The sequence below is a fragment of the Phyllobates terribilis genome, unplaced genomic scaffold (assembly GCF_046119375.1).
Source record: "Phyllobates terribilis strain yellow unplaced genomic scaffold, ASM4611937v1 Scaffold_3__8_contigs__length_932513732, whole genome shotgun sequence".
NCBI classification, from domain to species: domain Eukaryota; kingdom Metazoa; phylum Chordata; class Amphibia; order Anura; family Dendrobatidae; genus Phyllobates; species Phyllobates terribilis.
The window spans coordinates 356353687-356930402 of record NW_027362763.1 but is presented as its reverse complement, the minus strand read 5'-3'; the positions used below and the strand labels follow the sequence as shown (position 1 = coordinate 356930402).

General features: G+C 44.5%; 4 protein-coding genes across 6 annotated transcripts; 3 read left to right on the top strand and 1 right to left on the bottom strand.

Moving 5' to 3' along the window:
• Positions 1-57196: 57196 nt before the first annotated feature.
• CUNH2orf72 (chromosome unknown C2orf72 homolog) lies at positions 57197-62107 on the top strand. Its single transcript, XM_073675282.1, has 3 exons — positions 57197-57973; positions 59433-59516; positions 61617-62107. The coding sequence occupies exons 1-3, from the start codon at positions 57364-57366 to the stop codon at positions 61694-61696; spliced, it is 774 nt and encodes a 257-aa protein (XP_073531383.1). The 5' UTR covers positions 57197-57363; the 3' UTR covers positions 61697-62107.
• An 80033-nt stretch (positions 62108-142140) lies between these two features.
• Positions 142141-226383, top strand: PSMD1 (proteasome 26S subunit, non-ATPase 1). The gene is made up of 25 exons (XM_073675280.1): positions 142141-142293; positions 158685-158728; positions 159799-159872; positions 161051-161220; positions 169546-169751; positions 169923-170066; positions 170150-170376; positions 170726-170786; positions 172564-172692; positions 175385-175473; positions 175757-175835; positions 175961-176134; positions 177914-178025; positions 178119-178315; positions 180399-180494; positions 180586-180650; positions 213831-213945; positions 214025-214141; positions 217843-217945; positions 218284-218453; positions 219214-219306; positions 221270-221356; positions 223205-223345; positions 223880-224034; positions 226193-226383. The coding sequence occupies exons 1-24, from the start codon at positions 142278-142280 to the stop codon at positions 224024-224026; spliced, it is 2856 nt and encodes a 951-aa protein (XP_073531381.1). The 5' UTR covers positions 142141-142277; the 3' UTR covers positions 224027-224034; positions 226193-226383.
• HTR2B (5-hydroxytryptamine receptor 2B) lies at positions 195621-204921 on the bottom strand. The gene is made up of 3 exons (XM_073675279.1): positions 203490-204921; positions 199021-199221; positions 195621-197387 (listed from the first exon to the last, which is right to left on the bottom strand). Exons 1-3 carry the CDS (start codon positions 203809-203811, stop codon positions 196489-196491), a joined length of 1422 nt encoding a protein of 473 aa, XP_073531380.1. The 5' UTR covers positions 203812-204921; the 3' UTR covers positions 195621-196488.
• A 29660-nt stretch (positions 226384-256043) lies between the features above and the next one.
• Positions 256044-502069, top strand: ARMC9 (armadillo repeat containing 9). Of its 3 annotated transcripts, none has more exons than XM_073675277.1 (25): positions 256044-256297; positions 279703-279792; positions 284137-284262; positions 287554-287724; positions 297940-298095; positions 305981-306073; positions 312552-312576; positions 327301-327452; positions 359438-359536; positions 440185-440219; positions 445680-445791; positions 447302-447394; positions 454944-455034; positions 455904-456027; positions 480601-480740; positions 480880-480956; positions 482132-482206; positions 490097-490187; positions 490626-490684; positions 495931-496035; positions 498103-498218; positions 498489-498613; positions 499827-499953; positions 500269-500414; positions 501764-502069. In XM_073675277.1, the coding sequence occupies exons 2-25, from the start codon at positions 279742-279744 to the stop codon at positions 501784-501786; spliced, it is 2412 nt and encodes an 803-aa protein (XP_073531378.1). In that variant the 5' UTR covers positions 256044-256297; positions 279703-279741; the 3' UTR covers positions 501787-502069. The 3 variants fall into 3 exon arrangements, with proteins under 3 accessions (XP_073531378.1, XP_073531379.1, XP_073531377.1); XM_073675278.1 differs by having other exon boundaries at positions 256044-256329; positions 500272-500414; XM_073675276.1 differs by having other exon boundaries at positions 256045-256329.
• The last annotated feature ends 74647 nt before the right edge of the window (positions 502070-576716 follow it).

Sequence of the window (576716 nt, the reverse complement as noted above, 5' to 3'; positions counted from 1 at the left end):
TGACCCCCCGCCGTGACATGACCGGAGATGTCCCTGCGCTCAGCATGGGCCCCCGGCCCCATGCTGAGCGCAGGGACATCTCCGGTCATGTGACGGCGCCGGCACAATACTTACCCCTCCCCGTGCCTCCGCAGCGTCTTCCGCGTCCTCTGACTGTGACGTCTCAGGTCAGAGGGCGCGGTGATATGTTTACACCGCGCGCGATCTCTCCTGAGCCGTCACAGCGCAGAGCGAGAAGATACGGGCGATGCTGGAGTCTGGATCAGCATCAGGTGAGAAGTGAGGTGAGTATTTTTGATTTTTTTTTTTATGTATGGGGGAATGGGGCATTATATGGTGGGGGGAGAGTGGGTGTGACATCCTGCATGGGGCATTATATGGGGGGGTGACGTCCTGCATGGGGCATTATATGGGGGGAGAGGTGACATCCTGCATGGGGCATTATAAGGGAGGGGGGTGACATCCTGCATGGGGCATTATAAGAGGGGGAGGGGGGAATTGACATCCTGCATGGGGCATTATATGGGGGTGGGGGGAGTGTGACATCCTGCATGGGGCATTATACAGTGGGGGGAGAGTGGGTGTGACATCCTGCATGGGGCATTATATGGGGGGTGGTGTGACATCCTGCATGGGGCATTATATGGGGGGTGACATCCTGCATGGGGCATTATATGGGGGGAGAGGTGACATCCTGCATGGGGCATTATAAGGAAAGGGCGGGTGTGACATCCTGCATGGGGCATTATAAGAGGGGGAGGGGGGAATTGACATCCTGCATGGGGCATTATATGGGGGTGGGGGGGAGTGTGACATCCTGCATGGGGCATTATAAGAGGGGAAGGGAGGAAGTGACATCCTGCATGGGACATTATAAGAGGGGAAGGGGGGTAGTGACATCCTGCATGGGGCATTATAAGGGAGGGGGGTGTGACATCCTGCATGGGGCATTATAGGAGGGGGGAATTGACATCCTGCATGAGGCATTATAAGGGAGGGGGGTGTGACATCCTGCATGGGGCATTATAAGAGGAGGGGGTGACATCCTGCATGGGGCATTATAAGGGAGGGGGGGTGACATCCTGCATGGGGCATTATAAGAGGGGAAGGGGGGAAGTGACATCCTGCATGGGGCATTATAAGGGAGGGGGGGTGACATCCTGCATGGGGCATTATAAGAGGGGGAGGGGGGAATTGACATCCTGCATGGGGCATTATAAGAAGGGTGGGTGGGTGACATACTGCATGGGGCATTATAAGGAGGGGGAGTGTGTGACCTCCTGCATGGGGCATTATAAGGGAGGGAGTGGTCTGACATACTGCATGGGGCATTGAAAAGGGGGGAAGTAACATCCTGCAAGGGGCATTATATGGGGGGGAGAGGTGACATCCTGCATGGGGCATTTTATGGGGGGTAGAGGTGACATCTTGCATAGGGCATTAAAAGGGGGGTGTCATCCTGCATGGGGCATTATAAGGGGGGAACAGCCTACATGGAGCGTTACATGGGGGCCAATATTCTGTATGGAGCATTATATGGGGGTCAGTATTCTGTATGGAGCGTTATATGGGGGACAGTATTCTGTATGGAGCATTATATGGGGTCAGTATTCTGTATGGAGCGTTATATGGGGGCCAGTATTCTGTATGGAGCGTTATATGGGGGCCAGTATTCTGTATGGAGCGTTATATGGGGGCCAGTATTCTGTATGGAGCGTTATATGGGGGCCAGTATTCTGTATGGAGCGTTATATGGGGGCCAGTATTCTGTATGGAGCGTTATATGGGGGTCAGTATTCTGTATGGAGCATTTTATGCGGGCCAGTATTCTGTATGCAGTGTTATATGGGGGCCAGTATTCTGTATGCAGTGTTATATGGGGACCAGTATCCTGTATGGAGCATTATATGGGGACCAGTATCCTGTATGGAGCATTATATGGAGACCAGTATCCTGTATGGAGCATTATAAGGGGGTCAGTATCCTGTATGGAGCATTATATGGTGCCCATAATACTGTATGGAGGACTATACTGTCCGGTCTGCTCTGTGCGCTGTGAGGATTCGCCGGTTTCTGAGCTATTGTAGAATTTACAATAGATATCGCTCATGTAATGGGGCATTATAAGGGGGGAACAGCCTGCATGGAGCGTTATATGGGGGCCAATATTCTGTATGGAGCGTTACATGGGGGTCAGTATTCTGTATGGAGCGTTATATGGGGGACAGTATTCTGTATGGAGCGTTATATGGGGGCCAGTATTCTGTATGCAGTGTTATATGGGGACCAGTATCCTGTATAGAGCGTTATATGGGAGCCAGTATCCTGTATGGAGCATTATATGGGGACCAGTATCCTGTATGGAGCATTATAAGGGGGTCAGTATCCTGTATGGAGCATTATATGGTGCCCATAATACTGTATGTAGGACTATACTGTCCGGTCTGCACTGTGCGCTGTGAGGATTCGCCGGTTTCTGAGCTATTGTAGAATTTACAATAGATATCGCTCATGTAATGTAAGAAGTGAAATCCTTGGCCTTGTACTATATATTTCTCTGTGGTATCTGTGCATCATGAATCATGGTATGTGTTAAAGGGGCCCACTGAAACTCTGTCGCCTAGGGCCCACAAAAACCTGGAGCCGGCCCTGGGGGTAAATATAACAAGTTTTATTTTTTTTAAATACAATTAATTAACTAGGAGTGGGGGGAATCAGAGATGCACGGGGGGATGAGAGATGCACGGGGGGGGGCTTCATGCCCCCTATGAAGGGCAGGGGGGGCCCCCAAAAAATTCTTCCACAGGGGCCCACTACAGTCTGTGTCCGCCCCTGGTCCAATGTAATGAGTCCAAATAGATGAAGACCAAAAGACCAAGTGCTGCAAATCGATGCTAAGTCAATAAATAGCAACACCGATCTAGTGGGAAGCCAATATGCACAGAGTTAGAACACATTAAAAATAACACCAATGCACATAAAAATATATATTTCCATATATGTTAATAAATAATTATGGTCCAGATGTACATGGGCACCACAAGCAGAACGGAGACTACAAAAATGGGACAAAACTAATATTCTCATTCAGCCCCTTAGGGTGCAGAGTATTTAGCGCCCATATCCACCTAGATTCAAGTTGGGCCAATTTTAGTGAGACCAGGCCGCCTCTGATCCCTACCTCAATACTATCTATGCCTTTTACTCTCAATGTAGTGGAGTCACAGTTGTGATATAGCTTGAAATGGCGTGGGATGGTTTTTAGCGTGCATGCATCCACGTGGCCACGTGCCGCCTCAATCCCCAACACATGCTCTCTTACACGTGTTTTCAACTGCCGTGTGGTCATACCAATATAGATAAGTCCACACGGACAGGAAGCATAATATATCACATATCGTGTCTGACGTGATATATTTATTGATTTCAAACGCTGTAGTACCACCAGAATCACAAAAATCAGTACTACGGTCTATTTTGGGACAGGCGACACAATGACCACATGAACTACAGCCACGCCTCCTGCCGCCCACTCCATCAAGAAAAGTGAGTCCAGGTTTTCCCTCATAGTGACTTCGCACCAAATGATCACGGAGATTTTTGGCACGTCGAAAAGTGATTGTTGGCTTCTCAGAGATATATCTAGTCAAAATGGGATCGGTTCTAAGGACTGGTCATGCCTTTTCAAGTGCACTCCTCATTGCCGGGACCTGGGTATGGTATTTGGTGATAAATCTTACCATCTCATTGTTCACATTGTCCTTGGAATCATACAAGAGGCTATGGCGTGTTGAGTGCTTGGCTCTATTGAATGCCTTTTTAACTGACCTACGGCTATAGCCACTTTCATAGAACCTCTCCTTTAAATCCCGAGATTGAATTTCAAAGTCGCTATCGGTGGAACAGATTCTCCTAAGGCGCAAAAATTGCCCCAGAGGAACCGAACGTATCATATGTTGTGGATGAGAGGACGATGCATGTAACAAAGTATTAGTAGATGTAGGCTTTCTGAAGATATTTGTCTTAATCCCATTATCTGCCTATCTACTCAAAGTCACATCCAAAAACTCAGCCTTGTTGGGTTCACACTGATACGTAACATGAATATTCATATCGTTATCATTGAGTTTTTCCATAAATTCTGCTAAACAGGGGTGGGATCCCTGCCAAATCAAAAAGATGTCGTCAATGTACTGTGCCCACAAGAGGACATGATACATCGACAGCCCTTGATCCGACAGGGAGAGGTCTCTCTCCCACAGCCCCAGGAACAGGTTGGCATATAACGGGGCAAAAGCTGCCCCTATCGCTGTTCCTTGGAGCTGCAGGTAGAAAGCTACCATAGATGTTATATCCATAGATGATGACAATCATGGGGTCATTTGTCGGCCATCCTTGTATGTGATTCACTGATTTGATATGATATTAATTGGATGTGGCAAAATATAGATAAATGCTCTATTAAGTATGCACATGATTTATCACTTGCCATTTGTCCTCTGAAGATGCCACACTGGATGGGGGTGACCAATTGGTTATACATTCAGACATCTCCGTACACATATCACTGCTGCCCTGCCAGTACGCGGTTGCTCCGCGGCCCTGGTGCTTCCATTGGCTTTTGGCATCTTCCTGATGCCGACGCCGCTGTGCGCCTCAGTTGCGGCGATGTGGCCGTGTCACTCAGTGGCTGGGCATACAGCGCAGGTGATGTCCATAACAACGGGGGTTTGACACTTTCGGTCATGTGACCCCCGTACCATGTGACACCTTTCCATAGCAACTAGGACACGCCATTTAGACTAATGGTCAGGTGATATGCTTGTGCGCGCGGCTGAGCACTTCCGGTGCGGCGTGCACTGTGTGGTGTCTCTCTATTAACACATGGTATATAAAGGTGGATGGCCAATATGTAGTTGTACCCCCTGAAAAAGGTTTTAAACCAAAACGTGCGTCGGGGTGATGTATACAGCGGGACTTTAGCGGCCAGTGGCTATCCAGGTAATGAATGCATGAATATATTTCATTTGATTTATATATGTCTCGAATAGCAGTATATTGCATTATCAACGTATGAGTATCCTGGATAGCATGACTTCATTTATCTATATGTGAGAACAATGGTAATGTGTTAACATTGAATCTATATATTGTGTGACACTTGTAAGGTGAATTTAGATACTTTGTTTCTAGTTTCTCTGAAGTCATAGATGAATTGTATATACACTGAAAAATAGGCCAGCTTTTTGCTGCCACTGTGTCACATGTTTTTATGCGGTGTATCTTTTAATTCTGGTCCCCAGCATCATGTTCCCATACTGTGGACTGTTTGTGTAAATATATAAAATTAGCTTTGATATGGTGTATGAATTTTCAATAAAGGTATACTTTTGATATTTTTAAATGGACTTTAGTGGCCGTCTTCTTTCGCGGCAATGTAGAGACTCCCTAGTAGCTCTCTCGATTTCAGCAAATTTTGAATTAAAAAAGTCAACGGTGCTCCTTCCTTTCCGAGCCCTGCCGTGCGCCCAAACAGTAGTTTTCCTCCACACATGGGGTATCGGTGTACTCCGTACAAATTGCACAAAAATTTTTGGCCTCCATTTTCCCCTGTTAGCCTTGTGAAATTAAAAAAATTGGGGTTAAAAGATCATTTTTGTGTAAAAAATGTGAATTTTTATTTTCAAGGCTCTATGTTATAAACTTCTGTGAAGCACCTGGGGTTCAAGGTGCTCACCACACATTTAAATACGTTCCTTGAGGGGTCTAGTTTCCAAAATGGGGTCACTTGTGGTATGTTTCCACTGTTTAGGCACATCAGGGGCCCTCCAAACGCGACATGGCAACCGCTCTCAATTCCAGACAAAAAGTCAAAGGGTGCTCCTTCCCTTTCAAACCCTGCCGTGCACCCAAACAGTGGTATTCCCCCACATATGATGTATCAGTGTGCTCAGGAGAAATTACACAACAAATCTGGGGGTCCATTTTCTCCTGATACCCTTGTGAAAATAAAAAAAATGGGTCTAAAGTAAAATTTTTGTGAAAAAAAAGTTAAATGTTAATTTTTTCCTTCCACATTGCTTCAGTTCCTGTCAAACACCTTAAGGGTTAATAAACTTCTTGAATGTGGTTTTCAGCAACTTGAGGGGTGCAGTTTTTAGAGTGGTGTCAATTTTGGGTATTTTCTGTCATATAGACCCCTCAAAGTGACTTCAAATGTGATATGGTATCTAAAAAAAATGATTTTGTAAATTTTGTTGGAAAAATTAGAAATCGCTGGTCAACTTTTAACCCTTATAACTTCCTAACAAAAAAAAATTATGTTTCAAATATTGTGCTGATGTAAAGTAGACACGTGGAAAATGTTATATATTAACTATTTTGTGTGACATATCGCTCTGATTTAAGGGCATAAAAATTCAAAGTTTGAAAATTGTGAAATTTTCTACATTTTTGCCAAATTTCGTTTTTTTTTTACAAATAAATGCAAGTCTTATCAAAAAACTTTTACCACTATCATGAAGTACAATGTGTCACGAAAAAACAGTCTCAGAATCAGCGGGATCCATTGAAGCGTTCCAGAGTTATTACCTCATAAGGTGACAGTGGTCAAACTAAAAAATGAGGCCTGGTCATTAACCTACAAAGTGGTTAAAAAAAAGCTAAAGAAACACATGGTTGGCTTGTATCCATGGTGGATTATGCAGGTGAAATATTACAGTTATTATTGTATATCATGCTCAATAGATGAGTTTTGGAATCCTGAGGTCCTTATCTAAGCAATAAATGGTACCTGAGGCATCCTAAACAGATATATATACAAATGGTCAAAATATTTTAGGAGCATATTAAACTTGAGGGATTATGCTAAATATGGATTAAGAAAGGCTTGCACAGGAGATATCACTAATCCTCAGGTTCTTTGAGCTGTGTTTGTATAATGACAGCACAGCCATTATAGATGAATCTACTGCGGATCTCTACACCTCCATCTACTGTTCTGATGCCGGACAACTTGTAACCGACAAAATCCAAATGCTAATGTGATGATATGATGCGTGGTTATTACTAAGTCAATGGTCTTTGAAATAATATATAATATATGCCTGTTCAGTAACAGTTAAAAGGGTTATCCATACAAAATAAAACTTCGTTAAGTAGATGGGATATGTAAAAAATAACAAACTCAGTCATACTCGCCTACCAGTACCCACCTGGATCTATCTCAGGCTGCTCCATGGTCTGCACAGAAACATGAAGTAGTGATGTCACTGTTCCACCAGTTGCCAGACTGGTGCTGCTGGTGATTGGCTGCAGCGCTTCATCAGATGTTTTATGATGACTTGCGGCTCGAAGTCACTTGACCGAAACAGCCAACCAAAACTGTGGTGGTCAGCAGCTGGTAGAAATGGGGACATCACTGCTTACTATCTCTGTGTAGACCATGGAGCGCCTGTGCTAGTTCCAGGTGGGTTCGATAGGGTAAGTATGACTGAGTTTAATTTTTACATATCTCGGCCTCTTGGCAAAGTTTTATTTTGACCGGACAACAATTAAAGCACCACCCCAGCATTTTTTTATTTCAGCGTTGGAGTGGTGCCAATAATGTAAGTTCCCTGACTCTTCGCGGTACGGCTCTGGTCCCGTGCCACCACCTTTTGACCGCAACTTCTGATTGACTGGACGTCCAAGGGTTAAAAGTTCTCAGTGTAAGTCTTTTATTTTTTTTTATGTCCTAAAAAGTCATACCTAGAGCATTCAGTTTTCAAAAACGCCATTGGCAACTAAAGTCCACTAAAACCAAGCATTGCTTTTCCAAAGACCTTCTATAAACATCTGCGTGTGCAAGAAAAAGGACCACAACAAATGTAAGCATTTCTAAGTAGTTATTGTTTAACCCCTTAACGACCTGTGATGTATATTATCGTCACAGGTCTCGTGTGCAGTTTATACAGCTGCGTCTACCTGCTCTGTTATCTGCAGTTTAACCATTTAGATGCTGCTGTCAATCACCAACAGAAGCATTTAACTGGACATGGTGCCATTGCAGAAAGCAATTGTGGAGAGCTGATAAGTTACCGTGCCTACTGAAGGCCCCCATCACTGCCATCTTGTTGTTCCTATGAAGCCTAGCCTGTGGTATCGCAGTATATAGAATAAGCGATCAAACAATCACAGATTCAAGTCCTCTTGGAGATCTGAAAAGCAAAAATAAAAAAATGTTTTAGAAAATATCCCTTTTCCAAGTTCAAAAATAAAACTAGAAGAAATAGAAACACAATCTGTCAAAATATAAAATTATTCAAACGCCAAATGTCAAAAAGAAAAAAAAAATCAAAACTCCAGAATTGTTGATTTTGTGTGCCAAATGAACCCAAAATTTGTGACAAAAAGTTATCAAAGCGTCATATGTACCCAAAAAATGATATCAATACAAATTTCAGCTTGGCGCTTAAAAAGCGAAGCCTCACAGGTCCATCAAAGAAAAAAGAAAAATACTAGCCTTTAAAAATGATAACCCAAACCTTTTTTTTACAAAGTCCTGAATTTTTTTTTTTAAATTACTAAATATGAAAGTTTGGAATTGTGATAATTGTGCTGATCTAAAGAATCATACTGCCAGCTCATTTTTACGACCTAAAAAATAATATGAAAATGAAACTCAAAAAACTAATGATAGAATTGTGGGTGTTTTTTTCACCATTTCATCACACTTGGAATTTATTTCACGCTTTTCAGTACTTCATATGGTAAAATTAATAATGTTATTCCAAAGTTATGGCTTTTGGAAGGAGAAAAAAATCAAAAGTACCAAAATGGAAAATTACATGGTCATGAAGAGGTTAAATAATATAATAATTTAATGCACTGACTATTGGGAGAGTTATCATTTATAATTATGCTTTATTTGATGCCTTATAACATGGTCTAAATTTACCTTTGCCCAGCACTGCACAGAGAGCAGCTTACGATCATCCAGGAGATACTGACAATCCCACTATTCAGCTAGGGACCGAGCATTGTCGAAGTATAATGTTTACTGTGTTGTTAAAGGAGCAATTACCTGAAACGAGCCATTCCACACCCTTTCCTAATGTGTTTTTTTCCTTTACATCTACAAGCTAGATTAAAGACTTTAAATGTCGACACATGTCAATCTCATTGATCTGGATGCTTCCATAATTCTTTGTCTAGCCCTATTAACTTCAAAGTAAACAGGGATAGGCACTATCTATGAGTTGTACGGTAAAAAGTGCTGTAATTTAAGGATGTACTTATGTCCTTTGTTTGGTTGGTATGTGCATAATTCATGTGTGATCTTGGAGGACTGACCTCAGGAATCCCAACATTTAGCAGAATGAGGGTGCCATTACATGTCTAGGATAGGCCACTAATGTTTTTTTTTCTTGAAACCCCCTTTAATGAAGCCTTTGTCATTAATCTCTAAAGTCATCAATATAATATCTCTATGTTGATTTGTAGTAATAAAACCCATAATGTGAGTGCATGTTGCTTCTGTGCAGCCCTGCAGTATGTGTTGGTAATATGCATTGATTGACCACTTTATTAGAGACCCCAATTTATAGTGAATTGCACCTCCTTTGGCCTTCAGAACCACTCCAATTTACATTGTCCAAGTGCTGCTATATAGGATTAAGAGCTGGGGCCTGTGAAGACCAGGAAAGCAATAAGTTTCCATAAAGGGATGAACTATGACAGCCCTACTGTCCAAACATATATCTAAAGCACACCCAGTGTGTGCCAAGAAAACGTTGCCCATGTAGTAGAGGCAAGAGAGCCTTTAAGAGAATTCTTACAAAGATGGAGAGAGATTGCCATCTGCTGGTCAGCCACAGTCAAGCGGAACCAAGATATGAAAGGGAAGTTGAAGGGAGAGCAGATTTAGACGCTGGACCCGGTCAGGTGACTTCCAGGAAGGAGTTCCTGGGTATAGGAGGCCAGCGCGCCAAGCCTGAGGGTTTTTTGGCGCCAAGCAGCAGAGAGGAACAGACGTGCTCCCTACGTGCTGAGAAGCCCCACGTGGCAGGCCTAAGCCAGAGGCCTGTGAGGTGCCACAGCCGGACACCGGTAGATGAGCTCCGGATCCCTCACAGATGTGACCCGAGTGCTGTGCCTACTGAGCAGAGTCGGAACCTGCTTGCGGTGCTGAGTGAGTTCGCGGAACCACATTGTGCATAAGAACACATCCTGGAGTCTTCACAGTTTTCACTGGCAGTAAAATATTACTCACTGGATGTGAAATTTTCTCCTGGGAATGTTCCTTTTAAAAAAAAAAAGTAAACTAACTGAAATACATTTAATGAGTTAGAAAGCTATGCCAGGTGAGTAGTAATGATGACAGCCCCCATGGGAGGAAGTATAGCCTCATTAATTCTTTACAGTATATCACTTAGGGAACAAGAGTGACAACAAAGCCATCCCCTAGCACTCACTTCTTATAAAATTTAGCGTCTATAATTATGTATACATCTGAACTCAAAACCAGACATGCACACTTCAAAAAAGATTAATAAGGTCTACTGCCCTGGTACGGTGGAGGCACAGTTTTCATGCCAGCCATCATTATTTCAATAACAAAACAACGGAGGGCTTTTATGCTACATTTACAGGTGATAAAGTTGTGTTGCAGAAATAATCAATGGTAAAGATCATAATGAGGTTTGAATAATTTCCATGCAATTCTGCAGAAATAACCTTACCCCTGATGAAGCACACTGTGTGAAATGCGCATCGGGCTGGCTCGGCACTTGGAGGCCTCTCCACTGTGATTGGTACCGTGCACTTGACTATGCTGTATACACTTTTTCCTTGTTAGTGCAGTGTTCTGTTGTGAGTGACTACCTGTTACTTTTAATCATGTTGAGTATCATGTTTCATGGACTGTGGCTTATACTTGCATACTCTTATATAACTGTCACAGGTGTCATTCATTAATGGTCACTGCACTTTTGTAATCTGCATTTGCACTACACTTATGTATGTTCATCACTATTGTGCCATCCTTATGGGGCCTCCAGATGCCCAGTCCATTCTTCTTTTGTCTGTCCACCAGCAACTCCTCCCTCTTAACTCATCTCAGTTGAAAACTTTTCCTCATTCTTAAGCAGAAGACATCAGAGAAAGCTTTAGCTTATAACCCCCACAGCCCCTCCTCATAACTACTCAGCCCTCCTCCAAAACAAGCTTCTCCACCATTACAGAAGACCAACTTTCCGTTCTACTCTCAAGATCACATCTGACCACCTGTGCACTCGACCATATCCCATCCCACCTCACCACAGTCTTCACCCCAACCCTAACCCATCTCTTCATCCTATCACTAACAACTGGTGTCTTCCCCTCATGCTTTAAACATGACTCAATCACACCTATCCTCAAAAAGCCCTCCCTTGACCCATCCTCTGTGTCTAGCTATCGCCCCATATCCTTCTCCCCTACTGGAACAACACTTCCATCTTGAAGTGTCCTTTCACCACTCCTTCTGTTCCCTCTTCGACCGCTTACAATCTGGCTTCTGACCTCATCACTCCACTGAAACTGCCCTGACTAAAGTCATCAATGATCTACTAACCACCAAAGCCAAGCGACACTACACTGTCCTTCTCCACCTGGACCAGTCCTTTAATTTTGACACATTGGACCATTCCCTATTACTACAAATTCTTTCATCTCTTATCATCACAGACTCGGCCCTATCTTGGACCTCATGATACCTAACAGACAGGACATTCAGTATCTCCCACCACTTACACACCACCTCCTCAGCTCGCCCCCTATCTGACGGTGTCCCGCAAGGTTCAGTCCTAGGGCCCCCACTCTTCTCCATTTACGCCTTTGGCCTGGGATAGCTCATAGAGTCCCATGGCTTTGACTATTACCTCTATGCTGATGACACACAGATCTACCTCTCTAGACCTGATCACATCCCTACTAACCAGAATCCCACAATGTCTGTCCGCTAGTTCATTCTTCCTTTTTGCTAGATTTCTAAAACTTAAAATGGATTAACCAGAGTTCATCATATTTCCCCCATCTCACTCAACCCCCCCCCAATGGACCTATCTATTAAAGTAAATGGCTGCTCACTCTCCCCAGTACTGCAGGCTCGCTGCCTCGGGGTAATCCTGTACTCTGATCTCTCCTTCAAACCTCAAGTCCTTTCCACTTCCTACCGACTCCAACTCAAAAATATTTCCCGGATCCGTACATTCCTTAATCAATAATCTGCAAAAACCCTAGTCCATGCCATCATCATCTCCCGCCTCGATTACTGCAACCTCCTGCTCTGTGAGCTCCCTTCTAACAATCTTGCATCCCTCTAATCTATCCTAAACTCTGCTGCCCAACTAATCCAACTGTCATCCCGCTATTCCCCAGCCTCGCCCCTCTGTCAATGCCTTCACTGGCTCCCCATTATCCAGAGACTCCAGTTCAAAACCTTAACCATGGCATACAAAGTCATCCACAACCTGTCTCCTCCATACATCTGTGACGTAGTCTCCTGGTACTTACCTACACTCAACCTTCGATCCTCACAATATCTCCTTCTCTACTCCACTCTTATCGCCTCTTTCCACAATTGCATACAAGATTTCTCCTGTGCATCCCCCCTACTCTGGAACTCTCTACCCCAACATATCAGACTCTCGCCTACCGTGGAAACCTTCAAAAAGAACCTGAAGACCTACCTCTTCCAATAAGCCTACAATCTACAGTAATCACTGTTCCACCATACCGCTGCATAACCATCTCTGCCCTCACCTACTATATCCTCACCCATCACTTGTAGATTGTGAGCCTTCGCGGGCAGGGTCTTCTCTCCTCCTGTAGCAGTCAGCAACTTTTATTGTTTAAGATTATTGTACTTGTTTTTATTAGGTATAACCCTTTTAATATGTAAAGCGCCATGGAATAAATGGCGCTATAATAATAAATGATAATTTTTTTTTTGCCCAAAATACAAAGGAAATGTGTCATCTTTAACTTTAGGCCTTTTAGAGATCATTTCATCTTCAACTTTCCAAGGGTGCCCAAACTTTTTTTTACATGCCACTGTATACAGTATAAGGAAAAGTGGGGGCCATCATAATATAAGTATCTGTAGGGGCCATAGTAAAGTATATAGAAGGCTGTGGAGATAAACATACTATATACTGTATAATGGGCTGTGGGGGCTGTAATACAGGATATAGAGAGCCGTGAGTGCCATTATGCTAGAAATAAGGGGCTGTGGGTGCAATCATGCTATATATAAGGGGACCATAACATAGTATATAAGGGGCCGCAGGGCAATCATACAGTATATAGGGGGTTGTTGTGGCCATCATATGGGATCTATGGAGCTGTGGGGGGCATAATACAGTTTATAGGGAGCTGTGGAAGCCATCATACTGCATATAAGGAGCTGCGGGGGCCATAATTCAGTGTATAAGGGGCTGTGAGGGCCATGATAGAGTAAAAAGTGTCTGTGAGGGCCATAATACAATATATAAAAGGCTGTGGGTCCATAATAAAGAATATAAGGTGCTGTGGATGACATAATACCGTATATATGAGGCTGTGGGGGAAATTATACAGTATATAGAGAGCTATGGTGACCATCATACAGTGTATAGGGAACTGTGGGGACCATCAAACAGTAGATAGGGGAAACAGCGGGGGAACCCAGGACATGGATTATATTATATTCCCTGTGCTTGATAGGTGGGGAATGAACATGAAATATAAGTAGATAATAGGGGAATGAACACATATCCCATATAAACAGGTGCATATTATATTCCCTGTACTTGATAGGTGGGGAATGAACATGGATTATATGTAGATTACATGGAAATTAACACATGCAGTCATGGTCAAAAGTGTTAGCACCCTTGAAATTGTTCCAGAAAATGAAGTATTTCTCCTAGAACATTTTTGCAATTACTTATGTTCTGTTATACACATGTTTATTTCCTTTGTGTGTATTGGAAAAACACAATAAAAGGAAAATTGAGGAAAAAAGACAAATTGGACATAATTTCACACAAAACCCCCAAAATGGGCCAGATAAAATTGTTGACACCCTCAACTTAATATTTGGTTGCATTTGGAATAAATAACTGTAATCAATCACTTCCTATAACCAAGCTTCTCACACCTCTCAACTGGAATTTTAGACCACTCTTCTTTTCCAAACTGCTCCAGGTCTCTCATATTTGAAGAGTGCCTTCTCCCAATAGAAATTTTAAGATCTTTTCACAGGTGTTCAATGGGATTTAGATCTCGACTCATTGCTGGCCACTTCAGAACTCTCCAGTGCTTTATTTCCATCCATTTCTGGGTGCTTCTTGAAGTATGTTTGTGGTCATTGTCCTGTTGGAAGACCGATGACCTAGGACACAAACCCAGCTTTCTGACACAGGCCACTACATTGTGACCCAAAATCCATTGGTAATCTTTAGATTTCCTGATACCTTGCACAGTCAAGGCATCCAGTACCAGAGGCAGCAAAACCACCCCAAAACATCTTTGAAACTTCACCATATTTGACTGTAGGTACTGTTGTTTTCTTTGTAGGCCTCATTCCGTTTTAAGTAAACGGTAGATATGTACTTTACCAAAAAGCTCTATATTGGGCTCATCTGTCCACAATTCGCTTTCCCAGAAGGATTTTGGCTTACTCATGTACATTTTGGCAAACTGCAGTTTAGCTTTTTTAGGTCTCTTTGTCAACAGTGGGGTCATCCTGGATCTTCTTCCATAGCATTTCATTTCATACAAAGATCGATGTCACGGGGTTACCGCGAAAGGTTGGAGCCAGGAGACCTCAGCGCCGGATGGCTCCTGCTCCAGCTCAGAGAAGAAGCACTTCTTCATCATTTTAAATATATTTACTTCTTCCAGCAGAACAGGGGTTAAGCGTCCATGTTGGATTTCCCTGTGCTCACAGCTGAGCTTGGTTAGCCCATCCCTTTCCCTTTATAATCTGGGCTCTGACAATAAATCCTTGTCAGAGATAGCATTTGCTGCATGGCTAAGGAGAGTGAGGAGTTTTATGAGGAGTTTGGGAGAGATAACTTGTGACTGTTGTCTGGTTTGTATGCGTGGTTATTTCTTATCCTTCTCCATTTTGGTTTATTCCCCCTACCTACACACCCTGGTGCTTCCCTCTGTTATATGTGAGAGAATATTTTGTGTGCCTGGAGTTTTCTTTTTATCCCTGTCTGTGTTACCTTGTTTGTCGGGTGGCTGTACTTCGGTACACAGTAGCGCCGCTCTTCCCCGGGTGCGGGAGGAGAACAAGCGGAGGGCTAACTCAGGAGTGAGGGCGGAGGCTTCGAGTACTCACCTTCAGAGGTATCCCTGGGAATAGGGCGAGCTAGGGCGCCCCCTAGTGTTAGGGTCAGGGTAGGAGCCCCTGATCCCTGGTCACCCAACAGCTGTGTCATGACATTAGCTCTGACCATAACCGTTGTTTGCTCCATTATGGATCCTATCACTGCTCTGAAGGGGCAATTTCAGGAACTCAGGCTGGAGGTGGCGGATAAAAGCACGGTGGTTTTACAGTCTCCTAACACATCTGGTGTGGGAATCTCGTCTCAAACCATAGTGGAACCCAAGGTCGCATTGCCTGACAGGTTCTCTGGGGAGCGTGACAAGTTTGTTGTTTTCCGAGAGGCCTGTAAATTATACTACAGGGAGTCACCCCGTGTGTGGAGGAACCAGGGTCAAGGGAGGTCAGCGTTGAGCTAACTGTGGAACTCACGCAGGTGGGAGCGGCATCCTCCGCTGGTAAATTGTCGGTAGTCCGGCGTAAAGGGGGAGAGTGTTTCTTTTGTGGGAAGAGGGGACATTTTGTGGGCATGTGTCCTTCTCGACCCCTGAGTAAGCAATTGCCGGAGAAACTTGATAGCCCGGGTTGCGGGGAGGTGAACAACCCAGGTGTATTCATCACCTCTCTGGGAAGGACACAATTTTTACTACGAGCCATGGTTCATGTGAGTGGAGTTAAGACGGAGGTGTCGGCCTTTCTGGACAGTGGAGTGGGGTTTAATTTGATTGACTCTAGGTTCGTCCAGGTCCAAGGCCTCATCCCACATACTTTGTCCAGACCCATACCCATTATCGCCATCGACTCCTCCCCCTTGAGACAGGGGCACTTCACTTAAGTTGTCTGTGACGTGCGGCTTCAGGTGGGGGCTATGCACACTGAGGTGTTAGACTGCTACATACTAGAGGGTTTGCCCTCACCTGTAGTACTGGGACTCCCTTGGCTCGCCCTGCACATTCCTGTGGTAGATTGGCAGACTCAGGAGATTGTTAAATGGAGTGGGTATTATCAAGGGAATTGCTTGGGTACCCGGTTGGCTAGGGTGGACACGCGGTCTGTGCCTAGTTACCTGTCAGATTTTGGGGATGTGTTCTCGGAGCAGGGGTGCCAAGAACTCCCTCCCCATCGTCCTTAAGATTGCGCCATGAATCTCGTTCCGGGGGCCAAGCTGCCTAAGAGCATACTTTATAACATATCTGGTCCGGAGAGGTAGGCCATGAAGGACAACATCACGGAAAGCCTGGCTAAGGGTCATATCAATCCATCCTTCCCCGTTGCCGCTGGGTTTTTCTTTGTCAATAAAGAGGATGGAGGGCTACGCCCATGCCTGGATTTCCGTGAACTCAATGCGATCACTGTCCATGATCCCTATCCTCTTCCGCTCATACCTGACCTCATTAATCAAATTGTTGGGGCTAAATCGTTCTCTAAGATGGACCTCAGGGGGGCGTAAAATCTCATACGCATTAAAGAGGGAAATGAGTGGAAGACCGCGTTCAATACGCCTGAAGGACACTATGAGAATTTGGTGATGCCTTTTGGGTTAACAAACACACCTGCCATAGTTTAACACTTTATAAATTACATATTTAGCCACCTTATAGGCAGGTTTGTGGTTATCTACCTTCATGGCATGCTAATTTATTCTCCTGACTTTGAGTCGCACCAGGTACACGTCAGGCAGGCATTACATATACTTCAAGATAATAAATTATATGTCAAACCTGAGAAGTGCATGTTCTCGGTTGAGGAGATCCCTTTCCTTGGATACATGTTATCTTCCACCGGTTTTCGCATGGATCCAGCGAAAGTCCGGGTGGTATTGGATTGGGATCATCTTGAGAATTTGAAGGCATTGCAAAGGTTTTTAGGTTTCGCCAACTACTACTGCAAGTTCATAAATAATTTTTCGGTAGTAGCCAAACCTCTTACTGATATTACTAGGAAGAGGACGGACTTCTCCAGGTGGTCCAGTCCTGCCAGGGAGGCGTTTGATACGTTGAAAAGGTGTTTTTCTTCTGCGCCGATTCTTATGCAGCCTGACGTCTCTCAGACTTTTATCATTGAGGTCTATGCGTCTGAGGTGGGAGTGGGGGCTGTGTTATCGCAGGGTGCGTCTCCTGGTAAATGGCAACCTTGTGCGTATTTCTCTAAAAAACTGTCACCTGCCGAGAGAAATTATGACATTGGGAACAGGGAACTCTTAGCTATCAAGTGGGCTTTTGAGTAGTGGCGTCAATTTTTGGAGGGGGTGGTCCACCCTGTAATGGTAGTCACGGATCACAAAAATCTGGTATACCTGGAATCCGCGAAATGTCTAATACCTCATCAAGCTAGATGGGCATTTTTCTTTACCAGGTTTAACTTCTTTGTTTAACTTCTTTGTCACATATAGACCGGAAAACAAAAACATTACCGCAGATCCCTTATCCCGCTGTTTTTCTGGGGTAGGAGATAAGTGTGAACTGGTACCTATTCTTCAAAAGGGGGTGGTGATGGCGTCTATATGCTCCGATCTGGAAAGAAAGGTGGTTGATGCTCAGGGGAACGTCCCTGCTGCCTGTCTACTTGGTAAACTGTTCTTGTAAATCTCCATCTTAGAGTCCTCAGCAACCTTCACGATTCGGTGTTGGACGGACATCCTGGTAATAAAGCCACCGCAGATCTGCTTACTCGGTGTTTCTGGTGGCCTGGTGCTCATAAGGATGTCCGAGAGTATGCAGCCGCCTGCAGTGTCTGTGTACGTTCTAAGACCCCTCATACTCGTCCGTCAGGGGCTCTCCAACCTTTAGAGATTCCCAGTAGACCTTGGACTCACTTATCGGTCGATTTTATTACGGATCTACCCGTTTCGGCGGGGAATACTGTAATCCTTGTAGTGGATGATAGATTCTCATTTTGTTGCATTACCGGCATTACCGAATGCCAAATCTTTGGCGCAAATCTTCATCAGGGAAATAATTAGATTACATGGGATCCCTACCAATATTGTTTCTGATGGGAGAGGGGTGCAGTTTGTCTCCAAGTTTTGGAAGGCATTTTGCACCCATTTGGCGATCCATCTGTCATTTTCTTCCGCATTTCACCCGCAGTTTAATGGACAGATGGAGCGGGTTAACCAGAATCTGGAGACGTATCTCAGGTGTTTTGTGTCTGAAAACCAGGAGGACTGGTTTACCTATTTACCGTTAGTCAAATTCTCTGTAAATAATCGGTGTCAGAAATTGACTGGTAAGTCCCCGTTTTTCGGGGCATATGGGTTCCATCCTCAGTTAGTTCCTTTAGTGGTAATCAACCTTCTGGACTACCAGATGAGGAACGGTTTTCTTCTATTTCCATAGGATAGGATCCAAATATAAAAGTGTGGCTGATCGGAGACGTTTGGTGGGTCCGGACCTGTGTGTGGGTGACTTGGTGTGGCTGTCCTCTAGGAACATTAAGTTGAAAGTTCCATCTTGGAAACTGGGTCCCAGGTTTATCGGTCCTTATAAAATCATAGCCGTCATGAATCCCGTAGTGTTTCGCCTTGCTCTACCACCTACAATTAGGATCCATAATGTTTTTCATCGTTCTCTCCTCAAAAAATATGTTGCATCTTCTGTACCGTCACCTCTACCTCCAACACCTGTCATTGTCAATGGGAATTTGGAGCTTCAGATTGCTAAGATCTTGGATTCTCATTTTGTTCGTCGGTCACTACAGTATCTGGTACATTTGAGGGGGTATGGTCCTGAGGAGAGGATGTGGGTACCAGCAACTGAGGTTCATGCGGCCAGACTGGTCCGGGCTTTTCATGCGGCTCACTCCGATAGGCCGGGTTCTGAGGTTCCGGAAGCCCCTCGTAGAAGAGGGGGTACTATCACGGGGTTACCGCGACAGGTTGGAGCCAGGAGACCTCAGCGCTGGATGGCTCCTGCTCCAGCTCCAAGATTTTAAATGTATTTATTTCTTCTGGTAGAACGTGGGTTAAGTGGCCATATTGGATTTCCCTGTGCTCACAGCTGAGCTTGGTTAGCCACTTCCTTTCCTTTTATAATCTGGGCTCTGACACTAAATCCTTGTCAGAGCTAGCATTTGCTGCATGGCTAAGGAGAGTGAGGAGTTCTATGACTTTGGTATCGTCAATTCGATGTGGGTTGGCTCCTGCACATATCCTAACACTAAACCTCAAAAAACAACAACATGGCTTGAATGTAATTGGCCACAATGGCCTTTTATTACCGCAATAATTAAAACCGTGTTTATATATATACAGTACAGACCAAAAGTTTGGACACACCTTCTCATTTAAAGATTTTTCTGTATTTTCATGACTATGAAAATTGTACATTCACACTGAAGGCATCAAAACTATGAATTAACACATGTGGAATTATATACTTAACAAAAGAGTGTGAAACAACTGAAAATATGTCCTATATTCTAGGTTCTTCAAAGTAGCCACCTTTTGCTTTGATGACTGCTTTGCACACTCTTGGCATTCTCTTGATGAGCTTCAAAAGGTAGTCACCGGAAATGGTTTTCACTTCACAGGTGTGCCCTGTCACGTTTAATAAGTGGGATTTCTTGCCTTATAAACGGGGTTGGGACCATCAGTTGTGTTGTGCAGAATTCTGGTCGACACACAGCTGATAGTCCTACTGAATATACTGTTAGAATTTGTACTATGGCAAGAAAAAAGCAGCTAAGTAAAGAAAAACGAGTGGTCATCATTACTTTAAGAAATGAAGGTCAGTCAGTGCGAAAAATTGAGAAAACTTTGAAAGTGTCCCCAAGTGCAGTTGCAAAAACTATTAAGCGCTACAAAGAAACTGGCTCACATGAGGACCGCCCCAGGAAAGGAAGACCAAGAGTTACCTCTGCTTCTGAGGATAAGTTTATCCGAGTCACCAGCCTCAGAAATCGCAGGTTAACAGCAGCTCAGATTAGAGACCAGGTAAATGCCACACAGAGTTCTAGCAGCAGACACATCTCTACAACAACTGATAAGAGGAGACTTTGTGCAGCAGGCCTTCATGGTAAAATAGCTGCTAGGAAACCACTGCTAAGGACAGGCAACAAGCAGAAGAGACTTGTTTGGGCTAAAGAACACAAGGAATGGACATTAGACCAGTGGAAATCTGTGCTTTGGTCTGATGAGTCCAAATTTGAGATCTTTGGTTCCAACCACCGTGTCTTTGTGCAACGCAGAAAAGGTGAACGGATGGACTCTACATGCCTGGTTCCCACCGTGAAGCATGGAGGAGGAGGTGTGATGGTGTGGGGGTGCTTTGCTGGTGACACTATTGGGGATTTATTCAAAATTGAAGGCATACTAAACCAGCATGGCTACCACAACATCTTGCAGCGGCATGCTATTCCATCCGGTATGCGTTTAGTTGGACCATCATTTATTTTTCAACAGGACAATGACCCCAAACACACCTCCAGGCTGTGTAAGAGCTATTTTACCAAGAAGGGGAGTGATGGGGTGCTACGCCAGATGACCTGGCCTCCACAGTCACCAGACCTGAACCCAATCGAGATGGTTTGGGGTGAGCTGGACCGCAGAGTGAAGGCAAAAGGGCCAACAAATACTAAGCATCTCTGGGAACTCCTTCAAGATTGTTGGAAGACCATTTCCGGTGACTACCTCTTGAAGCTCATCAAGAGAATGCCAAGCGTGTGCAAAGCAGTCATCAAAGCAAAAGGTGGCTACTTTGAAGAACCTAGAATATAAGACATAATTTCAGTTGTTTCACACTTTTTTGTTAAGTATATAATTCCACATGTGTTAATTCATAGTTTTGATGCCTTCAGTGTGAATGTACAATTTTCATAGTCATGAAAATACAGAAAAATCTTTAAATGAGAAGGTGTGTCCAAACTTTTGGTCTGTACTGTATATATATACAGCTTGGGAGCACCATGAACCCCTCGAAAGGGGTTCAAAATGGTTTGAAACCGCCACACACGGGATTCGACATTCCTTTTGCCATGAGTCCCACAAATCACCAGACCCAAATACCACACCACATAACCAAGGGATCCATGTCCTGTGGACACTCCCATACCAATTTATAACCAACTTCAAGGGCGCCACCACGAGAGTAGTTGACAACCTTAAGTACTCGAGACCCCTATTCCTCTCATAAAAATCGCCTGCTCGATGCCACTCCGCAAGGCTGATGACCATACATCAAATCCGCCACTGTTCAAATGAACTCCGTCACTCATCCAAAAATCCTCCAAGCCAAAGTGCCGGATTGACACTCCCCCGGTTTCGGAACCAAATTTCAAAACAGCCCTGTTCACTATCCCCTATTCAGACTCTCTATCGACCTAGCGTTTCGCCAACTCTTGCGGGGAACAATCTCTGACCAGACTGTTATCAACCCCAGAAAAGATGCCCAAAGCCGTGAAAAATCGTGCCTGACGTCTCTAATTAGTTCTCTACATGGCCAAACCTCTAAGTCATTACCCCCTACGTGTAACAGCAGTATGTCCGGGGGGGCGATCTAAACGAACTAACTTATTTACCTCCTGTAATACCTTGTTCCTTCCCATCCCCCTAAAACCCAGCCAGCGTATAACGGCTTTGTCCCTTTAGATGCCGAGTTGCCTTCCATCTTGTCGCACGTCTGCCCGCAATGCGCCCCAGTGGACATAGGAGTGACCCACTATCCAAACCAGTAGTGGGGAATCGAGTTGCGATGGTGGTGCCACCAAACCGGCCTTAATTCCAGTATCCAGCCGTCTGTCCCGGTCGCTCGCTGTTGGCCATCCTGGTGGTCCCGCTGTGATGCCAGGATCTCCCGCTGCCATCAAAGGGTAAAGGAGCGGAAATTTCCAAGGGGGCAGAGGTGCTGGGCAGGCCTTGGGTAAGCCTTGGGGGCTGTGTAAGGCTAGCGGGCATAACGAACAAAAAGGGAATATAAAAAACCTGCGTGAGACTCGCCGGCAGGAGGGACCAAGAGAGGACTACGAGAGCTTGCATGAGATTAGCAGGCAAGGGGGACAAAGAGGGGGCTACAAAAGCATGCATGAGATTAGCAGGCAAGGAGGATGATGTGGGGGCTACAAAACCCAGTATGAACCCCAATGGCAGGGAGGGGGAGTAGCTATAAAACCCTGTATGCGACTAATAGGCCGGTGAGGGGAAAAGGGGGGTATGCTACCTCGCCCGCTGACCGGTCCATCGCCGTCTGCCATGCTCAATTGCTTTTCTCAGGCCCTGGTTGACGGACCAGGCCGCAGCTGTTCGCGTATTTCCCCGCAGTCACGTGACTGCAGGTCCTCCGGGTCATGTGACCGCAAGTCCTGCAGGTCGCACCCATCCAATTTCCTTGAGGCTTTAGCCCAATCGGGACCTTGATTATTCCTTGGCATCTGCCAAAAAGGAGGCAGGTGGTCCACTCGTGTTAGGGTCCATGAAGCTAAGAAGGGTCTGGTGATCCAATAACACAGCTCCACTTACTCCCAGCTGCGCACTTCCAGCTTGGGAGCACCAAGAACCCCTGGAAACAGGGGGTTCAGAAACGGTTTGAAACCGCCACACCCGGGACTCCCTAGATGTCACATCACTATATACTAATATTGACTGGGAAATTGGTCTTTTATGTATTGAATACATAATTGCTGGGGACACTCGTTTGTTTGCTGGCCTATCATTCATTCTCAGCAACAATTTTTTCACCTTCCTCCATCGCACATACTATCAAATCAAAGGGACTGCGATGGGGTCGAAGGTTGCACCCACTTTCGCAAACATCTTCGTGGGGGTGTTTGAACTTGTGTTCATTTATGGGGGTCCTTTTTGGAAGGGGATTGTTTTTTATCAAAGATACATTGATGATTTGATATTCATCATCAATAGTAGCATCATAGAACCGTTAGCCTTCACCGAGTTCCTCAACAGCAATCGGTGGGGCATTACCTTCAATCCTGAACTTGGCACTGATAGTATCAATTTTTTAGATCTCACGCTTTTTATAGAACATCAGATGATTCACACAAAAACCTTTTTTTAGAAAGGTAGATACAAACTGTTATATCCACTATGACCATGGACATTACAACAAATGGCTACGCTATATACCATACAATCAATTTCAAAGGATCAGAAGGAACTGTAGTTCAGAAGCATATTTTAGTGATCAAGCAGGTATCCTGAAAAAGAAATTTCTCATGCAGGGTTACCCCAGGAACCTGATCAAAGAATCCTTTGAAAAAGTGAGAGATACCTGTAGTCAGGACTGCCTTCTCATCGGTTCCAGTGCAGATAGGACAAAGTTTGAGGACAGTGTAAAATTGATCACCACTTACAATTGTCAAAACAAGCTACTTATCTGTACATACCTTATTTCTCTATGTGTATTATTGGGGAGCTTCTAAATTATGTATTGCCTCATTATTTGAGTGTTACTCCCTATTCATTATTACACTTGAATATATTTTGGGGTGTCCATCATTATTTGTTCATTGATATTCATTATGCTGGGGGCAGCTTGCATGCCAAATCATGGCTTTTTTTTTAATGTTTTTATCATGTGTGGTCCAATAAACTTTTTTCTATATTGTTCTCTATTGGAGATGTGCTCATCTACTATGTAGTGTCTTTTCTCTAATAGTTCAGAAGTGGATTTTAGTGATCAATCAGGTATCCTGAAAAATAAATTTCTCATGCAGGGTTACCCCAAGAACCTGATCAAAGAATCCTTTGAAAAAGTGAGAGATACCTGTAGTCAGGACTCCCTTCTCACTGGTTCCAATACAGATAGGACAAAGTTTGAGGACAGTGTAAAATTCATCACCACTTACAATTGTCAACACAAACTTTTCAGAGAAATTCTGCAAAAAAATTGGTTCATCTTATTAAATGATCCGGTTCTTAGAGAAATTTTACCAAATAAACCCTCTATCATTTACAGAAGAGCTCCTACCCTCAGGAACATTTTAGCTCCCAGCAGAGTCCATTCCTCTCATACAGCGAGAAGTGATGAAACAAATAAAAAGAAGAAAAAAAACTATTACTAAATGTGGGAAAAGGAATTGTATATGCTGTCTAAACATCACACATGGAGCAGATGCCTTTGTTTCATCATCAACTGGGGAAGTTTTTAAAATGAACAGTAACATGTCCTGCGATACGGACTTTATAATATACCTAATATAATGCCCGTGTAGCAAACAATACATTGGTAGAACCACACAACCACTTCACAAGAGAATGAATTCTCACAGGCATAATGTGGTTACGGGTTTTCTCAAGCATGGGTTATCCCGACATGGCTCACCGACACAACAAAGACTTTAGAAGCCTGAAAATCATGCCAATATAACACATTTCATGTATTACTCCTAATAGAATCCAAAGTCTAAACAGAAAGGAGATCTACTGGATATACAAGTTGGACACATTAAAACCACGAGGTTTAAATGAGGTAACAGAGACTTTCATCTAAAGATACTCCCATGGAGGTCCAATATCCCTGATCACCTGTTAGGTGGTTACATCGCAGAGCCTTCCATCAACGCATGTCTCACATCCATTCTTCCAATTTTTGCTAGCTTTCTCCCACTATGTATCCTCAAAGATGACATCTCATGGGTCTATGTATTGAGCGGTTCTCTTGTATACAACCGCAATACATCAGTGCGGTCTCCGGCATTTAAGAACATAGAAAATATATCAGCCTATGCTAATCCATCATTCTATTCACTTGCACATACATCCCCTTCTGACTCCTTAAAAACTTTTGAACGAATAATCCAAGACTACATTGCACTATACGGTGTATGGCTCCCACAACATACATAACCAATATAGTCTAGGAAAATATGTTTTTGCATGGGTTATTCATTCATTTATTCATTTTTTCCTTAATTTACTCACATGACCTGGTAATGATCAACCATCTAGGAAAATATGGAATATAAATATAGGTTTTGCTGTTGATCTGAAGTGTATTCGTATTCTATTTTCATGATAGGGATATGGGCTTTGGCTGAGTAAAATTGTTGATGCAGATACACATATTTGTGTATCTTCCTATTAAACATATCCTCTCACAACCATGTTTCCTCTGCAGGAACCACCATACAATTGTATCTCCATAAAAAAGTAACTAGAAAATTTCTACCAACTATCAAATATTCCCATGGTCTAGAGCAGGAGTCTCAAACTCGGCTGGGTATATGGACCGCACATGGAAAAAATTTGAATTTGGGGGGCCGCATTCTTTGTTCAATGTGACATTTTTAGTGATACCATTTTTTTTTTGTATACACCTTTTGAACATTTTTGCCGTGTTTATTTTTTTATGGCTTGGGTCGTTATGGATGTGGCGATAATAAACGTGCACTTTTTTGTGTTTACTTTAGTTTACATATAAAACAGCATTTTTAGTGCCCAATATTTTTTCATGCTTTATTTTTATTTTTTTGATTTTTACAATTTTGTTTCCCCCAATTGGCCACATACAGTAATATTGTCTTACAATTAGCATCATATAGTAATAATGGCAAACATCTTGTAGTAATGTGTCCCATCCAGATCCCCATCCTGTGGCTATGTGCCCCATCCAGGTCCCCATCTTGTGGCTATGTGCCCCATCCAGGTCCCCATCTTGTGGCTATGTGCCCCATCCAGGTCCCCATCCTGTGGCTATGTGCCCCATCCAGGTCCCCATCTTGTGGCTATGTGCCCCACCCAGGTCCTCATCCTGTGGCTATGTGTCCCATCCAGGTCCCCATCCTGTGGCTATGTGCCCCATCCAGGTCCCATCCTGTGGCTATGTACCCCATCCAGGTCCCCATCTTGTGGCTATGTGCCCCCTGTGCTGTTCTTCACACACATAAAATAGAAAAAAAAAGATGATTCTCACCTGTCCTCCGTTCCCTCGTCGTCCTTCCTGCAGATGTGGCCCGCAGGCACCACAGAGTCAGACCCCTTGACGATCTCGACCTGGTCCAGGAGGAGCCGCCGACAGCAGTGCTGCATTGCTGCACAGAGATTGTCTCCCAGCACAGCATTTCCAATGCCAGCCGCCAGTCAATCAGAGGCCAGCAGCTGACATCTGCGTATGGCAATGACGTCATACTTGCTGCGCCGACACGCAGATATCAGCTGCTGGCCTCTGATTGGCCGGCGGCTGGCATTGGAAATGCTGTGCTGGGAGACAATCTCTGTGCGGCAATTCAGCGCTGCTGTCGGCGGCTCCTTCTGGACCTGGTCAGGATCATCAAGGGGTCTGTGCCTGCGGGCCGCATAAAGCAGCCTCAGGGGCCGCATGCGGCCCGAGGGCCGCGTGTTTGAGACCCCTGCTCTAAGTCTTTGATGGAGGCACTCATGAGATTGGTGTGCACGTTCCATTTTTCTTTATATTCACTATACTTGTAAATGGTGAAACATGTTAATCATATATAATTGGTGGAGGAAGTTTGAACTTGATGGACTTGAGTCTTTTTTTCAATCCATGTAACTATGTAACTATAACTCGTTTCTTGAGTAATCTAGAAATGTAAATTATGGGTAATTACTAGCAGTAATTATTATAACTTCACATCTGTGCGTTCTACAGTGCTGTTCCCTAGCTATTCGATGGTATCTTGCAATTACCTATTGTATTTTTACTGAAAGTGTATTATCACAAACACCACCCAACAATCCAACTGGTAGCTCACCCATCCTGATAATGTAGATTTACATTGCTGTTTTGTGTCTTTTAGGCTGTGTGCCCATGATGCGTTTTTTAAGCGTTTCCGCAGCGGCAAAAACGCTGCAGAAACGCTTAAAAAACGCATGGTAGAAGGCCTGCCATGTTCCCCAATGATAATCCGCATGTGCTGTGCACATGCTGCGGAAATTTCCGCTGCGGATTATCATTGCGGAAAAAAACGCAGCACTACCAATTATTTTGCGGAAGTGCTGCATTTTCGCCACCATTGACTTGCATTAGACCGCATGGATTACGCATCACTGTATATGTAGATGCGCATTCCATGTGTTCTAATGTGCGGATAGTATCCAGGTCTGGAGAAGAGGAGACTCTCCTCCGGACCTGGGTACCATAGAAAACTGTAAAAAAAAGAATAAAATAAACAATAAATATCATACTTACCTTCTGGCGGCCCGCGGTGCGCTCCTCCTTGCTTGGCAGCTGTTCGCGATAGAATGAAGGACCTGCGCTGATGTCAAGAGTCATGTGACGGGTCACGCGACGCTGACGTTGGCAGGTCCTTCACTCTACCGCTGCCGGCAGCCGGGACGGAGGAAACCAAGACTGTGGGGGCCATCAGAGTGTAAGTATAGATTTATTTTTTTATTTTTTGACATTCTCTCGGGTCACAGTATATCCGTTTGCATGGATTTATATAGTGTGACCAAGTTGACAAGCACTTTCCAACTCGCATGCGGAAATGCATGTGAAGAACGCTTCACATCCGCTTGTCCCTGGCAGGAAAACGCATGTACAATCCGCATGCATTTTTTTCTGCCAGGGAGATGCAGAAACGCTCAGGAAAAAATCCTGAGCATTTCTGCATCGTGGGCACATAGCCTTATTCTATTTTAACCATACAGCATAGCCGGCTGTCAGTGAAAGTGCCGGGGCGTTCCTATAGTCTCCGCTCATAGTATAGTGAGCAGTGCTGTGACTTTAATCGTTTCCTGCACAGCTCCCATGACTGAAAGCTGGCGGCTCCTGGGAGAAGATAAGTTTTGTCCCAGTAACCACACTTTCAGTAAAGGCCCCGTCACACTAAGCGATATCGCTAGCGAGATCGCTGCTGTGTCACGGTTTTGGTGACTCACCAGCGACCTCACCAGCGATGTCGCTATGTGTGACACTTTGCAACGATCAGGCCCCTGCTGTGAGGTCGCTGATCGTTGCAAAGTGTCCTGGACCATTTTTTGGTCGTTGGCCTCCCGCTGGCCAGCACACATCGCTGTGTGTGAACAGCGGGACCAACGATCTGGCTGGTAACCATGGTAAACATCGGGTTACTAGGGGCACGCGCGCACTTAGTAACCCGCTGTTTACCATAGATACCACTCTGCTACGGTGAGCGGAGGCTCCAGCGCACCGTAGCAGAGTGGTATCCATGGTAAACAGCGGGTTACTAGGGGCACACGCGCACTTAGTAACCCGATATTTACCATAGTTACCAGCCTGCTCCTGCTTCAGCAGCAGGCTGGTAACGGGAGCAGGACATCGTGGAACGATTCTTTCCACGATATCGCTGCTCCCCTCATCGCTGGTGAGCCTGCCTGTTTGACAGCTCACCAGCGATGTATTAGCGACGCAGCAACGATCCCTGACAGGTCGTATCGTTGTCGGGATCGCTGCTGCATCGCTTAGTGTGACGGGGCCTTTAGACAGCTGGGCAGCATTGTAACATTATTTACCGTCAGATTAACCAGAATCTGCAGGTAAATAGCATTTTCCGAGGTGACAGGTTCCCTTTAAATACAACATGGCAGAACTGTTTATCGCATGTGACCTGTAGATTTACCTCATTTAGCTGTTCCTGACCATCTCTCTCCTTCTGCCTTTGATAAGAATTTGACCCTGATTTGGGAGCTAGGCTTTGCGCTCAGATTTACTTCTGTTAATAATTAAAGGAGTGTAAATAAAGTAGATCTATCATTTGTAGAGATTAGAACTCCCCTGTTTACAAATGCCAGATAAAGAGAGAGTCACAAAATTCACTAGTTCAAGTCATACAAGTAAGAGGCACACGTCCCAGTTGGTAGACTGCTATGTGTAATTCATCTCTTACATAAGAAAATTGGCTATAAGTAATCATCTAGTCCAAATTCACACTTCCATAAAAAAAAGACTGTGCTCGGACCGTACTTCCCAGCCCGACCTGCAGGTCTCCTGACCCAAGTTACTTGCCTCTTATATGCAGTATCGCAGGCCAGGAGACCCACCAGTTGGACTGAGCACTGTAATTATAAGCATGGTTGTAGCCACACAGTTTTCTGAGTGAAACAGTTATTCCCCCAAAAATTAAAGTATTGTTGGATAGGCAATTTGATCACCCTAAAGACAACTGGCCACTGCGGTTCTCAGCTGCGACACAAACAACTCATCTACAAAGATAAGCGGAAGGAGAGTGAGAGCAATATAATTTCAATGGGGTTTGGGTTCAGCTTTAAGTTTGGGTTACATTTCTGGTACCCGAACCAAACTTTGAACTAAAGTTTGGTTGGGTACCAGTACCCGAACTTCACCGGGTACATTCATCCCTACTCATCTAGCCTTGCCCTTATAGTTGGTGGCCAAATCTGACCAAAAGAATTGTGCTATTACAATATACACAAATGCGGCAAGTTTTTGCTGAAAATTACATTTTGTACATGTGAATGGGCTTGTTTCTGCATGTTCTCAGATTTCTGCAAGACTTATTCAAATGAATGGGACAATTGCACAAATTTTTGCAACAAATTTGCCAAGTGGTAGTAATTAAAACCCATAATGTGAATGATGCAAGAAAGAATGTATTGAGTGCCTAAAGTGGTTCATATAATCTTAGTGGTTGCATTATGGTGTTTCTTCCATCAGAGATTAGAACCAAAGACCCAGAATATGACAGTTATCATTAGAGATGAGAGGTGTTCGACTCGAACTGTTCGCCAATCTCAAATTCGAGCTGTTTTGGGCGGTGTTCGAGCCGTTCGGCGAACACGAACGATTTGAAAAAAATTTGGCTGTTCAAGGTTATGTTCGATAACTGTTCGTGCCCCAAAATCATAACTGGATTTTTTCTCAGTACTGATGAAAATTAATGTTAATACGCAGTTTGAGTGTACAGCGGGGCGGGGGGAGGGGCAGGGGATGGATCTCTGCAGGAATAATGAAGATCTCCATTTTTTTTTCTCTTTCCCGCATTTACAGTGGGGAGGTGCAATCTGTCAGCCTATCAGCAGCGCACACACGGAGCGAACTGCTTTTTTTCACACAAGCAAGGGCATGTGCCATTGGCAGTGTATGTCACATGTCCTTGCCCTATAAGACCCAGCCATTTTCCCCGTCGCCACCATTTTCTCACTGCTGCAGCTGCGTGTTAGACGGCACCGCTGTTGCTGTGTGTGCTATACCTTGTTAATTTCAAGCCAATTTTCGGACAAATCTACAGATAGCTTGGGAGTAGGGAATAGTTGTGATTGCTGTCCTTTTAAGGACTAGGTTACAGCATTTCCTACGACTTTTATCAGGCAGGTCTGTGCTCTTAAATAGATAGGTTGGGAGTAAAGACTAATTGTAATTGCAGTCCTTTTCAGGACTAAGTTACATCAGTTCCTATCAGTTTTTGCCAGGCAGGTCTGTGCCAGTGCTGTGCAAGTTTTTTTCACAGCATTTGGCTAAATCTAGCAAAGCTAATCCTTTTTGGCCTATTGCAGAGTGTGTTAGTCAGTGGAATAGCCTATCTGTGTTGCAAGCTGCACCACCTGTGTATAGAATACCAATTTTTTTACTGCACCTAGTGAAGTAAAACCTTTTGGGCATAGCATCATTCTATTAGTCCATCTATACTGACCTCCATCAGGTTGCAAATTGAATATAATTTTTTTCTGCATTTAGCTCTGAAAAAATATTTGGGCTTCTAGCAGTGTGTGGGACTTGTTCTATTAGTCCATCTATACTGACCTCCATCAGGTTGCAAATTGAATATAATTTTTTTCTGCATCTAGCTCTGAAAAAAAATTTGGGCTTGTAGCAGTGTGTGGGACTTGGTCTATTAATCCATCTATACTGACCTCAATCAGGTTGCAAATTGAATATAATTTTTTTCTGCATCTAGCTCTTAAAAAAAAATTGGGCTTCTAGCAGTGTGTGGAACTTGGTCTATTAGTCCATCTATACTGACCTCCATCAAGTTGCAAATTAAAAATAATTTTTTTCTGCATCTTGTTCTGAAAAAATATTTGGGCTTCTAGCAGTGTGTGGGACTTGGTCTATTAGTCCATCTATACTGACCTCCATCAGGTTGCAAATTAAAAATATTTTTTTTCTGCATCTAGCTCTGAAAAAAAATTTGGGCTTCTAGTAGTGTGTGGGACTTGGTCTATTAGTCCATCTATACTGACCTCCATCAGGTTGAAAATTAAAAATATTTTTTTTCTGCATCTAGCTCTGCAAAAATATTTGGGCTTCTAGCAGTGTGTGGGACTTGTTCTATTAGTCCATCTATACTGACCTCCATCAGGTTGCAAATTGAATATAATTTTTTTCTGCATCTAGCTCTGAAAAAATATTTGGGCTTCTAGCAGTGTGTGGGACTTGGTCTATTAGTCCATCTATACTGACCTCCATCAGGTTGAAAATTAAAAATATTTTTTTTCTGCATCTAGCTCTTCAAAAATATTTGGGCTTCTAGCAGTGTGTGGGACTTGTTCTATTAGTCCATTTATACTGACCTCCATCAGGTTGCAAATTGAATATAATTTTTTTCTGCATCTAGCTCTGAAAAAATATTTGGGCTTCTAGCAGTGTGTGGGACTTGGTCTATTAGTCCATCTATACTGACCTCCATCACGTTGCAAATTAAAAATAATTTTTTTCTGCATTTAGCTCTGAAAAAATATTTGGGCTTCTAGCAGTGTGCGGGACTTGTTCTATTAGTCCATCTATACTGACCTCCATCAGGTTGCAAATTGAATATAATTTTTTTCTGCATCTAGCTCTAAAAAAAAATTTGGGCTTGTAGCAGTCTGTGGGACTTGGTCTATTAGTCCATCTATACTGACCTCCATCAGGTTGCAAATTAAAAATAATTTTTTTCTGCATCTAGCTCTGAAAAAATATTTGGGCTTCTAGCAGTGTGTGGGACTTGGTCTATTAATCCATCTATACTGACCTCCATCAGGTTGCAAATTAAAAATATTTTTTTTCTGCATCTAGCTCTGAAAAAAAATTTGGGCTTCTAGCAGTGTGTGGGACTTGGTCTATTAGTCCATCTATACTAACCTCCACCAGGTTGCAAATTAAAAATAATTTTTATCTGCATCTACCTCTGAAAAAATATTTGGGCTTCTAGCAGTGTGTGGAACTTGTTCTATTAGTCCATCTATACTGACCTCCACCAGGTTGCAAATTGAATATAATTTTTTTCTGCATCTAGCTCTGAAAAAATATTTGGGCTTCTAGCAGTGTGTGGGACTTGGTCTATTAGTCCATCTATACTGACCTCCATCAGGTTGAAAATTAAAAAAAAAAATTTTCTGCATCTAGCTCTGCAAAAATATTTGGGCTTCTAGCAGTGTGTGGGACTTGTTCTATTAGTCCATCTATACTGACCTCCATCAGGTTGCAAATTGAATATAATTTTTTTCTGCATCTAGCTCCGAAAAAATATTTGGGCTTCTAGCAGTGTGTGGGACTTGGTCTATTAGTCCATCTATACTGACCTCCATCAGGTTGCAAATTAAAAATATTTTTTTCTGCATCTAGCTCTGAAAAAATATTTGGGCTTCTAGCAGTGTGTGGGACTTGTTCTATTAGTCCATCTATACTGACCTCCATCAGGTTGCAAATTGAATATAATTTTTTTCTGCATCTAGCTCTGAAAAAAAAATTGGGCTTCTAACAGTGTGTGGGACTTGGTCTATTAGTCCATCTATACTGACCTCCATCAGGTTGCAAATTAAAAATAATTTTTTTCTGCATCTAGCTCTGAAAAAATATTTGGGCTTCTAGCAGTGTGTGGGACTTTGTCTATTAGTCCATCTATACTGACCTCCATCAGGTTGCAAATTGAATATAATTTTTTTTATGCATCTAGCTCTGAAAAAAAATTTGGGCTTCTAGCAGTGTGTGGGACTTGGTCTATTAGTCCATCTATACTGACCTCCATCAGGTTGCAAATTAAAAATAATTTTTTTCTGCATCTAGCTCTGAAAAAATATTTGGGCTTCTAGCAGTGTGTGGAACTTGTTCTATTAGTCCATCTATACTGACCTCCATCAGGTTGCAAATTCAATATCATTTTTATCTGCATCTAACCCAGCCAATACTTTTGGCCTAATACCACAGTTTGGCCACTCAGCTCTGCTCGGTTCCCATCCATTGTTTTTTTGTGCAAACAACTCCAGAGTTGTGAATTAGTTAACCACCAAAATGAGTGGAAAAAGGCCTGCTGCTGATGGAAAGGGGAATAGGCGTGTTGGGAAGGGGAAAAAAGGTTATGTCCGTGGGGTAGGTGTTAAAGCAACAGTAACATCTGCAGAAGAAAGACCATCTTCCAGCCAAGCTAAAATGTCTACTTCTTTTAGCGGACAATGCGATAAGATCCCTTTCTTACGGCCAGGCCAATCGCTACAAATTCCAGATGAGGCACAAAAACAGCAGGTGCTTCAACGGATATCAAGTGCTCCTTTAAGTGGGCTCTCCTCCACCTCAACTTCAACATCACAAATACTCCAGTCCTCAGAGGTGTCACCCCAATCGCACTTGCTTCCTCACAGCTCCCAAATCTCCAGCTGCCCATCTGAGTATGGGGTAGAACAGATGGTTGAGTCTGCAGAGCTGTTTACTCATACTATAGCCTGGGAATCAGAGGTCGGCTCCAGAGATTCTGTGAATCCAGACGAGGAAATGATCTGCACTGATGCCCAGAATCTTTATGAGTCGGATCCAGGACCAGACGCAGAAGGTTCTGACCATAATGTAGACCCTCATTCCCAAACTGTAACTCCTGTTGGTGGAGACAATGAGGAAGATGATGATGAGACTCAAATACCTGATTGGAGCGACAACTTTAGCTTTTTGTCAGGGCAGGAACAGGTTGGCTCTGAGGACGACGGGTGTGATAACACACAGGGTGATGATGATGAGGTTGGAGATCCCACTTACTGTCAACCCACAGTCAGCCAAGAGATGAGGTCAGCAGAGGAGGTGGAGGAGGATGCTAGTGACGACGAGGTCAGGTTGCGCCTTCCTGGACAGAGACGTAGTACTGGAAGCACGTCAACAACTGCATCCTCAAACACAACTCTGCCTCTGACCACAAGTCATGGTGGCCCTTCAGGTCGCATGGGTGCTAAGGCTTGCATAGCCTGGGCATTTTTTCAGATCAATAAAGATGACCCAACTCGTGTTATCTGTAACATTTGTCAGCAAAAGCTAAGTAGAGGCCAAAAAATACATAGTTTGAGTACTTCATGCATGAACCGGCACATGGACATGAAGCATAAGTTGGAGTGGGAAGCTCACTGTGCTACAATGCGGCCTAGCCGGCCGGGCCAACCACTGTCTGCCACATCTTGTGCATCCGCGGCCTCCTCTGTGACTGGGGGGACAGCAGTCACACCTGTTTTGGGACGCAGACCTGCCACCTCTTTACCCGCAACAGCCAGCGTGATTGGCAGGTCATCATTTTCTTTGGAGGTGGTAACACCAGCTGGTGTTGAGCGCTGTCCGACATCGATAGCACCACCTTTGGATCAAGGCAACCTAACATGTCCGCCTGCATCTTCCTCACAGACCGGCAGTTTGTCGGGGACACCCTTATCTACCCCGTCTAATCACAACAGCCAGCCCTCGGTCCCTCAGATGTGGACAAGTAAAAGACCATTTCCTCCTAGCCATGAGAAAGCTAAGAGGTTGAATTTAACCATCTGCAAGCTCTTAGCTACAGAAATGCTGCCTTTCCGCCTGGTGGACACAGAGGATTTTCGAGACCTTATGTCTGTCGCAGTGCCCCAGTACCAGATGCCCAGTCGGCACTACTTCTCAAAGAAAGGTGTGCCTGCGTTCCACCAGCATGTCGCACACAACATCACCGCTTCTTTGAGAAACTCTGTGTGTGACAGGGTGCATTTCACCACAGACACTTGGACGAGTAGGCATGGACAGGGGCGTTACATGTCGCTGACTGGACACTGGGTAACTATGGTGACAGCAGGACAAAGGGCTGCTGTCCAAGTCTTGCCGTCCCCACGAGTTGTGCGTCAATCCTCTTTATCTCAAAGTTCCTCCACTGCTTCTGCCTCCTCAACCTCCTCTCCGTCCTCCACCTGCACCCAAAGCCTATCTGGTCATGCCACAAGCTTTCTAACTGCGCAGAAGGGATCCTGCACACCTCCTTACTATGCTGGCAGTAGGGCTCAATGTCATCAGGCGGTTTTTACTTTGAAATGTCTGGGAAATGTGAGTCACACAGCTGAGGAGTTGTGGTCAGCTCTGGAGAACCAATTTCATGAATGGTTGTCTCCACTGGACCTGAAACCAGGGAAGGCCGTGTGCGACAATGCTGCAAACCTGGGTGCGGCCCTTCGCCGGGGCAATGTCACACACGTGCCTTGTATGGCTCATGTGTTGAACCTGGTTGTCCAGCAATTTTTAGCCCACTATCCCGGACTAGATGGCCTTTTGCAGAGGGCACGGTCGCTGTGTGCTTACTTCCGCCGTTCGCATCCCGCAGCTCAGCGACTTACATCTCTACAGAAGTCGTTGGGCCAGCCACTTCACCGGCTAAAATGCAATGTGCCTACCCGGTGGAATTCAACTCTGCACATGTTGCAGCGACTGTGGCAGCACCGACAAGCCCTGGTGCAATACGTTCTGACTTATAGCCTGGGCCAACGAGATCCAGAGGTGGGGCAAATCACGCTGGAGGAGTGGTCTCAGATCAGGGACCTATGCACCCTTCTGCACAGTTTTGAAATGGCGACGAAGATGTTTAGTGCTGACGATGCCATTATCAGCATGACTATTCCGGTGATTTACATGCTGGAGCACATGTTAAACAGAATTCGGAGTCAGGTGGTGGCACAAGAGGAGGTGTAGGAAGTAGAGGAGGAGGAGTTGTATGCGGAAGGGCTAACATCTGCAAGGTCCAGACGGTCGGCAGCACCAAGCGGCAGGCATGTGAGGGTGGGGGAGATGGTTTTACCAGGGCGCATGGTAGCAGACAAACTAGTGAGGAAGGTGCAGGAGCCCAGGAAGTAGTGGAGGACGAACTGATGGAAGACTCATCAGATGAGGGAGACCTTGATCACATTTCTGTTGTGCGAGGTTGGGGGGAGAGGACAGAGGAAGGAAGCATGATTGTTACCTCGCCACCAACACAACAGGGACTTGGTGCTCCTGGATGCGCAAGACACATGAGTGCCTTCTTGCTGCACTACCTGCAACATGACCCTCGAATTGTGAGAATTAGAAATAATACTGACTACTGGGTTAGATCCCCGGTACAAAAGTAAATTTGCAGAAATTATTCCTGCCATAGAAAGGGATGCACGCATGCAGGAGTATCAGCAGAGACTGTTGCAGAATCTTACATGTGCTTTTCCACAAAACACCAGTGGTGCACGTAGTGAATCTCACAGTTCCAACTTGCCAACCGTGGGACCGTCGAGTGTTCAGCACTCAAACCGTAACAGAAACACAGTATCTGCTGGTAACATCAATTTTCTCGGAATCATTTCACCACTTTTTTAGCCCATCCTTTGCAAGGCCACAGGAGACAAGAAGTCTGACACATAGTCAACGCCTAGAGACGATGGTACAGGAGTATCTCCAATTAAACATTGAAGCCATGACTGTGTCACTGGACCCTTGCTCTTTTTGGGCTTCCAATCTGGATAAATGGCCGGAGCTCGCCACTTACGCCTTGGAGATCTTGTCATGCCCCGCAGCCAGCGTTCTGTCTGAACGTGTGTTCAGCGCTGCTGGTGGTGTGCTGACAGATAAGCGCACGCGGCTCTCCACTGATAATGTAGACAGACTCACGTTCATAAAGATGAACAAATCATGGATCCGAAACGACTTTTCTACCCCTGTGTCATCCTGGGCGAGTAAAAGCTTGATGATTGGTTAAAATCACCTCACCAACCGTTTTAAGCTTTCAAATTACTAATCATGTTTATCTGTATCTTGGCTGGAAAATTATTTGGGCTTTGTAGCAGTGTGCAGTACTGATTCTATTAGGCCATCTATACTAAGCTCCACCAGATTTAAAATTACTAATCATGTTTATCTGTATCTTGGCTGGAAAATAATTTGGGCTTTGTAGCAGTGTGCAGTAATGATTCTATTAGGCCATCTATACTAAGCTCCACCAGATTTAAAATTACTAATCATGTTTATCTGTATCTTGGCTGGAAAATAATGTGGGCTTTGTAGCAGTGTGCAGTAATGATTCTATTAGGCCATTTATACTAAGCTCCACCAGATTTAAAATTACTAATCATGTTTATCTGTATCTTGGCTGTAAAATTATTTGGACTTTGTAGCAGTGTGCAGTACTGATTTTATTAGGCCATCCATACTAAGCTCCACCAGATTTAAAATTAATAATAATTTTTAGCTGCATCTAGCCCGGAAAATAATTTTGGGGCTCCTAGATGCGCAAGACACATGAGTGCCTTCTTGCTGCACTACCTGCAACATGACCCTCAGATTGTCAGAATTCGAAGTAATCCTGACTACTGGGTTGCCACACTCTTAGATCCCCCACACTCTTCGATCAACCTTTTCATTTTAATAAAGAACAAAAAAATCGTCATTTTTGAAATTATAAGCATTAGCAGGTTATTAGAAACTGAAATCAAACAGTTTTCAACTCAAAACTTTATTCTAGGTGATGTTACATTTGCACTTGTTCGAAAGGAGCTTCTGAACTCTCTCGTCCATTGAATTTGTCAGGTTTTGGATGGTTTCTGCTTCAATTGTTTTGCATGAGGACAGAATACCCTCCCAGAGCTGTTGCTTAGATGTGAACTGCCTCCCGCCATCATAGACACTCCTTTTGATGATGCTCCAGAGGTTCTGAATGGGGTTGAGGTCAGGGGAGCATGGGGGTCACAGATGTGTTATGTGCAGCATGAGACGGTGCATTATCATGCATGAAAATGATCTTGCTGTGGAATACACGGTTCTTCTTCTTGAACCATGGCAGGAAGTGCTGTTTGAGAAACTCCACATACATTATGGAGTTCATCTTTACCCCTTCAGGGATCCTAAAGGGGCCGACAATCTCTCTCCCCATGATTCCAGCCCAAAACATTACTCCACCTCCTCCTTGTTGGTGCTGTAGCCGTGTTTGTGTGGGGTGTCCATCAACCAGCCATCCTCCACTCCATCCATCTGGACCAGCGAGTGTTGCACGGCACTCATCCGTGAACAAAACAGTTTTGAAGTCAGTCTTCATGTATTGTTTGGCCCACTGGAGCCGTTTCTGCTTGTGTGCAGTGGATAGAGGAGGTCGACAGGATGGCTTACGCACAGCTGCAAACCTCTGAAGGACCCTGCATCTTGTTGTTAGGGGGACGTTGGAGGCACCAGCAGCTTCAAAAACTTGTCTGCTGCTATGACAAGGCTTTTTTGCCGCTGCTCTTTTAACCTGACGTAATTGCCTGTAGGAAAGAGTCCTCAATTTGCCCTTATCAGCACGCACACGTGTGTACTGTGAATCAGCTACATACTTCTTGATTGCCAAGACACTTCATCCTGATCATCGCACAATGTTGATTGTAGTCATGCCTTGACCTAAACACTCCACAATTTGTTGCTTCTCAGCAGCCGACACATCCTTTTTCTTTCCCATTTTGGCAGAAAATGTAGGCTGCTTAATAATGTGGGACAGCCTTCTTAAGTAGTCTTGTCTTTCATTGGACACACCTGCCAAACTAATTAGCACAGGTGTCTGCAATTGCTTACAGTGATATAAAGAGCCCTGACACACATCACCATCAATGAGTTTAACCGACAAACAAACAAATTCTTCCCTTATCACTCCTAAACACTTTTTGCATAATAATTTGGAACACAGTGTACATGTGCTTTTCCACAAAACACCAGTGGTTCACGTAGTGAATCTTACAGTTCTAACTTGCCAACCGTGGTCTGTATGGAGTTGTTCAATAAAGGGCCCAAAATTAAGATAACATAGACAGGAGAGGTCTCTATGAATAGGAATTCCTAAGTATTTGATACCCTGTGAGGGCCAGGTAAAGGGAAAGTTGGACTGGATGGACTCCTGTATGGATTTGGGGAGGGAGACATCGAGGGCCTCAGACTTCGCTGCATTGATTTTAAAATTTGACCATGTAACAAAGTGATCTATTTCAGCCATAACAGCAGGGATGGATATATGTGATTGAGTGATATATACTAGGACATCATCAGCAAATGCAGAGCAGTTGTACTCGGTGCCTCCCACCTCAATCCACCTAATATTGTGGTTATGGCGAATTGATGAGAGCAGGTGCTCCGTCACTAGGATGTGTAAGAGAGGGGACAGAGGACATCCCTGCCTTGTCCCATTGGTGATTATGAAAGGTGATGAAAATGTTCTGACGCACCCCCTGGGCCTTGGGACACTCGGAGCCGGACCCTTTTTGGTGGATGCTGGTGGTTGTAGTCTCCGTGGCGGCGACCCGGTTCCGTGGCTCAGGGTGGTCAAACCAGTGGCGGAACTATTTATGTGGTTTTGATGTTTAAATGTCCGACTACGCCACCAGTAGATTGCGGTCAGAGTGAACCGCGGCTGCAGGGCAGACCGCTGAGGCTGGTGTTGTGGGTGCAGCAGAGCATAGTATAACTCCCCACGGGAGGAGTATAGCCTCAGGGCAGTGTATGCGGAGGATGGGGGTGATGGTGCAGGGCAGCAGCAGTAACGACACGGAGTCAGTGATGCAGTCCAGGGCCTTTACTCACAGTTCTTATTATCCAGACCACTTCTGCAGGTAACGACTGCCCACGTCGTACTGTGCTCACCAGATGAGGGGCTCAGACAACTCCCAGATAACTTTGGAGCGCTTCACAGGACCCCCTTTGTGTGTCCTTTGTCTGGCCTTTCTTACCAACGCTTCTGTCCGGCTGCCTCGGGCCTCCTCTTGGTAAACTTGGTGCCAGTTTCCCTGACCCTATGTGGTGCCTTCCTAGCGGGTGTAGCGAGGGGCTGCGCCACATAAAATGTCACAGCCTCCGGTTTCTAGCTGAGGGTCGTTTCCCGCCTCCACTAGTTTCGGGACCGGTCTCCCACTTTGGCCTGACCCTTCCACGCAGATGGATTCGGGCGTGCGGTGGCGACTCGCCCGTCCGCACCCCTGGGATCCCTTCGTTACTCGTTCCTGGAGCCTTCTCCGCTTTTCCTTCCTTCTCCCTCTTCCAGGCCTGTACCTCTGTTACTAGGCCCGCCTCCGGAGCAGAGCTCATGCAGAGCCCCTGCTCCCTGTCACTTCTGCTCAGACTTCTCTGCACTGAACTAAGATGGTGCCCACCTTTTATACTCCCTTCTCAATGCACCCAGAAACTGCTTCCTCCCTGCTCCTGCACTACAGGGTTCCCCTTCCTCGGTGTTCCCTCCCCCCACTCCAGCCAGGGACAGGGACTGTCGTGCCCATCTCAGGGGCATATTGGTCGCCCTGCCCCACGGCAATGTGGTGTAATGCATGCAGGTGTCGGGGTCCTGATCCACACTCCATCCTTACCTGAGAGTGAGATATCACACCTCTGGGTGAGGTGCAATACCTCTGTAGCAACCGAGCCCTCGGGGTGCAACAGTTCCATTTATCTTCAGCCTAGGTGACGTATTGCGATACAGGGCCGTGATTTTGCCTATAAAAGGGTCCCCTAGACCCCTACCCCAAGCTTTTTAAGAGAATAATATATGGTGTGCCAAGAGACTCTATGGAATGCTTTCTCAGCATCCAACGAGAGTATCTAATTACAAATTTTTAACTGCATCTAGCCCAGGAAATACTTTGTGCCTAGTAGCAGTGTCTGCTAGTCAGCGGATTATCCCAGCTGTTAAGCAAGCTACATCACCTGTAGTTTGGACACTTAATTTTTTCAAAGGAAATGCTTCAGGACCCCGAGATACTCAGTGAAGAGCATCAGGAGGCACCCCAAGGCATAGGGGCTGGGACTGGCGGTAGGACGCCTTGCGGTGGACCGCCGAGCTCGATCCTTATAAGAGCTTTTTAACTGCAGCAGCTTTAGTGGATGCTACTGGAGCTGGAATTACGCGGCTGCTGGCATGAGACTTGCCCTCCAATAGATCCTTGTAAAAGGATTTAAAGTGTACTCATTCAAATTAGAGAGACAATTTAAATTAAAAAGCTTAGAGCTGCCTCCACCACAGGGGGGCTCGCTCGACCCACCAGCGGACAGGCACCAGTATTGGGAGAGGGGGGCTGGCCGTCAGGGTCCACCGCGGCTCTGGCACAAACCCGGCGACACGGAGGTGGCACGGGCAGGAACGGACTGGCCGTGTCGGCTTCTCACTTTTTGGATTTTAGAAGGGCATGACATGCCTATATCTGTATCTCCCCCTCCTTTTACTCCTCCACCTCTTTTCTTTTCGCATGACTATATGTACTTGTCACTTTTCCATGTGTTAGTTATGTCTTCTGAGCAGTTTGTCAGCTTTTGGACACCTTTGAAGGTGTTTTCTATGTGTTTCTATGTGTTTTTGTTTGCCTGCCATTGGTTTTAACGGTGTTCGAAGGTGTTCGACGAACAGTTCGGCGAACACAAGGGTGTTTGACGAACCGAACTCGAACACTACGGGGGTGGCTCAACACTAGTTATCATATGCAATTGAACCTATTGTTTGGTATAGACCGGCTTGATACAGCGACATACAGTAAAGAACAAAATGGAAGTAAATTCTTTAAAAACTTGAAAAGATTTGTTGAAATTCACTACGCCAAGAAGGAGATACAAGATTTTGGTACACTGAGTAGTACTGTACAAAAGACGTCTGGATATTTTAAGGCTGGAGAGATAAAATTAAATCACAATTCTTACTGGGTTTACAGATTCCAAACAGCCTCTCTTCATATATGGATGACGTATTACAGCATTCCTCATATATCCTAATGAACTTAAAGAGGTTGTCTTCTACTTTAGCATTGCAAGTGGAAAAGAGAGACAGCACTCACCGGTATGTAAAACAATCTTCTTTATTGCTTCATGTTAAAAACAGCAAGCAAGAGAGTTAGAGGTACACCTGTCGGACAAGCTCTGCAGGCTGGGGAGCGTTTAAGTGCAGTGGTGCCACTTTTTTTCTACTATGGACTATACACTATGTTAGCATTGATGACCTATCCTTAGTAGAGGTCATCAATGTCTAATCGGTCGAGGTCCGGCACCCCTGCCGATCAGCTGTTATCTGTGATGGCTGTGGCGCCACAGACCAGAAATTCTCACTTGTGGAGCTGCTCCGTCTACTGATAGTGGCTGTGGCCGGGTACTACACATCCGCCTCCTATTGATTTGAATAGAAGGCAGATGTGCAGTACTAAGCCGCGGCCACTAACAGAAAACGGCCGGCTCCGCAAGTCAGCATTTCCGGCCGGCTGATGCAGCCACCGAGAACAGATAATCAGCGGGTGTGTCAGGTGTCGGACCCCGACCGATCAGACACTGATGACGTATCCTAAGAATAGGTCATCAATGCCAAAGTAGTGGACAACCTCTTTAATGTGACATGGTTAATTGGCTGAGCTTCCAGCTCCTGTAATTTGTGCAATTTCCTCTGCTATTACAAAATTTTGTAACTTATAATAAGCATTTCACTTTTTTGTGTGTTTGTTCTAATGTTACATTAAAACTATTAAAAAGATTTAAAAAAAAAGCTGAAGGTGACTTACACTCTTGAAGACTGGTCAAGACTCATAATTCCTAATGATTTCCCAATGAACCTTTTCTATACACAAAGGTAAAAGGCTGTCCTGTGACAATGAAAACACCTGACGAACGCCTCTCAATCTACTGGTAAATCATGAGTTACTATTTGGGAGTAATACTGGTGCCTTTCTTTGAGATGTACAGGTGCTTCTCACAAAATTTGAATATCATCAAAAAGTTTATTTCAGTGCTTTAATACAAAAAGTGAAACTCATTTATTATATAGAGTCATTACAGAGTGATTGGGGTTAAGGTGAGGCGAGTTTGCTGGCCCATCAAGCACGCTGACTTTGGTCTTGATAAAACACAGTGGACCTACACTAGCAGATGACATGGTCCCCCAAACCATCACTGATTGTGGAAACTTCACACTAGGCCTCAAGCAGCTTGGATTGTGGCCTCTCCACTCTTCCTCCAGACTCTGGGACCTTGATTTCCAAATGAAATGCAAAATTTACTTTAATCTGAAAACAACACCTTGGACCACTGAGCAACAGTCCAGGTCTTTTTCTCCTTGGCCCAGGTAAGACGCTTCTGGCGTTGTCTATTGGTCATGAGTGGCTTGACACAAGGAATGTGACACTTGTAGCACATGTCCTGGATACGTCTGTATGTGGTGTCTCTTGAAGCAATGACTCCAGCAGCAGTCCACTCCTTGTGAATCTCCCACAATTTTTGAATGGCCTTTTCTTAACAATCCTTTCAAGGCTGTGATTATCCCGGTTGCTTGTGCACCTTTTTCTACCACACTTTTTCCTTCCACTCAATTTTCCATTAATATGTTTGGATACAGCACTCTGTGAACAGCCAGCTTCTTTAGCAATGACCTTTTGTGGCTCACCCTCCTTGTGGAGTGTGTCAATGACTGCCTTTTGTACATCTGTCAAGTCAGCAGTCTTCCCCATGATTGTGGACCTGCTGAAACAGACTAAGGGACCTTTTTAAACTAGTAGGAAGCCATTGCAGGTGATTTTTGTTAATTATTCTAATTTAGTGAGATAATGACTTTTGTGTTTTCATTGGCAGTAAGCCATAATCATCAACATTAACAGAAATAAACACTTGAAATAAATGTCTCTGTTTGCAATGACTCTATATAATATACGAGTTTCACTTTTTGTATTGAAGAACTGAAATAAATTAAGTTTTTGATGATATTCTAATTTTGTGAGAAGCACCTGTATAATTTAAGGCCTCCCCTGAAATATGTTGGATATATTTTGTGGATTAAATGGGATTATTGGTCAGTAAATACTCTAAAATAACAATGCAATCAAAAGCAAGCACACTTCAGTTCTGTATAGGCAATCCGTTTCTTTGGTGGGCCCACAAGCATGACTATATAGTGCTTATAAATCAGAATCAGCATTCTAGGGTAACATGAGGTTGACAGTTTTACACTGTGTGTAGAATTTTTAGGCAAGTTGTATTTTAGAGGATTATTTTTATTATTGATCAACAACTATGTTCTCAATCAACCCAAAAGACTCATAAATATCCAAGCTTAAAATTTTTGGAAGTTGGAGTGTTTTTTTTTAGATTTGGCTATTTTAGGAGGATATCTGTTTGTGCAGGTAACCATTACTGTGCAGAATTATTAGGCAATTTAATAAAAAACAAATATAATCCCATCTCACTTGTTTATTTTCACCAGGTTAACCAATATCAGTGCACAAAATTTAGAAATAAACATTTCTGACATGCAAAAACAAAAACCCAAAAAATTAGTGATCAATATAGCCACCTTTCTTTATGATGACACTCAACAGCCTTCCATCCATAGATTCTGTCAGTTGCTTGATCTGTTTTCGATCAACATTGCGTGTAGCAGCCACCACAGCCTCCCAGACACTGTTCCGAGAGGTGTACTGTTTTCCCTCACTGTAGATCTCACATTTTATGATGGAACACAGGTTCTCTATGGGGTTCAGATTAGGTGAACAAGGGGGCCATGTCATTATTTTTTCTTCTTTTAGACCTTTACTGGCCAGCCACGCTGTGGAGTAGTTGGATGCATGTGATGGAGCATTATCCTGCATGAAAATCATGTTTTTCTTGAACGGTACCGACTTCTTCCTGTACCACTGCTTGAAGAAGTTGTCTTCCAGAAACTGGCAGTAGGTCTGGGAGTTGAGCTTCACTCCATCCTCAACCCGAAAAGGTCCCACAAGTTCATCTTTGATGATACCAGCCCATACCAGTACCCCACCTCCACCTTGCAGGCGTCTGAGTCGGAGTGGAGCTCTCTGCCCTTTACTGATCCAGCCTCTGGCCCATCAGGAATCACTCTCATTTCATCAGTCCATAAAACCTTTGAAAAATCAGTCTTAAGATATTTCTTGGCCCATTCTTGACGTTTTATCTTATGTTTCTTGTTCAAAGGTGGTCGTTTTTCAGCCTTCCTTACCTTGGCCATGTCCTTGAGTATCGCACACCTTGTGCTTTTTGATACTCCAGTAACGTTGCAGCTCTGAAATATGGCAAAAATGGTGGCGAATGGCATCTTGGCAGCTTCACGCTTGATTTTCCTCAATTCATGGGTAGTTATTTTGTGCCTTTTTTGACCAACACGCTTCTTGCAACCCTGTTAGCTATTTGCCATGAAACGCTTGATTGTTCGGTGATCACGCTTCAAAAGTTTCGAAATTTCAAGACTGCTGCATCCCTCTGCAAGACATCTCACAATTTTGGACTTTTCAGAGCCCGTCAAATCTCTCTTCTGACCCATTTTGCCAAAGGAAAGTAAGTTGCCTAATAATTAAGCACACCTTATATAGGGTGTTGATGTCATTAGTCAACACCCCTTCTCATTACAGAGATGCACATCACCAGATTTACTTAATTGGTAGTTGGCTCTCAAGCCTATGCAGCTTGGAGTAGGATAACATGTATAAAAAGTATCATGTGATCATAATACTCATTTGCCTAATAATTCTGCACACAGTGTAAACTAGCATTGGTAATGACTAAGCCTTTAATAAACTGAAGATTAAAGTTAAAACAAGGTTCTGTGAAGAAAATAAGAAGAGAAGAGAATAGACACTTTCCTCAAAGCTTATTTAGGTTACTATAAACCAAGTAGGGTAAGACCTAGGTAGTCCATTGAAATGTATACCAAATCCCTGGGCATGCTCAGTGGTATAGTTCTTGATGTAAGATATACAATATATGAAATATCTATATACCATTTTTTATATTGGTGAATGTAAAACAACATGAAGTTAGTTTTCTCTCTAATCTGTATCTAATCAGTATGGCCAGGGTCAATTGTGAATATCAAAAGCCTTCAGTAGTAGTAATCAGGAGGCACATATTACATTGGCTCCTGAGAGTACACAAATCTCCTTACTGTATAACCATTAGGGGTTTATTCCAATGGGCCAGCACATTTCTGTGTAATTTATATTCAGTGTGCTAACGAAGGATAATTCAGGGTGATAGAGCAAGGAAAAAGACTACCATGTTCTGTGGATTAGTACTCCGTGTGTTGTCCTTGTGACATGGCTGCTTTTATATGTTTCCAATAAAAGCTATATTTTAATGAAGATCCGCTGGATACCTGGTGCTCTCTTTTTCCTTGCTCTATATTCCAAGTGATTGCCTGGAACCAAGGCTATTCCGCTGTCGGATCACCTCTAACACAGAGCCTCCAGCTGTCTACTAACGGGTGAGCTGATATTTTTTTCCCTCTCCCTCTTCCCTGCTATTAATTCAGGGTGATGTCCTTATGATCCTTTGTATGCATATTGGAGCTAAAAAGCACAGATTAATGAAAGACCATTATTGATCATACCATCTTCAGGTCGGAAGAGGACGTGCATAGCTGGACCCAAAAGGGGTATAAAAGACCCAATTCTGACACAAGGGGAGGGATTGAGAGAGGAAAAGGAAGGAGTGGGAGAAGTTGGAACGACCGAAACGCCGGTCGAATGTGTATAAGGGATACGGCGCTGCTATGAATGACTCCGACCTCGTATAGTGGCAAATAACTTTCTTTATACTGGTCACACAAATGACAGGGTTAAACTATTCTGCAAAATATGGGCCACAACAGCCACTAACACAAAATACAAGTTATGCAGCCCGAGAGAGCCCAAGTGTCAATCTCGCGGGAATGAGCCAAACTACCCCTGGGCTATGCCGCCCCCACCCTTATTCAGTACAGGGCCTACCCAGCATGTTACCGCGGACGTGGCACGTGGTCCTCCCAGGAATATAACCTTACACCCCCCCTCCCACACTTATACAATGGGATCTGGGTACCCTTGTTTTCCCCTTAGAGAACACTCATATATATATTTAGCCAACACATTACCTACACAGTGTACAGCTTCTCTTCTTACAAGAGCAAAGAGAAATCTCTCAGACTTAATACATATACAAACAGTTAACAAACTAAACCTTTTATTAGACCCTGATCTCTGGCTACAGGGTTTGCTCAGCTTCTCTTTCTCACCAAGCTCTCCAGCACATCCAGGTGTAAGCAGGAATTAGAATCAATCTCAGTCTCAAAGTGTAGTTCACAACAGGGCTCCTTTGTAGTATCCACGTACACAGAGTCTTAGTATGTCAGATCCTTCACAATCTCTGGATCAAGCCTGATCAGTCCATCAGCAGTGATATACACCAGGCAGTTCTCAGCACTACTGGAATCACTAACTAGCTTTCGCTAACTGACTACACAGTTGGTGACCAGTCACATATCTCAGTTACTCACAAGGCACAGCTTCTTCTTGGACACACAGTCTGGCTGCAGTCTGTACAAGTTCCAAACGTCCCCGGGCATCAGACAAATCTCGTCTCCTCGGAGGACTTCCTGGTTCTGTGTTTCCCGTGCTTTTTTTTAACAGATCCCCGGGCTTTTTCTTTACTTGATTCTTGCTGACCCCTAATGGCTGGACTGAGTCATTGCAGGAGAAATTTATACTGTCAGTAATATGAACTCATTACTAAAAAGACATGTCAACATGTTACAAAGTCATCCCTGCAGGAAGGAATCTGTGGAGGAAGACATCCCTAGGGAAGAAGAAATTTGAAGCATTGAAGAGGGCCCTAACAATTAGGAGGTCATACCAATGAGAGGACAATCCAATGGAATATGAGGACCACAACAAGGTGACATAACAAAGAGGCACTAAGACAGATGCCAGTGAGATAAGGACTGCAGATAGAGACCTGAGTGTGTGCGACATTCCTCTCTGGTAACCAGGGCTGTGGAGTCGGAGTCGGTGTCCATTTTGGTAGAGTCTGACTCCTAAAATAAACAATAAATTGAGTTCATTAGTACAATGCAGGATGTGCTGTAAATTTTTTCATAAGAATTTGGAAAAGTTCTAAAATGTCCTATAAATGTCTGTCCTATTCCTGATCTAAGGATCTCAGCTTTTAGTTGAGATGAATCTGTGCTGCACTTTATGTACATGCTCAGTAGTGACGCCGTGCTGTGGAGTCAGGAGTCAGGCAAATTGAAGAGTCGGTGGTTTGGCTTACCAACTCCACAGCCCTTTTGGTAACTACGGCATTATGAAAATGACCATAAGCTTAAAGGGGTATTCCCATCTCCAAGATCCTATCCCAATATGGAGTAGGTGTAATAATAAGAAGAAAGGCAAACACCTCCAATTAGAAATGTAGAATAGTTCTTCTGATTTGCTAATTTGCTATGTCTTTTTCCTCATGTGCAGGGCATTGCAGGATCTTAGGTATCCATAGTTACGACCACTAGTAACTAGCTAACTAACTGTCACTATATCAGTGGTTGTAACCATAGATACCTAAGGTTCTGCAATGCATGCACATGACCAAAGAGACATAGCGACTCAGAAGAACTATACTACATTTCTAATTGAAGGTATTTGCTAATATTATTGGTATTACACCTACTACATATTGGGATAGGATCTAGGAGATGGGACTACCCCTTTAAGAAATTAAGATCTTTGTTTTATCATTGTTATCATTGCATTGGCGGGCATATCATTGGTGCAACCTGGGCAACTGCACAGGGGACCAAGAGGTAAGGGGGTGCACTTCTGCCTCCCAAACAGGTGTAATTGTGAATTATTATAACTGCAGGAATGCAAAGGGGCCATATACAGTTCTTAAACAGGGGTCTTCTTCTGTCTGTGTCCACTCCTGAATCATTGGGTTTTGTATACTGTGTTTTGTGATAATTGGTTTTATCAATTTTATACTGTTCATTTGATTGTTTTGCTATAAAACCAATTATTTAATATAATTTTATTAGTGTGTTTTCTTTACTGACTGTCCCCTAAAATCTACAAAATATATTTTTATTGTGCAGTATTCTTATCTTTTGATATTGGTGTTGTCAATAATAATAATAATACTTCTTGATGTTGTTACTGTTTAGTATCTTGGTCATTCAGTATTGATATTGTCCATGGTAATGGTATTTATTACACCTGACGCTGCAGTTAGCCAGACATTTGACCACCCTCTATCACAAACATATGCCCTAGCACTGTGCATATTCACTTTAGTTTATAAACTGTATCAGTGACCTGTAGCCTTAATCTATATGATTGGCACTAGTATCTCACACTCTTTGCAATAAAAGGCTTGACAGGAGAATTATGTTGTGTCCTTGACAAACATTTCATGTTTATATAACAGGGCAGGACCAGCCAATGTTCCCCGGTACTACTGTTTCATAGACATTATCAGGATTTCCTCCAATCCTGCAAATAATAAAAAGCAAAAAAACCACCAATATGTGATAACTAGATTGTGGCACTTCCAGAAGATGACACTTCAAGTTTATTAAGGAGATATAAAGATCATATACATTACAGATACAGAAAATTAGCAAGTTTTGATCATTACCAGGAGGATGACACCTTGAACAAGTCAGTTCACGAAATTTCTGGTCTGCTAAAGCTGCCCAAATGTGCCCTAAGGGCTACTATTCTGAAGTTAGGACACCTAGAAGAAACCACAGCTGTCCACCCCTGATTTAAAAACAAACAAAACAGCCCAAGATACTAAACAATATACACTGCTCAAAAAAATAAAGGGAACACTTAAACAACAGAATATAACTCCAAGTAAATCAAACTTCTGTGAAATCAAACTGTCCACTTAGGAAGCAACACTGGTTGACGATCAATTTCACATGTTGTTGTGCAAATAGAATAGACAATAGATGGAAATTATTGGCAATTATCAAGACACCTTCAATAAAGGAGTGGTTCTGCAGGTGGGGACCACAGACCACATCTCAGTACCAATGCTTTCTGGCTGAGGTTTTGGTCACTTTTGAATATTGGTTGTGCTTTCACACACAGAAGTTGCTCAGGTAGTGCAGCTCTTCCAGGATGGCACATCAATGTGAGCTGTGGCAAGGTTTGCTGTGTCTGTCAGTCTAGTGTCCAGAGGCTGGAGGCGCTACCAGGAGACAGGCCAGTACAGCAGGAGACGTGGAGGGGACCGTAGGAGGGCAACAACCCAGTAGCAGGACCGCTACCTCCGCCTTTGTGCAAAAAGGAACAGGAGGAGCACTGCCAGAGCCCTGCAAAATGACCTCCAGCTGGCCACAAATGTGCATGGGTCTGCACAAACGGTTAGAAACTGACTCCATGAGGGTGGCGGTATGAAGGCCCGACGTCCACAGATGGGGGTTGTGCTCACAGTCCAACACCATGCAGGATGCTTGGCATTTGCCACAGAACACCGGGAGTGGCAAAGTTGCCACTGGCGCTCTGTGCTCTTCACAGATGAAAGCAGGTTTACACTGAGCACATATGACAGACGTGACAGAGTCTGGAGACGCCATGGAGAGCGATCTGCTGCCTGAAACATCCTTCAGCATGACCGGTTTGGCAGTGGGTCAGTAATGGTGTGGGGTGGCATTTCTTTGGAGGCCGCACCGCCCTCCATGTGCTCACCAGAGGTAGCCTGACTGCCATTAGGTACCGAGATGAGCTGCTCAGACCCCTTGTAAAACCATATGCTGGTGCGGTTGGCCCTGGGTTCCTCCTAATGCAGGACAATGCCAGACCTTATGTGGCTGGAGTGTGTCAGCAGTTCCTGCAAGATGAAGGCATTGAAGCTATGGACTGGCACGCTCATTCCCCAGACCTGAATCCGATTGAGCACATCTGGAACATCATGTCTCGCTCCATCCACCAACGTCACGTTGCACCACAGACTGTCCAGAAGTTGGCGGATGCTTTAGTCCAGGTCTAGGAGGAGATCCCAAAGGAGACCATCCGCAACCTCATCAGGAGCATGCCCAGGCATTGTAGGGAGGTCATACAGGCACGTGGAGGCCACACACAATACTGAGCCTCATTTTGACTTGTTTTAAGAACATTACATCAAAGTTAGATCAGCCTGTAGTGTGTTTTTCCACTTTAATTTTGGGGGTGACTCCAAATCCAGGCCTCCATTGGTTAATAAATTTTATTTCCGTTGATGATTTTTGTGTGATTTTGTTGTCAGCACATTCAACTTTGTACAGAACAAAGTATTCAATGACAATATTTCTTTCATTCAGATCTAGGATGTGTTATTTGAGTGTTCCCTTTATTTTTTTGAGCAGTGTATAAATAATTATACTCCCATTACCAGTGCCCCAATCCTCTCCTAGCATTCTGCTTTCTTTTCCGGTGGGGATGGGCAATGCACCACATCTAATAGCCAACGATTGGCTCACATGTCTGTACAGTAGGACCAAAAGACAGTTGCTAGCATTTATAGAAAAAAGTAGCACAGAATACTATTCTCCATAGTAACAGCCATCATTCTAGCCATTCCATAAAAGCCATCCCTGTGGGCGAATTGATCCGCGCTATGCATAAGTGAAGGACCAATATGACTTTTAAATAGGAATCATAAACAATCATAAATAGGCTGCAGCATCGAGGCTATCGGGATTGAATGTACTATCTGCTGCAAAGGTTGTAACAAACTCACTTACTGACCTCATACATTCCTATTGATTGGGGTCTTCTATACACAAATGTACGCAAACTCTCAAGGTAGAATACAGCAATCAATTCCATATTATTAAAAATATAATCACCAGAAATGTATCTGTTATGGATAATGATAATATTCTGGATGCTCTGCTCTGTGAATGTTGTAAAGTAGTGGCAAGACGAGCTCCATCCTTTTTTAACTCATCACCTCCTAGCTTTTTACTAAATAAATCCCGCATTAATACTTGGTTTAATTTGAGAGTTTTTTTTTTTTTATGTTGTTACTGTTTATGTAAAACTTTTAACAGAGCCAAACAATAAAAATCTGTCACGATTCCACCCCCAGTGTGTCGGGGATGCAGTTACTGACAGCTCAGCCATCCAATCTGGTGCAGGGTTTGTGCTGAAGCTGTCAATACTTTGATTGTCAGCTCAGTCGTCCAGTCTGGTGCAGGGGTGTGCTGAGCTGTTGGTGTTTTGACTGACAGCTCGGCCATCCAATCTGAGACTGGGAGGTGCTGGACTACCTTCAGGTGTTCCCTGTCCCAGGTGATTGTCCAGCTACTTAGCTGGGCAGTCACCCCCAGATCTCTGCCAGACGTAGATTCAGCTCTGTGTGGTTTGTTTCTCTGCCTTGTGCTTTGCTTGTGGATCCTTTTGCTGCATGACCTTGGACCCCGTTCTGACCATCCGTTTTGCCTAGCCCATTTCCTCTGATCGGCTATCCTTCTGGTATTCTGACCTCGGACCATTACATAACTACACCTTTATCTCTTCCTTCCCTCTGTTTATCACATACCTTCCTTGCTCTTGACCTCGGACTCATTGACTACCCTGACTCACGGCTTGTCCGTGAGAAGTGACTCAGCATCACAAAATCCTTTAGATGGGGAATATACTTATCCTATTAAAACAGAAAAACAGAAGTGCGGAACCCGCAGCCTGTGATGACCTTTTCTCCGGCCCCCAGGCATATTCCCGAAGAGCTCTGGCCAGCAGCTGAGTTTTGACGGCTGTCGGCCCTTTAGTTTCTTATTACGCGAGTATATGCATGCAGCGTTCACTACAGGACACTGCGGCACATGCAATGGAGGATTACGTCAGTCAGGATGTACTCTGTGGGCGGAGTTAGCACACAATGCGCTCCAGTCCCACAGAAGAAAACAGCAGCAGCATCTCCTGTAATATGTATGCCCAGCCAGTGATGTATATGCCCCAGCTCAATGTCTCCAGTGATGTATATGCCCCAGCTCAATGTCTCCAGTGATGTATATGCCATAGCCCAGTGTCTCCAGTGATGCATACGCTGCAGCCCAGTGTCTCCAGTGATGCATACGCCGCAGCCCAGTGTCTCCAGTGATGTATATGCCCAACCAGTGTCTCCAGTGTTGTATATGCCCCAGCCCAGTGTCTCCAGTGATGTATATGCTGCAGCCCAGTGTCTCCAGTGATGTATATGCCCCAGCCCAGTGTCTCCAGTGATGTATATGCCGCAGCCCAGTGTCTCCAGATATATATATGCCGCAGCCCAGTGTCTCCAGATATATATATGCCGCAGCCAAGTGTCTCCTGTGATGTATGTGCCCCAACCCAGTGTCTCCAGTGATGTATATGTCGCAGCCCAGTGATGTATATGCAGCAGCCCAGTGTGTCCAGTGATGTATATGCACCAGCCCAGTGTCTCCAGTGATGTATATGTGTGGCGCCCCTGAGGGTTCAGTCACCAAAAAGGTACTGCATCTCACCCAGAGGTGTGGTATCCCACTCTCAGGTAAGGATAGAGTGCAGCCCGGGACCCTAACACCTGCATCCAACACATCCACTTCAGTAGGGCAGGGCGAGATTGCTCCTAAGGGAGAGCACAGTCCCTGGCTGGAGTGGAGGGGAACCAAGTGAGGGGGAACCATGTAGTGGGTGTGGGTGGAGGAAGCAGATCAGGGGAGCACTTGTGAAGGAGGTGTATAAAAGAAGAAGCCATCTTGTAAAGACAGTCCAGTCTGAGAGGAGGAGTGGATGGAGCAGGGGCTCTGCACAAGCCCTGCTCCAGAGTGAGCCAGAGAGAGACCCAAGACTGAGAAGGAGAGAGGAGCAGGAAGGAAGGCTCCAAGAGGAACGAAGGGATCCTAGGGGTACGGGCAGTGCTGGAGGCCACCCGTACGCTTGAATCTACCAGGTGTGGAAGGATCAAGCCGCAGAGGGGACCGGCCCCTAAACTAGTGGAGAACTACAAGGCTCAGCTAGAAACCGGAGGCTTCTGTACTTGCAAGGTGCCACAATTACATCGCCGAGAAGGTGGTCACAGAGGGCCCAGGGGACTGCAGGTCGCCCGACAAGACCAGAGGCTACCGGATTGGGACACTGATTGTGAAGCGCAGGGCAGGAGGGTGAGAGCCAGCGCAGGAGACGACTGAGAAAGGCACACAGAAAGGGGTCCCGTTAAGTGCTCTGGAATTACCTGAGGGATTGCTGAACCCCCGCCTTGTGAACGCAGCGCGACGTGGGAGGCTGTAATCTGTACAGTGCAACCTGAGGAACTTAACAACTGTGAGTAAACTCTGAAGACTGCACCCCACTGTCTCTGTGAATTAATACTGCGCCATCACCCCCTGCACTACAACGCCCAGCAACATCTAAAACATCTACCCAGCCCTGGAGCTGAGCCCTGCCTGTGGAGAGCTAAATCAACTCTGCTGCATTTACATCAGCTCTAGAGGACCAGCTCCGCAGCGGCGGCTCCACATAGCCGCATACCACAGGTGGCGTCACGAACTATATATATAAAAACTATAAATCTCCTGTAAATATTCCCCTTTTGATTGACCGCCCTGGGTCACGGACCGAGTCACCGCCACTGTGACATCTCCCCTAGCAACGACCGGCCCGGCACCGAGTACCCCACGACCCAGGGGGCGCGTCATCTGCACCACCCGTGTCTCCTGTGATATATGTGCTGCAGCCCAGTGTCTCCAGTGATGTATATGCCCCAGCCCAGTGTCTCCAGTGATATATATGCCGCAGCCCAGTGTCTCCAGTGATGTATACGCCGCAGCCGTGATGTATATGCACCACCCCAGTGTCTCCTGTGATGTATGTGCTGCAGCCCAGTGTCTCCAGTGATGTATATGCCCCAGCCCAGTGTCTCCAGTGATGTATATGCCCCAACCCAGTGTCTCCAGTGATGTATATGCCGTAGCTCAGTGTCTCCAGTGATGTATATGCCGCCGCTCAGTGTCTCCAGTGATGTATATGCACCACCCCAGTGTCTCCTGTGATATATGTGCTGCAGCCCAGTGTCTCCAGTGATGTATACGCACCACCCGTGTCTCCTGCGATGTATGTTCTGCAGCCCAGTGTGTCCAGTGATGTATATGCACCAGTCCAGTGTCTCTAGTGATGTATATGCACCACCCAAGTGTCTCCTGTGATGTACGTGCTTCAGCCCAGTGTCTCCAGTGATGTATGTGCTTCAGCCCAGTGTCTCCAGTGATGTATGTGCTTCAGCCCAGTGTCTCCAGTGATGTATGTGCTTCAGCCCAGTGTCTCCAGTGATGTATGTGCCGCAGCCCAGTGTCTCCAGTGATGTATGTGCCGCAGCCCAGTGTCTCCAGTGATGTATGTGCCGCAGCCCAGTGTCTCCAGTGATGTATGTGCCGCAGCCCAGTGTCTCCAGTGATGTATGTGCCGCAGCCCAGTGTCTCCAGTGATGTATGTGCCGCAGCCCAGTGTCTCCAGTGATGTATGTGCCGCAGCCCAGTGTCTCCAGTGATGTATGTGCCGCAGCCCAGTGTCTCCAGTGATGCATATGCCACAGTCCAGTGTCTCCAGTGAATTGTATGCCACAGCACCATGAAAACCAGTTAGGAGTAGCAACATCATCCATACCACATCACATGTCCTACCAAAGAGAAGCAGCTCCAGCCATCACATTAGGCATTAATTAATTAATTAAACGTTTGACCAAATATACCCGGGTAATTTTCAAGTTGATAATTTTGTACGGCCCCCGAAGGATGGTATAAATATCCAAATGGGTCTTGGCAGAAAAAAGGTTCCCCACCCCTGCTATTACTGATGCACTTTCTAAAATCAAGGAGGAGAGCAGTGTACAGGGCCATGAACTCCCAAAACATGGAAAAGTTTGACCCTACTCCCTTTTACCCAGCATTCTGGGGGTTTTTTCCCACCAAGATTCAGCACTGAATTTGTCCCACTGTCTGTATCCTGCTACCGTTTTTCATCTACAGTCTCTTCTACTGAACTCAACCTGTGACTTCCCCTGAAAACCATAGACCTCAAGCTGCCAAGCTACAACTGCTCACAGACCCCATACAAGGAAGGCAGTGTAGCCTCACATAATGTGATATCAGCCCCTAGAAACCTCATATCCCATCATGGTCACCACCGCTGTTGCATTGTGCCATACATGTCCCATGTTGCGGCTGAGCGATAACTATGCTGGAAGATGGACTAGCATTCAGCTTTGCCCTAGGTTGAGGGACCCACATATCACATGGCCATATCATGGTGGCCTGTGTGTAGTATTACCTTCCCCTCCGGAGATTGTTTTTACAGCTCCAGAGTCTAGTGGCGCTGCCCTTCACCCCACTTACGCAGATGCTTGGCATTGCACATGGTGATTTTTAGGCTCATATACACAAGCTTCTTGTACTGATGTCACTTTCAGTGCCAGGTTTACAGGTAATAAGCGACGGAACAGAAGATGTCACCTGTTACAACCCACATGCTTTATTGCTTCGTTACAATGCTCAGTGACTTTGCCTTGTCGACCACCTAAATTGGTTGAGCATTTCTCATCTCTCTGCTTAAAAATCAGTAGAGAACAACTTGTAGTAGTTGGTAAGGCACCAACGTAGACTCTGCCAGCACCATTATATTCAGTGCCTCCGTCAGCGCATATGTTTGACTCCTATTTTGCGGGTGGGTTCTGACACGAGCTCCTCTGGGACCTAAGAGCGTACAGAAAAGCACAATGTGAAAGCTGTCTTATACTTTTCCTCCTGGTTTTGGCTTACTGATGTACAATACTGACCAAATACTGAACATGTGAACATGGTTTGAGGCCGGCGAGAGGAGCAGAGAGGAGGCCGGGGCACCACTGATGACTGACTGGGAAGCTCAGATCAAGGTTAGCAATGGACCAGGACTCGGGGTGTGTCGCATACCGCTCTATGGAAGGCTACAAACCTAACTTAGGGGTGTGGTCTCAGGTGGGCGTGTCGCATACTGCCCTATGGGAGGCGATGGGTCCGAGGGTGCAGTCCGGAGTGGGCGTGTCAGTGTGTGACCTACGGCGGCGGGGCGGTGATCGCAGGATCCTTCCCCATTGGACTATGTCCCGCCGGCAGAGCTCTGTGCGCTGTATATAATGTGTGCGCTGTATATAATGTGTGGGACAGCCGGCGCTACAAGGACAGCATGCTGCTAGAGCGCTGAGGCCGGCATGGCGAGAGACGGCACGGAGAGCCGCTTCAGGGAGGTGCTGGAGCGCTTCGGGGGTCCTCAGCAAGTGTTGCTGGTCGGGGAGCTGTGGGACCGGGCGGAGAGCCGGGCTCTGCTCGGGCGCTTCCTGCAGGAGCTGTTTCCGGCTGAGCTGGTGAATGGAGGAGATATATTTAAAGACAATGAAGCCTCCCAGCCTGAGACTCGGAAGCATGACGCTGAAGACGCGGGAGCCGGGCGGGAGAGGCCTCCGCACACTGCCCCGAACCGGACGATTCGCTTCGGACTGGTGTTTTTCCTGTGCCGGCCGGAATCGCTGGTCCTCCCAGCATCACTGCGCCAGATGCGGGAAATCCTGAGGGACATACGGAAGCGGCTGCCTGCGGGGGGCGCTGTGGTCGGGGTGATCATGCAGCCCCAGGAGGCGACCACTCAGGAGCCCCCCGTCCAGTCCGCGGTCTCCGCTCTCCTCTCCCTCCTCCGCTCTGTGTTCCCTCCGAAGAGTAATGGTGCGCGCTGCTCTGAAGTCCGAGCTGCTGCCCTCATCCCCGGCTGTGAGGAGAGCCGGCGGGACGTGCAGATGGCGGCGTGTGAGGCGCTGACTGCGGCAGGTACACAGCGGCCTCTCCCAGCAGCCAATCAGCTGCCTTCAATCACATTGCTTCATGGCTTGTAGAGAGAGAGCTGCGCGCTGATTGGCTGCGATAGCCCCTGCTGCTCTCCTGTACTGCAGCCTATGGCATAGACGAGCTTCTCTCCATTCATTGCCTAGGGCTGCTCTCCCCGATCTCTGGCCGCTCCACAGACATGACTGGAGCAGGGATCACATCACATGTGCCCTCACTGCTGCATACAACTGGGGGATCTCTGATCAGTGCTAGGAAGTCATTACTTCTCCGGTGGAAAGGTGATGCCCTCTTCTTAGCAGTGGGTGGTAACTCATTGCCTGATCTGAGGCCAGTGTCACATGTCCAAGCTCTGTACATGGGGCCGCTGACTCTGGAGACCCCCGGTCGATCCGGACAATGTGCTCCGTGCTCGGACTATGAAGTCGGACGTGTGAACTGGCGTAAGGTGACACTCGGGCAGCTCCTGAATGCCATAAGGATGGCACGTGTGCCCGCTGCATGACAAGCGCCCGTGTATTAGAAGCGGCATGTTCTGTCCTGGGCGGCACATCACCATCACACATGGCTCTGCCTTTGTTTTTTTTCTTCATTATGTTTTAAAAAAAAAAAAATAATAATAAAGTCCTGACCTAGTTTTACAAAGGAGAAAAAAACTCTTTCCTTAAATGATTTTTCTTCTATTTCTCTGATGAATGAATTAGCTAGTCCTGGGCTGGACTACGCTGCAGTTTGATAGCTGTGATGGCAAATCTCGTGCCAGTTATACAACCAAAAAAAGTCTAACTTGTCTGACTTTCTGCTGCGCTTCTATTTGAAAACTTTTAATTGTGCTGTAAAAGAACAAGGGCAAATTGCAGACAAGTGGCATTAAAGCCTGTGGTAAGTGTCGTGTTCCTTGCGATCAGTGACAAAAAAAACAAAACGGAGCATTTGTGACTGTGATAAGTTGCAATGCGACACCATAGGAAACCATTAGGTGGATGTAATGTGACACCGCGATTGCACATGTCCCTGTGTAACTAGACTCTAGCAATACACGTTAGATGGCTGTCAGCCGAACAATGCTTCAGCCGCCCGTTTGCCCGGCAGCCATCTCCTCCATACCCAGGAGCACCCGTTTTGCCGAGCGCTCCTGTGTTCTCAGAATGCCAGCGGCCAATGCATTGCCCACGGCTTTATCTCCAGGAGAACAATGCAATTGTCAGCCCGAAATCAGACGAGCCCGATCGATGTCTCACCCGACGGTCAGTTGGTTGGTACCCCCATACACCTTAGATTGTCAGTTGAACCAGTCAATATCGCCGGGTTTGGCCAGAAGACTAATGTGCATGGGGGCTTTAAGAGTCACATTCATGGCAATGTAACAGTCTATAAATGCAGAAAGAGGCTCCTAGATATTGGTCCATCCCAGACTGACCACGTTTCCTTTCCTACTTCCCAGATGAGCAAAGGATGGAAAAGCCAAACATGAAATCCAGGTGTTTCTCATGGAGAAGATGGAGACAGGAGGACGCGGTGCAGAAAGGTAACATGGCACAATGTGACTCCTGACTCTGAAGGGAAAATTGTTGCTATTCGGTAACTTCAGAGTACAGCTTTAATTTTTCGGAACAAAATGTATTGTTATGATGAAAATAAGTATCTTTGTAAATACCTTGCGCTGCTGTTACTACCTGTGAGCGGCGCTATAGCTGGCCGATCACAGGCATCACGTGACCCCCGGCTGCAGCCGGCTCCAACATCCACTGATGTCACAAGTCCAGGCTGCAGCCGGGCGTGACTCAGTGCTGCGTTCCACGGTGAGTGATGGGCTGTGGGCGGGGTACCCCGTGCGTCACACCCAGCATCCACCGTGCGCTCTCCCTGTCCCCATTCATTGGGAAAGCGCGCGGTGGATACTGGGTGTGACGCGTCGGGGAGCTCGTCATTGATGTCATGCCTCACTTGACGTGACATCAGCTGGGGTTCACGTGATGCCTGTGATCGGCCAGCTATAGCGCCGCTCACAGGCAGTAACACCAGCACAAGGTATTTACAAAGATACTTATTTTCATCATAAAAATACATTGGCCTATTTTCAATAGTAGTGGACAACCCCTTTAAAACCTTGCATTACTAAATTCTGGGAGTCAGTAAGAAAGTGTCATGAGACTTGGAGGGGTATTCCCATCTCCAAGATCCTAATAAAATATGTAGCAGCAGCAAATACCTCCAATTAGAAATGTAGTATAGTTCTCCTGATTCGCTACATCTCTTATCCTATGTGCAGGGCATTGCAGTAACTTGGGTATCCATGGTTACGACCACTAACTGCCGTCACTATATGATTGATCGTAACCATAGATACCGAAGCTACTGCAATGCCCTGCACATGGAGTAAGTGACATAGTGAATCAAAAGGACTATACTAAATTTCTAATTGGAGGTATTTGCTAATATTATTATTACACCTACTATTTATTGGGATATTATGTCGGAGATGGGAATACCCCTTTAAATACAGTAGTTTAATAGCATTTGGGGTAACTAGTCGAGAACGGCACTCCTGGTGTTGGTGTATGAGACGGCTTAGTGTCTGCAGCATCAGAAGCACAGTGCAACAGAACCTGTCTGGGATCAGGAGCTTAATGGTATGCTTCAGCAATTCCTACCAGCCTCTGTGCAGCGCTTACATGCTCGCTATGAAAAGACTTGTAAGTTCTGTGCATGTTGGCCTGTTTGTCCCTTTGGCTATAAAATAAAGAAGCAGAGGTAATGGGAGAATGGGGCAAAATCTTAATAAAAAAAGTAAATTGTTTTAGAAGATTGGAATAAGCCTTTATCGGTGCCTTCACATGATATATTTTTTTGGGAAAAAAAGTTGTTTTTTTTGGGGGGAGATGGTATGAGGAAGAAAAAAAGTGCAGCTTGATGTTTGCTAATATTGTTGTGAAATATTTAACACAAGACCTACCTTTTTTGCAATTTTTTTTGTGGCATTATTTGTTTTGTTTTTAACATTACAAATAATGTGATTCTATGATGGGAGCAATCTACTAATCTAAATAAAATGACTGTAATGTTATAAACGCTAGTAACAGCTCCCCAAAAAAGCTCTTGTCTAAAAATCATTTTTATATGTATTTTGGATATGTGCCATACCAATTTGCATCTTGTGTATAAGGGAAGCCAGGTAATTTGCATTATGTTTAATTTAGTTATGTAAATGACCGGTTCAGCAGTTACGTGGCATTGGTTAAATGCTGCCTGGCCTTATTTGCTTGCAGGATGTTTATATAATACTGTCGGATCGGAGATGCCAGCAGATCCGTGTGCTTCCTCTTTGAGGAACTTGCAGTCATGGGATTCCCCCTTTGCCTTACTTCCATGATTAGATGCCAGGAGGTTAATAAAGATGATTTTTCTGACGTTTATATTGTATGTCATAAATGTGTGCAGCCCTGGTATGCACTTGTAAGGCCCAACCTAAGTGAGTACATTCTGTGGATGGTGCAGGATGTAAGAACTGGACTGATCAGAGCTTTAACCATCTGGGAAAACTATACTTTCTATTGCTTGCCAACATGTATTGCCTGCATTATAAATGTATCTGAGTAATCAACGTGTCATGTTTTTCTAATTGCAGAAAACCTTCACGAGGGAACAGCGCTGACTGTCTTCAGCTATCCCAATGGAGACTGTGCGGAGACAACAGCGGATGCTTAAGATCTGTGTGCAATGAAGTCATTGACTACACAGGAATCTGATGACCTGTAACACATGGACTATGACAACACTACAGTAATGGACCCTGAACTGTAAATGGACAATAGCTGCTATTACCCGTTACAAACCACCAACATGTTTTGTACGAAGGCGTAATAAATGAAGGAGGCCGCGTGACACCCCCGATTCATGTACAGCATTAGGATCTTTGTGCAAAAATGCACAATTCTGCCTCGTCAGATATAATTCTGCTATGAATGCCTTATTTCTTCTGAGACTCCTGGCAGTGCTGGATCCTTCTTTCACACATAGTAATGTCAGGAGAACCTGTAAATAAATGTTATATATGCTGCACAAATGTAGCTAAGTTTTACACTGTTCGCCCTATCATAAATGTATGATATTTTATAAGGACGCTGTTGTCTGATTAATGTTTCCCAAAACTGTATGCAACATGAATCCGTATGTTTCCCCCTTCTTTTTTTTTCCACCTTCCCGACAAGAGCCATATATAAATGGCGCCGCGGGAGCTGCGTTCCCGCAAAGCGCCGTAATCATTCGGGCTCACGCTGTATATGCGAACTGACATCCCGCAGCAACACCCATGGTTTGTGCTAGCACCGATCATGGGCGTTTAACCCCTGTGATGCTGCTGTCAATAGTGACAGCGACAACGCAGTGGGAGTGAGTTCAGAGTGAGCCTGTTGTGCTGATAGTCTCCATGGTGACCCCCCGGTCCCAAGATGGCCACGTGGTCCTGCAGCGTCTGCCAGTCAGATGCTGATCTGATGCTCTGCAGTGCTGGTGCATTGCAAAGTATATCGGGGCAGGGAAAGTTGATGTCCCATAGTGGGACAATGTAATAAAGTAAAAGAAAGTTACTAAAAATGAAAAAAAAAAAAACACAAAATACAGAAAAAAGAGAAAATATTAATCCAATAAATACATTTATCTGTATAAATAAACAAAAAAAAGTACACATATTTGGTATCTCCGTATCCGGAACAACCTGTCCGATAAAATTGTCCCACTAGTTAACCCCTTCAGTGAACACCAAATTTTGGTGTCATTTTTACCCATTTCCCAGTGTGAAAATGTTAAATCTGGGACTAAAACAAAATTTTAGTGGTAAAAATGTAGTTATTTTTTTCTTCACTGCCCAATGGTGTAAAATGCTGTGACACATCACTGTGTTGTCAATATGATTAATTAGATGAATTCATTGAGAGGTGTAGTTTGTAAAATGGGGTCAGCGTATGGGTGTTCGGCTGATCTGGCACATCAGGGGCTTTGCCAATGTGACATGGCATCCTTAAACCAGTTCAACAAAATCTGAGCACTGTGCTTTAAAAGTAGTTTTCGACTACATGTGGGGTATCTGCATACTCAGGAGAAATTGCACAACAAATTTTGGGGTCCATTTTCTCCTGTTACCCTTGTGAAAAAGCAAAATTTTCCCTCATAAAGGCCCCTCAAAGTCACTTCAAATGTGATGTGGTGCCTAAAAAAACAAATGGTTTTGTAAATTGAGAAATCGCTATTCGACTTTTAACCCTTAACTTCCTAACAAAAAAAAAATTTGGTTCCAAAATTGTGCTGATGTAAAGTAGACATGTGGGAAATGTTATTTATTAACTATTTTGTGTGACATATCTCTCAATTTCAGGGCATAAAAATTCAAAGTTTGAAAATTGCAAAATTTTCAACATTTTTGCCAAATTTCTGTTTTTTGTTTTTTTTTCACAAAGTAACGCAAGTTATATCGAAGAAATTTTACCACAATCATGAAGTACAATATGTCACAAAAAAACAGTCTCAGAATCAGTGGGATCCGTTGAAGCGTTCCAGAGTAATTACCTCATAAAGTGACAGTGGTCAGAATTGTAAAAATTGGCCTGGTCATTAACGTGCAACCCACCCTCCGGGTTAAAGCCTGCCATGTATTCCATTTTTGAGGTGCATATAGGCAGATACCATGATATGATGCCTGTATAGTTAATGGCATCATGCACTAACAGACCTGTATGTGTTAGAAGTAAAATGTATTACAAAACAAAAATATTCTGACAGGTGGCAAATGGCAATATTTCTGTATCTTAGGCTGTGTGCCCACGATGCATTTTTTAAGCGTTTCCGCAGCAGCAATTCCCCTGCAGAAACACTTAAAAAAAAACGCATGGTAGAAGGCCTGCCATGTTACCCAATGATAATCCGCATGTGCTGTGCACATGCTGCGGAAATTTCCGCTGAGGATTATCATTGCGGAAAAAATACGCAGCACTACCAATTATTTTGCGGAAGCGCTGCGTTTTCTCCTCTTTTGACTTGCATTGGAACGCGTGGAATCCGCATCACTGGATCTGTACATGTGGAATCCACGCGTTTCAATGTGCGGATGGTACCCAGGTCTGGAGGAGAGGAGACTCTCCTCTGAACCCGGGTACCATAGAACCTGTAAAAAAAAAAAATAAATAAATAAAATAAAAAATTAAATATTCTACTTAGCTTATGATGGTCCCCGGTGTCCTTGTCTCTGCTTGCCGGCAGATTGCGGTGGACTCAAGGACCTGCCATGACGTCACTTAGTCATGTGACGGGTCACGCGACCGCTGACGCGGGCAGGTCCTTTTAGTCTACTGCGAGCTGCCGGCAAGCCGAGACGCATCGGATAAAGACTCCGGGGGCCATCAGAAGGCAAGTATGATATTTATTTTTTACCATTCTTTCGGTCCCACTATATAAATCCATGCCGTTTGCATGGATTTATATAGTGTGACCAAGTTGTCAAGCACTTTCCAAGTGATGCTAAAATTGCTTGTCAACCCGCATGCGGAAATGCCAGTGAAGAACGCTTCACATCCGCTTGTCCCTGGCAGGAAAAACGCATGTACAATCCGCATACGTTTTTTCTGCCAGGGAGATGCAGAAACGCTCAGGAAAAATCCGGAGCATTTCCGCATTGTGGGCACATAGCCTTACAGTTACATAGATTGATTTTACTATAATGTTGCTGAAGCCATGATGACTCATGAGTGATTCACATCCAGATTCCAGGATGTACTACAGGATCAGGTGCTGCTGAGCTGCGTGTGCAGATACACATGGCAGTCCCAGTAAAGGTGACATGTTTCATATAAAAGGTGTTTTATCTATTTAGGAATACAAAGGTCATGTCTGGGTGTGTTTCACTCTGTGCAGTGAGAGGAAGCTTCGTTCGTAGAATATTCCAGTAACTGTCTCTGGGATATTTTCCCTGGATATGCTGTTTTTTGTTAGACTTCTCTATAAGACATGAAAAGCACTAAAGAAAAGCCAAAGCAAAATACAAATGTAATGGAGAAAAAACCTAAATGAGAACCGAATTAAATTTGTTTGTTTTTTTATAAGTGTATAAAAATGCTGGGATAAGTGTGTGTCTGTGAGCCTTAAAGGGAATGTCCACTACTAGGACAACTCCTTCTCATACCCCACGTTTGTCCCCCATAAAATAAAAAAAGCTTATACTTCCCTCCCGTGTCAGTGCCGTTCCCGCGATGTCAGCACAGTCGAAGCCCGGACTTCCTTTTCATATGCCATTCGACAGGAGGCGGGGACAGTGATGCCAGCGCTGATTGGGCGCCGGAGTCACGTGACACAACAACCGCACGAGAGCCCTGGGGCAAGCGAATGCCGACACCGCTAGAACGGCGCCAGCACGGGAGGGGAGTATAAGCTTTTTTTAATTTTATTTGGGCCAAGTGTGGGTTATGAGAAGGAGTTGTCCAAGTAGTGGACAGCTTCTTTAAGGAAAACCTGTCCCATTGAACAATCAGTCCGATAGGCCACCATCATGATATAGAGCAGGATAACCTGACTAGATTAATATATACAGACTGTGCAAAAGTTTTAGGCAGGTGGGGGAAAAATTCTGCAAAGTAATAATGCTTTCAAAAACAGAAATGTTAATTGTTTATTTCTTTATCAATCAACAAAATGCAAAACGAATACTACAATGGGTATATGCCCTATCTGTGAAAAAAAGGACACCTGAATGAGGCCTAACTCGTATATTCATATAAGGCTGCAGTTAAGCATCCGTGTTTTGCTGTCCAAATATGAACTGTGATGCAAGGACCAGCCTCAGGTCTACTTACCCAAACTCAGCAGCATGAAACATCTGTGAATCCGGCCCAGCTCCCTGCTCATTCCCGGCTCAGAGGACAGTGGATGGTTCCATACAACAAAGTCTGTCGATTATGAAATTGAAAATATAAGGGAAACACATGAAACTGGACATAATTTATAGGTGCATGTTATAAGTTTGCCAATGGGAACCATCGAAGGGTAAACTGAATTCTTCACTGTTCTCCGACTCATTTTCTACTAATTTGAAAATCGTTGCAGTTTTGATACCATCCTACCATTTTACATAATCTTTACATACAGTCAGCAGACAATGACTTTACATGGGATTCTTCTCACATTCTTCAACAATTTGTTTTTCAATAAAAATGTGTAAAAAATGAAAACCACATTTAATACAAATGCAAAAGATATTGTTGGGCTGGACATAAATCTGCTTACTCTAGGGGGTTGTGGGAGGCATGATTGGCCAACAGATTTTACTCCAAACCCCTTCGCACATATTTATAGAATCATAAAATGTTAGATTTGGAAGGGACCTCCTGGGTCATCGTGTCCAACTCCCTGCACAATGCAGGATTGACTAAACCATCTCAGACTGATGTCTATCCAGCCTCTGTTTGAAGACTTCCATTGAATAAGAACTCACCGTCACCACCTCTCTTGGCAGCATGTTCCACTCATTGGTCACCCTCACTGTCAAAAGGTTTTTTCTAATATCTAATCTGTATCTTCTCCCTTTCAGTTTCCTTCCATTGCTTCTTGTGTTTCCATGTGCAAATGAGAATAAGGATGAATGTTCATTTGTTCTAAATGGGGAATGAGTTACTGCCAGACACTTCAGGAAGCTTATTTCCCTTGAGAACAAAAGGATTGGGCAGTTAGATCACAACATCAACTGTTGGGGGAAAAGCTATGCAACCCCCAAATATATTTTAGCTGGTGAGCCCATTCTACTGAAATCGCCGGGTTCTGTAGACATTGATCCAATGTGTTTGGCCATCTTAACATTGTGTATTGCCTCCTTTTGCATCAGTGACAACTTGCAGTCTTTTTGTGGGCTGGGTTGGCATTAATCTGTGGGTAGGCATTCATTAATGTGTATAGGGGCCTTAACCCATTCACGACATATGACGTACAGTTACGTCATATGTTGTGCCCCTGCATTTGATGTGGCAATGATGGCTGATTTAATCAGCCATCATCTACCTTCAGCAGGTGGAGCGGAACTCCTCCCGTAGCTGTTAACATGTGAAATGCTGCTGTCAATTCCTGACAGCGGCATTTAACACGCACCGGCAGGGGCTGGCGTTTCATTCCACGCGTGCGACGTGATCGCTGGGTGCCAATGGGTTTCCATGACAGCTGGGGGTGTACTAAATACCACTGTGCCTGCCACTACAATACTCCTGTGAGCGCCAGTGTTTGGTATCAGTAAAAACATCGACTCCGCGCGTAAAAAATAGGCCATCATCTAGTCCCAGATCCTGAAAAATGAAAACGCTATGGGTCTCGGAAAATAACAATTGTAAGTTCAAGGGCACTACCAAATATAAGGTTGGGTTCAACCAATAGCACACCAAACAATATATGAAGGCAAAACAAAGAAAAAAGAAGTGTGCAAACTACAATGGGATCACCACAGTAAAATATAATATGATTTTATTAAACACAAAGATGAACATGAACAATTAAAAAAAGCAAAAATTTCTGTAGAAAATACTTTCCTTCAGATGAGTCCATGATAGGACAAACACCTCTCCTCCAGTGTCACATGAGACTGTAGTTACAATATTAGTCACCTAGTATATGCAATATGATAGACATAAATCATGACCTAAAGAGCTTCACAAAAAACCTCCCTAAAAAAGGAGAAGGCAATAACGAATGGCAGGATGAATGAAAAAGGGCAATATAGCCCAAATGTGCTGAAAAATGTATATATATATAAAAATGCTACAATGCACAATGCTATAAAAAAGCATATAAGTCAGACAGCCATGGCGGAAAAGGTCATAGAAGCAAGTAAGGATACCTGTGGGTGGACAGAGTCAATAGGTGTGGAGGAGCTGGAGACCCCACGCGTATCGCCACCTCTAATGTGGCTTCATCAGGGGAGATTTTATCAGATGTCTGACATATGCTTTTTATTATAGCATTCTGTATTATAGCATTTGTATATATATATTTATCTATATCTATATATATCTATATATAGATATATATACATTTTCCAGCACATTTGGGCTATATTGCCCTTTTTCATTCATCCTGCCATGCGTTACTGCCTTCTCCTTTTTTAGGGAGGTTTTTTGTGAAGCTCTTTAGGTCATGATTGATGTCCATCACATTGCATATACTAGGTGACTAATATTGTTGCTACAGTCTCAGGTGACATTGGAGGAGAGGTGTTTGTCCTATCATGGAAGCATCTGATGGAATGTATTTTCTACAGCAATTTTTGCTTTTTTAAATATTTGTAATTGTTCATGTTCATCTTTGTATTTAATAAAATCATATTATATTTTACTGTGGTGATCTTTTTTCTTTGTTGTGTCTCGGAAAATGGCGACAAAAGCAAAATTTGTGTTTTTTTTTTTTCAAATTTCCAATTTTTTTTCATTAGAAAAAAAGAAAAAATTATACATGATTGGTATCTGCGCAATTGTACTGACCTGGAGAATCATATTGCCAGGTCAGTTTTACCGTATAGTAGTCATGGTAAATACACCCTCCCCTGAAAAAAAAATTGCACTTGCACTTTTTTTTGATATTTCACCTCACTTCTGAAATGTGCATAGGGCAAAGGTTAGCACTTCTGATCACACAGGGGAGTTACTGTAGCATAAATTACTAAAAAAGTTAAAGACAAACTCCCGCAAACTATTTCATGCTAAAATCTGTGTAAATGTATATGTAATGCAGGATAGGGGAAATAATATACTCACTGATTGCACTTTTCCCTGATTTCCTGTGCTGCTCTGGTCCTCTTATCACTTACGTGACCTCTATTCCGATTTGCCGGATCACACTGGGGATTTTGTGCGTGACGGAAGTCTATTTTACAATGTAAGTCTATGCAGCTCGTTGTGACGCTTAAAGGGGTCTTCTCAAGTTTGTACGTTATTGTGATGAAAGCCGGCCGGTGGGTGCAGCTCTCTGGCGCCCCCTTACCTCTCAGGTCAGTCAAGGTACTGCACCTAGAGAAAGTAGTGCCAGGAAGCTGCAACCAGCGCAGGGAACACGGTAGAGTGTTCCCTTCAACGTCACTAAACCGTAACGTCACTACACAGCACAACTCGCTAGCGCCCTCTTAGCCTCAGGTCAGTCAAGGAACTGCACCTAGGATAAGCGGTCGCCAGGGAGACTGTCCTGTAACCTACTGGGTATCGGGGCCCTCTGTAGTGAGGGCGGTATATATATCTTCCTTGGCCGCGCCAGGAATATATATATCTGAACCTCCGACCGTCACTACCAGCCTTCCCCAATCCCCAGTTGGTATGCTGCCACCAGTCCCTATTTTAGATATACGCCCAGTCCGTGAATGGGCCTATATCGGGTCAGGAACCAACCCTGGGTAGCGTTTTTGGCTTGAGCCGAGCTCACACGGACGTGCGTTCGTTATGCAGAATAAAAGGCAGGCCCACAATTACTTGAGGTAATTGATTATAATAATACACTAGATACACGATATACAACTAAATATACACAGGTATAAGGTCAGGCTAAACTATACAACAATGGAATACAACACACAGAATCACCACAGCATATCAGTTACCGGTTTCTTGATTCTCTTGTGACGCAGGGAGAGGATTCTGCGGTCGCAGGCACGGTTCTTTGTTACAGGCTGAGGCCTACCACCGCATGGTCAAACTGCTCCTCCCCTTGGTGGCCTCAGCTGGTGCTCAGATGTTCAGCACCCCACTCTTGGGTCAAGACTGACTTGTCTCTTGTCTGTCCTGCTATCTTACCTGCCCCGTCCCGCCCACTGCTGGTGAGGTCAGCTGGCTCAGTCTCCACCCTCAGGTCTAACTTCGATCAGAAGCCCAAATTCTAAGGAACCCAATAACTTCTTCTGGGATGGTCTCAGGATACCCCCAGGGGTTCCCATGGATTCGGGCCGCCGTAACCGACCTTTTGATATCAATTATGATACCATACGGTCCTCAGGAATGGCTCAGCGCTATATCTTGGCTTCCAGAGCACGTACAAACGTCTACCGCGGAGGCTTGTGTGCGCAATGGCTCCGGGACGCCGTGATATTTTTTTATTGGCCCATCCCATGCAACATGCGTGTACTTTTCATGTTTCTATATCTTATGCCTCCATGCTTGTGACAGACAAAGAAACTAGTCCTATGGGACAAATGGTCAGGTACAGATAGACGAAGCACCCCCCCCCTGCTGGCTGTGTTTCCTCTCGAAGTCTTTGAAGCTCCTAGCATTCAAGTGTTAAGTAGGCTTCTTATCTTACAGGAGCCTGGATGGGGGGAAACTATCTAGTTGACGTTTTAACAGAAGGTCCCAAGGGTGGGGGCTGCTGAAGTGTGGCCATCCCTGGATATGATTTATCATTACCAAGATGGCGGCTACAGGTTCATCACACCTCCCCCTATACGAGGGCGCGAGGGGGTAGCACATTCCTGTGTTCCCCCGTGCGTCCTTCTGCACCCTCCCCTTGCCGGGATAACCCGTCAGCGTTACCGTGGTCACGGCCTCTTCTGTGGCGAATGGAGAAGTGGTACTGCTGGAGAGCGAGGCTCCAGCGTAGCAACCTGCCATTCGACCCAGAGACCGTGTGTAACCAGCTGAGGGGGTTGTGGTCCGTCTCCACGGTGAAATGGCTCCCGTACAAGTAGGGCTGCAGACGCTGCAGGGCCCATACAATTGCCAGGCATTCTTTTTCCACCGTGGAGTAAGCCACCTCCCGGGGCAGTAGCTTCCTGCTCAGGTACAAGACAGGATGTTCCTGGCCTGTCGTGTTGACCTGACTTAGCACAGCACCGAGGCCAAAGTCACTGGCGTCGGTCTGTACCACAAACGGCCGGTCGAAGTCGGCAGCTTGCAGTACAGGGGAGCTACTTAGGGCGGCCTTGAGTGCCCCGAAAGCTGTCTCGCAGGCGACTGTCCAGTCGACTGCGACGGGCAGCTTCTTCTTGGTGAGGTCCGTCAGGGGCTTGGCCAGGGTGCTATAGTGTGGGACGAACCTCCTATAGTACCCGGCGGTCCCCAAGAAGGACATCACCTGCTTTTTGGTCCTAGGAGTGGGCCAGGATGCGATGGCATCCACTTTCCCCGGTTCTGGCTTCAGAACCCCCCCGCCTACCCGGTGACCCAGGTAGAGGACCTCACTCATGCCCAGCTGGCACTTTTCCGGCTTGATGGTCAAGCCTGCCCGGTGGATCCGACCGAGCACCTGCCGCAGGTGCTCTAGGTGATCCCCCCAAGTGGGACTGAAGACTGCAATATCGTCCAAGTACGCAGCCGCGTACCCTTCAAGTCCCTCAAGCAGCGTATTGACCATCCGCTGAAAAGTGGCAGGGGCATTCTTCATGCCGAATGGCATCACTGTGGACTCGTACAGTCCAAAAGGGGTGATAAAGGCAGAGCGTTCCCTTGCCGCGGGGGTCAGAGGAATCTGCCAGTACCCCCGGCTCAGATCCATGATGGTCAGGTACTTAGCCCCGGCCATCCGATCGAGCAGGTCATCGATGCGTGGTATGGGGAACGCATCGGTGGCCGTTACAGCGTTGAGCCCCCGGTAGTCCACGCAGAACCGTGTAGTTCGGTCCTTCTTTGGTACGAGGACTACAGGCGAGGCCCACGCGCTGCTGGATGCCTGGATCACCCCCAGCTTCAGCATCTCGTCTATCTCTTGGCGCATGTTTCCCTGCACCTCGAAAGAGACCCGATATGCTGAACGCCGGATCGGCGGGTGATCGCCAGTGTCCACGTCGTGGACAGCCATCTCAGTCCTTCCGGGCAGGCTGCTGAACAGCCCCCGGAAGGGGTGCAGGGTGGTCCCCAGCTGGGACCGTTGGTCCTCCGTGAGCTGGTGGCCAACCCCCGCATCCTCGATGGACCCACCCGCCTTGGCTTGGGTGAGCAGATCCAGGAGGGTTTCTACCTCTCCTTCCTCGGGAAGGTTGCACACTGGGTGGGCAGTCGCTTCCCGCTCATGATGAGCCTTCATCATGTTCACGTGGAAGGCCTTCCTCCTTCCACGGGCGTGATCCAGGGTGACCAGATAGGTGACGGCATTGAGTTTCTGGTGCACGAAGTAGGGACCTTCCCAGGCTGCCTGAAGCTTGTTCTGTGGTACGGGGACCAGTACCCACACCTTTTGACCCACCTGGTAGGTCCTCTCACAAGCATTCTGGTCGTACCACCGCTTCTGGTCGGCCTGGGCCTGGGCCATATTGTCCTGCACCAGCTTTGCCAAGGCCATCATCCTGTCCCGGTGGTGCACGACATACTCGATGACCGACACCTCGGGGGTGGCCAAATCCCCTTCCCATGCTTCCTTCACCAAAGCCAGGGGGCCCCGTACCCGTCGCCCGTACAGGAGCTCAAAGGGGGAGAACCCCGTTGAGGCCTGCGGAACCTCCCGGTAAGCAAATAGGAGGTGTGGGAGGTAACGCTCCCAGTCTCTCCCGTGGGAGTCGACCAACATCTTAAGCATCTGCTTTAAGGTGCCATTGAACCGCTCACACAGGCCATTAGTCTGTGGGTGATACGGGCTGGCCACCAGATGTTGCACCTGCATTTGCTTACAGAGGGACTCCATCAGCCGCGACATGAACTGGGTCCCTCGGTCGGTGAGCATTTCTTGGGGGAAACCCACTCTGGAGAAGATCTCCAGTAAGGCGGTAGCCACCTTGTCGGCCCGAATGGACGACAAAGCTACCGCTTCCGGGTACCGGGTGGCATAGTCCACTACCGTGAGTATGAAGCATTTCCCGGAGTGGCTGGGAGTGGACAGAGGTCCAATAAGATCCACAGCAACCCTCGAGAAAGGCTCTTCGATGATTGGCAGAGTTACCAGTGGGGCTTTGGGGCGCGGCCCCGCCTTCCCCACCCTCTGACAGGTGTCACACGAACGGCAGTAGGCACCCACCGCGGCTCCCATCCCAGGCCAGTAGAAATGCTGAGCTATCCTGGCCTTGGTTTTAGCGATCCCTAGGTGTCCGGCCATCGGAATCTCGTGTGCGATCCGCAACAATTCCGCCCTGAACGGATAGGGTACCACTAACTGTCGGTCCCTGGGCCACGCCTCCGGTGAACCCTGCTGGACCGTTACCCGGTACAGCCGTCCCTGGTCCCAGACCACACGCTCGCAGTCCGACTCCATGGGAGGCTGTGCCGCCTGTTCCTTGAGAGCTTTCAGGCTGTCGTCTGCTTCCAACGCAGCCTGAAATTCCTGACTTGATGTGGCCAGAATCGACGAAACTGCCACATCCTCTGTCAGCCCCTCCGGGCATGTCACCTGGCCGCCGTCTGACCCGGCAGACACTTGGTCAGAAGTGGGGAAGCCGTCGGACCTCTGCAAGGCTCCTTGGGCTCCAGCGCTCCCACTCCTGGTGACAGCGGCTATGACCGCTGTGACCGTGGGTAGTGCCTGCTTCCCCTCTGTTTCTGACCAAGCCGCCCGATCAGGCAGGCTTCCTAGGCCTTTGGACATCTCGGATGTGGGGAACTCCTGCCCTGGGGTCTTACCTGGCGGCTCCTCTCTTGGGACACCCCCACCCCCCATGGCCTGTTCCTCCCCCTGCAGTGGGCCTATACTCAGCAGCCTGGATACCCCTGGGAGCCCTACACTGCCGGTAGCTGCCCCCCTCTCCATCCCTGAGCTTCCCTCTACAGAATCCTGCCCGCCCCCTCCCTCACCGGAGGACAAGAGGTCACGGCACGCCGGCTGAGCACCTCTGCGGGCATCCCCACACTCCCCACCTGCTTTCACTAACCCTGTTTGTGTTGTGTCTGTGCAGGTGTTACCCTCAGGTTTCACTCCCTCCTCCTCAGCAGGACGCACACTACATACAACATGGTTGGCATTAGCAGCAGACAAATCAATACACTCTTGGGGGGCCGAACTTGGGGGTTCAGAGGGTACATACTGCGATACTAGACGCCCCAAGTCGGTCCCTAATAAAACATTTGCGGGAATATTTGGCGTTACTCCCACCTCCCGCATCCCCCTCCCGGCACCCCAGTCCAAATACACCATGGCAACGGGAAGTGCCGGCTCCACGCCTCCAACCCCGGAGACGGAAAGAGTCTTTCCTGGTACCAAGTCCTGGGGGGACACCACCTCAGGCCGTACCAGTGTTCGTTCAGCGCCAGTGTCCCGCAGTCCCATGACCGCAGAACGGCCTATGGTGACGGGTTGGATGTTGTCCAGGGACCTACCACCACCCCCTCCCACACACAAAACATTGGGCGCTCTCTGGGACTGGGATGGGGTCTTTTGGCGCTGGGGACACTCAGCCCTAAAGTGTCCTGGTTTGTTGCATAGATGACAACGTCTTACGTCTGGTCCTTGCCTGGAGAGGGCAACAGGGGGATACACCCCTTGTGTTCTAGGGGCCGGGGAAACAGGGGCATGACTGGGCTTACCCCCTCTCCAGGTGCTGCTGGCAGACTTCTTCAGCTCAGGCGCCCTGTTATTGGCATACTCGTCTGCCAGGGCGGCTGTAGCAGAAGCCCCTGTTGGTTTTCGGTCACGGAGGAACTGTCGGAGGTCCTCTGGGCAGTTCCACAAGAACTGCTCCGTGACGAACAGTTCCTGGACCTCCTGGCGGGTAGTAAGCGCTAGACCCGAGGTCCAGTGCTCTGCGGCTCTCAACAGCGCCCGCATATGATCGGTCCAGGTGTCCTTGGGGCCACGCAGCAGGCTCCGGAACTTCTGGCGGTACGACTCGGGAGTGAGGTTGTACTGCCGGATCAGGGCCCGCTTGATGCAGTCGTAGTTCTGTACCTCCCCGGCAGGTAAGTCCCCCAAGGCATCCAGGGACTTACCCCTCAAACGGGGGGTCAGGTATCTGGCCCACTGATCCCGGGCCAGATGGTGCTGAAGACAGGTCCGTTCAAATGCCACCAGAAAGGAGTCCAGGTCCCCATCCTTCTCCAGTAGAGGGAAGTCCTCAGCTCGGACTTTGGACGACTTGGTCTCCTGATGGGTTGGTTGCTCTAGCGGAAGCCCCCGCTGGGCCAGGTCCAGTTGGTGCTGGCGCTCCGCAGCTCGCTCTGCACGCTCCGCAGCCTCCCGGCGCTCTGCACGCTCCGCAGCCTCCCGGCGCTCCGCAGCTTCGCGCTCCTCCTCCGCTGCCTTCTCTGATGCTGCCAGGAGGGTTTTGTAGACGGCATCGCCATGAGACTGGAGACTTGCCATAGCCGCTTGTAAAAGGGCTTGTGATCTGGACAGGCTGGGCTGGGTAGGTGGTGGGCAGCCCACTGCGGGACCGTATACTGGGGACTGGCTCCCTGAGGTGCCCGGGCTGGACTCCTCCTCGCCATGAGTAACAATGTCCTCCCCTCCTGCCACACGGACCGTAGCATTAGCCTCCTGCAGGGTCTTGCTCCTGGTGCCGTCTGCCATCTTGGTAACCGACACCGCTGCAACCCTGAGTTTGCACACACCTTGTTATACTTTTAGCCTGACCGTCTAACGTTGGGCTGACCTTAAGACTCCAGCAGTGGAAGTTACCACTGGCAGTCTTTAGTGCCTGGGAGTAGGGGTCCCACAACACTATTATTATTCTGCAATCCCACCGCTCTGCCACCAATGTGATGAAAGCCGGCCGGTGGGTGCAGCTCTCTGGCGCCCCCTTACCTCTCAGGTCAGTCAAGGTACTGCACCTAGAGAAAGTAGTGCCAGGAAGCTGCAACCAGCGCAGGGAACACGGTAGAGTGTTCCCTTCAACGTCACTAAACCGTAACGTCACTACACAGCACACCTCGCTAGCGCCCTCTTAGCCTCAGGTCAGTCAAGGAACTGCACCTAGGATAAGCGGTCGCCAGGGAGACTGTCCTGTAACCTACTGGGTATCGGGGCCCTCTGTAGTGAGGGCGGTATATATATCTTCCTTGGCCGCGCCAGGAATATATATATCTGAACCTCCGACCGTCACTACCAGCCTTCCCCAATCCCCAGTTGGTATGCTGCCACCAGTCCCTATTTTAGATATACGCCCAGTCCGTGAATGGGCCTATATCGGGTCAGGAACCAACCCTGGGTAGCGTTTTTGGCTTGAGCCGAGCTCACACGGACGTGCGTTCGTTATGCAGAATAAAAGGCAGGCCCACAATTACTTGAGGTAATTGATTATAATAATACACTAGATACACAATATACAACTAAATATACACAGGTATAAGGTCAGGCTAAACTATACAACAATGGAATACAACACACAGAATCACCACAGCATATCAGTTACCGGTTTCTTGATTCTCTTGTGACGCAGGGAGAGGATTCTGCGGTCGCAGGCACGGTTCTTTGTTACAGGCTGAGGCCTACCACCGCATGGTCAAACTGCTCCTCCCCTTGGTGGCCTCAGCTGGTGCTCAGATGTTCAGCACCCCACTCTTGGGTCAAGACTGACTTGTCTCTTGTCTGTCCTGCTATCTTACCTGCCCCGTCCCGCCCACTGCTGGTGAGGTCAGCTGGCTCAGTCTCCACCCTCAGGTCTAACTTCGATCAGAAGCCCAAATTCTAAGGAACCCAATAACTTCTTCTGGGATGGTCTCAGGATACCCCCAGGGGTTCCCATGGATTCGGGCCGCCGTAACCGACCTTTTGATATCAATTATGATACCATACGGTCCTCAGGAATGGCTCAGCGCTATATCTTGGCTTCCAGAGCACGTACAAACGTCTACCGCGGAGGCTTGTGTGCGCAATGGCTCCGGGACGCCGTGATATTTTTTTATTGGCCCATCCCATGCAACATGCGTGTACTTTTCATGTTTCTATATCTTATGCCTCCATGCTTGTGACAGACAAAGAAACTAGTCCTATGGGACAAATGGTCAGGTACAGATAGACGAAGCACCCCCCCCCTGCTGGCTGTGTTTCCTCTCGAAGTCTTTGAAGCTCCTAGCATTCAAGTGTTAAGTAGGCTTCTTATCTTACAGGAGCCTGGATGGGGGGAAACTATCTAGTTGACGTTTTAACAGAAGGTCCCAAGGGTGGGGGCTGCTGAAGTGTGGCCATCCCTGGATATGATTTATCATTACCAAGATGGCGGCTACAGGTTCATCACAGTTATCTCCTATCCATGGGATAGGTGATCACTTTTCAATCGCCGGAGTTCTAACCATAGTGGCCCTCTGCAATCCCAAGAACCGAGGCTCTTAAGAGCCCTGGTTGAATAGAGCAGAACTCAATCATGTGTACTGCCACTCTATTCACTCTAATAAGAGCGCCAAAGATCAACCAAGCACTGCGCTCGGCAATCTCCAGCCCCTGATTAAGAATGGATGGAGCAGTAATGCGCATGATCGACCTCCACTCCATTCAGCCGAGGCTCCTTAGAACCCCGGTTCTCGGGATTGGTGGGAACACAGCAAACATTTGAGTCGGCACATATGGATGTGACATCAATGAGGAATTGGACTATCTGAGCAACCTGGAGTGGCTACAGCTACTGCCTCATGCTACCAATATTGTCAAGGACACAAGCAAAATACAAAACTAGAGAACAGTCAGCAAGGAAGGATAAGGAGAAAGTAATTGTATTTGGCTACTACCTGCAAAACCATTTCCTTTTTGAGGGTTACCTTGCTGCTGCCTCTTTAGCGCACCTGTTGTCCCTTTCTTTTGCACCAAAGCAGGAGAAATTGATTTAGACTTTATTATCCTAGAAGTTTAATTAACTTGGCGTTATACTGTGATTCCTAGAAGGTTGTTCCACTACTTTTACTTATCTTTTGGGGTAGGTTATCAATATCAGATCGGTGGGGGTCCCAGACCTGGAATTTCGCCTGAACAAATGCTTCCAGTGCGCCACAGGCCAGCTCCGTCAACTGTGTAGTGGCAGCTGCCGTGTGGATACTGCAGATCCGTCCTTATTTGAGTAAATAATTGTTGACCTGCAGTACCCAGCAGAGGTCACTACACAGTTGGCAGAGCTATGCTGTTCAGCTCAGAAACTGCTAATATTTAGTTGCCGCTGGCTCTACTAACAACTGATTGGTCAGAGTACCAGGTGTCGGACCCCACCAGTCTGAAATATGTCATCAATATAGATAAAGTAGAACAATCCTTTAAGTTTCTTCTTAATAGTTTTGAACAGTGTATATTTGTATCAGCAGCTTATCCCATATTATTGGTTATATATTACCACAATCTCTGGAAAACCACAATTTCCTCATGACTGCTTCTTCTTTTATCCTCTTGAAAAAAATAACAAATATTTTTTTAAAAATGCCATAAATAGGGCTTTTTATTATGTGGCAAAAATTTATGGATGTGATTTACACACTTATTTCAGTGTGATCATGGATATATAAATTTATACTGAAAACAGAACAGAGAATTATATAACAAAAGAATTCCAGTCTCCATGAAGACAATTTAGCTTTCATTGCTTCTTGGACTAGAGTCAAGCATATTTTCAAGGGATTTATTCCTGTTGTCATGACAATGATCTCTTTATGCCCCTTCATCTCAAAAGGAACTTTTGTTTGAACTTCCTTTAAAGTCTGGTCATGAGTATTTGTCACTGATAATAGATTCCTTCAGGTCTAAACCAAATATAAATCTATTTATTATTGTATTTTACTTTAGTTCAGATGAATTAAATGTAGTAGTTGTAATCTGCTGTATGTGTTTCCGCTATTTAGGTGTATATTGGCTCACAAAACCAATTGCATTTCATTTGGCATAGGCCAAATATTTATCATTACAATAAATTATATGAGGCTAACTTTAAAAAATAATGAACAAATAAAGGAGAAATCATTATAAGGGAGTCTACATTTTTCATCTACTTTGAAAGCTCAAACTGACATTAGCCTTCATTCATCAAAGCAATTTCACCAAATTTCTGGTACATTCTGGACCAAAAAGAGGCAGAAGAAAATTCAATGCCAAGTGCCAATATACGTAAATAGACACCTGAGGTCTAGTAAAAGGGAAGGTTAGTGGACATATATGGTTAGTTTACCTACACATAATATGCTTAAATAGTTGACTGTTAGTACACACCAGTGGTATACAAGCCCTAAATGTGTACGGTGTATATAAAAAATTGGATATCAGTGTCTATTAGATATATAACCTATAGTGTTAATGGATGTACAGTGGGTACAGAAAGTATTCAGATCCCTTTAAATTTTTCACTCTTTGTTTCATTGCAGCCATTTGGTAAATTCTAAAAAGTTATTTTTTTCTCATTAAAGTACACTCTGCACCCCATCTTGACTTAAAAAAACAGAAATGTGGAAATTTTTGCAAATTTGTTATAAAAGAAAAACTGAAATATCATCTGCTCATAAGTATTCAGACCCTTTGCTCAGACACTCATATTTAAGTCACATGCTGTCCATTTCCTTTTTCCTTGTGATCTTCATTGAGATGGTTCTACTCCTTCATTGGAGTCCAGCTGTGTTTAATTAAACTGATAGGACTTGAATTGGAAAGGCACACACCTGTCTATATAAGACCTCACAGCTCACAGTGCATGTCAGACCAAATGAGAATCATGAGCTCAAAGGAACTGCCCAAGGAGCTCAGAGACAGAATTGTGGCAAGGCACAGATCTGGCCAAGGTTACAAAAGAATTTCTGCATTACTCAAGGTTCCTAAGAGCACAGTGGCCTCCATAATCCTTAAATGGAAGAAGTTTGGGACCACCAGAAGTCTTCCTAGACCTGGCCGTCCAGCCAAACTGAGCAATTATTGGAGAAGCGCCTCGGTGAGAGAGGTAAAGAAGAACCCCAAGATCACTGTGGCTGAACTCCAGAGATGCAGTAGGTAGATGAGAGAAAGTTCCACAAAGTCAACTATCACTGCAGCCCTCCACCAGTCGGGCCTTTATGGCAGAGTGGCCCGACAGAAGACTTTCCTTACTGCAAGACATATGAAAGCCTGCATAGAGTTTGCTCAAAAACACATGAAGGACTCCCAGACTATGAGAATTAAGATTCTCTGGTCTGATGAGACGAATATAGAACTTTTTGGTGATAATTCTAAGCAATATGTGTGGAGAAAACCAGGCACTGCTCATCACCTGTCCAATACAATCCCAACAGTGAAACATGGTGGTGGCAGCATCATGCAATGGGGGTGTTTTCAGCTGCAAGGACAGGATGACTGGTTGCAATTGAAGGAAACATGAATGCGGCCAAATACAGAGATATCCTGGATGAAAACCTCTTCCAGAGTGCTCTGGACCTCAGACTTGGCCGAAAGTTCACCTTCCAACAAGACAATGACCCTAAGCATACAGCTAAAATAACAAAGGAGTGGCTTCAGAACAACTCTGTGACCATTCTAGACTGGCCCAGCCAGAGCCCTAACCTTAACCCAATTGAGCATCTCTGGAGAGACCTAAAAATGGCTATCCACCAACCTTCACCACCCAACCGGCAAGGAAAAATGGCAGAGGATCCCCAAATCCAAGTGTGAAAAACTTGTTGCATCATTCCCAAGAAGACTCATAGCTGTACTAGCTCAAAAGGGTGCTTCTACTCAATACTGAGCAAAGGGTCTGAATATTTATGACCATGTGATATTTCAGTTTTTCTTTTTTAATAAATTTGCAAAAATTTCTCCATTTCTGTTTTTTTTTTTTCAGTCAAGTGCATAGTGTATTTTAATGAGAAAAAATTAACTTTTTAGAATTTACCAAATGGCTGCAATGAAACAAAGAGTGAAAAATGTAAAGGGGTCTGAATACTTTCCGTACCCACTGTATATTGTGAGTGTGAAAGAGTATAGAAATGCTGTGGAATCCTCAAAATAATAATATACTGGTCCACGGATATTATCAGTTATATCTATAGGTGTCTGACAACAGATAAAGTAAGGGACAGGAAAAACCGCATAATTGTGAACGAATAGTATACAGTGGCTTGCAAAAGTATTCACCAACCATGGCTTTTCACCTATTTTGTTACATTACAATCTGTGTTTAAATATTTTTGTAATCCGATTTGTGTGTGATGCATCAGCACTAAATAGTCTAAGTTGGTGAAACTGAAGTGAGAAAAATATAGGCATAAATTAAATTTATGGGATTAAATAACTAAAAATTGGAATTTGCATATGTATTCACCCCTTTTGCTATGAAGCGCCAAAAGATTTTTGGTGCAAGTAATTACCTTCATAAGTCACACGCTTAGTGAAAGGAATTCCGCCTGCGTGCAATGTAAGTGTCACATGGTCTGTCAGTATATACACACCTTTTCTGAAAGGCCACAGAGGCTGCAACATCATTAAGCAAGAGGCACCACTAACCAAACATCACCATGAAGATCAAGGAGATCTCCAAACAAGTCAGGAACATAGTTGTTGAGAAGTACAAGTTAAGGTTGGGTTCTAAAAAAATATCCCAATCTCTGATGATCTCCTGGAGGACCATCAATTCCATTATAATCAAATGGAAAGAACATGATACCACAACAAACCTGCCAAGAGACCTGCCACCAAAACTCTCAGTCAGGGCAAGAAGGCCATTAATCAGAGAGGCAGCACAGAGACCAAAGGTAATCCTGAAGGAGCTGCAAGGTTCCCAAACAGAGACTGGAGTATCTGTCCATATGACAAAATAAGCTGTACACTCCATGGAGGTGGCCTTTATGGAAGAGTGGGCAGAAAAAAAGCCTTTACTTACACGCAAAAATTGTAAGGCTCATTTTGACTTTGCCAAAAGACGTGGGAGATTACCCAAATGTTTGGGGGAAGGTGCTGTGGGCAGATGAGACCAAAATTGAACTTTTTTGCCACCAAGGTAAACACTATGTCTGGCACCAAACCAACACAGCTCATCACCCCAAGAATACCATGCTCACAGTGAAATGTGGTGGCAGCATGATGCTGTGGGGAGGTTTTTCAGCAGCAGGGACAGGGAAAATGGTTTGAGTCGAAGGAAGATAGATGGTGCGAAATATAGGAATATTCTTGAGCAAAACCTGTTTCAGTCCGTCAGTGACTTGAACTGAGACAGAGGTTCACCTTCCAACAAGACAATGACCCAAAGAATACTGCTAAAGCAACTCTCAAGTGTAAGGAGAAAGGTGTAAATGTATTGGAGAGGCCTAGTCAAAGCCCAGACCTTAATCTAATTGAGAATCTGTGGTCAGGCTTGACGATTGCTGTTCACCAGAGGAAACCATCTATCCTGAAGGAGCTGGAGCAGTTTTACCTTGAGGAATGCGCAAAATCCTAGTGGCAAGATGTGGAATGCATACATACACTTAACCAAAGCGACTTGCAGCTGTAATTACCGCAAAAGGAGGCTCTAGTACTGACTTAAGGGGAGTGAATAGTTATGCACACTGAAGTTTTCAGTTATTTTGTCCTATTTGTTGTTTGCTTCACAAAAAAAAAGAAAAGCAAATGTTCACAGTTGTAGACATGTTCTTTACATGAACTGATGCAAATCCTCAAAAAAAACATTGAAATTCCAGGTTGTGAGGTAGCAAAACATGAAAAATGCCAAGGGGGTGGGGGTTGGTAAATACTTTCGCAAGTCACTGTATCAGGAGGCAAACACCTCAGGTGTGATAACAAATCATAGAATCATAGCATGTTAGAGTTGGAATGGACCTTCAGGGTTATCATGTCCAACCACCTGATCAATGCAGAATTCATTAAACCATCTCAGACAGATGTCTGTCCAGCCTCTGTTTGAAGACTTCTATTAAAAGAGAACTCACCACCTCTCGTGGCAGCCTGTTCCACTCATTGATCACCCTCACTGTCAGGCTATGTGCCCACGTTGCATTTATGAAGCAGAAAATTTCTGCTGCATAAATGCAAGTCCTCTCCCGGAAAAACGCATGCGGAATTCCGCACGCGTTTATCGCGCATTTTTCGCGCGTTTATCACGCGTTTTCCACATGCGGAATTGCCTTGCGTTTTTTATGCATTGGACAAAGGCAATTCCGCTTGCGGAAACGCAAAATTAAATGACATGCTGCGGATTTTTGAACGCGGCATAAACGCTGCGGAAAAATCCGCAGCATGTGCATAGAACTTGCGGAATCCCATTGGGGACCATGGGGTGCGGATATACATGCGTTTTTCAAGCGTTTACGCTGCGGAAATTCCGCAGCATATACGCTTGAAAAATGCTACGTGGGCACACAGCCTTAAAAAGTTTTTTTCTGATATCTAACCTGTATCTTCTCCCTTTCAGTTTCATTCCATTGTTTCTCGTGTTTCCATGTGTACAGTGGGTACGGAAAGTATTCAGACCTCTTTAAATTTTTCACTCTTTGTTTCATTGCAGCCATTTGGTAAATTCTAAAATGTTCATTTTTTTCTCATTAACGTACACTCTGCACCCCATCTTGACTGAAAAAAAACAGAAATATGGAAATTTTTGCAAATTTATTAAAAAAGAAAAACTGAAATATCACATGCTCATAAGTATTCAGACCCTTTGCTCAGACACTCATATTTAAGTCACATGCTGTCCATTTCCTTGTGATCTTCCTTGAGATGGTTCTACTCCTTCATTAGAGTCCAGCTGTGTTTAATTAAACTGATAGGACTTTATTTGGAAAGGCACACACCTGTCTATATAAGACCTCACAGCTCACAGTGCATGTCAGACCAAATGAGAATCATGAGTTCAAAGGAACTGCCCAAGGAGCTCAGAGACAGAATTGTGGCAAGGCACAGATCTGGCCAAGGTTACAAAAGAATTTCTGCATTACTCAAGGTTCCTAAGAGCACAGTGGCCTCCATAATCCTTAAATGGAAGTAGTTTGGGACCGCCAGAAGTCTTCCTAGACCTGGCCGTCCAGCCAAACAGAGCAATCGTGGGAGAAGAGCCTTGGTGAAAGCGGAAAAGAACCCCAAGATCACTGTGGCTGAGCTCCAGATATGCAGTAGGGAGATGGGAGAAAGTTCCACAAAGTCAACTATCACTGCAGCCCTCCACCAGTCGGGCCTTTATGGCAGAGTGGCCTGACGGAAGCCTCTCCTCAGTGCAAGACATTTGAAAGCCCGCATAGAGTTTGCTCAAAAACACATGAAGGACTCCCAGACTATGAGAATTAAGATTCTCTGGTCTGATGAGACGAATATAGAACTTTTTGGTGATAATTCTAAGTGATATGTGTGGAGAAAACCAGGCACTGCTCATCACCTGCCCAATACAATCCACACAGTGAAACATGGTGGCGGCAACATCATGCTATGGGGGTGTTTTTCAGCTGCAGGGACAGGACGACCGGTTGCAATTGACTGGCACAGCCAGAGCCCTGACCTAAACCCAATTGAGCATCTCTGGAGAGACCTAAAAATGGCTGTCCACCAACGTTCACCATCCAACCTGACGGAACTGGAGAGGATCTGCAAGGAAGAATGGCAAAGGATCCCCAAAATCCAGGTGTGAAAAACTTGTTGAATCATTCCCAAGAAGACTCATGGCTGTACTAGCTCAAAAGGGTGCTTTTACTCAATACTGAGCAAAGGGTCTGAATACTTATGATCATGTGATATTTCCGTTTTTCTTTTTTAATAAGTTTGCTAAAATTTACACATTTCTGATTTTTTTCAGTCAAGATGGGGTGCAGAGTGTACTTTAATGAGAAAAAAATGAACTTTTTAGAATTTACCAAATGGCTGCAATGAAACAAAGAGTGGAAATTTTAAAGGGGTCTGAATACTTTCCCACTGAAATTCATCTGGACCAGGAGATATAAATTAAATTAAATTAGCTAAGTGTTCTCTCACCAGCTCTCTGTTTATAGATAGTGTGGATTCTTTTATTCCTTCGATAGCACAGTGAAGATCAGTTAATGTTACATTTGCTTTCTTAGAAAACACAGATGCTGTGAAGACCCGGGGTCTTACGTGGGTGTAACGCTACTCAGACAACACAGAGTGAGAGTAAAACAGCGTTGCAATACTTTATTGAACCACAAAGCGGACAATAAACACTTAGAACAGTCCCAGCAAATACCCAAGATGGTACAACATTACACAGTCTCACACTTCCTTCTCCGCCCGCCTGGCATAGAACAGCGGTGACTTTGGAGACTTCCAGGGCCGACTACCTCAACCAGTGGCCCCCCCGCTTCTGGTGGGCAGCTACGGAGAGGAGGTAGCGGCAAGCTTAGGAAGCTAGCAGTCCATCGAGGTACAAGACCAAACCCGAGGGTCCCAACCTGGCCTCTCCGAGAATTTCGATGGGGCCAGATAACCGGCGGATCCCAATCTGGCTTATCTGAATGTCTCCGTGGGTTGCAGGCAACCGATGGGTCCTTCCTGGCAACACCAAACAACATATCCATGGGGCCAGGTGACTTCTCCGTCCCAACCTGGTTTCCCCAACATGTATCCTGAAGGATGTCTCACATTCTCCTTGTAAAGTCTTTCTGATCTTCCTTGGTTCTGTCTCAAGTCTGACTGCTAGAAAAACACATGTCCCTTCTGCTTCTCTGTTCTCAGCCCCCTGAATGTCTCACGCTCCCCCTCCAAAGCTAAGTCTGCATTAGTGGAGGTATCTTTCTCAGGTCGACCTCATCACCCAGATCTACGTCTGAGACTCCCTGTAGTGAAGGCTCTGCCGGATCTTTTTTCAACACTTAAACAATGGGCCTAAACGATTTTTGAACAATGGTTATAGGCTCCTGAGATACTAATGAGCCAGTGGAATGCTGGACACTTTACAAGTTAAATTAGTGTACATAAAGTGACAAGCAAGCAGAACATTAATAAAACACAGCCAGCAATCTCTAATTAAACACAGTAAGGTATTTCTCTTGGATTAACAAATCTAATCGTCTGGCTAATTAAGCTTTTAAGTTGTATCGTCACAGATGCAAAATAGGAATTTAAAAGTTCGGCCTTCTCAACATTATTTTTGAGCACTTCACTCTTTTCATCCTGTAAAAATCGTATAGCATCTTTGACTTTTCTTTTGCTTTTGACATACCTCCAAAATCCTTTTTTATTGCTTTTGGTCTTCCTTGCAAGCCTCCCTTCATTACTGGCTTTAACTCTTCTAACTCTTGCCTTGCATTCCCTGAACACAGCATTATATTCTTCTTTAGATATGCCCCCCTCTTTCTATTTGATATACATTTTTTCTCCTTTTTAGGAAATGGTTAAGCTCTGTGTTCATCCATCCTGGTCTCTTTAAATGCTTCCAATTCTTCCTTCTTTTAGGGATTGTTACTGATTGTGCAGTGAGAATTTCATTTAGCAAAATTTCCCATCGTTCGGGACATTTCTGTCCTTTAGAACAACCAGCCATTCCTACCCTCTTTCTGAGTAAATTAAAACCTGCCTTTCTGAAGTCCAACCTTAATTTTTAAATCAAAAATTCAAGGATAGCATGATTGCTGCCTCCTAAATTCACAGCCACACTTACTTCCTCAACCATTTCCTCCCTGTTGGTAAGAATTAGGTCCAAGATGGCAGATCCTCCTGTTCTCTCTTCTACCTTTTGAAAGTTAAAGTTGTCAGCGAGAGAAGATAAGTATTTTCTGGACCTATTACTTTTGCCTGAGAGAGATTTGCAACAAATATCTGGATAGTTACAATCTCCCATGATTACTATGTCATACTTTTTTGAGAACAAAGACATCGGATGCAAAACAAGTTCATCCATATCTTCAGTCTGTCTAGGTGGCCTATAGTAAACACCTACAATAGTGTCCTTTCTATTCTTCTATCTTTGTATTTTTACCCAAACAGTTTCTACAGAGCTACCATTTCCTGAAGCTTGGATCCCCATGGAGATATATGATTTCCTAACATACAATGCAACACCTCCTCCCCTCTTGTTAAGCATGTTTCTTATAAATAGGTTGTAGCCTTCAAGGTTTGTATTCCAATCATGTGTATCATTGCAGCAAGTTTCAGTGATGCTTATGACATCGTATCTCTCTCCCTGTGTTAGCAGCTCCAATTCTCCTTGTTTGTTTTCCATGCTCTGTGTATTTTTTTTAGACTTATTTTAGTTTGTAGTCGGTTTCTCTTGCACCTCTATTTTCATTCATAATTTGTTGTCTTTGCTCTTTATTTCCACTTCTAATAGCAGTGTTCTCAAAAGAATTCATTAGCTGCATACTTTTTCCTGGCTGTATATTTCCCATCCCATATTACTCTAGTTTAAAGTTTTCCTGATGAGTGTAGCAAGGCATCTACCAAATATGTGTTTTCCTACATGAGGCAATCCTACATGAGGCAAGGAGGCAATCCAACAGGTAGATAGCATGTGAAAAACCAAAGACAAGAAAAATACCCAAATAACTGGAAGTAAATGGATAGATTGCACAGTGCAAAAATAATAATAAATAATAAAGGGTATTTAGTTAACATAATTTTGATCAAAATAATGTAAAAGCTATCCTGCCACGTCACGGCAACCCTTATCGGACAGTCCTAACTCTAATATTAAAAACCTTACCATTTGTCAAGTGACATACATATGGACAAGGGCAGAGAGACTGGATCCCTAGTATAAGCATAGACCTGGGGCAGAATGAGCATCTCAGCTCAGAAAATGGGCGGCCACACCCTTTTATATGTAGATAGCATGTGCTAATAACCTTCCCTAATGAAAGTAATTTGTATGTAAGAGAGAAGCACCTAGGGTGATGTCATGGTTATTAATAATCTGCTAAATGGAGCACATATATAATAATCATACATAGAAAAGCCATAGAGATATTACCTTAAATGGTCCAGGTAGATGAGTATGGTGCCCATCTCGACGCGTGATTCGGTATACACCCTCAACTGGAATTTTGGAACACTCTTTTGCAAACTGCTCCAGGTCTCTCATATTTGAAGGGTGCCTTCTCTCAACAGAAAGTTTAATCTCTTTCCACAGGTGTTCAGTGGGATTTACATCTGGACCCATTGCTGACCACTTCAGATCTCTCCAGAGCTTTGTTTCTATCCATTTCTGGGTGCTTCTCGAAGCAAGCTTGGGGTGACTGTCCTGCTGGAAGACTCATGATCTCATGACGCAAACCCAGCTTTCTGACACTACATTACATTACATTGCGACTAGTATTGAGCGAGTATGTTCTGTTAACCCTTTCGCCGAGTACGCTCGGGCCGAGCTCCGAGTATTTATAGCTGCTCGGTGATATCTTTGAATCGCTCCCGTGTGCATGATTTGGGACTGTTTGACAGTTTTATTACATGGGAGGAATGTCTATTTCTTACACATTCCTCACATGTAATAAAGCTGCCAAACAGTTGCAAATCATGCACACGGGAGGGATTCAAGCATATCACCGAGCAGCTATAAATACTCGGAGCTCAGCCCGAGCATACTCGGACAGAACATACTCGCTCAACACTAATTGCGACCTAAAATCCTTTGGTAATCTTCAGATTTCATGATGCCTTGCACACAGTCAAGGCAGACAGTGCCAGAGGCAGCAAAACAACCCCAAAACATCTTTGAACCTCCACCATATTTGACTGTAGGTACTGTGTTCTTTTCTTTGTAGGCCTCATTCCATTTTCAGTAAACAGTACAATGATGTGCTTTACCAAAAAGCTCTATCTTGGGCTCATTTGTCCACAAGACACTTTCCCAGAAGGATTTTGGATTACTTATGTACATTTTGGCAAACTGCAGTCTAGCTTTTTTATCTCTATGTCAGGGGTCCTCCTGGGTCTTCTGCCATAGCATTTCATTTCATTCAAATGTCGACAGATAAGTTGTGCTGACACTGATGCACCCTGAGCCTGCAGGACAGCTTGAATTTCTTTGGAACTTTATTGGTGTTGGTTATCCACTATCCGGACTATTCTGCGTTGCAAGCGTTCATCAATTTTTACTGCCGTCCATGTCCAGGGAGATTATCTACAGTGCCATGGGTTGTAAACTTCTTGATTATGTAGCGCACTGTTGACAAAGGAACATCAAGATCTTTGAAGATGGACTTGTTACCTTGAGATTATTGATGTTTTTCAACAATTTTGGATCTCAAGTCCTCAGACAGTTCTCTTCTCCTCTTTCTGTTATTCATGCTTTATATGGCACACACAGACACACAATGTAAAGATTGAGTCAACTTCTCTCTCTTTTTTTCCTGGTTTCAGGTGTGATTTTCATATTGCCCATACTTGTTACTTGTCACAGGTAAGTTTGAATGAACATAACATGCTTGAAATAAAGTTATTTACCACATTTTTGGAAAATTGGCAACAATTTTGTTCTGCCCATTTTGGAGGTTTTGTTTGAAATTATGTTCAATTTGCCTTTTTTCTCAGTTTTTTTTTGTGTTGTTCCAATACACACAAAGGAAATAAACATGTGTATAACAAAACATGTGTAACTGCAATAATATTTTGGATGAAATACTTTCTGGAACAATTTCAAGGGTGCCAACACTTTCGGCCATGATTGTATGTCTCTGCCATAAAACCTGTGTCTATACACACACCTGGCTCAGTTTCTTCTATTTTTTTCTGTTACCCTTGTCTAGCTGTCATCCTGCATACTTCCCTGTCCTAGCCCTTGCTGATCCACATGCTGTCCTGCAAGATTTGCACCAATGCATCACCACCTCTGGTCCATGCTGCTCACCCTGATTTACAGCTTAGAACACGGTTGGGCAATTAATTTTATCGGGGAGCCACATGAGAGAGCGTGACTGTTGTGGAAGGCTGAACCAATAACCTGAAATTAATTCTGCTAAATATTAATATTAACATAATAATTATAATTATTAATATTAATTCCATCACTTAATATTGAGCAGAATTAAGTTTGCTTACATCCCCCTATATACCGTATGAGCCCGCACACAGCCCCCTATATACAATATGAGCCCACACGCAGCCCCTTTATACCATAAGAGGCCACACACAGCCCCTATATCCAGTATGAGCCCCCACATAGCCTCCTGTATACAATATGACCCCCACATAGCCTCTCTAAATACAATATGAACCCCTACATAGCCTCTCTAAATACAATATGAGCCCTCACATAGCCTCCTATATACAGTATGAGCCCCCACATAGCCTCTTATATACAGTGTGAGCCCCCACATAGCCTCCTATATGCAGCGTGAGCACCCACATAGACTCCTATATATATACAGTCTAAGACACCCGGTGATGGGTGCATCTGTTACCTCTACCCCCAAAATAGGTATGCCCGTGCATTACTTTAGAGATAGACCTAGACCCATCTAGAGCACTCAAGCAGCATTCCTTAACTATATCTTCCAACTTTGATAGCTAAGAAAAACAAACAAATACTGCAGCACATCTAGCACGCTGCAGCAATTTTTATTTTATGCTAAGCCACTTTCCTAAACTCACTCAGTCCCAGTGGCGTAACTATAGTCCGATGGGCCCAGTGCAAAATTTGGACCTGCCTCCCCCCGCTCTGCATGTTGGTCAGATGTATGGGCCCTTGTAGCATTCTAAATCCTGTAAGGATATATGTGTTGCCACCCCTCCTCCATTATGTAGCAATGTTCCTCATCCTGTACTAATGTCCCCAATCCTTGGACTCTTCCAGGTATATACAGTACAGACCAAAAGTTTGGACACACCTTCTCTTTAAAGATTTTTCTGTATTTTCTTGACTATGAAAATTGTACATTCACACTGAAGGCATCAAAACTATGAATTAACACATGTGGAATTATATACTTAACAAAAATTTGTGAAACAACTGAAAATATCTCTTATATTCTAGGTTCTTCAAAGTAGCCACCTTTTGCTTTGATGACTGCTTTGCACACTCTTGGCATTCTCTTGATGAGCTTCAAGAGGTAGTCACCGGAAATGGTATTCAGTTCACAGGTGTGCCCTGTCAGGTTTAATAAGTGGGATTTCTTGCCTTATAAATGGGGTTGGGACCATCAGTTGTGTTGTGCAGAAGTCTGGTGGATACACAGCAGATAGTCCTACTGAATAGACTGTTAGAATTTGTATTATGGCAATAAAAAAGCAGCTAAGTAAAGAAAAATGAGTGGCCATCATTACTTTAAAAAATGAAGGTCAGTCAGTCCGAAAAATTGGGAAAACTTTGAAAGTGTCCCCAAGTGCAGTTGTTAATTCATAGTTTTGATGCCTTCAGTGTGAATGTACAACTTTTAAAGTGAAAATGCAGAAAAATCTTTAAATGAGAAGGTGTGTCCAAACTTTTGGTCTGTACTGTATGCCCCCCATCCTGGGACCCTTCCTGGTATATATGTCCCCCATACTGGTATACATGTCCCCATCCTGGGCCTGTCCTGATATATCTGCCCCTTATCCTGGGCTAATCCTTGGTATATACAGTATGTCCCCCATCCTGGTATATATAACTCCCATTCTGGAATATATGTTTCCCATCCTGGTCCCATCCTGGTATATATATCTCCCATTATGGGTCCATCCTAGTATATATATCTCCCATCATGGGTCCATCCTAGTATATATGTCTTCTATCCTGGGCCCATCCTGGAATATATGTTCCCCAGCCTGGTATAAATGTCTCCCATCCTGGTATATACAGTGGGGTAAATAAGTATTTGATACACTGCCGATTTTGCAAGTTTTCCCACCTACAAAGAATGGAGAGGTCTGTGATTTTTATTGTAGGTACACCAACTTAAAAAAAATCCAGAAAATCACATTGTATGATTTTTTAAATAATTACTTATTGCATGAAATAAATATTTGATAAAATAGAAAAACAGAACTTAATATTTATAGTTAAAATATCCTGCGCTGGTAAGGATTAGGCCGTATACATGAAGGGGGAGGGTTGTTGGGGACAAAATGTGGACAATAAGAGAGGATGATAAAAAAGTTTTTATTTTAAATAGTAAATCTCGCATAAAAATGACGTTAAATCATAGTGAAGGTTAAAAAATATTAGATAAAGATAGCTGGTGGGTCTTTTGGGGTGGAGGCTTTTTGGAGGTTCCTGGTAATAGTAGCCTCGTGGGTTTCTAGGCCAGTTTTAGAAGGATAGTAGTCTGGATATTTCCTAGGTGTAAAAAGGAGAAAGAGAAGGGGAAAAAAAGGGATGGGGTTTTAGTGACCGGATTGTCCCCGTATACTTGGAGTGGCTGCTCTCACTAGTGTAAGAAGTGATTTACCTGTTGTCGGTCTGAGTAGATTTCCAGGTGTTGATGGCTTGAGCTTGGGATGATGATCGTTTGTAGATATTTAGGCAGCGGGATTAGAGGGTGCTACTAATGGAAATAGAGTAATATTAGTTAAGCCAATAACGCTTGGCATAGGGTCTGAGTGGCACATATAAAGGGATGCAGTTTTTTACCTGTAAAGGAGGGGGGTTCTGTGTAAGTTGCAGGACTGCACTAGATGGTGTCTGCGGTCTTGATTGTTGTCCGGTTCTGGGTGATGGACAGCTATTGTTAATCGCAGTGCTTGAAGCTACTTGCTGCTGTTGGCGAATAGTAGAAGGATTTTGTTATACCTGTGGTACAGTACAGCGGGTCTGGGTGGCACAGGTGAGAAGATATGCGTATTACCTGTACGAGGTGCTGTATAGGTTCCAAGGTAGCCTGGGCTAGTGACTACAGTCTTAAAGCCAGTAATCTAAGGCTGGGTGATGGACAGCTGTATGCGTATCCAAAAGAGCTTTGAAGGATAAATGTTAATATACTTAGGTGTATCTATGGATTCTATTAAGTAGGGGGAGGGGGGGGGACCTGTATAGTGCAGGTAAAATGATTAAAATGTTAGCTGTTGGGTTAGAGCACTGAAAGTTTGTTTGTTCCTTGGGCTCACTAGTAGTATTAGTAGCAGTGGGGAAGCAGTATCTGTGCTCTATGTTAGGGTAGTGAGGATCTGCTTAAATCTCTTGAGCTTATTCGTGGTGGTAGTTGCATTCAGGGGAGATGGGCAGTTTAGTGTGTGTGCAGCATGTGATTTTTATTGTAGGTACACCAGCTTAAAAAAAAAATCCAGAAAATCACATTGTATGATTTTTTAAATAATTACTTATTGCATGAAATAAATATTTGATAAAATAGAAAAACAAAACTTAATATTTGCTACGGAAACCTTTGTTTGCAATTACAAAGGTCAGATGTTTCCTGTAGATCTTGACCATGTTTGCACACATTGCAGCAGGGCTTTTGGCCACTCCTCCATACATATCTTCTCCAGATCTTTCAGGGTTCAGGGCTGTTGCTGGGCAGCATTGATTTTCAGCTGCCTCCAAAGATTTTCTATTGGGTTCAGGTTTGGATACTGACTAGGCCAATCCAGAACCTTGAAATGCTTCTTATGTAGCCACTCCCTAGTTGCCCTGGCTGTGTGTTTCGGGTCATTGTCATGCTGGAAGACCCAGCCACGACCCGTCTTCAATACTCTTACTGAGGGAAGGTTGTTGGCCAAAATCTCGCGAAACGTGACCCCATCCATCCTCCCTTCAATATGGTGCAGTCGTCCTGTCACACCCAAAATATGATGCCTCCCCCACCATGCTTCATGGTTGGAAAGGTGTTCTTGGGGTTGTACTCATCCTTCTTCTTCCTCCAAACATGACGAGTAGAGTTGATACCAAAAAGTTCTATTTTGGTCTCATCTGACCACATGAACTTCTCCAATGCCTCCTCTAGATCATCCAGATGGTCATTGGCAAACTTCAAATGGGCCTGGACATGTTCTGGCATAAGCAGGGGGACATTGTCTGCCCTGCAGAATTTTAATCCATGATGGCATAGTGTGTTACTAACAATAAAGTTTGAAACTGTGGTCCCAGCTCTCTTCAGGTCATTGACAAGGTCCTCCCGTGTAGTTCTGTGCTGATTCTTGACCTTTCTCAGAATCATCCTTACCCCACGAGGCAAGATCTTGCATGGAGCCCCAGACTGAGGAAGATTGACAGTCATCTTGTGTTTCTTCCATTTTCTAATAATTGTGCCAACAGTTGTTGCCTTCTCACCCAGCTGCTTGCCTATTGTCCTGCAGCCCATCCCAGCCTTGTGCAGGTCTACAATTTTGTCCCTGGTGTCCTTAGACAGCTCTTTGGTCTTGGCCATGGTGGAATGGTTGTAGTGTGATTGATTGAGAGTGTGGACAGGTGTCTTTTATATAGGTAACGAGTTCAAACAGGTGCAATTAATACAGGTAATGAGTGCAGACAGTATCAGACTGAAGAACATTTGGCCCACCAGAGGATTTGATTCTGAGGGCCCACCTTTCTCACTCACTCAAGAGCCCCAAAGCAGCCGCAAAGTTTGCACTGTGAACTCTCCTGAAGGAGAAGCCAGGGCCCACCTGTTCTCTGGTGGACCAGTCCAAGCCTGAGAGCAGAGTAGGAGGGCTTCTCAAAGAAAAAGTAACAGGTCTGTGAGAGCCAAAATTCTTGCTGGTTGGTAGGTTATCAAATACTTATTTCATGCAATAAAACGTAATTTAATTATTTAAAAATCATACAATGTGATTTTCTGGATTTTTTTTACATTCTGTCTCTCACAGTTGAAGTATACCTACGATAAGAATTACAGATCTCTCATTCTTTGTAGGTGGGAAAACTTGCAAAATCAGCAGTGTATCAAATACTTATTTTCCTCACTGTATGCACTTTATCCTGGATCCCTCCCTGGTATATGTCTCCCTTCCTGGTATATATGACTCCCATTCTGGTATACAGTATCAAATACTTATTTTCCTCACTGTATGCGCTTTATCCTGGGCCCATCCTGGTATATATGTCTCCCATCCTGGGCCCTTCCTAGTATATACGTCTCCTATCCTGGTATATATGTCTCCCTTCCTGGTATGTATGTCTCCCACTCTGGTATATATGTCTCCCATTCTGGTATATATTTCCCCCATCCTGGTTTATATGTCCTCCATCCTAGTTTATATGTCCCCCATCCTGATATATACAGGTGCATCTCACTAAATTAGAATATCATCAAAAAGTTAATTTATTTCAGTTCTTCAATACAAAAGTGAAACTCATATATTATATAGAGTCATTACAAACAGAGTGATCTATTTCAAGTGTTTATTTCTGTTAATGCTGATGATTATGGCTTACAGCCAATGAAAACACAAAAGTCATTATCTCAGTAAATTAGAATACTTTATAACAACAGCTTGAAAAATGTTTTTAAAATCTGAAATGTTGGCCTACTGAAATGAATGTTCTGTAAATGCACACAATACTTGGTTGGGGCTACTTTTACATCAATTACTGCATCAACGCAGCGTAGCATGGAGGCGATCAGCCTATAGCACTGCTGAGGTGTTATGGAAGCCCAGGTTGCTTTGATAGCGGCCTTCACCTCGTCTGCTTTGTTTGTCTGGTGTCTCTCATGTTCCTCTTGACAATATGCCATAGATTCTCTATGGGGTTAAGGTCAGGCGAGTTTGCTGGCCAATCAAGCACAGTGATACTGTTATTTTTAAACCAGGTATTGGTACTTTTGGCAGTGTGGACAGGTGCCAAGTCCTGCTGGAGAATGAAATTTCCATCTCCAAAAAGCTTGTCGGCAGAGGGAAGCATGAAGTGCTCTAAAATTTCCGGGTAGACGGCTGCGCTCACTTTGGTCTTGATAAAACACAGTGGACCTACACCAGCAGATGACATGGCTCCCCAAACCATCAATGATTGTGGAAACTTCACACTAGACCTCAAGCAGCTTGGATTGTGTGCCTCTCCACTCTTCCTCCAGACTCTTTGACCTTGATTTCCAAATGAAAATTGGAACTCTAGGACCTTGGGGAGTGTGTCAATGACAGCCTTCTGGACATCTTTCATGTCAGCAGTCTTCCCCATGATTGTGGAGCCTACTGAAACAGACTAAGGGATCTTTTTAAAAGCTTAGGAAGCCTTTGCATGTGTTTTTTGTTAATTATTTTAATTTACTGAGATAATGACTTTTGTGTTTTCATTGACTGTAATCCAGAATCATCAACATTAACAGAAATAAACACTTGAAATAGATCACTCTGTAATGACTCTATATAATATATGAGTTTCACCTTTTTGATTGAAGAACTGAAATAAAGTAACTTTTTGATGATATTGAAATTTTGTGAGATGCACCTGTATGTCTCCCTTCCTGGGCCTATACTGGTGTACTGTATATGTCCCCTGTTCTGCTTCTGTTCTTTAACTCATAAAAAAAAAAAAAAGATTCTACTCACCAGTCCTCTTTTGCAGCCAGAAGCTGACTTCAGCATGCAAGCGATGCGCAATGCATGACGTCACTACCATGTGTAGTCTGTGACTGGCTGGCCGATGTCAGCTGGCGGCCTCTGATTGGGCGTTGGCATGTATTGCAGCGCAGGGATCTGGCAATACGCTTGAGCTGAATGTTCATTCTTGGATGCACATTCAGCTGAAGTATGCGCTCGTGTCGGCGGGTCCTCTCCCCAATGGGCACGGTCGCAGTCATCACCTCTGCGACTGTGATCGTTATGCCCCTGCTCAGTCCTTTATATGTACCCACACACAATTAGATTCTCTAACACACAGTATAATGCACTGACAGCCTCCCATACAGAATGAGGCTCCCACAGTCCTCTCTACACACAGTATGATGTCTCCACTGCCACCGTCACCCAGTATGATTCCCCCACATACATTATGAGGCCCTCACAGTCCCCCACATACATTATGATGACCCCACCCAAAAGTTTAAATAATTCACACTAATTTTGGTTTACCCATAACAAATTGCATTAAAAATGTAATTACTTTTAAGGAAAAAATGCTGCAAAAATTGAATATATAATATATTTGAATCATGTGATTATGAGGACATCTTGTGGTAGAAATGTGTACTGTAAAGATGATAAAATAATATATTGAAGTAAAGTAATATCTATAAAAATAGTCATCAAAGGTCTCCTGGTTAATTTTCCCTTATAGCTGGATATAACGGTGATGCCAATTAGGTTGAAACTTGCATACTTATAGTAAAAAAAAAATTATTAAAGGCAATGTCCAGCTTCACCAATTTTGTTATTGCATCAATACATCTAAAATGAAAAAGTGGCTCAATTATAAATTGTTTTAATTAAAAATGTTTAGATTGCTTTACATCTACTATACAGGCCTATGAATTTCCATGGTAACAGTCATCAAACAAAACCCTGCGTAATCTGATCTAGTTTTTATAGAAAATTGCATACAAGGCTGCACAAAGTCTTTACGCCCACATGTTGAAGAAGCCAGTCTGTGGTCCACAGGTAGTAACAGTAGAGCTTAAAGGGGTTGTCTGGCCTTAGGCTACAAGTCTGCTGTTACTCTATGTGACTACAGACTTGTGAATCCACACTGCACGCTGCGGGGATTCTCTGGTGACAGGAGTGGGCGGTCATGTGAACGCATGTGACTTGCATACTTCCGGACACTTTCTGACTAGACTTCTCCGGTCTTGCTCAATATACTTGTATTCACCGAGGCCGTGCCCATCTAGGAGGCACGTGACCGCATGTATGCAAAGGACATATTTAAAGGGGTATTCCCATCTCCAAGATCCTATCTCAATATGTAGTAGGTGAAATAATGATAATATTAGCAAATACCTCCAATTAGAAATGTAGTATAGTTTTTCGGATTCGTTATGTCGCTTTCCTTATGTGAAGGCATTGCAGAACCTTAGATATCAATGTTTATGACCACTAGCAAGTAGCTAACTATTACTATATCAATGGTCATAACCATGGATACCTAAGGTTCTGCAATGCATGCACATGAGGAAAGCGACATAGCAAATCAGAAAAACAATACTACATTTCTAATTGAAGGTATTTGCTAATATTATCATTATTACACCTATTACATTCGGGATAGGCTCTTGGAGATGGAATACCCCTTTAAATGCTGTGAGGATTTTCCGGTAGGAGTGTGACCACAAGTATGTGATTTGCATACATGATGTCATGTGCCAACCAGATGGGTGAGGCCTCACTCAATGCAAGTCTATTGAGCGAGGCCACGCAAGTCTAGTCAGAATGTGGCTGGGAGTATGCAAATTGCCTGCTTGAGGTCACATGACCACCCACTTCTAGCACCTAAGAATCCTCACACATATACAGTGCGTGCGATGTGATGATTCACAAGTCTGCAGTCACATAGAGTGACTGTAGACTTGTAGCCTAAAGCCAGACAACCCCTTTAATGGTGATTTATGACCACCTGTGAGTTGGGGAAAAATCTTGGCATTACTCTTGTCTTAATGATCATTATGTCATCATCTCACATAATCAGAAAACAGACAGAATGTCTGGAGCACACTCAAAATAGTAACTCTGTTACCTTCATATTTTATCATCTCACATAATTTCACATCAATGTGATATCATTAGTATGTCATTATGACATCATATAGATTCATTATTACATCCTATCTTACATTACTATGAAAGTTGGGTGACATCTTGGCATTACTAAAATTCTTGAACTAGAAATCATTATGTCATCATCTCACAAAATTTTACATTTCACATTATTTCACATTATAGGAGTTCACGCTCTCTGGGAGTTGTTGAGGCAGGCACAGGCTTGAAGTTGCCTGGTGCAAAAACAGGCAGACTGATTATCACCCCTGTGATGACACTGATTATAATCTTAATCAGCCAGACGATTAGATTTGTTAAGCCAAGAGAAATACACTATTGTGTTTGTGTTGACTAGTAAATGTATGTGTATTTCTGTACCTGGTCAAGGACAAACCAGTATTTGTATAACCCTGAATGTTGTCTTCTATTGGTCTGTGAACAATGATGTTTGTTACTATGCTAATTGCATATTATACTAATCTAGCAAGTTTATTTACAAGAGCCCCCTGCTATACCAACTATGTAAATTGATTATATGCACAAACAATAAGACCTGAGCCCTGTGGAATAATATCATCCCTAACCCTTGACCTGTGGATGTGAACTTAAAAGGACATATGGCTCTGTAGCAGGCAGATTTGAAACAGAGAATTGAAGGAGACTTTACAAGGAGAATCAAAGATCAGACCCTCTCAGACCATCAGCTTGGAAGCATTGCTTTAGCCAAAGAGACACAGATTTGGATTCTACATGATTCCAGCCTAAGGGTATATGGCTCTGACTGGAAAGATACGGATCTGCTCCATTGACCATCAGAGAGCCCATGGATACATTTGAGGAGACCAGGTTGGGACAATGAAGTCACCTGGCCCCATGGATATGTTGTTTGGGGTTGCCAGGTGGGACTTTCCAGTTGCCTGGAATCCATGAAGACATTCGGAGAAGCAAGATTGGGATGAGCCGGTCATCTGGCTCCATGGAATCTCTCGGAGAAGCCAGGGTGGGACCCTTGGATGTCCTGGCCTTGTACCTCGATGGACTGCTAACTTCCTAAGCTTGCCACTACCTCCTCTCAGTGGGGGCCTGCCAAAAGCGGGGGGCCACTGGTTGAGGTAGTGGGCCTTGGAAGTCCCAAAGTCGCAGCTGTTCTATCCCAGGCGGGCCAGCGGAAGGGTGAAACTGTGTAATTTTGTACCATCTTGGGTATTTGCTGGGACTTTTCTATGTGTTTATTGCCCGTTTTGTGTTCAATAAAGTATTGCCACACTGTTTTACCTTCACCCTGTGTTGTCTGAGTAGACCACTGAAGACCCCGTGTCTTCACAACCCCCATTATCTGAAAGCAAGGAAGAGTGTAAACTTGTGCTAATTGTGCAGTAACACTTTGTCATCTCTGCTCCGTCCTGTCTTCCAGCACAGCGTTAAAAATGCTTAGTCTCCATATCTGGCTTCATGGCTTGACGATACATGCTGGATCCTAATTCCCAAGAAAATTCCATGAACCCAAGATTGTGAAAGAAACGCACAAAACACTTTTATTGAATGTTAAATCGACCGAATTTTAATAGAAATCAGATTATTATTATTTCATTCAGTGTCTGAAAATTAGAATCAGCCAATTACTATGAAAAAGACACTGAAAATGGCAAACCTCCGACTCACAAAAGAATCATCCTTCAGCACTCAGGAGAGGAAAACCCCCTGTGAAGGAAACCTCTAGAGAGCCATGGCTGGAGGACTGCCCTTCCCTTGGGCTTAGAAGGTTAATGCCAACAAATAACAGCAAATTGTACCAGAATTTGTACATTGTATCATATTTACAGTGAGACATAATATACATCCACTACAGACATGATAGCAGTGACATCACATAGTCACACAAGTTACACATTACATCAGCTGAAAACAGACAGTAATGGAAAAAATAAAGGAGGTGCCCTGTGCGAGCATCGTTTGGAGAAGCCTAATGCGACCTCTCCAGGCCAAACACATAAAGGTAAAGGCGGATAGTACTGGACGTGAGGGAGATCTGGCTGCAACATCTGTCACCCCATTGATCGCTAGGTTTAGCTTGATCTGGCTGGCTAGACGGTATGGCTGGTCTGGCTGGCTAGGCGGTATGGCTGATCTGGCTGGATAGGCGGTATGGCTGATCGGGCTGGCTAGACGGTATGGCTGATCTGGCTGGCTAGGTGTTATCCCCTTCCTCCTTTATAGATTGTGGAGTGATGAAGCTCCAGGTCTCAAGACATATCAAGTACGGCACCTCATACGGCTGAATGACCTGTGGTTCCGGAATCTTCTATTAAATCATAGATGCATGTGTTTATGACATCAGCACAATTGCCATAGTTACCACAGGTGTTTAATACTGATGTTTTATTGGCTAGAAAGTCACTATCAGTGTTCCAAAGAATTAACCCTTGAATGACTGGCCTTGTGCCTTTCTCAAGTAGCCTTTAAAATAATGTGGTCACTAGGCAGGACCATTATCATTATATTTTAAAGTTCCCTAACCAAAGTCTAATTAGTGAGCGCATCTACCGATTTAAAACCCCTTTAAAGCCTGGGGCATATTAGTATGCCCCAGGCCATCACCCCCGGTTCAGTGAGGGCTCCGGCTCTGAGCCCGCACTGAAATGGGCACATGTCAGCTGATTTATACAGCTGACATGTTCACGCAACAGCTGCGGGTGGAATAGCAATCCACCCGCGGCTGTTAACCAGTTAAATGCCGCTGTCAATCTCTGACAGTGGCATTTAACCGCCGCGCCGGAAGTGCAGCATTAGCCCCGCCCATCGGTGACCCCGTCACATGATCACGGGTTACCAATACGTGCGCATGACAACCTGCGGCAGGCCCCTGTGGTTGTCATGTAAAGATTGCTATGAGCGGCACCTAGTGGTCGGCACTCATAGCACATGAACATTTCTACTGCATACAGGTGATCTGCTCACTGCCTGTATGCAGTAGAAGCAATCAGACAACTGCTGCTTCTAGTCTCCTATGGAGACTATTGAAGCATGCAGAAAGTGTAAAAAAAATGTTTTTAAAAATATAAAAAATATATAAAAGTTTAAATCACCCCTTTCGCCCCATTCAAAATAAAATAATAAAAAAAAAACCACATACACATATTTGGTATCGGCGCGTTCAGAATCGCCTGATCTATCAATATAAAAAAATAATTAATTCAATCGGTAAACGGTGTAACGAGAAAAAAATTCTAAACGCCAGAATTACGTTTTTTTGGTCACCACAACATTGCAATAAAATGCAAGAACAGCCGATCAAAACATCGGATCTACCCCAAAATGGTATCAATAAAAACGTCAGCTCGGCGCACAAAAAATAAGCACTCACCCGGCCTCAGATCCCGAAAAATGGAGACGCTATGGATCTCGGAAAATGGTGCCATTTTTTTTTTAAAGCAAACTTTGGATTTTTTTTACACCACTTAAATAAAAAAGAACCTATACATGTTTGGTATCTACGAATTTATAATGACCTGGAAAATAAGAATGGCAGTTCAGTTTTAGCATTCAGTGAACGTGGTAAAAAAAAACAAACAACTGTGGTATTGCACTTTTTTGCAATTTCACCGCACTTGGAATTTTTTTACCGTTTTCCCTTACACGATATGGTAAAACCAGTGAAAAATTAAGCCCTCACACAGCCATATTCACCAAAAAATAAAAACGCTATGGCTCTGGGAACAAGGGGAGCAAAAAACGAAAAAGCAAAAATGGGAAATCCCAAGGTCCTTAAGGGGTTTATGTGTAAGAAGTACAATAATTCCCTTAAGTCCTACTAAATGCATAAATGCACAATATGAGTACAGAGCAGTCCCATAGCGCTTAAGGATATCAAAGTCAATGTTTTGAAGTGGCCATCACAAAGCCCTGATCTTAATCCTATGGAAAATGTATGGGCAAAGCTGAAAAGGCAGGTGCGAGCAAGGCGACCTACAAACCTGGATTAGTTGCGACCAACTATTGTGAGAAGCTTGCGGAAGGACATCCCAAACGTTTGACCCAAGTCATTCAGTTTAAGGGCAATGGTACCAAATACTAATAAAATGTATGTAAACTTTTGACTTGGCAGGAAGTAATAAAATATCTTAAAACATTCTCTCTCTCATTATTCTGGCATTTGGCAAATATTAAAAATTGGTAACCCTAATTGACCTAAAACGGGAAAAGTTTATTCTGATTTCATGTCAGATATGGAGAAAAACATGCATATGTGTCTTTTTATATAGTGTATGTAAACTTCTGGTTTCAACTGTATGTATATATATATATATATATATATATATATATATATATATATATATATATATATACAGTGGTGGCCAAAAGTATTGGCACCCCTGCAATTCTGTCAGATAATACTCAGTTTCTTCCTGAAAATGATTGCAATCACAAATTCTTTGGTATTATTATCTTCATTTAATTTGTCTTCAATGAAAAAACACAAAAAGAATTGTCCTAGAGCCAAATTGGATATAATTCCACACCAAACCTAGAAAAGGGGGTGGACAAAAGTATTGGCACTGTTTGAAAAATCATGTGATGCTTCTCTAATTCGTGTAATTAACAGCACCTGTAACTTACCTGTGGCACCTAACAGGTGTTGGCAATAACTAAATCACACTTGCAGCCAGTTAACATGGATTAAAGTTGACTCAACCTCTGTCCTGTGTCCTTGTGTGTACCACATTGAGCATGGAGAAAAGAAAGAAGACCAAAGAACTGTCTGAGGACTTGAGAAACCAAATTGTGAGGAAGCATGAGCAATCTCAAGGCTACAAGTCCATCTCCAAAGACCTGAATGTTCCTGTGTCTTCCGTGCGCAGTGTCATCAAGAAGTTTAAAGCCCATGGCACTGTGGCTAACCTCCCTAGATGTGGACGGAAAAGAAAAATTGACGAGAGATTTCAATGCAAGATTGTGCGGATGGTGGATAAAGAACCTCGACTAACATCCAAACAAGTTCAAGCTGACCTGCAGTCCGAGGGTACAACAGTGTCAACCCGTACTATCCGTCGGCGTCTGAATGAAAAGGGACCGTATGGTAGGAGACCCAGGAAGACCCCACTTCTTACCCCGAGACATAAAAAAGCCAGGCTGGAGTTTGCCAAAACTTACCTGAGAAAGCCTAAAACGTTTTGGAAGAATGTTCTCTGGTCAGATGAGACAAAAGTAGAGCTTTTTGGGAAAAAGCATCAACATAGAGTGTACAGGAAAAAAAAGAGGCATTCAAAGAAAAGAACACGGTCCCTACAGTCAAACATGGCGGAGGTTCCCTGATGTTTTGGGGTTGCTTTGCTGCCTCTGGACTGCTTGACCGTGTGCATTGCATTATGAAGTCTGAAGACTACCAACAAATTTTGCAGCATAATGTAGGGCCCAGTGTGAGAAAGCTGGGTCTCCCTCAGAGGTCATGGGTCTTCCAGCAGGACAATGACCCAAAACACACTTCCAAAAGCACTATAAAATGGTTTGAGAGAAAGCACTGGAGACTTCTAAGGTGGCCAGCAATGAGTCCAGACCTGAATCCCATAGAACAGCTGTGGAGAGATCTCAAAATGGCAATTTGGAGAAGGCACCATTCAAATATCAGGGACCTGGAGCAGTTTGCCAAAGAAGAATGGTCTACAATTCCAGCAGAGCATTGTAAGAAACTCATTGATGGTTACCGGAAGCGGTTGTTCGCAGTTATTTTGGCTAAAGGTTGTGCAACCAAGTATTAGGCTGAGGGTGCCAATACTTTTGTCTGGCCCATTTTTGGAGTTTTGTGTGAAATGATCAATGATTTGATTTTTGCTTCATTCTCTTTTGTGTTTTTTTCCTTGCAAGCAAATTAAATGAAAATAATACCAAAGAATTTGTGATCGCAATCATTTTCAGGAAGAAACTGAGTATTATCTGACAGAATTGCAGGGGTGCCAATACTTTTGGCCACCACTGTACATACATATATATATATACAGCGACAAAGTCACTGGCAAAGTGCTGGAGGGGAGATATGTAGCACTGAGATTGTTAGCTCTAGTAATATAAATAGGAAAATGCTCCAGAACTCGAAGTGCTGAGAGTGGTTAATCAGACATGTTTAGTGCTATGGTGATTAAACAACTGCAGAGTGCGCTCCCTATAAAGTAATAACGTCCTGAGCGCTCCCTATAAAGTAATAACATCCTGAGCATTTCCTATAAAGTAATAATGCATTGAGCGCTCCCTATAAAGTAATAATACCCTGAGCGCTCCCTATAAAGTAATAACACCCTGAGTGCCCGGCCGCGACCAAACAGCGACTGGCACAGCCCGGCCGCGAATTGGCGCTGGATTTGAAACACGCAGGCCACCGTCGGGAGATCAGCGGCGACACAGCTGGGAGATTACCGGTGATAGCCGTTCATCTCCCGGCTGCTTGCAGCAGAAGTACCCCGACCGGCGGCCTCGCTCCCCGGTCCTCCTTTCACACTTGCCGTCCGGAGGGGCCCCGGGGGGATACATTGGGGGGTTAATTTAAAGTAGTGGACAACCCATTTAAACACTGCTTCACTGATTAGTCGCACCCGGTCGGCCACATACAGTACATATTCTAGAATACCCGATGCGTTAGAATCGGGCCACCATCTAGTAAAGTAATAATACCCCGAACGCTTCCTATAAAGTCAGGGCTGGCTCCAGGTTTTTTTGGGCCCCGGGTGAAAGAGTCTCAGTGGGCCCCTTTAACACATGATGCACAGATACCGCAGAGAAATATATATATATATATATATATATATATATATAGTACAATGCCAAAGATTTCACTTCTTACATTACATGAGCGATATCTATTGTAAATTCCACAATAGCTCAGAAACCAGTGAATCGCTCCACACAGTATTCTGGCCCCCATAAAATGCTCCATACAGAATACTGGCCCTCATAAAATGCTCCATACGGAATACTGGCCCCCATAAAACGCTCCATACAGGATACTGACCCCCATATAATGCTCAATGCAGGCTGTTCCCCCCACATAATGCCCTATGCAGGCTGTTCCCCCCTTATAATGCCCCATGCAGGCTGTCCCCCCCTTATAATGCCCCATGAAGGATGTCACCCCCCATATAATGCCCCATGCAGGATGACACCCCCATATAATGCCCCATGCAGGATATCACTTCTCCCGCCATATAATGCCCCATGAAGGATGTCATCCCCCCATATAATGCCCCATGCAGGATGTCACTTGTCCCCCCCTCCCATATAATGCCCCATGCAGGATGTCACTTCTCCCTCCCATATAATGCCCTATGCAGGATGTCCCTCCCCCCATATAATGCCCCATGCAGGATGTCCATCCCCCCCCATATAATGCCCCATGAAGGATGTCACCCCTCATATAATGCCCCATGCAGGATGTCACTCCCCCCATATAATGCCCCATACAGGATATCACTTCTCCCCCCCCATATAATGCCCCATGCAGGATGTCACCCCCATATAATGCAACATGTAGGACGTCACTCCCCCCCCATATAAGGCCCAATGCAAGATGTCCCTTCCCCCCATATAATGCCCCATGCAGGATGTCCCTTTTCCCCCCATATAGTGCCCCATGCAGGATGTCCCTTTCCCCCCTATATAATGCCCCATGCAGGATGTCCCTTTCCCCCACCATATCAATCCCCATGCAGGATGTCACCCCTCATATAATGACAAATGCAGGATGTCACTCCTCCCATATAATGCCTCATGCAGGATATCACTTCTCCCCCCCATATAATGCCCCATGCAGGATGTCACCCCCATATAATGCAACATGCAGGATGTCACTCCCCCCCCATATAATGCCCCATGCAGGATGTCACTTGTCCCCCCTCCCACATAATGCCCCATGCAGGATGTCACTTCTCCCCCCCATATAATGCCCCATGCAGGATGTCCCCTCCCCCCATATAATGCCCCTTGTAAAATGTCACCCCTCATATAATGTCCCATGGAGGATATCACTTCTCCCCCTCATATAATGCCCCATGCCGGATGTCACCCCCATATAATGCAACATGCAGGACGTCACTCCCCCCTCCATATAATGCCCCATGCAGGATGGCACTTCTACCCCCCATATAATGCCCCATGCAGGATGTCCCTTTCCCCCCATATAATGACCCATGCAGGATGTCCCTTTTCCCCCCATATAGTGCCCCATGCAGGATGTCCCTTTCCCCCCCCATATAATGCCCCATGCAGGATGTCCCTTTCCCCCACCATATAAAGCCCCATGCAGAATGTCACCCCCCCTCTTTATAATGCCCCATGCAGGATATCACCCCCCTCTCTTTAAAATGACCCATGCAGGATGTCAACCCCCTCTTAATATTGCCCCATGCAGGATGTCAACCCCCCCCATATAATGCCCCATGCCTCCATACATTAAAAAAAGAAAATCAAATACCCACCTCACTCCTCCTCACCTGCTGCCGCTGCTCAGGTCCGGACTCCAGAGTCGCCGGCGTCGTTCCGTTCTGCGCTGCCTGTGACGGCTCAGGGGAGGGCGCGGTGGAAAGACGTCACTGCACCCACTCATAGCTCTCCTCCGTCCATAGCCCGGCGGGGTACCCGACCGCGAGTGGGTCCTCCCGCCTGCTCAGGACCCCCGGCACTTGCCCGGGTGCACCGGGGGGTGACGCCGGCCCTGTATAAAAAAATAACACCCCGAGCGCTACCTATAAAGTAATAATACCCTGAGTGTTCCCTATAGAGTAATAACGCCCTGAGCACTCCCTATAAAGTAATAACGCCCTGAGCACTCCCTATAAAGTAATAACGCCCCGAGGGCTCCCTATAGAGTGATAACGACCTGAGTGCTCCCTATAGAGTAATAACGCCTTGAGAGCTCCCTATAGAGTAATAACACCCTGAGCGCTCCCTATAAAGTAATAACGCCCTGAACGCTCCCTATAAAATAATAACACCCTGAGCGCTCCCTATAAAGAAATAACACCCTGAGCGCTCCCTATAGAGTAATAACGTCCTGAGCGCTCCCTATAGAGTAATAACGTCCTGAGCGCTCCCTATAGAGTAATAAAACCCTGAGCGTTCCCTATAAAGTAATAATGTCCTGAGCACTCCCTACGAAGTAATAACGCATTGAACGCTCTCTATAGAGTAATAACACCCTGAGTGCTCCCTATAAAGTAATAACGTCCTTAGTGCTCCCAAAAGAGTAATAAAGCCCTGAGCACTCCCTATAAAGTAATAATACCCTGACCAATCCCTATAAATTAATAACGCCCCCAGTGCTCCTTATAAAGTAATAACGCCCCGAGCACTCCCTATGAAGTAATAACTTCCTGAGCGCTCCCTATAGAATAATAACACCCTGAGCGCTTCCTATAAAGTATTAACGCCATGAGCTCTCCCTATAAAGTAATAATACCCTGAGTGCTCCCCATAAAGTAATAGCACACCGAGAGCTCCGTATAAAGTAATAACGCCCCAAGCACTCTCTATAAAGTAATAATGCCCCGAGCGCTCCCTATAGAGTAATAAGGCCCCGAGCGCTCCCTATAGAGTAATAACGCCCTGAGCGCTCCCTATAAAGTAATAATACCCTGAGTGCTCTGTATAAAGTAATAACGCCCTGAGCGCTCCCTATAAAGTAATAACGCCCCGAGCGCTCCCTATAAAGTAATAACGCCCTGAACGCTCCCTATAAAGTAATAACGCCCCGAGCGCTCCCTATAAAGTAATAATGCCCTGAGCGCTCCCTATAAAGTAATAACGCCCTGAGCGCGCCCCATAGAGTAATAATGCCCTGAGCGCTCCCTATAAAGTAATAATGCCCTGAGCACTACCTTTAAAGTAATAACGTCCTGAGTGCTCCCTATAAGGTAATAACACCCTGAGCGCTCCCTATAAAGTAATAATGCACCGAGCATTCCCTATAGAGTAATAACGCCCTGAGTGCGAACCTATAGAGTAATAACGCCCAGAGCGCGCCCTATAGAGTAATAACGCCCTGAGCTCTCCCTATAAAGCAATAATGCCCTGAGCGTTCCCTATAAAGGAATAACACCCTGAGCTCTCCCTACGAAGTAATAAAGCCCTGAGCGCTCCCTATAGAGAAACAACGCCTTGAGCGCAACCTATAGAGTAATAACGTCCTGAGCGCTCCCTATAAAGTAATAACGCCGAGCGCTACCTATAAAGTAATAACACCCTGAGCGCTACTTATAGAGCAATAACACCCTGAGTTCTCCCTATAAAGTAATAACACCATAAGCGCTCCCTATAAAGTAATAACACCACGAGCGCTCCCTATAAAAGTAATAACGCCCTGAACACTCCCCATAAAGTAATAACGTCCTGAGTGCTCCCTATAAAGTAATAATGTCCTGAGCGCTCCCTATAAAGTAATAACACCCTGAGCGCACCCTATAAAGTAATAATGCCCTGAGCACTCCCTATAAAGTAATAACGTCCTGAGCGCTCCCTATAGAGTAATAACATCCTGAGCGCTCCCTATAAAATAATAACGTCCTGAGCGCTCCCTATAGAGTAATAACACCCTGAGCGCTCCCTATAGAGTAATAACGTCCTGAGAGCTCCATATAAAGTAATAACGTCCTGAACAATCCCTATAGAGTAATAACACCCTCAGCGCTGCCTATAAAGTAATAACGTCCTGAGCGCTCCCTATAAAGTAATAATGCCCTGAGCGCTCCCTATAAAGTAATAACATCCTCAGCGCTGCCTATAAAGTAATAACGTCCTGAGCGCTCCCTATAAAGTAATAACGTCCTGAGCGCTCCCTATAAAGTAATAACACCCTGAGCGCACCCTATAAAGTAATAATGCCCTGAGCGCTCCCTATAAAGTAATAACGTCCTGAGCGCTCCCTATACAGTAATAACATCCTGAGCGCTCCCTATAAAATAATAACGTCCTGAGCGCTCCCTATAGAGTAATAACAGCCTGAGCGCTCCCTATAGAGTAATAACGTCCTGAGAGCTCCATATAAAGTAATAACGTCCTGAACGCTCCCTATAGACTAATACCGCCCTGAGCGCTCCCTATAAAGTAATAACGCCCCGAGCACTCCCTATAGAGTAATAACGCCCTGAGCGCACCCTATAAGGTAATAATACCCTGAGCGCTCCCTATAGAGTAATAACGCCCTGAGCGCTCCCTATAAAGTAATAATGCCCTGAGTGCTCCCTATAAAGTAATAACACCCTGAGTGCTCCCTATAGAGTAATAACACCCTGAGCGCTGCCTATAAAGTAATAACAACCTGAGCACACCCTATAAAGTAATAACATCCTGAGTGTCCCAATAGAGTAATAACGCCCTGAGCACTCCCTATAAAATAATAATACCCTGACCAATCCCTATAAAGTAATAACGCCCCGAGTGCTCCCTATAAAGTAATAACGCCCCGAGCGCTCCCTCTGAAGTATTAACGTCCTGAGCGCTCCCTATAGAATAATAACACCCTGAGCGCTTCCTATAAAGTATTAACGCCATGAGCTCTCCCTATAAAGTAATAACGCCCTGAGGACTCCCTATAAAGTAATAATACCCTGAGTGTTCCCAATAAAGTAATAGCACCCTGAGGGCTCCGTATAAAGTAATAACTCCCCAAGCACTCTCTATAAAGTAATAATGCCCCGAGCGCTCCCTATAGAGTAATAAGGCCCCGAGCGCTCCCTATAGAGTAATAACGCCCTGAGCGCTCCATATAAAGTAATAATACCCTGAGTGCTCTCTATAAAGTAATAACGCCCTGAGCGCTCCCTATAAAGTAATAATGCCCTGAGAGCTCCCTATAAAGTAATAATGCCCTGAGCGCTCCCTATAAAGTAATAACGCCCTGAGCATTCCCTATAGAGTAATAACGCCCTGAGTGCGACCTACAGAGTAATAACGCCCTGAGCGCTCCCTATAAAGTAATAATGCCCTGAGCGCTACCTTTAACGTAATAACGTCCTGAGCGCTCCCTATAAAGTAATAACACCCTGAGCGCTCCCTATAAAGTAATAACGCACCGAGCATTCCCTATAGAGTAATAACACCCTGAGTGAGCCCTATAGAGTAATAACACCCTGAACGCGCCCTATAGAGTAATAACGCCCTGAGCGCTCCCTATAAAGTAATAATGCCCTGAGCGTTCCCTATAAAGGAATAACACCCTGAGCTCTCCCTATAAAGTAATAATGCCCTGAGCGCTCCCTATAGAGAAATAACGCCGAGCGCTACCTATAAAGTAATAATACCCTGAGCGCTCCTTATAGAGTAATAACACCCTGAGTGCTCCCTATAAAGTAATAACACCCTAAGCGATCCCTATAAAGTAATAACACCACGAGCGCTCCCTATAAAATTAATAACGCCCTGAGCACTCCCTATAAATTAATAAGACCGTGAGCGATCCCTAAACAGTAATAACGCCCTGAGCGCGCCCTATAAAGTAATACCGCCCCGAGCACTCCCTATAGGGTCATAATGCCCTGAGCGCTCCCTATGGAGTCATAACGCCCTGAGCGCTCCCTATAGAGAAACAATGCCCTGAGTGCTCCCTATAAGGTAACAATACCCTGAGCGCTCCCTATAGAGTAATAACGCCCTGAGCGCTCCCTATAAAGTAATAATACCCTGAGTGCTCTCTATAAAGTAATAACGCCCTGAGCGCTCCCTATAAAGTAATAATGCCCTGAGAGCTCCCTATAAAGTAATAATGCCCCAAGCGCTCCCTATAAAGTAATAACGCCCTGAGCATTCCCTGTAGAGTAATAACACCCTGAGCGCGCCCTATAGAGTAATAACGCCCTGAGCGCTCCCTATAAAGTAATAATGCCCTGAACGCTACCTTTAAAGTAATAACGTCCTTAGCGCTCCCTATAAAGTAATAACGCACCGAGAATTCCCTATAGAGTAATAACGCCCTGAGTGCGCCCTATAGAGTAATAACGCCCTGAGCGCGCCCTATAGAGTAATAACGCCCTGAGCGCTCCCTATAAAGTAATAATGCCCTGAGCGTTCCCTATAACGGAATAACACCCTGAGCTCTCCCTATAATGTAATAATGCCCTGAGCGCTCCCTATAGAGAAATAACGCCGAGCGCTACCTATAAAGTAATAATACCCTGAGCGCTCCTTATAGAGTAATAACACCCTGAGTGGTGCCTATAAAGTAATAACACCCTAAGCGCTCCCTATAAAGTAATAACACCACGAGCGCTCCCTATAAAAGTAATAACGCCCTGAGCACTCAATATAAATTAATAACACCCTGAGCGCTCCCTATATAGTAATAAGACCGTGAGCGATCCCTATACAGTAATAACGCCCTGAGCGCGCCCTATAAAGTAATACCGCCCCGAGCACTCCCTATAGAGTCATAATGCCCTGAGCGCTCCTTATAGAGTCATAACGCCCTGAGCGCTCCCTATAGAGAAATAATGCCCTGAGTGCTCCCTATAAGGTAATAATACCCTGAGTGCTCCCTATAGAGTAATAACGCCCTGAGCGCTCCCTATAGAGAAACAATGCCCTGAGTGCTCCCTATAAGGTAACAATACCCTGAGCGCTCCCTATAGAGTAATAACACCCTGAGCACTCCCTATAAAGTAATAATGCCCTGAGCGCTCCCTATGAAGTAATAACAACCTGAGCACTCCCTATATAGTAATAACACCCTGAGCGCTCCCTAAAGAGTAATAATGTCCTGAGTACTTCCTTTAAAGTAATAACACCCGGAGCGCTCCCTATAGAGCAACAACACCCTGAGAGCTCCCTATAGAGTAATAATACCCTCAGCGCTCCCTAGAAAGTAATAACACCCTGAGAGCTTCCTATAAAGTAATAACACCCTGATCGCTCCCTATAAAGTAATAACGTCCTGAGCGCTCCCTATAAAGTAATAACACCCTGAGTGCTCCCTATAAAGTAATAACACCCTAAGCGCTCCCTATAAAGTAATAACACCACGAGCGCTCCCTATAAAAGTAATAACGCCCTGAGCACTCAATATAAATTAATAACACCCTGAGCGCTCCCTATATAGTAATAAGACCGTGAGCGATCCCTATACAGTAATAACGCCCTGAGCGCGCCCTATAAAGTAATACCGCCCCGAGCACTCCCTATAGAGTCATAATGCCCTGAGCGCTCCTTATAGAGTCATAACGCCCTGAGCGCTCCCTATAGAGAAATAATGCCCTGAGTGCTCCCTATGAGGTAATAATACCCTGAGTGCTCCCTATAGAGTAATAACGCCCTGAGCGCTCCCTATAGAGAAACAATGCCCTGAGTGCTCCCTATAAGGTAACAATACCCTGAGCGCTCCCTATAGAGTAATAACACCCTGAGCACTCCCTATAGAGTAATAATGCCCTGAGCGCTCCCTATAAAGTAATAACAACCTGAGCACTCCCTATATAGTAATAACACCCTGAGCGCTCCCTAAAGAGTAATAATGTCCTGAGTACTTCCTTTAAAGTAATAACACCCGGAGCGCTCCCTATAGAGCAACAACACCCTGAGAGCTCCCTATAGAGTAATAACACCCTCAGCGCTCCCTAGAAAGTAATAACACCCTGAGAGCTTCCTATAAAGTAATAACACCCTGATCGCTCCCTATAAAGTAATAATGCCCTGAGCGCTCCCTATAAAGTAATAACATCCTCAGCGCTGCCTATAAAGTAATAACGTCCTGAGCGCTCCCTATAAAGTAATAACGTCCTGAGCGCTCCCTATAAAGTAATAACACCCTGAGCGCACCCTATAAAGTAATAATGCCCTGAGCGCTCCCTATAAAGTAATAACGTCCTGAGCGCTCCCTATACAGTAATAACATCCTGAGCGCTCCCTATAAAATAATAACGTCCTGAGCGCTCCCTATAGAGTAATAACAGCCTGAGCGCTCCCTATAGAGTAATAACGTCCTGAGAGCTCCATATAAAGTAATAACGTCCTGAACGCTCCCTATAGACTAATACCGCCCTGAGCGCTCCCTATAAAGTAATAACGCCCCGAGCACTCCCTATAGAGTAATAACGCCCTGAGCGCACCCTATAAGGTAATAATACCCTGAGCGCTCCCTATAGAGTAATAACGCCCTGAGCGCTCCCTATAAAGTAATAATGCCCTGAGTGCTCCCTATAAAGTAATAACACCCTGAGTGCTCCCTATAGAGTAATAACACCCTGAGCGCTGCCTATAAAGTAATAACAACCTGAGCACACCCTATAAAGTAATAACATCCTGAGTGTCCCAATAGAGTAATAACGCCCTGAGCACTCCCTATAAAGTAATATTACCCTGACCAATCCCTATAAAGTAATAACGCCCCGAGTGCTCCCTATAAAGTAATAACGCCCCGAGCGCTCCCTCTGAAGTATTAACGTCCTGAGCGCTCCCTATAGAATAATAACACCCTGAGCGCTTCCTATAAAGTATTAACGCCATGAGCTCTCCCTATAAAGTAATAACGCCCTGAGGACTCCCTATAAAGTAATAATACCCTGAGTGTTCCCAATAAAGTAATAGCACCCTGAGGGCTCCGTATAAAGTAATAACTCCCCAAGCACTCTCTATAAAGTAATAATGCCCCGAGCGCTCCCTATAGAGTAATAAGGCCCCGAGCGCTCCCTATAGAGTAATAACGCCCTGAGCGCTCCATATAAAGTAATAATACCCTGAGTGCTCTCTATAAAGTAATAACGCCCTGAGCGCTCCCTATAAAGTAATAATGCCCTGAGAGCTCCCTATAAAGTAATAATGCCCTGAGCGCTCCCTATAAAGTAATAACGCCCTGAGCATTCCCTATAGAGTAATAACGCCCTGAGTGCGACCTACAGAGTAATAACGCCCTGAGCGCTCCCTATAAAGTAATAATGCCCTGAGCGCTACCTTTAACGTAATAACGTCCTGAGCGCTCCCTATAAAGTAATAACACCCTGAGCGCTCCCTATAAAGTAATAACGCACCGAGCATTCCCTATAGAGTAATAACACCCTGAGTGAGCCCTATAGAGTAATAACACCCTGAACGCGCCCTATAGAGTAATAACGCCCTGAGCGCTCCCTATAAAGTAATAATGCCCTGAGCGTTCCCTATAAAGGAATAACACCCTGAGCTCTCCCTATAAAGTAATAATGCCCTGAGCGCTCCCTATAGAGAAATAACGCCGAGCGCTACCTATAAAGTAATAATACCCTGAGCGCTCCTTATAGAGTAATAACACCCTGAGTGCTCCCTATAAAGTAATAACACCCTAAGCGATCCCTATAAAGTAATAACACCACGAGCGCTCCCTATAAAATTAATAACGCCCTGAGCACTCCCTATAAATTAATAAGACCGTGAGCGATCCCTAAACAGTAATAACGCCCTGAGCGCGCCCTATAAAGTAATACCGCCCCGAGCACTCCCTATAGGGTCATAATGCCCTGAGCGCTCCCTATGGAGTCATAACGCCCTGAGCGCTCCCTATAGAGAAACAATGCCCTGAGTGCTCCCTATAAGGTAACAATACCCTGAGCGCTCCCTATAGAGTAATAACGCCCTGAGCGCTCCCTATAAAGTAATAATACCCTGAGTGCTCTCTATAAAGTAATAACGCCCTGAGCGCTCCCTATAAAGTAATAATGCCCTGAGAGCTCCCTATAAAGTAATAATGCCCTAAGCGCTCCCTATAAAGTAATAACGCCCTGAGCATTCCCTATAGAGTAATAACACCCTGAGCGCGCCCTATAGAGTAATAACGCCCTGAGCGCTCCCTATAAAGTAATAATGCCCTGAACGCTACCTTTAAAGTAATAACGTCCTTAGCGCTCCCTATAAAGTAATAACGCACCGAGAATTCCCTATAGAGTAATAACGCCCTGAGTGCGCCCTATAGAGTAATAACGCCCTGAGCGCGCCCTATAGAGTAATAACGCCCTGAGCGCTCCCTATAAAGTAATAATGCCCTGAGCGTTCCCTATAACGGAATAACACCCTGAGCTCTCCCTATAATGTAATAATGCCCTGAGCGCTCCCTATAGAGAAATAACGCCGAGCGCTACCTATAAAGTAATAATACCCTGAGCGCTCCTTATAGAGTAATAACACCCTGAGTGGTGCCTATAAAGTAATAACACCCTAAGCGCTCCCTATAAAGTAATAACACCACGAGCGCTCCCTATAAAAGTAATAACGCCCTGAGCACTCAATATAAATTAATAACACCCTGAGCGCTCCCTATATAGTAATAAGACCGTGAGCGATCCCTATACAGTAATAACGCCCTGAGCGCGCCCTATAAAGTAATACCGCCCCGAGCACTCCCTATAGAGTCATAATGCCCTGAGCGCTCCTTATAGAGTCATAACGCCCTGAGCGCTCCCTATAGAGAAATAATGCCCTGAGTGCTCCCTATAAGGTAATAATACCCTGAGTGCTCCCTATAGAGTAATAACGCCCTGAGCGCTCCCTATAGAGAAACAATGCCCTGAGTGCTCCCTATAAGGTAACAATACCCTGAGCGCTCCCTATAGAGTAATAACACCCTGAGCACTCCCTATAAAGTAATAATGCCCTGAGCGCTCCCTATGAAGTAATAACAACCTGAGCACTCCCTATATAGTAATAACACCCTGAGCGCTCCCTAAAGAGTAATAATGTCCTGAGTACTTCCTTTAAAGTAATAACACCCGGAGCGCTCCCTATAGAGCAACAACACCCTGAGAGCTCCCTATAGAGTAATAATACCCTCAGCGCTCCCTAGAAAGTAATAACACCCTGAGAGCTTCCTATAAAGTAATAACACCCTGATCGCTCCCTATAAAGTAATAACGTCCTGAGCGCTCCCTATAAAGTAATAACACCCTGAGTGCTCCCTATAAAGTAATAACACCCTAAGCGCTCCCTATAAAGTAATAACACCACGAGCGCTCCCTATAAAAGTAATAACGCCCTGAGCACTCAATATAAATTAATAACACCCTGAGCGCTCCCTATATAGTAATAAGACCGTGAGCGATCCCTATACAGTAATAACGCCCTGAGCGCGCCCTATAAAGTAATACTGCCTCGAGCACTCCCTATAGTCATAATGCCCTGAGCGCTCCTTATAGAGTCATAACGCCCTGAGCGCTCCCTATAGAGAAATAATGCCCTGAGTGCTCCCTATGAGGTAATAATACCCTGAGTGCTCCCTATAGAGTAATAACGCCCTGAGCGCTCCCTATAGAGAAACAATGCCCTGAGTGCTCCCTATAAGGTAACAATACCCTGAGCGCTCCCTATAGAGTAATAACACCCTGAGCACTCCCTATAAAGTAATAATGCCCTGAGCGCTCCCTATAAAGTAATAACAACCTGAGCACTCCCTATATAGTAATAACACCCTGAGCGCTCCCTAAAGAGTAATAATGTCCTGAGTACTTCCTTTAAAGTAATAACACCCGGAGCGCTCCCTATAGAGCAACAACACCCTGAGAGCTCCCTATAGAGTAATAACACCCTCAGCGCTCCCTAGAAAGTAATAACACCCTGAGAGCTTCCTATAAAGTAATAACACCCTGATCGCTCCCTATAAAGTAATAACGTCATGAGCGCTCCCTATAAAGTAATAACACCCTGAGTGCTCCCTATAAAGTAATAACACCCTAAGCGCTCCCTATAAAGTAATAACACCACGAGCGCTCCCTATAAAAGTAATAACGCCCTGAGCACTCAATATAAATTAATAACACCCTGAGCGCTCCCTATATAGTAATAAGACCGTGAGCGATCCCTATACAGTAATAACGCCCTGAGCGCGCCCTATAAAGTAATACCGCCCCGAGCACTCCCTATAGAGTCATAATGCCCTGAGCGCTCCCTATGGAGTCATAACGCCCTGAGCGCTCCCTATAGAGAAACAATGCCCTGAGTGCTCCCTATAAGGTAATAATACCCTGAGCGCTCCCTATAGAGTAATAACGCCCTGAGCGCTCCCTATAAAGTAATAATACCGAGTGCTCTCTATAAAGTAATAACGCCCTGAGCGCTCCCTATAAAGTAATAATGCCCTGAGAGCTCCCTATAAAGTAATAATTCCCTGAGCATTCCCTATAGAGTAATAACACCCTAAGCGCGCCCTATAGAGTAATAACGCCCTGAGCGCTCCCTATAAAGTAATAATGCCCTGAGCGCTACCTTTAAAGTAATAACGTCCTGAGCGCTCCCTATAAAGTAATAACACCCTGAGCGCTCCCTATAAAGTAATAACACACCGAGCATTCCCTATAGAGTAATAACGCCCTGAGTGCGCCCTATAGAGTAATAACGCCCTGAGCGCGCCCTATAGAGTAATAACGCCCTGAGCGCGCCCTATAGAGTAATAACGCCGAGCGCTACCTATAAAGTAATAATACCCTGAGCGCTCCTTATAGAGTAATAACACCCTGAGTGGTGCCTATAAAGTAATAACACCCTAAGCGCTCCCTATAAAGTAATAACACCACGAGCGCTCCCTATAAAAGTAATAACGCCCTGAGCACTCAATATAAATTAATAACACCCTGAGCGCTCCCTATATAGTAATAAGACCGTGAGCGATCCCTATACAGTAATATCGCCCTGAGCGCGCCCTATAAAGTAATACCGCCCCGAGCACTCCCTATAGAGTCATAATGCCCTGAGCGCTCCCTATAGAGTCATAACGCCCTGAGCGCTCCCTATAGAGTAATAACGCCCTGAGCGCTCCCTATAGAGAAACAATGCCCTGAGTGCTCCCTATAAGGTAACAATACCCTGAGCGCTCCCTATAGAGTAATAACACCCTGAGCGCTCCCTATAAAGTAATAATGCCCTGAGCGCTGCCTATAAAGTAATAACAACCTGAGCACTCCCTATATAGTAATAACACCCTGAGCGCTCCCTAAAGAGTAATAATGTCCTGAGTACTTCCTTTAAAGTAATAACACCCTGAGCACTCCCTATAGAGCAACAACACCCTGAGAGCTCCCTATAGAGTAATAACACCCTCAGCGCTCCCTAGAAAGTAATAACACCCTGAGAGCTTCCTATAAAGTAATAACACCCTGATCGCTCCCTATAAAGTAATAACGTCCTGAGCGCTCCCTATAAAGTAATAACACCCTGAGAGCTCCCTATAAAGTAATAACGTCCTGAGCACTCCCTATAAAGTAATAACATCCTGAGCGCTCCCTATAAAGTAATAACACCCTGAGCGCTCCCTATAAAGTAATAACGTCCTTAGCGCTCCCTATAAAGTAATAACACCCTGAGCGCTCCCTATAAAGTAATAACATCCTGAGCGCTCCCTATAAAGTAATAACATACTGAGCGCTCCCTATAGAGTAATAACACCCTGAGTGCTCCCTATAGAGTAATAACACCCTGAAAGCTCCATATAAAGTAATAACGCCCTGAGCGCTCCCTATACAATAACACCATGAGAGCTCCCTATAAAGTAATAACAACCTGAGCACTCCCTATAAAGTAATAACACCCTGAGCGCTCCCTATAAAGTAATAACAACCTGAGCACTCCCTATAAAGTAATAACACCCTGAGCGCTCCCTATAAAGTAATAACGTCCTGAGAGCTCCCTAGAGTAATAACGTCTTGAGCGCTCCCTATAGAGTAATAACATCCTGAGCGCTCACTATAGAGTAATAGCGTCCTGAGCGCTCCCTATAAAGTAATAATGCCCTGAGCGCTCCCTATAGAGTAATAATACACTGAGCACTCCCTATAAAGTAATACCGTCCTGAGCGCTCTTATAGAGTAATAACGTCCTGAGCGCTCCCTATAGAGTAATAACTTCCTGAGCGCTCCCTAAAAAGTAATTACGTCCTGAACGCTCCCTATAAAGTAATAACACGACGAGCGCTCCCTATAAAGTAATACCTCCCTGAGCGCTCCCTATAAAGTAATAACGTCTTGAGTGCTCCCTATAGAGTAATAACGTTCTGAGCGCTCCCTATAAAGTAATAACGTCCTGAGCACTCCGTATAAAGTAATAACACCCTGAGAGCTCCCTATAAAGTAATAACGTCCTGAGTGCTCCTTACAGAGTAATAACGTCCTGAGCGCTCCCTATAGAGTAATAACACGCTGAGCGCTCCCTATAGAGTAATAATACCCTGAGCGCTCCCTATAAAGTAATAACGTCCTGAACGCTCCCTATAAAGTAATAACACGACGAGCGCTCCCTATAAAGTAATAACACGACAAGCGCTTCCTATAAAGTAATACCTCCCTGAGCGCTCCCTATAAAGTAATAACGCCCCAAGCGCTCCCTATAGAGTAACAACGCCCCAGCACTCCCTATAGAGTAATAACTTCCTAAACACCCCCTATAAAGTAATAACACGACGAGCGCTCCCTATAAAGTCATACCTCCCAGAGCCCTCCCTATAGAGTAATAACGTCCTGAGCGATCCCTATAAAGTAATAATGCCCTGAGAGCTCCCTATAGAGAAATAACGTCCTGAGCGCTCCCTATAAAATAATACCTCCCTGAGTGCTCCCTATAAAGTAATAACGTCTTGAGCGCTCCCTATAGAGTAATAATGTCCTGAGTGCTCCTTATAAAGTAATAACGTCCTGAGCACTCCTTACATAGTAATAACGTCCTGAGCGTTCCCTATAGAGTAATAGCACCCTGAGCGCTCCCTATAAAGTAATAATACCCTGAGCGCTCCCTATAAAGTAATAATGTCCTGAACGCTCCCTAAAAAGTAATAACACGACGAGCGCTCCCTATAAAGTAATAACGTCCTGAGCACTTCCTATAAAGTAATAACACCCTGAGAGCTCCCTATAGAGTAATAACGTCCTGAGAGCTCCCTATAGAGTAATAACACCCTGAGCGCTCCCTATAAAGTAATAATGCCCTGAGCGCTCCCTATAAAGTAATAAAACGACGAGCGCTCCCTATAAAGTAATACCTCCCAGAGCCCTCCCTATAGAGTAATAACGTCCTGAGCGATCCCTATAAAGTAATAACGCCCTAAGCGCTCCCTATAGAGTAATAACGTCCTGAGCACTCCCTATAAAGTAATACCTCCCTGAGCGCTCCCTATAAAGTAATAACGTCTTGAGCGCTCCCTATAGAGTAATAACACCCTGAGAGCTCCCTATAAAGTAATAACGTCCTGACCGCTCCTTACAGAGTAATAACGTCCTGAGCGCTCCCTATAGAGTAATAACACCCTGAGTGCTCCCTATAGAGTAATAATACCCTGAGCGCTCCCTATAAAGTAATAACGCCCTGAACTCTCCCTATAAAGTAATAACACGACGAGCGCTCCCTATAGAGTAATACCTCCCTGAGCGCTCCCTATAAAGTAATAATACCCCGAGCGCTCCCTATAGAGTAATAACGCCCCCAGCGCTCCCTATAGAGTAATAACGTCCTGAACACTCCCTATAAAGTAATAACACGACGAGCGCTCCCTATAAAGTAATACCTCCCTGAGCCCTCCCTATAGAGTAATAACGTTCTGAGCGATCCCTATGAAGTAATAATACCCTGAGCGCTCCCTATAGAGTAATAACATCCTGAGCGCTCCCTATAAAGTAATAACGCCCTAAGCGCTCCCTATAAAGTAATAACACCCCGAGCGCTCCCTATAAAGTAATAACATCCTGAGCGCTCCCTATAAAGTAAAAACATCCTGAACGCTCCCTATAAAGTAATAACGTCCTGAACGCTCCCTATAGAGTAGTAACGTCCTGTGCGCTCCCTATAAAGTAATAACGCCCTGAGCGCTCCCTATAAAGTAATAACATCCTGAGCGCTCCCTATAAAGTAATAACGCCCTGAGCGCTCCATATAAAGTAATAACATCCTGAGTGCTCCCTATAAAGTAATAATGCCCTGAGCACTCCCTATAAAGTAATAACGCCCTGAGCTCTCCCTATCAAGTAATAATGACCTGAGCGCTCCCTATAAAGTAATAACACCACGAGCATTCCCTATAGAGTAATAACGCCCTGAGCGCACCCTATAAAGTAACAATACCCTGAGCGCTCCCTTTAAAGTAATAACGTCCTGAGCGCTCCCTATAAAGTAATAACACCCTGAGCGCTCCCTATAAAGTAATAACGCCCCGAGCATTCCCTATAGAGTAATAACACCCTGTGCGCGCCCTATAGAGTAATAACGCCCTGAGCGTGCCCTATAGAGTAATAACGCCCTGAGCGCGCCTTATAGAGTAATAACGCCCTAAGCCCTCCCTATAAAGTAATAATGCCCTGAGCGCTCCCTATAACGTAATAACGCCCTGAGCTCTCCCTATTAAGTAACAGTGCCCTGAGCGCTCCCTTTAGAGTAATAACGCCTTGAGCGCTCCCTATAGAGTAATAACGCCCTGAGCGCTCCCTATAAAGTAATAATGCCGTGGGCGCTCCCTATAAAGTAATAATGTCCTGAGCGCTCCCTATAAAGTAATAACATCCTGAGCGCTCCCTATAAAGTAACAATACCTTGAGCGCTCCCTATAGAGTAATAGCATCCTGAGCACTCCTTATAAAGTAATAACGTCCTGAGCACTCCCTATAAAGTAATAACACCCTGAGCGCTCCGTATAAAGTAATAACGTCCTGAGCACTTCCTATAAAGTAACAACACCCTGAGCACTCCCTATAGAGTAATAACGTCCTGAGCGCTCCCTATAAAGTAATAACATCCTGAGTGCTCCGTATAACGTAATAATACCCTAAGCGCTCCCTATAGAGTAATAACACCCTGAGCGCTCCCTATAAAGTAATAACGCCCTGAGTGCTCCCTATAAAGTAATAATGCCCTGAGTGCTCCATATAAAGTAATAACAACCTGAGCACTCCCTATAAAGTAATAACACCCTGAGTGCTCCCTATAGAGTAATAACACCCTGAGCGCTCCCTATAAAGTAGTAACGTCCTTAGCACTCCCTATAAAGTAATAACACCCTGAGAGCTCCCTATAGAGTAATAACGTCCTGAGCGCTCCCTATAAAATAATAACACCCTGAGCGCTCCCTATAATATAATAACACCCTGAGCGCTTCCTATAATATAATAACACCATGAGCGCTTCCTACAATATAACGCCCTGTGCGCTTCCTATAAAGTATTAACGCCCTGAGCTCTGCCTATAAAGTAATAATGCCCTGAGCACTCCCTATAAAGTAATAATACCCTGAGTGCTCTCTATAAAGTAATAAAACCCTGAGCGCTCCCTATAAAGTAATAACACCACGAGCATTCCCTATAGAGTAATAACGCCCTGAGCGCACCCTATAGAGTAATAACGCCCTGAGCGCTCCCTTTAAAGTAATAACGTCCTGAGCGCTCCCTATAAAGTAATAACACCCTGAGCGCTCCCTATAAAGTAATAACGCCCCGAGCATTCCCTATAGAGTAATAACACCCTGTGCGCGCCCTATAGAGTAATAACGCCCTGAGCGTGCCCTATAGAGTAATAACGCCCTGAGCGCGCCCTATAGAGTAATAACTCCCTAAGCCCTCCCTATAAAGTAATAATGCCCTGAGTGCTCCCTATAACGTAATAACGCCCTGAGCTCTCCCTATTAAGTAATAGTGCCCTGAGCGCTCCCTTTAGAGCAATAACGCCTTGAGTGATCCCTATAGAGTAATAACGCCCTGAGCGCTCCCTATAAAGTAATAACGTCAAGCGCTACCTATAAAGTAACAAAACACCCTGAGCGCTCCTTATAGAGTAATAACACCCTGAGTGCTCCCTATAAAGTAATAATTCCCTGAGCGCTCCCTATAAAGTAATAACGCCCTGAGCTCTCCCTATAAAGTAATAATGCCCTGAGCACTCCCTATAGAGTAACAGCGCCTTGAGAGCTCCCTATAAAGTAATAATGCTGAGCGCTACCTATAAAGTAATAACACCCTGAGTGCTCCCTATAAAGTAATAACACCCTAAGCGCTCCCTATAAAGTAATAACACCCCGAGCGCTCCCTATAAAGTAATAATGCCCTTAACACTCCCTATAAAGTAATAACACCCTGAGCGCTCCATATAAAGTAATAAGACCGTGAGCGTTCCCTATAGAGTAATAACACCCTGAGAGCTCCCTATAAAGTATTAACACCCCGAGCGCTCCCTATAAAGTAATAACGTCCTCAGCGCTGGCTATAAAGTAATAACATCCTGAGTGCACCCTATAAAGTAATAACACCCTGAGCGCACCCTATAAAGTAATAACGCCCTGAGCTCTCCCTATAAAGTAATAATGCCCTGAGCACTCCCTATAGAGTAACAGCGCCTTGAGAGCTCCCTATAGAGTAATAACGCCCTGAGCGCTCCCTATAAAGTAATAACGCTGAGCGCTACCTATAAAGTAATAACGCCCTGAGCTCTCTCTGTGAAGTAATAATGCCCTGAGAGCTCCCTATAGAGTAATAACGTCCTGAGCACTCCCTATAGAGTAATAAAACCCTCAGCACTCCCTATAAAGTAATAACGTCCTGAGCGCTCCCTATAAAATAATAACGTCCTGAGAGCTCCCTATAGAGTAATAACACCCTGAGCGCTCCATATAGAGTAATAACACCCTGAGCGCTCCCTATAGAGTAATAACACCCTGAGCGCTCCCTATAAAGTAATGATGCCCCGAGCACTCCCGATAGAGTAATAATGCCATGAGTGCGCCCTATAGAGTAATAACGTCCCGAGCACTCCCTATAGAGTAATAACGCCCTGAGCCCTCCCTATAGAGAAATAATGCCCTGAGTGCTCCCTATAAAGTAATAATACCCTGAGCGCTCCCTATAAAGTAATAACGCACGGAGCACTCCCTATAGAGTAATAATGCCCTGAGCGCGCCCCATAAAGTAATAACGCACCGAGCACTCCCTATAGAGTAATAACGCCTTGAGCGCTCCCTATAGGGAAATAATGCCCTGAGTGCTCCCTAAAAAGTAATAATATCCTAAGTGCTCCCTATAGAGTAATAACGCCGTGAGCGCTCCCTATAAAGTAATAATGCCCTGAGCGCTCCCTTTAAAGTAATAACGCCCTGAGTTCTACCTATAAAGCAATAATGCCCTGAGCGCTCCCTATAAAGTAATAACGCCCTGAGCTCTCCCTATAGAGTAATAACTCAGTGAACGCTCCCTATAAAGTAATAACGTCCTGAGCACTCCCTATAAACTAATAACGCCCTGAACGCTCCCTATAGAGTAATAACACCCTGAACGCTCCCTATAGAGTAATAATAGCCTGTGCGCTCCCTATAAAGTAGTAACGCCCTGAGCTCTCCCTATAGAGTAATAACTCCGTGAACGCTCCCTATAAAGTAATAACACCCTGAGCGCTCCCTATAAAGTAATAACGTCCTGAGCACTTCCTATAAAGTAATAACACCCTGAGCGCTCCCTATAGAGTAATAACGTCCTGAGCGCTTCCTATAAAGTAATAACATCCTGAGTGCTCCGTATAAAGTAATAATATCCTAAGCGCTCCCTATAGAGTAATAACACCCTGAGCGCTCCCTATAAAGTAATAACGCCCTGAGAGCTCCCTATAAAGTAATAATGCCCTGAGCGCTCCCTATAAAGTAATAACAACCTGAGCACTCCCTATAAAGTAATAACACCCTGAGCGATCCCTATAGAGTAATAACACCCTGAGCGCTCCCTATAAAGTAGTAACGTCCTTAGCACTCCCTATAAAGTAATAACACCCTGAGCGCTCCCTATAGAGTAATAACACCCTGAGAGCTCCCTATAAAGTAATAACGTCCTGAGCACTCCCTATAGAATAATAACACCCTGAGCGCTCCCTATAATATAATAACACCCTGAGCGCTTCCTATAATATAATAACACCATGAGCGCTTCCTACAATATAACACCCTGAGCGCTTCCTATAAAGTATTAACGCCCTGAGCTCTCCCTATAAAGTAATAACGCCCTGAGCACTCCCTGTAAAGTAATAATACCCTGAGTGCTCCCTATAAAGTAATAGCACCTCGAGCGCTCCGTATAAAGTAATAACGCCCCAAGCACTCCCTATAGAGTAATAACACCCTGAGAGCTCCCTATAAAGTAATAACGTCCTGAGTGCTCCCTATAGAATAATAACACCCTGAGCGCTCCCTATAATATAATAACACCATGAGTGCTTCCTACAAAATAACAACCTGGGCGCTTCCTATAAAGTATTAACGCCCTGAGCTCTCCCTATAAAGTAATAATGCCCTGAGCACTCCCTATAAAGTAATAATACCCTGAGTGCTCTCTATAAAGTAATAACGCCCTGAGCGCTCCCTATAAAGTAATAACACCACGAGCATTCCCTATAGAGTAATAACGCCCTGAGCACGCCCTATAGAGTAATAACGCCCTGAGCGCACCCAATAAAGTAATAACGTTGTGAGCGATCCCTATAACGTAATAACGTCCTGAGCGCTCCCTAGAAAGTAATAATGTCCTGAGCGTTCCCTATAGAGTAATAACTCCTTGAGCGCTCCCTATAAAGTAATAACATCCTGAGCGCTCCCTATAAAGTAATAATGCCCTGAACGCTCCCTATAAAGTAATAACACCCTGAGCGCTCCCTATAAAGTAATAACATCCTGAGTGCTCCCTATAGAGTAATAAAGGCCTGAGCGCTCCCTATAAAGTAATAACACCCTGCGCGCTCCCTATAAAGTAATAACACGACAATCGCTGCCTATAAAGTAATAACGTCCTGAGCGCTCCCTATAAAGTAATAACGTTCTGAGCGCGCCCTATAAAGTAATAACGCCCTGAGCGCTTCTTATAAAGTAATAACTCCCTGAGCGCTCCCTATAAAGTAATAACGTCCTGAGCGTAGCCTATGAAGTAATAACACGACGAGCGCACCCTATCAATTAATAACGCCCTGAAAGCTCCCTATAGAGTAATAACACCCTGAGCGCTCCCTATAAAGTAATAATGCTCTGAGCCCTCCCTATAAAGTAATAACGTCCTGAGCGCTCCCTATGAAGTAATAACACCCTGAACGCTCCCTATAAAGTAATAACGCCCTGAGCGCTCCCTATAGAGTAATAACATCCTGAGCGCTCCCTACAGAGTAATAACGTCCTGAGCGCTCCCTATAAAGTAATAACGTCCTGAGCGCTCCCTAAAAAGTAATAACACCCTGCGCGCTCCCTATAGAGTAATAACACCCTGCGCGCTCCCTCTAAAGTAATAAGACCCTGAGCGCTCCCTATAAAGTAATAACGCCTTGAGCGCTCCCTATAGAGTAATAATGTCCTAAGCGCTCCCTATAAAGTAATAACACCCTGAATGCTCCCTATAAAGTAATAACGTTCTGAGCGCTCCCTATAAAGTAATAACACCCTGAGCGCTCCCTGTAGAGTAATAACGTCCTGAATGCTCCCTATAAAGTAATAACTCCCTAAGCGCACCCTATAGAGTAATAACGTCTTGAGAGCTCCCTATAAAGTAATAACGCCCTGAGCGCTCCCTATAAAGTAATAACATCCTGCGTGCTCCCTATAAAGTAAAAATGCCCTGAGCACTCCCTATAAAGTAATAATTCCCTAAGCGCACCCTATAGAGTAATAACGTCTTGAGAGCTCCCTATAAAGTAATAACGTCCTGAGCGCTCCCTATAAAGTAATAACATCCTGCGTGCTCCCTATAAAGTAAAAATGCCCTGAGCACTCCCTATAAAGTAATAATTCCCTAAGCGCACCCTATAGAGTAATAACGTCTTGAGAGCTCCCTATAAAGTAATAACGTCCTGAGCCCTCCCTATAAAGTAATAACGTCCTGAGCGCGCCCTATAAAGTAATAACGCCCTGAGCGCTCCCTATAAAGTAATAACACCCTGAGCGCTCCCTATAAAGTAATAATATCCTGAGCGCTCCCTATAGAGTAATAACGCCCTGAGCGCTCCCTATAGAGTAATAACACCCTGAGCGCTCCCTATAAAGCAATAACACGACGAGCGCTCCCTATAAAGTAATAACGTCCTAAGCGCTCCCCATAAAGTAATAACGTCCTGAGCGCGCCTTATAAAGTAATAACGCCCTAAGCGCTTCTTATAGAGTAATAACTCCCTGAGTGCTCCCTATAAAATAATAACGTGCTGAGCACTCTCTATAAAGTAATAATGCCCTGAATGCTCCCTATAAAGTAATAACACCCTGAGCGCTCCCTATAAAGTAATAACATCCTGGACGCTTCCTATAGAGTAATAGAGTCTTGAGCGCTCAGTATAGAGTAATAACGTCCTGAGCGTAATAAGACGACGAGCGCTCCCTATAAACTAATAACGTCCTGAACGCTCCCTATGAAGTAATAACGTCCTGAGCACTCCCTATGAAGTAATAACGTCCTGAGCGCGCCCTATAAAGTAATAACGCCCTGAACGCTCCCTATAGAGTAATAACGCCCTGAGCGTAATAAGACGACGAGCGCTCCCTATAAAGTAATAACGTCCTGAACGCTCCCTATGAAGTAATAAAGTCCTGAGCGCTCCGTATGAAGTAATAACGTCCTGAGCGCGCCCTATAAAGTAATAACACCCTGAGCGCTCCCTATAAAGTAATAACGCCCTGAGCGCTCCCTATAAAGTAATAACGTCCTGAGCGCTCACTATAAAGTAATAACGCCCTGAGCGCTCCCTATAAAGTAATAATGTCCTGAGCGCTCCCTATAAAGTAATAACGTCCTGAGCGCACCCTATAAAATAATAACACCCTGAACGCTCCCTATAAAGTAATAACGTCCTGAGCACTCCCTATAAAATAATAATACCCTGAGCGCTCCCTATAAAGTAATAACGTCCTGAACACACCCTATAAAATAATAATACCCTGAGCGCTCCCTATAAAGTAATAACACCCTGAGCGCTCCCTATAGAGTAGTAACGTCCTGAACGCTTCCTATAAAATAATAACACCCTGAGCGCTCCCTATAGAGTAATAACGTCCTGAGCGCACCCTATAAAATAATAACACCTTGAGCGCTCACTATAAAGTAATAACGTCCTGAGCACTCCCTATAAAATAATAATACCCTGAGCGCTCCCTATAGAGTAATAACGTCCTGAGCGCACCCTATAAAATAATAATACCCTGAGCGCTCCCTATAAAGTAATAACACCCTGAGCGTTCCCTATAAAGTAATAACGCCCTGAGCGCTCCCTATAAAGTAATAATGTCCTGAGCGCTCCCTATAAAATAATAATACCCTGAGCACTCCCTATAAAGTAATAATTCCCTAAGCGCACCCTATAGAGTAATAACGTCTTGAGAGCTCCCTATAAAGTAATAACGTCCTGAGCGCTCCCTATAAAGTAATAACATCCTGCGTGCTCCCTATAAAGTAAAAATGCCCTGAGCACTCCCTATAAAGTAATAATTCCCTAAGCGCACCCTATAGTGTAATAACGTCTTGAGAGCTCCCTATAAAGTAATAACGTCCTGAGCCCTCCCTATAAAGTAATAACGTCCTGAGCGCGCCCTATAAAGTAATAACGCCCTGAGCGCTCCCTATAAAGTAATAATATCCTGAGCACTCCCTATAGAGTAATAACGCCTTGAGCGCTCCCTATAGGGAAATAATGCCCTGAGTGCTCCCTAAAAAGTAATAATATCCTAAGTGCTCCCTATAGAGTAATAACGCCGTGAGCGCTCCCTATAAAGTAATAATGCCCTGAGCGCTCCCTTTAAAGTAATAACGCCCTGAGTTCTACCTATAAAGCAATAATGCCCTGAGCGCTCCCTATAAAGTAATAACGCCCTGAGCTCTCCCTATAGAGTAATAACTCAGTGAACGCTCCCTATAAAGTAATAACGTCCTGAGCACTCCCTATAAACTAATAACGCCCTGAACGCTCCCTATAGAGTAATAACACCCTGAACGCTCCCTATAGAGTAATAATAGCCTGTGCGCTCCCTATAAAGTAGTAACGCCCTGAGCTCTCCCTATAGAGTAATAACTCCGTGAACGCTCCCTATAAAGTAATAACACCCTGAGCGCTCCCTATAAAGTAATAACGTCCTGAGCACTTCCTATAAAGTAATAACACCCTGAGCGCTCCCTATAGAGTAATAACGTCCTGAGCGCTTCCTATAAAGTAATAACATCCTGAGTGCTCCGTATAAAGTAATAATATCCTAAGCGCTCCCTATAGAGTAATAACACCCTGAGCGCTCCCTATAAAGTAATAACGCCCTGAGAGCTCCCTATAAAGTAATAATGCCCTGAGCGCTCCCTATAAAGTAATAACAACCTGAGCACTCCCTATAAAGTAATAACACCCTGAGCGATCCCTATAGAGTAATAACACCCTGAGCGCTCCCTATAAAGTAGTAACGTCCTTAACACTCCCTATAAAGTAATAACACCCTGAGCGCTCCCTATAGAGTAATAACACCCTGAGAGCTCCCTATAAAGTAATAACGTCCTGAGCACTCCCTATAGAATAATAACACCCTGAGCGCTCCCTATAATATAATAACACCCTGAGCGCTTCCTATAATATAATAACACCATGAGCGCTTCCTACAATATAACACCCTGAGCGCTTCCTATAAAGTATTAACGCCCTGAGCTCTCCCTATAAAGTAATAACGCCCTGAGCACTCCCTGTAAAGTAATAATACCCTGAGTGCTCCCTATAAAGTAATAGCACCTCGAGCGCTCCGTATAAAGTAATAACGCCCCAAGCACTCCCTATAGAGTAATAACACCCTGAGAGCTCCCTATAAAGTAAAAACGTCCTGAGTGCTCCCTATAGAATAATAACACCCTGAGCGCTCCCTATAATATAATAACACCTTGAGCGCTTCCTATAATATAACACCATGAGCGCTTCCTACAATATAATAACACCATGAGTGCTTCCTACAAAATAACAACCTGGGCGCTTCCTATAAAGTATTAACGCCCTGAGCTCTCCCTATAAAGTAATAATGCCCTGAGCACTCCCTATAAAGTAATAATACCCTGAGTGCTCTCTATAAAGTAATAACGCCCTGAGCGCTCCCTATAAAGTAATAACACCACGAGCATTCCCTATAGAGTAATAACGCCCTGAGCACGCCCTATAGAGTAATAACGCCCTGAGCGCACCCAATAAAGTAATAACGTTGTGAGCGATCCCTATAACGTAATAACGTCCTGAGCGCTCCCTAGAAAGTAATAATGTCCTGAGCGTTCCCTATAGAGTAATAACTCCTTGAGCGCTCCCTATAAAGTAATAACATCCTGAGCGCTCCCTATAAAGTAATAATGCCCTGAACGCTCCCTATAAAGTAATAACACCCTGAGCGCTCCCTATAAAGTAATAACATCCTGAGTGCTCCCTATAGAGTAATAAAGGCCTGAGCGCTCCCTATAAAGTAATAACACCCTGCGCGCTCCCTATAAAGTAATAACACGACAATCGCTGCCTATAAAGTAATAACGTCCTGAGCGCTCCCTATAAAGTAATAACGTTCTGAGCGCGCCCTATAAAGTAATAACTCCCTGAGCGCTCCCTATAAAGTAATAACGTCCTGAGCGTAGCCTATGAAGTAATAACACGACGAGCGCACCCTATAAATTAATAACGCCCTGAAAGCTCCCTATAGAGTAATAACACCCTGAGCGCTCCCTATAAAGTAATAATGCTCTGAGCCCTCCCTATAAAGTAATAACGTCCTGAGCGCTCCCTATGAAGTAATAACACCCTGAACGCTCCCTATAAAGTAATAACGCCCTGAGCGCTCCCTATAGAGTAATAACATCCTGAGCGCTCCCTACAGAGTAATAACGTCCTGAGCGCTCCCTATAAAGTAATAACGTCCTGAGCGCTCCCTAAAAAGTAATAACACCCTGCGCGCTCCCTATAGAGTAATAACACCCTGCGCGCTCCCTCTAAAGTAATAAGACCCTGAGCGCTCCCTATAAAGTAATAACGCCTTGAGCGCTCCCTATAGAGTAATAATGTCCTAAGCGCTCCCTATAAAGTAATAACACCCTGAATGCTCCCTATAAAGTAATAACGTTCTGAGCGCTCCCTATAAAGTAATAACACCCTGAGCGCACCCTATAGAGTAATAACGTCCTGAATGCTCCCTATAAAGTAATAACTCCCTAAGCGCACCCTATAGAGTAATAACGTCTTGAGAGCTCCCTATAAAGTAATAACGCCATGAGCGCTCCCTATAAAGTAATAACATCCTGCGTGCTCCCTATAAAGTAAAAATGCCCTGAGCACTCCCTATAAAGTAATAATTCCCTAAGCGCACCCTATAGAGTAATAACGTCTTGAGAGCTCCCTATAAAGTAATAACGTCCTGAGCGCTCCCTATAAAGTAATAACATCCTGCGTGCTCCCTATAAAGTAAAAATGCCCTGAGCACTCCCTATAAAGTAATAATTCCCTAAGCGCACCCTATAGAGTAATAACGTCTTGAGAGCTCCCTATAAAGTAATAACGTCCTGAGCCCTCCCTATAAAGTAATAACGTCCTGAGCGCGCCCTATAAAGTAATAACGCCCTGAGCGCTCCCTATAAAGTAATAACACCCTGAGCTCTCCCTATAAAGTAATAATGTCCTGAGCGCTCCCTATAAAATAATAATACCCTGAGCGCTCCCTATAAATAAGACCCTGAGCACTCCCTATAAAGTAATAACACCCTGAGCGCTCCCTATAGAGTAATAACACCCTGAGCGCTCCCTATAAAGTAATAACACCCTGAGCACTCCCTATAAAGTAATAATGTCCTGAGTGCTCCCTATAAAATAATAACACCCTGAGCGTTCCCTATAAAGTAATAACACCCTGAGCGCTCCCTATAAAGTAATAATGTCCTGAGCGCTCCCTATAAAGTAATAATGTCCTGAGCGCTCCCTATAAAGTAATAATGTCCTGAGCGCTCCCTATAAAATAATAACACCCTGAGCGTTCCCTATAAAGTAATAACGCCCTGAGCGCTCCCTATAAAGTAATAACATCCTGGACGCTTCCTATAGAGTAATAGAGTCTTGAGCGCTCAGTATAGAGTAATAACGTCCTGAGCGTAATAAGACGACGAGCGCTCCCTATAAACTAATAACGTCCTGAACGCTCCCTATGAAGTAATAACGTCCTGAGCGCTCCCTATAGAGTAATAACGTCCTGAGCGCTCCCTATAAAGTAATAACACCCTGAGCGCTCCCTATAAAGTAATAATGTCCTGAGTGCTCCCTATAAAGTAATAACGTCCTGAGCTCTCCCTATAAAATAATAACACCCTGAGCGCTCCTGACTCACCCCCTGGGCCAGTGCTGTAGTGCGGCGCGCGTGTGCGCGGGGGATACCCGGATCCGATGGGGGTAGTAGTCTTCGTGTGGCGGTGACCCGGTCCGCGCCCAGGGTGGTCAAACTAAGTGGCAGTTATTGGTATGATGGTATTAGTGTCCGACTACGCCACCCGTTGAATGCGGTTATGAAACCGCCGCTGCAGGGCAGACCGCTGAGGCCGGTGGTATAGGTGTGCAGCAATGTTGATATAACCCCCAACGGGAGAGGTATGGCCTCAGGGCAGCGGATGTGGGTGATGTTGGGAGTGATGGTGTGGATGTCCCAGCACTAACGGTGCGACAAGGAAGCACGGAGCCGCGAGGGTACAGTTCAAGGCCTTTACTGATGGTACAAGGCAAATTCCCCCGGGAGTACTGGCTAGTAGTTGGGGCCTGGTTAGTCTGCGAGTAAGCCGGAGTTCCCCTGGCCAGGTGGAGTTGTAGGCCTTCCCGTTAGTCTGTACCCTTCCTGGCTACCCTGCTTTCTGCGGTTACAAGTAGCCCACGTCCCTGGGTATACCGTGTGGTGCTCACCCGTATGGCTGGTGACCTGGGGCCTCCTGTTAGCCTCCACTCCGGGATGGCGGTGCTGGTCCCTTCGTTGTGACTGAGCCTCCGGGCTTTTATGGCCAGAGGACCTGGAATCCCCTGCCGGATGGATTCTGCTGCTGGGTATATCTTAGTCCCCACAGCCTCGGACTCCTGTGTCCGGTTTTAGTACCTTCTCCCAGGGCGAGCTCTGCACAGCTCCAGCCCCTGGCGCTTCTCCTTGGCTCCTACAGAGCTCCTGATGTCTATCTGTCCCTGTTTCTGCGTGTCCAGACCAGACTCCGTCTCTGTCTGGAACTCCTCTCTCTAACCCTGCCTCAGCCCCAGTTTATGTAGGGGAAGTTCTTCCCCTCCCAGGACTGGGCAGGAGGTGTGGCATGCTCAGGATTCCTGCCCAGGAGACCTCCCACCAGCTCACAGACGTAATACTGCTATTACTGTGGAAACCAGACCCCTGGGGTGCCACATTCCCCCCTAGTGAAATTTAGTACTCCCGGACTAAACATATTTTTTTTTTTTTTCAAAACATAACAGGGTATAAACAATAACAATTAAATACATGAGATGGTCACGGCGTGTCCGTAACCGGGAAGCAATAAGGGTGTCCATTTCACCAAAGAACAGGGAGCCGTAACCAGGTAGGGGTCTGTCCTGCCCCGAGTCTTTAACAGTCTTTAGTCCATTCCTGGGTTACGCTCCAAACATATTTACAACAGAGTTCCGGTTACTCACTGTCCATAACCTGTCAGTCCATATAAAGAAATCTGTAACTGAAAAACATAATTAGCAACGGCTACAACAAAACAGGTAAACATAAAATAGTTAAAGCAACTAGCCAACTTAGATTCTCCAACGTACGGGCATCTGGCCTCTGGTAACCCTAGTGGACCTACGGAGCTCACTAACTGGTCCTGCACTACAGGGTGTAGGAGGTGTTATGGGCAGGCTGGGCAGCTTTCTGCGCACTCTTTGGCTCACTAGGGGCACGGCAGGCTCACTACTAGCAGAGGGTTGATCCTCCTGTACTGCTGGTGTGGACTCTTCTGCCTCTTGGGCCGGCTGCTCTTCCAGCTCTACTGGTTCCTCTGTAGGCACTTGCGGGGCTGGCTGGAGAAAGGTGAGGACGGGTACCACGACAGCACCGTTTACTTGTGTCCAAGACCGGGGGAAGTCTCCGAGTACAGTCCTGATCATTTCTTCCCTTTCCTCTGCGGGTCGAGGGTTTTCTTGATCTTCTTCTTCAGGGTTTTGCAGCTGCTCGGGACACTTCTTCAGGGGGTCTCTGGAGACAACGGCTGTGGTTTCTCCTCCATCCTTACTGATCACGCAAATCTTTGGGTTCTCATGGCTTGATGGCAGTACGGTGTACGGGTCCTTCTCCCACTGGTCGTCCAACTTGTGGAGCCGTCTTTTCCTCTTCAAGACCTGCTCTCCAGGTACCAGGGGAACAGCGGGAGCATACTGATTATAAGCCCTCTCTTGCCTTTCTCTAGCTTGAGACAGACTTCGCTCCACGCTCTCCTGCACTTTCCGATACTGCTGCTGCCGTCCTGTATCCCAGTCTGCCTCTGGCGAGGTGTCCTCGGGCGTCAGGACTCCCATATCCAGGTCGATAGGCAGCTTACCAGGCCTCGCTCTCATTAGGTAAGCCGGGGTACAGTTGGTAGAACCTACAGGGATGTGGTTGTATAGGTCCACCAGATCAGGCAGCTTCTCAGGCCACAGACTGCGTTCTTCCAGGGGCAATGTTTTCAGGAGGTCTATCACCACCTGGTTCATCTTCTCGCAGAGTCCATTAGTTTGTGGGTGATAGGGCGTTGTTCTTATCTTCGTGCAGCCATACAGGTTGCAGAACTCCTGGAAGACTTCCGCTTCGAAGGCTGGCCCTTGGTCTGTCAGCACTTGGTCCGGGTACCCGTGTGGACGGCAGAAGTGCTGCTGGAAGGCTCTAGCTGCTGTTTGAGCCGTTAAGTCCTTGACCGGGACCACCACCAGGAACCGGGAGTAATGATCTACGATTGTGAGGGCGTAGACATACCCAGATCTGCTTGGAGCCAGTTTCACATGGTCCAGGGCTACCAGTTCCAGTGGCTGTCAGGTGATGATGGGCTGCAAGGGAGTCTTCTGGCTGGCACGGTCCTTCCTTCTTAGGTGGCACGGTCCACAGTCTCTACACCACCTCTCGATGGCTCCTCTCATGCCTACCCAGTAGAACCGTTCACGCAATAAGAACTCCAGCTTCTTCCACCCGAAATGTCCTGCTCCGTTGTGGTACGCCTCCAGAATCATAGCCGCGTCTCGTCTGGGGACCACTACCTGCCAGGTCAACTCATGTGTTTGAGAGTTAACCATTCTCCGGCACAACTTCTCCCTGTAGAGGAACAGCCTACTTTTCTCCTTCCACAGTTGCTTAGTCTCCTCTGGGGCGTCTGGGTCCAGACTGGCATCGGCTTGGGTCAGCATTTCCTTCACCAGACGGACTGCAGGATCACTGTCTTGCGTCTCCGCCCAGTTGTAGTGGGGCAAGGGATTGAACGTCGCGGAGCGCCTGTCCTTCACACGGTGGGAATACAGGGTAATCCCATGACGGTGGAACGCAGGGAGCTCAACTTCTTCCAGATCTTCTGGATCTTCCCCTACGTCCGGTAAGTTCGGCATTCTAGACAGGGCATCTGCGTTGGCATTTGAGCATCCTGCCCGATATTTGATGGTGAATTCAAAGTTGGAGAGGCGAGCCATCCATCTGTGTTCCAGAGCACCGAGCCTTGCAGTGTCCAGGTGTGTCAACGGGTTGTTATCCGTGTACACGATGAATTTGGAGGAGGCAAGGTAATGCTTGAAACGTTCGGTCACTGCCCACACTACTGCCAGGAACTCCAGCTTGAATGAGCTATAATTCTCAGGGTTCCTCTCGGTGGGTCGTAGCTTTCGGCTAGCGTAAGCGATTACTCGTTCTTTTCCTTGCTGGATCTGGGACAGCACGGCTCCTAGCCCGATGTTACTTGCGTCCGTGTGGAGGATAAAGGGCTGGCTGTAGTCTGGATATGCCAGGATTTCATCCCCCGTGAGGGCCATCTTCAGCTGGCAAAAGGACTCCTCTTCCAGCTTTTCCCACCTGAAGGGCGGCTTCTGGTTTTTGGCTTTTCGAGATTGACCTATCAGGAGGTCCTGCATAGGGGCTGCCATTTTGGTGAAACCGGGAATGAATCTTCGGTAGTAGCCTACCAACACGAGGAACTGCCGCACTTCCTTTATGCTGGAGGGTCTTGGCCAGTCCTTAATCACGGTGATCTTATCAGGGTCAGGAGCCACTCCGTCAGCACTCACCACGTGTCCCAGGTATTGCACCTTTGGTTTCAGGAGGTGACACTTGGAGGGTTTCACCTTTAGGCCGTAGTTTGCCAGAGCTTCGAACACTTCTGCCAGGTGTTTCAGGTGGTCCTCGTAGGTCTTGGAATAGACGATGACATCGTCCAGGTATAACAGGACCGTCTCGAAGTTCCGGTGTCCCAGACAGCATTCCATCAACCGTTGGAAGGTTCCTGGTGCGTTGCAGAGCCCGAACGGCATACAGTTAAATTCGCTGAGACCCATCGGGGTGGTGAATGCGGTCTTCTCCCGGTCTGCCTCTGCTACAGGAACCTGCCAGTACCCGCTAGTGAGATCCAAAGTAGAGAAGAAGTTAGCAGATTTTAATGCAGCTAAGGACTCTTCTATCCTTGGTAACGGGTACGCATCTTTGTGTGTGATACGGTTGACCTTCCTGTAGTCTACACACATTCTCATAGTGTTGTCCTTCTTTTTCACTAAGACTAGTGGAGCTGCCCAGGGGCTACAGCTGTCCCTGATTACCCCAGCCTCCTTCATGTCTCTAAGCATCCCCTTGGCGTGTTGGTAGTGTGCAGGGGGTACGGGTCGGTATCTCTCCTTTATGGGAGGATGGTCTCCCGTGGGGATGTGGTGTTCTACCCCCTTTACTCGCCCGAAGTCTAACGGGTGTTTACTAAACACTCTCTCGTACTCTTGAACCACCCGATAGACTCCTTGTTTCTGGTGTGAGGGAGTGGAGTCAGTACCCAGATGTAGTTGCTGACACCAGTCCTCCACTGGTTTCTTAGAGCCGTTACCTTCCTCTGGTTGAGATGGAGGCAAGGGTTCCACGGCCTGTACAGAATTCTGGTTTATGGTGAACAATTTAGCTAGCGTGGCATACCGGGGCAGGTGTACTTCTCTCTCACCGATATTTATGATGCGAACGGGCACCCTCCCATGGCGTACATCGACCACCCCCCGTGCTGTCAAAATGGTGGGCCTACTGTCTGAGTAGACGGGTTCTACCATTGCTTGGTAGTCTCTACCTCTTAGACCAATAGCTGCCCGGCACCAAATCATCATCTCACTTTTTGGGGGCATGGCAATAGGGAACGGGTCACACATTCTCACGCTACCTATCTCACCACCAGATAGTTCCACCTGTTGCCGCTTCATCAGTGCCCGGATCTCTTTTTGGAGCACACGCTGCTGGCCGGAACTGGCGTTCTTGGCAACCTGCTGTAAAATGAGAATCACCTCTGCAAGACAATTTTCAATTACATTGGTTCCCAGGGTGATTCTAGGGTGACTCTCATGACGGTCTATGTCCACTATAATCAGTCCTTGTGCCGCCAGTTCGACTTTACCGATTTTAATGGTCACCTCCTTGAATCCCACCTGCGGCACGGGCTGACCATTGCTGGCGATGATACTCAGGTCGTCGTCTGGGTAGCGGGTTATGTCCGAATCATTCCAGTACTGCTTGAAGAGCACGTACGGGATGGTGGTGACCTGTGACCCAGTGTCCAGTAGGGCACTCATAGGAATGCCATCCAGTACCACAGGCAAGATCGGACGTCCCCCTACGTATTTATCACGCCAGTTTGATGGGCCTGATGGTCTTATGCCTGGGGGTTGGCCCTCTACCCCAGGTTGTGCCCGTTTAAATGACAGTACCTTGCCACATGTCCGGGTTGATTGCAGCGGCGGCAAATAGGTCGTCCGTCCTCGTTGTATCGATCGCTGGGTCTTCCTCTGGCCGGTGGGGTCCTCCTTGGTCGGCGCCACGGGATGTCCTCCGGTCTGGATGCCAGCTCGATCTTCCCTGCAGTAGAAACCTGTAAAGACTGCACAGTTCGGGTTAGCGCGGCAATGCTTTTAGTTAGCTCTTGGACCTGATGGTGCAGGTCTGTAGCCGGGTCACTGTTTAAAGCCTGCGCATCAGCTTCCACAGGCCCTGCAGACAAGGGCGCCGTCTCCTGGTGATAAGTGATAGCAGGGCGCCTGTGGGTCACAGCGCCACCTGGTGCCGGTTCTCGGAGCACCCGGATGGCTCTGTCCTTGAACTGTGCAAAGTCCAGGTCAGGGTCCTGTAAGGCCATTGCCCGCAACTGGGTTCGGTGGGCATTGCACAGTAGACCCTCAATGAATTGTTCAGTCAACAGCTTATCTTCATTTCCCACGCTGTCAGGGTCTGCCTGCTTAATGGCTCTCAGGGCCTCTTGTAGGTTTAGAGCATAGTCTCTTATACTTTCATGTGCCCGTTGTTTGCACCCATAAAATCTTAGTTTTATTTCGGCTGAGGTGCGGGTGTCAAATGTGTCTTTCAGCCGGGTTAGTATGTCTCTGACAGTCCTCTTCCTCCCAGGTGGCCAGGACTTTACCTCCCTTTGGGCTGCCCCGATTAATTGGGCCACCAGGATGCTCACTTTTTGCTCTTCTGTGAGGGGGTACACCTGGAAGAGGCTATCCAGTCTTTCTCTAAAGTCATTTAGGGTATGTGACTCCCCTGAGTACTGGGGTAGCCAGGCTGCCCCCGGGATATAGGGCATGGTGAATGGCATGACTGTTGCAGCGGTTGCGCTGGCAGTGGCTGTGGAGCTCCCCTCAGTGTCCGGCATCCTCCTCCCCCCTAGTGGACCGTGGCCTACCTTGTGATGCTCTTCTTCCGTAGGCCGCGGCTCCGCAGTCGATCGTCGGGGTTGAGGACCTGGCGTCGCGCTCCGATGACGTCAGCGTCACTCTTCCTCCCTTCCAGAACCTTGCGCAGCGTCAGCGTGGGGCGGAGCTTCGGATCTCGCGCGCTTTCGGCGTCCACGCCCCTCTTCTTCCTGCTCGGCGTCCCGAAGATGGCGTCCGATGGCGGGAAGCAGCTGCGGATGGCGGGAAGAAGGCAGAAGACGGCGGGAAACGGTCCAAGATGGCGTCTGATGGCGGGAATCGGCTCCGGACGGCGGGAAACTTCACCACAGGTAAGTATAAAAGTCTCTTTTTTCAGGCACGCAGTACCCGGTGGTTGCGGGCATGAAATCCTGCCGACTACGCCAAAGTTGACTCACCCCCTGGGCCAGTGCTGTAGTGCGGCGCGCGTGCGCGCGGGGGATACCCGGAGCCGGATCCGATGGGGGTAGTAGTCTTCGTGTGGCGGTGACCCGGTCCGCGCCCAGGGTGGTCAAACTAAGTGGCAGTTATTGGTATGATGGTATTAGTGTCCGACTACGCCACCCGTTGAATGCGGTTATGAAACCGCCGCTGCAGGGCAGACCGCTGAGGCCGGTGGTATAGGTGTGCAGCAATGTTGATATAACCCCCAACGGGAGAGGTATGGCCTCAGGGCAGCGGATGTGGGTGATGTTGGGAGTGATGGTGTGGATGTCCCAGCACTAACGGTGCGACAAGGAAGCACGGAGCCGCGAGGGTACAGTTCAGGGCCTTTACTGATGGTACAAGGCAAATTCCCCCGGGAGTACTGGCTAGTAGTTGGGGCCTGGTTAGTCTGCGAGTAAGCCGGAGTTCCCCTGGCCAGGTGGAGTTGTAGGCCTTCCCGTTAGTCTGTACCCTTCCTGGCTACCCTGCTTTCTGCGGTTACAAGTAGCCCACGTCCCTGGGTATACCGTGTGGTGCTCACCCGTATGGCTGGTGACCTGGGGCCTCCTGTTAGCCTCCACTCCGGGATGGCGGTGCTGGTCCCTTCGTTGTGACTGAGCCTCCGGGCTTTTATGGCCAGAGGACCTGGAATCCCCTGCCGGATGGATTCTGCTGCTGGGTATATCTTAGTCCCCACAGCCTCGGACTCCTGTGTCCGGTTTTAGTACCTTCTCCCAGGGCGAGCTCTGCACAGCTCCAGCCCCTGGCGCTTCTCCTTGGCTCCTACAGAGCTCCTGATGTCTATCTGTCCCTGTTTCTGCGTGTCCAGACCAGACTCCGTCTCTGTCTGGAACTCCTCTCTCTAACCCTGCCTCAGCCCCAGTTTATGTAGGGGAAGTTCTTCCCCTCCCAGGACTGGGCAGGAGGTGTGGCATGCTCAGGATTCCTGCCCAGGAGACCTCCCACCTGCTCACAGACGTAATACTGCTATTACTGTGGAAACCAGACCCCTGGGGTGCCACACTCCCTATAGAGTAATAACGTCCTGAACGCTCCCTATAAAGTAATAATGCCCTGAGCGCTCCCTATAAAGTAATAATGTCCTGAGCTCTCCCTATAAAATAATAACACCCTGAGCGCTCCCTATAGAGTAATAACGTCCTGAGCGCTCCCTATAAAGTAATAACACCCTGAGCGCTCCCTATAAAGTAATAATGTCCTGAGTGCTCCCTATAAAGTAATAACGTCCTGAGCGCTCCCTATAAAGTAATAATGTCCTGAGCTCTCCCTATAAAATAATAACACCCTGAGCGCTCCCTATAGAGTAATAATGTCCTGAGCGCTCCCTATAAAGTAATAACGTCCTGAGCGCTCCCTATAAAGTAATAACACCCTGAGTGCTCCCTATAAAGTAATAACGTCCTGAGCGCTCCCTATAAAATAATAACACCCTGAGCGCTCCCTATAGAGTAATAATGTCCTGAGCGTTCCCTATAAAGTAATAACACCCTGAGTGTTCCCTATAAAGTAATAACGTCCTGAGTGCTCCCTATAAAGTAATAACGTCCTGAGCGCTCCATTTAGAGTAATAACGCCTTGAGCGCTCCCTATAAAGTAATAACGTCCTGAGCGCTCCCTATAGAGTAATAATGTCCTGAGCGCTCCCTATAAAATAATAATACCCTGAGCGCTCCCTATAAAATAATAATGCCCTGAGCGCTCCCTATAAAGTAATAATGTCCTGAGCGCTCCCTATAAAGTAATAATACCCTGAGCGCTCCCTATAAAGTAATAACGTCCTGAGCGCTCCCTATAAAGTAATAACGTCCTGAGCGCTCCCTATAAAGTAATAATACCCTGAGCGCTCCCTATAAAATAATAATGCCCTGAGCGCTCCCTATAAAGTAATAACGTCCTGAGCGCTCCCTATAAAGTAATAATGTCCTGAGCGCTCCCTATAAAGTAATAATGTCCTGAGCGCTCCCTATAAAATAATAACACCCTGAGCGCTCCCTTTAGAGTAATAATGTCCTGAGCGTTCCCTATAAAGTAATAACACCCTGAGTGTTCCCTATAAAGTAATAACGTCCTGAGCGCTCCCTTTAGAGTAATAACGCCTTGAGCGCTCCCTATAAAGTAATAACGTCCTGAGCGCTCCCTATAGAGTAATAATGTCCTGAGCGCTCCCTATAAAATAATAATACCCTGAGCGCTCCCTATAAAATAATAATGTCCTGAGCGCTCCCTATAAAATAATAACACCCTGAGTGCTCCCTATAAAGTAATAATGTCCTGAGCGCTCCCTATAAAGTAATAATACCCTGAGCGCTCCCTATAAAGTAATAACGTCCTGAGCGCTCCCTATAAAGTAATAATACCCTGAGCGCTCCCTATAAAATAATAATGCCCTGAGCGCTCCCTATAAAGTAATAACGTCCTGAGCGCTCCCTATAAAGTAATAATGTCTTGAGCGCTCCCTAAAATATATGTTGTAGTAATTCTATATTTCTATGTAGCGCTGTAAGAAATGCTGGAAACGTAGGGTAGGTCACCAGGTAAAAGGGTAACCAGTAGCAGGTGATATGAATCTTCTTTCTGCCCATGTCTAGTAGCTCTTGCCCACTTCTAAAATGGCGCTTATTGTCGATGGACGTAGGAAAGCAGTCACTTCCGGTTCGGTGGTTACGTGTAGTGTGCGCCGGAAGCAGCAGATTGATACAACGCTTTGCCGGGAGCAGTTTACCGGGTACCGAGGAAGACCGGAGACGAGTCACGGAGCAAAATGATCACCTCGGCGGGTGAGCAGGGGCAGCTGGGCACCGGGGGTCGTATGTACAGGTCACAGGAGAGGGAGGACGATATCTGCTGACTCATTGCTCACTGTGGCTGCGGCGTGTTTTGTACCTGGACGGGGCCGGGTGTAAGCTGTGTCAGTGCTGCGGGGGTCCGGGGCAGGCAGAGTGATGCGGACAGGGATAGCGGGGGATCGGGCTGATGCTGAGTCACCCGGGGAGGCCTGCCGTGCTCTGCTCCGTCACCGGCCTGTGCTGTGCGGGGCAGAGCCTCACTGATGGCGGATGGAGGGGAGACCACCGCCGATGTACAGTCTGCTGCTGACAGTCTCATCATTACGTGTCTCATCCAGGCCTGATCTGTAGACACAAGTCTTATTGATTAAACCTACAGCTTACAATATAGGGCTTGTCCAGTAATGTGATGTGGTCACCGCTCCTTGGGACCTCAGTGCTGTTCAGTGTGTAGCAGCCGCTGCTGACAGTTGCAGATCAGATCCTATTCAAAAGAATGAGCTGATTACGGACACTACATATTGATTGGAGATGTACGTTACATCCGGCCGCCAGAGCAGGGTGTTGGATCCCCACCGATTGGATATTGATGACCTACCCCAGTGATACGTCAACATTATTAAATTGCCCAAGGACCCTTTAATTACCTACATTCATAGAGCGTTTGTAGTGTTTGCTGATGTGGGTGGCAGCCTCCTGGTGTAAGTCTGCGTGCCCACTATGCGTTTTTCAAGCGTTTTTGCTGCGGAATGTCCGCAGCGAAAACGCTTAAAAACACTTGGTAATACATGCTCCCCAATGATAATCTGCATGTGCTGTGCACATGCTGCGGAAATTTCCGCTGCGGATTATCATTGCTGAAAAATACGCAGTATGTCCATTAATTTTGCGGACACGCAGCGTAATCGCCGCCATTGACTTGCATTGGACCGCGTGACATCCGCATCACTGCATCTGCACATGCGGATATCACACGGTTCAATGTGCGGATAGTACCCAGGTCTGGAGAAGAGGAGACTCTCATCCAGACCTGGGTACCATAGAACCTGTTAAAAAAAAGAATGAAAAAAAAAAAAAAAGATTATACTTACCTTCCGATGTCATCCCGGTGTTTTCTCCCCTCCGTCTGTTCTGTATGGGTCGCTGTGTTGTGAAGGACCTGCCATGACTTCATTGAGTCATGTGACCTGTCTCATGACTCAATGACGTCACCGCAGGTCCTTCACAACACCGCAAGCCGCCCAAGACACCGGACGCAGCGGAGAAAACACAGGGAGGACATCAGAAGGTGAGTATAATCTTATTTTTTTTATTTTTTTTTACCGTTAACTAACTTGGTCACACTACTATAAATCCATGCCGGTTGCATGGATTTATATAGTGTGAACAAGTTGTCAAGCACTTTTCCAAGTGATGCTAAAATCGCTTGGAAAAGCGCTTGATAACCCGCATGCAGAAATGCATGAAAAAACGCTTGACAAACGCTTCTACCTGGCGGGAAAAAAGGCATGTAAAAACCACATGCGTTTTTCCTGCCAGGGAGAAGCGGAAAAAATATGCAGCATTTTCCCCTTCTCCCATGACAGCACCACCTGAGAGAGGGTATCCGCCCACCAAGGACAGGAACCTACTGAATAAAAAGGCGGTACCTCTCCTCCGCATCAGTTTTGGTTCCTGTCCCTGATGGGAGCCTCACCAGGTGGTACCTCACGTACCTGGATTATGGACGGTGCGGCCTGGAGGCCGTGGAAGCAGCAGATGGTCCCTGTTCCCAGCCCGTCTGGCTGCTGCCCGGGTCTGCGTGTGGGGAGGAGGTGCTGTTTCCTTTGGATGCCTCCCCGCGTGCGCCGGGGCCTGCGGCCGGGTCTGCGCCTCGCAAAGATGAACTGAGCGCGCCGGCCGGCAGGTCTTCCGGGCTGCGCACGTGGAGGTCGCGTCGCACCCTGTGACGGAGCGCGCCGGAAGTCCGGGCTGCGCACGCGCGGGGTGCTGACGCGCCCTATCACGGAGTGCGCCGGAAACCGGGTCTGCGCATGCGCGGGTGGGAAACTGTCATCCCGCTGCAAGCGCGCCGGGTGCCGCTGGGCTGCGCACGCGCAGAGACAGGTGGATCTGCGAGTAGCGCGCCAGCTGGCTAAAATTAAAAAAAAAAAAAAAAAAAAAAAGAGAAAGAGATGAGCACGCTGCCGGAAGGGGAGGAGCCTAAAGGAGGTGGAGCCCTACTGCTTTTAAGGATGGGGAGCAATCAGGATGGCGGTGTCTGCATCCCCGCCATGATGAATGAGGAACCGCAGTCACCTGGGCAGCAGCTGTCACCGCCACAGGAAGTACAGCAGCAGCCACAGCCATCAAAGCAGCGCAAGCAGCTCAAACAAATGGAACGGGAATCTTCCCATCGACAAAGTCACAGCAGTGAGGGGCGTACGAGTTCCGGCAAGACTGGTCAGAAAAGACTTCGTCAGTCCACCTCCGCCAGATGGGAGCCCTCATGTGAACGGCAACCACCGCCTCCGGTACCCTAGTCTGAACGGCAGTGTGGTGAGTGATCTTCGTGAAAGCTCACCTTGAATAATGTGCTCTTCTCTCTCTCTCTCTCTCTCTCTCTCTCTCTCTCTCTCTCTCTCTCTCTCTCTCTCTCTCTCTCTCTCTCTCTCTCTCTCTCTCTCTCTCTCTCTCTCTCTCTCTTTTCCTCCTTCTCCTTTTTATTCTTGGGGCAGGAGGCGAAGAAGTGTAGTGCTAAAAATAAAAACAGGGAGTGTGCTTTATGCAAAATCGGTCTTCCCACCTCCTATGCCAAAAACCTATGCTCAGACTGTATTCAGAAAACCATTGCAGAGGAGTCCCCCAGGTTTTCTTTAGAATTAAAGGATCTAATCCAGACAGAGGTCAGAGAGTCTTTAAGAGGCTTAACCTCACTCAAAAAGAAGAAGCGAAAACTAGTTTCTTCAGAATCAGAGGAATCAGTGGAGTCCCGTTTTACGAGAGAACTGCCTTCCTCCTCTAATCACTCCTCATCGTCATCGGAGTCTTCGGATGATAATGGGGGGGGCAGACCTTGTTTTTCGGTTGATAATACTGAGAGACTAGTTAAAGCCGTCAGAGGGACTATGGGTATTACCGATACCAAAGTGCCCAGAACAGTCCAGGATGTTATGTTCGGGGGCTTAGACCAAAGGAGGAGACGCTCATTCCCGGTCAATGACAGGATTAAATCTCTGATAGAAAGGGAATGGAAGAAACCGGAGAGGAAGGGTCAGCTGCCGTCATCCTCCAAGCGGAGGTACCCCTTTGAGGATGAGGATGCGGCTAAATGGGACAAAACCCCTAAGATTGACGTGGCCATTTCAAAATCTTCAAAAAAATCCACTCTGCCCTTTGAGGATTTAGGAGCCTTAAAAGACCCGCTGGATAAAAAAGCGGAGTCCTTCCTTAAGCAAACCTGGGAGTCGTCAGCAGGGGCCCTTAAACCGGCAGTAGCAGCGACCTGCACTGCTAGATCTATGATGATCTGGCTTCAACAATTGGAAGACCAGATCAGGGGGAATGTGTCTAGGGAGAAAATTCTATCAGACCTTCCTCTTGTGCAGGGAGCGGCTGCATTCCTGGCAGATGCATCGGCAGATTCAGTTAGGCTGGCTGCCCGGTCTGCAAACCTCTCTAACGCAGCCCGTAGGGCGCTATGGCTCAAGAGCTGGCCAGGAGATGTGCAGTCAAAGTCTAAACTGTGCTCAATCCCTTGTGAAGGGGACTTCTTGTTCGGCAAAGGTCTAGATGACATCCTAGATAAAGCCGCAGACAAAAAACATGGATTTCCCACGGAGTCTGGTTCCCGATTTAACAGTTCCTTTCGGAAGAGAAAATACAGCCGCAGTAAAGCTCCCAGAGACAAAGGTAGCTGGAAAGACCGAAAGCCGTATAGCAGAGGCTTCATGTTTGGGGGTCCCTCCTCCGAGAATAAGAAAGCCCCTAAGTGACAGTTCCCCCCAGGTGGGAGGAAGATTGTCCCACTTCCTGCCTGCCTGGAAGAAAATTTCATCCAATTCTTGGATCCTAGGGATAATCAGGAGGGGGCTCACACTAGAGTTCAAGAGCAGGCCCAAGAACACTGTCAAAATATCAGCCCCCAGAGGTTTAGTGGAACAGATAGCCTTACAGCAGGAAGTTCTCTCTCTGCTCAGGAAAGGAGTTCTGGTGGAAACACCTGTACCCGAGCAAGGAAGAGGATTCTATTCGACCCTCTTCCTAATAAAGAAGCCGGACGGCTCCTTCAGGACCATTGCGAACTTAAAAAGACTGAACGACCATTTAATCTACAGGCCTTTCAAGATGGAAACAATAAAATCAGCCATAAAGATGTTATTTCCGGACTGTTTTATGTGCGTCCTCGATCTGAAGGACGCCTACTACCACGTCCCGATTTTGCCAGATCATCAACAGTTTCTAAGAGTAGCTGTACAATTCGGCAGGCACGTAAGGCATTTTCAGTTCGCAGCTCTTCCCTTTGGCATTTCCATGGCGCCGAGAGTCTTCACAAAAATCATTCTGGAGGTCACAGCACACTTGAGGGAAAGAGATATTTTAGTCATCCCTTATCTGGACGACTTCTTAGTAGTGGGCAGATCAAGTCAACTCTGTGCTCTAGCCCTGGCGGACGTCATGGCCAGTCTAAGACGCCTAGGTTGGCTGTTAAATCTGGAGAAGTCAAGGCTGGAACCAAAGAGGGTTCAGTCTTTCCTGGGTCTCATTCTGGACTCGGAAAACCAAACCTGTCTTCTGCCAGAGGAAAAGAAACTGAAGATCAGATCCCTAACATCTCAGATTGTCAGCAATCCGACCATCACCCTGAGGAGTGCAATGTCTCTGTTGGGTACAATGACGTCTTGCATTCCGGCGGTTCAGTGGGCCCAGCACCATTCCAGGTGTCTTCAACAGGAGATTCTGGCAGCGGACAGGCGGCTCAAAGGTCGCCTGAATGGGAAAATATCTCTTCCAGATGTTGTGATCAACTCCCTGGACTGGTGGACATCTCCGGTCAACCTATCTTTGGGGGTTCCTTGGACCTTCCAGGTGTCGGATACAATTACAACAGACGCAAGTGCGGAAGGTTGGGGAGCTCACCTAAGGGATCGTTCTGTACAAGGCCTCTGGTCGGACAGCGAGACAAGCCTCTCTTCCAACATGAAAGAGCTGTTGGCAGCCAGAAACGCGCTAAAAGAATTCGGTTCTGTTCTTCAGGGTCCTCACGTCAGGATAATGTCAGACAACAGATCAACAGTCGCCTACATCAACCATCAGGGGGGTACCAGGTCTCTCCCTCTGATGTTAATAGCGGATCAGATCTTCAGTTTTGCCGAGAGTCGGCTGGTTACGCTCTCGGCACTGCATATAAAAGGGGAAGAGAACATAAAGGCCGATTTCTTGAGTCGTCACATCTTGAAACAAGGAGAGTGGGAGTTGAATCCAGCCGTTTTTCAACAGATTGTGGATCGGTGGGGACAGCCCCAGATAGATCTATTTGCAAACAGACACAATCGGAAGACCGAAACCTTTTGCTCCCTGAATCCAAAAGAGGGGGCGTTTGCGGTGGACGCGCTGCAGATTCAGTGGGATTTCACTCTAGCTTATGCCTTTCCCCCTTTAGTACTGATCCCTACTATCCTGAGGAAGATCCGAGAGGAACGGGCGAGGGTTATATTGATCGCCCCGTTCTGGCCCAAGAGACCATGGTTCACTTCGATGAAGAGAATGTCCCAAGCAGATCCATGGGTTCTTCCGGACATCCCGGATCTCCTCAGGCAGGGCCCAGTCTGTCATCCCCAAAGAGCGGGCCTGCATTTGACGGCTTGGATTTTGAGAGGTCGCTATTGACGCAAAGGGGGTTTTCTCCAGATCTTGTTACTACCCTTCTAGCAAGTAGAAAGCCCATAACAACTAGAATCTATGGTAGAACCTGGGCTAAGTTCTTGTCTACCTCGGGTCAGTCTGCCAAAGGGAGGGTTCCTATTGAGGCCATACTAGAATTCCTCCAGAAGGGGTTAAACATGGGACTAGCCACCAGTACTCTTAAGGTACAGGTATCTGCTCTGGGGGCACTGTATAATTATGACTTGGCAGCAAATAGATGGATCATTAGATTTATTAAAGCCGGTCATAGATCCAGACCTATTCCTGTTCCAAGAATGCCTCCTTGGGACCTTAATTTAGTTCTGGAAGCATTAACCAAACCTCCCTTCGAGCCCTTAGAGAAGGTTTCAGAAAAAATCTTAACTTTAAAGACTGCGCTATTGGTGGCCCTGACATCAGCTCGTAGAGTCAGTGACTTACACGCACTATCCATTAACCATCCATTCACTCAAGTATGTATGGATAGAGTAATCTTAAGACCAGACCCGGCCTATCTTCCAAAGGTAGCCTCCAAGTTCCATAGGACTCAAGTAATCACTCTCCCTTCCTTCTATCCTAATCCTAGGGATTCTGAGGAATATAAGCTTCACACCTTAGATGTTAGGAGGGTGTTAGTCCAGTATTTGGAAGTGACAAAAGCCTGGAGAAAGAGTGACGCTTTATTTATATCCTTTCAGGGGGCTAGGAAAGGGCTTAAGGTTACAAGGGGGACCATAGCTAGATGGGTCAGGGATACTATTACCTTAGCCTACTCTTCTAGCAATCTGCCGGTTCCTGAGAACCTGAAGGCCCATTCCACCAGGGCGGTAGCTGCTTCCTGGGCTGAGAAGGCGGATGTGCCCATCGACATTATATGTAAGGCGGCAACTTGGTCATCCCCTGCTACATTTTACAAACATTACCGTCTTGACCTTTCCTCTTCTACTGATCTGTCCTTTGGTAGAAGGGTGTTGCAAGCGGTGATCCCTCCCTCTGGTATTTAATCTCTATAAATCTCTCAGGTGGTGCTGTCATGGGAGAAGGGGAAAAGATCCTAGTTACTTACCGGTAACGGGATTTTACAGAGCCCATGACAGCACCCTATTAATTCCCTCCCCTTTATCACTGTGGTGTGCACTTTTTTTAAGGTGTTTAGTACATATGTTGAGGTGGTGGTTATGTATTAACCTGTCTTCGGAGGCCCTCTCATGCTCTGAAACAAAAACTGATGCGGAGGAGAGGTACCGCCTTTTTATTCAGTAGGTTCCTGTCCTTGGTGGGCGGATACCCTCTCTCAGGTGGTGCTGTCATGGGCTCTGTAAAATCCCGTTACCGGTAAGTAACTAGGATCTTTCTGCACCGTGGGCACATAGCCTAAATGTCATGTGAGGTCATAGGTCAAGGGACGGACATAGCGTTGGCGCAAACTGGGCAGTTGCACAGGGCCCCGAGGGATAAGGGGGCCCACTACCACCTACAAAGCAGCAATCAGCTTCTGTCATAGACACATTGGACTGCACAGGGGCCCTCGTTTTTCTTTGTCCTCCTTTGCGTAGGCCCCCATTTACTTCCAGCTAGGAGCTTGTTGGTGCATTACTGACATGTCAGAGGCATCCATTGGAAATCTACATGCATTGCCTAGTGTGACTTGACACATGGTAGAGTAGGAGAAACTGCACAGGACACAGCTGCATTCTCATGTGTTGTGTGCATTTTATTTGTAGAGAAGACACTGAGTGAGGGGTCGGGGAGACGTCTCTGTATATTTTAGGAGTGATATCTGGGAATTTTTATTCTTTTGATAAAAGTTCAAAATTATAATAAAATAATTAGCACTCCCTTGCAGATGTCCTTAGTGGGATTTGCACCCAGGACCCCAGTGCTAACCAGTGAGCCACCGTGCTGCCCATATATAGTGCAGTGCTAACCACTGAGCCACCGTGCTGCCCATATATAGTACAGTGCTAACCACTGAGCCACCGTGCTGCCCATATATAGTACAGTGCTAACCACTGAGCCACCGTGCTTCCCATATATAGTACGGTGCTAACCACTGAGCCACTGTGCTGTCCATATATAGTACGGTGCTAACCACTGAGTCACCGTGCTGCCCATATATAGTACAGTGCTAACCACTGAGCCACCGTGCTGCCCATGTATAGTACGGTGCTAACCACTGAGCCACCGTGCTGCCCATATATAGTACGGTGCTAACCACTGAGCCACCGTGCTGCCCATATATAGTACGGTGCTAACCACTGAGCCACCGTACTTCCCATATATAGTACATTGCTAACTACTGAGCCACCCTGCTGCCCATGTATGGTACGGTGTCTACCACTGAGCCACCCTGCTGCCCATGTATGGTACGGTGCCTGCCTACCACTGAGCCACCGTGCTGCCCATGTATGGTACGCTGCCTGCCGACCACTGAGCCACCCTGCTGCCCATGTATGGTACGCTGCCTGCCGACCACTGAGCCACCCTGCTGCCCATGTATGGTACGCTGCCTGCCGACCACTGAGCCACCCTGCTGCCCATGTATGGTACGCTGCCTGCCGACCACTGAGCCACCCTGCTGCCCATGTATGGCACGCTGCCTGCCGACCACTGAGCCACCCTGCTGCCCATGTATGGCACGGTGCCTGCCGACCACTGAGCCACCCTGCTGCCCATGTATGGCACGGTGCCTGCCGACCACTGAGCCACCCTGCTGCCCATGTATGGCACGGTGCCTGCCGACCACTGAGCCACCCTGCTGCCCATGTATGGCACGGTGCCTGCCGACCACTGAGCCACCCTGCTGCCCATGTATGGCACGGTGCCTGCCGACCACTGAGCCACCCTGCTGCCCATGTATGGCACGGTGCCTGCCGACCACTGAGCCACCCTGCTGCCCATGTATGGCACGGTGCCTGCCGACCACTGAGCCACCCTGCTGCCCATGTATGGCACGGTGCCTGCCGACCACTGAGCCACCCTGCTGCCCATGTATGGCACGGTGCCTGCCGACCACTGAGCCACCCTGCTGCCCATGTATGGCACGGTGCCTGCCGACCACTGAGCCACCCTGCTGCCCATGTATGGCACGGTGCCTGCCGACCACTGAGCCACCCTGCTGCCCATGTATGGCACGGTGCCTGCCGACCACTGAGCCACCCTGCTGCCCATGTATGGCACGGTGCCTGCCGACCACTGAGCCACCCTGCTGCCCATGTATGGCACGGTGCCTGCCGACCACTGAGCCACCCTGCTGCCCATGTATGGCACGGTGCCTGCCGACCACTGAGCCACCCTGCTGCCCATGTGTGGCACGGTGCCTGCCGACCACTGAGCCACCCTGCTGCCCATGTGTGGCACGGTGCCTGCCGACCACTGAGCCACCCTGCTGCCCATGTGTGGCACGCTGCCTGCCGACCACTGAGCCACCCTGCTGCCCATGTGTGGCACGCTGCCTGCCGACCACTGAGCCACCCTGCTGCCCATGTATGGCACGGTGCCTGCCGACCACTGAGCCACCATGCTACACACTTCATTTAACACTTAATAAAACAAAATTTTCACGTAGAAAATGACAGTTTGATCTGCAAAAACGAGCTCTAAGGAATGTTTTAGGGGACAGTAAGAGGCTGCCTGGGGGCGGGGGGAGAGGACAGTAGGAGGCTGCACGGGGGGGAGGACAGTAGGAGGCTGCACGGGGGGGAGGACAGTAGGAGGCTGCACGGGGGGGAGGACAGTAGGAGGCTGCACGGGGGGGGAGGACAGTAGGAGGCTGCACGGGGGGGAGGACAGTAGGAGGCTGCACAGGGGGGAGGACAGTAGGAGGCTGCACGGGGGGGAGGACAGTAGGAGGCTGCACGGGGGGGGGACAGTAGGAGGCTGCACGGGGGGGGGACAGTAGGAGGCTGCACGGGGGGGGGGACAGTAGGAGGCTGCACGGGGGGGAGGACAGTAGGAGGCTGCACGGGGGGGAGGACAGTAGGAGGCTGCACGGGGGGGAGGACAGTAGGAGGCTGCACGGGGGGGAGAGAGGACAGTAGGAGGCTGCACGGGGGGGAGAGAGGACAGTAGGAGGCTGCACGGGGGGGAGAGAGGACAGTAGGAGGCTGCACGGGGGGGAGAGAGGACAGTAGGAGGCTGCACGGGGGGGAGAGAGGACAGTAGGAGGCTGCACGGGGGGGAGAGAGGACAGTAGGAGGCTGCACGGGGGGGAGAGAGGACAGTAGGAGGCTGCACGGGGGGGAGAGAGGACAGTAGGAGGCTGCACGGGGGGGAGAGAGGACAGTAGGAGGCTGCACGGGGGGGAGAGAGGACAGTAGGAGGCTGCACGGGGGGGAGAGAGGACAGTAGGAGGCTGCACGGGGGGGAGAGAGGACAGTAGGAGGCTGCACGGGGGGGCAGTAGGAGGCTTCACGGGGGGGAGGACAGTAGGAGGCTGCACGGGGGGGAGAGAGGACAGTAGGAGGCTGCACGGGGGGGGCAGTAGGAGGCTTCACGGGGGGGAGGACAGTAGGAGGCTGCACGGGGGGAGAGAGGACAGTAGGAGGCTGCACAGGGGGGGAGAGAGGACAGTAGGAGGCTTCACGGGGGGGGACAGTAGGAGGCTTCACGGGGGGGAGACAGTAGGAGGCTGCACGGGGGGGGACAGTAGGAGGCTGCACGGGGGGGAGAGAGTAGGAGGCTTCACGGGGGGGGACAGTAGGAGGCTGCACGGGGGGGAGAGAGTAGGAGGCTGCACGGGGGGGGACAGTAGGAGGCTGCACGGGGGGGGACAGTAGGAGGCTGCACGGGGGGGACAGTAGGAGGCTGCACGGGGGGGGACAGTAGGAGGCTGCACGGGGGGGACAGTAGGAGGCTGCACGGGGGGGACAGTAGGAGGCTGCACGGGGGGGACAGTAGGAGGCTGCACGGGAGGGGACAGTAGGAGGCTGCACGGGGGGGGACAGTAGGAGGCTGCACGGGAGGGGACAGTAGGAGGCTGCACGGGGGGGGACAGTAGGAGGCTGCACGGGGGGGGACAGTAGGAGGCTGCACGGGGGGGGACAGTAGGAGGCTGCACGGGGGGGACAGTAGGAGGCTGCACGGGGGGGACAGTAGGAGGCTGCACGGGGGGGGACAGTAGGAGGCTGCACGAGGGGGGACAGTAGGAGGCTGCACGGGGGGGGACAGTAGGAGGCTGCACGAGGGGGGACAGTAGGAGGCTGCACGGGGGGGACAGTAGGAGGCTGCACGAGGGGGGACAGTAGGAGGCTGCACGGGGGGGACAGTAGGAGGCTGCACGGGGGGGACAGTAGGAGGCTGCACGGGGTGGGGGGAGAGGACAGTCGGAGGCTGCACGGGGTGGGGGGAGAGGACAGTCGGAGGCTGCACGGGGTGGGGGGAGAGGACAGTCGGAGGCTGCACGGGGTGGGGGGAGAGGACAGTCGGAGGCTGCACGGGGTGGGGGGAGAGGACAGTCGGAGGCTGCACGGGGTGGGGGGAGAGGACAGTCGGAGGCTGCACGGGGTGGGGGGAGAGGACAGTAGGAGGCTGCACGGGGTGGGGGGAGAGGACAGTAGGAGGCTGCACGGGGTGGGGGGAGAGGACAGTAGGAGGCTGCACGGGGGGGGGGCGAGGACAGTAGGAGGCTGCACGGGGGGGGGGGGAGGACAGTAGGAGGCTGCACAGGGGGGGGGGAGAGGACAGTAGGAGGCTGCACGGGGGGGGAGAGAGGACAGTAGGAGGCTGCACGGGGGGGGAGAGGACAGTAGGAGGCTGCACGGGGGGGGAGAGAGGACAGTAGGAGGCTGCACGGGGGGGGAGAGAGGACAGTAGGAGGCTGCACGGGAGAGGACAGTAGGAGGCTGCACGGGAGAGGACAGTAGGAGGCTGCACGGGAGAGGACAGTAGGAGGCTGCACGGGAGAGGACAGTAGGAGGCTGCACGGGGGGGAGAGGACAGTAGGAGGCTGCACGGGGTGGAGAGGACAGTAGGAGGCTGCACGGGGTGGGGGGAGAGGACAGTAGGAGGCTGCACGGGGTAGGGGGGAGAGGACAGTAGGAGGCTGCACGGGGTAGGGGGGAGAGGACAGTAGGAGGCTGCACGGGGTAGGGGGGAGAGGACAGTAGGAGGCTGCACGGGGGGGAGAGGACAGTAGGAGGCTTCACGGGGGGAGGGAGGACAGTAGGAGGCTTCACGGGGGGGAGGGAGGACAGTAGGAGGCTTCACGGGGGGGAGGGAGGACAGTAGGAGGCTTCACGGGGGGGAGGGAGGACAGTAGGAGGCTGCACGGGGGGAGGGAGGACAGTAGGAGGCTGCACGGGGTAGGGGGGAGAGGACAGTAGGAGGCTGCACGGGGTAGGGGGGAGAGGACAGTAGGAGGCTGCACGGGGTGGGGGGAGAGGACAGTAGGATTCTGTTATGTATCTTTTTCTTGTAACTTGCAGTTCTGTTCTTTAGGGCTCATTCAGATCACGCATCCATCGTAGTGTATGGGGTTCTTCACATGTCTTTGGCCGACCGTATGTTCACAAAAAAAAAATCAGAGATGCGTGTCCATTTTTGATCTGAGTCATGGATCATAAGCACCCATAAAAGATTATGGCTCCTTGAAAATCACGGACAGCAGAAGACAGATGCCATCCATGTTCTGTCCCTTATGGTGGCAATGGAAAAAATTGCTGCATATGGGCATATCAATAATAAAAAACTGATACACTGATTAAAATTGAGAATACATACATAGAATACCTACCTATGATGTTTTGACACTGTATTTTCACTGAGCAAAAAGCGCAGCGTCTTACAGTTCCAGGAGAGTGGATGGGGTTTATAGACATCTCCTGCCCATTGAGCTTTTTCTTTTCCATAAGGTAAACTGACCTGCGGTACATTTTTGAAATCCTTAATATGTCAGTTTCTCTTGCAAATATTCTGTTCTTCCTTTTTTCCTCATTGACTTGAATGAGCTGAGGAAAATCCTCATGTAAAATAACGCAAAATTTTTAGTGCATTTCCGCAGAGGAAACACACTAAGCCTATGTTCACATGTTTTTTCCCCCATGATGAAGCTGAAAACACTAAGAGTGAAACGCGCGTAGGGGTCTTTGAGGGGGGTCCTTTCTGAGTGCTGGCCTTCCCTTTCTGGTATGTCTTGAGTCCTACAGAAGGACACACATACATAGCATCGGCATGCATTGGTTAATTTGATTAACTATGTATACTCCACTGCCTCACTATGTATTTTGAATGCACTATGCATTGTATATGTAGGACGTTATTGATATGACTTATGGGGATTCTAGGCCATGTGCATTTATATTGTCTGTTTCTCGTCTATTGTGCCCATTGTTTGTCCATTTCTGTTTTCATCTCTTTCTATTTAATAAAATGCTGCTTTATATGAGTCAATTATACTCTTAATTCTCCTCCAGTTTTTCCTATAAATGTATGGAGTGTGACTAGGGGTACTCATTTGATATCCTGAGTACCTTAACACCTCGATAATGCTATTTTCGGGGCTGTATCTGATCACACGTTTTTGCTCCTTTTTTTTCAATACTAGCAAAACCTATGAGATTTCAGAAATCTCATGCACATTGTGTTTTTTTTTATTTGATTGAATTGGGAAATTGACGCCGACCACTGAGCCACCCCGCTGCCCATGTATGGCACGCTGCCTGCTGACCACTGAGCCACCCCGCTGCCCATGTATGGCACGCTGCCTGCCGACCACTGAGCCACCCCGCTGCCCATGTATGGCACGCTGCCTGCCGACCACTGAGCCACCCCGCTGCCCATGTATGGCACGGTGCCTGCCGACCACTGAGCCACCCCGCTGCCCATGTATGGCACAGTGCCTGCCGACCACTGAGCCACCCTGCTGCCCATGTATGGCACGGTGCCTGCCGACCACTGAGCCACCATGCTACACACTTCATTTAACACGTAATAAAACAAAATTTTCACATAGAAAATGACAGTTTGATCTGCAAAAACAAAAGCTCTAAGGAATGTTTTAGGGGACAGTAAGAGGCTGCCTGGGGGGGGGAGAGAGGACAGTAGGAGGCTGCACGGGGGGGAGGACAGTAGGAGGCTGCACGGGGGGGGGGGACAGTAGGAGGCTGCACGGGGGGGAGAGAGAGGACAGTAGGAGGCTGCACGGGGGGGAGAGAGAGGACAGTAGGAGGCTGCACGGGGGGGAGAGAGAGGACAGTAGGAGGCTGCACGGGGGGGAGAGAGAGGACAGTAGGAGGCTGCACGGGGGGGAGAGAGGACAGTAGGAGGCTGCACGGGGGGGAGGACAGTAGGAGGCTGCACGGGGGGAGGACAGTAGGAGGCTGCACAGGGGGGAGGACAGTAGGAGGCTGCACGGGGGGGGGATTACAGTAGGAGGCTTCACGGGGGGGTACAGTGGGAGGCTTCACGGGGGTACAGTGGGAGGCTTCACGGGGGGTACAGTAGGAGGCTTCACGGGGGGGTACAGTAGGAGGCTTCATGGGGGGGGGGGGGAGTACAGTAGGAGGCTTCACGGGGGGGGGACAGTAGGAGGCTTCACGGGGGGGACAGTAGGAGGCTTCACGGGAGGGACAGTAGGAGGCTGCACGGAGGGGGGGGAGAGGACAGTAGGAGGCTGCACGGGGGGGAGAGGACAGTAGGAGGCTTCACGGGGGGAGGGAGGACAGTAGGAGGCTTCACGGGGGGGAGGGAGGACAGTAGGAGGCTTCACGGGGGGGAGGGAGGACAGTAGGAGGCTTCACGGGGGGGAGGGAGGACAGTAGGAGGCTGCACGGGGGGGAGGGAGGACAGTAGGAGGCTGCACGGGGTAGGGGGGAGAGGACAGTAGGAGGCTGCACGGGGTAGGGGGGAGAGGACAGTAGGAGGCTGCACGGGGTGGGGGGAGAGGACAGTAGGATTCTGTTATGTATCTTTTTCTTGTAACTTGCAGTTCTGTTCTTTAGGGCTCATTCAGATCACGCATCCATCGTAGTGTATGGGGTTCTTCACATGTCTTTGGCCGACCGTATGTTCACAAAAAAAAAATCAGAGATGCGTGTCCATTTTTGATCTGAGTCATGGATCATAAGCACCCATAAAAGATTATGGCTCCTTGAAAATCACGGACAGCAGAAGACAGATGCCATCCATGTTCTGTCCCTTATGGTGGCAATGGAAAAAATTGCTGCATATGGGCATATCAATAATAAAAAACTGATACACTGATTAAAATTGAGAATACATACATAGAATACCTACCTATGATGTTTTGACACTGTATTTTCACTGAGCAAAAAGCGCAGCGTCTTACAGTTCCAGGAGAGTGGATGGGGTTTATAGACATCTCCTGCCCATTGAGCTTTTTCTTTTCCATAAGGTAAACTGACCTGCGGTACATTTTTGAAATCCTTAATATGTCAGTTTCTCTTGCAAATATTCTGTTGTTCTTCACGTTTTCCTCATTGACTTGAAAGAGCTGAGGAAAATCCTCATGTAAAATAACGCAAAATTTTTAGTGCATTTCCGCAGAGGAAACACACTAAGCCTATGTTCACATGTTTTTTCCCCCATGATGAAGCTGAAAACACTAAGAGTGAAACGCGCGTAGGGGTCTTTGAGGGGGGTCCTTTCTGAGTGCTGGCCTTCCCTTTCTGGTATGTCTTGAGTCCTACAGAAGGACACACATACATAGCATCGGCATGCATTGGTTTATTTGATTAACTATGTATACTCCACTGCCTCACTATGTATTTTGAATGCACTATGCATTGTATATGTAGGACGTTATTGATATGATTTATGGGGATTCTAGGCCATGTGCATTTATATTGTCTGTTTCTCGTCTATTGTGCCCATTGTTTGTCCATTTCTGTTTTCATCTCTTTCTATTTAATAAAATGCTGCTTTATATGAGTCAATTATACTCTTAATTCTCCTCCAGTTTTTCCTATAAATGTATGGAGTGTGACTAGGGGTACTCATTTGATATCCTGAGTACCTTGACACCTCGATAATGCTATTTTCTGGGCTGTATCTGAGCACACGTTTTTGCTCCTTTTTTTTCAATACTAGCAAAACCTATGAGATTTCAGAAATCTCATGCACATTTGTGTTTTTTTTATTTTTTTTTATTTGATTGAATTGGGAAATTGACGCGTGTTTTGAAATCCGCAGCATGGTAATTCTTTGCAGATTTTTGCAGCATTTTTTCAACCATAGAAAGCATTGAGAAGGTTTAAAACCGCTTAGTGGAGTGTAAGCAGCGTTTTTGAGTTAAACTAACTATTAAGCATGTACGGTACATAAATTACACAAGTCATCCGCTCAAAAAAAACCTGCGACAACTCTGAAAAACAGCGTTTTGAGCACATCATTTTGGCTGCTGAAAAAAAAACTGCAGTGTGTGAACCTAGCCTAAACACCCACGTAATCCCCACACAACTGTATTAATAGTTTTATCAAAGATTAGTAACAGGAAGTTTCCACAGAGGTGACGTTTCTTGTGTTCTCTTGTCGTTCTGCAGCTGGTATCCTGTCCCTTCTTGATGAAGAGGAGCCTCAGCTTAAGGTTTGATCATTCCTTCTTTTTAAGCCTATTTTACATATTTCCTTCATGGATTATTGCTACCATAGTCTTCTCTGCTAATGTTTGCTGTATTTGAGTCATTTCTTGTACTCTGATTTTCTTCCTTCCGCACAGTCAGCATGTCATTTTAGTTGAAGTTTCGACTGTTGTCATTATCAACCTGCTGGATCTTTCTGCAAGCTGCAATGAAGCCGTTAAATAGTTGCCGATCAGAGACGAGTAACTTGATTGGCGATAGTTTAGTAGACAGGCTGATGACAGTTCTTTCCATAGAATGGTTCTTTGATCTGCTTGCATAGAACCTCATGCTCTAGACAGCACATGGCTTGTCTGCACAGGATAACTGCTGCATATAACAATTATTTTTATGCAAGCTCAAGAATCATTTTACCTGAGGAGTGAGTGTTTTGCTCGTTTGTCGGGTAATTGCCAACCTGTGTTAGGGATTGCATTAACCAGGAATTGCATTAACCAGGAAACCAGCATTCCCAAGAATACGCATTGCCTATTAATGCCAGTCTAAATGGGCATTATAGGAAACTGTCACTAGATCTTTGCTATCTAATCTGCTTAATATAGGCATCAGAGTCCCTGTTTCCAGCAATGTATCACTTCTGATCTGCTTAGTGTAGTTTTTATGAAATCACTTTTATCAGCAGATTATCACTACTGGACTAGTAAACCTGCTGCCATGTAGTCCAGTCACACCACTGATCGACAGCTTTCTGCCTATGCACAGTGTACACATAGAGCTGTCAATCAGTGGTGTGGGCGGGGTTATGCAGAGCTCAACATTCAGAGAACTGGTAGATCTGCAACAACTCAAGCAGTGATTTTATCAAAACTGCAGCACTCAGTAAGATAAGTGACACATCCCTGGTGTCAGGATCGTTGCCTCTACATCATGCTGTTCTCAGATGGGGTATAAAAAAAACACCTGGTTACAGATTCACTTTAAGTCTTATGTAAAACTATATTTATTTACTTTGTGCATTTACTTTTTCCTAAATCTGTAGATCTGCCAACTCATCAGAAAATTGTCTTTCCTTTAGGAGTTCGCGTTACACAAGTTGAATGCAGTAGTCAATGATTTCTGGGCCGAGATTTCAGAGTCTGTGGATAAAATGTAAGACTTTTACACATCTTAATTAAGGGAGTTTCTATAAACACTAGAGTACTTATCTTTTATTGCCTCACCCAGCTATGTATAGAACCTCTTTTTTTATGCTGCCAGGGCTGTGGATGAGATTACCATGCAGTTATTTTTGTTTCACCAGGGCTTTGTCATTTTTGACAGCAATAATAGAATAAACTGTAGTTGAAGAGGCCCAATACACAATACATAACTGTCTGCTGAATGTTCAGCCAATTATTCTGACCAGCTGCTACCTATCCCGACTCCTCCATACACCGATGCACTCTCTCTGTTGAGCGTTCCTATTTTCTCGGCAAGAAGGCTTCTGGCAGAGATTATCTCTCAAGAAATCGGACATGCCGGATCCTTATCTTCCCCAACATGATCTCTCGGGGAAAGTTATGAGGCCCCCATAAACATTAGACTTTTGGCCGAGCCCGCCGATATCTGTGGGTTTGTGACTTATGTTAGGTGCTCTTTAAGACCCCGTACAAATCAGAATATCTGCAATCTGATATTTGGGCAGCCCCAGATTGGTGGCTGCAGAGGATTGTGGGATCCCGCTCTGCATGCCAGGAGCCTATTACCTGGAATTTCAGGCCCACCTTTGGTAAAAAGTTGAGCCCTTTTTGGGGCCATTAGTGGCACTTATGAGCAGTTTTGACATTAACTTATAGTTTGTAAAAACCACCAGTCTGGTGCTGCCCGCTCTTTTACTAAATAAAAAGGGTAGCCCCAGATTGCTGATAGCTACTACTTTTTTTGAGTCTAAAGAGTAAACTAAAGCGTTTTGAACTCCTTGTCGGTGAGATTTGTCAAACAAATCCCAGTAAATTCTATGTGTTTGTCTATCAGGACATTTGGCTTTGGGGGTCAGTCAGTCTGACCCATATAACGTAAACTGTTTATGGCCTACAAAGGTTTATGGGATGAATGATGCACACTTATATGCACTATTTTACATATTTAGTCACTGTAAGGTCAGTCTCACATTTCTGCCCCCGTGTTACTCCCACAGGTCCCTGCCAAACCTCCTGTCTAATGATTCAGTTTGGCAGATCCTATATCCAGTACTGCGCTCACATACAATTTCGGAATGTTCTTCTTCACTGTTGTCTGACCAAACCCTTTAAATGACTCTGTCCACTAATACTCTGTTTGTTTTACAGTGAAGTGCTATATGAAGACGAGACTTTCAGAAGCCGGCAGTTTGCTGCCCTTGTGGCCTCCAAAGTGTTTTACCACTTAGGGGCCTTTGAAGAGTCTCTGAACTATGCTCTGGGGGCTGGGGATCTGTTTAATGTGAATGACAACTCAGAATATGTGGAGACTATTATCGGTAAGTTGTCATTGTGTAGATAAAGGGTTTTAGGTAGTCGCTGGACTCATAGAAAATTTGGAGAGGGTGAAGGAGGTATAAAATCTCAAGTTCTGGGTAGTTTTTATTGTAGTTGCTACTTGCACACTTTCTTTTTGGCTGTTTATGCTATAAAGATGTATCGGGCTATTATAGACCATCTATAGCTGGTGTTACTCTTGGATAGTTTGGCTTAGACTACATTCAGATCTGGCAGCTTTTGCTGCTGATTTGAGGGTATGCTGCAGATGTCCTGGCAGATTGTTCGGCTATTTAGCTGCTGGTTCATAGCAAAATTCACTGTAGTTGTTATGTTAATTAGTGACATAACAATCATCACTAAAGTGTGTGCACACATTAAGGATAAGAGTACATTGCGTACCGGCACCCGTTCAGTGGCTCACGTATGGGCTACGTCCGAATCCAGTTTTGCGGATGGGTTCGAACGTATGAGCTAAAGGGGCCATAAAATTATGCACGGCAGAGCGCAAGTTTGCTCTGTCTGCACCATTATAGTCTATGGCCCCATCGGTGCATATGTTCGAATCCAGTTTTGCAAGGGGTTCAGAGTTAGCCTGACATGACCCACCGAATGGGTGCTAGAACGCAATGTGAAGGCTCCCTAAGGCCAGATAGTGCATTTGTGATGCGGTAAAAAAACGTAGACCTGCAACTGCCTGCATTTTTTTCATAAACAAAGCAAGGCTTATACATATAGGGTCCGGTTCATTAAAGGGGTGGTCCAAAGGCAAAGCCTTTTACTCTGTCGCCTCATTGGGGGACACCGGACCATGGGTGTTATGCTGCTGTCCACTAGGAGTCGACACTATGCATAATCTGAAAAAGATTAATCGTGGCTCCTCCTCTGCAGTATTCACCCTTGGACGGCGTCAGCCTTCTCCAGTTTTTGCTTAGTGTCGCAAGGAGGCACACCTAAAATTTTTACTCTGTTTTTTTCTGACGGGATTACAGATGAAGAAAAGTGGGTTTCCTGCGAGACTCTCTGCATGGCTCCTTCCTCTGCCCCCTGTTAGGGGTGCACAGTTGAAGTCGAGATGACTATTCACCATGTCGCTCCTTCCCCAGCCCCTTGGGTGCTGGTTCAAATTCGAGACCCCCCCTCCTTCCCCAATTCCTTTTGGTCTCTGGGTTGAGGTCGAGGTGAGGATAAAGCCCCCTGATGGTGACAGCAGCACCCTCCCTAATCCCCCTCTGGGGATATTAGGTTGAGACGCCTCAGGTAGGGCCTGTACAGGCAGCAATCTGCAGCTCCCAGTAGCTGACACACTGCACTGAGTCCAGGAACCCCAGCCCTGCTGCGGACTCCTGTTGGGGCCGGGGGGGGGAGTGCAGGCAGGCATGGCACAATACAGACACAGGCCTTCCTGGCCCTGTCTCTGGCAGCACCAGCGCTATGGTGCCTCAGGGGGACCCTTCAAGGGCTCCCCCTTCCACTGATGGCCCCACCGCTATCACTGCCATTAAATCCGGGGGGAAGGGGGGGGGGAGGGTGTCCGGTTCAGATCCGGCCCCCTCCCGGACTTCTGCGCCGGCCTGGAGCCACTTTGGGCATCAGGTTTCTAATTTACACCGTGGCTCTGGCCTAGCCGAAGCCGCCATCCCCTTTCTGCCCCCCGGCCCGCCACCCGGATGATGAATATGACACTCTACAGTGTCATAGAAGGGGTGGATCCAGACTGAAAGGGCGCGCTTTCATAGCAAACTGCCGCCCTTTTTCAGCTCTCCGCCCACCTTGTTCCTCATACCACAGCGGCCATTATCTACTTCAGGAAAAGATTAACCCTGCAGCTACCGGTCGGCACATACAGACCCAGGCCTGCCAGTCTCTGGGGGGCACAGGACTGTGGATCTTCAACGCTGGACCTAGAGGCACACTGGTGGGGTAAGATCACAGCTGGCGTTTCTCCCTCAGCTGTGAATCCTATAAGCTCCTCTGCATAGCCAGGGCCCTCTGCATAGCCAACCCTGTACACTATGCCGGGCTCAAGGTCCAAGAGAACCAGGCAGGACTGCTATTATGCACTCTGTACAGCCTGCAGTAATACTCTCCCCAGTGGCAGCACGTACCTGCACTGCCAGGACTGCATCCAGACTGCTGTGCCAGAGCCCCCAAGAAGCCCCTGCCAATACTTCGGTGTCTAATACCACGCTGGAATGGGTCACTCAGATGTCGCAATCTATGACGCAGTCTATAGATTACCTCACATCCACATTTGCTTCAGGCTCTGCAGAGTCATGCCTCGGCTATGAACAGTACCCAGTAAAGGGAGAGTTCCACTCAGGGACAGGACGGCACGGGCACATCCACGTCTAGGTCAGGACGCAAGCGGACTCACAGGTCACGTTCATCTGCGTCATCCCATACCACATGGTCATCCCCTTCCAGGGAGAGACACCGTAGTCTCAGCTCATCTAGACCGTGTCCTGCTAGCGACAGACGATACTGATCCCCACAGCCATCCCTGACCACAGAAGGCCTTCGCTCCGGTTCATCCAGCAGGAGACGCCTTAGTGATACACAGTATTCGGAAGATATGTGATTCCGACTCAGACAAGGAAACCGAAGGGTCCCTAATCCCTATCCACCCTAGCAATACAGCGCTAGTTGATGATCTAATCTCATCCATCCATCGGGTGCTGGACATCTCTGATCCACCCCCGGAGACTCCAGGACATAAGATTTCCTTTGAAGGAGTTCTGAAACCGCCTAAGGTCTTCTTTGACCACCCAGAGTTTAAGGTGATCCTTAAAAAGCAGTTCTCACAGCCTGAGAAGAAGTTTACCAATCACAAATATCTGGAGGCGCGGTACCCCTTCCCACAGGAGGTCACCAAACAATGGACAGATCCACCTGAAGTGGATCCCCCAGTCTCTAGGCTAGCCTCACAGTCACTCCTTTCACTGCCAGGTAGCTCAACCCTCAGGGACACAGCAGATCAGCAGGTAGAACGCATGGCTCGTTCAATTTTCGAGGCCGCAGGGGCCTCCCTGGCTCCAGCGTTCGCCTCAGTTTGGGCTGCTAAGGCCATCCTGGCTTGGGCCCAAAATTTACAAGCTAGCCTACAAGTATCTGCTCCTGAGCTGTCGGACCAAGCGGCCCAAATAGCAGTTGTAGCAGATTACATGCTTCATGCAGCTCTGGATTCTGCAAGGGGTGCAGCGGGGATAGCATCAAACGCCATCACGATTCGGCGTATCCGCTGGCTGCAGGAATGGAAAGCAGATGCAGCCTCAAAGTAGTCCCTCACGCTCCTCCCGTACCTCAGTGGTCGATTTTTCGGTGAACAGTTGGACACAATGATATCCAACGCCACCAGGGGTAAGAGTACCTCTCCCCCAACTGAAGCTCAAACACACTTACAAAAAGCGTAACCAAACTCGATTCCGATCCTTTCGGAACTCTTCCGGCTGGTCCGTCTCGCGACCAGCACAAAATGGCAACCGCGCCCCACGCAGAGACAACTCGCGGTCGACGCAAAAGTCGGACAACACCTGGCAGTCAAGAGCAGGCCAGTCAAAGTTTAAAGGAGGAAACGAGACAAGGTGGGTCAGGGAACTAGTGCCTTCGGGATACAAGATAGAGTTCACTTCCAACCCACCAAACAGACTCTTTCTGTCTGTTCCCCCAAAACCGCCAGCCAAGGCGCTTGCCTTCCACCAAGCGGTCTCCTCGCTTCTTCAAGCAGGAGTCATAGTACCGGTCCCTGCGGCCGAGCGCTTCCAAGGGTTCTACTCAAATTTATTCGTAGTCCCCAAGAAAGGAGGCGACGTACGGCCCATACTGGACCTAAAACAGCTCAACAAATATGTACGGGTACGTCATTTCTGCATGGAGTCCCTTCGGTCCATCATTGCGTCCATGGAGAAGGGAGAATTTCTCGCCTCCATAGACATACAAGACGCATACCTGCATATACCAATTGCGCCCGCCCATCAGAGATTTCTCAGGTTCGCAATCGACCAGGACCACTACCAGTTCGTGGCTCTCCCTTTCGGACTCGCCACGGCTCCCAGAGTGTTTACCAAAGTCATGGCAGCCACCTGCACTCCAGAGGCATAGTAGTCGTTCCATACCTGGACGATCTTCTTATCAAGGCTCCCACCTCCAAGGACTGCGAGCGCAGCGTCTCAATCACAATCGACATTCTGAGTCGCCTAGGCTGGTTAGTCGACCTACAAAAGTCATCACCAACCCCGAGTCTCTCTGACCTTCCTGGGAATGTTATTCAACACCTTCAGGGGTCTAGTGCTCCTTCCCAAGGACAAGACACTGCCTCTCCGTTTAGGAGTTCGCACCCTCCTAAGCAAACCCCCTCGATCTTGGCAGGATGGTGGCGGCAATAGAAGCGGTCCCATTTGCCCAGCTTCACCTCAGGCCTCTCCAACTAGCCATCCTCAAGTCATGGGACAGGAACCCTTTTTCTCTCGACAGGGAGTTCCAGTTAACGTCGTCAACCAGGAGGTCCCTGCACTGGTGGCTCAAGCCAACCTCGCTAACAAATGGGAAATCCTTTCTCACGGGTCAGTGGAACGTTCTGACCACCGACGCGAGCCTGACGGGTTGGGGTGCGGTACACCTACACCACAGAGCACCGGGCCAGTGGTCCCTAGCAGAAGCGACCATGCCCATCAACATCTTGGAAATTCGTGCCATTCTCCTGGCGTTGAGAACCTTCCATCACTTACTGGCAGCCTCTCACATCAGAATACAGTCGGACAATGCCACGGCTGTGGCACATGTGAATCACCAAGGGGGGACCCGCAGTGCCCAGGTGATGCGAGAAGTGACACACATTCTCCACTGGGCGGAAAACACAGGTTCGGTTCTCTCTGCGGTCCACATTCCGGGTGTGTACAACTGGGAAGCAGACTTCCTCAGCCGGCAAGGAATGGACTCGGGAGAGTGGTCTCTCCATCCCGAAGTTTTTCACCAGATCTGCCATCGCTGGGGGACTCCGGATGTGGACCTAATGGCATCCCACTTCAATGCCAAGATCTCCAACTTCATGGCAAGAACAAACGACCCGAGGGCGCTAGGAGCGGACGCCCTGGTTCAGGACTGAACCCAGTTCCAGCTCCTGTACATTTTTCCACCTCTCCCCCTGATATCCAGAGTGGTGAGGAAGATCAAGCAAGAGGGAGTTCCAACCATCCTAATCGCACCAAACTGGCCCAGACGTACATGGTACACCGACATCGTGCAGCTCACAGCAGATGTCCCCTGGCGTCTGCCCGACCGCCCGGATCTTCTGTCACAAGGCCCGTTCTACCACCAGAACTCAGGGGCCCTCAATTTGCCGGCATGGCTATTGAGACCTGGGTTTTAACCCAGTCAGGGTTCTCGTCTGACATCATTGGAACCATGATCAGAGCACGGAAGCCAACCTCTGCAAAGATTTATTACCGTACCTGGAAAGCCTTCTTTACCTGGTGCGAATCTCGTGACCAGACCCCATTCCCTTATTCCCTCCCCAGGGTACTTGGGTTTCTCCAATCGGGTCTGGAGGCCAGAGTGTCCCTGGCCTCCCTTAAGAGCCAGGTGTCAGCTCTCTCAGTGCTTTTTCAGAGGTGCATTGCTAACAAGCCGCAAGTGAGGACATTTCTTCAGGGGGCTTCCCGATTGGTTCCCCCCTACAGACGACCACTAGAAACGTGGGATCGCAACCTGGTGCTGACAGCATTGCAGGAAACACCTTTTGAACCCCTTAGGGAAGTCTCACTCCGCCTTCTATCCCAGAAAGTAGTTTTCCTAGTGGCAATCACCTCGCTACGCAGGGTGTCTGAACTCACAGCACTCTCCTGCAGATAACCCTTCCTGGCTTTTTACCAGGACAAGGTAGTTCTCCGTACGGTCCCATCCTTCCTTCCAAAGATTGTGTCCAACTTCCACCTCAATGAGGAAATTTCACTGCCATCACTCTGTCCGGTCCCGGTTCATAGAGTGGAGAAGGCTCTGCATACGCTTGACCTTGTCAGGGCATTGCGTATCTGTGTCTAGGACTGCTCCCTTCCGGAAATCTGATTCTCTTTTCCTTCTTCTGGAAGGCGGCCGCAAGGGTTTACCAGCTTCCAAAGCTACCCTTGCCAGGTGGAACAAATCCACCATACAAGAGGCCTGCCGCCTCAAAAATTCTCCTCTTCCAGCAGGTATTACTTCACTCTACACGTGCGGTATGGGCCTCCTGGGCCATTCGGCACCAGGCCTCGGCACAACAAGTGTGTAAGGCAGCCACCTGGACTAGCCTACACACGTTTACCAAACACTACAGGGTTCATACCCAGTCATCAGCATCGAGCCTGGGTAAGACGTATCCTGTAGGCGGCAGTGCCCCAATTATAGGGGCCTGTCTACACAATATTCGTCCATTGCTTCCCACCCAGGGACTGCTTTGGGACGTCCCAAGGTCCTGTGTCCCCCAATGAGGCGACAGAGTAAAGGAGATTTTTGTGTACTCACCGTAAAATCTTTCTCTTAGCCTCTAATTGGGGGACACAGCTCCCACTCTGTTGCCCGTTCCGGGCCGTTAAGTTGAGTTCTCATATTGTTTTTTCTTGAGCTCGTACATAGTTGCCTTCTTATAGGCATGATTATGTTATCCATGTTAGGTTCCTCCTACTGCTTTTGCACAAAACTTGAGAAGGCTGACGCCGTCCAGGGGTGAATACTGCAGAGGAGGAGCCACAGTTAATCTTTTTCAGATTATGCATAGTGTCGCCTCCTAGTGGACAGCAGCATAACACCCATGGTCCTGTGTCCCCCAATTAGAGGCTAAGAGAAAGAGAGATTTTATGGTGAGTACACAAAAATCTTCTTTTCTCCCAACTTCCTATTTATTTAGTCCCATAATCTAAGCTATTTTCTAATATACTTGCTTTAAAAATTCCCTACTATTCCCTAATTTCACTAAATGCTTTTGTAATTTTTTTCCTATTTCTGGTCTGAAGATGATTCCTTTGAGTATCCAAGTGCAAGCTGGGATAGTCAAACGAAGGCCCTGTCCCCTCCCTGAAACGAAGAGTTATCAGTGACGCTCATTATAGGGGCTGGTCCCTGCTCTGTCCCTGAGTGTCTCCCTTTTGTAGAGTGTCCCCTTGTGCAATGAGCACAGTGTCCGGTCTGTTGTCAGCTTAGCTGAATAGTAAGCCGGCAGCAGAGCGGTGTCACTATACCTGGCGTGCAGGAGGACTAGCGCCGCCCCCACAGGTGACGTCACTTGTCTCTGTCGAGTATAGTGACACCACTCTGCTGCTGGCTCATTACTATTTATCTAAGCCGACAGCAGACCGGTCGCTGCGCTCATTGCACAGGGCACTGAGGGAGGCTGCGCGCAGGGGAAAGACACGGCACAAGGGAGACACTTAGGGAGAGAGAAGGGACCAGCCCCTGATATGAGCGTTACTGAGGACTTTGTTTCAGGGATAGGGCAGAGGCTGCGTCCGTTACCGCAGCCTCTGCCCCTTGATGATGCTTAGTTTGAGTATCCCAGCCTGCACTGAGATACTCAAATTATCAGACAGGAAATAGGGAAAATAAATACAAAAGCAGTTAGTGTAGTTAGAGGCAGGTAGGGAATTTTTAAAGCAAGTATATTAGAAAATAGCTTAGATTATGGGATTAAATAGATGGGGAGTTGAGAGAGAAATGCTCTGCCTTCGGACCACCCCTTTAGGACTGGCATTGTGCACACCCAGAACAACTTACTTTGGAAAATTGAAAGCATACAGGTTTTCAGATCCCCAGCCATTGTTGATGCCATGTGGAGGAAGTGTTCAGCTATAGACGTAAGGTAATTTTTACATGGACCGACAAGCTTCACAGTACGAATGTTGATCAGTAAACTTTTGCTGATCGGTCGGTGGTTTGAACCCTGGTTTACATGTACAGACCAAAGCAAGCGATGCGCACGGAGTGATCTATTCTAGATTGCTCAGTGCGTATAGGCTTCCAATGCTCTCAGCAGTGCGAGTCCGATTTAAACAGGGTGATGCACCGCCAGGAACGATGATCCTTTATGCCACATAAAAGATCATTTCACCTGATGAACGAGCGTTTTGATTGTTCTTTGATCAGCAGTCTGATTAAACGGCAATATAATTGTGAAGTGAGCGTTTTTAACAATGTCTAGTCACTATCCTCTTGCAGTGTAAATGCCCCTTTACCTCGGAGCTCGCTGACTGCTTCTGTCCTGTGGTGTGAGCGATTGGTGAGGATTTAAGGGATTGAGCAGGTATCTACTTCCACTTCTGTTTGCTGCATTATTTTAAATCTTTCCTTTTTTTATGTAGCCAAATGCATTGACCATTACACCAAGCAGTGTGTGGAAAATGCTGAGCTCCCGGAGGGCGAGAAGAAGCCAGTGGATGAGCGCTTAGAGGGGATAGTGAACAAGATGTTCCAGCGCTGCCTGGATGACCACAAATACAAGCAGGCAATTGGGATTGCTTTAGAGACTCGACGATTAGATGTTTTCCAGAAAACCATTCTAGAATCGGTGAGACCCATGGTTCTCCTACTCAGCACTTTAAAATATTTTTTATTTTTTTTTTATTTTTATTTTTAATTCCGTTGAGTACGTGACGTTTAGTATAAAAATATGTGCATTTTGCATGTGTTACACTTCCTAACTATCTGTTTTAAATTGTAAAACCTTTTTGTGTTCTAGAATGACGTCCCTGGGATGTTGGCCTACAGTTTAAAGGTCTGCATGTCTTTAATGCAAAATAAACAGTTCAGGAATAAAGTTCTCAGAGTTTTGGTGAAAATTTATATGAACTTGGAGAAACCAGACTTCATCAATGTGTGCCAGGTAACTTTAGTACCATGTTCATTATGGCAGTAGTCTACACAATTGTGATAAGCTGGACATTTATGTTTTATTTCTGCCAACAGTGCCTCATCTTCTTGGATGACCCACAAGCTGTTAGTGACATTTTAGAGAAGTTGGTGAAGGAGGATAACTTACTTATGGCTTATCAGATTTGCTTTGACCTGTATGAGAGTGCCAGCCAGCAGTTCCTGTCTTCTGTCATCCAAAATCTCCGGACTGTTGGAGCCCCAATTCCATCAGTACCAGGATCAACGAACACCGGCACAGTACCAGTGACTGCAAAAGACAGGTAGGTTTCTATCCTAAGCAGCTAAAATTCATAAGACTTATCAAATGACTTCAGAATAGTGTAAAACAATAAAAAATTACATTTTAAATGAAACTTTCTAAGATACTCTCATTTTCAAAACTCCATGGATGGCCTAATTTCACTTTTCAACATTATCCCAGACATTTGGGGCTTCCTGTGTGACACTGTGATGCTCCCACATAGCATCAGGTGCCAGGGTACTTCTTCATCTCGTGTGTAGGCGTATGTAGGTGATGGCTGTCTTTCTCAGATTATTAGCTAAGCGAGCTGCTTATGACAGTAAAAGGGTCTGCATATAATCCATTCTGTTTTATATTTCGTCTTGCAGTGAATCAATGGAAACTGAGGAAAAACCCACAAGCACAACAGGCAGCAAATCAACAGACTTGGTCAGTGTGTCCATATACTCATATATACTTGATCAGTGTGTCCGTATACTCGTGTGTGTGTGTGTGTGTGTGTGTGTGTGTGTGTGTGTGTGTGTGTGTGTGTCCAGATAACTTCATCTTGTTTGGGTTGCAGTAATATGAAGCGTCATTCAGATGTCCATGTACGGACCATGATGCATGGACTAACCACAGGTCTCCTGACTCGAACTTAACAGCCTCGTGTCATGTTTGGATAGGAGACCCATGGCCAGTCCGTGCATCACGGTCTATACTTGGACATCTGAATGAGGCTTAAATCTGCTGTGTAACCACTTTATTTATTTTTTTCGACCAAACCAATAATTAATGATAAATGTTATCAAATGAGATGCTTTGTATGCAAATCCATGTAGAAAAGCACCACAAGAACAGTTTGTGACCGACTTGGTTGTAAACTGTGTAAACTGATGACTGCTTGACTTCAGATTGTGTCAGTCTTTCATGAATGAACTGATGCAGATTTCTACATATTCATGAGCTACTGAATATGTTGAGGTATTGCTTACATGCTGTGTATTTTTTCTTCCTTTTTCTCACTTATTGAGGTTGCTTTAGGCTGGATTCACACATTCATTTTTTTTTTTAGCCAAATACATCCTTTTTCATCTATTCTTTGCTACCAAAAAAATTAAGTGTGGGCTGTGATCTGCGACTTTAAAGGGATATTCTCAAGTTGTCTCGAGCAGCTCACATTTCTGCAGTCTCCGAATATCCTGGTTCCTTGCAGGGTGGGCTCTTCTCTTTGAGTGACAGCTCAGGTGAGCAGAGCTGAAGTATTTAGCAGAACGATAAAGCTCAGCAGAAGTTCTGCTGTAACACATTCAGCTATGAGTGGTTTATTCTGGAGTGTACACAGCTATCAATATACTTGCATATAGTGATAACAGGGCATTTGAACATGCACATGGCTTGGGACAGTGACTGAATATTTGATGACCTGTTACTATGATTTATCCTTTCTGAAGCTCGCCGAGATTTGGTGCTGATCTGAAATACCAGGTAGAAGCACTAATACATACATGTCACTATTCTCTATAAGCAGTGAATGGAATGAACGCTTCAGTCTCACCAGTCATCCAATCGGCCAAGGTGGTTTTAGTTTTACCTCTTACTGTATATTGCATCCCTTCAAAAACCATATTATCCACCTCCTATCACAACATTGCCACTTTTTACTATGATATGAAAAGGCATTAAATGGTTTCCTCCAGGGTTGCATTGCTGGGCTCCCTTTTACTTCTATCACCAAGCCCACTCCTAGTGCACATCGATATAAAGTCTGTGATCATGGATCCATCTGCTTAACTTTTTTATATGCTGTGATCAGTAGCTCCCTCTTTGTCTTTTCTCACCACGTACACTGATACTGATACTTTACTCTAGCTAGGAACCTGGTTTTGTCCCCCAGATGTGCCAGGGGCATCTGAATTGGCCTAATCATTTGTCTATCAGTTTTACACTCAAAATATCAATATAAACTTCTGCTTCATGCAAAGTGGGCTGTGGATTTTCTGCTTTTGACTGTTAAATATGTTGCACAACGCTTCCCTGTTCTTGCTGGTGTTAGGGAAAGGATTGAGTAAAATCAGCAGTTGGATAGGTGTCCTAGTAGAAGAGAAGGGCTTTGGAGCTGGAATATACCTAACCATTGTTACATGTGTACAGTTGTGGACTTGCTGCTATATACATAATATCTAGTTTGTCTTATTGTCCAATTTGCTGTTTTTATCTTCTTCAGAGTCCAGAACCTAAAGACCAGATTTCAAAAATGATAAAGATCCTAAGTGGCGAGATGGCCATAGAGCTGCACTTACAATTTTTGATCCGGAATAATAATACAGACTTAATGATTCTAAAGAACACTAAGGTTTGTTAATTATTTCCTGTAACACCATACTGCTTCACTTTTGTACTAAATTAATCTAAAGCTGATGAAAGCATTGTCCATAACTGCTTGAAGCCTTTGCAGTGTAACACAGCTCTGTTCATAAACTACATCTCATCTGTGCATCTTTGATAATAGTCCTTGACGAGAGTCCCTTTTCATGGTATAGGTTGAATACATGCTAGATTATAAAAAAAATATATTAAATATATGGTTATACATATCAAATCAAAGTTTACTCCCCTACCCCCCCTCGTTTACATATGTAACTTCAATGTACAGAGAAAAGTAATAAGTGACCAAGTCATCTTGTTTGTGATTCTTTGCAGAGATGACGTTGAAGTTTTTTCACAAGTCTGTGCATTATGTGTGAATGAGACTTTACCGAGACTGAACGGAACTGAGTCCGTATTTATGGTGCAACAATGAATACTTGACTGCTGCTCACCTGTGATCTGAGCACTGCAGTGACATGACAGCTCTGCTCAGATCACAGCAATTACAAATGACAGAGGTAACTTGTAGTCCAGTGCATAGTGCTAGGCTACACTGAAATGTTGCCAGTCTCCACCTACAGCTGTGATTTGGGCACGCCATGGGGTATGCCTAGTTCACAGCTGATACCCCCACCCAGGTTGTTTCTTTGCCCAGCACCAGTCTGTTTGGCTTGATGGCTCACTGTCTGAGGCCACAGTGAGCAATCAATCAACCTACAGGGTCTGGTGCTGGGTGGGGAGCCAACCTTGGGAGGCGGAAGCCCAGGAAGGGCTCGGTTATGCTGGGAGCACTGAACAACTCATTTGCATACATATGAAAACACTATTTACTTGGGAATGCAGCAGCAGTTCTTGAGATGTCAATGGGTTTACATTTCAAAGACCTACCCTCTCGTATTTAACGATTGGGAGGTGGGGTGAGCTTACTGACAGACTTGCTTTAAATTTTGGACACTTGAGTGAAAACTGATTTATTCTGAATGATGTTCCAAATTATACATTTGTCTATTATAATATCCCTCTTCATTTTATTGTTCTATATGTTGTTTTTTTATCTGAACAAAAGTTACAGATCTATAATTTGTATAATATTGAATGCTCCGTAATATTTTTGGTTCCAGACAACATAGTAAACAAGTGACACATCTATATTATTGAATAGAAATGTAAGAAAATAGATATATAATGTATATTCGCCAGTTGTAACCCCGACTGCTCCAACACTACTACCCCTGATCTCCCAGATTGTATTTACTTGACTGCATTGATGACATCCTGACTACACATAATTGCTGCAGACAATTACTGGCCTCTGGTTTTGTGTCATCCAAGCTGCATCACACTTATCGGGGTTTGCAGTTGCTAGCTACCTGCCTGTTCTGCCTTCCCAGACCACTCCTGACAACGAATCTGCTCCTCCACATCAATGGAGCAGCTCTTCCTCTTCCAAGCTACTGTCAACGGGGTGTGACTGCCGGTCTCATGCTGTTTGACAGCCGGCTTAACGCAGGAGAGCCAGCTGTCAATCATCATGACATGGGCAGTCACACTCTATCAAAAGAGCAGAGTGGAAGAGTAGCAGCGGCTCTGTGGATGTGACGTCAGCGGAAGCCTCAATCACCAGCAGGAGCGGTCCGCTCCGAGACGGCGGAATTCTTAGGCTCATAATAAGAAAAATTAATTAGTATTGGATAACCCCTTTAAGGGGCATTTACATTGCAAGATAATCATAAACGTGCGATGTTAAACGCTTGTTTCACGATTACCTTTCCTCGTAAACAGGCTGCAGCACAAAATATGATTGTTCTCAGCGGTGCATCATCCTGTGTAACAGAACTCACACTGCTGACAATCATGGCAGCCTATAAGCCCTGAGCCATCTAATGTACATCACTCAATAAGCATCGTTTATATTGGTTTGGTAAAAGTTTACCGGACAGTGGTCGTATTGTGCCGCCACGCGGTCCATGAAAACTGACCTTTATGCCAATGATTTAGAAAGGACATCATTGCTGCAGCCCAGTAAACAAACCTTCCTGAGCGCACCGGTATTGAGCTGTATTACTGGCAAGTATATGCTCTTTTTGTTTCTTAAAATTTTCTGCCTTTATCTAAGTTTATCATCATGCTGGAGGACTCGTTTCACCCCAATACAATGTGACGTAGCAATACATCACATGCCGAGTGTCTATATGGAGCGAGCTGAGTGACTGAGCCTGCCCCATACCCAGGAGAAGCCAGTTGTGATACACAGCCAGAATATTTCTATAATGGCAATGACCAAAGCTATCTCTGCTGTTTAACCATTTAAATGCTGGTGCCAATCACTGACTGAGGCATTTTACAAGCGATATTGCCAGTACATGTATGCACTAGCCCCATTGGCATACCCCCTGTGATGCGATCGTGGGTGGCGGATGGGAGCCTGCTGCAGGTTCTCACCGCTGCCATCTTTGTCCACCTGGGAGAGCATCATTTTGTCTATACTACATCATGCAGAATTTTTTTTTTCCGAACACAGGTGGGACCCCACTGCTTCCATTTGACACATTATGCAACGGATCCGTTTTGGACATTAATTCCAATTGTGTAGTGTGAACATTGCCTGACCTGCTCGATATGTTTGCCCAAGGCATTGTTTTTTATTCTGCACACTAACAATAATCTTTTTATTTTAGGATGCAGTGAGGAATTCTGTGTGTCATACAGCGACTGTAATAGCTAATTCTTTTATGCACTGCGGCACCACCAGTGATCAGTTCCTTAGGTAAGGGCCAGGTTCTTTCTTGGTTTGTGATGTCTTCTTGATGCATAGAATCCCACTGTTTTGTACGGATCCATCCCCCATTGCGTCACTGACACTAAACCTTAACTCCATCAATAAGGCATCTGTTGGTTATGATGCCTGCTTCCGATTCTATGGACGCTGCTCTATTCTAGCAAGATTCATTTTGAAGCAATTAGAAATTTGACAAGGAGTCTCCACACATATCATTGTCTTTTGCAACAGTTGTAGAAGGTAATTGAACTATTTTTTCTTGTATTGGCAGAGATAACCTAGAGTGGCTGGCAAGAGCTACAAATTGGGCAAAGTTCACTGCAACTGCTAGTTTAGGGGTCATTCACAAGGTAAGTGAGCCAAAGCCATAGATGTTTAGCTTCTATTTACATGGCATTTGTAGATGAACCAATTTCTCTGTTTTTTTATATATATTATTATTACTGATCTATCTCCCCCCCCCCCCCCCCGACAGGGCCATGAGAAGGAAGCATTACAGCTTATGGCTACATATTTGCCAAAGGACACTTCCCCTGGCTCTGCGTACCAGGAAGGAGGCGGCCTGTATGCTCTGGGACTCATTCATGCTAACCATGGTGGTGATATAATAGATTACCTGCTCAACCAGCTGAAGAATGCCAGCAATGACGTAAGGCTTGTGTCTCGGATTATTGGAGTGTAATATATGTGCCTGTAAGGAATTAAAAGCAGAGGCCATCCGCCAATATATTACTGTAGGGTTGTCCCTTCAGAAGCCTTTCTCCAGATAACCTCGTAGGTTATAGAGGTCATGGAAAGTGATAACTCCCCTCCCCCATTATACAGTACTGCTGATCCTGCTGCAGGAAGAATGACCGGCTGCCTTCAGAAGTTAGATCAGTGTGTCTGCATCTGTAAAAGTCTGTAGTGTATAATATGTAAACACTTAAAGGGAACTGGTCAAATGTTTCTCCATTTAAAGAAAAAAGCCTGTTTAATTGTTTCTCTCCATTTGCTAATTGTCACCGAGCAGTCAGATGGGCATCTGCGGACTGTACTTGGTATTTCTTCTGCCCTCGCAGTTGCCGCCTCTCCAGCCTTGATTGACGCATCCTACAGTCATCCACAGAATCGTCCACTCTCGCACCTGCACATTGATGAGCAAGAGCTGCGCAGGCGCTTCAGACTGTGTGGATGACTTGCGAGACCTCAACCACATTAATCAAGGCTGGGAGGCATCAAACACAGTCAGGCGACAATCATTGGACTGCACCGCTCCACTTAGCCTATGGAGACTAACAATTATAAAGGGCATTAGGTATTTGGGGGAGCTTTGATCTTATGAAGAGGTTAGAGGTAAAGACAGCACAAAGGTGCAGTTTATATAGGTAATACCTGGTGACTGCTTCTTTTTAAGGTCTGACATGTTTTTGACCTTAAAGAGGTATTCCCATCTCCGAAATCCTATCCCATTGTGTAGTAGCTGTAATAATATTAGCAAATACCTCCAATTAGAAATGTAGTATAGTTCTTCTGATTCGCTATGTTGCTTACACCATGTGCAGAGCATTACAGTAGCTTAGGTATCCATGGTTACTACTATAAACGGCTAACAAATTGCCACTATTTAAGTGGTCATAACCTTGGATACCTAAACTACTGCAATGCTCTGTACATGGGGTAAGCGACATAGGTTATTAGGAGAACTATACTACATTTATAATTGGAGGTATATGCTAAAATTATTATATCTACTACATATTGGGATAGCATTTTTTTCATAGTAGCATTCCAGTAGCCATAGTTTTGGTGTTTTTTTTTACCCATAGATCTCCTACACCTATAAAAATCCCTCGTTTCCATAAAACAACCATATAGTAGTAAAAATGAAAATACTGATATTTACAGTCACAGGTTAAGCACTGGCTCCCTGCCACTGCTCCCATATCTGTATTTTGGCTGCAATGGTGACATTACGTCGACAGCACACATCACCGCTGCAGCTAATCACTGAGCTCTGCAATTTGTTCTCTCTACATTGACAGAGCTGCTGAGCTTAGTGATTGGCTGCAGCACTGATGTGATGTGCGGCTGTGCAGGTAAAAACACAGACAGGAGCTGCAGCCGGTGCTAAACCCATGAGGAGTGAGTACTTTCTGCACTGGTTTTTTTTTTTTATAGTAGTGGATAACTTTTCTAAAAGTGGAAAATCCCTTTAAAGTTTAGTTATTTTTGGTATTTCTTTATTTAAAGCCACTCTTATAATAATAACTTTATTTTTTGGTAGCGTGTGGGTGTAAGTAGGGAAGTATGTGGTTGGGAGAAAAAGGAGGTAGGAAGTGGGAGGAAAGGTTCTATAGTGTTTGATAACAAAAAAAACTATTTCTGCCGTTTTCCCATGACTTACCTTATATCTTTTTTTTTTTCTCGTTTTTTATTTTTTAAACAGATTGTGCGTCATGGTGGCTGCTTGGGTTTAGGTTTGGCTGCAATGGGAACAGCACGTCAAGATGTTTATGACCTACTTAAAACAAATCTCTACCAAGACGATGCTGTGACAGGTGTGAATTTGTTTTTCTCCTTGCATCTTATATATCATTTTTTTTGCTAGGGGTCAGCTTATCATTTTGTACTTTTTATCACTTTGAATTTAGGCGAGGCGGCCGGCTTGGCACTTGGCTTGGTGATGCTTGGATCCAAAAATGCCCAAGCCATAGAAGATATGGTTGGGTATGCCCAAGAGACGCAGCATGAGAAGATCTTAAGAGGCTTAGCAGTTGGCATTGCTCTGGTTATGTATGGCCGCATGGAGGAAGCAGATGCTTTAATTGAGAGTCTTTGCAGAGACAAGGTAAGTGATTTAAAATTAGATCAATTTTCTAGTTTACTTACATGGGCAAAATAGAGTGTAATATAGTGTATACTTAACAATACAGTACAAGCAATTTAATTTTAATTTGTCAGTAGGATTTCACATCGCAAAATATTTATATGGGCATGTAGCTGTTTCAAAGACAAGTCCAGCAATTCCTTTACATGGTCAGTCTGTTCCTCCATTGCTGAGAAATCAGTGTTTAAATTGATATGTAAATGAGGTTGAAGTGCTACTGTAGATCTGAAGCCTCTGTTGCTCCTGCCTGACTGACAGCTCCTTTCCCTGAAGTCACACAGCATAGAGGCTGTCAGTCAGGGAGGAGGATGCTGGAATAGAGCTGGAGTGACAGAGGCTTCAGATCTACAAATAGCTCTTCACCCTCTTTGCATATCAGTGTAAATGCAGATTTCTCAGTAATGGAAGAACGGACTGGCCATGTAAAGGTATTTCTGGACTTGTCTTTGTAAGAGCTACATGGGAATATAAATATTTTGGGCTGTGAAATCCTGCCGACAGAGTCCCTTTAAATGATTTGTCCAGGACTATGATATTGGTTGAAGTCTGGCATTTGACACCCCACTGATCAGTTGTTTGCAGGTCTCAAGATGACCGGACGTTAACAGCACTATTAACAACAACTGAGCAGGTCAGCTCCTGATATTGATGCCATATTCTGATCAGCCATCAATTTCAGAGTCCTGAAAAAACCCTTTTAAAAACTACATATAAAAAGATCTTCTCTTCTCCTGAGTGTAGTTTTCTTGCATGCTTCCCTCTGTGTCTGGCTTGTTCTCATTCCTGTAGAATTTATCGGCCATGTCTGTTTTACCTCCCTGCAGCAGACGTGTATGGCTTCCAAGTACTTCTAAGGTTTGAAGCTGTGGCAGGAGACATCAATTTTATTCTGAAATGAATTGAGCTGAATAGTCAGTACTGAACAAACTGCGTACAAAATTATAAGCCAGAGTTATTGTGCAAAACACTTCACAAATTACTGCTGTAGGAGAAAAAGCAGCGTGCTGCAGCCTGACGTAACCTTGTTACAATGCTCTTGTGTATACAGAGCTGTGTGTGGCTTTAGCCTGAATATGATCTGTAAAGGGAGTCTGCCACCTCATCATTCTACACCACTTATATAGGAGCATTAACCTCTAAAGCCAATACCTGCAGCATCGATCACCCTCCTTTAGTTCTACAGAAAACTGCTTTTATTTGATATGCAAATGAGGCCTCTCTGGTACACACCCTAGGTGAATTGCTCAATTCACCGTTCAACCCCAATATTTAATATGCTACACATGACCTCCTAGCTTGATTAGCAAGTGCTGCCCAAATTGAATCCCAGGCCCTGGACCTCCGCACCGACATTGCAGGAACTGCATACGGTGTCATTGCTGGCTTGCTCTCATCCCTCTCACTCCTGTCTGCCACTGTGCGAGCCTGTGTGCAGTAGCCATGAGAGAAGAATGAGTTTGCACCTACAAAAACGGCGTCCCGGTTCAGTTCCAGCTGTGTCAGTGCGCATGTGCAGGGCCGTGGATTCAAGTCAGACAGCGCTTGCTCTAGACAAGCAAGTGCTGTTAAGCTAAGAGGAGGTGCGTGGCATGTTGGAATGGTGCACTGGGCCCTTGGCCACACCTAGGGTGCACAAAGGACTCATCATTTGCATTTAACAATAAAACAGTTATTCTGTACAACTGAAAAAGGAAAATGTACATGGCAGGTGTGAGTTTTATAGGGATTAAGTCCCATGTTAGACTGTATTATTATTTAACGGCCTTTGTCTTGATCTCGAGCCATGGTGACTTGATGAGTAAATGATCTGTAGGAAGATTGATCTTGTGTAACCATAGATAGGTCCACCAGGATCTACTCTGCTGTTATCTTGATAATATCAAGCCATCGGGTTCCTGATTTTCCTGTTCGCTTTGTTCCTTCTATTCTTCCCACTATGATTTCCTACTCCAGTGATTGCTCTTTGTATAATGTGTCCAAAGTAGTTGAAATCCAGTTTTAGGAATGACAGACTCCCTTTAACTATATGTCCTGTTCTTCTTAGGACCCAATTCTGCGTCGTTCGGGCATGTACACTGTTGCCATGGCATACTGCGGGTCAGGAAATAACAAGGCTATTCGTCGCCTGCTTCATGTTGCTGTAAGTATACCTGCACGGTCTTTATTGGTGTCTAGAACGACGTGTGGAGCTGCATGAACCGGTATTGATCTGTGCTGGTCTGTCTTGTTAGGTGAGTGATGTGAACGATGATGTGAGGAGGGCTGCTGTGGAGTCTCTAGGCTTCATCCTGTTCAGGTCAGTATTTCTACTATCTCTAACTGTATCTGATGATGGCTGGTGAATGACCTGTGTATGTGTAAATTGAGCTTTGGTCAGAAATGGTTGCATTGTCTTTGCCTTTCAATCTCGTTCTAATCCTAGAAAGCATGAAAGCATAGTTTATTGCAGAAACTACAAGTAGTTAATATATACACAATTCATGATACTCTAAACTACAGTTTATATATACAGTTACGAAACATTGGACTGTACCTATTGCTCAGGAGTTCACCTGATTACATGTATAGGTTTATTGAGTAAGTAAACTTTCATGTTTTTTTTAATAATTTTGTCAAGTATGTAAAGTTATAGAACTTTACAAATCACTTTATTAGGGATGTCCTCAATACAGTCTATTTGCCTGCATTCAGCTGCATATATACTAAAACATACTTGTTTGGAGTACAGATGATGGCAGTGAAAGTGTCAGCACCTGTTTCCTCCTCTGAGACTCTGCTTATCAAAACAATCTCCTGCAGCAGGCCTTTCCCCACCCAGGTGCTGAGCTGACCCTTTCACTGCCATCATCTGTACTCCAAAAGAGTACGTTCTGATATCAGTAGGGCTAAAGGCAGGCAAAAAGACTTGGGGAAAGAGGTGCGTTGGAAGCCACTTTTTTCTACAGGAATAAAAAAAAAAAAAAAAATCCCCTACCATAAGTAATTTGCAAAGTTTCATAACTTTCCACGCTGGACAAAATTGTTAAAAAAAAACAAAAAAGGTTTAGTTGTTCTTTAAATGTTGCTGGATTCTGTAAGAATCTTTCAGTTCGGTGTTTACCCCCTGGTTTACAGTGGCCATTAATATGTAATGTGTACCCCCGAGCCTCATGTATAATGTTTATTTGGCTTCTAGAAGTTAAATAATTGAATGTTTAAGAGACTGCACTGACCCCTGGTCTCCGCCGTGTGCAGTAGGTTTGCTCTGAACAGTGTTAAGCTGCAGGCGAGCTACTTTGTTGAGAGTTGCTGGTGAGTGTGCGCTGCCTGGAACAAGCTCCGGATTGACTGGACTTGCTGACGGGAAGCTGGTGTTTATACAGCCGGTGACAGCTCTCTCGGGATGAGATACAGGCTGGGCTTGGAATCTGTACAGGCAGCTTTGTTAATGGTGCATTTAGGCCATAGGTAACCCTTTCACGTTTTTGCTCCGTTGTCAATCAGTATATATTTTCTGCTATTAAGATGTGTTTATTTTGTATTATGGCAAATGGTGTGCTTATCGGGAAATGCGGAATCAGGTGGAGATTGATTCATTTGCAATCTTTGATATACAATTTCATAGTATATATTACATCACATAAAGGGCATCTGTCAGCAGGTTTTTGTTATATAGTCTGAGAGCACCATGGTGTAGGGGAAGAGAGCCTGATTCCAGGGATGTGTCACTTACTGGTCTGTGTTTTTCTGTTTCAATAAAATCAGTGTTTTATCAGCAGGAGATTCTCTATAGGACAAGCTGTCTTGTGCCTGCTAGTCCAGCCACTCCCTCGCCACTCACTAGCAGCTTTCTGTCACTATACAATGTACACAGAAAACTGCCTATTAGTATTATGTGAGGTTATACACAGCTCAACATCTGAGATCTGCAACAGGTGAAACTGTGATTCTATAACTGCTGCACCCAATAAACTAAGTGATACATCACTGGAATCCGGGTCTCTGACCCTACTTCATGCTGCTCTCAGATTACATAACAAAAACCTGCTCAGATTCCCTTTAAAGGGAATTTGTCAGCTGAAGAGGACTATTCAAACCTAGCTCAGAACTTTGTAGAAACCCTGATAAAAAGCATTCCTTTAGTTTCTAAATACTTTGCTGCCTTTGCAATAAATGGTTCTTTATTGAATTATGCTAACGAGGTGCTTGGTGCTCTCTAGGCGGTGCCAAGCAGTTTAGTGCCACCTAGTTTTCCATCTATGTACGCTCCTCTCTGGCTTGGTCAGTGAATGAAGAGATGGAGCTGGGTGGCATGGTGCACGATGCTGCTCGAGCATGCCACTAGTGCACCAAGCACCTCATTAGCGTATTTGAATACTGAACAATTTCTTGCAAATACACCAAAGTATTTGGACACACAAGGTACGATTATCAGGGCTTTGTCCCCTACAAGGTGCAAAAAGTCATTGTGCTGACACTCTTTAAACCCAAACTTAAAGAAGCACTTCCATCAGTTTTTATCCACTTGGTATATTGCAATCATCTTATTATATAGCACTGTGTACTTACGAAACAGAAGAATTAACTGGGTAGAAGGGCAAAATGAGCAACTGTAAGTACACAGTTCTACAATAACGGCAATATATTAAGAGGATAAAAACTTTGATTGGAGAGCTTCTTTGATATCTAGTTTACTACATTTTGATATTTTTTCCTGATCAGATCTTATACTGAATGTAAAGTTGACAGTGCCAGGTCTACCATTTCCGGTGCAGATTAGCTTGATAAATGCGCGTTCACTCTCTATTACAAATAGCTAGGCAATCAGGCTGGTAAAACTGATCCTGGTACATGGTGCATAGCCTGAGATGGCAGTTCATGGCACAGGGATTCAAAGAACACTAAAGGTAACATTTCTGTGTCATACACTGCCCTTTTTAGGCTGGTTGTGTACATTGTATTCTAAAAGTGTAAAAGAGTGCTTTGATGTTTCAATAGATAAACCAACTCAGAATGAAGTAAAGTTGCAATTTACTTTGCTTCCATAATGGTTCTGAAGCTCGCCCCCTGGTGGTGCTTTTGTGCTGCATCTTTCAATAGCAGCGGGCAGCAGTGACAGTGATGTCTATGGCTGCTACTGGGTGACATGGCGCATACATGAGGCCTCACAAAGGCTGAATTTCGACATTTGTCTTTGTATTATAAATTCTCCAGACTTATTGAAATATCCTATTTTAATAAATTAGATTTGCTGTAAATCCAGCTCCCAATATGATGTAGATACCCTGCATGCAGATCCATCAGTTGCCACAGTCCCCGGCAGATGGTGCTGTAATGCCATTCATTACATTGCTCAGCTCAGATTGATTGTTCTCTTCAGCCTTACATATACAGAAGGGAAATTCCACGCGTGTTTTTCACCGTGTTCAATCTGGTGTACAGATCCGGTGGCATTGCTGTTGACAGATTTTGCTGCACGGTACACAGCAGTGAACAGTCACGCTGTTCATACATGCTTTTACGATAGCCCTGGGTTTTCCATTAGAAGTCCTGGTAACTAGATGTAGTGGCTCCATTTCTGGATGTATTTCAATACCGTTCTTTGTGTCAGTTTTGTGGCACAACCCATTAACCGGGGTATTCAGAAAGTGGTCTACTTATTGAACTGAAAAACATGCTCGTGTAAATATATATTAAATATCATTGCTACTCATTAAAGGGAATCTGTCAACAGTTTTTTGCCACATAATCTAAGAGCAGCATAATGTAGTGACAGAGACCCTAATTCCAGCGATGTTTCACTTACTGGGCTGCCTGCTGTAGTTATTATAACAACACTGTTTTATCAGCAGGAGATTATCACTAGAGGACTAGTAAACCTGCTGCCATATTATCCTTCATATTCATGAGCTCTGTATAACTTCGCCTCCACTGCTGATTGGCAGCTTTCTGCCTATGCACAGTGTACACAGAAAGCTGCCAATCAGGGTGATGCAGAGCTCAGCATTCAGAGCACTGGTAGATCTGCAACAGTGATTGTATCAATACGATAGCAAGCAGCCCAGTAAGTGATACATCACTGGAATCAGGTTCTCTGCCAATACATCATGCTGCTTTCATGTGGGGTGGCAAAAACCTTGTGCTAGATTTCTTTTAATGTGATGTATTCTGTACTTATATGAATAGCGAACACGAGCTGAACTTGGAAAAGGAGCTTGCTGGATCCAGCTTTAAGCTGCTCCGGCTTTGGGTGAGTTACACTTATGTGTTTAGTGTTTGTGTAGTTGTGTGAGAGGAAGGAATGGAGCCACTGGGCTAACTGGAAACAGCGGGGTAATGGTAGAGACGATGGTGCCAGCTACATGAGTCACCGAGCGGCAGCCATGTGCTGTGGTTCGGGGCCAGCTGGTTTAATGTTGGAGAAATAACAGAGCCCGCTGACTAATTACGTTTTTAGAATTTGCAAGAAAAGATCCTGTACACTTCTGGCTTCTAAGGCGTTAAAGGTGAATTGCGTAGATTGCAGGAAACAGGGAGAATAATCATCTCTTATTCTGGGCTTGTGCTTCCAGATAAGAGATTTACTGTCAGTCTGATGCTAAATATCTAGACAGATTAAATGAAAAAGGATATTCACAGTCATATCAAGGGACATAGCTTTACATACTGAATGTCTGTGATTATTTTAGTAAGCACGAACACCTTCCTAATGACCTTAGGCGACATTTTTACCTCCTTAATTAATGTTATATGTAATCAAATTATTTAATTTTCCAATATATCAATTCTTTATCATTTGCAATATCGCTGCTTGCAGTCATTCAGTAGGAGTGTCTGCTGCTGACTATCAGTAAACCCAAATCTGTCCTGGTCATGTGACACAGGTGCACAACTCCTTACAAAGCCCAGCTCTGTTAATTAACTCTTCGTGCGCCTGACTTGTGCATCCATCACATAACCAGGACGTATTTTTATCCAATTCTTGAAAACTGCAAAGAATTGATATAGAATCTGTATTTGGAATTTCTGTAACCTTATAAAACAAATATCCTGAATGGCCATTTTAAGATTGTCAGATATTAAACACATATACAACCAGCATCTCCGAGCCATCCATCCATGGTAGCTGTTGGGGTGGATTTGCTGTAGCTTTAGAAATATCAACTGACCATTAGATGCATGAAAATGGCAAAGATTTTTCTGATCTAGCATTCATTATAGCTGACATGTTAGGCTTCACCCTTTTGCACAGTTGTTATGAGGACTTGTGTTTTGGGCAGATTACATGAAATAATAATGAATCATTCTTTTAAGTAAATGCACCTATGTGATGTTTTAAGGAACTAAACATCTGTGCCTTCCAAATGCTCGAGCAGGGTTGTTGCATCCAAAAAAGGGCTGGGATATTGTTGGTGATAGATGAGCTGGAGATAAAACGTCAGTAAATCATTTTCTTACATAAATACCTCATTTACGGAGCAGGGAATATGAGGAGGCCACAAAGAGAGCAGCATTTTAGGCAAGGGAATAAGTCAGGTGTGGTATCTTCGGGAAGAAAGATTAATCTATACAACAGCACTTTACAGGTGTCCTTAATTGGGCTTACAATCTAATGTCAGGCTCACGCGTGTATACGATATACACTGCTCAAAAAATAAAGGGAACACTAAAATACCACATCCTAGATATCACTGAATGAAATATTCCAGTTGCAAATCTTTATTCATTACATAGTGGAATGCGTTGAGAACCGTAAAACATAAAAATGATTCATGTATATTAAAATTAATATCCCATGGAGGTCTGAATTTTTAGTAGTACTCAAAATCAAAGTGTAAAATCAAATTACAGGAAATGAGGCTCAGTATTGTGTGTGGCCTCCATGTGCCTGTATGACCTCCCTACAACGCCTGGGCATGCTCCTGATGAGGTTGCAGATGGTCTCCTGTGGGATCTCCTCCCAGACCTGGATTAAAGCTTCCGCCAACTCCTGGACAGTCTGTGTTGCAACGTGACGTTGGTGGATGGAGCGAGACATGATGTTCCAGATGTGCTCAATCGGATTCAGGTCTGGGGAACGGGCGGGCCAGTCCATAACTTCAATGCCTTCAACTTGCAGGAACTGCTGACACACTCCAGCCACAAGAGGTCTGGCATTGTCCTGCATTAGGAGGAACCCAGGGCCAACCGCACCAGCATATGATCTCACAAGGGGTCTGAGGATCTCATCTCGGTACCTAAGGGCAGTCAGGCTACCTCTGGCGAGCACATGGAGGGCTGTGCGGCCCTCCAAAGAAATGCCACCCCACACCATTACTGACCCTCTGCCAAACCGGTCATGCTGAAGGATGTTGCAGGCAGTTTATTCGCTCTCCACGGCGCCTCCAGACTCTGTCACATCTGTCACATGTGCTCAGTGTGAACCTGCTTTCATCTGTGAAGAGCACAGGGCGCCAATATTGAATCTGCCAATCTTGGTGTTCTCTGGCAAATGACAATCTCCCTGCATGGTGTTGGGCTATAAGCACAATACCCACTTGTGGACATCGGGCCCTCATAGCACCCTCATGGCGTTTGTTTCTGACAGTTTGAGCAGACACATGGATGTTAATAGCCTGCTGGAGGTCATTTTGCAGGGCTCTGGCAGCGCTCCTCCTGTTCCTCCTTGCACAAAGGCGGAGGTAGCGGTCCTGCTGCTGGGTTGTTGCCCTCCTACGGCCCCCTCCACGTCTCCTGGTGTACTGGCCTGTCTCTTGGTAGCGCCTCCAGCCTCTGGACACTACGCTGACAGGCACAGCTACGCTTCTTGTCACAGCTCGCATTGATGTGCCATCCTGCACTACCTGAGCAAATTTTTTGTACTGTAGACACATCTAATGATTCCCTATTGTGTTGTGCTGCAACTATGACACTGTTACAAATGTTTCTAAATGTGTTGGATTTTCTGTTGATGGCACCAAGTCACTTTCAACTGCAACTTGGCCATTTTTTTTACAGCAAACTTAAATGTCTAAAATAAACCCGCAACAGCAAGTTGCACACGTTTTTGATTGCACGACTTTCCTGAGTTGCTATCGCGCTACACCTGTCATGTGCAGCCCCAGCCTTACACTTATTGATCTTTCTCTTTTCCCCCTGCCTGTGGCTCCCATACTCATATTGTTAGCCAATTATCAACAAATATTTTTTAAAAAAATGTTTAACATAAAGACTTTATTAATTTAATTACCGAATTTGAAAAGCCCGACACATTTGCTTGTTAGCATTGATATTTAGCATGCGTTAGAAAAAACAAAGTATTAGGGTACATGCTCACGATCAGGAATAGTAGCGTTTTGGATGCAGTGTATTTTTGCTGCTTCCAAAACGCTGCGTTCTACATTGCAAGCACAGTGGAAGGAGTTATAGAAATCCCATGTCCACTGTGCTTTTACTTAACGCTGTGTAAACTCACCTGCTGTGCAGGTTTATGAGCCGCAGCATGTCAATTTCTGTAGCCTAGATGCTCGTCTCCGCTGCGTATTTTCACCAATAGACTGTCATTAGATGCGGTAAATCTGCATAGTTACCTAAACACTTGCGTTTTAATAGAACGCAGCGAAAATACACTGCATCCAAAACGCTACTATTCCAGATTATGGGCATGTACCCTAATTAACTTGATTGGTACTCCATAAAGAAAAAAAAAATCAAAATTCCATAATTGCAGATTTCAGTTCCCAAAAGACATCAAAGTGGTATCAATAAAAACCTGAGCTCACCACACAAAAAAAAAAAAAACCTAAAATAATCCATTGATGTGTGAACAACCTAGTCTTACCTCAGTACCCCTAGTATTTCCAGTAGTAGATCGGACAGCAGTGTGAGCAGCCTCTTCTTACCCCGGCACCCCTGGTATCTCCAGTATAGGATCAGAAAGACAAGTAGTGTGAGCAGCCTCACAGGGAACTGGTAAGGGTGCTTTCACATTGCGTTCTGTGTCCCCGTTGGGGCATACGTCCTAAAATTCCCCGCAAAATGGGGTCTGGACGTATGTTGTGACGGGTGCCATAGACTGCAATTGTGACAGCAGAACGAACGTGCGCTTTGCCGTGCAGTGTTGGGGACTTTTTTCGGGAGTGTACTCCTACAGGAGGCGGACACTTAGATGCAGCAGCCTACGTCTGTGTGTCCACCTCCTGTGGGCGTACACTCCCGAAAAAAGTGCACGGAAGAGCGCACGTTCTCTGTGCCATCACCATTGTGGTCTATGGCCCCCGTCACATCATACATCCGGACCCCGTTTTGCGGGGAATATTAGGACATATGTCCCGACGGGGACACAGAAAGCAATGTGAAAGCACCCTTACCAGTTTTTGCTTCCCTGTCTGACAGCAGCATGATGTAAGGGCCTAGACCCTGATTCCAGCTGTTTGCTGCAGGTTTGGTAAACTCGCTGTTTTATCGCATCTGTTATAGATCTACCAATTAGGTAAGTGACACATAACTGGAATCAGAGTATCTGTCTATACATTGTTGCTCTCAGATTATGTGGAAAACAGCTGGTGGCAGATTCTCTGGTTACAGGTCCTTTTCTGGTGACATTTTATCACTTGATATCTGTATATCATTTCTCTTCATTTTTTCTATTAGAAATTTTGTATGTCTAGTTATTTTGTTAATGGTCCCAATTTCCATCTAAACTGATCCGAATAGTGTAATCCTTTAATGAGTGTTTTATTTCATGAGGAAGGTGAGTGTACAACGTGCGTGAGATTCCAAGTCTTAACCTGATCTTGGTGTGTTTATTTGGTACTGATTCTATAACACAAACATTTATACATTGCAGTGTGTGGGATTGAGGCCTCTGAGCTTTCCTGGCTTCCTCCTGACATTCTGTACATAATTGTGAGAGGCAGGACAGGTGCTTGTACTTGGGTGCTATTATACATTCAAGAAGAGAAATGTGAATAGAGATTCCTCATTCCAGTTACTGAAACCACCAATGTGTAAAGCACGGTGTTCCAATGTTTTCATGTATCGCATCAATTCACATGGTGTTCTTTAGGCAGAGAACATCCATATTTAGCTTTACTTGTCCCATCAAGCTCAGTAAATCTAGCTACATTATTCTAATGTGTATTTCAAGTCCAATCACTGGTTTAAAGACCCATACTGACAGCTTCTTGGATGCATATGAAGCTGCCACTTTGGATCCATAAACCTGTGGTCAGGCCAAGACTTGTATCCGTATTGTGGGTGGATGTATGTGCCTTATCTGAAGCTGGTTTAAGGGTGGAATCACACAGATTTTCTGCTCCTGACAAACCTGCATGTCTTGCACACACATTTTGATGTGTAATTGCAGCAGAAAAGCTGCAGATCCCATCACCCCCCCACCCCCATCCCACCCTTCCGCCATCCCTCAGTAAGGCTATGATCACACACATTGGGTTTTTCAGCATATTTTGCTGCAGATATTTATGCAAATTTTCAGCTGTGTATTGCAGTACCAACAAAGTCTATGAGAAACCAGAATTCTGTGTTCACACATCTTGTTTTTTTTTTTTTTTTGTGCTTTTGTTGGATTTTTGGAAAATAGAGCATGTCACTTCTGTCAGTATTTTTTCAGCGTTTTTTTCACTCATAGGAAGTAATGGGTGGTGAAAAAAAACCGCACCAAAACGCTGGTAAAATTTTTCAGCGTTTTTGATGGCAAAATAGAATGGGCTTCTTTTTTTTCACAGGACTTTATGTACATGCATAAATAGACACAGAAGGACAGTGAAATAAACGCATCAAAAAACACAGCAAGGCTGCGTTCACACATTACTTTTTTTTCCTGCGTATTTTTACGCGTGCGTATTTCCTGCTTTTTTTACCTGCGTTTTTTTACGGAGGATGCAGGAGAAATGAAGTGTGAGGATGGAGGATTACACCTGTATGTAATGTAATGGATGTGTCTGTATGTTATGTAATGGATGTGTCTGTGTCCTGTAAGTGTCCCCCTAGCAGTGTATGTACAGACAGCTTCTGGCTGCAGTACATACACTGCTTTAAAAGAAAAAAACTATGGATACTCACCTATCCGATGGATGGGAGAGGCGTCCGGTCCCACCGCTGCCAGCATCTTCAGTGAAGCGATGACAAGCCGGCGTTCGCACCGGTCCCGCCGCTTGCAGCTTCCTGCCGTAAAGCGATCACAAGCCGGTCGATCGCTTTACGGCAGGAAGCTGCAAGCGGCGGGACCGGAGCCGACGCCGGCTTGTCATCGCTTCACTGAAGATGCTGGCAGCGGTGGGACCGGAGCAGACGCCTCTCCCATCCATCGGGTAGGCGAGTATCCATAGTTTCTCCTGCGCCTCCATCAAAAAGCTATGGAATTACGCAGTGTGTGAACACCGCTGCATAATTCCATTGCTTATAACGGGCACAATAGGAGAAAGCGCAGGACGCAGCTGCATAAAGAATTGACATGTCAATTCTTTACGCAACTGCGATTACGCACTGCGTAAAATCACGCAGTGTCTGCACAGCAAAGTGAATTTCCCATTCACTTTCCTGGCAGACACAAGGCACATTGCGTATTTTGAAAAAGTGCGCGAAAATACGCAATGTGTGAACGCAGCCCAAAACCTGTGTTTTTGACGCAGCTGATTTCCTGCCAGAGATTTCTGCCATAAAAAAACCACAACATGTGTGAACAGCCTAACAGTGTGGCAAATCTGCACACAAAACATGCAGATTTTAGGAGTCCATCCTGAAACAAAATCCTGAGGCTTCAATTGTGGATACAAACACGCTGTTAGGCTGTGTGCCCACGTAGCGTTTTACAAGCGTTTTTGATGCGGAATTTCCGCAGCGGAAACGCTTGTAAAATGCTTGGTAACCCGCACCCCATGATCCCCAATGGGTTTCCGCAACTTCTATGCACATGCTGCGGATTTTTCCGCAGCGTTTATGCCGCGTTCAAAAATCCGCAGCATGTCATTTAATTTTGCGTTTCCGCAAGCGGAATTGCCTTTGTCCAATGCATAAAAAACGCAAGGCAATTCCGCATGTGGAAAACGCGTGATAAACGCGCGAAAAAAGCGCGATAAACGCGTGCGGAATTCCGCATGCGTTTTTCCGGGAGAGGACTTGCATTTATGCAGCAGAAATTTTCTGCTTCATAAATGCAACGTGGGCACATAGCCTTAGAAAGTATACAAACTTATCTGTTACTCACATAAGTCTGAATGAGGCGTTAACAAATGTATTCTGTGTTTTTCATAGACTGTAATGGGTGAGTGTTCTATGGGGCTGTTCACATCAGGGCTGTGGAGTCGGTAAGCCAAACCTCCAACCGACTGATAACATACAGATTAATCTTAACTAAAAGCCGAGACCCTTAGATCAGGAACAGAACAGACATTTATAGGACATTTCATAACTTTCCCAAATTCTTATGAAAACATTTACAGCACTCTACCCAATTTATTATATATTTTAGGAGTCGGCCCATTTTATACCGACGCGAACTCCACCAAAATGGACTCAGACTCCACAGCCCTGGTTCACATGTCTGTATTTTGCGAGTCATCCACAAACAAAATCGCGTCGACATATCCTTTTTTGAGCAGAGTCAATTACTCATGCAAATCTCTGAAAATAACGGACAGCACACAGATGGCATTAGTGTGCAATTTATGTGCTGTCCATGATTAACATTGGAATGGATAGGACAAGCTTTGCAGATTTATTTTTTTTTCAAACTGTGAAAAAGTCATAAATTACTGACACGCTAATGAAACTCAGATCCAAAATACTTCTGGACAACTGTCTGTGAAAAATCACGGATGTGTGAATGAAGCTTTACAAACACCCTCTCCTGACATGACATGAAATTTTTCAACCTCTTTTTATCTATGGGAGCGCTTTCCTTAAGAATTTTATATATAATTTGACATTTGTTATAGTAATGAAGAGCATTCAAAGCTAGCTACTCTTAAAGGGTTATTCTAAAGTTCCTTAAAGGGAACCTGTCAATAGGTTTTTGCTTTGTAAGAGGATATCAGCATGATGTAGAGGAAGAGAGCCTGATTCCTGCAATGTGTCATGTACTGGGCTGTGTTTTGCTGTTTCAATACAATTAGGGTGCATGCACACGGTAATCAAACGCTGCGGATTGAACGCTGTACACTTGCACTGCGTGCAGTCCGCAGCAGCCAGATGTTACAGCATAGTGGATGAGCTTTATACAAATCCCATTCCCACTATGCGCCTCCGTGCTCCTGCAAATCACCCGCGGAGATGGACATGCGGCGCGTCTTCACAGACCGCAACATGTTAATTTCTCTTGCAGAGATGCTAGTCTCCGCAAGAGAAATTCTATAGTGCAATGGATAGGATGCAGTGAAGCCGCATGTGTTCAATGAACACATGCGGATTCACCTGCGTGCAGCGCTTTGGACGCAGCATAGAGTATGCTGTGTTCAAAGCACTGCCAAAAAGGATCGTGTGCACATACCCTTAGTGTTTTATCAGCTGGAGATTATAATTACCGGACAACTGCTCTCGTGCTTCCTAGACCAACCACTGCAATAACAGTTAAACAGTGACGTTCAGCTTTTCGGAGCCGCTGAGATTCAGTGGCCATGTGACAGTTTGTGACCGCGCACGCTATGTGCGCCTGTCTTCCCGCTCTCCACGCTGACGCTCAGCGGCTCCAGAGCATGCGCACATAAGATGTGAAGCTGGGACGTACACTCAGATTCAGTGCGCATGCCCAGAAAGCTGAGTCATTGGGCAAGTGTGGGATCTGCTGGGAGATCGCTGTGACGGGAAGAAGTTATAATACAATGGAGAATTTCAAAAGGCATTTGACTGATCATGACTGAAAAGCGAGAAATCCCCACCCCTGTGACTAAACCAGAAGGTTTGTGGGGCAATCATCAAAGTATAAAAAGTGATTTTTGAGCTAAATACTGTGATGTTTTGCTTGAGATAAACATTTTAGAGATGCACAGTGCATCACTAACAAGACATTGGGGGCAGTTTAATAGCAAAAAAGGAAGTGACAGGTTTCCTTTAAGAAGGATGCGCCACATTATTAAGCAGGGACAGGTTTTGAGCAATATAGGAGAAAAAAGTATCTTTCTGCTGCTGAAAAGTGTCAAATAGTGCAATGCCTTGGACAAGGTATGAAAACATTAGATATTTCACGAAAACATAATACTATGAAGAGATTTGTGGCTGGTACAGAGAACCAATCTGTTTGTGCAGATAAAGACCTAATGAGGAAGGTTTCTGGTAGACAAATTCATCGGATTAAGAGAGCTGCTGCTAAAATACCATTACAAAGCAGGCAAACAGGTATTTGAAGCTGCTGGTGCCCCTGGAGTCCCGCGAAACCTCAATGTGTAGTATCCTACAGAGGCTTACAGGTGTGCATAAACCAACTATTCGGCCACTCCTAAACAGAGCTCACAAGCAGAGACGATTGCAGTGGGCCCAGACATACATGAAGACACATTTTGAAAGATCTTGTTTATTGATGGTGCCGTGCAACCCTGGATGGTCAGATGGATGGAGTAGTGGATGGCCACCATGTCCCAACAAGGCTGCAATGTCAGCAAGGAAGTGGTGGAATCAAGTTTTTTGTTGGAATCATGAGGAGAGTGCTGGTAGTCCCCTTTTAGGGTCCCTGAAGGTGTGAAAATGACCTTGGCAAATATCTGTAGTTTGTAACTGAGCACTTTCCTTCCATGGTACAAAAAGAGCCGTGCCATCCATAGAAAAATCATCTTCATGGGAGAGAGATTTTCGGGGCATGTACAGAGGGACAGGACTACACTCGGGTACTGTCCTTGTCAGGACGGGAGATCTTCCATGGGGCACGGCAGGTGGTTTATCAGTACCCATGCTGCCACTCTCCTAACCTGAATCATCTGGACGGTTCTCATCGACCTTCAAGGAGTGAGATCGAACAATTTTTTATATAAACATAGTTTGTATTGATCACCTAATTTCAGTGTTGTGTACCCATATGGTTCCTGCATTTTGTCTGCACGTTTTGTTTATTCATCAGGCGTTTTCTTTTTTAATCATTTACATTAAAAGTTAGGTTTTAACTATATATCATCTCCTTGCTGCCTAAAACAAAATCATCTTCATACATGACAATGCACCATCTCATGCTGCAAAGAATACCTCTGAGTCAATGGCTGCTATGGACATAAAGGCGAGAAACTCATGGAGTCTCCACCATACTCCCTTGAACTCAACCCTATTGAGAATCTCTGGAATATCCTCAAGCAAAAGATCTATGAGGGCGGGAGGCAGCTCCCATCGTAACAGCAGCTCCGTGAAGCCATTCTGACATCCTGCAAAGAAATGCAAACAGAACCTATCCAAAAACTCACAAGTTCAATGGATGCAGGAATTGTGAAGGTGATACCAAAGAAGGGGTCATATGTTAACATGTAACTTGGCCTGTTAAGATGTTCTTGATTGAAAAAGCTTTTGATTTCAGTAAATGTGACCTCGTAATGCTGCAAGTTCAGCCAGTGACCATTTTCACTCTTATCATTGGGAAGTGTGTCCAGTAAATTTTGATTTATACTGTTGATGATTTGAACATTATACTGACTCATTTGCATGAACCATTTAGGAAAATCAGACAAAAATAGCATTTGCATAATTTGTATCGCGGCGTATATGCAGAGAAAGCAGCTAATCAGGAGTGCGGGTGACTTTATACACGGCTCAACAGCTGAGCTCTGCTACATCTGCAGCAGAGAAAACTGATTCTACCTCTGCTGCACCCAGTAAACTAAGTGATACATCGCTGGAAGCAAGGTCTCTCTCCCTACAATCAAGCTGCTGTTAGATTTCATAGCAAAAACCTGCTGACGGATGCCCTTTAATTAGTATAATTGCAAAGTGCATGCATTTTATATCTTATTAAACATACTCGTAGTTCACAAGAAAAGAATGAATTTTAATTTCATGTACTGCTCATTGCCAACGCTAGCAGTCTCTTCACCAAAAATATAAGATCTATTGTAAGTGCAGCTCTGAAGCTGGCAGGATCTATGGATCCAGCCAGATCACTGGATCCAACCAGCTTCAGCGCCCCCGTGCTGGTTCTGCTTGCAGCATCAGAGTGCACAGTGTGGACCAGTGGCTCAGCCATGCTGCTGGTCTGATCTGTCAGGAGTGCAGGGTCTCATGGAAAGTCAATGATGAGTAAACCCCTCTAAGCTGCCTATACACTCTACATAGCTGTTGACGTGAGCACTCAGGACAATCTGATCATTAGCTTCCTTTGTGATGAATTCTGACTCTCCTTTTTTAATCTAACATGTTGCATCAAAAAAGTCAACTTTTCTAATATTTTTTTTTACCTTCTCATTAATCTATATTTCCACCTACCAGAATTGCTGTTTTTCCCAATCAGAATGGATTAGCGGCACCTCTTTAGCTTTACAACCAGTATCGGTTTATTGTCTTAACAGCAGTAATTACAATCTGTACAGGCAGGACCTGACAAAAGTGACTGTGCTCTGAACAGGAACATAATGTCTTCTCTTGGCCACTGTTATGTTAACGAGAAGTCATCTGCATGCAACATGGATGCTTTATAGACCGTTTACCCTGTTCAAAGTCATTTTTATTGCAGAGAAATACAAGTTGTGGCTCTGTTATGCCTTACAACCGTCATACTAAGCCTGCCATCTCTGTTTTTCTGTAGGAAGTCTGATACATTTGGAGACGATTAGAAAAAAAACCCCACAGCTTGTATGTCAGATGGTTTACAGGTAGTGGCTAATGTTCTGCTAGATTAATTGCGCTACCTTCTAAAGCCAGACGTCTTATGTAAAGTGATACAGGAATGTTTTTCGGCTCACAGCTTTCCAGAGTACTTTTCTGAAAATATTATTTCAACCAATTGTCATTTGTAACTTTCGACTGAACTCTGTGTAAATCTGAGTGATGCTCGGTAACGGCATTTCCGAGGGTGTTCCTTTTCTGCTTTTCTCCATGAATATGTCCACATTGACACTGGCTGTTAGTACGTTGTGGGACCCATCCTCCATGTACAGAACAACATTTTCCTCCATAGTCAGCAGTTTATAAATATGTGATGAAATGATATCGGATCATAAGTATGTCTGTCTGTTTTTATGTTTGAATTATACATAGCTCACTTGCTCATCAGTCTTTCCCGCTTCGTTTTCGGTGAGTAACAAGGTGTCAAGCAGGATAGCAGATGACTCCAGCTGGGAGGTCCTCAGCCTCAGTGGGCTCTGGTACATGACCGGGTTAATCCCATTTTTCATACCATGTTTCATGATGAGCTTTGAATTCTCTGCCATTGAGTTTCGAAATGATATCCGACTAGAACAGTTTCGTAGGATGCCTACTGGCCGCATGCCGCGAAAGTTGCAGGTGATGTACCGGCCAAAGGCGTCTCTGAAAGTTTTGTTAAATAGTGTGTAGACTAAAGGGTTTACCCCAGATGATATATACCCAACCCACACAAAGATTTCCATTAACATCTGGATTACTTCTGGATCGCAGTCACTTGGATCGCAAAGAACTGAAGCCACGTTGGTAATAAAAAATGGACACCACATAAAAACAAAGAGAAAAAAGACTATACCCAATACTTTGGAGGCTCTTTGCTCATTAGTGATGGTCTGCATTGACTTCTTTCCTACACTGGATAGCCTTCGAATGGGCATTTCATCACTGGTTATCTGCAGTGTCCGCTCTCTTCTTTGGCCGTCTAGCATGGCAACTTTCTCTGGAGAGGAGCCAGGGGCTATGTCCCTCTGGAAGACTGTTGACACTGTAGACCAGTTTAGGCGCTGAGGAGGCTTGTTCTTGATTAGATAGGCCTTTTTCCTTAGTAAGTGAATGGTCAGGAAGTAAATGACCACCATAATAGCAAATGGGACAAAAAATGCCGCCATGGAGCCGTAAATAATGAAGTACTTGAAGTATTCTGTCCGAACCACACAGGTGTGGTTTGTGCTGAAGATGGTCTCTGGGTCTAGGAGTCCTTGGATCGGTATGGGAACAGCGATGCCTGAAACAGAATGAAGATCATTTACTTCTTATGTAAACTTGTATGGATTCTTTTCAAGCGCTGCTCTGAAGATGTTTATCATACACTTCTCAGCGCATAAATCCTTGACATTTACTAATGTGTTAAGATGAGTGAAAACAATAGTGTATCCTACAACCATGCAGTGGAGTTTTTTCAACTTTCAACAAGTTGCTTCATTTCTTTACTTGATGTGAAGCAGCCAAGCTGAAAATACCTTTTTCTCTTGCCTGACTGTGTAGAGCTGTGGAGGGGAGATGCCATCTTAAGCTCACGGTTTAGTTACTGGTTAGTTACATCTTTCACAAAATGTTGATTTCCTGTCCTGCCATACAGCTGCCGCAGACTGATTACCAAAGCTTTATCATGCAAGACCCAAGTAATCTGATCATTATGCACTGTAAGCTATTTCAGGCCAGAATAAATTAAAGGAAAGTGTTTCTGATCCGTAGTATGGGGAAGCATAGAGATAGTTTTTCAGCATGTCCCAGTTATGCAGAGCACCTCCACAGCTGCGGGATTCAGAGGATCAGCGGGTTGTCATAGCTCTTCCAACTAGCAGGGGCTGTTGCCTGTTCATCTACTTGCTCTGGATTAGGAGCGGAGGTCTGATTTTGTATAACCTCCAATTTTCTATGTTAGAGAGACCTTTTTAGTGAAGTAGCAAGTAAAACACATGTTCTGTGAACATAATATGTTATCTAATCTTGCCCGCTCTCCTGATCACTCATAGAATACAATGAAACTCAATGTGTCTGCCATTGGCCTAAAACTTGTAGGTACTTAACTTGATTAATGGATTCAGTGTATATTCTGCTTTTCACGTATGCGTTCTATCCATGGTTTTCACGGATTGAACACATACCCCGTTATAATCTTTGGAACTGTTCACATTTCCATGTTTTCTTGCAGACTGTTTCTGCCAAAAAACTCACAGATTCATGTCTGTGTTTTATTTTCATCACAGATCAAAATTACCCATACAAGTCTATGGGTCTGTGAAATATCATGGACCGCACATGGATGGCATCAGTGTGCAGTCCATGTGCTGTCTGTGATTGACATTGCAATGAATAGGAGATGCCTTGTAATTTATTTTCCATACTTGAAAAACTGATGAAACATGACGGTAAAAATTCAACCCTGACCAAACACTGATGAAAAACACTGGCTGTTTTTTTTTTTGTGTATGTGAAAAATTACTGACACTTGAATGCCACAAAAAATGTGCAAATAGCCTCTTTAGAGACGAAGAGGACTAGAACTCTAGCGCCACCTATTGGGGGGGAGGGGGGGGGGATGGGTAGCAATCCTAAAAGTCAATATTGACTGGTTGCCAAATGACTTGGAATAAGATGCCAAACCAGAAACTCCATTTGCAGACACGTGTTTCGGGGTGTTTGCACCTCATCGGTGCAAAGCAGGAGATCTGTTTTGGCTGGGAGAGAGGCCTCTGAAAAGGTGGCCTAAAGGGTAGACGTATAGGCCGTGCAATGCTCCTCTGGTATGTAGTGTATATAATAGACACATTTGTCTTCTGCTGTCTTTCACCCTGTGGTAATCCACAACTTTGACTACTGTACACATCTAGAGAGCAAACATGGCTATCGCTTACCTGCTGATATGAACCACACCACTGCAATCTTAATGAGTGTTTTGGCTCTGGTGTTGAATTGACTGGCTTGGATAGGTTTCTTGATGGCAATGTAACGATCTAAGGATATGGCACAAAGGTGTATAATAGATGCTGTGGAAAACAGGACATCCAGAAATAGCCAGATTGCACATAGACATTGTGGCAGTGGCCAGGCAGGTTCTGAAAAAGACAGACAGTGGTCATTGTGTATCCCTTAGGCTGTGTGCCCACGATGAGCTTTTATCGCGGTTTTAACTCTGCGTATTGCAGCAAAAACGCAGCGTTTTATAGTATCAGCAAAGTGGATGGGATTTATAGAAATCTCATGTCTACTATGCTTCTTTTTTTATGCTGCTTAAACTCACCGGCGGTGTGTTTTTTCAATCCACAACATGTCAATTTCTCTTGTCGGTACGCTGAGTTTTCTGTGCAGAGTTTCCCCATAGACTTACATTAGATGCGGAAAATCCGCAGGTAAATGCATGAAAAACGCATGTAATCTGCACCTAAGAATGTCAAATACCAGGAAGTCTCAAAACCAAAGCAGCTTCATTTTTAAAGCATGACACTCCAAAAAAGACAAAAAAAAAACCCAACATTAAAAACGCAATAAAAACGCACATTAAAACACATACAAGCTCCATAAAAATAAAACCCGCAAGTAACCTAATTTACATTATAGGTGCGGAAATTCTGCAAAGTCAAAAACTCACGAAATACTGATCTTGGGAACGTTGCGTTAACATTTCTCTTCATTCAACTAATGTAGCCAATATCTGGTCTCTGATTTGGAGCAAATGTGGCTTCTGCTGGTTACATTGTGATAACCTGAATTTGTAACAGAGCATAGTGTGTGTGGAAGTTGGGGGAGATAAGGGAGGGCTTAAATGAGCACCCCTAATAACTTTATTACCTAAACCTTTCTAAATATTTGTGTAGTGTAATGTAGTTTTAATAAAATTCTTACTGATTTGCAGTCTTCCCCAGTTTCCAGTGCCGCACTGGTCTTTATCTGACTCCTTTTGACTTCAGTTCTGACTTGACAGGTCACTGGGATTTTGGTGGATCGGAAGTCGCTGTTAAGATGTAAGCCTATGGAGCGTAACATGGTGCAAGTGACTTCCTGTCCACACGCCAAACCCCTTGTGATCTGGCAAGTCGGAATTGATGTCACGTGAATTAGAAGAGGACCAGTGCGGCGCTGGAAACTGGAGAAGATGGCAATCGGTAAGCATTATAATACAACTACATTACACTACACACACATTTTAGGGATTAAAAGATTTTTTGGGGGAGGCTTTATGTAAGCTAGGTTCTCATCTGCGTTGGAAACTCTGTCGTAAATTCCATCATTTTTACTAGGACAAAATATTTCCATTAACATGACTAGCGTCTGTCTACAGACTGCTCTGACCCTGGCATGAATCCTGTTTTTCTGTTCCTAATACAGAACACAAAGTGCAATTACTTTTGCCCATGTGAACACAGCCTAAACTGCCTACTTAGCGGTGCACCCCTACTTCCATAGAACTGGGTAATTGGAACGGTTTGCTCAGTTTGAAGTCTGTTAAAAGTGACAACCAATTTGTGGATTAAAGGGGTTTTGCACAAATTTAAGTATATAGATGAAAACCATAAATTCTCTCCAGACCCCCACTGGTCCGCTTCTGATGCCTTAGGTTACGTTCACTTGATGAATTTATGGTGAGTTTTTGACACTGAATATTTTTGTTGCGCAAAAAAACCTCAGCAACAGTTCAAGCAAAGTGGATGGTATTTATGAAAATCTCATGCCCACTGGGCTTTTTATTTTTTATGCGGCACAAATTGACAAACTGCATTTTTTTTTAGAACAAAAAAAAAATCCTCAACGTGTCAACTTCTCTTGCGGGGACGCAGAGTTTTAGGTGCTGATGTTCCAGCGCTAAAAACGCATTTAATACACGCCAATGTATCAATAAAATTTTGTCAAAGGTAGATACCAGGAGATATCAAAAACCAAGTGGCTTAGTTTAAGACCTGACATAACAAAAAAGACAAATTGCACCGTCAAAAACACGATAAAACACATGTAAAAAAATATCAAAAAATGCAATGAAAACCACTAATAACCTAATCTACCTAATAGGTGCAGAAAATCTGCACTCACTAATTACTCATTGTGAATACGTAGCCCTACTGGTCCCACCCAAGTCGCGCTGAAAATACTCACCCAATCACTGGCTACAGTGGCTTCTGAGCGTGCATTTCCGGTTTATCGAGGATGAAGCACACATTACTATGGTATAGGTTAGCCTCATTAAAGAGCCTGATTTATATTTTTTTTTTATATTTTTTTTATCTTCCGGTGTGAGCCCTTTTTAGGAATATTTTAGATCAACTTAACAAACCCTTTAACACTTTACTACAGTGTCTCTACTTTAAAGTGCAGTATATACCCCCCTACAAAAGTATAACTGGTGGTTGTCCTTTGCAGGAACCATCCTAACATATATTTTCTTTTTAATCATTCCAAGTAATCCATGAATATAGCATGTTAATAGGTTGTACAATGTTTTTAGTGTTTTTGTTGATTTTATTTTTTAATGTTACTAATACATGTGGATACATACCACCAAGAACAACATCTGCATGGAGTTTGTATGTTCTCCCCATGTCTGTGTGGGTTTCCTCCGGGTTCTCCGGTTTCCTCCCACACTCCAAACACATACTGATAGGGAATGTAGATTGTGAGCCCCAATGGGGACAGTGCTCATAATGTCTGTAAAGTGCTGCAGAATTAATGGCGCTATATAAGTGATTAAAATAAGAAATAATTAAATTAGACATTGGGAACACAGCACCACACAGTATAACGCTGCGTTCCCACGTTGAGCTTTTTAGTGAGTTTTTGATGTTGCAGATTTCTGCACCCATTAAGTAAAATAGGATACTTGCAATTTTTTCGAAAATGCCCAGTGTCCAAAAGTCACCAAAACCTCTCATGTGAACGGAGCCCAATACTGCTTTGCCTTCTTTTGATTATTTGGCAATTTAAAGTGCTGTGATCTTTGAGGACGGTTTACTTCATTGTTTTATATCTTTGTTATCTTTTGGATTCCTAGAGCTGCACTTTCACAAGAGCGAGGCAGGAACCGGTGTTACAGATTAATAAAATGTTTGAATTAACTTGGCATCTGTGCTTTTTATAGCTTTGAGCTAATGACACGTCCATTGATTTAAATGTGCTTTATACAATAACAGTGGCCAGTGATGGATTCTTTTTAATCATTGCTGCAATTTTTCCAGCGCTCACAGTTACAAAGAACTGGGCATGCTTTGTATTAAGAATCCTTTGCTTATTTTAGTAAGTTAGAAAGCCTGGCGCTTGATATTCTTTTATTACGGAGGGTGGTTTTCTTTTCTGTTAGTTACTTTTGTAATATTTGATTTTTGCTGATTATGAGTAAATTGTATGTCCATGATCACATTAACTGACCTAGAATGGATATAGATTTGTTCGTTTCCTGTACTTGACAAGATTGTAAACCATCTCCTTCCAAGGCGAGTAAAACCCATTTGTTTCTTTCCCTTTGAAGTTAAAAGCAGCGTTACATTTTTCTCCCGCTGTATGATGTATAGGGGCTGCTTACGGTTGTATGCGATGGCAGAGACGCTCTCTTGGAGTCTTGCTGTCTGTCCGTGGTGTAAACATGCATGGGGTTTGTTATAAGTATTGTAATAAGTTGTTCTTAATGTTCAGAAGGGACCTTTTTTTTTTGGCAAAAGCCTAAAGTGCTGGGTAATCTCTTGCTTGCACCTACTTCTTAAAATTGAACATTATTATGTTCTCTTAGTTATAACCTGATCCAGGCCTTACTCCACTCACTTTTTGGAATTTCAGGAGTGACTTATGCATGCTATGACACAAGAATGAAGACCTCGGGTATAGACGTTGCACGCTAGTGATGGGACATTTGGCATTGAAGCAGCCTTACAGCAAATGTCTGTTGCTTAATCTAAGGATGTACCCCCCCACCCCCCTGCCCACCGGCCTTAAATCTTAATTAGATCATTATTTTAGTCTCTGGTCTTCTCCATCAGCAGATTTGACTGAAAAATAATTCTGCAGACAGCATTACTTTTCTTGTCAAAATAAGTTGTCAGACCTCATTGTAACCTGTTGTAAGTCAGTGGGGTCCATTGGGGGCTATTGGTGCTGCTTATGTAGCTTATTCACTAGAGCATTATTGCTGCTTTTCTAAATGGAAGGCACAGTGTGAATGTGGACAAAGCCTTACTAAACGCAACGCTCGAGCAAGTCACGACTTTCCTGCCGGAAAAGTTCACTTCTGAGTGTTTATTGAAGAACTTGTGTGGTTTACAGTATACACACCAATATAAAACCGGTCAAAAACAGCACCTTAATAGTGCGAGTGCCGAAGGGCTTCACACTGCTTTATACTCACTGAACATAATGGTGACCAGTGCGATTGGCATCACAAATATTCCAACTAGCAGGTCTGCCACAGCCAGGGACATAAGGAAATAGTTAGTAGCATTTTGTAGTTTCTTCTCTAGTGAAATTGCCAAGATCACCAGGATGTTGCCTCCGATTGTAGGCACAATCACCATAAGTGTTAGGAGGGCCAGCCAACACTTCGGAGGTGCAGTGTCTGCCTTGGTATTATTAGCAGTGTAGGAATAGTTGAACTCTAGCATTTCGTGCCAGAGAACAGAGTTGTGAAAGATTCCAGGTATCCTGGGGTTAGTTACAACTTCTTCATTCATGTCCCATTCACTTTGCTGTTTCTCTTATACGACCCATATGATTTGCGTCCATCATGGTTGTAATTCAGGAGGTCTCCAGGTTATCTGCCATGCCTTTTGTGAATGTCCTGGATGTTGATTTAATCCCGGTAATAAAAAGAGAGGGCGAAATGATCAGTCTGTCCAAAAGGTGTCTCCCAACTGGCACAGATGGTTTAAGTCCACTTGTATCTTCTTCTAATCACCAGTCTTCCCACTCTTCTCCTACCTCACCAGGAGTGTCTCAATTTTTGTATGTGTGTGGGAGGTGTTTGCTTAACCCCTCAGATGCCAAAGATGTTGCTTGTTGTAGCCGATAATCAAGTTGGGTGTAAAATAGTCAACCCTCTTGTGATTGTCTAGACAGAACCGGAACAGTATGTAACATAAATGTATATCTGCATGGAGCTTGGTAAAATGTTAATATCCATTTTTTTTTAATACCATTTAAATGCCATGCTCAGTCCTCATAATGAGGGATTTCTTTCATTTATACCCATCTGTTTTGACTGAGCTTTCCTGTGTGATTTCGCTCCCCCCTCCTCCAGTATGGGTATTATCTGCTGGTAACTCTTCATCAAGCTTTAACTCTTCGTATTGATCTCTTTCCCTCTGCCCTTTGGATATTTTCTATGCCGTTGTGTGAAGGGGTGATCATCGTAATCATTGGCAGTATGTTACAACAGCCGATCCGAATTGTAATAAATTGTGTTACTGTTCATTTTGGAAAGTTTGTACTCACCACCACCATTTAGATGGGATCTGTGAAAACTTTGATGGTGCTTCCTCTATCAGTTGGGATCTTTGCTGTGCCCTCTCCAATGCCGAGTAGAAATCTGATGGCTTACAAGCCTGAATGCTTGCTGCTTTTCCATGGATGCAGTTGCTCCCAGCTGTCAAACCACAAATCTGTAACCCAGAGATACATGGTTGGTCCACAAGTACTGTGTGACTGTAATGCATCTGCACTTCTGACTTGAAGCAGTCCCTCTCCTTACGAGAATCTAGTGGAGGTTTAGAACTGGAGGTCAGCCAGAAGCCAGACTCCTTGATTTCTTTTTTTTTTTCCCCTCTCCTCCTTTCTTTCTATTCTGTCCCTCCCACCCAGTGCAGCTGCACCCTTGGGGGCTTCACTGCCAGTTACTGACACAGACCCCCAACTTTATTTGTAAGACTATCAGACCTTTAACACATTGTATACTTGAAAATAAATAGATTCCAAGGCACAGTCTTCTAATTAATCCCATACTTTATAAGTGGAGTGCATTCATTTCTTGTAGTTTGTATTGTTTTGTTGCTCCTGACCGCTTTCTGGATCATGTAGACTATATTTCTGTCTACGGTGGAGTATTGTTAGGGCGATTGCGCAGTGAATGTCTTGCTCTGTTACCCATTTCCTAAACTTCAGCATTGTATAAAGGATGAGTAGCTTTCCGTGAGCTGAAATGCGGGAAGACGAGTTGTTTTGTGATTATCGGGGTCAGCACCTTTGGACCATATGCATCTTGCGGTGTATGAGGAACCAGAGTCTGGAGAATTTCACGTGCTGATATTGTATACACAGGACAAGGCAGCGCATATACCTCTCCAATCAAAATCTACTTTTCTCCTTTCCTAGCTTCAGACACTTCCCACCCATTAACCTCTTGGTGACCGCCATAATCCCAATAAAATGTAAAACCTGTGAATGCCTTAGTATATGTATATTCCTCATTCTGTAGGAAGTCCCGAGATTTTCACTCCATTCTTTGCGGGACCTGTAGGTTTTTTTTCTTGTTTGACTTCACAATAAAATCTCATTAAAGTAAAACAAAAATAGAGCAGCACTTCTATTGGCCTCCTTATTCTAGATCTGCATTTGAAATTGTGGTTAAAGTGATAAAACAAATATATATATTTCGTGGAGACCAAGCAAAACTAAACCATGACTTAACAAGTGCATGAAAAAATGATTGAACTTCCATGTTTTTTGGCCTCAGGAGCTATCCATAGACTAAGTGATAACTTGTTAATCGGTGGCGGTCCAACTGCTGGGACCCTCTTTAAAAGTCAAAATGTGGCACTTTAATTTATTTCACAATAGTGTGGCAGTGTACATGTTTGACCGCTGCTCCATTCATTCTCTATGAGGCTGCTGAGCGCTACACTTGACTTTTTCCATCAGCCCCATAGAGAATGAATGGAGCGGCCGTTGAGCATCCGACCTACTGCTCCATTTTGTAGCTAAGATAAAAGTGCCCTGTTGGGGATAATTCCTTTTCCTGTTAATTGGTGTGTATCCCAGCGGTCCAACCCACACTGATCAGTAAGAGATTGTTTTCACCAGAAAATCCCTTTGTAAGTGACACTTTTTTGGGGATGGAATTCAGACTTGCTGCATAGAAATAGATTTAAGAAAATTGGCTCAGTTCATTACGTTTGGCATTGTTTTACGCCGGTTTTGATGAGGGTGTGTGATGAGTCAGATGCTCTCCCGATTCATGAAGAGTTGTACGCCTCTTCATGAATCAAGAGTGTCTGATGAGTGGCTTGCGGCTTCATGTAGCAAGCCAGAAATCTTACTCCAGTCAGGAACTAGAGTAAAATTTCTCGTGTAGTTAACTCCACAGCTACTCGAGAAGTAGACAGACTGTGGTATTCCACCGCCCCTCGCCAGTTCCACCCATTTTATTGGAGCTGGGAAAAACTGGCATGAAAACGACAAAAGTTGCAAAAGTTTGACGCAACTCCCAAGTTGTGGCTAAAGTTTTGCGACTTTTCAAAGATTACGCATCTGAATGCTGGCATGAAAGTTTGATGAATTGGGAGCCAATGTCTGCGCAAACTATGCTGCTTTAGGCTGCGTGCCCACGTTGCGGATTACAAGCGTTTTTGATGCGGAATTTCTGCAGCGGAAACGCTTGTAAAACGCTTGGTAATCCGCACCCCATGGTCCCCAAGGGGATTCCGCAAGTTCTATGCACATGCTGCGTTTATGCTGCGTTCAAAAATCCGCAACATGTTCATTAATTTTGCGTTTCCGCAAGCGGAATTGCCTTTTGCAATGCATTAAAAAACGCAAGGCAATTCCGCATGTGTTTTTACTTGCAGAAATGAAGCAGAAATTTTCTGCTTCATTTCCGCAACGTGGGCACATAGCCTTAGGGGCTGCACATTATGGGGGCACTTCTGCTTTACTATTATCTCATATAGTGCAAACTAATATTTTACAATCTATTAAGGTTACATGAGATGTTCCGTATATATTATTTTTAGATGAGATCTATTTACACACACACACACACACACACACACACACACACACACACACACAGGCACTTTTGGAGTCTAGGTCTAAAATTTAGTGGCAAACTGATATTTTGGGTTACATAATTGAAAATCAACATTATCACATGGAAAAAAAGTTTACATTACCATGTGGACTGCCTTGTATCAATGTACATACCTGATGTGTGTGTGTATATATAATAATAATCTTTTTAATATATATATATATATATATATATATATATATATATATATATATATATATATATATATATATATATATATATATATGAGAGAGAGAGATTTATAGATATCTATTTGTTATTATTTATAATTTATTTTTTTTCCTTTAAGCCTTCACCCTGGATGATATTCCTCATATGTATTCTGTTTAATATATTATGGCATTTCTAAGAGCATTCTATGCTGATTGAGATCTCTTGTGTATGTAGATGGTCTATGCTTTGTCTTTATGACATTGATGAATGGCTTTCTCCTGTGCCCACTTGTATCGGTGCGGTTTGCTGCTGCGTCCTCCCTTCCCCTCTGCTAGGCTATGATTTCTGGTGGCACGTCTCTGGTTTGTGTGCTAGGTATTGTGTTAGGTAAGTATAATGGATCCCCCCAGGCCATCTCACTTCTATCCCCGGCGGAGCACTAGGTTCTTTTCCTGGCTTGAGCGGACACTGTATATTTTTGTTGTACAGTTGTGAACACAAACACAATCAGCGCTGTAATAATGTATTGCAGTCTATCCAATGTTGGGTGGTAATGAGGGGGGTGTAACCTCCGCAGGAATCCAAGGGAATTAATGTGTTAGTAAGTGTTGAAATGTTTCTTCACAGACTCACAGTGCAGGCTGTTATAGAAGTAACTCCCCTATTCTTCACATGAGGTGTGTAGACTGTTTGTTCGCAGTATATTTATGCAGAAATGCTACCAGGATAGACATTAGTACATTTTCCACTTAGTCTGAACAAGAAGCGGCGTGGAATAAAACACTTGCTTCATGTGGCACTATTGGGGTATGTTCACACACAGCATTTTTCTTCAGTTTTTACACCGCTCATTTGGTGCATATAATACACAACATTTTACAGTACCAGCATGATTATTGACATTTCAGAAATCTCATGAACATGCTGTTTTTTTTTTCCTGGCAAATTTTGAGCCCTGCTGCATATTTTTATTTTTTTTTTATCAAGATGCAGCATGTCAATTATTTCAGCATTCATTCACATAAATGGGTGAAAAATCTAAGCAGAAAATGCACATATTGTGCTGGGGTTTGTTGGTACAGAAAAAAAAAAAAAACACTGCAAAACACCACATGTAAACATGTTTGTTGCCTCTAAAATGAAAACTTCTGAATTAAAGAGATTGTCCACTACTTTTTCATTGATGACCTATCCTTAGGATGAGTCATCAATGTCTGATCGGTCGGGGTCCGACACCCGGCTCCCCCGGCGATCAGCTGTTATCGGTGTCAGCAGCCGTTGGCCGGAAATACTCACTTGCAGAGCTGCTCCGTCTCCTCTATAGTGGCTGCCGCAGGGTACTGCACAGCCACGTCCTATTGATTTGAATAGAAGGTGGATGTGCAGTACCAAACCCTGGCCACTACCAGAAGACAGATCAGGTCTGCAAGTGAGTACTTGCGACCGCCAACACCGATGACCACTGATCAGCGGGGGTGCCGGGTGTGTAACCCCACCGATCAGACATTGATGACTTATCCTAAGGCTAGGTCATCAATGAAAAAGTAGTAGACAATCTCTTTAAATATCTTTTTCATGTAGTTAGTGTAAAGCTGGGTGACCTTGCCGGCCATTCTACTTTCACTGGGACTATCACCCAACTTTCCTGTGTTTATCTAGAGTACTGTAATTGCCAATGTATGTATAAGGCACTGGGAATCCTGGATTTTCAGTTTGGCAGTCAGTAAAAGCTGATGGCGGTAATCGATGGTGGGCACAGACAGAAGAGGACCCCTGTGCAAGAACCATCAATATATGATCCCATTGCAATCCTAATGCATAATTCCACCTGCTTTGGAGGTGAAGTAAGGCCTGTCACTCTTGGGCCCCTGGGCTGCTGCACGGGTTGCAACAAAGGTATGTCCACCACTGGAAGTAATGGTGACCACTTACCCAGCATTTCTAGACCACTGAGTAGAATTGGCAACAACTTGCTGACAGACAGTAATGAGGATCTTGTGAGTTAGGGAAATCTTCTTGCTTATATGGAGAGTAGAGGGCAGCACAGGGGCACAGTTTTGGGAGATGCATTGCATCACTAGGGCGTTCTATTATCCAGATGGGGACATAGGAGTGTGAGCAAAGGGACGTAAAATTTTAAAACTAAAAAATAGTTACTGATGGAAGAGCCCAAAAAAATAAAACTGGAGAAACCCGAGGACCAATATAACCAACATGCCTAGACCAATGGCCAGCCAACTAAAGTCTTCATTATTTTGGCTTGTTACCCCCCTCTTGTTGTTTTAGCAGCCTTTTTTGTGGCGTATTGTACCTGCCTTTGAAGATGATCCATTCCATAATACACATAGGGTAATAGTATGGGAATTGGATATTTTAGATAAGTCCACTCTAATGTTCTGCATTTAAAAAGTAGTGTACGTCTTTGTGTCAAAGCGAAGTGTTTTGTACATGGCCAGAGGACTGTATCAGTAGATCACATCAGCTTATTTGGAGCTATTGCTATATATGGGCTGTAGGAGCAGCACACGGGCACTAGTAACCTTTCACACTCATAGCACTGCTGAGCTTTTACGTTCATTCAGAAGTTTGTGCAATCATATAGCTTTTCCAGGAATGTAGGATGCTCTTGCAATGGAAGTCCATAGGTGTCGGATGCCACTGTATTCCAGACATGTACAGCATATCAGAGGTACAGCATTGTGCCAAAGTGACAGGTGTGGGAAAAATGCTGCAAAGAAAGAATGCTTTCAGAGATAGAAATGTTAACATTTCTATCTTTTAACAAAATGCTTAGTGAATGAACAAAAGAAAGAAATCAAATGCTTGTGTGGTGTGACCCCCTTTGCTTTCAAAACAGCATCAATTCTTCTAGGTACACTTGCACATAGTTGTTGAAGGAACTCAGTAGGGAGATTGTTCCAAACATCTTGGAGATCTATCCACAGATCTTCTGGGGATGTAGGTTTGTGCAAATCCTTTTGTCTCTTCATGTAATCCCAGGCAGATTTGTTGTTTAGATCAGGACTCTGTGAGAGGACATATCATCACTTCCAGGACCTCTTGTTCTTCTTAACACTATTGATAGTTCTAATGACATTGGCTGTATGTTTGGAGTCGTTATCCTCATGCAGAATACATTTCAAGCCAATTAGATGCATCCCTGATGGTATTACATGATGGATAGGTATCTGAATGTATTTCTCAGATTGAGGACACCATTATTTCTGACCAAGTTCCCAACTCCATGTGTTGTAATTTAGCCTCAAGCTTGCAAGAACCCTCCAGCATATTTCGCTGTTGCCTGCAGACAATCATTATTGAACCCCACTCCAGCCCTTGGGCAAACACACTGCCTTCTATTATATTTGATATTTTGCCTCATTATTCAGAGCACCTGTTGCCATTTTTTGTCCATTTCTATTTTTTCATGCATAGTGTGTCATTTGGCTTTCTTTCCACGTCGAAGGAATGTTTTTTGGCGGCAACTCTTTCATGATGACTACTTCTGGCCAAACTGCCCTCTGAACAGTAGATGGTACAGATGGGTGCCACTGGTTGCTACCAGTTCAGAGGTAATGGCACTGCTGGACGTCTTGTGATAGTGAAAGGAAATATGCCTGATATGTCTTTCATCTGCTGCCTCTTTAGTCCAGTTTCTTGGTGTCCTCAATGCTGAGAAATACAGGCAAATACTTAGTCATCCTGCAATATTATCAGGGAGGCGTCTGATTGGCGGCAGGTTTGTTCTGCGGCAAGACAACTGCCCAAACATACAGCCAATGTCATTAAGAGCGATCTACAGAGTGAAGAACTAGGAGTCCTGGAAGTGATGATCTGGCCCCACAGAGCCCTGATCTCAACCTCATGTTAGTGAGAAATTACATGAGACAGAGGATTTGCCAAAGTCTACATCCACAGAAGATATGTGGTTAGTTTTCCAAGATGTCTGGAACAACAGTTTTCATTCAAAAAGCTATGTGCAATGCTTTCATGCTCTTTGAAGGTAAAGCGTTCTCACACCAAATATTAATTTGATTTAGAATTCTCTTTTGTTCATTTACTTTACATTTTGTTAATTGATACAAATGAACTATTAACACTTGTATTGTTTGAAAGCATTCTTACTTTGCAGCATTATCTGCACACCTGCCGAAAACTCTTGTACAGTCCTGTATATATTTGGATTATTTCCCATCGTACATGGCAAATGCAATATGAACATGGCCTAAGCAATACAGTCATAGAGCTTATCATTATCCGAGAAAAAAGTGGTTCAAGTTATAATGCATATCTGCCCTTTTTCTCATTAAAACACCATGTGTCATTATTCTGGATGTGAAGCAAAGGACAGGATCTCATCTCTTTTTAACTTTGGCTAATGAGGTTGCGTATATTTATATATATCCTCTGATATCCGTTACCACATTTCATATGCCCTGTAGGTTGTGTAATAGAGAATTACATGATTTTCTTCTTTAGTTGTACATGTGACGTTGACTTCATAATATCACATGGTGTAGTTATTGGACGCAGGTTCTTCCTACCGTCCATGTCTGATCCATCATCTGTATCAGACCTCGTATTGGGTGGTGGTGTGTTCTTGAAAATAAGCAGAAAATGCCTTAACTGTCGCCGCTGTTTGCATGGTTTACATTCTTGCACAATGCTGCTGTGTTAACCAGCTGGATAGTACAATTCCCATAATAAACAACCCCCTGGTTGTAGCCTCTGCAGGGTCTGCTGCCTTATATATGATATGATAACCAGATTAATAGCGGCATCCTGCTTTCTGTTGTGCAGAATGAACACACTTGTAGCAAGGTTTGTGTTTAGGCTGGAAACTTGTTTCCTTCATACCAGATCTTACTTTCTTTCCATAGCCTTCTTGTTTTTTGTTTTCTAATCCAGCAAGGTATATGGATAGTGAATTTTTAGTATTTTATTTTTGTATCATTATTTACAGCTGCCTATGTAATGTATGTTTTTGTATATACATTCCTATGGCTCATTTAGTTTTAGCAATGTATCCTAGCTGCAGGTTCACAGGAGACATGTCAGAAGTTTTGATCGTTGGGAGTCCAAGTGATGACTTTCAAGTGAATGCTGTCTGCTTCAGTTTCGAGGACGAGCAGTCTTTTAGCAATTGATGGGGGATCTTGGCACCCAGAAGCTGCAAATCAAAAGACCTGAGAAACAAAGGAGTAACTGGAGTAAACGATGTATAAACCATGTAACCTATTTTATTAGAGAAAGTATATAAAAAGTGGAACAGCAAAGAGCTCAATAAAAACCGGACAAAAAGTAACCCTCGTGCACAAATACATAGTGTCTAGTCCTAAATAGTCCTTAGAAAGTAGCAGCAACACATGCCCTTAACTCAAAATCCAATGTGGAGCTAAGCAAATAGGCACACATGTATAGAAAAAACCTCAAGTGAGAGCAATTCATAGGTATAAACAATCTCTAACATCCTATTGCAGCCTATAAACATAGAGAAAACTGTAAAGTCAAGTGACTCAAGAAAAATGAAAGACAGGTACTGAGTTGTCTTACCCAAATCAATGCTGGAGGGAATAAAAAGATATCCAAGGGAGACCAGGTCCCCAGAAACAACCCCGACGCGCGTTTCGCGTACTGTTCAGTCGCTTTCTCAAGGGGAAATAGGAAGGTATTTAGCACTACACACTTTATGTATTTGTGTAGGAGGGTTATATCCCCTCACTTTTTGTCCGGTTTTTATCCATCTCTTTGCGGTTCCACTTTTTATATTCTTTTTCTAATAAAATGTTACATTGTTTATACATCGTATACTCCAGTTTCTCCTTTGTTTCGACTGTATTCTTGAGTGATTTTCAATGAACCCTGATGCCTGACAGTGGCGCCAGGGGTTCATTTGTGTACTAATGAGTTTTTTTGTCTTCAAATCAAAACACCTGACACGTCAAAAGTTTGTGAAAATGCAATTACCCTTTAAAGGGCTTTCCCACAATAATGATTATATCCTTTACTTAGGAATACTTATACTTTATTTATCTGTAGTTGTAAAGTTTGGGTGGTATTTTTAAAAAGCCTTCCAAATACTCTAAATCTTACCCTTATGTTATGTTACCTCCTCCCATAATGTGTGTTCAACCAGAAAGAGCATGCACGGTGTCTGCTTATGGAAAACCATTGCATTTCCACCAGAGCGCAGCGTCATAGACATGCTTGCTAGTGGCCTCAGTACATCATGATAGAGCATACTCCTGGGATTTGTTTGCGGGAGGAAATAAGGAATTATGTATGTCTGTGCAGGATCCGCCATTATAGCCATCAGACTGTCTGCAAGTTGAAAACAGTGTAACCTCCAGGGTGAGGATAAATGCAAAGAAAAAAATGAATATGCATATTCTGATGGTGAAGTATGATTGCTTTGGTGTATGGAAAAATGATTGGAAAGGTTTCACAACATGCATTTAGTTCAATTATCTGCTGTTATTTGGACTTCAGTTTGTTCACCTCTTCTTCCTTCTGCAGAACCCCAGAGCAGTGCCCAAGTGTAGTGTCCCTGCTGTCTGAGAGCTACAATCCTCATGTGCGCTATGGAGCGGCGATGGCACTTGGGATCTGCTGTTCTGGCACTGGAAATAAGGTAAGCGAATATGCCTCTCTCTCTTATTCTTGACCTGTCTTGTATGTGGTATGACCTAAAGTCCATGTATCTATTACAGGAAGCCATTAACCTCCTTGAACCGATGACTAACGACCCTGTGAATTATGTTCGTCAGGGTGCACTCATCTCCTCTGCACTGATCATGATCCAGCAGACTGAAGTCACTTGCCCAAAAGTAAGTGAAGATTCTCTTACAGAAGAATTACGTAATTCTTCTGTATGTGTATAGTTTGACAATTCACTTTCTACATAGGACTCCTTGTTGCCCATCATAGATTATACACCTTCAAAAAGCAAGTCCTTATTCTTTCTCAAGTTTAAAGAGTAACCATCATTTTCATTTTTTATTTCATAAATTAGTGGTACACCTGAAAACAAGAAACTTGTGATATATCTTATCAGAGAAATCTGTTTATTTTTCCTCCTGGACTGCTCATTAATTTTCAATATTCTCATTTATCAGGTACATTCTATATTCAGTGAAGTGAGCTAGGAGATGGCAGTTAGTACTGATGAGATTCTATGTAGAATAGAGGAGAAGGGAGGAGCTCTGCCTCTAGCTCCTCCTATTAACATAGAATCTTATCAGTACCAACTGCCATCTCCTATCTCAGTAATGGGAAAGTCTGTCTTCACTGAATACAGATTTTACCTGAGAATTAAAAATTTTGAAAATGAACAATCTGTCCAGGAGGAGAAAGAAGCAGATCTCTCTGATAAGATATATTAAAAAGTTTCTTATTTTCATGTGCACTATTGATTTCTAAAAATAATAAGAGTAAGTAATAAAAAAAGTGATCGTCATTTTATTAAAATGACGATTACTCTTTATAGATCTGTTATAGAGGAAGAGAATATGAGAAGATTGATATGTAGGTGTGCGTGATAAAATACTAAGTATAACTTTAATTTATAGTGATGAGCGCAAGTGCTCATTACTACAGTTTACCTAGTGTGCTCAGGTATGCACCGAGTATCATGGGTGCTCGAGTGACCTCTTCGAGTCCCCATGGCTGCATGTTTCGCTGCTGTTAGACAGCCACAAAACATGTGGGGATTGCCTGACAAACACTGACAATCCCGCGTATTTTGTGGCTGTCTAACAGCCACGAAACATGCGGCCGTGGGGACTCAAACATGTCACTCGAGCACCCGAGATACTCGGTACATACTCGAGCACCCGCAATACTCGGTACATACTTGAGCACCCTAGGTAAACTCGAATAACGAGCACTTGCTCTCATCACTAGTAATTTATTCATATAACCCACCTCTCCCATTAGGTTGAGTCTCATTCCATGGGTTTACATGAGACATGAGATATCTGTCAGTTACTGAATAGGACCAACCGCTGGATTAGTACTTTTTGAGGGGGCTTTTACCCACATAATAGGAGAATGTTCTGAAATGACAGCTCCAGCAGTCCATGAAAAAATGTCAAAGTTGCATCCTAACTTACTAAAAGTGATGGCTCTGAGACATAGAAACTATGTTGCTACTATAGAAAATTATGAAAGCACTACAAAATGTACACCTGAAATATTTTTAAAAAAAATTCTGTAATTTTATGAAAATTTCAGTAAGGCCACGGCCCCACTATCAGCATTCGGTCAGTATTTTTTGTCAGGAGTGGGAGACAAAACCAGATGAGGAACAATCAGAGAAAAGGTATAATAGAAACAAGTCCCCAATTCTGCATTTCTCACCCACTCCTGGTTTTGGCTCCCACTCCTGAGAAATACTGACTGAATACTGACCAAATACTGATAGTGGGGCCGTGGCCTAAAGGAAGGTACTTAGCGCATAGATTGGCCAATATATGTATACCCAACAGCCAGCGTCAAGCGTCCAATAGGCAATGAACTGAGTTTTGGCACACTTGCATGATGGGGCTTTTTTCCAGTTCCCATTTTCGGGAACAGCGGGACACCTAGTGGTCACGAGAAAAACAATTTGTAAATTATTACTATTAAAGATGTTGTCCACTACAATAATGCCCCCATCGATTTAAACAGTGGGAAGAAGTGTTTTTTTGTAAATACCTTCCATTATCATTTGTGCCTGTGAGCGGCGGCGCTATTGCTGACCACTCACATGCATCATGTGACCCCGGCTGCAGCCGGCTCAGACATCCGCTGATGTCATGTCAGGGTTTGGGAACCACCCAGAGGCACGAGCCAGTGACGCGCACCCCCCTGATTGATGGGCTATGGGTGGGGTTTCACCGCACGTCACTGCCCTGTATCCAGCGAGCACTTTCCCCCTCCTCTGCTTTCATTGGCCGCAAGCAAAATGGGGGGGGGGGTGTCACTGGCTCACGCCCGGCTGCAGCCGGAACTTGACGTGACATCAGTGGATGTCGGAACCGGCTGCAGCCGGGTCATGTGATGCCTGTGAGCGGCCAGCTATAGCGCCACTCACAGGCACAAATGACAATGGAAAGTATTTAAATAACACACTTACCACTGTTTAAATCGATGGGGGCATTATGTATAGTAGCGGACAACTAAATTATTACTATCCTGTGTGTAGGAGGGTTAGTAAAATATAGTTTTCTAGTATTTAAAAAGAGCTTCATTCTTTCTTTTTTTTCTTTAGCTAGCTTTATGGCCATGCACTAATGAAGGAAACTCTGTCAGTGACTCTTCTCGGGTAGGGTAAACAGGGCTTGCCGGATTTCTGGCAGCTTTTTTTGTGAAAATAATAAAAACATTCAAAAACGATTTGTCACAAATCCAGCGTTTTATCCTCCTATTTCATGCACCCCACAGAGCGTAAAGGAGAGTACAGAGAAGAAATTCTGGCCGAAGGAGACATTTGCAGGAGGATGCCCCCATATATCATGCACACCGGGATAAACTACTTTCCCAGTGATAAGGAATATGTCATATATACACAAATAGATGTGAGGCCGTTCTAGTAGAGGATCCAAATGGAATTAGTAGGTCTCAGTGATCCGCGTCAGGTGAAGTAGATGGTCTATATCGTTCAGACCCCAGCAGCACAAGCACTGAACCCTCTTACTTTCCACCTTAGTAAATGACCTCAGCCTTCCGGTTACTGAGCTGGTGTGTGTATGCCTACCTTCCCATGCTCGGTCTTGTACACAGATTGTCTCCCCACTTTGGTATGCAGCGCTCTCCGGAGCGTTCCATCTGGGAGAACGCTGTTTATTTTAATTCGGCGCAGTCTATAAAGGAGATAATAAAGTCTGTGTCCACAGTTAGATCAGAGCAGAACCTGGACTGTGACTCAAGCTTCCCGTCTCCAGGCTCTTCCTGGAAACTCCTTAATCTTCAGATGCTTGAGCAACTAGTGTAAGGCTTGTCAGGTCCCCTCTACCAAAGGCTCCTGCTTTGGCTTTTCAGAAGCGTCCAACAGCCCTGTATTGGTGTAATGCTTTCTATAACAACAGACTCCACTTTGTTTGATGGTTTTCTTGCTTTGAACATAAATCTGGTTCTCCAGCATTTTAGGGGTTAGGCCAGAAGACTTTAGACCACCCTTTACTTGCCAGTGTCCAGTTTCAAGCTGTATGCATGACAATAGTCATGTCCGGTGTTCAGAATATTGCATTTCCTCCAGGCGCCAGCGGAGCATTAGGTCTGCAGTGCATCTGCCTTACGGTAGTCCTGCTTCCTCCAGATATGATTACAGCTCAGAATGTATGATATACGGCGAGCGCTGCCTCTCACTTGTTACCAAAGGGTGTCCCTGGTACTTCCACACACCTAAAAGAAGCCTACTTGGCTTCTACTGAAGTATGAATGTTTGCATCAAATGTGCACATTTCTACCAGAACTGATGACAAATCAATATTCTATAATATTTGTTTCCTTTTCCAACCTGTTAATTCCTACATATTCTCTTTTTCAGGTCAGTCAGTTCCGTCAGTTGTATTCCAAGGTGATTAATGACAAGCACGATGATGTGATGGCAAAGTTCGGAGCCATCCTGGCACAGGGCATCCTTGACGCAGGTATGTTGTACCAGCCCCGTGAGAACGGTGGATACGATAAACAGAAATGCTTGTCGTACCCAAGGGGTTAACTTTGCTGGAAGTATGTCACTGTATAAATTACTTCTCTCTAGAAGTCAGCAGATAATGGTTTTCTAATGATGTTAGATGACTGCACCTGGCTTCATGGCGGTAATGACCCAGCCTGCTGCCCTCTTCACCCCGCGCTGACGGGAGAAATCCTGGCTGTAGACCTTATTTTAACCACTCAACAGCCACTTGGCTGTAAATGGCTAGCATTGTAATACCTACTTAACAAAAGCAATTTTGAAGCTAATGCTCGTTTTTCCTTTGTGCAGGCGGACACAATGTTACCATCTCTCTGCAGTCTCGCACCGGTCACACTCACATGCCTTCCGTGGTTGGAGTCCTAGTCTTCACTCAGTTCTGGTTCTGGTTCCCACTTTCACATTTCTTGTCTTTATCTTTTACTCCTACCTGTGTGATTGGTCTTAATAAGGATCTTAAGGTGAGTGTGAACACATTGGATCTAGGCACCTTGCTGCCATTTTCTTCCCAGCCAATTTTACTTGAGCTGGCTCTGAATGGGTTACAATAATTGTAGTATCACAAGTCCCCATAACTTAAAAGAAAAATGCATAATCCTCTTACAGACCTTATGATGCGGGATCACTCACCACTCATTAGCAGCTCATAGTAATGATAGACAGGACTATTAATGAGATTTATTAACTCTTCCTTACACCAACGCTAAGCTACGACAGTTTCTCCTTCCTTCTCAAGATATGATCACTTGGTCATCTAAAAAGGAATGAAGAGGTTAAAGTTGTGAGTACAGTTTGGCGCTCGGTCCTGACATCCACTGCGTTAGCAGACCCTTGCCGTCTTAAGACAAATTTTTAAGATGCTGAGGCCACTGATGCATTTCATTAAAATACCGCTCTCTTAACCTCTAAAGCACATTAGAATATGGATTCCAGTGTTTATGTGCTTAATATTGTACAATGGAATTCTGCAAATTATGAACCAGCATTAGAAATGAGCAAATGACAGTGTTTCCCAGTTTGCTGTGCACTGGTCCCTAGAATGCATTTATACAGCCAAGTCACCTATTCTTATGACAAATTGGCCAGCACATCCTATCGTCCGGCAATTTCGTAAAACTTGTAAAGAACATTCAGATTTATCACAAAATATCTAATTAAAAAATTTTTTTGTTACAAATATGTAGTTATGTTTGCTTAACATTTGTCTGTTTTTTTTTTTAGATGCCAAAGGTTCAGTATCGATCGAATTGCAAGCCTTCAACATTTGCCTACCCAGCCCCCTTAGAAGTACCCAAGGAGAAGGAAAAGGAGAAGGTGAGTGTTAAGCATATAAAAAATGTGCCTTTACTTTAAATACGGAAATACACAATCTTCTGATCTTGTCATAATTAGATTTGCAGAAAGTGCATTGACTAATGCAAGGAAAAATAAAGTAACATTGCTTTCATCACAGAGTTTGCCCTTTGATAGTTACCATGGGCACAGCATAATAAAGGGTCCTCTTGGCTAGAAACATCCATTTCCCAGGTTAGACCTCAGACGGCCATGTTTCACATACGTGTTCTATCCGTATTCTTCATGGATAAAACACATACCTATTATTATAATCTATGCTGCTATTCACATGCCCTTGTTTTTTCGCAGACCGTGTGTCCGTGCAAAAATCAGAGATGTCAATTTTTTTTCAGCATCACAGATGACAAGGGCCAATACAAGTCTATGGGTCCATGAAAAAGATACAGCTCACGGATAGGATCCTAGTACTGTCCGTGCTTAACATTGCTAATGACAGGAGAAGTTTTATAATATATTTTTCCACACATAAAAAAACACTGATGACACACATACTGTTTTGTCTTTTTTGTAAGGAGGAACATTAGAATAAAAAAAAAAGTATAACCTAGGCAACGCTTATATTTTACTTTTATTTTTAAACTTCTTGATGAATGTTGTCTGTATAGTTCTTGTAATTGTCAGGACTAGATGATTAGTGTAAGTATCATCCGGTCCATTCCACACAGCAATGTTTAGATCAGTATTTAGCATGAGTATTCGTAAGCTGAACTGACATGAGTGCAAATTATAGGAGAGGTACAAGTGTTTCTATAAAAGTTTTACTCTATAGATTTGATGCCTAGTTTTGGCAAAAGATATTCTCCAAAATACTGCCGCACTACTGAAAGTGATCGGAGTAGAATACCTGAACTTTTCATATACAATGTTATGCTTTTTTTTTTGTTGTTTAAAACCGTTTTGACAAACCGCTGAGAAATCCATTTAAGGCTATGTGCCCACGATTCAGAAATGCTCCAGAATTTTTCCTGAGCGTTTCTGCATCTCTCTGGCAGAAAAAACGCATGCGGATTGTACATGCGGATTGTACATGCGTTTTCCTGCCAGGGACATGCGGATGTGAAGTGTTCTTCACATGCATTTCCGCATGCGGGTTGACAAGCTCTTTCCAAGCGATTTTAGCATCACTTGGAAAGTGCTTGTCAACTTGGTCACACTATATAAATCCATGCAACTGGCATGGATTTATATAGTGTGACCGTAAAAGAATGGTAAAAAATAAATCTATACTTACCTTCTGATGGCCCCTGCAGTCTTTATTCGCTCCGTCCTGGCTTGCCAGCAGCTCGCGGTACACTGAAGGACCTGCCGACGTCAGCGTCGCGTGACTAGTCATATGACTAAATGACGTCAGCGCAGGTCCTTCAGTCCGCCGTAATCTGCCGGCAAGCGAAGACGAGCACACCGCGGGCCATCAAAAGGTAAATATAATATTTATTTTTTATTTTAGTTCTTTTTTTTTTACAGGTTCTATGGTACCCGGGTCCGGAGGAGAGTCTCCTTTCCTCCAGACCCGGGTACCATCCGCACACTGAAACGCATGGATTCCCCATGGACAGATACAGTGATGCGGATTCCATGCGTTCCAATGCAAGTCAATGGCGGCAAAAACGCAGAACTTCCGCAAAATAATTGGTAGTGCTGCGTTTTTTTCCGCAATGATAATCTGCAGCGGAAATTTCCGCAGCATGTGCACAGCACATGCGGATTATCATTGGGGAACATGGCAGGCCTTCTACCATGCGTTTTTAAGCGTTTCTGCAGCGTTTTTTCCGCTTCGGAAACGCTTAAAAAACACATCGTGGGCACACAGCCTAATGGTCTTACTTTTTTCCTGTATGTATCTTTTAATAGACTGTAATGTTGCCATCTTGTAAATTCAGATGCTATTTTTTTTATGTATGTTAATACTTTATTCTTTCAGGTCTCCACTGCTGTCCTATCTATTACAGCTAAGGCAAAGAAGAAGGAGAAAGAAAAAGAGAAGAAAGAGGAGGAAAAAATGGAAGTGGTGAGTTGTCTATTTCTACAGCTGCTTTGTATATAAAGTATAGAAGGGCAATCTATGATAAGCAGTGGTGGTCTGCATTATGTATAATAATTATGGTCCCCCAACCAATGAACTGTGAAACACATATGCCTCTTGATCTTGAGCATGTGGCTACCCAGATGGTGGCTGCTCTAGTTAAAATACAAAATGTTTTTCTACATGTTGTATGACTACGTTTGCATACACCTGTTGTCTTGTACTCCAAGAACTGTATAGACAAGACCTGGGCAAAGTGTGGACCGAGACAGACACGGGCCGCACTGTGTACTTCCCCGAACGCCGCCTATCCGCCGCTCCCTTTCACCACTCTCTGTATTTTCTACATTGGTGGAGGAGGGGCTGCAGGCCCCATCTTCTACCAATCAGCATGTGAGACAGCAGAATAGATGACATAATTTCATCGCGTCAGCTGTGCACTGCGAAGAGTCTGCATTGGAAAAGGGAGCACAATTCCGGGGAAACTGGAGCGAGGTGATTGTGGTGGTAGTGTTTTTTTTTTTTCATGTGTATGGGATATTTGTTTGTATATAAGAGGCTATGTAGGGGGCTCACACTGTATATGGGAGGCTATGTGAAATTCACACTGTATATATGGAGGCTATGTGGGGCTCAAACTGTATATTGGAGGCTATGCGGGGGCTCATACTTTATATGGGGGGCTGTATGTGTGCTCTTACAGTATGAGGGCTGTGTGTGGGCTCTTGTGGTGTATAGGAGGCTGTATGCAGGCTCATACGATATATAGGGGAATGTCTGCATATTTAATTCTGCTCCATATTAGATGATACAATTAACATTAATATAAAATAATTATATTTAATATGTTAATATTGAGCAGAATTAATTTCAGCCTATTGGTTTTACCCTCCACAACAGTCATTGTTTTCTTATGTGACCCCTTTGGAAAATTAATTGCCCACCACTGGTATAGAATAATAATCTCCATGACCCAGATAGCAGAAAATATTTGAATCATAGATTTAACAAGAGTTTTGTTTGGCTGTAGGGGATGCTGACATGTGCAATTGGTCATCTTTTCACCCTTTTAGACAGCACAAATCTTATCCAATTGATGACTGATGATGACGTAAAGAAAAGCATCTTTGGTTTCCTTACATCCCTGCCCCTTGGGGTCACTGAAGGCTGTAATGGGCAAAAGATGAACGTATTAAACTAAATTGGAATTTTTTATTTTTGTCATCCTAGCGATCTTGAACCAACAAATCCATATTATTTCAAAGCAATATTATGTGACATTGAGATTAGGGCCATTGTTATACTCTTGGCTTTAATAGTAAAGCATTACCACACCACCTTATCAATGATGGGTTTGTAAGGGGGCCCGTGGGCAGACAGAAGGAGCTTGCTCCCTCTGTCAAATATTTTAGTTCCTGCAGTCACTACTTTTCCCTGCCGCTAAATGATCGGAGGCTGACTTTATTGGTATCTGATTGTTGCTTGATGCCCAAGGTTCTTGGCAGGAGCCTCGACATTAGGGTCTTCTATAGTGCTGCTGTATAAAGGCAGTGCATCACAAGTGCCTGAAATAGTTGTTGTAAAATGATGATACAGTTGAATTCTATGGTCTATGGTCCAGTTCTGTGAAAGAAGCAGAAAAAGTTCCAATAGTCCCAAAACCTGTGGCGCTATATAGTAAACGAGGATGCCATGTTTCCAAGTGTTATAAATATAAAGGGACATTTGCAGTAGCCAATTAAGCTGATGTTTATTATCTTTAATTAAACACACAGTGCAGAAATTACATTTGCAGATATGATTTATGCATGTGAATTTTAATTTTGTACTCAGGATGAGACCGAAAAAAAGGAAGAGAAAAAGAAGGAACCAGAACCAAACTTCCAGCTCCTTGAGAACCCAGCTCGGGTGATGCCAGCTCAACTCAAAGTCCTTAGCATGCCAGAGGGCTCCAGATACCAACCTTTTAAACCTGTGAGTACAGTTTCAGTGCAGTGTGCCAGGATTGATCTGAAATATATACAAGAGAACTTGAAGGATTAAGAGGAGAGCTTATTTCATAGACATTGCTGCCTCTAGAGAGAAGTTACTGCTTACAGATTACTGCAGCGCTAAATGACTATAGACGTAAATCCTAATTCCTTCTTTAAGAGGATCGCGGTTTGGGCATTTGAGATGCTCGTGGGCCTTACTCTGTTACTCCAGAGCAAAGAGGCATTACAAATAAAAAGATCCAGCTTTGGAGGTCTTGACAGTGTTATCCCTCCATTTGAATACAATTATGGGTTGCAACTGCTGATCCTTTTTTTAGAGAAGGGTTCTCCACAACCCCTTTTAACTAGGTTTCTGTAAAGGCAACTGTAGATTTAGAAAACTGTAACGTAGTTGTGTATAGGTAAACTGCTGAGGATTTTTGTCGGCTTTCTCCAAATTTTCAATTCTTTCTGCACCTTTAATTTGTTGACCCTGCTTGTAGTCTGTTGGTACAGTTTATTTCTTTCCCCACAGCTTTCAATTGGTGGCATAATCATCCTCCGGGATACTAGTGAGGAAGAAGAACAACTAGTGGAACCTGTTGCTGCACATGGTCCAAAAATTGAGGAGGAGGAGCAAGAACCAGAGCCCCCAGAGCCATTTGAATATATTGATGACTAAAAGTAAAGGTAGGGAAATCTATGAGTAATAATGCTTGTAGTGCAGGTATTTTTAGTATCAAAGTAATGGATATATTGCTATTCATAACATGGATGATGTTTGACATGCCTTTATTACAGCATCCAAGTCTTTTATGTGTGTTATGAACATGATTAAAGCTGATCTGTCACTAGATTTCACAATAGATATCTTATACCTGATGTGGCTGCAGTACTTACTTTGCAAATCTGTGTAAGTATGTCTGCATTATCCTGATATTAGGATGGGCATTTTAGGAGTTCAGCTAAAGCTGGACTGCTAAAATGCTCATCTTAGGTTCAGGCGAGAGAACTTTTAAAAATAATTCTACAGACATTCTCACATGAGTTTTCAAGGTAAGTATGCCAGCAGCCTCGGGTTTAAGACCTATTTAATAAATTATGCAGTTTGTATCTTGAAATCTGGTGAGAGATCAGCTCTAATTAAAGTGATTGTGTCATCAGAAAATTACATATTCATAAAACCACGTTTTTATTAGACTTTTTTTTTTCTTTTAAATACTTTTTCCAACAAATATGTGAAATATTCCAACTTTTGACACTGGCCACTACAGCACACACAATAGGCTGACCTTTCTTTCTGCAGCTCACTTGTCAGCTTTGCTGAGTAAACTGGGACAAGGTGAGCAGAATCATTTTATTAGGCCCCTTTCACACTTCCAATTTTTTCAGCTGTGCTTTATCCTCGTCTCTCACAGGACACATAATTCCTCATTATACTCATCAATTTTTTAACTCATCCATTCAAGCATATGGGCAAGTGAAAATCTCAGCCAGCACACTGATGGCATCCTAATGCTTTCTTCTTTTTGCATTTTTTATACTGACTGTTAGGCTATGTGCCCACGATGCGGAAATGAAGCAGAAAATTTCTGCAGCATTTCTGCATCTCCCTGGTAGAAAAAAACGCATGCAGATTGTGCATGCGTTTTTCCTGCAGAATACATGCGGATCCACATGCGGATTCACATGCGTTTCCGCATGCAGATCGACAAGCGCTTTCCAGGCGATGTCAAGCACTTTCCAAGTGATGCTAACTAGGTCACACTATATAAATCCATGCAAACAGCATGGATTTATATAGTGTGAACCGTAAAAATTAAAACAAATCAAGCTATACTCACCCCCGATGCCCGGCGTGGCTGCAGCGCTGCTTCCTGGCTGGTTCCCGGCTGCCGGCATATCGCGAGACAGAGCGGTGTAGGGCCTGCGGTCACATGACTGTGACGTCACCGCAGGTCCTCAAGCGATGCCAGCATTCAGAGAGAAGCCGCCGGACAGGTGAATATAACTTTATTTGTTATTTTATTCTTTTTTTACAGGTACAATGGTACCCAGGTCTGGATGAGAGTCTCCTCTCCTCCAGAACTGGGTACCATCCGCACATAGAGATGCATAGAAGCCGCTTGTACAAATGTACAGTCGCGGTTTCTATGCGTTTCAATGCAAGTCAATGGCGGGAGTTCTGCTGCGCTTCCACAAAATTAAATGGCATGCTGCGGATTTTTGTACGCAGCATGTGCATAGAACATGCGGAATCCCCTTGGGGACCATGGGGTGCGGATTACCTAGCGTTTCACAAGCGTTTCCGCTGCGGAAATTCCGCAGCATAAACGCTTGAAAAACGCTACGTGGGCACCCAGCCTTAGGTAGCCGGATGTTGTCAAGCTGTTGTTTTTATTGTTTTTTTTTTTTTTTTATACAACATATATGTATCATGGACTGTAAAAACTGACCACACACAAATGAAAATATGATCCAAAACACTTTTAAAAAAAATTATTAGTCACTTTTTCATGGAAAAATTTTTAAAAAAATAGTTTGTCCATGATACCTGCTGGCGGTGCGTAGTCCTGTCTACCACCTGCCGACGCTATGTAGTCAGCATCTCTCAGCTACTGGTGCAGAATTCAGAGGCGCTGGAGAATCCCTTTAATAATATTTATTATATAATGTATTTTTTTTTGTTAGACAATACTGACATCAACTTTCAGTTATAGCCTCTTTGGGCTGCGACAAAATTTAACCAGGAAAATATTTCAGATCTGTTACAAATTCGGTGTCATGAACCTCTTAGCAATTATATAACGCCTATGTGTTTTAACTTTTTATTTTTATTTCATTGTAGGTTTACTTTAATGTCTGATGTCTGGATGAATGCCTGATGCAGCAACATCAACTAGGCTGCATGTTAAATGTCTGAAAACCTTTTATGTTATGCCGATAAAGTGAGGAATATCTGGATTCCATGTTATTGACCAGTGGTCGCTTTTCAAATAAAAATTAGAAAACAAGACAAGAAGTAAACCAATGTTTTGTATCATTTTTTATTATTTAGATGAAGTGGGAAACCCTTTAATCGTCTGACTGCATTTGTTTTATGCAATAAAGGTCTTGATGCTGAATGACTTGTCATTCCATATAAATGCCAAATACAAATGTAGAGGATTCTCTGTGCTTAGTATCATTGACAAATTGCAAGATTAAAGAAGCACTCCCATCAAAATGTTATTATATAGCACTGTGTACTTACAATTGCTCATTTTGCCTTTCTACCCAGCTAATTATTTTCATTTCTCTACTCTGTAGAAACAGGAAGTGTCTTGTCCCTGCATTTATCAGCCCCCTCTTCAACTCTGGACCCAGCTGCTCCCTCCTTCCCCTGCCAGGGACTTTTGCAGAGACTCATGCAGAGAAAATTGACCTCCTGTTTTTACATAGAGCTTAGATGAATTCAGCTAGTCAGTTTTAATCACAAACCCAATGGAGAAGAGACGACTTAACTGGGAAGAAAGGCAAAATGAACAATTTGTTAGTACACGGTGTTATATAATATGATGATTGCACTATATTAATAGGATAAAAATTTTGATGGGAGTACTTCTTTAAGAATGCATATCACTTTTACTAAAAGTAACAAGCATTACATATAATGTACAGAATTGAAAACCCAAAATCAAAAGGGTTAAGGTGAATTTCTCTATTACCCTATAAGGTTAATTGGAAGACGCCTTTTAAATGCTCCAACTTCCTAATGTACGATATAGTAATGTCGTCCCTAGAGAAAATCTTCAGGATCGTTACCACGCAGACCATGACAACATCCGGGTCACCAGACAGCAGGAAGATATTTTGGTCATGCGCAGTGCATGACCAAAGTATCTTCTGCATCTGCAGCGCTGACAGCCTGCATAGCATAGGGATGGTGCTCCATCCCTATGCTATACAGGCGATCAGAATAAAAAAAGTGAAAGTCCCATAGTGGGACGAAGAAGAAAAGTAAAAAAAAAAAAAGTGTCAGTGAATTTGTTTTTTTTAAAAATATCAACAAAAATCAAAATATAATGTACCCATGAATAAATATGAAAAAACAAAAAAAAAAACAAAAGTACACATATTTCGTATCGCCGCGTCCGGAACGACCTGACCTATAAAACTGTCCCACTATTTAGCCCCTTCAGTGAACACGGTAAAAAAATAAATAAAGCATTGTTTTTTGCTTCGTTTTTTATCATACAGCCAAACAAAAAATGGAATAACACGCGAACAAAAAGACGAATATAAATAAAAATGGTACCGCTGAAAACGTCATCTTGTCCTGCAAAAAACAAGCCGCCATACAGCTCCATCAGCCGAAAAATAAAGTTATAGCTCTCCGAATAAAGCGATGCAAAAAAAGAATTTTTTCTATAAAATAGCTTTTATTGTGTAAAAGCGCCAAAACAGAAAAACTATATAAATGTGGTACCGCTGTAAACGTACTGACCCGAAGAATAAAGCTGCCTTATCAATTTTACCACACGCGGAACAGCATAATAAAATTAAAAAAAATAAAATAAAATTCCTGAATTGTTGGTTTTTGTTTATTCTGCCTCCCAAAAATCGGAATAGAAAGCGATCAAAAATGTCACGTCCTTGAAAATGGCACCGGTTGGGCTAGGGTTAGGGTTGGGATTTTTTTCAAAAGTAAAAAAAGATGACGATATGGCGACTAGTGTTGAGCGCAAGTGCTCACTACTTGAGTTTACATCGGGTGCTCAGGAATGCACTGAGTATCGCGGGTGCTCGAGTGACATGCTCGAGTCTCTGCCCCATATGCTTCGCTGCCAAAAAAATCTCGGGGGGATTGCCTGCCATGCACGAGCGATGCCCGCATGTTTTTTTTGGGTTGTCTAATAACTGAAACATGCGGGTGGGGACTCGAGCATGTCACTCGAGCACCCGTGATACATGGTGCATACCTGAGTACCCGATGCAAATTCAAGTAGCAAGCACTTGCACTAAAGACTAATGACAACTTATTCAATATGATGACCTAATGTTATCAAATTCTGTCTCTTACCTCTGGGTTCAAAATATTCACTATACCCCTTGATAAAATCCTTGAGGGGTGTAGTTTCCAAAATGGGGTCACTTGTGGGGGGTTTCCACTATTCAGGCACATCAGGGGCTCTCCAAACGCGACATGGCTTTCGCTCTCAATTCCAGCCAATTTTGCGTTCAAAAAGTCACACAGTGCTCCTTCCCTTCTGAACTCTGCCGTGCGCCCAAACACTGTATTTTCCCCACATATGGGGTATTGGCGTACTCATGAGAAATTGCACAAAATTGTGAAAATAAAAAAAATTGGGGCTAAAACATTTTTGTAGAAAAAGTTTGATTTTTTTTATTTTCACGGCTCCATGTTATAAACTTCTGTAAAGCACTTGGGGGTTCAGGGTGCTAACCACACATCTAGATAAGTTCCATGAGGGGTCTAGTTTCCAAAATGGTGTCACTTGTGGGGGGTTTCCACTGTTTAGGCACATCTGCTATTTATTCAAGCAAATTTTACATTCAAAAAGTCAAATGGCGTTCCTTCCCTTCCGAACCCTGCGGCGCGCCCAAGCAGTGGTTTTCCCTCACATATGGGGTATCTGCTTACTCAGGAGAAATTGCACAACAAACTGCATGGTGCAATTTCTCCTGTTACCCTTCTGAAAATGCAAAATTGGGGGCTGAAAAACATTTTTGTGGGAAAAATGTGAACATTTTTATTTTTACGGCTCAATGTTATAAAATTCTGTGAAGCACCTGGGGGTTCAAGGTGCTCACCACACATCTAGATAAGTTCCCTGAGGGGTCTAGTTTCCAAGATGATGTCACTTTTGGGGGTGTTTACACTGTTTAGGCACATCAGGGGCTTCCCAAATGCAACATGGCGTCCGCTAATTATTCAAGCAAATTTTACATTCAAAAAGTCAAATGGCGCTCCTTCCCTTCCGAACCCTGCTTTGCGCCCAAACTGTGTTTTTTCCCCCACATATGGGGGGTATCTGCGTGCTCAGGGGAAATTGCACAACAAATTTTGTGGTCCATTTTTTCCTGTTACCCCTGTGAAAATGAAAAAAATTGGGTCTAAAGTAACATATTTGTGAAAAAAGTTAAATGTTAAGTTTTTTTCTTCCACGTTCCAAAAATTCCTGTGAAGCACCTGAGGGGTTAATAAACTTCTTGAATGTGGTTTTGAGCACCTTGAGGGGTGCAGTTTTTACAATGGTGCCACTTTTGGGTATATTCTGTCATAAAGACCCCTCAAAGTGACTTGAACTGTGACGTGGTCCCTAAAAAATGGTTTTGTAAATTTTGTTGGAAAAATGAGAAATCGCTGGTCAACTTTTAACCCTTATAGCTCCCTAATAAAAAAAAAAATTTTGGTTGCAAAATTGTGCTGATGTAAAGTAGACATGTGGGAAATGTTATTTATTAACTATTTTGTGTGACATATTTCTCGGATTTAAGGGCATAAAAATTAAAATTTTAAAAATTGGAAAATTTTAAAAATTTTCGCCAAATTTCCTTTTTTTTCACAAATAAATGCAAGTGATATCGAAGAAATTTTACCACAATCATGAAGTACAATAGGTCACGAAATAACAGTCTCAGAATCAGGGGGATCCGTTGAAGTGTTCCAGAATAATTACCTCATAAAGTGACAGTGGTCAGAATTGTAAAAATTGGCCCGGTCATTAACGTTCAAACCACCTTGATTCTAAAGGGGTTAATAATGCTGTTTTTTTTTCATTGATGCAGAATAACTCACCATGGTGCTGGGTAAGGCGACAGAAAGCAACAGGCAATGTTTTGACGTTTCGACCCGTCCCGTGTCTTTTTCAAATAGTCGCAGTGTCCATAAGATGTGGGAGTTGAGGTGAATAGCACAGCATGTGCTCCAGCGTCACTGTAAAGCCCCCGTCTCACATAGCGATATCGCTAGCGAGATCGCTGCTGTGTCACGGTTTTGGTGATGCAACAGCGACCTCACCAGCGATGTCGCTATGTGTGACACTTTGCAGCGATCAGGCCCCTGCTGTGAGGTCGCTGATCGCTGCAAAGTGTCCTGGACCATTTTTTGATCGTTGGCCTCCCGCTGGCCAGCACACATCGCTGTGTGTGACCAGCGGGACCAACGATCAGGCTGGTATCCATAGTAAACATCAGGTTACTAGGGGCACGCGTGCACTTAGTAACCCGCTGTTTACCATGGATACCACTCTGCTACTGTGCGCGGGAGGTTACCGTTCACCTTAGCAGAGTCGTGTTACTAAGTGCGCTTATGCCCCTAGTAACCCCATGTTTATCATGGATACGACTCTGCTAAGGTGAATGGTAACCTCCCGCGCACCGTAGCAGAGTGGTATCCATGGTAAACATCGGGTTACTAGGGGCACGCGCGCCCTTAGTAACCTGCTGTTTACCATGGTTACGAGCCTGCTCCTGCTTCAGCAGCAGGCTGGTAACCGGGAGCAGGACATCGTGGAAAGATTTTTTCCACGATATCGCTGCTCCCCTGATCTCTGGTGAGCCTGCCTGTTTGACAGCTCACCAGCGATGTATTAGCGACGCAGCAACGATCCCTGACAGGTCGTATCGTTGTCGGGATCGCTGCTGCATCGCTTAGTGTGACGGGGCCTTAATTCAAATGCAGCAGGACACATGCCAACTACAGCACATTTCTCATCAATCACACTAGGTCTGGCACCTCTGCTATCTCTTCCCATATTAACTGAATAGTATATTTCCCAGACCACTATTATCTTCACTCTGCAGATGGACAATACATTACTGTCTGGAGTATTTGTCCAATGTTTTATGACTTTCTGCCCATATAGCTACTGCTGAGTCAATCTAAAATGGCTGCTGTATTCCCTGCTCCTGCTTTAATACAGTCTGATAGTCCCTTTTGATTGGCTTGGCTATAGTATGTGATGGCTGCAAAACATCATGGGAAAGCCTACGTGGCCGCACTTAAGGCCATGTGAACCACCAGTAGCTGCTGCAATTTCTGCAATGTGTAAAATGGTAGCAGGTATTCTTTTGGCGATTTGCGCAAATTGAATCTTAAACTGTTAGAAGTTGCCGGGATCTTTAAATTTCATAATGCACACACATTCAATTCACGTCAAATCTATTCGCTCATCTCTAATATTTCAATTTTATACCTTTACAACATTCAAGCAGCAAGTCCAGATAAAAAACGCCACTTAGTGATCGGTGGATCAAGAAAAGGTTCAGTATCTCAATAATGCAGCCACAGTGCCCTTGTTATCACACTGCTAAGGTTTTTCATGCTTTGACCATTTCTGTAGACTTACTCTTCTGCTGCCACTACGTTGTCTTCAGTTTTATTCATCACCAAATTATCAAAGTAATGCCCGTAGTTTCTCCTGACTCGTGGATTTGGGTACCATTCCAGAGAGCAAAATCGAAGGGATTGCGAGTTATTTATTGTTAACCTCAATAAAATCATGAATGACCAATTGCCTTTAGAAGTCACATAATTAGTAAATTGCATCTCACTGTGTATAATTTATTCTCAGTATAACTACAGCTGTTCTGTGAAGGTCTCAGTGGTTTGTTTGAGAACATTAGAATCAAAAAGCACTATGAAACCCAAGGAACACACCAGATGGGTTAAGGATAAAGTTGTGGAGAAAAGGAAAAAAGGGTTAGGTGTAATAAAAAAAAAAAAAAAAGATCTGAACATCTCTCGGAGCACAGTTTAATCCATCACCCAAAAATGGAAAGTGTATGGAACATGGAAAGTGTATGAAACCTACACAAAGACATGGCTGTCCACTTAAACTAACATCCCAAGCAAGGAGAACACTAATTAACCCTAGAATGCATGACCATAAAAATCTACACTTTCACATACCTGGGCCTTTTAGGCCCGTGTGGAAATAACATGGAATAACTCAAACAAAAATGACAGACCACTATATACCTGAGGAATACCTGGAGTTTCAAAATTCTAACTAAAGTAATCTTGCAGAAAATAGAAAACAATTAACAGGGCGGGCCTGCGAGGCCCCAGGTATGCGTTCTAGGGTTAGAGAAGCGGCCAAGAGGCCCATGGTCACTCTGGAGGAGCTGCAAAGATCCACCGCTCAAATGGGAGTCCACAGGACAACTATTAATCGTATACTCAACAAATCTGGCCTTTATGCAAGAGTAGTAAGAAGAAATCCATTTTTGAAAACAAGCCATAAGAAGTCCCATTTGCAGTTTGCAAAAAGCCATGTAGAGGACACTGCTAGCATGTGGAAGAAGGTGCTCTGGTTAGATGAGACCAAAGTACAACTTTTAGGCCTAAATGCAAAATGTTATGTGTAGTTGAAAACTAACACTGCACATCACTCTGAAAACACCATCACCACCTTCAAACATGGTGATGGCAGCATCATGCTGTGGGATGTTTGCCTTGAGCAGAGACAGGGAAGCTGGTCGGAGTTGATGGGAAGATGGATGAAATCATAGATGAAAAGCTGTCAGAGGATGCAAAAGATTTGAGACTGGGGCGTAGGTTCACCTTCCAGCAGAACAACAACCCTAAACATACTGCCAGAGCTACAGTGGAATGTCTTAGATCAAAGCATATTCATGTGTGTGAATGGCCTAGTCACAGTCCAGACCTAAATCATATTGAGAATCTGTGGCAAGACTTGAAAATTGCTGTTCACAGTCGCTCTGCATCCAATCCCACTGAGCTAGAGCTAGTTTGCAAAGAAGAATGGGCAAAAATTGCAGCCTCTAGATGTGCAAATCTGGTAGAGACATACCCCAAAAGACTTGCAGCAGTAATTGAAGAGAAAAGTTGTCCTACAAACTATTGACTCAGGCGGACTGAATACAAATGCATGTCACAATTTTCAGATTTATATTTTTAAAATATTTAGAAAACCATGTATCTCATAAAATCCAAATAAAAAAAAAATTAGTTTGTGGGTGTAATTTGAAAAAAATGTGGAAAAGTTCATGAGGTATGAATCCTTTTTCAAAGGCACCGTACATAATCCAGATAATACTATCCAAGTACTGTGACTTTGGCAGCAACCTTTGCTCCTCTGAGCCAACTAAAAACCTTTATTGTCAAATTTGAATTGAGGAAGTCAAAATCATTAAAGGGGTTGTCCGGTCTAAATTGATAAGTTTATCACACACTGTGTGAGTGGAGACTTATGAAATCCCCCAGCGCACACACTGTGAGCTGTGGGGATTCGCCAGTTTTCGAGCCGGGAATGGCGGTGATGTATGCGTTTTGCAGAACCAGTCTAATGGGTGTGGCTTTACTTAATGCAAGTGTATGTGACTCGCCCCCTGGGCCGTGGGGCACTCTGATCCGGGCAATAGGGGGAACGATGGGAGTAGTAGTGGCAACCCGGTTCCGTGGCTCAGGGTGGTCAGGCCAGTGGTAGTCCGTTACGTGTTGTTGATTATGTCCGACTACGCCACCCGTGGATTTGCGGTCATTAGGAACCGCCGCTGCAAGGCAGACCGCTGGGGCTGATGATATGTGCAGCTGGGATGGTGTGACTCCCCACGGGAAGAGTGCGGCCCCAGGCTGTGTAGTGGATGGTGGGAGTGATGGTGAGAGTCCCAGTACCGGTAGTGCTGGAGGCGCGAAGGAGCACACAGACAATAGGTTGCAGTCCAGGGTCTTTACTGAAACAGGTAAACTGACCCATAAACAGTCCCAGCTAGGAGGGGACCTGGAAGTCTGAGAGCAACGGGGAAATTGGCCCTGGTCAGGGTGAGGGTGTAGGCCTACTGTGCTTTCTGAGCTCCTTCTGGCTATCTCCTCGTTATAGGGTAACAGCCCACGTTTCCGAGCTTTCCGTGTATTCTCGCCTGTATGGCCTGCGACGTGGGTTCCTTTCTGCTCCCAGCCTGGTACGGCTTTACTGGTCCCTTCGGTTGTGGCAGGGCCTCCGGGCTTCTTAGGCCAAGGAATATACAGTCCCTTGCGGACTGGTTATCTGCTGGAGGATGTAGAATCCTCTCAGCCTCAGACACCAAAGTCTGGTAAATTAAGTCCTCTTTCTGCCAAGACAGGCTCTCTTCGCCTCTTGTCTCTGGCTTGTGGCTCTCCTCCTGCCACACTTCCTCTTAGGTGCAGTGCAACTGTCTGTCCCTGTTCTGCTCTGGGACAAGTCTCAGTGCTGAGACAGGCCATCAAGTTCCCCCTAACCCTGCCCCCAGCACCAGCTTTTATAGGGGCAGCCTGCTCCCCCTACTGGCCTGAGACAGGAGGTACTGCATGCTAATGTTCCCCTGACTAGAGAACCTCCCCCTTGCTCTCAGACACAGCTTTATTACATTTTGTGGCATCCAGGCCAGGGTGACACATTCCCCCCTAGTGAAATTTAGTACTCCGGGACTAAACAGTAAACAAAGATAATACACATGGCTATAAAACATTAATAGACAAACGACGCACAGATTGAGTTCTTAAGGTCACAGTGTGTTCTGTGACCGGGTGTCCATATCTCCAATACAACAGGGAGCCTTAACCAGGTGGGGGTCTGTCCTACCCCAAGTCCTTCACAGTCTTAGTTCATTCCTTGGTCAGGCTCCGAACGCAGTCCATACAAGGTCCCGGTTATAAAAAGTCCATAACCTTTGAGTCCTTACGGTAGCTGCAAGAAACTGAAATACACTATTAATAAAAATGCAGGTAACTTGGCAAACATTTCAACATTTGGCAACAGGGTTATTTACAATCTTAGTACACTCTATATTCTCCAGCGAGCGGGTATCTGCCCCTTTGTGCTCCTGGTTGACCTGCGTAGCCCACTGTCTGGTGGTGGACCAACCTGGCTTTCCCCACTAGCGTCAGGGGTACAGCTACCAGCTGGGTGTACAGGTAGGGCAGGCAGCTGTCTGCGGGTTCTTTGGCTTACCGCAGGCATGGCAGGCTCACTGTCAGCAGAGGGTTGACTCTCCTGGGCTGCTGGTACACGCTCTTCTGCCTCTGGAACCGCTTGCTCCTCTTCACCTTCCGGCTCTGGTGTTGGTTGTTGCTGTGCCGGTTGCAGGAAATGCAGGACAGGTACCACTATGGCATCATTTATGCGAGTCCAGGACTGAGGGAACTCTCCGAGAACGGTGCTGATCATTTCTTCCTTGTCCTCTGCGGGTTCAAGGTCACTCTGATCCTCTTCTGCACTACGGAGTTGCTCGGGGCATCTTTTGAGGTGGTCTCTGGAGACGGTGCTAGTGGTTTCTCCTCCGTCCTTGGTGATTACGCACACCTTTGGGTTGTCGTGGTCAGACTGCAGTACGGTGTAGGGTTCCCTTTCCCACTGGTCGTCCAACTTATGTAGCCTTCTCTTCCGCTTCAGAACTTGCTCACCAGGATCTAGGGGACCAGCAGGGGCGTGTTGGTTGAAGAGTTTTTCTTGCCTCTCTCTCACCTGGGCCAGGCTTTTCTCCACACTCTCCTGTACCTTCTTATACTGCAGTTGCCTTTCCGTATCCCAGTCCGCATCCGGGGAGGTGTCCTCAGGTATTAGGACTCCCATCTCCAGGTCTACGGGCAGCTTACCTGGTCTAGCTCGCATCAGGTAAGCCGGGGTGCAGTTTGTAGCATTCACCGGGATATTGTTGTATAGGTCTATCAGGTCCGGCAGTTTTTCTGGCCACAGGCTGCATTCCTCCAGGGGCAACGTCTTCAGGAGATCAATGACTATATTGTTCATCTTCTCACACATCACGTTGGTTTGGGGGTGGTAAGGCGTTGTACGAATCTTCTTACAGCCATAGAGGTTGCAGAACTCCTGGAAGATTTCAGCCTCGAACGCTGGACCCTGGTCTGTCAGGACCTGTTCCGGATACCCGTGTGGACGGCAGAAGTATTGCTGGAAGGCTCTGGCCGCTGTTTGGGCTGTCAAGTCCTTTACCGGGACCACCACTAGAAAACGGGAATAGTGGTCCACGATTGTCAGGGCATAGATGTATCCTGACCGGCTGGGAGCCAATTTGACATGGTCCAGAGCTACCAGCTCAAGAGGCTGCGTGGTGACGATGGGCCTCAAGGGTGTCTTCTGGCTGGCACGGTCCTTCCTCCTCAGGTGACAAGGGCCACAGTCTCTGCACCATTTTTCTACAGCTCCTCTCATGCCGACCCAAAAGAACCTTCCTCTTAGCAGGAACTCCAGTTTCTTCCAACCGAAGTGTCCCGCTCGGTCATGGTAAGCCCCCAGGACCATAGCTGCATCCCGCCTTGGGACCACGACTTGCCAGGTCAGCTTGTGCGTCCGGTGGTTGACAATCCTTCTGCACAACTTGCCTTCGTAGAGGAACAGCTTGCTCTTCTCTTTCCATAGCTGCTTGGCTTCCTCTGGGGCATCTGGATCTAAGCGGGCGTCTTCCCGGGTCAGCAGATCTTTCACCAGGCGGACTGCAGGGTCACTATCTTGGGTCTCGGCCCAGCTGTGGTGAGGTAGGGGATTGATTATCACAGTTGTTAGATCCTCCTCCTTCACGCGGTGAGAGTATTGAGCGGCTCCATACCGGTGAAACGCGGGGAGTTCTACCTCCTCCAGCTCTTCTGGGTCTTCGTCACCTTCAGGTAAGTGAGGCATCCTTGATAGGGCGTCAGCGTTGGCATTGGTTTTGCCTGCCCGGTACTTGATCACGAAGTCATAGTTGGAGAGACGGGCCATCCACCGCTGTTCCAGGGCACCCAGTCTTGCATTGTCCAGGTGTGTCAACGGGTTGTTGTCCGTGTACACGGTGAACTTCGCGGAGGCCAGGTAATGCTTGAAGCGTTCCGTCACGGCCCACACCACCGCCAAGAATTCTAGCTTGAAGGAGCTGTAATTCTCCGGGTTCCTCTCGGTGGTCCTCAGCTTCCGGCTGGCGTATGCGATCACCCGTTCTCTGCCCTGTTGGTTTTGGGACAGTACGGCTCCCAGTCCCACATTACTGGCGTCTGTGTGGAGAATGAAAGGCTGGCCATAATCAGGGTAGGCCAGGATCTCATCCCCCGTGAGGGCCATCTTTAGCTGGCGGAAGGACTCCTCTTCCGGTTTATCCCACTTGAAGGGTGGCTTCTGACTTCTGGACTTAGACTGTCCGATCAGTAGGTCCTGCATAGGAGCTGCCATCTTAGTGAACCCGGGGATGAACCTTCGGTAGTAGCCTACCAACCCGAGAAACTGTCTCACCTCTTTGATGTTCGAGGGGCTTGGCCAGCTCTTGATTGCCGTGACCTTGTCAGGGTCGGGGGCCACTCCTTCTGCGCTTACCACGTGCCCTAGGTACTGGACCTTTGGTTTCAACAGGTGACACTTCGATGGTTTCACCTTCAGGCCATAGCCTGCCAGGGCTTCGAACACCTCGGCCAGGTGCTTTAGATGGTCCTCGTAGGTCTTTGAATAGACGATCACGTCGTCCAGGTGAAGGAGGACCGTCTCGAAGTTTCGGTGCCCTAGACAGCATTCCATCAGCCTCTGGAAGGTCCCTGGTGCGTTGCAGAGCCCGAAGGGCATACAGTTGAACTCAGTCAGTCCCATCGGGGTGGTGAAGGCGGTCTTCTCCTTGTCAGCCTCGGCCACAGGAACCTGCCAGTACCCGCTAGTAAGGTCCAAAGTAGAAAAGAAGTTAGCTGATTTTAGTGCGGCTAAAGACTCCTCTATTCTAGGCAGCGGGTATGCGTCTTTGTGGGTGATACGGTTGATTTGTCTATAGTCCACGCACATTCTCATGGTGCCGTCTTTCTTTTTTACCAGAACCAAGGGGGCTGCCCAGGGGCTACAGCTATCTCTAATGACCCCAGCTTCTTTCATTTCTTTTACCATGCCCTTTGCGTTCTGACAATGTGCAGGGAGTACAGGCCTGTGTCTTTCTTTTATCGGTGGGTGGCTCCCTGTGGGGATGTGGTGTTCTATCCCCTTTACTCTGCCGAAGTCTAGCGGGTGCTTACTAAAGACTCTCTCATACTCCTGTACCACCCGGTAGACTCCTTGTTTTTGGTGCAGGGGAGTGGAGTCAGCACCCACATGGAGTTTCTGGCACCAGTCCTCCTTTTGTATCTGGGAGCCATTACCCTCCGCCTGTGGAGATGGAGGCAAGGATTCCACGGCCCTGATAGCTTGGTGTTCGACAACAAACAGTTTGGCGAGTGTAGCGTACCTGGGTAAGTGTACTTCCCTCTCCCCAATGTTGAGGATGCGGACGGGCACCCTCCCATGACGGACATCAACCACCCCCCGGGCTGTCAAAATGGTGGGCCTGCTGTCTGATTACACGGGTTCTACCATGGCTTGGTAGTCTCTACCTCTCAACCCGATTGCAGTCTGACACCAGATCATCATTTCACTTTTGGGAGGCATGGAAATGGGGAATGGGTCACTCAGTCTTACGCTACCGATCTCACCACCAGACAGTTCTACCTGCTGCCGTCTCATCAGGGCTTTTATCTCCTTGTTGAGGACTCTCTGTTGGCTGGAACTAGCATTCACCACCACCTGTTGTAAGATTACAATTACCTCTGAAAGACCATTTTCAATTACGTTAGTACCCACAGTTATTTTAGGGTGACTTTCATGACGGTCAATGTCCACAATAATCACTCCCTGTGCCGGCAGTTCAACTTTACCAATTTTAATGGTCATCTCCTTGAACCCCATCTGCGGCACGGGTAAGCCATTACTGGCGATGATGCTCAAGTTACTGTCTGGATACCGTGTGATATCAGCATCAGTCCAATACTGCTTAAAAAGTACATAAGGGATAGTGGTTACTTGCGACCCAGTATCCAGCAAGGCGCTCATGGGGATACCGTCCAGCACCACGGGTAAAACCGGGCGCCCCCCAACGTACTTATCACGCCAATTATAAGGGCCTGGTGATCTTATGCCTGGGGGTTGGCCCTCTGCCCCAGGTTGGACCCGTTTAAATTACAGTACCTGGAAATGTGTCCGGGCTGGTTGCATCGACGGCAAATGGGCTGTCCATCCTCTGCGAAGTGGTCTGTGGGCCTCCCTCGGAACGACGGGATCCTCCTCTGTCGACGCCACGGGACATCCTCCAGACTTGAAGCCAGCTCGATGGGTCTTGACGGGTCCACTTGCAACGCCTGGACGGTCCTGGTCAACGCCGCGACGCTCTTGGTCAGCTCCTGGACTTGGTGGTGCAGGTCTTTCGACGGGGCTTGGTTCAAGGCCTGTGCATCAGCCCCCACGGGGTCCATAGAGGAGGGCGCCACCTCCTGGTGGTAGGTGAGAGCAGGGCGCCGGGGGTTTATAGCGCCACTGGTTGCAGATTCACGGAGCACCCTTATGGCCCTGTCCTTAAATTGGGCAAAGGTCAGGTCAGGGTTCTGAAAGAACATGAGGCGCAGCTGGGCCCTGTGGGCGCTGGACAGCAGACCTTCTATGAATTGTTCTGTTAGCAGCTTATCCGTTTCCTGCACACTGCCAGGGTCAGTTTGTTGAATAGCCCTCAAGGCTTCCTGCAGATTTAGGGCATAGTCTCTGATGCTGTCCTGTGCCCGTTGCTTACATCCATAGAACCTCATTTTAATCTCAGTGGAGGTACGTGTGTCAAAGGTACCCCGCAGCCGGGCCAGAATACCCTTCACGGTTCTTTTCTCCTCAGTGGGCCATGATTTTACCTCCCTTTGGGCTACGCCAGTTAACTGCCCTGTTAATATGCTGACCTTCTGTTCCTCTTTCAGGGGCTAAACGTGGAACAACCTGTATAGCCTTTCCTTGAAGTCAGTTAGGGCATGGGGCTCCCCTGAGTATTTGGGCAGCCAGGCCGCTCCAGGGATGTAGGACAGGGAAAAGGGCATCACCGCTGCTGCAGCTGCGTTGGTGGTAGTGGGCGCCTCTGTGTCCGACATCTTCCTCCCCCCTAGTTAAGCGTGGCCTACCTTCCGACGATCCTCTTCTGTAGGCCGCGGCTCCGCTGCTGCTGCTATGTACGAGGACCTGGCGTCGCGTCCTGATGACGTCAGCGTCACTCTCTCTCCCTTCCAGGACCTTGCGCAGCGTCTGTGCGTGGGGCGGAGCTTCGGATCTCGCGCGGTTTTGACGTCCACGCCCCTTTTGTTCCCGCGCGGCGTCCTGAAGATGGCGTCCGATGGCGGGAAGCAGCTGCGGATGGCGGGAAGACGGCAGAAGACGGCGGGAAATGGTCCAAGATGGCGTCTGATGGCGGGAATCGGCTCCGGATGGCGGGAAACTTTGCCACAGGTAAGTTACAAAAGTCTTTTTCAGGCACGCAGTACCCGGTGGTTGCGGGCACGAAATCCTGCCGACTAAGCCAAAGCTGACTCGCCCCCTGGGCCGTGGGGCACTCGGATCCGGGCAAAAGGGGGGAACGATGGGAGTAGTAGTGGCAACCCGGTTCCGTGGCTCAGGGTGGTCAGGCCAGTGGTAGTCCGTTACGTGTTGTTGATTATGTCCGACTACGCCACCCGTGGATTTGCGGTCATTAGGAACCGCCGCTGCAAGGCAGACCGCTGGGGCTGATGATATGTGCAGCTGGAATGGTGTGACTCCCCACGGGAAGAGTGCGGCCCCAGGGCAGTGTAGTGGATGGTGGGAGTGATGGTGGTGAGAGTCCCAGTACCGGTAGTGCTGGAGGCGCGAAGGAGCACACAGACAATAGGTTGCAGTCCAGGGTCTTTACTGAAACAGGTAAACTGACCCATAAACAGTCCCAGCTAGGAGGGGACCTGGAAGTCTGAGAGCAACGGGGAAATTGGCCCTGGTCAGGGTGAGGGTGTAGGCCTACTGTGCTTTCTGAGTTCCTTCTGGCTATCTCCTCGTTATAGGGTAACAGCCCACGTTTCCGAGCTTTCCGTGTATTCTCGCCTGTATGGCCTGCGACGTGGGTTCCTTTCTGCTCCCAGCCTGGTACGGCTTTACTGGTCCCTTCGGTTGTGGCAGGGCCTCCGGGCTTCTTAGGCCAAGGAATATACAGTCCCTTGCGGACTGGTTATCTGCTGGAGGATGTAGAATCCTCTCAGCCTCAGACACCAAAGTCTGGTAAATTAAGTCCTCTTTCTGCCAAGACAGGCTCTCTTCGCCTCTTGTCTCTGGCTTGTGGCTCTCCTCCTGCCACACTTCCTCTTAGGTGCAGTGCAACTGTCTGTCCCTGTTCTGCTCTGGGACAAGTCTCAGTGCTGAGACAGGCCATCAAGTTCCCCCTAACCCTGCCCCCAGCACCAGCTTTTATAGGGGCAGCCTGCTCCCCCTACTGGCCTGAGACAGGAGGTACTGCATGCTAATGTTCCCCTGACTAGAGAACCTCCCCCTTGCTCTCAGACACAGCTTTATTACATTTTGTGGCATCCAGGCCAGGGTGACACATATGTATAATGCATACTGCATACATCACTGCCATTCCCGGCTCAGAAACCGGCAAATTTTCATAGCACACAGTGCGTGCTCTGGGGGGATTCAAAACTCTGCAGTCACATAGAGTGACTGCAGACTTTTAATTTTAGACTGGAGAACCCCTTTAAGAAATGGCTCATTTCATAACTGAACCTGAAAACTTTTCAAAATATGTAGAACAGTGTTATTTGTATAGTTACCTTTGGTTAAGCTAGGGGTATCAGCTTTGTTATTTTGACAAAATTGTGCCTCTTATAAAATACAGCACTGTTTTCACCTACGTAGCTTCCCATGGAAAGTTCTAACTGAAGGTTCCCTTAAAGATTTCATACAGATACTTCATTTAGTTCTTGAAAGTCCAGATACTGAGGGTAAACTGTTTATGTAATGGTTTTCTGGTACATTCCATGAGCCGGTGGTGTGAGGACAGATTTTGAACATTGCTGTTTCCTGTGTTCTGGATATTAAAGCGTTACCAGAAAGGATACTACTGCATGCCTGATGCACAGGAAACGCATTGGATAAGAAGTTCAAGATGAAATAAAATGAAAGAGGCCAATTAGGATATAACACATTGAAATAATGATGGTGCGAGGAACGTACATAATGCATGCCTGCAAAGTACTGTCCTTCGTTCCCATGATGGATGGATTTATGCTCTCTGATCTCTAGTTGTCAAGACAAATAGGCGTAATTATGAATAATTCGCTTATGGAGTTTTACACTTTAAGCAATGACTTCACATACCAGTGAATGAAATGTAGTGTTGTGGCGATAACAAGGACTGAGCCATTACGAATACTCTAAAAATTGTAATTCTGAAAGAATTGTTCCAACTGAACAACCCTTTTTCTAAAACAGGCAGCCTAGACAGTTAGATGAACAGTGTAGACCTGGCTAGAGAAAAATCTACGCATCAGCTTTTTTTTTACATACAGATAATGATTTATGTATTTATTTTACTTTGTACGTTAACGTCTCAGAAACTGACAACCTATATTGGACACTGACACTTATGTTTCTTCTTCACTAGGAATCCATCTATTCCACTACAGCATTATCAGCCTCAAAAGCAGCTTCGAAGACATTTTTAATACAGGAATTTCTATCTGACCTTTTCTATTTATTCCATTAAACATGACTGGGTTCTGGGTTGCATTTTTATACTTGTGTAACTAATGGAGTAAGCTCAGGGGGTGTCGGGGTTACTAGTGGGGTGCCTCAAGGGTCTGTCTTGGGCCCTATATTATTTAATATATTTATTAATGATCTAGTGGAAGGGTTGCATAGTAAAATAGCAATATTTGCAGATGATACTAAACTTTGTAAAGTAGTTAATACAGATGAGGATAGGGCACAGCTGCAGGAGGATTTAGATAAATTGGGGAGTTGGGCCAAAAAGTGGCAAATGGGGTTCAATGCCGATAAATGTAATGTCATGCACATGGGAAAGAAAAACAGCAGTCACCCATACATATTAAATGGGAAACCGTTGGGGAAATCTGACATGGAGAAGGACCTGGGCGTCTTGGTTAATAGCAAATTAAATTGGAGTGCCCAGTGTCAGGCAGCAGCTGCGAAGGCAAATAGAGTCATGGCATGCATCAGAAGAGGAATAGGGGCATATGATGAGAACATTGTTCTTCCTCTGTATAAAGCGCTGGTAAGGCCGCACTTAGAATATTGTGCACAGTTCTGGGCTCCGGTGCTCAGGAAAGACATATTGGAGCTAGAGAGGGTACAAAGGAGGGCGACTAAGGTAATAAAGGGAATGGAGGGACTAGAATACCCAGAGAGGTTGTCAAAATTAGGCCTATTTACGTTGGAAAAGAGAAGGCTTAGGGGAGACCTCATAAACATGTATAAATACATCGGGGGGCAGTACAGAGATCTCTCCCATGACCTGTTTATACCAAGGATGGTGACAAAGACGAGGGGGCACACTATGCGTCTGGAGGAAAGGAGGTTCCTGCACCAGCATAGAAGGGGATTCTTTACGGTCAGAGCCGTGAGACTCTGGAACTCTCTGGGAGAGGAAGTGGTTATGTCCAACTCACTTAATGAGTTCAAGAGAGGCCTGGACGCCTTTCTTGAGAACAATAAAATTACATCTTATGCTTAGTTAATTAATCCAGGGATTTAATCTGACTGCCAGATTGGTGTCGGGAAGTGAATTTTTCCTCAATGATGTAAATTGGCCTATACCGCATGTTTTTTTTTTGCCTTCCCCTGGATCAACGCTGCAGAATAGCTGCAGTGCACAAGAAATAGGCTGAACTGGATGGACGCTTGTCTTTTTTCGGCCTTATAAACTATGTAACTATGGATGCTTGCTGCAGTTTTTAAAGTGGTTGTCCGGCCTTAGAGTGACTGCAGATTTGTAGCATATGTGACTGCAGACATGTGAATTCTCACACTGCGCGCTTTGAGGATGTGCCAGCGGTGGGTGCGTGACCGCCAGTATGTGCTCTCCATACATGTGGTCACAAGCTGACTAGATGGGCACGGCCTGGCTCAATGCAAGTGTATTGAGCGAGGCCGTGTGAGTCGTGTACCAGTGATGCTCTTCAGGAGACGGCGGAGTTACGGACGAAGGAAACCGACTCTTACACAGTTTGTTCTCAAGAAAACTATTTTAACCAGACAATAGAAAACATTCATATCATTCCACTTTACATTTGCCAAACGGCTGAAACCTCTATGCTATACAGCATGGCACTCCAAAGATCTGCATTTACTCTTTTCTCTACAAATTTGACTATTGCCTGTCTAAACTGGCCCGCTATTACCGGCTTACACCCTGAGAATTAGGTTAAGGCTATGTGCCCACGATGCAGAAATGCTCAGGATTTTTTCCTGAGCGTTTCTGCATCTCCCTGGCAGAAAAAAACGCATGCGGATTGTACATGCGGATTGTACATGCGTTTTCCTGCCAGGGACATGCGGAAGTGGAGCGTTATTCACTGACATTTCCGCATGCGGCTTGACAAGCGCTTTCCAAGCGATTAGCATCACTTGGAAAGTGCTTGTGACAACTAGGTCACACTATATAAATCCATGCAAACTGCATGGATTTATATAGTGTGACCCGAGAGAGTGGTTAAAAATAAAAAAATAAATGTATACTTACCCTCCGATGGCCCCCGATGTCCTGCTCACTCCGTTCTCCCTTGCCGGCAGCGGTGGATTGAAAGACCTGCCGACGTCAGCGTTGCGTGATCCGTCACATGACTCTGACGTCAGCGCAGGTCCTTCAATCCACCGCGAAGTGCCGGGAAGCAAGGAGGAGCGCAGCGCGGGCCGCCAGAAGGTAAATATACATTTATTTTTTATTTTATTCTTTTTTTTACAGATTTTTTAATGGTACCTGGGTGTGGATGAGACTCTCCTCTCCTCTACACCCGGGTACCATCCGCACATTAGAACGTGCCAATTACGCAAGTACAGATGCAGTCTTGCGGAATTGGCGCGTTCTAATGCAAGTCAATGATGGCAAAAACGCAGCACTTCCGCAAAATAATTGGTAGTGCTGCGTTTTTTTTCCGCAATGATAATCCGCACAGCACATGCGGATTATCATTGGGGAACATTGCGGCCCTTCTACCATGCGTTTTTAATGCGTTTCCGCAGCTGCAGAAACGCATTAAAAACGCATCGTGGGCACACAGCCTTATTGTATGAGTGCATTGTAGAGAGTAGCCTGCGGTACAGCACTGAGTTTACAAACTTAACAACATTTTCCTATATTTTCCCCAACCAAATCTCCCTCTCCCTTCCTGTAATGTCTTCAGTGAATTTGAAGGAATAGTCCGTCCTCAAATGCATAGAAAATACCCCAAAAATTACTGTGCTGGCGGTTTAGCCGTGAGTGAAGTCTATCGCAGTTAATTAACTGTCCAATAATATAATGCTCCGCAGAAACTTTCTCCTGAAACAGAATGAAGTTCAATTTTTGGTCCGGAGTCTGTTTTGTGCCGTGTTGGCACCCGAGAGTGGATTTGGGTTTTTAGCTATTAAACAAACAGAAAACGTGGCAGCGAATCCTCAAGTCCTGGACGCTGAAGATACCAATAAACATATTTTACATCAGTCAGTTTGCCTAACTAACTACAGGTTATATCTCAGCCTTAGATATTTTGTCGCCAAATTGTTATATGATGTATGCACAGTTACTCACTGCGGGGCCTCTCCAACCGGTGAGCAGTACCAATGATAATTGTGGCTTGAGTCCTCAGTGGCGTCCTTCACCGCTCGTTGTGGGTCCTGGCCTTTATCGTCTTTAAACAGCGTTCCTGACCAGAATCTTCTCAAATCTGGACAGGTTCTGGTCACAGGCAAGTTCAGCTCCAATCTGACGCTTCTCTGCTATCTGTGGGACGCTCTCAGACGCAGATGCTGCTAGATCATTTCCCAGCAGTTCCTTTCACTGTTTAGGACATCTCTGGACTGAACACAAGATGGTCACACTTCCTCTTCTTGTGTCTCATAAGTCAGACAGTAACCCCTTCTATGACACTTCATATGCATTACACAGTCTTTCAACAATACTTTGGCAACAGCGACATCTTGTGGCCAGATAATATCATCATTGTAAAGAAGCAAAATCTATTTACAGCAAGTACAGTGTTACACTGGTATGAATACATGTATAAACAACTCTATCACTAGGATGGATTGACACACATCTCACAGCCAGACACAGGCTTGTAGGAATGTGACCAAAAGTATGCAAATTGCATACAGTATTTGTGGTCACATGACCGCCCACTCCAAGCGCCGGAGAATCCTCACAGTGCTGGTTATCCGACATTAGTAGTCAAAGGCTAGACAACCCCTTTAAGGTTAAAAAAATGCACAACTTTAAATTGGCGCTTAATTTAAAAACCTCAGCTCAGCCTTAGTTCACTGTGCAAATTCTCTAGCTTTCATCAAACACCTTTCTTTTATGATATGAGGATATTGCTTCTGTAGATTTTATCGAAGTGCCATATTTTCCAAAGTGCCAGGGCAGTTAAACATGGCATCAATCTAACACTCATCTCTCTTCTCTTTATACACATATATTTCATTCATATGCTGCATTTAACTCTTGCTGTCTTAAAGGAAACCTGTCATCAGAAAAAACACTACTAATCTGCAGGTTAATAGCGTTACTAACCTGCACTGCGCCCGCACTTAGCCGATCGCTGCAGGAGAAAATTAACTTTATTCCCTCTATCAGCATTTGAGATTCAGTCAGGGGGGCGGTGCCAGCATGGGTTCAGTCACCGTTCTGAGAATACAGAGCGGCGTCTGCAACCACGCCCCCGGCCCTGACTGACACTAGCTCTACATTAGGGCCAGTTGTCATTCAAGGCCGGGGATGTGGTTACAGCCGTTGCTCTGTATTCTCAGAGTGAGGACAGAAACCCGAACGCTGCCAGGAGGAATAAAGTTAATTTTCTTCCCCAGCTTTCGGCACTGGGCAGGTTAGTAACGCTATTAACCTGCAGATTAACCCCATATCTGCAGGTTAATAGCATTTTATCTGGTGACAGGTTCCCTTTAAGTTAATTGATTAATTGTTAACAAGTTAAATTAGTGCTAGATCTAAGCACAAACCCTCCTATATATATAGACAGAGTTAAGTGGAAGGCACTTTTGCAGATTTTATTGAAGTGTCATATTTTTAAATGTGCCAGGGCAGTTAAACATGGCAAATGGGCTGAAGACAGGTAAGACATGCAAGACATTCAAACAATCTTGTTCATTTGTACTGCAAAATGTATTCACCCTCTGTATTGGTATCATTTATATTCTAGCTGTGGCAATCACTCATATCTAACGCCCTTCCACACACTCTGTACACTCCATCCATATCAGCCCCTCTCTCCTAGGTATAGCTCTCACGTTCTTTACACAATCTTAAACCGCACAGATCAGTTCACTCCCACCATACAACACAAGAGATGCTCTCACAAATTACTGAGCCATCTGCTCACTCTATTCTCCTTCTCCTAGTTGCAGGAGATATCTCTTCGAACCCAGGCCCTTCTTATGATAGTAAGTTTGACTCCTTCCCTGATAAACTCAGAAACCCTGTGATTCTCATTACTATTCTTTGCATGCCTTCTGTACCCTTTAACTGTGCCCTCTGGAACTCATATTCACTGTGTAACATACTCTCCTACATCCATTAATTTTTCCTTTCAATCTCCCTTAATTTTCTGGCTCTTACTGAAACCTGGATCCAGCAGTCGGACTCCACTGCCGTTCTTTCATATAATGGCCTACGTTTTTCACATATCCACAGACCTGAGAACAGACCAGGTAGAGGTGTTGGTCTGTTCCTTTCAACAAAATGTGCTTTTCAGATTATCCCCCTGAACAATCACTTATCTTCCCTTCTTTTGAGGTCCACACGGTCAGGCCTTTACGGCCATTTTCCCTATGAGTGGTGGTAGCGTATTGCCCTCCAGGCCCCTCCCATCTGTTTATTGATAATTTTGCCACCTGGCTTCCACATATTCTATCCTGAGACATCCCCACTCTCATCTTGCGGGACTTTAACATCCCTACTTGATGATCCCATATCCCCATCTGCCGCTCATGTTTTAACTCCAACCCCCTCTCTCGGCCTTTCACAGGTTACTAACTCTCCTACACATGAAGACGGGAATACGCTGGACCTGATCTTTTCCTGGCACTGCTCAATGCAGGACGGGAATACCCTGGACCTGATCTTTTCCCGACTTTGCTCAGTGCATGATTTTACTAATTCCCCTCTCCCGCTCTCTGACCACAACCTTCTTTCATTCTCTGTCACCACACTCAGGACATCAATGTAAAAAATCGCTGCACTGCTGAATAATGGTGCTCAAGTAGGGGCCGAACCCTTTTGTATATCAAAATAATCTTGGCACTCAAGTATGTATTAAGGAAGTGAGAATTTAATGCAGTCCATTCATATTACAAACAAAAACGTTTCGGTCATACAGACCTTCATCAGTTAACAGAATGTTTGTAATGCAAATGAATTAATTTGGACAGGCAGCACGTGTTGTGTCATACTCCATTACAGAACTACCTTAACTCATTGGTGGGGTGAGTCTGGTGTCATAACGCGGTGTCCACCGCTTGTTGCATCAATTCCTAGAAATTTATGAAGAATTTGCAGTCATGATTGGATCTAATCTCCTCCCTCTCATGTCCTGACTCTACTCTGAAACATTGTAATGAAACATTGCAAAGTGCCCTGGATGAAGCGGCACCTCCTGCACAACTTGGCACAGACGGCGGCAATTCTGGCACATGCTGCAAAAACATTCTCTCCAACAGTGCTCCAGGTATGCCGAACGTCTGTAGAGAAAATCCAATCTGGCCTAAGATTTCATTCTTTATAAGTTTATGTTTAAAACATACAACTCTGCCCTTCACCTCTTCAAATAAGCTTACTTCAACACCCTCATCACCTCACTATCCAACAATCCTAAATGACTCTTTGACACTTGTCATTCCCTCACAGTCCAAAAGTTGAGGCCTCAACAACCAACCTCAGCGCTGACGATATGGGCAATTATTTCAAAGAATATCCAACAGGAAATTTTCTTTCGTGGTAGCCCCTTCCAAGAGAGCTAATTTGGGTTGAGATACAAATGATCTCCAGATCTTCCATTATTTGTTCAAATTAAATAAAATAAATATGATGCATTGGAGAGAAGAAAATAACACACAGCCAGTGTCTGAGTGTATAATTCCTGTCTGCCTTCAGATCCCAAGCAACAAGTATTTTATATCACCCCCATAAGAAAGGGGAATGGCTACATACATTACCTAACAAAGAAAGTATTTTAATTGGAAATAACAGTCGCAAATTATGGATTCTCCAGAAGTCCTTGAAGCTGGCTCTGTCCAGTTTCCTTCTGTAACAAAGAAAACTTAGCACAAAGACACCTCTAGCACAAAGACAATGCCCCGTGTTATTGCTTTTATGAATAACACTTATAAAGCTAATACTAAAATACTAAATTATCAAAGATATACAGTGGGGAGGGAAAGTATTCAGACCCCTTTAAATTTTTCACTCTGTTTCATTGCAGCCATTTGGTAAATTCTAAAAAGTTCATTTTTTTTTCTCATTGAAGTACACTCTGCGCCCCATCTTGACTGAAAAAAAACAGAAATGCAAAAATGTTTGCAAATTTATTAAAAAAGAAAAACTAAAATATCACATGGTCATAAGTATTCAGACCCTTTGCTCATATTTAAGTCACATGCTGTCCATTTCCTTGTGATCCTCCTTGAGATGGTTCTACTCCTTCATTGGAGTCCAGCTGTGTTTAATTAAACTGATAGGACTTGATTTGGAAAGGCACACATCTGTCTATATAAGAGCTCACAGCTCACAGTGCATGTCAGACCAAATGAGAATCAGGAGCTCAAAGGAACTGCCCAAGGAGCTCAGAGACAGAACTGTGGCAAGGCACAGATCTGGACAAGGTTACAAAAGAATTTCTGCATTACTCAAGGTTCCTCAGAGCACAGTGGCCTCCATAATCCTTAAATGGAAGAAGTTTGGGACCACCAGAAGTCTTACTAGACCAGGCCGTCCAGCCAAACTGAGCAATCGTGGGAGAAGAGCCTCGGTGAGAGAGGTAAAGAAGAACCCCAATATCACTGTGGCTGAGCTCCAGAGATGCAGTAGGGAGATGGGAGAAAGTTCCACATAGTCAACTATCACTGCAGCCCTCCACCAGCCGGGCCTTTATGGCAGAGTGGCCCGACGGAAGCCTTTCCTCAGTGCAAGACATATGAAAGCCCGCATAGAGTTTGCTCAAAAACACATGAAGGACTCCCAGACTATGAGAAATAAGATTCTTTGGTCTGATGAGACGAAGATAGAACTTTTTGGTGATAATTTTAAGCGGTATGTGGGGAGAAAACCAGGCACTGCTCATCACCTGGCCAATACAATCCTAAAAGTGAAACCTTGTGGTGGCAGCATCATGCTATGGGTGTGTTTTTCAGCTGCAGGGACAGGACGACAGGTTGCAATTGAAGGAAACATGAATGTGGCCAAGTACAGAGATATCCTGGATGAAAACCTCTTCCAGAGTGCTCTGGACCTCAGACTTGGCCGAAGGTTCACCTTCCAACAAGACAATGACCCTAAGCACACAGCTAAAATAGCAATGGAGTGGCTTCAGAACAACTCTGTGACCATTCTTGACTGGCCCAGCCAAAGCTCTGACCTAAACCCAATTGAACATCTCTGGAGAGACCTGAAAATGGCTGTCCGCCAACGTTCACCATCCAACCTGACGGAACTGGAGAGGATCTGCAAGGAAGAATGGCAGAGGATCCCCAAATCCAGGTGTGAAAAACTTGTTGCATCATTCCCAAGAAGACTCATGGCTGTACCAGCTCAAAAGGGTGCTTTTACTCAATACTGAGCAAAGGGTCTGAATACTTATGACCATGTGATATTTCAGTTTTTCTTTTTTAATAAATTTGCAAAAATTTCTGCATTTCTGTTTTTTTTTCAGTCAAGATGGGGTGCATAGTGTACTTTAATGAGAAAAAAATTAACTTTTTAGAATTTACCAAATGGCTGCAATGAAACAAAGAGTGAAAAATTTAAAGGGGTCTGAATACTTTCCATACCCACTGTATAGGTAAATTTAATTGTCTAAATAATAATCAAAGCAAAGTATAAATATTTACCATAACAATCCCATAATATCATGCTTTCTCTTCCCTCCTACACTTCATCTAGCTCACTTTCTGTCGTTGAACCTGTCACGGAAGGAGAAATTACCAAGCTCCTTGCATCTTCTCGCCTTACCACCTGCACCAGTGACCCTATTCCCTCACATCTCCTTCAGGCCCTCTCCCCGCCTGTCGCGACTGAATGAAATGAAAGAGGAAGTTACCATTTTTAGGCATGTAGATCAGGAGAGGAGACTTTCAGTCATTACATATCACACTGGTAATGGTTCCTTTCATGTAAAATTGGCTCTGAAGGCAGATTCTGAGTGAGATCTGTGTCTGGCCCATAGATCTTAACAGCTCATTTACATATAAAAAAAATGTGTATTTATTGTGCATAGAACAGTGGATTGCGGATATCAAGGTATCATTTTATTCAAATTTCTATAACCTGCATTCTCCTGCAGGCGGGTTAGGGGGGCTGATCCTACTGACTCCCTTTAAAAATTTGCTGGACCAAGGACTGGAAAGGGAGCAGGTGGCTCCTTAGGGAACCACTGAGGAAGGAAGGTGAGTGCACAATTTATAGTTAGCACTTTTGTAGCAACTGCAGCTTTGAGTTCAAATCTGATCAAGGGTGTTTGTACTGTTGGGTCTAGAAATATTCGGACACTAATAGAGGTTTGATAATTTAACATATTTACACCACCAAAATGGATTTAAAACAATTTCAACAAGATGTGATTGAAATGTAGACTTTTAATTCAAGGGGATCTACAAAAAATATTGCATTATCCTTTTGGGAAATACAGCTCTTTTTTAGTCTTACCATTTTCACAGATGCAAAAGTCATTTATTTAGAAATATAAGCGTTCTTTTTATGCTCTGGATATAAATACTATTACTGCAATAACTGCTTGAGGTAAAGAACCCATCCAAGAGTTGCTTTTCCAAGGCTTTACTGCAGCCAACTCCATTTGCTGCCAGTCTGAGCTGATGTACCAAAGAATTTTTACCTCGCTTTACCATAGCAAGCTATTGGGTTGCTTTTGCAGTATATTTTGGTCATTATCCGTCTTTATAATCAGTTTTGCAGAATTGTACTGAATCTGAGTGGAATCTATAGCTCTGTACCCATGAGAAACAATCCTGCTATTTCTATCTAAAGTCACATCTGTAAACAAACACCATTGACTGAGATCCATAAGCAGTCATAGATGCCCATGCCATATTACTGCCAGTACCCCAATTGACAAATGATGGAATATTCTTCGGGTCATCATCCCTTTCTTTCCTTCCTTTTACTGTTCTCTTTCCATCATTCTGGTGCCTGTCATCTTATTCATGCTACCCAAACCACAGGCAGCAAAAATCAGAGCCTGGCTTGTGCGATTGCAGTCAGGCATATTTTTCTCTGAAACACTAGGGAATTTCTGAGAACAAACAGAAGATTTGGTCGACTTCTCCCAGCACCGCTTGTGTGTACTTTGAGAGAGACCTATCACCCGGAGAAGACCTGGAAATTTTTTTCCCAGCGTTTCAGAATTTTTTTTACCTGGCTGGCAATGACGCAGCCAGGCTCTGATTCCTCCTGCCCGTGGTTTAGAATGACGGGTTTCATTTACCCATAGAATGGCATTTCAGATCTGGCAGGATTTTTCCAATGTTTCCTAGCAAATTCTAATCTGGCTTTTATGTTCATTTCTGTTACAAGTGGTTTGCACCTTGAAATTTACATATACAGTGAGAAAAATAAGTATTTGATACACTGCCGATTTTGCAAGTTTTCCCGCCTACAAAGAATGGAGAGGCCTGTAATTTTTATCGCAGGTACACTTCAACTGTGAGAGACAGTATCTAAGAATAAAAAAAAAAAGAAAATCACATTGTATGATACAGTAGAAAAACAGAACTTAATATTTGGTCCAGAAACCTTTGTTTGCAATTACAGAGGTCAGACATTTCCTGTGGTTCTTGACCAAGTTTGCACACACTGCAGTGAGGATTTTGGCCTCCTCCTGCATACAGATCTTCTGCCGATCTTTCAGGTTTTGGGACTGTTGCTGGGGAACATTGAGTTTCAGCTTCCTCCAAAGATTTTCTATTGGGTTCAGGTCTGGAGACGGGCTAAGCCATTCCAGGACCATGAAATGCTTCTTAAGGAGACACTCCTTGGTTGCCCTGGCTGTGTATTTTGGGTCATTGTCATGCTGGAAGACCCATCCACGTCCCATAACCAATGCTCTCATTGAGGGAAGTAAGTTGTTGGCCAAAATCTCACGATACATGACTCCATCCATCCTACCTTCAATACGGTGCAGTCGTCCTGTCCCCTTTGCAGAAAAGCACCTCTAAAGTTTGATGTTTCCCCCATCATGCTTCACTGTTGGAATGGTGTTCTTGGGGTTGTACTCAACCTTCTTCCAAACATGGCGAGTGGAGTTGATACCAAAAAGTTCTATTTTGGCCTCATCTGACCACATAACCTTCTCCCATGCCTCCTCTAGATCATCCAGTTGGTCATTGGTGAACTTCAAAGGGGCCTGGACATGTGCTGGTGTGAGCAGGGAGACCTTGCGTGCAGGATTTTAATCCATGACGGCGTAGCGTGTTACTAATGGTAATGTTTGAGACTGTGGTCCAAGCTCTCTTCAGGTGATTGACCAGGTCCTCCCGTGTAGTTCTGGACTGATTCCTGACCTTTCTCAGAATCATCCTTACCCCACAAGGCAAGATCTTGCATGGAGCCCCAGACCGAGAAAGATTGACAGTTATCTTGTGTTTCTTCCATTTTCTAATAATTGTGCCAACAGTTGCTGCCTTCTCACAAAGCTGCTTGCCTATTGTCCTGTAGACCATCCCAGCCTTGTGCAGGTCTATAATTTTGTCCCTGGTGTCCTTAGACAGCTCTTTGGTCTTGGCCATAGTGGAGAGGTTGGAGTGTGATTGTGTGGACAGGTGTCTTTATACAGGTAATAAGTGCAGAGTAGGAGGGCTTCTTAAAGAATAATTAACCCGTCTGAGAGACAGAATTCTTGCTAGTTGGTAGGTGATCAAATACTTATGTCATGCAATATATATAATAAATATATATATAGCAGCAAATGAATAAATGCCTATATTGGTGTACAGTTTTAGTCTGCAGCACTGGTCTTTCAATATAGAGTAGACTACCCAAAGAAAATCCTTTGTTCAATAAGAACACCAGAAGATATACAGGTGCATCTCACTGAATTAGAATATCATCAAAAAGTTAATTTATTTCAGTTCTTCAATACAAAAAGTGAAACTCATATATTATATAGAGTCATTACAGAGTGATCTATTTCAAGTGTTTATTTCTGTTAATGTTTATGGCTTACAGCCAAAGAAAACACAAAAGTCATTATGTCAGTAAATTAGAATACTTTATAACAACAGCTTGAAAAATGTTTTAAAAATCTGAAATGTTGGCCTACTGAAATGTATGTTCAGTAAATGCACTCAATACTTGGTCGGGGCTCCTTTTGCATCAATTACTGCATCAATGCGGCATGGCATGGAGACAATCAGCCTGTGGCACTGCTGAGGTGTTATGGAAGCCCAGGTTGCTTTGATAGCAGCCTTCAGCTCGTCTGCATTGCTAGGTCTGGTATCTCTCATCTTCTTCTTTACAATACCCCATAGATTCTCTATGGGGTTAAGGTCAGGTGAGTTTGCTGGCCAATCAAGCACAGTGATAGTTGTTTTTAAACCAGGTATTGGTACTTTTAAAATTTCCTGGTAGACGGCTGCGCTGATTTTGGTCTTGATAAAACACAGTGGACCTACACCAGCAGATGACATGGCTCCCCAAACCATCACTGATTGTGGAAACTTCACACTAGACCTCAAGCAGCTTGGATTGTGTGCCTCTCCACTCTTCCTCCAGACTCTGGGACCTTGATTTCCAAATGAAAATTGGAACTCTGGGACCTTGTGGCGTGTGTCAATGACTGCCTTCTGGACATCTGTCAAGTCAGCAGTCTTCCCCATGATTGTGGAGTCTACTGAAACAGACTAAGGGACCTTTTTAAACGCTTAGGAAACCTTTGTGGGTGTTTTTAGTTAATTATTCTAATTTACTGAGATAATAACTTTTGTGTTTTCACTGTCTGTAAGCCATACTCATCAACATTAACAGAAATAAACACTCTGTTTGTAATGACTATATAATATATGAGTTTCACTTTTTGGATTGAAGAACTGAAATAAATTAACTTTTTGATGTTACTCTAATTTAGTGAGATGCACCTGTACATGAGATTACTATAGATAGATGTATAAAAATCAATAGATTCCCAGGCGTAGCGGGGAGGGGCCTCATTAGCAGAGAGCTTGTCCCTCCCCGCTGTCAGCCTCTAATTAGCTCCTGCGAACAATGGCGGCAGTCTTTCTGCACGCGGCATATCGTGCATTACTCCTCACAGCAAGTCACCGCGCCTGTACGTGTAGTATACATCTCTCAAGTTTGACCCTAAGTAGCTGCCGTCCGCGGAGTCACGTGACACGCACATTACCGACCGTCACCATAACGACTGGTTGTTTCTTTTTCAACAACACTTTATTGTTCACAGGTGCCGCTGACACATAGTCCATATACTTCATACTGTGTATAAAGCTCCTAGTGACAGACATAGAGCAGGGCTCGGGGTGACTCGTACGAGTATGTACACCGCAGCGCCTGCCTCCTGCACGTAGACCAGCATTGTTTTCTGTCGGGGCTCCTGATTGGCCAGTTATACTCATCTGAGATGTTACACTCGTTTCAATTGGTGTCCGGCACATAAGTGTCTCCTTGGTTACGTGTAACCGTCTCCTGGGCCTGGTGTGGCGGCACAGACTCCCGGATTACGGTCCGTACTACACTCCACACATTGGGCTAGCGGTAAGGTGCTGTTACTGTGACACCACTGTCCTAGACTATATAGTGAGTGCTGCCATGTGCTGTGGGGTAGCTGTGTGCTCCCACTGGGGGTCGTACTGATCATTGTTACAGGCATCACCTCCTGGGCTGTCCAGTGATGTGTATGGGGACCCTCCATGCCCCACATGTCATACACTAATCGCTGTGGAATCCCACAAGCTCCATCATACCAGGTATTATGGCAATATCTTCCAATGTCTGCAGGGCGGCTGCCAGAACCGCCCTGTGCCCATAGTTATATCAGGTGCACAGGATGCATTCACTGTCCTAAGACCCTGGGAATATGCAGGACAGTGGGCTATTGTCAGAGGCACAAGTAGCGATTGGGAGTTGTAGTACCATTTCAAAGGAAGCTTGTCACATGGTTCATTCTCCAGCATGAATGGGAGATCGGCCTCCTCATTACCAACCTGTATGTCTAAGGCCTCATTCACATCAGTGTTTCTGTGCCAAAACCAGGAGAAAAACTATAATTTAAATATTGACGCCTGTTCTGTGTTTTGGAGACAATCCAGGTTTTGGCCTAGACATACTGACGTGTGAATGAAGCCTTACACTGATATTCTGCAATGTGTTAGAATAAAAAACCTAGTTGAGAACGGACCAGGGACAGATGACTAGTCATGGAGGTATGGCCACACCAATGTCTCCCCGCCCACTGTTAGATTGACAGGTCTCGCCCTATATACACACACATACAGAGATGTGACAGTCTAGGGGGAGTCGGCTGGGAGAAGCCATCAGGCACATACCTCTAGTCACCTTGCCCTGACCCGTTCTCACCTCTTTGTCTGAATTTCCACAGCTTCACAGAGTACAATATAGATTTTTGTAATGAGGACATTGAAAGGATCGGCTCAAAATCGGCTATGTAAGTCTACAGGTCTGTGAGAAAATCGAGCTTCACTTGGATGGCATCTGAGTGCTCTCCAATTTTCACGGATTGTCAGAATGAAAAAGTTGGTGAAACTTTTTTTTTTTTTTTTTATCCACGTATAAGAAAAACTGATGACTCCCCTACCACACTCTGATCAAAATAATCTGTCCATTTTTCTCATGTGTGGAAAAATCCTGATGTCAGAATGAGCCCTTAGTCATCAGGACTGGATTCTCTAGCCGTCCTGATCAGTCCTCCAGTAGTCACATTAGGTTCACCAGCTCCGACAGCTCTTATAACCGGCAGGTAATACCCGCCATTTGTTTTTATTTTGCCGGTAAGGAACTTACAAGCAGCTGCTGTGTGTAGCTTCTTACATCGGCCTCTTCTCACAGACCGCTGCAGGGAATGATACAATCCCGTCATTATGGCCGCAGCTGCATGGTCTCCCTGCCAGAAGACATAGAGCTGTATTGTGCCGCTATATGGTGTCTTTTTTATTTGATTGACAAGTACTTGTTTTCTTTAGACTCATGGTCTTTCCAGAACAAATTAATATTGTAACTGGACTGAGCACTGTATAATGGTCACATCAGGTCTATCTTGGTCCCTGGTGTGAACAGTGATTGCTTTCTTCTACAGCTGAGACTGTGGGTTGGAGACCTCTCCTGGCTGCCAACCACAATCCTGCGGAGGACGTGCCGTTCCCCAGCGTACACTGTGCTTCCTTTTATTGTAAATATAGACAAAGTAATTCAGGAACCTGTCATGGCAAAAAGTCAGTGCGACCTTAAAAAAAATATTGATATTAGAAGTCATTTTTAGATGCATTGATTATAAGGCTTGGGCATTGTGGCCGGCTTTACTTTATTTGTAGGTTTAAATGCGTAAAGGACTTAAAAAGGATCTACTACACAAGGAAAATTATTCTTAAGGCTCAGGTTAGTTGAAAATAATAAAAGAAATGATGGTCGGTGTCACGAAAACAACACCCACTCTTGGGTCAGACCTTGCAGCTCTCTGGCGCCCCCTTATCCTGCTGGTCAAACATGGTATTGACAGAGGATAAGCACGGGTGCAGCTGCTCTAATTTATGTCGACTATTGCGGCACGTGATGTGACAGGACGTATATATACCACCAGTTCCTTCCAGGAACGTATATATACCTCCGACCAGCCACCCTCAAACCACAATATCACATAAATACTGGTATACTGCCACCACCGATCGCTTAACAGGTGGATCGGGTACCTGGTAGGTAACGTGAATTAGCGGGTGAGGAACGTGTTTGCTCGACATAGGACAAGAAGAAAGAAACTGGTAAATAATTAATGATTTACTCCCAAAAGGGGGGCAGTGTTTACAACATATATACAAGATATTATAAAGGAGACAATTTACATGTATGCATAAACAGTTATTAAAATAAAAGGGATAAGTAATAGCAAAACCTGCTTCACAAGGTGATGGTCTCAGATTCTGTGGGAGGGACGGCTCCCCGGAAATTAGAGGTGATTCTTCTTACGCCGCGTGATGTGCGTGCGTTCGACGTCCCTGAGAAGAATGACCTGAAAATGGCCGATTTGCTTTTTAGTAAGCAGCCAAAACTCTGGGGAACACCCCTTATTTACCTTACAAGGGGGGCTCGGCTTTGCGAGCCCACCCAGCTGCAGAAGACCTAAAAGATCCTTCAGATTCCATATCTTGGTGTGGGGGGGTCCCACATCCAAGAGGGAGACATCATCTTGACCGTCACCAATATTCATGAAGATAGATATTAAATATGAAACCTCTATGACGCTCAGAAGCTCAGAATCCATTATCTCAGTTCCCGGTCATTCCTCAGTTATGCAAGTTATACTATTGTAATGGGAAAAAGGTAAGCATTCAAAAAACGTGGTTCCGATGTTTCTGTCAGACCTGTGCGTGATTAAAATTGGCATAAAACGTTTGTACAATTAAACAATGGGATTTTTTGGAGGGATTTTCCGGTTTGTTCCAGTGCTTGCCATGGACTGAGGTTTTATGGCGGGTCATAAAAATTCCTGGTTTGGGGAAAAGCAAAAGTGAGTTCTATGTCTTCACTTACAAACAGATAGGGGGTGGGTTTTTTTTTTCTTTTTTAAAACATCTCTCATTTTTTAAAACTCGGGCAAAAATACCTTTTGCCTGACACCTCCCCCTTTTTGACTGCGCTATGGAGGTAGGACCTTCTGGTACTCCTCCAAGCGTATGTCTGGAGGCTCCCCTCGCCGGGACAACCCATCGGCATTGCCATGCTCGCTGCCCCTGCGGTGTTGAACGGTAAAGTCGTACTGCTGGAGGGTGAGGCTCCAGCGTAACAACCTTCCGTTGGCACCTGACATGGTGTGCAGCCAACTCAGGGGGTTGTGGTCAGTCACGACAGTGAAGGGGCGCCCGTACAAGTAAGGCTGTAAGCGGTTGAGGGCCCATACAATGGCCAGGCACTCCTTCTCTATGGTGGAATAGGCCACTTCCCTCGGCAGCAGTTTCCGGCTTAGGTACAACACGGGGTGTTCTTGGTTCCCCGAGTCGACCTGGCTGAGTACAGCACCGAGGCCAAACTCACTGGCGTCGGTCTGTACTAAGAGTGGCCGTGTGCCGTCGACCGCCTTTAGTACAGGAGAGCTGCTCAGGGCAGTCTTCAAAGCCCTAAAGGCCACCTCGCATTCATCCGTCCATTTGACGGAATGGGGTAGGCTCTTCCTGGTGAGGTCTGTCAAGGGCTTCGCAAGGCTACTATAGTCCTGCACAAAGCGTCTATAGTACCCTGCGGTGCCCAAGAAGGACTGCACCTGCTTCTTGGTCCTGGGGGTGGGCCAGGACACGATAGCGTCCACCTTCCCAGGCTCTGGCTTCAGAGTACCCCCACCTACCCGGTGCCCCAGGTAGTGGACCTCGTTCATGCCCATCTGGCACTTTCCCGGCTTGATGGTCAAGCCCGCCTGGTGAATGCGCCCGAGCACCTGCTGCAGATGCTCGAGGTGATCCTCCCAGGTGGGACTGAAGATGGCAATGTCATCCAGGTACGCTACTGCGTACCTCTCCAGTCCCTGGAGCAGGTGGTTGACCATTCGCTGGAACGTGGCAGGGGCATTTTTCATGCCGAAGGGCATGACCGTGGATTCATACAATCCGAAGGGGGTGATAAAGGCGGACTTCTCCTGAGCCCCGGGGCTCAAGGGAATCTGCCAATATCCCCGACTCAAATCCATAATGGAGAGATAGCTCGCGCTGGCTAACCGCTCCAGCAGCTCCTCAATGCGTGGCATTGGTTGTGCGTCAGAGGCGGTGATAGCGTTGAGCCCCCTGTAGTCCACACAGAACCGGGTGGTCCGGTCCTTCTTAGGCACCAGGACTACAGGTGAGGCCCACGCGCTCTTAGACCGCTTAATCACCCCCAACTGCAGCATCTCCTCGACCTCCTGGCGCATGACATGCTGCACCTCGTCGGAGATTCGATAGGCTGTCCGCCGGAGTGGGGCATGATTCCCGGTGTCCACTTCATGGACCGCCACTTCAGTCCTGCCAGGCAGGTTGGTGAACACTGCTTGGAAGGGTTTCAGCACTGCTTGCATCTGAGACCTCTGGTCTGCGGATAGCAAGTCGCTTAGCTCTACATCCTCTAGGGACCCGCTGGCCTTCGCTTGGGCGAGCATGTCCAAGAGGGGGTCATCCTCCCCATCCTCGGGCAGGTTGCAGACCGGTAGGACGCAGGTTCCACGTTCTTGATGAGCCTTCATCATATTAACGTGAAACGCCTTCCGCCTACCCCGCTCGTGGTCAAGGGTGATCACGTAGGTGACCGGGTTGAGCTGTTGGTGAATGACGTACGGGCCTTCCCAGGCCGCCTGAAGCTTGTCCTTTGGTACGGGGACCAGCACCCACACCTTCTGACCCACCTGGTAGGTCCGTTCTCGGGCGTTCTGGTCGTACCAATGCTTCTGGTCAGCCTGGGCTTGCGCCATGTTGTCATGCACCAACTGCGTCAAGGTCTGCATCTTGTCACGGAAGCGCATGACATACTCCACGATGGACACTCCTGGGGAGCTCGGCTCTTCTTCCCAGAATTCCCTTATCAACCCAAGGGGTCCTCGGACACGCCTGCCATACAGGAGCTCAAAGGGGGAGAACCCCGTCGAGGCCTGTGGAACCTCTCTGTAAGCAAATAGCAGGTGTGGGAGGTAACGCTCCCAGTCGCGACCCTGGGTCTCAACCAGCATTTTTAACATCTGTTTGAGGGTACCGTTGAATCGCTCACACAAACCATTGGTCTGTGGGTGATACGCACTCGATACCAGATGCTGCACCTGCATTTTCTTACATAGGGCCTCCATTAAGCGTGACATGAACTGAGTCCCCTGGTCGGTAAGCATCTCCCTGGGAAATCCTACTCGCGAAAAGATGGCCAAGAGGGCGTCCGCCACCTTATCCGCCCTAATTGAGGACAGGGCTACTGCCTCCGGATACCGGGTAGCATAGTCTACCACGGTAAGGATGAATCGTTTTCCAGAGCTGCTGGGTATGGCCAGTGGTCCCACAATGTCCACAGCAATCCTCTGGAAAGGCTCCTCTATCACTGGCAAAGAGATCAGGTGGGCTTTGGGGGCCGGCCCTGACTTTCCCACTCTTTGACACGTGGTACAGGATCGACAGTAGTTCACCACATCTGTCCTCATTTTGGGCCAATAAAAGTGATGAGACAGCCGGGCCTTGGTTTTGCTGACCCCCAAGTGTCCAGCGAGTGGAATTTCATGGGCGATCCGCAACAACTCATCCCTGAATGGGTAGGGGACGACCAGCTGTCTTTCCCTCAGCCACTCCTGTTGGGGTGTACAGGGAACTGTCTCCCGGTACAACCTCCCTTGGTCCCAGAATACCCTCTCCTTATCCGACTCGGAGGTGGGTTTCTCCGCGAGGCTCCTTAACGTCTCCAGGCTATCATCTGAGTGCAGAGCTGCCTGAAACTCCTGGCTGGAGGAAGCCAGAAGTGAGGTTAAGGCCACGTCCTCACTGGGACCCTCTGGGACCGGCTCTGGGTCCATACCTGATCCTGTTATTCCTCTGTCCGAGGAGGGTCCAGAAGGCAGGGCGTTACTTGCATTCTGGGCACTCTGACTGCGGGTAACAGCGGCTATATAGGCCGTCTCCCCGGGGAATAACACCGTCTCATTAGCCTGAGAGGCCATGAGAACTACTTCTCCATCATCCTCCATTACCTCAGGCACAGTGCTACGTATGCGGCAGCTACCATCAGCCAGGTCACCTTCTGTTGTGACACTGGTCACTGGCACAGCACCACCTGCTTCATGGTCCTCGTGCCTCTCCCCATTACCCTTGGCACTGACATTTGCTCCTGCTAGGGGATCCTCAGCAACATCACCCCGCAGAGTGACATGGCTGAGTTCTCCTGCACCTTCCAATACAACAACATCATCATCATCATCATCATCATCATCATCATCATCATCACCATCATCATGTAAAGCATTGACATTCACATTATTAGCATTAACCTTACCAACCGTATCAGATCGGGGAGGGGTGTCAAGGACATAATAAGCAAACATCCTCCCCAAATCAGTTCCCAACAAAACATTTGCAGGTAGGTTTTTGGATACTCCCACTTCCTTCACCCCACTCCCCGCACCCCAATCAATAAAAACCCGGGCCATGGGCAAGGGGCATCGGACGCCCCCAATCCCAGTGACAGTCAGGGTCTTTCCTGGAATAAGCGCTTCAGGGGACACCAGTTCGGGTCGGATGAGGGTTCGTTCGGCCCCGGTGTCCTTGAGGCCTACAGTGAGAGTGTCCCCCACCCTGACAGACTGAAAGTTTTCACAGGCCCTCCCAACCGGCCCACCCACCAAAAGAACTGAAGCATTAGGCCCTGGGGCCTTGGATGGGGGGTTCTTCCTCTGCTTCTCTGGGCAAGTGGCGCTGAGATGACCAGTCTGGTTGCAGGAATAACACCTGCGGGCATCGGATGCAGGCAGGGCCTTGGCAACGGGAAAAAGGCCTCCGGAAGGTCGGCTGGCAGGGGCAGGGATGGTGGTTGATGGCTTACCCCCTTTCCAGCTGGCGACGACCGGCTTCCGCACCTCTGGTCTCCGGTTGGCCTCGTAGGTGTCTGCGATCTGCGCTGCTTTATTGGCATCAGGTGGCTCCCGATCCATCACGAACTGCCGTACCTCAGTCGGACACAGATGCAGGAACTGGTCTTTCACCATCAGGTCCTTTAGCTGCTCAAAGGTGGTCGCTGACAGTCCTTGGATCCACTGCTCAAAGTTGATTCTGAGCCCGTCTACCACATCACGGTAGGTGTCCTGTGGTCCACGTTGGAGGGTTCTGAATTTTTTCCGGTAAACCTCCGGAGTCAGCTGGTACTTTTTTATCAGGGCCTGCTTGACGGCCTCATAGTCTCCATCCTGCTCTCGAGGGAGGGAAGCAAACACCTCCAAAGCTTTTCCTCTGAGCCCTGGAGTCAAATATCTTGCCCATTGGTCCATGGGCAGCTGATACTGCCTGCAGGCCTTTTCAAAGCCTCGCAGAAATGTGTCCAAGTCCCCATCCTTTTCCATCACAGGGAAGTGCTCAGGACGAGGTTTAAAGCAGCTGGCACTGTTGGACTCACGGGTCTGCGTAGAGGGCGACTCCTTCTGAATCCGGGCTAGCTCCAGCTGGTGTTGTCGGTCAGCTTGTCGCTCAGCAGTCTCTCGGTCAGCTTGTCGCTCAGCAGCCTCTCGGTCAGCTTGGGCTTGTCGCTCCGCAGCCTCTCGGTCAGCTTGGGCTTGTCGCTCAGCCCGCTCCTGGAATTTCAGGATCAGCTCCAGTCGTCCATCATGATTGTCTGTGGCGAGCTCCTCCAAGGCCATCTGCAGGTGGGGGTCCACACTACCCTGGTTGCGGGTATGGCTGGCAATCACTGGTTGGACCCCGGCAGCAGCGCCATCCGGGCCTTGGCTGGCCGCCCCCTCATCAGGGCTCTGCTGTCGGACGGGCTCTGCAGCACCTTGTAACAGTTCAGAAATCATTTGTTCTTTGCTTTTGCCGTGGGGGTCAATGCCTTTGATTATACATATTCCAGTAAGAGTGTCCTTTTTCTGCTGGTGATACCAGGACTCCCCAACTACGACCATGATCACCAAAATAAAAATAGAAAAGAAAAAGCGAAGAAGGGTAGGGGTAACTGCTACACATACAGTATTGTCTCAGATCTAATAAACACTGAGTTCGATCTTCAAAACTTTTGTGCAAGTTTTTAGTGAGAGGAATGATTGCTCAAACCAGATCACTAATGTCCTATGATCCCACCGCTGGCCACCAATTTGTCACGAAAACAACACCCACTCTTGGGTCAGACCTTGCAGCTCTCTGGCGCCCCCTTATCCTGCTGGTCAAACACGGTATTGACAGAGGATAAGCACGGGTGCAGCTGCTCTAATTTATGTCGACTATTGCGGCACGTGATGTGACAGGACGTATATATACCACCAGTTCCTTCCAGGAACGTATATATACCTCCGACCAGCCACCCTCAAACCACAATATCACATAAATACTGGTATACTGCCACCACCGATCGCTTAACAGGTGGATCGGGTACCTGGTAGGTAACGTGAATTAGCGGGTGAGGAACGTGTTTGCTCGACATAGGACAAGAAGAAAGAAACTGGTAAATAATTAATGATTTACTCCCAAAAGGGGGGCAGTGTTTACAACATATATACAAGATATTATAAAGGAGACAATTTACATGTATGCATAAACAGTTATTAAAATAAAAGGGATAAGTAATAGCAAAACCTGCTTCACAAGGTGATGGTCTCAGATTCTGTGGGGGGGACGGCTCCCCAGAAATTAGAGGTGATTCTTCTTACGCCGCGTGATGTGCGTGCGTTCGACGTCCCTGAGAAGAATGACCTGAAAATGGCCGATTTGCTTTTTAGTAAGCAGCCAAAACTCTGGGGAACACCCCTTATTTACCTTACAAGGGGGGCCCGGCTTTGCGAGCCCACCCAGCTGCAGAAGACCTAAAAGATCCTTCAGATTCCATATCTTGGTGTGGGGGGGTCCCACATCCAAGAGGGAGACATCATCTTGACCGTCACCAATATTCATGAAGATAGATATTAAATATGAAACCTCTATGACGCTCAGAAGCTCAGAATCCATTATCTCAGTTCCCGGTCATTCCTCAGTTATGCAAGTTATACTATTGTAATGGGAAAAAGGTAAGCATTCAAAAAACGTGGTTCCGATGTTTCTGTCAGACCTGTGCGTGATTAAAATTGGCATAAAACGTTTGTACAATTAAACAATGGGATTTTTTGGAGGGATTTTCCGGTTTGTTCCAGTGCTTGCCATGGACTGAGGTTTTATGGCGGGTCATAAAAATTCCTGGTTTGGGGAAAAGCAAAAGTGAGTTCTATGTCTTCACTTACAAACAGATAGGGGGTGGGTTTTTTTTTTCTTTTTTAAAACATCTCTCATTTTTTAAAACTCGGGCAAAAATACCTTTTGCCTGACAGTCGGCCTCATTGCTTCCCTGCAGGTCCCTCCTGATCTGTGCTTCCTGGCCCCGTGCATCACACATCGGAAATGCCAGGTGAGCCAGTCAGGAGTGGAAGCCAAAACGAGGAGTGAGTAATAAATACAGAATTGGTGACTTGTTTCTATTATACCTTTTCTCTGATTGTTCCTCACCTGGTTTTGTCTTTCACTCCTGAGAAAAAATACTAACCAAATACTGATAGTGGGGCCGTGGCCTTTAAAAGGAAATGTCAGCTTGACTTCACCCCCAAAACTGTTTATAAATGCATATAGCTCTTTCAAACACAAGTCCACCCTTACCTATAGCAAGTCAGTGTGTTCCTCCATTAGTAAGAAATCCCTGTTTGAATCAATATTTAAATTAGGCTGAAGAGCTTTAGGCGTGACAAAGCTCTTCCCAAGTCTCTGTCTCTCCAGCTCTGTTTCCTGCTCAGTGCAGTCTTAGGCTATGTGCCCACGATGCAGAAATGAAGCAGAAAATTTCTGCAGCGTTTCTGCATGGTCTTGGCAGTCAAAAATGCTTGCGGATTTTACATGCGTTTTTGACGCGTTTTTGCAGTGTTTTTACATGCATTGTGACCTCAAATCCGCATGCAGAAACGCACAAATAATGGACATGCTGCGAATTTTTCCGCAAGGAAAATCCGCTGCGGAAAAATCCGCAACATGGGCACAGAACATGCAGATTTTCATTGGGGACCACGAGGCACGGATTACCAAGCGTTTTTAAAGCGTTTCTGCTGCAGAAATTCCGCATCAAAAACGCTTGAAAAACGCATAGTGGGCGCACTGCCTTATCTGCTTAACTGGCAGATCCATTGCTTGAAGTCACACAGCAAAGTGTCTGCCACTCATGCAAGGGAAGGCAATGCTAGGTGAAGGATAGAGTTGGAGAGACAGAGGCTTTGTCACACCTAAAGCTCTTTAGCCTTTTTTACTTATCGATTCAAAGGGCTTGCCCATACAAGAGAATCGGACCGATTATGCAAATGACACTCTGATCAGAGTTTGATTAGTGTCAGCATAGTGCGAACCGATTCTCTCAGATGAGATAGTCGGAGCACACTAAGGAGAAGATGGAGATCAAAATGTCTCCATCTTCTCCATTGTATCAGTGTGCCGAAATTGCAGTCCGATGATTTCCGCAGAGTGAGATCCAAATATCGGGTCAAACTGGGGCATGCAGTGATTTTTCTTTATTTTATTTTTTTCCCTTAGATAAACACTGTTCACGGAAAAATCTGACACGAGCACGGCCCTAAAGACTAACATTAGTCCAGGTCCAATCCGATGTTTTGTCGAATCGTACTCTGATTGATAATATCACTGTCTGCACCTACCTAAACGGGGATTTCTCAGAAACGGAGAAACGGACTGACTAGCTAAAAGTAGAATGGTAGAGTTGGAGGGGACCTCCTGCTCAAAGCAGGCTTCACTAAATCATCTCAGACAGATATCTGTACAGCCTCTGTTTGAAGACGTCCATTGAAGGAGAACTCGCCACCTCTCTTGGCAGCCTGTTCCACTCATTGATCACCCTAACTGTCAAAAAGTTTTTTCTAATATCTAATCTGTGTCTCCTCCCATTCAGTTTCATCCCATTGCTTCTAGTCTTTCCTTGTGCAAATGAGAATAAAGATGATCCTTCTACAATGTGACAGCCCTTGAGATATTTGTAGACAGCTATTAAGTCTCCTCTCAGTCTTCTTTTTTCAAGCTAAACATTCCCACATCCTGTAACCGTTCCTCATAGGACATGGTTTGCAGACCGGTCACCATTCTGGTCGCTCTTCTCTGAACTTGCTCCAGTTTGTCGATGTCTTTTTTTAAAATGTGGAGCCCAAAACTGGACGCAGTATTCCAGATGAGGTCTGACCAAAGAGGAGTAAAGTGCGATAATGACTTCACATGATCTAGACTGTATGCTTCTGTTAATACATCGCAGAATTGTATTTGCCTTTTTTTGCTGCTGCATCACACTGTTGACTCTTGTTCAGTCTATGATCTGTTAGTATACCTAAGTACTGGTGGAGTTGCCTATGAAATAACTACATGCACATCCAAACAGTTTGGGGGTGAAATCCTGCTAACAGATTCCCTTTCAGGTAGCATGTAGTCTAGAGCTGATGGTGAATTCTGATATTTTACTGGGAATAGACAGTTGGTCACATTTGGGCTAAAGTTTCAATATGAGGGAGTTTTTCAAAGGTTGTGCACCAGAATCATGGTAGAAACATTATCAAAATGTGACCTGTGCCTCAATTTATGCCGCTTGCACCAGTTTTCTTTATAAAAAAAAAAAGTGGTGGATCTCAATGGGAGGAGGGGCAGGTCGACTGTGACCGCCAGATTTACTAAACTCTGCAGAAATTGACTTAAAATATGGCGGAAATGTTTGCCAGCTCATAGCTCGTGTAGTATGAAGTTAATCATGCATGGATGGTCCAAAATGTGCCAAATGTATTATACGTGTACGCTGCTTAAAGGGAACCTGTTATAATGTAGTGGTACAGAGCATGAGCCGGAGACGCCCATCGGACCGCACAGCTCTCACTATCAGATTGCGGGGGACAACTTCAATTAATTTTTTTTTTTTTTAGTTACCAGGGTCAATAGCAGGGTCCTAGAGAAGATATAGGAGTTCTATAACATGGTTCCGCTGTTTACATGTACCTTTAATACATTTGTCACAGCTTATTCCAGCGAGCTTTTGTTTAGCACTGGCATATAAAACATTGCACTGGCAGATACCGACTTCACTCCCTGTGGTATTCTATAGCCCAAGCATTGCATCTCTATTATGCCTGTAAATATAGTCAAAGTCGTGACTAGGGCTGGATGCAGCTCATGGGCGATGCTTTGATGGTGCTGAAAATTGATCTTGCACTGATGAGTCGCAAAGACCTGGGGGCCTGAAACATGAATTTCTTGGTTTTATGAAAAAACCTTAAAGGAAAAAAGCCCACATGAATATCGCTCACAGAAAAATGCCCACATGGAATATTACCGCCATATAAAATTACTCACACTGAAACAAGCCCACATGAAATCTGTGTGATTGAAAGGTCCTGGTGGGACAGTGTTATTGTTGCAGCATGTACTCCGCTGTGTGTACAGATCTCTGTGATAAGTGAACAGTCAGATCCAACTTGAAGAAGGTGGAGGGCACCCCCGAAACGCCACAAATGTGTGTGGGCGTCCTGTTCCTCCCTACAGTTCCTCGGCATGCGGGAGTTTCTCCTGTGGATCTACAGCATTGTCCGTTTATGGTAGCAGTGTGCACCGAAAGTGAACTACTTCATTGTATTGTTCCTTGATGGACTGTATTTTTTGCCGTTTTATGGAAAAAAATATTTATATTAGAAGAATACATTTGTCGGGTGCGTCAATTTATACGGGATTTTAGAAAGTGTGAAACCACTCTGACACATCAAATTGGATTTGCTGTGTTGGTTGCTGGTTCTTTACCCCCTTCACGACTTTTAACATAGAACTACCACTGGCGACTCTCTGGAGACACTGACAGTTTTTAACTACCAAGCAAGGGTGTGTCAATTAGCAGCAGAAGACGTAGGTTGCTGCTGGGTCCTAACGGAAGAATATTATCACTACACTACAGAGATGACAGGATCAAGAAGACATCTGCAATGCCAAGCGTAGTGACCTTCTACAGCCGGACCCAGCGCCACTGACTGTCACACAAATCGGAGGTGTAACTACTAGACTTGATGAGATGGAATTTCAGAGCCTGTATTGCAACTTCATAGGTAATGCAGGGATATAATGAAACAACATCACATCTTACCCAAGTGTCATCTGAACACCAAGAAATTTGGGAAAGTTGATTAAGCACATCTTGTGAATCCTTCAAAAAACCCACAGACCTTTGTACAAGTGGTTGTAGTAAAGTGTCCAGCCAATCCCCCAGATGTTTTGTAACTGAGTTGATGCAATCAAGTTGAAAGCTATCAAAAAATGTTATGTTCCCTAAAATAGTACCAATAAAAACGTCAACTCGTTCCGCCAAAAAAAAAGCCATCATATGACTCTGTTGGCAGAAACATAGAAAAATTATAGCTCTCAAAATATGTCCATGCAAAAACTTTTTTTTGCAATAAAAAGCGTTTTTTAGTGTGTGACAGCAGACAAATATAAAAAAATAGTAGAAATTTGGTATCGCTGTAATCACACCGACTTAAAGAATAAAGTTGTTTAATCACTTATACCACACGGGGAATGGCGTAAAAAATAAAACTAATTCTTCACCTGCTGTTGATTTGTTTAGTCTGCCTCCCAACGATCGCAGTAAGACTCGGCTCACGTTTAACCTGCGCGCTGTGCTGAGCGCCTACAGCGGGGTTTCCATATAAATCTCTGAAATACGTGATTCAGACGGAACCCCCAGCTGAAGATTCCCTATAATGAGGCAGATGGAGGCACTGTGGACTATGTCTTTCCTATGATCTGGCAGTGTCCGTGTTTTTAGGCTTGCATAAAAGTGCGGTTGACCACAGTTTTGTGCTCCTCTGAAAATAAGGATAACGCTGAGCAGAGGCCAGACGAAGTCCAGAGTAACTCTACTGCCTCATTATAGTAAATGGATTCCTCGGGGGTTTCATCTGAATCAGATTTAGATGGAAACCCCGATGTAAGTGCTCAGTGTAGAGCGCAGGATAAATGTGATCTAAAATGTTCCCAACAAAAGCTTCAACTCACAAAAAAAAACCCCACTCAAGTCCATCATCTGTGAACGGGAATATAGTGAGCTGCTTCCAAGTTACTGGTAGCACAATGGCTCTGGAAAAGCGCTATGGCTCCTCGCCCCCCCTCCCCCAAAAACAAATCCAGTGAATTATGCACTCCCAAATCCTAATGCCACCCCTCCCTTCTGAGTCCCACATTGTGGGTAAGCCATGTTTAGATGCCAAAATGCCAAATGTTTGGCATTTATGTGGCGATGAGAGCCGCCTAATTTACGGGTGCAAGTCTCCAGAAGCACGAGCTGAGCACAATGTATGGGCACTAGAAAGTACTATGCACTACAATGGCAGATTTGCAATTTTCACTCAGCAACATCCACTGCTGCTTGTTTCTGGAAAACACATATGGAGTCAAAATCATCACTACACCTGTAGATAAATTCACAGAGGGGTGTAATTTCCAAAATGGGGACACCTGAGGGGGGGGGGGGGGTCTGCTCTTCTGGCACTTAGCGCTCCTTTCCTTCCGAGTTTGTGGCTAAGCAGTACTGTACAGCCACATATGGGGTATTTCCACTTTTAGCAGAAATTGTGTGACAAATTTTGTTGCTAGTTTTACTCATTTTCCCATGTGAACATGTAAAATCTGGGGCTAAAACAATTTTTTTTTGTGTGTAATCATTTTTTCTTTACTGACAATGGTATAAAATCCTGTGACACACCCGTACTGTTAATATGATCACTGCAATCATAGGTGAATTCATTGTGAAGTGTAGTTTGTAAAATGGGGTCACTTATAGGGGGTTCTGCTGTTCTGGCACCTCAGGGGCTCTCACAGTGAGACATGACCACCTCAAACCATTTCAGCAAAATCTGAACTGCAATATGGCGCTCCTTCCATTCTGAGCTTTCCACTGTGCCTCAAAAGTTGTTTTTGGCCACATATGGGGTAGACTCGTAATCAGGAGAAATTGCATAACAAACTGTGTGGTTGTTTTCTCCTATTTTTTGAAAATTATAAACTTGGGGCCAAAGCAACATTTTAGTGGAAAAAAAATTAATTTTCCATTGTCTCAGCCCAATTCTGTAAATCGCCTGAGGGTTAAAGATGATCCCTAGACCCCTAGATGATTTACTCAAGAGGTGTAGTTTCCAAAATGGGGTCACATGTGGGGGTTTCTGCTGTTTTGGAATGCCAGGGGCTCTTGAAATGTGATATGGTATCCGCAATCTATTCGAGCCAAAATTGCGCTCCAGAATTCAATTGTCGCTTCTTTCCTTCCGAGCTCTGACACTTGCCCAAACAGTAGTTTTCAACCACACATGGGATATCGGCGTACTGAGGAGAAATTGCACAACAAATTGCATGGTCCATTTGCTCCTGTTACCCTTGTGAAAATGAATAATTTGGGGCTAAAGCAACATTTTTGTGGGAATAATGTAATTTTTTTATTTTCATTCTCAATGTTCTAAAATTCTGTGAAGCACTTCTGGGTTCAAGGTGCTCACCACACATCTAGATAAGTTCCTTGAGGGGTGTAGTTTCCAAAATGGGGTCACTAGTGGGGGTTTGCCACTGTTTAGGCACATCAGGGGCTCTGCAAACATGACATGGCGTCGCTAATTGTTCCAGCCAATTTTGCGCTGCAAAAGTCAATTGGCGCTCCTTCCCTACCGAGCCCTGCCATGTGCCCAAACAGTAGTTTTCCATCACATATGGGGTATCTGCGTACTCAGGAGACAGTGCACAACAAATTTTATGGTCCATTTTCTCCTTTTACCCTTTTGAAAATACAAAATTTGGGGCCGAAAAAGTAAATTTTTCATTTTTTCCTTCCACATTGCTTTTATTTCTTTGACGCCCCTAAAGGGTTAATAAATAAATGCATAAATAATGCTGATGTAAAGTAGACATGTGGTAAATGTTATTTATTAACTGTTTTGTGTGATATAACTCTCTGGTTTAAGGGCATGAAAATTCAGTTTGAAAATTTTCACATTTTTGATGTTTTCATAAATAAATGCAAATCATATCTACCAAAATTTAACACTAATATGAAGTTTAACATGTCACGAAAAAACAGTTTAAAGGCTCTTTCACACGTCAGTGTGTCCAGTATGTGTGGTGACAGTTTCCACACGTACTGGAGACACTGACACACGCAGATCTATGGGTCTGCACACATGTCAGTGTGTTTCCACGGACGGTGTGTCCGTATGTTCCACACGTAGACATATCCGTTTTTTACACACTGCACAGTCCACAAAATGTCCCACTCTGAACACACACAGATGACATCCGTGTGTCATCAGTGAGACACATACCAGCACTTGGGAATCAGTGTACAGGAAGCGAATGTTCCCAAGCGCCGGGTGCTGAACGCTGCCCTCATTATTGTCCCTTGCTCACGCTGTGATCAGCACGAGCAAGGAACAATGTTGGGAGTAGTAGTCTGCTCCCGCAGTGTCCATGTGTAAAAATAAGAATAAAATAATAAAATCCTTATACTCGCCTGTCCGGAGATGTCCCCTGCTGTAATCCTCTGACCGCTCACGCCAGGGAGAATGAGCTGCTCCAGCGAGCGGGGCCCTGCATTGAGCAGAGCTCATTGAGTGACAGGACACCACACCTGAGCTCAGCGCCGTTCCGGGGCTCACTCGCTGGAGGGAGTCTTTCTTCCCTGCTCCTCAGGCGTCAGCGGTCAGAGGATTACAGCAGGGGACATCTCCGGACAGGTGAGTGTAAGGATTTTATTATTTTTATACACGGACACTGCGGGAGCAGACTACTGCTCCCAACATTGTCCCTTGCTAGTGCTGATTGCAGCGCCGGCAAGGAACCATGATGAGGGCAGCGTTCAGCACCCTGCGCTTGGAAACAGCACTAACCGTACCACTGATTTCCAGGCGCCGGTACGTGTGCTCGTGATGCGGCACATGGGCGGCATACGGTTGCCACTCGTGTGCCACACACGGAAACGGACATCTCCGGTACGGGTTTTTCCGGTGCCAGAAAAATCAGGACGTGTGAAACCGGCCTAAGAAGCACTGGGATACGATTAAAAGCGTTCCAGAGTTATTACCTCATAAAGTGACACTGGTCAGACTTGAAAAAAATTGGCTTGGTCAGGAAGGTGAAAACAGGCTTGGGGTGAAAGGGTTAAATGAACAGTCAGATCCAACATCAGAATTGTGTAATAATTGACTTTCCAAGGGGCAGATAATAGTGATTTCTTTCACCCTCTCAAAGCCCTTTCTGCCTCTTCACATCTCTGCCCTCTGCAGATCTCATGGAAGGGTAAGGCCTCTGTATGTGGCACCTTAATTGGTTTTGTAGTGGGGCACTATCTGCCATTGATTAGCATTGTTGTGGGGCAGTGGAGCACTATCTGGCATCATGGCGGAACATTGGCTCACGTTTTAGTGGGCCCCAGCTGTACAGTATCTATGCCATGCCAGTGCACACCATAATGCTAGCCAGCCACAGTGCCAAATAAAGAACCCACACATGGCACTAATACAGTAACACATGGTGGCTCAGTGGTTAGCTCTGTTGCTTTGCAGCGCTGGGGTCCTGGGTTCAAATCTCACAAAATGTTCTCCCCGTGTTTGCGTGGGTTTCCTCCCACTCTCCAAAGACATAATGATAGGGAATCTAGATTGTGAGCCCCAATGGGGACTGTGCCGATAATGTCTGTAAAGCGCTGTGAAATATGATGGCGCTATAGAAGCCAAGAATATTAAAGGGGTTGTACACTATTACTTAAAATATTCCAAAGCTTTTTTTTGATGAAAAGTACCGTATATTCCGGCGTATAAGACGACTTTTGAAGACTGAAAAATCTTCTGTCTAGTCTGGGGTCGTCTTTTACGCCGGTAATGCTTTTGAACTTTCAGAAATTGACATGCGGGGATACTCTGGGGGTGTTAATAAGCTGCCGTGGCCGTATCCCTGCCATGTCGGAGTTAATATAAGGTGGAGGGAGTTAAAATACGGCGGCGGTAGGTCCAGACAGTCAGCGCTTCTGTGCTGAAACTGACACATCGCTGCGTATTCCCAGCTCCGGACACAGCGCAGGGCTTCTGTGCCGACAGCTTTCACTTGTCACAGAAGCACTGCGCTGTGTCCGGAGCAGGGAAGTTCGCATCGCTTCTGTGACAATATATGAAAAGCCGGCAATTCAGCAGCGGCATAAGCCGGCACCCGACAATTTAGAATAGAAAGAATAGAGCATCACACATAGATTAGATAGATAGAAACATGTCAGTCACATATATATGAAGTACAGTGACAGTGTTGCTTACTGTACTTGTCATTTAGTGTAAAGGATTTATTTAAAAAAATATTAGTGTTTTCGTGCACCGTCTCTTTAAAAAAGCCGGCCGGCAATTCAGCAGCGGTACCCGACAATTTATAACAGAAAGATAGAGCATCACACATAGATTAGATAGATAGAAACATGTCAGTCACATATATATGAAGTACAGTGACAGTGCTGGTTACTGTACTTGTCATCCAGTGTTAAAATAACGGATTTATTTAAAAAAAAATTGGCGTGGGGTTCCCCTTAATTTTAGTCTCTAGCGGAGGTTAAGCAGACGGCTGGGGCAGATGTTTGAAGCCTGGGAAGGGGGTAATACCCACGGAGCTTCCCAGGCTACTAATATCAGCCCCCAGCTGAATACCTAGCCTTTACTAGCTGTTAAAATGGGGGATCCCAAAAAAATTACGTGGGGTCCCCCCTATTTTAATAGCTAGCAAAGGCTAGGCAGACAGCTGGGGGCTGGTATTAATAGCCCAGGAAGGGTGCCATGAATATTGGCCCCCTCCCAGGCTAGAAACACCAGCCGTCAGCCGCCCCAGAAATGGCGCATCCATAGGATGCGCCAATTCTGGCACTTAGCCTCGCTCTTCCCATTGCCCTGTAGCGGTGGCAGTGGGGTAATAGGGCTGGGGTTGATGTCAGCTTATAATGCCAGCTGACATCAAGCCCAGGTTAGTAATGGAGAGGCGTCTATAAGACGCCCCCATTACTAACCCCATAGTCAAAGTTAAAAGAAAACACAAACACCCAGAATAAAGTCCTTTAATTGAAATAAACACACAATTCTTTATTGTTCTAAATTAAACCATACTTACCATCACGCCCATTCCAGCTGAAGCCAACGATCTCCTGCAATAAAAGAAAAATAATAAAGCAACATCATCCTTACCTTTCCATGGTTCCCAGGACAGCTTCAGCCCTGCTACATCGAGATGACAGGCTGGACCGCAGCAGAAAGCTGCCATCCAGCCTGTCATCCCGCAGACACTGAGAAGCGCAGGCATGCTTGCGCTCCTCAGTGTCTCGCTGTGACGGCATCCAGATGAGCCGACAATGAACTCAGCTCACCTCCTGGACGTGCGTCACTGACAGCGTGGGAAACTTCTACTGCGCATGCGGGGAGCAGGAGAATTTTCCCACGCTGTCAGTGACGTGCATGAGGTGAGCCGAGTTCATTGGACATGATCTCGGCTCATCTGGATGCCGTCACAGTCAGACACTGAGGAGCACAAGCATGCCTGCGCTTCTCAGTGTCTGCCGCATGGCAAGCTGAACGGCAGCGTTCTGCTGCGGTGCAGCCTGTCATGTGAATGTAGCAGAGCTGGACCGGTCCTGGGAACCATGGGAAGGTAAGGATGAGGTTGCTTTATTATTTTACTTTTATTGCAGGAGATCGTTGGCTTCAGCTGGAATGGGTGTGACTGTAAGTATGGTTTAATTTAGAACATTAAAAAATTGTGTGTTTATTTCAATTAAAGGACTTTATTCTGGGTGTTGTGTTTTTTTTAATTACTTTACTAGAAATTCATGGCGGTCATGTCTAATATTGGCGTGACCCCATGAATTTCGGGCTTAGGGCCAGCTGATAATGCCAAGCTGGCCCTAACCCCTTTATTACCCAGTGAGCCACCGCACCAGGGCACTGGATGAGTTGGGTACAGCGCCAGAAGATGGCGCTTCTATGAACGCGCCATTTTCCGGGGTGGCTGCGGACTGCAATTTGCAGCGGGGGGGGGCCAGAAAGCTTGGGCCTCCCTGCGCTGCGGATTCCAGCCCCCAGCTGCCTAGTTGTACCTGGCTGGACACAAAAATAGGGCGAAGCCCCACGTCTTTTTTTTTTAAATTATTTCATGAAATAATTAAAAAAAAGGGCTTCCCTATATTGTTGTGTCCGGCCAGGTACAAATAGGCAGCTGGTGGTTGGGGGCAGCCCGTTCCTGCCTGCTGTACCTGGCTGGACACAAAAATATGGCGAAGCCCCACGTCAACATTTTTGGGAAAAATTAATTACAAAATTAATAATAATTTAGGGACTGCATCTTTATTAACCCCTCAATTGTCATTTAGTGTTAAAATAAAGGATTTTTTAAAAAGAAAATTGGCGTGGGATCCACCATCATTATAGTCTCTAGCGGAGGTTAAGCAGACGGCTGGGGCAGATGTTTGAAGTCTGGGAAGGGGGTAATACCCACGGAGCTTCCCAGGCTACTAATATCAGCCCCCAGCTGAATACCTAGCCTTTACTAGCTATTAGAATGGGGGACCCCCCCAAAAAATGACGTGGGGTCCCCCCTATTTTAATATGTTTATGAGTGACAGTTTTCCTGCTATATACCTGCATGTCATAAGAATTTAAATTAAAAAAGGACCATGTTAAATTCAAATCTGTTTTTTTTTAATTTTTACCGGTGTTTGGTATGCGTTGGAAAAGGGGTAGTCTTATACGGTGAATATATCCTAAACTCTATATTTTAACAGGAAAGTAGGGGGGTCGTCTTATACACCAGGTCGTCTTATACGCCGGAATATACGGTAACTTCTTTATAATTATCTCCCTCTGCCATTTCTGCCTGTGAGTGGCGCTATCACTGGCCAGTCACAGGCTGCACGTGACCCCCCGCTGACGTCCTGTCTATTGAGGTGTGACTCAGTGCTGGGGTCCCCGCTTTGGATGCTGGATTGTGGGCGGGGTTACCCCACCGCGTCACACCCAGCATCCACTGCGCGCTTTCCCAATAAATGGGGAGAGGGAGAGCGCGCGGTGGATGCTGGGTATGACGCTCGGTAAGAACCCCGGTGGAATGCGAAAGACAAAGACCCCCGGCTGCAGCCTGGACTTGTCGTGACGTCAGCGGATGTCAGAGCCGGCTGCAGCGGGGGGTCACGTGCTGCCTGTGAGCGGCCACCGATAGCGCCACTCACAGGCAGAAACAGCAGAGGGAGGTAATTACAAAGAAGCTTCTATTCATCATAAAAACGCTTTGGCATATTTTAAATAGTAGTGGACAACCCCTTTAATAACACAGTGCACCACCAGAATGCCAGTCAGTTCCCCACTGCAGAGCCAGGCTTCACCCCTCTATAATACCAGCCACAGAGGCCCATTGTATTTTTGAATAAAGAGCCCTCACATGGTATTTATACAGTATCACAATGCGAATCAGGGCCTCTCTACAATACCAATTAGTCCCACAACATTACAGTCCCGACCCCTCCATAATGCCACATGCAGAGCTCGGACCCTGCCGTGAGCTGTCCAGACAGCAGAGGTGTGAAGAGACAGCCAGGACTGTATGGAATTGTCTCTGTTCTGTGTCAGTATCTCCACAGGTTCCTGGGCTCCATGTACCAACCTGGAGCTGTGCACCCGGGAGCTGTGCACCCAGCACAGAGCATGCTGCTGCCACAGTCACACACAGCTCCATGCTGGGTTTTGCTCCTGTGCTTCTATATGACAGTGGGGTTTATTCTATGAGCAATTTTCTTGTGATATATATATTTTTTTAATTATTTTTGGTCCCTGAATTTCTTATGTCTGAATACTTTCAGCGTGGTATGTTGAGGGTTAAAGTCCTTTCGCCTGTAAATATGAATGTTGATGTTCAGATTTTCGTGTGTTGTTTCTTGTGTAGTCAGAAGTTATATAATTATATGGGAAGTGGCAGACAAGACGTAATAAAGTTACCTTGATGGGTAATCACATTATAGCGTTTGGAGTCTTTATTACCAGCCAACGAGGCAGAACAAAGACCAGATCTCTGCCGGGTACAGGGCGTCCTGATTCACTCCATCTATCTCCAGTGAAATGCCACCTTCTGGTCTGGAGACAAGAATTCCTGCAGTAAACACTACTGAGCAGCGAAGCCGGGCCGGGAGGGTGGCACCCAGTCAGGGCTGGTTCACACCACGCAGATATGGGGCCAATATGCTGGGATTTGCTGCATGTAGACGACGGGTATTAATAAAGCGAAAACATTCACATGGAAAAGCAAGGATGCTGCAGATGAGGGTGTGGAATTACTGCAGGTTTAGGCCTCGTTCACACTTTGACATACGAGTTCTATCTGTGCTTTTCACAGCACTCATACCTATGATGGTCTATGGGGCTGTCCTATCTCAATTATTTTGCAGACTGACTGGTCCATTCAAAATTGCAGAGACTTGTCCGATATTGATCGAGTCTTGAATCAAAATCACAATGCAAGTCTATGGGTCCGTGAAGAAATTGTTCAGCACTCGGATGCCTTCCATGTGCTCTCTGGTTTTCACAGATGGCTAGATAGGAGAAGGTAGAGAAACCTTTTCTTTTCTCATCTGAGAAAAACGTTTAAAATTCGGTCCAAACTCATTCTGAACAAAATCACTGGTGAAACCAGGACCATTTTTCTCATATGTGAAAAAACCCCAGACATCTGAATAAGCCCCATGGTTGGGGTCACACAACTGTTTTTCTCTTTTCCAAGAAAATTTCTCCAATTCTGCTATTCACACTCTGATCAGACTTTCTCGGGTGTGGAGAATGAAAAGGAAAAAAAAAAAGGTTCTCAATCTTCCCCATTCAGTCTGTCCGTGTCCTCCAAGTGTGGTCCCATTATTTTTTTTAGACCATTGACTTCAATGGCTGAATACATTCTGATTATCATAGGAAAATCATGCATGCTGCAAAAATTGGTCATGGGGACGAGTGCATGAGTCTATACACTGAGATCCAGAGCAGAAAAATGTGGCCTTAACTGAATGGTGGGTGCTATCTGGGTGGCGTAATTTTGGCATAATGGGCTTTCCTCTGGGATTGTTATGCCTTTATGATTGTTCAGATTTGCTGTGTAATATTTTGCTCTTATCTTTTTTCTTTAGCTCTTCTTGCTATGTGGCAAGTAACCGATTAGTGTTAAAATGGGTGATATTTTGGCATACGAGGCAGATTTACTTGGGTTAGTAAAAGAGGTGAGTATACCGCACTCTTTATTGTGTATATACAAAGGTCTGTATCTGATGCATTTTTCTCCTAAGGGCAACTTTTCGACATAATTCTAGTCGCTGGAACTTTTTTTATTTCTTATTTTCCGGTTGTAGTTTTTTTTTCTCTTTAGATATTTTAGGCTATGTGCACACAAGTTTGTATTGAGTTCTTCAAGCAGAAACCCCTACAGAAAACATTCCTTTTTTTTTTTTTGTTGGGGGAGGGAAGGGGGGGGGGGATTTTGTAAGAGTTTTTTTTTTCTTGAATTGTTTTTTTGCTGCCTTTTGATTGGACAGTACTTCGTTTGGACTGGCTTCCTTCTGGATTCTCTTCAAAGAAGTGACATGTGCTTTCTTTTTTTCTGCCAGGCAGTTTTCTAAACCTCTTCAGGGGAAAATAAAAGCTATAAAAACTCAATGAACAGCAAAGTGGATTTTCCATAGAAAAGAGTTTCCAAGAGTTTTAGAAGAAGATTTTGTTGAGGATCCATCCCAAATATCTGTTAAAAAAAAAAAATGAATGTGGTCATATCCTCATGACTATGTTCACATCTCGGCAAAAGCCGTCAGATCCATTAAAAAGAAAAAGGGGTCTATTAGGTGCCAGTTATGTCTTTCATGCTACGGATCTCCAACTCTTATGGTTTTTGCTTATAAATTAAAAGGACTTTTGCATACTTATTTTTATTATATGTAGAATTGAGCCATTGGCTGTTGTGTTATATTCAGATTAGTCTTTTGTTCTTTTATTGTTTATCTGTCTATTGTTGTTTTTAATAAAGGGGCTGTCCAAAATAAATATATATATACACTGCTCAAAAAAATAAAGGGAACACTCAAATAACACATCCTAGATCTGAATGAATGAAATATTCTCATTGAATACTTTGTTCCGTACAAAGTTGAATGTGCTGACAACAAAATCACACAAAAATCATCAATGGAAATCAAATTTATTAACCAATGGAGGCCTGGATTTGGAGTCACCCCCAAAATTAAAGTGGAAAAACACACTACAGGCTGATCCAACTTTGATGTAATGTCCTTAAAACAAGTCAAAATGAGGCTCAGTATTGTGTGTGGCCTCCACGTGCCTGTATGACCTCCCTACAATGCCTGGGCATGCTCCTGATGAGGTTGCGGATGGTCTCCTGTGGGATCTCCTCCCAGACCTGGACTAAAGCATCCGCCAACTCCTGGACAGTCTGTGGTGCAACGTGACGTTGGTGGATGGAGCGAGACATGATGTCCCAGATGTGCTCAATCGGATTCAGGTCTGGGGAACGGGCTGGCCAGTCCATTGCTTCAATGCCTTCATCTTGCAGGAACTGGTTTCTAACCATTTGTGCAGACACATGCACATTTGTGACCTGCTGGAGGTCATTTTGCAGGGCTCTGGCAGTGCTCCTCCTGTTCCTCCTTGCACAAAGGCGGAGGTAGCGGTCCTGCTGCTGGGTTGTTGCCCTCCTACGGCCCCGTCCACGTCTCCTGGTGTACTGGCCTGTCTCCTGGTAGCGCCTCCAGCCTCTGGACACTACGCTGACAGACACAGCAAACCTTGCCACAGCTCGCATTGATGTGCCATCATGGAAGAGCGGCACTACCTGAGCAACATCTGTGGGTTGTAGAGTCAGTCTCATGCTACCATGAGTGTGAAAGCACAACCAACATTCAAAAGTGACCAAAACATCAGCCAGAAAGCATTGGTACGGAGATGTGGTCTGTGGTCTCCAACGGCAGAACCACTCCTTTTATTGAGTTTATCTTGATAATTTCCAATAATTTCCATATATTGTCTATTACATTTGCACAACAGCATGTGAAATTGATTGTCAATCAGTGTTGCTTCCTAAGTGGACAGTTTGATTTCACAGAAGTTTGATTGACTTGGAGTTATATTCTGTTGTTTAAGTGTTCCCTTTATTTTTTTGAGCAGTGTATATACACACAGTACAGACCAAAAGTTTGGACACACCTCATTTAAAGATTTTTTCTGTATTTTCATGACTATGAAAATTGTACATTCACACTGAAGGCATCAAAACTATGAATTAACACATGTGGAATTATATACTTAACAAAAAAGTGTGAAACAACTGAAAATATGTCTTATATTCTAGGTTCTTCAAAGTAGCCACCTTCTGCTTTGATGACTGCTTTGCACACTCTTGGCATTCTCTTGATGAGCTTCAAGAGGTAGTCACCGGAAATGGTTTTTACTTCACAGGTGTGCCCTGTCAGGTTTAATAAGTGGGATTTCTTGCTTTATAAATGGGGTTGGGACCATCAGTTGTGTTTGTGCAGAAGTCTGGTGGATACACAGCTGATAGTCCTACTGAATAGACTGTTAGAATTTGTATTATGGCAAAAAAAAAGCAGCTAAGTAAAGAAAAACGAGTGGCCATCATTACTTTAAGAAATGAAGCTCAGTCAGTCCGAAAAATTGAGAAAACTTTGAAAGTGTCCCCAAGTGCAGTTGCAAAAACCATCAAGCGCTACAAAGAAACTGGCTCACATGAGGACCGCCCAAGGAAAGGAAGACCAAGAGTTACCTCTGCTTCTGAGGATAAGTTTATCCGAGTCACCAGCCTTAGAAATCGCAGGTTAACAGTAGCTCAGATTAGAGACCAGGTCAATGCCACACAGAGTTCTAGCAGCAGACACATCTCTTCAACAACTGTTAAGAGGAGACTTTGTGCAGCAGGCCTTCATGGTAAAATAGCTGCTAGGAAATCACTGCTAAGGACAGGCAACAAGCAGAAGAGACTTGTTTGGTCTAAAGAACACAAGGAATGGACATTAGACCAGTGGAAATCTGTGCTTTGGTCTGATGAGTCCAAATTTGAGATCTTTAGTTCCAACCACCGTGTCTTTGCGCGACGCAGAAAAGGTGAACGGATGGACTCTACATGCCTGGTTTCCACCGTGAAGCATGGAGGAGGTGTGACGGTGTGGGGGTGCTTTGCTGGTGACACTGTTGGGGATTTATTCAAAATTGAAGGCATACTGAACCAGCATGGCTACCACAGCATCTTGCAGTAGCATGCTATTCCATCCGGTTTGCGTTTAGTTGGACCATCATTTATTTTTCAATGGGACAATGACCCCAAACACACCTCCAGGCTGTGTAAGGGCTATTTGACCAAAAAGGAGAGTGATAGGGTGCTACACCAGATGACCTGGCATCTACAGTCACCAGACCTGAACCCAATCGAGATGGTTTGGTGTGAGCTGGACCGCAGAGTGAAGGCAAAAGGGCCAACAAGTGCTAAGCCTCTCTGGGAACTCCTTCAAGATTGTTGGAAGACCATTTCCGGTGACTACCTCTTGAAGCTCATCAAGAAAATGCCAAGAGTGTGCAAAGCAGTCATCAAAGCAAAAGGTGGCTACTTTGAAGAACCTAGAATATAAGACATATTTTCAGTTGTTTCACACTTTTTTGTTAAGTATATAATTCCACATGTGTTAATTCATAGTTTTGATGCCTTCAGTGTGAATGTACAATTTTCATAGTCATGAAAATACAGAAAAATCTTTAAATGAGAAGGTGTGTCCAAACTTTTGGTCTGCACCAATATATATATATATATATATATATATATATATATATATATATAGATATAGATATATATATTATATGGGAAAACACATTGCATAAAACCATATTTAGATCATTTTCTATATCCTTACAAAAAAAGAGCATTTTTTTTTTTCAATAGAATTTTTTTTGCCATTATTTCCCCCCAGATCAGTAGTGGTATGACACCACAACAAGTAAGTATAAAGGTGCCTTAGAATATACATTCCAGTGACCTATGTAGAAGAGGTATTACCATCATGTTTGGTGGTTTATTGTGGATATATTACTTTCTCACTAGGAGGAATCTGTTGCCTCCGGTTCTCACTTAGCCTGAATGCAATATATACATTGCTAGTGATTGAAGAGAGTGAATATGAACATGTACAACATAAATATTTTTCCGCTCATCAGGCAGAACCAATGTTAGTCTTCCCATGACCTGCTCCGGGCCCCTCATCAAACAATCACATTGTGCATTGGCTTCTCCAGAACGTGCAGAACGGCCTACGTGGCTCTCCTCATATACATATATTCTTATGTTACAATAATTGCTCCCTGTTTCCCAAAGTAATTATGTGGAATGCCACCCCGGAGCAGGGAAATGGGATAGCAACGTTTCAAAGAAACCATTAAAATGGCCATACAGAAAGTGATCCTATTACCTATGGGTACAGATCATGTTCGTCTTTACATTGCAATGTACTTTTCTTAGTGTCATGTTCTGCTGTATTTTATTTGTTTTCTCTTAGTTTCTTAATTTCGGAGAGTTTCATGAGACTCTGAAAAGCTTCACCAAGGAGTGTAAGGTTAAAGGCAAACCAATTCCCAGAGGTGATGGATCAGTTACTAGAGATTCTAGGACTTTACTTATACAGGTGGGTAAATTGCAATACCACACCAATGAAATATTTGATATTCTTCTTTCTTTTTGTTTATTCGAAATATTAGATAAAGACTAAGTAATTAATGAATAACAGGAATCTTTGTCATACACAACCGTACAGTAGAATAATGGTGTCTGACAAGGAGTATGACTGTACCTATACCTGGTACACAAGAAATATTCCAGATATTAATGTATGATCTGTAACGTGCACTATGAATACGGGATCGCAACAATGAATAAATAGTAGAAGCAGAAATAGAGGTTTATAACAATTGCAAGCAATTGAATGGCAGTCTCACAGTTGTCACCACTTAAGTGTGAGAATTTAATTTATGGGGGTTGTCCGAGACCAAAAATTGTTTTTCTGTAGGCATGGATGTTTTAAAATCATTGGATGTTGCATTGTGCTAGTCACCTGACTGCTTCAGCCAATCAGCGGTCCTGTTGACATCTGGACAATGAAGACATCACTTCTGGACCCTGCACAGACCTCCCCATCCTGGTATGCATGACCCCCCCTCATCCCCATCCTGGTATACATGGCCCCCTCATTTCCATCCTGGTATGCATGGCCCCCTCATCCCCAATCCTGGTATGCATGGCCCCCAACACGCTGCACACATGAAAAAAAACTAAACTATTCTACTCCCCTTCCTTCCTCTGCTCCAGCGCTGTGTCCTATTCTGCTGCCAGCAGCTGATCTCACCCTGTAAGCAGCACAAGACATCACTGCCATGCGCCCTCACACGTTAAGGTTAGCTGTCGGAATATGCACTGCTCTCCACGCCCGGGACTATGAGTGTGGAGAGTAGTGAATATTCATGCTCTTTAATAGCGGGCATGGTGTTAGCCGCAGCCAACGGCTCCTGCAGCGGCTCAGCGATCACATGTGTCCGCTGTTAAAGAAAATTAATATTCATTGCTCCCCACGCCCGTTGGGAGTGGAGAGTAGTGAATATTCATTCTCTTTAACAGCGGACACATGTGATCGCTCAGCAGCTACAGGAAGCCGGTAGCTGTGGCTAACACCGTGCCCGCTATTAAAGAGGATGAATATTCACTGCCCTCCACTCCCTTGGGCGTGGGGAGCAGTGAATATTCATTTTCATTAACAACGAGCACAGTGTTAGCCACAGCACCCGGCTACTGCTTCTATGACCTCTCCTCTGCCGCCGCTCCCCCGACCCCTCCACAGATACAGCCACAGCAGGTATATCCAGACTATAAGACGCACCCCCCAGTTTTCTCCAAAATTTTGGAGGCAAAAAGTGTGTTTTATAGTCCAAAAAATACGTATGCCTTTGTTTGTTAGTTTGAGAAAATCCATGCCTAGAAAAAGGAAATGTTTTCCATATTAAACAACCATTTTAATAAGGAAATAGAAAATTGAGCTGAAGTCAGCAGAGACTTGACAGCTGCATCTTGTCCATATTTCTGTACATTTTCCTCCATATAAAATTGATGGAGATTAGTTCTAATTTGGTTGAAAATTCCAGACTGTCCCCAGAATTAAAGGTGTTCCCCAGGAAAAATGGCAATAGACTGGCTTTTATGAACTTAAAAGGAGTCTGTCAACAGGCTTTTGCTACTTAATTTGAGAGCTTCATGATGTAGGGGCAGATACCCTGATTCCAGCAATGTGTAACTTACTGGGCTGCTAAGTATAGTTTTTAGAAAAATCACAGTTTTATCAGTAGCAAATTATCTCTAGAGGACTACTAAACCTGCTGCCATGTAGTCCTTCATATTCATGAGTGCTGTATAACCTCCCCAACACTGATTGACAGCTTTGTCTATGTACAGTATACACAAAAAACTGCCAATCAGTGGTGTGGTCGGGGTTATACAGAGCTCAACATTCAGAGAACTGGTAAATCTGCAGCGCAGAGAGCCATTTTTAATCGAAACTGCAGTAAGCAGCCCAGTAAGTGACACGTTGCTGGAATCAGGGTCTCTGCCCCTGCGTCATGCTGCTCTTAGATGGGGGTAACAAAATTGTGATGATAGATTCTTTTTAAAATAGTGTTGTTGTTGTAAAAATATTATTTTCCATCAGAGGACCTTATTCTTGAGTGGGTTTACTATATATATATATACATCTGAAGAAGCTTTTGCGTTCTTTCTGCCAGGTGTTCACACAGTTTCTTTTGAATGTTTCGGAGGTGCACACCCCCCAGTCTATGTAGCCCTCTGGGGCGCCGTTGTTCCCTCTTTGTGTATTATCCGGGCTGTGTGCATGAAATAGACGTCCAGAATATCTGGGTGGTTGTCCATACGCCTCCTAACAAACGTGTACGGCCATCAGATTGGTTCCCCTGAAATAAAGCTTAATCTTTGCTGAGTGTACCCTTCTGTGTTTGTTTGCAGTGTTGGGGGTCATCTGTGCCTGTGTTTTAGGAATGTAGTATATGTATATATTTAGTGCTCCATTAAATGCCGGCAGTCTCCGAGGCGAGTATCATTGGGACGTTTATTGTAATTAAGGATGTAGGTTGCAGAGAGACACGCAATGTGAAGAATGTTAACACTGAGGAGGGGGCGCCCTTCTGGTACAACGCCTTGTCTGAGCTGATCCTCACCTCCTGCAGACAGGGTGGTGAATGTTAGGAAACGTCTTGTCTCTTAGATATATTGCTTCATTCTTTTCCATTTAGACAAGAGCAAGTCTGTTAGGCTAAGGTCATGGAGGTGAGCACATAGGTGTAACAGGATATGATAAGATGCATCCCTTCTCCTTATAAGATAGCAGATGAGGACGTTCTTAACCCTTCATACAGTCTAGATATTAGCTTTCTGTCATTCCTTAGTAGTGTTTGACCGGTTGGATTTTTACCTGCCCTTGATTGGTCATAAATGACTTTAATAAGTGACCCCAATCATTGACCCATGTAAACCTCCCGCTGATCATTTGTCGAACAAGCAAAAGGCTCATTTGTCAACTGATTGGATTGTTTATTTGGACCCTAAAATCATTGCTCGTGTCGGTATATTCCCCTCGTATTCCAACAATAATCAGACGTGCTGGCAATGAGTTGCATTGTGCTGTCTGCCACGTTGGCAGCCTATACTGTTATTCCTCTGGTCACTTCTGATGAAATTTGCAATAAATGTCACCAATAGGATATTATTGTAGACAGAGCCTTAGATATGAGAGATTCCTATATAAGGTTTATACTTTCCAACGTTGCCATTAATAGTATTCAAGAATATCCATGAGTCTAGTAGAAATGATTGCAACCTGCTTATACTGAACGTTCTCCTCTCATGTCTTGTCTTGCAGAAAGACCTCCTCACAGCTTTTGAAGATGGGGAAAGAAAAACCTTCTTTGAGACGTGGAATGAACATGTTCCTCCGGACACCCGCAATAATGATCCTTTGGCGCAAAAGCTTGAATTTTACCTCCATATCCACTTTGCCATTTTTCCCTTAAAGCATAATATTGGACGAATTGTAAGTCTGCAGGCCTATTTTACATTCATTTTATTCTAGAAACATGTTTTTTTTTTATATATTATAAGAAATTTCATTGCTATATATTGTTCTACAATTAATTATGTATTTCATTGGCATTTATTGTACAGTTGGTCTAGTCAATTAAATATCAACCTTCTCAATCTTGACGCAATCTCTTTTTGGTGTAAATGTGCACCTCGGTATAAGGTGTTAAGACCAAGGTGACACAATAAGGTGGATCGTAAGGTGTGTGTGTGTGTGTGTGTGTGTGTGTGTGTGTGTGTGTATGTATGTAAGTATATATATATATATATATATATATATATATATATATATATATATATATATATATATATATATATATATATATATATATATATATATATATATATATATATTATATATATATATATAATATGTGTGTGTGTATGATCATGCAGACATGGCCAAAGTTGCGCAAAAGAGAGATTTTGTAAGAGTAAACCCTGCCCCCTTCATATACATCAGCCTGTTAGCCGAACCTGCCGATATCGACGGGTCCGACTGACTGATTAATGTATGAGAATTCCAGAAATTATTGTGGAAGTTAAGAATCCAGTATGTTCAGTTTCAGACTGCCGATCCCTCTGCGATAAGCCACCACCATGGATGTCTGGCAGTGGCTCTCATGGAGAACACAAGCGCTTGGCTGAGCAACCGCTCCTGTGTATGGGAGAGTCGGGTGAGATAACTGTCAGCTGAACCAACATTGGGCCAACAGCTATCTAAAGTGTATGGGGGTTTAACAGGATGCTTCTGTCTGAGATATGGGTGAGCTTTCCTCAGAAAGGTTCCCATTCTTGTCTAACCATCATGGCCTTCTTCACATTTCATACAACCACACAGACCCATACAAGTCAAAGGCTTGGCTTTTCAGGTCTATAGGATTGAGGAAAAATAAAATGGATAGCACACGGCAGCCATGCATGTGCTACATGATTTTCACAGACCCAAAATTTGACAGTCATAGGATACGGTCTGGGTGTTTCACTCACCATCAGTGCTTCACTACTGGGTCCACTTTTTCAGTTCTCCTTTTCTTTTTCGCTGTTTTCCTGCTCCTTTCTATCAGTTAAGTCACTCACGTGACTGATGTCTGGCCAGCCGTCAGCTTTTTATGAGTCTATTGTGACAGAGTCAATGGTGTAATATACGAGGGGAGGTATGTGTCACTCAGGTTGCTCTCCTGTGTGAACTGAGACCTACTCAATTTCTGCCAGCATATTATATGCTGGGGGTTAACTCTTTTAAAGGGTGTGGTTTTATGTGAATGACATAGAGATGGGAGGGACGTCATTCACCATACCTCCCCTCAGGGTGTGGCTGAGCATGGTTTAAATTTATTTAAATTTAAATTGTGGTCTGGAGAGGCAAGGTCTCCAGACTGGGAAAGCTAGAGCTCAGGATGGAGCTGAGGGCTGGGATTACACCCTGTGTGGGCGTATTCCCCATACATATGGACTGTGCTATCTTTTATCTTTTGTTTTGTTGTTTTGCCAGTAAGGCCGTGTTTATTTTTGCTGGAGTTGCAGGGTTTATGCCATATAATAAAGCCTGCATAGAAAACCGGGTTCCTGAGTCTACTTCTGGAAGCAGCCTGGCGAGTCGTCTTACCACACTATGTAGAAAGCCGAAATTGGTGCTGTCATACGTGCCTGACTTCCAGTTTGGCTTCACATCTGGGTCAGCAGAGAAGCTGATCTGCCCCAAGCCTTTGCCTTTAGCTATAATGCCGCCCTCCCAGACAACATACGTAATCTGGCCACCGTCCTCATTTATCTTTCCTTCTCACTTCTGCCAATACCATATTTTCCGCAGCTCTAACCTGTGGAGGGCTATGAATACATAGAAATGTCTTGTACTATCTTCACAAGGGAACATTTTAAACATGGCTGCCTTAAAAATATTGTTACTGGGGACATACGCAACAACTCGTATGGAGAACTACATAATTGCTTTGTCCTTTAGGCCCAAAAGAGTTGATTCTTGAGGGTTTGAATCTTTTTTTTGGAAATGGTAATCTGGATCTGTGAAAACCAGGATTGGGGGTCTGGATTTTTGATTATAGACTTCCTGTCTTTGGCCTTTTGTGGTCTTTGCTCCATATCTGACAAGTGAGACATTGGTCTCGGGAGTGGTCTGCTTTTCTTGGCTTCTAAAAGATGGCTACTCATATCCTTGTCATGGCAATATTTAATGGTCTATTGTCTGTGATTATTAATGCCCTATCCTCCGTCTTTACTTTACTAATTTGTCCTTGTACCTCCCTTATATTTCCTGGTTATAAGCAATTATTTCTCCATAAGCTAAAATTAGATATGATACACCCCACTGGAAAGAAATGAGTATAAATGTAATAGAAATCAACTTCTGGCAAATATCTGTACTCATACTGAGCAGGCTGCAGCCTAATGACAGTAATAGTTGTCTTACCAACTGGCCAATCTGCTCATTATAGTGGTTGCTATTTTTTAAGTCTAACGCTAGCTTCACTTACATTCTTGAATCCTGTTAATAGGTGCGAGATGCGACTAGTTAAATATTTCTTCTACATTTTTATCAATTCCCATACCTGATCCATCCAGGATGGATTTAATCCAATTTATTTTGCTTATAACAAAGATAACTAATTTAAATTATGTAGTGCTAATTATTAGTCTAAATACTAATTATTACGTGATTCATAGAAATTCAAATACCAGAATGACAAAGTATATTAAGTGGAGCACATTTAAAAAAAACTATTTCTCCTGATAAGTAATTGCAGACATTACATTATAAAATCTATGTACAATACTTTGGAGGAAAATCTACCAGGTATTCATAGTTTAAAGGGGCTAAGAACTTACCGTCAAGTATGTGGTAACTACCTGCTTGTTTTTCCCTGCAATGATCTCTCCCGGCTCAGGAGGCGATTACTCGGCTTCCTTTGATCTCACTTCAACAGAGCATCTCCTTCTCTTCTGCTCTGCTCTGTTGATGAGGCATCACTGTTGATTGACACTGGCAGTGACGCCCCATTGAAAGAGCGGAAGAGAAGAAACTTGGTGTCTTTAAATGGTCATTGCTTGTTGATGTAAATGTAACACTCCAGACCAATTTTTCATCTATAAGGTTGGTCTGATTGGTCAGAAACCTGAGTGCTTAAATCCCATTTAGGTGCACGCCCAGGAGGTATATGCCAGACAGTGACCACAGTATGAAAGGATACCTTATCACCCGTTCACCGTTAGAGATCCATTGCATATTGCTGTGGCCCTCTGTGTAGGAATCACAGTTAAAGGGGTTTTCAAATGAATAAAAGTTATTTTTAATCAATAGATCTTGGAATGATAATAAGTTCCACAATTGAATGCATTTAAATAAAATGTTCCTGTGCTGAGATAATCTTATAAATGTGCACCTGCTGTGTACTGTGTAATGGCTGTGTCTGACTGTACAGGAACATGGTCTGATCATACCACATCTCCTGGGCAGGGGGGACGCAGGAGAGTATACAGACATTACAGCATGGGGATCACAGCTGATTCTTTCTTTGAAGTAAAACATTGTTTAAAAACAGGCAGTGAAATGTTTTACCTCACAAAAAGAATCAGCTGTGATCCCCTGCTGTAATGTCTATATTCTCTTTTGCTTTCTCCCCTGCCTGGGAGATGTGGTATGATCAGACCATGTTCCTGTACAGTCAGACACAGCCATTACACAGTACACAGCAGGTGCACATTTATAAGATTATCTCAGCACAAGTACATTTTTTTTAAACACATCCAATTGTGGAAATTATTATTATTCCGAGATCTATTGATTAAAATGAACCTTCGTTCGTGGGAAGACCCATTTAAGTCTAAATATGCAAATACATACCAGCCAGATAGAGGCCAAAATGAATCTCTTGGTGAATGTGGGGCTATGAGAACAGTAATGTACATTTTAGGAGCTTTTGCAGGCATGTATGTTTGGCTAACTGCACGAACACTGACATTTAGTCCTGCCTTTTTCAAGGATGCTTTCTTGATTTAGAGCACTATACATGTGTATGTTCATGTATAATATAAAATCATGAGCAGCACGGTGGCTCAGTGGTTAGCACTACAGCCTTTCAGCACTGGGGTCCTTGGTTCAAATCCCACCAAGGACAACATCTGCAAGGATATATTCTCCCATGTTTGTGTGGGTTTCCTCCCACACTCCATAGACATATAGATAGGGAATCTAGATTATGGGCTCCAGTGGGACAGTGCTGATGATGTCTGTAAAGTGCCGCAGAACTAATGTGCTATAAAGGCATGTAAAATTAATAAATGTTAACCCCTTCCCGACCCGTGTCACAGCGTCTGTGACATGGAAATCGGTGCGTTCCCGACCCATGTCACAGCGTCTGTGACATGGAGGGATCGCGCCCCTGCAGCGCTTGCGAGCGGGGTCACTCAGGTGTCACAGTTGCTGATGCAACTAGACAACCTGTAGTTGACCTCACGGGGGTGGAGTAACCCCCCCGTGCCTAGGACCCCTCCGATTGGCAGTTTCACTTTCACTTTAGTGAAACTGCCAATCGGAATGAATTAAATATTTCACCAATGGAAATTGGTGAAATATTTACAATCTGGGCATGGCCTGATGCATATACCATCAGCCATTTGCTGGGGGAAGTGTCACCTCTGTCCCCGTCCCCCCCCAGATCTGATTGGGGCTAGTGTCCATGTGACGCTAGCCCCCCAATCAGAAGTGGAGGGGGATGTTTACAATGGCTGACCAAGCTCCCCAGCTTTCATCCCGTACGTGGAAGCTGAGGAGCTTGGTCACCCGCCGATCTGCCGCCACCGATCCGCCGCCCCCCATTGCCGCCACTGTTACCGCCGGTAAATATTTCCCCCCTTGTCCGACTCCAGCCCCCACTTAGCCCCCGACCCCCCCCCCCCTCCAACCCCTTCCACCCCAGTCCAATTTCCTACCGCTCCCTCTCCCACGTCTTCATCTACCGGCTGGTGCTCTCCTTCTGCCAGCCGGTGTAAGGTGATCACAGGCAGCAGCAGGCTCACTGTAAATCCCCTGCGCCTGTGATCACCCACCATCCCTCCTAGTGATCATCCCCCTGTCCCAGTGATCACCCCCCCCGTCCCAGTAATCACCCCCCCCCCGTCCCAAGTCATCACCCCCCCCCCAACCCAGTGATCAACCCCCCCCTGCTGCTGCCGGCCTCCTACCCCCCTTGCTACTGCCGGCTCCTGCCCCCCTTTCTGCCCCAGTGATCACCCCCCCTGCTGCTGCTACTGCCGGCTTTCTGCCCCCCCTTTCTGCCCCCTCCTACGCCTGACCACCCCCTCCTGCGCCCCGTGTGCCTGAGCGTGCCCCCTCCTGCGCCCCGTGTGCCTGAGCGCGCCCCGTGTGCCTGAGTGCGCCCCCTCCTGCGCCCCGTGTGCCTGAGCGCGCCCCGTGTGCCTGAGTGCGCCCCCTCCTGCGCCCGTGTGTCTGAGTGCGCCCCCTCCTGCGCTCCATGTGCCTGGGCGCGCCCCTTGTGCCTGAGTGCACCCTCTCCTGTGCCCCGTGTGCCTGAGTGCGCCCCCTCCTGTGCCCCGTGTGCCTGAGTGCGCCCTTTCCTTTAGCCCCATGTGCCTGAGCGCGCCCCGTGTGCCCGAGCACGCCCCGTGTGCCTGAGTGCGTCCCCTACGCCTGACAGTCCCCTACACCTGACAGTCCCCTACACCTGACAGTCCCCACACGTGATTGCAGAAGTTTACACCAAGCATTCACACATACACTCACACTATAATAAAGTTTTGATTTTTTTTTTTTTACACACACACACAGCACACAAAATGTCCCGCCCGTCCCGCTCATCCCAGTCTAGGGCGTACACAGCTGAGGAGGTATATTCCATTATTGCCTCCGAAGCGGATAGTGAGGGAGAGGACCCCACATTCCTCTATTCCTCCCATTCTTCCTCCTCCAGTGACATCGAGCCCGCACCAAGACGACGTCAGAGGTCAAGACATCGTCCGGAGGCCATGGAAGAAGACCCACAGTCATCTGTGAGTAACCCTCAACCTGGTGCTAGTCACGCCCAACCTAGCACCAGGGTCCACGTGTGGACCCCCGTCCCTGAAAATTACACTCCACGGATTCCTGATTTCCTTCCCCAATCAGGAATCCAGTTCGAGACAGCAAACCTCAGGGAAATAGACTTTTTCAAAGTCTATTTCTCTGAGGACATTGTCAGTCTCATGGTGGAGCAGACCAATATCTACGCCCAACAATTTTTGGCTGCAAACCCAAATTCAATGTTTTCTACTTGGAGTCCCGTTGACTCAGTAGAAATGTTGAAATATTGGGGACAGGTACTTCACTTGGGGATTGTGAAGAAACCAGAGATCCGCCAATACTGGAGTACCGATATTTTATTTCAAACTCCAGTGTTCGGAATGGTGATGACCCGCAAAAGATTTGAGGTCATTCACAAATTTTTACATTTCCGGGATAACGCGGACAGCCTTCCCCGCGATGACCCGAATTTTGACAGACTGTTCAAAATTCGTCCGGTCATCGAACACTTCAGCAACAAGTTTGCTGAAGTGTACGTTCCCCAAAGGGAAATTTCTGTGAATGAATCTCTCATCCACTTCAAAGGGAGGCTTCAATTCCGACAATACCTGCCCAGTAAGAGGGCCAGGTATGGAATAAAACTCTACAAGCTGTGCGAGTGTGCCTCAGGGTACACTCACAGCTTTAGAGTGTACGAAGGAAGTATTCGAGGATGCAGCCCCCAGAATGTCCACCTGCTCTGAAGGTGAGTGGGAAAATAGTGTGGGATTTGATCCGCCCACTGCTTGATAACTTTTACACAAGCATCCCACTATTTCAGTCCCTCTCTGCCAGAGCTACCGCCGCTTGCGGTACTGTGCGCAGAACCCAGAGGGGTCTCCCTTTGACGCTAATTGAGCAGCCTCTCCCAAAGGGTGAGAGCCGAGTCCAATGTAGCGGCAACATGGTTGTGGTGAAGTTCAAAGACAAAAGGGACGTCTTTTTCTTGACCACAATCCATGGTCCCGGCACCACGGCCACCACCGTTAGAGGTACCCCAGCACCGGTCCACAAACCGGACTGTGCCCTGGGGTACAACAAGCACATGGGGGGAGTTGATCTTTCTGATCAAGTCCTCCAGCCCTACAGTGCCATGCAGAAGGCGAAGGTTTGGTATAAAAAACTGGCCGTGCACATCGTTCAAATGGCACTGTATAACGCATACGTGCTATCATGATGTGCAGGCCAGACCACCAACACCTTCCTCAACTTCCAGGAGGCGGTGATAAAGGCCCTGATTTTTAGAGGTGAAGAAGCGGGCCCCAGCACCCCTGGAACTCGAGTCTCCCGTGTGGTACCAGGGCAACATTTTCCCGTTGAGGTCACAGTAAGAAAAAGATGCCGGGTCTGCCATAAAAGGGGGATAAGAAAGGTCACCCTTTTCCAATGTGAAACTTGTCCTGACAAACCGGGACTGTGTTTGAATAAATGCTTCAAAATTCATCACATGTCCCCGGACTAAACACATCCTGACCTTCCCTACAGAACTCACCCACACTAGCATGACATACACAACATCACACACACACAACAACCTCACGTACACTACAACACACACACCAACCTATGTCAGGTTGGTGTGTGTGTTGTAGTGTATGTGAGGTTGTTTGTGTGTGTGTGGTGTATACACTACACTATACCACACCGCACACCAACCTGACATACACTACACAATTTGTGAAGCACCTGGGGGTGCTCACTATGCATCTAGATAAGTTCCCTGGGGGGGTCTAGTTTCCAAAATGGGGTCACTTGTGGGGGAGCTCCAATGTTTAGGCACACAGGGGCTCTCCAAACGCGACATGGTTCCAATTTGTTAGCGGACACCATGTTGCGTTTGGAGACCCCCTGTGTGCCTAAACATTGGAGCTCCCCCACAAGTGACACCATTTTGGAAACTAGACCCCCCAGGGAACTTATCTAGATGGGTGGTGAGCATTTTGAACCCCCAGGTGCTTCACAAATTGATTTGTAAAAGTGAAAAAAAAAATTTCCAGAAAAATTTTCTTTTTTCATTTTTATGGATTAATTTGTGCAGCACCTGGGGGTTCAAAATGCTCACCACCCATCTAGATAAAGTTCCCTGGGGGGTCTAGTTTCCAAAATGGGGTCACTTGTGGGGGAGCTCTAATGTTTAGGCACACAGTGGCTCTCCAAACGCGACATGGTGTCCGCTAACAAATTGGAACCATGTCGCGTTTGGAGAGCCCCTGTGTGCCTAAACATTTGAGCTTCCCCACAAGTGACCCCATTTTGGAAACTAGACCCCCCAGGGAACTTATCTAGATAGGTGGTGAGCATTTTGAACCCCCAGGTGCTTCACAAATTGATTCGGAAAAATGAAAAAAAAAAATTTTTCTTTTTTTGATTTTTTCACAAATAAACGCAAATATTATCGACCTAAATTTAATGCTAACATGAAGCCCAATATGTCACGAAAAAACAATTCTCAGAATCGCTAGGATCCGTTGAAGTGTTCCAGAGTTTTTACTTCGTAAAGGGACACTGGTCAGAATTGACAAAAATGCCAAGGTCTTTAGGGTCAAAATAGGCTGGGTCCTGAAGGGGGTTAAGAATAAAAATAAATATAATTTACTACGAAGACAACTATCCAAACTCCATATAAAGTCATTGCTGAAAGTGTTGGCACCCTTGAAATTGTTTTAGAAAAAGTATTTTTCCCAGAAAAAAATTACAATGTTTTGTTATACACGTTTATTTCCTTTTTGTGTATTGGAACCGCACAAAAAAAAACTCAGAAAAGAAGGCAAATTGGACAAAATTTCACATAAAACCCCAAAAACGGGCCGGACAAAATTGTTGACACCCTCAACTTAATATTTGGTTGCACACCCTTTATAATAAATAACTGAAATCAACCGCTTCCTTTAACCATCAACAAGCTTCTTACACCTCTCAACTGGAATTTTGGCCCACTCTTCTTTTGCATACTGCTCCAGGTCTCTCATATTTGATGGGTGCCTTCTCCCAACAGCAATTTTAAGATCTCTCCACAGGTGTTCAATGGGATTTAGATCTGGACTCAGTGCTGGCCACTTCATAACTCTCCAGCGCTTTGTTTCCATCCATTTGCTCTTCTTGAAATATGTTTTGGGTCATTGTCCTGCTGGAAGACTCATGACCTAGGACGCAAACCCAGCTTTCTGACACTGGCACTAGATTGTGACCCAAAATCCTTTGATCTTTAGATTTCATGATGCCTTGCAGAATAGTCAAGGCACCCAGTTCCAGAGGCAGCATAACAACCCCAAAACATCTTTGAACCTCCACCATATTTGACTGTAAGTACTGTGTTCTTTTCTTTGTAGGCCTCATTCTGTTTTTGGTACACAGTAGAATGATGGGCTTTACCAAAAAGCTCTTTCTTGGTCTCATCTGTCCACAATACTCTTCCTCAGAAGGATTTTGGCTTACTCATGTACATTTTGGCAAACTGCAGTCTAACTTATGTCTCTGTGTCGGTAGTGGGGTCTCGCCATAGTGTTTCATTTCATTCAAATGTCGACGGATTTTCTACTCAGACACTGATGCACCCTGAGCCGGCAGGACAGCTGGAATTTCTTTGGAACTTGATTGGAGCTGCTTATCCACCATCCGGACTATCTTGCGTTGCAACCTTTCATCAATTTTTCTCTGCCATCCACGTCCAGGGAGATTGGATACAGGGCCATGAGTTGTAAACTTCTTGATTATGTTACACACTGTGTGCAAAGGAACATGAATATCTCTGGAGATGGACTTGTAGCCTTGAGAGTATTGCTATTGTTCAACAATTTTGGTTCTCAAGTCCTTAGACAGACAGTTCTCTTCTCTTTCTGGTTTCAGGTGTGATTTTCATATTGCCCACACCTTTTACTTGCCACAGGTAGGTTTGAACGAGCATCACATGCTTGAAACAAATTTGTTTACCCGCAATTTTGGAAAGCTGTCAACAGTTTTGTCCAGCCCCTTTTTGGGGGTTTTGTGTGAAATTATGTCCAGTTTGAAAGAAATAGTTTTCTCACTTTTTTTGTACAAAATACATGTGACATGAAGTAAAAATAATAATGCATATTACTTTCCTGTTTCTATTAGGATCGTGCTGACTGTGAAGAGCGGATTTCTCATTTTAAGACCTACTTGGAAACCAGTGGGGCGGCACTGAGCCAGACTACAGAATTCCTTCCTTTCTATGCCCTTCCCTTTGTTCCCAATCCAGCTGCTCATCCATCCTTCAGAGACCTTTTCCAGGTAGCTAATAACAAATTAAAGTACGGCTGCATAGTGGAACTGAACTGGCAGTGCCAATAACATATGACTCGTTAGCCTGTATGAAAAGACCATTTCACTTAATTGCGTAACAAGGAGGCTTGAGCATTTGATGTGTCGTTTTGTATTTATGTGTTGTGTCGTTACCGCCAAGTTCTCTATTGTAAATCCCATTATTATGACTGATAGGCACTCCAGTTAGGAAATGAGGCCAGAGCATTGCAGGAAACAAACAGAAGAGGTTTCTTGTTGAGCATGTAGAGTCTCTTGACTTGTGGTGACCTCTCTCAAAAACAGTCAAACTTGACGGAATTGTTACCTGGGTATCACAACGCTCTGAAAAATATATTAAATGTTATAGTGCAGTGCTGGCGAACCTATGGCACGCGTGCCAGAGAGGGCACGCAGAGCCCTTCCTAAGGGCACTCGCGCCATCGTCTCAGCACTAGGACCGGGCCCGGCGGGTGAGTACTTGGAGCCCGCCGACTTGATTCAGTTAGATGTGCGTTCTCTGACACTCATCTAGCTGAAGTGTATTGCATCGCACGAACTTGCCAGGCCCGTGGAGAATGAATGTTCTCCCTGGGCTCCCAAGACCTCTCCTCAGGACCAAACCCCTTCCAATCCACAAGAAAGAAAGTCTTTCCTTTTACTCTCTTGATGGACAAAATATTTTCTACCTCAAAGACGCCCTCGGCGGAGACTGGAGCTGGAGTGGTACCTGGGTCGTCAGAAAAAGGATTAAGGACAACAGGCTTGAGGAGAGACACATGAAAGGAATTGGGAATCCGTAAGGAGGCAGGGAGTTTCAGCTTGTACGCCACTGGATTTATTTGGTTCAGAATCTCAAAAGGACCGATGAACCGCGGACCCAACTTGTATGATGGTATCTTGAGACAGACATATTTGGAGGAAAGCCAGACCTTGTCTCCCGGACGTAATAGATGCGGATCCAGACGTCTCTTATCAGCATGCTTCTTCCTCCGCTCGGAGGACTGAAGAAGCGCAGATCTAGTGTCTTCCCAAATCACTGAAAAGTCACTGACGAGAGACTCCACGGCAGGATTGTCCACTGAATAAGAGACTGGAAACGGAATTCGGGGGTGTCCACCGTAAACCACAAAAAACGGAGACTTAGCAGAGGACTCACTCACATGGTTGTTATAAGAAAACTCGGCCCAAGGCAGACGTTCTACCCAGTCGCTATGGTGAGCATTGACAAAGTGCCGAAGAAAACTGGTAAGGATTTGATTAATACGTTCCACCTGACCATTGGACTGATAGGCCGAAGAAAAGTCCAAAGTGACATCCAGCAGCTTGCACGTGGCTCTCCAGAAGCGAAAAGTGAACTGAACTCCTCTGTCCGAGACAATGTGGAGGGGTAAGTCGTGGAGACGAAAGATGTGACGGATTAAGTCCTTAGCCAGCACAGGTGCGGACGGAAGACCAGGCAAAGGGATGAAGTGAGCCATCTTGGAGAAGCGGTCAGCGACCACCCATATGACGGTAGAACCGGCAGATACCGGAAAATCAGTGATGAAGTCCATAGCAATGTGTTGCCAAGGAGCAGAAGGCACGGGGAGAGGAAGAAGACGACCAGCCGGGAGTTGCCTAGGTATCTTGTTACTGGCACAGGAGGAACAAGCCGCGACAAAATCCGCAACATCCTTGTGCAGGGTGGGCCACCAATAATGTCGGGCAATGAGCAGAAGCGTCTCTCTCTGGCCGGCATGACCAGCCAGTTTGGACGAATGACCCCAGAGTAAGACCCTCTTCCGATCCTGAGCCGCTACAAAGGTCTTACCAGGAGGTAGATGACAGGTCAAACGGAGCAACAGTCATTATTCTGGAGGGGTCAGTGATGTGTAAAGGCTCCTCCTCTTGGTCGGTAGACAGGAAAGAGCGGGATAGAGCGTCAGCTTTAATATTCTTGTCTGCCGGGCGTTAATGGAGAGTGAAGCTGAAGCGAACAAAGAACAAAGACCATCTGGCCTGACGTGGATTTAGTCTTTGGGCGGTCTGCAAGTAAGCAAGGTTTTTATGGTCATGGTAGATGACCACCGAGTGCAGAGCCCCCACAAGCAAGTAGCGCCACTCCTCCAGCGCTCATTTCATGGCCAGCAGTTCTCGATCTCCTATGGAATAATTGCGCTCGGACGGAGAAAAGAGTTTGGAGAAGAAGCCGCAGGTCACCATTCGCCCGGAAGAGAATTTCTGGGTGAGCTCTGCTCCGGCTCCGGAGGAAGAGGCATCAACCTCCAGGAAAAACTGTTTATTGCAATCTGGACAATGTAGCACTGGAGCGGAGGAGAATGCTTGTTTAAGAGAGACAAAGGCACTTTCCGCCTCGGAAGTCCATTCCCTGGGATTTGCTCCTTTATGGGTGAGAGCAGAGATGGGAGCAGTCCGAGAGGAGAAATGAGGAATGAAGAGGCAGTAGTAGTTAGCGAATCCCAGAAACCGCTGAATAGCCTTCAACCCCTCAGGTCGGGGCCACTTTAAGATGGCAGACACCTTCTCGGGATCCATCCGCAGTCCGGTCTCAGAGATGATATACCCCAAAAATGGTAGGGAGGTCTGCTCAAAGAGGCATTTCTTGTACTTTGCATACAGGCGATTTCTTCCGGAGCCTCAGCAGGACGTGACGAACATCCCTCCGGTGAGAGGGCAGATCAGGGAAGAACACCAAGATATCGTCCAGGTACACCACCACGCAGGAATACAGGAGGTCTCGGAAGATGTCGTTCACTAACTCCTGGAAGACGGCTGGAGTATTACAGAGACCGAAGGGCATCACACGGTACTCTTAGTGACCATCCCGAGTGTTGAGTGCCGTCTTCCACTCGTCACCCTGACGAATCCGAACCAGATTGTACGTCCCACAAAGATCGAGCTTAGTGAAGATCTTCGCGCCTTTTCGGCGGTTCAAACAGCTCCGAGATGAGAGGCTGGGGGTATTTATTTTTGATGGTAATCTGGTTTAGGCCCCTATAGTCGATACATGGACGAAGAGAGCCGTCTTTCTTTTTGACGAAGAAGAATCCTGCTCCAGCCGGAGAGGTGGATTTCTGGATAAATCCCTTAGCTAGATTCTCTTCTATGTACTCAGACATAGCATGGGTCCCGGCCAGCGACAAGGGGTAGATTCGTCCCGCGAGGAGGTGAAGCACAAGTCATTAGGTCGATGGGGCAATCATACGGCCTATGAGATGGTAGTGTCTCTGCCTCCTTTTTATCAAAGACGTCCGCATATGACCAGTAGGGTGCCGGCAGGCCAGGTAGGTTAGCTGGAGTAGACGGAGGTCGAGCAGGACGAACCGGAGCCAGACAGGACTTATGACATTCCTGACCCCAATGGAGCACCTCACCCGAGCTCCAATTCAGGATGGGCTCATGTCTCTGTAACCAAGGCAGGCCCAGCAAGAGGGGATGAGAGAGACCGTACAGCACGTAGAAGGAGATCTTCTCCGAATGTAGCATTCCCACTTGAAGAGTTACAGGCTGAGTGACAAACAAGATGGTCTCAGAGAGAAACTTTCCATCCACAGAGGAAACAGCTAAAGGATCAGCCAGACGTATGGTAGGAATCTGATGTCGCTCCACAACGGCCTGTTGAATGAGGTTCCCAGCGGCTCCAGAATCCAGATAGGCCGTCTCGAAGAAGTGGTCTCTCCACTGGTAACCGAAACGGACAGAGGCAAGGGCGGGGAGGAAGAACTTTTGCCTAGGACGACCTCTCCAAGCGATCCTAGACACTGGAGTTTCCCGGTCTCACTGGACAGGAGCGGACTAGATGCTCTATACTGCCACAGTTGAAGCAACTCCCCTCGGCGCGGTGGACCTCCTGGCGAGACTTGACCATCTTAACTTGGTTTATTTGCATAGACTCTGGAGAAGACACCGGAGAAGATGCAGGTTGCGAGACTGGCCTTTGGAAGGTTGGTGCGAGGCGCAGGGGTCTTCTCTCACGGGTCGCCTCCTTAGAACGCTCCTGAAAACGGATGTCGATACATGTAGCAAATGACACCAGGTCGTCCAGAGAGGAGGGTATGTCGCGACCGGCTAGCTCATCCTTGATCCGTCCGGAAAGGCCCTCCCAAAAGGTGGACACCAGAGCCCTTTTGTTCCAGGCAAATTCAGATGCGAGGGTGCGGAAACGCACGGCATACTGTCCCACAGAGAGACTCCCTTGGCGGAGTCGGAGGAGAGAGGAGTCAGTCGAAGATTTTCGTCCGGGCTCATCGAACACCTTCTGGAAAACAGCAAGGAAGGCCTGGAGGTCGGACACCAGAAGATCCCCTCTCTACCACAGAGGGTTAAGCCACGCCAACGCCTCTCCGGTGAGGTGAGACATGATGAACCTGGTCGGAGGAGAACTGGTGTGACAGGAGCTCAAAGTCCAGCGTGCACTGATTTATGAAGCCCCGATATAGGGCAGGGTCACCACCAAAACGTGGAGTAGCAGATAGCCGGGTTCCTCAGCCGGATGCCACAGCGCCACTGGGTTGAGGTGCGTCGGAGCGGGTGCCGCTTGGTTAGAGGCGGACACAGACTTGTTGGACAGCGCGTCCAAGCGGGAGTTGATGGTCCGCAGATAGGACAGGATAGTATCCTGTTTGGATCTCTGGCGAGAGACCTCTTGATACAGGTCTGAGAGCAAAGGAGCCTGGGAGCCACTGGATTTCATGGCCTGTGCAAACTGTTACAGATCCGGGTGGTGGAACCTCTGTGTCGTGATACAATGAGGGACCAGAGGGGCCTACCCGTACCGACCCTGGCCACACGGCGGCTTAGTCGACTCCGTGAACCAAGGAGGAACCGGAAAGGTGAACTAGGTGCCACTTTGGGACCGACCTTGTGTGCGAGCAGGCGACTCCCACGGGGCTGATGGCCGAAGCCGACAGGCACAGCTGATGAGCACGGCTTGCAGACTTGCAGGCGGGTACTTCTGATAGACAGGCAGGCGGGCACGGCTGGTAGACCGGCTGGCGGGCATTTTTTTTCATTGCAGCATTAGAGTGGTGCTACTAATCTAAGCTCCCTGCCCATAGTATCATACTCACCATTCGCCATCTTCATCTGTTATCCACACTACTCTGGTCAGTCTTTTGCAGGCTGTGACCTGCCGGATCGCTCCAGTGTTTGCTGTCCGAGCCAGAAGTCACAACTCAATGTAAGTCTATGAGAGCCAGAATGAGCGTCTCCTAGACTTACAGTGACTGCTTGTGATCGTTACCTCTGACTTCCGGAAAGAGGTGACGACAGCAGCTGTTAAGTAAAATACTAGGGTCAGGGAGCTTACATTGGTGGCACCACTCCAGTTGTGAAATAAAATAAAAAAAATGCCGCAGTAGTGCTCTAAATCTGTCTTGGTCTATGCTAAATGGACTGCCAGCACAGTGAGGTGTCAGGTTACACCTCCTATTATGATCTATTGAGATCAGAGGGTGAGCGAGGAGTGCACATCTCAGTGAGACACATGGAAATTGTGCTGCTACTTCAAACAAATATTATACCAGTGATAGATTCACAGCTACACTGCTCAGTACTGTAGTATAATGTCTCCCATGGTGTTGCAGCTTCTGTGAGTGTGCTAAAAAGAAAGAAGACCAGGAATCCATCTCTCTCTATGTACTGTGTATGGGAGACTTCATAGCAGCTGTTTGTTTTAACAAAAAAAAAACATAAAAAAGCCAGATTAATGTTTGCAAATGCACACAGGAACAAAGACCTTAATTTTCGGAGACAGGTCCTATGGTCTGATGAAACTAAAGTTTAACTTTTTGGGCATAATGACCATCGTTACTTTTGAAGGAAAAAGGCAGTAGCTTGGAAGCCTAAGAACACCATCCCAACGGTGAAACATTGGGGTGGCAGCATCATGTGGGGTTGTTTTGCTCCAGGAGGGACTGGTGCACTTCACAAAATAGATGGCATCATGAGAAAAGAAGATTGTGGCAATACTGAAGCAACATCTCAAGACGTCAGCCAGGAAGTTAAAGCTTGGGCGGAAATAGGTTTTCCAAATGGACAATGACCTGAAGCATACTGCCAAAATGGTAACAAAGTGGCTTAAGGCTAACAAAGTCAATGTTTTGGAGTGGCCATCACAAAGCCCGGATATCAATCCTATGGAAAATTTATGGGCAAAGCTGAGAAGGCAGGTGCGAGCAAGGCGACCTACAAACCTGGATTAGTTACACCAGTTTTGTCAGGAGGAATGGGCCCAAATTCCGACCAACTATTGTGAGAAGCTTGTGGAAGGATATCCCAAACGTTTGACCCAAGTCATTCAGTTTAAGGGCAATGGTACCAAATACTAATGAAATGTATGTAAACTTTGGACTTTGCAGTAAGTAATAAAAATGCCTTAAGGCTGCGTGCCCATATACGTTTTTCAAGCGTTTTTGCTGCGGAATTTGCGTAGCGAAAACGCTTAAAAAACGCTTGGTAATACGTGCCCCATGGTCCCCAATGATAATCCGCATTACCATAATTTTTAATATTTGCCAAATGCCAGAATAGGAGAGAATGTTTTAGGCTATGTGCCCACGATGCTGAAATGCTGCATATTTTTTCCGCTTCTCCCTGGCAGGAAAAACGGATGCGGATTTTACATGCGTTTTTCCCGCCAGGTAGAAGCGTTTGTCATCTGTTTTTGCATGCATTTCTGCATGCGGGTTATCAAGCGCTTTTCCAAGCGATTTTAGCATCACTTGGAAAGTGCTTGACAACTTGGTCACACTATATAAATCCATGCAACTGACATGGATTTATATAGTGTGACCAAGTAATGGTTTAAAAAAAAAAAGAATAAGAATGGTGAAAAATAAAAAATAAAGATTATACTCACCTTCCGATGGCCCCCGGTCTCCTCAGCGATGCTTGTGGTGTGAGGACCTGCCATGACGTCATGAGTCATGTGACAGGTCACGCGACCGCTGGTGTCGGCGGTCGTGTGACCTGTCACATGACTCAATGACGTCATCGCTGGTCCTTCACACCACCGCGGAGACCGGACGCATCGGAGAAGGAGACCGCGGGCCATCGGAAGGTAAGTATAATCTTTATTTTTTATTTTTCACCATTCTAATTCTTTTTTTTTTTAGCTATTACTTGGTCATACTGTATAAATCCATGCCGGTTACATGCCGGAACTACAGGAAACGTCTGACCTTTGTAATTGCAAACAAAGGTTTCTATACCAAATATTAAATTATGTTTTTCTATTGTATCAAATACTTATTTCATGCAATAAAATGCAAATTAATTATGTAAAAATCATGCAATGTGATTTTCTGGATTTTAAGATTCTGTCTCTCACAGTTGAAGTGTACCTACAACAAAAATTACAGACCTCTCCATTCTTTGTAGGTGGGAAAACTTGCAAAATCTTCAGTGTATCAAATACTTATTTTGCCCACTGTAGATCAGCGGATTCTGGTATTTTTTATGGACTGTGTCACTTGCAATTGAAAGTGTGCTGTGGATATATTTTTTATCTTTCTTTATTAGTCATTGCACTCTTTGTATCTTTAGTGGGAGGCAGACGTTATTCATTGCTTACAGACTATACAGAAGCATATTTCAAAAACCACAGCTTTTTGGCATTCCGGTAAATTGAGTCAGCAGACCCTCTTCCCTCTATCTGTAAGGTTTTTGCGCTTTTGTGAAAGTAAATGGTGGTTTGCTGGGAGTGTAAATTCCATGCATACAATATAGCATTGCTTATCACACATTGAGATAATCCATATGAATCTGTGTAATTCCCATTGCATCAGCATTGCCAATAATGGACTGCAATGTTTGAGCTCTCCTTACTAGCTGGGTATGGTTATCATGTATAAATATGTTTTTGTTTTCCCAGGATTCCTGGGCTCCTGAGTTAAAATCTAGGCTGGAGAAGTTCTTGTCATTGACTCTGAAGGCTGGAAGTACTCCTCGTCTTGTTACATTATATGTATCCTTTTTTACATCTCCATCTTCTATCATGATAAAACAATGGCATGCATGGTTTGTGAAATGTTTATTCTATTAAAGAGGTATTATCATATTATTAAATTGCTTTTGTTTGTTAGGCTATGTGCCCACGATGCAGAAATGCTCAGGATTTTTTCCTGAGCGTTTCTGCATCTCCCTGGCAGAAAAAACGCATGCGGATTGTACATGCGGATTGTACATGCGGATTGTACATGCGGATTGTACATGCGTTTTTCCTGCCAGGGACAAGCGGAAGTGGAGCGTTATCACTGACATTTCCGCATGCGGATTGACAAGCGCTTTCCAAGCGATTAGCATCACTTGGAAAGTGCTTGTGACAACTAGGTCACACTATATAAATCCATGCAAACTGCATGGATTTATATAGTGTGACCCGAGAGAGTGGTAAAAATAAAAAAAGTAAATGTATACTTACCCTCCGATGGCCCCCGGTGTCCTGCTTTACACTCCGTTCTCCCGACTGCCGGCATCGGTGGATTGAAAGACCTGCTGACGTCAGCGCAGGTCCTAGTTCAGTCCACTGCAAAGTGCCGGGAAGCAAGGAGGAGCGCAGCGCGGGCCGCCAGAAGGTAAATATACATTTATTTTTTATTTTATTCTTTTTTTTACAGATTTTTTAATAGTACCTGGGTGTGGATGAGACTCTCCTCTCATCTACACCCGGGTACCATCCGCACATTAGAACGCTTGGATTACGCATCTACATATACAGTGATGCGTAATCCATGCGGTTTAATGCAAGTCAATGGCGGCGAAGACGCAGAACTTCCGCAAAATAATTGATAGTGCTGAGATTTTCCGCAATGATAATCCGCAGCGGAAATTTCCGCAGCATGTGCACAGCACATGCGGATTATCATTGGGGAACATGGCAGGCCTTCTACCAAGTGTTTTTAATGCATTTCTGCAGCGTTTCCGCAGCTACAAAACGCTGCAGAAACGCATTAAAAACTCATCGTGGGCACACAGCCTTAGACAGCAAAAAAAAGAAAAGAAGCAAGTTTACAATTGACTTGCTTCTTTCTTCTTTCATTTTCCTGCAGCTTATATCTTCCATAGTGTACAGCTTGTTTTCATGGAGCTCGGCTACCGGAGCCTGGTCCAGTGTGTGCAGTGGTTCGATTCCAGGAGAGGAATTAACTGCTAATATCCCTGCCACCTCTCTCCAGTCCATTGATTACTTTACTTCAGAAAGCTACTCACCTCCCTTCCCCTCCCATTCTGCTCCTGATAATTTAGTTATAAACCTTACAAAATCACCAGCCCCCGCCATTAGCTGCTTCCAGAATAGGTCTCCTAATCTTGCCTCTCACTTTCTTGACCTGTCTGCTTTCTCAAATTCTCTTTAATCAGTATATTTACATATAGAGAACAATGTAGACTAAGGCTGAGTGCCCACTATGCGTTTTTCAAGCGTTTTTGCTTCGGAATTTCCGCAGCGAAAACGCTTAAAAAATGCTTGGTAATACGTGCCCCATGTCCCCCAATGATAATCCGCATGTGCTGTGCACATACTGCAGAAATTTCCGCTGCGGATTATAATTGTGGAAAAATCCGCACCATGTCCATTAATTTTGCGGACACGCAGCGTAATTGCCGCCATTGACTTGCATTGAAACGCTCAATATCCGTGTCAGCACATTTGCACACACGGATAATATGCGTTTCTATGTGCGGATGGTACCCGGGTCTAGAGAAGAGGAGAACCATAGAACCTGTTAAAAAAAAAGAATTTAAAATAAAAAAGATTAGATTTACCTTCCGATGTCCCCCGGTCTCCATAGCGATGCGTCCGGTCTGTTGTATGGGTCGCGGTGGTGTGAGGACCTGCCATGACGTTATTTAGTCATGTGACAGGTCACGCGACCGCTGACGTCGACGGTCGCATGACCGTCACATGACTCAATGACGTGATCGCAGGTCCTTCACACTACCGCGACTGATACAACAGACCGGACGCATCGCTATGGAGACCGAGGGCCATCGGAAGGTAAATATAATCTTTATTTTTTATTTTTTACCATTCTTATTCTTTTCTTTTAACTATTACTTGGTCACACTATATAAATCCATGCCGGTTGCATGGATTTATATAGTGTGACCAAGTTGTCAAACACTTTCCAAGTGATGCTAAAATCACTTGGAAAAGCGCTTGATAACCCGCATGCGGAAATGCAAGTGAAGAACGCTTCTATCTGGCAGGAAAACCGCATGTAAAATCCGCATGTGTTTTTCCTGCCAGGGAGAAGCGGAAAAAATATGCAGCATTTCTGCATCGTGGGCACATAGCCTAAAGAACAAACAACTGATAGCTGAATATGTTACAGCAGAACATGTGCTGAGTTTTTTTTTTGTTTTTTTTTTTATATGGCATTTCATTTTTTTCAGTGTTTTTGCTGTATTATTAACCCATTCAAATGTAATGAAAAAAAAAACACAAGTAAAAACGAACATTAAAATGCTTAAAAAAGGTGTGTTACACACCATATCTACCCTTTAAGGAGGAAGGAGGAGTGCCCGCCCTGCCAGAAACCAGTAAGTGAGGAGACTGCAGAGCTGTGAGACAACTTGAGTATAACCCTTTTAATATTGCTCTCACATATATATGTTCACCTTTTTGCTTTAGAATTAACCCCACCCATACTGGGTGATAGCTTTTCCTGCATGACCGTTATGCTGGTGGTCATCTCCCAAGGCAAGTCGGAGGACCCCTATCCTCTATATAGGTGCAAATGCCAGAAATGAGACCTACATTTATCAGACATTATGTAATTCCGGGGAAATTCCATTAATGTCCAAGATTATAATAACAGTTTTGAGCTCTAACGTCCTTAAACTAGCCTAATTTGTTGAATTAATTTCCTAGTCTTTCATACAATATCTGATAATCCCCCTGATAGTCTAGCCTAGCCAAAGTGATGTTATAGCTGCGAGACATTAAGTGGAAGCCTGTGTGGCCGTAACAAAATGACATTAGCCCATTATCTGATTCTTCATCAGTGTGTGAAATGACGCCAGTTTTTTTTTTTTCTTTCTGTATCAAATTACATAGAGTTTGAATCTGCAGGGACCTGTGAATTTCATGAAATTTGACTCTGACATCGATCCTCTCATCTCCAATCACCATTTTTAAATATTCTACCTTTTTGTTCTGAAGTATGATCACTTGAATTTGCATACAGTCATGACCGAAAGTGTTTCCAACCTTGAAATTGTTCCAGAAAAATGAAGTATTTCTCTCAAACAATTATTGCAATTACACATGTTTTGTTATACACGTTTATTTCCTTTGTGTTTATTGGAACACCACAAAAAAAAAAAAAAAAAAACTAAAAAAAGGCAAATTCGACATAATCTTACACAAAACCCCAATAATGGGCTGGACAAAATTTTTGGCACCCTCAACTTAATATTTGGTTGCACACCCTTTGTAATAAATAACTGCAATCAATCGCTTCTTACACCTTTAAACTGGAATTTTTCACCCCTCTTCTTTTGCAAACTGCTCCAGGTCTCTCATATTTGTAGGGTGCTGTCACGAGTGTGTCAGATGTAACAGACAGTTGCTTTGCATCTGGCTGCAGAAGGTCACTACGTTTGGCATTGCAGACACCTTTCTAATCCTTATGACTTTTGGACCCAGCGGCAACCTCCCTCCTGCTCTGACACACCCTGGTCTGGGTGTTTATAAACTCAGTCTGCTTCAGGGAGTCGCCAGAAATATTCACATTTTCCCTTGTGAAGGCTTGGAGCTATAGCAGTCAGCTAGCTTCCTCTCTGGTGCCCTTGGAGGACGTTTGGTGTTATCTCTCTGGTGTCTGCTCAAGCTAAGTTTTCTCCCTTTGTTTGTTGTCTTTTATTTATAGTGGGGACTGACCAGTTCTCACCCTCTCCCTCCCTATCAAGGGTCTAGCTCTAGGGATATACAGGGCTTTGGTTTCCTGCTCGGCAATTGGTGTGGAACCAATATAGAGACGGTAGGGTAGGCAGGGTGTTATTAGATAAGCCTAGGGGTCTCCACTCCCCCTTTCCCTAGTGTCTGGGCTTCCTTCCCCTCATCCCTTAGTTTTGCACTTAGTCTTTCCCACACTGTGCGTGACAGGTGCCTTCTCCCAACAGCAATTTTAAGATCTCTCCACAGGTGTTCAATGGGATTTCGATTCAGACTAATTTCTGGCCACTTCAGAACTCTCCAGGGCTTTATTTCCATCCATGACTCATGACCTAGGACGCAAACCCAGCTTTCTGACACTGGGCACTACGTTGCGATCCAAAATCCTTTGGTAATTTGCAAATTTCATGATTCCTTGCAGACAGTCAAGGCACCCATTGCCAGAAGCTGCAAAATAACCCCAAAACATCTTTGAACCGCCACCATATTTGACTGTAGATGCTGGGTTCTTTTCTTTTTAGGCCTCAGTAGAATGATGTGCTTTACCAAAAAGCTCTTTCTTTTTCTCATCTGTCCACAAGATGCTTTTCCAGAAGGATTTTTGCTTACATGCATTTTGGCAAACTGCAGTCTAGTTTTTTTATGTCTGTGTCAGCAGTATTGTCCTTCTGGGTCTCCTGCCATAGCGTTTCATTTTATTCACATGTCCACAGATAGTTTGCACTGACACTGATGCACCCTGAGCCTGCAGGACAGCTTGAATTTCTTTTCAAACTTGATTGGGGCTGCTTATTCACCATCCAGACTATCCTGCGTTGCAACTTTTCTTCAATATTTCTCTGCTGTCCACTTCTAGGGAGATTAGCTACAGTGCCATAGGTTGTAAACATTTGATTATGTTGCGCACCGTGGACAAAGGAACATCAAGATCTCTGGAGATGTACCTGTAACCTTGAGATTGTTTATATTGTTCAACAATTTTGGTTCTCATGTCCTCAGACAGTTCCCTTGTCCTCTTTCTGTTCTCCATGCTTCGTGTGACACACACAGACAGACAATGCAAAGATTGAGTCAACTTCTCCCCTTTTTATCTGGTGGTTTCAGGTGTGATTTTCATATTGCCCAAACCTGTTACTTGCCACAAGAAAGTTTGAATGAGCATCAAATGCTTGAAACAAAGTTGTTTACCCACAATTTTGGAAAGGTGCCAACAATTTTGTCCGGCCCATTTTTGGGGTTGTGTGTGAAATTATGTCCAGTTTGCCTTTTTTTCTTTTTTTTGTGTTGTTCCAATACACACAAAGAAATATAAATGTGTATAACAAAATATTTGCAATTGCAATAATTGTCTGGTTGAAATACTTCATTTTCCGGAACAATTTCAAGGGTGCCAACACTTTCGGCCATGACTGTGAACAGCCATTTCCTAATACATATTAGTTTGTGCCATTCTGATCACAATTCTCTTGTTCCCTGTGAATCCCTGATTATGGTACAAGGTACACTAATGTCACCATATATTGTATAGTAAAAGTAATTAGAGTGTTAGTGACAGCCCCGCATTTGCTGTGACATATCTACTAGAGTTCTGCCTATGTAACTAAAATTAAAATCTAAATTACATTTGTTTGCATGTGGCTATAGGATGACCCTGAGCGACTTGTAGACTCTGCAGGGTGGTTCATCATGACATGAAACAAATCTAAAGAAATAGAGCAGTGTCTAAGCAGCTGCTCATGTTAAATGTGACAGCTGGTGGCATTGTGAGGGTGTTCTCATATATCCCTTGTGTCTTGATCAGTTTTTTTGTGCCTCTACTGATGCAAAAATGCTGGCATGGCATCAAGTGTTTTCAGAACTTTCTAGTCCATGAAGAGCTTCACAATCACGGAGTTGGAACATGAAATGCTGCAGTGAACATTTTTTCATCCAGCTCCTGGTCCATACAATAACTGATGCACTTGATGATAACTGATCCCATATAAATCGATTCTGCAGTCCTTTTCCCACCCATGTTTCAGTACCATGACGGAGGAAATTAAAAAATAAAAACAACACCGGTTGGCTGTGTATAAGTACAAACAAACTTCCACGTCTACAAGGGTTGAGGAGATGCCGAAGATGATCTTAAGAGCACAAAGCCATTTTAACGCTAATGAATTTTTCCATAAATTCTCTGAAGTGGTCACTGGCTTTGCTTAGTACTCTCGCTCTTCTGTTAGTTTGGGCATACCATTTAGGATACTGAGATGTGACTCTTGTAAATGTAGCTTTTGCGGTGAATCATTTATTGCCAGTTAAGCAGAAATATGAAATCATTACACAGCTGTGGGGCGGTGAATAAAATAACTTTTTTAAGTACAGCTCTACATAGTAATCTAACGAGTGGATTTGCTCATGTTGGCTGCACTTGAGAGATGTTCACAAAGATTAAAAACACTTCTCATCCAACATATACATGTGTTCCATGTGATGTCTAGATGAATGTCGATAAGAGAAACTTTGAAAGTGCATTGTACTTTTCCTTAACATGTTTAAATTCCAGAAAGAAAGTGGGCAATGTAACAAAGGTGAGTTTAGCGCACATATACGTATACATAATTTCAATGTTGAAGCATATATATTGTAAGTTGGCAGCTGAAAGATGACTCCGGGTGATGACGTCGATGCTTTCCTGACTTTGTTTGAGAGGGTGGTGGACCGGGAGAAATTTCCTCTGCAACAATGGGCAGAGGTTCTGGCACCATATCTTACTGGGGAACCGCCTTTGTTGAGGCATATATATTGTAAGGTGGCAGCTGAAAGATTACTCCGGGTGAAGATGTCGAGGCGCTCCTCACTGTGTTTGAGAGGGTGGTGGATGAGGAGAAATTGCCTCTGGAACAGTGGGAGTGGGTGAAGGTTCTGGTACCATGTCTTACTGGGGAACCACAGAAGGCATGTTATGACGTGCCTCTTCAGGACGCTAAGGAGTATGTCAAGCTGAAGGCAGAGATTTTGACTCGTCTGGGCATAACCCTGGCAGTCAGGGCACATTGGGTGCATCTCTGGGGCTATCATGGGAACAAACCTCCCCGGTCCCAGTTGTTTATGTCTCCTACACGTGGTTCAAAAATGGCTGCAGCCCGATACTTGTTGCCCAACACAGATGGTGAGCTGGTGGAGAAAGTGTTTATGGACCGGTTCATCCACTCGCTGCTGAGGCCAGTTCAATGCTGGGTTGCCCAAGGAGATCTTCAGAACCCAGATGCAAGAGAAGATTGCCAATTTAATGCCTATTCTGAAAGCACTTCCTCCAAGCACAAGAGGCACCAGGGTGTCTAATAGGTCGGCTCGAGTAAGAAAGTTTAACCCTGGGGAACAGGTACTTGTGCTGGTGCCCACGGTGAAGAGAACGTTTCTTGCCAAGTGGCAAGGACCATATGAAGTGGTGGAGAGGGTTGGTGAGATCAACTATAAAATTCAGCAACCAGGAAAGAGGAAGCACTACCAGGTTAATCATGTCAACTTAATTCAACCTTGAAGAAAAATATTCCAAAAGCATAAATAAGTCATCATGCCTGGAGATTTTTTGAAGGTTCATATCTCCCCATTATTTGAAAATAGACAAAACAATGCAGTGGATCTACATGTAGGCAACCTACTTGGATGAGAAAATCCAAAACAATTTGCAATAATATAAAACAGATTTTTATTGAAATTTTTTTTTTAAAACATAAATAGCAATTCTACAAATAGGTGAAAAAGGGGATTCAAGAAGTTGTGGAAAACGTGGTCTAAGATGTGATCCTGTAGTAATCTATTTGTAGTATGCAGGATCACAAAAAAGGGGAAAGAAAAATGCCATAAGGATAAATGACACCCATTTCTCACACTTGTTGAGGGATGAGAAAATTTCTTTAGCAGAAAAGGGAAACCTGAGAAAATTGAAAAGTTTTTTTGATATTTTTTTTAAAAAGGATTTTTTTGACTCCTAATATATAGACATATGTATATTTGGGTATAACTAAGTTAAATAGTAGGACAAGTGTCCTCAAACCTAAAAATCTACATATGTGTAGAATGTAAGTCACACCAAAGTAATACCCCATGTATATAAGGGGGAGAGATCATTAAAGATCATTAGCGATCAGGACTTACCCATTTGTAATCCTGCTATGCCTAGACCACCGCCACAGCATACACCCCGACGCGCGTTTCGCACTCTTGAGGTTTGAGGACACTTGTCCTACTATTTAACTTAGTTATACCCAAATATACATATGTCTATATATTAGGAGTCAAAAAAATCCTTTTTAAAAAAAATATCAAAAAAACTTTTCAATTTTCTCAGGTTTCCCTTTTCTGCTAAAGAAATTTTCCCATCCCTCAACAAGTGTTAGAAATGGGTGTCATTTATCCTTATTGCATTTTTCTTTCCCCTTTTTTGTGATCATGCATACTGCAAATAGATTACTACAGGATCACATCTTAGACCATGCTTTCCACAACTTCTTGAATCCCCTTATTCACCTATTTGTAGAATTGCTATTTGTGTTTTAAAATATTTTTTTCAATAAAAATCTGTTTTATATTATTGCAAGTGGTTTTGGATTTTCTCATCCAAGTATTAATTCTACCTTGGCAGGATAGGGAATTTGGCCAAGTCAAAGCCAACACTGAAGACATCAAAGTTGCAATGCCAAAAGCTGCAATGCCAAAAGCTGCTACACCAAAATAGAGACCTCTTCTGAGTTACCAGGCCTCACTGAGGTCATTGAGCTCTCACAGAGCTTCATGTTTTCATCAACTTGAAGCCCTATCGGATTCCAGAAGGTCGTCTAGAGGTGATCTTGAAAGAGGTAAAACGGATGATGAAACTGGGGGTCATGGAAGAATCCAAGAGGGGATGGTACAGTCCCATTGTGTTGATACCAAAGCCTGATGGGGAATGGCGATTCTGTAACGATTACAGGAAGCTCAGTGAAGTCTCAAAGTTTGACGCCTACCAGTGTACCCGTGTACTTTGGAGCTTAGGGCAGAGGGGGATATGTAAGGTGGCAGCTGGACAGGTCTTTAATGGGAGATGTGTCACCAAGGTGGTTAGTGCCTCTAAAGAAAATAAAAAAAACAACAACTTCTAATCACCTCCTGCTCCAGTGCTGTTCCAAGGATGTTGGTGCCATTTCTGCCAGCACTCATGTGACATTGTTATGCCTCCTGAGAACTGCAGCAGATGCTGATAGGATGCAGATTTCACATGACATAACAAAGTCAAGCGACCGACGGCATTGCTGAAATGGTACTGGTGCAGGATTTCAGGATAAAGATTTTTTATTTTCTATGGGGCATTATTGCATTTAAGAAGGGGTTGTACAAATTGTTGGCAACCCCTTTTAAGTACCTCTTGTAACTGGTCAAGTATGATGCTCAGGAAATGTCTGTATATTTATTTTATGGCTGAAGTCGGTTTCCATAAATTGTACATTTCTGAATTATTGAAGCAACACTTCTATACTTGTACTTAATCACATTCTGTATCCCATCAGATTGTAGTTGTTATTTTTTAGACCTGGTTGGGAGAATAGAAGAAGCTATTTTATAGGCTTTTAAGGGCAACTTCTTGGGTGTTTTACAATACCTAGAAGATATTTTATAATACTTTGGTGTTCCTATCAGCTGTGAGGAGTACAATGAGTTAAGTCCTAGGTCTGTGAAGAAGGGATTATTGGGAAGCCAGCCATAGCTGGAGAAAAACAACATTTTTGGAACATCAAAATGATGATTATCAGACCGTGTTGGGAGAGAAGTACGCAGTGATTACATGGAATACTCTGACCCTTGCTCCACATTCACCCCAAGGTCCTGTCAGCCTTCTTGACATGTCTTTTAGGAAATACTTGTATTCCTTATAAAATAACTATCTTGGAACATCTTTTCTTAGAAGTCTATTTTTAGCATTTCATCTGTTATTCTTATTAGAAATCTATGACTAAATATAAAACAGCGCGTTACCAGTTATGGGGGTGTCCATATACAGTTTAATAATGCTAACACTATCAGACTCTGGGAACACACCCCTTGAACAAGAGGACTGGTAACTCCTAGTTGTCAGTTTATTCATATATGTTTACGATGAATACTAGAGGAACCCCTTGATTCTCTGAATTGGTGGTGGTCTCATAGGTTGGACTAGCATCGATCATAAAGCCATGGCATGTTCTAGCAGTATGCCATTACTTTATGAAATTGGAAAACATTAAAATGCATTCACACAACCATATTTTATGGCCATGTTACATCTTCATATGAAGTCTGAGGAATAAAGATTTTCCTTGCAGAGAGTGCCAAGTTGGTATTGGAGACTTATAGGGAATGCAGTGTTTCCGTGGGAAATTAAAGGGGTTGTCCGGTCCAAATGGACAATTCTGCAGTCCCTCTGTGTGACTGCAGACTTATGAATCGCCCAAGAGCACGCACTGTGCACTGCAGGGATTCTCTGGTTTCTGAGCCGGGACTGGACGGTATGTATGAGTTATGCATACACCCGGCCAGTGGGTGCAGTCTCGCTCCATACACTTGTATAGAGCAAGGCCGCGCCCTCTAGTCGGACCTGCCCACTGGACGGGCGCATCAGTAGTCGGGGAGTGGCCTCGCTTAATAAAAGTGTATGGAGCAAGGCCGCGCCCACTGGCCGGGTGTATGCATAACTCATACATACCGTCCAGTCCCGGCTCAGAAACCGGCGAATCCCCGCAGCGCACAGTGCGTGCACTGGGGGTATTCAGAAGTCAGAAGTCACACAGAGTGTGTCCCTAGAAAAAAGTACACTTTAAGCAATATATATTGGAATAATAATAATTTCCATCATTAGATGTGTTTAAAAAAATGTTCCTGTGCTAAGATAATCTTGTAAAAGTGCCCCTGTGTAATGGCTGTATCTGACCATACGGGGACATGGTCTGATCATACCACATCTCCTGGCCAGGGGAGGAAGCAAAAGAGTATACAGATAGGATAGGATGGGATCACAGCTGCTGGTTTCTGTGAAGTAAAACATTTCCCTGCTTGTTTAAGAACATGTTTTACCTCACAGAAAGAATCAGTTGCGCTCCCTGGCTGTCCTGTCTGTATAGTCTTTTGCTTCCTCCACTGTCCTGGGGTTATGGTATGTCCGACCATGTTCCTGCACAGTCAGACACATCCATTACACAGGGACATATTTATCTTGGGACAGGAACATTTTTTTTAACACGTCTAGCAGTGGAACTTGTTTTTATTCTGAGATCTATTAATTAAAATGTACTCTGTTCGTGGGACAACCTCTTTCAATAATAAAATATTACGTTTACCAGAAGAGCATTGAATTGCCTATAAATCTCAATACACAAATTTGGCTCTCTCAACAAGGAGAAACGTTACCCCTTAGACTCCCTGTTAGAGGCCTCTCACCTAGCCACTCTGTTCTCCTGACGTGTACTAATGAGGAGAAAAAAATTGTATCTACACATGAGGGTTTTGGTTTGGCTTATTCTCCTAAGTCATATGGCAACCTCCAAACGGTTAATATTGACTTTTAGATTTGCTGCCTCCAGTAGGTGGCACTAGAGACCCTGCCTTTTTCCTCGGTGAAGAGGCTATTTGCATATTTAATGTGTAACATCCCTGGCGGCGTGCTTGCATGGCTTACCATCTCCCACCATGCAAGACCGCAATCTTACCTTTCAGGCCAGGCTGCACACTTTTGCTCCAGTACCTGCTGTTTGTATGTCTCTTGTCTGCTGGGTTAGGGCGTCGGTGCTGTTGCTTTCTGATTCTTAAAGCTACAGTGTGCACAGTCCTAATGCGTCACCAGCCTATTGCTGTGAGTCACTGGATACTTAAACCCCCTCCACCCAGTAGGAGGTGCCTGAGCAACACTTTCTTACAGTCTGTTCTTTGCAACTGTGAGTTGCCTGGTCCTGTCCTGACTCTAGTCTGTCCGCCACCCTGGGGGCTGAGTACCCAGGGCCTCTACCTGTACCTGTGACTTCTAGTCAGTTTCTGCCACCCTGGGGGCTGAGTTCCCAGGCTCGTTCCTGTATCTTGTTCCTGGTTCAGATCCTGTCTGAACAGTGTCCTAGTTTCTATGTCTGTATCTTCCCTCTTTCCTGCAGAATCTGAACCTGCACCTAAATCCAACTCGTTGTCTCAGTACTTCTGTTTGTGAGTTTTGTGTCCACTTGCTACTTCATTGTAAGTACCTTGTGTGTATCTGGTTCTGCTCGTTCTGTTTCCCTCCCTCTGTATCTAACTCCTGTGTTCCAGCTATCTTCTTGTGTTTTCCAGTCTGTTCCATGTGAACAGAGGCCTGTCCTGTCTACTGCATTAACGGGTTTTGCTTTGCTCTGCTTGCTCACTGCACCTGCGGTTTTGCTCTGCTTTGCTTGTTCACCGCATCTGCGGTTTTGCTTTGCTTTGCTTGTTCACCGCATCTGCGGTTTTGTTCTGCTTTGCTTGTTCACCGCATCTGCGGTTTTGTTCTGCTTTGCTTGTTTACCGCATCTGCGGTTTTGCTCTGCTTTGCTTGTTCACCGCATCTGCGGTTTTGCTCTGCTTTGCTTGTTCACCTCATCTGCGGGTTTTGCTCTGCTTTGCTTGTTCATCGCATCTGCGGGTTTTGCTCTGCTTTGCTTGTTCATCGCATCTGCGGGTTTTGCTCTGCTTTGCTTGTTCACCGCATCTGCGGGTTTTGCTCTGCTTTGCTTGTTCACCGCATCTGCAGGTTTTGCTCTGCTTTGCTTGTTCACCGCATCTGCAGGTTTTGCTCTGCTTTGCTTGTTCACCGCATCTGCGGTTTTGCTCTGCTTTGCTTGTTCACCGCATCTGCAGGTTTTGCTCTGCTTTGCTTGTTCACCGCATCTGCTGGTTTTGCTCTGCGTTGCTAGTTCACTGCATCTGCGGTTTTGCTCTGCTTTGCTTGTTCACCGCATCTGCGGTTTTGCTCTGCTTTGCTTGTTCACCGCATCTGCTGATTTTGCTCTGCTTTGCTTGTTCACCGCATCTGCGGGTTTTGCTCTGCTTTGCTTGTTCACCGCATCTGCGGTTTTGCTCTGCTTTGCTTGTTCACCGCATCTGCGGGTTTTGCTCTGCTTTGCTTGTTCACCACATCTGCAGGTTTTGCTCTGCTTTGCTTGTTCACCGCATCTGCTTTTTTGCTCTGCTTTGCTTGTTCACCGCATCTGCAGGTTTTGCTCTGCTTTGCTTGTTCACCACATCTGCAGGTTTTGCTCTGCTTTGCTTGTTCACCGCATCTGCGGTTTTGCTCTGCTTTGCTTGTTCACCGCATCTGCAGGTTTTGCTCTGCTTTGCTTGTTAACGCATCTGCTGGTTTTGCTCTGCTTTGCTAGTTCACCGCATCTGCTGGTTTTGCTCTGCTTTGCTTGTTCACCGCATCTGCTGTTATGCTCCGCTCTACTTGTCTACCGCACCTGCGGCTCTGTTCCTGTATCTGTCTGTACTGGTCCCTATCCTGCCTACGTTCCTACTTGCCAGTACTCGCCTGTCTGCATGCCAGCCGTGCCTACCAGTGCCCACCTGTCTGTATACCAGCTGTGCCTGCCAGTACCCACCAGTCAATATGCCAGTTTAACCTGTTCCTGCATTCCCCGCTGTGGGTCAACAGCTGTGACCGGGGTCCCACCTGGAGTAGCACCTGGTCCCTCTGCTTCGTTCCTCCCTGGTTCACGGAGTCGACTGAGCCGCCGTGTGACCTTGGTCGGATCGGGTTGATACTTAGTTACGCCCCTCCAGGCACTCCTCGGTTCATGGTACAGTGGGATCACTAATCCCGCTCACGCTAGTCTGCCCGGGCGTGTGCGCAACATAATGTCCCTCTATTTCATGCATCTGCGGTTTTGTTCTGCTTTGCTTGTTCACCGCATCTGCGGTTTTGCTCTGCTTTGCTTGTTCATCGCATCTGCGGGTTTTGTTTTGCTTTGCTTGTTCACCGCATCTGCGGTTTTGTTCTGCTTTGCTTGTTCACCGCATCTGCGGTTTTGCTCTGCTTTGCTTGTTCACCGCATCTGCGGGTTTTGCTCTGCTTTGCTTGTTAATCGCATCTGCGGTTTTGCTCTGCTTTGCTTGTTCACCGCATCTGCGGGTTTTGCTCTGCTTTGCTTGTTCACCGCATCTGCGGGTTTTGCTCTGCTTTGCTTGTTCACCGCATCTGCGGTTTTGCTCTGCTTTGCTTGTTCACGCATCTGCAGGTTTTGCTCTGCTTTGCTTGTTCACGCATCTGCTGGTTTTGCTCTGCTTTGCTAGTTCACCGCATCTGCTGGTTTTGCTCTGCTTTGCTTGTTCACCGCATCTGCGGTTATGCTCCGCTCTACTTGTCTACCGCACCTGCGGCTCTGTTCCTGTATCTGTCTGTACTGGTCCCTATCCTGCCTACGTTCCTACTTGCCAGTACTCGCCTGTCTGCATGCCAGCCGTGCCTACCAGTGCCCACCTGTCTGTATACCAGCTGTGCCTGCCAGTACCCACCAGTCAATATGCCAGTTTAACCTGTTCCTGCATTCCCCGGTGTGGGTCAACAGCTGTGACCGGGGTCCCACCTGGAGTAGCACCTGGTCCCTCTGCTTCGTTCCTCCCTGGTTCACGGAGTCGACTGAGCCGCCGTGTGACCTTGGTCGGATCGGGTTGATACTTAGTTACGCCCCTCCAGGCACTCCTCGGTTCATGGTACAGTGGGATCACTAATCCCGCTCACGCTAGTCTGCCCGGGCGTGTGCGCAACATAATGTCCCTCTATTTCATGCATCTGCGGTTTTGTTCTGCTTTGCTTGTTCACCGCATCTGCGGTTTTGCTCTGCTTTGCTTGTTCACCGCATCTGCAGGTTTTGCTCTGCTTTGCTTGTTCACCGCATCTGCGGTTTTGCTCTGCTTTGCTTGTTCACCGCATCTGCAGGTTTTGCTCTGCTTTGCTTGTTCACCGCATCTGCTGGTTTTGCTCTGCTTTGCTTGTTCACCGCATCTGCTGGTTTTGCTCTGCTTTGCTTGTTCACCGCATCTGCGGTTTTGCTCTGCTTTGCTTGTTCACCGCATCTGCGGGTTTTGCTCTGCTTTGCTTGTTCACCGCATCTGCGGTTTTGCTCTGCTTTGCTTGTTCACCGCATCTGCGGGTTTTGCTCTGCTTTGCTTGTTCATCGCATCTGCGGTTTTGCTCTGCTTTGCTTGTTCACCGCATCTGCTTTTTTGCTCTGCTTTGCTTGTTCACCACATCTGCAGGTTTTGCTCTGCTTTGCTTGTTCACCGCATCTGCAGGTTTTGCTCTGCTTTGCTTGTTCACCGCATCTGCAGGTTTTGCTCTGCTTTGCTTGTTCACCGCATCTGCGGGTTTTGCTCTGCTTTGCTTGTTCACCGCATCTGCGGTTTTGCTCTGCTTTGCTTGTTCACCGCATCTGCAGGTTTTGCTCTGCTTTGCTAGTTCACCGCATCTGCGTGTTTTGCTCTGCTTTGCTTGTTAACCGCATCTGCGGTTATGCTCCGCTCTACTTGTCTACCGCACCTGCGGCTCTGTTCCTGTATCTGTCTGTACTGGTCCCTATCCTGCCTACGTTCCTACTTGCCAGTACTCGCCTGTCTGCATGCCAGCCGTGCCTACCAGTGCCCACCTGTCTGTATACCAGCTGTGCCTGCCAGTACCCACCAGTCAATATGCCAGTTTAACCTGTTCCTGCATTCCCCGGTGTGGGTCAACAGCTGTGACCGGGGTCTGACCTGGAGTAGCACCTGGTCCCTCTGCTTCGTTCCTCCCTGGTTCACGGAGTCGACTGAGCCGCCGTGTGACCTTGGTCGGATCGAGTTGATACTTAGTTACGCCCCTCCAGGCACTCCTCGGTTCATGGTACAGTGGGATCACTAATCCCGCTCACGCTAGTCTGCCCGGGCGTGTGCGCAACATAATGTCCCTCTATTTCATGCAAAAAAATAATAATCCCAAAAATAAAAACTGGACCACAAATACAGTAGTGTAGAAATCTACCACTAACGGGCCTATCACTGGAGGCAAATGAGCCAACCGTGGCACACACAAAAAAAGACTGCCCAGTGCTGCAGTTAACCTTGGGCTATGTGCACACGAAGACTTTTGATGAGTTTTCAGGGCAGAAACTCCACTCTTTTTTTTAGGAGATTTGGATTAGGAGTTGGAGAATTTCCGTTAAATTTCTGCTCCAAAAATGCCTAGAAAAACTCTGTGTGCACATAGCCTAACATTGGTTGTCCATATGACGGCAAATGAGGAGTTTATAAAGCTATATTAGGTGATGTTCAGACTTTGTGAATTTTTGTTAAAAACCTCATTCACATGCAATGTTTTTTTCATGGGACAACCACGATGGTGGTTGCCTTCAAAAGCTATACTAACTATATTCAATATGTGCATTTGCATAATTTCTGCATGGCTTTTACAGTGCAGTGGTGGTGCAGCTCACTGCTGCGTGTCTGAATATACCCTAAACCCTGTACTATGAGAAAAAGCCCATTCCCTGGTCATTAGATATAAATAGGCAGATGCCAATACCACAATCCATGATGCTACATAGTGTTCCAGATATAGTACGCTCTCCTGTACTCCTGCGTTTACGAAGCTGATGACTTTTAGTTTATTTTCTTTGAATCAGAAGACGGTAGGGTGAATTGAGTTTTGTTAATCCTCTCTATGAAACATGTAATTTGAGCCTTTGGTGCTGAGAGGTGTTTTTATTCCAAAACTGAAAAAAACTGGGATTGTACCCAAGCGTGTCCAAACTGTATATTAGATTATGCTTACCCTTAAATGCCCCTCTTTGGGAACCAAACCATCCAATGTTCTCTTTTTTTTCAAGGCCTGATGACATAGATAAGACATGCATAAATACATTCTGGGATTATTTTAGGTATTAGTGATCTCATTTAAAATTGTAAAATGTAGGGGTCTTTTTTTTTTCTTACACACAGAGTGAGTGTTTTATATGTTTTCGTAAGTAGGATCATAATCCTAAGGATTCTTTCATTCGTCCATGATCATCGGTCCGATGTACAGACTGGCTACGTGTCTCATATTTCTATGAGGCCATCACACTCTGGGTCAGGAGAAGCACGGCCAGTCCATGCATTGCTATCCAAGATCAGACCGATGATCACTGACGTCTGAAGGAGTCCTTAAAGGGAATCTGTCAGCAGGTTTTTGCTACTTGAGAGCAGCATGACGTAGGGAAAGAGAAGCTGAATCCATTGATGTATCACTTAGTTTACTGGGTGCAGCTGTTCTGACACAATCAGAGTTTTTAGATTTAGAATGAAGCAGAGCTAAGAAAGCTAACCCCGCCCCACCACAGCTAACTCCTCCCACACCAGGCTTTTTGTGTACAAGTCCATAGACAGTGCTAATAACAGGAGGAGGGGGCGTTGCTGGACTTATGTAGTCTAGCAATGTTATTCTGTTAGTGATAAATCCTTCACAGTTAGTAAACAGCGCACACTTTGACAAGTGACACATAGCTGAATTCTGTGTTTCAGCCTCTATCTCCTGCTGTCTTCAGATTACATAGCAGAAACCTGCTGACAGATTCCCTTTAAATGACTTTAAATGACTGTGACATCTAAGTGGTTAGATGGGAGGCAGAAGATTGGGCTTTTGTCACTCAATTACCTCCCACAGGTGAAATTTTGGGGGCCGATGAGTTGTCATTGCACCTAGGGTCTAGGGCTTTTAAATGGATCCCTAAATCTACAATGCACCGCCATGCAGAAGTGTTGCAGCATATTGTACATGTGATTTATAATCACCTCTCTTTTCCCATTCTGTAAATAAAGTAAACAGATTTGATATCGTTCTGTCTGTAAAACTCCAAACACAAAAAAATAACATTATAAATTACTATTATAACATTTTAGAAATTATATAAAATTTGAATCACTGGATCATACTGAAATATAGAGTTAAGCTACCAGACCGGTGGTGAATTTGATTTTATTATTTATTTATTTTTTCTTTACCTTTCACCCCACAGATAATTTTTTTCCCCAATTTTTTCAGTGAATTACATAATTGTAAATGGAAAAAAGAAAAAAGCAAGAATAAGGCGATATAGCTGCATAAAATGATGGTTCTTGGAAGACTGAGGATGAAAAAAAAAAAAATCTAAGAAATTATACATGGCCATCGCGTGAAAAGGGTTAATAAGGGAAAATTGTGTTGGCTTTTGATGCAGCAGAGTGGCATTACATGCTATCATTTAGTTATGTACCATTCCATCCTTCTCTGTTGTACACTTTAAAGGGATTCATTCTGGGTCTTTATTACAAGTGTTTGCCCCCAAACCTTATCATTATCAACACTGACCCTCATCTGCCATTTTGCTGCCCCTTTCGCCAGTTTATCCAGGTGACCTTTTCAATATGTATATGATATACTATCTACAACACTAGAACTTTGTGTCACATATGAGTACAGAGAAAATGCTATCAAGTCCCACATCTGTACCACTATACACAGGCTATACAATAATAGTCCCGACCCCTTGGGTACTCTACTTTTACTTTTTAGTCCTGTTGAATTGTTTATGATAACTCTGCGATTATTATTTTTAGCTAATTTAGGATCCACTCTCAAATTGTACAAATGATCTACTCTGAACCAATGGACCTTTTAGAGTTTATCCATTTCTGGACAACACCTTCTTAACTGCTTAAAGGCAGCAAGTTTTTCTACCTCTTCTGAGAACAGCATGATGTAGACAAAGAGACCCTGAATCCAACAATGTATCACTTAGTTTACTGGGTGCAGCGGTTCTGATACAATCAGGGCTTTTAGATTAAGGCTGTGTGCCCACGATGCGTTTAAGCGTTTCCGCAGCGGCAAAAACGCTGCAGAAATGCTTAAAAAACGCTTGGTAGAAGGCCTGCCATGTTCCCCAATAATAATCCGCATGTGCTGTGCACATGCTGCGGAAATTTCCGCTGCGGATTATCATTGCGGAAAAAAACGCAGCGCTACAATTATTTTGCGGAAGTGCTGATGGTACCCAGGTCTAGAGAAGAGGAGATATACTTACCTTCTGGCAGCCCGCGGTGCGCTCCTCCTTGCTTGGCAGTAGTTCGCGATGGAATGCAGGACCTGCGCTGATGTCAGAGTCATGTGACGGGTCACGCGAATCTGACGTCGGCAGGTCCTTCACTCTACCGCTGCCGGCAGCCGGGACGGAGGAAATCAAGACAGCGCGGGCCATCGGAGGGTAAGTATATATTTATTTTTTGACATTCTCTCGGGTCACAGTATATAAATCCATGCTGTTTGCATGGATTTATATAGTGTGACCAAGTTGACAAGCACTTTCCAAGTGATGCTAAAATCTCTTGGAAAGCACTTGACACCCGCATGCGGAAATGCATGTGAAGAACGCTTCACATCCGCTTGTCCCTGGCAGGAAAATGCATGTACAATCCGCATGCGTTTTTTTCTGCCAGGGAGATGCAGAAACGCTCAGGAAAAAATCCTGAGCATTTCTGCATCGTGGGCACATATCCTTAGAGTGAAGCTGAGCTGAGAAAGCTAATCCCGCCCACACCAGACTCTCCATGTACAAAGTCCATAGACAGTGAGGTGCTTATCTGTCACGCTGTCTCTGTGTACTGGAGGTAGGGGGCCTAAGCTGGGGCCCTGACTAATCCCTCTACCTGGAGGTACTGTTAAAGGTACAGAGGTCCAGGCCGCCAGCGTAACCCCTACCTCCTGAGGATCCCTGCACCTAAGTAATCTAGTCCTGAGAAGGACCCCTGATCACAACAAAAGGGGACAGGTAATAATATGCCCACACTCAGTACTTAGACGAACGAGACAGTACAAGGGTAAAACCAAAACCACCTTGCATACAAAAACTACACAACTACAACAGAGGGAACACCAACGGGAAAGGAGATAAATGATAACGCGAGGAAGGGAAAAAACACTCCAAATACACTTAGCTCTGAAACTCCAAATACCACGATCCGCTCTGTTAGTCTGCATGAAATGCTTTCACCGACACTTCCCTAACAGACCGGCAGGCATTTGAAGGAGTCCCACTACAGCAGCATTGATTGCAGCTGGGCGAGGCTGGACCTCGTCTAGCACAGAGAGAGAGAGAGAGTTAACTCCCTCACTGCCGAAAAACACAAAGCACCAAAAACTCAGCTGCGAGAAGTCAGGCTGTGTAATCGTGACGATCTTCGTGGCGACACACCCGTGATATTATCACAGGAGAGGGTGTTGCTGGACTAGTCCAGCAATGTTAATCTCTTAGTGATAAATCCTTTACAGTTCATAAACAACATTTGACAAGTGACACATCCCTGAATTCTGTTTTTCAGCCTCTATCTCCTGCTGACTTCAAATTATATTACAAAACCCTGCTGACAGATTCCCTTTAAGTGCCCCACATAACATAAACATTTTCTTACCTCTTAGATCGAAGTCGTGCCAGCAATTCCCATTGATCACATGATATTGGTTTTGCTGTCAGCGATCACTAGACAAAACAATCAGCAGGCAATAATCGTCTGCAGCGCTCACAATTCCGTCAGATGGAAGTATAGAAGCTGCAGTCCACCAGCAGCTGCTGATAGGCTGCAGCCCTCAATGTCATGTCACCGACTAGAGTTGCAGCGCTAACATTAACAGTGGCGTCAATCTAGGATGTCAATATATGATTTTTTTTTTATATTCTATAGGGCACTTAGGAATAAACTTTTAAAGGGTTTGTTCATTACTATGACTATGTTTAGAAGCTGTCTCCTATCTCAACAGGTTGGATCTGTCACAGACCCCAGAACAGGTCTCTGCATAGCTTCGACTGAAAGGAGCAGTGGCCTATCATGGGCACCACTGCTCTATTTCTTCTCCACGGCACTGCCAGAGATGGCTCAGTACATACTCAGATTTTCTGGCAGTCCCATAGAGAATGAATGGAGCAGTGGTGTGCCGGCCACCGCTCTATGTAGATGGAGCATTTCTTAGCTCTGTTCTCAGGATCTGCAAGGGTCCCAGTGGTGGGACACCCACAAAACTGCAAGTTATCACCCATCCTCAGGATAACCCCCTTAACATGGGAAAACCTTCACTACATTCAATAAGATTACTAGTTAGTTACCAGTCCATTGTTACCCTATCTGTATGTATGGAACACTTCAACATCATAAATAATGGTTTAACGATCACTTACCTTAGTCAGATCATGGTTCTTGACACAATTTTCAGAAATCTCTGTAAAACACCACTGATCAGAGCTGCACCTCTCATTTGTGTTCTTCAGACGTGCAGTTGGGGCAGCAGTTGGCAGAAGCTGAGCACAGAGCCATCACCTACATGAAACGCTTCAATAAGATGCAGTCTGATTACCACAACCTCATCGGTGTCACGGCTGAGCTCGTTGACTCTCTCGAGGCAACAGTTAATGGAAAGCTGGTAAGAAAATGTACATATATCTCTCTAATTATTTATTTAACATATAATGGAATGTCTAATACTTTAGTAAGATTCCTTCATTCAGTTGGGAACATGTCTCTGGTAATGATATCAGTGACAGTGGCTCAGTGGTTAGCACTGTTGCTTTGCAACGTTGCGGTACTGGCTTCCAATCCCACCAAGGAAAAGATCTGCAAAGAGTTTGTATGTTTTCCTCAGGTTTGCGTGGGTTTCCTCCCACACTCCAAATACATGCTGATAGGGCATTTGGATTATGAGCCCCAATAGGGACATCGATGCTCATATTTGTATAGTGCTGTGGAATATAATGGTGCTATATAAGTGAGTAAAATAATAAATCCTGTAATCTTATAATGATAACCATTTAAATGACTTTCTTGGTTCAGTGGTCACATTTCTGATCTTGTGATCACTTGGTCTCTTGAGTGCTTTGTGTTTTTCTTTTTTTCTTTAAAGGAGTTGTCCACTAGTTTATATTGATGGCTTCTCCTTAGCCTAGGTAATCAATATCAGATTGGTGGAGGTGGGGGTGACACCTTACACCCCCACTGGTCATCTGTTCCCGGTGGTTGTGGTACCCGGATGTGATCAGTTACAGAGATGCCCAGCGCTGCCGGACACTGCCACTATACAGTTGATAGAGCTGTGAAGTTCTGCAACTGGTCACATCCGGCCGGCATCGGGAACACCAGATTAGTGGGGTGGGTCCCAGGTCACACCCCCCACCAATCTATTATTGATGACCTATCCAAATTAGAGGTCATCAATATAAACGTAGTGGACAACCCCTTTAACCGCTTTACACACCAAGCCTGTTTTCACATTTATGACCAGGCCAAATTTTACAATTCTGACCAGTGTCAATTTATGAGGTAATAACTCTGGAACGCTTCATAGAATCGCACTGATTCTAAGATTGTTTTTTTTTTTTTTTTTTGTGACATATTGTACTTCATGATAGTGGTAAAATTTGTTCAATATGACTTGTGTTTGTTTGTGAAAAAAACGGAAATTTGGCTACAATTTTTAGAAAATGTAGCAGTTTTCAAACTTTGAATTTTCATGCCCTTAAATCAGAGAGATATCTCACACAAAATAGTTAATAAATAACATTTCCCTCATGTCTACTTTACATCAGCACAATTTTTGAAATACAGTTTTTATGTTAGGAAGTTAGAAGGGTTAAAGTTTGACCAGCGATTTCCCATTTTTCCAACAAAATTTACATAACAATTTTTTTGGGGACCACATCACATTTGAAGTGACTTTGAGGGATCTATATAACAGAAAATACCCAAAAGTGACACCATTCTAAAAACTGCACCCCTCAAGGTGCTCAAAACCACATTGAAAAAGTTTATTAACCCTTCAGGTTCTTCACAGGAATTAATGGAATGTGGAAGGAAAAAAATTAACATTTAACTATTTTTTTCTCAACAATTTTAGTTTAGACCCCAATTCTTTTCAAAATTAAATTTTTATTGAAAGGTTATATAATTTTAAATTACAAAAAAGAATAAACAGGACAATATCAGCATCAATATAGCATATGTAGTGCGGCGGTGTTCACGCTGTGCGGTAATGAGGCAGTGACCCAAGGAAAGTTCAACTTTTAAATGTCTTTATTTGCCAAAAATTCACAACTCAAATGCAAAAGCTGTCCTTCGGTTTGCAGCCGGGATATCCAAACAGTCCAGGTAAACCTGTTGCCGTGGATGACGGCTGCGCCTATTCGCTCTGCGGTGCACCAGTTGTGTTGCCTTCACAGACCTGTGTTGTGCCTTTACACAAGCCTGTAGTGCACAGAGCCTCCTGCCCTTCAGCTTGCAAACAAACCACTGACACACTCAAACCTTTGCTGCAGGTTTTTAAATGAAACTGTGGACATGAGCCACTTGTAAGACCCGGCTGGAGGGAGTGGACCGCCCCACTGCCATCCTGTAGTCCTCTCCAAGAATAAAAGCCCATGCCGAGTTTTACTAAATCTGCCCTGGTCATGTAGCTTGACCCAGTCCAAACTTACTTTTATTCTGCACTGCAACCACAGCTATGTCTGTGATTGTAATGCACTCCAGCGGGTTCAATATGGTTCTATGCGCATCCTCGCCTATAATTCCCCTCACTGCCTCACATATAGAATATAAGTATAACTAGACCCCTATTTTTTTACTTTCACAAAGGTAACAGGAGAAAATGCACCCCCCAATTTTTTTTTTGCCCCAAATTAAGCATTTTCACAAGGGTAACAGGAGAAATTGCACCATACAATTTCTCCTGAGTACGCCAATACTCTATATGTGGAAGAAAACCACTGTTTGGGCACACGGCAGGGCTTCAAAGGGAAGGAGCGCCATTTGACTTTTTGAATGCAAAATTTGCTGTAATAATTAGCGGACGCCATGTCGCGTTTGGAAAGCCCCTGAAGTGCCTAAACAGTGGAAACCCCTCACAAGTGACCCCATTTTGGAAACTTAACCTCACAAGGAACTTACCTAGATGTATGGTGAGCACCTTGAGCTTCACAGAATTTTGCAACGTTGATCTGTGCAATTGAAAAAAATATATTTTTCCCACAAAAATGTTGTTTTAGCCCCAATTTTTTTCTTTTCACAAGGATAGCAGAAGAGAATGGATTGCAATATTTGTTGTGCAAATTCTCCTGAGTATGCCGATACCCCATATGTAGTTGAAAACTACTTTTGAGGCACAGTGCAAATCTCAGAATGGAAGAAGTGCCATATTGGAGTTCAGATTTTGCTGGAATGGTTTGAGGGTGCCATGTCACATTGGCAGAGCCCTTGAGGTGCCAGAACAACAGAAACTCCTAAATGAGACTCAATTTTTCAAACTACACCTCTCAATGAATTTATCTAGGTGTGCAGTGATCATATTGACACCACAGGTGGGTCAAAGAATTTTATACCATTGGACAGTGAAGAAAAAAATAATTACATTTTTACCAACAAAATTTTGTTTTTGTCCCAGATTTTACATTTTCACGCTGGGAAATGGGCAAAGAGGGCACCAAAATTTGTCAACAAAATTTCTTCTGAATGTAGAAATACCCCGGCAGTACAGTACTGCTTAGCTACACATTGAGACTTGGGAAGGACGGAGCGCTATTTGCTTCTTGGAGCGCAGATTTTCCTAGAATAGTATGTGGACTCCATATACAAAGCTAGAAGAGCAGAATCCTCCCTCAAGTAACCCCATTTGGGAAATTATACCCCTTTGGGAATTTATCTAAAAGTGTAGTGACTATTTTGACTCCATGGGTGTTTTACAGGAACAAGCAGCAGTGGATGTTGCTGACTGAAAATTGCAAACTGCCATTGTAGTGACCAGTATGTTGTAGTGACCAGTACGTTGTGCCCAGCTTCTGGAGATATGCACCCGTAAATTTTGCTTGCTCTCATCTCTACAGAAATGCCAAATATGTGAATGCTAACTGCAGTTTAGGCATACTGTGGGCTCAGAAGGGAGGGGGACCTCTGGATTTGGGAGCGCAGAATTTGCTGATTTCTTTTGGCGTTTTTCCAGAGCCTTTGTGTGACCAGTAATATGGAAGCCCCTATATTTTCATTGACCGATAACGGACCTCAGTGTGGACTTTCTTTTTTTATGGATTGGAGTTGACGTGATTGAGATGAAACCCCCGAGGGATCCATTCACTATAATGAAGCATCAGAGTTACTCTGGACCCCATCTGGCCTCTATTCAGCGATGTTCTTTTTTTGAGAGATAAACAAAACTGTGGCCAACTGCACTTTTATGCACACCTAAAAAGATGGACACCGCCGGATCACAGGCCAGACTGCGTACACAGTGCCTGCATCTGCCTTATTATAGTGACTCTTCCGCCGATCACCCTTGGCATTTTATGCGTTTTGCTACCTCACAACCTGGAATTTCAGGTTTTTTTGAGGGTTTGCATAAGTTCATGTAAAGAAAATGCCTACAACTGTGAACATTTGGTTTTCTTTTTATTGTGAAGCAAACAACAAATAGGACAAAATAACTTAGTATTTCAGTGTGCATAACTATTCATCCCTTCCCCCCTAAAGTCAGTACTTTGTAGAGCCTCCTTTTGCGGCAATTACACTGCAAGTCGCTTTGAATAAGTTTCTATGAGCTTTCCACATCTTGCCACTGGCATTTTTGCCTATTCCTCAAGGCAAAACTGCATCAGTCTCATCTGACCACAGCTCATTCCTCCATACATTTGGGGAGTCTCCCACATGTCTTGTCAAACTCAAAATGAGCCTTACAATTTTTGTGTATAAGTAAAGGCTTTTTTCTGCCCACACTTCCATAAAGGACACCTTTATGGCGTGTACGACTTATTGTGGTCGTATAGTGGTGTTGTTTGGTTAGTGGTGCCTCTTGCTTAGTGGTGTTGCAGTGTCTGTGGCCTTTCAGGAAAGGTGTGTATATACTGACAGACCATGTGACACTAACATTGCACACAGGTGGACTTCCTTTCACTAAGCATGTGACTTATGAAGGTAATTGCTTGCACCAGAAATTTTTAGGGGCTTCACAGCAAAAGGGGTGAATACATATGCACATGCCACTTTTTATTTCATCCAATAAATTTAATTTATGTCTATATTTTTCCCACTTTCTTTCACCAACTTCAACTATTTGGTGCTGATGCATCACACACAAATCAAATTAAAAAAAAAATGTAAACACAGGTTGTAATGTAACACAATAGATAAAAAGCCAAGGGGGCTGAATACTTTCACAAGCCATTGTACATTATGCTGCGCTTAGATTAGGTGGTAAAATCTTGGTGACAGGTTCAATTTAAATGAAATAGTTTTTAATGAAACATTTTTCATATATCTTACATTTTTTATGCACTAATAAGATGTACAGAACAAAACATTTCCTCTCTTTCCCACTATGCCTAAGGAAACAAATAAAATGATAAGCTGAGAACCATAAAGTTCACTTCCATAAAAAATCATGAGGAACAGGTTTTCTGTTAGGAGTCACAAAAGCATTACCGTATTTTTCAGACCATAAGACGCACTTACCCCCCCACCCCCAAATTTAGGAGGAAAATGGGGGGGGGGGTGCGTCTTATGGTCCGAACATACCGGGAGTTGCAGTGGTGGCTGAGCGGGATCGTAGGAAGCAGGGCCCTCCGTTCCCTCCCTCTGGTACCCGGTGACGGCAGCAGAAGAGGTGAGATGCTGCATGGCCGGTGTCTGGCTGTCGGCGGTGAAGCAGAGTGGCGTGCGCTGCTTTCTGGTGATCGCGGCCATCTTTGTGCAGCCGTGATCTACAGGAAAATGGCCGCCGAGATTCCAGTCTGCGCATGCGCCGGCTCGAGCTGCCATTTTCCTGTAGGTCACTGCTTCAGGAAGATGGTCGCGGCCACCGGAAAGCAGCGCACGGCGCTCTGCCTCACCGTTGACAGCCAGACACCGGCCCCGCAGCATCTCACCTCTTCTGCCTCCACCGGGTACCTGAGGGAGAGAACGGAGAGCCCTGCTTCCTATGATCCTGCTCCGTAGCACTCTGAAAATGGAAAATGAAAATGGTGGAGGCCCACAAAGCAGGAGAAGGTTCTAAGAAGATAGCAAAACATTTTCAAGTTTCATTAAGAAATGGCAGTTAACAGGAACAGTGGAGGGCAAGATAAGGTCTTGCAGACCAAGCAAAAATTCAGAAAGAGCTGCTTGTAGGATTGCAAGAGAGGCAAATCAGAACCCCGCTTGACTGCAAAAGACCTTCAGAAATATTTAGCTGACTTTGGAGTTGTGGTACATTGTTCTGTTGTTCATAGACACCTGCACAAATATGGCCTTCATGGGAGCATCATCAGAGGAAAACCTCTCCTGCGTCCTCACCATAAAATTCAGCTTCAGAAGTTTGCAAAAGAATATCTAAACAAGGCTGATGAATTTTGGAAACAAGTCCTGTGAAACAATGAGGTTAAAATAGAACTCTTTGGCCACAGTGATCGAAGGTATATGTGGAGAGAAAAGGGCAGAGAATTTCAGGAAAAGAACATCTCGCCAACCATTAAGCATGGGGGAGGATCAATCATGCTTTGGGTTGTGTTACAGCCAATGGCACGGGGAACATTTCACGGGTAAAAGGAAGAATGGATTCAATGAAATTTCAACAAATTGTTGATGCAAACATAACGCCATCTGTATATAAGCTGAAGTGGAAATGAGGATGGCTTCTAGAAATGGATAATGATCCTAAACACACATCAAAATCCACAATAGACTACCTCAAAAGGCGCAAGCTGAAGGTTTTACAATGGCCCTCACAATACCCTGACCTGAACATCATTGAAAATCTGTGACTAGATCTCAAAACAGCAGTGCATGAAAGATGACCCAGGAATTTCATAGAACTGGAAGACTATTGCAAGGGAGAATGGATGAAAATCCCTCAATCAAAAATTGAAAGACTCTTGTATGGCTACAAAAAGAATTTACAAGCTGTGATACCTTTAAAAGGGGGTGCTACTATATGTGTGTGTGTATATATATATATATATATATATATATATATATATATATATATATATATATATATATATATACAGTACAGACCAAAAGTTTGGACACACCTTCTCATTTAAAGATTTTTCTGTATTTTCATGACTATGAAAATTGTACATTCACACTGAAGTCATTAAAACTATGAATTAACACATGTGGAGTTATATACTTAACAAAAAAGTGTGAAACAACTGAAAATATGTCTTATATTCTTGGTTCTTCAAAGTAGCCACCTTTTGCTTTGATGACTGCTTTGCACACTCTTGGCATTCTCTTGATGAGCTTCAAGAGGTAGTCACCGGAAATGGTTTTCACTTCACAGGTGTGCCCTTTCAGGTTTAATAAGTGGGATTTCTTGCCTTATAAATGGGGTTGGGACCGTCAGTTGTGTTGTGCAGAAGTCAGGTGGATACACAGCTGATAGTCCTACTGAATAGACTGTTAGCTGCTTTTTTCTTGCCATAATACAAATTCTAAGTAAAGAAAAACGAGTGACCATCATTACTTTAAGAAATGAAGGTCAGTCAGTGCGAAAAATTGGGCAATCTTTGAAGCTGTCCCCAAGTGCAGTTGCAAAAACCATCAAGCGCTACAAAGAAACTGGCTGACATGAGGACCGCCCCAGGAAAGGAAGACCAAGAGTCACCTCTGCTTCTGAGGATAAGTTTATCCGAGTCACCAGCCTCAGAAATCCCATGTTAACAGCAGCTCAGATTAGAGACCAGGTCAATGCCACACAGAGTTCTAGCAGCAGACACATCTCTACAACAACTGTTAAGAGGAGACTTTGTGCAGCAGGCCTTCATGGTAAAATAGCTACTAGGAAACCACTGCTAAGGACAGGCAACAAGCAGAAGAGACTTGTTTGGGCTAAAGAACACAAGGAATGGACATTAGACCAGTGGAAATCTGTGCTTTGGTCTGATGAGTCCAAATTTGAGATCTTTGGTTCCAACCACTGTCTTTGTGCGACACCGAAAAGGTGAACGGATGGACTCTACATGCCTGGTTCCCACCGTGAAGCATGGAGGAGGAGATGTGATGGTGTGGGGGTGCTTTGCTGGTGACACTGCTGGGGATTTATTCAAAATTGAAGGCATACTGAACCAGCATGGCTACCACAGCATCTTGCAGCGGCATGCTATTCCATCCGGTTTGCGTTTAGTTGGACCATCATTTATTTTTCAACAGGACAATGACCCCAAACACACCTCCAGGCTGTGTAAGGGCTATTTGACCAAGAAGGAGAGTGATGGGGTGCTACGCCAGATGACCTGGCCTCCACAGTCACCAGACATGAACCCAATCGAGATGGTTTGGGGTGAGCTGGACCACAGAGTGAAGGCAAAAGGGCCAACAAGTGCTAAGCATCTCTGGGAACTCCTTCAAGATTGTTGGAAGACCATTTCCGGTGACTACCTCTTGAAGCTCATCAAGAGAATGCCAAGAGTGTGCAAAGCAGTCATCAAAGCAAAAGGTGGCTACTTTGAAGAACCTAGAATATAAGACATATTTTCAGTTGTTTCACACTTTTTTGTTAAGTATATAATTCCAGATGTGTTAATTCATAGTTTTGATGCCTTCAGTGTGAATGTACAATTTTCATTGTCATGAAAATACAGAAAAATCTTTAAATGAGAAGGTGTGTCCAAACTTTTGGTCTGTACTGTATATATATATATATATATATATAATATAATAAATAATTTCCTTTTTTTGGCCTAAAATACAAAGGAAATGTGTCCTATTTAACTTTAGGCCTTTGAGATATCATTTCATCTTCAACTTGCTTAATTGTTCACAATAACAGTAATTTTGACCAGGGGTGCCCAAACGTTTACATGCCACTGTACTTAATCACCTTTATAATTTTTTTAAGGCAAGTAAATTTTTACACTCTGAATTGAGCAATAAAACCGATGCAAAAATATTTTTTGCAGCATTCCAAGTAGCATTTTTATTTTTCAACATTTTTACTAGTTTTCCATCACCTTTTAAAACCGCAAATTTTAAGGCACCGCATTTTTAGCTCAAAACGTATAACTTTTTTACAATGGAGAAGTGAAGTAATCCCTTTGATAAATTCACCCTTTTTCCCCCCAATAATGACTTTATTGTAGGTAAATGTCCTTAATGGTGGAGAGATGAGACCAATGGTGCAGAAAGCAGAAAATATTTGAAATTTTAATATTTATCCTTTTAAGCTTGAAAAAGGTTTCTTTCATCCTAAGTATAATTTTTCCATTTACAAAGTACCTAGGCATCTTCAACCTTTTAAAGGGGTTTTCTGGTTTCAGAAATTCCCTGTCTCCCAGCTGCAGTTTCTTTAAAAAAATAAGTTTTACTCCCCCTTCCCAGGTCCGTCACTAAGTGTCCACCGCTGCTCCCGCTTTCCGTTATTGTCTGCAGCGCTGACGTTGTGTCAATTTCACTTCAACCAATTACTGATCTCAGCGGTTTTGTCTGAGTTGACAGCACGAGTTTCTCGGCTCAGTTATTTCTAGCAGAGTGGTCGACGTGACATCAGCGCTGCAGACAATAACAGAAGCATCGGAGAATCTGGGCTGGACCTGAGGAGGGTTAGTAAGGAAAAGACGAATAAAACAAACTGCAAACTGAGGCCAGAGGTTTTCCGAATCCTGAAAACTGCTTAAGTATTTGTATACTGTATATATAATTCACAGCTCACTCAAGCTCTTTATATGGAATCTTCTATGGCATTTCTTGTGTCAGGGAGTAAATGTAGATATAATAATGATGAGTTACTGGAGTATTATAGTTTAGGAATATAGTCTTATTATTATTCCTACAGTATTTGTCCAGCAGGGGGCAATGTTAATTTAGTATGTTTAACTAAAGCTGAACACTAAAATGTCCATCCACCAGATGGCACACTTGTAAAATGAATCATCCTATGGGCAATGCTGCTCAGCATGCTAACCTTTAAAGAACTCTGTTAGTGATGTACAAAATCCGAAATTCTGCCTATAACATTCTATAAATGTACACAATTATTTCCATACTTTCCAAATATCAGGAATCCAGCATTGTGCTGCTGATACCCAAGTATGGAATGATAAATCGATAATGATAGAAGTGGAAGAGATGGTTAATGGATACACAGACACAGATTTAGGCTGAAATGATGCCACATGCAAAATTACTCTTTGCAGCCCCCATCCCACTGATTTTTTTATTTACTCAGTTTACCCAGGACACATGCGAGGACAGGGCACAGTCTTTTATATCCTAGGAAAATTGATTTAGACTTTATTCACATTTAAGCCCATTTTCATTAAAATTAGCAATCTTCATAAGCGTGCAAGAATATGATGTGCCCAATTCAGCAAGAATATGATGTGCCCAATTCAGCAAGAATATGATGTGCCCAATTCAGCAAGAATATGATGTGCCCAATTCAGCAAGAATACGATGTGCCCAATTCAGCAAGAATACGATGTGCCCAATTCAGCAAGAATATGATGTGCCCAATTCAGCAAGAATATGATGTGCCTAATCCAGCAAGAATACGATGTGCCCAATTCAGCAAGAATATGATGTGCCCAATCTAGCAAGTATATGATGTGCCTAATCCAGCAAGAATATGATGTGCCCAATCCAGCAAGAATATGATGTGCCCAATCTAGCAAGAATATGATGTGCCCAATCTAGCAAGAATATGATGTGCCCAATCTAGCAAGAATATGATGTGCCCAATCTAGCAAGAATATGATGTGCCCAATTCAGCAAGTATATGATGTGCCTAATCCAGCAAGAATATGATGTGCCCAATTCAGCAAGTATATGATGTGCCTAATCCAGCAAGAATATGATGTGCCCAATCTAGCAAGAATATGATGTGCCCAATCTAGCAAGAATATGATGTGCCCAATCCAGCAAGAATATGATGTGCCCAATCCAGCAAGAATATGGTGTGCCCAATTCAGCAAGAATATGGTGTGCCCAAATCAGCAAGAATATGACGTGCCTAATTAATTAACAGGTGCACACCACTTAATTAATTCCGTGCATCAAATTAGTGACGCGATGCCTCTGTCTGCCTTGCCAGAAATGTTACTCCAGTCGCTAGTGACTGGAGTAACATTTCTGGTGTAATGTATTACACCACTTTAAATGAATTTTATGGAGAGTTGTAGGCATGCCCCATCCCGGCCCTTCCCCAGCTTCCCTGATTTTAGTGGAGCTGCTTGAAACTGCCGTGAAAACGCTACATTTTTGCACAATTTTCATTGCGCAGAATTTTGCAACTTTTCAATGTCTATGGAAATCTGGAAAAAAGGATCCTCTTTGCTCTCCAAGTGATATGTCCTGTTTCTCCCATGCCTTCCTTGGTATGATATCTCAGTCCTTTTAATGTGGGATTTTAACCAGGATAGGCCTAGGAGATCTGCCCACTGGACCAGTTCTCGAGGGAACCCTGTGGTCACTTTCCACTGCAAACAGAGAAGTGACGACTTCTTTGCCGAAATTATCTAGCAGCCATTTTTCAAAGAAGCCATCCGGGTCTCTCCCTCTTACCTTTTCATGACACCCACCAGCCTGATATAAGCTGTAGCCGATTTTCCAGATCATCTGCCTTGACCAGTAAAGCGGCAAATGCTTGTGAATGTCTCTGTGGACAGGCCTCCAGCTCACTGGCTCTCCCCTCCACAGCAGTTATGCTCTCCGCCACTTTTTGTGCATCATGCCGGATTATATGAATGGTGTCCTGAATTTAGCCTGCCTGGCCTGTTAGCTTGGCCAGTGTGGAATTACATTTGTTAACAGCGTTTAAAATATCCATTACAGATGGGGGTTCCCTAAGGGATTTACACCAAGGGTGCTCTGTGCATTATTGTGCACCTGGGAGTTTGATTCTGTGCCATGAGCAACATCCTCCTCCTCCTCCTTCTCCTTCCACTCTCCCTCTTCCTCCTCTTCCTTCTCCCCCTCATTCTCTTCCTCCTCCTCCCACTCTTCCTCTTCCTCCTCTTCCTCCTTCTCTGGAACTAATGCAGCAAATCTAGATCCTTTTGGGGACATTATGTTGTTCCCCTGTGTGCCAGTCACTCACCTCTGTTTCTTTGGGCTGTGGGTGAATGCTCTATGAGCTTATTGCTCCAGTCTGGCTGCTGCCTCTCCTCCTACATCTCTCTGCCTCCGGCCACAGGAGATGCGAACGCCATCTTGGATGTCTGATGGCACCGCTCAGTCCTCCCTGCTGATTTTTTTGCTTCGGGTCATCTTCGCCGCCGCAGCCCAGAAAAAACGCCGCCAGGAACCGTCAGCCACCCCGTAGGATTCTTTTCTCCCCGAAATTGCGCCTCAGATGTGTCCTACAGGATAAGTGCAGCGGGAGCTCTCTGGAGACATGTCCTCACCGCGTGCACGCTAGGTAGCGCCCTCCTGGTGTTGAGACTTTTTAAAGCATTCTTACAGTGGCTTGTGAAAGTCTTCACCCCCTTTGGCATATTTCTTGTTTTACTACCTCACAATCTGGAATATCACAGGTTTTTGAGGTTTTGCATCAGTTCATGTCAAGAACATGCCGACAACTGTGCACATTTGGTTTTCTTTTTATTGTGAAGCAAACAACAGATAGGACAAAATCACTGAAAACATCAGTGTGCATAACTATTCACCCCCCTAAAGTCAGTACTTACACATAGTACAGTACATGATACACATCACTTAAGTTTGTTTCAGTAACTAAGCCTAGCTTCTAGGACACTTTCCAAATAACTAGTGCAAAACCTAGAACCCCAAGGTGTTTTACTGGGGTACAAACTGAAGTTTTTTTTTGGTTTTTTTTTTTTACATTTAATTAGCTGCACGGGGTTCCATTAGACCCCAAGCAAGTTTTTTTTTGGCATATTTACGCAAGTATCGAAGGTAGTTAACCGTCTGTTTCAGTAGCTTCCTAGCTCGGGTGCCCCTCTTTTTTTAATAAATGTTGTTTATTTTTTAATATGAAAACGTGGGTCCCATGGACCCCACGCACCTAAATCCATGTACCTCAATTGTTATCAGCTGCAGGGAGCATGTTCCGGCGCGTCTGATGCACATGGATCCGTGCATACAAGCCACCGGTCTATGGCAAACCGGAAGAATAACTTCATTTTCTGGGTCGGCAAAGATGTTAATGCGCGCGTGCTCATACACGGGGCCGGAAGTGAATTAAGTCAGCGTGGATTTAATATAAATATGAAGCTAGCAGACTACTTCACCACAATCTCCTCCCCTGATGAAGCCACTTGTGTAGTGGCGATAAGCGTGGGGTTTTTGGTTCGCTCTTTACCCTCCAGGTATTTCTTATTGCTAGCCCCATGGTTCAGATATATTCCTTCTGACCATCTAATCTTCTACCCTATCAGCAGTGCTTGTTTGCACCCATAGCAATGATACTAATCCTTTGTATTTAGGGCATTTGTGTCAGTAGCATATTCTATTCTATTTCTGTGCTTTCACTTATATGCATTCGATTTATACTTCTATTTAAAGGCATGTTCTCCTATTAATACCTTTATTTAGGTTTGATTGTGTTTTTTACTGTCACTTTGTATGACGCTGTAGGGCATTGTTGCCACAATAATTTTTGTGGTTGTTTTCTGGCTTGCACATGTGAGGGTTGACCATATCATGATTTTGCTATGGTATTGTTGTATATTAAAGCATCTCTGCTTTTTTAATTGTCTTTAATAAGTGTGTTGTTTGTCTGGTCTTTGTTCAATAAAAATCAGTGTTATTTGACTAGTGATCCCTGTCTCTGCATAGTCTTTTCTCTTTTTTCACTGGTACTTGTTTATAACTGTATGTGACAGGTGGATCCTTGTATGCACATATTAATAGTGGTGCCCTCCTTTCTCTCGCCTCAGTGTTATCATTTTCACATTCAAAATAGCAAATATACTATACCCATTGTAAGGCTGTGTTCACACGTTGCTTTTTTTAATGCAAATTTTCAGCTGCGTTTTACAGTACCAGCAAAGTCTATGGGATTTCGGAATTTTTTTGTCCTCAATATTTTATCAAGTACCTTGGTTTTGCAAAATTCCGCATTTCACGTCTTTCAGCATTTTTTCACCCATTGAAAACAATGGGTAGTGCAAAAAAAAATGCTGAAAAAACGCTGCAAATATGCAGGTATCAGGTTTTGCTACATTTTTGGTGCCAAATCCTGAGGAAGTTGTCAGGCTATTTTTTTTTTTACACTAAACTTTTATCAGCATACACAAGAGACAAATCTACAGTGACAAAAACGCAGGTTTTGCCTGCGGGAAAAAACGCCACAAAAACGCAACGTGTGAACATAGCCTTAGGGGTTCACTCACTCTCTGGCGGCGGTTGAGTTCTTGGCGGCAAGTTCTTATATATATCAGCCAAGAGGAAACTCTTAAAATATAACTTTTATTAAATCTCTAAAATTATTTTGTACCTCCAATGTACTCATTAACCCCTATTGAAGTCAAAACATCACAACAAACCGCTCGTATAGTAAATTAGAGAGGGCCAACAATACTGATTCGGTCCTGATAGATGTATCTATGTAGCAATCTTTGTTGAAATCAGGACACAACAAATGAAATCAGGACACAATAGATAACCTCTTATATAGCATGTTGGAAAAAGCCAGCAGTATTAATCCAGTCCTGGTCCATTCATAACTTAAACAAAGTGATATAAAACATTAACAATATGTGTGGATCTCACCCATTCTTCAGCCTGTGGACGTCCTCCAGGGTTTTTCCTCCAATTCAGTTAGCTTGTTTTACTGAGAGTAAAAATCTACCCTGTCGTGCCCCTGATACTTGCTCCCGCCCTAACAAGGGCAGTACCCAAGTGTATCTAATACTCCACAGAAAAAGGAAAGAAGTCCCTCCCTACCCGTTTCTTCCTCCTCATAGAGGATTCATCAGGGGAGTGTAACTTGTATTTTGGAGAGCACTACAAAAAAGTGACTTTGTGCTATAAAGTGCTATGTTAAAAACATAATCTAGCAGACCTCACAGTGGTGGACGTCCATCTTTGTGGTACAGAGTGCTGTTACCACCTTCAAAAATGCAAAGCGAAAGGCTGGTTCTCCACACCTATCTTCTCTTTAAATACATTCTTTTTCCCTCCATTTCTAAGCGTCCCATGTCACTTCCAGGGTGGGGCTTAATTTACATTATCATTTATTTACCATAATTCACAACCTTTTTATTATAAAATCTTATCCTTCACTTTTTTTTAATTTTTCATAAGGATCTCAGTCCTAATTTTGTTTATCCATTCTGAGATAGTGCTCACATCACAGTGACATCATGTTTATCACCGAAAAACTCCCATGTGACCATTAACCTCCTATTGTATCCCACGTCTTAGGGTCATAGTCCCCCCACGTGTCAAAATATGGAGGTCACTGGGTGTTTACTTACGTCATTTACGGCGTCTAGGGCATCCATTGTTTGCATCTCTTCATGGTGTCTGGAACGCATGTTAGCTCCGCCATTTCCGGACGCCTGGAACGCAAAGCTTCCACGTCATTCCCAGGAGCCCAGGGTGTGCGCTCATTGCATCACTTCCGAGGGTCTGGACCGCAAGTCCTTTTTGGGCATCTTGAATGTGTGTCATTTACATTATTTTCGCCTAGGCGGATAATTTAGTATATTTTCATGCAGAATCTAATAAATACATTTTATAAAGTGCATTTTACATCTAGTTTTACCCTCTCACGATGGTCATTTATTTCCTATGGAGATCTCTCACACTTTTACCTTTATCTCTATACAGTCCCCTCTTTAGGTATTAGGGAGATATTGGAATATATCCCTTCCACATATTATAATCTAAAAAGGATGACTCCAGACTGCCCTCCTTTATTGTATTGGGGGGCACCAAACGACGCCACATCATTGCAAAATCATTGAAATTCTGCAATACTATTATGTATTATGTACCCTGCGGGTTCAGTCATCACAGAGGTACTGCATCTCACCCAGAGGTGTGGTATCCCACTCTCAGGTAAGGATGGAGTACTGCCCGGGACCCACTCACTTGCATCCATTACACTCCACTTCAGAGGGAAGGGCAAGATTGCACTCCACAGATTGGAGAGCACAGTCCCTGGTTCCTAGCTGGAGGGTGGAACCATGTAGTGGGTGTGGGTGGAGGAAGAAGCACATGGGAGCACTTGAGAAGGAGGCTATAAAAAGGGAAACCATCTTGGGAGAGTGTGTTCAGTCAGAGGAGGACAGAAAGAGGAGAAGGAGTGGGAGCAGGAGCTCTGCTCAGGAAAGCGGGCCTAGATGAGAGGCCCAGGTCTGTCTGAGGGAAGAGGACGGGAGCAGAGGAAGGCTCCAGAACAGAGGGGATCCCAGGGGCACGGGAAGTGCAGATGCCACCCGTGCTCCCGAATCTGCAGGAACGTGGAGGGATCAGGCCGCAAAGGGGACTGGCCCCTAACTAGTGGAGAACTACAAGGCTCAGCTAGAAACCGGAGGCTTCTGTACTTTCAGGGTGCAGTTGCTCACAGCTGCAGCTATATCGCCGAAAAGGTAGCCATATAGGATACAGGGGACTTCAGGTTACCCGCCAAGATCTGAGGTTACCGGCTTGGGACACTGGTTGCGAGGCGCAGGGCAGGAGGGTGAGAGCCAGCGCAGGAAGACGACCGAGGAAGGCACACAGAATGGGGTCCTGTTATGTACTCCTGAAACACCTGGGAGTTTGCTGAACCCCTTCCTTGGTAAACACAGGAAGCGTGGAAGGTTACCCTGATCCTAGTAACCTGGAGTGCAACAACTGAGTAAACCTTGAAGACTGCACCCCACTGTGTCCTAGCATTATTATCTGCGCCATCCCCTGCACTACACTGCACAGCAACATCTACCTCATCTATAACATCACTGCACTGCCCTGGAGCTTAGCTCTACCTGTGGAGAGCTGGACCAACTCTGCTGCGTCACCATCAGCTCCAGAGGATCTGCTCCGCAGTGGCGGCTCCATATAGCCGCATACCACAGGTGGCGTCACGAACATTATATATAAAAACTATAATCCCCTTTCACTTTTCCCCTGCAATTGACCGCCCTGGGTCACTGACCGGGTCACTGCCACTGTAACATCTCCCAGCATCGACCGGCCCGGCTACCGAGTACCCCACGGCCCAGGGGGCGCGTCATAATTACATCTCTGCACCACTATTGAATCCCAATATATAAAAATAATATACTAACCATTTTCTTATGAGCGATGATAAACATCATAATTCTTATTTATAAAGTGAGCCTATTCTTCAAGACATTATTACTGATCATAACAGTACTTACTAATTACAAAGGTTGTTCATCAAAAAAGCAAACATCAGAGGTACATACATATCGCCCTCTTTATTATTCAGGGCATTTAAACATTCGGCCTCTTTTATAGAAGGCATTTATCATTCTTATTAAGAAAAAATCTGACTTTTGGCTGGTCTTAGTAGGAGGTCCTCCACGCAAACATGATCGTCTATGTAGGGGGTATTTCAAGGGGACTACTGACTATACATAACAACTATAATTAAGCTGCTGGTTTAGTCCTTTAGGGGCCATAGTACTCAAACGGAATATCCATCTTGCTTCTTTTTGTTGCAAGATCTTGTCCATGTCTTCCCCTCTATTGTTAATTTTCATGCATTCAATCCCAGTGAAGGAGATTACTCTAGGATCTCCTCCATGTGCCAAATTCACATGCTTCGCAATTGGCGTCTCTTTTTTGTTTGTTATATCATTTAAGTGATCCCCCTATGCGTCGTCTCATCTCCCGTATAGTTTTTCCTACATATTCTTTTTTGCAGATGCATGTTGCCTTGTATATTACAAACTTTGTTCTGCAAGTAATAAAGTTTCTAATCTCGAAAGATTCTCCAGTGACATTACTCACAAAGGTTTTCTTGATTTTAACATTTAGGCAGGCTATACAGCCGCTACATTTGTAGCAGCCCTTTGGTCTTATTGGTAACCAAGATTTATCTTTTTTCGGGGGCACATAATGACTTCTGACTCTTTCCCCAATTGTTCTACTTCTACGGAACATAACTTGTGTTGTATTACCCACTGCTCTCTTTAGATCCTCATCCATTGTTAAAATCCCCCAATACTGCTCTATGATCCTTTTTGCTCCCAAAGCACCGTTATCAAAAGTAGCGATAAATCTTACACAATCCGCATTTTTTTTCCCCTTCCCCAAGATTTTAGGGGTAAGTAAGGTCTCTCTCTTTTGTTTCAGTGCAAATTGATACACCATTCTAAGGACCCAATCAGGGTATCCCCTTCTTTTAAATGTTTCTCTCATCTCTTTTGCCTCCTGTATGAATTCCTCCTCAGTGGAACAGTTCCTTCTAAGCCTAATGTATTGGCCCTTCGGTATTCCCTTCCTCAGATGGAAAGGATGATGGCTCTCCCACCGAAGAAGGGAATTTGTAGCCGTAGGTTTTCGATAGATAGTGGTGTGTATCTCCCCTCCCTCCTTCTTGCTGATCTGTACATCCAAGAAGGGCAGGTTTTTCTGGTGTATCTCATATGTAAATCTCAGTCCTATCTCATTCTTATTAAAAACCTCTACAAATTTCTCAAAATCTCCCCTGGGTCCTTTCCAGAATATTAGTATATCATCGATATATACCTTGTCCACAGTTCATTGTATTTTGTAAAACATTGTTTTTCCTCTGTAAAGACCACGGTTTCCTCCCAGCAGCCCAGGAACAAGTTGGCATAAGTAGGCGCACAAGAATTGCCCATGGCTGTGCCCCTGAGCTGGTGGAAGATTTTACCGTTAAACAGAAAGATGTTTGTGAGTACAAATTCTAGAAGAGTGAGTATCAATCCATTATGAGCTTGAAATTGGTTCCCTCTTGACCCTAGGAAGAACTTTACTGCCTCAATGCCTTTCGCATGCGGTATCGAGGAATACAAGGCCTCTGCGTCGATACTTGCTATGCAAACGTCCTTATCCAGCTGTACCCCCTCCAATTTACGCAAGAGATCCATAGTATCCCTTGTGTACGAGGGAAGCGCTTCCACAAAGGATCGGGAGTACCTGATCTAGGTATACACCTATAATTTTGTCCCAAGCTGTCAATACCCGATACTATAGGTCTCCCTTTTAGGACTTCCAGCCCCTTATGTATCTTTGGTAATGAATAGAATGTTGCCAGCTTGGGGTGTTGAGGTAGAAGAAAGTCTAGTTAGTTTTTACTTACTAGATTCTCCTCCCTAGCCTTTTTCAGGATCATTTCTAATTTTATTCTCATTTCTACAGTGGGATTACTTGATAACACGGCATAGTTGTCTTTGTCATCCAATATTTTCATGCACATATTTTCATACATTTTTTGCTCCCATAATAACTGTATTTCCCCCCTTGTCCGATTTTTTGATGACTATTTTATCGTCATTTTTTAGGGTTCTGAGGGCTTGGATTTCTTCCTTTGAACAGTTTGGTTTGCGAATTTTAGTATCCAGCTCCGTCAAATCTTTTGTTACCATGTTTACAAAAACATCTACTGCCGACAGGTCCCCAGTGGGTGGAGGCATTTTATTACTTTTGTTCCTTAATGATGTATGCGGTCCCATGCCATCAGACCCATCTGCGTACTCGTCCAATCCAGCTAATTCTTCCATATCAGGTAACAAATCAAGTGGAATGTTCAAATTAGAGCATAGTTGTTTTTCTTGCTGTGCAACGTATTTACGCCACCTTAATCTACGAGCAAACAAATTTAGATCTGTAGCCCAATCAAAAAGATTAAAATCATTTGTCGGTTTGTATGTTAATCCCTTACTTAGAACATTCATTTCTGCTTGCGTAAGGGGACGATCAGATAAATTAATTATGGATGATTTATCTATGTATTCCGATTCCTGAGGTAGTAGTTCCTCTCTAAAAAACCACCATTTGGTGATGGCCTGTTATTTCTATCACCTCTATATCTACCTCTGCCCCTTCCTCTTTGTCTACCTCTGAAGGGTTTATTTGTGCCTTCATTGTGAGAGAAGTCCGTTTCAGTGGATGAGAGATCAGTAATAGTGTCCTTCCGTTCCGGTCTCTCCTCCAGGAAACGATAGGCTTCATTTTCTTTAAACTCTTGTAAGTCCCTTTGATACTGTTTATGTTTACACTCTTTTAGATGGTATTGAAACCTCTCTATCGTGTTTTGTAGGAGGGTTTCTTTGTTTTTAAACTCAGGTTCACTTTGGAACTGTTTTGTAACCTCTATTTGTTCTTTTAATTTTTCATGTAGCCTCAGTAAATTTTCTTTTTCCTCTTCCAGGAGCAGTTGCATAAACCGTATTGAACTATTTGTGGCTTCCTGTTCCCACTTTGATAGTAATTGGGTTCTTCTACTTCTCTGTCCAGGAAGCAATGTGATTCTTAACCATTTTGGGACTATACCGTTCTTAACATAGTTTTCAATGCTTTGTATTTCCCACCACGAAAATATTTGTTCTTTATATGTTTTAGTTCATTCTTTAACCCCTTCGCAACCCTGGGATTTTCCGTTTTTGCATTTTCGTTTTTTGCTCCCCTTGTTCCCAGAGCCATAGCGTTTTTATTTTTTGGTCAATATGGCCGTGTGAGGACTTATTTTTTGCGGGATGAGTTGTACTTTTGAACGACATTACTGGTTTTACCATATCGTGTACGGGAAAAAAATTCCAAGTGCGGTGAAATTGCAAAAAAACTGCAATATCACAGATGTTTCTTTTTTATTTTTTTTACCATGTTCACTGAATGCTAAAACTGACCTGCCATTATTATTCTCCAGGTCATTACGAGTTCGTAGACACCAAACACGTATAGGTTCTTTTTTATTTAAGTGGTGAAAAAAAATTCCAAAGTTTGCTAAAAAAAAAAAAAAAATGGCGCCATTTTCCAAGACCCGTAGCGTCTCCATTTTTCGGGATCTGGGGCCAGGTGAGGGCTTATTTTTTGCGCGGCGAGCTGACGTTTTTATTGATACCATTTTGGGGTAGATCTGATGTTTTGATCGTCCGTTATTGCATTTTATTGCAATGTTGCGGCGACCAAAAAACTTAATTTTGGCGTTTAGAATTTTTTTCTCATTACGCCGTTTACCGATCGGATTAATTCTTTTATATTGATAGATCGGGCGATTCTGAACGCGGCGATACCAAATGTGTATGCGTTTTTTTATTATTATTATTTTATTTTGAATGGGGCGAAAGGGGGGTGATTTTAAACTTTTATATTTTTTTAATTTTTTTAAATATTTTTAGAAACATTTTTTTTTCACTTTTTGCATGCTTCTATAGTCTCCATAGAAGACTAGAAACAGCACTTGTCTGATCGCCTCTGCTACATAGAGGTGATGAGCAGATCACCTCTATGTAGCAGAAATACTCCTGTGCTATGAGCGCCGACCACTAGGTGACGCTCATAGCGATCAGCACATGACAACCACTGGGGTCTGCTGCAGATGCAGGGTTGTTATGCCCACTCATCGGTGACCCGCGATCACGTGACGGGTTCACCGATGGGCGGGGTAAGTGACGCGCTTCCGGCGAGGCGATGTTAAATGCCGCTGTCGGAGATTGACAGCGGCATTTAACATGTTAACAGCCGCGGGTGGATCGCGATTCCACCCGCGGCTGTTGCGGGCACATGTCAGCTGTAAGAATCTACCTATTTGTCCTCATTGGTAGCGGGGGACTGGCCACCCCCTGGCTACAGTGACGCCACTTACGAGTCACAGGCGCCCATATCTGTAGTTCCCTTTGTCGGTGTATCTAGGGACGCGCTCTCTCTCGTGCGCTGCGGCGCTCCGGCGGCGTCGGGGCCTGTGCATGGTTGCCTCGGTGATGGGGGGGATGACGTTGTTCCTCCTCCTCATCACGCGAGCCGCACGCCGGTCCACGTCATCGCCGGGGGCGCGGCATCACGGGGGACAGCGCGCCGATTGGTAGTTACACACGTCTCATTCATACAAATAGGACCCACTTTTTATCCTAACCACGCCTCCTGACGAAGCCGAGGTGAAACGCGCGTTGAGGCGTTTTGCAGACCGCCAACACGAGCCCCTGACTCTTATCATGACTCAAGGTAATTACTTACACAGTGCTGGCTAGCATATCGTTGTATGGCTCAACTAATGTTAGGCTGTTGATTTATATCAGCCGTTTGTCCCTCATCTTTACCTTGATTGACTAAGACACCTCAGATTATTATACCTCTTTTGAGCCAGCATGATATGGTGTCCTTAATGGTTGTCTTTACCCTGAGCCAACCACCGTTCTCTGTGCCTTATTTCAGTATAATTACCTTGTTGTTTTCTGATTAAACCACTATTTATATGATACTTACCAGGGGCTCTAATTGCGGTCCTCTTACTATCTTGGGTTTATTTAACCTGTATCTATTATTGTTTTAGCTGCTCTTCTCCCTATACCTTTTTATTTGTCTAGTATGATATATTTATGAATAAAGATTATATTTTGTATAGATCTCCAATGAGTCTTGAGTATCTCTTTATTATATTTGTCTATTTGTCTGACTATACCTTAGATACCTATTGGACTCTTGTTTGGGGTTTTTTTTTTTTTTTTGCTCGTTTGATAACACCCCCAATTCCATCCACCAAATCTCTCCCCCATAAGAGAGACAGCCCAACATGCTTATCCTATTCTCCTATAGTCATGAGAGGATTGATATAACTTAGAATAAAAGCAAGGCGTTGAATCATTGAGCATAACGGTGCAAAGAAACTGAAGCAAAACCAAGTGCCAGCATACCTGTTAGTACAGGTGTAATATGTATGTAGATGCACATGCACACTGTGGCCATACAACAGACAAAAGTAACCCAGAATAAAGACAATGCGTAGAAGCGCTGCAGTAAGTAAATAGTAACACGTAAAAAACATAGGGTACTTAGTTGACATTTTTTAATTAATAAAGCGTAAATGCAGTGTCGGACTGGGTTGGCGAAGGCCTACCAGTAACATTGATTCTTGGGGCCTACTGTTCGGCTACATGTAAAAATAACGTGACCCTAGTACCAATGCAGTGACGTTAGTATAAAATGGACCGACTCCGACACCAAAAATATATAATAAATTGGGTACAGTGGTTTAATGCAGGATGTGCTGTAGATTTTTTCATAAGAGTTTGGGAAAGTTATGAAATGTCCTATAAATGTCTGTTCTGTTCCTGATCCAAGGATCTCGGCTTTTAGTTGAGATGAATCTGTGCTGCACTTTATGTACACGCTCAGTAGTGAGGCAGGGCTGTGGAGTCAGAGTCGGTGGTTGGGCTTTGGTTTACCCAACTCCACACCACCCTGCCCAGTACACAAATTTACTTTTGCTTCTATGTAATATTAACTTGGCTAGCTTGTTTAATGAATGATTAGATTGTACTTTTTTCTGCAAATTGTGAATCAAGTGTAATAGCACTACTCATTAGCACTCCTTCACAGGGGCCTACCAGAGGATTCTCCTGTTCTCCTGTGGGCCAGTCCGAGCTTGCGTAAATGCCAACCACTGTGACAAGGTGTACCCAATCAGGATGGTCAATACTCCAGTAACTCACTTCACTATGTGCCAACATGCCTCATAGTAGACAGGGGCAGAGCAGGACCTATGCCTGACTGATTTTAACACCTGCCTGTGGAAAGCTGAGTAGATAAGGTCCACAGCCCAAAGTGGCGGACCAGCACACCTGATAATATATGTGTAATATATAGATGCACATGAGCACTGTGGCCATACAATAGTCAGAAATAACCTAGAATTAACACAATGCGTTGAAGCAGTAAGTAAATAAATAGTAACATGTAAAAAAAACAAAGTACTTTGACATTTTTTGATCAAAAAAGTGTTAAAACTATTCCACAGATTTGCTAAAAGAGGCAAATAACATGAAGTTATTTTTGACGCCTTTAGCATTGGTTCTAAGCGAAGTTTGTTTTTGTGGAAACAAACAAATTACTATTTTTGCAAGTGAAGGTACTCTGTGCAAAATTAAGCACACTAAAATGGCATCCCCCCAACCTATTTCTTATCAATCTATTCCGCTCCCAGTACTTCATAACATGGTATTTGCAGTTTGAACTGCATTTTTATGGTGACATGTTCCCTTTAAATTAGACAGGTAAAAAAATGAAATTAGCTATTTTTGTCAAATATGTCATTTTATGCAAACCTAATTTCATGTCACATTCTTCTGGACTTTCCCTGTATTTTTGGCAAGTGTGTCATTTTACGCAAACCCTTTTCACACGCAGTATTGACCTCGGGCTAAATTCGCTCATGTCACATTCTGCTGCTGTTCCCCTGTATGATGAATTCCAATAGGGTGTTTATCACATAAACACAAAGCAGCGTGTTTCAGTAACTAAGCCCAGCTTCTTGGACACTTACCAAATAACTACCGTGAAACATAGAACCCAAAGCTGTTTTTCTGGGGTACAAAATTAAGTTTTTTATTGAATTGAAAAAAAATGCGGGGGACGTGGTTATGCAGCTGAGCTGAGTGGTCTCACTGGAGCAGATATCCCGATATCCTGAATAAAATACAGTAAAAAGTATTACTAGAAAGTAAAAGAAAAAGTTTTTAAAAATTGTAAAAAGAATCACAAAAAAAGAAAAAATATTAATCCAGTAAATACATATATTTATACAAAATCAAAAATAAACAAAGTACACATATTTGGTATTGCCGCGTCTGGAACGACCTGACCTATAAAACTGACCCACTAGTTAACCTCTTCCGTGAACAAAAAAATAAAAAAGTGGCAAAAAACTATGCTTTCTCATCATACCGCTGAACAAAAAGCGGAATGAAACGTGATCAAAAAGTCGAATGTAAATAAAAATGGTATCGCTGAAAACATCATCTTATCTCGTAAAAAAACAAGGCACCACACAGCTCCATCAGCGGAAAAATAAAAAAGTTATAGCTCACAGAATAGAGTGATGCAAAAACAATTCTTTTTTCTATAAATAGATTTTGTGTAAAAGCGCCAAAACAAAAAAATTATATAAATGTGATATCGCTGTAATCGTACTGACACGAAGAATAAATTTGTCTTATCACTTTTACCATACAATGAACGATATAAAAAAACAATTCCTGAATTGCTAGTTTTTGTTCATTCTGCCTCCCAAAAATCGGAATAGAAAGATATCAAAAAATGTCATGTGCCCAAAAATGGTACCAATAACTTGTCCAGCAATAAGCAAACCTTCACATGACTCTGTCGGCAGAAATGTAAAAAAATTATAAATCTCAAAGTATGGTGGTGCAAAAACTTTTAGTGTGTGATAGCAGCGAAATATAAATCTGGTATCGCTGTAATTGCAGTGACCCGATGAATAGAGTCATCTAATCACTTATAACGCATAAGAAATGGGGTAAAAAATAAATCAATTCTTCACCTGCAGTTGATTTTTAAATTCTGCCTCCCAAAGATCGCAGTAAGGCTCGGCTCACATTTATCCTGCACTCTACACTGAACGCTTACACTGGGATTTCCATTTAAATCTCTGAAATACGTGATTCAGATGGACCGCACCATGGAACATTCCCTATAATGAGACAGATGGAGGCACTGTGGATGCAGTCTGGCCTGGGTGGTGTTCGTCTTTTTAAGCGTTCATAAATGTGGGGTCGACCACAGTTTTCTGCACCTCTGAAAACAAGGACACAGCTCAACAGAGGCCAGAGTAATTGCTGCTTCATTATAGTGAATGGATCCCTCGGGGGTTTCATCTGAATTATGTCATTCAGAGATTTAGATGGAAACCCCGATGTTAGTGCTCATTGTAGAGTTCAGGATAAATTTGATCCAAAATGTTATGTAAAATGTTCCCAATAAAAGCTTCAATTCAATCCACAAAAATTGCAGCTCCCCACTCAGGTCCGTCATCTGCCAATGGAAATATAGGGGCTTCCACATAACTGCTAGTACAAAGGCCCTGGAAAAGCTCTATGGCTCCTTGCCCCCAAAAGAAATCCAGTGAATTTTGAGCTCTCAAATACAAATCCCTCCTTCCTTCTGAGCCCTACAGCGTGCCTAAACTGCAGTTAGCATCCACGTTTGGCATTTTTGTGCCTATGAGAGCCCCCCTAATTTACGGGATCCATGTCTCAAGAAGCACGAGCTGGGCACAATGTATGTGAACTACAATGTACTGGCACTACACTGGCAGATTTGCAATTTTCACTTAGCAACATTCATTGCTGCTTTTTTCTGGAAAACACCCATGGAGTCAAAATCACTAGACAAATTCCCAGAGGGATGTAATTTCCAAAATAAGGTCACTTGAGGGGGGATTCTGCTCTTCTAGCACTTTGGGGCTCGGTATATAAAGTCCTGAAATTATTCTACAATAATTTGTTCTCCAAGAGTCAAATAGCATTCCTTCCCTTCTGAGTCTCGCCGTGTGGCTAAGAAGTACTGTACAGCCACATATAGGGTATTGCCATGTACAGCAGAAATTGTGTGACAAATTTTTGTGCCATTTTTACCCATTTTCCCATGTGACAATGTAAAATCTGGGGCAAAAACTACATTTTTGTGGTAAAAATTTGAATTCTTTATTCTTCACTGCCCAATGTTATAAAATTCTGTGACACACATGTGGTGTCAATATGATCACTGCACCCCTAGATTAATTCATTGAGAGGTGTAGTTTGTAAAATGAGGTCACTTATGGGGGGATTCTGCTGTCCTGGCACCTCAGGCTCTCAGCCAGTGTGACATGGCACCCTCAAACTATTTCAGCAAAATGTGCACTACAATATGGCTCCTACCCTTCTGAGCTATGCACTGTCCCTTAAAAGTAGTTTTCGACCACATATGAGGTATTGGCAAACTCAGGAGAAATTGCGAAACATATTTTGTGGTCCATTTTCCCCTATTGAAAATTGAAAACTTGGGGCCTAAGTAACATTTTAGTAGAAAAAATGGCATTTTCCATTGACTCAGCCCAATGTTATACATTTCTATGAATCGCTTGAGGGTTACAAATGCTCACTACACCACTAGATGAATTCCTCAAGAGGTGTCGTTTCCAAAACAGGGTCACTTCCGGGGGATTTCTGCTGCTTTGGCATGTCAGGGGCTCTTAAAATGTGACATGGCATCCACAATCTGTTCCAGCCAAAATTGTGCCCCAGAAATCAATTGGCGTTCCTTCCCTTCCAAGCCCTGCCGTGCGCCCAAACACTAGTTTTCCACCGATGGGGTATTGATGTACTCAGGACAAATTGCACAACAAATTGTATGGTCCATTTCCTCCTGTTACCCTTGTGAAATTTGGGGCTGAAGCAACATTTTTGCGGGAAATGGAACGTCTCATCAGCTCAACGTTCTAAAATTCTGTGAAGCACCTATGGGTTCAAGGTGTTTTGCTACACCTCTAGATAAGTTTCTTGTGGGTGTAGTTTCCAAAATCGGGTCACTTCTGGGGGTTTCCACTGTTTAGGCACATCAGGGGCCCTGCAAGCGCGACATGGTAGCAGCTATCTATTCCAGTCAAATTGCACTCTTTTCCTTCCGAGCCCGGCCGTGCACCCAAACAGTCGTTTTCCTCCACATATGGGGTATCGGTGTACTCAGCAGAATTTGCACAACAAATTGTACTGTTCATTTTCTCCTTGTAAAAATATAAACGTTTTTTTGGGAAAAAATTAAAATGTTCATGTTTTTCCTTTCTGATTGCTTTAATTCCTGTGAAGCACCTAAAGGGTTAATAAACTTCTTAAATGTGGTTTTGAGCACTTTGAGGGGAGCAGTTTTTATCCCCTTTCCGGCCCAAGGCGTACTAATATGTATCTGTGCCCTGGGCCTTATTGACCTGATACGTATTAGTACTCCCTACCTTTAATGCGGCACCGCGACTTCTGGGAAAAAAAAAGTTGACACCAAGCACACTGACACACACATACTCTAAATAAAGTACTGACACACACGCACCACATACATAAGGAAAAAAAATGTCCTGCTCATCCCAAACTCGCTATTCAGCGGAGGAGTCAAATGCTTTCCTTGCCTCCTCGTCGTCGTCCTCCCTCTTCCTCCTCAGGTGCTGCTGGACCACCCCTCAGTCGTCGCAAGAGAGAAGATGATCCAGCGCCCCCCACTACTGACCCCATATGGACCTCGCCCCCCGAAAATTATGAGCCACTGATTCCTGATTTCGTGGCGGAATCAGGAATCAAGTTTGACACCCCGGCCTCACAAAAATAGACTTTTTCAAAGTCTTTTTTTCTGAGGACTTTATAAACCTTATGGTGGGCCAAACTAATTTATATGCTCATCAATTTTTGGAACAAAACCCTTCTTCATCATTTTCTAACTGTAGACGCAGAAGAAATGATGAAGTTTTGGGGCCTGGTCCTTCATATGGGGATCCTGAAGAAGCCATAACTTCGGCAATACTGGAGTGTTGACGTTTTGCATAACACTCCAGTGTACCGAATGGTCATGATCCGGAGACGCTTTGAGGCCATCCACAAGTTCTTGCATTACCAAGATAATGCAAGGTGTCCTGCACGCGATGACCCGAACTTTGATTGTCTTTTCAAAGTTCGGACTTTCATTGAGCACTTCAACAATAAGTTTGCTGAAGTGTATGTGTCCCAAAGGGACATCTGCGTGAATGAGTCCTTAATCCATTTTAAGGGGCGGCTTGGATTCCGGCAGTACCTGCCCAGTAAGAGGGCCAGGTACAGGATCAAGCTGTATAAACTTTGTGAGAGTACCTCAGGGTACACTCACAAGTTTAGAGTTTACGAAGGGAAGGACTCCCGGATTGACCCCCCTGAATGCCCCCCTGTTCTGGGAGTGAGTGGGAAAATTGTGTGGGACTTGGTGCACCCACTGCTGGATAAAGGTTATCACTTGTATGTGGATAACTTTTATACCAGTGTCCCTCTCTTCAAGTCCCTCTCTGCGCGACGTACCGCAGCCTGCGGTACTGTCCGCAAAAATCAGAGAGGCCTCCTAAAGACGCTAATTGGGCAGCTGCTCAGAAGGGGTGAGAGCAAAGCCCAATGTAACGACCACCTGTTGGTGGTCAAGTACAAGGACAAGAGGGTTGTCCTTCTCTTGACCACCATACTTGGTGATGGCAGCACCCTCAGCCCAGTACGAAGCTCCACTACACAGGTCGCCAAACCAGACTGTGTAGTGGGATACAACAAGTACATGGGGGGAGTTGATCTCTCTGATCAAGTCCTCCAGCCGTACAGTGCTTTGAGAAAGGCCAAGGTATGGTATAAGAAGCTGGCCGTTGTACAGATGGCAATGCACAACGCTTTCCTTCTGTCACAATATGCAGGCCAGACTTCTACGTCATATCTTCACTTTCAGGAGACAGTTATCAAGGCCCTGATATTTGGCAGTGGTGACGGAGCGGGCCCCAGTACTTCCGGAACTGAAGGACCTCGAATTGTACTGGGCCAGCATTTCCCGGGGCAGATCCCTCACAGCGGAAAAAAAGGTAAGTCACAAAAGAAGTGCCGAGTGTGTTATAAAAGTGGAATACGCAAGGACACCATTTATCAATGTGACACCTGCCCCGACAAACCTGGCCTGTGCATGAAAGAATGCTTCAAAAACTACCATACTTCCATGGACTACTAAATTAATTTCTGACGTATGACAACTTGACGAACACTACACAACTGATGTAGTGTTCGTCAGGTTGTCTTACACAACTGATGTATAACACTACATTATAAAGTTCACAAATCGGGTATCCGTTCCAAAAAGGAGGCACTTGTTGGGCATTTCCACTGTTTAGGCGCATTAGGGACTCTGAGAACGTGACATGATGCCCGCAGACCATTCCATCAAAGTCTGCACTCCAAAGCGTGACTCCTTCCCTTCCGAGTCCTGACATGCGCCCCAAAACAGTAGTTTTCTCCAACACATGGGGTATCTGTGTACTCAGGAGAAATTGCATAACAACTTTTGGGGTCCAATTTCTCCTAGTACCTTCGTGAAAATAAAAATATTGCGGCTAAAAGACTGTTTTTGTGGAATTTTTTTTTTTTTTCACGGCTCTACGTCATAAACCTTTGCAAAACACTTGGGGGTTCAAAGTGCTCACTACACATCTAAATAAGTTCCCTGAGGGGCCTAGTTTCCAAAATGGGGTCGCTTGTGAGGGGTTTCCACCGTTTAGGCACATCATCAATTTTAGTGAAAAAAAAGTTAAATATTCATTTTTTCCTTTCACGTTCAGTTATTTGGTGTGAAGGGTTAATAAACTTCTTGAAGGTGGTTTTGAGCACCTTGAGGGGTGCAGTTTTTAGAATGGTGTCACTTTTGGATATTTTCTGTCATAAAGGCCCCTCAAAGTTACTTCAAATATGATGTGGTCCCTAAAAAAAAATGTTTTTGTAAATTTTGTTGTAAAAATGAGAAATCGCTGGTCAACTTTTAACCCTTATAGCTCCCTAACAAAAAAAAATTTGGGTTCCAAAATTGTGCTGATGTAAAGTAGACATGTGGGAAATGTTATTTATTAACTATTTTGTGTGACATATCTCTCTGATTTAAGGGCATGAAAATTCAAAGTTTGAAAATTGCAAAATTTTCAAAACTTTCGCCAAATTTCCGTTTTTCCCACAAATAAACGCAAGTGATATCGAAGAAATTTTACCACAATCATGAAGTACAATATGTCACGAAAAAACAATCTCAGAATCAGGGGGATCCGTTGAATCGTTCCAGAGTTATTACCTCCATAAAGTGACAGTGGTCAGAATTGTAAAAATTGGCCTGGTCATTAACGTGCAAACCACCCTCGGGGTTAAAGGGGTTAAAATAGTGTCACTTTCGGTATTTTCTGTCATATAGGCCCCTCAAAGTCACTTCAAACGTGATGTGGTCCCTAAAATTGCTGATAAACTTTGATGATAAACTTTTCACCCTTCTAACTTCCTAACAAAAAAAAAAAATAAGTTTCAAAAATGATGCTGATGTAAAGTAGACATATGGGAAATGTTATTTAAAAATGATTTTGTACAACATGACTAACTGGTTTAAGGATCTAAAAATTGAAAGTTTGAAAGTTGCGAAATTTGTAACATTTTTGCCAAAATTCCGATATTTTCCCAAATAAACAAAAAAATGTTTTTACCTAAATTTACCACCAACATAAATTACAATATGTCATGACTGAACAATCTCAGAATCACTGGGATTCGTTGAAGCGTTCTAGAGTTTTTACCACATAACATAAATTGACACGGGTAAGAATTGTAAAATTTTACCTGGTCTCGAAGGTGAAAGCAGGCGTTAGAGCAGAGGGGTTAAAGAAGCACTCCCATTTTTCCTTTTAATATATTGTAATTATCATATTATATAGCACTGTGTACTTACAGTTGCTCATTTTGCCTTTCCACCCAGCTAATTATTGTGTTTTCCATTAGGTCCATGACGTCAATTGATTAAAAAATGACTAGCGGAGTCCTTCTAAGCTTTATGTAGGAACAGGAGGTCAATTTTCCATGTGTGACATCAGTCACAGCAAAAGTCAATGGCAGGGGGGAGGGGTGGAGCAGCTGGGCCAGGAGTTGAAGAGAGGAATGATCTTTCCAGGAACACGAGACTTCCTGTTTCTACATAGAGCAGAGAAGAATTAGCTGGGTAGAAGGGAAAAATGAGCAATTGTAAGTACACAGGGCTATATAATATAATGACTGCAATATAATAAGAGGATAAAAACTTTGATGGGAAGAGTGATACTTTAAGATTTCAATAATTTTGTCTTTTCCTTTCAGTATTGGGACAATACTGAACATGTGATGGCTTTATACATCGGTTGCCCAGTCCATCATCTATTTATCATATTGTGGAGGGGAGAAAGCCATTACTTGAAGCCCCTACTCCATGTTCACAGCTTTTTGGAATTCTTCCAATTTAGTTTACTAAGTGCATAATTTAAAAGGGACCTGTCACCAGGTCAAAATTGACCAGCTTTTGCTATTATTTTATTCCTGCTGCTCTCTTTAATATTGTTTTGTGTTTGTTTTTTTTTTAGTTTTTTTTAGTTTTTTTCAATCCGCCTTATGCTTTCAGAGATATGACCCTGTTTATTTAGTGTTAATTATTATAGTTTTTACCAAGGGGGCCTTTCTCGAAGGATTCTATGGGGATGTGTCTATTTAAATTGCTCTGCATGATTAACCTGTAAGCAATTTGGTAAAGAAAGTAAAAAGGGCAATATCTCTGAAACTGAATGGTGGATTTGAAAAAAAGAAAACTGAATACTAAGGGGAGCAGCAGGAATAAATCAAGAGTAAAAATCGGGCACTTTTGCCCTTGTAAAAAGATCCTCTTTAAGCATTGTCAATTCCATTTATGTCATGTTAATGGACAATTAGATTTTAATTTTGACACCGTGTATAAAATGTGGTTTATATGATTTGCTTTCAGATAACTCCTGAATATCTGCAGACTGTATGCACGCGACTTTTTAACAGCCAGTTGAGGCAAAGCGCAGCTCAAAGCATTGACTTCACCAGACCTGGAACTGTAAGTTCATGAAACTAGTATAGTGTTCTCATTGTTCTTTGTAATGTTACTCCTATTAGGTATCTGACTTTACATATTGTTTTTTTTTCATATTTCCAGCATATTACAAATTATATTCATTACAGATGTCTAAGAAGACTTTTGTGTACTTTAAAGGGAATCTGTCCAATTGTTTTTTGCCACCTAATCTGAGAACAGCGTAATGTAGAAATAGAGACCTGGATTCCAGCGATGAATCACTTACTGGGCTGTTTGCTGTAGTTTTGATAAAATCACTTTTATCAGCAGGAGATTATCACTAAAGGACTAGTAAACCTACTTTAATTAAGTCCTCCATATTCATGAGCTCTGTATAACCCCGCCCACAAGGCTGGTTGCCTGCTTTTTGCCTATGCAAAGTGTAAACAAATCTGCCAATCAGTGGTGTGGGCGGGGTTATACAGAGATCAGCAATCAGAGAACTGGTAGATCTGCAGCAGATAAAACAGTGGTTTTATCAAAAGTGCAGGAATCAGAGTCCCTGCCCCTACATCATGTTTCTCTCACATAGGGTAGCAAAAACCTGGTGACGGTTTCCTTTTAACTACTTCTGCATTGCGCATAGACTATAAATGTTTATGCTGTCCACACTTTCATCTCCACTGACGTTTGAACATGTCATTGCAGAGCAAGCAGCTTGCATGAGATTGTGCAGCTGTATGGGCTAGGAGCTGGTTGTCAGGCACAATCACAGAGTAGGTACACATGGTTTACTATATAAACAGCGCTGAACGAGTGCTTGTGTATACAGATTAGGAAGCACTGACAGTACTTACTCCTCCTGTCCCAGTGATCATGTGATCGCTGGATTTAGAGATGGAACAGGAGCTGCTGGGTCCTAGGAGACAGAGTCAGCTCTACTATGCAGGCAGGAGGCTGAATTTTCCCTGTAACTGGGGCTAATAAACCAGCACCAATTACAAGGAAAATCAGCAAATAAAAATTAATGTATTAACATGTTAAAATGCCTCACACAACTCTATTAACATCTTTTGGGGGAGCCCAGTGTGCGAAATAAATAAAAAAAAATAGATAATGAAAGCAGAAATAAACTAGAAATAAAAGCATAAATGATTAAAGCAAAATTGATAAAAAAGAGATACTACCACCCTGAATTGCTATTTCTAGGCCTGTAAAAAAAAGTCGAATATTTAACAATATTTTCTACATAAAGGCGTCTACGATTTAAATGTTTTAGCTGTCCTTTGTGATCGTAAAAAAAAAAAAGTGACAAATAGACATGTATTTCAGATTTTTCTTTACATTTTCCCAAAATATCACAAAAAAAATAATTCTGAAAAAGACATAAAAATTAAGCCCCATGTATCGTGAAAAAGAGACATTTTTTTTTAAATATAATAGCTGAAAGAATTTTTTTAGACCCGTTAAAACCCGAAAATGTGCCTGGTCAGGAATGGGAATAAATAGCCAGGTCCTGAACTGGTTAAAAATCTATAAATTGAGATGCCTAATCTTTTCAACATTAATATATACTAACCCCATTGATAAAAGTAAAATTCACCATTTATTGACTAATCATAATGTAACGTGGTCAACGCTCAATGCTTATTAGCACCATAGGGCTCTGGATGGAGAACCATCCACCCAGATGTGTCATCTATATGTGGGTTAACTTTGGGTATTTTTAGTTTTTGATTTTTTTTTTTCAAAATGGTCACTGACACATTGCTGTTTCTGTGCTAATGTGGCTGTAAATCAGAGGAGTTGTACCCTGGCCCCTTTGATGGTTGTGCCTCCTATGTTGAACAATTTAAAAACACTCTCTACCATATTTGGTTAAACGGTCATCCCCAAAATCACAATATTGTCTTATAATAATCTCACTGTACAGCTGACACTAGCAGGGCTGAGCTGTGCTTGATGCCTGCTGACAGATCAGTGATGTGTAACTGTGAATGCCGCTCTGCTGATGATCCACTATCCTTTGATCCACAAATAAAGAAGTTTTAATATGGACTACCACGACTAACATTTTGCTTACTTTTAGGCCTTAGCTGTTTCTAACGATAATCTAATCTGACTCAAATAATTTCCACATCTTGATAATGGGTAGTATAAAATGTCTGAATACAGGATCTACCAATGAAATACATTCTTAGAATTAATTAATGAGACATGACGATGGGTGGAGGTTTAATGTAGACTAGAAAGATCCTTGTGCCAGCATAGCATATGATTCTTCTAGCTAATAAGCATCATAGGATTTCTTACGTCCTCATCCTAAACGGATAGAACAAAGTCCCTACTTTATGGCAGAAAGCAAAAAATAAAGTTAATTAAATTGAATTACGCCATGTCCACTGGCATTCTTTAGTGTATGAATCGTGTATTGTACTGCTTGTGTCAGAGGCGTAGCTAGGGTTTTGGTTCATGGGGGGCGAAACTTCTGAGTGGGCCCCTAACCAGTTAACCGTGATTACAGCTATGGTGTAGCACCCAGAGAGTGGATGTAGGGGAGCCTCAGCAGATGACCCCGCTATTACTGAAAATAATCTCTATACAAAGACCAGCACTGATATTGTCGCCATATGGTGACATATATTGATAGATATCAGTCCTGCAGAACACATAAGAGATCACAGTACAGTTATATACGAGTATAGTACCTTACAGCTGACGTTCTTTCTGATTAAATTGTTCACTTTTCCCGTCTTTTCCATCTGGCCCAGACCGTCACGACAACTCCTCCATTCAGGACTCAGAGTCTCAGATCTGCAGAGATCACAACAACGACACATTTGACTCCTTACATTTCAGGCCCTGTCCCCATCTATTCCCAACCTGCACAAACCCCTCATCCTGCTGATACCCCAATACTGAGCCGCTGCTGCTGTATGTGTCCCTATTACTGCACCTACTATGTGCTCTCTAGATGGTAAAACAAACCTCTAGAATATAGTAATGGAGTGTGCAAGTGCCCTAGAAAACAGTGACCACATTTTGCCCCTTACAAAGTAATAATGCCCTCTGTGTGCCCCTCTGACAGTCATAATAACCTGAGTTCCCCTATAACAATAAGTGCCCACTTAAGATTTAATAATGTCATGCATCTCCCCCCATGTACAGCCCCTCTCTCCACAGTATGATTCTATCTTATACACAGTATAATTCCCCCTCACTGTATAGTGCCCCCCACACAGTATACTGACCCCTTAGTAGCCCCCAAACTGATGGCTCCAACACTGTATGAGGGACCCACACTGTGCAAAGACCCCACATTATCTCCCACACTATATGATGGTCCCCACACTGTGCAAAGACCCCACATTATCTCCCACACTATATGATGGTCCCCACACTGTGCAAAGACCCCACATTATCTCCCACACTGTATGATGGCCCCCACACTGTGCAAAGACCCCACATTATCTCCCACGCTGTATGATGGCCCCCACACTATACAAAGACCCCACATTATCTCCCACACTGTATGATGGCCCCCACACTGTGCATGTGCAAAGACCCCACATTATCGCTCACACTGTATGTGTAGTATAATGCCCCCCATGGGCAGAGTCTGTTGTATAATCCCCCCCATAGGCAGAGTCTGTAGTATAATGCCCCCCCACAGGCAGAGTCTGTACTATAATGCTCCCCCCTTCCCATAGGCAGAGTCTGTAGTATAATGCTCCCCCCCCATAGGCAGAGTCTGTAGTATAATGTCCCCCCCCACATGCAGAGTCTGTACTATAATGCTCCCCTCTTCCCATAGGCAGAGTCTGTAGTATAATGCTCCCCCCTTCCCATAGGCAGAGTCTGTAGTATAATGTGCCCCCCCTCCCTCATAAGCAGAGTCTGTAGTATAATGTGCCCCCCCCATAGGCAAAGTCTGTAGTATAATGCTCCCCCCTTCCCATAGGATGAGTCTGTAGTATAATGTGCCCCCCCCATAGGCAGAGTCTGTAGTATAATGCTCCCCCCTTCCCATAGGCAGAGTCTGTAGTATAATGTTCCCCCCCCCATAGGCGGAGTCTGTAGTATAATTATTCCTCCCCATAGGCAGAAACTGTAGTATAATGTCCCCCCCCCCCATAGGCAGAGTCTGTACTATAATGTGCCCCTCCTTAGGCAGAGTTTGTAGTATAATGTGTCCCTCCTCCCTCATAGGCAGAGTCTGTAGTATAATGTGCCCCCCCTCATAGGCAGAGTCTGTAGTATAATGTGCTCCCCCCCCCCTCATAAGCAGAGTCTGTAGTATATTGTGCCCCCCCCTCATAAGCAGGGTCTGTAGTATAATGTGCCCCCCTCAAAGTCAGTCTGTAGTATAATGTGCCCCCCCTCAAAGGCACAGTCTGTAGCATAATATGCCCCCCTCCTCATAAGCAGGGTCTGTAGTATAATGTGCCCCCCTCAAAGTCAGTCTGTAGTATAATGTGCCCCCCCTCAAAGGCACAGTCTGTAGTATAATGTGCCCCCCCTCCCTCATAAGTTGAGTCTATAGTATAATGTGCCCCCCCATAGGCAGAGTCTGTAGTATAATATGCTCCCCCCTCCGTCATAGGCAGAGTCTGTAGTATAATGTGCCCCCCCATAAGCAGAGTCTGTAGTATAATGTGCCCCCCCTCAAAGGCAGAGTCTGTAATATAATGTGCCCCCCCCCTCATAAGCAGAGTCTGTAGTATAATGTGCCCCCCTCAAAGTCAGAGTCTGTAGTATAATGTGCCCCCCCTCAAAGGCACAGTCTGTAGCATAATATGCCCCCCTCCTCATAAGCAGAGTCTGTAGTATAATGTGCCCCCCCCTCCCTCATAAGCAGAGTCTGTAGTATAATGTGCCCCCCCCTCCCTCATAAGCTGAGTCTGTAGTATAATGTACCCCCCATAGGCAGAGTCTGTAGTATAATGTGCTCCCCCCTCCCTCATAGGCAGAGTCTGTAGTATAATGTGCCCCCCCATAAGCAGAGTCTGTAGTATAATGTGCCCCCCCTCAAAGGCGGAGTCTGTAGTATAATGTTCCCCTCTCCTTATAAGCAGAGTCTGTAGTATAATGTGCCCCCCCTCCCTCATAAGCAAAGTCTGTAGTATAATGTGTCCCCCTCTCATAAGCAGAGTCTGTAGTATAATGTTGCCCCCCCCCCCCTTCCGGACAAAAAAATGAATAAGCACGATACTCACGTTTCCTCCTTGTTCCCTCGTTGCTTTGAGTACTGCGCCCGGCGCCAAGTGATGACGTCACTGACGTCAGACTCAGAGAGGGGACTGATGGGAGAAGGAGCGTCGCGCTCCCTCGCTTATCAGTGAACTTGCGACGGTGATGAGCGGGGGGGGGCCCGATGCTGGCACCGGGGGCTTAAGGGCCGCATATCGGTCGCCGGGCAGTGCAGGGACATAGTCTCCCTGCACTGCCCGGAATGTTACTGCATCGACGTGCTGCGCACGCCGGATACAGTTGCACAGCGTAGCCCTGGGTGGGCCTCCACAAAGTACGGGGCCCGGGGCCACCGCCCCCTCTGCCCCCCGGTGGCTACGCTACTGGTTTGTGTCTAATTCCAAGTATATCACAGTAATTGTATAATCATGTTTCATGGTGTGTCTTGTTCCACGATTAGGATATGTGCACAAATTGCGTTTTTGTTGCCTTTATTTCAACTTGGACATTTTGCAATAGCAGTATTTCTGAAATCTCGTGCTCATTTTGCACATTTTTTCCCTGCAGATTTGCAGCAGATTGAAATCTGCATCATGTCATTTCTTGCAGCATTTTTGCAGCATCTTTCATCCACGCTAATGAGCAGGGAAAAATATTCAACACAAATGTGGCGAATACACTCATTTTTGCAACGTGCAGCATTTTTCCTGCCAGCACATCGGGATTTGCAGCAGCATTTTCTACTGAAAATCCTGAACATGTGCACATGGCCTAAATAAAAAAACACGCTACGACGTCACCATCTTTCATTACAACTTTTAGGCTATGTGCCCACGATGCAGAAATGCTCCGGATTTTTCCTGAGCGTTTCTGCATCCCTCTGGCAGAAAAAAACGCATGCGGATTGTACATGCGTTTTTCCTGCCAGGGACAAGCGGATGTGAAGCGTTCTTCACATGCATTTCCGCTTGCGGGTTGACAAGCGCTTTCCAAGCAATTTTAGCATCACTTGGAAAGTGCTTGTCAACTTGGTCACACTATATAAATCCATGCAAACGGCATGGATTTATATAGTGTGACCTTAAAGAATGGTTAAAAATAAAAAATAAATCTATACTTACCTTCCGATGGCCCCCAGAGTCTTGCTTCGCTCCGTTCTCCCTTGCTGGCAGATCACGGTACACTGCACTGAAGGACCTGCCGTCACATGACTATGACGTTAGCGCAGGTCCTTCAGTCCACCGCGATCTGCCGGCATGGGAGGACGAGCGCAGCGGGGGCCGTCAGAAGGTAAATATAACATTTATTTTTTATTTTATTCTTTTTTTCACAGGTTCTATGGTACCCGGGTCCGGAGGAGAGTCTCCTGTCCTCCACACCCGGGCAAAGCCAACAAATGCCAAACTATTGTGGGATGTAGTCAAAGCATCATGAGCTAAGTTGGTTGACTCTATGCAACATAGATGTGAAGCAGTTCTAAAAAAAACTGTGGGTATACAACTAAATATTAGGTTAGTGATTCACAGAAATACTCAATCCTCAAAAAAAGAGTACATTTTGTGAGTTTGTAAAGACAAATGCAGACACTGCTATTTTTTAGAACATCCCAATGTTCATTTTTTGTTATTTTCTGTAAAGTAGTTAAAAATTATATACATTTCGCTTCATGTCTTGAATTAGAAAACCAAGTGCAATGTTCCTAATGCATGGAAATAAAAACTAGTGTAAAGATTTTGTGCTTAACCCATGTTTTTGAACACACTGCTATTATTATGAACACTACTGTACCAGTGTTTAAAAGTAAAGTATAGATGTTTAGAATGTATGAGACGGTCTCTCATTCATTCTGTCGTGGTTCAGGCAGCATGAATCAAGCTGATAGATTCCCTTCATTTAGGTTAGGTCTACACGTGATGCTGCAGATTTTACATGTCAATTTGTGCAGGTAAAATCAGCAGTGAATTGAGATTTTTAACAAATATAATTCACGTGCTGCAGAATTTTTCCACTTGGAAATTGACTTGCTGTGTGGATTATTATATCTGTCCCCTGTCGGTTTTGATATTTGATTTTCACCCCTTCCAATGTAGCTGTGCTGAAATCAAATCAAACTATATGCCAAAGATCTACATAAAGATCCATCGCATGTGGTCCTATCGTTAGGCCTTATGCGCATGAGTAACCTCCAAGTTGTGTGAAACTAATACTGCCCCCATAGACCTATGAGAGGCTTAACTGTTCTTCGATGTGCATTGAATTTTATTCAGAATTTTTTTTCTTTCATATGAATCTAAGAGACAAAGCATCAGGGTATGTTACAGTCGTCAGAACTGTCTGTTCATTTCTGTGCCACCATATCCTCCTGAACATAACAAATGTAACAATCTGTACAATAAATTTGCTATTCTATATTATAATAAATTAACTGTGTTAATACTGGTTTAATAATGCATATATTCTTTATTATTAATATAATTATATAATTTTAACGCACATATCATTGAACACAGTTAATTTATCCTAATTACACTTCTCAACATTGAAATTGCAACACTGAGAAGGAAAAGTTGTAGAATTACTAGAATCACAGGATGGATAGACCTGTTACTGTTATGTAAATGATGAAAAATGTATTCTCAATGTATTGAGCAATCAGCACGAGCTCCACACACAGAAATACACACACTTACTCACCTTGGCTGTCATTAATGGTTGTCTGAGGATTGTTCTGCCATGCTGACTGCACTTGAGGCACACAAATCATCAAGATCGGCTGCTGGCAACTCCCTTTGCAACTGCAGAACAATAATGTCCCAGATGTGGGAGACAAGTCCGGAGAGACTACAAGCGACAGTAGCACCTTTACAACATGCAGGGTGCTTACAACAGCATGAGAAACATGCAACCTGCTGTTGTTGTGTTGGAAAACGACCCCTGGACACTGAAGAAATGGCCGTAACACTGGTTCCTTGAACAAATAAATTTAACACTGAACTGTTAGTATACTTTGAATGAAGACTTGAGGAGTCTGGCAATTATCCATTTTGCCACCCCAAACCATAATCTCAGAAGTCTGACTGATGTGATGTTCTCTTTAAGACCTTACCCACGTGGTCTCCAGACCTATTTATTGCTATCATTGTGTCTAACCAAGACAAAAGCAGGACCCATCGGTAAAGAGGATAGACCTCCATTCCAGACTCCATCAGGAGACCATATGGACAACACTATGAATAGGCCTTCATGAGGGAACATCACACCAGTCCTACTCCCTTGATTATAGTGTGAGATGGCATAATTTATGGTAGTCGGATCCCTTTAGTCTTCATTCCAGGTACAAAACTGCCCGGGATTACATTGATTTGGTTGTAAAACCAGTGGTATGGCCATTTCTCCAAAGTGACCCGGAACCCATTTCTGGACGTCTCTCCCAACTAGCACATCTTGAACGTCATTGTTCAGAAAATACAAATGGTGCTGCTAGCAGCAGATCTTGATGATTTGTGTGCCCTAATGCATTAAACGTGTCAGAACATTCCTCATACAGCCATCAACAACCTCACTGATAGCTGCCTAGGCATGTAAGTGCCTGTATTTGTGCATGTGGAGCTCATACTCAAAAGTGTATAAAGCGAGAGATTTTGAAAATTTAGTTTACGTTTTTTCATCATATCAATAATATGTCTTTCCATCCTATGATTTCCATAATTCCACGACTTTGTCTGCTCAGAATTATTCCTGATTCCTGTTCTTTAGACTCCAGTAATAATCGTGCCAGTTATCTCGGCCATAGTGACTGATGGAAATGATACAGCTGTGTATTAATATATATGTAGTTTAGTAATGCTGTCTGTGTTTATAATGCTTACTGTCTGACTTCTGTTTATTTCATGGCTTGTCGTCCAGTGTCATGACGAAGATGTAAGTTGTGTGTCTCTCTGTGTCGTATGCCTGCTGCACCTCCCTTGCCTGACATTGCTGTCACATTCAGTGTATGAGGCTCTCGACATGGCATGATCACATCGTGGATGTTGTCACTTTTTCCACTCATCTTGCTAATTAATACAATATTCACACAAATTACTATCGTTCATAATGTCATGTAATAAAATCTTTAGAAGAGATAAAGAGAAGTGAATTCAAATACAGTGGAGTAATGGAGCCGGCAGTTTCATAGCTGAAGACATACTTGTTACTAGTGTTGAGCATTCCAATACTGAAATATCGGGTATCGACCGATATTCGCGGTATCGGAGTTCCGATACTGAGTTCCGATACTTTTAGAATATCGGATACCGGAATCGGAAGTTCCCATAATGCCTGCGCTCTGCAGTGTCTCTGAAGGATGACAAGCTGGATGGCTAAGAATAATGTAGAATGTATTACATGAAAAGCCGGCAATTCAGCAGCGGCATACACTGATACCCAACAATTTATAACAGAAAGAATAGAGCATCACACATAGATTAGATAGATAGAAACATGTCAGTCACATATATAAGAAGTACAGTGATAGTGTTGATTACTGTACTTGTCATTTAGTGTTAAAATAAAGGATTTATTAAAAAAAAAATTGGCGTGGGGTTCCCCGTAATTTTAGGCTCTAGCGGAGGTTAAGCAGACGGCTGGGGCAGATGTTTGAAGCCTGGGAAGGGGGTAATACCCACGGAGCTTCCCAGGCTGCTAATATCAGCCCCCAGCTGAATACCTAGCCTTTACTAGCTATTAAAAGGGGGGAATCCCCCCAAAAAATGACGTGGGGTCCCCCCTATTTTAATAGCTAGCAAAGGCTAGGCAGGCAGCTGGGGGCTGATATTAATAGCCCAGGAAGGGTGCCATGAATATTGGCCCCCTCCCACGCTAGAAACACCAGCCGTCAGCCGCACCAGAAATGGCGCATCCATAGGATGCGCCAATTCTGGCACTTAGCCTCGCTCTTCCCACTGCCCTGTAGCGGTGGCAGTGGGGTAATAGGGCTGGGGTTGATGTCAGCTTATAATGCCAGCTGACATCAAGCCCAGGTTAGTAATGGAGAGGCGTCTATAAGACACCCCCATTACTAACCCCATAGTCAAAGTTAAAAAAAAAACAACACAACACTCAGAATAAAGTCCTTTAATTGAAATAAACACACAATTCTTTATTGTTCTAAATTAAACCATACTTACCATCACGCCCATTCCAGCTGAAGCCAACGATCTCCTGCAATAAAAATAAAATAATAAACCAACATCATCCTTACCTTTCCATGGTTCCCAGGATGGCTCTAGCTCTTCTACATTGACATGACAGGCTGGATCGCAGCCAAAAGCTGCCATCCAGCTTGCCATGCCGCAGACACTGAGAAGCGCAGGCATGCTTGCGCTCCTCAGTGTCTGTCTGTGACAGCATCCAGATGAGCCGAGATCATGTCCAATGAACTCAGCAACTCAGCAACTCAACTCGGCAAGCGCAGGAGAATTTTCCCACGCTGTCAGTGACGTGCATGAGGTGAGCGGAGTTCATTGGACATGATCTCGGCTCATCTGGATGCCGTCACAGCCAGACACTGAGGAGCGCAAGCATGCCTGCGCTTCTCAGTGTCTGCGGCATGGCAAGCTGGATGGCAGCTTTCGGCTGCGATCCAGCCTGTCATGTGAATGTAGCAGAGCTGGAGCCGTCCTGGGAACTATGGAAAGTTAAGGATGAGGTTGCTTTATTATTTAACTTTTATTGCAGAAGACATTAGTTTCAGCTGGAATGGGCGTGATGGTAAGTATGGTTTAATTTAGAACATTAAAAAATTGTGTGTTTATTTCAATTAAAGGACTTTATTCTGGGTGTTGTGTTTTTTTTAAATACTTTACTAGAAATTCATGGTGGTCATGTCTAATATTGGCGTGACCCCATGAATTTTGGGCTTAGGGCCAGCTGATAATACCAAGCTGGCCCTAACCCCTTTATTACCCAGTGAGCCACCGCACCAGGGCCCTGGATGAGTTGGGTATAGCACCAGAAGATGGCGCTTCTATGAACGCGCCATTTTCTGGGGTGGCTGCGGACTGCAATTTGCAGCGGGAGGTGGGGGGCAGAAAGCTTGGGCCTCCCTGCTCTGCGGATTCCAGCCCCCAGCTGCCTAGTTGTACCTGGCTGGACACAAAAACAGGGCGAAGCCCCACGTATTTTTTTTTTTAATTATTTCATGAAATTCATGAAATAATTTTTAAAAAAAGGGCTTCCCTATATTGTTGTGTCCGGCCAGGTACAAATAGGCAGCTGGTGGTTGGCGGCAGCCCGTTCCTGCCTGCTGTACCTGGCTGGACACAAAAATAGGGCGAAGCCCCACGTCAATTTTTTTAAAATTATTTCATGAATTTCATGAAATAATTAAAAGAAAAAATACGTGGGGCTTCGCCCTACTTTTGTGTCCAGCCAGGTACAGCTAGGCAGCTGGGGGCTGGAATCCGCAGCGCAGGGAGGCCCAAGCTTTCTGGGCCCCCCCCCCGCTGCAAATTGCAGTCCCCAGCCACCCCAGAAAATGGCGCATTCATAGAAGCGCCATCTTCTGGTGCTGTACCCAACTCATCCAGGGCCCTGGTGCGGTGGCTCACTGGGTAATACACTGTGTTCCAAATTATTATGCAAATAATATTTTCTCAGATTTTCCCAAATTACCTATATGAATTGCAGTCATTGTAATTTTCCAGTCAAATAACTATTAGAGTACAATTGAAAGGTTTTTGTACAAACTGCCTATGATAACAGTATATTTTTAAAAAAATAAAAAACTCAAACTGCACTCAAAATGCATGTTCCAAATTATTATGCACAGCAGAGTTTTCAACCTTTTCATTTTAATAAAGAACAAAAAAATGGTCATTTTTGAAATTATAAGCATTAGCAGGTTATTACAAACTGAAATCAAACAGTTTTCAACTCAAAACTTTATTCTAGGTGATGTTACATTTGCACATAGGACCCCTTGTTCGAAAGGCACTTCTGAACTCTCTCGTCCATTGAATTTGTCAGGTTTTGGATGGTTTCTGCTTCAATTGTTTTGCTTGAGGACAGAAGACCCTCCCAGAGCTGTTGCTTAGATGTGAATTGCCTCCTGCCATCATAGACACTCCTTTTGATGATGCTCCAGAGGTTCTCAATGGGGTTGAGGTCAGGGGAGCATGGGTGCCACACCATAAGTTTGTCCCCTTTTATGCCCATAGCAGCCAGAGATGCAGATGTGTTATGTGCAGCATGAGACGGGGCATTATCATGCATGAAATGATCTCGATGGTCCAGATGGATGGATGGAGTGGAGGATGGCTGGTTGATGGACACCCCATGCAAACACGGCTACGGCGCTAACAAGGAGGAGGTGGAGTAATGTTTTGGGCTGGAATCATGGGGAGAGAGATTGTCGGCCCTTTTAGGATCCCTGAAGGGGTAAAGATGAACTCCATAATGTATGTTGAGTTTCTCAAACAGCACTTCCTTCCATGGTTCAAGAAGAAGAACCGTGCATTCCGCAGCAAGATATAATATTAATATCAGCCCCCAGCTGTCTGCCTAGCCTTTGCTAGCTATTAAAATAGGGGGGACCCCACGTCATTTTTTTGGGGGTCCCCCATTTTAATGGCTAGTAAAGGCTAGGTATTCAGTTGGAGGCTGATATTAGTAGCCTGGGATGCTCCGTGGGTATTACTCCCTTCCCAGGCTTCAAAAATCTGCCCCAGCCGTCTGCTTAACCTCTGCTAGAGACTAAAATTACGGGGAACCCCACGCCAATTTTTTTTTTTTGATAAATCCTTTATTTTAACACTAAATGAAAAGTACAGTAATCAACACTGTCACTGTACTTCTTATATATGTGACTGACATGTTTCTATGTATCTAATCTACAGTACAGGCCAAAAGTTTGGACACACCTTCTCATTTAAAGATTTTTCTGTATTTTCATGACTATGAAAATTGTACATTCACACTGAATGCATCAAAACTATGAATTAACACATGTGGAATTATATACTTAACAAAAAAGTGTGAAACAACTGAAAATATGTCTTATATTCTAGGTTCTTCAAAGTAGCCACCTTTTGCTTTGATGACTGCTTTGCACACTCTTGGCATTCTCTTGATGAGCTTCAAGAGGTAGTCACCGGAAATGGTCTTCCAACAATCTTGAAGGAGTTCCCAGAGATGCTTAGCACTTGTTGGTCCTTTTGCCTTCACTCTGCGGTCCAGCTCACCCCAAATCATCTCGATTGGGTTCAGGTCTGGTGACTGTGGAGGCCAGGTCATCTGGCGTAGCACCCCATCACTTTCCCTCTTGGTCAAATAGCCCTTACACAGCCTGGAGGTGTGTTTGGGGTCATTGTCCTGTTGAAAAATAAATGATGGTCCAATTAAACGCAAACCGGATGGAATAGCATGCCGCTGCAAGATGCTGTGGTAGCCATGCTGGTTCAGTATGCCTTCAATTTTGAATAAATCCCCAACAGTGTCACCAGCAAAGCACCCCCACACCATCACACCTCCTCCTCCATGCTTCACGGTGGGAACCAGGCATGTAGAGTCCATCCGTTCACCTTTTCTGCGTCGCACAAAGACACGGTGGTTGGAACCAAAGATCTCAAATTTAGACTCATCAGACCAAAGCACAGATTTCCACTGGTCTAATGTCCATTCCTTGTGTTCTTTAGCCCAAATAAGTCTCTTCTGCTTGTTGCCTGTCCTTACCAGAGGTTTCCTAGCAGATATTTTACCATGAAGGCCTGCTGCACAAAGTCTCCTCTTAACAGTTGTTGAAGAGATGTGTCTGCTGCTAGAACTCTGTGTGGCATTGACCTGGTCTCTAATCTGAGCTGCTGTTAACCTGCGATTTCTGAGGCTGGTGACTCGGATAAACTTATCCTCAGAAGCAGAGGTGACTCTTGGTCTTCCTTTCCTGGGGCGGTCCTCATGTGAGCCAGTTTCTTGCAGCGCTTGATGGTTTTTGCATCTGCACTTGGGGACACTTTCAAAGTTTTACCAATTTTTTGCATTGACTGACCTTCATTTCTTAAAGTAATGATGGCCACTCGGTTTTCTTTACTTAGCTGCTTTTTTCTTGCCATAATACAAATTCTAACAGTCTATTAAGTAGGACTATCAGCTGTGTATCCACCAGACTTCTGCACAACACAACTGATGATCCGAACCCCATTTATAAGGCAAGAAATCCCACTTATTAAACCTGACAGGGCACACCTGTGAAGTGAAAACCATTTCCGGTGACTACCTCTTGAAGCTCATCAAGAGAATGCCAAGAGTGTGCAAAGCAGTCATCAAAGCAAAAGGTGGCTAATTTGAAGAACCTAGAATATAAGACATATTTTCAGTTGTTTCACACCTTTTTGTTAAGTATATCATTCCACATGTGTTAATTCATAGTTTTGATGCCTTCAGTGTGAATGTACAATTTTCATAGTCATGAAAATACAGAAAAATCTTTAAATGAGAAGGTGTGTCCAAACTTTTGGTCTGTACTGTATGTGTGATGCTCTGCTCTTTCTGTTGTAAATTGTCGGGTACCGCTGCTGAATTGCCGGCCGGCTTTTTTAAAGAGACGGTGCATGAAAACACTATTATTTTTTTTAAAAAATCCTTTAACACTAAATGACAAGTACAGCAAGCAACACTGTCACTGTACTTCTTGTATATGTGACTGACATGTTTCTATCTATCTAATCTATGTGTGATGCTCTATTCTTTCTGTTATAAATTGTGGGGTACCGGTGTATGCCGCTGCTGAATTGCCGGCTTTTCATGTAATACATTCTACATTATTCTTAGTTGTTTTCCTTCAAAGAAAGGGTTTATTTTCATTCCGATATTTGTGTCCTATTGACTTGCATTGGTTTCCGGTATCGGAATCGGCGATATCCGATATTTTTTGGGTATCGGTCCAATCCGATCCGATATTTCCCGATATTGGAAGGTATCGCTCAACACTACTTGTTACTTAATTCACATTATGGGAACAAACCCTAAACACATAATGAACTATAAGCGGATTTCGTTAGAAGTAGCAAAGAGGATCAGATACACATTTGTGCCCATAACTTGATCGTGTACAAGAGCACAATGAGATCCCGAGCGTCCAGCAGATATTCCTGGATATTGATCGTGTAAAGGAGATCCGAAGTGTCTACAGGATGTGCCTGGATCCATATCATATACAGGAGTCTGAATAGGAATTCTGTCACAATAGCTTGTTCCTCTCTCATCATCTAGACTTGTTCATGACTTCATTTACACTGGGCTACATATCCATTCAGCTGTATCTGCAAAGTCAGAGTATATGCACACGGGGTGTATATGTTGCACATTTTCTACGCACATACCGTTTCATCCCACATTATCACAGGTTCATAGATCTACCCTAATTAACCCTTCAGGGGTCTTTTGTTTTGAATTCTGTTGAAACCGCTCTTACCTTTTATAATGGTTGCATTCTAAGTTATGAATGTTATTGTAGAGGTCTTAAAAAATGTATCTAAATATTACACAACCGATAGGATTGTTGATATGTTGTGGCCTCAGTAATGGAGTATTGGTTTCTTATGATGCTTGATCGACTGTTAGAGCCCTGAGATGCTTGAACCATATATCTAAGTTTGATTAAAAAAATTTTCATCACATAGATTTCCACTACAGTAAACCCTAAGTTAACACATTTAGTGGCATTTTGTGTTTCTTTTGGGGAGGTAGGAAGATGATAAAATACTGCAGCCAGTTTTTGCTTTGGCGTTTATAACAAATACGCAACATTTTTGGGGGGCATGGGTTGGCGGGAGATAGAGATGGTATCATCTTTTTTCTTCAATTTAAAGGGTAACTATACTTTCAAGTAACTTTTCTGAATAAGCTTGCCTCTATGTGCATGTGAGTAGCAATACTATATCTGGCCATCGTATTACTTGTATCCTGCATTTTCATCAGTTTTCCCCTTTGCATGATCTATCTCTAAATTTATAATTCATTCAGAACTGAGGAGAGGAGACTACTTGGTTACTGTGATCTCTTCCATACACAGTACAGCACACAGAGCGGAATTCCTGCTCTTCATTCCTATTTTAGCATACAGAAGCCGCAGTGACATGGAGGAAATTATACTGCAGTACTGAGCTGTCAGGATGTGAATCCAGCTCTCATGTGAGATAGAAGACTTGTTAGACAGCTTAGTACCATGGCTCTGTTTTTCTTTGACTGTTTTCCCTTTCTGCTCCTCATTCCTTCACATAAGTGAACCTGCAGTACTTTTGTCTGAGCAAGACAAATTTGAGTTTTTTTTTTTCAGAGTAGATGATATTATGTGAGTAGTAGTAAGAGCACCCACCTCTCGTCAACACGACCACTTCCGGTTTTGACAGGTGCCCCGCCCATTTTTGGCACATGTCCCGCCTCCACTTCCGGTCTAAACCCCTCCCCTCTCCTCCCCATTCTCCGCCCACTCTCCGCCCCTATGTGTGTCAATACCTGTTACGTCAGTTCCGTCCCCGCCCCCGGAAGCCAACCCTTACCGCCCCTATGTGTGTCCAATATCTGTTACGTCAGTTCCATCCCCGCCCCGGAAGCAGCCCATGTTCAGCCTCTGTTGCGTCCCCCATGACCGCCCACATGCCCTTCACCCAAGGTTGTAGGTTAATGTGTAAGCGCCGTATGTAAGAAAAACATGTCAAGACATGTTTTTGTGAGAAAAGGCAGCCCCAGGATCCCTAGGGTTAGCATTCTGTAGTGTTCATAATAATGACGTAATAAAAGTGTTTAAAAAAATATACATTTATTGTAGATTCACTTAGAGGTATACACAAATCAAGAAATGTAAAAAGGTATAAATAGATTTCAAAATACAACATTATACAAGCAAATCTATAGGTTACAATACATTTCAATGCTAATATTTACAAAGTTAACCATGCGCTCGGCGACAGCGGCGTGATTCTCTGTTTCGACAGCAAACGTCCTCTAGCGGCCGGCGTTGAGGTAGCGAGTACTTGTGATGGTGTTTTGAAGGGATTTGACGGCGCACTCAAGATAATTTTTAATTCGTTCAGAGTGTCTCTGGTCGTATGGTGACCGATCACGGTCGAAGGTATGTTTAACTCGGCCATAGTCCTCATAAAAACGTCCCATCCTTGTGGAGTGTTCTTTTTGGTCAGTCCGTGACTTTGCAGAGTGCTCCGTACAAGGTCCAACATATGGGTGCCGGGAATGACGGTCCCTTTGTAGACAAATTCACCTTTCTCAGTCCATGTAGCAATGTCTTTGTGTTTCAAGAAACTGTTGAGTAGTATATCTGCATTTTTTCGGAAACGGGGGTTGAGGTGATCTACAAACTGAGGGGCAGAGGGGCGTATCTCTATTTCACCCGCTGGTGATGGTGCTTGTTCACCGTCAGGAGGGATCACAAGGTTTAAACGTGTAAGTTCAGAACCTTCGCGCTTAGCATGCAACAAACTTCTCTGTAGTATTTCGGTGTATCTTTTAATCTTTACGTCGTCAGGCAAATCAGTGCGGCGTAGAATGTCGCCGATTTCGTCGTCTAACCTTTGGAGTGTCGTCTGACGCACGGTAGGCACCGTCGGACCGACGTTTTTTAGTCTGTTAATCTCATGCGCCGGAACCAAGTACATTTTCTCAGCACGTTCCATCATCTACCGGTTATTAAACTCGTTATTAGCGGTATAGCAATAGCTAGAAGCGGCCCTATGAAGCCTCCAGACTGATTCAATAGATACTGTTTTCTCCGAATGGACACTTTTTTGTCACTCAGATTTCTTATAGCTCTGCGCCATTTTTGTAATATTTTTCTTTGGCGCTCTTTGAGAGGAAGCCGCCCTTTCAGAATATTGAGAGCTATTTCCGCGATGGCAGCGATTAAATCTCTGCCGGCGGTCTTCAGAATAAGCTTTCTCTCCGACGCGTTTGCTTTCACCAGCTTTTTCAAGAGAGCCCAGTTACGCCTCACTCTCTCAGACATGTTGACAGAATGAAGGTTACTGGTATGAATAATCAAAGCAGTGTAAAAAATTCACTTTTTAGAACGAGTTTTACCTTTTTGAACGTACGCTGCTGGTAAAGCTGGTGGAAACAAACCAGTTCTTAAGCGATATTCCTCGGGCGTATCACCTCTCAAATCTACGAGCAAAAATCTGTAAGGCTCTCGCGTAGCGTCTTTGAAAGCTTCTAAGAAGAAACGCGAGTTCCTCGGATACATCTGTCTGGCTAGCGTCACAATTTGTATTTTATCGTGGGGGTTATTAAATAGGACCATGTACTTGGTATTCAAGGTGATGGTTCTACTCTTTTTCCCCTGACAAAAAACATTTTGAGCCAAATAGAACAGGCTCAAGCTTCTATGATGAACGTATTTAGTAAATGTTATGATCTGCTACAAGCACTAAGGAAAGACAGGAGATCTGTCCCTACAATAGAACTAAACTGGATCCCTACGATGTAACGGGGAACCTGATCCTGCGATCAGACCCACTAAAGTCCTCAGCTAGTCTGTACGAAGACCTATAGATGCAAGGGAGGGATCCCTACAAGATCTAGGGACTGGGATAAAGTTGGACACCTCCTAGCAGAAATTGTAGCAGTAAAAGACAAACACACAACATAGAACATAGAGGTCAGAAGACCTAGCAAAACTAACAGAGAAAGGTAACAGAGCACCAAGCTAGCTCAAGAGTAGTAATACAATGAAGTCCAGCAAGGCCAGGAGGGCGGAGCCGGATTAAATAGGCAAAAAGAGTCATGTGACCAGCAAACTAGAAAAAAACCAACAGGAGAGTTCTAACAGTACCCCCTCTTCTAAGAGGATCCTCTGGATCCCATAGGCCCGGACTTATCAGGAAACCTCCTGTGAAACGCTCTGACAAGTCTGGAAGCAGAAACATCATCCGCCCTCACCCATGAGTTATCCTCGGGTCCGAAACCCCTCCAAGCGACGAGATACTGCAAACTCTCTCTATACCGTCTAGAATTTAGGATGCGGGAAATTTCATATTCCCCATCCTCCACCACCGGAGGAACAGTGGCAGAGGCGTCACCAACCGACACATCAGCTCTTTTCAACAGAGAAACATGAAACACCTAACAGCAGATTGGTTAACTATCTGAAGCACCTTAAAGGGCCCTACAAACTTGGGACCCAATTTTTTTGAAGGAATCCTCAATCGCAGATTCTTAGAGGACAACCAAACCATGTCACCAATAGCAAACGAAACCTCTTGCCGTTTCCCATCAAAGTACCTCTTAGATTTTTTGTTAGCCTCCTGAAGATTATCACGCACATCCGTCCAAACTCTCTCCAAATCAGTGGAAAAACTCTCCTCCTCAGGCACAGCCGATACCAATTTGGAGAATGACCCAAAAGACGGATGTCTCCCAGAACAACAAAAAAAAGGCGAACACCCAGCAGAAGAGGATGTATGGTTGTTAAGAGCAAATTCAGCAAGTGGCAGAAACTCAGACCACCCCTCTTGATCGTCTGCCACAAAGCAACGCAAGAACTGCTCAACATCCTGGTTCCTTCTTTCTGTCTGGCCATTAGACTCAGGATGATATCCGGATGAAAATGACAAATGAACTCCCAACCTGTCACAAAAGGCACGCCAAAAACGAGCCACGAACTGAGGTCCCCTATCAGAAACAATGGCAGTAGGAATGCCATGTAGTCTGACAATTTCCTTAACAAAGGCCTTAGCGAGTGTCTTACCGCAAGGCCGTTTGATGAAGGGAACCAAGTGACACATCTTGCTAAAACGGTCCACGACCACCCAGATGACCGTGAAACCTTCAGAGGGGGGAAGGTCAGTAATAAAGTCCATAGCCAGATGTGTCCAAGGTGCACTAGGAACCTCCAGAGGGCAAAGCAACCCCGCAGCAGGAGCATGCGAAGACTTAGATCTAGCACACACAGTACATTGACGCACCCACTTAATGACTTCCTTCTGCCATCCAGGCCACCAAAAACTGCGACCCACAAGTCTCTTGGTCTCAGAAATTCCTGGATGACCTGCCAACCGAGACTCATGACACTCAACAAACAAATCTCTCCTAAAAGTCCTAGGCACAAACAACCTCCCATGGGGAGTGTTAGATGGGGCATTCTCCTGAGCTTTAAGAATCTCATCCTCCAAAACGGAGTCCAAAGCAGAAATCACAACACCTTCTTGTAAAATGCTCTCCTCCTCCTCCTCAGCACCGACCATGGGAGAAAAGCTGCGAGACAAAGCATCCGCTTTAACATTCTTGATACCCGGGATGTAAGTAACGGAAAAATTAAACCGCGAGAAAAAAAGTGCCCACCTAGCCTGACGGGCATTCAAGCGCTTGGCAGCATCAAGATAGATCAGATTTTTATGATCAGTGAAAACCTGAATGGGAAATTCAGCACCTTCCAAGAGATGATGCCAGTGTTCAAATGCGAGTTTAATAGCCAGCAATTCCCGATTACCAATATCGTAATTAAATTCAGTCTCAGAAATTTTTTTTGAAAAAAAGGCACAGGGATGTACTCCATCCTTGCTTTCCTGATACAACACCGCACCGACCCCCACAGAAGAAGCATCAACCTCAACCAAAAACGGCTTAGTCACATCAGGCTGCATAAGGATGGGAGCAGAGGTGAACCTCTCCTTTAGAAACACAAAAGCTTCAATGGCCTAAGAAGTCCACTGAACCGCATTAGCACCTTTCCTGGTGAGATCGGTCAGCGGTTTGACAATAATAGAAATTTTTTTTATAAATTTTCTGTAATAATTGGCGAAACCCAAAAACCTCTGTATCGATTTCAAACCAATAGGCCTAGGCCATTCCTGCACAGCTTGAACTTTAACCGGGTCCATCTCAAAACCTTCACTGGAGATAATGTAACCCAAAAAACTAATTCTCTGTACAGCGAACTCACATTTCTCTAGCTTAGCGAAAAGCGAATTGTCCATTAATAACTGTAAAACCTCATGTACGCTCCGCCAATGAGACTCCAGATCAGGCGAATAAATCAGAATGTCATCCAAATACACAACCACATTTTTGCCGATCAAAGGTCTAAGGATGTCATTAATAAGATTGTGAAAAAATGCTGGAGCATTGGTAAGACCAAAAGGCATAACCAGATTCTCAAAATGACCCACAGGAGTGTTAAAAGCAGTCTTCCATTCATCACCCTCCTTCATGCGCAACAAATTGTATGCCCCCCGGAGATCAATTTTAGAGAACCACTTGGCCCCCACTAACTGGTTAAACAAATCAGGAATCAATGGCAGTGGGTAAGGATTGCGTACAGTAATTTTATTAATCTCACGAAAGTCCAGACAAGGACGTAAACCGCCATCTTTTTTTTTTTTTTACAAAAAAAAATCCAACAGCCACAGGAGACTTGGAAGGCCTAATGTGACCGGCGGCCAAGCTTGTCTGTATGTATTCCTCCAAAGCCTTTCTCTCAGGAATAGTAAGATTAAATAAACGACTTTAAGGAAGAGTCGCTCCAGGGACAAATTCAATGGTACAATCATAGTCTCTATGGGGAGGCAAAATTTGTGACTCCTCCTCAGAAAAAACTCTCCAAAAATCCTGAATAGGTACAGGTAATTCCCCTTTTCCCACCGCAGCAATATGTCCGTTACAACACTTGTCATAACATTTAGGGCTCCAGGACTTAATTTCATTGGTAGACCAATCCAGTACAGGATTGTGCAATTTTAACCAGGGCAACCCCAAAATTACTGGAGAAGGCAAATTATTTAATACTACCAAATCCAAATTCTCTTGATGAATACCATTAATAGTGAGGGGAAATTCACAGACCTTGTGAGTAACACTCTTCAAGGGAGAGCCATCAACAGAAACCACAGCAATAGGGGATGACAAAGGTTTAGGTTTTAATTTAAGTTTTTCCAAGATTCCCCCATCAATCACATTCAGAGTAGAACCACAATCCACAAATACCCGAAATTCAATTAATTCTTCCTGAGCAGCGGTAGTAGCAGATAGGAATACTCCCTTAATATTTAAACAGGCTATACGTGCATGACTGACCATTTTTTTTTCTTTGTTCATACGAAGCACACAGTTCTTAATGAAATGACCAGAATTTCCGCAATAGAAGCACAAACCTCCGGAAAGCCTGCGGTCTTTTTCCTGAGAGCGGGGTGCCATCGCCCCAATCTCCATCGGCTCTCCTTTGTCAGCACAGACCCTCTCAAGACTCGGAGCTGACATGGCAGAGGATTTACTCTCATTAACCTTTGCACGCAGTCTCCTGTCCACCCGTATAGCTAATTGCATTGCCTCCTGCAAGTTTCCAGGTGTAGGATAAGCAATCAGCAAATCCTTAACCCTTTCACCTAGCCCTGCAAGAAACAAACTTTTCAAAGCTGAATCGTTCCACCCCACCTGGGCAGACCACCGACGGAAGTGAGAACAATATTTTTCCACATTACCTGATCCCTGCCTCAGATGTCTCAATTCAGACTCAGCAGATGAGACACGATCAGGATCATCGTACAACAAACCCAAAGCAGAAAAAAAACTATCCACTGATCTAAAGCACGGATCACTAGGTTGGAGAGAAAAGGCCCATCCCTGAGGATCTTTGCGCAAAAGTGACATTATGAACCCTATGCGCTGTGATTCATCACCAGAGGATCTGGGTCTTAAACGAAAATACAATAAACAAGCATTTTTAAAAGAAAAAAAATCTTGTTGTTCACCAAAAAATAGATCAGGCAGACGTACCTTTGGCTTCACAAAATGTGCTCCAGAACAGCTACTCACGTGTTGTTGGAGCTCGGCCACCTCCAGAGAGAGTCCCTGCAAGCGCTGAGCCAAATCTTGAACCGAGACCATGATGGAAACTGGAGGTCTTTCCTTAGAGAAATTTTTTTTTAGGCTGGACTTACTGTTATGATGTGCTACAAGCACTAAGGAAAGACAGGAGATCTATCCCTACAATAGAACTAAACTGGATCCCTACGATGTAACGGGGAACCTGATCCTGCGATCAGACCCGCTAAAGTCCTCAGCTAGTCTGTACGAAGACCTATAGATGCAAGGGAGGGATCCCTACAAGATCTAGGGACTGGGATAAAGTTGGACACCTCCTAGCAGAAATTGTAGCAGTAAAAGACAAACACACAACATAGAACATAGAGGTCAGAAGACCTAGCAAAACTAACAGAGAAAGGTAACAGAGCACCAAGCTAGCTCAAGAGTAGTAATACAATGAAGTCCAGCAAGGCCAGGAGGGCGGAGCCGGATTAAATAGGCAAAAAAGGTCATGTGACCAGCAAACTAGAAAAAAACCAACAGGAGAGTTCTAACAGTAAATGCTTTTTCCAGTTCTGAATTACAGCTAGCGGCCTCCATGAGATCGTCCACCACCGCCAAGTTGATCATGTCAGGCGGGAATAGTTCGTCATCTACAAACGTCTGCGGCAAACCTTCGATAAAACGAATACTGGGGAAGGTATGACTCAGTTCATCGTACATTTTTTGCCAACAAGAATAAAACCAAACAATATTATCGGGTTTGTGAGATAAATGTGTTGTCGCGTGAGCTAAAACCTGTTTGACAGAATAGGATTTTCCTGAGTTAAAGGGGCCCGCTAGAATGCATGAGAATGGGTGTTGTAACCGGGGATCCATGATGTATGTTTAAGACCTGTAGCGCCACGGAGTAAATTCGTCAAGCACTTTTCTCTTTAGACTTCACGACTCTATCTATAGCTACGCGTCGGTCGTTTGATGGTACGGTAGTCTGTAGCGTATTCTGCACCTGTAGCGGAGATAAAACAACTGCCTCTTGGTATAGACGCAGCGTTGAGTTTTGCGTAGGGGTCGCGTTACAATATCCCAGTACTTTTTGATCCGCTCAATACCATTCTGCTCTACAACGATCGTCTTTTCATTTCCAGGATCTGCAGAGTTCTTGTAAGCTAACACTAAATCTTTTAGACTGTCGAAATTGATAACGCCAGCGTTAGCGATATTAAGCGTGATACCTTTCACTTTCAAGATCGTGTCACCCGTGTGTAATTTGTAGCCGTAAGTTTTTGGACCGGCGGATACAAATTCTGTGATGTGACTCCCCTGTGGTATTTAGCTGGTGAGTTCACCCAGGTAATCACCTAAGGGAGGCTGCCACTCGCCGTCACGACTTACAAAAATGACGGAGTCTGTGTCGTGTTAAAGACAGCGCTCCTGCAGTTTGTCTAGAAGGGTGTACAATTCTAAGCGCGCATAAGCTGTAGTGAAGCATGCAATGAAAATGTTGGTGTTTTTGTTGATGGTGCGGTGTTCTTTTGTGTATTTCCAATTGACAGTCGCCGTATCGTCGCTGATAAAGTTTAACTCAGAAATCTCATAGTACGGGAGAAAGGCATACTCAAAGAGTTCATCGGCGTTGTTCACGACGCTGGTGGTAGGTAAATTAGAACGCTGCTAAAACTTTCCGCATAAAGAGTTTAAGAATAGTTTGGCGATTTGTCTTTTAGCTTAATTTGGTTCTATATGATCGGGGTCTAACTTTATACCTTCTTTTTCAAGATAGGCGGCTACATAGTCTTTTTTCTTGGTTTCGTCCGTGCACCACGAGGGATACCCCGAGGCTTCCTGTTTGTGTCTAAGATGTAAATTGATGTATCGATGTAAATCCTCAAAATGCCACACCTCGTAAATGTGTGCGAGTCTGTAACCCTTCTCCAAAGCCATTTCTACCTCTATCGTGCACCACGTACCCGTCAGAGCCCTCTCTTCCTCTGAATGAGCGCAGGGATCCGCTTCTGAATGCAACGCGCATGTGTGACAGAGGGGGATGATCAATTTTTTGTTCATTTTAACAGGGAGCACAGGGAAAAGCAAATCCCTGGGCGGGTAGACTTTCACTTTGGCGATGCCAAAGTACTGCTTGATATAACCAAAGTGGTCTTAGATTATTTTAGGATGTCCTACGGGGTACACTTTTGTTTTATTGACGTACGGGTATAAACTGGTGAAATCGTAGTACTCTATAGTTTCACCGGGTTCTTGTTTGTGATAGAGTTTGATAGCGTTAGTACGACCACCGTACAGAGCGTCACGAGGCTCTAAAGGCTCAGGGAACTGCATGTGGCGCAGAAACGCTTGTAGGTCAGAGCTTTTTTCAACCATCTCTCGCCACTCGTGTTCCCACAATACGCGGACGTCGAACCCCTGTTGAAGCAAGAAACTTTTCTTCACCTCAAACATTCGATACAATTGCCCGTAAGTGGTCTTTGTGAGTTTGTTCGTGTCATTATCGTTATAGCAAACGGGACACCAGTGGTAAAAACACCCCTGAAATTCAAAAGCCGTAGGGCGACCGCTGACTCTCGCATAGCCATCTAGAAAAAAATTTCCTACTCTCTTCTCACCACCTTTCAAAGCGTGTTGCAGATCTAGGTTCTCTGTATGCGCTACGTACATTAACCATTGAATAGCCGGGGACGAGTAACGTTTGTGCTTTTTGTGATAATTATCCCCAGGCAAAATGGCTATTTTGTCTTCGGGGAGAAATTTAAAGCGGTACATGGCCAGACAAACAGATGCTAGTGTCGTGAGCTGAAACGGATCTATACTAATGAGATTTTCAGTAAATTTATTTTTGCGCTTACAGAACTGTGTTTGTTTTTTGGCTGTCATTTCTACGACGCGCTCGCGATACACTACGCAGGCGCGTCTCAAGACCTCTACGTCCTGTTGACAGTATGCTTTGAGCTCTGCTTGCAAATCAAACGTATTGTTTTTCACCGATTCGTACCATGTTGTGAATTCCTTTTTCTCACTATGCGTCATGTACTCTACGCCATAATAGTTAGCATCTGGCATAGGCCCTACATAGGACTGATTTTCATCAGTGTTAAAAAAATGTGGAAAGTGACCCTTAGCGCCTGAAAATCCCATAGCTTGCGGCAACATACTGAGCTTCATGGGAATGAAATTTAAAGAGTTGATGAATCTCATGTCTAAATCGGGTAATGATACGCACAAAAGGCGACCGCCTTGTGCTATCATGTTGACGCACAGCTTCTCACGGATCAGCTCTTTAACGATAAAGTAGGAATCGTATCGAGCAGCATTGTGAGCTATAAAAGTGTAACCTACATACCCACCCTTTGTAAAAAAATGTACAAAGTCGGTAGCACAAACTCCCAGCTAGATATCCCGTGCAAATCTGTGGCAAAAACGTAATTGGGATGGTGTGTTCCCGCCTCTTGCGTACATTCAAAATCGTAAAAGATGTATTGTTCCGTAGATTTCTTCGGTGTATAGCGCTGCATGTAACATAGATGATTATCGAATCTGCTCACCGGAACACCGCAAATGGAGCATCGTACACCGATGCATCGGTGTTCATCATCTACGATTTGGGGCACATAGCGATAGCATCGCTCGCAAAAAAATTTAAGTTTACAAAATGACCAGTCAGTCTCAGCGAGACTTCTGTGGAGTTCTAAGCAGCTCGCTGAACGACAAAATACATGGCAGCGTGGGCATTGCAGATGCTCTGCTGCTGTATCAGAGCAATCCGACCTCTGACACGCGGAGCAAAAGTATTGACAAGAGTGATTATTTTTGTGATGAAATGCAGAACTGCACTTTTCACAAAAAAAATTAAGCTCCTATGAATCCTTTTATATTTTTTATACCGTAATAATGATTATCATGATGTAGAATATATAATATTTTGTCTGTGGGTTCTTTATCCGTGTGAAAATAGCGCCAGTCTCCCTGACTAAAGTATAGAACTTTAATGGTAACGTTCAAATATGTCTCAAACGCTCTAATGTCGCTAAAGCTCACTAGTTGATCGTCAAGTAGTTTCAAATTTATGTGCAGCTCCGCCGCATGTTTCATTAAATCATCGTCAGGCGGGTCGTCTTCAGCCAGTAAGGCGTAGAGAGACGCGGCCAAACACTGATTAGAGCCGTAATTGTTAAAATCAAACAACATTTGACGTTTCTGATGAATAATTCGTGTATAAACTATAGATCTCAGTCGTCTGCGTTTTATACCTCCCCGTCTATTCCTAACGACGCTTACTATCAATTTCAAGCAGTCGCCGGCTATGCACTCGGCGTTGCTTTGCAACGCGTTGCCCACGGCATTTAGGAAAGCAGTCACGTCAAATTGTTCTCTACATTATTTAAAACCGTAGACTGGATTTAGTCTTCCGTCCTCTTCTAATCTTAATTGTATAAAGTCGCCCGGCTCGATATCCCTCACGATCCTATCCAGTAACGTTTAAATAGAACCGTGTATGATCTTCAAAGGAGCGTATACGGTCTAAATTCACAAATATAAAATGATCGATATACTGATAGGCGTTGAGGTTACTCATCTCCCTATGAACATGAAATAAGTGTTCCAAAAAGCGTGAATGTTCGCTTATGGCCGGTGTATGAGGAGGTGAAAACTGTGGCGCTGCATCTTGTCGATCATCGTTCGAGATTTCAACACCGGAGACTGTAGGTGTATCCGACGCGGAATTCTGCGGCGTGTCTAGGAATTGAGAATCTATCGAGGATTCGCGTTCTGCCGTCTCAGTGACGACTGTCGGCGAAAGCTGAAGTGTTGTAGTGTTCTGTGGGGGTCGTCCTTGCGTCACGTGTGGTGAGTCAATAGCAGTGCGCTTTACCATATTCTTTAGTTTTTTTCGCCTCGTTAACGTGCGTGTAGCGTTTGTTGCATTTGTAATGTAACGTTTTATGACGCGTGGTTTATTGAAAAAACCTTTACGCGGGGGTCTGCATTTCACACCGCGACCCGTCATGCCTAGTCATAATGTACGAGCCCTCGGTAGGTTTTTAACGGCTTCAACAGCCTCTGTGTACAGCGGTTCTAAAGCCATTATTTCTGAAATGCTGGCTCTATCTGGACATTGTGTGGACAGTTCTGTACAACGATCCAACAGGTAAGCTAAATGATTGTGTGCGTTGATAAGCGTCATGGTATGACTGTATAGGTTGTTAAATACTCTTTTTACATCTAGGGGCCATTGTTTGTACGATGATATACTGTCTCGAGTTTTCTGTTTTTTAGGTTTTATTGGCCATATTGTGGCGTTGCCCGGCCGTTTCTGAACTTTAGGCTTCTGTGGTGTAGCTATAGTGTCACAAACTCGTAATACATTTGGTTCAATACTCATTGACCTACCTGAGGGTCCTGCAGAGATTGTTTCAGAATCATGGGATGTCGAGGTTCCTGCATTTAGATTGCCGCTTTTGTTGACAGATCTGGTTTTAGGGCTTGGATGAAATGAGTTACTTGTGGCTTTTTGCTCAGAGGGGTGCGGAGGGTTTACTTCTTTAAGTTGAGTGGGTTGCTTCCACAGATGTTCCAGCGGCGACCTGTTTTCAAATTCTTTTTTCTCAAAAATAGTTCTGAAGGCTTGTCTACATGCTGTCTTTCTAGGCGCGTCTGCGTAAGAAAATGGAGAGCTCGTAATTAATCTATGGCACATCTTAGCAAAATAGGAAAATGAGAGTAAACATTGTTGTAACGGATTAGTACGGTTTAAAAAACTTACACGTCAGGTTGATAGGTCTCCACAGCGGTTGGGTGGGGGATGAATAAGACGTTGACAGGTGTGTATAATTTTCTTCGGTTCTTGTACCGGTACCGAGTAGTGAAGCATTTTCTTTGTCTTCTGTTTCATTGTCTGATCCGGTTAAATCGATGATGGTCTCTGAAATAAATAACCGGTAATTTACCACACAGCTGGCCGTTCTATTGTAGAGCACGGCGACATTTGTAGTTGACAATACCTTCCGTAGATTTGGTACGTAGGGCTCCATATATCCCGGCCTGTGACTGAATATACAGGTTGTTGCGTACAAGCTTCATCGTCGCTGGTGTTGGCGGACGGACGGTCATCGTCAGAGACTGTACAATCTATGAAACTCTCTGAAATAAATAGACCTCGAATTACAACAAAACTTCACAAGATAATGTAGAGTACAAAGAGCTTTTTGTTACCGGACTTACCATACATAGGTAGGCTGTGTATGTCCAAGGTCCTGGAGTTATCCTGGGACCACTCGGCCATTACTCCAGCGTCCAATTGCTGCGATTCGGTCAGTAGTTCCTGTGAGTCTGGGTATTGAGGATCTTCCGCTAGATCAAAATTAACATGACGGCCCCCAGAGACCGTTTCACGTTGCGCTTCAGCCATCAGACACTGTGTCGCTGCGTGACATTCCTCTTCCATATCGGCGTCTAGGAATCTAGCTTTTAAAATAAAATAAAAGCGTGGTAGGTATCCCCCATCCTATAACTTCATTTTCACACATTCTCTCTAAAACTTTACTTAGTTGGCTGTCCGTGAGTTGCTCCTCGCCGGCGCCGTAATCGTTAAAATTACGGTTCATCTGTCACAAGCGCATAACGTCATACAATATATAGCGACAAAATAAGCGCATAAACTATAAAATACTTACAACAATTACAATGAAAAATTAATATACAAGACATAATAATGGTGACAATCAGGCATTCAGTATTAAATAAACATTATACAGACCCATGATATGCTAAAAGATAATTACTTACATTGACGGTATTCAATATCTTGTCACCTCTTCAGACTCAGTGTTCTGATAATCTGAATGAACAATTCGCACGAATATATATACACGGTTGACTACGTCACGTGAGCAGTTTTTTGCTGCGGTATACTAAAAAAAAAAAAAATGTTCCGTAGGTTGGGAAAAATCAATCCATACCAGTTTTACCATGTATAACTATATTAGCTAGTTAATTAAGGACTGCCCTTAATTATCTTGTCAGAAACCAATAATCATTAACATTATTGTATTGATTGATATGGCTAGTTAATGTTACTTCTTAGCCTGGGAATAGTTTTTTTGCTGCGTCATACTAAAAATGTTACCTAGAATGGGAAAATCAATCCATACCAGTTTTACCCTGTATAACTATAATAACTAGTTAATTAAGGATTGAATCTAAATCCGGCACCATTTTGTTTTCAAAATGCCTAACGTCGAAACTCTGTTATACAAGCATTATTATACTGCAAAGAGTCCCGGTTCCTACGGAGGGATACAGCAGCTCTATAATGCCGTTAAGAAATATGGCGTGCGTAGAAAGACTGTCGCAGAGTGGCTTAGCGATCAAGAAGCGTATTCTCTACACAAATCCGTAAGAAGACGGTTTATCAGAAATCGGATCATAGTTAGCGATGTGGATAGTCTCTGGCAGGCGGATCTCGTCTGCATGAATGACTATGCTAACGATAACGACGGTTTAAAATATATTTTAACGGTCATAGATGTTCTATCCAAATACGTCTGAGTCATCGGCCTGTGGACCAAGACCGGCAAGGAGCTTGAAAAGGTTTTGAGATGATTTTTAAAAGCGAACGACGTATCCCGCAAAAACTACAAACGGATCGCGGGAAAGAATTTATGAATAAGCCCGTCGCTACGCTTTGTAAAGAGTATAACGGACATAAGTTCTTTACGAATAATACGGTGAAAGCTGCGGTCGTGGAAAGATTTAATCGCACTTTGAAAGCTCGTATGTGGCGCTATTTAATGGCTCATAACACATTGAGATATATAGACGTATTACCTGATTTAGTGCACTCTTACAATAACGCTTATCATCGCTCTATAAGATGCAGTCCTGCCTCTGTCACGAAAGCTAACTCCATGACCGTATGGCGCAGCGCTTATCAAGACGTCTCTGCAGCGAAAAGATTTAAACCTCTATTAAAACCGGGGGATAACGTCCGGATTGTACGGCATAAGCATATCTTTTCAAAAGGCTACGAGCAAACCTACACGCGTGAAATTTTCGTGGTCTCGTCCGTAAATACACGATTCAGAAAACCTCTCTACGCATTAAACGATTTGAGCGGTGAAAACGTAGAAGGGTCTTTTTATGAAGAATAACTACAAAAGGTGCCGCAAGACGCTAATAGGATCTACAAAGTTGAAAAAGTGTTGAAAAAACGCAGGCGTCGCGGTGCAACTCATTATTTTGTGAAGTGGCTCGGATATCCCGATAAATTCAATAGTTGGATAGAAGAAAATCAATTAACGACCGTATAAAGCATGGAAGACGATTTGTTTTACATTACACTACCTAGCAATTCATCATCCAAAATCTACCCCGAAAATACTATTTCGAGTTACACAACCAAGCTAGCAAAGGCCGTTCATCTTTCAGGAGCTTATGAAGTGGCGTTAACAGGAATACAGTACCCCCATACGTGGAACACGTTCGACGCTTTTGAAGGGAACTTCTACGCTGCTAAACACAACGAGCCGTTAGAGGTTTATCATGTAAAATCAGGATTTTACCCGAACATTCAAAAGCTGGTCGGTACAGTCAAAGCGCGAATAGAATCGCTCAATTTATCCACGCCTGCCTATGGGATACGTTATGATGATCTACGTCGAGAGGTAATCCTACCCGACCCATCACCTATACAGTTTGCCCTGGGTACTAAGCTAAAATTTATTTTCGGACTACAGACCGTCGATGATTCACCCGCAGCTTTAATGCCGTGGAATCGCCGCTTTTACCCCGATTCAAAGGCGGGTTTTTATTCGCTTTTTGTATACACTGATATAATTCAACATCAGCTTGTGGGCGACAGCTACGTTCAACTGTTACGGACCGTAGAAGTTAGCGGCGATGATAACGATATTGTCACAGTGCGCTACTCGCGGCCAGATTACATACCGCTGTGCAAACAACACTTTGACTCCGTAACTGTTACTGTCATGTCGGACCAGGGTACGCCGGTTAAATTCAGATACGGAAAGTGTATAGTGCGATTACATTTTAGGCCTCGCAAGACTACGCCACGGTAAAAATTATGTCTCAAAGAGTTTACGGCGATCCCGCCTTGTACGCCCGGTACTATGTAGCTCAAGCAGGGCATGGCTTAGAGGGGTTCCACGGTAATGAATACATGTACGGCGCCGGTCTCGGTGGTCTGTTTAGAAGTCTTTTTAGAAGAGCAGTACCGCTTTTCAGAAAAGGCCTAGAACTAGTCAAACCGCATGTAAAAACAGCCGTAAGAAACATTGCTAAAGACGCTATCACGAGTATGTCTACGGCCGTAGTGGACAGATTGAATCGCACCTCTAAAAACAATCAAGAGGGCGACGGACTAATCTACATAACCACAAAATCGCGTAAAAGAAAAAGAGAAAGAAACTCTTTACCACGAGCGAAAAGACCCTGCTCACCGCGATTCCCGCCGCGCCTCATGAATAACACCGCTCAACATAAATCGAGTTCGCGTCAGAAGTCCGCAAGACGCCTCATGAGTGACATCTTCTAATAACAGGTCATGGCGTTTATTCACGATGCGTCGATAGAGTGCGCTAAAAGCGAACTGGATATCTTTACCGTGCCTCCCACGCAGACTAGCGTCGAAAAATCGTTTTTTGTCGAGGTGCAACCCATCGCCGCTCTAGCCGATAACGCACCCCTGGAATTTTTCGTATCGGGAAGCGGAGAATATTATTACGATTTAAATAATACACTCTTGAACGTCCAGTGCCGCATCCTGAAACAGGACGGTACGGTTCTCGCTGCCGACATACGTGTGGGACTTATTAATTACCCCATAGCCACACTTTTCAATCAGGTGGACATTACTCTGGGGGACCGTTTGATTTCACAATCTGATAACCTTTATAGTTACCGGGCCTACATTGAAACGCTTTTAAACTACAGTACGCAAGTGTTGAGATCGCAATTTACAGCGGGGTTATTCTATAAAGAAACTGCAGGCCATCACCAGCACAAAGCTAATGGGGAATGTGCCTAGCTTACACATTACCTATTACCTTACAGAGAATCGAGCCGTTGTTAATGGGTAATGTGCCAAGTTTACACATTATCCTACAACCTTACAGAGACGCTATCGACGAGTGTGGTTATCTTTGTAAATATTAGCATTGAAATGTATTGTAACCTATAGATTTGCTTGTATAATGTTGTATTTTGAAAGCTATTTACACCTTTTTACATTTCTTGATTTGTGTATACCTCTAAGTGAATCTACAATAAATATATATTTTTTTAAACACTTTTATTACGTCATTATTATGAACACTACAAAATGCTAACCCTAGGGATCCTGGGGCTGCCTTTTCTCACAAAAACATGTCTTGACATGTTTTTCTTACATACGGCGCTTACACATTAACTTACAACCTTGGGTGAAGGGCATGTGGGCGGTCATGGGGGACGTAACAGAGGCTGAACATGGGCTGCTTCCGGGGCGGGGACGGAACTGACGTAACAGATATTGGACACACATAGGGGCGGTAAGGGTTGGCTTCCGGGGGCGGGGACGGAACTGACGTAACAGGTATTGACACACATAGGGGCGGAGAATGGGGAGGAGAGGGGAGGGGTTTAGACCGGAAGTGGAGGCGGGACAGTTGCCAAAAAGGGGTGGGACACCTGTCAAAAACCGAAAGTGGGCGTGTTGACGAGAGGTGGGTGCTCTTACTACTTATATGATTTATGCGGTCTGTTGAAAATGCAGTTTTATAAAAAATAAAAAAAACAACAACCTTCGACTAGGCCCCTGAATTATCATTTGCATCTTTTTAAAGTCTCTTTTCTATTTTTGTCTTCAGGTATTTGCTGACGACATTTATTGTGCCAAATTCATCAAGATAGCACACACCGTTCATGACTTTGGCGCAAAGTAAAAAAAGGGGCTTCTTTCCTGTCGTTAACTATTTTTTCGACTTTCTAAGTAAAAAGTCACATCTTTTTGAAGATGTCGCAAAAGAAGCTGCTTTTGAAAAACTTGCATAAAGCTACACCCGGGGGTGACTGGAGTACAGTTGTGCCAAATTTAGCTTCTTTTTAAAAAGTTGCAATTGATGGATCAGCTAAAAACATTAGGAATCACAATTTAGCCTATTTTTTTTAACTTGAGATTTTCTGCTTCTGTTCAACATTAAAGAACTCTATAATCTATATAATTTGTTAAATTACGAGTCCTAATTAAAGGCATTGTCTCGTAAAACTGTTAGCCACAGGGAAACCTGCACCTGGCAAGATGGGAAACTGGTATGCATGACTCAAATCTGTTAGTGCAAAGAATATTCCGACCCACATTTATCAAAAATTGTATCATTTGTGGCAAATCCTTTAGTCACGTATACTCCGCCACTCCATATTAGACACAAATTATCCTAGCGCAGTTTTTTAAGCGTGATAGTGCACTTCCCAATGTTAGATAAAAACAGGAAACCAATGTGTCAAACTGCAGCTTTTCACAAACTTGCCCAAATTGTGACTTTTTAAATATGTTAATTAGTACTCTTCCTAGTGTTAAAAAGAGAGCTGGGGACTAATGTCAAATGTTACACATTAAAGTAGAATTTTGTGCCAATTGCAACTTATTCTACATGTTAAATTGGTTGCGGTATAAATGTATGTTGAACATCTTTATGCGGCTTTTTGCTACTTTTATATAGACATGTAGCCATAAATATGTTGTATTTCACCTTTGAAAGGTTAACCATTCCCTCTTGTTTTGTCATTTTTAACATTTTTGTTTAGGTACTAAAAATGGTGTAATAGCATGAAATATTGATAAATTTGGCTTGGGCGTTTACAACAATGAAATATTGTAATTTGCTTAAAATGTTTGGCACAAACATAATGGTAAATGATCCCCTCTTTGTGAGCAGCTGTCAATTATGGCTAATAGTAAGGGAAACCATGCTATAAAATGTATTTACCCCATTGGGGCATATAAAAAGGGGTCTTTATATGACAATATTTTTACCCATTTATATCCTTTCGATATTGACAGTAGGAATTCAGAAAATAGAACTAGAAGGCGACAGGAAAGTTTGTATTATATACAAACTATAACTAGTTAAAGGTTGTGGGTTAAACCTCACAACCAGATAGGATGGAGTATTATAGCCGGAACTCTCCTCTGTAGGTCTGTTTAAGCCTGGGATGGGGAACCTTTTTTTTATGCCAAGGGCCATTTGAATTTTTATACTTGAAAATTAGTCTGCAACATTTGGCTAAACATTTAATTAACTCATCCCTAATGTGATGGCTGGAATTTATCTTTGGTGAGGTGTATGTTGTTGGTGGTATTGCTGTTGCTACTCTCAGCTGCTTTTCGGGTTTGCGTCATTCTGGAGCACAGTCTACTCTTTGCAATGGAAATTTTTTAAAGCAGCAAGTTGTTCCGGACATATATATGTATAACAAAAAGTGTGAAACAACTGAAAATATGTCTTATATTCTAGGTTCTTCAAAGTAGCCACCTTTTGCTTTGATGACTGCTTTGCACACTCTTGGCATTCTCTTGATGGGCTTCAAGAGGTAGTCACCGGAAATGGTTTTCACTTCACAAGTGGGCCGTGTCAGGTTTAATAAGTGGGATTTCTTGCCTTATAAATGGGGTTGAGACCATCAGTTGTGTTGTGTAGAAGTCTGGTGGATACACAGCCGATAGTCCTACTGAATAGACTGTTAGAATTTGTATTATGGCAAGAAAAAAGCAGCTAAGTAAAGAAAAACGAGTGGCCATCATTACTTTAAGAAATTAAGGTCAGTCAGTACGAAAAATTGGGAAAACTTTGAGGAACACCCCAGGAAAGGAAAACCAAGAGTCACCTCTGCTTCTGAGGATAAGTTTATCCGAGTCACCAGCCTCAGAAATCGCAGGTTAACAGCAGCTCAGATTAGAGACCAGGTCAATGCCACACAGAGTTCTAGCAGCAGACACATCTCTTCCATAACTGTTAAGAGGAGACTTTGTGCAGCAGGCCTTCATGGTAAAATAGCTGCTAGGAAACCACTGCTAAGGACAGGCAACAAGCAGAAGAGACTTGTTTGGGCTAAAGAACAAAATGAATGGACATTAGACCAGTGGAAATCTGTGCTTTGGTCTGATGAGTCCAAATTTGAGATCTTTGGTTCCAACTACCGTGTCTTTGTGCGACGCAGAAAAGGTGAACGGATGGACTCTACATGCCTGGTTCCCACCGTGAAGCATGGAGGAAGAGGTGTGATGGTGTGGGGGTGCTTTGCTGGAGACACTGTTGGGGATTTATTCAAAATTGAATGCATACTGAACCAGCATGGCTACCACAGCATCTTGCAGCGGCATGCTATTCCATCCGGTTTGCGTTTAGTTGGACCATCATTTATTTTTCAATAGGACAATGACCCCAAACACACCTCCAGGCTGTGTAAGGGCTATTTGACCAAGAAGGAGAGTGATGGGTTGCTACGCCAGATGACCTGGCCTCCACAGTCACCAGACCTGAACCCAATCGAGATGGTTTGGGGTGAGCTGGACCGCAGAGTGAAGGCAAAAGGGCCAACAAGTGCTAAGCATCTCTGGGAACTCCTTCAAGATTGTTGGAAGGCCATTTCCGGTGACTACCTCTTGAAGCTCATAAAGAGAATGCCAAGAGTGTGCAAAGCAGTCATCAAAGCATAAGGTGGCTACTTTGAAGAACCTAGAATATAAGACATATTTTCAGTTGTTTCACACTTTTTTGTTAACTATATAATTCCACATGTGTTAATTCATAGTTTTGATGCCTTCAGTGTGAATGTACAATTTTCATAGTCATGAAAATACAGAAAAATCTTTAAATGAGAAGGTGTGTCCAAACTTTTGGTCTGTACTGTATATTTCAATGCATGTCTCTTCAAAGTGGGTAATTCATTACTGCTCATGTAATGTTTTTAGGGATGTGCTGTATACATCACATATGATATACTGTGACTGCTGTGAACATCACATAGAAGATATTCAGATTATGAAATAGAAATCACATGGGATACATTGACACTGCTGTATATACATCACAAGATTTAGTGAGTCTGCTGTATACATCACATAGCAGACAGAGAGGCTGCTGTATATACATCACATAGAATACACTGAGACTGCTGCTAACATCATATAGGAGACACTGTAATTGCGGTAAATATCACATAGGAGACAGACTGCTGAATATACATCACATAGGAGACACTGAGACTGGTGTATATACATCACATTGGAGATACTGAGACTACTGCATACATCACATAGGAGATATTTTGACTGCTGCAAACATCTCATAGGTTAGAACACAGAGCGAGCCATCTCTACCCACATAGAACATACTGACGCTAGCACTGTCCAGCGTCAAAACGCAATCCATTGTTTAGTGTGCTACTGCCTTCATTAGTGAATGCGGAGAGCTCACACTATATAGAAAAATTAAGGCAAGCGGTCGTAAAAATGGCCAACATCCCACTGGGAATCTCCTCAAGGGCTAGATCAAATGACATTTCGGGCGCAAGGTTCCTCACCCCTCGTCTAACTACTTCTGGATTGTCTATTGGCTATAAATGTCCAGGCTATCCACACTTTAATTTCCACTGATGTTCCAAAACGTTGTTGCAGAGCAAGCAGCAGCTTGCACAAGATTGTTCAGCTTTAGGGGCCGGGAGCAGGCTGTCAGACACACTCCCAACAGAGAAGGTAAACCTGGTTTATTACCAAGTTTACTCTATCCATCACTGTATAAACTGCACTGAACCAGCACTTGTGTATACAGATTATGAAGCTCTGACAGTACTTATTCTTCATGGCTCAGTGATCATGTGATCGCTGGGTGAAGAGACAGAACAGGAGCTGCTGGGTCCTAGGAGACAGAGTCAGCTCTACTATGCAGGCAGGAGGCTGAATTTCCCCTGTAAATGGGGCTAAAAGACCAGCCCGAATTACAGGGAAAATCAGCCATTAGTATTTTAAAATGCCTCCTCAAAACTCTTAAGATCTTATGGGGGAGCACAATGTTTGAAATAAATGAAAAAATGAATAGATAATGAAAGCAGAAATAAAACAGAAAAAAAGCATAAATAAATAAAGCAAAACTGATAAAAAAAAAAAAAAAGCTACTGCAAGTCTGAATCGCTATTTCTAGCCACGCCAAAAAGATAGACATTATTTTTATATATTAGACTATGTAAAGGGAAATGCAATTAAAAATGTTTTTAGCGGTCCTTTGTCGTCATAAAAAATGTGAAACATAGACCTGTATTTGCTGTTTTTTCTTTACTGCCTCATGATTTCACAAAAAACCTATTAAAATAACATAAAAATTAAGCTCCATGTATCGCAAAAAATAGAGGCAAAATAGTTTAAATCTCCTAAATTAGATTTTTTTTTAGAGCTGTTAAAAGTACATGTAGGTTAAAACTTGAAAATTAGCTGGTCCTCAACTGGTTAAAGATATATAAATATTGAAATGCCTAATCCTTACAATACTGTTATAGACTAAGGCTGAGTTCACACGATGCGTATTTAATGTGTTTCCGCGGCGTTTTTGCAGTTGCGTAAACGCCGCGGAAACGCATGAAAAACGCATGGTAGAAGGGCAGCAATGTTCCCCAATTGAAATCCGCATGTGCTGTGCCCATGATGCGGATTTTTCCGCAGCGTAAACGCTGCGCTCAAAAATTCGCAGCATGTCAATTAATTTTGCGTAAACGCGGCGTTTTCGCCACCATTGACTTGCATTACAACGCGCCAATTCCGCAAGACTGCATCTGTACTTGCGTTATTGGCGCGTTCTAATGTGCGGATGGTACCCGGGTGTGGAGGAGAGGAGAGTCTCCTCCACACCCAGGTACCATTAAAAAAGCTGTAAAACAAGAATAAAATAAAAAATATATATATACTTACCATCTGTCGGCCCGCGCAGCGCTCCTGCTTGGTTCCCGGCACTTGCAGTGAGTTGAAGGACCTGCGCTGACGTCAGAGTCATGTGACGGGTCACGTGACGCTGACGTCGGCAGGTCTTTCAATTCAAAGTTGCCGGGAGAACGGAGTGTAAAGCAGGACAGCGGGGGCCATCAGAGGTAAGTATATACACTCTCTCGGGTCACACTATATAAATCCATGCTGTTTGTATGGATTTATATAGTGTGACCTAGTTGTCAAGCACTTTCCAGGTGATGCTAAAATCGCCTGGAAAGCGCTTGTCAATCTGCATGCGGAAACGCATGTGGATCCGCATGTATACTGCAGGAAAAACGCATGCACAATCTGCATGCGTTTTTTCTGCCAGGGAGATGCAGAAATGATGCAGAAATTTTCTGCTTCATTTCTGCATCGTGTGCACATACCCTAACTCCACTGATTAAAGTAAAATCCACCATTTATTGACTGGTCATAATGTAAAGTGGTCAAGACAGTGGCTCAATGCTTAGCACCAGAGGGATCTGGATGGAGGACCGCCCACATGCCAGTTTCTAAGCTAATGTCGCTGTAGATCAGAGGAATTGTACCCTGGCTCCTTTGAAGGTTCTACCTTCTATGTTGAATACTTTGAAAACACTCTCTACCTTATTTGCTTAAAGGGTCAACCACAAAATCACAATTTTGTCTATATTGTACATATAAAGTAATATTATTTGTGACAATATAACTCTTTGTTAAATCTCCCACGTTTTGCTCATGTCACTGCCTAAAGATGCCCCTCTAGACTCTAATTTGCCACTGGATCCATCTTCCTGTACGTCTTTGCTCCTGGTCGAGCATGCGCAGTGAGTGCTGTTGCGCTCAGCTGGCTTCCAGCATATCTCTGCTGTGCTTCCTCCGCTGACATTTATTACATTTAGAATACACTTTTTCTTCTCTGCAGGTATGGTCTTGTACACAAGTGTGTCAGTGCAGTTTTAGTTTCTGCCATCTACATCAAGATAGGTTCATGTGTGTTTTTACATCATTGATCTGTTAGCTGGTTTCCAGCAGAGCTCAACATTTCTGTACTACTATCTGCTCTGCAAACGGACAGAGCTGACACTAACAGGGCTGAGCTGTGTTGGATGCCTGCTGCTGACAGATTAGTGATGTGTAACTGTGAATCAGGGCTGTGGAGTCGGTAAGCCAAACCTTCGACTCAGACTCCTCAATTACCATGACACCGACTCCACGACTCCGACTCCATCATGCATGGCTCATGTTTAAGTGATAAATTTACGGTAGAACACATCTTTCTCAGCTAGAAGTCTAGACCCAAATATCAGGGATAGGACAGACATTTATAGGACATTTCATAACTTTCCCAAATTCTTATGAAAAAATATTCCTCACAAACTGCATTGAACTACTGTACCCAATTTATTATATATTTTAGGAGTCTGAGTCGGCCCATTTTATACCGACTCCAACTCCGACTCCACCAAAATGGGCACCGACTCCACGACTCCGACTCCACAGCCCTGCTGTGAATGCCGCTCTGCTGATGCATATAGCATCTTCTGATGCACAAAAAAAAAGGTTTTAATATGGACTACCATGACTATTATTTTGCTTACTTTTAGGCCTTCTTTGTTTCTAGCGATAATCTAATCTGGTTCAAATAATTTGACATCTTGAGATAGTTTAGTAAAGGATGTTTAAATACAGGATCTACCACTGAAGTAGATTCTCATAATTCATTTTTGAAACATGACGATGGGTGGAGGTTTAATGTACACTAGAAAGATCCTTGTGCCAGCATAGCATATGATTCTTCTAGCTAATAAGCATCATAGGATTTCTTACGTCCTCATCCTAAACGGATAGAACAAAGTCCCTACTTTATGGCAGAAATCAAAAAATAAAGTTAATTAAATTGAATTACGCCATGTCCAGTGGCATTCTTTAGTGTATGAATCGTGTATTGTACTGCTTGTGTCTAATTCCAGGTATATCACAGTAATTGTATAATTATATCATGTTGTGTCTTGTTCCACTATAAAAAAAAATGCCAAGACCTCACAATCTTTCATGACACAAATTTTACATTGGTCTTAAATTAATGCATCTATTTAATATAAGAAAATGCTAACTCAAAAATTGGATCTGGTAAAAGCAGATCGAACATGGATGACTTCCATTTGCCATCTATTTTAAAGGGGTACCTCTTAAACTTGAATAGCCAAATCTGATTTGCAAAACCTTATCTGAATAGGACATACAGTGGCATGTAAAAGTTTGGGCACCCCTGGTCAAAATTACTGTTATTGTGAACAGTTAAGCAAGTTAAAGATGACACGTGTCCTTTGTATTTTACCCTGTTGTTCTGTTCGTATTGATCATATACTTTTACTGTTCAGATCAATATGACCTGACCTATTAACCCCTTCGCAACCTTGAGTTTTGTCGTTTTTGCTTTTTCGTTTTTTGCTCCCCTTGTTCCCAGAGCCATAGCGTTTTTATTTTTTGGACAATATGGCCGTGTGAGGGCTTATTTTTTGCAGGACAAGTTGTACTTTTCAACGCCATTACTAGTTTTACCATATTGTGTACGGGAAAACGGGAAAAAAATTCCAAGTGCGGTAAAATTGCAAAAAAAAGTGCAATACCACAGTTGTTTTTTTTTTTTGTTTTTTTTACCACGTTCACTGAATGCTAAAACTGACCTGCCATTCTTATTCTCCAGGTCATTACGAGTTCGTAGACACCAAACATGTATAGGTTATTTTATATTTAAGTGGTGAAAAAAATTCCAAAATTTGGTTAAAAAAACGAAAAAAAAAAATAGCGCCATTTTCCGAGACCTGTAGCATCTCCATTTTTCTGGATCTGGGGCTGGGTGAGGGCTTATTTTTTGCGCGCCGGGCTGACGTTTTTATTGATAACATTTTGGGGTAGATCCGATGTTTTGATCGCCCGTTATTGCATTTTATTGCAATTTTGCGGCGACCAAAAAACTTAATTCTGGCGTTTAGAATTTTTTTCTCGTTACACCGTTTACCGATCGGATTAATTCTTTTTTTATATTGATAGATGGGGCGATTCTGAATGCGGCAATACGAAATATGTCTATATAGGGTTTTTATTTTTATATTTTATTTTGAATGGGGCGAAAGGGGGGTGATTTAAACTTTTTTATATTTTTTATATTTTTAAAAACTTCTTTTTTTCACTTACTGCATGCTTCAATAGTCTCCATAGGAGACTAGAAGCAGCAGTTGTCTGATCGTCTCTGCTACATACAGGGGACGAGCAGATCCCCTGCATGCAGCAGAAATGGCCCTGTGCTATGAGCGCCGACCACTAGGTGGCGCTCATAGCGACCAGATCATGACAACCACAGGCGTCTGCTGCAGACCCTGGGTTGTCATGCCCACCCATCGGTGACCCGCGATCACGTGACGGGGTCGCCGATGGGGGGGCTAATGACGCGCAACCCGGAAGCGCGCGTTAAATGCCACTGTCTTAGATTGACAGCGGTATTTAACATGTTAACAGCCGCGGGTGGATCGCGATTCCACCCGGGGCTGTTGCGGGCACATGTCAGCTGTAAGAATCAGCTGACATGTGCTCGGTTCAGTGAGGGCTCAGCGCAGCAGCCCTCACTGAACCAGGGGTACGCAAATGTGCGTACTAATACGGCAAGGGTTGGAAGGGGTTAAAGTTTGTTCATTTTGACATTTAGCTACTCCAAGCGTATTATTTGAATACCAGTTGCATTATTTAACTGTATGTGAACATGGTTGATCAAAAAGAAATGAAAAATAAAAATCAAAACTTTAGTTTTCTAAAGAAAATAAAGCAAAGAGTTGTACAGGTTCACTTATTTCTATATTTAGACATTCTTACATTCTGCACAGAAATAACTCACATGCTTTACATAAATATGTACTACAACTAGAACATGTAATATATGTTTTTTCACATGAAGATGGACAAATGCTGCGTCTTTTCCTTTTTTGGCTGTGTGCCCACGATGCGGTTTTTAAGCGTTTCCGCGGCGTTATTTCCGCCACTGAAACGCTTAAAAAAAGCTTGCTGCAAGGTCTGTAATGTTCCCCAATGATAATCCGTATGTGCTGTGCACATGTTGCGGAAATTTCCGCTGCGGATTATCATTGCGGAAAAATCCACAGCACAACCATTAATTTTGCGAAATCGCCGCCATTGTCTTGCATTGAATCGCATAACATCCGCATGACTACATGTACACATGCGGATATTATGCGGTTCAGTTTCGAAGAAGAGGAGACTCTCCTCCAGACCCGGGTACCATAGTACCTGTAGTTAAAAAAGAATTAAAATAAAAAAAAAAACAACCTTATACTCACCTTTCTGGCGCCCCTGGTCTCCCCTCAGTGGTGCTGCTGTCTCCTTGGCTTCCGGCGGTGGTCTGCAAGGACCTTCCGTGACGTCATTTAGTCATGTGACGGTAACGCGACCACTCACGTCAGCGGTCAGGTGATGGTCGTGTGACCATCACATGACTAAATGACGTCATGGCAGGTCCTTTTTAGAGCACCGCAAGCCGCCGAAGACACCAGACGCATCGCTGAGGAGACCGGGGGCCATCTGAAGGTGAGTATAATGTTTTTTTTGTACTTTTTTTTTTTTTTTTTACTATTGATGCTGTATTTGCAGCATCGTAACTTGGTCACACAACATTGTGACCAAGTTGTGAAGCACTTTCCAAGTGATGCTAAAATCGCTTGGAAAGGCGCTTGACAACCCGCATGCGAAATCGCATGTTAAAAACGCTTCACAAACGCTTCTACCTGGCAGAAAAAACGCATGTAAAATCCGCATTCATTTTTTCTGCCAGGGAGATACAGAAACGCTCAGGAAAAATCGGGAGCATTTCTGCTTTGTGGGCACGTAGCCTTAGGCTTTTTCCAGTGCTGGTGGAGCTTGTGGGTTCGCTTTGTTGAGCATGCTGCTGAATACAGATTACTATGGCTGCTGCTCCTTCACTTCAGGGTTTTACTTTTCTTTTTAAAATAGATGGCATAACAAGTGACTTTCCGAATTCTCCCGGAGTCTTTGTTTATGCGGTTTATTGGCGTTCCGAATGGATTTATTTCATGCCATAAGGGCCCCGTCACACTAAGCGATGCAGCAGCGATCCCGACAACGATACGACCTGTCAGGGATCGTTGCTGCATCGCTAATACATCGCTGGTGAGCTGTCAAACAGGCAGGCTCACCAGCGATCAGGGGAGCAGCGATATCGTGGAAAGAATCGTTCCACGATGTCCTGCTCCCGTTACCAGCCTGCTGCAAGCAGGAGCAGGCTGGTAACTATGGTAAACATCGGGTTACTAAGTGCGCGTGTGCCCCTAGTAACCCGCTGTTTACCATGGATACCACTCTGCTACGGTGCGCGGGAGCCTCCGCGCACCGTAGCAGAGTGGTATCCATGGTAAACAGCGGGTTACTAAGTGCGCGCGTGCCCCTAGTAACCCGATGTTTACCATAGTTACCAGCCAGATCGTTGGTCCTGCTGGTCACACACAGCGATGTGTGCTGGCCAGCGGGAGGCCAACGACCAAAAAATGGTCCAGGACACTTTGCAACGATCAGCGACCTCACAGCAGGGGCCTGATCGTTGCAAAGTGTCACACACAGCGACATCGCTGGTGAGGTCGCTGGTGAGTCACCAAAACCGTGACTCAGCAGCGATATCGCTAGCGATATCGCTATGTGAGACGGGGGCTTTAAGCAAATGCATTGTAGGCAGATACATCAAGAATGGTTTTGCATTTGCTTGTGTACGTAGCTATTAGTTGATCCAGTGTATCAACTGCTCCTTTGGTGGCATTATAATCTAATACCATCTGCGACTTTTAGTCATTTGGACTACTTACTGCATTGTCATGGTGCATCGTGCTCACCAGAATGACCTTTATGTATTTTTTGGGAATGTAATACGTATCTCCAGTAAAGTAAAACGTTGAACTATGAACATCTCTTTTACCAAGGATAGATTGCGGCAGTTCAGGCTTGCTTTTTCTTACAGTACCCAGCACTGTAAGTTTTCTTTTTACCAATGGCAGTCCCAGGTGCTACGATGTAAAAAAGTTGGCACATTTTATCCTCTTAGTCCATACGTCAAATCTGAAATGACTCGCATAACCTGATTCTTTTCAGGTTTTTCTCCAGGCTTTGTTGCTGTATATACCTGAGGGTTTAGAGCAGGGGTCTTCAAACTACGGCCCGCGGGCCACATGCGGCCCGCGGAGGACCTTTTATCCGGCCCGTCGGGCTATGGACGGAGGAGAGGAGAGCGGTGCCATTGCCCGCCCTTCCCCCCACTTGCTCAGGGCCCCGGCAGGAGGATACTTACCTCTCCCCGTGCCTCCGCAGATCCGCTGTCTTCCTGCTCTGCGCTTCCTGTGACGTCTCAGGTCAGAGGGCGCGGTGACGTCTTTACACCGCGCCCTCCCGAGTGCCGTCACAGGCAGCGCAGAACAGGACAACGCCGCCGCGACACTGGAGTCCAGACCAGAGTAGAGCAGCGGCAGCAAGTGAGAAGTGAGGTGAGTATTGGATTTATTTTTTTTTTAATGTATGGAGGCATAGGTCATTATATGGGGGGTGACATCCTGCATGGGGTATAATATGGGGGGTGACATCCTGCATGGGGCATGATATGGGGGGTGACATCCTATATGGGGCATTATATGGGGGGGAAAGGGACATCCTGCATTGGTGCATTATATGGGGGAGAAAGGGACATCCTGCATGGGGCATTATATGGGGGGAAAGGGACATCCTGCATGGGGCATAATATGGGGGGGTGACATGCTGCATGGGGCATAATATGGGGGGTGGCATGCTGCATGCTTCAGAAACTTTATTTGTGGGTCAAATAGACCCGAAAAGTACATCAGGGTTAAGCAAAAAAAAAATAAAAAAATCTTAATCTTACATTTTAAAAATTACAAAAAAAGGAAATTGTGCCGATGCAAAAGTTTGGGCACCCTGCATGGTTGGTACCTATTAGCACCCCCTTTTGAAAGTATCGCAGCTTGTAAACACTATTTGTAGCCAGAAAAGAGTCTTTAAATTCTTGTTTGAGGGATTTTCATCTATTCTTCCTTAGAAAATTCTGGCAATTCTGTGTCATTTCTCGGTCATCTTGCATGCACTGCTATTTTGAGGTCTAGCCACTGTGGGGTTTCTGCTCACTTTGGTGCGTCGGGAGGCAAACAGGAAGCATTTCCATTTAAATGTCCATGTCGGTTTATTACCTCATAAAACGTCCACAAGCAAAAGGAAAACAAACTGGCTTTAGTGCAGGCAAAACAAAGAAAACAGTCCTTTAGGCAAAGTCTCTGGTTAGCCAGTCCTGTGGTCACACAGGCTGGATAGCATCCAGTACACTGGCTCAGTCTGGAGATAACAACACACAGGAGGCCTTCTCCCTCCATACACAGACCATGTGTCAAACAAAGGACTCCATTTTAACCTCTTAACCACACCCAGAGGTGAGGTATGTGGGCAACTAGACCCGCCCGTCTCTCAGGTTGCCCATAAAACCTGGGCCCCAATGCACTAAACAATCCTCTTAGTGCTTACGTGCACTAGAGTAACATTCCAGGATTACATCACAGACGACAACCATCTCTGTGATACATACCTCCCATCAACTATGTCTGAGAGCTATCTTACATACCTCCCCCCTCTGCCTAAAGCCCTGAGGCTTGGCACCTTCTCCTACTAGACAGGGAATTCTCGAGAGGGCATCAGTATTACCATGTAGCTTGCCGGCTCTATGTTCCACATGGAAGTTGAAATCCTGTAGGGCTAAAAACCAGCTGGTGACCCTAGTATTTTTCCCTTTTTTCTCATTCATCCACCTGAGTGGGGCATGGTCTGATACCAATTTAAACTTTCGTCCCAACAGATAGTACCGTAACGTGTCCACCGCCCACTTTATGGCCAAGCACTCCTTTTCTATGACAGAATAATTCTTCTCACATGAGGTTAGCTTCGTACTCAGGTAGAGAACAGGGTGCTCCTCCCAGTGTATCTCGTGGGAAAGGACTGCTCCTAAACCGACATCTGAGGTGTCTATTTGGAGTATAAATTACCTCTTGAAGTCGGGGGCAACCAGAACCAGTTGCTTACACAAATCCCCTTTCGTTTCTTGAAAGGCCGTCTCCTCCTCTGCAGTCCAGTTGGCCATTGTCGATTTCGTCCCCTTAAGGAGGTCAGTCAGGGGTGCATCCATCATGGCGTAGTTTGGGATGAACCTCCTGTAGTATCTCACGATTCCTAGAAAGGCTCTAACTTGCTTCTATGACAGTGGCCTCGGCCAGTTTTGGATTGCTTCCACTTTACTGATTTGGGGTTTGATATCGCCTCTACCCATTACATATCCCAGATATTTGGCTTGTTCTCTCCCCATGGCACATTTTTTTGGGATTTATTGAAATCCAAATGATAATAATAATAATAGCATCAGACACTGACTGCCTGGAACTTTTCCAGATGACTTCCCCAGTCCGGCCTAAAGATTACAATATCGTCCAGGTATGCCACAGCGTACTTCTTATGGGGTGCAAGGATTTGGTCCATGGCCCTCTGGAAGGTATCCGGGGTTCCCTGCAGTGCAAACGGCATCCGGACATATTGGAAGTATCCGTCGGGCATAGAAAACGCAGTCTTCTCCTTGGCTCCCTGTGACATGGGGATTTGCCAATATCCCTTTGTTAAATCCAAGGTGGTTATGTATCTTGCCGGCCCAAGTCTCTCGATCAACTCATCGACACGCGGCATCGGTTATTAATCGAATTTGGAGACTTCATTCAACTTTCTATCATCATTGCAGAATCTCCATTCTCCATTTGGTTTTGGAACCAGGACAGTCAGGCTCGACTAACCGCTCTTGGATTCTAATTTCAACATACGATTTACTTCCTTAGAGATCAACTCTCGTCGGGCCTTAGGAATTCGTTAGGGCTTCAAGTTCACCTGCACATGTGACTCCGTCAGGACCTCGTGTTCTTTGACCTTTGTACACCCAGGCAATTCCGAGAACAGGTCCCTGTTCTTCTGCATCAATTCCTGATACTGCTGTTTTTTGGGCCTTTGTCAGCGTCTCTGCTTTTGCGACTCCTCTAACCTCGGTTTCTGACTTGACCAGCAAGCATGGAGTTTCAGCAGGCTCTCTGTCTTGCCATGGCTTGATGAGATTGACGTGGTAGATCTGGTATGGTTTGCGTCTTCACGGTTGATGAACCTTATAATTCACTTCACCAAGCTTTTCCACCACCTCATAAGGCCCTTGCCACTTGGCCAAGAATTTACTTTCCACAGTAGGAATTAGTACGAGAACCGGTTGTAGATCATAGCTTGAGCCTCTTGTGCCTGGAGGAGATGTCCTTTTACGATGGGCATCACCTTCGCAATCCAGTACTGCATCTGTGTGACGTGCTCGATGACGCACTTGTGGGGCGTGACTTTGGCTTCCCAGGTTTCCTTTGCTATATCAAGTAGACCCCGCTGATGTCGGCCATACAGAAGGTCAAATGGCGAGAACCCAGTAGAGGCCTGTGGAACCTATGTGATAGAGAACAACAGATATGGTAGGAGACAGTCCCAGTCTCTACCGTCCTTTTCTATGGCCTTCCTCAGTATACTCTTCAGAGTTTTTTTGAACCTTTCCACAAGGCCATCTGTCTGAGGATGGTAAACTGATGTCCTCAGTTGGGTGATTTGCAGGGCTTTACACAATTCCCTCATCACCTTACTCATAAAGGTTGTTCCTTGGTCGGTCAGGATCTCCTTTGGTAACCCTATCCGGGACAAAACGTGGACCAATTTGCAAGCTATATTCTTTGCCGAGGAGTTTCTCAGGGGAATCGCTTCAGGATAGCGTGTGGCATAGTCCAGGATGACCAATATACAGGTGCATCTCACTAAATTAGAATATCATCAAAAAGTTAATTTATTTCAGTTCTTCAGTACAAAAAGTGAAATTCATATATTATATAGAGTCATTACAAACAGAGTGATCTATTTCAAGTGTTTATTTCTGTTAATGTTGATGATTATGGCTTACAGCCAATGAAAACACAAAAGTCATTATCTCAGTAAATTAAAATAATTAACAAAAAACACCTGCAAAGGCTTCCTAAGCTTTTAAAAAGGTCCCTTAGTCTGTTTCAGTAGGCTCCACAATCATGGGGAAGATTGCTGACTTGACAGATGTCCAGAAGGCAGTCATTGACACACTCTACAAGGTCCCAGAATTCCAATTTTCATCTGGAAATCAAGGTCCCAGAGTCTGAAGGAAGAGTGGAGAGGCACACAATCCAATCTACTTGAGGTCTAGTGTGAAGTTTCCACAATCAATGATGGTTTGGGGAGCCATGTCATCTGCTGGTGTAGGTCCACTTTGTTTTATCATGACCAAAGTCAGCGTAGCCGGCTACCAGGAAATTTTAGAGCACTTCATACTTCCCTCTGCCAACAATCTTTTTGGAAATGGAAATTTCATTCTCCAGCAGGACTTGGCACCTGTCCACACTGCCAAAAGTACCAATACCTGGTTTAAAAATAACAGTATCACTGTGCTGGATTGCCAGCAAACTCGCCTGACCTTAACCCCATAGATTCTCTATGGGGTATTGTCAAGAGGAAGATGAGAGACACCAGATCCCAACAATGCAGACGAGCTGAAGGCTGCTATCAAAGCAACCTGGGCTTCCATAACACCTCAGCAGTGCCACAATCTGATTGCCTCCATGCCACACCGCATTGATGCAGTAATTGATGGAAAAGGAGCCCCAACCAAGTATTGAGTGCATTTACCGAACATACATTTCAGTAGGCCAATATTTCGGATTTTAAAAACATTTTTCAAGCTGTTATTATAAAGTATTATAATTTACTGAGATAATGACTTTTGTGTTTTCATTGGCTGTAAGCCATAATCATCAACATTAACCAAAATAAACACTTGAAATAGATCACTGTTTGTAATGACTCTATATAATGAGTTTCACTTTTTGTATTGAAGAACTGAAATAAATTAACTTTTTAATGATATTCTAATTTAGTGAGATGCACCTGTATATTGATGCACATGAGCAGATTTAACCAAAGGACCGACCAAGTCCATGGCAATTCTCTCAAACCGCATTTCAGTGATGGGCAATGCAACGAGGGGACTTCAAAAGGGAGAGGTTGGGGGCAGTTAACTGGCACGTAGGACAGGACTTTCAATTAAGATTTCCCGGTGACATCCGGACCAATAGAACCTCTGCATGATCCGTTCCTGAATTTTTTTCTACTCCCAGATGGCCACCCAAGACATGTAAATGGGCCATGTCCAACATCCTCCGTCTATAGGGCACTGGTACCAATAACTGTTCCACAAGCTCCTCCTTCACTTTCGTAACCCGGTACAATAACTCCCCACTCAACATAAAATAGTGAAATCTTGTGTCAGCACCCGGCTCCTGTGCAACACCATTTATGACTGTGACATTGTTAAGTGCTTCCCTCAGAGTTAGGTCCCTATGTTGGTCCGACCCGAAATTTTCACTGGTCACCCCTAACTCAGGAATGTCAGTATCAGGGGACACTACATCCTCATCCCACACAAGGATACAGAAGGGAAACCCGTCCGACTCTGGGTGTGGTGATACCTCTTTAGGGCTAACCTGTTTCGTATCCGAGCCACCATGCCCTGAACTCTTCCCCCACAGATCCCAAAACAGACAAAAGTCCTGGCCTATAATAATGAGGTTCAATAAGTCCTAGACGACGCCGACCTCGTGGGACTCAGTACCGTGGGCCGCTTCAATGTTCACTCTGGCCACCGGATAGTCTTTAGCATCACCATGAATGCAGCAGACGCCAACCTTCTCCCTGGGATGAGCTGGAGAGGAAATGTGGCCCTCAGAAGGGTCACCAGACTCCCAGAGTCTTGCAGTCCAGTTACTTGCCAATCATTTACCTTTATGGGACAAGCTTGTGGGCCCTTGCTGGGTGGACAGGCCGGATATGCATAGTATGAACAGCAGTGTCCCAGGCTGCAGTCTATTTGCTCGGAAGTCAGGGGACAACAGTCGGCAATATGGCCTGGCCGTGACATTTCCAGCATATAATATCACCAGTAGGAACCTTTGCCATTACCTCCCCGGCCCCTTTGTACCTTTGAGGCCCCCACCCCCTTTGGGTCTCCGCCCCCTTTTGGGACCCCCAGTATGGAGTGGACTGCCTTCCCACGGAACACTTAACGCTCTGATACCTCTCGACCAGTGCGTTAAGTTCATCAGCATTCCGGGGATTAGCCTGGGCAACTCAAGTCTGTATTGGCCTTGGCAGGGAATGCCGAAACCGGTCCATCACCACTCTCTCTACCATCTGCGCAGGGGTAGAGGACTCTGGCTGCAGCCATTTTTGGACTAGGTGCAGTAAGTCAAACTTTTGGGAGCGAGGGGGTTTGTCACTGTAATACCCCCAGCGGTGGACCTGCTGCTCCCTGAAAGTTATCGGCACCCCCAAGCGCACCAAAATTTCAGTTTTTACCTTGCCATACTTTACCTTGCAAGGCCAAGTCATAGTAAGCCTTCTGGGGCTCCCCTGTCAAGTATGGTGCCAACATCTCTGCCCACTGCTCTGGCGGAAGTTTCTCCCTCTTGACGACCCTTTCAAATACAGTCAAAAAGGCCTCTATGTCATCCCCCGGGGTCATTTTCTGCAGGGCTCTCCTTACCGCCTTCCGAATAGAAAAATCGTCCACTGACCTTATCGGGCCTTATCGGAGCTGTCGCCGTGCCACGAATCGCCTCTGCGAGCAAATCAATTTGCTGCTGCTGTTGTTGGTGCTGGTCCTGTTGCTGCTGCTTCTGGACCTGGATCTCCTGCATAAGCAGCTTACTGGTCTCCTGTTACACCATTTGTTGCTGCTGTAACAATTGCTGGAGCTGCTGATGCTGTGGAGCACCAGGAAAGATGATGAATTCAGTTTTGTCCATGTTAAGTTTTAGAAATCTATCAGAGAAGAAGGATGAGATAGCAGACAGACATTGTGGGATTCTGGTTAATATGGAGGAGATATCGGGTAGATCTGTGTGTCATCAGCATAGAGGTGATACTGAAAGCCATGGGACTCTATGAGCTGTCTCAGGCCGATGGTGTCGATGGAGAAGAGCAGGGGTCCTAGAACTGAGCCTTGGGGGACACCGACATATAGGGGGTGAGATGAGGAGGTGGTGTGTGAGTGGGAGACACTGAATGTCCTGTCAGTTAGGTATGAAGTGATCCAAGATAGGGCCAAGTCTGTGATGCCAAGAGATGAGAGAGTCTGTAGAAAGAGGGAATGGTCGACTGTGTCAAAGGCATATGACAGGTCCAAGAGGAGGAGGACAGAGTAGTGTTGCTTGGATTTGGAAGCATGTACGTTGTTGGTGACTTTAGTCAGGGCAGTTTCAGTGGAGTGGTGCGGTCGGAAGCCAGATTAGAGGCAGTCAAAGAGTGAGCAGGAAGAGAGGTGGGAGGACAGTTCAGAATGGACATGTTGTTCCAGTAGTTTTGAGGCATAAGTGAGAAGTGATATGGGGCGATAGCGAGACAGAGAGAATGGGTCAAGGGAGGGCTTTTTGAGAATGGGTGTGATCGAGGCATGTTTGAAGCATGAGGGGAAGACACCAGTTAGTGACAGGTTGAAAAGGTGGGTTAGAGTTGGGATGAGGATAGTGGTAAGGTGGTTAGGGATGAGGTGGGACGGGATTGGGTCAAGTTCGCAGGTGGTGAGGTGTGATTTGGAGAGTAAAGAGGAGTTGTGACACAATCAGAGTTCTTAGAGTTAGCATGTAGCAGAGCTGAGAAAGGTAACCCCGCCCCCACCAGGCTCTGTATGTACATTTTCTATTGACAGTGAGCTGCTCATCACAGGAGGGGGCGGAGTCGGACCAATGCTTACATTGCCAGCTAGACACAGCAATGATAATGTCCTAGTGATTAAAACCTTCATTGTAAGTAAACAACAGCACACAGCTTGATAAGTGAAACATGGTTAAAATCAGTGATTTAACCCCTACCTCATGCTGTCCTCAGATTACATAACAATAACCTGCTGACAGATTCTCTAAAAGGATCCACCACATGATGTGCTACCCTTAGGCCTTATGCTCACAAGTAACCTACAAGTTCTATGAAACGAATACCGCGAAGACATAGACCTTTGCATGGCTTGATTGTGCTTCAATGTGCGCTGTATTTTATTTCACATTTTTTTCTTTAATGTGAATTTAAGAAGCAATCAGTCTTCCAATTGTCAGGACTGTATGTGCCTCTCTGCGCCACCATGCACCTAAACGTAACAAATGTAAGAATCTGTACAATAAATTTATTATTGTATATTATGACAAATTAACTGTGTTAAAGAATATATGCATTATAAAATATATAGTATTACTATTATATATGATTCTAACGCACATATTCTTTAACAGTTAATTTATCTTAAATACCCTCCTCAACATTGTAATTGCAACACTAACAAGGAAAAGTTGTTGATTTGTGGAAATCACCGGATGTATAGAGATGTCGCTGATATATAAATGATAAAAAAAAAAATGGAAACTGAATTTTCAAAACATCTCGATTTATTCTGTATCGATGAGCACTATGTGCAGAATTACACGCACTTACTCACCTTGTCTGCTATCAGTGAGGTTGTGAATGGTTGTCTGAGGAATGTTCTGCCATGCTGACTGCACTTGAGCATGCAAATAATTAGGATCCACTGCTGACAGCTCTCTTTGCAATTGCCAACCAATGATGTTTCAGATGTGCTTGATGGGAGAAAAGTCTGGAGAGACTGCAGGCCATGGTAGCACGTTTACACCATGCAGGTTGTTCATAGTTGCATGAGCAATATGTGGCCTGGTGTTATGTTGGAGACACTTTGGAGAAATGGCCGTACCACTGGTTCCATGACCAAATAAATATAACACCAAGTTGTTGGGGTACCTGGAATGAATACTAGAGGGGTCCGGCTATCATTCATTTTGCCACACCATATCACAATCTTGGGAGTTCGATTGTTCTGATTTTTTTTTTGCGAAGGCCTCTTCATGATTGTTGACCACGTGGTCTCCAGACCAATCTCCAGCTATTATTGCATCAAAGACAAATGTGGGACTTATCTGTTAAAAGGATAAACCTTTGTTTCAGCCTCCAGTCTCCATCTGGACACCATATGTGCAACGCCATGAAGATTCCTTCACGAGGGAACTACAAACTGGTCCTATTTACGATTTTGGTGTGAAGTTACATAATGTATGGTAGCCAGACCCTTCTAGTCTTAATTCCAAGTGCACTATTTGTAAAACCAGTGGTATCGCCATTACACCAAAGTGTGACGAGACATTTTCAACACAACAATGCCAGGTCACATGTTACTCATGCTGATATGAGCAGACTGCATGTCGTAGACCTGCTACCATGGCCGGCAGCTTCTACAGACTTGTCTCCAGCCCAGCACATCTGCAACAATACCAATGGAGCTGTTAGTAGTGAATTTTGTGTGCCCAGGATCATTCAGCGTGGCAGAACATTCCTGAGATACCATTAATAACATGCCAGGGTGTGTAAGTGCGTGTATTTCTGTGTTTGTTTGTTCATCACTTGCATATCAATAACATTCACATGGATTACTATGAATCCTAATATAATGGAATAAAATCTTTAAGGGAGATGATAGAAGTGAATGTAAGTGCAGTGGAGTAATGGTGCCTGCAATTTCATAATTGAAAACAAACCCATTACACAGTGTCGTTATCAATGGACTGATCATTAACATTATAGGTACAATATACAAGAGTATGTCTTTGTAAAAAAAATGCATCTTTTTTCTTTTTTAAAGCCAGGACTGTATTAATAATTTTGTTGATATGATTGGAGCCAGTCAACACTGGTTCATCAGTCACATCTCTTACACATTACCTGAGATCCAACACTAAAATGCATCCTGGGACATTTCATGAGCTTATTGTGCTTTGACACAATTCACATTATGGACGTAAACCCTGTACACATAATGACACAATGAACTATATGGGGCTTTTGGTAAATGTACAAGTTTTTGCCAGAATCCTGATTGTGTACAGGAGCTCATTATGAACCTGATCTCATACAAGAGCACATTGGGATCCTGATCATACACAAGAGCACATTGAGATCCTGATCATACACAAGATCACATTGGGATCCTGATCATACACAAGATCACATTGGGATCCTGATCATACACAAGATCACATTGGGATCCTGATCATACACAAGATCACATTGGGATCCTGATCATACACAAGAGCACATTGGGATCCTGATCATACACAAGATCACATTGGGATCCTGATCATACACAAGATCACATTGGGATCCTGATCATACACAGGAGCACATTGGGATTTTGATCTTGTACAGGAGCTTATTGGGATCCTGGTCTTATACAGGAGCACCTAGGCATTTTGATCTTATACAGGAGCACATTGGGATCCTGGTCATACACAGGAGCACATTGGGATTTTGATCTTATGCAGGAGCACATTGGGATTTTGATATTACATAGGAGCACATTGGGATCCTGATAATACACAGGAACACATTGGGATTTAGATCTTATACAGGAGCACATTGGGATCCTGATCATACACAGGATCACATTGGGATCCTGATCATACACAGGAGCACATTGGGATCTTGATCTTGTACAGGAGCTTATTGGGATCCTGGTCTTATACAGGAGCACATTGGGATTTTGATCTTATACAGGAGCACATTGGGATCCTGGTCATACACAGGAGCACATTGGGATTTTGATCTTATACAGGAGCACATTGGGATTTTGATCTTATACAGGAGCACATTGGGATTTTGATCTTATACAGGAGCACATTGGGATTTTGATCTTATACAGGAGCACATTGGGATTTTGATCTTACATAGGAGCACATTGGGATCCTGATCATACACAGGAACACATTGGGATTTTGATCTTATACAGGAGCACATTGGGATCCTGATCATACACAAGATCACATTGGGATCCTGATCATACACAGGAGCACATTGGGATCTTGATCTTGTACAGGAGCTTATTGGGATCCTGGTCTTATACAGGGGCACATTGGGATTTTGATCTTCTACAGGAGCACATTTGGATTTTGATCTTATGCAGAAGCACATTGGGATCCTGATCATACACAGGAGCACATTGGGATCCTCCTAATCATGTATAGGAGCACATTGGGATTTAGATCTTCTACAGGAGCAAAAGGGGATTTTGATCTTATACAGAAGCACATTGGCATCCTGATCATACACAGGAGCACATTGGGATCCTCCTAATCATGTACAGGAGCCCATTGGGATTTTGATCTTGTACAGGAGTACATTGGGATCTTTATCTTACACAGAAGCACATTGGGATCCTGATCATGTACAGGAGCACATTGGGATCTTGATCTTGTACAGGAGCACATTGGGATCTTGATCTTGTACAGGAGCACATTGGAATCTTGATTTTGTACAGGAGCACATTGTGATCTTGATCTTGTACAGGAGCACATTGGGATCCTGATAATGTACAGGAGAGCACATTGGGATCTTGATCTTGTACAGCAGCACATGCCGCCTGACGGGAGGGCACGCGCAGAGGAGAGTGGCCACGGTGCTAGTGAAAGGGAGATGGCCCGTGGGCCCACAGGTAAGTAGGGATCAGCGTTGGAATAGCAGAGGTGAATATTTTTTTTAATCTGGGGCCATTATACTGTGAGGAGCACCATGCGGGGCCGTGAATGCAGTACGGAAGACTATGCGGTGCCCATTATTCTGTACGGAGGACTATGCGGGGCCCATTATTCTGTATTGAGGACTATGCGGGGCCCATTATTCTGTATGGAGGACTATGCGGGGCCCATTATTCTGTACGGAGGACTATGCGAGGCCATTATTCTGTATGTAGGACTATGTGGGGCCCATTATTCTGTATGGAGGACTATGTGGGGCCCATTATTCTGTATGGAGGACTATATGGAGCCCATTATACTGTATGGAGGACTATTTGTAGCCATTATACTGTATGGAGGACTATGTGGGGCCCGTTATTCTGTATGGAAGACTCTTTGTGGCCATTATACTGTATAGATAGCTATGTGGGGATTACAGTTGGAGAATCATACCACCATTCTTTTTTTGGGGGGATTGAGGGAGAGGGGTACAGTAGGGTCATCATACTGTGAGTGTGCAGGAATTCACTGTGGGGGTATTATACTGTGTTTGGGGGCACTTTTGTTTGCATCATTCATTATTATCTGTTTCAGTCAAGGATTTTTATCCTCTGTTAAATTACATATTTAAATCAGGCCTATGGGCCATATGCTTTTTACTGCTTTTACATATTATAATATTCCACTATAATTTTTAAATTAATCATTATATTGGATAAAGAAAAACTTTCTCAATTGTAGACATATTTTTAAATAAATATCAAGGTTGGTCAGCTATTTTGTCCAAGCTTTAAACTTTGGTCCTCTGTGTATTGAATTTGACATCCCTGGCTTTAAAGGGAACTGCCATGTCCTAGCTAGTATCTACACTGCCCCCATTGCTTTGTTAGTGATGCAATGTGCATCACTAACAAGCTTTTTTCATTAAAATTGGTGGTGTTATAATGATTTTATAACATTATATATACTTTGTCCTACCTGCTCGTTTTCAGTCATAGAGGTGTGATCCTCATATTCAGTCAGGGGCGGCGCTGCATACAGTCACTGCTGGCGCCGCCCACTTATTTGAATATTGCTCCCGGCAAGCGCTATTATTGTGGGGCGCATGCACATTTCTACATGTCCGGTGGTCCCGCGCATGCGCAGTGAGGCTGTGCCGCTGCTCATGGGCCCCTAGGCCAAAATTTGCCAGCCAGCCCCTGCTTGGCGTTCTATTAGAGTGGCTATAGATAGAGGAAAATGATAGAAACACTCATAACCATAATTACACGCTGTCACCGAAGTAGGTACATATTCTTGTAAAAAGTGTATTAGTATTGAAGTATGCAGCTAAGTATCTTCTCTATAATGTAATGACACTGTAATTCACTATTGGACTTAAATTAGAACATTCCTACTTGGATTGGGATGTAGTTTAGAAACGTAGACTAAGAGACCTCAGAGAAATGCTGTGAATGTAAATCCTTCATTTAATCCATGAGGACTAGGAGAGTTAAAGGGAATCTGTCACCCCTGGGACTTTTTAGACCGCTAATATGGGCATACAGGTGATAGAAATGTGAATATATACTTAACTGTATGGCCCATATTAGCGGTCTGGTTTCTGTTTAATCGCATTTTTATTAAATGATTTCTGATAAGCTTTCCAGCGCCTGCGCACAAGTTCCCAGTTCCACAAGGCTGTTACGGACGGCAGGGAGAAGAGCACCGTCCGTATAGGGGAAACAGCGCAGGCGTGGGATCCGGGCGGGAACTGCACGTCACAGGACCCTGGGGTGGGGTAAGTATAGTAATAGGACTAGTAGGCGGGGATTTCTTGGCGTCCAGGGGACGCCAAGCTTAGCAGAAATCATTTAATAAAAATGTGATTAAACAGAAACCAGACCGCTATTATTATTATTATACAGGTAAGTATAGATTCACATTTCTATAACCTGTATGCCCATATTAGCGGTCTGAAAAGTCCCAGGGGGTGACAGATTCCCTTTCAGTTGATATATCCACCCAGGGCTCTTTTGCAAGAAGAGGCTATCTAAATCCCATCTTACTTGATCCCAGAGTGATATGTCTAATACCCCAAGATTTGAGATCCAAAGGGTCTGATTGATGGAACTTTTTCATATGTACAGATAAAGGGGTGTCAGTCTTGGTATGTATAGAACTGACATGTTTAGAGACTCTCCTTCTAAACTCTTGCAGCGTTTTGCCAACATACAATTTCAATTAGGGGCACATTGCTACGTAAATTACCCCCTTTACAACTTATGCAGTCCCTGATAAAATATCTCCAATTGTCCGAGGGATTTGTAAACTCACTCAGTCGAAGTATATCTTTGCAAAAGGTACAGGGTCCACATGGATTGGAGAATTCCTGCATTCTTTCTAGCTAATTTTGAGATGTGTCAAGGGAAAAGTGGCTATGCGTAAGCCATTCGCATAGGTTTCTACCTCTAGGATATGTAATATTTGGAGCAGTACCTATTATCACCTTAATATCCTGGTCTGCTCTCAAGATTCTCCAGTATTTGCGTAAGATGTTACATGTGCCCATTTAGGTGTTTGTCAAAGGTTACAATAAACCTGATTGTACGGTCTTCTACCTTCCTTTGTGCCGGATTCAATAGGGCATTCATGTTCGGTCATTTTTACCCTATTTAATGCTCTCTAACACTTTTTTAGGGTACCCTCTAGATGTGAATCGTTTGAAGAGGTGTTGACAATTTTGACTAAAAACTCTGTCATCCGAGCAATTACATCAAGCTCTGAGATACTATCTCATTGGAAATCCTCCTTTCAAAGCAGGGGAGTTCCAGCTATTCCAATGAAGTAAATTATTGGTGGCAGTAGGTTTTCTGTATATGTCTGTATCAGTATTACCATCTCCATCAATTGAGATGGCAAGATCCAGAAAGTTGATACTGTTATTGCCAATTTCATTTGTGAAATACATTCATTTGTCGTTCTTATTAAGAATAGATGCGAAATCTAAAAATAAATTAGTGTCACCATCCCATAAAATTAGTACATCATCAAACAGCAAATCTTCACTCAAAAAGTATGTGTATTCCCACCACCCTAAAAATAGATTTGGGGAGGTAGGTGCACAAGTAGTACCCATAGCGCTACCCCTCATCTGACAATAAAAGGTACCACTAAAGGTAAAATAATTGTGTCAAGACAAAAACATAGGAGTGAAAGAAGGAAGTCCTTGTGGGAACTGAATTGTCTTCCCTTGGTGGTGTAATGTACGCCTGAGGCTACGGGCTCAAAAGGCTGCCTTGGACAGAATTGGCACAAGCCACTCTGTCTTGCAGGCTCCAGAGAAATCCCAATACTTTAACCCCTGTACAGGGATCTGGTTTTACAGTAGGACCCAATCCAAAGGTAGGAATGGTCGCCATGCAGGGTCAGAACCGAGAGGTCAAAATCAGGATCCGTAAGAATAGTCAGAAACAAGCCGGGGTCAAAACAGGAATACACTAAACAAACCAGGAGGAGAAGACGCACACCTAGCCAGGAAACACTAATCTATATCTGGCAGCTTCCAGCAGCAAGCTGGAAGCTTTAGTAAGGTGTGGTGCTCTTCAATTGGCTGGAGCAGGGAGCTGATAACTTCAGCTGGAAGTATACACACCCATATTACCAGACTGGATGGAACTACAGGTCCAAACCACTCTAACCTTAGTGGCTGTGCAGAGCCTGCTGTCCAGAGCTTCTGGTTCTGACATTTTTATCACCAGCGCCACTGCAAAGTGAGTACGGCGGTGCCTAGCGACAGAAGCAGAAGTCGCAGGAGCAGGTTCTGGTGGAGATGTGACAAGTGGATTGAAAATGTGATACTTCAGTGATATCCTAATTGTGCCCTATATTGCTATATAAGGCCTCTACATCCAAACTAGTGAGAATAGTGGTATCTGACAGTGATGTCACAAAATTTCAAAACCATATCTTTCATATCTCTAACTTATGATGGCAAGGAGTAGACAAAAGGAGACAGTAACTCATCTAGATAGTGATTCTCTCCCTCAGTGACAGAGTTATTACCAGATACAATGGGTCTCCCAGGTATAGGTTTTACATTTTTATGCACTTTGGGTAGAGCGTAGAAAGTTGCCACCATGGGGTAGGGATTAAATAAGATCTTAAACTATACTGTGATTTGTGGTCAGCTTCTCTGTTCGCAAAGCCACAGCAGATACACCTTTTCCCCAGGTGTTTAGTTTCTGTTGTCCTTGCTCCAGTCTTTTTAGGGTAATAAGGCAGACAAATAAGTAAACGAAAACACCTATCTCCTTTCGGGTACAGCTTTATATACTTTCACCTTACTGGTATTTCGTGCTGATGATGGTCTCATTTGGATGTCCAGCCTTACTGCTGTAGTGTAAGCTAGTGAAAGACTAGCTAGGGTTTATCTCTTTGCTGTTTAAGTTCTTTAGCCCACACCCATCTTTTCTTTCTTTTTAGGAAGTAGGCAGCATATTCTCTTATCAGTGCATACTTAGGCCTTTATTTTGTATTTCATGGTTTGTTTTTCTCACTCTGGAATCTCTTTCTATTTCAGCACACTTTCCCTTCTGTAGGTAATTTGCACTCTGCTCTACCCTCCGGTTCTTTAGGAGGAACGTGAAGCGTTTGACGACCTTTCAGGCAGTGCCATCGACTAGTCTGTGATTAGGGCTATCTCAGCTCACTCAGGAACTACTAGGGACTGTGAGTCAGGGTCTCTAGTGTGTACAGGACCGGCAGGGTCAGTTGTAGTTTTTAGTGTGTTACTTATTTTCCTGAGTGAGTTGCTACACTGATATAGAATTACAAATGTTGTTAAAGAATTGTTATCAGGTAGATAATATAGGGTCACTTTTTAACTTCTCATAAGTATTTTTATCCTCCAGTAAATCCCTTACCATCCATATATAATCCTCAATATCCATTAATACAATGTTGCCCCTTTTATCTGAAGGCTTAATAATTAGCCTCTCATTATCCTGTAGATCTTTTATAGCCTTCAATTCATTTTGACTCAAATTTCCAATTCTTCTGGTGGTACCTGTGAATGTCTTTAGGTAATTTTCAACCATATTCATAAAAATGTCAGTATTATGATATTGAGAGAAAGGAGGAGTATTTTTAGTTTTGGGTTTTAAAGTTGAGAAAGGGAGAGACTAAATCACAAGGTCCCGCTACACTCATTTCTAGTTCTTCCAGAACATGAACAGCTTAATTCTTTCTTCTCCTCAATAGTCATGCGATAAAAAATAGGGATCCACTACAATTGTGTAATGCTAAGTTGGGAGCAAATAAATTGAGGTCTTTGCTCAACTCGAAAAGATCATTTTGTGTTTTGTTTAACGATTGAGAGGATAAGTTATAGATCTGTAGGTTACCTTCAGTAGCATTAACCCCATTGGTCACTACTAGTGATGAGCAAGTATGTTTTGTTAACCCTTTCGCCGAGTATACTCTGACGAGCACCGAGTAGTTACAGCTGCTTGGTGATATGTTTGAATCACTCCCGTGTGCATGATTTGCGACTGTTTTGACAGCTTTAATACATGTGAGGAATGTCTGCTTCTTACACATTCCTCACATGTATCAAAGCTGTCAAACCGTCACAAATCATACACACGGGAGTGATTCAAACATATCACCGAGCACTCTGTAAATACTTGGTGCTCCCCCGAGTATACTTGGCAAAAGGGTTAACAGAACATACTCGCTCATCACTAGTCACTACATTAATCTCTTGTTCCCGAAAACACTCCACTCATGGTTATTGGTTGGGTGAAGCCATTTAATGTCCAACTACTATGTTTTCTCTTTTTAAATCTTAATGACAACCAAAAACCTTCCAAACCCATTTGTGTCAAATTCTGTGCATGTTATCAGGCCAAAATCACCAGAGTATGTAAACCTTTGATCAGGGTCATTTGGATGTTTTTGGTTGTCATTAAGATTTAAAAAGAGAAAACACAGTAGTTTGACAATAAATGGCTTCACCCAACCAATAACCATGAGTGGAGAAAAGTTTTTTTTGTTATCATTCATATTCTCTGAAACAAGGCCAAGAAAGGAAAAATTCTGCCGGGGTATGGAAATTTTTGAGCACAACTGTATATATATATATATATATATATAATATTGTGGGGTTTCTACTCACTTGGGTGCGTCAGGAGGCAAAACAGGAAGCGTTTCCATTCAAATCTCCATATCGGTTTATTATCTCATAAACCGTCCACAAGCAAAAAGGAAAATAAACAGCCTTCAGGGCAGGCAAAACAAAAAAAATAGTCCTTTAGCCAGTCCTGTGGGCACACAGGCTAGATAGCATCCAGTACACTGGCTCAGTCTGGAGATAACACACAGGAGGCCTTCTCCCTCCACACACAGACCATGTGCCAAACAACGGCCTCCATTTTAACTTGTTAACCATACCCAGAGGTGAGGTATGTGGGTAGTCATACCCGCCCATCTCTCCGGCTACCCATTAAAGCTGGCCCAGATGCACCAAACAATCCTCTTAGTGCTTACATGCACTAGAGCAACATTCCAGGATTACATCACAGATGACAACCATCTCTGTGATACATACCTCCTATCAACTATGCGTCCGTGAGCCATCTTACATACCTCCCCCCTCTGCACCTTCTCCTACTAGACAGGGAATTCTCGAGAGGGCATCTGCATTACCATGTAGCTTGCCGGCTCTATGTTACACACGGAAGCTGGAATCCTATAAGGCTAAAAATCAGCCGGTGACCCTAGCATTTTTCCCTTTTTTCGCCCTCATCCACCTGAGTGGGGCATGGTCTGATACCAATTTAAACGTTCGTCCCAACAGATAGTACCGTAACGTGTCCACCGCCCACTTTATGGCCAAGCATTCTTTTTCTATGACGGAATAATTCTTCTCACATGAGGATAGCTTCCTACTCAGGTAGAGAATAGGGTTCTCCTCCCAGTGTATCTCGTGGGAAAAGACTGCTCCTAAACCGACATCTGAGGCGTCTGTCAGGAGTATAAATTCCCTCTTGAATTCGGGAGCAACCAGAAACGGTTGCTTACCCAGGACCCCTTTCCCCCTTTCATTTCTTGAAAGACAGTCTTCGCCTCTGCAGTCCATTTGGCCATTGCTGATTTTGTCCCCTTAAGGAGGTCAATCGGGTGCGGCCATCAAGGTGAAGTTTGGGATGAATCTCCTGTAGTATTCCACGATTCCTAGAATGGCTCTAACTTGCTTTTTTGACAGCGCTCTCGGCCAGTTTTGGATTGCTTCCACTTTACTGATTCGGGGTTTGATCTCGCCTCTACCCACTACATATCCCAGGTATTTGGCTTCTTCTTTCCCCATGGCACATTTTTTGGGGATTTATTGAAAACCCCGCCTTTCTTAGAGCATCAAACACTGCCTTGACCTTTTCCAGATGACTTCCCCAGTCCAGGCTGAAGATTACAATATCGTCCAGGTATGCCGAGGCATACTTCTTGTGGGGTGCAAGGATCCGGTCCATGGCCCTCTGGAAGGTGGTTGCGGCTCCCTGCAGTCCAATCCGCATCCGGACATATTGGAACCATCCGTTGGGCGTAGAAAAAGCTGTCTTCTCTTTGGCTCCCTGTGACATGGGAATTTGCCAATATCCCTTTGTTAAATCCAAGGTAGTTATGTACCTTGCCGGCCCAAGTCTCTCGATCAGCTCATCGATTCCTCAGTAACTCCGAGTTTCAACATACGACTCACTTCCTTAGAGATCAACTCTCGTCGGGCCTCGGGAATTCGATAGGGCTTCAAGTTCACCCACACATGTGGTTCCGTCAGAACCTCTTGTTCTATGACCTGTGTACACACAGGCAGTTCCGAGAACAGGTCCCTGTTCTTCTGCAGCAATTCACGACACTGCTGTTTTTGGGCCTTTGACAGCGTCTCCTCCAACCTCAGCTTCTGGCTTGGCCAGCAAGCATGGAGTTTCAACAGGCTCTCTGTCTTGCCATGGCTTGATGAGATTGACGTGGTAGATCTGGTATGGTTGGCGTCTTCCCAGTTGATGAACCTTATAATTCACTTCACCATGCTTTTCTACCACCTCATAAGGCCCTTGCCACTTGTACTAATTCCTACTGTGGAAAGTAAATTTTTGGCCGAGGACTCGCAGCATGCCCGGTTTGGCAGTGGGTCAGTAATGGTGTGGGGTGGCATTTCTTTGGAGGGCTGCACAGCCCTCCATGTCCTCACCAGAGGTATCCTGACTGCCATTAGGTACCGAGATGAGATCCTCAGACCCCTTGTGAGACCATATGCTGGTGCGGTTGGCCTTGAGTTCCTCCTAATGTTGGACAATGCCAGACCTCATGTGGCTGGAGTGTGTCAGCAGTTCCTGCATGATGAAGGCATTGAAGCTATGGACTGGCCCACCCGTTCCCCAGACCTGAATCCGATTGAGCACATCTGGGACATAATGTCTCCCTCCATCCACCAACGTCACGTTGCACCACACACTGTCCAGGAGTTGGCGGATGCTTTAGTCCATGTCTGGGAGGAGATCCCACAGGAGACCATCCGCAACCTCATTAGGAGCATGCCCAGGCGTTGTATGGAGGTCATACAGGCACGTGGAGGCCACACACAATACTGAGCCTCATTTTGACTTGTTTTAAGGACATTACATCAAAGTTGGATCAGCCTGTAGTGTGTTTTTCCACTTTAATTTTATGGGGTGACTCCAAATCCAGGCCTCCATTGGTTAATACATTTGATTTGCATTGATGATTTTTGTGTGATTTTGTTGTCAGCACATTCAACTTTGTACAGAACAAAGTATTCAATGAGAATATTTCATTCATTTAGATCAAGGATGTGTTATTTGAGTGTTCCTTTTATTTTTTGAGCAGTGTGTGTATATATATATATATATATATATATATATATATATATACGGTACAGACCAAAAGTTTGGACACACCTTCTCATTTAAAGATTTTTCTGTATTTTCATGACTTTGAAAATTGTACATTCACACTGAAGGCATCAAAACTATGAATTAACACATGTGGAATTATATACTTAACAAAAAAGTGTGAAACAGCTGAAAATATGTCTTATATTCTAGGTTCTTCAAAGTAGCCACCTTTTGCTTTGATGACTGCTTTGCACACTCTTGGCATTCCCTTGATGAGCTTCAAGAAGTAGTCACCGGAAATGGTTTTCACTTCACAGGTGTGCCCTGTCAGATTTAATAAGTGGGATTTCTTGCCTTATAAATGGGGTTGGGACCATCAGTTGTGTTGTGCAGAAGTCAGGTGGATACACAGCTGATAGTCCTACTGAATAGACTGTTAGAATTTGTATTATGGCAAGAAAAAAGTAGCGAAGTAAAGAAAAACGAGTGGCCATCATTACTTTAAGAAATGAAGGTTAGTCAGTCCGAAAAATTGGGCAAACTTTGAATGTGTCCCCAAGTGCAGTTGCAAAAACCATCAAGCGCTACAAAGAAACTGGCTCACGTGAGGACCGCCCCAGGAAAGGAAGACCAAGAGTCACCTCTGCTTCTTAGGATAAGTTTATCCGAGTCACCAGCCTCAGAAATCGCAGGTTAACAGCAGCTCAGATTAGAGACCAGGTCAATGCCACACAGAGTTCTAGCAGCAGACACATCTCTACAACAACTGTTAAGAGGAGACTTTGTGCAGCAGGCCTTCATGGTAAAATAGCTGCTAGAAAACCACTGCTAAGGACAGGCAAAAAGCAGAAGAGACTTGTTTGGGCTAAAGAACATAAGGAATGGACATTAGACCAGTGGAAATCTGTGCTTTGGTCTGATGAGTCCAAATTTGAGATCTTTGGTTCCAACCACCGTGTCTTTGTGTGACGCAGAAAAGGTGAACGGATGGACTCTACGTGCCTGGTTCCCACCGTGAAGCATGGAGGAGAAGGTGTGATGGTGTGGGGGTGCTTTGCTGGTGACACTGTTGGGGATTTATTCAAAATTGAAGGCATACTGAACCAGCATGGCTACCACAGCATCTTGCAGCGGCATGCTATTCCATCCGATTTGCGTTTAGTTGGACCATTATTTATTTTTCCACGGGACAATGACCCCAAACACACTCCAGGCTGTGTAAGAGCTATTTGACCAAGAAGGAGAGTGATGAGGTGCTACGCCAGATGACCTGGCCTCCACAGTCACCAGACCTGAACCCAATCGAGATGGTTTGGGGTGACCTGGACCGCAGAGTGAAGGCAAAAGGGCCAACAAGTGCTAAGCATCTCTGGGAACTCCTTCAAGATTGTTGGAAGACCATTTCCGGTGACTACCTCTTGAAGCTCATCAAGAGAATGCCAAAAGTGTGCAAAGCAGTCATCAAAGCATAAGGTGGCTACTTTGAAGAACCTAGAATATAAGACATATTTTCAGTTGTTTCACACTTTTTTGTTAAGTATATAATTCCACATGTGTTAATTCATAGTTTTGATGCCTTCAGTGTGAATGTACAATTTTCAAAGTCATGAAAATACAGAAAAATCTTTAAATGAGCAGGTGTGTCCAAACTTTTGATCTGTAGTGTGTGTGTGTGTGTATATATATATATATATATATATATATATATATATATATATATAATATATATATACACACAGTGAGTACGGAAAGTATTCAGGCCCCTTTAAATTTTTCACTCTTTGTTTTATTGCAGCCATTTGATGCACCCCATCTCGACTGAAAAAAAAAACCCAGAAATGTAGAAATTTTTGCAAATTTATTAAAAAAGAAAAACTGAAATATCACATGGTCATAGGTATTCAGACCCTTTGCTCAGTATTAAGTAGAAGCACCCTTTTGAGCTAGTACAGCCATGAGTCTTCTTAGGAATGATGCAACAAGCTTTTCACACCTGGATTTGGGGCTCCTCTACCATTCTTGCTTGCAGATTTTCTCCAGTTCCGTCAGGTTGGATGGTGAACATTGGTCGACAGACATTTTCAGGTCTCTCCAGAGATGCTCAATTGGGTTTAGGTCAGGGTTCTGGCTGGGCCAGTCGAGAATGGTCACAGAGTTGTTCTGAAGCCACTCCTTTGTTATTTTAGCTGTGTACTTAGGGTTATTGTCTTGTTGGAAGGTTAACTTTTAGCCATGTCAGGGGTTCAGAGTACTCAGGAAGAGGTTTTCATCCAGGATATCTCTGTACTTGGCCGCATTCATGTTTCCTTCAATTGCAACCAGTTGTCCTGTCCCTGTAGCTGAAAAACACCCACATAGCTTGTTGCTGCCACCACCATGTTTCACTGTTGGGATTGTATTTGGCAGGTGATGAGCAGTGCCTGGCTTTCTCCACTTAGAATTATCACCAAAAAGTTCCAGCTTAGTCTCATCAGACCAGAGAATCTTATTTCTCATAGTCTAGGAGTCCTTCATGTGTTTTTGAGCAAACTCTATGCATGCTTTCATATGTCTTCCACTTAGGAGAGGCTTCTGTCTGGCCACTCTGCCATAAAGGCCCGACTGGTGCAGGGCTGCAGTGATAGTTGACTTTGTGGAACTTTCTCCCATCTCCCTACTGGCATCTCTGGACCTCAGCCACAGTGATCTTGGGGTTCTTCTTTACCTCTCTCACTAAGGTTTTTCTCCCACGATTGCTCAGTTTGGCTGGGCGGCCAGGTCTAGGAAGACTTCTGGTGGTCCCAAACTTCTTCCATTTAAGGTTTATGGAGGCCACTGTGCTCTTAGGAACCTTGAGTACTGCAGAAATTATTTTGTAACCTTGGCCAGATCTGTGCCTTGCAACAATTCTGTCTCTGAGCTCCTTGGGCAGTTCCTTTGAGCTCATGATTCTCATTTGGTCTGACATGCACTGTGAGCTGTGAGGTCTTATATAGACAGGTGTGTGCCTTTCCAAATCAAGTCCTATCAGTTTAATTAAACATAGCTGGACTCCAATGAAGGAGTAAAACCATATCAAGGAGGATCACAAGGAAATGGATAGCATGTTACTTAAATATGAGTGTCTGAGCAAAGGGTCTGAATACTTATGACCATGTGATATTTCAGTTTTTCTTTTTTAATAAATTTGCAAAAAATTCTACATTTGTTTTTTTTCAGTCAAGATGGGGTGCGGACTGTACTTTATTGAGAAAAAACTTTTTAGAATTTACCAAATGGCTGCAATGAAACAAAGTGAAAAATGTAAAGGGGTCTGAATACTTTCCGTACCCACTGTATGTATGTATGTATGCATTATATATATATATATATATATATATATATATATATATATAATATATATATATATATATATAATATACAGTATATATATAATATACAGTATATAACACACACACACTGCCCCTTTGCAAAATATATATACACACACACACAGATTGCCCCTCTGACTAAAGCAGCCCCCAATCCCCACACTGCCTCTAGCAAGATTGTGCCCCCTTTCACATTGATAGATATAATGTTCGTTCGTTAATGGCTCTTACCAGTGCCCCGCGCTCAGCTCACTGTCTCTGCTCCTCTGAGGCCCTGGCACAGGCAGCAGGCGCTGCTCTGCCCCATTCCCGGCGCCGTACTGTTCAAATGTATTCACGTCTAAAAGACACAAATACATTTGAACATGGGAAAGGAGAGACGTGCGTGCGGCGGCGGGCCTGGCGTGCGTGCCCACAGAGAGGGCTCTGAGTGTCACCTCTGGCACGCGTGCTATAGGTTCGCCTCTGCTGGTCTAGAGAATGGCCTTCCCATAATTTAGAGTAGGAGGTTTGTCTCTGTTACTATGAGGAATAATACTTTTATCTGGCCATCATATATCTTACATATTCATCAGTTTAAACCTGCGCATGACCTAAAGTGCTCAACATAAATTAATACACCCTCTTGAAAAAGTAAGATTTTAATAAATATCTCACTGAATACAAGAATAATTTCGAAAATTTTAACAAAACATGAGCTTCATAGAACTTTTTTTAACCCATTAATGTTAACATAACTCTCATTACAAAATCTTCAGTTTTACGCAAATTAATTGATGCAAAAATGAATACACCCCACATCAAAATCTACTGCAGCTAGTATATTTTATAACCTCCATGATTTTTAGTGACCACGCCAAGTCTACTAGGCATAGAATGAACAAGGTGGCAACATGTTGCAACATCCTTTTCCGTTTTTCAAGAATGACCTCTTTTAGAACCTGTATGCTGGTTGCAGACTGATGCTCAACTTGTCTTTTGGAAATTGTTCTTTTATTCAGTGAGATATTGATTAAAATCTTACTATTCAAAGGGGGGTATACTCATTATGCCTAGCAATGTATCTCTTAATTTGTAATCCATTCAGAGCTGATGGGAGTAGACTACTTGGTTACGGTGATTTCTTCCATACACAGTACAGCACACAGAGAGGAATTCCTGCTCTTCATTCCTTTTTTTAGCATACAGAAAGAAGCCACAGCAGCATGAAGGAAATTGTACTGCAGCACTGAGCTGTCAGGATGTGAATTGTTTGGCTGTGTGCCCACGATGCTTTTTTAAGCGTTTCCACAGCGTCAAAAATGCTGCAGAAACGCTTAAAAAATGCATGGTAGAAGGCCTGCCATGTTCCCCAATGATAATCCGCATGTGCTGTGCACATGCTGCGGAAATTTCCGCTGCGGGTTATCATTGCGGAAAAAAACGCAGCACTACCAATTATTTTGTGGAAGCGCTGCGTTTTCACCGCCATTGACTTGCATTGGAATGCTTGGATTCCACATCACTGGATCTGTACATGCGGAATCCAAACGTTTCAATGTGCGGATGGTACCCGGGTGTGGAGGACAGGAGACTCTCCTCCAGACCCCCGGGTACCATAGAACCTGTAAAAAAAGAATAAAATAAAAAATAAATATTATACTTACCTTCTGATGGCCTCCAGTCTACTTGTCTTCGCTTGCCGTATTTATATAGTGTGACCAAGTTGACAAGCACTTTCCAAGTGATGCTAAAATCGCTTGGAAAGCCCCTTCTCATGCTGCACATAACACATCTGCATCTCTGGCTGCTATGGGCATAAAAGGGGACAAACTTATGGTGTGGCACCCATGCTCCCCTGACCTCAACCCCATTGAGAACCTCTGGAGCATCATTAAAAGGAGTGTCTATGATGGCGGGAGGCAGTTCACATCTAAGCAACAGCTCTGGGAGGGTATTCTGTCCTCATGCAAAATAATTAAAGCAGAAATCATCCAAAACCTGACAAATTCAATGGACGAGAGAGTTCAGAAGCTCCTTTCGAACAAGGGGTCCTATGTGCAAATGTAACATCACCTAGAATAAAGTTTTGAGTTGAAAACTGTTTGATTTCAGTTTGTAATAACCTGCTAATGCTTATAATTTCAGAAATGACCATTTTTTTGTTCTTTATTAAAATGAAAAGGTTGAAAACTCTGCTGTGCATAATAATTTGGAACATGCATTTTGAGTGCAGTTTGAGTTTTTTATTTTTTTAAAAATATACTGTTATCATAGGCAGTTTGTACAAAAACCTTTCAATTGTACTCTAATAGTTATTTGACTGGAAAATTACAATGACTGCAATTCATATAGGTAATTTGGGAAAATCTGAGAAAATATTATTTGCATAATAATTTGGAACACAGTGTACAATCTGCATGCTTTTTTTTCTATCAGGGAGATGCAGAAACGCTCAGGAAAAAATCCTGAACATTTCTGCATCGTGGGCACATAGCCTTAGAGTGCATGTCACGCACAGTGTAGGTTAGACAAAGTGCAACACGAAGTGATGAGGGGAAAGGAGCCCAGACACTAAGGAAAGGGAAAGTGGAGACCCCTAGGCTGATCTAATATCACTCTGTCTGCCCTGTCGTCCCTATTTTGGTTCCTCACCAATCGCCAAACAAGAAACCTAAGCCCTATATATCACTAGAGCTAGCCCCTGGATAGGGAAAGGGGAGGGGTGGGGTGAGCACTCGTCAGTCCCCACTATAAACTAGAGACAACAAGGGAGCCAAACACAGGGGGAAGAAACTTAGCTTGAGCCGACTTCAGAGAGATTACACCAAACGTCCTCCAAGCACCAGAGAGGAGGTAAACAGACTAAAATATCTCAAAGCCTTCACAAGGGAGCATGTGAGTATCACCGACCCCTCCCTGCAGCAAACTGAAAATATTTAAACACCCAGGCCAGGGTGTCAATGAGAGCAGGAGGAAGGTAGCCGCTGGTTCCTAAATTAAGACAGATTTAAGAAGGCGTCTGTAATGCCAAATGAAGTGACCTTCTGCAACCAGCTGCAGAACGACTGTCTGCTACATCTGACACACCCGTCAGAGCGACAAAGCAAAAAGTTCCTCCTCAGCAACTCCTGAAGCTCCTCCCCCACTAAAAGTACCAAACTGTGGAAGGTAAACTGATACCAAAGAATGATGACCTGCCAGTAGATTCTTGACAATGATTATTAATGGCATATTCTGCCAGCTGTAAGTAGGATGCCAATCCTCCTGATTTTTGGAGACAAAACACCTGAGGTAGGTCTCCAAATTCTGATTGACGCTCCTGGTTTGTCGATTCGACTGAGGATGGAAGGCAGAGGAAAAAGACAGCTGCACCCTCAGTCGAGAAGAGAATGCTTTCCAGAACTTGGAAACAAACTAGGCCCCCTATCTGACACCACATCAGAGGGATCCCCGTGAATCTTCACGATCTAATTTATAAACACTAAACACCTGAGCAAGAGTCTTGGCATTTGGAAGTGCCGGTAATGCGACAAATTAAACCATTTTACTGAACCTATCTACAACCACCAAAACCACTGTTTTGCCTGCAGAAACGGGTATGTCCATGGCCTGCTAGGGATAGGTAGCAGAAGAAGAGTACCAGACGGACGGGTATGCGATACTTTAGAACACGCGCAAATAATACATGCAGATACATGTTCAACCACATCTCGATGCAACCCCGACCACCCAAAAAACGACGAGAATGGAGGTCCACGGTTGACTTACCACCTGGATGACCAGCAAGCACAGAGTTGTGATGTTCCTTAATTACTTTGCGGCGCAGATTAGATGTTACAAATAACCTTCCTGAAGGGCAGGAGGCAGGGGCGTCCCCCTTGGCCTCCAACACCTCACCCTCCAGTTCAGGGTACAATGCCGAAATGACCACCCCCTTCTGTAACATCGGGGCAGGGTTCTCATGGTCACTACCACCAGGGAAGCTCTGGAACAAAGCATCAGCTTTGACATTTCTGACCCCTGGACGAAAAGTGGCAACAAAATTGAACCTAGTAAAAACGGACCATCTAGCTTGCCTAGGGTTGAGACGTTTATCTGATTGAAGATATGACCGGTTCTTATAGTCAGTAATAACAGTAATAGGATGGACACCCCCCTCCAACCAATGTCGCCATTCTTCGAATGCCGATTTGATCGCCAAAAGTTCCCTATTACCCGCGTCATAATTTCTCTCAGCCGAAGACAATTTCTTAGAAAAGCGCATGGACGCCATTTACCAGGGGAGGAACCCTGAGACAACACAGCCCCAACCCCCACCTCCGACGTATCAACTTCCGCAATAAAGGGTTGGGAAACATCGGGTTGACTGAGTATAGGTGCCGTGGCAAAACAGCTCTTTAGGGTGGGAAAAACCTGAAGGGAGGCTTCCGACCATTTGGAAAAATCAGACCTCTTCCTAGTCATGTCAGTAAGGGGTTTCACAATTGCTGAATGATTTTGGATGAATTTCCGGTAAAAATTAGTAAAGCCCAGAAAACATTGTAGAGCCTTCAGGTTCTCGGGATGGTCCAAATCAAGGACCGCACGAATCTTCTCCGGATCCATCCGAAAACCCGAAGATGACAACAGGTATCCCAAAAACTGCACCTCTTGGACGGCGAAAGCTCATTTCTCTAGTTTGGCATATAGTTTATCCTTTAATATCTGGAGCACCTGTTTAACATGCCCCCAATGTGTCTCGAAATCAGGTGATTAAACCAAAATGTTGTCCACATAGACCACCACAAACCTCCCCACCAAATGATGGAAAATATAATTTATGAAATGCTGGAACACCGCAGGTACATTGGTCAGACCGAAAGACCTAACCAGACTCTCAAAATGCCCTTCAGGGGTATTGAACGCTGTTTTCTGTTCATCCCCTTCTCTGATTCTAACCAGATTGTAGACTCCCCTTAAGTCCAACTTGGAGAATACCTTAGCTTCCACAACCTGGCTGAACAAATCTGGAATCAGAGGAAGAGGGTATGGATCTCGGATGGTAATTTAATTTAATTGCCGGAAATCTAAACAGGGACATAGGCCTCCTTCTTTTTTTTCACGAAGAAGAACCCTGCCGCCACGGGTGAAGATGAGGGTCTGATATGTCCCTTCTCCAGACTTTCTGCAATGAAATCCTTCATGGCATGTTTCTCAGGGCCAGAAAGATTATACAGTCTGGACTTGGGTAGTTTAGCTTCGGGGTCAGGTTAACAGGACAGTCATATGCACGATGAGGAGGCAAATCCTGACACCCCTTCTCATAAAAAACGTCCTCAAAACCAGACAAAAAGCAGGTAAGATTTCTGTAGTGACTGTAGAAAGGGAAATATCTAGACAGTTCTCATGGCATTAATCTCCTCATTCAATAATCTCACTGGTTTGCCAATCCACCAACATTCATTAGTGAACGCTGCATGTATGCTATGAACAGAAAAAATATAGGGCCGGCAGGCAAAAAGATGAGGTCAGTGGTACAAGCACTTTGGCCCATCGGGAATTTGCCCAAGGGCTGGATCCAATGACATTGTGGGCCTGGTTTTAGCAGTAGTTCCAATTTCTCTAAGTTAAACATCAACACTACTGATTATTTAATTTACTGAGAGATAGTAGCTCACAAGGCTCATGCTAAATGTCCTATTTAGCTAGATGCCAGTCTTGGTAAACATCTCTCCCCAAGCTCTTGTTTGGATTTAGTAGCACTTAGAATTCTCTAGTTTTATGGACATTTTTTCTACTCTTGTTTACATTGCCTTTGTGCCATGACAGTATTTCTCTAGAAAATATGCTTAATTGACATTTCTACTACTATAACATTGATTACCTATTACTAGGATAGGTCGTACATATCAGATTGGTGGGGGTCTAACTCTTGGCACCCCCAGAAATAACTATTAAATGGGAGCAGATTTCAATGCCAGTGGCTAAGCAATATGAGCTGTCTACACTGTTTATATCTGGTTGCTGCCAGAGCTGGTAACAGCTTATGAGTGGGGGTGCTGGATTTTGCCTTCCCACTGATCTGATATTGATGATCCAGCCTGAGTATAGGTCACCAATATCCTAGCAGTGGCCGACCCCATTTATAGGGGTTATCGGTCATAATATATTGATGACCTATCCTATGTACATTAATATCAGATTGGTGGGGTCTTATTGGAGTAGCTGTAACGTTCCGTCATTTATGTTTCAACCCTATAGTATTATTTTTATTTAATTTTATTTTTATGAATGTTGTTAAAGGTGCTGTTTCTTTTATGTGCCTCTGTTTTTTTTAACTATTTTCTGAACATATTTACTGTGTACTGTATTTGGATAACAATATTTTCCACCTAACTACTTATCTGTTGTACTCTGGTTTCTGTTTGAGCAGGAACATTTTTTTATTTATTCCTCTTGAGATGTTTCGATGAGTGAGATGAAAAGGTCAGCCTTGTGTTTTGTAAAATCAAAGTTATGCAACTTAAGGGGTAGTCTGGCACCCATAGTTTTAAAATAATTTCCCATTTAAACTAATCCTCAATCCTAGATTTTCATTAAGTCTATGTGAATGTTGTATGCCTGCTTCACAGATGGGATCCTGCTCGTTTCAGCAGATCTCTGTGCCCTGGCTGATGCCTGTGGGGCAGTACATTCCATAAGAAAAAAGGATATGAGTGTCAGGCCTCATGATCCCCTTTCCTAAGACTTTAAAGACAAAGTATAAACTCTGTCCTCTTTTTTTCTTTTTTTGAGTGCGTCATCTGAATCAGTTGTGGCCTGTGAGAGAGAAACTATTCAAGGTGTGGTGTGATAATGGCTCAGAAGTGCAGAGTAGTTTGGTTGAGTTGGTGTTCTGAAAATACCACCTGTTAGAATACAGAATTTACCTGTTAATCTACAACTATCAAGTTCTGTGCCTCTGTGTATTCGTTAGCTCTGGGTCTCGTATTGGTGTAACCTTCAAGCTATAGCGTCAACTCTGCTTGTTCTTCTTAGCTGTACATGTTTTAAGTGTGACTGAATAAAAATTTGGATTCTACATTGGGAGACGTCACTTCATGTGTTGGACTTTTTGTCTTTACTGTGAAGCTGTACAGAGCTTCTGTTGTGTACCATAACCAACAAGCTCAGTGCTTCCTCTTTGAGTGACTCTAAGAGTTATGCCTGCCACAAGTTTACTAAAGGGAATCTGTCAGCTGGATTTCAGACCCCAAACTGTACGTATAATATATAGAGACACAGAGCTAAGCAGTTACAGAGGCACAGAGCTTAGTGGTTGCAGATTAACAGGTAAATTCTGAATTCTAACAGGAGGTAGTATTTGCAGAACACCAACTCAATCCAACTACTCTGCACTTCTGAGCCACTATCACACCACACCATGCACAGTCTCTCTCTCACAGACCACAACTGATTCAGACGACGCACTCAATCTCATTTTATATATACAGTGGGGAAAATAAGTATTTGATACACTGCTGATTTTGCAAGTTTTCCCTCCTACAAAGAATGGAGAGGTCTGGAATTTTTATCGTAGGTACAGTGAAGGAAATAATTATTTGATCCCTTGCTGTTTTTGTAAGTTTGCCCACTGACAAAGACATGAACAGTCTATAATTTTAAGGGTAGGTTAATTTTAACGTTGAGAGATAGAATATCCCCCCAAAAATCAAGAAACTCACATTGTATAAATTAGAAAAATGTATTTCCATTTTGCATGAGTATTTGATCCCCTATTAACCATTTTGAGTTCTGGCTCCTACAGACCAGTTAGACGCTCCTAATCAACTCGTTACCTGCATTAAAGACAGCTGTCTTACATAGTCACCTGTATAAAAGACTACTGTCCACAGACTCAATTAATCAGTCAGGCTCTAACCTCTACAACATGGGCACGACCAAACAGCTTTCTAAGGATGTCAGGGACTAGATTATAGACCTGCACAAAGCTGGAATGGGCTACAAAACCATATGGAAGACGCTGGGTGAGACGGAGACAACTGTTGGTGCAATAGTAAGAAAATGGAGGAAATACAAAATGACTGTCAATATTGATCTGGGGCACCATGCAAAATCTCACCTCGTGGGGTATCCTTGATCATGAGGAAGGTGAGAGATCAGCCTAAAACTACACGGGGGGAACTTGTTAATGATCTCAAGGCAGCTCGGACCACAGTCACCAAGAAAACCATTGGTAACACATTACGCCTTAAAGGTTTAAAATCCTGCTCAAGGATCGTCCCCCTGCTCAAGAAGGCACATGTGCAGGCCCGTCTGAAGTTTACCAATGAACACCTGGATGATTCTGTGAGTTATTGGGAGAAGGTGCTGTGGTCAGATGAGACAAAAATTGAGCTCTTTGGCATTAACTCAACTCGCCGTGTTTGGAGGAAGAGAAATGCTGCCTATGATCCAAAGAACACCGTCCCCACTGTCAGTCATGGAGGTGGAAACATTATGTTTTGGGGGTGTTTCTCTGCTAAGTGCACAGGACAACTTCACCGCATCAATGGGAGAATGGATGGAGCCATGTACCGTAAAATCCTGAGTGACAACCTCCTTCCCTCCACCAGGACATTAAAAGTGGGTCGTGGCTGGGTCTTCCAGCAAGACTATGACCCTAGACATACAGCCAAAGCAACAAAGAAGTGGCTCAAAAAGAAGCACGTTAAGGTCATGGAGTGGCCTAGCCAGTCTCCAGACCTTAATCCCATAGAAAACTTATGGAGGGAGTTGAAGCTCCGAGTTGCCAAGCGACAGCCTCAAAATCTGAATGATTTATAGATGATCTGCAAAGAGGAGTGGACCAAAATTCCTCCTGACATGTGCGCAACCCTCGTCATCAACTACAAAAAATGTCTGACTGCTGTGCTTGCCAACAAGGGTTTTGCCACCAAGTATTAAGTGTTGTTTGTATGTCTGCGACATATTTGACACTGATCCAAGTGAACTTTTTTTTTATCCACGTCTGAGAAAGACTGATTCCACTCTAATCAGAGTCTTATCAGAATAATTGCGCATTTTTCTCGGATGGAGAGAAAACAGTTGTGTGAACCTACCCTGATTAGCAGCTGCAGCATGATCGGTCCGTGTTTCCCTTTGCCTTTTTTCTCTGTGCTTCACCTTCTTCCTTCCCTCTCCCTTCTCCATAGACTTGCGTAGGCAGCTGTAATTTGACTGCTCAGTGAGCCGGCAGTCTGCCTCGTCTTGACCAAAATAAAGCCTACAAAATGGGGAGATTACCTAAAGTAAGAATATAAAAATATAGACCTTTTATTAACAAGCATTCACACAAAACATGTGGCTGAAACACAGGATAGGGTAAAACCTGTGGTGGATAATGGACATATACAATCAACCAGATTGTAGTAATTGACCATACATGTAAAAAAGAGTTATTGAATATAACCTAATCCACTATGCAAATATAATAATAATAGTGACCAGGTGCATTCTGGTCTCCTCATTGTGGAATGGGTGCGATGCGTGTTTCGGCACAAGCCTTCGGTTCACCAGAGTTTTTTCTGATTAGTTTCTCTTTAAGTAATAGATTTTGCTATGTCCATAAATGCTTTTTGCCTGCAGATGTAGGGTTAATATGTTCATGTTTAGCTGCCTTACTGAAGCAGCAGCTATAGGACGAAAATGAAGGTATATCCTCCCTTTAGCCGCTTGGTTCCAGTCATTGATACAGTGCCAGGAGCTGTAACAGTCACTGCTCACTACACAGTGACTGTGTGTCTGCAAAAAATATCACATACATTCTTCAATTTGTGATAGACATTTCGGATAAAAATTACCCATACAAGTTAATGGGTCTGTGAAAATCATGGACAGCACACACATGTCTGTGATTAACATTGTAATGGATAGGAAAAGCTTTGTAATTTATTTATTCATATGTGAAAGAAACTGATGCAACACTGATGGTAAAAACTGACACACTGAGCAAACACTGATGTTAAGAACTGACGCCGGTGTTAAGAACTGACGCCAGTGGTAAGAACTGACACACTGAGCAAACACTGATGGTAAGAACTGATGCCGGTGGTAAGAACTGACGCCTGTGGTAAGAACTGACGCCTGTGGTAAGAACTGACACCGGTGGTAAGAACTGACATCGGTGGTAAGAACTGAAACTGGTGGTAAGAACTGACACACTGAGCAAACACTGATGGTAAGAACTGACACGGGTGGTAAGAATTGACGCCGGTGGTAAGAATTGACGCCGGTGGTAAGAACTGACGCCTGTGGTAAGAACTGACGCCGGTGGTAAGAACTGACGCCGGTGGTAAGAAATGACGCTGACCAAACACTGATGGTAAGAAATGACGCTGACCAAACACTGATGGTAAGAAATGACGCTGACCAAACACTGATGGTAAGAAATGACGCTGACCAAACACTGATGGTAAGAACTGAAACATAACAGACATCTAAATGAGGCTGAAGTCTGTATGTGAAATTTAGCTGTATTTTACCTAATCAAAAAGCTAGGAGTTAGATTGTAGGCTGAATTTAGTCCACATCATGTTTGCACATATATAAGTACAGTAGGTGTTATTTATCTGTTCTTTATGATAATGTTGAGTCATAAATTGTGTGCTATAAAAGAAATATTACGGAGATAAGACACCCTGTTACAGTTGATAAAGTTGTCTTATGTAGGCTTAACATTTTTTCAGCATCCTGTGTAAATAAGGATATAAATTGCACAATAAAGGAAATATTTAGGGGTCCGACCTCCTGGGTCCCCCCATCTGATCCTGAGTATGTGGCTCTGTAGAGCCTCATCTGATTAGAGGTTGAGCCGGTGCACCTTCACTTTTCATCTTCTATGGGACTGCTGCTGAAAATAGCTGAGCCTGGTACAGCACTCGACTATCTCCCAGTCCGTAGTCCGTAGCCAATGAATGGAGCAGAGGTGCATATGTTTCAGCTCTACTTCATTGAGACGGGGCTTTGTAGAACCCCATTTTTGGGATTGAAGGGAGTCCCAGCAGTCAAACTCACAATGATCAGGAAGTTATTCCCTATTTTGTGATGTAATCTAGCTGCTAAACTTGGTACAAACCTTATAAGACGTCAGCAGAATGCTCATTTGGCTAATGAAGTATGTCAATGCCAGATACACAGGATCGGGTGTTAGAATTCAACATACCCCATCTTTCTTTCCCCCAACATCATCTGTCGTTGGGAAGTCCGGAGGTACCCATCACGTCTTGTTGGGCGGGCTAGACACACTTTATCGTGGATGTGTGGCTTTAACCGAGAGCTTATTGCATTGATTATGTGCCTTTTTGTATTTTTATTACTTGAATACATATATTATGACTATGATGGACACATTTCTAGAAAAAGAATGCATTATCAGTAATTGAATAATCAACAATTCTGAGAAACTTTCTAATTCTTCTGTGTATTACTGTGTAATCGTTAATACCCAATTGTTCTATATTTCAAAACTGCATGTTAATAAATGGCAATGATAACTGCATGGTAAACCCATTGATTCTATGGTTGGCCACTGTATGCTCTTCCTGGCTGTGTGCATCTCATCCATTGCTTTTTAACCTTTTTATATCTGTATCAGTCATCCTTATATATTCCTTCTTTGTTTTTAGGTTGTTCTTTTGTGAAAAGTTATATTTAGATCTCTGTTTTTTTTCTCTTTTTCCAGGCTTCCTCCATGTTGAGAGCATCCATTGCACCCATGTATGTTCATATGCTGTAATGATCATGGTATTTCCCTTTAAGAAATCAGCCCTATGAGATAACAGGAAGAAATGCCACAGGCTGCAGTTAACAGTTTGATTATCATGCTAAGTATACACAAACCTATTCTCACCCTTGCACTGGCACATATTTATATCTGTAGCACATTCCAGCATCTGGTCACTGGTGTACAAAGAAATGCTAGAAAGCAAATATTGCATTAACCTTGCAAACATATTCTTAGGGCATGACAGCTGTGGGTGGGAAAATTATCGACAGTCTTACGCAATTCTCTTCTCATTCTCTCAAAAGTCTGCCGAATGTGCAAAGGGTTGTCCTTATGCAGGTGACTATTATTGCACCAATAAAATATTACATCAAAGGTCAAAAATGACTCTCACCTGGACAGTCTGGTTTACTATTTGCCACACTGAGGCTATGTGCCCATGGTGCAGAAATGCTCCGGATTTTTCCTGAGCGTTTCTGCATCTCCCTGGCAGAAAAAACGCAAGCAGATGCGTTTTTCCTGCCAGGGACCAGCGGAAGTGAAGCGTTCTTCACATGCATTTCCGCATGCGGGTTGTCAAGCGCTTTCCGCGCAATTTTAGCATCACTTGGAAAGTGCTTGACAACTTGGTCACACTATATAAAATCCATGCCGGTTAGTTATAAAAAAATAATAAAAATGGTAAAAAATAAAAAATAAATATTATACTTACCTTCTGATGGCCCCCGGTGTCCTTATCCGATCCGTCCTGGCTTGCCGGCAGCTCGCGATGGTCTAAAAGGACCTGCCATGACGTCATTCAGTCATGTGACGGGTCAGACCGAACCCAGGACGGATCGGATAAGGACACCGTGGACCATCAGAAGGTAAGTATAATGCATATTTTTTATTTTATTCTTTTTTTTTACAGCTACTATGGTACCCGGGTCTGGAGGTGAGTCTCCTCTTCTCCAAACCTGGGTACCATCCGCACATTGAACTGCATGATATCCGCATGTGCATATGTAGTGATGCGGATATTATGCGGTCCAAATCAAGTCAGTGGCGGCGAAAACGCCGCGATTTCCCAAAATAATTGGTAGTGCTGCAGATTTTTCCGCACAGCACATGCAGATTATCATTGGGGAACATGGCAGACCTTCTACCAAGCGTTTTTTAAGCGTTTCTGCAGCGGAATTGCCACTGCGGAAACGCGTAAAAAACGCATAGTGGGCACACAGCCTTAACCATTTTCATAAAACTACAGAAAAAATATCTTTGTACTGTGTTAGCCAGTAGATAGAAAAATGTTACAATTTTGGAAATTGCAAAAATTTCTAGTTGTGCTCTGTTAAACAGAGATGAGGCTGAGGGTAGGGTCAAGAGGCATTAGTTACCTGTTCATCTGTTAAAAGGACCTGTCTGAAAACCCTCTTCACATAAAAACAGCATTACCCCATCAAGACATGGATTCCACAAAACATCTGAAATTGGCATCAAGATCTTAACAGCAGCCTCCATTGATTTGGAGCTGTTTTTCCATCTCAATCAGATTGAGATCTCGGTAAATTAATTGCCAAATCAAAAAGTGTGTGTGTGTGTGTGTCGAAACATCACCACATGGGCCAATAAATTCCAATAATTTGCACTGGTTGTTTTGGAGTGCTGCTTCATTGTTTTATATTATTCTCTCGGGTTGGGCAATTGCCTGTAAAGCTTTTCACCCAGACTTACCTTTTAGATATATGGCTTGTGCTGCTTTCATTTTTTCTTATATTGTAGGGAGTCACTCTCTCAAGTAGGCATTAGGTGGCATTCACACAGGCAATGTGGTTTGGTCTAAATGGGCGCAGTTTTATTGCTTTCATAAAACTCCAAGGGATTCAAAACCAAAAACAGCCTCTTCTGGGCACAAAGGTATCATAGCAAATAAACAGATACTTTTGCAGGACACATATGTCAGTGCGGGCTCTCCCGAACAGATTGCAGTCCTTTCTCCACTTCATACACAGAAGAGGCACAATCCCACCAGTCTCGGTATCCCCTTCAGCCCGTGCTCCTGGAGCTTCCAGTGCCAGCCAGAAGTGTTCAACTCCGGGCACATTTCACAATGAACAGGCTGCAGCTTCCACACTATTCTGTGCAGCTCCAACACACAGACTGCTCAGCTTTCCTAATTGAACCGTGTAGTCTCTATTTAGAGAGAGAGACCCTGGCTTGTCTCTGAACTATAGCTCACATTTTGGCTGATCACTCACCAGCAGCACATTCGACTCTGCTCAACATCCAGTAGACTGACTGACACACCTAGCGAATACAGGCCTTGGTTCTTAGTCAAAACTAGGCAGGTGCATCTAATCAAGACCTGCAGTGCTAATATTTAAACCTCTCCTGCCTGGCTTGGTATACAATATATATATATATATATATATATATATATATATATATATATATATATATATTTATTGCCTAAAATGTAAAAGAAACTGTAGGCCTTTTAGAGATCATTTCATCTTTAACTTGCTAAACTGTTCACAGTAACAGTAATTTTGACCAGGGGTGTCAAGACTTTTTACATGTTACTGTGTGTATGTGTGTATATATAATATCTATTCACACACATAGGATCTTTTTTTTATGTTTTTATGTGTGTAGGTGCTCGAACCTGATTCTTATACATTAAATTAAAGTTGCCAGCCCCTTTAATTTCTTATATTAATATATTACTAATATTATTTTTTTCATTCAGAAAGGGACAAGGTTTTATAAAGTTTTTCCCATCCTAGCCTTTCATGGTTGAGACGGGAATAAGAGCTTCCAAATATTAGCCACAGAAGCTCTGGCTGCGGGAAGCACCCAATTGCAACTGCTCTACTCTGTTTCTATAACTCCCCTAGAAGAGAATGGAGGCCGATGAACCTTTCACTGGTTTGTTGGTTGTGCTTGTTTGGTCCACCTTTTGTAGGTGCTAACCACTGCATACTATGTACACCCTGTAAGTTGTTTTTGAGGTTCTCTAACGAAGGCAAAAGTGTGATGGCTAGATGATCGGGCAGAATCACTTGCATACCTATTCCTGCCCACTCTAAAGCTAATATCATGGTTTTAATTGTATATCCGATCAGTGTTTGGTTGGGTTCATAGTCTTGATTATGGTAGCCTGGATCCTATACTAAACCTTCCTAGTTACTTTACTTACTTATGCTTCTTAATTGGATATAAAGAAAAAAATTAAATTACATTCATTTTAGTAGTGAAATAGTGAAATGTTACATGCAGAATTTGTGCATAACAGCATGTAAACCACCAATATTTGCAGAGGTCACTGAATATGTACTGATACTTCGGCACACATACAACTGGGTGTGCGTCTTGTACCACACACAATCAGACACACCCTTGTAATGTGCTATTAAAACATCAGTTACAAGATGGTTAGTAGTGGAGCTGTAATATCAAACTCTGAAAACGTACTTTACACTTCTTTATATAGTCAGTGTCTGACTGGAGAGCCAAGGCCGACCAGTAACCAACTCCAGGGCCCCACTTTTCAGCTACCGTACATGCAAATGTGACATTATTCTCAATCACAAATTTATATAACAATGAACTGGGTAGATTGTTAAATGAATAAGATGCTGCCTTTGTCTGTACATAGTGATTAATGTTTTATAAAAATTGGTGTTTTTGCAACAGCTATTTCAGTTTGATATATGTAATAACTGTTGGACACAGTAATGTTTCTGCCTTGAAATGAGGTTTATTGTACTAACAGAAAATGTGCAATCTGCATTCAAACAAAATTTGACAGGTGCATAAGTATGGGCACCTCACCAGAAAAGTGACATTAATATTTAGTAGATCCTCCTTTTGCAAAAATAACAGCCTCTAGTCGCTTCCTGTAGCTTTTAATGAGTTCCTGGATCCTGGATGAAGGTATTTTTGACCATTCCTCTTTACAAAACAATTCCAGTTCAGTTAAGTTTGATGGTCGCCGAGCATGGACAGCCCTCTTCAAATGATCCCACAGATGTTCAATGATATTCAGGTCTGGGGACTGGGATGGCCATTCCAGAACATTGTAATTGTTCCTCTGCATGAATGCCTGAGTAGATTTGGAGCGGTGTTTTGGATCATTGTCTTGCTGAAAGATCCATCCCCTGCGTAACTTCAACTTTGTCACTGATTCTTGAACATTATTGTCAAGAATCTGCTGATACTGAGAGGAATCCATTCGTCCCTCAACTTTAACAAGATTCCCGGCATTGGCCACACAGCCCCAAAGCATGATGGAACTTCCACCAAATTTTACTGTGGGTAGCAAGTGTTTTTTTTGGAATGCTGTGTTTTTTTGCCGCCATGCATAACGCCTTTTTGTATGACCAAACAACTCAATCTTGGTTTCATCAGTCCACAGGACCTTCTTCCAAAAAGAAATTGGCTTCTCCAAATGTGCTTTTGCATACCTCAGCCGACTCTGTTTGTGGCGTGCTTGCAGAAACAGCTTCTTTCGCATCACTCTCCCATACAGCTTCTCCTTGTGCAAAGTGCGTTGTATAGTTGATAGATGCACAGTGACACCATCTGCAGCAAGTTGATGCTGCAGCTCTCTGGAGGTGGTCTGAGGATTGTCCTTGACTGATCTCACCATTCTTCTTCTCTGCCTTTCTGATGTTTTTCTTGGCCTGCCACTTCTGGCCTTAACAAGAACTGTCCCTGTGTTCTTCCATTTCCTTACTACGTTCCTCACAGTGTAAACTGACAGGTTAAATCTCTGAGACAGCTTTTTGTATCCTTTTTGTATCCTTCCCCTGAACAACTATGTTGAATAATCTTTGTTTTCTGATCATTTTACAGTTGTTTTGAGGAGCCCATGATGCCACTCTTCAGAGGAGATTCAAACAGGAGAACAACTTGCAAGTGGCCACTTTAAGTAGCTTTTCTCATGATTGCATACACCTGGCTATGAAGTTCAAAGCTCAATGAGGTTACAAAACCAAAAAAAGTGCTTTAGTAAGTCAGTAAAAAGTAGGTAGGAGTATTTAAAACAAGAAAATGATAAGGGTGCCCATACTTATGCACCTGTCAAATTTTGTTTGAATGCAGATTGCACATTTTCTGTTAGTACAATAAACCTCATTTCAAGGCAGAAACATTACTGTGTCCAACAGTTATTACATATATCAAACTGAAATAGCTGTTGCAAAAACACCAATTTTTATAAAACATTAAGCTTAAGATTAATAGGGGTGCCCAAACTTTTTCATATAACTGTAGTTTATCGATTGCTCTTCTTTGCATTACCTTAAAAGAAGTAATGACCAGTTAAGCATACCCTAATGCAGGTGTGCCCTCTTTTCGAAACACTATGGCATTAGTAACATTGGGTACATATGAAAGAAAAATACCTAAATGGAGGCAGTACAGTCGTCCTCTTCTTATCTAGGCTATCCCTTCATTGTTCTGTTTTACAGGAGGCCTCAGGAGGTGCCCTTGTTGCCCTCTCTAGACTATGAGAAGCTGAAGAAAGACTTGCTGTATGGCAGTGATCGATTGAAAACCTTGCTCTTACAAGCCTTACGATGGGTATGTAGCATTAGGGTTGTACGGCATCTGTGCATCAAAATTGTAATCTCACTTTTATTTGCACGTAAGGCTAGATTCACACACATACAGTGTTCTCCAGTGAACACTACGTCGGGGTTCCTGTCGCAATCCCCAAAAGACAGGGTACCAACAGTAACCCTTAATGAGCCATTCACTTCAATAAAGGCGATTGAGACACTGTCTGGTGTCCGTCCTGGCTGTAGTCGTCTTTTGCAGACACGCAGAAAAATGTGGCAAAGCACTGTATGTGTGTGAACCAGTTTACCAAAGTAGCAGTAATTCTGCTGCATTTCCATTTTGCAACTTGCTTGGTAGTGAAGGTGTCACCAGGCGATCCCATTTAATTTTATAGTGCCACAATGTAACAGTGTCACTGAGTGTACTACCGTCATGTGACAACTGTCACTGCCAAAGTCTCCGTGCAGCCCTAGCCTTTAGCTTACACGTCACCAATTAATAGCTGATGATCCATTGTACATGGAGCCCTCATATTATCTGTACATAGTAGAATCAGAGCGGTAGGAATGGAAAGTATAATTTCTAACTTTTCTTTTGGGTTTTGGGCTGAGTCTGATATCTAGGTACCAACCAGCAACAACTAACTGTGGTGCAGCCATTATTGCAGAGCACCACAATAACACAGTGCTCTAGAAAAAGACCCATTAATGACTTCCATTAGATGGCATATTGGCAAATCATTTAAATATCTCACATGAAAGCATGTTCTTTCTCAATTGAAATTCCAATATTACATGAGAGACAGAATAAATTGATAAAATATATGATAAGTACAATGTAGGAAATGTGTTGGGGAAAGTACCCCTTTTCCTGTAGGTACATCGTATTTAACTATTTATTTATGCAAGTGATTAAAATCCTCCTAATATAAAGCATAGGCAGTAATTTATAAAGTTACATCTAAATATTATTTTACTGATAATACGTTTGAACCCAATCCAGAACAGTCACTGAAGAAATCTAGGAAACAAAATTCATAGCAGGCCCCTTTATTTAAAAGAGTTTTCCACCACTCTGCTATTGATGACCCATCCAAGATAGCTCATCCATAGCAGATCGGTGGTTGGCCAATGCCCAGCACCCCATTTGATCGGATTTTTGTAGCCTGGGAAAGGCCGGATATAACCAGTGTACTAAAAGGAACACTACAGCTCTGCAGTATCAGCTGATCGGTGGGGTGCCAGGGTTGCAGATCCCCACCGATCTAATTTTGATGACCTATCCTGGAAAGTGGTGGAAAACCCCTTTAGTATTTTGTTTTTTTACCATACATCGGCTTCCGACCTGACTTGAATAGCAACAGTTATGTGTATGAGGAATTGATGTATTCAATGTGATCAGTAGTTAAAGTTAAATCAACTGCCACGGCAAGTAAATCTTGGCATAATGTGCTATAGACTGTAATTAAGGAGAGGAGTGTTGTATAAAATGGAGGCCTTGGCCTAAAGTCTATTTGTTGTTCTATTTCTAGCGCTTTACTCACTCCCAGCCTGGAGAGCAGAGAGACACCGTTCTCCAGGCGTACCTTTCAAATGATCTGCTAGACTGCTACCAAAATGGAACGGTAATCATTTTCTAGTCTAACAATGATATTCTCTGCTCAATATATTGGTAATCAATGGTGCTTTGTGGTGTCTTCAGCCAAAGGCCTCACGGACATGGTATCATTTATGCTCTGTATGAGTAGTGTGGTGCTGTAATTGGGTACACTAAAAATGTATGGCGCCATACTGTACCAGTGACATGTTCATAACATCAGCGTGGATGGTAAGTCACCGCTGCCGCCAGCTAATCATGGCCATAGTCTTGTTCTGCCACCTTTTTAGCATAAGACAAAGGAGAAGACCATAGTGGTGCCACAGAATTTGAAATTTGAATATCATACAGTTTGAGTTATTTTCACACATATTGAGCTAAGTGGTGTATTTTTATGAGAAATCGGAAGAAACCCTTTAAAAAGAACCTGTCACACTGTATATGAAGTCTCCTGTGTGGACAGCATGTTATACAGGAGAAGCTGAGCAAAATGATGTTTAGGATTGTTTGAGAAGATTCAGTATAATTTGTATTTTAGTTATTGAGATCCCTGGTGTATGTGTGTATGAGTCCAGTGGGCGGTCCTAATTATGTACGCATGCACAACCTTAAAGGGAAGACTGTCAATCACTGAATAGGACCCCCCACTGGACTCCTACATACAAACACCAGGGATTTCAATTAATACAATGCAAGATTTACTGAAGCTTTTCCCTAAAAAATATACATCAATCTGATCTGCGCCTCCTGCATGAAATATTCTCATTGAATACTTTGTTCTGTACAAAGTTGAATGTGCTGACAACAAAATCACACAAAAATCATCAATGGAAATCAAATTTATTAACCAGTGGAGGCCTGGATTTGGAGTCACCCCCAAAATTAAAGTGGAAAAACACACTACAATCTGATCCAACTTTGATGTAATGTCCTTAAAACAAGTCAAAATGAGGCTCAGTATTGTGTGTGGCCTCCACGTGCCTGTATGACCTCCCTACAACGCCTGGGCATGCTCCTGATGAGGTTGCGGATGGTCTCCTGTGGGCTCTACTCCCAGACCTGGACTAAAGCATCCGCCAACTCCTGGACAGTCTGTGGTGCAACGTGACGTTGGTGGATGGAGCGAGACATGATGTCCCAGATGTGCTCAATCGGATTCAGATATGGGGAACGGGCGGGCCAGTCCATAGCTTCAATGCCTTCATCTTGCAGGAACTGCTGACACACTCCAACCACATGAGGTCTGGAATTGTCCTGCATTAGGTAGAACCCAGGGCCAACCGCACCAGCATATGGTCTCACAAGGGGTCTGAGGATCTCATCTCGGTACCTAATGGCAGTCAGGCTACCTCTGGCGAGCACATGGAGGGCTTTGCGGCCCTCCAAAGAAATGCCACCCCACACCATTACTGACCCACTGCCAAACCGGTCATGCTGAAGGATGTTGCAGGCAGCAGATTGCTCTCCACGGCGTCTCCAGGCTCTGTCTCGTCTGTCACATGTGCTCAGTGTGAACCTGCTTTCATCTCTGAAGAGCACAGGGCGCCAGTGGCGACTTTGCCAATCCTGGTGTTCTGTGGCAAATGCCAAGCGTCCTGCACGGTGTTGGGCTGTGAGCACAACCCCCATCTATGGACGTTGGGCCCTCATACCACCCTCATGGAGTCGGTTTCTAACCGTTTGTGCAGACACATGCACATTTGTGGCCTGCTGGAGGTCATTTTTCAGGGCTCTGGCAGTGCTCCTCCTGTTCCTCCTTGCACAAAGGCGGAGGTAGCGGTCCTGCTGCTAGGTTGTTGCCCTCCTACGGCCCCCTCCACGTCTCCTGGTGTACTGGCCTGTCTCCTGGTAGCGCCTCCAGCCTCTGGACACTATGCTGACAGACACAGCAAACCTTCTTGCCACAGCTCGCATTGATGTGCCATCCTGGATGAGCTGCACTACCTGAGCAACTTCTGTGGGTTGTAGAGTCCGTCTCATGCTACCACGAGTGTGAAAGCACAACCCACATTCAAAAGTGACCAAAACATCAGCCAGAAAGCATTGGTACTGAGATGTGGTCTGTGGTCCCCACCTGCAGAACCACTCCTTTATTGAGGGTGTCTTGATAATTGCCAATAATTTCCATCTAGTGTGTATTCCATTTGCACAACAGCATGTGAAATTGATTGTCAATCAGTGTTGCTTCCTAAGTGGACAGTTTGATTTCACAGAAGTTTGATTTACTTGGAGTTATATTCTGTTGTTTAAGTGTTCCCTTTATTTTTTTGAGCAGTGCGTGTATATATATATATATATATATATATATATATATATATATATATATATATACATACAGTACAGACCAAAAGTTTGGACACACCTCATTTAAAGATTTTTCTGTATTTTCATGACTTTGAAAATTGTACATTCACACTGAAGGCATCAAAACTATGAATTAACACATGTGGAATTATATACTTAACAAAAAAGTGTGAAACAACTGAAAATATGTCTTATATTCTAGGTTCTTCAAAGTAGCCACCTTTTGCTTTGATGACTGCTTTGCACACTATTGGCATTCTCTTGATGAGCTTCAAGAGGTAGTCACCGAAAATGGTTTTCACTTCACAGGTGTGCCCTGTCAGGTTTAATAAGTGGGATTTCTTGCCTTATAAATGGGGTTGGGACCATCAGTTGTGTTGTGCAGAAGTCAGGTGGATACACAGCTGATAGTCCTACTGAATAGACTGTTTGAATTTGTATTATGGCAAGAAAAAAAGCAGCTAAGTAAAGAAAAACGAGTGGCCATCATTACTTTAATAAATGAAGGTCAGTCAGTCCGAAAAATTGGGCAACTTTGAAAGTGTCCCCAAGTTAAGTTGCAAAACCATCAAGCGCTACAAAGAAAGTAGCTCACATGAGGACCGCCCCAGGAAAGGAAGACCAAGAGTCACCTCTGCTTCTGAGGATAAGTTTATCCCAGTCACCAGCCTCAGAAATCGCAGGTTAACAGCAGCTCAGATTAGAGACCAGGTCAATGCCACACAGAGTTCTAGCAGCAGACACATCTCTACAACAACTGTTAAGAGGAGACTTTGTGCAGCAGGCCTTCATGGTAAAATAGCTGCTAGGAAACCACTGCTAAGGACAGGCAACAAGCAGAAGAGACTTGTTTGGGCTAAAGAACACAAGGAATGGACATTAGACCAGTGGAAATCTGTGCTTTGGTCTGATGAGTCCAAATTTGAGATCTTTGGTTCCAACCACCATGTCTTTGTGCGACACAGAAAAGGTGAGCGGATGGACTCTACATGCCTTGTTCCCACCGTGAAGCATGGAGGAGGAGGTGTGATTGTGTGGGGGTGCTTTGCTGGTGACACTGTTGGGGATTTATTCAAAATTGAAGGCACACTGAACCAGCATGGCTACCACAGCATCTTGCAGCGGCATGCTATTCCATCCGGTTTGCGTTTAGTTGGACCATCATTTATTTTTCAACAGGACAATGACCCAAAACACACCTCCAGGCTGTGTAAGGGCTATTTGACCAAGAAGGAGAGTGATGGGGTGCTACGCCAGATGACCTGGCCTCCACAGTCACCAGACCTGAACCCAATCGAGATGTTTTGGGGTAAGCTGGACCGCATAGTGAAGGCAAAAGGGCCAACAAGTGCTAAGCATCTCTGGGAACTCCTTCAAGATTGTTGGAAGACCATTTCCGGTGACTACCTCTTGAAGCTCATCAAGAGAATGCCAAGAGTGTGCAAAGCAGTCATCAAAGTAAAAGGTGGCTACTTTGAAGAACCTAGAATATAAGACATATTTTCAGTTGTTTCACACTTTTTTGTTAAGTATATAATTCCACATGTGTTAATTCGTAGTTTTGATGCCTTCAGTGTGAATGTACAATTTTCAAAGTCATGAAAATACAGAAAAATCTTTAAATGAGGTGTGTCCAAACTTTTGGTCTGTACTGTATATATATATATATATATATATATATATATATATATATATATATATATATATATATATATATATATATACATACATACAGTGGTGGCCAAAAGTATTGGCACCCCTGCAATTCTGTCAGATAATACTCAGTTTCTTCCTGAAAATGATTGCAATCACAAATTCTTTGGTATTATTATCTTCATTTAATTTGTCTTCAATGAAAAAACACAAAAAGAATTGTCTTAAAGCCAAATTGGATACAATTCCACACCAAACCTAAAAAAGGGGGTGGACAAAAGTATTGACACTGTTTGAAAAATCATGTGATGCTTCTCTAATTCGTGTAATACAGCACCTGTAACTTACCTGTGGCACCTAACAGGTGTTGGCAATAACTAAATCACACTTGCAGCCAGTTAACTTGGATTAAAGTTGACTCAACCTCTGTCCTGTGTCCTTGTGTGTACCACATTGAGCATGGAGAAAAGAAAGAAGACCAAAGAACTGTCTGAGGACTTGAGAAACCAAATTGTGAGGAAGCATGAGCAATCTCAAGGCTACAAGTCCATCTCCAAAGACCTGAATGTTCCTGTGTCTTCCGTGCGCAGTGTCATCAAGAAGTTTAAAGCCCATGGCACTGTGGCTAACCTCCCTAGATGTGGACTGAAACGAAAAATTGACGAGAGATTTCAACGCAAGATTGTGCGGATGGTGGATAAAGAACCTCGACTAACATCAAAACAAGTTCAAGCTGCCCTGCAGTCCCGAGGGTACAACAGTGTCAACCTGTACTATCCGTCGGCGTCTGAATGAAAAGGAACTGTATGGTAGGATACCCAGGAAGACCCCACTTCTTACCCCGAGACATAAAAAAACCAGGCTGGAGTTTGCCAAAACTTACCTGAGAAAGCCTAAAACGTTTTGGAAGAATGTTCTCTGGTCAGATGAGACAAAAGTAGAGTTTTTTTGGGAAAAAGCATCAACATAGAGTGCACAGGAAAAAAAAGAGGCATTCAAAGAAAAGAACACGGTCCCTACAGTCAAACATGGCGGAAGTTCCCTGATGTTTTGGGGTTGCTTTGCTGCCTCTGGCACTGGACTGCTTGACCGTGTGCATGGCATTATGAAGTCTGAAGACTACCAACAAATTTTGCAGCATAATGTAGGGCCCAGTGTGAGAAAGCTGGGTCATGGGTCTTCCAGCAGGACAATGACCCAAAACACACTTCCAAAAGCACTATAAAATGGTTTGAGAGAAAGCACTGGAGACTTCTAAGGTGGCCAGCAATGAGTCCTGACCTGAATCCCATAGAACACCTGTGGAGAGATCTCAAAATGGCAGTTTGGAGAAGGCACCCTTCAAATATCAGGGACCTGGAGCAGTTTGCCAAAGAAGAATGGTCTACAATTCCAGCAGAGCATTGTAAGAAACTCATTGATGGTTACTGGAAGCGGTTGTTCGCAGTTATTTTGGCTAAAGGTTGTACAACCAAGTATTAGGCTGAGGGTGCCAATACTTTTGTCTGGCCCATTTTTGAAGTTTTGTGTGAAATGATCAATGATTTGATTTTTGCTTCATTCTCTTTTGTGTTTTTTCCTTGCAAGCAAATTAAATGAAGATAATAATACCAAAGAATTTGTGATTGCAATCATTTTCAGGAAGAAACTGAGTATTATCTGACAGAATTGCAGGGGTGCCAATACTTTTGGCTACCACTGTGTGTGTATATATATATATATATATATATATATATATATGTGTGTATATATATATATATATATATATATATATATATATATATATATATATATATGTATATATTCACTGCTCAAAAAAATAAAGGGAACACTCAAATAACACATCCTAGATCTGAATGAATGAAATACTCTCATTGAATGCTTTGTTCTGTACAAAGTTGATTGTGCTGACAACAAAATCACACAAAAAACATCAATGGAGTGTATTAACCAAAGGAGGCCTGGATTTGGAGTCACCTCCAAAATTAAAGTGGAAAAACACACTACAATCTGATCCAACTTTGATGTAATGTCCTTAAAACAAGTCAAAATGAGGCTCAGTATTGTGTGTGGCCTCCACGTGCCTGTATGACCTCCTTATAATGCCTGGGCATGCTCCTGATGAGGTTGCGGATGGTCTCCTGTGGGAACTCCTCCCAGACCTGGACTAAAGCATCCGCCAACTCCTGTACAGTGTGTGGTGCAACGTGATGTTGGTGGATGGAGCAAGACATGATGTCCCAGATGTGCTCAATCGGATTCAGGTCTGGGGAACAGGCGGGCCAGTCCATAGCTTCAGTGCCTTTATCTTGCAGGAACTGCTGACACACTCCAGCCATATGAGGTCTGGCATTGTCCTGCATTAGGAGGAAGCCAGGGCCAACTGCTCCAGCATATGGTCTCACAAGGGGTCTGAGGATCTCATCTCGGTACCTAACGGCAGTCAGGCTACTTCTGGTGAGCACATGGAGGGCTTTGCGGCCCTCCAAAGAAATGCCACCCCACACCATTACTGACCCACTGCCAAACCTGTCATGCTGAAGGATGTTGCAGGCAGCAGGTAACTCTCCATGGCGTCTCCAGACTCTGTTATGTCTGTCACATGTGCTCATTGTGAACCTGCATTCATTTGTGAAGAGCACAGGGCGCCAGTGGCGACTTTGCGAATCCTGGTGTTCTGTGGCAAATGCCAAGCGTCCTGCACGGTGTTGAGCTGTGAGCACAACCTCCATCTGTGGACGTCAGGCCCTCATACCACCCTCATGGAATCAGTTTCTAACCGTTTGTGCAGACACATGCACATTTGTGGCCTGCTGGTGGTCATTTTGCAGGGCTCTGGCAGTGCTCCTCCTCTCCCTCCTTGCACAAAGGAGGAGGTAGCGGTCCTGCTGCTGGGTTGTTGCCCTCCTACGGCCCCCTCCACGTCTCCTGGTGTACTGGCCTGTCTCCTGGTAGCGCCTCCAGCCTCTGGACACTACGCTGACAGACAAAGCAAACCTTCTTGCCACAGCTCGCATTGATGTGCCATCCTTGATGAGCTGCACTACCTGAGCGACTTCTGTGGGTTTTAGAGTCCGTCTCATGCTACCACGAGTGTGAAAGCACAACCAACTTTCAAAAGTGACTAAAACATGAGCCAGAAAGCATTGGTACTCCTTTATTGAGTGTGTCTTGATAATTGCCAATAATTTCCATCTGTTGTCTATTCCATTTGCACAACAGCATGTGAAATTGATTGTCAATCAGTGTTGCTTCCTAAGTGGACAGTTTGATTTCACAGAAGTTTGATTTACTTGGAGTTATATTCTGTTGTTTAAGTGTACCCTTTATTTCTTTGTGCAGTGTATATATATATATATATATGTGTGTATATACACAAAATACATACACGATAGTCTAAGAAATATTTATTGAGTTAGTGTCTGTCTGTTTTTACTAAACCCAGTATTATGTACATATGGAGACTGAAGCCAGCTTGTATGATAACAAATGCTGCCTTATACTTCTTCATGACTAATGTCTTCTGTAGAAAGTAAGGGAATATAGGTTGTTTTATGTCAAAAAGTTGTTTTTTTATTTTACGTGTGACCAACTTCTTTTCTTAATGTTTTCCCTTAAAGAGAAATGTTCTCCAGCTTCTTCACTCCAAGAATGAAGTAGTCAGACAGTACACTGCTCGCCTTATTAATGCTTTTGCATCATTAGCCGATGGTAAGATGGAAAACAAAATATTAATCACTTATTTAGCCATTCGGATGTATATATACATAAATTTAGCAATCACTGTAAGACTTCATTCAATCTTTTTTTATGTTTGAGAAAAACTGACTGATTTTCATCAGAGCTTCATCCGAGTTTCAACAGGGTTTGCTCCTATTATCATCAGTTTTTCTCAAGGAATAAAACAGTTTCTCTATCTTTTCCTATGTGGTCCCACCTTTCACAGTCCGTGAAAATGGGACCACATTTGGGTGGCATCTGAATGCTGTCTGATGTTTTTCACAGACCTATAGACTTGCATTGCTGATTTTGATCCGAAACTCTGATCAATATCTACACTATGTCTCCATCTCAGTCCACAAAAAATTACGGTCATGCGAACGGCCCCATTCAGTATTATTATACGAGTGCTACACATGAAAAATACGTGCATGTAAAACAAAAAATTTGACATCTGAATGAGCTTTAACAAGTAGCCCAGGATACAGATAGGCTAGTAGCCTAGAATAGATAAAATAATAGCTGAATCACTATATTCTCTGCTATCTGCCTTTATACATCTTAAATCCTTTATACATCTTAAATAGGCCCCTAAAATTACTTGCTTTGTCTTCCAAAAAATAAGACTTGATAAATTATTTCAATTTCAGAATATGGTTCACTAAAAAATTCTAGACTTAACATAACATATAGAATAACAATGAATAAGGAGAATTACTATATCACGTTTTACAACCCATTTTGATATAACTGATCACATAGTAAATATCACCATCTCTCAACAACATTTCATTTTGCAGCATATTAATATTTGGTTATGGATCCATGGTTTACTCTCCTTTATTTTTTCTTTATCTCAGGCCGGGTTTATCTAAGTCAGAATCCACACTTGTTGCACTCGTTAGAGGAAACGCTGAAAGGAGAAGATAAAGATTCTGTCACCAGGGAGAATGTATTGGGCTGTCTTCAAAAACTAAGTCTCAGGTAAGACATAGGCAACATAAGGTTTAACCAGTTTCTGACTGCCCATAGATGTTATACTTCATGCACTTTACTCTGCATAACCACAAATGTCAGTGCAGCATAAGCAGGAAAGGGGAGCCAGCTTTCAGACACAGTTGACTCCCCACAGAAAAACTAGAGACTTTTTATTGTCATCTATGCCTTCCCGATCACTGTATACACATCGACAAATAAGCACTGTGTATACAGTATATAGGAAGCACTGTCCGCAGTTCCTCCCTCGGACCCAGTTATGATGTGATTTCTGGGTCCTAAGAGATCCAGACAGCTCTGCTATGCAACCAGGAGTATGAATTTCTCCTGTAACTGGGGCTAACGTACCAGTCCCAGTTACAGGGTAAGTCAGGAATAAAAAGAATGTATTAATAGGTTAAAATTCCTTATGGGGTGGGGCACAGTGTGATTTTTTTCCCCCTGTAACTGGGGCTAACATACCAGCCCCAGTTACATGGTAAATTAGGACTAAAAAGAATGTATCAGTAAGTTAAAATACCTTATGGGGGCACAATGTGTAAAATGAAAAAAGCAAGAAAAACATCAATAAAACTAAGCAAAAAAAAAACACAGCCAGTCCAAATTGTGATCAGTGATACCCCTGACATAGCCATAAGTAGGTGAAACTCCAGTTCACGCAGTCTGAATAAATAAGAATAAGCATTATTAAACCTTTCCTTTCCCTTATATTCCCTTATATGGCAAAATGAAAAACTGCCAGAGTTTGACAAAATGGGGGAATTTAAAAACTGGACGAGGAAAGGAATTCAATACATGGCCCAATTACAGGACTCGCGAGGACTAGTGAGAAACTACAGGAGGAATATGAGTTATCTGAGATCTGTAGATTCCAGTATAGACAGTTCTGTCACACTTACATAGCGCAGGGTAAGATGGTTTCTATAAGGGTCCAAAAAGACATATTGGTGAACTATGTGTGTAGTGATGGGGGAACAAAAGGAGTTATGTCAGGTATTTATAAGGACTTAATGCACACCTTTTTAATCAACTACCCGATTAAGGCTAAAGAAAAGTGGGAAGACGAATTGGGACCGATAGAAGAGGATAAGTGGGAGGCGATTATGGAATACACAGAAATATATGTGCTCCATAGAGTATACAGGACCCCTGAAAGACTATATAGAGCAGGACTGAGACAGACTTCTGAACGCCCTCATTGTCAGGCCGATGGGGCCGGGATCTTACATATGTTGTAGCTGTGCTCCAGACTGGAATCATACTGGACAGCGGTTATTAACACTATAGAGGGTATGACTGTAGAATTGAGAGGAATCCTGTGGTTTGTATTTTAGGTTATGTGGAGGAGATCCAGATTCAAAATCAGTTCAAATTGGCGAAAGCTGGGTTGTTATACATTGCACATAAATTAATAGCCAGGCATTGGATAAATGAAGAACCGCTGACGATACAAGAATTTTTTAGACAATCAGACTTTATTGTAAATATGGAAAAAGGTATTTATGGCAAAAGAAAAAAGGAAAAAAACGTTCAATGCATTGGGGACACCATGGGTGGAGAGACGATGATCCCGAAAGGAGGATGTACTTCTGAGTATTGGTTGTTGATGTTTTTTATAAGGGAGGGGAGGAGATGCGCTGTAGTTGAAAATATGTGACCTTGTTGGACATTGTAATGTCTGGACTCTGTTTCTTTGTTTGAATTTCATTAATAAAAATTTTGTCTGATTCAAAAAAAAACAAAAACCTGTCCTTGGTACGCTGCACTTTGCTGCCCTGATCCTAACTGATAGCTTGTTATTGAGGATTATTATGGAGAAATCATACTTCAAAGAAATCTCAGTACAGCAGCAGAGCATACACTTATCAAGCTGCATTGGGGGAGAGGGTGCAATTAGTACATCTGAGACTTTCCATTGAGCACCTACTCAGCTGTGCATGTGACTTATGCAGAAGCTGAGATCTTCAGTAAGGTGTTTTAAGCAATCGGTGTTGGTCCCATAACTTGTACCCTCACTTCTTTAAGAACTACTGTGATTTTAAAATTGTATCAAAATCAACAGTCACTCTTTAAAGGGAAACAATCAGCTAAAAAAAAAAAAACTACATTATTTACCTGAAGGCGTATTTGAGGTATAATCTGCAGCTAAATATTACTTTAATCATTTTTAGCTGGCTTACTGGAGAAATGAAGTTCCATTCTCCCTGCAGCTGCGGACTTCCATTCATCAGGGTGGTGTAGGGAGCTGTAACAGTCTCCACTCAGTACACAGTGAACGCACTGTTATCACTATCCTGCACTATATCTTATAACCTTCTATGCACACATGATACATAGCAGGATGTCAGTCAAGGAGAAAGGGGAGTGATAACCACGTGCGCCCTGTGTAGTGAGTGGAGCTTTACAGCCCCCTGCCCCTCCCCTTTGACTGAACGTGATAAGATGCAGGGAGAATATAACTTAATTTTGCCCCCTGTAGCCGCTTCTCCACTTATTCACCCGAACCATGTTTAAAGCACTACCGTATATTCCGGCGTATAAGACGACTTTTGAAGACTGAAAAATCTTCTGTCTAGTCTGGGGTCGTCTTATACGCCGGTAATGCTTTTAAACTTTCAGAAATTGACATGCGGGGATACTCTGGGGGTGTTAATAAGCTGCCGTGGCCGTATCCCTGCCATGTCGGAGTTAATATAAGGTGGAGGGAGTTAAAATACGGCGGCGGTAGGTCCAGACAGTCAGCGCTTCTGTGCTGAAACTGACACATCGCTGCGTATTCCCAGCTCCGGACACAGCGCAGGGCTTCTGTGCCGACAGCTTTCACTTGTCACAGAAGCGGTGCGCTGTGTCCGGAGCAGGGAAGTTCGCATCGCTTCTGTGACAATATATGAAAAGCCGGCAATTCAGCAGCGGCATAAGCCGGCACCCGACAATTTAGAATAGAAAGAATAGAGCTTCACACATAGATTAGATAGATAGAAACATGTCAGTCACATATATATGAAGTACAGTGACAGTATTGCTTACTGTACTTGTCATTTAGTGTAAAGGATTTATTAAAACAAATAATAGTGTTTTCATGCACCGTCTCTTTAAAAAAGCCGGCCGGCAATTCAGCAGCGGTACCCGACAATTTATAACAGACAGAATAGAGCTTCACACATAGATTAGATAGATAGAAACATGTCAGTCACATATATATGAAGTACAGTGATAGTGTTGGTTACTGTACTTGTCATTTAGTATTAAAATAAAGGATTTATTATTAAAAAAATTGGCGTGGGGTTCCCCTTAATTTTAGGCTCTAGCGGAGGTTAAGCAGACAGCTGGGGCAGATGTTTGAAGCCTGGGAAGGGGGTAATACCCACGGAGCTTCCCAGGCTACTAATATCAGCCCCCAGCTGAATACCTAGTCTTTACTAGCTATTAAAATGGGGGACCCCCCCAAAAAAATGATGTGGGGTCCCCCCTAATTTAATAGCTAGCAAAGGCTAGGCAGACAGCTGGGGGCTGATATTAATAGCCCAGGAAGGGAGCCATGAATATTGGCCCCCTCCCAGGCTAGAAACACCAGCCGTCAGCCGCCCCAGAAATGGCGCATTCATAGGATGCGCCAATTCTGGCACTTAGCCTCGCTCTTCCACGCTGCCCTGGTGCGGTGGCAGGGGGTAATAGGGTTGGGGTTGATGTCAGCTTATAATGCCAGCTGACATCAAGCCCAGGTTAGTAATGGAGAGGCGTCTATAAGACACCCCCATTACTAACCCCATAGTCAAAGTTAAAAAAAACACAAACACCCAGAATAAAGTCCTTTAATTGAAATAAAGACACAATTCTTTATTGTTCTAAATTAAACCATACTTACCATCACGCCCATTCCAGCTGAAGCCAACGATCTCCTGCAATAAAAGAAAAATAATAAACCAACCTCATCCTTACCTTTCCATGGTTCCCAGGACAGCTTCAGCTCTGCTACATCGAGATGACAGGCTGGACCGCAGCAGAACGCCGCCATCCAGCCTGTCATCCCGCAGACACTGAGAAGCGCAGGCATGCTTGCGCTCTGCAGTGTCTGGCTGTGACGGCATCCAGATGAGCCGACAATGAACTCAGCTCACCTCCTGGACGTCCGTCACTGACAGCGTGGGAAACTTCTACTGCGCATGCGGGGAGCAGGAGAATTTTCCCACGCTGTCAGTGACGTGCATGAGGTGAGCCGAGTTCATTGGACATGATCTCGGCTCATCTGGATGCCGTCACAGTCAGACACTGAGGAGCACAAGCATGCCTGCGCTTCTCAGTGTCTGCCGCATGGCAAGCTGAACGGCAGCGTTCTGCTGCGGTGCAGCCTGTCATGTGAATGTAGCAGAGCTGGACCGGTCCTGGGAACCATGGAAAGGTAAGGATGAGGTTGCTTTATTATTTTTCTTTTATTGCAGGAGATCGTTGGCTTCAGCTGGAATGGGCGTGACGGTAAGTATGGTTTAATTTAGAACATTAAAAAATTGTGTCTTTATTTCAATTAAAGGACTTTTTTCTGGGTGTTGTGTTTTTTTTAATTACTTTATTAGAAATTCATGGTGGTCATGTCTAATATTGGCGTGACCCCATGAATTTCGGGCTTAGGGCCAGCTGATAATGCCAAGCTGGCCCTAACCCCTTTATTACCCAGTGAGCCACCGCACCAGGGCCCTGGATGAGTTGGGTACAGCGCCAGAAGATGGCGCTTCTATGAACGCGCCATTTTCCGGGGTGGCTGCGGACTGCAATTTGCAGCGGGGGTGGCCCAGAAAGCTTGGGTCTCCCTGCGCTGCAGATTCCAGCCCCCAGCTGCCTAGTTGTACCTGGCTGGACACAAAAATAGGGCGAAGCCCCACGTCTTTTTTTTTTAAATTATTTCATGAAATAATTAAAAAAAAAAGGGCTTCCCTATATTGTTGTGTCCGGCCAGGTACAAATAGGCAGCTGGTGGTTGGGGGCAGCCCGTTCCTGCCTGCTGTACCTGGCTGGACACAAAAATATGGCGAAGCCCACGTCAACATTTTTGGGAAAAATTAATTACAAAATTAATAATAATTTAGGGACTGCATCTTTATTAACCCCTCAATTGTCATTTAGTGTTAAAATAAAGGATTTTTTAAAAAGAAAATTGGCGTGGGATCCACCATCATTATAGTCTCTAGCGGAGGTTAAGCAGACGGCTGGGGCAGATGTTTGAAGTCTGGGAAGGGGGTAATACCCACGGAGCTTCCCAGGCTACTAATATCAGCCCCCAGCTGAATACCTAGCCTTTACTAGCTATTAGAATGGGGGACCCCCCCAAAAAATGACGTGGGGTCCCCCCTATTTTAATATGTTTATGAGTCACAGTTTTCCTGCTATATACCTGCATGTCATAAGAATTTAAATTAAAAAAGGACCATGTTAAATTCAAATCTGTTTTTTTTTAATTTTTACCGGTGTTTGGTATGCGTTGGAAAAGGGGTAGTCTTATACGGTGAATATATCCTAAACTCTATATTTTAACAGGAAAGTAGGGGGGTCGTCTTATACACCAGGTCGTCTTATACGCCGGAATATACGGTATATATGTTCACGAGTATGCCGGCAGGTAAATAGTGTTGTTTTTAGCTGATAAGTTCCATTTAGGTTTGCCATGCTTTGTGTTTGTGCTTCTGGATGATACTTGCTATGTGTTTGACTCAAATATGTTTAAGTTGGAGTACCCATTGTTCATGGAGTTTGCTTCTTCTTTTGCTTCTATTCATTGCTTTCAATAACTTGTTCCACTGTTTGTTTTAATGTTGAAAGTGGCATGAATGCTACTAGTGATATGATGTTTGTAATACTAATCGCCTCTTTCACAAGAGCTGGTTTAACCTGTTCCTTTTTGTAATTTCGCTATTATCATTACATGCAATTTATGTAACAAAACGGTTACGTCTTGCTGTGTGTAATTAAAGGAATCCTGTCAGGTCAGATAACGCTATTAACATGTAGATATAGGGTTAATTTGCAGATTAATTTCATTATGAAGGTCCTCGGCCACTGTACTGAAAGTGCAGCACATTGGAGAAAATTACCATTATTATTCCCTGGAGCCACCAGCTTTCAGTCATAAAGGCGTGTCGGCGCGGCTACAGTCATCACTCTGTATATTGTCAGGGGCGGTGCTAACCTTGTCCTGGCACTGACAGCCAGCTCAGCAGTGCATCAGTACAGAGCTAGATGTTAAAGTGCCAGAGAGTGCTTACAATCGCTGCTCACAGCATAGTCAGCGATGACTGTAGCCACGTTTGCATGACTGAAGCGGTCTGCTCCCGGAGGAGTAAGGCTAATTTTCTACCAGATGCCTCGCTTTCAGTACAACGGCCGGGCACCTTCATAACACTATTAACCTGCAGATTAATCCCCTATCTGCAGGTTAATAGGATTATCTGACCTGACAGGTTCCTTTCAACTTTCTAGTACAGTACAGACCAAAAGTTTGGACACACCTTCTGATTTAAAGATTTTTCTGTATTTTCATGACTATGAAAATTGTACATTCACACTGAAGGCATCAAAACTATGAATTAACACATGTGGAATTATATACTTAACAAAAAAGTGTGAAACAACTGAAAATATGTCTTATATTCTAGGTTCTTCAAAGTAGCCACCTTTTGCTTTGATGACTGCTTTGCACGCTCTTGGCATTCTCTTGATGAGCTTCAAGAGGTAGTCACCGGAAATGGTCTTCCCAGAGATGCTTAGCACTTGTTGGCCCTTTTGCCTTCACTCTGCGGTCCAGCTCGCCCCAAACCATCTCAATTGGGTTCAGGTCTGGTGACTGTGGAGGCCAGGTCATCTGACGTAGCACCCCATCACTCTCCTTCTTGGTCAAATAGCTCTTACACAGCCTGGAGGTGTGTTTGGGGTCATTGTCCTGTTGAAAAATAAATGATGGTCCAACTAAATGCAAATCGGATGGAATAGCATTCTGCTGCAAGATGCTGTGGTAGCCATGCTGGTTCAGTATGTGTAACGGATCCGGGTGGTGGAACCTCTGTGCTGCGGTGCAAGGAGGGACCCAGAGGGGCGTAACTAGGTATCAACTCGGAGCGACCTAGGTCGTACGGCGGCTCAATCGACTCCGTGACCAGGGAGGGTCCGAGCAGAGGGACCAGGTGCTACTCTGGGGACGACCTTGTAAGGGAGCAGATGACTCCCACGGTACAGACGGCAGGGACTGACCAGTATAGCAGATGGACTGGCAGACACGGCAGGCGACAGGCGGGAGCCTCTAGGTAGGCTGTCAGGTGGTCACGGCAGGAGACAGGCAGGAGCCTCCAGGTAGGCTCACAGGTGGTCACGGCAAGTGACAGGCAGGAGCCTCTAGGTAGGCTGTCAGGTGGTCACGGCAAGTGACGGGCAGGAGCCTCCAGGTAGGCTGACAGGTGGTCACGGCAAGTGACAGGCACGAGTCTCTAGGTAGGCCTCCAGGTAGGCAAAGCAGATAACAAGCAGGAGCTTCCAGGTAGGCACGGTAGGTAGCTGGCTGGTGCTTCCAGGTAAGCAGGCGGGCAAAGCCCATAGACAGACTGGCGGACTGAACGGAAGACAGACTGTCGGGCTGGAGAGTAGTCAGGCTGGCGGGCAGGACTAGTAGTCAGGCTAGCAGCGGGACCTGAGGGCTGAAGCAGAGGTAAATAAACTGTGCATCAACTATTGCTCGGGCACCTCCATTTTGGAGGAGGTGCCTTATATATGGGAGGACCTCCGGCAATTGGCCGGGGACTCCTTAGGCGGCGCGCGCGGCCCCTTTAAGAGGGAGGGAGCGCGCGTCCTAAGCACAGTGCCCGAGAAGCTGCGCGCGCCGGCAGCAGCTGGAAGAGGAGCGCTGGAGAACGCCGGGCGGGGAGCGCGGCGGTGAGAGGGACGGCGTCTCTGCCTGGCAGAGGGCAGAGACGCCGATGCTACAGTATGCCTTCAATTTTTAATCAATCCCCAACAATGTCACCAGCAAAGCACCATCACACCTCCTCCTCCATGCCTCACGGTGGGAACCAGGCATGTAGAGTCCATCCGTTCACTTTTTCTGCGTCGCACAAAGACACGGTGGTTGGAACCAAAGATCTCAAATTTGGACTCATCAGACAACAGCACAGATTTCCACTGGTCTAATGTCCATTCCTTGTGTTCTTTAGCCCAAACTTGTCTCTTCTGCTTGTTGCCTGTCCTTAGCAGTGGTTTCCTAGCAGCTATTTTACCATGAAGGCCTGCTGCACAAAGTCTCCTCTTAACAATTGTTGTAGAGATGTGTCTGCTGCTAGAACTCTGTGTGGCATTGACCTAGTCTCTAATCTGAGCTGCTGTTAACCTGTGATTTCTGAGGCTGGTGACTCGGATAAACTTATCCTCAGAAGCAGAGGTGACTCTTGGTCTTCCTTTCCTGGGGCGGTCCTCATGTGAGCCAGTTTCTTTGTAGCGCTTGATGGTTTTTGCAACTGCACTTGGGGATACTTTCAAAGTTTGACCAATTTTTCGGACTGACTGACCTTCATTTCTTAAAGTAATGATGTCCACTCGTTTTTCTTTACTTAGCTGCTTTTTTCTTGCCATAATACAAATTCTAACAGTCTATTCAGTAGGACTATCAGCTGTGTATCCACCTGACTTCTGCACAACACGACTGATGGTCCCAACCCCATTTATAAGGCAAGAAATCCCACTTATTAAACCTGACAGGGCACACCTGTGAAGTGAAAACCATTTCCGGTGACTACCTCTTGAAGCTCATCAAGAGAATGCCAAGAGTGTGCAAAGCAGTCATCAAAGCAAAACCCAATGCTGGTGTTTTCCCATATGTATGTATGTATGTATATATATATATATATATATATGTAGCACCCTGATGATTCGGCTGCTACAGGGGTATTGCACCTCAACCCAGAGGTGTGATATTCCACTCCCGGGTAAGGATGGAGTGTGGAACTGAGCTCGGTAGGCTGCATGCACTACATACATCCCATTTCCGAGGAACAGGCCGACGGTACTCCCACTTAGAAATGTGCAGGTACGACCGAGTCTGTTCCTGGCTGGAGTGGGAGGGGGGTGGTACATCCCAAGTAGTGTAGGGGCAGATAGGGGGAGCAGCCTGGGTAAAGATAGGAGCTCATTGGGTGCTGGTCACCTGAGCTCACACATAGAGGGTGTATATAAGGTGGGCACCATCAAAGAACAGGGTCAGTCAGTCTGCCAGCCTTTTGCAGAGAGAAGTCAGAGGAGGAAGAGGAGCAGAGAAGCCCTAGAGAGAGAGAGAGGAGAAAGAAAGAGAGACCCAGAGGGGGAAAGAGAAGAGAGGACTCTAAGACCCCAAATCCAATCCACGGGTGAAGAGTCGGCATCAGGGTACCGGAACCCAAGCTGGTGGGGGCAAAAACACACCCCAGCCAGAGACCGGAGGCCGTGGGCAGCGTCTGCCACGGCCACCCACCACATCCACCACGAAGGCATACCACATGGAGGGTCAGGGAACCCAAGGCCAAGGGTCTCCCAACAGAAGGCCCGAGGGAGCTGGACCTGGATGGATCACAAGTGGGGACGGCCAGAGAAAGGACAGAAGGAGAGCTCAGGGTCACGCTCCGGACTTGCTTGGGGGTTGGCTGGATCCAGGACCTGGTGGATGCAGCACGGCTCGGGAGGTCACTTGAAGCTGGAGTGACCGGAACATCAGCAGTGAGTAAATACCCTAAACTGCATAACCCGACTCTGTCTTCATTTAACACCTATGCTGCACCACCACAACCCCCATCCTCTGCACCTGACCCCCTGAGGCTATACCCCACCCGTTGGGGGTTATACCATCAAAAGCTGCACCTACACCATCAGCCTCAGCGGACCCTGCTGCAGCGGCGGCCATAGTGACCGCAATACAACGGGTGGCGTAGTCGACATTAAGAACTTATTAACATCTGTAGGACTGCCACATACAACTGAGTTTGACACCCTGGGCACGGACCGGGTCACAGCCACTCGGAAGACTACAACTCCCATCTGATCCGGCTCCGGATATTCCCCCTAAAGAATATGGCCCAGGGGGCGCGTCAACTTTGGCGTAGTCGGCAGGATAGACTTGCCCGCAACACCCGGGTACTGCGTGCCTGAAGAAAAGAACAAGTTTACCTCAAAAAGAAGTCTCCTGCCGGTTCCGGAGGGTCCCCGCCATCGGACCCCATCACCAGTCGATTCCAGCCGGTTGTCCGCCATTAACAGCGTTTTCCCGCCATCTGCAGAGTTTCCCGCCACTGGGAAGCGATTCCCGCCATTTCCAAAGGTTTCCCGCCTTGGAAGAGCGGACGCCATTATGGGCGTGCCAGAGGGTGGAGAGAGGCCACCTCCCATCGTGGGCCAGGACCGAAAATGGCGCCAAAAGTGGAAACCGCCCCCACCAACAGAGACTGTGATGCTAGAGGTGTCTGTCAGCGTGAAAGAACTGCCCCTGGAGCTGACAATCACCAAGTGGCCCCGGGACCACCCTCAAAGTGGGAGGAGACGAAAGGAGAGAACAAAGATGGGTGCCGCCTGGAGCAGTCTGGAGCGAGCGCACCCGGAGGCAAGAAGCCTGGAGAAGAATATCGGAGGAGCTTACCCGGAGATGGCGAGAAAGCAGAGCAGCACCGGCCCGTTGGCCAGGAGCCTGCTAGAAACGGAGGAGGGAGAGCAGAGCAGCACCGGCCCGTTGGCCAGGAGCCTGCTGGAGACAACGGAAGGAGAGCAGAGCAGCACCGACCCGTTGGTCAGGAGCCTGCTGGAAACAACGACCCCACTAGGCCTAGTGGAGGTCCTAGCACAGCTCCCCCGAGACCGGGAGTGTGCACAGACTGCTCTGGAGGGCCTCGCAAGGAGGATGGCCCGGGTGCAGCGAGAGACGTTGGCGGAGTGGAGCCGTGAGATGGCCCAGCAGACCGAGACCTGTCAGCGGAGCACGCCACCCGAGACGAGGAGACAGACCGCCTCTGAGGATGGCGCGGGAGGACTGAAGGCCGGAGACGGCGCCGAGAAGGGAGCCGAACGAGTGGAGGCAGGTAAAGGGGACGTCTATACCCCAAACCGGGAAACCGCGCACCTGCCCCAGCTCCCCGTCGCAGAGCCCGAAGTCTATCCTGCCGTACCCGTCGCTGCAACGTCACCGCCGCAGACTAGGCCTCAAACGGGAGCCGCGACCCCTGTGACGTCACACGCCTCGACCCCGAGCGTGACCAAGCAGGAAGTACCACCAGCCTGGTCGCAAGGCCTAGTACCCCCGGGCGCCGCAATACCAACAGCGCCCCCTACCTCCGCGGAGCCCCCGGCCTGGTCGCAGGGCCAAGTAGCCCAGGGCGCCGCCGTCCTTACGGTGCCCTTTGCCTTCCAGATACCCCAGGCCTGGCCGCAAGGCCCGGGCAACCCGAGCGCTAACACCACCGCGCCCATAAGACCAAGAGTGCCGCATCTGGGAGAGGACCTGTACGCCCAGCATACGTGCCCGGATGGGCAGCCATTTATATGGCCACCGGAGTTTCACCATCCCCGACTCCGGAGAGAGAGACCCCTGGATGAACCCCTGATCCCGGCTCCAAAGCCCGTAAAGAGGATCTCGCCCCCGCTAGCGGAAGCACAGTTTGAGTGGGACCCCACCGGAGAAGATCTTATGGGGTTCACTCAAGAGACTCGGGCAGCTGCAGCGGAGCGTGCGGAGTGCTGCCGCCAACAGCTCGAGGACTTCGAGAGGGAGCGGAGAGAGAGGCGGGTCCGGGAACAGCAAGCTCAAGTGAGGAGCGCGGAGCAGAAGAGCCGGGCCAGGAGAGACCCCCGTGCAGCGCATAGTCCCCGCACCACCGGGACTGTGATAAAGTTTAACCTGCAGCATGGGTGGGGCTTCATCCGAGACCACCACACCCTAGGCGACGTCTTTGTGACCAGAAGAGACGTTGAGTCCCACCTACCGGAGGGACACAGAGGTCGTGACCTTTACATCGGGGACGAGGTCACCTTCACCCGGCACAAGTGTGCCAAAGGTCCCTACGCCCTCCATGTGCATCGCCTGACGGAGGAAGAGCTGCGGTGTGAGGAAGAAGAGCAAGAGGACCCGGACGGGTCTGAAACTAGAGCCAAAGGTAACCAAAAAGCAAGAGCAGGAGGACGCCGTCGCTAAGGACAGCGAAGCAGAAGCTGTATATAGTTGCCCGTCGGGGCACAGTAAACTGAAACAGTAAACTGAAACTGAAACTGTTGTTGCTAATATAGTCCCCGTTGGGACCAGCAAGTGTGAACTGTTACCCGTTTTTCCCTTAATCCCACTGACCGAGGACTGAGAGCGGTCATTCCTCCCCAATACCTGGCCGAGGACTGAGAGCGGCCATATCCCTGTAAATAGTTGCGCGTCCTAAAGCGCCCCCTACCGGTTTTATAGGAAAACCAGTTTTCCAGAGAGACTGTCGCACTTTACCCGGTCACACGTTGCACAGTGACCGGAGGAGGAGCCAGAGGCGACGAGAATGTTTTATATGGAAAAGTTTTATTAATATATATATATATAATGTTTTATATGTTTTATATGTTTATGCAAAAATTTGTATGTTTTGGTGTTATTTATGTCTTACAGCCCGAGGACGTGCTGTGATTTACCAGGGGGGAATGTAGCACCCTGAGGATTCGGCTGCTACAGGGGTATTGCACCTCAACCCAGAGGTGTGATATTCCACTCCCGGGTAAGGATGGAGTGTGGAACTGAGCTCGGTAGGCTGCATGCACTACATACATCCCATTTCCGAGGAACAGGCCGACGGTACTCCCACTTAGAAATGTGCAGGTACGACCGAGTCTGTTCCTGGCTGGAGTGGGAGGGGGGTGGTACATCCCAAGTAGTGTAGGGGCAGATAGGGGGAGCAACCTGGGTAAAGATAGGAGCTCATTGGGTGCTGGTCACCTGAGCTCACACATAGAGGGTGTATATAAGGTGGGCACCATCAAAGAACAGGGTCAGTCAGTCTGCCAGCCTTTTGCAGAGAGAAGTCAGAGGAGGAAGAGGAGCAGAGAAGCCCTAGAGAGAGAGAGAGGAGAAAGAAAGAGAGACCCAGAGGGGGAAAGAGAAGAGAGGACTCTAAGACCCCAAATCCAATCCACGGGTGAAGAGTCGGCATCAGGGTACCGGAACCCAAGCTGGTGGGGGCAAAAACACACCCCAGCCAGAGACCGGAGGCCGTGGGCAGCGTCTGCCACGGCCACCCACCACATCCACCACGAAGGCATACCACGTGGAGGGTCAGGGAACCCAAGGCCAAGGGTCTCCCAACAGAAGGCCCGAGGGAGCTGGACCTGGGTGGATCACTAGTGGGGACGGCCAGAGAAAGGACAGAAGGAGAGCTCAGGGTCACGCTCCGGACTTGCTTGGGGGTTGGCTGGATCCAGGACCTGGTGGATGCAGCACGGCTCGGGAGGTCACTTGAAGCTGGAGTGACCGGAACATCAGCAGTGAGTAAATACCCTAAACTGCATAACCCGACTCTGTCTTCATTTAACACCTATGCTGCACCACCACAACCCCCATCCTCTGCACCTGACCCCCTGAGGCTATACCCCACCCGTTGGGGGTTATACCATCAAAAGCTGCACCTACACCATCAGCCTCAGCGGACCCTGCTGCAGCGGCGGCCATAGTGACCGCAATACAACGGGTGGCGTAGTCGACATTAAGAACTTATTAACATCTGTAGGACTGCCACATACAACTGAGTTTGACACCCTGGGCACGGACCGGGTCACAGCCACTCGGAAGACTACAACTCCCATCTGATCCGGCTCCGGATATTCCCCCTAAAGAATATGGCCCAGGGGGCGCGTCATATATATATATATATATATATATATATATATATATATATACATACAGTGCTGGCCAAAAGTATTGGCACCCCTGCAACTCTGTCAGATTGCAATCATTTTCAGGAAGAAACTGAGTATTATCACAAATTCTTTGCTATTATTCTCTTCATTTAATTTGTCTTCAGTGAAAAAAACACAAAAAGAATTGTCCTAAAGCCAAATTGGATGTAATTCCACACCAAACCTAAAAAAGAGGGTGGACAAAAGTATTGGTACCCTTTGAAAAATCATGTGATGCTTCTCTAATTCGTGTAATTAACAGCACCTGTAACTTACCTGTGGCACCTAACAGGTGTTGGCAATAACTAAATCACACTTGCAGCCAGTTAACATGAATTAAAGTTGACTCAACCTCTGTCCTGTGTCCTTGTGTGTACCACATTGAGCATGGAGAAAAGAAAGAAGACCAAAGAACTGTCTGAGGACTTGAGAAACCAAATTGTGAGGAAGCATGAGCAATCTCAAGGCTACAAGTCCATCTCCAAAGACCTGAATGTTCCTGTGTCTTCCATGCGCAGTGTCATCAAGAAGTTTAAAGCCCATGGCACTGTGGCTAACCTCCGTAGATGTGGACGGAAAAGAAAAATTGACGAGAGATTTCAACGCAAGATTGTGCGGATGGTGGATAAAGAACCTCGACTAACATCCAAACAAGTTCAAGCTGACCTGCAGTCTGAGGGTACAACAGTGTCAACCCGTACTATCCGTCGACATCTGAATGAAAAGGGACTGTATGGTAGGATACCCAGGAAGACCCCACTTCTTACCCCGAGATATAAAAAAGCCAGGCTGGAGTTTGCCAAAAGTACCTGAGAAAGCCTAAAACGTTTTGGAAGAATGTTCTCTGGTCAGATGAGACAAAAGTAGAGCTTTTTGGGAAAAAGCATCAACAGAGTGTACAGGAAAAAAAAAAAAGAGGCATTCAAAGAAAAGAACACGGTCCCTACAGTCAAACATGGCGGAGGTTCCCTGATGTTTTGGGGTTGCTTTGCTGCCTCTGGCACTGGACTGCTTGACCGTGTGCATGGCATTATGAAGTCTGAAGACTACCAACAAATTTTGCTGCATAATGTAGGGCCAAGTGTGAGAAAGCTGGGTCTCCCTCAGAGGTCATGGGTCTTCCAGCAGGACAATGACCCAAAACACGCTTCCAAAAGCACTATAAAATGGTTTTAGAGAAAGCACTGGAGACTTCTAAGGTGGCCAGCAATGAGTCCAGACCTAAATCCCATAGAACACATGTGGAGAGATCTCAAAATGGCAGTTTGGAGAAGGCACGCTTCAAATATCAGGGACCTGGAGCAGTTTGCCAAAGAAGAATGGTCTACAATTCCAGCAGAGCATTGTAAGAAACTCATTGATGGTTACTGGAAGCGGTTGTTCGCAGTTATTTTGGCTAAAGGTTGTGCAACGAAGTATTAGGCTGAGGGTGCCAATACTTTTGTCTGGCCCTTTTTTGGAGTTTTGTGTGAAATGATCAATGATTTGATTTTTGCTTCATTCTCTTTTGTGTTTTATCCTTGCAAGCAAATTAAATGAAGATAATAATACCAAAGAATTTGTGATTGCAATCATTTTCAAGAAGAAACTGAGCATTATCTGACAGAATTGCAGGGGTGCCAATACTTTTGGCCAGCACTGTGTATATACACACTGTGTTCCAAATTATTATGCAAATAATATTTTCTCAGATTTTCCCCAATTACCTTTATGAATTGCAGTCATTGTAATTTTCCAGTCAAATAACTATTAGAGTACAATTGAAAGGTTTTTGTACAAACTGCGTATGATAACAGTATATTTTTAAAAAAATAAAAAACTCAAACTGCACTCAAAATGCATGTTCCAAATTATTATGCACAGCAGAGTTTTCAACCTTTTCATTTTAATAAAGAACAAAAAAATGGTCATTTTTGAAATTCTAAGCATTAGCAGGTTATTACAAACTGAAATCAAACAGTTTTCAACTCAAAACTTTATTCTAGGTGATGTTACATTTGCACATAGGACCCCTTGTTCGAAAGGAGCTTCTGAACTCTCTCATCCATTGAATTTGTCAGGTTTTGGATGGTTTCTGCTTTAATTGTTTTGCATGAGGACAGAATACCCTCCCAGAGCTGTTGCTTAGATGTGAACTGCCTCACGCCATCATAGACACTCCTTTTGATGATACATACACAGGGTGGTCCAAAAGTAGGCGGACAGAAAGTGTAATAAGGTTATGAAGGTTATGGAACAGTCACAAGAGATAAGTATCTCGAAATTCTAATGAATCAAGTTGTTCCCCATGTACAGCAACAGCCTAATTCAAATGACCTTTATTTCCAACAAGATGGGACCCCTCCACATTATTCAAGAGTAGTCCACGAGTATCTTGATGAAACATTTCCTAATAAATGAATTGGCCGAAGAGGCCCACTTATTGACCGGCACGTTCACCAGACTTGACCCCAATGGATTTTTTGTTTTGGGGAGTAGTCAAGGACAAAGTTTATAGTCGAAAACCAAAAAGTGTCAGTGATTTGAAAAATTACATAAGAGATGCATTTCAAGAAATTAATACCCAAAGAGACTTGTGCAAAAAAGTTTGTCGAAGCGTAAGAGGCCGACTTCAAAGCTGTGCAAATTGTAATGGAAAACAGTTTGAGCACCTGTGTTGATAAAATTTAAGGGCTTTTGTATTATTGTTCAGAATAAAATTAAATTGTCAATGTTATGCTTGTGTTAGTAAATATAATTTTATATATAAATCAAAATAAATGCTATTATTTTCTGGCCATCTACTTTTGGACCACCCTGTGTGTATGTATGTGTGTGTATATATATATATATATATATATATATATATATATATATATATATATATATATATATATACAGTACAGACCAAAAGTTTGGACACACCTTCTCATTTAAAGATTTTTCTGTATTTTCATGTCTATGAAAATTGTACATTCACACTGAAGGCATCAAAACTATGAATTAACACATGTGGAGTTATATACTTAACAAAAAAGTGTGAAACAACTGAAAATATGTCTTATATTCTAGGTTCTTCTAAGTAGCCACCTTTTGCTTTGATGACTGCTTTGCACACTCTTGGCATTCTCTTGATGAGCTTCAAGAGGTAGTCACCGGAAATGGTTTTCACTTCACAGGTGTGCCCTGTCAGGTTTAATAAGTGGGATTTCTTGCCTTATAAATGTGGTTGGGACCATCAGTTGTGTTGTGCAGAAGTCTGGTGGATACACAGCTGATAGTCCTACTGAATAGACAGTTAGCTGCTTTTTTCTTGCCATAATACAAATTCTAAGTAAAGAAAAATGAGTGGCCATCATTACTTTAAGAAATGAAGGTCAGTCAGTCCGAAAAATTGGGCAAACTTTGAAAGTGTCCCCGAGTGCAGTTGCAAAAACCATCAAGCGCTACAAAGAAACTGGCTCACATGAGGACCGCCCCAGGAAAGGAAGACCAAGAGTCACGTCTGCTTCTGAGGATAAGTTTATCCGAGTCACCAGCCTCAGAAAACGCAGGTTAACAGCAGCTCAGATTAGAGACCAGGTCAATGCCACACAGAGTTCTAGCAGCAGACACATCTCTTCAATAACTGTTAAAAGGAGACTTTGTGCAGCAGGCCTTCATGGTAAAATAGCTGCTAGGAAACCACTGCTAAGGACAAGCAACAAGCAGAAGAGACTTGTTTTGGGCTAAAGAACACAAGGAATGGACATTAGACCAGTGGAAATCTGTGCTTTGGTCTGCTGAGTCCAAATTTGAGATCTTTGGTTCCAACCACCGTGTCTTTGTGCTACGCAGAAAAGGTGAAGGGATGGACTCTACATGCCTGGTTCCCACTGTGAAGCATGGAGGAGGAGGTGTTATGGTGAGGGGGTGCTTTGCTGGTGACACTGTTGGGGATTTATTCAAAATTGAAGGCATACTGAACCAGCATGGCTACCACAGCATCTTGCAGCGGCATGCTATTCCATCCGGTTTACGTTTAGTTGGACCATCATTTATTTTTCAACAGGACAATGACCCCAAACACACCTCCAGGCTGTGTAAGGGCTATTTGACCAAGAAGGAGAGTGATGGCGTGCTATGCCAGATGACCTGGCCTCCACAGTCACCAGATCTGAGATGGTTTGGTGTGAGCTGGACCGCAGAGTGAAGGCAAAAGGGCCAACAAGTGCTAAGCATCTCTGGGAACTCCTTCAAGATTGTTGGAAGACCATTTCCGGTGACTACCTCTTGAAGCTCATCAAGAGAATGCCAAGAGTGTGCAAAGCAGTCATCAAAGCCAAAGGTGGCTACTTTGAAGAACCTAGAATATAAGACATATTTTCAGTTATTTCACACTTTTTTGTTAAGTATATAATTCCACATGTGTTAATTCATAGTTTTGATGCCTTCAGTGTGAATGTACAATTTTCATAGTCATGAAAATACAGAAAAATCTTTAAATGAGAAGGCGTGTCCAAACTTTTGGTCTGTACTGTATATATATATATATATATATATATATATATATATATTTGTATAGATGATACTCTGCAGTTTTAGAACTTCATAATATGTGTCACGTAAGGTGTGGGAAAGACTTTGTGCAACACAAAGCAAAGAGGGAAAGGAAGCTCAGACTCTAGGGAAAGGGGGATGGAGACCCTAATGTCCCTATATTGGCTCTTCACCAATCGCTACACGCGTTCCTCGCCCTGTCTCTCCCTGATGTTTGGCCCTGGCAAGGGAGGGAAGGGGATGAGCACTAGTCGATCCCCACTGAACACTAAAGACATCAAGGAAGGACAAACAAGGGAAAATTGCTTACCTTTAGATGACTCCAGACAAATGCACACACGTCCTCAAGCACCAGAGAGGAAGAAGTGCTGCTCTCGCTCAAGCCTTCACAAGGAGTAATGAATATCGCAGGCACCTTCCTCTGACACACAGCAGGTATTTATACACCCAGGCTAGGGTGTTAATTAGCCAGAGTTAGGTAGCCGCTGGGTCCTAGAGACAGCCCCTCTAAGAATGTGTCTGTAATGCCAACCGTAGAGATCTCCTGCAACCAACTGCAGGGCGACGGTCTGTCACTTCTGACACACCCGTGACAGTACCCTTCCCCCCTCTACGAGTGGCCTCAGGACCGGGTTTCTCAGGATAACAGGTGTGGAATGAACGAACCAACCTGGGAGCGTTCACCTCTGATGCTGAAACCCACATCCTCTCTTCTGGACCATAGCCTTTACAGTGTAACAAGTATTGTAGAGAACGACGTTGGAGAGGAGAATCTACAATCCTCGAAATTTGGAACTCCAGATTACCATCATCCATTACTGGGGGCGGTGGTAGAGGTGAGGGCTCAAGAGGTTCCACATACTTCTTGAGCATACTGCCAAAATGGTATCAAAGTGGCTTAAGGATAACAAAGTCAATGTTTTGTAGTGGCCATCACAAAGCCCTGATCTCAATCCTATTGAAAATTTATGAGCAAAGCTAAAAAGGCAGTTGCGAGCAAGGCGACCTACAAACCTGGATCAGTTACACCAGTTTTGTCAGGAGGAATGGGCCCAAATTCTGACCAACTATTGTGAGAAGCTTGTGGAAGGATATCCCAAACGTTTTACCCAAGTCATTTAGTTTAAGGGCAATGGTACCAAATACTAATGAAATGTATGTAAACTTTTGACTTTGTAGTAAGTAATAAAAATGTCTTACAACATTCTCTCTCTCTCTCATTATTCTGGCATTTTGCAAATATTAAAAATTATGGTAATCCTAATTGACCTAAAACGGGAAAAGTTTATTCTGATTTCATGTCAGGTATTGAGAAAAACATACATATGCCTTTTTATATAGTGTATGTAAACTTCTGGTTTCAATTGTAAATACAGAGCCATCTTGTCCACTAAAAAGTAATCTATGCAAGAATATGTAGTGTGCCTCGGTGAGATATGGGTATAATTTATTTCATTCACATGGTGATACCACCGGATATTATGTAACCTTTTCTCGGAAACGAAATCTTTTAAATCTTCATATTTCCTATGTGACTTAGAATTACAATCTAAGTTTCTACAGATTGGTATATTGAGATCCCCACATATCAATATTGGACCTTTAGCTATAGATTTAATTTTCTTTGTCGCTTTTAAAAAAAAATCTACGCTGCGCTTTGTTAGGGGCATATAGTATTGCTAATGTATATATAACGTTTCTAGAACAGACCAATATTAAAAATCTACCTTGAGTATCACATATTGATGACATGAGCCTAAACGTCACTCTGTGGTTAACGCAAAATGCTTCCCCAGATTTTTTAGCAGAGGCATTAGAATAGATTATTATTGGAAAGTTTTTGTTTGATAGTCTATGATTATCCTGCTTCAATAAATGTATTTCTTGAATACATAATTCAATGTCACATTTGGATTTTAGCGCCTCTTTCCAGAGCATAGACTTTTTAAAGGGCGAGTTTAGCCTTCTAACATTCAAAGATAATTACTTAATAACACATAGGACCATAATACCTTCAGTTTAGCAATCCAACATATATTTAACCTCCATATCTTTGTATGACCGTTGTGGTTTACATAGGAACCATAAATATAGGAAACATATAAAAAGGAAAGACAGGCTAGCATAAATTGTGCCACACAATTGTGAGAAGCAGAGCAAATAGTGCGATGGCACCACGGCGCCAGATCCCTTAGAACTCACACAATCAACAAACCAAAAGGTTATAAACTTAACCACTTAGGAGTGAATTCTTTAAGCCCCTATTATTGTATAACCTACCTATGCATTTGAGCAGTCTGGGGATATCTTCTTCTGAGGTTCCGGAATTTCTTTGCTTGACTGTAAAGAGACCGGTAGGATGTTCCAGAGCTTCAATAGATCTTCAACTTGTGCTGGCGAGTGACAGGTATATGTTTTGCCCTCCTTATTCTCCAGTAGCTTAATAGGTAACCCCCATTTATAAGGAATATTGGAATCATGATGCACTTTGTTAATGAAGGCAAACTCACGATTTCTTGTAAGTATGGCTGCAGATAGATTTGCGTAAACAGCTATCCCTTGGAATGGATCAGGTATATCTGGTTTGTGTCTCAAGAAACGCAGGAAAGTTTCCTTCTTTTTGAAAAACATTAAATCTGGGCAGTGTGTCCCTTGGCAGTGCTGGGTTTAACTCTTTAGGGTTGGGCACCCTGTGGATGCGATACACCACTCGGTTTAAGTCAGACATCTCTGGAATTATTTGTTGCAGGAGACTTTGAAAGAAAGTCCCCAAGGCTGTGTAAGCTGTGGTTTCTGAGATTCCTCTAATCCGAATGTTGTGAAAGGGGGATCTGTATTCCAAATCCCACACTTTATTTTTAATTTGCTGCACGTTCTTTTCCACTGCATGGTGTGCGTCTATGAAGTCATTATGTGAGCCCGCTTACTCCGCCATCTTAGCTTCTATGTAACCCGTGCATTCGCCCAGAGAGCAGATTTCTTACTTCAACTCACTAATCACCGCTTTGAATTCAGACTTCAACAAAGAGCGGAGTGAGCAGAGGAGAGTCTTGCATTAGTGATAGGTACGTCTGTGGGGTCATCATTGGATCTTATGGAGGATTCACTAGGAAAGGAGGCCTGTGAGCGCATGTGAGAAGATGGCGCTCCCTCTTGTGCTGGAGATAATCGGTGCGTACCCTGAGGGAAAAACTCCATCAGTTTGGCCCGACAACCTCTTTTTCTGGATCTCCCTCTGGTCATTTTCATCCCAGGTTACTTTAGGTCTGGTTAGGAGAGGTACAGTGGGGTAAATAAGTATTTGATACACTGCTGACTTTGCCAGTGTTCCCACCTACAAAGATTGGAGAGTTCTGTAATTGTTATCGTAGGTACACTACACCTGTGAGAGACAGAACCTTAAAAAAAATCCAGAAAATCACCTTGTATGATTTTTACATAATTAATTAGCATTTTATTGTATGAAATAAGTATTTGATACAATAGAAAAACAGAACTTAATATTTGGTGCAGAAACCTTTGTTTGCATTTAGAGGTCAGATGTTTCCTGTAGTTCCTGACCAAGTTTCCACACACTGCAGCAGGGATTTAGGCCCGCTTCTCCATACAGATCTTTCTGGTTTCGGGCTGTCACTGGGCAACATTGAGTTTCAGCTCCCTCCAAAGATTTTTTTATTGGGTTCAGGTCTGTTAACTGGCTAGGCCACTCCAGGACCTTGAAATGCTTCTTACAAAGCGACTTCTTAGTTGCCCTGGCTGTGTGTCTTGCTGAAAGACCCAGCCACGACCCATCTTCAATGCTCTTACTGAGGGAAGGAGGTTGTTGGCCAAAATCTCTCGATACATGACCCCATCCATCCTCCCTTCAATATGGTGACGTCGTCCTGTCCCCTTTGCAGAAAAGCACCCCCAAAATATGTTTCTCCTTCCATGCTTCACGGTTGGGACGGTGTTCTTTGGGTTGTACTCATCCTTCTTCTTACTCCAAACACGGCGAGTGGAGTTGATACCAAAAAGTTCTATTTTGGTCTGATCTGACCACATGACCTTCTCCCATGCCTCCTCTGGATCATCCAGATGGTCATTGGCGAAATTCAAACGGGCTGGGCATGTGCTGGCGTGAGCAGGGGGACCTTGCATGCCCTGCAGGATTTTAATCCATGACGGTGCAGTGTGTTACTAACAGTAATGTTTGAGTCTGTGGTCCCAGCTCTCTTCAGGTCATTAACCAGGTCCTCCCGTGTAGTTCTGGGCTGATTATTGAATAATCCATGAGGTGATATCTTGCATGGAGCACCAGACCGAGGAAGATTGACAGTCATCTTGTGTTTCTTCCATTTTCTAATAATTGTGCCATCAGTGGTTGCCTTCTCACCAAGGTGCTTGCCTATTGTCCTGTAGCCCATCCCAGCCTTCTGCAGGTCTACAATTTTGTCCCTAGTGTCCTTAGACAGCTCTTTAGTCTTGGCCATGGTGGAAAAGTTGCAGTTTGATTGATTGAGTGTGTGGACAGGTGTCTTTTATACAGGTAATGATTTCAAACGGGTACAATTAATACATGTAATGAGTGCAGAGTAGAAGGGCCTTTATAAAGAAAAACTAATAGGTCAGTGAGAGCCAGAATTCTTGCTGGTTGGTAAGTGATGAAATACTTATTTCAGGCAATAAAATGTAATTTAATTATTTAAAAATCATTTAGATTCTGTCTCTCACAGATGAAGTGTACCTACGATAAAAATTACAGACCTCTCCATTCTTTGTAGGTGGGAAAACTTGAAAAATCAGCAGTGTATCAAATTCTTACTTTCCCCACTGTATACTGCCGCTTCTAGCCCAGATAGGAGAGCTTATGAGCAGAGCTGTTAACTCACACAGCCGGCGCCATCAGCTGTCAGGCCACGCTCTTCAGAACCTGGAAGTGAACTGGAAACCCCTGTCGGACACAATGTGAACAGGAAAGCCATGAAGACGGGAGAGGCGCTATATAAACCCCTCAGCGAGCTCGGCAGCAGACGGAAGACAAGACAGTGGAGTAAAGTGAGCCATTTTCAAGAAACTGTCTACCACAACCCAGATGACAGAGCAACCTGAGGATACAGGGAGATCCATAATAAAGTCCATTCTGATGTGCTGCCAGGAAGCTGAAGGAACAGGAAGCAGAAAAAGATGCCCGAGGAGATACTTAGGGGTCTTGGTACAAGCACAGGAAGAGCAGGCTGAAACATACTCCAGAATATCTTTTCTCATCGTTGGTCACCAATAATGATGAGAAATGAGTTTAGTAGTCAGGGGTAGTGGATGTTTGTTGTTGATCGTGATCTGGTTGAGACCTCTATAATCGACACATGGTACAGCCTTATTCTTAACCAAAAAGAAGCCACCTCCCGCCAGCTAAGATGACTTCTGGATTAATCCCCTGGCCAGATTTTCTTTCACATATTCCGATTTGTCGATAGATTGCGAAAGGCAAATGGCATTCTCTAGATTTGTTTATTTTACAGTTTCTTGTCAGCCATTCTTAAAACTGCATGACCAATGTGACACATTTTTTCCAGTTGTATGTTATCTACCATTACTCTTCTATGGCGGTGGGGAGGTACTCATATTGACGTGCATTTTTCCCTAAAAGATGTTAACAAATTTGTCCTCTTTCCACTAAGCTCTCACCTTCTTGCTCTAGTTTGTTCTCTCTGTCTGCTGTAGTCAAATACATAATCTGGGACAGATAGTTCTCTAATAGCGCAATGTGCCAGCAAGGCCAAGTTCACACCACTTACTTGCATCTTATTAAAATGTACTTACTAAAAAAAAACAGCACCTGTCAATAGGATACAAAATTGTGATGTGACTAGGGCCTAATTCTTGACTATTCTGCTAAATGCACGGTGTTTGGGAATTGTTCTAATACTGATCATCTTGCATCAAGTGGAACAGATTTCCTTGTTATTGCATTTCTGTTGCTTTTACAGAATATATAATGATCAGGAATCCCGTTCCTAAGCAGAATGATCAGAGCGACTTGTTAGATTCTAAAAAGTTAGAAATTCAGATTTACCACAATACATACCAATAAAATTGTGTGATCACTTTTGATCATTTTTTCATACTAAGTAAATCTACTGATTTCTATTCCAGGCGTCAGATGCAATCAGCCATGATAAAAGATGGCCTCATCTTATGGCTTGTACAAGAACTCCAGGACACCGATCATCTCTCTGACTATACGGTGGAGTATTCTGTGGCTCTGCTCATGAACCTCTGCTTACGCAGTGCAGGTGCGTGACCATGTGTCTTCCAAAACTTTGTGCTAGAAATTTCATTTTCTATAGTCATGATTTTTTTGGGGGGTAGAGAAATGGCACACTGGTAAAAAGGATTTTGTTTAATGTTCTTGTTGCAATTTGTCTTATACAGGAAAGAAAATGTGTGGTGAAATTGCTGACCTGGTGCTCAAAGTGCTTTCTGACTTGCTAGGCCATGAGAATCATGAGGTTTGTATATTCCACCTATGCGATCTATACAGTTTCAGTTCTAATTAAAGAAGTTGTCCACTACTTGGACAACCCCTTCTCATACCCCACGCTTGGCCCCGTTAAAATAAAAAAGGTTATACTCACCTCCCATGCTGGCGCTGTTCCAGCGGTGTTTGCATTCGCTCTCGTGCAGTTGTTGTGACATGTGACCCCCGGTGCCCAATCAGTGCTGGCGTCACTGTCCCCGCCTTCAGACAAATCGAACATCAGGAGGAATACAGGACTGCAGCTTTTCTCTCACTTCTTCATGTTCGATTTGTCCGAAGGTGGGGCCAGTGGCGCCAGTTCTGATTGTCGCCAGGGTCACGTGTCACAACAACCACACGAGAGCCCCGGGGAGAGCAAGTGCTGACACTGCTGGAACAGTGCCGGGACGGGAAGTGAGTATAAGATTTTATGTTTTATCAGCGCCAAGTGTTTGTCTATTTGTGCTGTGTGCACATGTATTAGGCAATTTGTATTTTTCAAGATTTTATTATTGAACAACTACAGTGCTGTCAGTCATCATTGCTTTGCACTGCTAGAACAGGCTGCTATGTTTGTGTTCACACTTTGCAATATCGATTTTGAACCCTTCATAACCTCTTGTATATTGCCTGTTTTTATTTTGGAGTTTGTTACCCCTCTACACTTATGTCCTTCTAACTGACCCTTTTTGTTCCTATGCCTTCATCAATTCAGACCTGAATCTTATTTTATTACCTTTGTATTTAAAATGAATAAAATTCAGTTTTATATATTTTTCTAACTACATGGTTGTATGTCTCCGTATTTTTGTAGGAAACATAATAAAAATTAGAACAGTTGTTTTGTTTGTTTTTTTTCAATAGCTTTATCATTCGAATACAGAGGGTACATTTTTAACAGAGATGTTTGCCTCTATATACAAAAAAGGAATGACGCTTTTCTGGAAACCACCTTACTTGCATTTATCTTGGGGGTTGGGGTTGTAAGACTTTTCTAAAAAGCTGACTTATGATTTATGTATATTTATATAAAATTTGTTTTCAAGCCTGGTGAAAAAAAAAAAAGTTATCGTGATCTGAATGAATGGGAAACTTGTGGGTGGACAACAGAGCCTCTATAGCAGCTAATCTACAGATATTAATGCATTTCTTGTTTATACCCTACAGATTCGACCCTATGTGAATGGAGCTCTCTATAGCATCCTTGCTGTTCCCTCAGTACGAGAAGAAGGCAGAGCCATGGTGAGATACCACAATAAATGAATATATCCATGATGTTTAGTGTAGTATATGCACAATAATAGTTGGATAATACATCATGTCATTTTAGAAAAAAAGGTAAAAAATAGCTTATAGCCGCATATTGTCCGTCTTAATGGAGTAATTGAAAATATATCTACCATGTCAAATATTTCTGCTGTGCTCTAAACTACTGTATAGAAAGCACAATTTACAGATCTTTCTACATGCCCTACAGAACAATAATCTGAAGTCTATACACTTTTTTGGCAATATGACATGTAAGTGCTTGCTGTATTTTCTGTATTACTCAGCAAGAATATATAATTGACTATGCCTCACCGAATGGACACATCTATCTTTACTAATGATATAAGGGATGGATGGGTGTTTGAAATGGCTTTATTGTTGATTTAAAGGGGTTATACAGGATTAAGAAAAACATGACTTTCAGAAACGGCGCCTCACCTCTCTTTGGGCTGTGTTTGGTATTGCAGCTGTTTTATATTGCCCCTTAACCCGTTAATGCCCTATGATGGATATATTCGTCATGGAGCGTATGGAGTAGGCTCAGGAGCTGAGCCTGCTCCACACTCTGCAGGTGCTAGCTAAATTAAATAGCCGGCATCTGTGTCTTAACAGCCGCTGCCAGGGCTGAACTGCACCCGCTGATGTTAACCTTTTAGATAACTCTGTTGGTCTGCTGAAGGCCCCCGTTCCTGCCATCTTGATCCTCCAATGAAACGGAGTCATGAGCTGAATTTCATAGGACACGGTGGTTTAGACTATTTACTGAAATACTGTGATATTTCTGTATGTAGTCTAAGAAATCAGACAATCTCAGATTCATGTTCCCTAAAAGGACTTAAAAAAATAATTGTAAAAGATAATGAAAAATATACAAAATAGAATCACTCCCTTTTTCTCTTTATTAAAAATAACTGTAAAAAAAGCAGATTTGGCATTACCGTGTCCTTGAAAGTCTGATCTATCAAAATATAAAATTATTTAAACCGTATAGAGAAAAAAATCAAAACATCAGAATTGCACCTCCCAAAAAAATCCAATAAGAAGCTATCAAAGCTTTGGGTCTACTCCAAAATGGCATCATTAAAATCATCTGCTTGCTATGAAAAAAGAAAAACATTACAGTTCTTGGAAAATTGGTGCCAAAAACAACATTTTTTCTATACAATTGTCTGAAATTTTTTACACCCCTTAAATAAAAAATAAATACGGTAATAAAAGAAATTCATGCAAATTTGGTGTCAATGTAATTGCACTGACATGGACAATTATTTTTCCGGGTAATTTTTACCATCCAGTGAACGCTATGAAAAAAAGCAGGATTACATTTTTTTCACCATTTCATTCCACCTGTATTTTTGCCCATTTTATAATACATTGGATGGTAAAATTAACAATGTCATTCAAAACTACAACTTGTCCCACAAAAAATAAGCCCTCATATGGCTATATCGATGGTATATAAAAAAAATAAAAAAAAGTTATGACTTGTGGAAGAAGGGGAAAGAAAAAAATAAAGGTTGAAAAATGAAAAATAGCCTGGTCTTTTAAGGGGTTAAAGTGAAATAGAGACTGACCTGAAATACCTCACTTAAAGGGAGTCTGACATCCCTAAAATGCATTTTAAATGGGCTACATAGTGTTGTAGGTGACTGAGCCCCTATAGCAATCATACTGTAGTAGCACTGTACTGGTACAGTGCCTGAGAAAATAACTTTTAATTCATATTCCAATGAGGAGGCTTCGGTGCACCCTTACCATGGCCAAGAGTTTGGTGCACCGTTACATCTCATCATTTGGATATTGGGGCGCTTCCCTGCTTCTGTAATTCTTGTGTGTTTAAAAAATACACAGAAAATCCATTTAAAGTAATAAAAAGGTCTGAAAGAAAAGTAATTATTTACGGTAATTACGGTAATTAACAACATCACAGTTTGAAAGCCCAAAAAACTCTAAATACTGTGATAATGGTGTACCATACAAAAAAATAACACAGGAGCACATTTCACTTTGTAAATCAGCATTGTAGGGTGTAACTCTGGCCTTATTATGCAGTATTGCAAATTGATGCTGTGAGAACTGAAGCATTCTGTGAAAATTCCTTTACTTTTATCATTTTAAAGGGAATCTGTCAGCAGGTTTTTGCTATGTAATCTGAGGGCAGCGTGATGTAGGGACTGAAACCCTGATTCCAGCAATGGGCTGTGTGTTTCTGCTTCAATAAAATCATTGTTTTACCTGCAAAAGATTATCACTACAGGACAGTTGTCTCGTGCCTTCTCATCAAGAGAATGCCAAGAGTGTGCAAAGCAGTCATCAAAGCAAAAGGTGGCTACTTTGAAGAACCTAGAATATAAGACATATTTTCAGTTGTTTCACACTTTTTTGTTAAGTATATAATTCCACATGTGTTAATTCATAGTTTTGATGCCTTCAGTGTGAATGTACAATTTTCATAGTCATGAAAATACAGAAAAATCTTTAAATGAGGTGTGTCCAAACTTTTGGTCTGTACTGTATATATCCAGAAAGTTTATTGATTGTTTTTTAACATCCAGTACTTGTTTACCTATCAGACAAAGGGAGCTTCCATTTTTAGAAACGATAGTATCACTCCCTGATCAGTGAGGGCTTTATCTATTCATATAATACTTAGAGAAAGCAGACATCAATTGTTCTGCCAGTTAATAGAAAAATAAATATAAAGTATGTGTGTGTGTATTTTACATATATATATATATGAACCCTCAATAGACTGCGCATGCGCGACGCCCAGTCTGGCTCCAGACAGAATCACGCATCCAGCCGTTACAGGTAAGAGGAGTGTGTATGGCACTGGAGATCGCGGTATGCGTAGGCACTGATCTCCGGCGCTCTTTGGCGCCATTTTACTGAAGACACATTTACAGTGTGTCTTCAGCAAAATGGCGCCGGACAGCGCGGTCCTCCGGCAGAACAGGACACAGCAGCGCTGGAGCACAGAGAAGAAAGGTGAGTATAACTGTTTATTTTTTTGTATGTGTGTACAGCGTGAAAGGGATGAGGAGGCCATACACATCAGGATTGGGGGGGTGAGGGGGCCACACATACCAGGATTGGGGGGTGAGGGGCCCATGCATACCAGGATGAGGGATACCATACATACCAGGATAGGGATGAGGGATGGGGTACCATGCATACCAGAATAGGGATGAGGAGTACCACACATACCAGGATTGGGGATGAGGGGTGCCACGCATACCTGGTTTGTGGGTGAAGGGTGCCATGCATACCGGGATTGGGGAAGAGGGGTGCCATGCATACCGGGATTGGGGAAGAGGGGTGCCATGCATACCGGGATTGGGATGAGGAGTGCCATGCATACCAGGATTTGGATGAGGGGCCATGCATACCAGGATGGGGATGAGGGGTGCCATGCATACCAGGATGTGGGTGAGGGGCCCATGCATACCAGGATGAGGGATACCATACATACCAGGATAGGGATGAGGGATGGGGTACCATGCATACCAGAATAGGGATGAGGAGTACCACACATACCAGGATTGGGGATGAGGGGTGCCACGCATACCTGGTTTGTGGGTGAGGGGTGCCACACATACCAGGATTGGGGATGAGGGGTGCCATGCATACCAGGATTGGGGGTGAGGGGTGCCATGCATACCAGGATTGGGGGTGAGAGGTGCCATGCATGCCAGAGTTGGGGGTGAGGGGTGCCATGCATGCCAGGATTGGAGGTGAGGGGTGCCATGCATACCAGGATAGGGATGAGGGGTGGCTTGCATACCAGGATGGGGATGAGGGGTGCCATGCATACCAGGAGCACAAATACCAGGAGGGGGCAGCACATACCAGCATGGGAGACCATATACCAATAAAAATGCTCGCCACCCGGGATATATATATATATATACACAACCCCTGGCAAAAATTATGGAATCACCGGGCTCGGAGGATGTTCATTCAGATGTTTAATGTTGAAAAATGGCAACTTTAGGGCTTTAAGAAATGTGGTACTCAGTAAGGGTAATTTTTTTCAGACCAAGCAGAGGGAAAAAATTATGGAATCACTCAATTCTAAGGAAAAAATTATAGAATCATGAAAAACAAAAACACAAAAGAACACTCCAATACATCACTAGTATTTTGTTGCACCACCTTTGGCTTTAATAACAGCTTGCAGTCTCTGAGGAATGGACTTAATGAGTGACAAACAGTACTCTTCATCAATCTGGCTCCAACTTTCTCTGATTGCTGTTGCCAGATCAGCTTTGCAGGTTGGAGCCTTGGCATGGACCATTTTCTTCAACTTCCACCAAAGATTTTCAATTGGATTGAGATGCGGACTATTTGCAGGCCATTACATTGACCTTATGTTTCTTCTTTCAAGGAATGTTTTCAGTTTTTGCTCTATGGCAGGATGCATTATCATCTTGAAAAATGATTTCATCATCCCCAAACATCCTTTCAATTGATGGGATAAGAAAACTGTCCAAAATATCAATGTAAACTTGGGCATTTATTGAAGATGTAATGCAGCCATCTCCCCAGTGCCTTTACATGCAGCCCCATATCATCAATGACTGTGGAAATTTGCATGTTCTCTTCATGCAGTCATCTTTATAAATCTCATTGGAACGGCACCAAACAAAAGTTCCAGCATCATCACCTTGCCCAATGGAGATTCGCGATTCATCACTGAATATGACTTTCATCCAGTCATCCACAGTCCACGATTGCTTTTCCTTAGCCCATTGTAACCTTGTTTTTTTCTGTTTAGGTGTTAATGATGGCTTATGTTTAGCTTTTCTGTATGTAAATCCCATTTCCTTTAGGCAGTTTCTTACAGTTCAGTCACAGACATTGACTCCAGTTTCCTCCCATTCGTTCCTCATTTGTTTGTTGTGCATTTCCTGTTTTGGAGACATATTGCTTTAAGTTTCCGGTCTTGACGCTTTGATGTCTTCCTTGGTCTACCAGTATGCCTTTAACAACCTTCCCATGTTGTGTGTATTTGGTCCAGATTTTAGACATAGCTGACTGTGAACAACCAACATCTTTTGCAACATTGTGTGATGATTTACCTTCTTTTAAGAGTTTGATAATCCTCTCCTTTGTTTCAATTGACATCTCTGGTGTTGGAGCCATGATTCATTTCAGTCCACTCGGTGCAACAGCTCTCCAAGGTGTGATCACTCCTTTTTAGATGCAGACTAATGAGCAGATCTAATTTGATGCAGGTGTTAGTTTTGGAAATGAAAATTGACAGGGTGATTCCATAATTTTTTCCTCAGAAATGAGTGATTCCATAATTTTTTCCCTCTGCTTGGTCTGCAAAAAGTGTACCCTTACTGAGTACCACATTTTTTAGCTTGATTTCTTTTAGTGTTTCATAAAGCCCTAAAGTTGCCATTTGAAATGACTTTAGTTTTGTGCCATGTCTGTGATCTGCGTTTTTTTCAACATTAAACATCTGAATGAACATCCTCCGGGCCCGGTGATTCCATAATTTTTGCCAGGGGTTGTATATATATTAATACAACAGAAGGAGAACCACCGAATGTCGGGTCCAAGAATCAATTAGACAATAAATGCATAAAAAACCTCTATTAAATGCATGGTTACAGTGGCAATACAAGCACAAGATTGTCCGCAATCAGGATTATAAATACAAGAATGATATGTAAACAACAGACATGATATAAATGGACCAAAATAAATTATTGCACAACAAAGTGCTGCAGGTATGTCAAAGCCGATGTATAAAAGAATAACACCAGGTAAAGAGATGATGACAATGCACAGAGCTTGCATAATTCATACAATGAAATAAACAAATTAGAAGGTGCTATATTAATACGTATAAACACAATATCGCCAGGCACCATGTGCAAACATCTGCTACCAATGATGATATATGTGTGTCCACCTACATAAGTACCCAAAAAGGTTGAAAATGTAGGTATATAATGTCCTCACAGTACGGAGGGGACGCAGGGATGGGAAAACTATACCTGAACAATGGGTCGCAGATGTTTGTACATGGTGCCTGGCGACATTGTATTTATAATCCTGATTGCGGAGAATCTTGTGCTTGTATTGCCACTATAACCATCCATTTAATAAAGGTTTTTTATGCATTTATTGTCTAATTGATACTTGGACGCGACATTCGGTGGTTCTCCTTCTGTTGTGTTCTTATCCGAATGGTCTGCCGTTTACTGTTGTCCATATAGCACACAATCCTCATTCCACGGGCTTTCATATTGACCATTGGGTCTCTTTTGAAATCCCCTACATATGTAGCTATCCTTAGTGTGTTTTGTATTATAGAAATAATGTATACAGTTGAAACCAGAAGTTTACATACACTATATAAAAAGACACATATGCATGTTTTTCTCAATATCTGACATGAAATCAGAATAAACCTTTTCCGTTTTAGGTCAATTAGGATTAGCATATTTTTTAATATTTCCCAAATGCCAGAATAATGAGAAAGAGAGAATGTTTAAGGCATTTTTATTACTTACTGCAAAGTCAAAAGTTTACATAAATTTCATTAGTATTTGGTACCATTGTCCTTAAACTGAATGACTTGGGTAAAACGTTTGGGATATCCTTCCACAAGCTTCTCACAATAGTTGGTCGGAATTTGGGCCCATTCCTCCTGACAAAACTGGTGTAACTAATCCAGGTTTGTAGGTCTTCTTGCTTGCACCTGCCTTTTCAGCTTTGCCCATAAATTTTCAATAGGATTGAGATCAGGGCTTTGTGATGGCCACTCCAAAACATTGACTTTGTTATCCTTAAGCCATTTTGTTACCATTTTGGCAGTATGTTTCGGGTCATTGTCCATTTGGAAGACCCATTTCCGCCCAAACTTTAACTTCATGACTGATGTCTTGAGATGTTGCTTAAGTATTGCCACATAATCTTCTTTTCGCATAATGCCATCTATTTTCTGAAGTGCACCGGTTCCTTCTGCAGCAAAACAACCCCACAACATGATGCTGCCACCACCGTGTTTCACAGTTGGGATTGTGTTCTTAGGCTTCCAAGCTTCTCCCTATTTCATCCATCGTTACGATGGTCATTATGCCCAAAAAGTTCAATTTTAGTTTCATCAGACTACAGGACATGTCTCCAAAAATAAAGGTCTTTGTTCCTGTGTGCATTTGCAAACATTAATCTGGCTTTTTTATGTTTCTTTTGGAGTAATGGCTTCTTCCTAGCAGAGTGGCCTTTCAGCCCATGTTGATACAGTACTCGTTTCATTGTGGATATTGACACAATCTTACCAGTTTCTGCCATCATTTTCGCAAGGTCTTTTGCTTTTGTCCTTGGGTTGATATGCACACGTCGGACCAAAGCACGTTCATCTCTGGGACACAGAACCTGTCTCCTTCCTGAGCGGTATGATGGCTGGACATTCCCACCTGTCACCAGTTTTTTCCCATATAAAATAGGGCCAGCACCTGTAAGCCCTATGTGACAGCATTCTAGAATGCGGTCTACATGTCTCCAATCCGCTCTCCATAAAAAAAAATAGCTTCTATTATACTCACGGGGCAGTCAAGAGACATATTTTTATGTTATCAATTGGAAAACACTGACATTTAAAACTGCCATAAAAATTAAAGTTGTCCGAAACTTCTGATTATGGCGGGATTTGCTGACCATCTAAACCACTTTCAGAGGTGACTGGCCTCTCCTCTCTCTATTGAAAGCACATAAGAACTTCTTGTATATGGGTAATTCGGGATAACTGTCTGCTTAACTACAGATAGCTAAAGTTCTGTTTTAATGAAATGTTTGGGGTTTTACATGTTTGATCTGATTGTAAATCTTTTGTTGCTTTTCTAGGGGATGCAGGAGCTCCTGCGATGTTTTATTAAAGAAGGAAACCGAGATATGAACCGTCAGATTGAGTTCATCGTACGGCAACTCAATTCAGGTATTTGACATCTCCTGTAGAAGGTTTAAAAAGAATCCATCTGGAGACGAATGAGTCAATGCATCCTCTTTATATAGGATTTGGTCTTCCACACATAATTACAATTCAAAAACACACTTTCTTTCCCCTTTCATCTCCCCCTGATATGTTTTGGATGTTCAGGGTTTGTGAGACAGTGACATTATTGAAAGTGCAGCCTGCCCTATAAGGCCTCATATGTGACAAGACTTGAGCATTTGTAGGGCACTAGCTAATCATCTTCATGAGTCGGGGGGCCATCCTTTCACTGATATTATTGATTGATATCTTTACCTACAAAATAGATTCTATGACATCAATCGACATGTGTTCATCCATTGCAGATCCGCAGTTAGAAGTGTTGTAGAGAAAGGGAAAAAATATTTATTCTGATCAGTATTTCACATTTTTTTGTACCAGAAGAGAAATTTGATGAAGCTCCAGATTCTGATGATGATGAAGAAGTGGAAGATGAAGAGGTTAGTGCATTCAGATGATCCTATGAACGTCTTCCTATGACAGTGTAGTAACAGTATTTAGGTTTTTCAGTGTCACAATCTCACCACCTATTTTAGTAAATGGCAATTGTGCGTCAGAACATGGAGCAGATAGGTGGGGCTGCTCTGTGTACGACTTGTCCTACCAATTGTGCAATAGATGTATGACATCAAAACTAATAATGTACAGAATATAAAACTAAACCATGCCAAAGACATAAAAATGTATAAAATGACACTGGACAAGGATGAGACAAAAGAGGGGGGGGGGGGGGGCTGATAATAGCACAACATATATAGGTATATGTATAGTCTAGTTCAGGCACGGGCTACATCTAAATACAGTCAATACAAGGTTAGACAAATTGTTAAGTTCCCAAAACAACTTATAATTACCCGAGTGGTGGTGTACTGAGGATCAAAGAGCCACCCATGACCTGAGGCACATTTCACATATTGCTTCATCCAGTGGAGGTGTTGTGAAACTCGCATCCTTTGTTAGGTGAGCCCTTTCTATACTCTCATCATAGTATGTACGAAATTAGTTCCTGATCAGGATGACGTTTGTTTTACTATGACCTTACAGTCAGTATTTACTATGTTCCTTATTGCCTTATTTGACTTTTCCATTTAAAGTGATTCCTTTTCTTGTACATTTTGCTACTTCCTATCACCCGCCAATTCTTCACGTGTGTATTTTGCCCCTTTCTATTGTTCTTTAACCCCTTTACCCCCGAGGGCTGTTTGGACATTAAAGACTAGGCCAATTTTTACAATTCTGACCAATGTCACTTTATGAGATAATAACTCTGGAACGCTTCAACGGATCCCACTAATTCTGAGACTATTGTTTTGTGACATATTGTACTTCATGATAGTGGAAAAAGTTATTTGATATGACTGGCATTTATTTATGAAAAAATCGGAAATTTGGCAAAAATTTTGAAAATTTTGCAATTTTCAAACTTTGACTTTTCATGCCCTTAAATCAGAGAGATATGTCACACAAAATAGTTAATAAATAACATTTCCCACATGTCTACTTTACATCAGCACAATTTTGGAACCAAAACTTTTTTTTGTTAGGAAGTTATAAAAGTGTTAAAAGTAGACCAGCGATTTCTCATTTTTTCCAACAAAATTTACAAAACCATATTTTTAGGGACCACATCATATTTGAAGTGAATTTAAGGGTCCTTTATTAAAGAAAATACCCAAAAGTGACACCATTCTTAAAACTGCACCCCTCAAGGTGCGCAAAACCACATTAAAGAAGTTTATAAACCCTTCAGGTGCTTCACAGGAATTTTTGGAATGTGGAAGAAAACAATGAACATTTAACTTTTTTTCACTAAAATGTTACTTTAGACCCATTTTTTTTTATTTTCACAAGGGTAACAGGAGAAAATAGAAAAAAAAAAATTGTTGTGCAATTTCTCCTGAGTGCGCCGATACCCCATATGTGGGGAAAAAACACTGTTTGGGTGCACGGCAGGGCTCGGAAGGGAAGGAACACCATTTGATTTTTTTAATGTAAATTTTGCTTGAATAATTACCGGACGCCATGTCGCGTTTTGAGGGCCCCTGATGTGCCTAAACAGTGGAAACCCCCCACAAGTGACACCACTTTAGAAACTACACCCCTCAGGGAACCTATCTAGATATGTGGTGAGCATCTTGAACCCCCAGGTGCTTTACAGAAGTTTATAAATCATGTTTTTCCCCAAAAAAAATGTTTTTTAGCCCCAAATTTTTTATTTTCAAAAGGGGTAACAGGAGGAAATGAACCACAAAATTTGTTGTCCGATTTCTCCTGAGCACGCAGACACCCCATATTTTGGAAAAAAATATTTTTAAACGCAGACTTTGATGGAATGGTCTGCGGGTGTCATATTGCATTTGGAGAGCCCCTGATGTGCCTAAACCGTGGAAAACCCCCACAAGTGACCCCATTTTGGAAACTATACCCCTCAAGGAATTTATTTAGATGTGTGGTGAGCACCTTGAATCCACAGGTGCTTCACATAATTTTTAATAAAAAAACATTTTTTCCCACAAGGATAGCAGGAGAAAATGGACCCCAAAATTTGTTGTGCAATTTTTCCTAAGTACGCCGAAAACTACTTTTGATGCATAGTGCAAAGGTCAGAAGGAAAGAAGCACCATATTGGAGTTCATATTTTGCTGGACTGGTTTGAGGGTGCCATGTCACATTGGCAGAGCCCCTGAGGTGTCAGACCAGCAGACCCCCCATAAGAGATCCAATTTTACATACTACACCTCTCAATTAATTAGTCTAGGGGGTGCAGTGAGCATATTGACACCACAGGTTGATCACAGAATTTTATACCATTGGGCAGTGAAAAAAAAAATTATTTAATTTTTACCACCAAAATTTTGTTTTATCCCCAGATTTTACATTTTCACACTGGAAAATGGGTAAAAATGGCTCCAAAATTTGTCCCACAATTTCTGCTGATTGTAAAAATACCCCATATGTGGTTGTACAGTACTGCTTAGCCATACAGCAAGACTCGGGAGGAGTAACAGAGCGCTATTTGCCTCCTGGAGCGAAGATTTTTCTAGAATAGTATGCGGACTCCATACACAGAGCCCCTAAATGCTAGAATAGCAGAATCCCCCCTCAAGTGACCCCATTTTGGAACCTATACCCCTTTGGGAATTCATCTACAGGTGTAGTGACGATTTTGATTCCATGGGTCTTTTCCGGAAACAAGCAGCAGTGGATGTTGCTGAGTAAAAATTGCAAACTGCCGTTGTAGTGACCAACAAGTTGTAGTGACCAGTACGTTGTGCCCAGCTCATGCTTCTGGAGACATGCACCTGTGAATTAGGCAGGCTCTCATCTCTAACTGCGGTTTAGACACACACTGGAGCTCAGAAGGGAGTGGGGCATTTGGATTTGGGAGTGCAGAATTTTCTCAATTTCTTTTGGCTTTAATTGAAACGCAGCAAATCCGCAGGTATAAATATTATACCTGCGGTTCAATTCAAGTCAATGGGTGCGAATTCACAGCGGAAACGCCCGCACAATGGTCATGCTGCAGTTTTTACCGCAATGGTAATCTTGAGTGGAAATTTCCGCATCATGTGCACAGCACATCAGGATTACCATTGCTATAGCTGGCAGACCTATTAACAAGCGTTTTCACTGCAGAAAAACCGCCGCGGAAACACAGTAAAAACGCTTCTTGTGCACATAGCCTTAATCCTGTCCCTGTCTTATGCTATCTATGACGACAGGTCAACTGTTAGGTTAAATGTATACCGACATGGAATTAAGAGATTCTAATAATACAGTTTCTACATTTTCACTTATTTCTGAAGATGTCGTTTTTTTTTTTTTTTTACTAATAAACAATCAAGTGTGACAATAAATCCAGGCTATTTAGACAATAGTTTGCAAAAAAATCATTATACTAATCCTCAAGTCAGAAATAATTTTTTTTTTTTAAACCATGCTCCTAAATGTTATACGTTTGCACTTGTGTGACCTGTTGTAAGATGTTCATACATTAACATAAAAAAATCATAATAGAAAAGCAAACCTTCCTGTATTGAATTAAAGAGAATATAACATGGATAAAGACATTTAAAAACTGACCGTCATATTAACAATTTAGGAATTGTGTTATGTACAGTTGGGTCTGCAAGTATTTGGACAGTGACAGAATTTTCAAATTTTAGCCTCTTTACACCATAATTTGATTGAAGTGTTGAGTTTAAGCTTTAATTTAACCCAAACTTGTCAGCAGGATTTAGCCCTATAAACTAAAGGCATGGCTATAATGGCGCTGTGATGCTGATTAATATGATACCTGATGTGAAGGGATCCACTCAGTGGTTGTTTACTACCTGCCTTATGAAGTGTTCAGAAGATAACGTCGTGTGAGCTTCGGGGTGGGACGTTCGGGCAAGGTCGTCTTCTCCTCCGACCCCACACTCCCCCCGCGCCAGCCTCCTCTGTTTTTAGTTTATACAGCTAAATCCTGATGACATGTTTTCTTTAAGATGTTTAACAAAATTATTTAATTAAATGTTTAGGACTTACAGCCATTTTTTATGTAGACACTCTATTTTCACACCCTTAAACGGGTTTTCTGAAGTTCTTAAATGGTTAAAATTGCAAAATGCTTGTAAAAATTATCAACTTTTCAATATACCTCTTATTAAAAATTATCTCTGTTCTCAACGGATGGATTTTTAATTTTTTAGTTTACTGCTTCTTTGCCTAGGTTACCAGCCTCCCTGCAGTCTTAGAGTGGCTGGTTACCTAGGCAAGGAGCGCACCGTTTGCAGTCTGTATGCTTAGAAACTGTAAGTGGCGCTCTTAAGCTGTCCGATTCACTGGATCTGGCCAGCTCCTGAACATAACCAATTATAATACTTTAAAGGACTTGTTCAGGATATTTTATTTTCATGTAATTTAAGCTGTTGAAAATGGCAAACTCAGTAATACTCCCATTTCCCTGCTCCAGTGCTGCCTCTCTGCTATCGCTCTGGTCTTTGTTGATTGGATGCAGTGGTGACTTAATGACTACGGCACACAGGGTTACTGCAGCCGATCATTGGGCTCAGTGGCTCTGCCAATGCAGATGGCACAAGCTCCTGAGCGCCCGATTCACCGCTCCAACAAAGGTTAGAGCAGCGGCAGAGAGGCAATGCTGGTGCGGGGAAGGTGTATATAGCGGAACTTATTTTCCACAGTTGCGATCCTATAAAGAATTAAGAATCTCCAGGAACCTGGCAACGGCCCTAAACTGTGTACAGCGCAGTGCTGTTCTGATCCTTACACTGAGTATATGCAGCACATGGCAGAGCGGGTAGCAGCTGAGCAGTGGAGGTGTTGGACCCCCACTAATCTGATATCAAATTGTATTGAGTAACCCATTTAACCATATTTATTTGTTCCTGCTTCCTTAGATGTAAACCATAGCTGCTCTTTAACATAGAAAAATATGTTGACTACTATTAACATATTTTGCAAGGGTTTTTTTTTTAAATAAAAGAAGGATTACTTATTATTCTTGTACTATATTTCACCAATATTGTGAACAAATATCATTCTGCTTTAATACTTCCGGCTCTTATAGGTTCTTCATTACAAACTAATGTGATTTATTTTTCTCATTGTATCAACCCCTTTCATTACTATAGCTAATGGATTTTTCCTTCTGCTGTTCTTCAGTCTAACTTTTTTGTTTCAGGAAGAACAAGATGTTCTTGAAGCTGACTTAGACAAAGATGAAGTTGTTCAGCCGCAGGCTGGAGAACTTACAGGGGAAAAGCTTCTGACTACGGAGTACCTTGGAGTATGTATCATCATCTGCAGTACTAGAACTTGTTTAACCTCCGTACACATCTAAAAGGTGAAAGGTGTATTCTCCTCTCCCAAGGTGATATGCCTAGGATTAGGACTTCTGGGACACCTACAAATACAAAGTGCGAAGGGCCCATGGCACTGATTGTTGCCAGCTAGGGTACCCCGTGGAATTGGTGCGAAGCACTTCACAGGACCCATCCATCGGCCATGTTGGTAATCAGTGGTCACTGGAGGGGAGCACCGAGAACCACCTCCTGGTGTCCACAGCTCTTCTTTACGTTATCCAGCCTGGAGTGACATCTTTGTTATAGCATAATGTGCACCAGGCTGGCTAATCAACGAAGAGCCGTGGATGCCATCAGGTAGGAGGTGGTTCTCACGACTCCCGTCCAACAACCACATATTACCAATGTGGCCACTGGACTGGGTCCTGCAAATCAATCTGCACCAATTCTAGTACCTTGTGCAGTGAATGAGTGGGGCAGCACTATGCAGGGCATATAACAGGAAAGGGATGCAGGAGACCCCAACGATAAAGTGATAGCATATCATAGGGTCATCCCTTTATCAGATGGACCTATGCCTTTAAAGGACATAATCGCCATACTAAACAATGAATTGTAGAGCCCTTACAAGTTGCAGTATGGTAGTGACTTCATCATACAGGGTTTAAGGGTTGTTGTCAGGGTTGTTTTTAGCAGTAAGAAGGATGAGTTTAGGGAGGGCAGTGCACTTAGAAACAAGGAACCATTAAGGCGGGGGGTGTTCAGGTCAGAGAATGGATAAGTTAGTAAGGGGCTATAAGGGGTAGCAAGGACAGTGTTGGGGAAGGAAATACGGTAGTGGGCTTTATGTGAGGGGCAATAGACTGTCATTTTGGTGGGAAAATAGAGGGGCTGAGCCTGGAAGGGTAATAGAAAAAGGCAGTGAGGGACAGCTAGATTTGCTTCAAATGTTTCCACCTACTCATTCAGATAAGATATCCTGTTAAAAAAAATGAATTAGGGAAATCAAAAATGTATTAAGTTTGTTGATATTTGAAGTGGAATATCTCAACACTTCAGCTAGCAGGTTTACCCTGTATATCTGTTAACACCTGTTACGTGGTCAGTTGTTGTCCAGTCATTGGTACAATCTAGTACAATTGCTAATTGCTTCAAAGAAGTTGAAATGATTCATTTTGACATCTTTTTATCTTCCCTCTAATCTCAATGCACTTAATAATTTACAATTTTTACACTTAGTATTTCTTAGTATTTCTTTTTTGTTTCCTCATCAACGGAAACTGGGTTTCAATATGGCATAAAATTGTGATATGCTCTAATGGCATCTATATAATTCTGCACTCCAGAAATCCAAAATTGGATTCCATTAATGCAGATGTATAATTCAGAGAAAATGAGCATTAACATTTATCATTTGTAATGTGAGACCATTAATGTACATCAAACCATGAAAAAAGATCTAACGCTTAGCATAATATACCGTAACTATCTTAGAAGGGAATCTGTCACCAGGTTTTTTCTACCCCATCTGGGAGCAGCATGATGTAGGGGCAAGACCCTGATTCCAGCAATGTGTCACTTACAGGACTGTGTGCTACATTTTTTTTTTTAGAAAATCCCTGTTTTATCTGCTGTAGATCTACCAGTTCTCTGAATGCTGAGTTCTGTGTAACTCCGCCCACATCTCTGATTGACATATTTCTGCCTATGCACAGTGTACACAGAAAGCTGCCAATCAGTGGTGGGTGCGATGCTATACAGAGCTCATGAATATGGAGGACTGCATGGCACCAGGTTTACTAGTCCTCTAGTGATGATAAAACAGTGATTTTATCAAAACTACAGCAGGCAGCCCAGTAAGTGACACATCGCTGGAATCAGGGTCTCTGTTTCTACTTTATGCTGCTCTTCAATTATGTGGCAAAAACCTGATTCCTTTTAAAAATAAATAACAGAGACTTATATAAATGAGATAAATTGTGTTCATTCATTTGCTAAAAGATTAATAACCCTTTAAGAAAAATGATTTATAAGTTTATCTTTGTCTGCAGATCATGACACATACACTAAAGGTAAAGAAGAGAATTTTTCCTGGTATACTGCAGAGCATTGACGAGCCACTCCAGAGACCAGTGACCCCCAGCAGTCACAGGATTGTGCAGACAGGGTACGTACCTGGTGTCTGACAGTAACCTGGACAATTGGAGGAACAAATGAATTTGTATGACTGGTAGAAATGTAGTTACATGACTATGCAGAATTCTGTAACACAGAACACAGGAACAGTTTTCAAAAGACTTGTAAAGCTATCAGGTTTGCTAACAGCCAGTGTACTTACAATCATATACTGTTATTTTATAATGGACATGCACATCAGACTCAACTCTTTACTGTTTATTCTTTCTTCATGACAATTTACGTTTTGCCTTTTTACTAGGTCAGACAACACAACCTCACAAGTAAATCCTTCCAACTCGTTCAGAATCCAGAAATTGTCATCAAGACCCCACACACGAAGTGGAAGCCGCCCTGGCACTGCTGATTTTTCTGCCTCATCAACATGTAAGCACATTATATAATTATGTCGAACCTACACTTTTTTTTTTTCTTCAAAGCCAATTAAAACCCTTCAGATTTTGAGAGCAGCATAATTTAGGGGCTTTATACACTGATTCCAGCAACTTGTCATTTACTGGGCTGCATGTTGCAGATTTTATTAAAATCACTGCTTTATCTGCTGCAGATCTACCAGCTGTGCTCTGTATAATCCCCGTCCTCACTATTTATTTACAGATTTTCTGTACACTGTGCATAGGCAGAAAGCTGCCAATCAGTGGTGGGGTGGCGTTATACAAAGCTCATGAAAATGGAGGACTACATGGCAGCAGGTTTATGTGTTCTCTAGTGATAATTACGTGAGAACTATGATTTTATAAAAAATACAGCAAGCAGCCCAGTAAGTGACAGATCACTGGAACTAGGGTCTCTGTCACTACATTATCCTGATCTCAGATTAGGTGGCAAGAACGTGGTGACAAATTCCATTTAAGGCTTTCTGTTGATTTATGTAGATCTCCCTTTTGCATTGGTACAGTATGTCTCTACCAGAGCACAAACTTTGGGATATTGTATGCTGTAGGATTTGCTTGTCTTGCTCTGTAATACTGGGCATGCAGACCTCAAGTTCAATGTGGAGCTAAATCCTGTCACATAGAGCTTAGCCCAGTACATGGTTGGGTCTATACAAGCCACATTATAACTTTATTTTGGAACACTTTGGGAGTAGTTTACAGCAGTATTTAGGTTACTTTGTGCATTATGTGGTCATCTATGTACTCTTTAGAAACCTCTTTGTCCTTCACATGACCTTGCAGCTGGTGGTATTCACATGCAGATGTTCAAAGAAATATACTCTGTCCAAATCTTCTCCAGACCAACCCGGAAAGAAGATATACTTCCTGTTTGACAGGAAACTAACAGTGCGTTGTTGCTGGAGCTGTATCTATCTCTACAAAGATCACGCATCTTCCTGCAACACAGCTGAACCATTTCTCCTCCCCAAACCCCCTCCCTATATAAATGTTAATTTTTGACGTTGCATAATAAGAATATTGGTGTATCACAATATGTGTTTGGGAAATAAAAGCTAGGCATATGTCAGAAAGCACTTTAGCTAAACTTGTTATCAAATACTATTGGATCACAACATCCCGTATAACTTGTCTCCCAGAACAGGACTACACATTTATGTTTTTTTCCATCTTCCTAATTTTAGCCATTGACACTGAATCATCTCGGCTTTTTTCGCCAAGCGCTCGGTCTGATCACCGGGGACCTGTGTCTCCCTCTTCACCTCGAATTTTGGATTTGAGTTCAGACAAAAGCAATGGACACGGCAACAGGTGACTTTCCAGTACGGCTTGAGATTGTGTCGTTTACTGCTTGGCTTTTATTCCCACTCCACTTCATTAGCCAGATAAAGGCATCTACACAACATCCTTGACCATGACAGAGAGCTGGAAAGGATTTTGCTATTGTTCACCAAGGCATGAGTGAGAAAATGTTTGTGTGATTAATGCAGAAGGCAGTGAACCTAAACCAATAGTTGTAAAAAAAACAATTATCCCACTTATTATTTATTACCTGAATGCTTCTGGCCGGATACAGTATTAACACATCCTTGTTTTCTTGGCCTTTTATATTCTTTCCTTGTACAGCAGAAGTTGGCACTCACGAAGTCCGGAAATAGCGAATACCAGCCCACGCAAGGCTAAGACCCCTACTATTGCACCACAGTTTTCCCAGTCTGGACCACAACAAAGTCGTCCCAGTTCTGCAGGATCCTCTACTCACAGCAGACAAAGTAAGAATTCCCAGAACTGATCTGTAAGATTTATATTAGCAGTTCACAGATCAGTACCAGTATTGATCTATATTTTATGGAATGAGAGGAGAAAACGAGTTATATAAATATAGAGGTATATACCGTATGGTATACCAATATATTGGAAGTTACATAGCCATCGTAAATGTTGATATTTACAGGTCATAGTACTTTGTCTGTAATGTAATTTACTGTGTATCCTGTTCATCTGGGTCATAATCCATGGACATATGTTTCCGACCTAACTGTTCTACTTGGCACAGTATAAAGAGGATATTATGAAAAGAATGTTGGGCTGGCTGGTAATAAACTTTCCCCAAAACAATACTGGGTAGAATACATTGAGCACAACATGTTTGACAAATTCCAACATTTCAAGAACAATGCTACATAAAAAAACATTCTGGCTGTTGTGTTCATTGTGTTCAGATGTGTCTGGTACATCAGTTTCATTGCTATTCTTTTCTTTACTAATCAATAACTAATACTTATGTCTAAATAAAAAAATCGCAAGTCTTCACAGTGTCTAAAATTGTGCACTGACTCCATGTATGAGACCATATCTGTGGACCAAGTAATGGCTCTGCGTTGTGTATTTCTTGACACTCACAGAATTTGGTAAATAAATCTTATATTTAGTCAAAATTATTTTAGAAGTATAATAAATGCAATTGGATAGTTATTGAAAGAGAGAATCTTGTAGAGCAGTGGTCCCCAATCTGTAACTCGGGAGACACATGTGGCTCGTGGTCCCATGAATTGTGGCTGGCGGCTGTCTACCAGCTTTGTGCATTAGCTCCAGCTCTAGCAAACCGGTAAGAAAGAGTACATCTCAAAATGGTGAATTTTGTGAGTAGCCCTGCACAGAAGAGCAGATCTGGATGCACTTATACTGGTCTCATGGGTTTAGAGACAATTTAAGTATGGTAAGCTGGAGACCAGATGATACTACCTGTCAGAGGAGGTGCTTGAAGCTGGATGCAATAGTGTGTTCGGAGTGCTCGATGGGAGAATACTGAATGGAGATATTGTTGGAACCTCTAGATCTTGGTATACTGCTTCTGTGTAATTTCTGTGGAAAAACTTTGGTTACCATTATACCCGTAATGGGGTCTTTGGTTGCCACTACTGTGAGGGGGGGCGGGAGCTGGATGTGGTTTGCGACCCTCTCTCAGACCTAGATGTGGATTTCAAGTTCAGAAAGGTTGGGGATCACTGGTATAGAGACTTCAACTCCATGTTACATCAAAGGTATCTCAATTAGATGCTTGACATTTTCAATATTTTGAAGACTCACAAAATCTTTATTGTTGTTTTTTATCTTGCAGGTAGCCAGTCCTACAGAAAGTAGACGTAAGCCTCACAATGGGATCTCCGCGACCTTCTTGGAATGAAATCAGAGAGATAAGAGCTTAAAGAGGAGCTGTCATCAGTAAATGACCTGTTCTTTAAATCGGGTTTTTGTGCTACGTTTTTTTTTTTTCTTCATTTTTGGAAATGATTTTATTCCTATCAGATGTATATATACGTATGTATAATAAGCTATCCTGAAAAGAAGGACAGGAAGTGTGAGTCCTATTGGCTACTGTAAGAATGTTCAATAATATATATATATATATATATATATATATATATATATATATATATATATATATATATATATATATATATATATATATATAATTAAATATTCCCCTCTCTTTCTGGATAACCTTTGCAAATGCTTATTAGATGCTTCAATACAAAAGATAGGGTCAGAATGTTCATTGCAACTAATGTTCATGTGTTGTTTCCTGAAACATTGACAAAACAATTACATTTAACACAAAACCTGATTTTAAACAATAGGCCATTTTCTGATGATAGCTTCCCTTTAACTCACCTGTATCAGATCTACATATTGTGACCACTTCTCATATCTCCGCTTTCTGGGCCTTTTCTGAGTTATGTACTTGGTATGTGGAGAAACAATATTGGGCTTCACAGCACCTAAAATTAGATTTTCTGTACCTTTGGTACACTACTATTATTTTACACATGCTACATAATTTTATAATTTCACTGTTTGATGTTGATTTGGGGGAAAAAAAAATCTTTATTAATTTCAGATATTGATGTGTACATTTTTTTCTAGATGAAGGTTCAAACATGAGACTCAATTGTTACAAATTAGTATATTTTACATATTTATTTATTTATGTGAAGTGTTGGATGTTAAAAGCTTGGATACAATTTAAATTTGTATAAAGTTCACATAAAAATTTATATTAAAACCTGCTTTTTCACAATTAGTTGAATTGCATGTTAAGAATGCTTAAAAGTGTTAAGCAATATATTGTCTTTACTGAATCACTTTGTTACTCTTTATACAAAAGTTGACTTTTTGATATATTCAGTATACTTGTAATATATAAAATGAAAATTTAATAAAAAAAAAACCTCTCTGTGAACTCAGCTAATGCACAAGCATCTCACTTCAGAATTGTGGATTGATCTGCAGCACATCGCATTCCCTACGATGTATACAGGACTGTTCAAAAGCGTAATAAAAATGCTGCGAAGAATGCTTTGTAAGAATACTTCATTGTAAAGTCCGGAGTATGTTGGCTATATATAAATAAAATTATTAGTATTATTTATACTTTGACAAATAGAATAATTTCTATTAATTAACCCCTTCACGCCATAGCCATTTTCCATTTTTTCGTTTTTGTTTTTTTCCTCCCCTTCTTCCAAGAGCCATAACTATTTTTTATTTTTCCATTAATATAGCTATATGAAGTCTTGTTTTTTGCGGGATGAGTTGTACTTTTGAATGACACCTTTCATTCTACCCCATAGTGTACTGGAAAACGGGGAAAAATTCCAAGTGCGTTGAAATTTCAAAATAAGTGCAATGTTTTTATTCACCATGTTCACTATATGGTAAGACTGACGCAGCAACATGATTCTGTAGGTCAGTACGAGTACGAAGATACCAAACATGTATCTTTTTTTTTTTACATTGAAGTGAAATTTGGAAATTTGTAAGAAAAACTAATTTTGCTTTTGTCGTCATTTCACTAGACCCGTAACTTTTTCATTTTTCGGAATATGGGGTTGTGTGAGGGCTTATTTTTTGTGCCCTGAGCTGATGTTTTTACTGATACCATTTTGGGGTAGATACAATGTTTTGATCGCCTCTTATTGCATTTTATAGCAATGTTGAAAAAACGTAATTCAGTTTTTTTATTTTCTTTGTTACGCCATTTACCGATCGGATTAATTTATTTTATATTTTGATCAGACTTTTACAAATGCAGCAATACCAAATATGTGTATTTTTTTTAATTATTTTATTTTTAATTGGGCAAAACGGGGGTGATTTTAACGGCTGTGTTTTTTTATTTTTTCATATTTTTAAAAATACTTTTTTCAGTTTTTTACTGTAGTTAATAGTCCCCTTAGGGAGCTTGAAACTGTGATTGTCTGATCGCTTGTGCTATACATAGCAGTGCATCAGCACTACTATGTATAGCTAAAATCACAAAGCCATGGACTGGCTTTCATAATGACAGGCACAGGGGTCTTCAGCAGACCCTCGGCTGTCATGACAATCTACCCGCGGCTCTTAGAGGCACATGATGGCTGATTAAATGCGCCATCATGTGCGGGGAAAGATGTGGACTCAGCTTGCGAGCCTGCATCAAAGGCAGGGACATTACATATGGCGTAAGTTTACGACATATATCGTGAAGAGGTTAACAAGAGAGAATCCAAATCCGTTCAATATTTGGTGTGACCACCCTTTACTGTCAAAACAGCATCAATTCTTGGTTGAATTGAACACTGTTTTCCTATCACCCATGACTGCACCACCTGAGAGAGGGGATCCATCCATCAAGGACAGGAAATCTACAGAATAAAATTGCGGCGCCTCTCCGCCACTTCAGTTTGGTTTCCTGTCCTTGGAGAGGTAACCTACTCCCTGGAGTTGTCCAGGGGAATGATCGTTGGGGATTGAAGAGGATAACGGACTTGTTCCCAGGCCTGACCGGTTGGCTCAGGCAGCGATCCCTTCCCTGCCTCGGCCGGTGCATGGGCCCTGGAAGTGCCACGGTGGGTACAGGGGGGCCTTCACCTGTGTGCAGGCGCAAACTACGGCACCACGCTGTGTGGTTGCCAGCTTACGCGCCGCTTGAACTGTGCATGCTTGGGGCATGGGCAGAGAGGTGCACCTGGATGACGCGCACGCTGGAGCCACGAGACCCAGAACTTCCGGTGTACCAGAGCTGTGCATACGTAGAGCACAGGGAGGTCCAGAGGAGGCGTCTATAAGTTTTAGCTGGTCCCCCATTTTTAATGTGGTTTCACCGCACTAAAAGCGCTTTTGCTCTCCTTCCCATGTATGATCAAGGAACAGCAGCGGGCAGTCGCACGAGTGGCAGAAGAAGCATCAGTAAGACCGGCCAGTGGACCAGAGTGGGTTGTGATTCCACAGCCTCCATAGAAGAATAGACTTGTGACTTGGTCCAGGCTCCGAATCCAGTACCCTTAAGTAAACAGCTGGTAGTGAGTGACTTTTGTGAATGTTCACCTTGTTAATGGGGCCCTTTCCTTGTTATTTTTTTTTACTAGAAAAGGCTTAAGGAAGTTGGCTCAAACCTCAAAAGTAGGGAATGTGCACTTTACAAGACCCCGTCTGGGCCAAGGGCCTCATGTGCTTTAAGTTTGGCTTCAGGTACGGAAGCAGGGCCTTGGACTTCTAGGCTAAAGTTGGCCACATGTCAGAGCTGCACAGGGCCTCATGACTGGGCTTCAGAGCTTAACATATGCCGAGCTGGTTTATCCTCATTTTTCTGGTGGAGCAACACTCAGAGGTTTTCACGGTTGTCCTCCAGTCTATCTACTCCATCCTTAGGACTGCACATGGTGTTAATACAGCACATGGTCTCTGTGAAGGTCTATTCTCCAGCTGTTCCTCATTAGTTGGCCCCTTCGGGTGTGGCTAGTCTGACAATTGAGATTTACCACTCAAAGTGAAGGTTTAGCCTTAATTCAGATGGATTACTCTTTTAAATGAAAGTCTGAGTTTGGTCTTGGCCTCCTAGCGCCTTTGTGCCTCATAGTGCCTCTGTGCTTTATAGTACCTCATTGTGCCTTATATTGCCTCTTATAGTCTCTTTGTGCCTCTGTGCCTCATGACGCCTCTGTGCCTTATAGTGCCTCATTGTAAAAGTACCGGTTGCATAACTAGTTAATCTCTGACAAGACCAAGTTGAGCGACTGTTCACTATGCAAGGCAAGGTTACCAAGCTAAGATTTAACCTAGGTCTACCAGGGTTTGCTACAACCTGAAGGGGCTGTACAGATTCCTGAGAGTTAGATAATTTAAAATAGAGTCTATAAGATTGGCTATTAAACCTCTGGTTCTAGATTGCTATATGGTAGTCTAGGAGTTAAAGGACATGTACTATCGTGTTTCAATTCACATGAAACACCAAGATTCCTGAGGATAGTTCTCAGCATATGGCTATGTGCCCACGATGCAGATTTGAAGCAGAAATTTCCTGAGCATTTCTGCATCTCCTTGGCAGAAAAAACACATGTGGATTTTACATGCGTTTTTTCAGTGTTTTTACATGCGTGTATTGCATGCGTTTTTTTCATGCGTTTTTCCAAGCGATTTTGAGCATCACTTGGAAAAGGGCTTGACAAGCGGGTCACACAATATAAATCCATGCAACTGGCATGGATTTATATTGTGTGACCAACTTAGAGGAAATTTCTACTTCAAATGCTGCATCTAAAGTAAAAAAAAAAAGAATTAAAAAGTAAAAAGAAATAAAAAACCTTATATTCACCTCTCCGGCGGCCCCCGGTCTCCTCCCGGCAGCGTCCTCTCTCCTCTGCGTCTTGACGTGTACTGGAAGGACCTGCGATGACGTCATTTAGTCACCTGATGGTCATGCGACCATCACCTGACCGCTGACGTCAGCGGTCACGTGACCATCAGCTGACTAAATGACGTCACCGCAGGTCCTGCCAGTACACCGCGGGCCGCCGAGGAGAGAGGACGCCACCTGGAGCAGACCGGGGATGGCCGGAGAGGTGACTATGAATTTTTTACTTTATAATTCTTTTTTAATTTGCAGGAACCATGATACCCGGGTTGGAGGAGAATCTCCTATTTTCCAGACCCGGGTACCATCCGCGCATTGAAGCACATAACATCCGCATGTATACATGCGGATATTATGTGGTTCAATGCAAGCCAATGGGCGCGATTTCGCCGTGAAATCGCTCCCAGATTGGTTGTGCTGCGGATTTTTCCGCAATGATAATCCGCTGCGGAAATTTCTGCAGCATGTGCACAGCACATGCAGATTATTATTGGGGTACATCCCAGACCTGTTACCAAGCGATTTTAATGTGTTTCCGGGGCGGAAATGCATTAAATCCGCATCGTGGACATATAGCCTAAAATTAGAAACCAAGATTTCAGTTTCGGTCTTTCCTTCCAGTTTTCAATGGGCCCTTTAAAGGGGTTGTCCACTACTAGGACAACCCCTTCTTGAACTAAATGTTTGCCTCCAATAAAATAAGAAAACCTATACTCACCTCCCATGCTAGCGCCGTTCCAGTGGTGTCAGCACTCGCGGTCCCGTGGCTGTGTTGCGGTGGAATGACACGTGATGCCCGGAGGCCAATCAGCGCCTGCACCACTGTCTCTCAGCCTTCAGACAAATCAAACATGAAGAGGAAGTCTGGGCTGCAGCTGATCTTGGAACTTCTTTATGTTCAATTCGACAGGAGGCGGGGACAGTGACGCCAGCGCTGAATGGGCACCAGACACCATGTGTCATTGCACCGCATCACAGTCCCGGGACCATGAATGCTGACACTGCTGGAACGGCGTCAGCACGGGAGGTGAGTATAAGTTTTTTTTCTTTTATTGGGGCGAAAGACTTTAACCTAAGAGTGTAGGTCTACTCTTGTCTTCTCTTCTCATAAACTCAGTGAGTCAAAGTTGTTGTCTCCCAAGGGAGAAGAAGGTGTCCTGCTAAGTGGCAAAATTAATAAGCAGCCTGACCACAACTCTAAGGAAGGTAATATCGCTGTTAGAAACTCTAACCTCCTGCATTCCAATAATAGCATGGTCACAGATACACACCCGTGTGTTGCAATCAAAGATCCGGTTCCTCTAACCTAAATAAGCTTTAGGCAGTATATATCAAAGCTCCTTTCATCTATACAAAGTCACCATGTAAAGGTCTTGTCATACAACAGGGTAACTGTAGCTTACATAAACCATTAGGGGGGAACTCGGCCAAGATCCCTAATGACACTGTCTGATCAGATTTTTCAGATGGCGGAGTCTCACCTTTTATCTTTTAACAACACCTCATATAAAGGGGAAAAAGAATTGCAAGCAGTACTTTTGAGCCGAAAACAACTGAAAGTGTCCAGTCTGCATTTAATAAGCCTGGAATTTGAACGTGAGCTTTGGATCTAGCCTTCACACTAAAGACTATCATCCTGGTGGCCCTGACTTTGGCATGGTGAATTGGTGACATTGAAACTCTGTCGGTTAATACTCTGTTTACACAAAGCGTAGTTCTGGAAACGGCCTATCTTCCCAAGGTAGCTTACAAATTCCATAGAAGTCAGGAGATTGGGCATCCCCCCTTTCTGTGCTAATCCGGGGAATCCAAGGAAGAACAATAAGAAAGCGGATGTCCCCATCAAGGTATATGTAAGGTTGCAATACGATCTTCACCTGGCACCTTCTATAGACGCTATAGGCTTGATCTCTGATCTTCTGCTGTCATTTCCTTTAGGAGAAGGGTTCTATAGGCTGTGGTCCTGCCCTAAGTTTAAAGATTCTCTGTAAATCTCTCAGGTGGTTCTGTCATGGGTGATAGGAATACACTATTTACTTACCGGTAATGTTATTTTCCAGAGCCTGTAACAGCATCCTTATATTCCATCCCGTTACTGGTAAAGGGTGGTCACTTAATTTCCTTCGTTGTGCTTGATTCATGCAGAGTGTAGAAGAAAAAATCATGTTGTTCTTTTAATAGTGTATATAACTATTAAGTAGTGTCCTCTCATGCTCTGTAAACACCTGAGGTGGTGGAGAAGCGCTGCCCTTTCTTTTATTCTGTAGGTTTCCTGGCCTTGAAGGGCAGATCCCCTCTCCATGGGGTGGATTAAGAGTAGCAAGGGCCCCGGGCAGTTTAGAAGGCGGGGGCCCACCCCCCCCCACACACACACCTGATGTATCACATGTCACATGATCCCCTGTGATAGATCATGTGATAGTTCACGTGAAACTAATTTGGCACAATATTAATTATAATAATTTTTTTTAGGCTGTGTGCCCACTATGCGTTTTTTAAGCAATTCCGCTGCAGAAACGCTTAAAAAACGCTTGGTAGAAGGTCGGCCATGTTCCCCAATGATAATCCGCATGTGCTGTGCACATGCTGTGGAAATTTCCGCTGCGGATTATCATTGTGGAAAAATCCGAAGCACTACCAATTATTTTGCGGAAGCGTGGCGTTTTCGCCGCCATTGACTTGCATTGGAACGCATGGAATCCGCATCACTGCATCTGTACATGTGGATTCCATGTGTTTCAATGTGCGGATGGTACCCGGGTTTGGAGAAGAGGAGACTCTCCTCTGGACCCGGGTACCATAGAACCTGTAAAAAAAGAATAAAATAAAAAATAAATATCATACTTACCTTCTGATGGCCCCCGGTGTCTTTATCCGATGCTTCCTGGCTTGCTGGCAGCTCACGATGGTCTGAAAAGGACCTGCCGTGACGTCATTTAGTCATGTGACGGGTCATCAGAAGGTACTTATATATTTATTTTTTACCATTCTTTTACGGTCACACTATATAAATCCATGCCGGTTGCATGGATTTATATAGTGTGACCAAGTTGTCAAGCACTTTCCAAGTGATGCTAAAATCGCTTGGAAGAGCGCTTGATAACCCGCATGCAGAAATGCATGAGAAGAACGCTTCACATCCGCATGTCCCTGGCCGGAAAAACGCATGTAAAATCCGCATGCGTTTTTTCTGCCAGGGAGATGCAGAAACACTCAAAAAGAATCCGGAGCATTTCTGCATCGTGGGCACATAGCCTTACATTAATTGTATGACTCAATATTGAGCACACGTAGCCATCTATACACAGCAGGAGGCCGCATGGTGCCATCTATACACAGCAGGAGGCCACACGTAGCCATCTATACACAGCAGGAGGCCGCACAGCGCCATCTATACACAGCAGGAGGCCGCACAGAGCCATCTATACACAGCGGGAGGCCGCACGTAGCCATCTATACACAGCGGGAGGCCGCACGGCGCCATCTATACACAGCAGGAGGCCGCACGCCGCCATCTACACACTGCAGGAGGCCACATGTAGTCATCTATATACAGCGGGAGGCCGCACGTAGCCATCTATACACAGCGGGAGCCGGCACGTAGCCATCTATACACAGCCGCAGGCCGCACGGCGCCATCTATACACAGCGGGAGGCCGCACGTAGCCATCTATACACAGCAGGAGGCCGCATGGTGCCATGTATACACAGCAGGAGGCCACACGGCGCCATCTATTCACAGCAGGAGGCCGCACGTAGCCATCTATATACAGCAGGAGGCCGCACAGCGCCATCTGTACACAGCGGGAGGCCGTACGGCACCCCCCCCAGAGACAGCGGGAAGCCGCACGCAGTCACGCACACACAAACATATACAGACATATACATACACGCATAAACACATTTGAAACACAAAAATACATATAAACAGACATCACACAATGATATCTGCCTGCACACACACACACACTCTCACACATACACACTCTCACACACAGACACACTCTCTCACACACAGACACACACAGACTCACCATCCCCCGGCTCGGCTCCAGTCCTCCTGGCTCCTGCTCCTCTCCGGTGGTAAGTAGCAGTGCAGGCCGGGCGCGCACTGCGTGACGTCACAGCTAGGAGACACGGCCGTGCACAGGGCCGTGTCTCCTAGCAGTGACGCGGCCGGGCCAGCCCAGGGAAGTTAACAGCTGCAGTGCTGACCCGGCCGGAGAAGAAGCAGCGTCCGTGCGCCGCTGCTGGGGGAGCGGTCCGGGGGGCCCCCCGCCACTGTCTGCCAGTATGTGCCGCAGCGCCGCACATATAATGAGGGCAATCTGGTCATAGACATCCTGGAGCCGCGGGCCCCCTGGAGGCCCGAGGCCCCGGGCGGTAGCCCGGATTGCCCTCATTATAATCCGCCTATGCCCCTCTCTAAGGTGGTGCTGTCATGGGCTCTGGAAAATCACATTACCGGTAAGCAATTTTAGTTTTTGATGAAAGTTGGCAGGTAGGTTGTTCCAAACATCTGGGAGAACTAACCACAGGTCTTCTGTGGATATAGGCTTGCGTAAATTTTGGGATGTTGCCACAAATGGAAATATTTCCCATTTTAAGTCAGGAGCAATCTGTTGATCAATTACAGTTGAAATCACCTTCTTCAAAAGAAGTTGCACTTATCATTAATGGCTAATGCAACTAGCAACAATTGCTAGTACATAGTGTGGCCAAAACGCTGATTGCTGCATATGATAGTTGGCTGTGGTGTAATTTTACTGTGCCTAAAGGATAGGCATAAGGGGGGCACCTGCTATCACCCTCTTTGCTCCCTCTCCCACTAATTACAACACACAGAGGGTTTGGCAAAAAAAGTAGACACTGACAGTGAAGGCCCTCTATGCTAATATACCAGTTCCAGATACAGTGGACATTAGCAATAAAACAAATTTATTAATGTGTTTAACCACTTCGCGCCAGAGCCTGTTTTTGCCTTCGTGACCGGGCCAATTTTTTCAATTCTGACCACTGTCACTTTATGAAGTAATTACTCTGGAACGCTTCAACGTATTCCCCTGATTCTGAGACTGTTTTTTCATGACATATTGTACTTCATGATAGTGGTAAAATTTCTTCCATATAACTTGCGTTTATTTGTGAAAAAATCGGAAATTTGGCGAAAATTTTGCAATTTTCAAACTTTGAATTTTCATGCCCTTAAATCAGAGAGATATGTCACACAAAATAGTTAATAAATAACATTTCCCACATGTCTACTTTACATCAGCACAATTTTGGAACCAAAATTTTTTTTTGTTAGGGAGCTATAAGGGTTAAAAGTTGACCAGCGATTTCTCATTTTTCCAACAAAATTTACAAAAACATTTTTTTAGGGACCACATCATATTTGAAGTCACTTTGAGGGGTCTTTATGACAGAAAATACCCAAAAGTGACACCATTCTAAAAACTGCACCCCTCAAGGTGCTCAAAACCACATTCAAGAACTTTATTAACCCTTCAGGTGCTTCACAGGAATTTTTGGAATGTGGAAAAAAAAAATTAACATTTAACTTTTTTCACAAAAATGTTACTTTAGACCCAATTTTTTTTATTTTCACAGGGGTAACAGGAAAAAATGGACCCCAAATTTTTTTGTGCAATTTCTCTTGAGCGTGCTGATACCCCATATGTGGTGGAAAACCACTGTTTGGGCGCACTGCAGGGTTCGGAAGGGAAGGAGCGCCATTAGACTTTTTGAATGTAAAATTTGTCTGAATAATTAGCAGACGCCATGTTGCGTTTGGAGAGCTCCTGATGTGCCTAAACAGTGGAAACCCCCCACAAGTGACACCATTTTGGAAACTAGACCCCTTAGGGAACTTATCTAGATGTGTGGTGAGCACCTTGAACCCCAAGGTGCTTCACAGAAGTTTATAATATTGAGCTGTAAAAATAAAATTTTCACATTTTTCCCACAAAACCGTTTTTCATCCCTTAATTTTGCATTATCATAAGGGTAATAGGATAAATTGCACCATGAAATTTGTTGTGCAATTTCTCCTGAACACGCTGATACCCCATATGTGGAGGCAAATTACTGTTTGGGCGCATGGCAGGGTTTGAAAGGGAAGGAGCGCCATTTGACTTTTTGAATGTAAAATTTGTTTGAATAATTAGCAGACGCCATGTCGCATTTGGGGAGCCCCTAATGTGACTAAACAGTGGAAACCCCCCACAAGTGCCACCATTTTGGAAACTAGACCCCTTAGGGAACTTATCTAGATGTGTGGTGAGCACCTCGCACCCCCAGCTGCTTCACAGAAGTTTATAATATTGAGCCGTAAAAATAAAATTTTCACATTTTTCCCACAAAACCGTTTTTCATCCCTTAATTTTGCATTATCATAAGGGTAATAGGATAAATTGCACCATGAAATTTGTTGTGCAATTTCTCCTGAACACGCTGATACCCCATATGTGGAGGCAAATTACTGTTTGGGCGCATGGCAGGGTTTGAAAGGGAAGGAGCGCCATTTGACTTTTTGAATGTAAAATTTGTTTGAATAATTAGCAGACGCCATGTCGCATTTGGGGAGCCCCTAATGTGACTAAACAGTGGAAACCCCCCACAAGTGCCACCATTTTGGAAACTAGACTCCTTAGGGAACTTATCTAGATGTGTGGTGAGCACCTCGCTGTTATGTTCTGCTACCAAAGCTAAGGAAAGAGAGGAGATCTGTCCCTACTATAAGACTCAGCTGAATCCCTACGATGTAACAGGGAACCTGATCCTGCGATCAGACCTGCTAAAGTCCTAATCTAGTCTGTACGGAGACCTATAGATTTGGGGAGGGAATCCCTACAAGTACTAAGGACTGGGAGGAATATGGGACACCTCCTAACAGAAATAGTAGCAGACAGACGAACAAACAAAATAGATAGAACCTAGAGGTCCGTAGACCAAGCAAACTAACAGAGTTAGATACAGAGCACAGGCTAGCTAGAAAGTAGATATACAATGAAGTCCAGCAAAGCCAGAAGGGCGGAGCAGGATTAAATAGGCCAACAAGGTCATGTGACCAGCAAAGGAAAAAAAACCTAACAGCAAGGTTCTAACAGTACCCCCCCTTCTAAGAGGATCCTCCGGATCCCCTAGGACCAGGCTTATCAGGAAATCTCCTGTGAAACGCTCTGATAAGTCTGGACGCGGAAACATCATCTGACCTCACCCAAGAGTTATCCTCGGGTCCGAAACCTTTCCAGGCCACAAGATACTGCAAACTACCTCTATACCGTCTAGAGTCAAGGATGCGAGAAATTTCATATTCCCCGTCCTCCACCACCGGAGGAACAGAGGCAGAGGCGTCACCATCCGACACAACAGCTTTTTTTAACAGAGAGACATGAAAGACCGGATTAATTCTCCAGGAGGTAGGAACCTCCAACCTAACAGCAGATTGGTTGACAACCTGAAGCACCTTAAAGGGCCCTACAAACTTGGGACCCAATTTCTTAGAAGGAATCCTCAACCGCAGATTCCTAGAGGACAACCAAACCATGTCACCAACAGCGAACAAAACCTCCTGTCGTTTCCTATCAAAGTAGTCTTTAGATTTTCTGTTGGCCTCCTGAAGATTACCACGCACATCCGTCCAAACTCTTTCCAAATCACCGGAAAAATTCTCCTCCTCAGGCACGGCAGATCCCAACTTGGAGAACGACCCAAACGACGGATGTCTCCCAGAACAACAAAAAAAAGGCGAACAACCAGCAGAAGAAGATGTATGATTGTTCAGAGCAAATTCGGCAAGTGGCAGAAACTCAGACCACCCCTCTTGATTGTCTGCCACAAAACAACGCAAGAACTGCTCAACATCCTGGTTTTTCCTTTCTGTCTGGCCATTAGATTCAGGATGATATCCGGACGAAAACGACAAATGAATTCCCAACCTGTCACAAAAGGCACGCCAAAAACGAGCCACGAACTGAGGACCCCTAACAGAAACAATGTCAGTAGGAACGCCATGAAGTCTGACAATTTCCTTGACAAAGGCCTTAGCGAGAGTTTTAGCGCAGGGCAGTTTGACGAAGGGAACCAAGTGACACATCTTGCTAAAACGGTCCACGACCACCCAGATGACAGTAAAACCCTCAGAGGGGGGAAGGTCAGTTATAAAGTCCATAGCCAAATGTGTCCAAGGAGCACTGGGGACCTCCAAAGGACAAAGCAACCCCGCAGCAGGAGTATGTGAGGACTTAGATCTAGCACATATAGTACATTGGCGCACCCACTTAATGACTTCCTTCTGCCATCCAGGCCACCAAAAACTGCGACCCACCAGTCTCTTGGTCTCAGAGATTCCGGGATGACCTGCCAACCGAGATTCGTGACACTCAACAAACAAATCTCTCCTAAAGGTCCCAGGCACAAACAACCTCCCATGAGGAGTGTTAGATGGGGCATTCTCCTGAGCTTTAAGAATCTCATCTTCCAAAACGGAGTCTAAAGCAGCTATCACAACACCTTCTTGTAAAATGTTTTCCTCTTTCTCAGCACCGACTATGGGAGAAAAACTGCGAGACAAGGCATCCGCCTTAACATTCTTAGTACCAGGGATGTAAGTAACGGAGAAATTAAACCGCGAGAAAAACAGTGCCCACCTAGCCTGACGGGCATTCAGGCGCTTGGCAGCGTCAAGATATATCAGATTTTTATGATCCGTAAGAACCTGAACGGGAAATTCCGCACCTTCCAAGAAGTGGCGCCAGTGTTCAAATGCGAGTTTAATAGCCAATAATTCCCGATTACCAATATCGTAATTCAATTCAGTCTCCGAAAATTTTTTTGAAAAAAATGCACAGGGATGTAATCCATCCCCGTTATCCTGAGACAATACTGCGCCAACCCCCACAGAGGAAGCATCAACCTCAACCAAAAACGGCCTAGTAACATCAGGCTGCATAAGGATGGGAGCAGAGGTGAACCTCTCCTTGAGATACACAAAAGCTTCAATGGCCTCAGAAGACCACTGAACCGCATCAGCACCTTTCCTGGTGAGATCAGTCAGAGGTTTGACAATACTAGAAAAATTTTTTATGAATTTTCTATAGTAATTGGCGAAACCCAAAAACCTCTGTATTGATTTCAAACCAATAGGCCTAGGCCATTCCTGCACAGCCTGAACCTTAACCGGATCCATCTCAAAACCTTTGCTGGAGATAATGTAGCCCAAAAAACTAATTCTCTGTACAGCGAACTCACATTTCTCCAGCTTAGCAAAAAGCGAATTGTCCATTAATAACTGTAATACCTCACGCACGCTCCGCCAATGAGACTCCAGATCTGGCGAATAAATCAAAATGTCATCCAAATACACAACCACATTTTTACCGATCAAAGGTCTAAGGATGTCATTAATCAGATTCTGAAAAAATGCAGGAGCATTAGTAAGACCAAAAGGCATAACCAGATTCTCAAAATGACCCACAGGAGTGTTAAAAGCAGTCTTCCATTCATCACCCTCCTTCATGCGCAACAGATTGTATGCCCCCTTAAGGTCAATTTTAGAGAACCACTTGGCCCCCAATAACTGGTTAAACAGATCAGGAATCAATGGCAGTGGGTAGGGATTGCGTACCGTAATTTTGTTAATCTCACGAAAATCCAGACAAGGACGTAAACCGCCGTCCTTTTTTTTCTCAAAAAAAAATCCAACCGCCACAGGAGACTTAGAGGGCCTAATGTGACCGGCGGCCAAACTTGTCTGTATGTATTCCTCCAAAGCCTTCCTCTCAGGAATAGTAAGGTTAAATAAACGACTTTTAGGAAGAGTCGCTCCAGGGACAAATTCAATAGAACAATCATAGTCTCTATGGGGAGGCAAAACCTGCGATTCTTTCTCAGAAAAAACTCTCCAAAAATCCTGAATAGGTACAGGTAATTCTCCCCTATCCAAAGCTGCAATACGCCCGTTACAACACTTGTCATAACATTTATGGCTCCAGGATTTAATTTCACTGGTAGACCAATCCAGTACAGGATTGTGAAATTTTAACCAGGGCAAACCCAATATTACTGGAGAAGGCAAGTTATTCAACACTACCAAATCCAATTTCTCATGGTGAACACCATTAATAGTGAGAGGAAATTCACTGACCTTGAGAGTAATATTCTTCAAAGGGGAACCATCCACCGAAACCACAGCAATGGGGGATGATAAAGGTTCAGGTTTTAAATTGAGTTTTTCCACGAATCCCCCATCAATAACATTCAGTGTAGACCCGCAATCAACAAACACCCGAAATTCCATTAATTTTTCCTGAGCAATCGTGGAAGCAGCTAAAAATATACCCTTGGAATTTAAACAGGCAATACGGGCGTGACTGACCATTTTTTTTTCTTTCTTCATACGAAGCTCACAGCCTTTAATCAAATGACCAGATTTCCCGCAATAGAAACACAAGCCTTCTGAAAAACGACGGTGTTTTTCTTGAGAGCGAGGTGCCACCGATCCAATCTCCATCGGTTCACCACTGTTAGTACACACATTATCATAACCAGAAACTGACATAGCAGAGGATTTGCTCTCATTAACCCTAGCACGCAGTCTTCTATCCACCCGTATAGCTAATTGCATAGCCTGTTGCAAATCCTCAGGTGTAGGATAAGCAATTAGCAGGTCTTTAACCTTTTCACTGAGCCCAGCAAGAAATAGACTTTTCAGAGCAGAATCGTTCCACCCTGTTTGAGTGGACCAACGACGAAAATGTGTACAATATTTTTCCATATTACCTGATCCTTGTTTTAAACGTCTCAACTCAGTCTCAGCTGATGCGACACGGTCAGGATCATCATATAATAGTCCTAAAGCAGAAAAAAAACTATCCACTGATCTGAAGCATGCATCACTAGGTTGCAAAGAAAAGGCCCACTCCTGAGGCTCCTTGCGCAAAAGTGACATTATGAACCCTACGCGCTGGGATTCATCCCCAGAGGACTTGGGTCTCAAACAAAAATACAATAAGCAAGCATTTTTAAATGAAAAAAATTCTCGATGTTCACCAAAAAATAAATCCGGCAAACATACCTTAGGCTCCAAGAAATATGCTCCAGGACAGTTACTCACGTACTGACGGAGCTCGGCCACTTCCAGAGAGAGTCCCTGCAGGTGTTTAGCCAAATCCTGAACCGACACCATGATGGAACAAAAAAAAATCTTTCCTTAGAGAATTTACAGGCTGGACTTACTGTTATGTTCTGCTACCAAAGCTAAGGAAAGAGAGGAGATCTGTCCCTACTATAAGACTCAGCTGAATCCCTACGATGTAACAGGGAACCTGATCCTGCGATCAGACCTGCTAAAGTCCTAATCTAGTCTGTACGGAGACCTATAGATTTGGGGAGGGAATCCCTACAAGTACTAAGGACTGGGAGGAATATGGGACACCTCCTAACAGAAATAGTAGCAGACAGACGAACAAACAAAATAGATAGAACCTAGAGGTCCGTAGACCAAGCAAACTAACAGAGTTAGATACAGAGCACAGGCTAGCTAGAAAGTAGATATACAATGAAGTCCAGCAAAGCCAGAAGGGCGGAGCAGGATTAAATAGGCCAACAAGGTCATGTGACCAGCAAAGGAAAAAAAACCTAACAGCAAGGTTCTAACACTCGCACCCCCAGCTGCTTCACAGAAGTTTATAATATTGAGCCGTGAAAATAAAATTTTCACATTTTTCCCACAAAAAATCTTTTTCATTCTCTAATTTTGTATTATCATAAGGGTAACAGGATAAATTGCACCAAGAAGTTTGTTGTGCAATTTCTCCTGAACACGCCGATACCCCATATGTGAGGGAAAACCACTGTTTGGGCGCACGGCAGGGTTTGAAAGGGAAGGAGCGCCATTAGACTTTTTGAATGTAAAATTTGTTTGAATAATTAGCGGATGCCATGTCACATTTGTGGAGCCCCTAATGTGTCTAAACAGCGGAAACCCCCCACAAGTGCCACCATTTTGGAAACTAGACCCCTTAGGGAACTTATCTAGATGTGTGGTGAGCACCTTGCACCCCCAGCTGCTTCACAGAAGTTTATAATATTGAGCCGTGAAAATAAAATTTTCACATTTTTCCCATAAAAAATGTTTTTCATCCCCTAATTTTGCATTATCATAAGGATAACCGGAGAAATTGCACCATGAAATTTGTTGTACAATTTCTCCTGAGTACGCCGATACCCCATATGTGGGGGAAAATCACTGCTTTGGTGTACGGCAGGGTTCGGAAGAGAAAGGAGCGCTATGTTGGCTGGGATAGGCAGCAGACACCATGTCACATTTGAAGAGTCGCTGACATGCCAAAACAGCAGAAACCTCCACAAATGACCCCATTTTGTAAACTACACCTCTCAAGGAATTCATCTAGGGAAGTAGTGAGTATTTTTTAATTTTTAAATTTATACCATTGGGCAGTGAAAAAATCATAATTATATTTTTACCACAAAAAAATGTTTTACCCTCAGATTTTACATTTTCACACAGGGCAATGGGTAAAAATGGTGCCGAAATGTGTCACACAATTTCTTCTAAAAGTGTCAATACCCCATATGTGGCTGTATCGTACCGCTTAGCCATACGGTGAGATCTGGGGGGGACGGAGTGCTATTTGACAATTGGAGAACAAATTATTGTAGAATAGGCATTTGGATTTGGGAGCACAAAATTTTCTGAATTTCTTTTGGGGGGCAAGGGTCATTTTGCTTTTCCAGAGCCTTTCTGCTACCAGTAACTTGGAAGTCCCTTATATTTTTAACAGATGACGGACCTGAGTGGGGACTAGCTTTTTTTTGAGGACTGAGTTGAAGCTTTTATTGGGAACATTTTACGTAACATTTATCCGGCGCTCTAGGCTGAGCACTTACATCAGGGTTTCCATCTAAATTTCCAAGTGATGTAATTCAGATGAAACCCCTGCAGGATCCATTCACTGTAATGAGGCAGCAGAGTTACTCTGGACACCGTCTGGCCTCTGTGTAGCGGTGTCCTTTTTTTCAGAAGTGCACAAAACTGTGGCCTACCGCACTTTTATGCACGCCTAAAAAAACTGACACCGTGGGATCACAGGCCAGACGGCATCCACAGTGGCCTATATCTGTCTCATTACAGGGAATCTTCCGTCATGGGTTCCGGCTGAATCATGTATTTCAGAGATTTACACGGAAACTCTGGTGTAAGTGCTCAGCGCAGAGCACAGGATAAATGTGGGCAGAGCCTTACTGGGATCTTTGGGGACATAATAAACAAATCAGTAGCAGGTGAAGAATTGGTTTTATTTATTTTTTACGCCGTTCCTAGTGTGATATAACTGATTAGATTACTTTATTCTTCGGGTCGGTGTGATTACAGAGATACCAGATTGATATCGGGTTTTTATGACTGACAGCTGTCACACACTAAAAGACGCTTTTTTTGCAAAATCTAGTTTTTGCATCACCATATTTTGAGAGCTATAATTTTTCCATATTTCGGCCGACAGAGTCATGTGACAGCTTGTTTTTTGCGGGACGAGTTGACATTTTTATTGGTACCATTTTTGGGGACGTGACATTTTTTGATCGCTTTCTATTCCGTTTTTTGGGAGGTAAAATTAACAAAAATAAACAATTCAGGAATTGTTTTTTGAGGTTTTTTTTTATGCCGTTCTGCGTGTGGTAAAAGTGATCAGGCAGCGTTATTCTTCGGGTCAGTACGTTTACAGCGATACTACACTTACTGTATTTTGTTTATGTTTTGGCGCTTTTACACAATAAAACTATTTTATAGAAAAAAATATTTTTTTTGCATTGCTTTATTCTGAGCGCTATAACTTTTTTATTTTTCGGCTGATGGAGCTGTATGGCGGCTTTTTTTTGCGTAACAAGATGACGTTTTCAGTGGTACCATTTTTATTTCTATTTTGTTTTTTGATCGCATTTTTTTCCACTTTTTGTTTGGCAATATGATGAAAAAGCATATTTTTTTGCTCCGTTTTTTATTTATTTTTATTACGGTGTGCACAGAAGGAGTTAATTAGTGTGACAGTTTTATAGCTCGGGTTGTTTCGGACGCGGCGATACCAAATATGTGTACTTTTTTTGGTTTTGTAAAAATATACGGATTTATTGGTTTAATATTTTATTTATTTATTTTTATTTATTTTGTGATTTTTTTATTAATAGTTTAAAAACTTTTTTTTTACTTTTTTTCACATTTTTTCTTAGTCCCTGTATGGGACATTAATTTTTATTTTTCTGATCTCTGATCTCATGTAATGTAATAGACATATATTACATTACATGAGATCTTCCCTGACTGTTTCAGTCAGAGTCTCCTGTCTGGCTACAGCTGCAGCTGAGCCAGACAGGACACCATATATGGCAGAGCTGGAGGCGGTCATGTGACCTCCAGCTGCCATAGCAACCCCAGGTCCTGGAAGGACTCGGAGGTCTTCGGAGAGGTAAGTTGACGACCCCCTCTCCTCCTGCTGTCTCCTATATGCCGCGATCACTATAGATCACAGCATATAGAAGACAGCTAAGGGTTAACATCACTGGGACCTGATCTAATCAGGTCCCGATGATGTTCCCTGTCAGAGCTAACGCTCTGCACCGGAATCGCAGCGCTTGCAGGACCCTGGGGGTCCTGAGCGCTGCGAGACCACCCACCGTTTTTAAACGTCGGCGCTGCACAGAGCCCGGCAAGCGCCGACGTTTATCTACAGTGGGCGGTCGGGAACCGGTTAAAAGCACACAAATATCTTACTTGACCTTATAAGAAGCACAGCGTCTAAAACCTCACTGTGGGGAGGAGATGCAGTTCATTGAGGGAACCATGAATGCCAACATGTACTGTGACATACTGAAGCAGAACATGATCCCCTCCCTTTGGAAACTGGGCCGCAGGACAGTATTTCAACATGATAACGACCCCAAACACACCTCCAAGATGACCACTGCCTTGCTAAAGAAACTGAGGGTAAAGGCACTGGACTGTCCAAGCATATTCCAGACCTAAACCCTATTGAGCATCTGTGGGGCATCCTCAAACGAAAGGTGGAGGAGCACAAGGTTTCCAACATCCACCAGCTCTGTGAAGTCGTCATAGAAGAGAATTCCAGTGGCAACTTGTGATACTCTAGTGAATTCCATGTCCAAGAGAGTTAAGGCAGTGCTTAAAAATAATAATGGCCACACAAAATATTGACACTTTGGACACAATTTTACCATTTTCACTTAGGGGTGTATTCGCTTTTGTTGCCAGCGGTTTAGACATGAATGGCTGTATGTAGAGTTATTTAGACGGCACAGCAAATATACACTGCTATACAAGCTGTAAACTGACTACAAAGTTTCATATCTTCAGTGTTGTGCCATAAAAAAATATAATAAAATCTTTACAAAAATGTGAGGGGGGGGACTCACTTTTGTGATATATTGTATAAGTATTTTAAAATGTTTTTAGCAATCCTTTGCGGTCATAATAAAAAAAAAAATGTGAAAAATAGACATGCATTTAGTTGTGCGTGTGTGTATGTATATATATATATATATATATATATATATATATATATACTGTACAGACCAAAAGTTTGGACACACCTTCTCATTTAAAGATTTTTCTGTATTTTCATGACTATGAAAATTGTACATTCACATTGAAGGCATCAAAACTATGAATTAACACATGTGGAATTATATACTTAACAAAAAAGTGTGAAACAACTGAAAATATGTCTTATATTCTAGGTTCTTCAAAGTAGCCACCTTTTGCTTTAATGACTGCTTTGCACACTCTTGGCATTCTCTTGATGAGCTTCAAGAGGTAGTCACCGGAAATGCTCTTCCAACAATCTTGAAGGAGTTCCCAGAGATGCTTAGCACTTGTTGGCCCTTTTGCCTTCACTCTGCGGTCCAGCTCACCCAAAACCATCTCGATTGGGTTCAGGTCTGGTGACTGGAGGCCAGGTCATCTGGCGTAGCCCCCCATCACTCTCCTTCTTGGTCAAATAGCCCTTACACAGCCTGGAGGTGATTGTCCTGTAGAAAAATAAATGATGGTCCAACTAAACGCAAACCGGATGGAATAGCATGCCGCTGCAAGATGCTGTGGTAGCCATGCTGGTTCAGTATGCCTTCAATTTTGAATAAATCCCCAACGGTGTCACCAGCAAAGCACCCCCACACCATCACACCTCCTCCTCCATGCTTCACGGTGGGAACCAGGCATGTAGAGTCCATCCGTTCACCTTTTCTGCGTCGCACAAAGACACGGTGGCTGGAACCAAAGATCTCAAATTTGAACTCATCAGACCAAAGCACAGATTTCCACTGGTCTAATGTCCATTCCTTGTGTTCTTTAGCCCAAACAAGTCTCTCCTGCTTGTTGCCTGTCCTTAGCAGTGGTTTTCTAGCAGCTATTTTACCATGAAGGCCTGCTGCACAAAGTCTCCTCTTAACAGTTGTTGAAGAGATGTGTCTGCTGCTAGAACTCTGTGTGGCATTGACCTGGTCTCTAATCTGAGCTGATGTTATCCTGCGATTTCTGAGGCTGGTGACTCGAATAAACTTATCCTCAGAAGCAGGGGTGATTCTTGGTCTTCCTTTCCTGGGGCGGTCCTCATGTGAGCCAGTTTCTTTGTAGCGCTTGATGGTTTTTGCAACTGCACTTGGGGACACTTTCAAAGTTTGCCCTATTTTTCGGACTGACTGACCTTCATTACTTAAAGTAATGATGGCCACTCGTTTTTCTTTACTTAGCTGCTTTTTTCTTGCCATAATACAAATTCTAACAGTCTATTCAGTAGGACTATCAGCTGTGTATCCACCATGCTTCTGCACAACACAACTGATGGTCCCAACTCCATTTATAAGGCAAGAAATCCCACTTATTAAACCTGACAGGGCACACCTGTGAAGTGAAAACCATTTCCGGTGACTACCTCTTGAAGCTCATCAAGAGAATGCCAAGAGCATGCAAAGCAGTCATCAAAGCAAAAGGTGGCTACTTTGAAGAACCTAGAATATAAGACATATTTTCAGTTGTTTCACACTTTTTTGTTAAGTGTATAATTCCACATGTGTTAATTCATAGGTTTGATACCTTCAGTGTGAATGTACAATTTTCATAGTCATGAAAATAAAGAAAAATCTTTAAATGAGAAGGTGTGTCCAAACTTTTGGTCTGTACTGTATATACACACACACACACACAGTGTATATATATATACATATATGTATATATATATATATACAATTTTACTTTTTTTCCCATGATATCAACAACAAAAATAATAAAGGAATATAAAAATGATGTAAAATATTAACCCATTAAGCGCATGTATTTTGAAACAAGATGCAGCAATTTTAATATTCAAACATTTCTAGAGCTATTAAAACTTATATATGGTAAAAATCTAAAAATGTACCTGGTCAAAAACGTGGTAAAATGGCCTTGCCATGAACTGATTACAGGGCCCTCCATTTCCTCTAGAACAGGAATGGACAATTCATTTTCCCAAGCAACCACATAAGACACCGTGACTGTTGTGGAGGGTCAAATCCATAGGCTGAAATTAATTTTGCTCAGTATTAGTATTAACATATTAATTATAGTTATTTTATATGTAAGGGGTAACGTTTCTCCATGGGGAGAGTGACATACCGGCTCTGGCACGTCAAGGTAAGGAGGCTTATTCACCATGCAATGCTCTTCTGGGAAATTTAATATGCAAATTGTCTCTTCAGTGAAAAAGAGGACTTGAACTCTATAGCGCCACCTATTGGAAGCAGCAATAATATTAATTGTATCCGTTAATATTGAGCAGAATTAAGTATTCTTACTCGCTGCTGCTACTACTAATACATGTTATGATAGGGCTGATTGTAACGTATTATTACCTGTTTTAGGTAATCAAAGCCACATCATTTACTGCTTCTTATAAAGTTTATAAATCATACTGCTCCTCTTAGTTCTTGTACCTTGATCAACACCTCCCACACACAGTGTGATGTCGCCACAGCCCCCCAAACAGTATGATGTCTCTACAGCCCCACACACAGTATGATGTCCCCATAATCCTTCTACAAACAGTAAGATGTCCCCACAGCCCTCCCACACACAGAATAATGTCTCCACAGCCCTCCCACACACAGTGTAATGTTCCCACAGCCCTCTCACACACAGTTTGGTGTCCCAAAAGCCCTCCCACACACAGTGTGATGCCCCCACACACAGTGTGATGGCCCCACACAATATGATGTCCCCTCCGCCCCCCAAACAGTATTATGTTCCCACAGCCCTCCCACACACAGTATGATTTCCTCACAGCCCTCCCACACACAGTATGATGTCCCCACAGTAGCATTATATTTGCATTGTGTTTCCTGGTTCATGTACAGAATGCCAGACATAAAATAGACTAACACACATTTATTGCAATGCATCAGGGTAAATTTATATTCCATTCATAGTATATGGGTACAATTATGAATTTCATTGCGTAGTTTATCATCAACTTATCTCGTTGTCATATATGGCATTGTTCATCCTGAGCTTACAAGTTGAGCTCTCACCTCTGGACAGGCAGTAAGGGGAGTACAGCTGAGCTGACAGTGTTATGAGAAGAGAAGCGCTGATAGAAGTGACACAGCTGCACATGAACCTTATCTGAAAGGTGTTTGCAATTTGTGCTGGGTATCAGCACTCTCTAATCATGCAGGCAGAAGATGTACTTTTGACTCACACCCAGTGAAAAACTAATAATACCCACTTGTACTTAACTTTTTTTAACTCATTATGTGCCAATACTTTGAGTGCTAATATCTCTGCACTTGCACACAGGTTTTTGGCAGAAAGATTGTTCCAAACATCTTGGAAAACTAACCACAGATCTTCTGTGGATGTAGACTTGCAAAAATCCTTCTGTCTATTTATGTAATCTCAGACAGATCATCTGTGGAGATGATAACATCACTTCCAGCACTCATTGTTATTCTTTTTGCTAAAGAAAGTTCTTAATGACATTGGCTTTAATTTTGGGGTTATTGTCCTGCTGCAGAATAAATATGGAAACAATCAGACGCCTTCCTGATGATATTTCTTGATGGATAATAGTCCTCCTGTATTAGGTTAAAAAGGGAGGTTTGCATTATTGTAGCAGAAAAAAATTGTATTCTTACATTGCACATGTAAGTAATTTTATCATATGGTGTACATTTGTATACAAAGATATGTCTAAATAGGTATAAATGAAAGCCAAGCATGATGGTGGCAACTATGTATAAACTGAACCTGTTTGCAAAGACAACAGCAGCACAGATACAAGGTTTGTGCTGAGAGAAGACATTCGGAGATGTGTTTGCGCTTCCTGACCTGTTGTCCAGCATGGATAAGCTGCAGATAGAAATTTGGCTAAGAATAAAGAGTCTGCTTCCTCCTGTAGAGATAAGATCCTGCTCCTGTAAAGGAAACTCAGTCTAACAATCCATCTATCCACACCGGAAAGATGGAATAGTGTGCATATGCCAGTGAGCTGAGGGAGTGGCGGAAAAGTCTCATGACTTTGGAAATGTTAAGCACTCTGAGATTACTAGCAAAAAATAACCACAAGTAAAATAATGCTGAACCCTATTATTTATTTACCTGTTCTTTCAGGTATCTCATAAAAAGGCTATCATGTTTGTGTACTTGATGAATAACACCAGGCTCTATTCTCTCTGAGCTAGGGGGTGAGTCTAGTTGCTATAATGTCTCCCATATACAATACACATAGACATAAGGTATTCCGGTTTTTCTTTCTCTGTAGCATATGACAGAAGCAGCATCATGAAAGACATCTAGCAGTACTGAGCTATGTGGCTGTGAATGCAGCTCTTGAGAGAGGTAACACAGTTGCTTGAAGCATCAGCTCCATCTGCTTCTGTCTGCCTTAGTCTGTTTGTCGTTAACTATACTGAGTACTCCTCACTTCTCCCCATTACCCTCTCCAAAGAGCATAATAGGAGATGTAACCTGTCACCTCATTGCGCTGGTGCTTTTTTTTGCTTTGTCCAAGGCTGATCTGACATTTTAGAGTAGATATTGAGTTTGGGAAGCAGGGGAAATGGATGAAATGGCATATAAGTGGAACAAGAAAATGTTTCTGAAAATATATATAAAAGTTTCTTATATTCACTTGTACTGCTGATTTATGCACAGTTTGCTGAAACAATAGACCATTTAACTATATTCTAATATCCAGCTACCAATGTACCATCCACAGTCTTATGGTTCTGTAAGGACAGAGGAATAATGGATCAGCACTCCGTTAGCATGGTGCATGTGGAGTAAAATATGCAGAAAAGAAGTAATACTCGGCACTCACGTGTTCAGTGAATAATTGCTCTTTTATTTCATTGCTCCAAAGGACGTTCTGCCTGTCCCAGGCTTTTTTCACGTGAGTGCCAGGAATTACTTCCTTTCTACTTATGGTTCTGTAAGACATTGTTCAAGTGCAAGTCATAATCTCAATGTATTAACACCACACTGCAAAACCACCTTCTGCTTATCAGCTCTATCTATATATTCTTTTGACATAAAATTCTGAGACCAGGCAAGAGTATTATATAATGGATACAACTCCCAAGTAAACTTCAAGGGTTTGTTCTCAAGATATATTTTTTACGAATTAAAACTATGGTATATACTGAATTTTTTTTTATAACTTTTTTCTTACCTTTTGCATATCTTTAATTCTAGATTTTTCTTTCACCTGAACTACTTTCTGAGCTGTAAAGAATTTTAGACATTTATTTTACAATTAACCATATGGTCATATCAAATCTGAGTCAGAAAATACTCATTGATTTCAGTGGGAGATTGTTGTGGACATGCATTGTGATAGGTGCAGAGGTCACTATATATGTACATATATTTTGTCAATAGTATGACTCTGTGTTCTCTGCCCCCAGGTTAATAACAGATTTGTGACCTTGCATTGTAATTCTACCTTTGATGATAATAAGATGACTGTTGAGAAGTGAACAGTCATTTTCAGCCTACTATGCGGCCAGTAACCAACGTTATCATTTTTATTAAATATAGAAAGAATTAGAATTTAAACTGTTGATAAAACATATTTAGTATAAAATGTTGATCTAAACAATGTCAATTTAAGACTTGATTTACTTTAACATGTGGAAAGCTTCAGAACCCAAGAGCTAGAATGGAAATGATTGTGCCATCAACCTGGTCAGTTGTGTGTTCTGTTGAGATTCCAGTAAATGGCTGGATACCTACTATTGGTAGTGGCTATTACAATCTTACAGAGATATCGGAGGGCATCCAGTTGGAGGAAAAGTGTAGTTAACATTGTGATGCCTTCACTACACTAGAATATTACGCACCTCTATGGCACCCTAACTAGAGCACTTTATAGCACATACATTAATAGCAGTTTTATTAATGTACAGAAAGTATATACAATTAGGATATACTGCACCCATTGACCTGGCAACCAAATTAGTTTGACAGTATTAACAATTAGAATTTTTTGGGGGTACTACTATATTGCTTCAGTGCAGAAGTCAATGCCTTGAGCTATCTACATAAAAAAAACAAGACTCACAGATTTTTAAGATTATGTCATTTATATACACTGTTGAAGTCATTAATCCTTTAAGGACTGGCTTCTTCAAAATGTGGCAATTTCCTTTTTGCTTGTCTATCGCCATGTTCCAAGAGCCAGATCTGCATAGTTTACAGTTAATGTAGCAGTATGAAGACCTGTTTCTTGTGGTACTTAGAATTTGATCAACTTTTTTGAAATTTGTTTGAGAGGTCAGTGTATTATTTTTTATGGCTCAAGTTGCAATGGGAACTATTAGTCCTCTTGTTGTTGAGCACTGATGGATTGAAGGAGTCCACTCCTTCTTTTAAACTCTATAGATGCTGTGGTTACTACAGCAAGGTGTTGCCAATAATGTAGCTACATTACATATTACCGAAAACTGAACCATTTAAATGGAAAATAATCCCACAAAGAATAATCCATCACATGCTTCCTCAACATATGAAAAACTATATATATCCCAGAATATGCTGAGACAAAATAGATTTTTTTCTAAAATATTGTAATATTACTGTTATAAAACACAAAACCATAAATTTGGTATCGCTGTTATCATATTGAAACACAAAATAAAGTTAATATGTCATCACAGGGTCAATGCTGTAAAAAAAAACTAACCCTAACAGGGTAAAGTTTCAATTTTCACTTTTTTTTTTACCATAGTTACATTTTTGGAGACACCTTTGGGGTCAAAATGCTCACAACAGCCAATGATGATTGCTTTAAAGTAGTTGTCCAGTCTAAAACAACAAGTCTGCAGAATGGATTCTGCAGGGTGAAAGATGCAATCTTTCCATAGATATGCCATTCAACACCCATTATATTGCGTCCGTTATGAAAAGGCAGTTTGCTAATTATGATGCTGTGTTTCTCAGAGATTTGATAGATTTAATTTACCTAGAACACAACAATTTCAAAGGCTCTAGGGGGAAAGAGAAATCAACTGAAAAGTGACCTTATTTTGCAGGCTACTCCCCTTGGGGCTGTAGTGATGAAGTACGCTTTTGACCCCACATGTGTTTCCAGAAAGAGTATAGAATAGCACAGTGAACATTTCAATTTTATTCGTTCCACAATGACAGCACCACGAGAGAGGAGATCCGCCCACCAAGGAAAGGAAACCTACAGGCTTAAAAGAGGGCGGCCCTCTCTCTCGCCTCAGTTTGGTTTCCTGTCCTTAATGGAAGGAACCTTTTAGGATCCAGCTCCGGATGGAGACAGCTATACAGAACCCCTCCATGACTCTAAGGAGGGCAATGTTCCTGTTGGGAACTTTAACCTCATGTTTCCCAGCAGTGTTGTGGGTGCCGTACCATTCTAGAACCCTGCAGTTGGAGGTTCTGCCCAATGAGTTTGTCCTCAGGGGGCATCTGGAGGGTGTTTTGACCTTATCCCCTCGATCAATACTATCTCTTCGGTGGTGGATGGATGTCCGGAACCTATCCAGGGGAGTCCCTTGGGTGATATATCCATCGTGTGTAATCACCACTGATGCAAGTCCCACAGGATGGGGGGGGCCCATCTAGGGGAAGATATAATCCAGGGTGTCTGGTCAAGCGGTGAAAGAAATTTTTCCTCTAATGTTAAGGAGTTGCTGGCTGTGGAACGAGCTGTATGTGTCCTTGCAGGGCCAGGATGTCAAGGTTTTGTCGGACAACCGTGTTGCAGTGGCATACTTAAACCACCAAGGGGGCACAAGATCAAAAACTTTAATGAAGGTTTCAGACCGGTTGCTACAATTAGTAGAAAGACATCGGCTCTCCCTTACCGCCTTGCATGTAAAGAGAAAGGAGAATGCCAAGGCAAACTTTTTGAGTCGAAACACGCTAAAAGAAGGAGAATGGATTCTGAATTAGAGGGTCTTTTCCCAGATTGCCCAGAGCTGGGGACTCCCTGTAGTGTACCTGTTCGCCACCAGACAGAGTCGGAAACTAGACGTGTTCTGTTCCCTAAATCCAAAGGAAAATCCACTAGTAGTAGACTCGCTCCTTATCCCCTGGAACTTCAGCCTGGGTTATGCCTTCCCTCCGTTATCCCTTCTTCCAGCAGTCATCAGAAAGATCAGGGCAGACAGAGCCAGAGTAGAACTCATAGCCCCCTTCTGGCCCAAGAGGCCTTGGTTCTCCTGCCTGAGGGAGATGTCAGTTTCAGACCCTTGGGTCCTTCCGGAGGTTCCTTATCTCCTCTCACAGGGGCCAGTTTTCCATCTTCATACTCTGAGTCTACACCTGACGGCGTGGAATTTGAGAGAGCATTATTGAAGACAAGGGGTTTTTCATCAAATTTAGTAGACACCCTCTTACATAGCAGAAAATTATCACCACACGTATCTATGCGAGGACCTGGAAAAAATTCTTAGCCTCGGGGACCAGGGTGGAGGACGGGGCCTCTGTGGGAGAGATTCTGGAATTCCTTCAGAAGGAGCTAGAGCTGGGTTTATCCACCAGCACCCTAAAAGGTACAGGTATCAGCACTCAGGGCCTTATTTAGCTGTGATCTAGCAAAAAATGTTGGGATTTCTCGATTTATTAGGGCATCTTTTAGGTCTAGTCCCATCTCAGGATCTAGTTTGATGCCTTGGGACCTAAACTTGGTCTTAACAGCATTAACTGGTCCTCCCTTTGAGCCCTTAGATTCAGCCTCCCTGAAAAACATTTCTTTCAAGATGGCTCTTCTGGTCGCGCTGACCTCAGCCAGGAGAGTAAGTGACATCCAGAGCCTCTCCTCTGTTCCACCCTATACTCAGATTCTGGAGGATAGAGATGTCTTTAAACCAGATCCGGTATACCTCCCTAAGGCAGTTACCCGCTTCCACAGGACCCTGGAAATTATTTTGCCATCCTTTTTTCCCACCCCCAAAAATCCTGAAGAGGACAAGCTGCACTCCCTAGGTGCATAATCAAATACCTGTCCGTCGCTGAAGGTTTTAGGAAGGAGCGGTCCCTTTATGTTTGTCACCAGGGGCTTAGGAAAGGGTGCATGGTCTCAAAACCCACCATTGGTCGTTGGATAAGGGACGCTATCGCTCTGGCCTATTCATCAAGTGGGAAAGAAATACCAGAGGGTCTGAGGGCCCATGGTACTCGGGCCATGGCGACTTCCTGGGCGGAGAAGAGGGGCGTCTCCATAGAAGAGATATGTAAGGCCACTGGTCCTCTCCAAATACCTTTTACAAACACTATAGGTTGAATATGGGTGGCTCTTCCGACCTCACCTTTGGGAAAAGGGTGCTCCAGGCTGTGGTCCCCCCCTAGAATCTCCATTCTCTGTAATTCTCTCGTGGTGTTGTCATGGGGGAATGAATAAAGTCTTAGTTACTTACCGGTAATTAGATTTTTCGGAGCCCATGACAGCACCCTTATATTCCCTCCCTTCACGTTTATGGGAGCACTCCCTTTTAGTTGGATATTCACTCACTCTTATAAGGTGTGGGAGTGGGTGGTTATGTGAATATATATATATATATATATATATATATATATATATATATATATATATATATATATATACACTGCTCAAAAAAATAAAGGGAACACTTAAACAACAGAATATAACTCCAAGTAAATCAAACTTCTGTGAAATCAAACTGTCCACTTAGGAAGCAACGCTGATTGACAATCAATTTCACATGCTGTTGTGCAAATGGAATAGACAATAGATGGAAATTATTGGCAATTATCAAGACAACTAAATAAAGGAGTGGTTCTGCAGGTGGGGACCACAGACCATATCTCAGTACCAATGCTTTCTGGCTGATGTTTTGGTCACTTTTGAATGTTGGTTGTGCTTTCAGACTCATGGTAGCATGAGACGGACTCTACAACCCACAGAAGTTTCACAGGTAGTACAGCTCATCCAGGATGGCACATCAATGCGAGCTGTGGCAAGGTTTGCTGTGTCTGTCAGCGTAGTGTCCAGAGGCAGGAGGCGCTACCAGGAGACAGGCCAGTACACCAGGAGACGTGGAGGGGGCGGTAGGAGGGCAACAACCCAGCAGCAGGACCGCTACCTCCGCCTTTGTGCAAGGAGGAACAGGAGGAGCACTGCCACAGCCCTGCAAAATGACCTCCAGCAGGTCACAAATGTGCATGTGTCTGCACAAACGGTTAGAAACAGACTCCATGAGGGTGGTATGAGGGCCCGACGTCCACAGGTGGGGGTTGTGCTTACAGCCCAACACCGTGCAGGATGCTTGGCATTTGCCACAGAACAATAGGCTTGGCAAAGTCGCCACTGGCGCCCTGTGCTCTTCACAGGTGAAAGCAGGTTCACACTGAGCACATGTGACAGACGTGACAGAGTCTGGAGACGCCGTGGAGAGTGATCTGCTGCCTGCAACATCCTTCAGCATGACCAATTTGGCAGTGGGTCAGTAATGGTGTGGGGTGGCATTTCTTTGGAGGGCCGCACAGCCCTCCATGTGCTCGCCAGAGGTAGCCTGACTGCCATTAGGTACCGAGATGAGATTCTCAGACCCCTTGTGAGACCATATGCTGGTGTGGTTGGCTCTGGGTTCCTCCTAATGCAGGACATTGCCAGACCTCATGTGGCTGGAGTGTGTCAGCAGTTCCTGCAAGATGAAGGCATTGAAGCTATGGACTGCCCCGCCCATTCCCCAGACCTGAATCCGATTGAGCACATCTGGGACATCATGTCTCGCTCCTTCCACCAACAGACTGCCCAGGAGTTGGCGGATGCTTTAGTCCAGGTCTGGGAGGAGATCCCACAGGAGACCATCCACAACCTTATCAGGAGCATGCCTAGGCGTTGTAGGGAGGTCATACAGGCACGTGGAGGCCACACACAATACTGAGCCTCATTTTGACTTGTTTTAAGGACATTACATCAAAGTTGGATCAGCCTGTAGTGTGTTTTTCCACTTTAATTTTGGGGGTGACTCCAAATCCAGACCTCCATTGGTTAATAAATTTGATTTCCATTGATGATTTTTGTGTGATTTTGTTGTCAGCACATTCAACTTTGTACGGAACAAAGTATTCAATGAGAATAGAGAATATTTCATTTATTCATTCAGATCTAGGATGTGTTATTTGAGTGTTCCCTTTATTTTTTGAGCAGTGTATATGTATTTGTTTAGCTCTCTTTTTGAATAAATAAGTTAAAAAGAGTAGATGTTATTTGTTTTATATGTCTTATGGTCTTTTTGTTGTACTACCGTTGGCGGTTCTCTCATGCTATGCTAACCAAACTGAGGCGAGAGAGCGGGTCGCCCCCTTTTAAGCCTGTAGGTTTCTTGTCCTTGGTGGGCGGATCCCCTCTCTCGTGGTGCTGTCATGAGCTCCGAAAAAACTCGTTACCGGTAAGTAACTAAGACTTTTCCATAGATATGCCATTTTAGTACACAATATTTTGTGCCCAGTTTTGCCACTATGAAAGGACAGCTCTCCTGGTTTTATTAATACCCTTGCTATTTATACAAACATTACAATTTGTAACATTTTGAGGCCTAATTGGGAATTTATAAAGCATTAGCCAACAACTGCTGAGGTTGTAAAGTGAAAAAATGCAGACTTATAAAGGGACTCTGTCAGTGATTGTGCAAATCAAGTACAAGTGCTCGGTGCATCAGGGCGTGGTCAAATATTTAAGAGCACCTTACCCCCTGCTTGTTTCCCTCTACCTCCACCCCCTCTTCTTTGATTGACAGCTTTGGCTTCATATAGTCAGAGAAGGGCAGAGATATATGTAAAATAAGCAGATGGAAAGGTGCACTTAAATGTTTGACCATGGTGCACCGAGTGCCAGTACTTGGTTTGAACAATCATTCTGTACTGACAGATGCCCTTTAACCACTCTAACCATGGATTGTTAATTGGAGCTCTCTCCCAGCTCCATAAAGTATGCCCTACTCCTAGTTTTGTGCTCGACCCTAAGACAATTCCTTTTCTTCTGCACACATTTCCTGGTTGCCTGAAGTGTCACATTAGTGGAATAGGTATGTCACTCAAACATTACCATACAGGTTACACACCTGTCAGGGCTTTGTTCCATTCATATAACGGGCTATGTAACGGGTCTGGGAGGCGGAACCTCTGAGCTACTATACAAGGGGGCGGTCCTTGTAAGGGAGCGGGTGGCGACCAGGCAGGCAGTCACAGCAGATGACCGGGACAGTCTCTGGAAGAACGGGCAGGAGGTCACGGCAAGTGACCGGGGCAGTCTCTGGATGAACGGGCAGATGGTCACGGCAAGTGACCGGGGCAGTCTCTGGATGAACGGGCAGATGGTCACGGCAAGTGACCGGGGCAGTCTCTGGGTAAAGGGTTGGTACGACCTGTGGCGGCTGATGGTAGACGTGAGCTCCCAGGTGAGCAGGCGAGAGTCTCTGGATAAATGGGTGGTCACGGCATGTGACGGCGGAGCCTCCAGGAAGACCAACAGACAGGCGGCAGATGAGCGCTCCCAGGTGAGCGGGCAGAAGTCTCTGGACAGGCGGGTGGTCACAGCACGTGACGGCAGAGCCTCCAGGTAGGCTAGGAGACAGGCAGCAGATGAGCGCTCCCAGGTGAGCGGGCAGGAGTCACTGGACAGGCGGGTGGTCACAGCACGTGACGGCAGAGCCTCCAGGTAGGCTAGGAGACAGGCAGCAGATGAGCGCTCCCAGGTGAGCGGGCAGGAGTCACTGGACAGGCAGGTGGTCACAGCACGTGACGGCGGAGCCTCCAGGTAGGCTAGCAGGCAGGTAGCTGATGTGCGCTCCCAGGTGAGCGGGCAAGCTGGTCCTTAGACAGACTGACAGGAGTTGTAAGGCAGACCGTCGGACCTCAGGCTAGCAGGCAGGTAGCAGAATATCAGGCAGGAATAAGACAGCAAGCTGACAGGAATCTGGCAGGTATCTGGCAGGTAACTGGCAACGGGACCTGAGGGCTGAAGCAGAGTAGTGAACAGTGCAACAACATTGCTCGGGCACCTCCATTTTGGAGGAGGTGCCTTATATAGGGTGAAGTCCTCCGGCCATTGGCCGGGGACTCCTTAGGACGGCGCGCGCGGCCCCTTTAAGAGGGAGGGAGAGCGCGCGCGCCCTAAGCACAGTGGCCGGGAAGGAGCGCGCGCTGCCAGCAGAGCGGGAGGAGGACGCCGGCCACGGAGCAGAGAGGTGAGGGGAACAGCGTCCCTGCCTAGCAGAGGGCAGGGACGCCGGCGCTACAGTACCCCCCCCTTTAGGCCCCCCCTTTTTTAGGCCAGACAGAAATTTAGCAAGGATAAGAGGGGCATGGATGTTCTCCCGGGGCTCCCATGTTCTCTCCTCAGGACCAAACCCCTTCCAATCTACTAGAAAAAAGGTCTTTCCTCTTACCCTTTTGGTGGCAAGAATGTTCTCTACCTCAAACTCGTCCTCAGCAGAAACCGGAGCAGGAGGCGTACCTGTAGACTTGGAAAAAGAGTTAAGTACCACAGGTTTGAGGAGAGATACATGGAAGGAGTTAGGGATCCGTAAGTTGGCCGGGAGTTTCAATTTATAGGCCACCGGGTTGATCTGACTGATGACCTCCAGAGGACCGATGAACCGAGGCCCTAACTTGTAAGAAGGTATCTTGAGTCGGACATATTTAGATGAGAGCCAGACTTTATCTCCAGGACGAAATTGTGGAGGATCCAGGCGTTTTTTGTCAGCGTGTCTTTTCATCCGTTCGGACGACTGAAGGAGTGCGGATCGGGTACTCTCCCAAATGGAGGAAAATTTGCTAACGAGAGATTCCGCAGCCGGGTTGTCCACAGAGGTGGAGACAGGAAAAGGAATCCGAGGATGCTGACCGAAGACTACAAAAAACGGGGATTTGGAGGAGGATTCGCTCTCGTGATTGTTATAAGAGAACTCGGCCCATGGTAGGAGATCCACCCAGTCTGAATGATGGGCATTAACGAAGTGCCGGAGGTAACTGGTCAGGTTCTGATTGATCCGCTCCACTTGACCATTGGACTGTGGGTGGTAAGCGGAAGAGAAGTCCAGGGTGACGTCTAGCAGTTTACAAGTGGCTCTCCAGAAGCGTGAGGTGAACTGTACCCCACGATCCGACACGATGTGGAGGGGCAGGCCATGAAGACGAAAGATGTGACGAATAAAGTCTTTAGCTAGCTCGGGTGCAGACGGGAGGCCTGGCAGGGGAACGAAATGAGCCATCTTGGAGAAGCGGTCAGCGACCACCCAAATGACCGTACAACCGGCAGAGACTGGGAGGTCAGTTATAAAGTCCATTGCTATATGCTGCCAGGGGGCAGCAGGTACAGAAAGCGGAAGGAGGCGACCGGCTGGCAGATGTCTCGGAACCTTGTTGCGGGCGCAGGACACACAGGCAGAAGCAAAGTCTATTACGTCCTTGTGCAGAGTAGGCCACCAGTAGTGCCGGGTAATAAGCTGGAGGGTCTTTTTCTGACCAGCCAGTTTAGACGAGTGACCCCAGTGAAGGATCTTCTCCCGATCAGGTACTGATACGAATGTCTTTCCGGGAGGGAGACGATTTAGACTCACGGGAGCCACCTGCATTACTCTGGCGGGATCGATGATGTGTTTCGGATCTTCCTCGAGATCAGACACCAGAAAGGATCGAGACAAGGCGTCCGCCTTGACGTTTTTGTCAGCCGGGCGAAAATGAAGAACAAAATCAAAGCGAGCAAAAAACAAGGACCACCGGGCTTGGCGCGGGTTAAGTCTCTGGGCATGCTTGAGGTAAGCCAAGTTCTTGTGGTCAGTGTAAATTATTACCGGGTGAAGAGCCCCCTCGAGCAGGTAACGCCACTCCTCCAATGCCAGTTTGATGGCCAATAACTCTCGGTCTCCTATGGAATAATTGCGCTCTGAGGAGGAGAAGAGTTTAGAGAAGAAGCCGCAAGTTACCATCCTCCCGGAAGATGATTTTTGAGTAAGTACCGCTCCGGCTCCAGAGGAGGTGGCGTCAACTTCCAGGAAGAACTGCTTGTTGCCGTCCGGGCGATGCAGCACCGGGGCGGAAGAGAAGGCCTGTTTTAAGGAAAGAAAGGCCTCCTCTGCTTCGGGCGGCCACTCTTTGGGATTAGTACCCTTACGGGTGAGCGCGGAAATTGGGGCAGTCCGGGAAGAGAAGTGTGGTATGAAGAGGCGGTAGTAGTTGGCGAAGCCCAGGAACCGCTGAATGGCCTTCAACCCCTCCGGTCGAGGCCATTTCTCGATGGCAGACAGTTTCTCTGGATCCATTCGTAGGCCGGTCTGAGAAATAATGTAGCCCAAAAACGGAAGCGAGGTCTGCTCAAAGAGGCACTTCTCGTATTTAGCGAAGAGGTGATTCTGCCTGAGCCTGAGCAGGACCTGACGAACGTCCCTCCGGTGAGTCTGGAGATCCGGAGAGAAGACCAAGAAGTCGTCCAGGTACACCACTACGCAGGAGTAGAGAAGGTCCCGGAAGATGTCATTGACCAACTCTTGAAAGACGGCAGGAGCGTTACAGAGACCAAAGGGCATTACCAGATATTCATAGTGGCCGTCCCGGGTGTTGAATGCCGTCTTCCATTCATCCCCCTGACGGATATGAACCAGGTTGTACGCCCCACGGAGGTCCAGTTTGGTGAAGATTCTAGCCCCCCTCAGACGATCAAATAACTCCGGAATGAGCGGAAGGGGGTACTTATTCTTCACCGTGATCTGGTTAAGGCCTCTATAGTCTATACAGGGACGGAGAGAACCGTCCTTCTTTTTGACGAAAAAAAAGCCTGCTCCCGCCGGGGAGGTACATTTCCGGATGAATCCCCTGGCCAGATTCTCCTCAATATATTCGGACATCGACCGGGTCTCAGCAGCGGATAATGGATAAATACGCCCACGGGGAGGAGTAGTACCGGGTAACAGGTCGATAGGGCAGTCGTATGGTCTATGAGGGGGTAGTGTCTCTGCCTCCTTTTTATTAAAGACATCAGCATAAGACCAATAAGGAATCGGAAGTCCAGGTAGATTAGCTGGGGTAGGAGAAGGACGGACGGGATGGACGGGAACCAGACAGGTCTTATGGCAGTCCTGTCCCCAGCGAAGGACCTCTCCGGTCTGCCAGTCAAGCACGGGTGCATGTCTCTGGAGCCAAGGTAGACCTAGCAAGAGGGCGTGAGAGAGTCCAGGCAGAACATGAAAGGAGATACTCTCAGAATGCAGCATTCCCACCTGCAGAGTAATGGATTCGGTGATGAGTTGGATGGGGCGTGGTAAGAGACCCCCATCCACGGCAGCAACAGACAAGGGTACAGCCAGAGGTTTGGTGGGGATGCGGTATTTCTCTACCAGGGACTGTGAAATAAGATTCCCGGCTGCTCCAGAGTCAAGTTGGGCTAGTTCGAAATAACGGTTCTCCCCGCAGACGATTGAGACTGACAGCAGCAGAGATGGAGAGGATTTATTCTTGTCTAGGTCGACCTCTCTGAGCGAACCTAGACACAGGCGTTTCCCGACCTCTCCGGGCAGGCACGGATCCGGTGCTCCTTACTGCCACAGTAGAAGCAGCTCCCCTCGGCACGGCGTAAGTCCTGACGGGTTTTGACCATCTTGGTCTGGTCGACCTGCATAGGCTCAGGAGAGTGTACCTGGGGAGAGACGGAGGGAGTGACGGGTTTCTGAAAAGTAGGAGCTAGACGTGGAAACCTCCTCTCACGGGTGACCTCTTTGGCACGCTCCTGGAACCGTAGGTCAATCCGGGTGGCAAGAGTTATTAGGTCATCGAGAGTGGTAGGAATGTCCCGACCGGCAAGTTCATCTTTAATACGGCCTGACAGACCCTCCCAGAAGACGGATACCAGAGCGTCGTTATCCCAGGCCAGCTCCGAGGCAAGGGTACGGAACCGTATGGCATATTGGCCCACGGTGAGACCTTCCTGACGGAGGCGTAGCAGTGATGATGCGGATGAGGTCTTCCGTCCGGGTTCGTCGAAGACTTTCCGGAAAGCCGTGAGAAAGGCAGGCAAGTCGGACACCAGGTGGTCTCCTCTCTCCCATAGATGATTTAGCCAGGCCATTTATGAAATGGTTTATGAAGCCCCGAGCCTGGGCGGAGTCGCCTCCGAAGCGAGGAGGTGCAGAAAGCCGGGGTCCGGGGTAGGATACCATGGCATTAGTGGGCAGCGGAGCTGCCGGATTGCGAGTCATGGCACTGGCGGAGGTTGCTGGCGGAGCAGTCAGAGTGTCCAGGCGAGAATTGACATTCCGCAGGTGACCCAGGATGGACTCCTGTTGGGACCTCTGACGGGACAGTTCATGACACAGGTCCGAGAGCGAGGGAGCTTGGGTGCCACCGGGTTCCATGGCCCGAGCAAACTGTAACGGGTCTGGGAGGCGGAACCTCTGAGCTACTATACAAGGGGGCGGTCCTTGTAAGGGAGCGGGTGGCGACCAGGCAGGCAGTCACAGCAGATGACCGGGACAGTCTCTGGAAGAACGGGCAGGAGGTCACGGCAAGTGACCGGGGCAGTCTCTGGATGAACGGGCAGATGGTCACGGCAAGTGACCGGGGCAGTCTCTGGATGAACGGGCAGATGGTCACGGCAAGTGACCGGGGCAGTCTCTGGGTAAAGGGTTGGTACGACCTGTGGCGGCTGATGGTAGACGTGAGCTCCCAGGTGAGCAGGCGAGAGTCTCTGGATAAACGGGTGGTCACGGCATGTGACGGCGGAGCCTCCAGGAAGACCAACAGACAGGCGGCAGATGAGCGCTCCCAGGTGAGCGGGCAGAAGTCTCTGGACAGGCGGGTGGTCACAGCACGTGACGGCAGAGCCTCCAGGTAGGCTAGGAGACAGGCAGCAGATGAGCGCTCCCAGGTGAGCGGGCAGGAGTCACTGGACAGGCAGGTGGTCACAGCACGTGACGGCGGAGCCTCCAGGTAGGCTAGCAGGCAGGTAGCTGATGTGCGCTCCCAGGTGAGCGGGCAAGCTGGTCCTTAGACAGACTGACAGGAGTTGTAAGGCAGACCGTCGGACCTCAGGCTAGCAGGCAGGTAGCAGAATATCAGGCAGGAATAAGACAGCAAGCTGACAGGAATCTGGCAGGTATCTGGCAGGTAACTGGCAACGGGACCTGAGGGCTGAAGCAGAGTAGTGAACAGTGCAACAACATTGCTCGGGCACCTCCATTTTGGAGGAGGTGCCTTATATATGGTGAAGTCCTCCGGCCATTGGCCGGGGACTCTTTAGGACGGCGCGCACGGCCCCTTTAAGAGGGAGGGAGAGTGCGCGCGCGCACCCTAAGCACAGTGGCCGGGAAGGAGCGCGCGCTGCCAGCAGAGCGGGAGGAGGACGCCGGGCACGGAGCAGAGAGGTGAGGGGAACAGCGTCCCTGCCTAGCAGAGGGCAGGGACGCCGGCGCTACAGGCTACATACCTGTGAGGGTTATGTGCTGTACATACATACCTTTGAGGGATGGACGTTCTTAATATAATAGGTTACATACCTATGTTCTCACTTGTATAGTACAAGTGACATACCTGTAGGGCAGTTTGTTGTACAATCATGGAAAAAGTTTTGAGACTGACACAAAATTAGGTTCACAGTTTGTTATTTCATTGTTTTCTGATCTTTTAGTCAGATGTTTCCATGGTTACTGAATTACAATTATGAGCTTTTCATAAGTATTTAAACTTTTATTGACATACAGTGGGTACGGAAAGTATTCAGACCGCTTTAAATTTTACACTCTTTGTTTCGTTGCTGCCATTTGGTAAATTCTAAAAAGTTAATTTTTTTTTCTCATTAATGTACACTCTGCACCCCAATTTGACAGAAAAAAAAACAGAAATGTAGAAATTTTTGCAAATTTATTAAAAAAGAAAAACTGAAATATCACATGATCATAAGTATTCAGACCCTTTGCTCAGACACTCATATTTAAGTCACATGCTGTCCATTTCCTTGTGATCCTCCTTGAGATGGTTCTACTCCTTCATTGGAGTCCAGCTGTGTTTAATTAAACTGATAGGACTTGATTTGGAAAGGCACACACCTGTCTATATAATACCTCACAGTGCATGTCAGACCAAATGAGAATCATGAGCTCAAAGGAACTGCCCAAGGAGCTCAGAGACAGAACTGAGGCAAGGCACAGATCTGGCCAAGGTTACAAAAGAATTTCTGCAGTACTCAAGGTTCCTAAGAGCACAGTGGCCTCCATAATCCTTAAATGGAAGAAGTTTGGGACCACCAGAAGTCTTCCTAGACCTGGCAATCTAACGAAACTAAGCAATCGTGGGAGAAGAACCTTGGTGAGAGAGGTAAAAAAGAACCCCAAGATCACTGTGGCTGAGCTCCAGAGATGCAGTAGGGAGATGGGAGAAAGTTCCACAAAGTCAACTATCACTGCAGCCCTCCACCAGTCGGGCCTTTATGACAGAGTGGCCCAACGGAAGCCTTTCCTCAGTGCAAGACATATGAAAGCCTGCATAGAGTTTGCTGAAAAACACATGAAGGACTCCCAGACTATGAGAAATAAGATTCTCTGGTCTGATGAGACGAAGATAGAACTTTTTGGTGATAATTCTAAGCGGTATGTGTGGCGAAAACCAGGCACTGCTCATCACCTGCCCAATACAATCCCAACAGTGAAACATGGTGGTGGCAGCATCATGCTATGGGGGTGTTTTTCAGCTGCAGGGACAGGACGACTGGTTGCAATTGAAGGAAACATGAATGCGGCCATGTTCAGAGATATCGTGGATGAAAACCTCTTCCAGAGTGCTCTGGACCTCAGACTTGGCCAAAGGTTCACCTTCCAACAAGACAATGACCCTAAGCACACAACTAAAATAACAAAGGAGTGGCTTCAGAACAAATCTGTGACCATTCTTGACTGGCCCAGCCAGAGCCCTGACATAAACCCAATTGAGCATATCTGGAGAGACCTGAAAATGGCTGTCCACCAATGTTCACCATCCATCCTGACAGAACTGGAGAGGATCTGCAAGGAAAAATGGCAGAGGATCCCCAAATCCAGGTGTGAAAAATTTGTTGCATCATTCCCAAGAAGACTCATGGCTGTACTAGCTGAAAAGGGTGCTTCTACTCAGTACTGAGCAAATGGTCTAAATACTTATGACCATGTGATATTTCAGTTTTTCTTGTTTAATACATTTGCAAAAATTTCTACATTTATGTTTTCTTTCAGTCAAGATGGGGTGCAGAGTGTAGATTAATGAGAAAAAAATTAACTTTTTAGAATTTACCAAATGGCTGCAATGAAACAAAGTGTGAAAAATTTAAAGGGGTCTGAATACTTTCCGTACCCACTGTACATCAACTTTATTCAAAGAATATTTTCAGTATTGACCCTTAGTTTTTAAGACCTGTACAATTTGCCCTGGCATACTGGACATCAGCTTCTGGGCCAAATCCTGACTGATGTCAATTTATGCAGTACTTGGATTTAATCACAATTCCTGCGTTTTTGTTTGTCCACCTGCCTTTTGAGGATTGACCACAGGGTCTCAATGGGATTGAGATCAGGGGAGTTTGCTAGTCATGTACCCAAAATTTCAATGTTTTGTTCCCCGAGCTACTTAGTTATCACTTTTGCCTTGTGAAATGGGGCTCCATTATGCTAGGAAAAGCATTGTTCAACACCAAATTACTATTGGATCATTAAGAAAAGTTACTATTAGAGGATATTTAGATCCCATTCTTTATTCATGGCAGTGTTCTTAATCAAAATTGTGAGTGAGCCCACTCCCATGGATGAAAAGCAACCGCACACAAGAATGGTCTTAGGATACTTTACTGCTAGCCAGACAATCTGGACAATAATTCTTTTAGATGCTCCAAAATGTCCAAATGTGGCTTCTTCACAGAAAATAATTTTACTCCAGTCCTCTGTAGTCCAATCCCTGTTCTTCCTGTTGAATGTCAGTCTGTCCTTGATGATTTTCTTGTAGAGAAGAGGCTTCTTTGCCGCCCTTCTTGACACCAAGCCAGCTTCCAAAAGCCTTTGCCTCACTGTGCGTGCAGATGCATTCACACTTGCCCGCTGCCATTCCTAAGCAAGTACTGCACTGTTATTGAACTCATCCTGTAACTGAACTTTCTTTAGGATATGGTCCAGACAATTGGTTACTTCCTTGGGTGCCCTGAAGCCTTCAAAGAAGGGCTGAAATTGATTGGAAATGTTTTTTTTTTTATGATTAAAGGGGTACTCCAGGAAGATAAAATGTTTTGTACTGTCCCTGCCCTCATAAACTATAAAGATGAGATGCCTAGTGTAGTTCTTATCTTTAGAACACTTGTAATTCAGTGTGACAGGAGCTTCTCACTGATCCCCCCTCCCATCTGGGACAATACGTCACACAGCAGAGTGAAGCTCCCTGTGAGTAAGAGCCAGTCAGAGAAGAAGGGGCCTGGTGGGGGCGTGGCCTGCTCCTGTCTTTTACTATCAGCAGCCAGCCTCCTGATGTCGCCTTCACTGCAGCACAAGATGAGGGGGAGTGGCCTGCCCCCTGGCTTCTGGTGGTAGCCAGCCCCCTGATAATGTCTCCTTCATAAAAGGGCTACTAGCAGGGAGCAGGCCATGCCCCCGCCACACCCCCCTCACCTTGGGCTGGAGACCAGGAGACATTCTCAGGGGCTGGCGTGACAGGACCTGCTCATCACTGCTCACCCCTCACGTCTAGGATGATACAGCAGTATGCAGCTACATGCTGTTACTATTAGCCAGTCTCCTGATAATAGTTGTTTCTGTGCACTACAGAGAACAGGGAGCGTGGCCACTTCCCTTCTTCTCTGACTGGCTTTTACAGAGGGGAGCTTCTCACTGCTGTGTGACTTAACGTTCCAGATGGGAGGGGTGAACAGTGAAGAGCAGCTCCTGTCACACTGAATTACAAGTGTTCTAAAGATAATAAAACTGCACTGGGCATCTCATCTTTCTAGTTTATGAGGGCAGGGTCAGTACACAAAAAATGTATCTCCCCGGAGTACCCCTTTAAGTTATTTTTTATGGCAAGGAATGACTTAGCAGTTTTTTTGCAATTCATCTAATCACTAGTGATTATAGTGCAATAAAGTAAGAAGAAGAAGCATAGGCGTTGTCGGGGGTCCGCACACATATGGCCTGTTCAACACATCAGTAAGTCTAATCAGCATTTATCTCCCTGTACCTTCAGGATTCTAGATGTAGAACCATTTATATGTTGCACTTACTCTCGTATCAGCTCACTGCAGATTTATTACTCTACAATAAGAGCTTGTTCAGTTCAGATTATTATGGCTGTTGTCTTTCTGCTATATGTATAATTTTTGGTAGATGTAAAATATTTGCATATATTTCTGCCAAAGGCATTTACTTTATTGCACTTTATTTAGGCCCCTTTTTGAGGTAAATTACAGTCTCATTATACGCAAGTGTTGTTAGATGCTTGATATTGCTTGCAGGTAACAGCCTAAAACTTATATGATATCGGTAATTACAGATTGTTTTCTGGATAGTTTTGCTGGGACATTGCCAGCTATTCGTATTATAGCTCTGTTATCTGGGCGGCTCATGGCCCATATGCGCACGGGTAATACAGTTCCCTTTTAACTTTTATTTTGCATCATGTGTTTTTAATTTCATTAATAAAAACTTGATTTTATAATTATCTCTATTCCTCTTCTTGATTTCTGAGCCAGGGATATGGGCTCAGAATAGTGTTGACATTTACAATAATGCGTTGCATCAAAGTCATCTCTAAGGGTATGTGCACACGATTAGGAGCAGCCTGCGACCCCGACGTTGCAGAGCAGCAGCGCGGATTCCGCCCTCATTTATGCAAATGAGTGGCCGTGATTTTTTTTTTTTCTGCATGCTGACTTTCCTCATACAGGTTAATCTATGAGCAAAATCCACATGCGGACCCGCAAGAGAAATTGACAAGAAGCACTGCATGTCAGTTTCCGCTGGTGATCCGAAGGTGCACAGGGACACATAATGGACGAGAGATTTCTAGAAATCCCATCCACTATGCTGTAACATCTGGACGCTGTGGGTTTGACGCTGCATAAACACGTAGCTTCAAACCCGCAGCAGCTCCTGATCGTGTGCACATACTCCAACTCCCTCACTTCCCGCCCTTTGTAGCTAGTTGGCTGCTGATTTCTGGCTCACCCACTGCATTCACAGACTGTCTTTTTGAGACTGCCAAACAGTTTCAACATACAAAAATAGAGCGTTGACCACTCTAACATGACTGCACCCTGTCAACCTTCTCCAGATCCTCCCTCCATTACTGCTGTCTCTGAGTTTTAGTGCTGTTCTCAGCCCCCCTTCTCCATACCTCCCAACTTTTGAAGAACAGAAAGAGGAACAAACTATGCCGCATGCGACAGCAAATTTTGACCACCCCCCCTAGCCACACCCCAAACCACACCCATTTACAATTTCTTTCTACTCTAGCAGGAGGAGATGTCAGAGGGACGCTGACAGTAAGGGACATTCATTCACTCTCCCAAAGAAATATGGCTGGCAGCACTCAATGCATGAGACGCATGTCTCCAACAACCAAGGAACCCACTTGGAAAGTCACAGCAAAGATCAGAAATAGACAGCGTCCACTCCAGGATGATGTTAAAATAAAAATTGTCTTTTATTCCGCCATGTAAAACACAACGTTTCGACTCAAGAGAGTCACAGTTGAAAAAGACTCTCTTGAGTCGAAACATTGGGTTTTACAGTAAGGGACATTCAGACGCCCGAGACTGCAAGACGTAGACCCAAATCCAGCACTATCCCACTGTATCCAGGACAGTTGGGACTAGAAATGAGTGGATCGATTCACGGGACTCCGGTCCAGGTCAGTGGTAGCTGGTGTCTGGATGGAAGGCCTGCGACTCTCTTATCTTCTGGCACCCCTGACGTGGCTTTTGATTATCCAGGGCTAGTGCGACGTCATCTGTGCATCATGCTCATCTCTAGTTGAGACCAATGGATTTATTTTTTGTGTCGTAGCAGCCAGAGCTTTCTCATCTTGATATAAGCTTCACTATATGATATCTGGCTTTTTTGTGTGTTTGTTGTTCTCTGCAGGTGTCCGCACCAAACTAAGCAATAACAATCTTCTCTGATTATTGCATATTTGCTTCCTTATTTATGCCTTTTCCCCGTATTTATTGCATTTTGGTGCAGCTACAAAGTTGCGTTTTTTATAGTTTAGAAAAGGATTGATTCTGCACTTAAAAAAGTAACTGCAGTTTTTTACACATGTTTTTTTAGGCTCCACATAGCAGCGTCTAGAGAATAAAAAACACCATAACCGCATAGTCCAGCTGCATCTTTAGATGCACAGTGGGCGCAGTTTTCATGAAATCACATCCACTTTGCTTGGACAGTTAAACACGGGAGAATTTCTGTGCAAAAAAAGCAGCAGAAAAAAACACAGCATTTACGCTACATGTGAACATGGCCTTAATGTCTAAGCAAAGTGGACGTGATTCCATGAAAACTCTGCCCTCAGCCTATCTAAAGACACTGCTGAATTGTGTGGTTTTCATGCCTTTTTTTCTCTATAAGATTCTAGGTAAAAAAAACAAAACACCATTGCATTTTTAAGCGCAGAATCAAAGTTTTCCTGTAGTATTAAAAAAGCATTAATAACACAGATTCAACAAAAATGCATCAAATAAGGGTGGAAAATGCATAAAGTAAATGCAGCAAACACTTAATAAGCAGAGAGAATTGTTATTGCATTGTGTGGTGCTGACACCTGTAGAAAACATGCTGAAAAAAAGCAGCAGAAAAAACACAGCATTTACGCTGTGTGGGAACACGGCCTCAGCGTTACATTTTTATTACATTTTTTAATGGATTTAAATAGAGAAAAATAGTCACGCCATTTTTTTACGCCATTTACCGATCCAAATAAATAATCTAATGATGGTGTTGTGCGGGTCATTTCGATTACAGAGACACCAAATAGGTCTATATTATTTGCTGGTTTTTGATGTTTATTATTTCTTTAAAAAGCACATTAAAGTGGCATTATTGTAATTGTTTTTTAGTATTTTTTAGTAATTTTATAGGAAGAAAAAAAAATGTCTCTTTTATTCTCCCACTAAAATACAGCAATATAGAAATACATTGCTATATACAGACGTATCTCTATGTACCTATATTATCTGCTTTTGGGTTGCAATATAGCTCATGATTACCAAATTCTCCTATCTTCATCAATGTGGGCTGTGGCTCATAGCTAGAGCTGGTGCTTGCGAACACTGTTGCGAGTTCGATTCATGGGGAGATCAAAGAAGAGAAGAGAACTGTTCATTTAATTTATGTACATGTGAGCAGAGAGATCCCAGCCCCCGAGGAAGAATAGCTACAGAGCCTGCGAAGAGAGTGATGAGAGGAAGTCGGGACAAAAGCCCCTGATGTGCCAGGACAGCAGGACTGACCGCTCAAATCGAGACAGTCCCGCTGAATCCTGGACAGTTGGGAGCTATGCTTCTCTTTCTCAGTATCTCTCCCCCACTAGCTAACTTTTCTTCAGCCAGCTCTGTTCTCCACACCCAATCGCCCCTCCCCATTCAGCTCTGCTTCCAGGCTGAGTGCTTTACAGTTTGCCTCCCTTCTTAACCACTACATCTGTTTGTGGATCAGTGCTGCAAACAGTAGATTTGGAAAGGAGAGATTATTAGGGAAAAAAAGTGTGTTTTATAATCCAAAAAACACGGTAATTAATTCTGCTTAATATTTAAGAGGACCTGTCATAGAGTCAAAACTGTCCAGTTTTTGCTCTTATTTTATTCTTGCTGCTCCCGAGTATTCCACTTTTTTCTTTTTTTTTTAAATTCACCTTACAGTTTCTGTGATGCGGGTCTTTTTATTTAGTGCTATTTTTATGGTCTTTAGGGCTCTTTCACACTTCCTGATATTTCCGGTACCGGAAAAAACAGTATCGGAGATATCCGTGTCCGTGTGCACCTCTGTGGCACACATGCCGGCGCTTGGGAATCAGTGGTACAGTTAGCGCTGTTCCCAAGTTCCGGGTGCTGAACGCTGCCCTCATCATTGTTCCCTGATGACGCTGCAATCAGCACCAGCAGGGGACCATGATGAGAATAGTAGTCTGCTCCTGCAGTGTCCACCTGTTAAGGTAAGATTAAAATAAAAAAATCCATATACTCACCTGTCCTGAGTGTCCCCCACTGTAATCCATGTGACCGCTCACACCAAGGAGCCGGGGAGAATGACTCGCTCCAGTGAGCGGCCCCAGAGCTGCACTCAATGAGTGACAGGACACCGTTCGCTGAGCGAAGCTCTGAGGCTGCTCGCTGCAGGAGTCATTCTCCCCTGCTCCTCGGCGTGAGCGGTTGCATGGATTACAGCGGGGGACACTTCGGACAGCTGAGCATATGGATTTTTTTTATTTTATTCTTATTTTTACAGGTGGACACTGTGGGAGCAGACTACTACTCTCATCATGGTCCCCTGCTGGTGCTGATCGCAGTGACGGCAGGGAACTTTGATGAGGGCAGCGTTCAGCACCCGGCGCTTGGGAACAACAGTAACTACCGCTGATTCCCAAGCGCCGGTACGTGTCACACGGATGGCATCCGTGTGCGATACATGTTTACACGGACCCATTGACTTGAATGGGTCTGTGTGGCGGCCAAAAACGGACATGTCTACGTGTGGATCACACGGACACATGGTCCGTGGAAACACACTGATGTGCGCAGACCCATTCATTTGAAGGAAGTTGCTCACAGGGTAAGTATGCAGAGCAGCCTAAAGACACATTCCCAGTAAATGTCAGCTGCATTCTAGAACTGTATGGAGGATTTAGAGCAAAAAAACAAAATACTCAGGGAAGTAATGAAAATAAACTAAGCAAAAACTGACCACTTTTGACCTGCTGACGGATTCTCTTTAACCAATAAAATTAAAATAATAAGTTAATAATAATATTAATATTGAATAGAACTTATTTCAGCCTATAGGCTTGGCCCTCCACAATAGTCACTGTCTTTAATGTGGCCCTTTAGGAAATTTAATTTCCTACTCATTGGTGTCTAAATAGCACCATTTACAGTATATCCATCAAGAGATGAATGATTTTACTTCAGGAGTTCCATTTTTCTATTACTGTAATGGAAGAGAAAAATCGACCTCCAAACTCCATTGTGAAGCTAGCCTTGGGCTGATTTTACATATGGTAGTACAAGTCCAAGTGTAAATTGATCTTACCAGTAACGTGTCCAGTATAATAAAGACTCATGCAATCAATTAATGGTTAAAAATTGGCTGCATTGTTAATTTAAGGGTGACCATATTAAGAAGATAAATCTGTAAATAAATAACTGAATATAGCATTATTATAAATGCCACCATATTAATAAACATCAAAGCTGATAAGACTAAGTCCACCCACCATATGCTGGGCGACTAAACCCTACTAAACAAACATTGTGACCAACAAAAAATAGTTTAGGAGGGTCAGATAGGGCACTTATTTAGATATTCATTGAACGGAAAAGAACAAAAAAGGGTTGCCGAAGCCTGTTTTCACCTTCTTGACAGAGCCCCATTTTTTCAACTCTGACGTTTCACTTTATGTGGTAATAACCTTGAAATCTTCTTCCAATCCCAGTGATTCTGACATTGTTTTTATCATATTAGGAGTAAATTTAGTTCGATAAAATAAGTGTTTATTTATGAAAATATCAGAAATATGACAAAAAATAAGTAAAATGTGCAATTTTCAAACTTTTAATTTTTTGTGACTTTATAACAAATAGTCACACCATACAAAATATTTAATTTATGGTATAACATTTCCCATATGTCTACTTTACATCAGAGTCTTTATTGGGAAGCCTCTTTATTTTGTTAGAGAAGTTTAGCTGCAATTTTAATTTTTTCAACAAAATTTACAAAACTTTTTTACAGACATATTAAAAAGGACCTTTCTACATTTTTTTGTGTTGATCTGGACGTACGATGGAATGGTGGCTGCAAAGCAAAATAATGTTTCTTGTTGCCTCATTTTTGGGAAACAGAATGAAGAAAAACAGTATTTCAGGATTGTGTTTAAATTTTCCTTTCTGCGCTGCTTTACACAGTTTACTGTGCATAAAAAAGAGAGCTAGGCTTCTTTTTTTTCTTCAGGTCAGTACAATTACAGTGATGCCAGAATTTTATAGTTTTTTTTTTTTATAATTTGCTTTTTTGCACACTAAAAACATGTTTTACAAAAATGAATTTATTTTTGCATCGCCATATTCTGAGAGCTATAACTTTTTTATTTTTCTGCCAAAAGAGCTGTTTGGAGGCATGTTTTTGTGGAATAAGTGAAGTTTTTATTGATGTGTTTTGTTTTATTTGTGGCAGAAACCTGCAAATCATAAACTGTTATTTTTTTTCAATCTAATCACTGTCTGATAAAAGTGGTAAGAAAACTTTATTCTTTTGGTCAGAACTATGATAACATTTATATTGCTTTTTATGTTTTGCTACATCGGCACTCCAAAAACTATTTTTTTTTCTAAACAATTAGTTTTCGCATTGACAATTTCTGATAGCTATAACTTTTTTATTTTTTTCGCTGATTCAGCCTTAGGGCGGTTTCACACATTCGTATATTTCTAGTACCGGAGAAACCGTGTCGCATGTGTCCGTGTGTGTCGCACGTGTGGCAACTGTGTGCCGCATCAGGATCACACGTACCGGCGTTTTGGAATGAGTGTACAGTTAGCGCTGTTCCCAAGCGCCGGTGCTTAACGCTGCCCTCATCATTGTTCCTTGCTCTCGCTGTGATCAACACGAGCAAGAGACAATGTTGGGAGTAGTAGTGTCTGCTCCTGCAGTGTCCCTGTGTAAAAATAAGAATAAAATCCTTATACTCACCTGTCTGGAGATGTCCCCCGCTGTAATCCTCTGACCGCTGACGCCGGGGAGCCGGGGAGAATGAGCCACTCCAGTGAGCAGGCCGCGGAGCTGCGTTGAGCTCAGGAGCAGTGTCCTGTCACTCAGTGAGCTCCGCTCAGTACTGGGTCCCGCTCGCTGTTGCAGACACTACTACTCCCAATATTGTCCCTTGCTCGAGCTGATCACAGCGCCAGCAAGGAACAATGATGAGGGCAGCATTCAGCACCCAGCGCTTGGGAACAGCGCTGTAGCGCTGATTCCCAGGTGCCAATACGTGTCACACTGATGACACACAGATGCCAGAAAAAAATGGACATGTCAGTGTGTGAAGCATGGTTAAGACCACTAATATAGTGACACTAGTTCCTGGTGGTCGTAACCATGGATATCTAAGGTCCTGCAATGCCTGCACATGAGGAAAGAGACATAGCAAATCAGAAAAACTACACTACATTTCTAATTGGAGGTATGTGCTAATTTTATTATTATTACATCTACTACATATTGGGATAGGATCTTGGAGATGGGAATACCCCTTTAAGCTAAATGCTTTGAGGGGTTCTTTCATGGTAGCACAATCCCAGTGTAAATTGACGTTAACAGTAACATGTATAATAAAGACTCATGCAATAAATTAATGTTTGAAAATTGGCCTCAATGTTCTTTTAAAGATGACCATATTCACAACATAAATCCAGAAATAAATAAATTAATAAAAGGAACAATGGAGAAAGATTTTCTAGAGGGTTCATTGCTTTTCACTGAGTGAGACATATAGATTTTTACATCTATACTTATTCCATCACGTATATACTCAATTCTTTTATGAAATATGGTTGAGGGGTGACTATATGCTGTAGATGTAAGTTACAATCTGTGTATCTGCTCCAAATGTTGTGGAATTGTCCGTATTTTGAAAGGACTTGGAAGGGAATAACATACATAATTAATAATGACTATTCTCTAAATGTGTGTACAAGAATTTATTAATAAGATCTACTGGCTATTAACTCAGGAGAAGGGAGTGTATGCTAAACAAGGTGCCACTGCAAAACTTGAGAAATTTTGGGAATTACTGATTGATACATCTGGAATGGCTTTCAGAGAAAAAATTAGGTTTCGTAGCTGATGGACAGGGATAAGTGGTAACTTAATTGTACTTGTTGACTTCCCACCCAGGTGGGAGAAGATGTAAGGCAATATACCTGTCCATTTTGTTCCCTTTGGGGCTTATTAAATATTTTATGTATTTCAGGCTTTAGGGAAGGCGGGTGGTGTGGTTTTGTTACAAATGAATCATTTGTCTCATTGCCCTTTTTCCTGTGTGTATTACAAAAAAACTTTTATACTGCTACATGCTTAGTGTGAACTTTCAAAAACATTTCCTGTATGCAGAATTTTTTTGTACAGGTGGAGAGGGGGGCAGAGGGGGTTTCTATTGTCTGTGTTTTTATAAAATGTTTACAATTTTTCAATAAAAAAAAAAAATCACAATTAAAAAAAAAAAAGATTAAATATATGATATTATAAATACCACCACACAAATAACCATAAAAGCTGATATGCCTCGCCTCTTCCCCAAATAACTCAGATACTTTTCAATAGCATTTAGTAAACCAAAATGAAAAATATCAATGACCATATCTGATAAATGAACTCTATCCATTCTGCAAAGACCAGATATAAAGCTCTACAGATCTTCATGCCCATAAGTAAAACCTATAAAATAGGTAAACATTTTTCCCCCATCAATGCACTTTCTTATCTTTTCTAAGAAGGCACATAATCTACTCGTCCACAACAGTCAAGGAAAAAATTCTGAAAAAAACAAGTGTGGTGTTAGAAAACATACATTTTGACAAAATAAAATCCCTCATTTCCCATAGCAATTCTAAAGTCTTTAGGTTCCCAATGTTGTTACCATCTACGTACAGAATCAATACTTCATGACTTGGCCAAAAATAACTCAATTTCTTCACTTAGTAATAACTATCTTCCAATGAACGCCTTGGAAACTATTTTTGCTGGAACTCGTTTCATGTCCAATTCCTCCATTAAAATTCTCTTATAGGAACTCCATGAAGTCCCAGTGAACTACATGAGTTCATCCGTCATCTGATGGTGATCTTCCTGAATGGCTTAATAAATGTTGCTTGCATTTTCATTAGTTCAGGTGTTTGAAGGATGTCTGGAATGAGGTTAATTAATTATCGATTGACATTTCACTTAATTTAAAATGGGAGAGCCATTAATAAACTTGGTGTAAAAAAGCTTTAAAAAGTTGCATATTTTTGGCGAAACCTGAAGCTGCGCTAGAATTTTGCAACCTTTGGTGTTCTCATGTTATTTTTGCCTATTTCCGATATAGTAAGTGGAGCTGCGATGGAAGTCGTGACCACCACTCGCCATGAATTTGAATAGACTGGAGTAAGATTTGTGGCGAGGTGCATGCCACTCATCAGACTCTCCTAATTCATTATTCATATGTAAAAGAATTCTCTTATTTTAAAAACCATAGCCCTAAATCACTAATGCCACAATCACATGAAACAAGTCTAATGTTATTTTTAACTTTACTCACTATCCAAGAGTTAGGCCAAAATTCAGCCAACCATTTGCCTTTGTAGCATACTCCATAGCCTATATTTCCTGAATCATCAGTAAACAAAGACATTGCATTTATAAACTCCTGCCTCCAAAAACTGCAACCATTAAAGCCATTAAAAAAATCTATCCAGACAATTGAATCCTCTTTCAAGGGCCTAAATAAATGAATATGTGAATTGTATGACTATAGTTTAGTAATTTTCTGTTTTTACACTTTTTTTCCCTCCCCTTTTGCCAAGAGCCATAACGTTTTCATTTTTCCTTCGACATAGACATAGCAAGGCTTGTTTCTATGGGATAAGTTGTAGTTTTGATTGACACCATGCATTTTACCATTGGATGTATTCAGGGCCTGGTTTAGACAAGGTGTGGCATTGGGCAAAAGTTTAAAGTGAGTCCCTAGATGCTAACATAGCACTTGCAAATGCAAGCTAAATGTTTGAGTGTGATGGTGCAATGAGTTCAGACCTTTAAATGAGCACAATCGACAATATTGAAGTCGTTCTGTGCTTGTTTTCTAGAGCCTATTATAGTGCGGCAGTGTTCACACTGTGCGGTAATGAGGCAGTGACCCAAGTAAAGTTCAACTTAAACGTCTTTATTTTTACAAAACTCACAAATGAAAGGCAAACGCTCCATTTCCTAAACCCGGGCCGTGGGCGACTACGCCGCTGTGTCGCTATGAGGTGCATCAGAAGCTGTGCATTCTTTAGGCTCCGTGTTCAGGTCACACAGGCCAGTATTGCAGAGCCTCCTGCTCTGCAGCTTGCAGACACAAAACTGACACACCCAAACCTTTGCTGCATGTTTTTAAATGAAAACTGTGGACATGAGCCACATGCAAGACCCGGATTGAACCGCCCCACTGCCATCCTGTGGTTCACTCCAAAAATAAAAGCCTGTGCCGGGTTTTCTTAAATCCGACTTGGTCAAATAGCTTGACCAAGTTCTAAACTTACTTTTATTTTGCACTGCAATCACAGATGTGTCTGTGATTGCAATGCACTCCAGTGGGTTCAATATGCCTCTATGCGCATCCTAGGGGAAACATACCATCCCTCGCATATAATTCACCTCACTGCCTCACACTCTTTACATAGGGTAAGGAATAATGATGGGCATAGAATGATCATTAATAGATCAATTTATCCCCATACAGTATCATATCAGCAGCACATCTGCAGTTTGCACTGGGTGTTGTGCTGCTGACAAAAATTCTTTTTGTTCCGGCATAAACAATCCAATCGATGAATGACCAGCATTTTGCTCATTCGTTGGGCAATTACCAAAATGTTTATACCTCTGTACTCTAGTCTGCGCTGCGGTGATTTATGAATGTGGATGCTACATATACCAGATGTGAAAAAAACTAAAGAAATGAACTGGAATATAAATTGGTGTGCATGCAGCATGTAAGAGCATGTTCACATATGGCCACTAAACAGAAAAAAAAGAAACATAATATGCAAACACCCTGCAATAAATAAACAGCAATAGTGCATGAAAATAATATAGGGTACTTAGTTAACATAATTTTGATCAAAATAATTCAAAAGCCATCCCACCTCTCACGGTGACCCTATTTGGGACAGTCCTAACTCTAATATTTAAAACCTTGCCATTTATCAAGTGACATGCATGTGGATAAGAGCTGAGAGACTGAGCCCCCATATGTGACACCAGGGCCGGGTTTTAGACAAATTCCAAATTCTGCAGTCAAATAATAATATTACCAGTATGGCCACTAACCCAAAGCCTGTCTAATAAGACACGTGACTGATACCTGGCAATCATGCATCCCACCAGGTATGTATAGATGTGACATCATCAGCTCATGTCACCTCCTGATGCAACAATGAATGATGCCTGACAAGCACTTTAAGTTTAAGTCGAAAGATTCACTTAAAGGAATTGTCTGGTGAAAACAAATGATCATTTATCCACAGGATAGGTGATAAGTTATTGATTAGTGGGGGTCCAACCACTGGGACCCACACTGATTGGCAGAACAGGGAACATTTATCCCCATTAGAAAGAAGCTGCAGTGCGCACATGAGACTTGCTCTCCATTCATTTCTATAGGGCTGCCGACCTCTGCGCTTTGCTTTTTCGGCAAGCCTTAGAAAGAATGAATGGATCAGCTGTAAAGTGGCGCGGTGCGGTAACCATGGATGAGGTACTCATTTCTTACGCCCGGTACGTTACAGGAAGATGAGGGTCCTGGCTGGGTGTGTGGATGACGCGCCCCTGGGCCTGCTATGTCGCGCAGCGTCTCGCGCACGGGGGCTTACCCGGAACCGGATCAAATGAGGGTTGTAGTCTCCGAGTGGCGGGGACCCGGTCCGTGCCCAGGGAGTCAAACTCAGTGTGTGGCAGTCTTGATAGGTGTTATTTGAGTGTCGACTATGCCACCCGTTGATTTGCAGCTATGGAGCTGCCGCTGCAGGGCAGACCGCTGAGGCCGGTGTAGAATTGTGCAGCGTGATAGTATAACCCCCAACGGGAGGGGTATGGCCTCAGGGCAGCCGACGTGGAAGATGGGGGTAGCAGGAACCACTCAGAGACGGTGCGGTGTAATTCAGGGTCTTTACTGGTAACAACGATAGACCCTCCCGGAGTACTTGCTAGCGAACGGGGCCTGGTCAGTCCTTGAGCAGATGGGATCTCCCCTGGCCAGGCGGAGTTGTAGGCCTCCCAAACTGACTGTACTCTTCTGGCTACCTTGCTAGAAGCGGATATAAGTAGCCCACGTCCCTGAGTGTGCCGTGTGGTGCTCACCCGTATGGCCGGTGACTCGGGGCCTTCTAATGGCTTCCGCTCCACGATGGCGGTGCTGGTCCCACGCGTGTGACCTTGCCTTCGGGTTTCTGGGCCTGAGGACCTGAAATCCCCTGCCGGTCGGCTTCTGCTGCTGGGTAAGAGTTAGTCCCCACAGCCTCGGACGCCGGGTCCGGTAAGAAAGCTTCTCAGTCAGGGCGAGCTCTGCAGCTGCCAGCCCCTGACTCGTAGTAGTATTGCTCCCACTGAGCTTCTGCTGTTTCTTCCTATGACTCTTTCTCGTCTCTACTCTCCTTGACTCCTAACCCTGCCTCAGCCCCGGGTTTATATAGGGGAAGTTCTTCCCCTCCCAAGACTGGGCAGGAGGTGTGGCATGCACAGGATCCCTGACCAAAGGACCTCCCACCTGCTCTCAGACATAACATTACATTACTGTGAAAACCAGACCCCTGGGGTGCCACATTCCCCCCTAGTGAAATTTAGTACTCCGGGACTAAACATATTTTAGAAAAACATAACAAGATATAACAACAATAATAGTACAATAAGAAGAAACACATAAAGGTGGTCACGGCATGTCCGTAACCGGGTGTAGTCTTTGAAGAAAAGCAAGGTGTCCATTTCACCAAAACAGGGAGACGTAACCAGGTAGGGGTTTGTCCTGCCCCGAGTCCTTAACAGTCTTTAGTCCGTCCTGGGTTACGCTCCAACTATGTACAAAGGATTCCCGGTAAATCCACCAAGGACTCCTACAAATAACTAGAAACACAAAATTATACACAAGCAACAATACACAGGTAAACATAAATAAAACAATTTATACACTTCAAATCCTCCAACGTGCGGGTAACTGGCCTCTAGTGGCCCTAGTGGACCTACGGAGCTGACTGTCTAGCCCTGAACTACAGGGTGTAGGAGCTGTCAAGGGTAAACTGGGCAGCTGTCTACCGGCTCTTTGGCTCACTAGGGATATGGCAGGCTCACTGCAAGCAGAGGGTTGATCCTCCTGGTCTGCGGGTGTGGGGTCTTCTGCCTCCTGGACCGGCTATTCTTCCAGCTCTACCTGTTGCTCCGTAGGTGCTTGGGATGCTGGTTGGAGGAAGGTGAGTACGGGTACCACAACTGCACCATTGACTTGAGTCCAAGACCGAGGGAAGTCCCCGAGCACAGTACTAACCATATCTTCCCTTTCCTCTACGGGTCGATGGTCTTCTTGTTCCTCTTCAGGGTTCCTCAGTTGTTCGGGACACTTCTTCAGGTGGTCCCGGGATACAATGGCTGTGGTTTCCCCTCCGTCTTTACTGATGGTACAAACCTTCGGGTTCTCGTGGCTTGAGGGCAGTACGGTGTACGGGTCCTTCTCCCACTGGTCGTCCAACTTGTGGAGCCGTCTCTTCCTCTTCAAGACCTGCTCTCCGGGTACCAGGGGAACAGCGGGAGCATACTGGTTGTAAGTTTTCTCTTGTCTTTCCCTAGCCTGACAGAGACTTCGCTCCACGCACTCCTGTACTCTCCGGTACTGCTGCTGCCTCTCTGTGTCCCAGTCTGCTTCTGGTGAAGTGTCCTCGGGTGTCAGGACTCCCATCTCCAGGTCAACAGGTAACTTACCAGGTCTCGCCCTCATTAGGTAAGCCGGGGTACAGTTGGTGGAACCTACCGGGATGTGGTTGTATAGGTCCACCAGATCGGGCAGCTTCTCAGGCCACAGACTGCGTTCTTCCAGGGGCAACGTTTTCAGAAGATCCATTACCACCTGGTTCATTTTCTCACAAAGTCCATTAGTTTGCGGATGATAGGGTGTCGTCCTTATCTTCCGGCAGCCATACAGAGTGCAGAATTCTTGGAAGACCTCCGCTTCAAAGGCAGGTCCCTGGTCTGTCAACACTTGGTCCGGGTACCCGTGTGGACGGCAGAAATGCTGCTGGAAGGCTCTCGCTGCTGTTCGAGCTGTTAAGTCCTTGACGGGGACGACAACCAAGAACCGGGAGTAGTGATCCACGATGGTTAGTGCGTAGACGTAGCCACTTCTGCTTGGGGTCAGTTTTACATGATCCAAGGCTACCAGTTCCAACGGCTGCCGGGTGACGATGGACTGCAGGGGAGTCTTCTGGCTGGCACGGTCCTTCCTTCTTAGGTTGCACGGGCCACAGTCTCTGCACCACCTCTCGATGGTTCCCCTCATGCCTACCCAGTGGAACCGCTCGCGCAGCAGGAACTCCAGCTTCTTCCATCCGAAGTGTCCAGCCCCGTCGTGGTATGCCTCCATCACCATGGCTGCGTCTCTTCGTGGCACCACTACTTGCCAGATTAGTTCATGCGTCCGGGAGTTAACCATTCTGCGGCACAACTTCCCCTTATAAAGGAACAGTCGACTCTTCTCAGCCCACAGTTGCTTGGCTTCCTCCGGAGCGTCTGGGTCAAGGCGAGCCTCTGGCCGAGTCAGCATCTCCTTCACCAGTCGGACGGCAGGGTCACTGTCTTGCGTTTCCTCCCAGTTGTAGTGAGGCAAGGGGTTAAACGTAGCGGCTTGCTTACTCCTTACCCGGTGGGAATACTGGATAGTCCCAAGCCGGTGGAACGCAGGGAGTTCGACTTCTTCCAGTCCCTCTGGATCTTCTCCTTCGTCCGGCAGGTTGGGCATCCTGGACAGGGCGTCCGCGTTGGTATTGGAGCGTCCGGCCCGGTATTTGATTGTGAACTCGTAGTTGGACAGACGGGCCATCCACCTCTGTTCCAGGGCACCGAGTCTTGCCGTGTCCAGGTGTGTCAACGGGTTGTTATCCGTGTACACGGTGAACCGGGAAGAAGCGAGGTAATGCTTAAAGCGCTCGGTGACTGCCCATACTACGGCCAGGAACTCTAGCTTAAATGAGCTGTAATTCTCGGGGTTCCTTTCGGTGGGTCGCAGCTTTCGGCTGGCGTAGGCGATTACTCGTTCCTTCCCCTGCTGGATCTGGGACAGTACGGCTCCTAGCCCGAAGTTACTGGCGTCGGTGTAGAGGATAAAGGGCTGGCTATAATCCGGGTACGCCAGGATTTCGTCCCCCGTGAGGGCCATCTTCAGCTGGCGGAAGGACTCTTCTTCCAGCTCCTCCCATTTGAAGGGCGGCTTCTGGTTCTTGGCCTTCCGGGACTGGCCTATCAGGAGGTCCTGCATAGGTGCTGCCTTTTTGGTGAAACCGGGAATAAACCTTCGGTAGTAGCCTACCAACCCGAGGAACTGCCGCACTTCTTTTACGCTGGAGGGGCTTGGCCATTCCTTAATTGCGGTGATCTTATCAGGGTCGGGAGCCACTCCGTCAGCGCTCACCACGTGTCCCAGGTACTGCACCTTTGGTTTCAGGAGGTGACACTTGGAGGGTTTCACCTTTAGGCCGTAACTCGCCAGAGCTTCGAACACTTCCGCCAGGTGTTTTAGGTGGTCCTCATACGTCTTGGAATATACGATGACATCGTCCAGGTACAACAGGACCGTCTCGAAGTTTCTGTGGCCCAGACAACACTCCATTAGTCGTTGGAAGGTTCCTGGTGCGTTGCAGAGTCCGAACGGCATGCAGGTGAACTCGCTAAGTCCCATCGGGGTGGTGAATGCGGTCTTCTCCCGGTCCGCCTCTGCTACAGGAACCTGCCAGTACCCGCTAGTGAGATCCAAGGTAGAGAAGAAGTTAGCAGATCTTAAAGCAGCCAATGACTCCTCTATCCTTGGTAAGGGGTACGCATCCTTGTGTGTGATACGGTTGATTTTCCGGTAATCTACACACATCCTCATGGTGTTGTCTTTTTTTCTGACTAAGACTAGTGGAGCTGCCCAGGGGCTACAGCTATCCCTGATCACCCCAGCCTCCTTCATGTCTCTAAGCATCCCCTTGGCGTGTTGGTAGTGGGCAGGGGGTACGGGTCGATACCTCTCTTTTATAGGAGGATGGTCTCCCGTGGGGATGTGGTGTTCTACCCCCTTGACTCGCCCGAAGTCTAACGGGTGTTTACTGAACACTCTCTCGTACTCTTGAACCACCCGATAGACTCCTTGTTTCTGGTGTGCAGGAGTGGAGTCAGTACCCAGATGTAGTTGCTGACACCAGTCCTCCATGTTTTTCTTAGAGCCGTTACCTTCCTCCGGGTGAGATGGAGGCAAGGGTTCCACAGATTGTATAGAATTTTGGTTAATGGTATATAATTTGGCTAGCGTGGCATACCGGGGCAGGTACACTTCCCTCTCCCCGATATTTATTATGCGAACGGGCACCCTCCCATGGCGTACATCAACCACCCCCCGTGCTGTCAAAATGGTGGGCCTACTGTCCGAGTAAACTGGTTCTACCATTGCCTGGTAATCCCTACCTCTCAGACCAATAGCTGCCCGGCACCAAATCATCATTTCACTTTTTGGGGGCATGGCAATAGGAAAAGGGTCACACATTCTTACGCTACCAATCTCACCGCCGGAGAGTTCCACCTGTTGCCGTCGCATCAGTGCCCGGATCTCTTTCTGGAGCACCCGCTGCTCGCCGGAGCTGGCGTTCTTGGCAACCTGCTGTAAAAGGAAAATCACCTCTGCAAGACAATTTTCAATTACATTAGTTCCTAGAGTTATTTTTGGGTGACTCTCATGTTTGTCAATATCTACAATGATCAGTCCCTGTGCTGCCAGTTCGACTCTACCGATTTTGATGGTCACCTCTTTAAATCCGATCTGTGGCACGGGCTGGCCATTGCTGGCGATGATACTCAAGTCGTCGTCAGGGTAGCGGGTAATATCCGAGTCATTCCAGTACTGCTTAAAGAGCACGTACGGGATGGTGGTGACCTGTGACCCGGTGTCCAGTAGGGCACTCATAGGAATGCCATCCAGTACCACAGGCAAGACTGGACGTCCTCCCACATATCTGTCGCGCCAGTTCGATGGGCCTGGTGATCTTTTTCCTGGGGGTTGGCCCTCTACCCCAGGTTGTGCCCGTTTAAAGAACAGTACCTTGCCATATGTCCGGGTTGATTGCAGCGGCGGCAGATGGGTTGTCCGTCTTCGCTGTATCGGTCACTGGGTCTTCCTCTGGCCGGTGGGGTCCTCCTTGGTCGACGCCACGGGATGTCCTCCGGTCCGGATGCCAGCTGGATCTTCCCTGGGGTGGAAACCTGTAAAGACTGCACAGTTCGGGTTAGCGCAGCAACGCTTTTAGCTAGCTCTTGGACCTGATGGTGCAGGTCTGGAGCCGGGTCATTGTTCAAAGCCTGCGCATCAGCCCCCACAGGCCCTGCCGACAAGGGCGCCGCCTCCTGGTGGTAAGTGATAGCTGGGTGCCTGTGGGTCACAACGCCAACCGGTGCCGGTTCTCGGAGCACCCGGATGGCTCTGTCCTTGAACTGTGCAAAGTCCAGATGAGGATCCTGTAAGGCCATTGCCCGCAACTGGGTTCGGTGGGCACTGCAATATAGTCCCTCTATAAATTGTTCGGTCAACAGCCTGTCCTCGTTTCCCACGCCGTCAGGGTCGGTCTGCTTAATGGCTCTCAGGGCCTCTTGTAGGTTTAGTGCATAGTCCCTTATACTCTCATGTGCTCGCTGCTTGCACCCATAGAATCTAAGCTTAATCTCGGCTGAGGTGCGGGTATCAAAGGTGTCCCTCAGCCGGGTTAGTATCCCTGCGACAGTCCTCCTCCCAGGTGGCCAGGACTTTACCTCCCTTTGGGCTGCCCCGGCTAGTTGGGCCACCAGGATGCTCACTTTTTGCTCCTCTGTGAGGGGGTACACCTGGAAGAGGCTATCCAGCTTTTCTTTAAAGTCATTCAGGGTATGTGACTCCCCTGAGTACTGGGGTAGCCAGGCTGCTCCCGGGATATAGGGCATGGTGAAGGGCATAACTGCAGCAGCGGTGGCGCTGGCGGGGGTTGAGGCAGTGAAGCTCTCCTCCGCATCCGACATCTTCCTCCCCCCTAGTGGACCGTGGCCTACCTTGCGATGATCCTGTTCCGTAGGCCGCGGCTCCGCAGTAGATCGTCAGGGTTGAGGACCTTCCGTCGCGCTCCGGTGACGTCGGCGTCTGCTGGGCTCCTTCCAGGACCTTACGCAACGTCCGGACGTGAGGCGGGGCTTCAGTTCTCGCATGCTTTCGGAGTCCACGCCCCTCTTCTTCCCGCGCGGCGTCCTCAAGATGGCGTCCAATGGCGGGAAAACTCCACGGATGGCGGGAAGAAGGCCGAAGATGGCGCCGGATGGCGGGAAAACTTCGCGGATGGCGGGAAGAAGGCAGAAGATGGCGCCGGATGGCGGGAAACCTCACCACTGGTAAGTTTGAACAGTCTTTGCTTTTCAGGCACGCAGTACCCGGTGGTTGCGGGCACGAAATCCTGCCGACTACGCCAAAGTTGACGCGCCCCTGGGCCTGCTATGTCGCGCAGCGTCTCGCGCACGGGGGCTTACCCGGAACCGGATCAAATGAGGGTTGTAGTCTCCGAGTGGCGGGGACCCGGTCCGTGCCCAGGGAGTCAAACTCAGTGTGTGGCAGTCTTGATAGGTGTTATTTGAGTGTCGACTACGCCACCCGTTGATTTGCAGCTATGGAGCTGCCGCTGCAGGGCAGACCGCTGAGGCCGGTGTAGAATTGTGCAGCGTGATAGTATAACCCCCAACGGGAGGGGTATGGCCTCAGGGCAGCCGACGTGGAAGATGGGGGTAGCAGGAACCACTCAGAGACGGTGCGGTGTAATTCAGGGTCTTTACTGGTAACAACGATAGACCCTCCCGGAGTACTTGCTAGCGAACGGGGCCTGGTCAGTCCTTGAGCAGATGGGATCTCCCCTGGCCAGGCGGAGTTGTAGGCCTCCCAAACTGACTGTACTCTTCTGGCTACCTTGCTAGAAGCGGATATAAGTAGCCCACGTCCCTGAGAGTGCCGTGTGGTGCTCACCCGTATGGCCGGTGACTCGGGGCCTTCTAATGGCTTCCGCTCCACGATGGCGGTGCTGGTCCCACGCGTGTGACCTTGCCTTCGGGTTTCTGGGCCTGAGGACCTGAAATCCCCTGCCGGTCGGCTTCTGCTGCTGGGTAAGAGTTAGTCCCCACAGCCTCGGACGCCGGGTCCGGTAAGAAAGCTTCTCAGTCAGGGCGAGCTCTGCAGCTGCCAGCCCCTGACTCGTAGTAGTATTGCTCCCACTGAGCTTCTGCTGTTTCTTCCTATGACTCTTTCTCGTCTCTACTCTCCTTGACTCCTAACCCTGCCTCAGCCCCGGGTTTATATAGGGGAAGTTCTTCCCCTCCCAAGACTGGGCAGGAGGTGTGGCATGCACAGGATCCCTGACCAAAGGACCTCCCACCTGCTCTCAGACATAACATTACATTACTGTGGAAACCAGACCCCTGGGGTGCCACATGGACTTGTGCTGTGAGGACGCTATGCCCGTGCAGGCCGCATATAACCGATGATGCTGGTTTGCCAGGACCAGGTGACTGGAACAGTGCATCATCAGAAAAATATACGTAAATGCACAAAGCAAATAACCTAGCCGCTGCAGCCTATCACAAGCCCCAGTGGACCTGTGGTTGGTGAGCACAGTGACGTCATCATTTCTGGAGCCAGCGCACATCACAGAGATTCAGGTGGGGAAAATCGCAGAGAAGGCAGATGTCAGGAGAGCCCTGCTCACTTCATCTGAGCCTCGGAATCTACTGAGGTGAACAGTTCTCTCCCGACTTCTGCTGCTGTGATACAGCTACAGATAAAACTGATCAGTGCGTCACTTGGTAGGACAACAGGCAGAGCCATAAGCAGATCTCTGCCACAGAAAGCAAGTACTGAGTGAGCATGTAAAGGGAGATTTTGACCGACCATCATATCTATGCCCCAAAACACATTACATAGGGGTCCTTGGGTGTGTGTGTTTGGTTGTGGTTCTGCGGTGGACACCTTCAGGTTACGTTCTGGCACCAATTGTGCAGCACCAGACACCTTTAAACTCATGGTGAAACCAGACGGGTTTGCAAAAATAAAGTCCTTTTTTACCAACAATAAAACTTATGTACAGAGGGTAGCAGGACTAAAGCTTGCTGTTTTCTTCTGCGCAATACAGAGGCACATTCTTGGTGGTTATGGACGGCACACTAGTTGTGAGAAACATTACAGATGAACAAGAGAACAAATTTGGTAACTCAGTCTTCCTCGTACAGGGCCACATGGGTTAGTGTGTTTTGCTGTGACAACTGCACCCAAACTGCACTCTTGTGAATGGTGTAAGGGACTCTCACTAGCTACTACATTACTGACATGCCCCAGCCTGGCTCACCCTGTATTCCTTCACAGCTAATCTCCAGGTCCTGGCTGCCACCACCGCTTGCTTTAGCTTTTCTGTGCTAAGTGCCCCAACTTGCCTGCTATGAGAAACTGCTGCCACTGTGGACTTCTTGCTGAGAATTCTTGCTTCCTTTTCTGGTCTTTTCTCCCCCACACACAGCTGATGATGGTAACCTTACCCTGAGGGTGTCCTTTCTTGTCTCTTGCTCACTAACCACTCACTCTAACACCATAAACTAACACGCAGATCCCTAATACTCCTCACCAACTATGGGTCGGCCCTATAGTTAACCCTGTCACCCATGCCTAAACAGAAAAACTGCAGTCCAAGAGAGTAAAACACACACAGTAAAATTAATTTCACACAAATATAACCACAAGAGTTTTCAGGGAGAGTGCTAGTTGACATGCACGTAGGTGGCACATGTGGTTCGTGAACCCACTGTGCCACGAGGCCGGGCTTACCTATGAGGGGCGTAGTTAAGGCTACCTGGTGTTCACTGGAGCTCTTGATGGTGGAGTCAGGCTTGACCTTTATGGAATCCAGCACTCATTTAAAGATTTGAATTAAAGAATAGTGTATAGAATATTTTTGACGTTTTGGTCTCTGTGAACTTCTTCAGAATGTACACTTGAGATAAAAATAATTTCATTTATGTACATATATCACGAGACAAGATTCCAGCTTATCAGAATTCAAAGGACAGCCCCTATATTCCTGGGCTCAGGGGTAGTGTTTGCTGTAGTTCCACAATGACGGCATATGTCGCAATTAAGACAGTAAAAGCAGATAAGCGGACACAGCGGCACAGGTTATACTCGCCTTCACACTAAACCCAGACCCGGGACTATTGGTGATACATTGGCTTTTACTGCCTTACGTGCGACACATGCTGCCATTGTGCAACTACATCAAACACTACCCCTGAGCCCAGGAATATAGGGGCTGTCCTTTTAATTCTGATAAGCCAGAATCTTGTCTCGTTATAGGGACCAGGGGTTTGGGTTCAGGCACTGGCCGCACAAGGACCAAGTACTAACTTCAGGATACTAGGACACGGGACGACCTGGCAATATACAGTTGCACACACTACCAACTGCTAGGAAACTATAGGGGTGCTCAAGCACCTCCCTAATAGGGAGAGTGGCTTTAATACTAAGATGCCTCCTAGTTATGGGCTAGGGGCATTTTACTATACGAAAAGGATAGATCGCATTCCTTACAGGGTGTGGCGCATTCACCGACTCGCACAAATCCACTCAGAGCAGCTGAGGTAGAAACTGGGAAAATATAGGAAATGATCGAGCAAAAAAAGACTTCGGTGTTTAGAATACAACTTAGCTTTTAATTAACCATTTAAACATAATGCTCCACAATATACCATGTACCAGTTCCTATACACTTCACAAATACTTCCTACTTTGTTTTGACATGTTACATGAAATCCCAATAATATAATCCCAAGGTATATCACAGATTATATACCTGTGAGGACTGTGTGTGGTAGATATAAAAGTATCATTCATGTGAGGCAGATATGAGAGATTACATACATGTGAGTGCTGTGTGTGATACATATAACAGATTACATATACACCAGATGAAATAAGTATTGAACACATCACCAATTTTCCAAGTAAATTTCGAAAGTTGATCTGAAATTCTCACCAGGTGTTGGTAACAACCCATCCAATCCACACAGGCAAAGAAATCAAACCATAGATGTCCATACATTGAACGGGTTGGGTTGTCCACTACTCGGACAACCCCTTCTCAATCTGAGTGTTTTCCCCTATTAAAATAAAAACACTTATACTCACCACCGGTACCCTTCCATTGGTGTCGTTGCACGCTATTCCGGGGCTTGCGTGACTTATCAGCGCCGGCTTCACTATCTCCACCTTCAGACAAATCAAACATCAAGAGGAAGTCAGAGCAGCTGCAGCCCTGACTTCCTTTTGATGCTCATTTTGTCCGAAGGCGACACTGATTGGGCACAGGGCTCGCGTGACTTAACAGTCTCACGTGAGCAACAGAGGAGTGAGTGCCAACACCGCTGAAATGGCGCCGGCACACTCAGATTGAGAAGGAGTTGTCCGAATCGTGGACAACCCATTTAAGGTACAGCGGGCCAAAAAAGTATTGAACACATCACCAATTTTCCAAGTAAATACATTTGTAAAGGTGCTATTGACATGAAATTCTCACCACATAGACCACCACACACCTCCCCACCAAATGATGGAAAATATAATTTATGAAATGCTGGAAGACCGCAGGTGCATTGGTCAAAGCAAAAGGCATAACCAAACTCTCAATGTCCTTCTAGGGTATTGAACGCTGTCTTCCATTCGTCCCCTTCTCTGATTCTAACCAGATTGTAGGCTCCTCTTAAATCCAACTTGGAGCTCCCACAACCTGGCTGAACAAATCAGGAATCAGAGGAAGAGGGTATGGATCACGAAGAGTAATTTGATTTAATTCCCAGAAATCTAAAAGGGGACGTACACCACCATCTTTTTTCTTCACAAAGAAGAACCCTGCCGCCACAGGCAAAGATGAGGGTCTGATATGTCCCTTCTCCAGACTTTCCGCAATGAAATCCTTCATGGCTTGTCTCTCAGGGCCAGAAAGATTATACAGTCTGGAGTTTGGTAGTTTAGCTCCGGTGGTCAGATTAATAGGACAGCCATAAGCACGATGAGGAGGCAAATCCTGACACCCCTTCTCAGATAAAACGTCCTCAAAACCAGCCAGAAAAGCAGGTAATATTTCCGCAGAGACAGTAGCAATGGAAATATTTAGACAGTTCTCATGGCAGTAATCTCCCCATTCAAAAATCTTCCCGGCTTGCGAATCCACCAATGGATTTTGTTTAACAAGCCACGGTATACTCAAGACAATCAGAGTGGGAAGATTGTCCAGAACATAGCATGCGATGATTTCACAATGAACTGACCCCACCCTCAGTTTTACATTATGTACAATTAGAGTAAATGCTTTCAGTGCAAGTGGCGCCGAGTCAATAGCAAAGATGGGAGTGGGTTCAGCTAAAGCACAGCAAGCAAGACCATGAGTTTCTCACAAACTCAGCATCAACCATGGTGACTTGGCTCTACTGTCAACAAACACAGATATTTTTTTGGTTTTGCTCTCTAGCTCCACCTCTGCTGTCAGGACAAAGTGGGAGCTGCAGCTTGGCCACAAATGCACCCCTCGTTTATCCAACTCCAGACTACCGAGAGTTAATAGAGTCTCCCTTTGTTTAGGAATTGAAGGACAGTTCCCAACAAAGTGTCCTTTTTTTCCCACAAAAAAAACATAAACATACACCTTTTTTCTTGCGAATCTCCGGGGAGATGTATGATATAGAGACACCCCCTAACTGCATGGGCTCCCTACCTCCTGAAAACATGTCCGGGAGGGCAACCTTGGGTTCAGGCTGGACAGGCCTACCAGCAGAGACTCCCCATATCGGCAACCTGTAGCCACTGATGCTGCTGCTGAACCTCACAGCGGAGGTCATTCACCTCCAGAGACAGACAGCGGAACTGCTCTGCAAGCTCTGCAACTGAACCCATACCAAGGGAGAAAGGAAAAAAAAAGATGCACACCCAAAAACTCACAAAAACAAAGCAAAATGTCAGCTCCCTTTTTTTTTTCCTTTTCAAAACGTCCTTGGCCGGTTATAATGTAGGAAAGACTAGTGCAACACAGAGGGAGAAGGGGAAAGGGAGCCCAGACACTAGAGAAAGGGGGAAGTGGAGACTTCCTAGTCTGGTCTAGCATCACCCTGTCTCAACTATCATCCCTATATTGCCTCTTCAGCAATCGCCGCGCGCGTGCCTCGCCCTACTCTCCCTGTCATATGGCTACGGCTAGGGATGGGAGGAGATGAGCACTAGTTAACCTCCGCTAAACTCTATAGAATAGACAACAAAGGTAGACAAAACAAGGGAAAAATGGCTTATCTTTAGATGAACTCCAAATAAGCACACAGCCTCAAGCTCCAGAGAGGACGAAGTACTGCTCCTGCTAAGCTTCACAAGTAGAAATTAGTATAACCGGCGACTCCCTCTCAGAACACCAGGTATATATAAACCCAGGCCAGAGAGCTAATTAGCAAGAGAGAGGTAGCCGCTCAGTCCTAAAGACAGCCTCTATCTAAGAAGCTGTCTGCAATGCCAAACGTAGAGATCTCCTGCAACCCACTGCAGGGCGACTGTCCGTCACCTCCGACACACCCGTGACAATAACCCACTGACTGCCCCTGTATACATCCCAAAAACCTTTTAAAATTCTCCCGCCCTCTATGTTAGTCCTGTGGGTCTGGTCCGATAGGCGTCCTTGCTGTGGCGTCTAACCCTCCTCCTGGCAACTGATCGCCATCCTCCTGCTCTGATTGCCGTGGATGGAACCTCATGCGTTATCCACATAGCCAGGTGAAATCTCGCGCATGTGCAGAGACATTGCTGGCTCATGCTTGTGCACTTAGAGGCTATGCTTGCCCGCAGTAGGGCAGAGCAAACATAAGAGCTCATGCACCCATATAAGTGCGCATGCGCACTTATGTTTTAAGCTCTGTCTTCAGCCGGACAGAGCAAAGTGCGCAGGCCTGTCTATTTCTAATTATATCTGTCAGATTATCTCCATGGAGTTGGAATTCAAATTGTTTTCAATAAAGGATTTTATTTTTAAATTGGAGCTGGAACCCAACTTTTTCCGATTATTCTCAAATCTGGTCAGGACGAATTTCGGTGCTCTCTAACTACAGTACAGACTAAAAGTTTGGACACACCTTCTCATTTAAAGATTTTTCTGAACTTTCATGTCTATGAAAATTGTACATTCACACTGAAGGCATCAAAACTATGAATTAACACATGTGGAATTATATACTTAACAAAAAAGTGTGAAACAACGGAAAATATGTCTTATATTCTAGGCTCTTCAAAGTAGCCACCTTTTGCTTTGATGACACTATTGGCATTCTCCACACACACACACACACACACACACACACACACACACACACACATACACACACCTGATGTATCACGTGACTTGTCACATGATCCCCCTTTGATAGATCATGTGATAGTTCATGTGAAATTATTTCTGCACAATATTAATATATTAATTATAATTATTTTTTTTATATTAATTGTATGACTTAATATTGAGCACAATTAAGTATGCTGACATCCCCCTATGTATGCAGGGTCTCATACTGTATAATATGAGCCTTCACATAATCCCCCTATACACGGCCGGAGGCCGCAAGGCGCCCCCCCAGACACGGCCGGAGGCCGCACGGCGCCCATCCAGATACAGCATGAGGCCGCACGGCGCCCATCCAGATACAGCATGAGGCTGCACGGCACCCATCCAGATACAGCATGAGGCCGCACGGCGCCCATCCAGATACAGCATGAGGCCGCACGACGCCCATCCAGATACAGCATGAGGCCGCACGACGCCCCCCCCAGATACAGCAGGAGGCTGCACACACACAAACATATACAGACATATACAAAGACAAATACATACACGCATAGGCTGCGTGCCCACTATGCGTCTTTCAAGCATTTTTGCCGCGGAATTTCCGCAGCGAAAACGCTTAAAAAACGCTTGGTAATACGTGCCCCATGTTCCCCAATGATAATCCGCATGTGCTGTGCACATGCTGCGGAAATTTCCGCTGCGGATTATCATTGCGGAAAAATACGCAGCATGTCCATTAATTTTGTGGACACACAGCGCAATTGCCGCCATTGACTTGCATTGAATCGCATAATATCCGTATGAGCATATGAACACATGTAGATATTATGCTATTCTATGTGCAGATGGTACCCGAGTTTGGAGAAGAGGAGACTCTCCGTCAGACTCGGGTATCATAATACCTGTTAAAAAAAGCATTTAAAATAAAAAAAAATAAAGATTATACTTACCTTCTGATGGCCCCCGGTCTCCTCAGCGATGCGTCCGGTGTGTTGTATGGGTCGCGGTGGTGTGAAAGGACCTGCTATGACGTCATTTAGTCATGTAACAGGTCACACGACTGATGACGTCGGCTGTTGCGTGACCTGTCACATGACTAAATGACGTCATGAAAGGTCCTTTCACACCACCGCGAGCCGCCCAACACATCGCACGCATCACTGAGGAGACCGGGGGCCATCGGAAGGTAAGCATAATCTTTATTTTGCATTTTTTACCATTCTTATTCTTTTTTTTTTTAACTATTATTTGGTCACACTATATAAACCCATGCCAGTTGCATGGATTTATATAGTGTGACTAAGTTTTCAAGCACTTTTCCAAGTGATGCTAAAATGGCTTGGAAAAGCGCTTGATAACCCGCATGCAGAAATGCATGCAAAAACGCTTGACAAACGCTTCTACCTGGCAGGAAAAACGCATGTAAAATCCGCATGCGTTTTTCCTGCCAGGGAGAAGCAGAAAAAATATGCAGTATTTCTGCATCGTGGGCACATAGCCATAAACACATTTGAAACAGAAAAATACATATGAACAGACATATCACACAATGATATCAGCGCACACTGACACGCACTGTGCCACATACACACACGCACACGGTACGCAGATATGCACACAGACACATGCATACGTACACAGGGGTGGATTAAGAGTAGCAAGGCCCCCGGGCAGTTTAGTAGGTGCGCCCCCACCCCCACACCTGATGTATCACATGTCACATGATCCCCTGTGATAGATCATGTGATAGTTCACGTGAAATTAATTTGGCACAATATTAATCATAATAATTTTTTTTAGGCTGTGTGCCCACTATGCGTTTTTTAAGCGTTTCCACAGCGGCAATTCCGCTGCAGAAACACTTAAAAAACGCTTGGTAGAAGGTCTGCCATGTTCCCCAATGATAATCCGCATGTGCTGTGCACATGCTGCGGAAATTTCCGCTGCGGATTATCATTGCGGAAAATTCCGCAGCATTACCAATTATTTTGCGGAAGCGCTGCGTTTTTGCCGCCATTGACTTTCATTGGAACGCATCGAATCCGCATCACTGCATCTGTACATGCAGAATCCATGCGTTTCAAAGTGCGGATGGTACCCGGGTTTGGAGAAGAGGAGACTCTCCTCTGGACCTGGGTACCATAGAACATGTAAAAAAAGAATAAAATAAAAAATAAATATTATACTTACATTCTGATGGCCCCTGGTGTCTTTATCCGATGCGTCCTGGCTTGAAGGCAGCTCGCGATGGTCTGAAAAGGACCTGCCGTGACGTAATTTAGTCATGTGATGGGTCACGCGACCGCTGATGTTGGCAGGCCATCAGAAGGTAAGTATATATTTTTTATTTGTTACCATTCTTTTACGGTCACACTATATAAATCCATGCTGGTTGCATGGATTTATATATAGTGTGACCAAGTTGTCAAGCACTTTCCAAGTGATGCTAAAATCGCTTGGAAAGCGCTTGACAACCCGCATGCGGAAATGCATGTGAAGAACGCTTCACATCCGCATGTCCCTGGCAGGAAAAACACATGTACAATCCGCAGGCGTTTTTTCCTGCCAGGGAGATGCAGAAACGCTCAAAAAAAATCCGGAGCTTTTCTGCATTGTGGGCACATAGCCTTACATTAATTGTATGACTCAATATGGAGCACACGTAGCCATCTATACACAGCAGGAGGCCGCACGGTGCCATCTATACACAGTGGGAAGCCGCACATAGCCATCTATACACAGCGGGAGGCCGCACGTAGCGATCTATACACAGCAGGAGGCTGCACGGTGCCATCCATACACAGCAGGGGGCCGCACGGTGCCATCTATATACAGCAGGGGGGCGCACGTAGCCGTCTATACAAAGCAGGAGGCCGCACGGCGCCATCTATACACAGAAGGAGGCCGCACGGTGCCATCTATACACAGCGGGAGGCCGCACGGTGCCATCTATACACAGCGGGAGGCCGCACGTAGCCATCTATACACAGCGGGAGGCCGCACGTAGCCATCTATACACAGCGGGAGGCCGCACGTAGCCATCTATACACAGCGGGAGGCCGCACGTAGCCATCTATACACAGCGGGAGGCCGCACGTAGCCATCTATACACAGCGGGAGGCCGCACGTAGCCCTCTATACACAGCGGGAGGCCACACTTAGCCATCTATACACAGCAGGAGGCTGCACGTAGCCATCTATACACAGCAGGAGGCCGCACAGCGCCATCTATACACAGCAGGGGGGCACACGGTGCCATCTATACACAGCAGGAGGCCACACGGCGCCATCTATACACAGCAAGAGGCCGCACGGTGCCATCTATACACAGCAGGAGGCCGCACGGCGCCATCTATACACAGCGGGAGGCCACACGGTCCCCCCCCAGAGACAGCAGGAGGCCGCACGGCGCCATCTATACTCAGCAGGAGGCCACACGCAGTCACGCACACACACAAATATATACAGACATATACATACATACACGCATAAACACATCTGAAACACAAAAATACATATAAACAGACATCACACAATGATATCTGCCTGCACACACACACACACTCACACACTCTCACACACTCACCATCCCCCGGCCCGGCTCCAGTCCTCCTGCTCCTCTCCGATGCAGCAGTGCAGGCCGGCCGTGCACTGCGTGACGTCACAGCTAGGAGACATGGCTGCGCACAGGGCCGAAGAAGAAGTAGCTGTCGCGCGCCGCTGCTGGGGGAGCGGTCCGGGGGCCCCCCCCGCTACTGTCTGCCGGTTTGTGCCGCGGCGCCGCGCATATAATGAGGGCAACCTGGCCATAGACACCCTGGGGCCCCTGGAGGCGCGGGGCACCGGGCGGTAGCCCAGATTGCCCTCATTATAATCCGCCTATGTACGCACATATCTTATAAACACATAAAACTGTCCTGTCCAGCAGCTCCTCAGGCATGTCTCAGTGCAGGGTCGCCGGCATGTCACAGACATGGCCCTGGACCATCAGAGGGGCCCACTCGCTGTTGGGGCCTGGGCTGCTTCTACAGCATCTGTGTAGGACCTCTGGTGCTGCTTGATTGCCGGCACTTCACCCGATATGGCTGTGCACTGTGCGGTTGTGTCTGGTAGTAATGACAAGGCAGGGCAATACAGAAGCACAATTATAGGCGCAGTGCCATCGCTGCCATGTCATTAATACCAGACACAGCCGCACAGCTCACGGCCATGTCAGGTGAAGTGGCGGCGGTCCTGCACAGGTGCCGGGGAAACGGCCCGGGCCACGACAGCGGGTGAGCCCCTCTGATGGTCCACAAATACCTAGACATAGATAGATACACACACACATATACATACATACACATATATGTATATGTATATACACACACACATTGTACATGGACTTACCCTTTCTGTACATGATGCAGGTTCTTCCATCTTCTCTGCGGGGCAGCCTCCCCTCCTCTTGGGGCCCGACTGCAGAACTCTGGTGTAATTGCAGGGCAGGAGGGGGAGAGCGGAGAGGTAACATTCAGAGCAGGGGAGGGGGCAGGGAGAGCAGTGGCCATGCTGTAAGCTGGCTCTGTGCTCTGCTGGAGGCCAGAGCAGGTGGGCGGAGCCTCCTCTGCTGCACTTACACAGTCAGCAGCTGGTGAGTCATCCTCGCAGCGCGGCCTGACACAGCAGTTTTACAGAGCAGATTCCATCTTCCGACTCCCGGGCCCTCCTGTCACACATTATAATGAGGCCAATCTGGCCCTGGGAGCCCTGGGCCCCATGGCAGACCCGGGCCCCGGGCAGTAGCCCAGATTGACCTCATTATAATCCGCCTATGACTGTGTGAGTACATATAACGGTAACATACCTGTCAGTGCAGTTTGTGGTACGTATATAAGGTAACATGTGAGGGCTGAGTGTGGTAGATATAACAGATTATATATCTGTGAGGTAGATATGAGATAGCATACATGTGAGGGTTGTGTGAGGTACATATAACAGATTACATACATGTGAGGGCTGTGTGAGGTACATATAACAGATTACATACATGTGAGGGCTGGTGTGAGGTACATATAACAGATTAGATACATGTGAGGGCTGTGTGAGGTACATATAACAGATTAGATACATGTGAGGGCTGTGTGAGGTACATATAACAGATTAGATACATGTGAGGGCTGTGTGAGGTACATATAACAGATTAGGTACATGTGAGGGCTGTGTGTGGTACATATAACAGATTACACACATGTGAGGGCTGTGTGAGGTACATATAGCAGATTACATACATGTGAGGGCTGTGTGAGGTACATATAACAGATTACATACATGTGAGGCCTGTGTGAGGTACATATAACAGATTACACACGTGAGGGCTGTGTGAGGTGGGCATTCAATACACATACTCAACAAATACAGTGTGTATAGACATAATGACATTTCCCCTCCAGGTTTGTGTGCAGGGTACACAGCTCGCCATGAATAATATGATGCATGCAGACTGTACCTTACCTGCCACCACCGCACTCTAATAAGCATCTCTGTTTATCCATTCCTCTTACTGGTACGTGACCCAACTTTCTCATCCTGACTTCCATGCAGACTTATCAATACCTCTCTGCTCCTATTTACTAATGGTATGTTCTTCAAGTTACACCAGCTACCCCCCACTTTCATTTATGACCTTGTTTACATAGCCTTTTGTTACGCTCGCGCCCGGACTGACTGGCGTGAGCTTGATTAGTGATCCCACTAGACCATGAACCGAGGAGTGCCTGGAGGGGCGTGACTAAGTATCAACTCGGTCCGACCAAGGTCACACGGCGGCTCAGTCGACTCCGTGAACCAGGAAGGAACCGAGCAGAGGGACCAGGTGCTACTCCAGGTCAGACCCCGGTCACAGTTGTTGACCCACACCGGGGAATGTAGGAACAGGCAGGTTAGGCTGGCATACAGACAGGTGGGTACTGGCTGGCACGGCTGGTATGAAGACAGGTGGGTATTGGCAGGCACGGCTGGTATGTAGACAGGTGGGGACTGGAAGGCACAGCTGGCATGCAGACAGGTGGGCACTGGCAGGCAAGGCAGGTATGCAGACAGGCGGGTACTGGCAGGTAGGAACGCAGGCAGGATAGGGACCAGTACAGACTGGGACACAGGAAAGGAGCCGCAGGTGCGGTGGACAGCAGAGCAGAGCGAAACCGCAGGTGTGGTGAACAAGCAGAGCGGAGCAAAACCGCAGGTGCGGTGAACAAGCAGAGAGGAGCAAAACCGCAGGTGCGGTGAACTAGCAGAGCGGAGCGGAACCGCAGGTGCGGTGAACTAGCAGAGCAGAGCGGAACCGCAGGTGCGGTGAACAAGCAGAGCAGAGCGGAACTGCAGGTGCGGTGAACAGGCAGAGCAGAGCGGAACTGCAGGTGCGGTGAACAAGCAGAGCAGAGCGGAACCGCAGGTGCAGTGAACAAGCAGAGCAGAGCGGAACCGCAGGTGCGGTGAACAAGCAGAGCGGAACCGCAGGTGTGGTGAACAAGCAGAGCAGAGCGGAACCGCAGGTGCGGTGAACAAGCAGAGCGGAACCGCAGGTGCGGTGAACAAGCAGAGGAGAACCGCAGGTGTGGTGAACAAGCAGAGCAGAGCGGAACCGCAGAAGGTGCAGGCAGACAGGACAGGGCTCTGTTCACATGGAACAGACTGGAAAATACAGGAAGATAGTTAAAACACAGGAGGTAGGTACGGAGGCAGGGAAAGGGGACAAGCAGAACCAGATACACACAAGGTACTTACAATGAAGTAGCGACCGAACACAAAACTCACAAACAGAAGTACAGAGACAACGAGTTGAAGTTAGGTGCAGGTTCACACTGCAGGAAAAGGGAAGGTTCGGACATAGAGACAAACAGGTAATGGGCTAGGACACTGTTCAGACAGGAACTGAACCAGGAACAAGATACAGGAACGAGCCAGGGAACTCAGCCCCCAGGGTGGTGGAAACAGACTAGAAGTCACAGATAGGTAACAGGCCTGGGTATACAGCCCCCAGGGGCGGAAAACGACAACATACAGGACAGGACCTGGCAACTCAGTTGCACAGCACACACTGAATGAAAGTGTTGCTCAGGCACCTCCTACTGGGTGGAGGGGGTTTAAGTATCCAGTGACTCACAGCAATTAGCTGGGGACGCATTAGGACTGCGCACACTGTAGCTTTAAGAATCAGAAAGTAACAGTGCCGCCGCCCTAAGCCAGCAGACAAGAGACAT

What these genes read in the sequence shown, in the direction of transcription:
- HTR2B (XM_073675279.1), bottom strand. Translation starts at nt 203,811, where the DNA reads ATGAATGAAGAAGTTGTAACTAACCCCAGGATACCTGGAATCTTTCAC. An exon ending in ACTGGTCACCATTATGTTCA is followed by an intron (nt 199,222 to 203,489) that starts GTGAGTATAAAG and finishes TGTCTTTTTCAG; the next exon opens with AACCTGCCTGGCCACTGCCA. An exon ending in GGTGTGGTTCATATCAGCAG is followed by an intron (nt 197,388 to 199,020) that starts GTAAGCGATAGC and finishes ATTCTGTTTCAG; the next exon opens with GCATCGCTGTTCCCATACCG.
- CUNH2orf72 (XM_073675282.1), top strand. Translation starts at nt 57,364, where the DNA reads ATGGCGAGAGACGGCACGGAGAGCCGCTTCAGGGAGGTGCTGGAGCGC. An exon ending in TGAGGCGCTGACTGCGGCAG is followed by an intron (nt 57,974 to 59,432) that starts GTACACAGCGGC and finishes CCTACTTCCCAG; the next exon opens with ATGAGCAAAGGATGGAAAAG. An exon ending in GGAGGACGCGGTGCAGAAAG is followed by an intron (nt 59,517 to 61,616) that starts GTAACATGGCAC and finishes TTCTAATTGCAG; the next exon opens with AAAACCTTCACGAGGGAACA.
- PSMD1 (XM_073675280.1), top strand. An exon ending in GTCTTAATAAGGATCTTAAG is followed by an intron (nt 218,454 to 219,213) that starts GTGAGTGTGAAC and finishes TTTTTTTTTTAG; the next exon opens with ATGCCAAAGGTTCAGTATCG. An exon ending in AGGAGAAGGAAAAGGAGAAG is followed by an intron (nt 219,307 to 221,269) that starts GTGAGTGTTAAG and finishes TTATTCTTTCAG; the next exon opens with GTCTCCACTGCTGTCCTATC.
- ARMC9 (XM_073675277.1), top strand. Translation starts at nt 279,742, where the DNA reads ATGGGTGATATTTTGGCATACGAGGCAGATTTACTTGGGTTAGTAAAA. An exon ending in TGACTACGGAGTACCTTGGA is followed by an intron (nt 496,036 to 498,102) that starts GTATGTATCATC and finishes CTTTGTCTGCAG; the next exon opens with ATCATGACACATACACTAAA. An exon ending in AGCAATGGACACGGCAACAG is followed by an intron (nt 499,954 to 500,268) that starts GTGACTTTCCAG and finishes TTCCTTGTACAG; the next exon opens with CAGAAGTTGGCACTCACGAA.